Raw genomic sequence first — 576,716 nt, forward strand, 5'->3', positions numbered from 1 at the left:
GCCCATTCATACAAACCTTTAAGTATATGGCTGATTTTGAAGTACAGACTGTCTATAATCAGATAACTTAAAATTGAGTATTCTACACAATGAAATTTTATGCCTCTATCAGAAAAAAATGGCATTGCCCCATTCCTAAGGAAATGGAAGGACTTGGAAAATATTACTAAGTGAAGTGAGCCAGACCCAAAGAAACATGGACTCCATGGTCTCCCTCATAGGGAATAATTAGCACAGGTTTAGGCAAGTCACAGCAGAGGATAACAAGATCCCAATAGCTATACCCTTATGAATACATAAGATGATGCTAAGTGAAATGAACTCCATGTTATGGAAACAATTATTATATCACTGTTGTAACTACTTTCAATGTGCTATGTGTAACCGTAGCTTCTATTATTGATGATCTTCTTGTATACCCTTCCTGTGGTGTACCTGCACTATCTCTGTATCTTATATGAGTATACTGGAAACCGTCTATACTGGTATTAGAACTAGAAAACTGAAAGGGAATACCAAAATCGAGAGACACAGGGTAAAAAAGACAAACGACTACAAAAACAATACTTGCAAAACTGTTTGGTGTAAATGAACTCAACAACTCATGGGGGGGGGGAAGGAGGAGGGGGAAGGGGGAATGAGGTAGGAGGTAAACAGTACAAGAAATGTATCCAATACCAATGTAAAAAATATAACCTCTCTGTACATCAGTTTGACAATAAAAATTTTAAAAAAATAAAATAAATTCCTTTCACAGTTAAAAAAGAAACCTGAGTATTCTACAATCTTGTTCATAAAATTCTTTGGCCTGTTCTTCTAAGCACAAATGTTTATTGGAAAGCTACCTCTATGAGTTTCACCTATTCACAGACAGTGCTGTTATCCATTCTCCACAATACTATCAAACCTGTTGTTACCTTCTTATGCAAAGACCTCCATTCCACTCCTGCTATAAGGAAAATTGATTTTTTTCAGCATTTTTTTTCTAAACTAGAATGTGAAAAGTAGCAGCCCCTTTTCTGCATTTATCTGTAAATCATTATTTGAAAAATAGGAGCAAATGGAAATCTAGAGGGGATTATCTTTTTGTTTGGATTGATATTTTTGTTTGTTTTTAGATCTGAGTGTCTAACTTTTCTTGAAATTAAAAAAAATGCCTGACAACTAGAAACTATAACTTTCATCCAGTGGAGTGAGGTTGCTGACCAATTCCTACTATATTTAGATAGGTTATTACTCTTCTGTCCCTTTCCAAACCAGCCTTTCTTCAACTTGGCCTCCAGAGGCAAATGATCATTTTCTATAATTGCACTATTCATGCTATTATTTATTATGCTTTTCCCTCAGTATAAGGACTAAAACTTGGTAGACGACTGGACAGGTCAGAGACAACCAATACATATCATAGTGTTCTAATTAAGTCTTCTACATCATTATCCATCAGACACTTAAACAAGACCAATAAAGATTAGCAGTCACATCCCAATGTTGCTACACTTTCATTTCTTTGGTATTCTCCTTTTAGGAAGCTCCAGAAGCTTTTCCTAGACATCAGTGCAGATAAATTAATGTTTTAGATTCTTATAGTTATTTTTAGTGGTCTTATACCATTTTCTTATATTTTTCTAACTTTCTCATTTGATGAAACAGTTTCCCTTGCTAAACAAAAAACTTTCTTTACTCTTTGGAAATAGAAAGTTAAATAGCACAGGAACCTCTGAGTTCCACTGTAAGATGTTGTAGGAACAGTTTGGGAAACCTAGAAGGAAAACTTTACAGAAATTTCAAGTGAACATGAAACCTAAATCCCAACAGTGCTCCTGAGGGTGAAATACATCTTGGCTTCCTATAAAACAACAACCACCAAAGGCCAATCTGTGGTGAACTGGGAGATGTAATGAAAGCTGACTCAAAGGCCAGTATGATTGCATCCTGCAGGAAGACCACCCAAAATAACACAGCAAGATAAGGCTCTAGGACACATTTGTGCTTTTACTGCAAGCTAGTCAAATTGCAATGTCATTCAGTTTGTTCTGTCTTTACAATAATTAGGAATTCCAATGTATGAGCCAGTTTTTTTATACTAAAATAAGGTTATTTACTTAAAATGATACATTGGACATAATCTGTATATAGAACAAAGCAATTAATGGTAAACTTAATAAGGCACCTTTTAAATCAGAAGCTGTACAAAATACATTTAGTGTGTTACATATCGAAGACAAATCTCTGTTTTTGGTGTTTTACAACTGCATAATAAAAATGATGTTTTTATCCTTTTGTCAATTCCTATATACAGTTTCTCCAAGTAAGCTATAATACTTTCATTTTATACAATATATACTACATTTTAGTTTTTAAGTGGGAAGGGAAAAGGTCACTAAGAGGGCATAAATAACTCCATGGAAAGCAGAGTACAGAGCATGATCTAAAATTGCATTCATGTTTAATCTTTTGCAAAAGCCACATTCACAAACTTTCCTTGTGGGACAATTATCACATGTGTGTTCCTATGCCGTCTGGGACTTAGATTGGTTCTTAAGAACATGAGTCCCTTTGTGATGAGCCAGTTTTTCTAGAAATACTTCTGCCTTCAGTTAAGTGATAATACACATTCTATAGTGCTATTTAAATTAATTGAATAAACACATCTGTAGTTACAAACTAATGAACTAGAATTCTAATATTACAGTAGCCACAAAAACTCACTTTCCTTCTTATATGAGGAAGAATATCAAGATGTAGATGTGATTCCTTCTTTTTCCCTGGAAACATGTATTATGTGAAAATTGTCATCACTCTGGCAAAAATGGCAAATAGAGAGTCATGAATTCTCTACATCTTAACTTTAACATTTTACAAATTTAATAGTCTCATATAGCCCATGAGTAAATAATACATGGAACGCTCATTAACAGTATAGTATGTTTGAGGGTCATCTATTCAGCAACAATATGCTGGAGACATAATGCCCAATGAGAAAAATAAGCTCCTTGCTCCTATTAGTTTCAGAGTAACTTGAGCTTAAAAATGTTGGGTTTTTTAAAAAATAAAATAAAAATCATGCAATTACTTTGCATAACATGACTTCTTAATAATGGGATGTTAATATTATTATTATTAATTATTGCTGCTGATAATCAGGTTTGGTCCTTTGTCACTTAACTTGCAGGCCATATATTCCCCAGGTAGAAAGTGAGTTTAGCACTATGCTTACCAACATTTTATATGGCTTTCTAGATATCTCCTGTAATGATCTCTTAATCTACATGACCCTCTGTAGTGAGAGAGGTAAGAAATGTGATTTGCCGAAGAGAAAAGAGAAAGAAAATGCTAGGAGAGTGGAGAAACTTAAAACTCCAAAGCTCTGGTACATGAGAACCCAAATGACACAGGACACATGACATTAGATATCTTGAGGACAGGACAAATCACTCATATCTCTGAGCCATGGTGTCCTTACCTGTACAACTGCATCCAATAAAGTCTTCAAAACTAACTTTTGTCCTACACTATTGGAAATAGGAACTACATAACCATGCTATTAATTAACACTTCCTGATTTTTGTCTCTTAAACTTATGGGCTCCCTGTTCTCTTGGTTTGCTTGCTTATAGCTAGCACTCTACCATTAGGGTCATAAATCTACCCCAGCTTTTTACTTCTTAATGAGAGTCTCACAGATTTATTTTTTTTTTTGGCCAGGATGACTTCAAACTACACTCATAAACTAATAACTACTTAAATAAATATATTAGAACTCAGCCACTTGAGTAGCTAGTATTACAGATGTGAGCCACTAGTGCTTATCTTTGCATATTTCTTTCTTCTTTCTCTTTCTTTTCTCCTTTATCCTTCCTTCCTATTTCCTTCTTTTTTATTTCTTTTTCTTTATTCCTTCCTGCTTTTTTCATTCTCATTTTTTCTTTCTTTCTTCTTTCTTTCAATCAAGACAGAATTTTCTGTAAGTTTGTACCTATTTAGAACCCTAATTTTTTGACTGATCTTAACTATGGGGCAACACATTTCTTGGAAGAGTAAGACAATATTGCTGATTCATTCAGGACCAGACTCTTCTAAATATATGGATTTTAAACACATGAACTTTCCCTGGAAGAGAAGTAGCAATTATACCCTGCTTGAAATTGTTCCTAGAAGCTTTCTACATAATTCAATAACCACAGAAAACAAGTCAAAGTTATGTCATCTTCTCTGTACAGGGTAAATCAGGTGATGTTAGCTACCTTTATTATTCTTATAGCTTCTGGAACTTAAGTGATTACTCTTATTGATTATACATTATAATAATATATCTCTCATATTTTAACATCTATTCCTTAAAAACTTTCTCCCAGACTGTTGAGATCCAAGTTTTTGAGTGCTGTAAACAATTAAAAAAAAAAAAACTTCCATAAACTCTGAGTTGGCAGCTCATGCCTGCAATCTTAGCTATTCAGGAGGCTGAGCTTTGAGGATTGTGGTTTGAAGCCAGTCTGGGTACAAAAGTCTGTGAGGCTCCTAAGCTATCAAGAAAGATGGAAGAGAAGCTATGGCTTCAGTTTAGAGTGGTGGCCAAGAGTACAAAAAGCTTAGGGACAGTACCCAGTCTCTGAGTTCAAGTTGGATGAGTGGCAAAAGAGAAAAAGAAGAAAGAAAGAGAGAAAGACGGAAGAAAGAAAAAAAGAACAAGAAAGAAAGGAAGGGAATTGGGGGGGGGGAAGGAAGGAAGGAAGGAAGGAAGAAAGGAAGGAAGGGAGGGAGGGAGGGAGGGAGGGAGGGAGGGAGGGAGGGAGGGAGGGAGGGAGGGAGGGAGGAATAAGGAAGGAAAGGAAAGAAAAAATGAAAAAAGAAAGAAAGAAAAGGAAAGAAAAGAAAAACAGGCTTAGACAACATATTTGTTATCAATACTTTATTGTTGAAAACAAAATTGAAATTCTCTGGCACATAAAACAATTATTTCTACAAAAGGAAAGCCTACAAATCTTGATAATTTATACAAATAACAATTTCTCAAAAAATAAAATTTAATTTAGTAAACTTGTCTTGTGCTCTATATTTTTAGCACTGTCTGCAATAATCCACCATAAATCCCTGAGCGGAGACATTTTTTGATCATGTTCTAAGAACCCCCCAGCCCTCCCTCCCAGAGTTGGTCAGTTACTAAATCCAGCCTGTAGTGAAAAATGTCAGGGACATTAGTTATTAAAAATCCATGCATTTTATGACCCACACCCAATTATTAAGGATACTTGGAAAGTGAGTCACAGGAGGTGCCTCTATTTTGCATTCAGTGAACCTATTAAGAACCAAATGTTGAAAAGGAAGAACAATTAACAATTAAAAACACAGACATTGTTAAGACTAGGAAAACCTCATAAGTCAATAACTATTTAAATAAATAAAAATGTTAAGACACTGAATTTATCTTTATAGCCTTATATTAAATTCTTTTTTTTCTGTTGTTTCCAATGCATTAGAAGATGAAATGTACACTTCATCCCACTATTTTGGTTTGACCATAGGTTTGCTGTTGTTAAATGTTAAATATCATTCTCAATACACAGTGATCTAGGTTCAATTAACTTTTGGCCCTTGAGTGAAATATTCACAAAATAACACATACATTTATAGGAGGGCCTTCTTATTAATGCGATCAAAAAATCTCTCTCACTACAATTGTCTTTTTCACAGAGACTAATACCATAAGACTACCACCATACTTTCTTTTCCCATTGTATTCAGACACAAAAACACAACATACAAAATATGGAAAATAAACATAATGTGATGTAATTGCATGTCCAGCTTCCTTTTAGTGGAAACATTGATCATATATACACTGAGTATAGAAAGGAATGGGGAAAAAGCTAATTTTCAGTTGCCATGAACTGGCTTGATGAGTCAAGCCTTTTGTTGTTGTTGTCATTATGTTATGGTGGAATAATAAATAAATAAATATGGGGGGTATATTATAGCTAATTTTCTCTATAAAGAAGTAGATAATGGATTGATGTTTTCATTTGACTACAAGCCAATAAGCAAATGTTCCGTTTCCCTCTACCTCATTTATAGCATTCTCCCCGTGAAATGATCATTGGAGTGGTTAAGAACAGGTAATGAAATTAAATATCAATTTGCTAGTGAAAAAATAGTTTTCAACTGGGAAAAGCAATTGGCAGAAGACCTAGACTCAACCAGGCGAATACTACTCTATTACAGTTTAAAAATAAGTCATTCTTGACATCTTCCAGGACGAGAAAAATAAGATAAAAGTAATTCCTTGAAATTTTTCTCTATACTGCTGTTTAGGGTACCTGTTAGAAACTCTCTGCAAAACACAGAAGCCCAGACAGCCATCGACGTGCAGTCCAGTGTGCAGATGTGACGTTTTAACGGAAGTCACCTGGAAGCCCCAATAGCTTTCCTTTTGTCTGATCACTATCAATTAGCTATGGAAACTGGAATGCTTAACAGCTTCCCGGTCCGTTTGCATTCTGGAAGCCCCTACATTTTATTAAAAAGGTAACTTCCAAAGGAATCATGCCATGAATTCTACTGAGAAGTTTGGTGGAAAGTACTGCCAACATTAAAATAATAGTAATTAGAAAAAATGTCTGCCTGACACATCTAAGCCCTTTCCAGCTCCTCCTACAGCAACTATGTCAAGGGTGGGCTGGCTCTCCCATTCACATTCTTTCCAGAACATGAAAAAAGCTATTCAGAAGAGGGGAGCTTGTGACATTCAAATTCTTGGATTTGGGGCTTCCATGGATACATAACTGCAGATTCTGACAGACCCAGACACAAAATGAACATTAAAACATTAGTTTCCTAAGCTTCAGAAGTTGATAAGCAGGTGGTCCCAAAGAGAGAAGACAGCAGCATAAGGACAACCTCGGCTCACTGGGCATGCACACTAAACTCTCCTCACTCTGGATGAACACTTCACCTTGAGTTTCCTGTGGCTGACTGGACACTCTGACTTCCTCTCACAGTGGTTATGGAACAATAGAATTTTAAACATAGTTTCCCCAAATGAACAAAATCCATAATTTAGATTACCCATCTCCCACCCTCACCCTCCCTTTGGAGAATGCCAAAAGATCCGGTTTTAAGTGCTGTGGTTTCCAGAGTCTAATGGGTAACAATTATAGCCTCCAGGAGGTCTCCAATATCCCCACCCCCTTTTTTGGTGTTAATGGCTGTGCCAACATCAAACTGGATTCTCCCAGAAAGTAGTAGAAACCACAATGGCCTCTGCCCTGGGTCTTGCAGTCCAAAATGAGCTTCTTATTACAGAACGACTGGGAAGGTTTGTGTGTTACTGAAGTCCCCTTTAAACCAGGAACCCATGTATCAGGTCTTGGAGGTCTTCAAGCCTTGCTTTTCCATGATGTTCCACAGTTTGCGGAGGTTGGACTGTGTGATGATGTCGTCCGGCTTAAGCTGCAGAGCCCGAAGGTAGTTGGCTTCAGCCTTCTGCAGTCTGCCATTGAGGTGCAGAATAGCGCCCAAGTTCATGAGAGCGGCTGGGTACTGCAACAAGAGACTGGATGTTAGATCACAGAGAGGCCATTTCAAGGTTTCCTTCATAGAAGACAAAGAAAAAAATCTTCATCCACATTTGCATGTGATTTATGTCACGAGGCAGGGGGTGGGAGTAATTTAGTAAGTGATACAAGTAGACGAAGATAACTGGAGATAAATAATTAATAATAATAATAATAGTTTTCATACAGCTGTTGTGTACTTTGTGTGTTAAGTAGGAAAAGTAGTTAGGAAGTCAATTTTTGTTCTTTTTTTCTCCTCTGAGAAAGAATAGGTAAAATAAAGTCTTAGCAATTTTGCCTGTACTTCTTAGAAAAATAAAAGATTTAAAATGATACATTTTCAGACAGAAATTATTAAGCTTTATTATAAACACTAACACAAAAAATAAATGAAAATTGGGGCTGGGACTATGGCCTAGTGGCAAGAGTGCTTGCCTCCTACACATGAAGCTCTCGGTTTGATTCCCCAGCACCACATATATGGAAAACGGCCAGAAGAGGCGCTGTGGCTCAGGTGGCAGAGTGCTATCTTTGAGCGGGAAGAAGCCAGGGAAGGTGCTCAGGCTCTGAGTCCAAGACCCAGGACTGGCCAAAAATAAAAAATAAAATAAAAAATAATAAATAAATAGATAGATAGATAGATAGATAGATAGATAGATAAATAAATGAAAAATAACAAATCTATGTCCACATGTCGACTGATAACTATCTTTTAACCTCTTTCCTGGGGTCGCACGTACAAAACCTTAAAAACAAAAATCTACAAAGGATCACTGAATTTCCATCGCTAGCTAATTGTTTTACCAAGATAAAGTGCTTATTTTTACTTATTTGTTTGTTTATTTATTTATTTTGCCAGTCCTGGGGCTTGAACTCAGGGCCTGGGCACTGTTATTGGCTTCTTTGTGCTCAAGAATGGCACTCTACCACTTGAGCCACAGTACCACTTCTGGCTTTTTCTGTTTAAGTGGTACTGGGGAAAAAAAAAAACCCAGGACTTCATGCATGCTAGGCAAGCACTCTACTACTAGGCCATATTCCTAGCACTAAAATATTTATTAAGGCACTGTAGTTTAAAAACATCAGTGATGAATATTCACTATGTAGAAAAATAAATATTATCAAAATTAGCACGTAACCTATATTAGAAAAGTTCTATATTAATTCCTAAAATATATTTCACTAACTCTCAGAATTTGTTTTATATATATGTATATATATAAAACTGCAATACAAAAATTATCCTGTGAAAAGTTTTTGAAAGGTATTCTAAAAATTATGAGTTTGTAGCATTACTCTTTTCCAAGGGTTTCCATTAGCAAATTCTCAGACATTAGCTGATTAAAGGACATCCAAAAGCAAAAACTAAACACTTTAATTTCTAAGCACAAATAAATGCTGGTCTGTTCTTCTCCTGTCCCTGGATTAAGATTCTGTTTAATAGATAATATTTTGCTAATATTTTGGCAATCACATAAAATGCATATTTCAAATATCTGACAAAGTACAACAGTGTTTATGCTATGATTATGCTTGTATTTTACAGGTAATATCAATTATTAATTGTCTTTCATCTCTGTGGGAAAGCTGAAAACAATCTCAGTTATTTATATGATTTCTTATTTTCAAAGTGCCTGGACTTTTTAGTTGAATTCACCTGACTCCATCTTTTACTGTAAATCAATCATTTTTGAATCAAAACAATGCTGAAGAGAGGGTGAAATAGCTCAGAGTAAACTAAGGAATAAACATGATCAGATTTGGATTTTTAAGAGAACCAGATTTAAGTTTTTGTTCACTCTGTGACCTTGGTCAAGTCCCCTAACATATCTGTACTCATTCCTTGGTTTGTGAAATACTAAAATAACATCAACTTTTTTGTATGCTGCTACAACGCTATTTAAAAATGAAAAGAAAAAGAAAAAAACTCAATACATGGAGCACATAAGGACAAAGTTCAAAGTGACTTCACAGTCAGTCATTTTTCTCAGCCTCCTTTTATTTGAAGTTTAGCATATATAACTTGGCAATTTTTATCTTCCTGTATAGCCTTTATAATTTAAGTTTCAATGTCTGTATCATGTCTCTACATGTATGCCAAATTTCTCCTGAATTCTAAGTTTCTAAGGTTTTCAAATTTCCCTACATTGTTTTCCTTTTATTCCTCCCCCTCCACCCCCGCCAATAATGTGGCTAATATAAACTATTCCTGATCTTCCAAAATCTTTTGGTCAGAATGACTCCATATCAATGAAAATACAGATGGTCAATTTCTAATTTTAAACACCAATCCAAATAAACGCAGCTCTAAATTACATGGGCAGCGAAAAACACCACATTGGAAACTGAAAATAACACCACCTACTTCATCTTCCTAAAAGAAGTATGTTATCACACCACCAGTATTATCTTGAGTTCCTTGATGCCTGAATACGCTTCTGAATTATGACCCCTCATACTGCTTGGCACAACTACCAATAAACAGCTACTAAACTGACAGTGAAGTGTGTTCACAGCCTGAATTACTACAGATGCTAAGGAAGATAAAATGTTCAGGCTTCCTGCCACCCTAAGTTGAAAGAGAGGAAATAGGGCAAAGAGAACCACGGCTGGAAACCATTTCTAACTAACCAGAAATAGAAGAAGCCCAGCGATGGGGCTGAGAGAAAACAGATGGCTCTGTGGGATTGATTTCCTCAGTCATTTTGTTACCAATGTGCCTGGACCTAGATTGTCTGCACCTATAGTTGCAATGCAAAGGGATTATTAAAAACACTCCAATGTTTGGGATTTAGGTGGCCCAGGTTCAGTTATCAGCTCTACCGCAAAGAAGTGAACATTTGAACAAGCTGAGGACATCAATTTCTTCTACAAGTGAGATAACAAGAAGTACTGGTTATCTAGGATTATGGTGGAGAGTATGAGAACAAAAACATAACAACATTCTGCTTTTCTCCTTTCTCATCATCTCAATAGTACAAAGCAGAACAGTGCTGAATTGGATGTGGAGGATTTGGGATTTAATTATTTTTAACTCAGCTCTATCTTTAGTGCTTTCCTGACCATTTTTAGGTGAAGCCTGTAAGAGACAGATTGGTGAAATATACCAAACAAACCACATAAATAATCTCCATTTTTTTTCTAAACTGCAGCTTGAGGTTCTGCTTTCATTGGGAATTATCTTCCTGCCAGTAAATGATGAACAGAAATTTAGTATTTTAATATTATTCTCAGAAGACACAATTAGGAACTTAAACCTATTCTGATGAATGATGTCTGAATGCTAATTTCAATGGTATTTTTATAATATTTCAGTTTTGCATTAACAAACTAGCATGCTATTTATTAGATAAAAATAAACATACATTTATTTTACAAGGCTAATGTAGGATAACAGATCCTAAGGAAATTCACATATGCTCATATATTATTGTCCCTGAGGAATACATATATAAACTAGAAACATGTATATTTACAATCATCATTCCATCTGGGTGCTGGTGTTTCATGCCTGCATTCCTAGCTACCAAGGAGGCTAAGATCTAAGTATCACAGTTCGAAGTCATCCTAGGTAGGAATGTCCATGAGACTCTTACCTCCAATTAACACCAAACAGCCAGAAAGTGAAGCTATGGTGCAATACTAGTTTTAAGCAGAAAAACTCAGGGACATCATCTAGGACTTAAGTTCAAGGACCAGCACAAAAATAAAACAAAATGAGATAAAAGAAAATAAAAACATCATTTTAGCCACGTTCTGGTAACTCATATCTGTCTTTAATCATAACTACTCAGGAGGCTGAGATTTGAGGATCAAGGTTCTAAGCCAGGCTGAGCAGGAAAGTCCATGAGACAATTATCTCCAATTAAACACCAAAAAGCTGGAAATGGAAATGTAGCTGAAATGATAGGAGTGCCAGACTTGAATGAGAAAAGCCAAGTGAGAATGCAAGGCCCTGGTTTCAAGCCTCAGTATTGATATACAATTGGTGTACACACACACATCTCACATATATATATGCATACATACATACGTGTATATATATAAACGCCACTATATTTTAAGCAATTATAAATGGAAGGTTAAGTTATAACATTTTTGTTTGTATGTAAATGTCATCTTAATAGGAGTATTTATTATTTTTAAAAACTACAAAAATATTCATTACATACACCTAAAACATCACTGTGACTGCTAAAATGGGACATAAGTTAACAGGTATCACCACTCTCAGTAAGGAGCCTCTTTGGAAATTCCAACAGTCACTTTGACATAAACAGCCTCAACTATTAATAGGCTATCTTTCATAATGTATGCTGTTTTATCTCTTCAAAAGCAGGGCCTTTGTGTTTTTAAGCATGACATGGCCCCTCCTTAGTGGAGGCTCTGTGGCTTTACAGATTCTCACTGGACCCAACACCTCCCGGTCTCCTAGCCTTGCAAGGCAAACTGGAGTTCAGAACACTGGTATCACTAGCGTATTTCATAGAAATGCAGAATCTCAGGCTTGAATCAGAATGTAAATTTTAACAAGATCCCCAGGTGCTTTTTGTATGCTCATTAAAATTTGAGAAGGCCAGTTGTCCAGGTCATTTGTAGATCAAAGATTGTATCATTTTACAGCTTTTATTTCCTATAAGACGTAGTCTCTAGAACAAAGTACACTAAGATCAAGTATCTATCCCCTCATAAAGTTGAATTCTTCCCTTGGTTATGCAATTATTTAAGAGAGTGAATGTTCAAATGAAATTTTATAAAGAGAGCTGTAAGTGATTAAATGTTGGAGGACAGAAAAAGAGCATACAGAAATAAAGAATCTGCTGAAGATTTTCTAAACAGATGGAAGGATTACCTAGCTTTCTAATGGCACACAAACATTTCAGGTGATTGCTTATGTACTGGTGAGCATCCTTGCTCTCTGCCAGCTCTCAGTTGGGCTGAAGAAAAGAAATCCAATAATAATAACTGACTACTCTCCCAAACATTGTCTCTTATTGAAAACGGTTGAGGAAATTTTCAACATGTTAACTGAAGCAGCCCTACAGCCCAGGAACAAATGGCTCTAGGCACTCTACAAGTGACACCACCCACTACTTCACAGATGAGAAAGGACAACCAGACCTTTCTTGTTTCCTTGAAGAGGGCATGACAGATGCTTTGCATCAAATGAATGGCAACCTCAGAGTCAGCCAATGACATCTTTCTCAAAGTCTGTAGGGAATCTGGCCTTGTAATTTCACTGTGATCTTCAGCTTATTTCTCCACCACTGGAACAAAGACATAAAACTAAAAGAGTGGATTTCTGGAGTAGGGTATAACAAGGGCAAGAGCGCCGAGGTCTTATTCTACTCCAAGGCCCTTGAGGCTCCCCATCAAACCAAATGACCAAATAGAGTATCCTGAATATGCAAGACTGGAATACTCAGTAATTTTTCTGGCCTTAGCCTACCATTGTAGGCTTGGAAAGAAGTGTACAGAAGAAGAAGGATGGTACTATATGAGGATTTACAGCTGGGAGTTCACGTGTGTACATGAACATGATTAGAATGCTGAGCTTTGGAAAGTACACTCAGGAGGAAAAAAATGGGACTCTGCAAAGATGCTCTAATCTGGCAGGACCTCTAATTAGAAGGTAAACCATGAAATAGTTGGGCTATTTACTTCACTAGACCCCCATGGTCATGAAGGAAAATCAACAGGCTAGAGAATTTATGAAAAAAATGAAACCAGCAATAACTGACCAATATTTTTACTTCTTAATTTCTAATATATTTTAACTATTGATTTCTGAAGGGTATACTCATACTGCTAGAATTATCTATAGAGTTGTATATTCTTGGTATATAAACTATGTAACTTAAAAAGAATGAAGTCTGCCTGATTTAGTAATTACTGAATTTATATACTGTACATATTGGGGCTATCTCTGAAATACTTACCTACTATTTTCCTTCTAAATATAATTTGCAAACAAATGAGTCTGCACACTCTGAAGTTTTAAATAGATTCCCACTCTCACTCCTTTGAAATAGCTACCAAATAATTTAATGAAGTCTGTACACTGCCACCCAAGTGTATTCAGTTAATATTGCTTACCCGATTAAATTTGCTGGAGCAGTAACTATTCCATGGTGCTTAAAAATTAATGGGATAGGCATTCAGGAAACATATTAATGGAAAGTTCACTGATGAGTAGATTTTTTTTAATATTCATTGGTGCTTTATATATGGCAGATATATAATAAATAATATTGCATTTAAATCTTTAAAAGAGGTAGTTAGGGCATATGAAGGAAGTACAACATGAACTGAGATAATATTAGACTCTGAGTTTCCATATATGAGATGTCATATCTACTCTGATTCACTAGCATGGCTGATGTTCTACAGTAAACATGGAATCCTGAATAAGCCAACCGTCATTCCTTACGTCTCCCCTCTACACATATACACATTACCTCCAATTGTCAAATCTTTTTCACTTTAGCTTAAAATCACTTTTTAATCTTTCCTCTTGTGAGTTAGGAATGTAGCTTAGCAGTAGAATACTTGGCTAACACTCATAAGGCCCATAGATTTTTTTTTTTTGCCAGGCCTGGGCTTGGACTCAGGGCCTGAGCACTGTCCCTGGCTTCTTTTTGCTCAAGGCTAGCACTCTGCCACTTGAGCCACAGCGCCACTTCTGGCCATTTTCTATATATGTGGTGCTGGGGAATCGAACCCAGGGCTTCATGTATAGGAGGCAAGCACTCTTGCCACTAGGCCATATTCCCAGCCCAGGCCCATAGATTTGATCCCCAGCACCACAGCAAAAACATTAAACATTTAATTATCTCTTGCTCTTTTTTTTCACCTTGGCTTGATCTCTAGGCACTTTTACTTTGATTCTTAAATACAATTATTATGACAGGAAAAAAAAAAAACTTGGTAAGTATGTAGCTTAATGGAATGATGAGTGGGGAACAGAGCAAATGAACAAAGAAACACAGGAGTGAAGCCTTATACAACTGTTTTTGTTGTTGTTGTTTTGTTTTGATGCTGTTGAGGATACAAGCTATGGCCTTCAGCATGCTACTTAAGCACTCCAGCAATAAAACTTAGCCCTTGGCTTTATTGAAACAGGGTTTGTACTAGGTATCTAAAACGGGTGTTTAACTTGTAATCTTCCTGCTTCATCCTTCTGACTGCTGGGATTCCAGGCATGTACCCGTGGCCTGACCATTGCTGTTTTTTGTTTTTTTGTAATTATCATATTTTAGACATATGGAATTCTAAGGAAATATAACATTGTATCCTTGCTTAATAGATAAAACCTTATAAATATAATTGACGGCTCCAAATATCTCACTGTTTTATTCCTGCCCACCTCCAGTAGAAAACCACTATCTTGAAGTTGTTTATCATGATAGTGAAGATTGTACACTTCTATGTTTTATATACCCATAATAAATGCAAATCTTATTTGTAAGTTTTGTACATTTGTCTGCCATCATCCATCATGGCATTCCATTCTGCCAACTTGAACTGAAAAATGAATTTTGTCTTTCAGATAGTTTCATCTTGATACCTGTTTCGTTTTCTTACAGGAATTCCATTGAATGGTTACTTTCTTTTGGTGATGCAATTCAGGAATGGAATTACTCACTGCAGAAGCAGAAGATCTTTGACAGGTCTTCCTGAACAGCCTTTCAGAGTGTATAAATGAACTAACACTAATATGTATGAGGGGTCGCTTTATTCCTGGTCCTTAACATCTGGTATAACCTAAATCCTTTTATGTGTGATAAAGTTGAAATATTGTGTCTTATTCTGCCCTTAGTTTTCCCCCCTGATTACTAAATAAGTTAGTAACATTTTCATAAATTTATCAGTGTTTTTTATTTTGAATTATTTTAAATTTTTTTTTAGTTTCATACGTTATGCCATGGGTACATTTCTTGTACTATTTGTTACCTCTCCCTCATCCTCAGTGTTTTTTTTTTTTTAATATTTACCATCAATGAGCTATCTACTTTAACATTTAAACAGAATAAGTTTGCAAGAACTTTCACCAACATGACAGTTAAGAAGACAGAGCCTCTACTTCTTTAAACAGGACTGCCTGTCCTGATGTTTCCCAAATCTGAAAACCAGATAACTACTGTGTTATTTTTGCTTTTTTCTCTATTTTTGTTGGGCGAGTGGGGATAGAGATAGAAGGTGTGAATGCAGAGATTTAGACAGAGCCTTATTATGTTGCTTAGGTTGGCCTTGAACTTACAATCCTCCTAGTTCAGCCTCTAAAGTGCTAGAATTAGAGGCATGTCTAGCTATCATTGTTTCTGAAAAGAAATATCTGCTATCATCAAATGGAAAATCCTTGATAAAAGTTCACTTTGATTGAAGGAGTGAGTGATGATAGAAATCTAGGCAGCCACAAAATAAGCTCCAGACAGAAGTAGCAGGATTCACATGAAGTTATTTCAAATGAATGTATGCTATATAGAGTCAGTCTGTAACTATGTAACATCCTGGACTACTGTATATGAGAGGACCAAGTACCCTCTACAGAGCCTACATTCAGACTTAAATTTTCTTACAGTCCCCCATCTTTACCTAGATTCTTTGTGCTAAAGCTTTCTTCTCTGTTTCTTTTGCAAGGACTAGAAAATCATTTGACGTGATCTATCTGCTTCATGTCTTTCCTCTCTTTAACACTCTAGCATCATGTAAATTTAGTATCTTGTCCTAGTCCTCAATTCTATCACCCTCCTGATTCTGCTTGCCTTCCATTTTTCCTTGACTCCAATCTAAACATCTGACATTCTAACACAAATATTTCATCCTGTAAAAAAGAATCAGGAACCTTCGGACTTCCGGAGTACTTTAAAGACTATCTGAGTCACATACAGCTTCTATTTCTGTCACTTCCTCTTTTGAGCATTCATTCCTGTCCTAGACAGCTCTTCTAACAATGTCCTTTGCCCATTCGTTCTCTCTTTGTCAAACTACTCTTTTAAAAAAAGAAAGAAATCTCAATTCATTGCTTACTTCTCAGTTCCTATTGTCCTGTCTGCATACGTTAATCACAACATTTACCACAATGAATTATAGTTACTTGATATACTTATCTGTCTTCTTTGCTGGAGGGAGAGAAATACCTTGATTTTATTTTGTGTTTATACTGCAGATGGCAGGCAATGTCATTTATAAAAGCTCTCAATGAATGCTTGCCAAATAAAAGAAGACAATTTTGTGTAGTGACATTGAAATTACTGACTCAACAGTGGGAAATTCGATTAGCAATCTCAGTGTAATATAGCAAATGTTTGTTGAATACCTAGTACATGTCAAGGTTTCTGATAGTCACCGGATAAGTAGTGATGGAAAAGTATATTGTCATATATATGTGGTTTCAACTTGCTTTTTCTGAACAGTTGGCATTTATTATTAGGAGATATACATTTTACAAGGAAGCTGTAAGACTGAGTGTTAAAGGAAAGGAGACAAGGTATTTTTGTATGGAGATCAGGCTGTGTCATAAGAGAGATTATCACATTGCTACAGGTTCCTTGTATTTCCAGAATGAGGATAGTTTATAAACTTTTGAAATTGGTGAGTGGCTTCAATTTTTTTAAAGCATTTTTAGAAGAGTGATGAGAGCAGAGGCCAATAGGGAGACTGGTCCTGATATGCGAAGGTTTGAATTACAACTAGTTTGGACATTATGCTGTGAATAAGGGGATCCATGATGTTAACCCTTCAGTGACCAAACCACCTGGGGAAAAATTCTCTATTACATATGGTATATTAAGGCAGACAAATGTAGAGAGGAATGGTAGGCGAATTTAGTCATGATATTCAATGCACATATGTGAAAATGGATCCAGGTAAATTGACCATATAGATAGGGTTGAAAGAGATGGGATGAAATTGATCGAGATGCATTGTACTCATACACTGACAGGTTGAAGTAAGACCTCTGTGAACAATTAATTTTAAAAACTAAAATGTACATGTAAATGAAATAAAATTGGAATATGAGTACAATCTTACAAATGTCGAAATTATGATGAAACAAAAACAACAGGCAATGCAACATTTCTTATTTAGAAATTATAGTTCTGTGTAGTCATATTTTGACTATAGTAATAGCAGGAATAATGCATCTCAGGGAAAGCTTTTTCAAATTGTTGACGGAGCAAGGAGAAACAACACAGAAATTCTAGCAATGGCAAAGCAAATTCTGACAGATAATCCAAATGATTCATTTTGATGCTCAGTTTCAACGCAGTATTTGTGGTTTTGGAATTGCTTTGAGTAAAACAAAACAGATATAGATGACAAGTAAGACACATGCCTGTATTAAGGGAGTCATTTCAATTTGTCAGTGACACATTTTATTCTATGCACTCTGTCCTATCCTCCTACACAGCCCCATCCCAGAGGGTTCGTGATACAAGAATGCTCATTTAACTTTTATGATGTTACAATGTGGAGTGCTATTCATTTCTACAGCAATCAAAACGCCAACAGCTGTGGTGTGAGGATTAGCACCCAGTGATTGTAACAGAATAATGTCTGAGGTGGAGGTTACTTTTAGCACACTTTAAAGTGCAACTCCTAAATTAAGAAGATATCTTCAGAAATTACATTTCGCTGAAGACAATTCTATTTCCAAGCTGGATTTCCTGATGTCCAGGGACATCTTTGTTGGCATACAGGTGGAAAACTTAGATTCCAGGGTATCTAAGTTTTAGTCACAGCTTTTACAAAATGCAATCAGCACTTTGTTTGAACTGGAGTAAGAAGAATATCTGATGACTTAAAGTACATGCAGAAAACAAAAGGAATGAAAATAAATAGAACTTTAAAAACTTTGAAAAGAACATACATATTACAGGCAAGTGTTATTCATATATCCCAAACACAAAGGATTGTCTGCCCTTGCTAACCTAGACTACAAAATTCCATGGACTCTTCTTTTCCTTTGCTTTGAATCAAATTCTTTGCCTGTTGCTATTCTAAGTGGAGACACATAATTCACTGTACACTTTATTCATTATTTTTTGGCATTAAGAGGAAGAAAGAAGATGTGTATGCTTTCTCAATTATAATCATATTATACAGAAGAGTTTCCAGCCATACAGGCTGTCAAGTGTGAGTATGAAAGCATGAATTTGAATATACTCTAATAAACTGACTGCTCAAACCAAAGAGCTGAAGCAAGTCCCAAGAATAATCATGCTGTTATTAAATCACATATTCAGATATATGCTAGAAATTGCTATTTATACCTAAAATATTTGAGAATGCAATTGTCGCAAATGAAAAAAGGTTAAAAAGTCAATTTTCTTGGCCTTTTTCTATATAAATCCATCATGCATCTTCCTGTCTGTATAGAGGCATATGTACCATACTAACATATGCCAGCCCTTAAATACAACAGATGTCACAACAATAAATTTGGGGAGACTATTTTGAGCCTATATATTTCACTTCTTTAATTTAATCCTATGTTTTCAATAAACAAATTTGATTTGATGGCAGCCAACTGAGAGATTTTAGTTTGTGTACTGTGAAAATGTCAGATTTGTTTCTGAATAGAACTTTGCATTTTAACATAAATGAGCATGGGGAAGCCTCAGAACAATGGATTAAACTGAAGTTTAGGTTAGGCACACACATTCTAAAGGATTTTCACTTTCTGTGGCTCCTTTAGGTGATTTAACAGCACTGGAGTTCACAGTTCTTGGAATCTGGTAGCTGGAGATCACAGTACCAGCACAAATTCATGGTAAGGATCTACTTCCTTGTTATAGGTCCTATCCTTACATGGCCCCCTGTGGTATATACATACAAAGACATGCACTATCTCCTCTCTTGTCAGCATTGGTATTTGACCTCACAATCTTGTGCTCACTAGGGAGGCACTCTATTACTTTATCCACATCTTCAGCCCTTTTAACATTCATTATTTCTGAGATAAGGTCTCTAATTCTCCTATATTTGTTTCCCATGTAGGTAGGGATAAACAGATAGGTATCACCATGCCCGGCTCATTAGTTGACATAAGAGGATCAGAAATCTTTGTTTTTAATCAGGGAAGGCCATTAACCATGTACCTCCTGGTTGCTGCCTCCACCTTCTGAGTAGCTAAGATTATACATGTGAGCCTGGCACTCCTCTTTTTATAAGGGTTTTACTCTTATTAGGAGGGTCCTCTCCTTATGATCTAGTCTCACTCTAATGATTGACAAATGGCACCACTTCCATGGTTTTTCGATTAAGGTTTCAACACAGATGTATTTTGGAAAGACACGCACCCAATCCATAATAGATACGCAAGACAATATTTCTTTCTGTCACAAAGCAGGTATGATTCATGGTATGAGCACAGAGTATTAATACAGGGAGGTTACAGGTTGATTCAGAGCTTGGGAGTCCAACAGGACCTTAAGATCCAACAATGGCCCCACTTTTGCAGCAATATGATAAAATGTATTTCACTGAGCAAATTCACCACAGCCTTCATGCACACAGTGAGTGGAAAGTATTTGAGCACCCTGAGTCTGGATGATCAGATCACACATAACAGGTTGGAGCAAAGCAATTCCTCTAGAAAGTATCAATCCATCTGGGACTAACAATAAAATATAAACACTGTGTAATTCATGGCATTCTATTCATACAATTAGAAGGCCAAGATTTTGTTGAAACACGCTTCGAAAAATAATGATGCAAGGGTCTTTACACATCATTTAAGAAACTGTTCCATCAGGCAGGACACACCAGCCAAGGTGAAGCTAAGAGGATGTTCAAGCCACTACACTTGTCAAGGAGTCACACCTGCTAAGAATGGAGAAATAAATAAAAGTGGCTATGTTTCTGTATTCATGGTACATCAAAGAATGTTCCATGACAAAATGTTTGCCATTCACACAGGATTGGCTCACATATCACTCAGAAGATCCCTTTCCCTCCTTAGAACATTCTGCTGTTAATTCTTAAAAAACGTTAATATCTGAAATGACCACAGCCAGACAGCACCAGTCCTCTCCTAAAACATAAAGCATGTACAGTCAGCTCATTCATGTATGTTAAAGAAGATTTATGACTTTTTTTCTGAGTGGTAGTTTGAGAGTTATATAACAGAATTTGCCTTGTTTTTTATCAGTCTCTTTACTAATACCACATTCCTTCCTTGGTTCTGAAAACAACATAACCTTATCCTTGTGCCTTCTTTTTTGTTCAAGTTTGTTAATACAACAACAACAAAAGGCAACAAGCAAGCAATCATTTAGCTGTCAATAAGATAATGAAGCATGCACAGAGCAAATACTACCATCAAACACATGTATTGGGTACCTGTTCAGTCATAGTTTAAAGTGACAATCTAAAACTTGAAAAGGAAGTTAGGAAAAAATAAATAATTCCAAACTCAATGAATAGTCCAACTTTTATTTCTTTTACAAATCTTTAATACTGAGTTGGGATTTGGTGATTATATGGTGAATGGCAAGTATGGTTTGAGAATCAAGTGGCAATGTATTTCACCTATGGAAAGAACATAATGTCATATGTAAAATGCAGCAACCTTTAAGTAGTGATCTGATATTCCACTATACTAAACTATCATAACCTATCACATTTACTTATGATTCAAGTCTGAACAGGCAAAACCAAGAAAATAGTTGTTTCAGAATTACAAGAAGGCCCAACTTCTCAATTCTTTTATATAGGAAATCAGAGGCATGATCCTTTTCTGCTATTGCATATTAGTTATTCTTAAAACAAAGTACCTTATGAATACTTCACTAGCTATCAAATTAAATCGTAGGCCACTTTTCTCATAAATGTTTAATGTCCACTGGATGTAATAATTAAATCCAATTTCAGTATCTTGAAATGGTTCATGGAAATTAAGCCATGCTCTAATGCGTATACTTTGACACTTATTTAATTTGGTCAAAAATGGAAGCTTAAGAACTTCACTAACTAAGCTTAAGAACTTCTTGGTTCATCCAGGAGAAGAATAAAATGGTAATTATGACAGTAATAGTTTTACAAGATTAATTCCTGGATGCTAAGGAGCAGCCTGTAGAAGCTGCCAGGGTTACAGGTGGTCTTCTGGAGATAAATATACTCTAAACCTGTTCCTGGAGGAACAGGGGCTGCGGCCATCCAAGAAACAGGGAAGTGATGTGTTCAGGTCTCATGCTATATAAACAGAACTTAATGTGAATGAAAAAAATTATAACAAAATAAGATTGAAAGTTTCACAAGAAAGTCACTGAAATGACATTATAAAGCTTCAAATAGGGGCTGGGGATATGGCCTAGTGGCAAGAGTGCCTGCCTCATATACATGAGGCCCTGGGTTCGATTCCCCAGCACCACATATATAGAAAACGGCCAGAAGTGGCGCTGTGGCTCAAGTGGCAGAGTGCTAGCCTTGAGCAAAAAGAAGCCAGGGACAGTGCTCAGGCCCTGAGTTCAAGCCCCAGGACTGGCCAAAAAAAAAAAGCTTCAAATAGTTAAAAGAGTATGTCTCCTTCAGTTCTGATTATAACGTTCAAAATTGTGTGATTTATCTTTTATAGCCAATTGGGTTGTTTTTCTTCTTAAATGTAATTTGTAATTAAATGCAATTTGCTCCTTTACTCATCAACTTGATTTTTTTCTAATGATTGAGCAGCTTATACAACTCTAAGGACTCAACAGTATATAAAAGCTAAAAGCTAAAACATCTCAGGCATTCTGAAGCTTGTACCTATTTGTAATATGTAGATAACATAAACAAATGTGTTTCAAATTGTGATACATGTCAAGATAAAAAAATGAGTAAATCAAATAAAGAGTTTAAGGAACTTATGGGAAAGAAATCAGCAAACCAGTCTGGGGACCATCTCTGGTCAACTGTAGAGCCCAACAAAACAAAAGGATTCCAAAGAATACATGTGTCATGATACATGAAAACAGCATGGATAGACCAGAAATGCAGGCCAATGAGATGAAGAACAAGAGCCATAGAATTGGGAGGTAGAGGCAGGGGGATTCAAGAAGCCAGGGAAGAAAGCCTTTCCAGCAAGAATGCATAATGACCTGGTGTTAAATGCTGCTGAATGAGCTGGAGAAATTAGAACCAAGGAAAAATGGATTCCATAATACTGAGACAAATTGGTTTTGATGACATGATAGTATAACAGGGCATTTGGAATGGGTTCAAATTAAAATGGAAAGTTTTGCTATGAAGGATGGATAGGGAAATTCAGCATCAGTTATAAACAGAAATGAGTGAGAGACCTGTTTCTCCAATTTGTGAGAAATTATATCATACTTGATGATGGAAAAGATTGTTACAGATGAAAAAGTTATTTTTTTCAATATTTTATTATTTTTAAGTGGTTGCACAAAGGAGCTGCCATTCAACAAAGCAATTTATGAATACAATCCATCTTGATCAGTGTTATTTATTTCAACATTCTCACTTATACCTTCTAACCCACCTCTACCCCTTCCTTTACTTTTCTTAAATCTGTAGGATACATGTTGAATTTTTTAACTGCATTCCTTTTTTTTTTCCAGTCCTGGTGCTTGAACTCAGTGCTTGAGCACTGTCCCTGACTTCTTTTCACTCAAGGCTAGCACTCTACCACTTGGGCCACAGTGCCACTTCTGCTTTTTCTATATATGTGGTGCTAAGGAATCAAACAGAGGGCTTCATGTATACGAGACAAGCACTTTACCACTAGTCCATATTCCCAGTTCCCTTAATTGCATTCTTAATATGGAAGAAATTGAGGAAAATAGAGACACAAAAAAAGAGACAGAGACAGTTACTAAACAGAGACACAATGCAACAAACTAAAACTAGATCCTCATATATCACCCTGCACCAAAATCAATTCCAAATGGATCAAAGACCTCAAATTAAAACAGATACCCTGAAAACACTAAAGGAAGGAGTAGGAGAAACACTTGGGCTCCTTAGCACAGGACGAAACTTCCTTAACAAAGACCCAGAAAGGCTACAAATCAAAGAAAGGATGAACAAATGGGACTGCATCAAACCACAGAGCTTCTGCAGGGCAAAGGACATAGCTCGCAAGATAAACAGAAAGCCCACAGAGTGGGAAAAGATATTTACCGGCCATACAATGGACAAAGGCCTCATATCTAAAATATATGCAGAAGTAAAGAAATTACATTCCTCCAAAACAAAACTGCAAAGAACCAATAGCCCCCTCATCAAGTGGGCTGGACTTTAAAAGACACTTCTCTGATGAGGAAATGAGAATGGCCAAGAGATATATGAAAAAGTGCTAAACATCACTGGCCATAAAAGAAATGCAAATCAAAAAAACATTGATTCCATTTCACCCCAATAAGAATGTCCATTATCAAGAAAACTAACAATAATAAATGTTGGAGGGGATGTGGCCAAAAGGGAACCCTACTTCATTGTTGCTGGGAATGTAAACTGGTTCGGCCACTCTGGAAAGTGGTATGGAGATTCCTCAGAAGGCTAAACATAGAGCTCCCCTATGACCCATCAGCCCCACTTTTGGGCATCTACCCAAAAGACAACAAACAAGAACACACTAAAGCCACCAGCACAACAATGTTCATCGCAGCACAATTTGTCATAGCTAGAATATGGAACCAACCCAGATGCCCCTCAGTAGACGAATGGATCAGGAAAATGTGGTGCATATACACAATGGAATTTTATGCCTCTATCAGAAAGAATGACATTGCCCCATTCGTAAGGAAATGGAAGGACTTGGAAAACATTATACTAAGTGAAGTGAGCCAGACCCAAAGAAATATGGACTCTATGGTCTCCCTCATAAGGAATAATTAGCACAGGTTTATGCAAGTCACAGCAGAGGTTCACAAGAGCCCAATAGCTATACCCTTATGATCACATAAGATGATCTAAGTGAAATGAACTCCATGTTATGGAAACGATTGTTATATCACAGTTGTAACTACTTTCAACGTCCCATGTGTATCTGTAGCTTCTATTATTGATGATGTTCTTGTATCACCTTCCTGTGGTTGTATCTACACTATCTCTGTAATCTTATCTGAGTATATTGGAAACCATCTATACTGGTATTAGAACTAGGACATTGAAAGGGAATACCAAAATCGAGAGACACAGGGTAAAAAAAGACAAACAACTACAAAAGCAATACTTGCAAAACTGTTTGGTGTAAGTGAACTGAACACCTCATGGGGGGAAAGGGAAAGGGGAATGAGGGACGAGGTAACAAGCAGTACAAGAAATGTATCCAATGCCTAACGTATGAAACTGTAACCTCTCTATACATCAGTTTGAAAATAAAAATTAAAAAAAAAAAGAGACAGAGACAATTACAGATGGAGGACAGGAATGGAATCAACTAGGGCATACCACTTCAGTCAACTACAAAAACATTTAGTGAAGTAATGAGCAGTTTGGTCATGAGCATGATACTAACTGGAGAGAGGCAGCACTTTAAGGTACCAATGCTAGTAGATGGTCGCAGGTGGTGATGGAAGCCTGCAGAAATTCATCCTGATTACTTCTAAACTCGCAGTGCAAGATGAACAAGGTCAGCGATGGAGAATGGAGGAAACCTTTTGACTTCAAAATCATTTAAGAATGACATACCCCTGATTTCGGCGGAAGACGGCGGAGGAGCGGCTGAGCCCTGCAGAGCTCCCTCTGATATCCTAGTTTTCTCACCTCATAGAAACTGTTTCTCCGAGAAAGACAGCCAAAGTAAGTTCTAACAGTACAGGGATTCTGGACAGGAAGGAAAAATCGACTTTGCTGGTCTGAAAACACAGTTTTGAGCTCCGGGCGGCGTCCCGCCGCAGCGCCAGCGCCGGCTCCGGCACAGTGCCGGGCACAGCCCCCCCGCACTCCGCGCAGCTAAAGCGAGAAATACTCCAGACGGCAGCCGAGCACGGAGGACCTGACATCGCAGAGACAGCGTGAGTACCCCGCAAAAAAAAAAAAAAATTATTCTCGCTTGTGCCTACAGTCCAGCTTCTGGAAGGCATCCCTGTCCCCACCGCCAGAGCAAAGCGCCATCTTTGCCACTGGCATAGGGTCAGACCAGACTGGAACTGAAGCGGGCCTGGGGAAAGCGAGGTCAAAAAAGCCATCTTTGAAAAGGGCAGGAGGGGCGGAATCAGTGAGAACCAGCTCCGCCCAGAAGAACGCCCCCTGCCCTGGTGGGAGGCGAGTCCGGTTCTTAGCCAGAGATGCCCCGCCCTGCCCGCCGGAACTTCTAAACTTAAAGCAAAAGCTGGGAGCAGCTACCAGGGGCACGGAAACAACAGAAGGAGGACCAAACTGTTCCGGGGACAGCTAAACGGTCCCGTCACAGAGGAAACTAATTCCCAGCCCAAAACGGAGCTGCATTCCATAGCTACCTATGCCAAGGAGGCCGCCTCCCTCAGGCAAGCAACTCTTAGTGGAGCAAAACAGGCCAGAGGCGCCACGCTCTGCTGAGTTCACAGTCTAGTCAAGACCAGGCATCAAAGGCAGCGGCCCCACAGCAGACAGAGGAGCCACAGTTCCTGTGACTGCCTACGTCCCCATCGACAGAGGACGCCCAAGGCCTGCCTGCAAGCTGTGCGAACCACAGAGACCCACGATTGCTCCAACAGGGGAGAAGGTCAGCACAGAACCACCCCTTGCCAACTGAAATCAAGTCAAACCAGCCAATCAGGAAAATAGACTGCAGTCCACTGCAGGGAAAGCAGAGACTGGTTTCTTTTTCTTTTCAAACATTTTTTTAACTTTTCTTTTAAATATTCTTTTTAATTTTTTCACACCTGAAACATCATTGGCTGTTTTTTTTTTGTTTGTTTTCCATTTTTACTGGTTTGTTTTATCAAGTTTTTTTGTGTTTGTTTATTTGCTTGGGTTGTCCCTTTTCTGTTATTTTCCTTTTTATTTACTTATGCTTCCTTGTTAAATAATTTTTCTCTGTTTTGTGTATCTGTCTTCCAGTATTTTTACTTCATTTCTCTCGTTACGTCCTCTTCCTTTAAAAACTACTTTCCTATAAATAACACCTACACCCTTTTCTGCTAACTCTCCAGTGTCTGTCATTTTATCAATGTTCTTTCTACTGATTCTACTCTTCTCCACATTTCCACGTCACTGAAACTAAACCAAAATCACCACCACCCCCCCAATACACTTTACTCTATTCTCTTTACTACCTCCAACTTACCCTCCTAACTTACTGCCTGGACCTCCAGGTTCCATTGACTCCTGGTTATTGGATAGAGAATATCCCAGCTTAATACGAGTGAATCAAAGGGGTTCATAGAGAAAGCCAGTCCTAAAAGAACTTAATATAAAAACAAGAATTGCGTATAAGGTTGTAACAGTAAATAAGTAACTACTGAATACAGGGCCCAGGATCAGATGTTATATTGAAATTGTATTCTTTAGGAACACCAAATCTAACTTTATAGACAGGTATACAAGTTATCTGTATATAATTGTGAAATTGTAAGATTTACACAACAGTGCTTGGTAAGGGCTGCTTTGGGTCTTAAACAGTGCTCACAGGTGCTGGTAGACTGGCATTCCCAATTCCAATGGGCAGAAGAAACACAAGAAAGATGGCAAATAATGAAGTCTTATCCCCCACCCAAAACAAACAGGAAGCAGAGCAGTCAATCAAAAACATAGAAGAAAACCCCCAAAATGCTCTACAAAGTTTACTGATAAACATGATAAATGAAAAGTTTGAATCTCTTCAGTCAATTATGATAGAGCGTGAGGAGGCAAGGCAAAAATTAATGTAGAATTTCATGGCATCCACAAATAGAAAGATAAGTGAGCTTCAAGAGTCAAATGAAAAGATAGCTACCCAACTTAAAGATTTGAGAGACAACACTCAAAACCAAAGTAATGAAGTTAATGAAGTAAAGAAGTCCATACAGGACCTAAGAAATGACATGGAAATCATCAGGAAAGACCAGTCAGAAGGAAAAGAGATTCGAAATCAAGTAGCTAGCCTACAGTCCCGACTAACTGAAGCAGAGGATCGAATCTCAGGAGCTGAAGATTCCTTAGATTCTATGGAGAAAGATCAAAAATCAATACAAATCCAGTCCAAGCAACAAAATAGATCGCTACAGGAGATTCAAGACACAATCAGGAAGCCCAATTTAAGGATAATAGGTATTGAGGAAAACTTGGAGAAAGAGGTTAATGGGATAGGCAACCTATTTAACAGAATATTAGCTGAGAACTTCCCAAACATCCAGAAGGAAAGGCCTATACAGATACAAGAAGCATTTAGAACCCCAAATCGACCAGACCAGAATAGGACTTCCCACCGACACATTGTGATCAAAACAGCTTCAGCAGAGTGCAAGGAAAAAATACTCAAAGCTGTTAGGGCAAAGAAAACAATCACATATAAAGGAAAAGCAATCAGAATTACCCCAGACTTCTCAGCAGAGACCATGAAAGCAAGGAGAGCCTGGAATGAAGTATACCAAACCCTAAATAAAAATAACTACCAACCAAGAATTCTGTACCCCGCCAAACTCTCCTTCATAGCCGAAGGTCAAATAAAAGTCTTCCACAATAAGGAAAAACTGAAACAATATATCTCCACCAAACCAGCTTTACACAAAATCCTTAAAGATGTACTATACAGGGAAAATAATCAAGATCCCAACACAGACAGAGAAATGAACCCTAATTAGCAAACACTAGATCAAGAAATGGGAAGACACAGCTTTAAACAAGACAGTGATAATGAAAGGAACAAACGATCACCTCTCAATCCTAACTGTCAACATTAATGGACTTAATTCTCCAATCAAACGACATAGGCTCATAACTTGGATGAAAAATCAAGATCCATCTTTCTGCTGCCTCCAAGAGACACATCTATCCAGCAAAAGTAAACATCTTCTAAAAGTGAAAGGCTGGAAACAAATCTATCAAGCAAATGGCCCCCATAAGCAGGCTGGAGTTGCAATCCTAGTATCAGACAAAATTGACTTCAAATTAAAAAAGGTAAGAAGAGACAAAGAAGGTTACTACATACTAGTAAAAGGATCTCTCCAACAGGAAGAAATAACCATCCTAAATATCTACACGCCAAATGCAGGAGCACCCAACTTCATCAAACAAACACTACTGGCTCTAAAAACATTCATAGACCCAAACACAATGATAGTGGGGGACTTTAACACTCCACTATCACCTCTGGACAGATCAACACGCCAAAAACTGAACAAAGAAACCACAGAACTAAACAATTGCATTGACCAACTAGACTTAATCGACATCTACAGAATATTCCACCCAGCAAGGACAGAATACACATTCTTTTCGGCAGCACACGGAACATTCACCAAAATAGATCACATCTTAGGGCACAAAGAAAATCTGTACAAATTCAGAAGTATCAAAATCATTCCCTGCATTCTTTCAGACCACAATGGAATAAAATTAGAGCTCAACTCATTCAGCCACCACAGAAAATCCCACAATTCATGGAGACTAAAGAACACACTGCTGAACCATCAGTGGGTCATTGAAGAAATTAAAACAGAAATTCAAATGTTTATGGACTTCAACCAAGTTGAGGGCACAAAGTACCAGCTCCTTTGGGACACAGCAAAGGCAGTACTCAGAGGAAAATTTATATCTCTGAGTACATACATCAACAAACTGGAGAAACAGCAACTCAGTAATTTAAGGAAGCACCTTAATTTTCTGGAGAGAGAACAGCAAGCAAAACCCCAAGTCAATAGACGGAAGCAAATAATTAAAATCAAATCAGAATTAAATCAATTAGAGACGAAAAAAACCATCGAAAGAATCAACAAAACAAAGAGTTGGTTCTTTGAAAAAATCAACAAGATAGACAGACCCCTGGCAAAGCTGACCAAAGAACGAAGGCAGCACACTCAAATAAACAAGATAAGAGATGAAACAGGTAGCATCACCACAGAAATAACCTAAATTCAGAAAATAATAAGGGTCTATTTTGCAAACCTTTATGCCAACAAATTCGAGAACTTGGAAGAAATGGATGATTTCCTAGAAAAAATTGATACCCCCAAACTCAACTATGAAGACTTAAACCTTCTAAACAGACCCATATCCAGTATTGAAATAGAAACAGCAATAAATGATCTCCCATCCAAGAAAAGCCCAGGTCCAGATGGATTCACCGCAGAATTCTACAAGGCCTTCAAAACAGAACTCACTCCAATATTTCTCAAACTCTTCAATGAAATTGAAAGAGAACGTTCACTGCCAGACTCATTTTATGAAGCCAGTATAACCCTCATCCCAAAACCAGGCAGAGACTCATCACGGAAAGAGGACTACAGACCAATCTCCCTGATGAACATAGATGCAAAAATTCTCAACAAAATTCTGGCCAATCGACTTCAACAGGTCATCAAAAAAATCATACACCACGATCAAACTGGATTCATCCCAGGGATTCAAAGCTGGTTTAATATACGCAAGTCAATTAATGTAATCCACCACATCAACCGGAGCAAGGTAAAGAACCACATGGTTTTATCGCTGGATGTGGAAAAAGCGTTCGATAAAATCCAGCACCCATTTATGCTAAAAGCCCTGGAAAAACTGGGATTCCAGGGAACATTCCTGAATATAATCAAGGCAGTTTATGACAAACCAACAGCAAGCATAACTCTAAATGGTGAAAAACTAAAGCCATTCCCTTTAAAATCAGGAACAAGGCATGGATGTCCACTCTCTCCCCTGCTCTTCAACATAGTACTAGAATTCCTAGCCAGAGCAATTAGGCAAGAAGAGAATATAAAGGGGATCCAAATAGGAAAAGATGAAGTTAAACTTTCTCTCTTCGCAGATGACATGATCCTATACCTAAAGAATCCCATAGACTCTACCCCCAAGCTACTAGAGCTGATCCAAAACTTTGGCAAAGTTGCAGGATATAAAATAAACCTTCAAAAATCAACGGCCTTTCTCTATGCTAACAACCCGAAGACCGAGGCTGAAATCAGGAAAGCAACTCCTTTTGCAATAGCCCCCCAAAACATAAAATACCTAGGAATAACCTTAACCAAAGAAGTGAAAGACCTCTTTGAAGAGAACTTTAAAAGCTTGAAAAATGAAATTAAGTCAGAACTAGGAAAATGGAAAAACCTCCCATGCTCCTGGATTGGGAGGATTAATATAATCAAAATGGCAATATTGCCAAAGGCTATCTACAAATTCAGTGCAATACCCATTAATATCCCAACACCATTCTTTAATGAAATAGAGGAAGCAATCCAGAAGTTCATATGGAACAATAAAAGACCTAGAATAGCAAAAACACTCCTAAGCAGAAAGAACAGTGCTGGAGGAATTACAATACCCAACTTCAAGCTGTATTATAAAGCTATAGTAATAAAAACAGCTTGGTATTGGCACCAGAACAGGCCTGAAGACCAATGGAACAGAATTGAAGACCCAGAATTAAACCCACAGAACTATGCCTACTTAATCTTTGATAAAGGAGCTAAAACAATAGTATGGAAGAAAGATAGCCTCTTTAACAAGTGGTGCTGGCAAAACTGGCTCAACACATGCAACAAACTAAAACTAGATCCTTATATATCACCCTGCACCAAAATCAATTCCAAATGGATTAAAGACCTTGAAATCAAAACAGGCACCCTGAAGACACTAAAGGAAGGAGTAGGAGAAACACTTGGGCTCCTTGGCACAGGACAGAACTTCCTTAACAAAGACCCTGAAAGGCTACAAATCAAAGAAAGGTTGGACAAATGGGACTGCATCAAACTCCAGAGCTTCTGCACGGCAAAGGACATAGCTCTCAAGATAAACAGAAAGCCCACAGACTGGGAGAAGATCTTTACCGGACATTCAACAGACAAAGGCCTCATCTCTAAAATATATGCAGAACTAAAAAAATTACCTTCTTCCAAAACAAAACTGCAAAGAACCAATAGCCCCCTCATCAAGTGGGCTAAAGACTTGCAAAGAAACTTCTCTGATGAGGAAACTAGAATGGCCAATAGACATATGAAAAAATGCTCTACATCACTGGCCATAAAGGAAATGCAAATCAAAACAACATTGAGATTCCATCTCACCCCAGCAAGAATGTCATATATCAAGAAAACTAATAATAACAATTGTTGGAGGGGATGTGGCCAAAAGGGAACCCTACTTCATTGTTGGTGGGAATGTAAACTGGTTCAGCCACTCTGGCAAGCAGTATGGAGATTCCTCAGAAGGCTCAATATAGAACTCCCCTATGACCCAGCAGCCCCACTGTTGGGTATCTACCCAAAAGCCCACAAACAAAATCACAGTAATGCCACCAGCACAACAATGTTCATCGCAGCACAATTTGTCATAGTGAGAAGCTGGAACCAACCCAGATGCCCCTCCATAGATGAATGGATCAGGAAAATGTGGTACATTTACACAATGGAATTTTATGCCTCTATCAGAAAGAATGATATTGTTCCATTTGTAAGGAAATGGAAGGACTTGGAAAAAGTTATACTAAGTGAAGTGAGCCAGACCCAAAGAAACATGGACTCTATGGCCTCCCTTATTGGGAATAATTAGTACAGGTTTAGGCAAGCCATAGCAGAGCATCACAAGGCCCAATAGCTATACACTTAGAAACAAATAAGATGATGCTAAGTGAAATGAACTCCATGTTTTGGAAACAAGTGATATATCACAGTTGTAACTACTTTCAACGTCCTATGTGTATGTGTAGTTTCTATTATTGATGATGTTTTGTATCACCTTCCTATGTTTGTACCTACACTATCTCTGTAATCTTATCTGAGTATATTGGAAACCGTGTTTACTGGTATTGGAAGTAGGAAATTCAAAGGGAATACCAAATTCGAGAGACACAGGGTAAAAAAAGAGAAATAACTACAAAAGCAATACTTGCAAAACTGTTTGGTGTAAGTGAACTGAACACCTGGGGGGGTAGGGAAAGGGGGGGAGGGAGGGGGGCATGAGGGACAAGGCAACAAACAGTACAAGGAATGTATCCAATGCCCAACGTATGATACTGTAACCTCTGTACATCAGTTTGATAATAAAAATTTGAGAAAAAAAAAAAAGAATGACATACCCAATGATTGCTTCATTACACAGCATTCTAAATAGTCGAGGGAATAAACTGGACCTTAGTTCCAAAAACTTTGTAAACTCAAAGGAAGAATCGGGGTAGCAAATAACAGATAAGCAGCCCTCTTAAAACACACACACATAACAAATAAGACTACAACATCTCCTGCAGTGTTTTGCACTTTTGGAATGACTCCACTTTGTTTAGCCTACAGCTGAGAACCACCATCCAAACTACCATGTTTTTAACAGAAGTATCGATCTACAGCTTGTTTTCTCCTATCAAAGAGCACTTATCACATGCATGACCATTTTGCATTTTGACAAAGCCACATTCTGATAACATGAGGAAATTTCAATTTTTAGCAGAGCAGTTCTACCTCCTGCCAAGATAAACTCTAATTCTATCCTTGCAAAATGAGAAGAAAGGAATTTGCTTTCCGTCATCTTCTTCTCCCTTTATCATTAGGTGCAAATTATAGAGTAAGTGCTGTTTGGGTCCAGGACTGCCACTTTGCAGACTAAATATATTTGCCCATTTCCTCCCTTACACGAAGATAAGAAGTAGCCTACCTCCCCTGCTGCCACGACCTACAGGATGGATTACAGACTCAGGTGCCTACTTTCTTTTTTTTAATCCAAATGGGAAAGGTTGGTTCATGTGGGCACACATATGGTCTCAGAAATCTCTGCATAACACCCTCCCCCGCCCTGAATGAAACTGCCAGAGGTCTGTCCAATCGAAAGAGCTAATGTCAGTGTGTAAGTCCGCACCTGTGCACTCAATGTCAAATGCAATGTTCTGTATTTATTTTTGTATCAATTTCTCACCTGCTTTCTGTCTACAGTTTTCCTAATGAAAGAGAATTTGCTGGATGTTGACCTTAAGTTCAATAAATCATTGTTGTTCTTATGCAATTATTTGTTGAATATGATCTATACACAAAGCCAATAGGCCTTCAGATGGTGTTAATAGGTCATAAAGTCTATTTCAAATTAATGTAACTACAGTTAATTTACATTTGTTTGCTACTTTTATAGGTTCCAATCACAGATTATTTACATGATTTCAGGTGATCCTTATATTGACGCAGAGAAAATCTGGCCCAAGTGGGTTAAATAAATTGTTCAAGGTAGCAAAAAACAGTAGGAGCAAACCTGGATCAAAGCCAGATTCTGCTCATCTACTCTTGTTATTCCAACTAACAGTGATAGTGACACAGTAGTAACCTGGGGGGTGGCTTACAATATTTGTCAGGAGCCTTGGACAGAGAAGATCACCGGAACCTTATGACTATGAATCAGGCTGAGATATCTGGCTGAAAGAGGGGTAGAAGGAGAGGAAAAGCTTTTTCTCATGGATCCTTAACAGGAAATCTGTGTCTACTTAAAAACAGAATGTATATATTTTTTTTACAATTGATCTATTCTTACTAAAAGTAGGATTAAAAACTACTGTCTAGTAGTTTAATAGAGTAACAATTTAGAAACAAAACACTGGAATAAGAATGCTCCATCCATTTCCTTACAAATGGGGCAATGTCATTCTTTCTGATAGAGGCATAAAATTCCATTGTGTATATGTACCACATTTTCCTGATCCATTCATCTACTGAGGGGCATCTGGGTTGGTTCCATATTCTAGCTATGACAAATTGTGCTGCGATCAACATTGTTGTGCTGGTGGCTTTAGTGTGATTATGTTTGTGGTCTTTTGGATAGATACCCAAAAGTGGGGCTGCTGGGTCATAGGGGAGTTCTATGTTTAGCCTTCTGAGAAATCTCCATACCTCTTGCCAGAGTGGCTAAACCAGTTTACCTTCCCACCAACAATGAAGTAGGGTTCCCTTTTGGCCACATCCCCTCCAACAGTTGTTATTGTTAGTTTTCTTGATAATGGACATTCTTATTGGGGTGAGATGGAATCAATGTTTTTTTGATTTGTATTTCTTTTATGGCCAGTGATGTAGAGCACTTTTTCATATGTCTCTTGGCCATTCTCATTTCCTCATCAGAGAAGTCTCTTTCTAAGTCTCTAGCCCACTTGATGAGGGGGATATTGGTTCTTTGCAGTTTTGTTTTGGATAAAGGTAATTTTTTGAGTTCTGCATATATTTTAGATATGAGGCTTTTGTCCATTGAATGGCCAGTAAAGATCTTCTCCCAATCTGTGGGCTTTTTGTTTATCTTGCGAGCTATGTCCTTTGCCCTACAGAAGCTCTGCAGTTTGATGCAGTCCCATTTGTCCAAACTTTCTTTGATTTGTAGCCTTTCTGGGTCTTTGTTAAGGAAGTTCGGTCCTGTGCCAAGGAGCCCAAGTGTTTCTCCTACTCCTTCCTTGTGTTTTCAGGGTGTCTGTTTTGATTTCGAGGTCTCTGATCCATTTGGAATTGATTTTGGTGCAGGGTGATATATAAGGATCTAGTTTTAGTTTGTTGCAGGTGTTGAGCCAGTTTTGCCAGCACCACTTGTTAAAGAGGCTATCTTTCTTCCAGACTATTGTTGTAGCTCCTTTATCAAAGATTAATTAGGCGTAGTTCTATGGGTTCATTTCTGGGTCTTCAATTCTGTTCCACTGGTCTTCAGGCCTGTTCCGGTGCCAATACCAAGCTGTTTTTATTACTATAGCTTTATAATACAGCTTGAAGTTGGGTATTCTAATTCTTCCAGCACCGTTCTTTCTGCTTAGGATTGTTTTTGCTATTCTAGGTCTTTTATTGTTCCATATGAATTTCAGGATTGCTTCCTCTATTTCACTGAAAAATTGTGTTGGGATATTAATGGGTATTGCATTGAATTTGTAGATAACCTTTGGCAATATTGCCTCCCAATCCAGGAGCATGGGAGGAGCCAGACCCAAAGAAACATGGACTCTATGGTCTCTCTTATAGGGAATAATTAGTACAGGTTTAGGCAAGTCACAGCAAAGGATCACAGGAGCCCAATAGCTAAACCCTTATGAACACATAAGATAATGCTAAGTGAAATAAACTCCATGTTATGGAAACGATTGTTATATCACAGTTGTAACTACTTTCAATGTGCCATATGTAACTGTAGCCTCTATTATTGATAATATTCCTGTATCACCTTCCTGTGGTTGTACCTACACTATCTCTGTATCTTATCTGAGTATATTGGAAACCAGGTATACTGGTATTAGAACTAGGAATTTGGAAGGGAATACCAAAATTGAGAGGCACAGGGTAAAAAAAGACAAAAAAACTATAAAAGCAATACTTACAAACTGTTTGGTGAAAATGAACTGAACAACTGAACAACTCATGTGGGGGAGGGTGGTGGGGAGAATGAGGGACGAGGTACCAAAGTACAAGGAATGTACCCCATGCCTAATGTACGAAACTGTAACCTCTCTGTAATTCAGTTTGATAATAAAAATATATTTAAAAAAACATTTAATTATTTTTTTTAAAAAAAGAATGCTCCATCAATCCATATATCTAATTGAAATTTTGGAACTAAACACAAAACAATGTCTCAAGCAATCATGCTACATGCTTAATTTATTGTAATTTACTTAATTTACAGAACCTATTTCTCATTGACAAAGTTCTATGAAATGAAAAAGTGATAGAAAACATAATGAATATTGTTTATGGTGAGATGATAATCTATGAGAAAAACCACAACAAACTTTAGTGTTGCTAAGGCAATCTAGTAATGTGATAAAACAATTTTTAATAAATTAGAAGTATGTAGAGTATATTGACAGCACCATTTTGGATTTCTGAGGAAAAGTTCCAGAAGTTTTGAAACAGTAACTTCAGCATTCCATACATAGTCAGTATACTTATAGTGAGTGTTGAACTCCATTAACATGGTCTCTACCTTACTTACAGGTGTTCTAGCACTGGAGACAAGCTGCTAGTCTTTAATGTATGTACCTTTTAGTTATTGTGGGTAAAATCTATGATTTTGCCTGTAGTCAGTCTTAGACATTAATCTTCCTATCTATGTCTCTCATTAACTGGGATTATAGACATATATTCCTAGGCCTAGTTCATGGGTTCACTCACATGAATCCCACTGTTTGCCTGGACTAGCCTTAGATGATGAACCTCTTGATCACCTTTTGAATAATAAGAGGATTTATAAGTAGAAAGGATATTTTAAGGGAATATCAAAATCAAGAGACAAAGGATAAAAAGACAAACGACTCCAAAAGCAATACTTACAAACCATTTGGTGTAAACCAACTGAACAACTCATGGGGGGAGAGGAATAGGGGAAGGGAGCAGGGGAGAAATGAGGGGAGGTAACAAATTGTACAAGAAATGTACCCACTGCTTTACGTATGAAACTGTAACCCCTCTGTACATCACTTTGACAATAGATAAGTAATTATTCAGAAAAAAAGAAAGAATATTTTAGCTGCAATATATTTATTTATTTATATTCATTCATTCATTGATTCATTCATTGACTCATTGATTCATTTATTCATTTATTTGTACTGGGTACTGAACACAGTGCCCGCAAGTGTTCTACCACTTGAGTTAGTCTTTTTGCTTTTTTTTTTTTTTCTTTCTTGGATTGGGGCTTTCAACTTTTACCTAGACTGGCCTCAAGTGATGATGGTCCTAACTATGCCTCCTGGTACCCACTCACACACACACACACACACACACACACACACACACAAAAACACATTTGTGTTATAAATGGTAAGAGGGAACAATTATATATTGATCATTGGAAGATATGAATTTGGATCCTCACTTTACCTTTTGCTGCCTGTTTGATTTTGGGAAACTTCTCAACATTTTCTAGTCAGTGTCTTAATTGAAAAACAAAACAATATCTGTAAAAAAAATACCTATGTAGCTTTGTTGGATATTTTGAGGAATAAGTGATAGAGGAGAAATACAAATATAAAAGGTTAATGCAAAAATATAAGACATTATTTTCCAGTGTAATCACCAAAACTAAAGCTCTAATACTTCAATACTAATGTGCAAACATCCAGGTGGCATTTTCTTATTAAAACAAAACTGGATCAATGGCAATTATATCAAGACACATTGTAAGTGAGAACAAAATAATCAGTGTTGTTAAACACATGGATATTTAAGTTTTTTTGTAAGTCCTAAAAAGTAAAATTTAAAACATTGATTTGTAGATTGAAAACATCTTTCTAATGCCATGGGAATTTAGAATCTGACAAACAGTAAAATATCTCAATAATAGTATAAAGAGATTCCAAACACTCTATGCTTACACCTTGGTTCTAACAATCACACATTTAAAATCCAAAGTAAGGAAAAAGAGATGATCATGTGCACAGTTAAAATTTTATTACGTGGAAAATATTGTCTCATTCATTTGTTTGCCTACAGGGTATTGCTATTTAGTCTAAAAAATTTTATTGCTGTTATGAATCCTTATGCCAAAGAATATCACCTAGTGAGTAAAAAGAATGCAATTACGCTTTTAATCAAGAAATTAGGAGCTCCTTGGGAAATAGCTGGAAAAGGAGAAAAACCTTATATTTCATTCTTCTTCAGAGGAGAAAAAGTAAAAACAAACTCTGTAGCCTTTGTAAGAGGATCCTGATATTAAGAAATTTTGATAGTTAGAAAGAATATCTTTTTGCAGACATGGGAATGGATTCACCCTTTTAATGTAGTATAGTAGCTTGCTTAGAGCATATGGCATAAAGTAATTCATCTCAAAAGGTCTTCTTGATGTATGTTAGGATGCTTCTACTTTCCTTGCATTAAAATCAAATTTTAACTATATAGACATGATACATGATACAAATTCTCGAGGATGAACTCTTACGTCCAAAGAGAAGAAAATGGTTGAATGTAAGAACAGGAGAGTTTCGACAGAACAGAAGGTAAAGTTCAAAACATTTCAGTATCTATTGCATTAATCATCCATGGCAAGTGAATGGGGAGAATGAGATGCTAAAAGAGGGGCTGTCCTATAGTGCTATGCTTATAAACAGGAGAAGGGCACCCTTATTGGGCAGAGTTCATGTCTATTTGTTTTCTGATGAAAATAACTTATAGCCAGGTCCCAGTGGCTCTCATGCCTGTAACTCAAGTTATTCAAGAGGCTGAGATCCGAGAAGTGAAGTTCAAATCCAGACCAGGCAAGAAGTCATGAGACTCTTTTTTTATTTTAAATTTTTATTGTCAAAATGATGTACAGAGAGATTACAGTTTCATACGTTAGAATTTGGATACATTTCTTGTACTGTTTGTTACCTCCTCCCTCATTCCTCCTCCCCCCACTTTCTCTTTCCCCCATGAGTTGTTCAGTTCATTTACATTAAACACTAAACAGTTTTGCAAATATTGCTTTTGTAGTCATTTGTCTTTTTACCCTGTGTCTCTCGATTTTGGTATTCCCTTTCAGTTTCCTAGTTCTAATACCAGTATACACTGTTTCCAATGTACTCAGATAAGATACAGAGATAGTGCAGGTTCAACCACAGGAAGGGTATGCAAGAGTATCATCAATAATAGAAGCTTGAGACTTTTTTTTTAAAGTAATTACTTATTTATTGTCAAAGTGATGTACAGAGGGGTTACAGTTTCATATGTAAGGCCATGGGTACATTTCTTGTACTATTTGTTACTTCCTCCCTCATTCCCCCATCCTCCCCTTTCCCCTCTCCCCCCATGAGTTGTTCAGTTGGTTTACACCATATGGTTTTTCAAGTATTGCTTTTGGAGTCATTGTCTTTTATCCTTTGTCTCTCGATTTTGATATTCCCTTTCACTTCCCTAGTTCTAATACCAGTATATACAGTATCCAGGGTACTCAGATGAGATACAGTGATAGTGCGGGACAGGAAGGGGATACAAGAGAATCATCAACAAAAGAAGTTATGGTTTCATGTGGCATGTTGAAAGGAATTACAACAGTGATATAACACCCGTTTCCATAACATCGAGTTTGTTTCACTTAGCATCATCTTATGTGTTCATAAGGGCATAGCTATTAGGATCTTGTGACCCTCTGCTGTCACTAGCCTAAACCTGTACTAATTACTCCCTATGAGGGAAACCATAGAGTCCATGTTTCTTTGGGTCTGGCTCACCTCACTTAGTATCATGTTTTCCAAGTCCTTCCATTCCTTATGAATGGTGAATGGGGCAATGTCATTCTTTCTGATAGAGGCATAAAATTCCACTGGGTATATGTACCACATTTTCCTGATCCATTCGTCTACTGAGGGGCATCTGGATTGGTTCCATATTTTAGCAATGACAACTTGTTCTGCGATGAACATTGTTGTGCTGGTGGCTTTAGTGTGTTCTTGTTTGTAATCTTTGGGGTAGATGCCCAAAAGTGGGGCTGCTGGATCATAGGGGAGCTCTATGTTTAGCCTTCTGAGGAATCTCCATACCACTTTCCAGAGTGTCTGAACAAGTTTACATTCCCAGCAACAATGAAGTAGGGTTCCCTTTTGGCCACATCCCCTCCAACATTTGCCCACAGATTGGGAAAAGATCCTTACTGGCAATACAATGGACAAAGGCCTCATATCTAAAATATATGCAGAACTCAAAAAACTAAATTCCTCCAAAACAAAACCTCAAAGAACCAACAACCCCCTCATCAAGTGGGCTAAAGACTTTAAAAGAGACTTCTCTGAAGAGGAAATGAGAATGGCCAAGAGGCATATGAAAAAGTGCTCTATATCACTGGCCATAAAAGAAATGCAAGTCAAAACAACATTGAGATTCCACCTCACCCCATTAAGAATGTCCATTATCAGCAAAACTAACAATAACAAATGTTGGAGGGGATGTGGCCAAAAAATCATGAGACTCATCTCCAACTAACTATCAAAAAAAGTGGCACCAAGGCTCAAATGCTATGACACTAGCCTGAGCACAAAAGAGCAGAGACAATGCTCAGGCCCTGAGTTCAAGCTCCAGGACCATCACACATACATGTACACACACACACACACACACACACACACACAGAAACACACGCAGAAAAATGTTTAAGAGCTGATAACATGGCTCTGTTGCCATACTTGATCAAGGCATTGGGTTCCATCCTCAACACTATAGAAGGAAATAAAGAACTGACTTCTAGAAAAGAAAAAAAAAAGCATGGCAAATATTTCTCTTAGCAATGAGTAGACAAAGAGCATTCCAAATATTCTTTAAATGTGATATGTTTGAAAAAGGGATGCATTAAAAAAAAGGCCAATGCAACCTTGGTGAAAAATTGAACAGATACATAAGGCAGAGAGTCGAGGCCTGCTGCAGTTACAGCCTTAAAAAGTATTTCCTAGCTATACAACAATGGTTCATACTTGTAATCCTAGCTACTCAGGAAGCTGAGATCTGAGGATTGAGGTTCGCAGCTATCTGGGAAAGGAAAATCAATGATCCACATAATCATCAAAAAGCCCAGAGTAGATGTGTGGCTCAAGGGGTAGAGCTCTAGTCTTGAGTGAAAAAGCTAAGAGATATTGCCCAGAATATGAGTTCAAGCCCCAGTAGCCACACACCTACACTATCTCTGTAATCTTATCTGAGTATATTGGAAACCATATATACTGGTATTGGAACTAGGAGATTGAAAGGGAATACCAAAATTGAGAGACACAGGGTTAAAAAAGACAAACAACTACAAAAGCAATACTTGCAAAACTGTTTGGTGTAAGTGAACTGAACACCTCAGAGGGGGAAAGGGTAAGGGAGAGGGGGGAGGGGGGTATGAGGGACAAGGTAACAAACAGTACAAGAAATGTATCCAGGGCTGGGGATATAGCCTAGTGGCAAGAGTGCCTGCCTCGGATACACGAGGCCCTAGGTTCGATTCCCCAGCACCACATATGCAGAAAACAGCCAGAAGCGGCGCTGTGGCTCAAGTGGCAGAGTGCTAGCCTTGAGCAGGAAGAAGCCAGGGACAGTGCTCAGGCCCTGAGTCCAAGGCCCAGGACTGGCCAAAAAAAAAAAAAAAAGAAATGTATCTAATGCCTAACATATGAAACTGTAACCTCTCTGTACATCAGTTTGATAATAAAAATTTGAAAAAAAAAAAGCTTCCCTGCAAGAATTGGGAAATTCTAAACTAAGAAGAGAGAATAAAAGAGAAAAAAATATTACCATTACCACCTAGGGCGAAATCATCAACCAATCATCTCAAGAGCATCTGTAGTTCATTGTATCTATGTTTCCAGCTCATCTCTACTCTATTCTCTACACAATGACCATAGGCATTTAGTTTAAAAAATTAAAAAGATGCTTAATCTTTGCTTTTAATTTATCTACGAGGTTCAAAATAGAGACTATTACTACCTCTCCAAATTCAGCATCTCCCTTCGATTTCTCACTCATCTCACACATATATTCCCCCTACACTGCACTTGTTCTACCCTAAACTAGTTCTCCTTTTCTTCAGGTCATTAGTCCTTATTCCCTAGTTTTCTACTGTTCAGAACCTTGTGATTTCATTCCCAGACTAGACCTCAATTTTCTAGTGACTGCAAAATGTGGATTATTAAATCTAAATTGTGCCTCATCTCTTGTGACCTTATTTTCTTATGTTATATTTTATAATCTTTACAAATAGTATTGATTATTAATAATATATACATTCTATTGTTTCTCTACCCTCAAGAGAAAAAACCCTTTCACAAAAAAAAAAAAAAAAAAAAAAAAAAAGGCGGGAGGGACTATACTTCCTGTCTTTCCTCTGTGTTCCTAATGCCTAGGGCAGTGCTGATACTGAATAGGTATTTAATAAACATTAGCTAAGGGAAAGCGTACATGCAATACTTGATTTGTCCCGTGGCACACTTTAAGTGCAGAGAGCCAGGAAGCCATTTTGAGCAAGGGGGGGAAGAAGAATCTGGAGAAAACAGGAAGACAAGTTATGTACCTTGCAATTAAAACTGATGTGTACCTTTGTAGGTCAAAGCACCTCTGTGTTTGCTTATATGAATGTCTTCCGTGTAAGTGAGTCTGTATGAGTGCACTTGAAAGGAACAGTTTTCCAATAATCCCTTGGAATTAATATAATTTCATTGTATTTTTGCCAGGACACAGAAGCAAAGTCACCTAATTGGATGACTGCTACCCGAATCACTCTTGTGAATAAAGGAAATCCTACAGGTTCCTATTCAACAGTGGTCACTTATCTTCCACTGATAGGGTCACATGTACTTTGGTCCATGCTTTGTGGTAAACTGCTTGAATGTGGCAGAAAAAATTTTGCAAAGTGTAGTTCTGAAAACTAACCTTTTCTCCTACATATGTAGAAGGCACGTGTGATTGTCTGTGAGGTACTGGTTCAGTGAATGCAATTTGTGTCTGTGCTCAATGGTGCACATCTTTTTCCTTTGCAAAGTGTCTCTCCCTAAACACTTATGTGCTCACAATGTCATATTTTTATAATACTAAGAAGTCATCAGTTTTGACTTCAATTCTGGTAGCAGTCTTCCTCATGTGAGGTTAAATTTCTACTTCTAGTACTCTAGAAAAAATGTTATATTAAGCAAATTAATTTCATGGAGAGGGTTTCCTGGAGGCATAGTTAACCTACTTTCAAGGCCAATGACTTCCTAACACATGACTTGCATGTAAATGTAAGCTACTATATATAAATTAGTTTTTTTTTATTACAATGGCCTATTATGCCTTGTTATAAACATGTTATTAGTAGTTAAGTTACTGGGAAAGAGTGATACAGCTGGATTTTTATTAAAAATTATTCATTCTTTCCTATACTTATTCATTTGCTCACTTAATACATCTGCCCCATTAGGAATCTTCCCTATGTAATAATATAGTAACTCCATTTCTTTGAAAATTGGTCAGTCTGAAAGATACAGATTTTTTGGAGTTTTTGGAATGTTATTTTTTTATTATTATCATTATTATTATTTGTCAGTCATGGGGATTGAACTCTGGGTCTGGGCACTGTTCCAGAGCTCTTCAGCTCAAGTCTAGTGCTCTACTACTTGGGCTACAGCACCTCTTCCCGTTTTCTAGTAGTTAACTGGTAGTTAATCTCGTAAATTTTCCTTCTCGAGTTGGCTATGACCCAGGATCCTCAGATATCAGCCTCCTGAATAGTTAGGATTACAGGCATGAACCACAGGCACAGGCCTTTTTTTATTATCTCTAAGTAGTGGTACAAAAGAGTTACCATTCAACTAAATAGTTTAGAAGTACAATGCAGCTTGATTGATGTCATTCCTTTCATCATCCCCCCCCATCACTCCCAACTCATGTCCTCCCATCAATGGCTAATTTTTAACTTAATATATGCAGGCCTTCCTTCATAAGCAAGTCACATTTGGAGGTTTTTGGAATTCATATTTCAACATATGAATTCAGCCTATAGCAGCTGATTTCTCATAGTTGGAAAAAGAAATCTCCTATTTGCTTAACAAGGCAAAGCCTATATTTGCCACTAGCTGTTGATAATAAAAGGGAAATTGGAATTATTTTTTTTGGATTAACATAGCTTTACAAAAGCAGGTTTTTGTACCCTGGAGACTAATACAAGAAGAGGGGGAGGTACACTATGAGGTATCAGCTTAGGAAAAAGTTCCCCCACTGGTGGAGATGTTTAGCAGTTTCAAAGCTTTAAGACATAGAATTTTCTTGATTTCTTTTCATGAGTCAAAATCATAGACTTGACTTGAACTTCCACATCCGCAACTAGTGCTCCACCCTCCTGAATAATTTTGTCACATTTGTAGACGTCTTATCTAACTGGCTCTAGCAGCTTATTTGTTGCAAAGCTAAAGAGCACCTAAGCAGCAGATACCCCTCCTCAGACTCCACATTTATAACATCTCACTGTTCCCTTGGAGGTTTATTCAATTGCTTAAAATCCTCTATCTCTTACCTCCACCCTCATTTTCAAGTTTATGTTAAGTTGTCTGACAAGCTCCTAGGATATTCCACATTTAACTTTATCAACATTTTATCTTTTACTTATTACATTTTATCTTTGCAATATATATATACATTTATACATATATATATATATATATATATATATTCGTCCTAGGAGACCTTAAAGGTATAGGAGAGAATCTACTTAAATCACTTAATCTAGGACCTTGTTTCTTCCTCACTTCCTCAGCCTTATTATGGAAATAACAAGTGTTCCAAGTGATGGTCCAAATAAGTCCTCTCTATATAAGCCTCTTCATCTCTCCCTTAGTTAATAATGCCCTAGATCCGGGCTTTTTTAACTTATACCTGGACCACTAAAATAGTATTCAAGTTTGTGACCTAAACTTTACTTTTATAAAATGTATCATCACCAGTACCCTGAAACAAGTTCCCTTAATTGCACTACTCCCTTCAAAATTAGTAAATGAATACCCCAATTGAGGCCTTTGAAACATGTGCTGATGGTTTTCATGACCTTGCATGTCTTCCTGCTATGCTGAATCTCTAATTTTGACTTTTACATGGAGATCAGCGAGCACTTCCTAAATAGACCAGACTCTTGATCCTGTCTTCCCTCACATATAAAAATATTCATCAGCACAAGTATCTGTTAGCTAACTCAGAGGCCTCCTTCAAGTGTGAGCCAGGCATCCTCTTCTCCTCAGACATGTTTGGGCCCTGAGTTTCCAGGTGGGCCTCAATATTTCTGTACCCACAGGACACAGGAGAATATGGGCTACAGGACCACACTGTATATTAGACTAGCATGGGTCATGTTTCTTCCTCAAAGGCAGGGACTACATTAGTCCTGAAGGACATCTGGCACTGTTACTCATTTATTTAATGAATCCAGTAACTGGAGGCACTTCCTAGTACTCTGGAATTTATTGTGAACATATTCCAATCTCATATCAGGATATGTGTGTGTGTGTGTGTGTGTGTGTATGTGTCCAATCATCCAAGTTTATCACTGAATTAATTCTCATATTTTAGGTTAGAATTTTAGACTTCATGTCATTTAGTGTGTCTCCAGCAGGAAGTCATCATGGCATGGTAGAGTCTCAGTTAAAATCCCTTTGGGAAGTATTTGTTGATATTAGCAAGTAAAGATTTCATTTTTTGGCATTTCAAACCCAACATTTCCTGTGATTACTGTTCAGGCTGTAGGGAATATATTAGTGCACTCTCTGTGCCCTAGGCACCTGCTAGTGAGAAGAAGGGAACAGGAAAAGGTTCCCTTATAGAGATGAAGCAGGCACACTTGGACATCAATTCATCTACTGCAATTCTTTGCCACCTTCAAGATCTCCAGAAACCAATCCAACAATAAGCTGATAATATGTGCAAAAAAAGCAAAAAAGTTTAGAGCAAGAGTTATAAAAATTACCTTTCCTTTCCTGTTATAGAATACCTTTGTTGACTCTTTGGAGGTACCGTTCTTTTCACGGAACCTGGCAGTTTCAGTTCCATGGCATAAAAGAAATGGAAAATTCTGGAAATTTGTGTTTTATCTCTCCTCATCCCGCCTCCTACCAATCTATCTCTTCTTTTTCTTTTTTCTTTTTTTTTCTATTTTGTACAAGTTCCGACAAGAGCAGGAAATACACAAATCTAATTTTTAAAAAACACTTTAAGGTACTGGCGAACTGATGACAAGAAAATGAGCTGTGCATCTTATGTTTGGAAGGTGTCTCTTCTTTGGTACTTCATTATTCATTACTGCGCTGAACTGTTCCATATGCTGTTAAAGTGGAACCGACTGACAGAGGCACATGCGAGTGAGTAAGGCTGTGTGAGCGTGCGCCCAGCCACATGGCACGCACAGCACATGAATGGGAAGTAGCGATACTTGCACGGCTCCTGGGGGAGAATGCAGGGATCTCTTAGGCACAGCTATACTTCAGTTCTAAGCATGAGTCACTAAACGTCATTGACATTATCACATGAAAATCTGTGCCCACCTTTCCTCCAGTACAAGAGAGTGAACTAGGAATGGAACTCAGGTATACATCCATGTTAGGCAACCACTTTACCACTTCAGCCCTATGCCCAGCCTACCACCATTACATGTCACACTAATTCTCAGAAAGCTGCTTGCACAACACCACAGTGAAGAATAAAATTGGATTTTACTTAATTTGGTCTCACGTTTACCTTTCAAGAGAAAGAATGCACCTGATGCTATCTATCTTCCTGATTCTTTATAATTATATTGAATATAACTCGGCATATTTGACAGAGCTGTCGATGACCTGGGGTTCGTGATAAAATGTGTACTTTTAATTATGTAAGTAGGGAAAAAATAGATGTTATTGCTACTTATGCAAAACAATCAGATGTAGACAGAAATTGATAAAGGTATGAATTAGACTATAAATCAAAGATGGAAAATAATTTCTCCAATCAAAGAGTGAACAAATGCAGTAGTGATAGTCACTATAGCCTAAGCTGAAAATGAACTATACAACTTGTAGGTGGGGACAAGTGGGAAAAACTGGGAGAGAGGGAGGGAATGGGTGACCTTGTTGAAAAAAATGTACTCTTTATCTGACTTATGTCACAGTAACCCCTCTATACATCACTGTCACAATAACAATAAAAAATTTTTTTTAAATAAAATTCTACATCACAAAAATCAGGAATAAAGATAAGGGTTAATAATGAAACAAAAACATGGTATGGACACTATTAATTGCTCTCCCAATAAAATACAACTTCACCTTCTGTCTATATACATATCTCTTAGCTAGCTATGGTATTTTAGTTATTCTTATGGTGAAGTTTGGCTGTTGTGTTAATCAGGCTCAGGACACTATAACAGAATTCCTGACACAGACTAGTTATGAGATAAAGAAATGCTTGTTTTGATTCCTAGCTCTAGAGGATAAGTCCAGGGCTAGAGGGTAAGGAGTATTCCTTTGGGCCTCTGGTGAGGGTAGCAGCACAATCCTTTTGGAAGATATGACACCACTGACGAAAGGCCCTTCTGAATTGTTCCACTCATAAAGGTCCACAGTTCTTCCTAACACCATCAGCCTGGGTACCACACTTTTACACATGGACCTTTGAGTCCAAGCCATAAAGGGCATGTCATTAAGTTCTCACCAATGAAAGGCAAATTGGATTCATATATGAAACTTGCAAAAAGAAAATCCTTATCATTCATTTTCTTTCTCTTGTACTCTGATATACTTGGACAGAACCATGATTGCAATCAGCTGTGAACACGTGAAAGGAAATAGTTCTCCAAGCAAGAATAGGACTAATGGGAGAGAGTGCATCTTCCAGTTGTGCTGAGGCTGGAAACAGCTGGCTCTAACATCTGCATTGGAGGAAACCTCATAAAAGCTTTTCCTTTGGGACACTCATACGAACACAGTAGCAGACCAGAGGAGAGTAGACCAAAGCAGTTAGAAAGAGGCCCATGATAAGTAGCATGGCTCTTGAAGGAATACAGATATTCCAAAAGAAGGCTAATAAATGCCATTTGCTAATATATACATATGAATATTTGCTCTCTCAGGTCTTTTCATCCTCTTCCTGTGGGACAGTCAGTAGTGTTAAGTACAGAACAAATCTATTGATTTCATTTCCGCTAATCATATACATAAGTCCAGGCAAAACCTAATAAGCAGAATGTACATTCCTTGATAGTTGGGCAACAATCTCTACAGAAAGCCAATATGGTAATCATAAAAGCTTTCATACGAATTAAAAATCTAAATCGAACAATAGAAAGGTTGAGTTAGGAGGAATGGGAGACAGTGATGAAAGGAGTGACACTGATCAAGATGTATTGTTATTCCTAAACTGCTTTTGTTACATAGCAACTCCTTTATACAACTACTTAAAGATAATACAATAAAATTTTAAAAATTCAAAAGAACCTCAAATCATGATGCAGGACACCACTGTCAACAATATAGCTTCTCAAATGCCACAGTGGAAAAGAAAGTCATCTCAGTAAGAAGAAAATATCACAGGAAAATAGCAAAAGACATGAAAGACAAAACACATAGAAACAGGCAAAAGATGAATAAAGAACCATGTGGACAGACATGTTGTCAGAGAAGTAGCCAAGAAGACATACTTGAAAATAATAAGACCTCTAATTTTATCTTCAGGTGAATAATAATCTAAAAGATGGACATTATTCAGATTTTGTGATCAAACTGGTGGGAATATGAATCGCTACAAAGTATCTTTGAAAGTAACCTGGCAGTAATGCAACTATTAAAATTAAAAAGAATAATCTTGTTTGAGTAACCAATTATACCTTAGTAATTTATCTTTGAGAAAAATGTGTATGAAATGTGTAATAGGAGGCTTTCTACTATACTGGTTATCAAAATACTTAGAGGTGAAATAAAAGTAACAATTTAAATTGGTGTTTATTAATAGGGTGAAATTTTACAAAATGATTTCAGATGGATGTGCTCATCTTTAACTTGACCTTTGGGTATATTACATGTGTATTCAAATGACAAAAAGTAGTGGTACCTGTTTATTGGGGAGTTAAAGAAGGAGATTTAACGCAAAGCATACTGGGAAGGAAGAAAAAAGTGTGTTTCAACTATTCATAGTGGTGAAGATATGGAAACAGATCAGGTGCCCCACAGAAGATGAGTGGATCCAAAAAAACGTGGCACCTATACATGATGAGATTTTATATAGCCATTAGAAAGAACAAAATAATAATGTCATTTGCAGAGAAATGGACAGAAGTAGAACAAATCATGCTAAGTGAGGTCAGCCAAGCTCAGAGAGACAAATGGCACATGTTCTCTCTGATATGCACAAATTAGATCTAACATACATGGCACTATGATAAAGCATACAGGATCACGGTGATATGATAAAGCATACAGGATTCTAGATATGCACTCACAGTGATACCAGAAGAGGATATCTGTGTGAGAGAAATGCAAAGGCACAATGCCTAAGTGCCTCATTATATTTATATAAATACATACAGAATCAAACTCCAAGATATAGAAACAAGAAACTTCTCTTTCCTTTTGTCTTTTTCTTACTTTATAGTATTTTTTAAAGATTCTGTCTTTTCTTTACATATGGTATATTCAAGTTTACATCTTCAGAAGGGTTGGAGGAAAGGTTCTGAACTCTAAGGGAAAATGGTGAAAAAGTACAGTAATAGAACTCACTGGACACTGAGGAAAGTTAACTATATAACTCATGGGTGGAGATAGGAGGCAGGGACTAGTAGAGAGTGAGTGGACAGAAGACACTATACAAAAGAAAATGTACTCATTACCTGACTCATGTCATTGTAATCCCTCTCCACATCACTTCTATAATAAAAATAAAGTAAAATAAAAATACATGAATTAAACAAAAAAGAAAAGTGGGCTTTAGAGGTTGAGAAGCACTGGTTGTTATGACTAGCAAACCACTCAGACCCTCCAGTAAAACCTTCAGCTATTCTTTTGAGATATGCAAAGATGATACAACTTATAGAGATAAGTCAGTACACTAAAATTGTAAAGGCAAGTACTGTTAATGTCTTGGAATATCTGCTTTCCACCTGATATGACTGTATATATTTGATGTCTGGACTATTATGTGCAAGTGGTATCTAAATATCATTAATTCAGAGCTGGGTGCTAGGAAGAAAGACCTAAAAAATGAAGCAGAATGCTTAGCGAAGTGGCAGAAATGATGTTACTTCTAAGTCTCTGCCATCAGAACGCAGTCCAAGTACTGGTACCATTCACAAATACTGGGAAATCAGGAAAAAAAGCTGAGGCTTACAGAATTGTTTTATCCAAAGAGATGAACTGTTGTTTTGTTTTCTTTTTCTTTTTCTTTTCATTACAAAGACTTGTGATAAGTCAGCAGCAGGACTTTTAATGCATAACAATGGAAATAGCACCTTCGATATTAAATTACAGCAAATGAGTTTTCTCTCCAAAGGGCACAGATGTGACACTCTTAGCAGGATATCATGCTAGAAATAAAGTACTTTAGTGATTATATTTCATTTGATTTCTCCAAGTGTAATTGGTTTCTTTCTTTCTTTTTTCCTTCATTCAGCACATGGATCTAAATAATGTCTTTAAGATGCAAACTAAATCTAGGAAGATATGCCTGTATTTCATTTTCCCTTTCTAATGCTTCTGAAAATTAGATATCTTAATGACACACTTAAAAACACCTCAACCACAGTAACCATCTTACAGAATATGATGATTCTCCATAACCTTTCTGACCTCATTATCAAAAATTTGGCATGAAAATGAAGACAAGAAAAATTGCTAATGTAAAAATGGAAAACGCTTTTTGCTTTCTGTGTCTGTGATCACAAATCAAATTGAAGCTTTCGAGCCCAAGCCAACTGCAATCTTAGGATTTATGCATTGAACCCTTCACTGTGGCAAGTAAGAAGTCTATGTGTATAAAATGTTAACAGTTATGTGCTGTTTTTTTATATCTGCTTTTTGTTTAATTATCAGGCCAACTTAGACTTGCCTTTACCAAGGTATGTGATTAACACCTTACCGTTCAGCATCCCCATGGAACAGATACCATTCATGAAGCCTTCTTTGATACATGGAGATGCCTTTTATCACCAACATCCAATGCTTTAAAATGAGATTCTCTCCATGGGATTATAAAAATGCTAATGGTAAGTGTATAGCTTATGGTTCTTTCCTTATACTCTGTACTTAGGTACATGTCATTACTAATAGTTTGATTTCATTTTAAAATGCTTATCAAACAGTACAAGAAATGTATCCCATGCCTAATGTATGAAACTGTAACCTCTCTGTACATCAGTTTGGTAATGAAAATTTGAAAAAAAATGCATATGGTACCCAATTGATTACATACTTAAGTTTATAGTCCAAAATTATTTTTGAAAATATATATGCTCTTGTGAATTTGTTGGCTACCAAAATGCACTAAAGCTGAAATAACCACACACCTCATAAACACATTAATAATTATAGAGATACTTACTAAGTGTTCAGTATGTGCCATTCGGTATTTTCAGTTATTACACAAACTCTATGCAATGAATACACTAATGAGGATATCAAGTTAATTTGTGCAAGGCAGTGCAATAGTTAAATGGCTAAGTCAGAATAAAAGCCAAAGTTTCACAATGCAGCACAAATGAGCAGATATTCTACATATACAGAGGCTAACAAGCACACATACACAAGTTCTGCTAGAGTCCAGATATCACCTGCATTGTAGACACTGAGATTACAGTGGGACCGACAGCTATCCTTTTTTGTGGACTTCTTTCTTAGGAAAAAACTATTATAGAGGTACATCTAATTTCACACAAGAGAAGTGGGGATATTGAAGCACAGAGGGGATAAGCCACATGTTCAAGGTTACATAAAATGTGATTAAGATGCTACTTGGTGAATGAGGCAAAAGCCAAGCAAGAGTCAGCATCCCTCAATATCACTTATATTTTAGAATCACCTGGAATACTAAGATTTCCATTGTTTGGTCAATCCAAGTCAGCATTTGGTGTGACTTTGGCCTCATTAAATTATAAAACTTCCTCCAGATATTCTTATGGGTAACCATGAAGAGAAACCACTGTATTACAGAAAAACAAGACTTTTTTTTAGTCCTCCCCAAATAACATTTGTGTTCAAGGTCAATGACAGGAAATGGATGTAAAATATAAGAACTACACAGTGGTTGTCTTTGTTGTGGTTGAAAATTTATTAGCATTGTTTGCAAGTAAGAAAATCATAGAGTCCCACAGTGGATACAGTGTTGTGTTTACTTAAGGTATGTTAAAGCCAACTTTCTTATCAGTTTTAATTGGATAGTAAATTTAACCTACTGTTTCCAGAATTTGTTCAGGAATGATATGTTGGGAGTAGCTGTTATGGAATTTGTCTAAACTGAACCAAAAATATATTTTATATTTTAAATGGCAATTCATCATTCTGTTTTTCAATGCACTTTAATTTTGACAGACACAGGAGACAATATTTTTAAGAAATAAGTCCTATTATTCTGAATACCAGTGAATATACACCATTAGTTCTTCCACTGTTTTACAACTTGTTTTCAAATAGGAATGAAGTACCAAAGTGAAATATTGGATATAATTTTTTTCACGAAGATAAGAACTATGATGTAATTGCACAATGATGTTCTTTCTCTCCAGGGCAAATAACAAGGCTATGTGAAGCAAAGAAGGCAGATAAAGGATGGCTCTTGGTAAACCTTACAACTGTGGGAAGTCACAACCAAAACTGGTACCATCCAAGGTACTTTATCAAAAGCAAGTGAACAAAAAGAGCCCAAAACTTTGATGTTTCCTGAACTCCATATTTTAGGATTCTTCAACTGAAGGAACTCACGGAATAATAGTAAATGTAAATTGTAAAGTGGGCAAGAGAGTGAGGAGAGAGAGAGAGAGAGAGAGAGAGAGAGAGAGAGAGAGAGAGAGAGAGAGAGAGAGAGATTCTACAATGATCTAATGAAACCATAGCTCCAACCCCAGTAGAGAGGGCATAGTATTCACTGTGGTCCTTCATTCTTAATGCAACAGATGCAGCAACAGGGTATCTACATAGAGAATAGTAAAAGTCTGGGGAAAAAGCAGGCCCCTCAGTCAGCATATATGCTATTTCTACCTTTAAAATTATTTAGTCCAGTGTTGTTTTTTATCTCTTTCAGGGAGGATGTCGTTCCTCATTTCTAGAGTTGACATGAAACCACAGATTTACAGGTACCAGTAACACTTCCCCCCTCAGTACAAGTAAATGTCTTGCGAGTTGTTTTTATCAGGTCCTCCTTTGCTGGGGTTTTCCTTCTGATGTTGCTGCAAAATATCAAAATAGGTCATACTCTGGCAATAGTAACAGAGAAATAAGCAACAAATTCTAGCCAATTTATCCTTTGTAAAACTGACTAGTGATAAGGAAAAAATTGGCTGGTTTTTCATAACTTTAACTTTTTCATATATCATTATTTTCAAAACTTAGATGTTTCTGTCCTTTTAAGAATAAGATTTTCATATAAAGTAAATGACCTATTTCTTAAAAAGAGATGCCTTTTTAAGGTTAATTTTCTTTAAAATAATTAGCAATAATTCTCAATAACATTTAAGGAACTTCTTTCTTAGATTGTGGCTTTATTTATTGGGTTGTTTGCTTATTTTGTGATTGTGGGGATTGAACTCATGGCTTACTATGTAAACGTTCTATCACTTGAGCTACATCCCCATTTCCAGATTGTATTTTCTAGGGTACTATAAGATCTATAAAGTGTACATTCCATGAGGCCAAGTAAATCTATTTAAGGTTTATGAAATTTGTCTAGACATCAATAAATGTATTTTATTTAGAATATACAGCTTCGCAGACTTGCTCAAAAGTTTATAACTGTTTATTAAATAAGATTTAGAACCTGAGTTTATGACTATTTAATAAGAGATTCAACTTTCTAAATAACTATAAATTTGAAGACAGTATCAATTCATTTAAAATTAGCTAGGAATGGTGGTACACACACGTACTCCAAACACTTGGGAGGCTGAAAAACCCTGGATCTGTGTGGGCTACATTAAAAAAAAAGACAATTCAAGGTGATTGCCCAGTCTCAAACAGAGACAAATAAAGTCAGATTTCCCAAAACGATGCATGCCATGGGTAGAGAAGGAAGAGCTCACGATATTAACTGAGTATTAAATGTTAAACTTATTTTTAATAATCTCCTAAAAATCATGTGAATTGGTTTTTGAAGTAAAGTTTGAAGCAGCCTCTCAACATGCTCTTGGCAGTGAAGTTTTTTTGTTTTGGTTTTATTTCCAGCCTTGTAAAAGATCATGATTTTGTGCCAAGCCTCCCATGTTGTGGTTGGCCTGAAGTTAGAGGCCAGGTTTTACTGAGGTTTTACTGAGGGACAATAGAATGCACACAAAATGTTTCAAATGCACCAAGCACACTTGGTACTCCAAGATGTCCACTATGAAAGCACAGGAAACTTGCACAGAGAAAACAGTGGCTTGCACAAAATCTTTCTCAATATTAACCAAGCACCTATACTGGTGCAGGTATCAGGCTAGAGGCGAGGAAATGCAGGAAGAACAAAGCCATCATGAAAATTGCAGTCAAAAAAGAACAGTCCACAACAACACAGAGGGTGCTAAGAGACAATCTGCAGTGATCAGTGCCAGGGAAAAAGCATACAGCAAGAGAAAAGGTAAGATTCCTCACTTTGAAGTGCAGAGAATCATTGACATAAGGTGTTATAAACAAGGATTGAATGCAGTGCCTGAGTAACCCAAAGGATGGAAAACATGGTATAAAAACCTTGAGGGAGATGTATGTTCATGCCTGAGAACAGCAAGGTCAACCAGCTTATTGTGTAGGTAGCCTGGTGGGAAGAATTGAATTCTTTCTCTAAATTCATTCTGTATATACAAATTCCTAGAATGCAAACAAGTTAGCACATTGTGTGTGGGCCAGACAGCATTTTAAGGACTTTGTATGTATTGTTAAATTCCCATAATGAACCCACTGAGGTAATTATTATTAATGCCTTTACCAACTGGGTAAATACAGCTTAGGAATATTAAACAATATCCTGAAGGTCTCAGAACCAGAATTAGGGGAAGCTTCAATTAGGACCAGAGCCATTTGATTCCACAGTCTACACTGCTAAACTGTATTGCCTTACCAAAGCAACATGTGTGTATGCCATCAGTTTACAGTGTACATAGTACATACACATTGCTCTTCCTAAACAGGCAGTTCCATGAGCCATGCTACCCAGAATATCTACTACATAGATAAGCTATGCCTTATACAATTGGGAAGGAAAACCCCAAAAACTCCTCAGGTTATGCTGAATGTAGATTGTTCTTCTGACTATCATATCATGAAGAGAATACAGTATTGCTACGTTATATGATAAATATCATATTATTTATGAACATAGAATGATTAGGAATTATACATTTAAGATACTATATAAATCCAGACTAAGTTAGGACTGCTTTTCTTTTTAAAATTATTACCTTCAAGTAGTTGTACAGAGATGTTTTCATTTAATAAAGCCGTTCATGAATAAAATACATCTTGATCAATGTCACCCCTTTCAATATTGTTTGCCCATCCTTCCACTATTATACTCCTTCCCTCTTTCTTCTTAATTATTTAAGAATATACATTGGATTCTTGTCTGCATTTTCCCTGTCTTCTCTTTCATTTGTCTATCCATTTACTCTTGACCCCATGCCACTGCTTTGAAGTGGTCACTTCCTGGTGTTTTGTTTTGCTGAACTTTGATTTTCTAAGGAAATACACTGCTTAAGATCTCCCTTGAATCTACCATATTTTTTTTCTGAATTTATTTGGTGCCGGTCCTGGGGCTTGGTCTCAGGGTTTGAGTACTATGCCTGGGTTTTACTTTTGGCTCAAGGCCAGCAGCATTCTACCACATGAGCCAAAGCTTCATTTCTGGCATTTTGGTGGGCAATTAAAGATTATAGGCTCAATAGCCTTTCCTGTCCAGGCTAGCTTTGAACCATAATCTTCAGATCTCAGCCTCCTGAGTAGCTAGGATTAATGCCAGGCTTAGTTATGGCTATGTCTAAAGACATATTATTAAAAAAACGTGTGTGTGTGTGTGTGTGTGTGTGTGTGTGTGTGTTCACAGTCTAGAGTACCTCAAGGTTTATATTGCTATATGCCTATTGTACCAAAATACATAGTTCAGATAGGCTTTCACAAAGAGATATGATAAATTACACTTTGATTGCCACACTTTAGTGATAGTGTGAGACATAATATTTTGTACTAATTAGTTCCACCCTCTGGCCATCCATCACTAAGTTACTCTCTCTTGTTCTGGACCCACCACAATCATGTGGCAAAGCCATGGATCTTTACAGGGTCTAGCACTTTCTAGACATCTTAAGTGACACCACATACATATGCTTAAGAAGACAGTAGATTTCTATTAAAGCACAGATGAAAATTCAAATCAAGTTTTATAAAACACTGACCTCTATGACATCTTCATGCTAAATCTCCTACTACATAAATACAAGCATATTTGGAAATTTACAGTGCTTATATGAGAGAACTAAGATCAGACAAAGAACTAGTAAGAAATACAATTATTATCAATTCTGAATTGTTAATAAAATGTTTTTTATGTCATTGATAATAAAACTTCATCCAAACAGTTTTAACACCTATGATCTAACAGATTTCTAAGTAGATTATTCTTACAGCTTTGGGAAAGAAAAAAAATGAATTAAAAGGTGACCTTTGTTGTTTAATTTACATTTAGAGGATATCTGAATTCTTATACATTGGATATATGCACCTATGTGAATATAGACATTTGTTCCAGAAACTGAATTAATCTCAAGAATTTGTTGATTTTGCTAAGCAGCACATCTCCAGACTATGACTTGTACAAAAACAAACTGGACAATTTGGTTCAGGGCATTTTCAACAAGAACTGTTCCTATACTTCAATTCTTCATTACTGAATTTTTGGGAGATAATCTTACATAAGAATTCATGAGTTACAAACACAAGCTCTGAAATTAGACTGGATTTTCTGGTTCTGTCATTACCCATAAACCTTGGGTACGTTACCCTGCCTCATTTTCCACATATGTAAAAATTCAGTAGAACTCATTTTTGTAAAGTTTCAATTAAAATCCATGCTTATCTTCTTCAGCCTCCTAAATACTGGAGTTATACACGTGAGCGAAGACAGCTGGCTGAGAACTTAAACTTTTATTTCAGGTGCTGTTAGGCTGACATTCCCTAACTTTAAAAGAAAAATATTATTTTCTGTTGACTAAAAATATAGTGTTTCTTTTTCTACAAATGATAAAGATAAAAGTATTTAGGTTAAAATTCACATGATATATACATGGAGGCATACAGGGCTTTAGTACTGTCATGAATGTATAGTGTCTAATTAACCTTCTCCGTGTTAGTGTTATTATTTTAGTGTAAGTGAATCTTGCCTTTTTAAACCATTGAGTGTACACAGTTTATACCAATTCAAATGTAACAATAATAGAGTTAAAGCAATGATATGGTACTAGACAACACTGGGTACAATCCATCATCTGTTCTTTATTAAAGGTTTATATAAAAGCTCTATAGCTATAGGAAATATTTGGCAGTTATGTATCAATTAGTGTACTGGAAAATAAGATGATAATGCTATATTACACAATAAAAGAAAGACTAAGCATATGCAGATGTTTCCAGTAGATTCCCAAGACTAATTAAATATACAGTCCTCTTTTGGTAGCAACACTGTCTTTTCTTCATGACCTGAGGAATTAATTTTTCTCCATGCTAGCCTAAAAACTTTAAAAATGAGACAGTAACACAGAGAAAGACGACTTGGTATAGGTACGAAATTAAGATTCTAAACAGGGATCTCTTTTTCCTATAAGAAAATCGATGAATTTAAATAGATGTCTATGAATAAGGCTTTGTTATATAAGAAGAGGTATGGGAATGTATTTTAAGTCACTTTGCACTTCTAATATGTACAAGTTAAATATTTAAATTACCAAATACACATTTTCATTATTCCATATATCATTTTAGTATTATATCATTCTAATAGAAGTATCATGTATATTAGGGATTATTTATGGTTGCAAGTCTGACTTGCTCATAGATTGATAGCATACTTTTGGTTAGAAGTAAAAGCATAAGCAATTGCAATAAATGAAAAAGATGATTATAAAAATTAACAAATAATGTAATTTCTTGAGAAAAAAGAATCTTGATTTTAGAGGGGAAGAACACTAGCTACTGAACTACTGTGTTAAATGCACTACATGTTTAAAATAAATAACTGTGTTGAATTAGTACATAGTAAGGATTTTCATGTTTGTTTTAGGATTTTTATCAGGATTTTTATATAAACAGATGAAATTAAAAATGAAATTAGGACAAGAACGCCTATCTCTGTCATGATTATAGCCTTAGGTAATCAGCATAGATGGTCGGCACAATGTAACTCAATAAAAAAGAAAAGCAATGAATGGAGTAAATAGCCATAATGTTCTACATCTACCCATTGCAGAACTTGCTGAAGTCTATAGTCTCACACTATGAAAATCAAGGTTGATCATCTCTCCCCTTGATTTTAGCATTTAATTTTTGATAGTTAGGAATGATTGAAAAAAGCTCATATGTACTTTTCATACATCATCCCAACATATCTCTTGAAAATTGCCTTACTCCTTAAAATTCAGCATTCCTAAGCTAAGCAAAGTTACTTTTGAAATGAAACCAATTTAGCGATTAAATGACCATTTCAAATTTATTCTTGTCAGAACATCTCTAATGGCATCACATTTGCTCTATATCACTTGCCATTTATACTTCAAAAAAGAAATGTGCATATGTTGTAAAGCTCCATTTCTAGGAGTTATTCTTAGTAGAGATCATTTAAGAAAGTAGGGTAAAAATAGAGACGAAATCCACATAGGATGAGAGACTTGTTTGTAAAAGTCCAATATTTAAGGAACTTGATTCTCTATAGCTTTAATTTTGTGATATTACCATCCTGCAGAATCAGCCGTTGAAATACACTTGATAATTAAGGAAAGGATAGCTGTTTACAAGACAAAAACAAAAGTATTTGTGCTACCTATATGTTATATTCTTCCTAAAAAAAAATGTAGCTCTTCTCAATTTTCCAAGAATGCTGCAAATACATCTTTAATCAAATCCTTCTCAAGTAATGAAAGGGAAAGTATTGCTATTGATATTTTCTAAATGACAAGAAATTTATCATAACCATGAAGGCTGGGAGAACAGTCCTCTAGGAGGACACATTGTCCTTGGTCAAACAACACACAGGCTCTTCCAAGCTCCCTTTTGTCTCATCTTTAAGCCTTGACTTCATCATACTTGATCTGATTATAGGAAAGATACTGGTAAGTTAGAGAAGCCAGAATTATTCCACCATTTATCTTCATAATTTAGGGTCTCATTATCATTCTCATCCTCCACCACTGATATATAAGCACCTAGCTTTCTTTCAGCAATAATCCTGATAAGTCATTATATAAAACAATCCTTGTATATGTGATATCTTCTAAATATCTCCTATCCTCAAGTTAGTATAACTCATTTGCCAGAGAACCCCTGTATCAAGAGATAGAAATTTCCATACATGTTATTGAAATCAATCCCCATTCACTCATTCCCCTTTTTCTCCTTCATCACCCTAGCAGGTTCCTTTGAACTTCCATGACCTTGTTTTGTTGTGTTGTGTGACATGGAAGCCTTCACAAGGAAATGAAGGCAATCATAAAAATTTCAGTGTTATTACTTCCAGGTTTGAGGAAGAATGAAGCATGTAGGAATCATGATAGGACAAGAGAATTTGAACTTAGAGGAGTAAACATGGGTTGGGGTGATTGCTTTCTCTTCTGAAACAAGGGTGCTACTTTACCTAGAAGGAAGACATCTCTCACAGAAGGTCTATGGTCTACTTCAGTTAAAGTTCATAAAGTCCTTTTTAAGAGGTGACACTGAGTAACATACAATATACTCATAAATTGACACGTTGAATTGGAACCCTTCTGTACAACTACTTAAAGATAAAATTTCCGACCACCCCCCTAAAAAAGTCCTTCCTGAGATGAATTCTGTCAGGTTTCTTTAGTTTAACCAACTCAATATGTCAAATTAACATATTTTAGAACAGCATTTCCTGAACCTTGTCAATCTAAATCCCCAGGGGTTGTGCAATGTTTGGAACCAGGCCAGAATTTTCTAACACAAAAGTCTTGATGCCTATCACAACAGTTTTAAATGAAGTTCTAACTTTCCCTAAACAAAACATAGAAAAATCATAGCTGCACACTCAGGATTAACAAGCTATATTATCCACAATAGTTAGGTTATGGAGTTATTCTGGTGCTTATCAACAGAGGACAGGATAAAGAAAATGTGATTATATGTATAGAAAATGGAGTATTATTCATGCACAAAGAATAAAATTGGGGCTGGAAATATGGCCTAGTGGTAAGAGTGCTTGCCTCATGTGCATGAAGCCCTGGGTTCTATTCCTCAACACCGCACATACAGAAAAGGCCAGAAGTGAGTGGTGCTGTGGCTTAAGTGGCAGAGTGCTAGCCTTGAGCAAAAGGAAGCCAGGGACAGTGCTCAGGCCCTGAGTCCAAGTGCCAGGACTCACACACACACACACAAAAAAAGTATAAAATCATTTTCTTTACAAGAAAACATATGGAACTGGATTATCATGGTAAGCACATTAAGAGAGGCTCTGAAAGACAAATATGTCATGTTTTCTCTTTCATATGGGAAATCTATACCAAAAATGAAAGGAAAGGGTTTGCTATCTGGAAAAAGAGAGAAGAGACCAATGGGAGGAACAGAAGTGAATACAATCACAGCATATCATGTACACAGACACATATTAAAATCTCATGAGTCAATATTTTGTAATTAATGTATTTGAATAAAAATAAAATCTTCCATTCTGCTTTAAAATGTTAGAATGTAGTTTGTCTTTTTTTTTCTTTTTAACATTGGACTTTTAATTTCCCACAATCTACTCAACTTGTTTTTAGGATAAAGTATAATTTATCTGGAGACATAAACTAAGGTCCAAATATATAACAAAGAGAATTAGAAAAAGAAAGGCAAAGAAACAGAAAAGGAGATGGTAGAACATGACTCGATGATTTCCCTTGGGAGAGAAGAGACAGTCTAAGAAGTTTTCTGTAACCCTTTCAGTGTATGTTTGGAGGGAGGGGGAAAAGGCTCTGCAAGCTCTATCACAGATCAAAAGCATAAATATCTATAAGAGGCATGCTATGGAAATAAGGAAAAGTGTTTGTGAGGATGTGGTGAGTGGTCTGGGACAGAGCAGGGCCTGTGCAGGTGGCATTCAGTCTCCCGCTTGGATACTCCAGGTGGGATTGTGGTCAGTGTGGTTACAACTGTTGAACTTTCAAAGAAACTAAGAATTGAATTCTCTGGAGAATAAACTAAAAGCAATATTAGTGTGTGGTCTCACAATTCAAACAACTACAGCTTTAACTCTATACAAAGAGTACCCCCAACAAAGAAATTGTGAGTCTAAATAAACATGCTGGAAATCAGGGAATATAATTAAGTAAAATTTCCCAAAGATGTTGATGTTCCTTAAACTGTAACACTCACAATGATTTCCCTTATAACCGAGAGCCACTTAAGATTCTACCCATCTCCTTCCTCCTCTGATCTTTTCTGCTGAGTCTAACAACACACATATGCATATATTTTTTAAATAATGCTTTAAAAAGATTTCATGTAGATTATGATACACAATAATATTCAGAGGGTAGGAGAACTGGAAATTTAACATAGTTCAGCCCAAATCTCTTGCTCCAGTTGGAGCTGCCATTTGCCCACAGCAACAGTAAACAAGTGGGCTGTTCTAACAATCCTTGTCTTCTAAGCAGGAGACTTAGAAAATCTGATAAACAGAAGAAACACAGTAACCACTTCAGAAATTCAAGTTTGCTCTGGTTTGCCAAACATTTTCAAAATAGAGTACAACACAAAGCAACTAAAATGTAAGCAGAAGAGAATGCAGCAGAAACCAGACTTTCAAATTGTTATACGAAAAGTAGGGCAGCATGTAAATTATTTAGAAAAGATTTCTTCGGTGGTAAGGAGTTTGAAGACAAATATGGATGAGATGAGATTAAATTGATTACTGGTATAACTGAAGCGCTCAGTGAAAAAGGCCTTTATCTTGTTGAAATCAGACAAGAATAATTCAATATTTGATACTTCATGTTTCTAGTTAGTATGAGTTTCATGACATCTATTTACAAACCAAAGTAGAACTAAGACTTTGGTGGCTAAATTTGGGTGACTGCAGATAAACATTAATTCAAAGACCTTATTACAGTGCTATCTCTTTCAGTTTTTAATACAACTAAATAAAATACAGAGGAAAAGTAATAATTTATCCCTTGATTGGAACCTAGTTTTTTCTCATTTTGTCAGCTTAACCTTTGCTCTACTCTTTTAATAAAAAAATGTACAGATGTGCTTGAAACTGAAGAAAAAAAACAACAATGTAGGAAGAATGGGAGATACATATGCAGTATGAAAACACATTTTTCTCATAAATTCAACCTAGTGATTTGGGAATCCATATATTATTAAAACACAAAAGTCCAAAAGGCATGTGGTATGTAATTTTCCCACATCACAGAAGCTTGTGGAAAGTTCTGAGTGAGCCATATGTTTCCTCCCGCATTTACAAGCAGAAATATGATTTAACTGCTTCCCAGACAAATTATTATTAACTCTGTCATTTTTCCCCAACAAAATGGTGATCTCAATAATTTTCTCTTAAAATAATTCCTTATATGGTCAAATATGGATCTGTCCTGTTTAACTTAATTTCAATCTCTTGTTCTAATTATAGTAGAGAAATATATTTCCCATCAGAAGGAAAAAAACAAACTTATGCCCCCAAGATAGTTTATGTTTCTCCTCTATCAGAACAACACAAATACTGATTCTCCACCATGTCTCCTTAGATTCTAATACTATATATTTTTATTCAACAATCATTTTCCTACAAACATGCTTACCATAAGAAGGGGAGGAGTCTAAATTGGAAGTAATATATTATAGGGGAATATGCCAATTATCATGCCCAGCTGTAACTTAGCAGAATAAGGGTATTTCTTTGAATTATTTTCTTTCCATAGTTTTATTTGATATTTTGACATAAGATCATTGCAAAAGTGAAAAAAATACACAGCACTAGCTTTGATTTTATAATAATGTTCCAAAATGATTTGTATTTTAAATGCCTGGGAAAGGCAAAATGCACACATGAAAACTTTTTACTATTAAAATGATCCTAGTAATACAATTCCCTTTCATTCGTAGATAATAACTTCACATTTAGAATAGTATTAGAATATTATACAGACTAGAAGTGTGAAATATGAGTAAAACATCTAGCACATACTTCAGAATGATGAGTCAAAACTAGAAGTAATCTGCCAGTAATTTCAAAAAAATCACAAAATTAAATATCTTAAAAAATAAAATTAAAAATAAAATAATAGTGTAATGTTGGATCTCACAAAAGAAATGGGCTTCAATTAGTATCTGTTTCTCACATATAGATACAAAGATTTGTGTGAAACATTACCCAATATGCACTTCAGAATAACCACAATCCCGTACCTCAAAGTTTGTCTCCTTTTTCACAAGACTAGTAGATAACCAAATTATGACAATGGACATTATTTACAAAGCGTTTGCCTCCCATATTGTTTATCTTCCTCTGGGACTAGTTTTATTTTTCTTCCCAATAAGGTTCCCAGACAACTTCTTCTTCTTCACTCTCTGTGAGAAACTGATTCTTTAAGATTTTAAACATTTCATTTATCTGCTCTTCTCCCTATTACTTGGACTCATTGTCAGTCTCATATACAATCACAGACAGCTCTCAATAACATTTTTAGCATTTAATAAACTAACACAGTATTTTTACATCTTAATTTCTGCATAGAATAAGCTTTACCCTCATCATTTTCAATTCTCCATTTCCTTAACCACTGGAAACTTCTCATTTCACTAGTGTAAAAAGGCCCTCCTGAAAACCACCCATGTCACCTTGCCTTTTGAAGTCAATGAGACCACCCAGTTCCTGTTTTATTAATCTGTCAGTAAATGTGTTTACTACTCTCCAACTTTTGAATCCTACATCCTGGCATGCTCTTGGTGGTTTCCCTATCCTACATTCTACAATTAAAATTCTCCATGAGTTTGAGATATGCTCTATTGTCTTGTTTTTCCAGTCCCTTTCTTGATGATCTTACTTACTGAATTTCTATTAGTACTTTTCTGCAATGGCCTGCTGTGTCTCTGTCCTGCTTCATGACAGAAAGTCCCCAGAGACTATTAGAATAGACAGCCTACTTTTCCATTCAGAATTTTCCAGGTACAAATTGAGAACTTTCTTCTCGAGGTAAGCACATACCTGTGATGACCCTACTTCTGTTAACAGTATTTCTTTTTTTCAAATCTACCTAAATTCAAAACTTGAAAACACTTTTGGTGACTATCTAATACTTTACCAAATAATGTGTCTTACTTTTTCTATGTGTTGTTTTCTATTCCATTCTGTATCTGTAATTTTACTTTCTCCTCCTTTATGCCTCTTAAGTTACAATAGCATGTGTGGTTTGCTCAAAGATGTTTCTCCGGATCCTACATCCTGCACACATATTTCTTATTGCCTCCTAAAAATGGCCATCCTAAGTTTCTACATACATTATGCCATCCAACTTAACATTCTGAATGCAAACTTCTAATGTTTATTGTGATATTCAATGCCTTTCATCTGGTTTTAGGTCAGTTTCCAGCCCAATCTTCTCTAACACTACCCTCTACTCATATTTATGCGTAGGCCTCCACCTGCCAAATTCTTCCTTTCTCCCTCCTGTTAAAATCTTCACGTACAAACATGCTATCATTTCAAAGTTCCTTAAGCTTGCCAACTGTGACTCAATGCCTGTTGAGATCAGTCCAGCTGAAAGCAATTTTTCCTGTGTACTTTGCTAGCACCTAGCTTCACTGTCTAACAAAGCCCTTATTCGATAATATTATTTACTGCCCTGACATATGAGAATTGGGATTTACATGTCCTTTCCTCCCCTTCTTCTGCATACTAAATTGTGTCTTTCTCAAGGTCAAAGTTAATTTTTCATAACTTTGAAATCCTACTGCACTTAGCATCGAGTCTGCAATATATAAAGCTGCAACTTGACTTAAAAATAAGTTGAATGACATCAAACTAAAAAAAAACAAAAAAAATTACATCCAGAATAGCTCAATATCTGATAGATTACTATGCTTTTCTGACTTCACAGTTTATAAAATCACGTAAAACTTCACTGAGGAAATGTCAGTACAAAAATCTTAAAAATCTACAATGGATAATTTAGAATTCTTTTCTTATCTGAGTATTTGATCAATGCAATTTTTCATGTATAACATAATTCAAGAATTCAGTGACTCCAGAATAAACTAATTAAATTTCAAAGTAAAATATCAGATTATTTTGCAGAGTAGAGATCATAAATTCAATATGGAACATTCGGAAGGAATTGAATCAATGCTTTTTAAAGAAAGAACCATATCCCGGAGCTGGGAATATGGCCTAGTGGTAGAGTGCTTGATTCATATACATGAAGCCCTGGGTTCGATTCCTCAGCACCACATAAACAGAAAAAGCCAGAGGTGGCACTGGCTCAAGTGGCAGACTGTCTTCAGCACAAAGAAGTCAGGGCCCTGAGTCGATGCTCCAGGACTGTCAAAAAAAGAAAAGAAAAAAAAACGAACCATATCCCATAAATGAACATTGATCTTTTTGATAGGACACTGATGAATGCTAGTACACAGACGATTCAGCCATGTCTTTCAATTTGTACAGCTGTGACCCAATAGGAGTCGTGAAAAAAGACTATCTGAATTCTGCCCACCCCAAACAGCTCCTGAGCAGGTACAGGAGGATTAAGCCCAATAGCAGAAAATGTCTTATGAAAAACAAGAATAAGATCTTTTTGCTCTCATATAAGCAGTTGACTAAAATTTCAGTTATGGCATTGAAATAACAAAGAATGATTTCAAGAAAAAAAAGAGAATGAACAGTGAGATATATTGAAGGTGGTTGTTTTAATTCAGATCAAATGCATAACCCTAACAAATGATCGTCTGTAATTTAAATAGGTTCTCTGCTTCATAATAAAAAAATCTAAATATGGCTATGGCTTATTAATTTTATGTAACAAAGTTATCACTTTGCCCTTACTAATACCTTACTTAGCTACATTATAAACTGAAAATTTTTAAAAATACAAAACAGATTGATTAATAACAGATCTGTAGATCCACTGATTATAACATTACTCACTGATTGTTAAATTTGAACTTTTAGTCCATCCAACTCCATAAGATACTTCTTGTTGTCAGATAGGGAAAGTATCATTTAAATAATGCCTTTTTGAATGTAATCTAGAAGATATCTATGAGGAAAAATTTTGGGATCCAAGCAAAAGAAAATAGCTTAGGATTGGAGATTAAACATTGATTTTATGATTTGGTTTGTCATTCAAAATAAACAACCTCATAAGTCAGGCTGCACCCTGTGGTGCCTGCATGCCTTTTTAATTTTCAGAGTAAGGCACATAGCTATTTTCTTATTAATCCATTATACTGAGCTGAAGACATTCATTTAATCACATAACAAACATTAAAGTGACGCCAAAGTAACCCATACTCAATGAACAAAGGTTAAACTTAATTGTCATGTATTATGTATATTTACAACATTAATCAATATGATTGGATCAGAAAGGAAAGTCAAACAGAAACTCTGTTCTACGCCTTCAATGGAATTACAATATTGAGTTTAGGACATCAAGTTCCATTTTTCTATCAGAAATATTGCAACAAAGCACACAACTTGAGCATTTAAAAAGCTCTATGTCCTGCACTTCTTAATCTTTTTACTTTGCTTCATTTTTCTCCAAATCATTCACCACTGGAATAAAAGGCACTATTTATTTGCTTAAGTTCTCTCAATTAAGACCAAATTATAAACTCCTAACAGACATTCATAACCATTTCATTCACTGTTGCATTTCTAGTGTCTGGTACTTAGTAAATATTTCAAAGAAGATACAAGAACAGACACATTATTTTGGTTTCTCACATTCCTGGCTTGTATTTCCTTTTTATGCCATGGTCACATCTTTTTCCATCAAGCTTTCTGTTATGCACACGGTAGCCAAGCCGACAATGTGACTTCATATTGTTGTGACAGTTATGTTGTGGGTGACTTATTAACTTCTCTAAACTTATTAAAATGAGGATCATAAAAAACATTGAGTTGTGGGGGATGGATAAGACATACATCTGAAGTTTGAGATACATAGTAAGTATTCAATAATATTTTAGTGGTCATTGCCTTCATCATGGTAGTTATTATTTTCTTCTGTTGAAAATAGCTCACCAATTCTTGACACATAGCTAACACTAATGTGCTCCGAAGAGTTATTGTAATATATGATACCTAAGAATGCTGAGAATTTTAGCTACAGGAAATTGAGAACATCAGAGAGGTGGAATGATCATTCTGTAACTTTCTTCTTCCTGTCTCCTCTGAGGCTGACCCTAAGATCTTCCTCATTAACATCTTTATCTCTGACAACAAGGAGAAAGAGGAGAACTTGGGAAAGCAAGCTTTAAGTTCATCCTAATTTATTACCCCATAAAACATTTTTTGCTATGAATCATATTTATACACAATTGATCATAAAAATAGCTTTCCCTGTTTCTTCCAGTCTTCATTTTTGAAGCTTTTTTGTCATGTAAAACTTAAATTTGTATACTTGCAGTGATGTTAATCTGTTTTGTCAAAGGGAGAACACCATATCTATTACATTCACATTATATTACTTCTTCCTTACAAATAAAATTGGGGAGTGTTTAGATTTACAGCTAAGTTTACTGTAATAAATTTTATGGAAATAAAAAAAAGCTATTTCCCATGTAGATCATTTCAGGGAACATTCATCTCCACTTCTGTGTTCCCAGAGACTTCATATATCTCTGTGGGAATTGCCAGACTGTTTCAAGTAGTTGACTGTGCTGAATTTGTTTGTTTGTTTTTTCTGAGGGTATGTGATCCCTGTATCCTGTCAAAAAGCATGAGAGATGCCTGTCCAATAGATGAGGTACTATAAAAGAACAAGACTGATTGCATAGTTTGTACTCACTTCTCATTTGAACATTCATTGCTGTTTCAAAATCACATTTCTCAACATATAGCATAGATCTGGTGAGCAAGTGAGAGGGTTTTGTGTTGGAGAGCATTACAGAATGTATATGAGAATAAATTAAATGCAATGAAATACAGTGGTGCTCAGAACATTGCTACAAAACCAGTTCTTACTTTCTCATAAGTATTTTATTTCCATGGTAATGATCTAATATGTGTGTTTGTGTGTGTGTGTGTGTGTGTGTGTGTGTGTGTGTGTTCATCTTTCATCTTATTTTTTGGAAGTGTGACCACCCAGGGGAAACTTGTAACCAAATATTATTGATCAAATTGAAAATCAGTTACTAGCAAGGGGTTTGAAGAGGAGGAAGGAGGCAAGTAGATCAAGTGAAAATGAAAATACAACAAAGACTAGCTTTCAAGGAACTATTCTTAACATTCATCCAAACCCAGAGTATTTAGTAATACAAAAACATATATTCCACTGATAAAAGCTTATGGTGTTTAACACAGGCTAGCAAATGGAACTTTTTCTCTGAGAAAAGAAAAAAAAGAGTGGATTTTATGTTTTATACCCATTCTGTAGTGGTTATTCAAAATCAGATTAAGAAGAAATTGAAAACAAAAAAACTATCATGATGAGTCTATATCCTAAATATTAGATCCATGGAGTTTTCTCTTCTGAACAATACTTCTTGTTAAGAAGGTACTTACATTAGGCCTCAGTCTGGCTGCCAAGTCATAATACTGCTCAGCTGCTTCATTGAGACTAGCCTGTCTGTTAAAGGAAAACAAATCCATGTTATTTATTTTAAATTTGCAAATAGACAAACAAAATCATTATACAGCAAGATATTAACCTTAAATAAATAACCAGCATATCAATCAAACAATATATTGCACATATAGAATACAGTGTGGCTGTTACCAATGCATTAGCTTGGATAAGAAATATACTAACTGCCTAACTGCCTTAAGTATGAAGCTGTAACATCTCTGTACATCATTTTGAGAATATAGGAATGAAAAAAAGAATTATTAATAGTATCTCAGCATAATCCTATTCAGTAGGTATGAATATTTTAATTTACATATTAGCAATTAGAATGTTATTCTCCTCTTTAAGTTAAACCAACTATGTCAAAACTTCATAGTTTTTAAAAGTTGCTTATAAAAGTAGATATTTATTGTGCTACTTAGTTAAACTGGGAGTGTTTTTAGGATTTTAAAAATTCTTTGTGATCTAGAAAGTCATTCTCTTTCTGATTTCAAGGGGGTCTTTCTATTGTATGTAATCAACAGGCTATATTAATATTCATATGTATTTCTATGTATATATATATATATTTCACTAACAATGATGGAAGCAATGGGGTTCTGTAGTCCAGAATTACAGAATTTTCCTGTAAATAATTGTAGTAGCAAGGTCACTTCTCAACCATTAGGGTTCTATGTTTTCTAATGATTCGTGTTTTTTAGCTGATAGTGAATTCTGTAGTTCCTAATGGCTTCAAACACACAGTATGTTTTATTGCTTAGAGCTAAACCTCAGAAGTGGTGCACTTGGCTTAGGTAACTAAGATTGTACACTGAATTTTACAGGTACATTTATGTGCTGCCCATTATTGCACTTCATCATGAAGACTAGCTTCATCCAATGTGTTAACAGAAGAATCCTGACATTTGTCAGGATGCTGAAGAATCCTAGTCAATTACTTTTCAAAATACCATGTTTTTTTTATTCATTCTGCTTCAGAAGACCCTCACAGAAAACAGATAACAGATATAAAGCTCTTGGAAGTTCATCTGGAATCTAGTGACAGTATCTGAGGGGTAAAGAGGAAATGCTACAAAGAAGTTTCTAATTCAGTTTAAGATATGTATGTGTAAGTGTGATATGATAATCATAGTTAATGGCTGAGGGGCCTTTAAAATGGAATAAGCCTCTTTTGAAGTTGTGATGTTAGCAAGCTTTGGAGACAAGAAAGTAACAGAGACATCCAGAATAATCTATTTCAACTAGAAAGCCACATTTACATTTTAAAAGAGAAGACTAACAAGCCATATGTATAAAATTGAATTTGCACTTTGGTGAAGCCAAATAAAACCCATAAAGACATACTCCATGCAACTATATAAATTATAGGAATAAATGAAGATAAGGTGTCTCTAGAGAACAGAACATATTTTTCTAATTTTTAAAGAAAAAATAGTAAGAATCATTGCTATTTTTAATGGAGGTTATAAAGAAAGTAAAAACCCTTGACCTAGGGCTCTACTGGACCCATGGCATATTACAATGTGCTGCTGCAATTTATATTCTCATAAATGTTAAAGTTCAATTTCAATATGTCAAGAAAAGTACTTTTGTCTGGTATGAAACAGTAAAATTTTCCTCACTAGGGCATTTAATGAAGGTTCTCTCTACCAAATTATAGAATTGCTTTGCTTCAGATTCACTTGGCAATCTGGATGAGAATTCATTAGCTCGTGCCCTGGAAGGGTTTTCTCCAGAGGAAAATGAAAGACAGGGAGGTAGGAAATTAGAGTCACTCAATGTTACAAAGAAGCAAGCTACTTTGAAGCAAGACCAACCAATAGATCCCTAGCATGGAAAGGAGAGCTATTATTAATATTCATCTTTACGGACATTCAATTCATAAAGTTGATAAGGATCTAAAAGGAAACTGGGGAATCCATTACATAAAATGCCTTTAAGTAGCACCTCAATTTCAAAAAGGTTTCCAACTCTCAAAAACGGTTATTAGTTTTGAAGACACCATATGTTTGAGTGTTTTAATGCCCAAAGGAAATATTTAGTTCAAAAGACTTAATTTCCAAAGCTAGAGACAGAAGTGATGATAAGGAAATGAAAAAAAAAAAAGAAGAGTAGTATTTCTTTTGTCATAATCATGAAAGGGAATTTTCAGTACAGAACTTTGTTTCTGTAACTGATTGTTTTTCTTGACTAGAAGGTTCTTTTGACAGTATTTAGAACACTGCTGGGAAAGCCTCACAGCCCTGCATAGAATGTTTACAATTCTCTGGACAGGAAAGAAACCTCAAGAGGAACACACCAATGTTCATTTTCTGCTGTAAGGGATATTTCACCCTCCCTGATTCTAGAAAAGTCTGGGAATACTTTACCAAATTTTAATTGCTTATGTTACTGAATCACTAATTAAGATTTGAAAAATGAAGAAACTAGCTATTTTTGCTAGTTGTGTGGATAATTCTATTAAACATTGTAAGTACCACTAACATGAGATTATGAAGGATTTACTGAAGAATTCATGTCCTTACATTAGAATATATCTGTTTAAGCCAGCAGATAATATACATGTCCTTTGCACGTGTACAGAGTTATGTTCTGAGTAATTCTTTTTTTTTTTGTACTGGTCCTGGGCTTGAATTCAGGCCCTGGATGCTGTCACTAGGCCTCTGTGCTCAAGGCTAGCATTCCACCACCACCCCTGCCCCTCGTGACCCACAGCACCACTTCCAGCTTTTTCTATGTGTGGTACTGAGGAACAGAACCCAGGGCTTCATGCATACTAGGCAAGCACTCTACCACTAAGCCACATTCCCATCCCGAGTTCTTTCTTGTACAAAGAATTTTATAAATTCTTTCTCAGGTAATTTATTTACTATTTACAATAACTATGATGCACTTGCCATTATTATTCACATTTTAAAGATAAAGAGAATTTTCTTTGTTAAAGACACAACAGAATTTTAAAGAAAAAACAATGGGACAAGATACTTTCTTCCTGCAATCTCTCATTTTCAAGAGATCAATATGTGATATAGACAGGAGTCACAAGACTTCCACATATGCAAAATGAAGACTTGGGCAGGTGAAGGGGGTCCAATTAGTTTGGGTAGATTACCCAGCCTATATGTAGACAACTTTGTGTTTTGACCACAGAACAATTTACAAAGTGAGGAAAGAAATGTTGAGAAAGAAAAATTCACTCATATCAGGATACTACACGAGGTGCAGATGGGTAAAACTTCCCCCTCTTCTGGGTTAACATTAAGTCACTTATCGAGAAAATAAAGATATTGAAAGAAGGTAATTTTTTTAGTTCTGCATATATTTTAGAGATGAGGCCTTTGTCCGTTGAATGGCCGGTAAAGATCTTCTACCAGTCTGTGGGCTTTCTGTTTATCTTGCGAGCTATGTCCTTTGCCTTGCAGAAGCTCTGCAGTTTGATGCAGTCCCATTTGTCCAACCTTTCTTTGATTTGTAGACTTTCTGGGTCATTGTTAAGGAAGTTCCATCCTGCGCCAAGGAGCCCAAGTGTTTCGCCTACTCCTTCCTTTAGTTTTCAGGGTGTCTGTTTTGATTTCGAGGTCTTTAATCCATTTGGAATTGATTTTGGTGCAGGGTGATATATAGGGTCTAGTTTTAGTTTGTTGCATGTGTTGAGCCAGTTTTGCCAGCACCATTTGTTAAAGAGGCTATCTTTCTTCCAGACTATTGTTTTAGCTACTTTATCAAAAATTAAGTAGGCGTAGTTCTGTGGGTTCATTCCCGGGTCTTCAATTCTGTTCCATTGGTCTTCAGGCCTGTTCCGGTGCCAATACCAAGCTGTTTTTATTACTATAGCTTTATAATACAGCTTGAAGTTGGGTACTGTAATTCCTCCAGCACTGTTCTTTCTGCTTAGGATTGTTTTTGCTATTCTAGGTCTTTTATTGTTCCATATGAATTTCTGGATTGCTTCCTCTATTTCATTAAAAAAATGGTGTTGGGATATTAATGGGTATTGCATTGAATTTGTAGATAGCCTTTGGCAATATTGCCATTAACCGCAAAGAACCATTAGCCTTACAAAAGACTTCTCTGATGAGGAAATGAGAATGGCCAAGAGACATATGAAAAACTGCTCTACATCACTGGCAATAAAAGAAATGCAAATCAAAACAACATTGAGATTCCATCTCACCCCAATAAGAATGTCATATATCAAGAAAACCAACAATAACAATTGTTGGAGGGGATGTGGCCAAAAGGGAACCCTACTTCATTATTGGTGGGAATGTAAACTGGTTCAGCCACTCTGGCAAGCAGTAGGGAGATTCCTCAGAAGGCTAAATATAGAACTCCCCTGTGACCCAGTAGCCCCACTTTTGGGTATCTATCCAAAAGCCCACAAACAAAATCACAGTAATGCCACCAGCACAACAATGTTCATTGCAGCGCTATTTGTCATAGCTAGAATCTGGAACCCACCCAGATGCCCCTCAGTAGACGAATGGATCAGGAAAATGTGGTACATATACACAATGGAATTTTATGCCTCTATCAGAAAGAATGACATTGCCCAATTTGTAAGGAAATGGAAGGACTTGGAAAAAATTATACTAAGTGAAGTGAGCCAGACCCAAAGAAACATGGACTCTATGGTCTCCCTTATTGGGAAGAATTAGTACAGGTTTAGGCAAGTCATAGCAGAGCATCACAAGAGCCCAATAGATATACCCTTATGAACACATAAGATGATGCTAAGTGAAATGAACTCCATGTTATGGAAACGATTGTTATATCACAGTTGTAACTACTTTCAACATCCCATCTGTATCTGTAGCTTCTATTATTGATGAGGTTCTTGTATCACCTTCCAGTGGTTATACCTGCGCTATCTCTGTAATCTTATCTGAGTATATTGGAAACCGTGTATACTGGTATTAGAAGTAGGAAATTGAAAGGGAATACCAAATTTGAGAGACACAGGGTAAAAAAAAGACAAACAACTACAAAAGCAATACTTGCAAAACCGTTTGGTGAAAATGAACTGAACACCTGGGGGGGGGAGGGAAAGGGGGAGGAGGGAGGGGGGTATGAGGGACAAGGTAACAAACAGTACAAGAAATGTACCCAATGCCTAAAATATGAAACTGTAACCTCTCTGTACATCAGTTTGATAATAAAAATTTGAAAAATAAAATAAAATAAAATAACAAAAAAAAAAGAAAAAAAGATATGACCAGAATTCGACCAACAGACATGAACTGGCAAGTCAGACAGGTCTCGTTCTCCTCACCAACTCTCAACCCTCATATATGATGTGCACTCCCCCTCTTCACACTTATCTTTGACACTCAGGAAGCCGAAAGATAAGGGGGCAAAAAGAAGCCAGAATGCTATGTGTGAACTAGACTGTGAAGGAAACCTTGAATCCCCAGTGAACAAATGGACTGGGATGATGGCGTTTCAAAGTCTTTGCATCCATTTGTTTCTGCTGATAGGGAAAATTTAGTTGCAAACCAGAAACACATAATCATTAACAAAGTCATCACTTCCATCATTTGCATACCTCAGAATTCCATTTTTTACATAAAGCCATAATATTTATATCTGTTAGTATAATATGCATATATATTTCATATCTGGAAATTTTCTCTCTAGTGTTACTTTATAATTGAAAAATACATGTTGGAATGGGTTTATGACCCATTAGTGTAATATAAAAGATGGATAAAAATATTGGCAATCATTTATTGTATCCATACAAATATTAATTTTTCATGACAATCCCATGAGGGAAGAACTTTTTCTTTTTTGGAAAATATTTTTTTTCTGAATAATTACTTATTTATTGTCAAAGTGATGTACAGAGGTGTTACAGTTTCATATGTAAGGCAGTGGGCACATTTCTTGTACAATTTGATACCTCCTACTCCCTCATTTCACCCCCTCTCCCTTGCCCTCTTCCCCCATGAGTTGTTCAGTTGGTTTACATCAAATGGCTTTGTAACTATTGGTTTCAGAGTCATTTTTTTTATCCTTTGTCTCTCGATTTTTTTTTTTTTTTTTTTTTTTTTTTTGGCCAGTCCTGGGCCTTGGACTCAGGGCCTGAGCACTGTCCCTGGCTTCTTCCCGCTCAAGGCTAGCACTCTGCCACTTGAGCCACAGTGCCGCTTCTGGCCGTTTTCTGTATATGTGGTGCTGGGGAATCGAACCTAGGGCCTCGTGTATCCGAGGCAGGCACTCTTGCCACTAGGCTATATCCCCAGCCCCTGTCTCTCGATTTTGATATGCCCTTTCCCTTCCCTAGTTCTAATACCAACATATACAGTATCCAGAATACTCAGATAAGATACAGTGATAGTGCAGGGACAACCACAGGCAGGGGATACAAGAGGATCATCAACAATAGAAGCTATGGTTTCATGTGGCATGTTGAAAGTAATTACAACAGTGATATAACACTCGTTTCCAAAACATGGAGTTCATTTCACTTAACATCATCTTATGTGTTCATAATGGCATAGCTATTAGGCTCTTGTGATCCTCTGATGTGATTAGCCTAAACCTGTGCTAATTATTCCCTATGAGGGAAACCATAGAGTCCGTGTTTCTTTGGGTTTGGCTCACTTAGTATAATGTTTTCCAAGTCTTTCCATTTCCTTAGGAATGGGACAATGTCATTCTTTCTGATAGAGGCATAAAATTCCATTGCGTATATGTACCACATTTTCCTGATCCATTCAGCTACTGAGGGGTATGTGGGTGGGTTCCATATTTTAGCAATGACAACGTGTGCTGTGATGAACATTGTTGTGCTGGTGGCTTTAGTGTGTTCTTGTTTGAAGTCTTTTGGGTAGATGCCCAAGAGTGGGGCTGCTGGGTTGTAGGGGAGCTCTATGTTTAGCCTTCTGAGGAATCTCTATACCACGTTCCAGAGTGGCTGAACAAGTTTACATTCCTGCCAACAATGTACTATAGTAGTGAAGAACTTTTATGACTAGGAAATGCTCAGATCAAAACTGATTAAAAGACTCATCCACATTTACTATGTGCTTATGCATTTGTTGAGAACAGTAAAATTAAAGATTGCAAAATTTCCATATAGACTGCTAAATATAAAATTGTGTCCTTGAAAATATTTTTAAAACCTCCACTATCATATAGAATAAAGGTTCTCTCTAGTTACCATTAATAGTTGTGAACTGTTGATTTTTTAATTAAAAATTGACTCTTAGAAGAGCTCCTCTTAAGGACAACTTATAAGTTTATTTCCTAACAGGAGAAATATTTGTTCATGTAACACAAACGTAGAAAGCAGCTGATTTTCCTGAATTCCTTCCAGCTACTTGGTTAATGCTCATCTTTAAGTTGCTCAAAGCAACACTAAACAGTGATTCTATTTGGTCATTAGTAGAGTAGGAGTAGGAACAGAATGAAATAAATATTGTCAAAATATATGGACAGTTTTAACATAGAAAAATAGGAATATCACACATATATAAAAACAATGGAATGGAAAAGGCTCTCACAATGGTGCTCATATAACAGATTGTTACCAATTTTAGACCTTCTTAGATGAAAGCATCTTGGATGAAATATCAAAAAATGGCTTCAAGAATGATAGATATTTGTCTCATTTATAAAAGCAACTTCTGGAGAAGTGATGGGGAAATGTTGTTATAAACAAATATGTAATGATGAGAGAGAATGCTGATGATATGATTTTAGGAAAGGTTCCGCTGAATCAAAGATTTCCTATAAATCAGGAATTTGTGAGCTTAAGCCCATACTTTTCTTTCATTGCTTCAAACATTTGAGGGGCTGTTAGGGACAATTATTAAGCCTTTATCTAGAGAGACAAGAGAAAGTTAAATATTGGAAGAAAAAGGGAGGAAATGTGTTAGCAATGCTACCTGTTATATTCATACACAGTAAATCATCACTTTAAGTGCAAGCTCTGTCATTTCAGGGAGAGGAAAGGGATAAAAAGAGAAGAGACAGAATAAAGTTGGTATATAGTGGCGGGGGGGCTGAAAGTTAGCATCATACATATCACCTTCACAAATTACAACTGCACAACTTCAAATACAACTCATATACACTAAGTTAAAATGTGTGTTTTGCCAAAGTTTCCAGCTGATTTGCTCACATATTAACCTTGAAGAGCCATTGGGTTCGAACACACCTTTTCTGTCACTCACTTTACTTAACAACCTAACAATCCATTATGATGTGGTTGAAATAAGATCTCCGGAGCAAAATTTGGCAGTAAAATAGAGTTTGTAATTGGAAAAATCCAGTGACTCTTCAGTGGTTTCTTGGTTATTTAAAAATGTTAAAAGACAAAATCTATAGCCTAGAGGGCCCCAGGGATTCAGTTGTTCCTAGCTGTCCTAGCAGGAATGTTTCCAGAACATCGTTTCCCTTCCAGATACAGAAATCTGCTGATATTCACGTTATACACACACGTGTATACAAACATACACACACACACACACACAACCTATGCATATCCTCTGTATAAGTTATATCATATTTAGGTTACTTGTATATCCAAGCATCAGAAATTCTTTAAAAACCTGTTAAGCTACACCATTTAGGGGATAATGATCATTAAAACTCTGTACATATTCAACACAAACACTTCCTCTCACCCCCCTCAATAGTTTTGATCTTCTGTTGTCTGCATGCATGGATTCAGAACGCAGGAATACTGAAAAGCATATGTAGGGGTGTGTGTGTGTGCGCGTGTGCGCGTGCATGAGCACATACGCGCGTGTGCTGTGTATTTGTGTGTATGTCTGTCTGTGTGTCTTCAAGACACACACACAGTTTTACCTTTAGAAGGCACTCTGCTTCAAGCATTTAAATTTTATGTTACATCTAGTCGGATTTATAAAGAAGCTAATATTTCTAAATTCTGTTTATGCAACATACAATTACAAAACAGTGTGTTACTTGAGCATACAAATTGAAAGATAATGATTGTGCCTGATATATTCAATGTTTTCTAAAAATCAGAAAAGCAATGGAAACTGGGTAATATGGTAGGTTTTTTTTTCCTTCCTAACATGGATGCGGTGATTGCCCTTATGCCCTGAAAAGAAAAAAAAAATGTACTCCCCTCTCAACTCTGTGGCCCACAAAATACTCCTTACCACAATGACATACCTAAAAATGCAATATCCCTTTGTGGGAACAATCTCTGAGTTGTTTCTCGAATGACTAGGGATTACAAATCTATTTACTAAAATTCACCATAAAAGAATGATCTAATAATATTATATAAGTCTTACTATTAATGATTTATTCAACTGAGAAACTATTTTTATTTTCTATGAAATCTTTTTCCTTGAAAAGATTGAAGAATCATAGTTTCTGGGTACTCCCACCATCATAAAGACAGAGGGAGCCAATGTGACACAGAGAAAACAGTACCTAAGTTGGCCAGAATGCATCACTTTCAATCCCAGTTTTACTGACTATAATAAGCCTCATGTTCTTACCTAAAAATCAGGAATACCAATGTCTCCTTCATCAAAGTGCAGTATAGCTGAGGGTAACAGAAGTAAAATGCAAAATATAATGCCAAAAAGACAGAAGTTACTTGAATCATGCCATTTTTAGTCCTGACATAGGAAGTGAATTATAAACAACACCCAAAACTCTTCCCACAGATCCTCCAAATAAGGTAAGATTAGTTAATCCTGCCCTTTGACTTCCTCTCAGGTATGAAACATTCATGTTTTCTCTCCATCTTCCAGTTCTGGAATGAAGAAGCAAAATGAGTAACCCCTTCAAATAAAAGGTTTCTAACCAAATAATTGATTCAGTGGTTTCATTTCACAAATGCTTGGATCTGACTCTACTGATTTGTAACACTCTAAATTCCTTTGATACATTTTGTTGATGACAACCAATCTCTTCTTTAAAAAAATTGGTCTTATCTGGAGAATGTAGTACTTTTTTAAGTTTTCTCTAAATCATAGTCACTGGTAGTATGCATGGTCCACATTGATTATGTGAGACCACTCAACATCTATCAGCACCCTCCCTGAAAACACATTTGTAATTAGTCACACTGGACTCTATATAGTCACATGCAAAGTAGAAGGCCACAATCCTTTCATCTTTAACTCTCTTCCAACACAAAACTGAAGTCCACTCATCATATGTCTTCTGAATAATGGAATCCAGAGATGGACACACTGGCCCCTGCCTGCAATCCTAGCTACTTGGGAAGCAGACATTGATTTGAGGCCATCTCGGTTAAAAAAAAATGTTTGCATACCACTGAAACCAACTGTATGCAGTGGTATAGCGACTGTCTGTTAGCAAAAATGAGGCTCTGAGCTCAAACTTCAGTACCATCATAAGCAAAAAAAGAAATTTCTCTTGTGCTAGTCCTGTGATTTGAACTCAGGACCTGGGTGCTATCCTTGAGTTTTTTGTGCTCACTGCTAGTGCTCTTTGCATTTTGAGTAACAGCTCCATTCCCAAGAAACTTCTTTTATTAGCATCTCTATTAAACAAATATAACTTCTTGTTTATACTAAATGACATACAAAGCACTTTATTATGTACATAGTTACACTATGTGATATGTATCATGGGATATACATGTGACATATATCATATTACATACTGCCTCTATTAGAGTTACAGGTGTCATTTTTATATTTCTCCATCCAACAACTAATTTTAGTTTCAGGACATGCTCAGTTATATTGAGGTTAACAAGCACATTATGAATCTTGTTCAATCAAAAATATCTTACTTCTTGCTCCAATGTAAATGAAAAGAGAGATCTGTCTTCCTTTATTTATGAAATGATCTCTGTTTCCTCAGTCTCTGCTTCAGATCAGGGAAAGAACACTTAGACTTATAATTTAGTTTCAAACATGGCATATGCCATATTTATATCTATTCAATGACCCAAAGAAGAAGCAAGCAAGTCCTCAAGTTAAAAAATTCAAGAAAGGGCAATACTACTGTGTTTCCCCAAACTGAACAGTTAAACATGCGTGGTAAACAAAATTAATACCATTTCTTCACCACCTTGGGTTGCTATTAACCATCTTAAACAGAAATTAAACATATTGTAAGGAGTTCTTTACTTGTTTGTTTTTTAAATGTCAATCTGCTCCACCAGAAATACCTTATTTAGTACCTCTGATTTGTCATTTTTATCTGAAATGCAAATTTTAAATTATATAATCTTAAACCTTTGTATTTGCCTTTTCTACAAAGGAAGATCTTGATGTATTACTGGAAAGTTGAAATGGTCCCATTTAAAACGTCTTAAAATTTTAGCCTCCCAATGGTCCCAGTAAAACTGCTCTTCCATAGCTAGAGTTAGGCCCTAATTTCCTCTAATCTAGTCTCTTTTAAATTAAATGACTTCAAAACAAACAAAAAAGCAACAAAATAAAACCTTGGAATTAGCAGCTCATTTCTTGGTCATAGATTCTTTTGGTCATTTCATTAGGAATTAGCCAAGTAAAGGACGTTCAATCTGTATTATGGAACCATATCTTGAAAGTATCATCTTTTCCTAAATTACTGATTTGGGATAGTAGGTAAATCAATGCAGCTGGACAAGTCACAAGCATGAGACTCTCACCTCTTTCTTCATACTGAAAGAGTCACCCAGTTTTTACAGATTTTCCCCCTTAAAAGAAATCTTTCAAAAGAACAGAGCTCTTGAGAGAAGATTTAATGTCAAAATTAATTGAGGCCTTTGGAATTTCCCCGGGGAAACTTTATATGTAACATTATATGAGAAAAAATTTTATGGCTATTTTTGACAAAGCTGTATTCAATAGAAATCTGAAAAACCTTTCTTCCTCTTTTCAGGAAACAGAGCCCTGAATGTTCTTGACTAATAAGTGAAGAGACTGGTATTCAGCTTTCATAGGAAGCCCTCAAGAAATACTTGAATTTGAAAGAGCTGAAAATAAGGAAACGTACAAAAAATCATTCATGTGGACCATCAGCAAGCTGAGTGAGATATCATCAGGCTGCTATAGTCACACTTGTAGTTAATACAAGAGGGTGTTGAGTGACTGTAACTTAATGAGGAATGCAGAGTACAGAAAGCTAGACAGAGGTTCTAAAAAACAATTCTTAGAGATTTCCACATTACCAACCTGTAACAAAAACTTTCCAGTGATTTCTAACACTATAGTAACCATGAAAAACATAGAAATGATCTATTTAACAAGAACCTTTTTTGGTTTTGTTCTGTAATGGTTCTTTTAATGAGTTTCCACTGGTAGACCTTGAATTCTAGATACTGATTTAATAGGTAGCAAATTGATTTGTTGATGAAAATGTTTATTATGAATAAGATGAATTAGTCTATAGAAATGTGCTTTCCCATCCTTACAAATGGCTTTTTGTGACTAAAAGCCTAGTGCTGTATTGATGAAGAACAAAAGCCCTCTTCATAGCTATAGCACATAACCTTGTCATGCAAATGAGGATGTCTTTTAAAACTTAGCCTGTATTGAAGGTTCCTGTAAAGTGACTATAGTTTATTTTATAAACATACCAGTGGTCAATGTCTGATTAAAATTTGTTGTCAGCTTTGTTAGCTTCATCTTAAACCAAACTTTTAGGACTGCTGAATATTATTGAAGAGAGTAGGCAATCAGGTGAAACCTCTGTGTGCTTGCTCCCTGCTCCAGGCTTCTGATTCCTTATTTAAAAAATAAACTAATAAAAAGCCACAGGAACGACAACTACACTGCAGATCTATTAAGAGTCACAAAGCATAAACTGACATAATCTATACATTTTAGTTCCAGTCCTGTCTGCTGGAGCCATGAGTTTGGAAAGGACAACATGAGGGATACTCGCCAGGTTGGAACTGCAGTGTTTTTTCACTCTGATAATAAACACACAAAACTGCACAGGTGGTAAAATTACAGAACACGGAATTGTACACAAACACAGGGATTCCAGTAAAAATGGAGAACACCATCAGAGCAGTGGACTATATAAACGACATGTGGGCGGTGTACTGGACTATTGGAAGGTATTATAATCCGCGATCTAATGAACATTAATGTGTTCTTAGGCAGGAAAGTATGAGAGAAGGGGCATACACATTGCTGAGAAATAATGCCTTTTGAAATTTATGAATTAATTTGTTGTTTTATTTTATTTATTTTTATATGTGGGTCCCGGGGCTTAAACCCAAAGCCTGCGTATATCCCCAAACAAGCAAGCATGCTACCACGTGATCCACAACTACACTTCTGGCTTTTTTCTGGTTAGTGAGAGATAAGACTTTCCGGCCAGGAAACTATGATCTTCAGACTTCAGCCTCCTGAGTAGCTAGGATTATAGGCATGACCATTTTAATTTCTTTATAATATTCTTCTTTAACCTACAATACCACATACCACTGATTCTCTGTTTTTACATTCATATCATACATAGTTGACCTAATATTTTACTCATTTATTTATTTTAATTTTGCTTTGATAATTAGCTTTCTAGTAAACCTTCTGAAAATAGAAGCACTAATGGTATTAAAAAAGGGCATTGAGGCACAGCAATAGTGTCTTAATATAGAGTTGTTTTGAGTATTTCACAGATCTTATGCATATTTATATATGAACTCCTCCTATCAAATACATTACAATGTGCCTATATGCCACATTCAATAATAATTGATTTCAAACACAAATATTGAGATACAGTTGACTCACTGAAATAATGCCTTGCTTTAGAGGCATTTAATTATACAGTTACTAGAATTGGTTTTATAGTTTTTCTTTTTCTTTTATTTCTTTATTTGTTGATTTATTTGTTTGTTTTGCTGGACCTGGGCCTTCTGGCTTTTCTGAGCAGTTGTTTTTTTTGTTGTTGTTGTTTTTTTAACAGATAAGTGTCTTAGACTTTCCTTTCTGGCTGGTTTTGAATTGCAACTCTCAGAGCTCAGCCTCCTAAGAAGCTAGGATTACAGGCATGAGTTACTAGCACCTGACATTCCTTTTTATTTAAAGACAAGTACATTTCTTTATTTTTTCCTATTTATTGTCAAAGTGATGTACAGAGAGGTTACAGTTTCACATGTTAGGCCTTGTGTACATTTCTTGTACTGTTTGTTACCTCCTCCCTCATTCTCCCCTCTCCCCCCATGAGTTTATTCAGTTGGTTTACACCAAATGGTTTTGCAAGTATTGCTTTTGGAGTCATTAGTCTTTTTATCCTTTGTTTCTTGATTTTCATATGCCCTTCCCCTTTCCTAGTTCTGATCCCAGTATGTATAGTATCCAGGGTACTCAGATGAGATACAGTGATAGTGCGGATACAACCACAGGAAGGGGATACAAGAGGATCATCAACAATAGAAGCTATGGTTTCACGTGGCATGCTGAAAGTAATTACAACAGTGATATAATACTTGTTTCCATAACATGGAGTTCATTTCACTTAGCATCATCTTATGCGTTCATAAGGGCATAGCTATTAGGCTCTTGTGATCCTGTGCTATGACTAGCCTAAACCTGTGCTACTTATTTTCTATGCGGGAGACCATAGAGTCCATGTTTCTTTGGGTCTGGCTCACTTCACTTAGTATAATGTTTTCCAAGTCCTTCCATTTCCTTACAAATGGGCAATGTCATTCTTTCTGATAGAGGTATAAAATTCCACTGGGTATATGTACCACATTTTCCTGATCCATTCATCTACTGAGCTGCCAAAAGACCACAAACAAGAACACACTAAAGCCACCAGCACATCAATGTTCATCACAGCACAATTTGTCATAGCTAAAATATGGACAAGTACATTTCTAAGAGAAGGGAAATAATGGGTAGGGTGTCTCAAGTTTTTCAGAATTGTGAGAGCTCAAATCCCAGCACACTGGTTACTGATAATGAATATGGTATTTAATTATCCATGATTCTGTACAATGATTCATCATAGAGGGAGGTATAAAGGCAATAGTGAGAGGGAAGTCACTGTAACCCAATGCTTTCTCAAAGCTAAGATATTAACTTATAGAATAGCAGGAACTAACCTGAGCATGTGGGCAGCATTGAAGACAACATCAAATTCCGTGCTATCCAGCTCAGCAGCCTTTTTTGCCATCTTGGCTGCTTCCATAAGGCGAGCTTCTTCCAGAAGAAACTGACCTGCAGAGCAAGACAACAGGTATATATGAAGATATATGTATACTGGAAGAGGTGACTTAAAGCTAAAATGTAGTGCCATGATCATCATTTATATGCCTTTCCCTTAATTGCTTGACTTTTTTGGCACATGTAACATACTGTTTTTCTCAAAAAAGAATCGGTTATAAATGATTCAAGCAATAAATAAAATGAAACAAATCAAAGCTATATTACAAATATGTGTTGAGCTTATTTTAATCTTTCAGGGCTTCAGTTCTCTGAGATTCTTGATAACTTTGGCTGATAGGAACTTCTGTTGCCATGAGCGTACCTGGCCACTGCAGGTCACTTTCCTTCTGAACACTAATGGCTAGTTGGTCAGAATCCATACCACAATCACTTGAAGTGTCTAATAAAGTACAAATGCATCTTCTAGCCCCTCCTAAGTTAGAGGGAAATCCCAGACCTGATTACCCCTGCAGCCTGATTATCAAGAAAGTCAGCTTGCCTCTCACCCCCAAGTTCCAGGGGAACTACACAAACGCATATAGAGCTTGTTGTGTGGCAGGTTGAGAAAAGCTCTTGCAGGAAATGGGTCCTGAGATATTTTTCAGACTGTGAGAACAGTAAGTAAGTCATGGTAGGAAGTGAGGCTAAGAAAAGGCCAGCAAAAACAGACCAGAAAAGAATAGCACATTCCTAAGCACAGAAAACTCTAAGCTTCCTCTCCTGGAATAGGAGAATCAACCCAGATGTTGAATACAGTAACTGAACCTTTGACCACTGAGCTACATACAGTCCACCCCCAGGACATTTACAAGAAAACCTGCCACAATCCTGTCACCACCCAGTTATACCTCAACACTGAGAAATCTTCAGCTGCAAAGTCATGAGTGTTTAAAACTTCCAACCCCGAACCTGCACGCCAATACAGAAATCCCCAAACAGAAAAGCCAATAAAATATTTTTAAAAAGGAAGTATGTCTCCACCAGATGTCAACTATTCTACAACAAAGGAATTAAATGAAAATAACATGGATGAAATCTCAGTTAGCAAAAATGATCAGTGACAAGAATGAAGGGAAAGATAGAACTTAAAGAACTTAAAGCTTTTCAGAAAAAAAAGAACACAAAGTAGAATTAGATAATTTGTTGCATGATGAAAAATTAGCATCTCCTCAGGTGTGCCTTAGTAAACCACATCACAGTAAACCTATTCTTTAGTTAATTATAGTTATATAAATTATATTTTAAATTAAACCACACTATTAATTTCTACCTGTCTTCAAAACATAATACATAACTAAGTGAATGTGTTAATAAATATATGAATTATTTATGTGATACTTAAACAAAGGACAACATAGAAAATTATTTGGTATTTTTCTTTCCAGGCAGCTATTAACTGTGAAGTATAGCTTATAATAATATTAAAGAAAATGTAACAATTAATTGAATAATGAAAATTACTTTTTGAAAGTTCATTACTTCAGACTGGAGAGGAAAAGGGAGAGATACAAATTCTGATAATGAAGGAAAGGAGAAAAGAAGGAAAGGAAGAAAGTAAAAGGGAAGAAAGGAAGGGAAGAAGAGAGGGAGGAAGTAGGGAAGAAGAGAGAGGCAAAAGCAAAGGAAAAATGAAGGAGAAGGGAAGAAAAAGAAAGGGAATAGAAGAGATCAAAGAAGACAGAAAGAAAGGGAGTTAGAGAGAGGGATGGAGAAAAAATAAATATTATTTATATATGCACAAATTTTGGTGCCATTAGGTTGGGGAGGTGTCAAAAAAATAAATGCAATGTTAACTTTTGTAGTAGTCCCATCTCTCTTAAAGGAGGGAGGAGATTTTGAAGACAATTTTACCTCTAGCCGCATATAAATCTGAAAGGCAAATGAATCATACTACACATATCAATTCTGGATGGAGGTATGTTTGGCTTTGATCAATTTATAATGTAAGATGAGTAAAAATAGGATGAAGGACTGGAAATATGGCCTAGTGGTAGAGTACTTGACTCATATACCTGAAGCCCTGGGTTCCATTCCTCAGCACCACAGAAACAGAAAAGGCTGGAAGTGGTGCTGTGGATCAAGTGGTAGAGTGCTAGCCTGGAGCAAAAAGAGCCAGGGACAGTGCTCAGGCCCTGGCCGCAGGACTGGCAAAAAAAAAAAAAAAAAAAAGTGAAATAATGTTCTTTACAGGCAAGGGTATTGCTTCAGTTTTGCTAAGAGTTGAGTTGTATAACCAGAATCCAGATCATGAGATAATATTACCAGCACTGCAGAAGGAACTATCTGTACCTGGGGGACTTTCTCCAATTTAGTTAGAACAGGGAAAAAACCATGGTTGAAACACTCAGCCTGACTGGTTTTGCTGACATCTAGTGGTTAAAGAGGAGTGGGTAGAGGGGAACTGAGGCAACTTCTTCCATGCATGTTTCTATAAAGGAAAAGGAGATAAATGCATTCCTGGTAAGCAAGACTCAGAGGCAATGCAGTGGCCTGGATTTAGACTCACTCTTCACAGGAAAAGCTGGAGTGGAAAATGTTTGTGAGTGCATGTTAATGATGCCCTAGAGGAATAAAATATGGGGGAGGGCTCTTCTCTGCCTCTGAAGGGAGCCACACTGAGAAATCTTTTCTGAGCCCTTGTCACATTGCCATTTTAGGCATGCTCTCACTCTTTATAAAACTAATCTTTCTCCCTCTCCTTTCTATCAGTTTCATTGCTTTGTGTTTCTAGGCTCTTGGCAGCCTCAGTTAACAAAGCTCTGCTTTCACGAGACAGCTCTAATTGATAAATGTGCCACAGTGACTGGCCAAGAAAACAGGTGGGCTGAGTAACAAGGAAAAGGCACCCAGGAGATCAATCTGGACTGCTCATTGCGAGCTAGGGAGGTTCTGGATGTGTCCCTAAGTGAACACAAGGCCAAGAATTTGTCCTGGATTGGACAGGTGGCAAGGATGGTGCCTAATGCAAAGGAGATTAAAGAATGAGTGGGTCAGGGCCCCGGGAAACAGGTCAGGAAGGCCAGCAGTATATTGCTAAATTGATGTCTCCTCTGACTCTTTCCAAGGGTTATGAGATGCTGGGAAACAATTCTTATAGTTGTGATGGCTGTTCAATGGGTAGCAGCAATTATAGCAGAACCAGAGAAGAAGGGAGACTGCAGGGGGTTGAAATGAGATAGAAGGGAAAGAATCAGGAAGAGTGACAAGAAGGAGAATCAAGAGGATAGCAATACCACCTCCTTGTATATTTAAGTAATATATAGTTTCGGTAGGGATTAAGTGAACTTCAAATAGAAGAATACATTTGTGTTGAATTTTGAGCAATCTTCTGAGTTTTTTTTTTTTTTTTTTTTTTTTGGCCAGTCCTGGGTCTTGGACTCAGGGCCTGAGCACTGTCCCTGGCCTCTTCTTGCTCAAGGCTAGCACTCTGCCACCTGAGCCACAGCGCCACCTCTGGCCGTTTTCCATATATGTGGTGCTGGGGAATAGAACCAAGAGCTTCATGTATATAGGAGGCAAGCGCTCTTGCCACTAGGCCATACTCCCAGCCCCATCTTCTGAGTTTTATCAACTGAAGATGAATGGAAAACAACCATTCGATGAAGAATACAGTGAATAAGAAAGGAAAGATATGAGTAAGACAAAGGGAAGAGGTGGCTTAGTTGATAAAGAAAGGGGCAAAACTCTGAGACCTGTGAAAGGCAATGGAGATTTGCAGTTCAGTGAACCTCGCACTCTCTTCAGCTTCACAGAGGACTTCTAAGTCTTCCCATGGTGCTCCTGCACCAGCTCAAAACACTTCTCTGATATCTTTGTGTTCTGATGTGTCCACTTGGCCGGAGCCATAAGCTTGAGGACAATAGCAGAAAAAATATTGCAAGAGGAAGAAGAGAAAGAGGAATGTGAGTGAATACTGCCATAATGCTCAGTATACATGCATGTAAATGGAGCAAGGAAGCTAGAGGAGATAGGTGTGGAAGAGATAGTCAGAAGTTGGGAGAATGGAAGGGGAGATACTGATCAAGAAAAACTGTATGTAATAACAGACATGTTACTCCTTTGGACAATTATTTGAAGATAATAACAATAATAATAATAAGTACTACAAGGAAAACCCTCAAAGTACAGGTAATCACTAAACCAAATGGCCAAGACTAGAAAATGCAGCCCTTGTGTATAGTCATTCTTATTTAAACCCCACAAAACACAAATTTCCCTGACATTGGAGAATTTTCTAAAACCAGCCATGCTGAGATGCCCAACAAGAGAGCAAGCCTCCTCTGTTTTTCCCTGTTAAGTGAACATAAATTCAAGATAATGAACACAATCTACTACCTGCCTTAAACAGTTGTTGGGCTCACTAAATACAAAGTCCACTCTATGATTTATAATCCTCATTGTTCGTACCAAAAATTATTCTTTGTCTCTTTGGACCCTTTGTGTGAATGTTGATGAGTGTTGGGATTTGAATTTAGGGGCTTACACTGGGATGATACCAAGGGGCAGCCTTGTTAGAGACTGGCTTTATTTAGGATAGAGTCTTGCTTGCCTGAGCAGAGTTCCACCTACACTTAGGGTGTCTGTTGTCACTGGTACACCCCACTCTGTCTAGCTTCATTTCATGGAGGCTAGTGGTTGGAAGGGATCTCTCAAACTTTTCTGCCCAGAGGTCTCCTGTAGTCACGATCATACTGTTCTGTCACTCAAATTGCTATGATTAGAGAAATGGGCCACTACTAGCTGAATAAGTTAATTTTTTTTTGCCAGTCAGGGGGCCTGAACTCAGGGCTTAGGCACTGTCCCTGAGGTTCTTTTGATCAAGGGTAGCATCTACCACTTGAGCCACAGTGCCTCTTCCAGCCTTTTCTATTTACGTGGTACTGAGGAATTGAACCTAGGGCTTCGTGCATGCTAAGCAAGCACTCTACCACTAAGCCACATTCCTAGCCAGTACATTCTTTTTATTTGTGTTTTGTTTTTCCTTTTCTTTTCACTTGTTTCATTCTCTTTTTCTTCTTGGAGATATAGTCTCCCTGTGTAGCAAAGGTTGGACCTGAACTCACAAGATCTTCCTGTTTTGAAAATCCACATGTTGAGGTCTATTAAATAATTGCTGAAAACCATGGTTACTAAAATAATTTTCCTATTATCTTATTTACACATTACTAGAGCAATAAAGACTTGATTTTTTTTGAAATATATGTTCTTCATAAAACTAAGGCATTTGTTTTTGAGAATTAAAAAGAAATGAGAGTAAGTTGATGTGTAGAGGGTGAGTCCTCAAGCCTGCCTCCAGCTTATTTTCTCAGTGCTCTGTCTATATGCTCATGTCTTCCTTCTGTGTCTTTCAGATTTCTGTGGTGCCCTAATGACCTAAGCTGTTCTTCACCCCTGTGGTCAAGAACACAATGTTCTATGGGTTTCTCCATTGTCACCCATAATCTCAGTACTCCAAGTTTATGTAATTACTGGCCATCCACAGGTTTACATTTACTGAGTGTTACCTTTGAACTCAGGGCCTCATTCTCTCTTTAGGCTTTTATACTCATGGCTGGTGTTCTACCACGTTAACCTCACCTTCATGTCACTTATGAAAGCACAAAGGAAACCATGAAAGTATTGGACTTGGAAGTCCTCCTGAACTCCAATTTGGGCTTTGACAACTTATTAGGCACAGGGACTTCAATGTATGAGCAGTATTATTTTTAACTTACGTCTTTCCGCTGTAAAATAGATAACTTCGTATTTGCTAACTACCTTCTAAATCCAGTAATGAAAATTAACTCATACTATTATCATTAGATAATCTAGTAGAATTTTTCAAAAGGTAGCTCACACCAATAATCCTAGAGACTCAAGAGGCTGAGATCTTAGAATCATGGTTCAGGACCACCCAGAACCAACAAATCCACAAGACTTGAATTTTAAAAAGAACCTAGAATTGGAGGCATAAGTGAAGAGATCAAATGCTACCCCTGAGTGACCAAGATAAGCCACTGCACCAGCAAGCCCCAAAGCAGCAAACATATGTGTGTGCACATACAAGTATACACACGCATGCACATAGACACACACACACAAAATGTCTTAGGTGAGAGAAATATTTGAAACATCCTTTAGAATATTATTAACCTAATCAAGCTTCTCTGAACTTCCTCTGCTGTTGCTGGAGTCGAAAAAGGGATAGCAAACACTGAAATAAAAACACATATTTTTCATATTAAGCATTTAACATAATTATAATCAATGTAATTTTGCAAAGAGCCACTAAAATATATTTTCAGTTAATCAAGGCAATATCCTAATTTAGTTCATTATTTAATTTTTTTAATTTCTGTTTCTGAAATGACTAACACGGAAATGACACAACAGCCAATCTCTTTCCATTACTATCTTTTCTAAGTACTTTTAATTATGAACAAAATATAATCACACACCTTTTACCAATTCAAGCCATGATGTATTTCAGACCTCTCATTTTTATATTCCTGTTAAGATGCTCAAACCTAATATTTTAGCAAGTTCCTTCCTAATAGTGCTTACTTAAAAAGAAATGAAAACTATATAATATACAATCTTTCTATAGATAAACAGAATATGATCTAAATGGCAAATTCTGCACTTATAGGTTGAACGAGACTTCTAAAATTGTTCTTCATTAATTACTACAAATTATGTTCAATGTTTCTGATCCATGAAATCACTTAAAATTGTGATGTTTTATTTTGTTGGTCAAATACAAATAGAATCCATCACTAACACACAGGGGTTTATGATCCATAACAATCACAACAATCAAGAGTGAAGATGGGCACTACTGATCACAGCTGTAATCCTAATTACTCAGGTGGCTAAGATCTGAGAATCTTGCACATGGTTTCATGCCATTCTGGGCAGGAATATCTATGAAATGCTTAACCCCAATTAACCACCAAAAAGACTGAAATGCAGCTGTGGCTCAAGTGGTAGAGCAGCAGCCTTGAGTAAAAATTTAAGGAACAGAAGCTACTTCAAGCCCTAGTACACACATAAAAAAAAAATCCTTGGTTGAGGAAATAGGGTAGAGGGCAATATGGCATATGTGTAAGATGTTCTCATGATTCTAACATTGATATAGCATCAACTAATACTAATCTGGATTATTAGGTTAAAAATTCTACTTTTGTTTGGGGGCTTAAAAGGAAGAATGATTGGCTGGGAATGTGGCTTAGTGGTAGAGTGCATGCATTGGGTTCAATTCCTCAGTACCACATAAACAGAAAAAGCAGGAAGTGGTGCTGTGGTTCAAGTGGTAGAGTGCTCAGGAACAGTGCCCAGGCCCTGAGTTCAAACCCAAGGACTGGCAGAAGCAGAAAAACAAAAAGAAAGAATGATTGAATAACTGACTTCCAGTTTTAGAAATGTTTTGTTATATAGAAAACCACTCATCTTCTCCAGAAGGTCTTCATTTTATAATCTGAAAGACTGTACATTCTAGACATTCCTTTTTCTACAGAACCAATTCTATTTATCTACTCACTGAAAGTATTTCTGGAACATCATTGTGTGGCTTTTGTTTGATCATTCTCTCTGTATTCTGGGTAGTAAAAGGGATAGCAAACACCTGACCATTCTCTCTGCATTCATTACATTCATCACATTCACTCCTTTCTACATTGTTATCTGGTGAGCTCCTACACATGCTTGAAATATATGATAAATGTGAATCTAGTGGGTGTATTTTTCCTATACCTTAATCAATGCCTTCCATCAACAACCTTTAGTTATGTTGCTTCTTGATTTTTAAAACTAATGGTAAATAAAATCATTATTTTTACAACTTGTACTTTTCTTGCCACTTTGTCAGCTCCATTGGAGATTATCATTTGCCTACTCTGGTCCTGGGGTTGACAGAGTGCTTGGTAAATATGAAGCTAGAAATCTATTTCATACAGACTGAGAGGTGAGAATGTTGAAAAGAGTGATGTTGATCCAAGACACATTGTATTTATAGAGTGCTTTGTTTAATGGCATCTCCTTTGTACAACTACTTAACAGTAAAACAATTTTTAAGTGATTGAGTGAAAAATTGAATACCTGTTAGACACAACATAAAATGTGAGCTCATAGATTTACAAATGTAACTAGTTTGAATCCAGAGATTCTAATTTCACCTCCAAAGACTATAGGTACCACAGATGCAAACATTTAAGGAACTCATCAAACCAGTTTTATAAAACTGCAAACAAATCTAAAGGATAAAAGATAGTCTCTACGTAATGCCTTCCATTAGACATAAAACTAGTGGATTCAAAGCAACTGACAAGGAAGTTACAGTACTTTTAAACATCATCTTCTAATCATAGCCAATATAAAACCTCCCAATGCCCCTTCTATCTAGTCTCAACTGCATGGTATATTCCAAGTCTCTTTCATCATTAACAAGCAAACTAAAAGCACATAGTCACTCAAGAGAGTGAATTTGCCATAAAAAAAAATCACTCCTCTGACATTTTCATTGACATTTCCAAAAGCATTTTAAAAAGACTCAAAACACATATATTTCATTTAAATATTTATTTTTAGGCCAAGGAAGTGTTTTTATTCATTCAATCTGTGGGTATAAACACCCTAAGAGAAAAAAATATATATATGCAGTAAGTTGGCAGGAAGTGATAAGATAATCAGAGTATGCATTTTTTTCTTGGATAAGAAACAATAAAAAATCAAATGGAACATTCTTTCCACTAAGCTTTCTATCCTGGGTTCAGTTATAGAATGGACGCTATTCCTCACTAAGCTCCATAAACATTTATTGCACATTACTGTGAGTAGGACAACATGCTAGATATTGATGGCATAGAAATAAAAAACAGATCCCTCCATATTCTCAATTTAGAGTCTTCTAAAAGAGGAAAATATTTAAATTTAATATAATTATTTACATTCCTAATAACTCCCTACTCCAAGCCTCGATTATCTCTTGGCTAATACAGCAATAGCTCTCTAAAAGATTTGCCTTAATCTCCTTTGACCTTTCTATAATCCTGTCTTCTCCACGTGTTTCCTGCCATTTCTCATAGAAAACAAGGCAAGCTCCTTAGCTGGGTTCCCAAAATCTTGTGTGCTCTCTCCCTCTCCTCCTCCGGTAGCCTCATCGACTCCCACTTTGCCATCTGGTTTAATATACTCCAGCCATATGAGCCTTCTTTCTCTACTGTGAACATAAGCTTGTCATTTTGTGTGGGCTCAAGAGGAAGAAAGATAGAATAAAGTGATCCTCTGTTTAAAAACTAGTTTTCTGTTGAGCCTTTTGAACCTCCTATTTCTTCTGTCAGAACCTGGCTATTCAACTAGCTGGCTTACATTCTCTGATTTCAAATAATGGCATCCTCAAAGAGGCCTTATATGGCTACTTTGTCTTGGGAAGTACTGAACTTTCCACCTCATTACATTCACAAGATAATATCATCATGTTTATTTCCGAAATAGCACTCTCTGAAAAGAGAAGAGTGTCTTGTACCTAGTGTACACAATTTATAAATGTGAAAATAAAAAATGGCCTTTAACCATTTTCAGCTAAATCATGACATATGAATGTGATGTTCTAAAACTGGGCATGCAAGGATATACCAGTCAAAAGTCTGCTAGTCTATCTAAAAAATGTTGTAAATTAAAGAGGTTATATATTCTAGAAAAGAAAGCAATGACAATTATTAAGTGATCCCAAATTTGCTCCTCTGGACTTAGCTTATTCAAATCAACTCCAGGGCCCTAGGCTTCAATCTATTTGTCCATATAAGGCTTATATTAATTGAAAAATAGTTTTATAATACTAAAATTCCAATATGTGAAATATATTGTTCACATAAAAATTCTTAATATTCCTTCAATGTGTAGATTTTTCACTAAAGCATAGCGAAATAAAGAATACCAAGTATTTAGCTATAGGCTCCTGGTCCATTTTTAGATTATGTGACTTAAATAAATCTACTAAAGTCTCATTTTGAATCTTTTCATTTATGATGACAAGGTAAGAAAATATATGGAATGGTATAAAAATTCACAAAATTTATAAAATTATGTTTCAGAAAACCATTTTCCTTAGGAATAGAAAGAATTCTAATAATCAGTGCGTAGGACAAAAAATTAAAACATTGCAAGGATACTAAGGAAAATCAAGTTTTAAACATGAATTTAAAGACATATGTTATCAGTATTTTCCAAATAACATACAGAATAAAGTATTTCTTGCACTTGCTCTTGAACTTTACTAAATCAAAACAAAATTCCCATGGGAGAAATACTCTCTACCAACATCCCTGAGAAATAAAATTTAGGAACATGATGTAATATAAAATATATTTTAAGTTTGTAAAGATGGACATGCAGAATATGGCATCAATTATTGAAATTAATACAATGTTGAAACAATTGCCATTCAAATGGCAGACTGGTGACTTCTAAAGACATTCATTGTGAAAAATAACTATATCTTATATAATGATCGAAATAAGTTTAAAGACGCAATTAGTAACATTAGTTTGAAACAATGGGAATACAAGCAAAAGAGCAAGGAACAATGATCCTGTTTCCTAAAATTCAATGGCATGTGACTCTTCAATGCTCAGGGAAAATAATGCATGACAGAGTTACTCAAAATATTATGCATGAATGGCTGAGAATATGGCCGAGTGCTAGACTGTTTGCCTTGTATACATGAAGCCCTGGGTTCAATTCCTCAGCACCACACATACAGAAAAAAGCCAGAAGTAGTGCAGAGGCTCAAGTTGTAGAGTGCTAGCCTTGAGCAAAAAGAAACCAAGGACGGTGTATATATATGTATATATGTATGTATATATGTATGTGTATGTACATATAAATATATATAAGTAAATATATATACATATATAATGCATGAAAAAAATCCTAATTTAAATGCATCATGAAGGAAATACCATACAGATTAAAATAAGTTCTGCAACAAACTTAAATTAGTTGACTGCTATCTTAACACAGCAATAAAAGAGCCAAGGCAGGAATGGTTATGTATTACATTGTGTGGAAAGATATCCTCCACTATATACTAGAAAGATAAAGCATCAACCCTAGGCTTATAAACATATCCACACAATAATATAAGTGTAAAAACGTACTTGTGGTTGGCTGTTTTCTTAATTTTATTATTTCCATTCTTCTACCCTTATAGCCTGTCACTGATTTATTTCTACAAGCTAGATGCTCGGAGACAGAATTAATATTCTACAGACATACTAGCTTTATTTCCTTAAGATTTATTTTCTATCCACTTTTAAGTTTACTTCTTCGAAATAACTAACACATCAAAGACAATAGTGATAAAAATATAATACATTTTTCCAGCATGGGATTGTCAAAAGAAAATGCAGTTTGGCTCCTTGAAAACCATATCAATTGTAAATCTGAGGGATACCTTACCCGATACCAAACCAGGGGTACTGTGCCTCACTAAACACAAGACTCACTACTAATAATAGAGTGTGACAGAGTTGGTATGTAAACTCATTCTGGACTGATTAAGGCCAAGGCTAAAAGGAAAGCGACAGCCACCCTTTACAGCCATGACAGTTTATCCTTGGCTGCACTCTGAAGCATTTACAGACTAGTGAACAACTCTATCTTCCAGAAAGGAAGACTTTGAGCCCCAAGTGTAAACTTCTAGAACTCCAAGATGGCACGCTTGAGGAACAGTACATTATCATTTAAAATGGAAAGGAACCTAATTATTTTTTTCTTACAAACTATGCATCAGGCAAGGATTTGAATGTTTTCCTGATGAGACTTCATTTAAACACCGCTCTTGAAAGAAACAACTTGTAAAACTGCCTTCTGAAATGAGATCCACTGAAAGTTGCTAAAGGAAAACGTAATGCAGAGACCTCTTCAATGTGATTGTTTTGAATGGGAAAGACAGAAAGCAATGTAAGACTAGGGTCTACAACAGCAAATCAATCTCTTCTCAAAATGCCCTTTACGAGCGAAACCTAAATCTCATACCAGATTTAGAAGTAAATGTGATAGACATAGAACTATCACTCACCGTAATGCATGTAACAGTTTCCTTTGGTGGGATCCAGCTCAATAGCCTTTAAGAAGAACTTTTCAGCCTCGTTCTTACGACCCTTGAAGAACAGAAAATGGATATCAGAAGTGAAATCCTCACCTCACTATATTACCATAGTAATATTTTCAGTTAAGAAGAAGAAAATTATTTAAAAGCAATAATAAATGCAAATATATTACATCACTTAAAACAATCACTTTAAATTATAAGTAACTTGCTTTAACTATATCTGTATCTATAATATTCACAATTTTAATTATTTGCCTGCTGTTACCTACATAGCATTGATGCGATGGGTAAATTAAAACAAAACTGTATTTTAAAGTATAAACACAAAATAGTTAACTTACAAATATTACAGAACCTGCTATAGTTATTACTTCCTTTCTAATCTGCCCATTTCTCTATTTTTACCTTCAAGCTTAAAGGAGACCACTCCATATACTCTAATAACATGTCATTGGAGACAATTAGTTTGATAGGACATAGTCACATTTTAAATTCCACCTGGACAAATTAATTATGCTGTTACATTGTACTACTATACTAAACTTGAAGTCAAGTCAAAACCAACATGTCATTGTAACTCCTAGTCATAATCTCAGTTGATTAGAACAGTACTCTGAAATTTCATTGAAACATCTGAAGAAGCTAAGGTGAAGTAAGAAGAAAATTGGATTGAATCAGTTTTATAAGCAAAATACAAGTAAACCTATCCTAAAATAACTTGTACTTTAAAATCAGGAAAATACTTTTGATTTTTTTTCTTTTTTTTTTTTTTTTTTGCCAGTCCTGGGCCTGGACTCAGGGCCTGAGACTGTCCCTGGCTTCTTTTTGCTCAAGGCTAGCACTCTGCCACTTGAGCCACAGTGCCACTTCTGGCCATTTTCTGTATATGTGGTGCTGGGGAATTGAACCGAGGGCTTCATGTATACGAGGCAAGCGCTCTTGCCACTAGGCCATATCCCCAGCCCCATAATTTTGAATTTTAAAACACAACATTTATAAAATTTTAGAAAGAAGCTGGCAGTTTGTCTTTGGAAATAAGCATGCAAGTTACAAAAAAATGGATTTTAATTTAAAAATATAAGCAATTCATTAAATTCATTCATTGGTTCTTTGAACTCTAGAAATACTTATTGGGCATATACCAGGTAGCTAACACTGTGCTAACTAATGAGATTTACAGAAATGGATTATACAAGTAGACACAACTACTCTGGTGAAGCTTACAAAATGCTGCTGTATAAAAAACAAAACAAAATAAAAGCAAAGAACAACCACCACAGGGTGATCTATAAGTAGCTAGTTTGACTCTAGTCAGAGTATACAGGAAAAGTTTCCCAAAGAATTAATGTTTTATCTAAAAAGATGAAATGTGCTGAATAGTAAAACCAGCATTACTAAGTAGAAATGTAACAAAAGAATGCTTGTGATGGAACACTAAAAAACTTCATGGTGTTCAAAGTGAGTGTGGAAGAAAAGGGGTAGAGATAAGCCATATGAGCAGGCAAAGTACAGAAGAACACACTTGGATTAGAAGTTAGGAAAGGGACAACTCTTGTATTTACTGGCCCTTTTTTTTTTTTTTGCCAGTCCTGGGGCTTGAACTCAGGGCCTGAGCACAGTCCCTGGCTTCTTTTTGCTCAAGGCTAGCACTCTACCACTTGAGCAACAGTGCTACTTCCAGCTTTTTCTGTTTACGTGGTATGGAGGAATCGAACCCAGGGTTTCATGCATGCAAGGCAAACACTCTACCTCTAAGCCACATTCCTAGCTCCACAACTCTTGTATTTAAAAGAAAGGCATGGCCATGTGTCATTGAATCATGACTGTAACCCTACCTATTCAGGATGCTGAGATCTGAGGATTCATGAAGTTCAAAGTTAGCCTGAGACAGAAAGTCCTTGAGATTATTATCTCTAGCTAATCACAGAAAAAGAGAAGTGGCATTATGCCCAAGTAGCCTTGAATGAAAGGAGCTCAGGGACAGAGCCAAGATCCAGAGTTCAAGCTCCAGGACTGGCAAAATAACAACAACAAGAACAAGATTAACAGTAATTTAGTGCAAACAGAAAACCTTGAGTCTTAGCTACTGGCAACAAGTTCCATGGACTGTTGGTCAATGAGTGTGGTTTCTTTGTCACAATCACTACAGTCAGTATTCACTCGATTATTTTATCCATATCATTTACCAGTAGTATGGGGTGCTGCTTGGAATCACCAAACTCAGTGCTGACCCCTGTGTTGCAGAAGTTTAAACCATCTGAGAATTGTGAGGAAGGTGTCTTGTGAGACCAGAAAAGCAGGGATCTAAACAACAGCTGCCTTGCAGCTGGGTCACATAGGAGAGGAAGAAATCCCTGGACACCATAAAAGGTAGTGTATGATGGGAAGGCAATCTCGTTGCCTCCATTTGTCATTGGCAAGATGCCACCTGCTCTCAAATCCAAATGCTCTCACAAGAGAATAAAGCCAGATGTAAATAGTTCCTTAATTTCATTTCAATCTTATTTTTTTTATAGAATGCTATAGCAGTAAATGATGTGGAGGGTCATTTAACTTATTTAGGCATACAATTCTTTGATGATTTAACCACACTGGACTCTAGTAAAAAGTCTTATTCTGACACCAAGTGGGTAAGTAGCTAACAAAGCCATTTATTTTGAAGGAGTTTCATGTTATCAGTTGGAGATAAAAAATTTAAAAAAAAACCCTCAGATAAACTGAATTCTGATGGCTGTAATCCTCTGTTAGAATAATGAAATCCAACTCAAAAGAAGTGGTTAAGGATTTAAATAAAAGTTATTTTTCCTAGTTGTAACCTCCTCTTTCTGTTCCTATTGTTTTCTAGTCCATAATAAAAGAAATAATTGGCCTATCTTCTCAGGTCTACTAAAACAAACTAAGAGTGGGGAAGAGGCTGAGACTTTAAAACAATCAAAGTTCATTATCTATATTGACAAATAAAGCTCTATTTGAAAGCTACTTGAAGGTAGAGATGCATATCAAAGGTATGAGATCCTAAAAATGTTCATAAGTAAGCTGATACTCAAACATTGACTATATATATATATATATATATATATGTGTGTGTGTGTGTGTGTGTGTGTGTGTGTGTATCTGCTGTGTTTTTAAGTAATTCCAGTGTGCCTCAAACTGCCTCTATGCATGCTATTCCATGATCTACATAAAAATACTAGCTTACCTGGACTCTCATGGAATTGTCAAAAGCATGCATTTGAATTGGGCTCTCATGACACTGTCACGTCTGACCAGTTAGAACCACTGGGCTCCATTATTAGCTCCAGTGATGACATCCAGTGGCTTCAGATTCTGTGCCCCAAGACAATCCTAACAGAGCATTAACAAAGGCATCCTTTCACAGCTCAAAACCCTGGGAAGTTGTCAAGCATAATTAAGTCTCCTTTCACCTTCTATGTTTATCAAAACATAATTTTCAAGACGTCTATAGAAAATTGCACAACATAATGGGACTTTACTTTCTCTTTTTTGGCTTGCACAATAAGAGGAGAAAAACTATAGATCACTAGGCAGGAAATACTGTTCCAAGTAATTACTGTGTGTGTATGTATACATCTATATGTATGTATATTTGTATATGTAAAAACATATATAATATGTAATTTTATTATATATTTATATTTACATTAAGTATATATATAATCCTCCTAATATAACTAAGATAGTATTTAAACAATTTATTTGTAGTTTTGAATCAGTACACATTAAACTATCAAAACTGCTGTTTACAAAAGATGAAACTGAGGCAAAGAGAGGTTAAGTATCTTGCTTATTAGCACAAAAACTTGATTTAACAATGCTGGGATTCAAACATAGACAATTTGATTTCAGGTTCTTACAGGTTCTAGTAGCTCAATACCAGGAATCATCATTGTATTAAAATCAAACTCTAAGAATAAAGATACTCTTAAACTTATGCCTCTACCCATCCATCCATTCCAAATCACATAGGAAGACACCTGCCATACACCTGGGTAAGTAAAGATAAAATGAGATCATTCCTACATTTAGACAAAGTACAATAATATAATGATGACTCAAGAAATTAAGAAATTAATTAGGAGGGCTTCTGTTAAACATAATACTAGTTTAAGAAGAGAGAGAAAATGGAGATGGGACATCCATTTAGCCTGAGTAAGGCAGGGGAGGTTCCAAAACTGAGGTGGCATAATTAAGTTGACTCATAGAGGAAAAGTTGGTCAGGCATAAAGACAATGGAGTATCTCTAATCTGTTTTACAAGTGAGGCTTAAAATTTCTCTTTACAAAATCAACTTCGGAGAACAAGTTAGACATTTTTTTCTAATGGAGAAATGTTTAACTTATTACCATTTAAAAGGAAGTATACCTTACACAGATTAACTTGACACCAGCTGGCCTGAAACACATTTACTTGACAAAATAAGGTTAGTTCACGACGACACATAACCAATTTTCTACTTTCTGCCAGAATAATGATTTCTGAGCTACTTTCTGTGAATAAGTTCTGCATAATTTACAAAAAAAAAAGGAAGACAATATTGACTCAAAGCACTGTTCTTTCATGTTTCTCTGTACTCCATGAAGTAATTCCAGCTGATACACATAGGATGATAGAAACCAACTAGGTAGGAAGGGAGAAACATACACAAGTGGCCAGAAGCTGGCAGGTTGCCAGCAGAGTGAACTTGTATGTATAAATACACATGACAAGCATATTGTCAGACTGGATCGTTCCCAAGTCCAGGCAGTAAAGCGCTCTGGTTGAAGTACACACATGTGTTTCAGTATTATGGCAAAAATAAAATTATTTTTCCCTCTTTCTGACAGTAAAAGAAAATGGGTAATTTCACAAGAAAACTTACCATTACTAGGAAAAAAAATGTTGTGTAGAAAGTGACAGAGAATAGAATGTTGAAATGTTGACTCCTCGAGATTGAAATCATTTAATAGGAATTTGGCTCAGGGATAAATGATCACTGTCAATATCTAAGACCATCAACCTTGATTTTTTTTTTAAAGTATGATGTGGATTGCAGAGGAATGATTAAACAACTGCTTCCCAAATTGACTTAATGACATTGAACAGTATGTCAGGTATATGCAGAAGGTGCTGAACCTATACTGCCTGCCATTGGAACAATGCAACTGTATATAAGATGGCAGGTCGGACAGGACATCATTTTTTGCACAATTGTGATAAAAATACGTAGCTTGTTTGGGTAGAGTGGGTAGATACATATGGACTCGCTCAGCTTTTCAAAACAGAACATCTATATACATTAGGGTGCATGGTGTCACATCATGGGCAACACAAGCCTGGACCATTAGAGATGTGGGAACAGGTCTGAGCTGTTTCAGACTTTATCATGTATAGTTGTTCCTGTTTTAAAATCAGCATAGATATGTCATGAGAGAAGATACATTGGCCAACGGGAAAGACTTGGGAATTTGACCCAGGCTTGATCCATTCAAGTATGCACCTTAGAACAAAGAGATGGTCTACCTGGTCAAGCCACTAACAATCTCCACAGATTCAGCTCCTTACAGGGATAACAATATCTGCTGGTCAAGTTTGTAACTGAGAATGTGCACATAAACACTTAGTGACACATGGTAAAATCAACAACATTTAGCTACTACCATAGTCTTGGTATAATATGGAAAGCAGGAACTGAAGGGCAATATTCGGAAAGATTGAGTGAGGTGAAAAACATATTTTAGAAGCATAGAATAGCAACCTGTTCAGATTGCTGAAAAGCAATAGAGAGAGAGAGAGAGAGAGAGAGAGAGAGAGAGAGAGAGAGAGAGAGACAGACAGAGAGAGAGACAGAGACAGAGACAGACAGAGACAGAGAGTGAGTGTTGGTCCTGGAGATTGAACTCAGGGAGCATTTTCACTCAGGCTATCAGTCTATCACTTGAGCCTCAGCTTCTCTTCTGGCTTTTTACTAGTTAATTGGCGTTACTGCCCATTTGAAATCAAACCACAATCCTCTCAGATCTCAGTATCTTGAGTAGGATTACAGGCACAAGACACTGGAGTTGGACAACAATAATATTTTTTTCTAGACTAAACCTTTTATATCTAAAATCATTACTAAAACAAGAGTCATACACATGTATGATTACTTTGGATGTATTAAATATAGCCTATTTGTAGCACCATCACCTGAGAAAATGGATTTGAAACATTTTGTTGTCTCTTGTTCTATAATAGAAGGATGCAGGCAAGACTGTCTTATTGATCAAGTATTTCTTGGTATATTTACTAAAACCCAATTCTCCTCAGTATCTAAATAATTGAGCAAGACCAACCTGATACCTACATCAGCTTTCTGTTTCCTGGGCAAATTAGAAATAGCTAGCAATACTGAAGGGTGATGTACCACTTCTAGAGGTCACAGGTTACAGAGAATCACCTCAGTGGGCAGTGATATGTCAGTGCAATAGCCTGATTATTTGTGTTCATATCTGAACTGGGAAAATCTCAGCATCAGATCATTTCATCTACATTCATCTCACAAGTATTTATTAAACAACGTTTTGCTAAACACCATAGTAGTGCAGCTATGGACAAACAAGCTACTAACTTCTATTCTTTAAAATAAGACAAACAATATTAGATAGGTCTCAGCTGTAACCTAAGTAATTCAGATGCAATAAGAACTCTGAGAATGAGTGGTAACCTTATGAGTGGAAGAATGAATAATTATTACTGGATAAGGTAGTTATTGAGATGAAGCTGCATGGATGGTAGGACATTACTAAATGTAGAGACAAATAAAAAGCCATGTCAAACCAAGACAGCCAAATCAGTGTGTTTGTAAAAGACAAAGAATGAATGAATGAATGAATGAATGCTTCAAGAGTAATCAGTAATTTAGTATTGCAGAGAATGCTGGGTCATAAAGCTGATCAAGGAATGTTATGGCCAAGTGATAACACACCATGTCACACAACCATAATATTGTCTGACTACTAAGAGTTACTGAGCCTTACAACAGGCTACCAGGCCGTGTTCAAAATGCTTTGTGGAAGTCATGGACTAATTTAACTCCTAATCCTCTCTCAAAAACAAAGTGCTTTTTATATACAAAGAGAGAGAGAGAGAGAGAGAGAGAGAGAGAGAGAGAGAGAGACAAAGAGGAGATAGTAGAAAGAGATTAAGAACAATGCCAAAGATCTAAGAGCTGCTAAACAAGGAACAAGCCAAACAATCTAAAGCCAGTCTTCAAACAGATTTATACATCCTCATCTAGAAAGGAGATAGGCCCTGTAATCAAACATATATTTTTAAGTATTTGTTTTTTATACTTTTATTTGTTTTGTCACAGTCCTAGGAATTGAACTCATGGTGTGGGTACTGTCCCTGACCATTTTTGCTCAGGGCTAGCACTCTACCAACTGAATCACAGCTCTACTTCTGGCTTTTTGGTAGTTAATTGAAGATAAGAGGTCTATGGATTTTCCTGTCCAGGCTGACTTTGAACTACAATCCTCAGATCTCATTCTCTTGAGTAGCTAGAATTACAGGAGTAACAGAAAACAGCACCTGGTTGTTTTCATGTTTTTTAAATACCAAGAAAATATCTACTGAGCATTTATGACATACAATATATAATGCTGTGTTCCACAGGAAAAGAAACACTTATGACAGAATCCATGGATATTCCTGACTCTGAATTTACTCAGACACAAATGTAGACATAGATCAAGATAAAGAAATAGCAGATAGAAATAGCAATGCATCTGCGGAAACAGGGTTGGCAGCTGGGATGTCGCATCTTTCAATCTAGAGTGAATGCTGTATGTGAGTCTGAAAGAATCTCAAGCAGGAGATCAGTTCTCAAGTGTTCTAAAAAAAATCTGAAGCTGGTCACAGAAATCCCATCACTTCTGTTCTTATAAGAAAAAAAAAACCTGGATAAAGTAATAATCAGTGATTTCCTTAGAATCATCTGACGTGATTTTAGAAAGACAAGAAAGACCTGAGAGAAATTAGTTTGAAACCAGCAGGACTCAGCCAACATAATACATTAACACAATAAAGGACAAGCATCACTGGAACTTGATATAGTGGTTTATGCCTGGAATCTCAACAGTAGAGAGACAGAGGCAGAGGCAGGAGAATTTCAAGTTTGCATGCCTGTTTGGAGTTCACAGAAAGACATTGTCTCAAACAACTACAATAACAAACTCATTTGGCTATCTCAAATGACACAAAATAACTATTGGAGAAAAATCAAATACCATTCATTTCATTAAAAAGACACGAAACAGATGTAAATCATCCAGCACAGTTAAAGTCACATACACACACACACACACACACACACACACACACACACACACACAGAGCAAACAGCTGAAAGCTGTTCCTTTGATATCAGGAACAAGACAAAGAAGTCCTTTCTCATCACTTATATTCAACACTGAAAACTTAGACAGAGAAAAAGCCATCCAAATTTTAAAAGAAAAGGAAGATATAGAATAATTTGTCTTCACTGATGACATAAACTTATATCTAGAGCCCCTTTGAAACTTCAGAAATAAAATCTGTTACAATAAACAAATTTACCAAAGATATTCAATACAAAGTTAACATAGAAAGCTCAGTGTCTCAAAATACATAATCCAAAACAAAACAAGAAAACAATTCCATTTACAAAAATATCAAAAAGAATAAAATAATTGAAAATAAGTCTGGCTAAGGAAGTGAAAACTTGAATATTGAAAACTATAAAACTTCAGTGAGACAAATTAAAAAAGATATCAATAAATGGAATTCATCCTGTATTCATGACTATAAAGGAATTAGTGAAAATATTCACACCAAAGCAAATGGCAGACTGATTCCTGTCCCTATCAAAATCCCAATGATTGCTTAAATCAAAAACAAAAATCAAACAGAAAGAGAAAATTTTAAATATCCAAGCTTCATATAGTATAGGAATACCCAAGATAATTTTGGAAAGACAGAACTAGAGACTCCATACTTCCTAAAGAAATCTGAATACAAGCTTTAGTTAACAATGATATATCATCAGTACTGGCTCATTAATTGTGACAAATGAACCTAACTAAATATGCTATTCGTGATAGGGTATCAAGATATGTGACAAAGAGTCACTCCCTTAACTTCAGGAACATCCTGTACTGTTAAACTATTCTATGACAAAGACTTTATAAAAGATTAATTGCGTGACCAATCTGACATAATTGCTCCAAAAATTTAGTCTTTGTTTTATCTGAATTCGAAGTATATGGAGATCTGTTATAGTATTTATGGTTTTTTCCCAGCTTGATAGAGTTTCAATAGAAATAAATTCACGACATAAATTTACTTCAAAAATGATGCAAACTGCTAAATGTGGAGGGTGAGAACAAGTCAGTTATTGGGAAAAATATTTCAAGTCCTAATGATTCCTCTGATGTATTATTCTATGGAAGTTCTGGCATTTACTACAGTTATATCAGAAAAAAGATTCTAAAAACTGCAATCACCAAATGCTATTTTTATCTTAAGAATTAAAAACAAAACATTTCTATCTGCTTGTATATTTAAAAATTCCTTCTTTCAAATTTATGGCTGAAGTCTACTAATTGTAAAACAATCATCTGCTCTATTCTTAAGATTACAAACAACCTCAATTACATTACAAATTTATCAGCTTGTAGTTCAAGTTGGTTTTGTTTTGGTGTCAATTAGATATATTGCTATTTTTAGAGTGCCTCCAAATCCTAGGGGAAATCACCAGGTTTTTTTCTTTCAAAGGACTGTTCTTGCTGGTACTACCTTCCTGATTTCTTGGAAGTTGATTATCTCTGACTTTATATCACAGAGGAGAACAAAGAACCACATGCATTTTCACTAAAGTTTTAGGTGAATAGCTAAAAGAAACAAATTACTGAGGCTGGGTTTGAAGGCACAGAACAAATACAGACCAAATACAAAAGCTAAAGAAACAAAGTAGCAACAAAATGGAAATTATTTTAAAAGCACATGATCTTATTCTCCATAAATAAAAAGCTAAAACAACTGGAAATGATTTCCTTGGGTTTGAATGTCAATGAATTTGAGTATTTTAATTGTTCTTGCTATCCAGCAAAAGAAAAACCTCTAAGATGTATTTTTATTACCTGATATACAACGCCCCCCCCAAAAAAAACTGGGGCATTTTGGCTATTTGTGCTCCTATGTTCCCTAGTGGCAATAAGTAATTAAACTCTTGATAGTAGTAACCAAATGCAAAGTTTGAACTATGAAAATAAACTCAGATTATGTTTTAGAGAAGACATAATACATGATATCTCTATTTCTCCAGACATAAAGTTATAAAGTTTACATAAGGCATAAAATATAAAAAATATAATATAAAATATTATACCGAATGTGACACTAAAGTAAATATCCTACTCTGTTTCATATAATAGTTCAAAACCACAAAACATGTTATAATGTCTGAATTTTATGTGTGAGTGTGTGCAGTCTTGGGACTTGAACTTAGGACCTGGCTGCTGAGGTTTATTGCTAAAGGCTTATACTCTGCCACATGAACCACAGCTCCACTTTCAGCTTTTTTGGTGGTTAAGTGAATGGGAGTAAGAGTTTCATGACTTTCCTGTTCTGACTGGCTTTGAACCATTAATCTCAAATCCCAGTCTCCTGAAGAGCTAGGACTAAATGCATGAGCCACCAATGTCTGGTATGTCTTACTTTTTCATAGAATTAGTTTTGCAACTTGAATCCGACATACGCATAAATAATCATAAATCTCAATTACAGGAAAGAACCTTTTTCTCTTCTCTCTCTGTCCAGTCTACACATTGCTGTGCAGGTAGGACAGCAAAGCTTAAATGCTGGTCAGCATAGAAAATGGAAAGAATGTGGATCAGAAGACAACAAAACAACAAAGAAAGAAAAAAATCTGATATCTAAATAGTAATAATAATTAGAAAAGACCTATGGAAACTTCTAGATAGACTGCACTGACACCATTTTAGCTTGGGTTAGGATTTTCAGTGAAACCTCAAGTACTTTTACAACTGGGGTTTTATGTAGTCCAATTAACTTTGGCTAGACACAGAAGTCTGGCTTTGTACATCCAAGCAGTAGCCAAAATAAAGGTTTTCTGTAGCAAATATTACTGTCAAAGTCTCCAATATCTTTCCTTCTCTCCTACTAACCTAAATCTGGAAAATAAGCTAACAGCCAAAGTCGTTTTTACTGCATTTAAATCGACATTAATTTTACTAGCTTAGAAAAACTGCAAAGTGAACAGGTCAAAAAGACAAAATTTTGAATCAAGCATGTTCAGCCAACTATGGAACCTATATAGCCTTAAAAACAGCTAGAAAATCATGTGAAATGTAATAAATGAAATGTTATTCCTTCCTTTCTTTAATGCTTGCCCAGTTTTAAATTCATGACATTAGCCCTAGGTAAGAAAGTTCAAACAAGAAATAAATCACAATTTTAAGCAGAGCAATTCAAACTCAGCTTGTGTTTTGTATTTTAATTGGATGTTGCATTGGTATGAACATTCTATATATTTTAGAAAGGTGTCACTTGGGCCCAGCTATAGTTAAACACAGAGCCTTCTAGTGACCCCAAGGTGCCCTGGAAATTTTAAAAGGTACACATAGCCTAACACTAAAATTATTTGTCCATAATCTATCAAACCTCACAATAATGCATTTATTCATCATCATCAATAATAATAATAATAAAGGCAATGTAAAAATATGTTATAAAAATGAGTGGAAGCGGGCATATTAACTTACTTTTAACAATCTCAAATCAGCTCAAACATACAGATTAGAATACTAAAATGTGTCATTCAATTTAGATGAACTATTATAGGGATATTGACAACAGAACTCCGGAAGTTCAAAGAGAAAAAAATGACTTCCTAAGAGAGCCAGGCAAGACTTCACAAAGGAAATAAAATTTCAAGAAGCAGAGAAAGGAGGACATTTTTGGCAGAGGAATAAAGATGGATATGCTCTACAGAACATGCCAAAGCATTCTGGGAAACACATCCTTTAAGTATTATAAATAATATACAAATTCTTAAAGCAATACTTGTAAGAAAAAAATTCCATTGGAATACTTCTCATCACCTCTATAATAACAATAAAGTAAATATATTTTAAATGGAATACTGTGTAAATAGTAGGCTACTATCTAAATCTAATATAATTACAAGTCAGTTTTATGTGTTACATAGCTTTTTAAATGTTCCTCTGACCAATTTTGACAAAAGGCCTACAATGCCACTTTATTTTATAATATGTTTAAAACATTTACAAATTGAAATGTGTGACATTTCCCACCTTGTCAATCCCATGTTAAGTCAGTGGAATGTCACCAGGCCAAGAAACCCACAAGTAGACAGAGGCAATCCTGTGGGGTCAGAAATTTGCCAAATCTTCTCATTTAGGATGAAACTGTTGATGATGACTGTGGTGTTTTGGCACTGTGAATTAAGCTATTCCATAATAGAGTTTGTATTTCATCAAATCAGCAAGTTGGAAACTATAAAATTCTTAGATGGGGGGAAAATTAAAAAGTTGGATTATAGGGCTGGGGATATAGCCTAGTGGCAAGAGTGCCTGCCTCGGATACACGAGGCCCTAGGTTCGATTCCCCAGCACCACATATACAGAAAACGGCCAGAAGCGGCGCTGTGGCTCAAGTGGCAGAGCGCTAGCCTTGAGCGGGAAGAAGCCAGGGACAGTGCTCAGGCCCTGAGTCCAAGGCCCAGTACTGGCCAAAAAAAAAAAAAAAAAAAAAAAAAGTTGGATTATAAGGCCCAAGTCTTTCTTCCCTTACCATATGTTTCTGTATAGCAAAACGTCTAAATCTTGTTAAGGAAAAAAGGAAAGCCTTCTACAAGGAATAAAGAATCTTTAAAAATCTTATATTTGGTTCAAGATTCTTAAAATACCCAGACTTGAAAAATGCAAAAGAAAAAAAAAGATACATGGTTTTTATACACATTGTCATGGTCTAAGCATATGCAAAATTAGGCACATCTAACCTCTCTTTTCTCCATTTTTTTTCCAGTGAGGCAGAATGAACATTTATAATTGTTTTGTGTAAAGGGTCATTTAATGATCTAATTTTAAACTTTTCCATTTGATTTTCACAGGAAATTCTCAAATAGTAACTGGAACAAGAAATCTATGAATTCTATTCTTACATAAAACTGTGTGAACCGCCATTCCATTGGCTTATGGACTAGGTTTTCACAGGTAAAAACACTTCTAAATGATTAAAGAAAGTATTTTATGAAACCTGTAAATGGTGTACAAAAGTAACTTGTATGCTTTAGTTCTGAGTTTCTTCTTTCTCCACCACTGTTAAATGTGGGATTCCCATATTGTTTTCTTTTTATTTTTCACAATTTCTTTTATCATACTTTTTATTTCCTTAAATTTGTGTTTATGAATGAGAAGATTTATCTTTCTCCATCATTTCAGTGAAAATTGTTTGTTATCCTATTTTTATTTCTTAATCCTTTTTGCTTTTGTTTGTTTTTCATGCTAGTCCTGGGGCTTAAATTCAGGGCCTAGTGGTGGCTCCTCAAGGGTGGCACTCTACCAATGGAACTGTGACTCCACTTCCAGCTTTTTGGTGTTTAATTGGAGATAATAGTCTCACAGACTTTCTTACCAGGGCTAGCTTCAATCCATAATCCCCAGACCACAGCCTCCTGAGTAGTTATAATCACAGAGATGAACCATCCATTCCTGGCTTGAATTATAAATTTAACTTTTAGTGCTTATGTATTTTTTTCATGACACTCTGCTTCTTGAAATGCTACTCTACTATCTCTAAAGATAATTATTGCTTTAATCATCTTTCAGGCTTCCTTCTTCTAATAACCGATTTCAGTTCCTACGGTTTACATTTCAAGCTTTTTAACTATGAATAACAATGCTATATTGTCCACTTATACTAATAGTGAGTTGAAAGAAGATGAAATCAGATCCTAATGTATAGATGGACTTCCTAACTGAAATATATTCACTTCTTCCATTAGTACTTTCTGACCTCCCTCCTTCCCTCTTTCCTTTCTTCTTTCCCTCTTTTCTTTCTTGCATTAGTCCATTTATTTATTCATTTGCAACACTGGGGATCTACCACTTCAGCCACATCCTCAGTCCTTTGTATTTTGTTTTTGAAAAAAGGTCTTGCTACCTTTGTCTGAGCCGGCCTCAACCTTGTGATTGAATCTCTCTTGCTTCTGACTTCCTGGTAGCTGGGTTAATACCTCTGAGCCATCACTCCTGAATTGAATTCAATCATTCAATGGGGAGTAAGAGAGTAGTGAAAAGAGTATGCTGGAAGGAAGAAATAAACCTTTGTTGGTGATCTTCTGCATAGATCGGGCAAGTGTTAGAAATCTGAGCACTCCATGAAAATATTTCATTCAGTCCTCTTTTCACTCCCCATCTTAGTGGGTTTTTTGTTGTTGTTGTTCCAATAACACAATATCCAAAGCTGGATCTTTACAGCTCTAGAGAGCTAAGAGCATAGCACTCATTCCCCCCTCCCCACTCCCCCTTTTCCTTCCCCCGCCCCCCCCTGCCACCCATGAGTTGTTCAGTTCATTTACACCAAACAGTTGTGCAAGTATTGCTTTTGTAGTCGTTTGTCTTTTTTACCCTGTGTCTCTCGATTTTGGTATTCCCTTTCAGTTTCATAGTTCTAATACCAGCATACCCGGTTTCCAAACTACTCAGATAAGATACAGAGATAGTGCAGGTACACCACAGGAAGGGGAGACAAGAAGATCATCAATAATAGAAGCTACGGTTACACATAGCACGTCGTTTCCATAACATGGAGTTCATTTCACCAAGCATCATCTTACGTGTTCATAAGGGTATAGCTATTGGGCACTTGTGAACCTCTGCTGTGACTTGCCTAAACCTGTGCTAATTATTCCCTATGAAGGAGACCATAGAGTCCATGTTTCTTTGGGTCTGGCTCACTTCACTTAGTATAATTTTTCCCAAGTCCTTCCATTTTCTTACGAATGGGGCAATGTCATTCTTTCTGATAGAGGCATAAAATTCCATTGTGTATATGTACCACATTTTCCTGATCCATTCAGCTACTGAGGGGCATCTGGGTTGATTCCATAATCTAGCTATGACAAATTGTGCTGCGATGAACATTGTTGTGCTGGTGGCTTTAGTGTGTTCTTGTTTGTGGTCTTTTGGGTAGATGCCCAAAAGTGGGGCTGCTGGGTCATAGGGGAGCTCTATGTTTAGCCTTCTGAGAAATCTCCATACCACTTGCCAGTGTGGCTGAACCTGTTTACATTCCCACCAACATTCTTGATGCCAGGACTGTACCTATTCCTCACTTTACATTGTAAGTTTCTTCCCTCCCTGCCTCCACCTTCGTGCAGGTGTCTCCTTCCTGGCATTTTTGTGCATGGGGGTAAAATTCTTCACTTCTGAATTCATAGGTGATAAATATCCTCCCCATTTTACACTCTTTTACTCTCTCTGTTATATGCCAACCTCATTCCATTTCTTTGAATAAGTTGAATGTTTTCTTGTTATGCATTCCCAATGACACTGCGTTATACTGTGGGTTCCTATGCTCTGAGAAATTTGTTATAATACTTCCATCAAATTTATTTAAAAATTTATTCCACTGATATCCTTATCAGGATGATTGCTCTGGTGTGGCAGTTCTTCCTTGATGTTTTATGTCTTTCATGAATTTGTTAGTCACTAAGTCAATTAGGTATGTTAAGAGCAAACTCCTCTATTAATTCACATTTAACTGTCCTTTCCTGTTTTTTTTTAAGATTTTTAAATTGTTATTATAAAGGAGATGTACATAGTGGTTACAGTTACGTAAGTCAGGTAAAGAGTACATTTGTTTTCGAACAATGTCACCCTTTCCCTTACACTCTCCCAGTTTCTCCAGTTTGGTTTGTTTTTGTTTTCCAAACAGCTAAAACTTTATGACAAAAGCTGAGCATTCTCAAAGATAGTCCTGTCTACCATCTTTATTACACAAGCTAAGCATGCTCTAAAATGTGTCTGCCAACTTTTCTTTCTGAATTGTGACATTAAATTAGACATGCTCAGGTGTGTACTTTTTAACTGAGCATGCTCAGAATCTGCCTGCCCCTATATTGTTCTTCTACATGAATATGCATAATATCCTCAGGTAAAATCTCCAAGATTCCTCTGCTTAAAAAGGGCATTGTTGGGCTGGGGATATGGCCTAGTGGCAAGAGTGTTTGCCTTGAGGGTATACATGAAGCCCTGGGTTCAATTCCCCAGCACCACATATACAGAAAATGGCCAGAAGTGGCACGGTGGCTCTAGTGGCAGAGTACTAGCCTTGAGCAAAAAGAAGCCATGGATAGTGCTCAGGCCCTGAGTTCAAGGCCTGGGACTGGCAAAAAAAAAAAAAGAAGAAGAAGAAGAAGAAGAAGAAGAAGAAGAAGAAGAAGAAGAAGGGCATTGTTTGGAAATAACTCCTGTGCTTTCCTCACCTGCTACAGGTATAAGGATGTCTACTTCCATTTCTTGGTCATGCATCTTTTGGCTTTGTAAACCACTAAGACTCCAAGTTACAAAAGCTTATTCTGATGAACAGTTTCTTTGTCCACCCTTAATTTGTGCCTTATTCTGTCACCTCTAGATTATTTTTGGTCATTGGAAGAACATATTCAGCAATATTGTTTAATAGACTTACTTTTTCCTTAGTTTCTGGGGCAAGGAATTTCTCTGACCATGTGGATTAAGAATGAAATCCATAGCTTCAAAGGAAGATGTTTGAGATATTCCCAGCAGAGACTAAATTCATTTTCCTTCCAGATCCCATTCTGAGACAGGCTAATATTCATGCTTTCATGTGCTAGCATGCAAACTTACTTTATATCCTCCTTGTTTGGAGGACATAAATCAAATGTTTTCCTTGTTTTTTAAAGAATCTAACTCCTGGCTGGGAATATGGCCTAGTGGCAAGAGTGCTTGCCTCGTATACAGGAGGCCCTGGGTTCGATTCCTCAGCACCACATATACAGAAAATGGTCAGAAGTGGCACTGTGGCTCAAGTGGCAGAGTGCTAGCCTTGAGCAAAAAAGAAGCCAGGGACAGTGCTCAGGACCTGAGTTCACGGCCTAGGACTGGAAAAAAAAAATTTAACTCCTGAGCTGACACTGACTCAAAGCCTTGTCCTCTAATCCAGAATGAATTAGGTGAACACCTTTCTACTGTTTTTTACACTTGATTAAAATCTCAACCTCAGTGCCACCTACATTTACCTTCACAGTTCTGACTTACAGTTATTTCACTCTTACAAAGTGGGACTTAATTTTTTCGTTCATCTAAGCACTGAAAAATAATTGCTACAGTTTATGAAGCTTTTTTAATTAGGTTTCAGTTTTTTATTAACTTTTTTAAGTTTATTAGATTTATTGGGGGGTAGCAGTGGTAGGATTTGAACTCAGGGCCTCTTGCTGTCTGTGAGCTTCTTTGCTCAAGATTAGTGCTTTATCACTTTGAGCTACAGGTCCACTTCCAGTTTTCTGGTGGTTAAGTAGAGAAAAAGATTCTCACAACTTTCCTGACCTGGCTGGCTTCTGTGATCCTCAGATTGCAGCCTCTGGAGTAGCTAGGATTACAGGTGTGAGCCACTGGCACTGAGCTAGTTAGTAATTTTTATGCTTTACACTAACATGACTTTCATGTTCTCCCAGAATTCTGGTCACACAGTGAGTGGCCAAGGTAGTGCTTCATTGCTGCTGACTGACATTGGCTAAAAGGAATATGAGATTTGTACGTTGATTATTTGAAACAAACTTAATTCTAATTAGAGCCAATTCAGTGCTAACACTGATCTAAGATGTAAATTAACATTGATGCAAATATCGCTATTAGGACAATGTCTTAGGTAATCCTATATTTGAAGTTCTCCTTTTTTCCCCATTAAGTTACAAACAATGATCATGACATCTTATATTATCTCTAGGCTAAACTATCAAACTACAAGTATGAAGTAATTCATTTTTCTGTATTTTTTGAACAGGGTTCTAAGTGAATTATCATTATTACTAAGTTGACAGCACAGTTAACTCAGAATCTCAGACCCTACAGATCCTCAGTGCATGTGACATTTCTAAGGTGCAAAGTAGGTCATTACTCACTGTTAGAGCCAGCAGTTTCCCATAGGTGAGATGAGCAGGGATGTGATCAGTCTTGGATCTCAGCGACTCCATATACCAATGCTCTGCTTCTGGGAGCTTGCTCAATCGCATGTATGCTTCACCTGGAAAGAAATTTATGAAGGTCAAACTTTTGCTACAACACAGTAGGATGACGACATAGATAACATTTCAAACAGTCAGAAGAAAAGTGAGTGGGCTTTTTCACCATGAAGAAATGGAAAGTGTTAGGGGAGAAAATTTTGTTTAACCTCATTTAAATATTGCTCTATGTAGAACCACAATCAAGAACCACTATGAAGACATCATATAATCCCTGTGTGTGTTTGTGTGTTATTTGTACTTTCTAATGTATTAGTTAACAATCAGCTATGAAGACAAAAGGAAATAGTTCATTTGTTTCCAACAGTACTTACAACAAAATCATCATAGTGCTTAGATTCCATGAAAATTTCAGACACTGAGAAAAATACTTTCATTCATGTTTTTATTTGATGCCTAAAGAAGTTATCATTTTCATTTTATAAGTGGAAAAATGTGTTTGGAAAAGAAAGGGAAATGTTTTATGTTTAGAATTTTTTAAGTAATTCAGCATTGATTTTTCATATACAGCACATGAATCATAGAATAGGCCCTTTGTGACCATTAGTTCCAAAGATAAGTTAGTTTGTTCCTCTCCCTGATCAGTTTTTTTTCTCACTCACACTTATTCACTCCTTTAAAAATTCAAGTATCTACAAAACGCTGCCTTCTTGTCTCAGCATGCAATCTAATTTTATGTTATCTTTACAATAATGGCATGAATTCTCCCTATGAATTCTGCCATGTTGAACAAAGATTTCCAAATATAGAAAGTGGTCATTTCTCTCAGGAAAAGTAACCACTTTTCCGTAGAGTAGAGAGTTTCTACAGAGGCTAAGGGAAAATATGTACAGTCTTATCCTCCCTCAAGGTCAGAGAGCCTGGTGGAAGAAATAAGATAAATTGAAAGAATTGAAAATGTCTCTGGTACAAATATTGCTGAGAGATTTAATCAGAAATTTAATTTTAATTTTTAAATTAAATTAAATTTTAAAAGAAATAAATTGCATTTTATAGGTTACCATAGTAAGTAAAATTTACCTGTGTCACTTGGGAAATCCAATAAGTCCATATCAATTTTCAAGCATGCCAGGTTTCAACATGTGTAAAGCAAGCCTTGAGCCTTTCAGACATTAGTCATTACTCTGAAGTTACATAGATTTCAGCTACCATATTTGTGTTGTTAACAATCAAGCAGGAGAAAAAAAAAACTATTGGCCATAAAAGCATACCAGTTTTCTGCTGATAACCACTCCCTTCTCCCTTAAAATAGAAGATAGAACATTGACTTGATAGAAAAACTATAAGATGACTTCTTATATTTTTTTAAGTTAAATAGCATAGTTTCAATAAGCACTAAAAAGTTAAGTTCTGTTCAGTTTCTAAAAACAGACCAGACTGGATGTCTACTTTCTAAACAAACTACTATAATTTAAATACCTGGAATCATGATATTGTTCCATTTAGAAATACAATCGCTGGCTTTTCCAAAATGTATTCCCCACAGTAGTTATTCATCTTTGCTCCAAAGGAAAATATCATCCCCTTAAAAATAAATCATTGTCTTTTTTGGTAAGTACAATACTATCAATATAAGTATGTCTGATGAGTTGGGTTGAGGACTCTCCTGACCTTTAAATGCCCTGTGCTTGGCAATTGAGTAAAAATAAATACAATGGAGACAAATATGCAAATTTTTATATCTGTTCAAATGCCTGTGTTTCCTCTTCTAGCAATAATCCTTGGAGGATAGTATCATAAGAATGACAGTTGGGAAATGTTTGAGGTTTTATTTCCATAAAGTTTAAAACATGTTGACATTTTAGAAATTGGTTAGATGAAATCACTTGTTTAGAAAAAGATGCAAAAAATGCTGAAGTAAAGACTAAAGGCTGAAATAGAATACACAAAAGAACTCTGAGTTGTCAAATGTTAAGTTACTTATAGATTTTTTTTTAAATCTTTAATTTTCTGCAATATTTTTCTTGGTTTTAATACCACTAAAATTAATAAGCTTGTCAGATAGCCTTTTGGGCTATATTTATCATGTAATTCTAAATATAGCAAATGGTAATTTTTTCTTATAAAAAGTGAAACACTTCTTTGTAGTTATACAGTACAAGAAATACTGGGTATGAATTGCATAAGGGGAAAGATACAGAAAACCTACAGAATTGAACATTTAAAATCAATCCCTAATAGGCATTAGCTAAAAATTTATCTTAGGGCTGGGGATATGGCCTAGTGGCAAGAGCGCCTGCCTCATATACATGAGGCCCTGGGTTCGATTCCACAGCACCACATATACAGAAAATGGCCAGAAGTGGCGCTGTGGCTCAAGTGGCAGAGTGCTAGCCTTGAGCAAAAAGAAGCCAGGGAAGGTGCTCAGGCCCAGAATCCAAGCCCCAGGACTGGCCAAAAAAAAAAAAAAAAAATTATCTTAAATGGATTATAAAGCCAGAAGGAAAATAGCTTGTATTCTTGATTTGATTTGGAATCAATTTGAAATTCTTTGTGGCTTTTTTGCATACTCATTTTATGTCAGATTTTAACAGCTGGACAATATAGAAGTTAATAGCTTTGACTTCTAGCTTATAAAAAGATTCACTAATTTTTAGAGTTAATAGTCTTCAGTGTGCAAAACCCCAAATAGAGAGTACTTACGAAATTCAAGTCTCTATTGCATTGCAGTTGTTATATCTAAAAGTCATTTTAGATAGTAATACTGCTTTTTTTCTATCTCAAAAAATCTATTATTATTAATAAAAACATATTTTGAAATGGAATATAAATTTGCTAAATAATTCATGAATGGCCAATTTCTTCAGCAAGAGCTCTTAAGTAACTTTAAAAAGATTGTATCAGAGAAATATAGTATAAAATATTGTAATCATGAATCTTGGCAATCATATAAAAATGACAGAACTAGCCTACTTAAGTACTATTCATTATCACTGAGAGAAACTTGGTGTAATCATTCATGGTGTCTTTTGTTAGTTTGTTTGCTACTATTTGGGGTTGCTAGGTGGGCACTCTATGACTTGAGCCATGTCTCCTGCTCACTGTATTTTTATAACAAATGGTGACAATGACAGTCATTCCTTAAATGTGTGCTATGATTAGGGTAGCAAACTACAGATGGCAAATGTCTAACTTATTCACCCCACTCTTCTTTTCCTACACAGTTGGGCACAGAGAATTTTTCTCACGAAATCTCACAAGAGTCTTTACTCATGACTCACTCGACCACTAACCAGCTGTTCATAAAACATTTGCAAGATGAAACGTATTTTCAGTCTTTTTCTAGCAACTTTATATATGTATCTCCTTGATTACAATGGAGTACAACTGTAGGATAAACTAATAAAAAAAAGAAAAAAAACAAGGAGAAATAGTGTAGCTAGGTAACTTATAATCATAAGCATATAAAGTTGTAATGCTGAAATTTAAATGAAGGACAAACTGCCTTCAACGCATTGACTCAACCAACTAGTAGAAAATAATCAAATGTTCTGACTCTAGCTCTGGTGAAAACAATACTCCCTCACTCAAAGAAAATTGCTTTTTCACTGTGAAACATTGGCCACCAGATTTTCACTTTGCCTTGGGCTTATCTATTGAATTAAAGAAATCAGGAAGAGCAATAATATGCTATAGCTGACCTTTAAAGATGCTTCCTACACGTTCATGATATAATTCTTAAGAGGGAAATTCATGGCATATAAAGTGTACAATGGTTCTAAGGTTAATTATAATGCCAAAAAGTCTTTACAAGTGGTAATAAAATTATGATGCAAAACCTGAAATGTAACAAAATGAGCAGGGATGAATTTGGTAAGGTAAAAGGGCAAATCAATAAAAGATTTAAGAAATAACTATACAAAAGTATCCATACAGCCATACATTTCTCACTCCAAATCCACAAGAAGGCTTAAAATACTCATTTCATAGAGGAATGGGGAGGTTAAGAAATGGTAAGTGACATTCATAAAGACAATTAATAATCTGGTCCTAAAGATATTGAATGGCTTAAAAGTTGTGGTGTTTTCCCTCCAACTACTACATGAGCTTTATTATTCAATGACTACCTAGAAATGCCTTAATTATCTTTACAGTTTTAAAACTGTTTCTCCACTGTAATTAACATCAGTCTTATTTTATAAACAAGGTGGCTGTATTTCACTGAACTTAACCAACATTCTCAGGACCAAAACCAAGCAAATGCTAATTTGAGTTTCCTATTAGATTTTATTCTGGCGCTTTGCACTGGTATGCTACACAAAGAATATCAAAAATAATCATTATCACAATAAAAATAATTTCAATAAGTGCCATCAGTCTAATTATGTCAGGAAAGAAATGGTGTTTGTGAATTGTTTCAAGCTTCATTAAATTAGTAAATTCATATACAAAACCAAGAAAGACAATGGCCATAGGGAAAAATGATGAATAAATTCAACAAAGAAACAAAGATAGTTGGTCAGAAATAGGGTAGAGGGGGAAGGGTTAAGTCATTTTCTCTGGTACTGCAATTTTTCTTAACTTACAAGAAGAGCAAACCATGTTTATAGTACCCAGGAGGAAAGAAGAAATAATGACTATTTTTCCTTCTCTTCCTGCAAAAAAAAAATGACATAATCGAGTCACTTTCATAAGAATGAGATTTTCTGTGCAATGATGTAGTGAGCGGGTTCATCACCCAGATTTATTTCCGATTCCCTCCCAGACAAAAGGGATTGGATGTCTCTAGGCTGGCTTGAGGCAGATACAAACCAGTTTCAGATGTAGAACAAATAATGTCACTCTTCCTCCCTAAAAGCCCTGAATCTAAATAACCAGCCAAAGGTTAACTCCTCAAGGAAAAAATACTGGGTTATTGATGATATAATAGTCTAGGGCTTACTGATTCTCATGTTTCAAATTACTAGACAGGTCCAACTTGCAGATAACCTACAGAACAGGTAAGAAAATGCCATTTTATTAAGACTCAGAATAGATTATTTTCTTAAAATCTTTCACCATCACTCACACCAACAGTGATAATCATTTATTCAACTTATATAATTCTTTTAAAAAGATTCTTAAAAATTCTTGATTCTTTAGGTTGTTTCAACTACCTGTGAAAATTACATTTATAATTACGATATAGAAATGAGTAACTGATAATACCTCAAACACTATTAGATTGGCTCAGCTACTCTTGGTTGTTTCAGGTTTTTGTTGACTTTGGTTTTAATGTATGTGTTTTGTTAAGTGGGAACCCAAGGCCTCATGCATGCTAGGTAAATGCTCTGTGAGGAGCTAGACTCTTCATCCTGATAGCTTGGTTTTGAATGCCAATTTTGCCGTTAAAGAGCTATTTTATACTAGACAAGTAAATTACATTAAAGGGGCTCAATTTTTTTAACTCACCCAATGAGAGATTGAATAAATAACTCCTTTTTGAAAAAATGACATACATATCCACCTGATGTACACCACTAGGATTTGTTTCATAAACCAGTGATAATATCTTTATCTTATTAATTATCTAGTTGATTGAGTCAAGACTATCTCTTGACAAGTGTTGATTATTTCTTCTTAGTAAATTTTATAAATTTAATTTACACATGTGTCTTAATCACTAGGAATTAAAAATTTAGTTTGAAAAAATAATTTTAATTGAATTGCATCATATGTAAAATAGCTACTAACAAAATTCTGACAATTTCCCAGAATCTAAAGAACATTTGGAAAGAAAGTTAATTATATAAAAAGTATTTGCTACTTTTACATGTCACTTCTTTCCAGTTCTTTGTTATTCTTAAATAAAACCCTAAAAAGTTTTCCTAAATTTAGTTTTCTCATTCAAGATGAGTATCATTCTTCGCTTATTACCTCAACTTTCCATGTACTGTTCCCTATCTTTTGTGCTCAGAGCCAGAGATCTACCCTTAGAGCCACACCCCAACATCTGGCTTTTTGGTGGTTAATTCGAGATAAGAGTCTCAGGATTTTCCTGCTCAGGATGCCTTTCAATTTCATTCCTCAGATCTCATTCTCCTGAGTATCTAAGATAACAGGTGTGAACCACTGGCCTTCAACTAGCTATATTTTTCTGAACTTCATTTTAATTATAACCTTGGAATAAGTATATAGTAGTGAGATTACTGAAGTATCTTTTATAGTCCCCAAAGCTCTTGTCTATATCATGGGGATGTATGCATTCTCTTTCCTTACATATTTTCAGTAGTAAAATTAGTAACTAATTTCCTGAGAAATGTATTTTTCCATATTAAGTGGAGTAAATTCACTGTTGTAGAACAAGGTAAGTTAACCTACATCAACTTTTACAACAACAATTTCCTTCCCTGCAGTCCCTAAGGCAGTAAGATAAGGAGAAATGGGAGGATCACAGATGGAGCCTAGTCCAAGCAAAAACAAATTCTCCTCAAAGCGTGGGACTCTGGGCCAAGCTATCTTGGTGGCCACAGATAAGATTATTATGATCTGAGGATGTGTCTTGGGCACATACAAGATTAAAGTACAAGATTCTACTAATAAAAATAAATAGAACTAAAAAGGACTTAATGTGGGGCTTAAGTGGTCAAGTCGTGCTAAGCAGAGTAGATGCTCTGGCACTACCACAAAAATCCTCACTCATCAATATTTAGTCCGACTTTCATTATCTACAAAACCTTGCATAAGGTTTATGTCTGTTTTTCTTATTCACCTGTTTTCCTGTTCTTAAGCTAATATAATACTGTTATCACCATTTTAATGTATTTTCATATTTAATATGAAGTAGATCAAGCCTCACGAGTTAATGTACTTTACATTACATTGGATCTATTTTCCTACTAATTTTCTCAGATTAACATTCAAATCCTTTTTTCAAGTTTTTAAATAAAAATTTTAGAATGTTTATTGATGTTACATTTCAACTGATAATTCAATTTGTAAAAAAAAAAGTCAGTAATCAAATCTTTATTCTTTACTCAAATTCTACTCTGGTTTTCATGTAGCTATTAAGGCCTACCTCTGACAATTATAATTCTTCTAATCCCAAATTAGACTATGACATACATAAATTCAAACACAGAATCTTTCTCTTTATCTGACTTCTAACCTAAATCTAGAAGCCTGTTTCTAAATCTGATAAATAACTTTTCTGTTTGACTTTAATTAGATGTTACATTTTTATTACATAGGTCATTAAAGAGAAATCTTCAAGTAACTCCATTTTCCAGAAGCAGTAGTCAGAAGGATTTGACATCAAGATGCATTGTATGATGAGTTTAACTTGCTGTGATTTTAATTCTCAGTTTTTAGTTCGTCTTAGAATTACTACTGAAGCATCAAGGAATCTGGCTTTTGTTTCCATTGTATTTCTGTTACAAATGTGCTATAGCTTCTAGCTGTCAGAATTTGTGAATCTCTGATATTTCCATCTTAATCTTTTTCTTAGGAAAATAACATAGTCCAGCTGCTCCCAACACATTGGTTCAGAAATCCTCCATGGATCTTGTGAAAGAAAAGACAAAGAAAAATGCAAAGGGCTATAGGAAATGTTACTTGCTAGCTGATAACAGACTGCAATAATTAAAACTTCTTCTACTGTGATGGAGGGATTCGAAGTAAAATGAAACACTCCTGATCATGGGCTGAAAGGAGTTATGAAAAAGTTCAACACTCAACTCTTCACCAAGTTGCATAATATTAAATTTAAGAAGTCCCCTGAATCCTGAGTAGTTGTTGCAAATCACATGAAGGAAATGCAAAGAAAATTGAATATGTGTTTCATTAGGTAGAAGCACTAATCATCAAGAAACAGGTTAAACTTCAATGAATGTTAGTCCCAGAGTGAGGCTATTTAAAACAAAAACCAAAAACGTGTGATGTACATAGAAATTTATCTTGAGAAGAAGCCAAGAGCCTGTGTTAATAGAGTATTATTCTACTTGCAACTTTGGATACTGAAGTTCTTCAGGCTAATCAATTTCCTTTATATTTACAAAGAAACAACCCACTAAAACAATCAATGCACAAATCCTAGTAAATGCTCAAAAATTTCCAAAGACAGAGAAAGAATGAGATACTGTGTACGTGTGAGTGTGTGTGTATGTATGTGTGTGTGTGTATGTGTGAATGCTGTAGAAATAAGATTGCTTCTCCTCAAATGTATATTTTGCCCTATAGGATGATAGTGAAATAAATAAACTGGTTTAAAACTCTTGAAATACTTAATAAACAAAAACATGCAAAGATATGCTAATTTTAGCTTTGAGAAAGAAGATTTACAGTCAGGAAGGAAAAAGAAAGAATATTGTGGTATGGAAATAATGAAGACAATAGCAGTAAGAGATATAGGAATAGAAGAGATACAGGAAAAGTGAACTTTCTGGTTAAAAAAAAAGTAGATGGAAGATTTTTTTCTGTTTTATATAGATTTTAAACTTGTTTTTTAATGTATGTTCTTATATCAAGGATTATATCTCCAAATAAACAATGAATGGATTAAATAAAAAATTTTGTATTGATGTTAATTAAAAGGCATAGAAAAAAATTATTTTGCTAGTACCAGGTTTGAACTCAGAGTCTAAAGACTGCTCGTTTCACTTGCATGGTTGACACTACCATCTGAATCATCACTCAGCTTGACTTTCACTGCTAATTGGGTGAGGGAGTTGCTAGTAGCTTTTTGGTGAGCTGGCTTTTAACTGCATGAATCTTCTAGATAGTAGCCTCCATAGTAGGTATAATTACAGGCATGAACCAGCATCCAGCCTATATCAGTAATTTTTAAATTCGTTCTGCTTTAATGAATACTTGAGGGTGAGATCTACAACTCACAAAATCTCATTTCTATAATTAACATCTTGGTGAAAACAACATCCATTCTGGAACAAAACACTGCATGCTCTATTTTCATTCTTCATTCACTTTGAGGAAGTCAATGGTTTCTATCAATGTAGATAAAATTAGAACTAAATAACAGCTCATTTGGAAAGTAAAATGAGATTTTAATGTGGAAAACAACTTTCTTACCCATCTCTTGGGAAAACCAGACATAAATCCACACACAGCAAAGCCCAGAGAATTTGTAATGTATTTATTTTGAACATAATTTCTATTACTTCTCTTCAGGCTCAGAATTCAGAAGCAAAATGTGGGGGTATTCAGACTATTTAGTCCAGACAGACCCTAATGCATACAATGGAGAAGAGATGTTACTCAGAAAGGCCAGGGAGAATGGAGACTACAGGCCTTGCTGAGTTCCTTCTCACACTGTTGCCATTGATCACACCCTTCAGAATAATGGCTGTCCATAGAATTGGACATATAATTATCTGCACCAATCCTGAGCCCTAAAATAATGTTCCCTGGGCTTTTGAATCTTCATTTCTGAAGACTCTCACGTATTTAAGACTTTGGCTAACCAAATGAATGGTACTCTTCTCTTAGTAACCTCTTTGTAACATACAATGGTCAGTTGTGATCATGATGACTGACCAGTAGGGAGAAGTGTGAAATTTCCACTTCTGCCTATTGTAAAGTTGTGCATTTAAAAAGTTCTGATTTCCTTGATACAAAATTTCAAGATTCTATTCTTTAGCACAAAAACTCTTTCTTCTACATAATGATGTCATTTAATTAGGTGGCATCAAAGTTGATGTCATTCAGAATGCCTGATTTTAATATCTAGATAATAAATTCCCAAGGTATAACATAGCATCCCTTCAAATATCTGAAGACAAGTTGATCTATACTTCCTATGTCTAAAAGATTAACTCCATGGCTATTATCCAACAAAACATGAAAATATCTATGATTTTCTCATTGATTTCTAACAAATGTTGAGAAGACAGATTTTTCAAACAGAACACATTTGAAACTATTTGGGAATCAGAGAGTAAGGAAGATACAATTTGGTAATGATTTGAGTATATTCATTTCCTTATAATTCAATTTTAAAATGAAGTTCTCAAGCTTCATTCTTTCCCTTTACCACAAAACTGGCAAAAGTATGAATTAATGTAACAGGTGGGCTGGTGTGGTTTTAATAGCAATGAAATACAATCAACTGTCTCAGATCATATTTCCAGGAAAGGCAGACTTCAGCATGCTCTTTAGGCAAACCTACTATTGACATTCAAGTGTTCAGACTCCCCACTGGGACCATATATCTTCTGGCCCTGGGTTTAATTGAAACTTTAAACAAAATATATTACCTATTTAATACATCTGAACTGGATGCTGCCCTTTGTAGTATGTAGACTAATGCCTAGCAAATTAAGGTCTGAACCTCATAGTCTGTAATACAAAGGTTATACCAAGGATGAGTGGTTAAAAAACCCGGAAACTTACACCAGTGCAGATTTATAATGAGAAATGAAGCTGAAAATGATGAGAAAAATATAGTTTTGCATTCCAAAATTTTATATAATCATTCTTAATGCTACATACCTAAAATGATCATGACTTCCCTAGACTGTTGGCTATTTATCTTACGAAGTGAATTTCTAAAATACTGCAAATCTACAGTGTGTCTTTCTGAACCAAGTGCACTACCTGGCATCCATTACCTAGTCTTGGCCTTACTGATGATGGAAAACTGAAAGTAAAATAGAAACGCTAATCTTAAAGTTCAGAAGTGAATATGTTTTCAGGAGTTACAAGGATTAATGACTAATCCGGTTATATGGTCAGACTTATCTTTAGGACTGACTCACTGATTTTCAAGAGTGGCAATTGAAGCAATCATAGGAAAATCACCGGAACTCAGAAAAGGAAGCAGGTATAAAAAGCTTAAGAGTGATGGAGTGTTAATGCTTCCACACTTGCATGATGTGAGGTTCAAATCTCACTGAGTTAAAAACCAGCTCTTTCACAGTCTGTGTGCTACATGTCTTGCACAATCAGTGCAAGAACATCAGGAGGCTTGGGGAACTGCAGAATAGCTCTTAGAACATCTCTTAGAATTGTCATATACATGCACATATAGACCAAAAGAACCAAAATAAATGAATCAGACTAACAACATATTTTGCAGAAGCTGGGAAGATGTGAATTTCATTTACACTCATTCTATCAATTGTACTCAGAATGTAATAGATATATTTAAAAACAAGTCCGTGTGGAAATATTTGCCTTTTTTTCTTTGTGAAGCTGCTAGTTCCCTATAAAATAATAGCAATGAACCTGCACAACTTATGAGTAGCAATTTATGACATATAACTTATTTTATCCCACATCTTTCCTTCACAAAATAGAATTTGAAAATTTATACAAACTTTTTATGCCAAAATTGGGTCTGCTAAGTGTGTTTCCTACATGTTTCTTTTCTAATTCCCAATATGATTGTGAAATACTCAAATCTGTAGCAGTGCTGAAAATTAAGAGCAGAGACTTAATTTGAAAGATTTCTATCTGCTAGAGAATATAATAAAATATTTCTCAATTTCAAGCTTAACTCAGTATAATATGTGTTAGCTGAAGTCTTTTGGCAGAAAATGGATTTTGCATACTTATCTGAGAATTGAAAGTAAAAGCGGGCTGGGGATATGGCCTAGTGGCAAGAGTGCTTGCCTCCTATACATGAGGCCCTGGGTTCAATTCCCCAGCACCACATATACAGAAAACGGCCAGAGGTGGCGCTGTGGCTCAAGTGGCAGAGTGCTAGCCTTGAGCAAAAAGAAGCCAGGGACAGTGCTCAGGCCCTGAGTCCAAGCTCCAGGACTGGCAAAAAAAAAAAAAAAAAGAAAAGAAAAAGAAAGTAAAAGGGATGTATATAAAACAAGAAAAAAAAAAAAAAAGCAAAACAAGGAGCCATCCAGAATACTGAAAGTCCATTATGAAAATAATGGCAAATTAGACAATGAGCAAAAGGACATTATCATGTAAATCTTCTAGAAAAAGAACTGTAATCATTCCCTACGATAATTTCATGTTATTGACAAGAAAGTTTCATTTCTTTAGAAAACAGAAAAATATTAGAATGTACACAAATTGTGATAGTAACATCTAGTTAGAAATCAGTCATTGCTGTTCTTTTTGTTTGGTTTAGTTTAGTCACCATAACACAGCCCACAGAATAATAAGGTATTTTCAAGGCTAGTATTATAGTTTTCTACTTTCTACATAGGTATTTTCTTATAAAAGTTAGTCACTAAAGAGCTCTGGACTAATTGTGAAATTTCCTACAAAGATCTATGCTTGAAGGAAGTATATTAACTATGATTATTTCAACCACTACCACAACCACTTTACCCTTCCTGTAGCACCTGTGACTATAAAAATATTATTTTTCCTCCCCAAAGTTATATTATGTGACTATAGAATGTAATAAGCAAGAAAACCTAAATTCTTACTTTTTTCATGCTGCTGCTTATACTGTTTTGCTCTCAAGATATATTACCGAGATGAAATGGCCTAAATAATTTGTATAATTAAACTAAACAATTACTTTGCATTGAGAAAGCTGAGCAATTTTGTTTTAAATAGTAAATAGGCTTAAAATGACCTCTGGGATTGGAAAAGCTCAAACTGATAAAAATAATTGGAAGTTACAGCCCAATTTAGTTTTCTATCATCCTTTATGGTTATTTAAATGTATTGGAAGAGAGGGCAGAAAAATAAACAGACACAGAAGTTAAAGGTGTTCAAAAGTTATCTTTCAGTAAAAATTTTACATATTCATATTTAATGTATTTGTGATGAAAGCATAATTCTGTAGATATTTGACCTTTCTAGCTGAACAATAGGGTGGCCTATTTTATAACAAAAACAGGGAGATACTAAACAGATCAACTCAGTTTGAGAATTAATTTTCTACCTTGGAAAATACCAGATTAGATTTGAGAATTGTTAACATATGACTTTTCCTTAGTACTCCATAGGTCAAAACTATATCTGAAGAATGAAAATAGGAGAAAATATGCAATTCAGTGAATGTCTATAAGGCCTGTTTGAATAGAAACTAATTTAACCTAGAGTAGAAATATATATAATAAATATATATAAACATACTAATAAAAGAGAAGAAACTCTAACCTAAACATGAAAATTTTAATGTAATGGAAACTCTTCTATCAGTAAAATTAGATGAACTGGCATTAGCTGAGTATGCTGTTTCAATTTTAGCTAATGTACATGATGACAAACGCATCATTTTGATTTTGGCAGCTGAAAGGAATGGTGAGAAGAAGAAAAGAAAAAAAAATCCTCTGGGGAATAAAAATACAACAATCCCAGACAAGGCAGAGGATTGTTAGACTAGGGATTCTAAACAGAGATCTAAACAGAATCCCTATTGAGCTTTGGTGACTACAAGAAGATGGCAATGACAAATATCCTATCCGAGGAGCTATTGTATTTGTGCTGTTAAATAAAAAAAAAGAACTGACAGAGGATATAACAGTCTATTGTGGCAGGCTAAAAGCCCCACAGAAATGATGAAAGTGATAACAGAAGGTCACATTATATAAAAAAAAAAGTGACACGTCAGACATTTTGGCTACCTCCTTTATTCTAATCAACCTCAAATTTATACTATCTTAGTTTTTGTTTTATTTATTTATTTATTTTCCCCTCTGAGCCTGGGCGCTGTCCTTGAGCCTTTATGTGCTCAAGGCTAGCGCTCTACCACTTGAGCACAAGGCCACTTCCATACTAGCTTAGTTTTTGCAGACAAGAAAACTGAGGCTTCCGGTAAGTATTTTTCCCTTCTATGCTCAGCTAGTATCAAAGGCATAATCTGAACCTAGGCTATCAGACCTCAGAGACAACATAAAATATGCTGTGGTCTGTTTTTGTTTAATATAACTTGTCTCAAGAGTCAGCCCAGTCCCTCAGAATGAAAGTCACACAACTAGTTAGGAACAATTTTAATACTAATACTGTGATGCGGTTACTTAATATCTGATGTATTATTAATCACAAGAACTTAGGTAAAAGTTTTTTTTGTTCATAAAACAGTATTTAGTATCTGTTTTATGTTAGATCTGGATATATTTTTCATTCCAATTCTGTAGTTCTAGTTTAATTACTCAAACAGCTCAATTCTATGGAGTCAGGAGCAAAATTCAAATAAAATTTTAAATGATTTTTGCTTACTTATGAATTATGACAGTAAAAAGTATCTTAAAATAAAACAGGGAAAAATTAAGTTGAGAAATAAATTAACCAGACTTGCTTTCATTAATATACCAATGGAGAAAATATGCTCACTTGAATTTCAGGATCAATGAACTGGCATGTAAGCACACAATCATGTATGAGGTTTTTCATAATATATTCATAGAGAAAGAAATTTAAAAGAATTAGGGTATTTTTTTAAAGCAACAGCAGTTAATTAATTAAACCAAAATAATATTCAAATCTAACTATATCTATTTCACACTTACTGCATCCTTCTGTCTAACCTGCCAAGAAAAGGAAAAAGAAATAGAACATGAAAAAAGTACTTGTGTGTGTTTGTGCTCCACAAACACACATGAGTACTTAGGGTTAGTGGTCTAAAGGGGTAAGTAAATGAGACATGAGAAAAATGAGTACTTACAGTCTGTATCTAGCCAGACATTATAATCCATCATTGATCGCTAAAGGGCACTAATAATATGTAAATGTGCAAATTAGAAAACACATTCAAGGCTGTTGATAAACTTGATAGGATAATCAGCACATGCTGACAGACTAATGAAACTGATGAACTGGAAGGGCATCTTATCTTCTAGGCCCCTTTCCCCCTTGTCAAATGGAGGGTAATCAAAATGTATTAGAGGAGTTAAAGCAACACTCACAGGATTTAACCTATATGATTAGGAGGTGAACTCCCTCTCTGAGAAAATTATAAGTTCCTGAACAATTGCAAGGATAAAACTTGATCTGCTGATAGATCTTCATAAAAAGTAAACATAAGGCAGCCACCATGACTCGAGAGGAGATTTGGTATTTAAAATTATACTAGGATCTTCCCCTAGAAAATTGTGCTTCTCAAAATCTGGACAAAGCAACCACTTCTTTCTATAATGGACCGTAAGACAAAGAACTAAGCACTAATCCCATGAACATTCTTTCCTTTGCTGCCTATAGGTGCTGTGCATTTGTGTAGCTCAGGACAGAGAGAGATCCCAAGGTACCAGCTGAGTTTCCAATTCAATTTATTTACATAAAATAACTGAATTTTCTGAAATCAGTTAACTATGGTGAAAATCACAATTCAGCATTAATAATTAAGATAACACATGCAGTCTCTTGCAAGGATCTTACAGCCTTATTATAATTTAAGGAAACATGTCTAGTTTGATAATTGAGGAAAATTGGGAATAGGCAATTCCCAAGCATTTCAGTAAAAATAAAACCATGAAGTCCCTATTCAAACAAAACAAGAGAAAACAATCCCTTCAGTATTCCCTTTGACATGAAAAAAAAAGCCTAGTATTAAAATAGAGAAGTCAGTTGGGCACTGATATCTCATGCCTATAATCCTAGCTACTCAGGAGGCTGAGATCTGAGAATCTCAGTTTGAAGCCAGCCCAGGCAGAAAAGTCTATGAGACTCTTAAATCCAACAAACCACTCAGAAAAAGCTGGAAGTGGTGCTGTGTCTCAAGTCTTAGAGTGCTAGTCTTGAGCACAAAGAGGTTCTGGGACAATGCCCAGACCCTGAGTTCAAGCTCCACATTGGGACAAGGGAGAGGGAGAAGGAGAGGGAGAGGGAGAGGGGGTGGGGAGAGAGAGAGAGAGAGAGAGAGAGAGAGAGAGAGAGAGAGAGAGGTCACTTTGAATCATAAATACACTCACACTAGGCACAAGCTTTCAGCACATGTACATTTAATTTAATTCATGTGGATAGATGGATGGTAAAATGGACAGTAAAATGCTCTGTTTCAATTCACAGTTTGTTGGTTTTTTTGGCCAGTCTTGAGTCTTGAACTCAGGGCCTGGGCATTTTTCTCTAAGCTGCTTTTGCTCAAGGCTAGCACTCTACCACTTGAGCCACAGTGCTACTTCCATCCTTTTCTGGTTATGAGTTACTGAGAAATTGAACTCAGGGCTTCATACATGCTGGGCAAGCACTGTACCAGTAAGCCACATTCCCAGCCCCAATTCATAAAAATTTAAGGGCAGAAGTATATTTGCTGAAGTTAGAGTTTATCTTAGAGTAAATATATCACAAGAAAATAATAAGCATTTCCCACTGTCTTTTCTGAGTGCTAGAACACACCATTGGAGGATAGGAAAACTAGGGATGGGATATACTAACAAATTTATTAACCTCTTCCCAAGGATCATTTTCTTTCTGTTTACTGAGCAAACAAACATACTGTGTCCCACTCTACCTTTATTTCTAATATATTGGTAATTTAAGAAAAAAAACTATATGAATAAGCTTACAGGATGTTTCCTAGTTTTGAAGAAATTTGCAATTTTGTTTTTACATATTTATGTGATGAAGCTATTATCAAATTTCTCAATAAATCTCATAGGATTTAGAAGTGTAAGACAATCCTGGAGGACATCTAGTCTAATATCATTTGTTTTTTATGGATTAAGAAGGCGAATGGATATTGAACAACCTACCAAGTTTAATGACAAGGGAAGATATGATTTTGTAATTTGCCCTGGGAAACGAAATAAAAAGTAAGCACAGTGTAAGATGATCAAAGTTACCTTCTTTTCCCTTTGTCAATGGAAAGCACTATGCTAACACAGCAGGTATCTTCAAACTTAGAAATATATACCAAATGTCACATGCTGAAAGATGGCTAGTTTCAGTCATGCCCACCTTTAGCTGTCATGGGAGCAATTGATTATAATATAGTCAAAACCTAATCACAATTGGCAAGCATTATTTGAGAATTTCTACTTCCTCCCCTTTTGCATTTAGAAAAACTCATGCCTTGCATTTCTGTATGTTCTGACTGAGTAAAAGATTTAAATGAATTTGTTGATGTAGAAAAAAGGATACTTATAATATAGCATATTTGACATCTTTACCATCTCAATTTATTCTCAAGTATTACTCTGGAAAAACATACTGGAATCCAAGGCTTGATCATGAAAGCAACAGACATTTGTTCTGTTAGCCTTATCTTTCATATGCACCAAAGTTCATGAGTTTCTCTATCACTACAAGTTTACAGTTGAGAATTTTCTCATGAAGAAAATAACAAGATTTTGATACATATTGAAATGAATATGTACCTTATGTTACTCTAAGCATAAGAGAAAGTGTATTCATGTGTACGATATTGAAATCCAAATGATTCTGAAAGCCGACTGCAATAATTGTAAGGCCTGGATATTGTGTGGGTAATTAATGTATGAATGCATTTATTTCTCATGTCAGCACAAATAACTTCTGTCAGAATTTGAATGTGACACTAAAATGTGAGCAAGGATTCTTTATGAGTACTATTACCATATAACACAAACACAAGTTCTCATTTCTCCACAGGTCCTTTTAAGTACCAAGTAAAATAGTAATGTTTTGCTTACCCATCATGTTATACAAGCTTTGTGGAGCAAATTGCCTTGGCATTTTCTGAATTGCTTCCTTGTATACACTCAAGGCTTCCTAATTTAAGAAGACAAAAAAAAAACCCAGATAAATCTTCACCGAAGTACAGACATATTCACTTAAAGTAAGACAATAACAAATTTCTCCACATTTAAAACTACCCATTGTCATTTCTAAATGGTTCACTTGAGGAACATAATTGAGCTGTCCTGTGAGAGCATACTACCTTAAATTCACAAATGAAAACTTATCCCAATGAAGTATATCATATAAAAATCTAGTTTAACGGAACGGAACTGAATGTTAGCAATGCTCTTTTAATATATATTTTATAGTTCACACAGACAAGTCAATGGAAAGGTCCAAAAAATTCATACTTGGAAGTTGCTCATTAATCATCTAAAGTCTAAAGATATTTAACTCAAGCAACCCAGTGAAATTTAATAAAACACAAGCAAACAAAGCCTCTAACTGCTGAAACCCACTGAAAGGATGAGAAATTGTTTTCAAATTTGTATCTTTATCCTTATATTACAATGCAGTCTTAACATGCTGAGCAAGCACATGTCCGAGTAGGTTGGGCAGATCAAACAGGTGAAAGTTTGAAGGAGAGAAGGCAAGAAGGGTCACATGCCGGCATGTTTTCTCTGTACAAGGGAGGTCAACTTACTGGACAATATTTTATTATGCTCATTACTCAATCTTTAAAGCACATCATACAGTTGGCATGCAGATATTTATATAACTACTTCATTATAGCTTTAAAAGGAATGAAGAAAAATAGTTTGTACCAAATGATAGTCCTAGAATTCAAACAATAGATATATTTAAAAATATCAACCATGGGCTGGGAATATGTCCTAGTGGCAAGAGAGCTCGCCTCGTATACATGAAGCCCTGGGTTCGATTCTCCAGCACCATATATCTAGAAAATGGCCAGAAGTGGCGCTGTGGCTCAAGTGGCAGAGTGCTAGCCTTGAGCAAAAAGGAAGCCAGGGACAGTGCTCAGACCCTGAGTTCAAGCCCCAGGACTGGCCAATCAACCACTAGGTATAGGGAAATTATAGAAACTGTGTCTTGGGTCATAAAAAAAATCAAAGCAATGTTGAAAAGATAAACTTGGGCAGCAATGCATTAAAACTTTATTTCCTTGAAAAGTCATAATACATGCTATAATACAATTGCTCTGCAGAAGTTGCAGGAGGAAAAAAAGTTGGATATTTATTTGTAGTAGTTTGTTATGGTTTTTCAAAAAAAAACTGGTCAAGAAACCCTTTTCATGTAAACGCATACTAGCTTCTCAAAGGCCAATAAAAGTCTTGCTAAGAGGCTGTAGTGTAGATAACGCTGAGACATAATAGGGGGAAAAAACAGAAGACATTGCCACACCTCATAGTGTCCTTGTTCGTGGTAGAGTTTTCCCAGGTTATATAGACAGCTCGTCACTGAGCTCTTGTGTGCATGAGGATCCTTTAGGTTCTCATCTGGGATCTCTGAACACTTGAGGAATGTCCTCCGAGCCTCTTCTGTTTTTCCTTGATTCATCAGAATAATGCCAGTGTTTAAATACGCAGCTGATGTGGGAAAAGGAGAAAGAAATAGAAGGTGAGATGATGAAATACACTCTAGAGAAACTATAGCAACCTTTGCTTTGTTTTAGTTACTCCTCTGAAATAAATATTTCTGGAACAAATACATATGAGATTCACAATGGTAGAAGGGAACCACAAATATCCCTGAAAGCATGAATAAATTAATCTCTGCTTCCACAGAACTTCAAATACTTTTTAGCTTAACATCTAGTTTAATCAAAGTTACAGCTATTGGAAAAAAGATTTTTTTTAAACAAAAGGAGATGGAATAAAAATATGGAATTGAGAATTATAATGATTAAGCAGTTCATCAATAAAACTGGGCACTGGTAGCTCATGCCTGTAATCCTAGCTACTCAGGAGGCTGAGATCCGAGGATCTCAGTTTGAAGCCAGCCCAGACAGAAAAATCTCTGTGAGACTCTTATATCCGATAAACTACTCAATAAAGCCAGAAATGGTGCTGTGGCTCAAGCTAGAGCACTAGTCTTGAGTACAAAGAGGGTCCAGGACAGCACCCAGGCCCTGAGTTCAAGTCCCAGCACAAGCAAAATATAAAAATAAAAAGGAGGAGGAGGAGGCTCATCAATTAAAAAAAAAAAAAGTAACATCATGTTTTCTCTGTGAGGATGTAGGACCCAAAGGTAATCCTCACAAATGGAAAATAAAAAGTATTCAAAAATTGAAAACTTGACTAATACTTACAAGCCAGGGTAGGCCTGCTCCCAATGGCCAATCTGTAATAATGTAGCGCTTCTGCAAATCTGCTGTTCTCCTGGAGAAGTAGCCCTCTGCAGGAGAAAAACAAAAATCCGGAGACAGGACTCCATTACTATAAACAAAAGCACCACATGACTTCCTATTCCTAAATAATTATGGAAATGAGTGTTATATCACTATTGTAATTACATTCAACATGCCATGTGAAACCATAGTGCTTTTTTTTGGTTGATGATCCTCTTTTATCCCCTGCCTGTGGTTGTCCCAGCACTATCACTCTATGTCATCAAAGTACCCTGGATACTGTATATACTGGTTGCCAGCCCCCCACCCCCACCCCATCCTAGACCTTCCCTTTCCACTGAACTTTCCCCTCCTAGTCCCTCTCCTCTAAACTACTTACTAACCACCTGGGTTTCTTTGAAGAGCATGCACATTTTCTCATCACTTTTACAAAGGAAAGCTGTCTAAGGCAATGATATACACAGGGAAACATGAGCTGTCTCCCACTCTAGCTGCTGCTTAGGAAATATTTGTCCATGACTCTTTGAAAAGCAAAAGATGGTCTGGGTCAACGACAAAGAGAGACAGAATTTAATCAGATGCCATAAAAGAACAAAGAACTGGAGGCCATCTACATTGCTATTTATGTGCATGTGGATGTACTCAAGAAATCTTGAATTTCAGAATACTGTGTAAATTTCAGGTCACTGTTGTAAAACACGACTTTCTCTACAGACCCTTAGCCTCTGCTGGCCTCCCAAGGAGGCTTCCTAAATTCTAGCCCCTGCAATATCCCAGCCCTTCTAGATCTGGTTCATATGACCTAAATACAAATTAATTACTATTATGTCTATAAAAACAAAATGTCAGGAAACCAAAGAGTGCTTTTAGTTTAGCCCCATTCTCTTTTTAAAAATATTTTTTATTTATCTTTAAGTAGTTGTACAAAGGGTTTTCAATGGAGGTTTTTTTCAGTACTATGCATCTTAATATTGTCCTATCCATTTGTTCTTTCTCTCCAATCTTTACCAGCCTCACCAATTTCCTGAGTGTACCTGGTCTCACTTTCCTATCTGCACACTAATTGTTATGACTATATTTGATTACACTTTTTCTATCCATAGCCACATTCTCTTGTAATCAATAAGTATTTTCAGACATGTATCACATAAAAAAATTTGTGTGTCTCTTTGCACAAAGGGGAAAAAAGACTCCTGCAGAAACTTGAAACTACTGGTCATAATTCATTGTCCTTCCCTTCAAAGTCAGAATTCTTTTAAGAATGATCAGTGGTATATCAAGTCTTATTTACCCCTGAATCTCCTTGAAGTTATATTGCCATAATTCCCTCTAAAACATTGTAACAATGATCAAATACCCCAACGAGTAGATGAGTAGATTTATGTGAACTGGCCACTTAGGTGCAATACTTAAACTACTGACATTAGCTTCCTTCCTATCTGTCTTTTTTTGGCTTTGAGAGACGAGTCCTTCCTAAATATTTTCCATTCTTTTTGTTTTGTTTTGTTTTGTTTTGCCAGTCCTTGGCCTTAGACTCAGGGCCTGAGCACTATCCCTGGCTTCTTTTTGCTCAAGGCTAACACTCTGCCACTTGAGCCATAGCACCACTCTGGCCGTTTTCTCTATATGTGGTGTTGGGGAATCGAACCCAGGGCTTCATGTATATGAGGCAAGCACTCTTGCCACTAGACCATATCCCTAGCCCTAATACTTTCCATTCTTGACATCATCCTGTACAGAATAGAGAAGAAAGTACATTTAATCCTTTACAGGAAGCTGGTACTTCACAGGATTTCCTTGGTCTGTGCATACTATAATACATCAGCACAGTTCCTGTACTTGCTCATTGCTTTCAATCCTGAAGCAATGAGTTCTCTTCTGATATCCAGATCTGTTCTCAAGAGTTGATTGGGCCACATCAATCTAGGAACTTACTGGAATTTTAAATTGAATATATCCAAAAACCGAAGGAAAAAAACCTCCCACTTAAAGATAAAGAAATAAATGCAATAACTAAAAATAGATGGGAAAAAAATCTTGGTAATTAACAGCATCATTTGCCTTGGTTTCTGAAATCAGAAACCTGATTATCTCGTCTTGATTTTTCACTTACAATGACATGCTTCGTAAAGTCTCCAAAGCTCACTGGTTCTCATTTTGTAAGGCTTTTCCCTCTGTCCCTGAAGGTTCATCTTTATGGCTCTGTCAGAGCCCTTTTTATCTTTTCAGTCACCTGAGTAACTGCAATAGGCCACTAATTAGTCTCTACATAATTACATTTCTAAAGGGCAAATATGGCATTAGGCAAGATGGAATGAACACAAAGAGGACAGGTACAGATCTCTGACAATGTGCCTGAAGCTCATAAACCCTGCAAACTGATGAACCAAGCCTCCTGGGATGCATAGGGCTGATATATTTTATTCTGTCACTCCCCAATTCATAAAGCCTATGAATGACAGAATAATAAATAGTATGATCACCACACCAACACAGTCCTATCCTCAGTGACTTCAGAGGAACGAGGTTTCACAGAATCAACAGAAACTTAGGTTCCGGGATTGTGTAAAAATACAGTATTTGATATAGAATGTCTACCTCTACATCACTGCATAAAATGAGCAAAGGGTGAGTCAAAGTGAATGGCTACCATGGCTGATTTCTCGTAGGTAAACATTTAATTGAGCATCAAATATGGTCCAGTAAATATACTTATATCATGAACAATAAGACCTAATAAGTTGCTATAAAAGTGAACTCAGTAAGGCACCTCTACCATGTACCTACAATGTTACTAAGGGGAAGAAGAAAACAAATGATAATGGAAATGACTGCACTAGAAAACAATAGACCAATATCATTCACATAGCACAAATGATATGGCAGAGGCTTCAAAGTACACAGATATACACAGTGTGACATCATCACAAAGAAGGAGATTCAGACAACCAACTTTTGGTTAATGTTGAAGGGGCGACATTGATCACTCACACTACATTCATAAACTGCTTTGTGGAATGGCAACTCCTTTGTACACTATTTAAAAAGAATACAAAGATTTAAAAGAAACTGAAAAAAGAAAAGAAAAGCCAGAACTGGAACAATTTTTCTTTGATACTAAACGTTATCCTCTTTCCATAACTAAAAAAAAAGATAAAATTATTCAGTTCTAAATCTACACATATTAGACTATATTATCTTCTCATTTAAAAACTCACATTTTGTTTGATACTATCAAACAAACAGTGAAACAGTATCAGTGTTATTTTGGAAATTCAGGTGGAATTTTGATCATTTCTAGCACTGTTAGACCAGGCTTCTGTTATTATTGTCTTCCACATGGATAGAGTGCATTATTTACTTTACAGAAGATAGGCTAAGGGGGTAGAACTTCTTCACAAATCAGCAGTTGCAATAAAAATAATAGCAGCTACACTTACCATATGTGGAGTTTTATACATAATAATACTCAGTGATAATCTTATTAGGAAGGTCATTACTACTAGGTACATTTTACACATGGTGAACCTTGAGCTAGAGAAAATCCAGTAATATACAAAAGATCACAAAGCTACAAATAAGACAGTACTATGGCAATAATTGAGCACCTACATTTTCCTTCATCAGTTACTCCAGACAATTGTATATACTTGTACAAATCAGTGGTATAGATTATTTGCACTTTGCATCAATAAATTCTGGATTCTCTACACATTAAAAACAAGGACATATTTTAATGTACCACCAAGCTGTGTTATATGAAGTTATATTCAAGACAGACAAATTTGCCCATGTTATATCTTAATTAAAGTTAAAAATACTCTTTGGGTAAAAAGAATGGAAAACGAAACTTTCTAATTTTTAAATTCTGAATGGTAAAGTCAATTTAATTTAACAGTATGTGGAATATTTTACTTCTATTTTCCTACAATGTCTCTTTCAAAACAGTAAGTTAACAACAGTTAGTGATGCATAGTATCAACAATGATCCTCATATCTCAGCCTCCTGAGTGTCTAGGATTATAGGCATGGATCTACAATGCCCAGGATTCCTGCTAATCTTTTGACTATAAATATGTTTATAATAATAGTCTTCAGAAAAATGAAATGGCATGAGCTGTGCAGGAGAAAGCACTGGGAAAGTGAAATGCTAAGACAACTGAAAATTATGGCTATGTTATTGAGAACAAGTTTCCATACTAGTCTTACAGTTTCCTAGAAAACAAAATAATTCAGATAAAACAGTTTACATACAATAAACACAATAAATACTTCACATAACATTTTATAATTCCTAAAGTTCAACTGCAAAAGAAAATATTTTATTCATCTTAAGTTAAAACATGCCTCTGAATTTAAATGCATATGATTTTCCTTTGAAATACACAGGAAGTACAAAACTTAGAAGTTGTGCCTCCCATGATTTAATATATAAATTTGAAAGTTTAGATTTTCCCCCTAAGAAACTCAAGCAATTGAAATGTCTCAACAGCAATTAATTAACATAAGTGAAACTCATATTTGAACTTTGCATTAACCCAAATTTCCTGACAAAATTTGTGAGTTAGTTAAGGCCATTCAATGTGATATTTTTATATAATTTAACTGTGCTGTGTTATTACAGATGCATTTCTTCTACTTTTTTCAATAGTTATGCTTAGTTTTAACAATGTTTATAATAAGACACCTGGAAAAATAAATCCTTAATCCCGTTATCAAATGGAAGCAACAGCACTGACGTATGTATAAATGGAAGCAATAGCACTGATGTACGTATTCATCAAACACAATTGCTCCCATAACTACCTGATAAAATAGCAGGCAAAAATTGTCATGTGACCACACTAAGAACAAGTGGAATGAAAGTCGAAAGTGCTTTATAAATTCAGAGCCTGTAAATAACACGAGTTACTAGATTTTGGCAAGACAATATTTCCAAACACAGAGTGAGAGCTGAGAAAGCCTGTGACTCAGATGCAACAGGCACTGTATTAGGTCCTCACTGAATAAGCAGAGAGCCATGATCAAAACTGCAGCCAAATCTGCTTACAAGGCTAGCTTGCTGTCTAGTGACACAAAGCACAGACTGCTGGGCAGCTCTACCAAATGATCAGAAGGACTGCGTCCATCCTCCTTAGCCTTCCCTTTCCTACTGGACAGAGAAAAAGATAGTGTATTACAAAGTAAACCGAGGCCAGGAAACTGCATTAAAATCACCCTAGCAGGCTGTAACTACAAATCCATGGATTTCTACTTATATGACAGTAAACTTTAAGCAGCTACAGTTATTGTTATCTTTAGATTTTTTTTTCAATCACTTGCCAATCAACCACTTAACAATTGACAATATGACATACACATTGGGTTTTTGTTTCTCTTCCAGTTTTTTTTTTTAAATATAAAGCTATCAAACATATAACAAATAAGATTCTCACAGGGAATTTTAACAAAAAAATCTTTTAATTGTATTTGAATGAACATGGAGAATAATTGTTTAGTTTTGAGTAATACTGAGACTAAGCAGCTACCAACTCTAGAATTGGAATATTAAATTAAAATTATATAATTTGAGTGTCTGGGTACATGAAATTGGAATTCTTAAATTAAGCATTTAGACCTCAGAGTGGCTAGAGTTATTACTCTTTGCCCAAAGGAATAATGACATTAGTAGTAGTTATAAAAAATGTTAATTAATCTCAATACTCAAATTCTAAAAAGGAGGAAACTCTGAGAAATTATCAAGTAGAGGAGAGATAGGAAGGATGTTCAATTAGAAAAAGATTCAATCAGATCTAAGTGATTAAATTTAAGCTCCATGGGAGTTACCAAAGAGGAAGTATTTTCTGTCTCATACTTTATTTCTGGCCCTTTCAGGTCACCATAAGATAAGACAGTTTGTATTTGAGGGCCAAGCACAAGACTTCTCTTATACAAAGTTTGTTTTTCAAAAATCTATCATTGTATTTTCTCCCATTTTTTAAAATAAAATGATTTTAAAGACTAATAACAATGAGCTTTTTTCTTTTCTTTCCTTTTCTTTTGCCAGTCCTGGGAACTGGGACTCAAGGCCTGAGTACTCTCCCTGGCTTCTTTTTGCTCAAGGTTAGCACTCTAGGTCTTAAGCCACAGCACCGCTTCCAGCTTTTTCTATATATATGGTGCTGGGAAATTGAACCCAGGATTTCATGTATGCAAGGCAAGCACTCTACCACTAGGCCATATTCCCAGCCCATTTTTTTTTTAATAGGATTGCTTTGGGTAGAGAAGAACTAAAACATGAAGCTGGTCTGGGAATATGGCCTAGTGGCAAGAGTGCTTGCCTTGTATACATGAGGCACTGGGTTCGGTTCCTCAGCACCACATATACAGAAAATGGCCAGAAGGGGCGCTGTGGCTCAAGTGGCAGAGTGCTAGCCTTGAGCAAAAAAGAAGCCAGGGACAGTGCTCAGGCCCTGAGTTCAAGGCCTAGGACTGGCCAAAAAAAAAATAAGTAAATAAATAAAATAAAAAATAAAACATAAGCTAACATAAATTACTGAATTTTATTTAAAACACATAACTTTTACATATGAGAATAATACTTAGTATGTTTGCTATAAAAATCATATTTTAAATGGATACTTACTTTAAAGTCCTGTTAGGTTATTGTGGCTATTGCATACTACGTGTGCCATATGAAAAATAAAAAAATGTGCTATTTTTGAAAGGTTACTTTCCACTGCTATGGAGAGTGAATTCTTTTACTCTGTATTTCCATTGCAGAAAGAAAAACAGAAACAGTGAAATGGAGAATAAAACTGCCACATCACATAAGATGATGGTACTTGGTTCTAGTACATAGCTGGCCAAAGCTGAAACATGCTACACACTGTACCATTGTGCCAGGTACTAGAAACTGACTTTATTAATAATCACTCAGTCCTCATTTAAGTCCATGAGATAAGCAAAAGTGAGATTAAAAACCTTGCAACCTTGCCCTCAGTTTGCTTGGGTCTCCTTTATCTTAAAACTTTGTGTTAGAGTCCTGCTTAACTCTGTATGTAGACATGTTAGTCATTCAGAGATTCTCTATCTAAAAACAGCTGACACTTAACCTACCTCACCTCCTTTGAGGCACAAAGGGCCGCAAGAATGAAGCCACAAAGGTCAGAATAAATTATGCATCTACTCTCAGCTTTAACAATGTCCTGTTCCAAACACCCCTTTCCAGAAAAGGTATCTCAAGTTTTCAGTCAGTTGTAGGCTTATAGTCTCTCAGGATACCAGAACAGAAAAGTTTTATGGCCACATCACCTCATGATGCAATCACCTCCATGCAGGAATGATCTCTTGGGAACTTGATTTTCTGCTCAAGCAATAAGAAGTTCATCAAACCACCTTGCAAAACTGGAACTAGGATACTGACGTACCACATCGAACTTTGAGCCGGACTGCTTAATCATGCTTAATTCAAGCCCCAGGAAAGGGAAGTTAAAAAAAAAAATAAAAGAAAGAAAGAAAAGAAAGAAAGAGGAAAAATAAAAAGCTACTGTAAGGGGGGGGGGAGGGGAGCACTTGTGGCGCACACCTGTAATCCTAGATACTCAGGAGGCTAAGATTTGAGGATTCTACTTCAAAGCAGAAAAGAAAATCTGAGACACTCACATTCAATTAATCACCAAAAATGCTGAAGTGGAGCTGTATCTCAAATGGCAGAGTGCTCGCCTAGGACAAAAAAAATCTCAAGGAAATCTCGTAGGCCCTGAGTTAAGACCCCATGACCAATACACACACACACACACACACACACACACACACACACACACACACAATCTATGATGTCTCACTTTAATAGGAAACTTACTTCAAAGATCTCTCTTCTGAAGCAGAATTTGAAGGAGGAAATCTATTCAATTATTAATAGCCTATGTTAGTACATTTTTTGCTCAATCAGCTCCTAAACAAAATTCTTGGTGATTACTATTTTAATTCTCACAATACAATCAAAGAGGTACCCACTTTCAAATAGAAGTCCAATAATGAAAATAGTTAAGAAACTTAAGCAAATTCATAAAGTTTTAATTATTATTGGATCCAAAACTCATATAACTATATTGTATATTAATATATTAATTATTATCTTTATGCCTGTCTTTTGGATATATAAGTCAATATTTTCCTCTGCCTACCAAAAGCAATAACAGGTATGAGTACATTTTCCTATAAAATGTTAAATAGAATGTGAGAAACAAAAGTAATATTGGATGGTTTTATGATAATATGTCTTCCATATTGTTTCATTCCATCCTTACAATTAGAAAAAAATAGAGATATGAAAATAAAAGAAAGAGGTGTTAACTTGTCCTTGCTAAAACAGCTAGAAAGAATCAATTGAAATTAAAATTTGCAGCTATCAGACATCAAATCCAACTGCTTTTCCATTATTATATGTCTGTTCATTGGCTCTAAATCCCATATCTCAGCTAAAACATTAATAATGCTCTTTCTCTTTAGGTCAAACACTGGTGTTCCATCATCATGAGTATCCACAATTTTTCTCTTCCTTTATTTATAAATGTTCTTTCCACTGTAATAGCATTTCTTACTTTCACCAAGTGTTTATAAGCTGTATCCTCCAATCTAAGAGGTAATTAAAAGCCAGTTAGGCTAGGTCCATGGATTAAATAAAAGCAGAAGAGGCTAGGCATCATTTTCTCAGCAGTCATTTCACAGTCACCAGAAAATCTGGGAAGGACCTGGCTGATGGATACCATCAACATGACAGGAAACCACAAACTACCCATAAGGAACAACAGAGACTCCTCAGGACAGACCACTGACTAGGCAACAGTTTACTTGTTTATCCAAACCAGTGAGGGGACCAGTAATTGCCTTTCTGGAGCTCCTCCCAAAACAGGGAGTAGACTAATGGCCAATAAGGCCATACTTTGAACAGGACTGTGTAATTAATATGCAAACCTCCTTTCCCCTGACCAGTTGGAAGTCTATTTAAATGTATAGTTCATATCTCTGCCCAAAGAGGGCTGAAGGTTGGCCCATGTGCTATATTCCATGGTATGCCTCTGCCATATAAGAAATTGTCTTTTCCTTGCTCTTCACTATGTCTCTTTGTATCCACCATAAAGGGTACTAAACAAACTTTTTTTGTAGAAATATTAGCCAGTGAATACAAACATATCTCCATAAAAGCAGTTATGGAACATTTAGAAATAAAAAGAAAATTAACATCTAATTTTTTCAGCTTTTATGAATGTATAAGAATAGAGACTTTCTAAGTAAATTTGACTTCGTTTTCAATGATAATACTAACTTAATGTTACAGATGATGTATTAAGATCAACAACTTGCCCAAAGTCAGACAAAGAATTAGTAAATGGAAGGTTTACATCCAAGTTCACATAATGTCAAAGCCTATGTTCCAAAGTGTTTACCAAGGTGTCTCCAAGGCACATGAAGATGTAGAATTAAATTGTTGTAAAAGGAAACTCTTTTTTCCCCCGTGAAAATAAATACAGTTCCGGTAAAAAGTATGTGTACACACACACACACACACACACACACACAAACACATATACATATATATGTACATATATACATATATATTGTAATCACAGTAAATCCCTTTCATTTTTTTTGTTCATTCTCCAGAATTCTTTGATTTCAAACAAATAAAATTAGGAAAAGCATTTAACACAAATTAAACCACCTATGATGTAATTTAAACGTACATAAACATTTACTGCTCAATTTTGCTACTCACAGTAGCTATACAACATGGATGTTAAGTGTTAGTTGTTAAGTGAATTCTTGAAAGAAAATTAATTATTGGTATACAATCACTGCAGGCAATCTCCTAAGCCATAAGCCTATGTGGCCCAGTGAAACTTAACAACATTATATTTCTGGTTTATTTATTTATTCATTTATTTTACTTATTTGAGATAAGTTTTGAAATTGCCAGTGTTGAGATTTAAAAAGCAGTCTCAACAGTGGTGCTCACTAAATACTATGTGGAAAATGAACTGTATACCTTGTGGGTGGGGGCAGGAGGGGAACACTGGGAGAGAGTAAGGGAGGGGGAGACATGGTTCTAAAAGAATTATACTCATGACCTGATTCATGTAACTCTTACGCCTCTGTATATCAACTCTACAACAACAATTTTTTTTTTAAAAGAACAAAAAAAAAGCAATCTAAAGCCGAGGGGAGGAGGATATTATGATGTAGTATGAAATACGTGGAAGTCCATAGTGAGAAACCTAAAATGATCACTATTCAAGCAGGATAAACAAACAAACAAAAACCCAGCAACCAACATTTGTGAATTTTTCAGGAATCAGCACACTCAAGTAAATATGGAGGGAGGGAGGGAAGGAAGGACAGAGCGGGGGAGGGAAAGAGTGAGAGAAAAATAACCAAAACAAAACAGCTCCTTTGTGGCCTGATTCCATCACAGATATGGTTATAATTTGTGTTGAGAGAGTCCCTCCAGGCATACAATGATTTAGTGCAATGTACTCACTTTAAACATAAATGTTCAACAAAGTGGGTGTTTTCTTTGTCCCTTAACAGCAGCACTCCAACAAAAGTCTGCAGTTGAAGCAGTAAATTACAAAATGGGAAGAGGTATCATGTATCTCCGGGTTCAGCAGGAATAGGTGTTAGGTCATACAAGCACTTTCTAGCTTAAAAATAAGCAAAATGAGTTCCAAAACAGGAAAATCAGACTATTCCATGCTCTACTCCCCCATCTTAGAAATAGATGGATGATAGATAGATAGATAGATAGATAGATAGATAGATAGATACATAGATACATAGATACATAGATACATAGATAGATAGATAGATAGATACATACATGCATACATACATACATACATACATACATACATACATACATACATACATACATAGATAAATTAACTTAGAAACAATCCATTCACCCACAAACTTTTCCTATGGTAGTCTTCAAAGTCTAGAAGAAAATATTGGTAACACTATTTCTAAAAGTGCATTTGCTTGTTTAATTTTGGTACAGGATGTTGTTCTTCATTCAATCAACTTAGAGGTTAAAGAAAGAAAGCAAGGATCAATGCACTTCCCTTCAACAAGGAAGGTTCTGGCTGTGAACGGAGGAGGTACCTTGGTGGCTAAATATAGAGAAATGACAAAAAAAAAAAAAGGAGAAAAACCTATAAGGTATTGGAAGACTAGAGCTCTTAATCCCTTAGGAATAACTGAGAAAATAGGTGAATACTTCCAACAGCACTTACTTTTATTCTCTTTTCTTTTCAATTCGCCTTTGTGTTTAATAAAGAGAATGGTCTTGTCTCAGTAAAAAATCTCAGCCATGAGAAATTCACATTAAAAAAAAAAAAGAAAAAAGCAGGACAGAAGAACTGGCTGACTTGTTTGTCTTTCTAAGCCTTCTGTTGTTGCTTTTGATCAAAGTTTGACTCTGAAGTTACAGGAGATTGAAGGCACACTTTGCCTGGCAGGCTGGCACTATCCGCTAAAACTGGTCTTTGAAGATTTTAGAGACTTTTTCCTTCTAACAAGCAAATGTTCAGTAGACACACAGGAACATAAAATGACTTTTAAAACAGAGAAGGTTATTCATAGTCTACAACTGTTGGTAAAGCCCAATCTCGATTTAAAGTTCACAATAGCCTGGATTATTCCCCTAACCTAGAATTCAAACTGTCTCAGAAATCCCCTGCCTGCATCTCTCTGGAAAAATGATGTGCAATTTCAATACCCAAAGCTGGACATGGCCCTCCTTCTTCAGGTGATAAATGGGCTTTTTCTCACCCTCTGCTCTGTAGGAGCAGAACAGCAAGTAGGATTACTGCCATCTAATACACCCAAGTAATAAGCTAATAAGAGACCCCAGAGAAAAAGAGGCAAAGGGGTGCTATATAAATAGGGCTGGCTTAGAGGCCTTATCAGAATAAAAGTAAGCTTATTCAATTTTAGAAACTTAATTGAAAGAAGCAAGTGATAGGAGATGTAATTCAGCCACAGAATTAACATGTTATTTTGTAACAATAATATATGATACAAATAAGCAGCAGGTGACATATTCATATTTAAAATTCATTATCATCTAAATATCCAGATGCACTCAAAAGTCAATTATGTTGTGAGCCACGTTTCCATCATATAAGCAAATCCTTAGTTATGTTCTGTATAGCAGTGAAAATAAATTAAGTGGATGACACTCTTTCTATAATTTCTAGAGTGTCTAGAAAGTAATTCTTAAGTCACAGTAATTGGAAATCTGCAGAGGACTGATTGGAACTATGCAAGTAACGAATGTACATCTGTTCATTTTTCTTCAGGAGCAGAGGGACAAAAGACACTCTTTCATACTGTAAAAACCCCCTTCAGAGGAAATAAGTTAATTTACTCGAAATTATGTTGCACATCCGCCTGCATTGTCCATGTGAACATAATTTTAGGAACAATAACAGCAAAACAGCTTCTGGCCATTTAAGCAACTTTCAATCAGTTTTAACATTAAACCAAACCAGTAGCATTGAAACAGGATGTTATTATGAACTTCTTTAGAAACTGCATGTCCTTCATTTTATCTACAGTGCTATGAATAAAATGAGTGTAAAAATTAAAGGCCTTTTAATGAGATTTCAGGGAAAAATGCATACAAAATCTTGAAATCCCACAGTGGGGTTTTCGTTTTTTCTGTTTTATGATCTTCTTTGACCTTTGTCAGATGTGCTGATCTTGCAAAGAACTCTCTCCTGGATTTATGCATTACTGTCCATTTAAATAAAATTCCCCAAAGCTTATTAGTTTATTTTATTTATCCCTTTCCAGTGCCTCAGATTAGATATTTAATGAGATTCTTACAACCCAGAACAAAAGGGACAGCTAACTAATGGTGGCAAAATCTCTACTATGCAAGGAAATGATCTCTTCATTAAGATAATCAAGAATTGATTTTACACAATAAATTTATGATCTGCCTTCAAAAAATTAAAGTCTAATAAAATAGTCAATGTTCTATTGAGCTACTGGTTTAAATACTACTTGGAAGAAACTGATTGAGACAAATCTATACAACAATGAAAGGACATCAACTATTTTTTAGCCAAAAGGAAAATCAATTCTACTTCAGGTGATTCATACAATTAAAAGGTTGAAAGCCAAGTATCTATTTATAAAATCTGACAGTGTAATTCATTGACAATGGATCAATTGTGTGATTCTGAAAACCTATTATACAAAAGAAAAACCAACATCAGAGATGTTAGTCTATATATTTTTATAGTTTATAAAGGCATCCAATGACAAAATTGTAATTTAAAAACTTTAAATTGCATGCAAAGTGAAGTAACTTATGTTTTCACTAAAGAACAAACAACTTCCAAAAGGTCCCATGAATATCTGTGGTAGAAGGCCTGCCTATCAGAACCTAGTCCTAGATATGAATACCAGCAATGAAAAATTTTAAAACAACAACAAAAATGGTAAACTTATATAAGAGAGTGATAAAAAATAAATTCACTAAAGAGATGTTGAGTCTTCTGTTTACTTTCTTTTCCCCAAAATGAATGTGAATGGGCACTGGAAGAAAAGTAGCATTGCAAGGTCAGAGGCCCTGTGACATTACTTTCACATGCAAAAGAAATTACACAATGTGTATAAATGTAACAAACTGATAAGACACTTTTTCATGAAATAAATCCCATGAGTCAGTAATAATATCAAAGCATGTAAGAATAGCATCTAGAGGAGGACAAGTACTTATGCATTTTCATTGAAATAAAGAAAAGAGGAAAATTCACATAGTTTTCAAGAAAGAAGAGACAAAATGTCTGAGGAAGTAAGAAGACCAACAGAGTGGGTGGAAGGTATGGTATAGAATGGGCATGCTCCAGGTGAAGGAATTCCAGGTAACAGAAATTAAATATTGAGAAAGTAAAGAGAAAACACCGTAGGACAATAGGTGAGGACCCCACTGTTAAAGTCTAGGAAGTTGAAAATAAGGTGAATATCTGAACAGGAAATTAAACTGAGCTCTTCTTTCTGCTTTCTCTCCAATATCAAGATTATTCTCCATTTATCCTCGCTTTTTCTAACTATTTTTGTTAAACAAACAAATTTGTTTGCTACTATGGACATCATTAGGCATGAGCAATTGGCATCTTGTTTTCCTGGGATTTGTCACCTTCATACAGGGAGCTATTCTCTTGTATTCTGTACTTCCTCTGAAATTGCTATTAATAAAGAGTCTCCTTAACTAACATAGAACACATGACTCCTTAAGAAACATTCAGAGAATTTTTTCCAGAATTTTTACAGACAATAAAACAAAAAAGATTTTTTTCAAAGATTGAGAAGATATTAAATATTAAAGATATTAAATACATAGGATATACTACTCAGCTTCCCCATTCCTTCAAAGTACAAAAGAAAATGGAGCATACTCAGATGAAACCAGTGCCATAAAATGGAGACAAATCCTAGAACAACAGGATCCTGGTTCTAACTGTACCTACCTGTAGTACATCCTGAAATTTTCCAGTTATAAGAGTTAAAATTCCCTTTTGTGTTTTAGTAATTAGGAAAGGTTAAAAATATTTTTATAAATGAAAGAGACAAGGAAAGAATCTGAATTGTGTTTGGATTTACCAAGTCAAACCTCAAAATACTTGCAGTGCCTCTCACTCTAAGAACAAAATCACTATCAACCCTGAGGGTTTTCCAATTCAACACACATGGATATTCTAAATGATACTAGTATCCAAAGCTTGCTGATAATCATCATTATATTTGGGGGGGAAAAAAAAGAGCATGAGGAAGTAGAAGAACAGCCTTGCCCACCACAATCCACTTTCTGATTCCCCTGGCTGACCACATATTCTTTATGTACTTTAACACAAACAATTTTTATTAAGAAAGCCAATTATGGTCCTTTAAAAAATGCAGCAATTATGTAAGTACCATAATAAAGGCTTGTTTTAAACTTAAATACTCACCATAATGGAACACATTGTTAAAAGATTATTTCAGAAAAATAACCAAGAATCATGTCCAGTTCTACTAGGTAAAACAGTAATCCCTCACAATAGGTTTCAAAAGACAATGAAACTGTAGAGAGCAAGGCATACTTACAAGTTGTACAGCATGTCTGCCATGTTGCTGCGGTAATACAAAGCATTTCTATAGGCGCTTTCAGCTTCAGAAATTTTGCTCTGACTCTTGAGAACATTTCCAAGGTTACCCCATGCTGGCAAGAAGAAAAAGAAGTATTGAGGTTAAGCATCCACCCAATTACATACTATACAGTATCAGGCCATCAGGAAGTACCACTAGGAGAAAAAGAAAAACTTCATAAAACATTAAAGAATAAAAAAAGTATTCTTTCATACTTTAATATTTTATCGATCTGAAAGATTAAATATAATCAAAGTGTAAAAGGAAGTAAAGCAATTAATATGTCTCAAAGCTGATACAGTTATAGTTCATCAATGGGCCAAGAACAATGTTATCTTAAGATTACCCACAAAGACTCCATGCTCTTTCAACTTTCCACAGGAGTTTTTATGGTCTGAAATTATCATAAACTTACTGGACCAGACACAGTAAGAAATCATCTTAAGATAAGCAAAAGTTTCATTCAAGTAGGAAGCAATGATGAATGATACAGAAGACTGAGAAATGAAAAGCAAAAATTCTAAATAAGACCAAAGCTATATATCAGGCTATACCTGATTTCTATACATATTAGTAGCATACCGTCCTTCATGAGAGGATTATGCATATATGGGGCACTAGATACCATGTGCTTACTCTTTCTTACTAGTAAGTTCACTTTGGGGAAAGTTTGTCAACACTCAATCATGTTGAAAACTATATATTTCTATATGCTTTCTATTTTTCCTCAGATAATTGTAATTTCTCAGTATTAGTAAAAGACACAGCATTAGTAAACGCTCACACAGTATGGGACTCAAACAGGACTAGCTCTTTAGAGTGCTAATTTTTTCATCTGTTTCACTCCCCACAAGGAGTCAAAGTATTAATTCCCAAAACTGGACTCTTTCCCCAGCAGGAATATGGACATGAGAGAAGAACTTTATGTGCTCAGCTATATTTATGTAGCTGATTATTGACTACATTTGAGGAAAGAAAAAAAACGGTTTTTAAGAATTCATTTTAATGCATTTACAAAGAGTTGCTTCCTTCATGTTCCAATTTGCCTGTGTTCCTATAATTTCATACTCTTGCACTTGCACTTCAGTTTAATGCTTTGTAAAATGGGGAAACAGTGTTTCCTAGGTTTTGTGATGAGAATTCGGTGAGTTGAGATATATATATATATATATATATATATATATATATATACATATATATGTATATATATATTACTTTTAAAAGATTTACGATTGATACTTAAAATTATTGTGGTTGGTACCCTTGGCGATTTAGAATATTGAACCATTAATTAATTAAATAATATGGAATACAATCTGCATCATGTCCTTATTACCTATGGGAAATACTAATGTTTCAACACCACATTCCATGCTACACATATAATATGTCATCTCATAGAGCTCTTAACACAGACCTATACATGGATTTTATTATGCTCATTCTATACATAAGGAAACAGGCCCAGAGGCACTAAAGAATTTGTCATGTTAAAGAGCTGGGAGCCAGGCAAAAGTGGTAGAGCACCTGGGTTGCAAGTGTGAGGACTTGAATTCAAAATCCCATTCCACAACCTTAAAGAGAAAGAGCTTTCTCAGTTAATATAGAAGTATTAGAGCAGAAATGCTAATGCAAAGTTCAATCTTTCAATTTCTTTTCTACACTCTATTTAACAGTTTATGTCTTTCATGAGAAAGCTACAGTCTCACATTATGAACTAGGACTTGGAGTGAAGAACCCATGCAACTTTACACTGAAATATAAAACATTTCAAAATACTATCAACTTCTCAATGACAGCAAATAAAAATAGAAAAAGTAGAAAATAATAATATCCAACTTCAAATATAATGAGCATAAACTACATGTATTTTATATTTAGTACTCCTCCTCCTTAAATTAATAAAATATGGCTCTATGAAAAGTTCTACTACTCAGGCTTATTTTCAACCCATTTCATCCCTCCCAACTTCTGCCCTGATTACAGGATTAGTTAATAAACCTAGATTTACATAGAAATTACTCCTGAGAAATCATTATAATGTCCTTTCATCTAAACCATAATCTTAGAGACCACATGCAGGGAAGAGGGGAAGAGAATCTGTTATGGCAAGGACTTCCTTAATATTTATATATTCAGGCATATTTTCAGTGGTAAAAGCTGACCAGTTAACTACTTGTGCCTTAAATAAAAATCTAACATGTGCCATATTTCTTCATGGTCTGTCAGCAGTACATAGCTATACCTAGAGTATATATCACTTAACTGATCGTTCATTTATCCAATCACAAATTATTAAACAAATACTTATTAATTTTGTTTCCTGCCAGGAATTTGATTAGACAATAAACTATCAGTGTGACTGTTAATTTTGACTACCATTATTACATCATGAGAACTCTGACCTAATCAATAGTGTAATCCACCAACAGACTTAAAGTTAACTGTCGAACTACAGAAGGTGGAACCAAGTTAAAGATCTGAGTTGCTGGGGAGAGAGCATGTTCTTGAAGGATATTTTAGACCCCTGATCCTTTCCTTTTTCTCTCTTGGCTTCCTGTCTACCATGAAAGTGAGCTGCTTTGACAAATGTCCTTGCCTTGATATTCAATCTCAAACCCATATCAATAGAACAATCCAATTGTGGGCTGAAACCTTCCACACTGTGAGCCAAAACAAATGTTTCCTTTCAAATTGCTTCTTCCACTAGATATTGGTGACAGCGATGAAAAGTTAACACAGTAAAATCCCCACGCAGCATAAGCCTACCTAACAGGAAGAAGAGATAAGAGTTGTTGAAGAAATTTGGATCAACATAATAAAATACATGAATTTACTTCAAAAAGTGGTAAATAATAGAAAACAGAGAAGGTGCTAGCTATCAGGCTAATTTAGATGTCATATCATCAAAACAAGGAAAGAGGCCAACTTTAAGAACTAAAGGATAAGGTGCCAGCCTTGCAAAGATTGCTGATTACAGGTAAGCAGCAATGAACTTGGTATATCCTATCAAAAAAGGGGGCCATTCAGGTATTGGGCCGCAAGGTGAAAAGGAAAGATGAGACAAACACAGAGATAAGTTGGGTTACCACAATTGGATCTGGTGAGCCACAGGATGACATGGAGTGGAAGGGGACAAGGTGTTAACGTCACAGGTGACAATTCTCAGTGAAAGGGTCTTGTGATATGATTTATAGCTTAAAAAGTCACCGTTGCCTTTTCTGCTGTGGATAATAACTGAAACACACACAAAAAAACGAAAGAATCAGAAGGTAACTGTACTAATCCAAGTGGAAAATCAGGGGGATTTTCAGGATGAAGGGCAGCAGAGGAGACAGTTATTTCAAAATTTCAAAGAAGGAAAATATTTTAGAAATTAATCATAAGCAAGGTTAACTGTGGAAAAGGTACAACATGAAACTAAGTTTCCTGCCTCTGGGAAAGCTCTATTCCTTTACAGTTGTTCACAGTGTCTGGACAGATAAAAAATAAAAATCCTCCAATTAACCACATATTTGAAAACTAAATTGCTTAAGGATGAGACCAGAAATACAGAAAGGAAGTAAAGAAAGACCGAGTCATGATATTCAAAACTAATCTGACCCCCCTTATTAGAATATTTCATTGTCTCAGCATGTGTGGGGAACATCAGCCCACTGGTGGTATAAGACACACACCTCAACCATTTGGTGCATGGTGAGAAAGACATATGCTTCTCATCAGCTGCAGGAGGTTCGTTTGCCATAGTGATAATTCTGTATGGCTTTCAAATGATGTTCTCCACATGACCCATTTTTTTCCCCATCCCTGTGACCAAAGGTATATAGAGTCTTATGTAGTACCAATCTTAGACAAAGAAGAAATGGAACAAAGCAAGACCACTTTACAATTCTATTTAGACTTGAAAAAGAAATACCAAACACTTGATCATGTTGCTAAGTGACTTCAAATCTTAGAGAAATCCTAACTTCTTTCAACTGTCTTTGAAATCCACCAACCAACAACAAAGCCCTGTAAACACATGCAGAGATGCTCTAGCTTTTCCATGGAATAATGTTCTCTCTCAATGGAAAAAAAATATATTTAGCTAATTGCCTGAAATCTAGTTCCATTCTTGGTAGTTTTGGGGTAAAGGATGTTGACCTAGAAGATTTCATCATGTTCAAATACAAAAACAATTCCCTTTCAGAATATATTTTCCTCATCAATAACTATTTTCCAATCTTGTGTTAGTAAAAAGGACCTTGAGGTTTGTGAACAACAGGCAAAATTAAATATATAATTATCACACAAATTGTTGGTGTAGAAACTGTATTGCAGCAATTCCAGGTATGAAACTTCCAAACACAACTGTGATTGATTTTTCTTTCTTTTTTTCATATCTAGACACTAATATAAAGAAAGGCTGTAGAGAATGTAACCTAAAATATAAAATTTGCAGTCATTTTTTTCATTTTTATGGTTAGAATAATAAAGTAAAAAATAACACATACTTCGACTTAATTTCAGCTAATGCTATATGACAGTTTAAAATTAAATATATTAATGAGAAAGATAAAAAGTATACTCTAAAAGGCTAAGATTATTTTATTTCTATATAATTAACGGAATGAATCAGCATAGCAGATTCTATGATTTATTTTCCTATTATCTTGAAAAATTTTATCATATTACCAAGCTACCTTTTAAACATTGTCTCTTTTAAAATCTGATCTCACTACTTGAAAATATCCCAGCAAAACCCTCAAAGAACAAAAGGCTTATGGATGAGACAATGTGTCATTACAAAACCAAAACAAGCATCATTTATTAAGAGCCTCATAAAAATTATACTAACATCAATGCATAATAAAACTATGTTGGTTTTGCACTATTCAAGTAGATAGATCCTACAAATACCATAGAAATCCTGTAACACGATTGGACTATGAAAACATGCAAGAACTAAAAGAACAAAATCCTGCATTGTATCATATAACTCATAAATAGTAAAAACAGAGTTGGGGGCTGGATATGATGACACATACCAGCAATATCACCTACTTGTTAGGTAGAGATAAGGAGGTTCATGGGATTATGGTTCAATGTCAGCCCAGGCCAAATCTCAACTATACAGAAAGCACACATGGGAGGGTCACAATCTGAGTCCTACTTGAAATATAAATGGAAGTAAAAAGAGTTGAGAGTGTGGCTCAAGTGAAAGAGCATCTTCCTAGAAAGCAGGAGAGCCTGCATTTGAATTTCAGTACTACTCTAAAAAAGTAAAGGGAGATGGATTTTGCCATATGCTGCTTAAAGAAGGTTAACATTAAGCTTTTGAGGTATGATAATTTAAAACAGGTGTTTGGGATTACCTTCAAATGTCCATTTTAGTTCTTATGTGTTAGACTACCTCAAAATCATGTGTTTTCATTAACATTTGATGCAATGTATGTTCTATTTTAAGACTATATATTTTACTGACAAGAATAGTTTAGGTAATGACTTTTAGAAGTATGATTTTATTGAAATACAATCCCCCAAATCTTCTAGAGAATTTTAGGAAGTCTAAATAAGTTGTCTATGCATTAGAAATCTAACAGAAGACATGCACATGGCTTGTACACACATATAATTAGAAACTCATGTGAAGTTCAAAACATGCAATTCATTTGTTTGAAAATTTTAATACAATTTTTCCCAATAAAGCCTTGAGATATTTAAGAGAATTCATTTAACTCCTATTATACAAATTCATCGTATAAGACACTTTTTGTCTTGAAACAATATAACAGAAGAATAAAACTAGCCACCAGTCATGGTTTGTACCTGTAATTTTAGGTATGTAATTTAAGTCATTCTGTCAGAGACAGTAGGAGCAAATAATACTCAGCCACAAGAGGAAGGTATTTGCTATTCATAGTCATACTATGGTTTCCAGACCACAGAAAAATAAACAATAAGCAACATAGTAAGAAATGTGTATTCCCCTGGAAATATAATTTTAAATATAAAAACATCACATTTGCCTCTAATGTTCTGTAAATGGAACAAAACCAAAATATGTCAACAAATATTTGTTATTCAAAGATGATGGGGATTTAGTCATGTATCAAGATTTTCTTGCTGATAAGGTGTCTTACATGTGAAATGGATTTAATAAACAGTGTGTTTTTTTTTTTAAAGAACATGTTCCATTTTGTGATACTTGGGAGTCCATGAATATATTCAAAGAAGGAAAACAGACACTTCTATCTCTCACTGGCTAAATTCTAGAAAATCAGAACTATAGCATTTCATTTTCATAAAGACAAAGAATTTATTTTATTAAACATTCAGGAAGTGAAGTAGGAATTACTCTCACACGTCAAGATGCCTTTCTTACTGATAGTCAACCACATCTAAAAAAGTATCCACTTACTGAGAAATTTAACTTTAATTCACATTGAAAGGTTCTTTTTACTCAGTCCACAATCTGCCATAGTTTATTTTATGATCTTTGAAAAGAACAATTATTTCCTTCCTGCTAAAATTGTTGCAAAGAGAAAAATAGAATGTGAGTTCCCTCTATAAAATCTAAGTGATCTGCAACAATCAATCTTTCCAGTCTCTTTTAACATCCTCATTCAAATTTGTATTTTCAGATTTCATAAAGTAATTTGAAACTGACAAAGTATTGTGAGTTCATGTCTGACATTTCACAAAGTCATCAAACACAGATAAGCATTTTATGTTTTTATTTTATGAAGAAAATTTAAAGAAATTTTATATCTATTTTTATGAAAAACACAGTAATTGTGATGTGTCATACATGACACTTGGAAAAATTATTGAAAGAACAAATGAAATTTGTCAGCACCATCCTAGCTCCTTAAAACTCAGGTCTACATGAGTAACTAAAGATATTAGACTGTCATAGTTGCAGCTGTATTTCACCAATAAACTAACACAGCTGCCAAAATTGGTAAGGGCATTTAAACTCTTGGATACTTAACTGAATGCAATTTAAGATAATCAGAAAAAAATGTTTTGTTTTGTTTTGTTGTTATTGTTGTTGTTTGGGGGGATATATGTGGCAGTACTTGAACTTAGGACCTCAGATTCTCACTTGGCTTTTCTCACTTAAGTCTCACTCTACCATTACAGCCGCATCCCTACTTCTGATTTTTGGCTGATTAATTGGAAATAAGAGATTCAAGGACCTCCCTGCACAGGCAGGAATTGAACTGCAATCTTCAGATAAGACTTTGAGGGGATCAGTCTGGTCATTTTATTAACTACATGATAATCACTCACACACACACACACACACACACACACACACACACACATTAAACCTTGGGGCTTTCTTTACCTCTGTCTTAAAATTTTGAGCAATTCATAATATTTAATGAAACCGAAGTATTAAAATGCAATTATAAACAGGAAAAGTCCTCATATCTCTTTTCTCCAACTTTGAGCTGCTTGTTTTAAATCAGACATCTATTTTCAAAAAAGGATGAAAAGTGAACTTTTGCTAATATTCTGTTCCAGACAAGAGACAAAAAAGTAATTTATGTGGATTAATATATTAGTGCCTAATATATCTAATAAGAAATATGGGGCCATGGAGTTTGGCCTACTGGTACAGTGTTTGCCTATCATGCACAAAACCCTGGGTTCGATTCCTCGTTACCACATACAAAAAAAATGCTGGAAGTAGTGCTGTGGCTCAAGTGATATAGTGGTGACTATGAGCAAAAAGAAGCCAGGGACAGTGATCAGGTGCTGACTTCAAGTATTCAAATCCAAGGGTGAGAGAGAGAGAGAGAGAGAGAGAGAGAGAGAGAGAGAGAGAGAGAGAGAGAGAGAGAGAGAGAGGAGAAATATCTAGATAAATTATGGATAGATGGATAGACAAATACTCATAAGAGACATTATCACTGTTGCTACTAAAAAGCAAAGAGACACTCAACAAGACTAAATAAAAGGCTCACACATGTCTGCATCTTTGCTTCCAAAGCCCATTTCTCTTTAACCCAAATTGAACATTTGGACTTAAGGTAGTGCCAAAACTATAATTTAAATAAATACCATTTTTCTATGAAAGTCAATTATTTTAAACATTCTAATCTCAGTGTAGAGGGGGGAGGAGGAGAAAGAAAGGGAAATTTAGAACAGATAAGTTTGTAGGCTTTTGTTATTATTGTTGTTCATTTTATTTTGTTTTTACTGAAACACTTTTTACTCCATATATTATTAAGATGTTTAGCGGGGCAGACTGGACTTTTTGCTCATTATTGGAAAATCACTTGCTATTGATTCTAGGGAAACAGCAGGCTTTCCCAATCTGGAAAACTTTTTTCTGAGACAGTTGTACCCTAGTTTAACCCCAAACAGGATGTAATACTAAATGGCTGATAAAATAGGCCCAGTTCAAATATTAAGTGAAAGAAATTAAAGGGCTTGATTCAGTAACACAAAAATACATAATCATTAGGCTTACATGTAGATATAATTACAGTACTTTATAATGAACTTTTGTCTTTCCTATCTTTGCTCTCTTCAAATAGATCTGAAATGCAATTAATAAGGAGTGAGGGAAAAGTACTTTAAAATGGATAGTTGAGTATTTTGATGAAATCATAACAATGAGGGACCACCATATTGTTAGCCCCTGTGACATCTTAGTGCACATTCATGCACATTGGAATATTCACATGTGTAACTCAAGTTTTGTGTTTGTGTTTTCATGTATCTAAAGATGGCTCCTCAGTACTTATACAACTGCAGTCTCTACCACTCTTCTGAGATTATTTTTCTTTGCTTAATTCTTTTATGTGAAACTGGTTTTCACTTGAAAGCCTGAATGGCTTCCACCTCACAATCCTCCTGCTTCTGCCTCCTAAGTGTTGACCTACAGGTATACACCTCCAAGCACAGACCTGTCCCATAGTGCAGTGCAAATATGCAATATCATAGGATCCTCCTCTCAATGTATTAATTTTTGGCAATCCCTTTGACCAATTAAGCAATTGTCATAAATAGGTCAACAGTACATTATACAGTACATTATACATTTAAAGAAATGGACAGCTGAACACCCATTTCTAGATAATCCTAGGTACTCAGGAGAAGGGGTCTGAGGATTACAGTTCAAATCAAGCAGTGGCAGAAAAGACCATGGGACACTTATCTCCAATAAATTAGCAGAAAAGGTAGCAGTGGAGCTATGGTTCAAGTGGTAAATTCCTAGCATTGGGTAAAAAGAAAAAGCCGAGAAATGGTGAGCAAGCATTGAATTCAAGCCCAAGAATGGGCACCAAAAAAATAATATTTTTTAAAGTTTAAAAGAAGAAAAAAAAAGGATAAAAAGAAATGGACAGACATGGGAATTCACACCTCTAATCTCAGCAGTGGGAAGAGAACAGAGATAAAGAGGATTACAAATTTCAGGATAGACTAAGATACATAAAAAAACCTCTGTCACACAATCACACACGCACATACAAAACACATACATAAATACATCCATAATTAAGTTAATAAAAAGAAAAATAATGAATATGCATGCAAGTAGAAAATATTTAATGTGCAAATGAGAATAATTATATCTAAATGACACTAAGATTTCTAAAAGCATCTATAATTACCTTCACTCTTAACATAATTCTTTGGTAACATCACTCTAAAGTTTTCTCCATATTTTTGGAAGACAATTAGCGATAGAAACAAAGGAAGCTGCATTTACTTGGCCTTCCTTTTTCTGATGCAGGACAAGTATGTAAGGGTTCTTGAAAGACTTGGAAGCAAGTATTTGGGAATGAATTTGAAAAACATGATACTGAAAGCAAGAATGATGTTACTCATATAACATTCATATATAAACACGAAGAGTTCTGATTCTAGGCAATCATATAAAAATATTTTTATCTAGCACATAATAAGAAAAGAAACTAAATGAACTGAAAAAAGACAAAATTGAAATAAAGTGAGAGAGTGAGAGAGAGAGAGAGGATCAGGAAACATTTGTAGAAGACACAGATAAGGCTCATTTCCAAAGAAGTAAAATTTGGTGTCAGTTAAGTTATATTATTTTTTTCCTAAGACAGAGTCTAGTCTTGAGCTAGTCTTGAGCTGTGTAGCCCGATAGCCTTAAACTTTTCAATCCTCTTGCTTTAGACTCACTAATGCTCAACTCTTACAGATCAGTACCTCTGTGCCTAATTTTGTTATCTTTAAACAACACAACCATGATCGATGTGTGCATATATTCTCTTTTATATAAATATTTAATGTATATATTTCATGAATATTTAGTAAAAGACAAAATATTAAAGCATTTTAAGAAGAAAAACTAGTGCATAAATCAATAATTTAATCTCATATTTATTTGAATCATATGCTAACTAAATAGTCTTAGTGGCTCATATCACTATAAACATTATATATCTAAGGTGCACTAATTTTAGGAGCAAAGGGTTTTTTGTTGTTTTGTTTTGTTTTGTTGGTCGTGGGGTTTGAACTTGGGAAATTACAGGTTTTCAATTGCCCACAAAATCCTAAATGTTTTGTCATAGAAAATTTTCAAAGACTAGGGCCAGAAATTTGTCAACCATTTCATCTATAATATGTCACAGGATAACATGCTGTGAGTCTTTCTTGTGTTCTGGTGTTTATTGGAGATAGCATCTCCTGGACTTTGCTCAAACTCCAGTTTCCAGTCCTGGGGCTTGGACTTTGGGCCTGGGCACTGTCCCTGAGCTTCTTTTGCTCAAGGCCATCTTGAGTCAGAGCACCACTTCCAACTTTTTCTGTTTATGTGGTACTGAAGAGCAAACACAGAGCTTCATGCTTGCTAGGCAAGCATTCTACCACTAAGCCACATTCCCAGCCTCAAGAAATCAAATATTTTTAGGGAGCCTTACTTATTTAAGTCTAGTTCAGCCAATGGAACATTTATTTATTTGCTTTTAGTTAGTTCAGTACTGGTGTTTGAACTCAGGGCCTCTCACTTAGCTCACTTAAATTTGCTTTAGTTATATCTCCTACCCCTTGAACTATGTCTTCAGTGTGCTTTTTGCTGGCCTTTATGGAGGTGGATTTTCATGAACTTACTGACACATCTGGCTTCAAGCAATGATTCTCCATATCTCATCCTCCTAGCCATCAGCATGCAACATATATATTTCCTTTTTTTTTCTATGCAATACTGGTATGATGGAAGCTTTGTTTAACTTTCTACCATTGGTCCCTCAATAAGCCCACTCAGTTCCTATACGAAAGCTTTTATCTAGCAAGTTTCTTTTGGTAGAAGAAAATATGTGTGTGCATGCATGTGTATGTGCGTGCCGGTCTGTGTGTGTGTGTGTGTGTGTGTGTGTGTATGTATGAGTGTGTATATTATGATGGGCTTGGATCTTGAACGCAGGGCCTGGGAGCTGTCCCTGAGCTTCAGTGCTCAAGATTAGCACTTTACCACTTCAGCCACAGCTCTACTTCCAGCTTTTTGCTGGTTAATTGGAGATGAGATTATCTTGGACATCCCAACCTAGGCTGGCTTTGAAATCATCAGATTTCAGCCTCCTGAGCCGATAGAATTACAAAAGTAAGCTACCAGCACTGGCTTGAAAATCTGTGTTTTAACAGCTTGTTATTTTGACCAGTTGCTCTTATAATAATATAATAGTTTCCCTTCCTGACTTAATTGGTAAATTTTATGTTTCATAAAATTCTGAAATCCTTTTAAGAAATTTTCCTCATTCCTTGGAAGTACCATGACAAATTGCTGGAGAAACATAATAATATGCATTACATAATTGCAAAGCTCACTGGTTAATTACAATTCACCAGCGTTAAAGACAACCCTGAGAATTGAGATCATAAAGTCCACAATTAAAATGTCAGCTTTCACAAGGGGTTTAGGGGCTTAGATTTGAGTTAAATTTTGAGTTGTTTCCCAAACAAAATATTCTGTCAACATACAGAAAAAATGTAAAATTAAAATATATCTACTGGTTTTGCAGTATTCTAGGAAGATTAATTGCGAAAAAATCATACAGCTGAAAGAATTGATTATGTCTCTTCCTTTTTCTATGTTTATTCATGTAAAATCTTGCCACTTGCTTGGGAAAGGAGTAAACGTAGAGCACATGAGTGAGTTTCAAGTACCTGCACCATTAGACACCTATCTCTAACATCTACAATTCACAGAATTACATTACAAACAGATACTAAGAATACAAAGGCAGCTCCCAAGCCCTGAGATCAAGATGTGTGTGTGTGTGTGTGTATGTACATACATACATAACACACACATATATGCTTGTGAAATGTTCCTCAGAGTCAAATAAGCCTGCTACTTCTTTATCAAATATCCTTCATTTCAACAATTGCTTTTATAAAGGCAATCAGGATAGACATTGATTTTTATTTTATTTTTCTGTAATTTGGGTCCTTGGACACTTTCCCTAAGCTTTTTTTTGCACAGGGCAATTGCTCTTGAGCCGCAGCTCCACATTTGGCTTTTTTATGGTTAGTTGGAGATAAGAGTCTCCGGAACTTCCCTGCTCAGACTGACTTTGAACCACCTTCCTCATGTCTCAGCCTCCTGAGTAGTTAGGATTACAGGCATGAGCCACCCATAACCACCCATAAATTTTCTTTTGATGCCCTAGGCTTTCCAGAAGTATAGAAAACAAATAAAAATCCCATGTGTTTATAGTAAAAAAAAAAAAAACCCACTGGCTTTTAATCATTGCTGAATATTCTCTAAAGCAAACACATATGGAGAACTGATTTAACTTTAAATATCTAGATTTAAATATTTTGAATGATTTTTGGCATACCAGATACTCTGCTATACGTGTGTGTGTGCGCGCCATCTTTTGTTTACTCATCTATCAATACTGACTTTGTTAGTGTGTAACTATAACTTTAATTAATAAGGAAGTGTGTTAGTAGTTTTGAGGAAGAGAGGAGATAGGATTGAGGTACTGGCAGATCATCCAGGTGAAAAGCTCCTCAGCAATATGCGGTTACGTTAAATGTAACTTAGAAAGTCAATGAAAAGCTTACTGAAAAGATCAAGACCCTTATTCCACCCATTATATACCAGGCAATGCTCTAGATACTATAGAAGGGAAGTTAAAAACAGGATCTGGAGGAGGCCAAAGCACAGGAGAGTGAGAGTAAGCAATAGGACAAGAAGCAGAAGTGAGAGAGATCAGAAAGAGAGAGAGAGAGAGAGAGACAGACAGACAGACAGACAGACAGAGAGACACAGAGAGACAGAGAGAGAGAGAAAAAATTATGCAGTGAATTCTCCATAGGCACAGGAGCTAAGATCAGTAGTGTGGAATGCAACAAGGAGATTAGGATACAAGGGGATTTAGGTGAGTCCAGAGACCAAGAAAGAAGACATGATGCATTGAATTGCTTTGTAATGGATAGAGAAATGCTTTTTCCAAGCAAATATTAGTTAAAATGACTTACAAAATGTGTTGTTCTGCAAGGATGGGGAGATTTTCAAAAAACAATGTGCCTTGTTAACTTGGGCAGTCATTATAGAAAATTTCCTCTTAGCTAAGCACAAAAATGCAAAGAGTCATTGTGAAATCAGCAAACTACAGTAATCAACTATGTCTAGTATTTTCCTGACATTATCAACCACATAATGAGACAGGACTTGTGGTTTACACAGTCTAAATCAGCTCTCATTTCTCCAGAGTCCAGATTTAAATCATAAATTAGCAGCACAGTCACTAAGACAGGCTGTACCATCATCATTTGCATCCAATCAGTTAATGACTGGCAGCTGTCTGCAGGACCCATTACTGAAGGTGGTGGTTATAAACTATAATGCTTCATGAGACTTAAAATCATATGGTGTTAAAACACATGGAAGACTGAAGTGTTCCAAAACTTGCAAAGGCTTTCAAAGACAGAAATAAAACTATCACCCATCTCAATCTTCTGAAGGACTGGCTTTAAACCATTTCCAAATTTTTGCTAGCTCAACACAACAGATTAAGAAAAATCTGCCTTAGGGAAGAGCATTTCCATTCTCTTCATGGCTAAGGAAGTAAATGGAATTAGAATTATTATTAGTTTTTTGTAAGTAGAAGAGGAAAAAGGAAACTTGTTTCAAAAGACCTTTGCTTCTAGCAGAACAGAGGCATGTGTTACTGACAGTAGTCCTGTCATTGACAGTCGACCCAAAAGTACCTGCATTCCTAATTCTACCACTCTTGTTTGCTTAATACCAGGTACAAAGCCTAATATTTCACTTTATCCCTACCTCATGGATGTACATTTGACCTCTAAAACATTAAAACTTCTTTAGGAGAAGGACAATAACCATACCCTTACCATTGAATGTTTCCTTTACTGAGTGAACACACTGTCCCTACCAGGCACTGTCTCTAATGTAGACATGGTATGTGTTAATACAAAAATCCTTACCTTCTTGTATCCTACGTTCTCAAACAAGGGTCAATGCATGAAGACATAAACTCACTGATACCAAAACTGTAGTATGTCAAATAGTGTCAAGTACCAGTTGGAAAGAAAGATGGAAGAAAATAGAAAATGCTGGATGAGGCAGAGGGATAGCTGTAAATTTTGCAAGGTATACAATGTTACATGACACATCTTACTAATAATGTGATCTGGGAGTGCAAAAGCTAAAGAAGGTAAGATAGAGAGCATAGCAGGAATGACTGGGGAAAGCCTAGGGCAAAAGCCCAAGAAAAGCTTAACTGGCCAAAAAAAAAAAGGGGGTGGGGCATATCAAAGGCTAGAGTAGCTCAAATAATAGATTGTCTGCTTGGAAAGTACAAAGCCCTGAGCTCAGACCCTAGTACGACTAAATAGTTACACTTAAAAGAACAGAGGTTAAAGATGGAATCTAAAAGAGAAAAGCTGAAAAGGCTGCTAGATGTATAGGATCTTGTCCATGCTTCTATGGCTTTTTTTTTTTTTGGAAAGAAATGAGAAGCCACATTGGAATGCTACACATGATCTGATGTATATTTCTATGCATCAGGGTCACTAGGGCAACTGATTAACCGTAAACTCAAAGAGTCTAACAAGGGAATCAGGGTGTCAGCTCAGACATTAAGTAACTGGAGTCATCATTAGAGGAGAAAACACTAATGAATGAAAATGAATACAGGAAACATTCAACAATCATCACCCAGAAATCTGCAGACTACCTCCAGAACTATAGGAGAGGCAAACTCTCCTGATGCAGCAACTGCTGGTGATAGAAACTGTTAGGAAAGACACTCTAGCAAAGGGAAGGAGAAGAATAAGACTTATGAAATATACATTGAGCACTCTCCATCCAAAGGCATGCTTTTTAGGAGAAAAGCCTTACAATAGCTTTTCCAGACTGGGGGAGGAAGGGGACATACTCCTTCCACTCCAGCCACTGCAAGCCTTCCTCTCCACTGGAAATGGAAAAAAGAAAGCCAAGGAACACTTGTGAAGGTCACAGACCAAAGAAGCTGAGATTTAACTGTTAGGTAATAGAAGACCAATGGCCAAACCTACAAGATCTCTGTACAAAAGTAGTGAGTTATAGCTGAAAGATGCAAATTGTAAGCTCAGAATCCTTAGACTATAAAAACAAGGAACCCAGAGGAACTTGTCACTTCTGGCAGGGAGAACTATAGCAGATATTAAGTACAGTCTAGCTCCCATCCCGATTAATATAAAGCTTACTTTGGAGTGTCAGCTCCTGTTATTAAAAGAATCATGCTTAATGTAAAATTTAAAAAATACAAAACATGGTAAAACACACAAAAAAGGAAGCTGACAGGTAAAGTAAATGTCTTAATGATAAATCAATTGAAAGTTAATGGTGGCTTGAGATACAGAGATAACATCAGAGATGGTAAGAGGTGATTGATTCTAGAGGCATTGTTGAAGACACAGCCGAAAGGAATTACTGATGCAATGGAATAAGGAAAGGAGCAAAGGAAGCATACATAATTCAGAATGTTGTCAATGCTGCTGGGATAATAGAGTTGCTGTCTATTAAGATGGTAAAGGCTACAGGTAAAGCAGTTAACTAGAGCAATTGGGAATGCTAGTTTCAAGGTCTCACTGACTGATGTCTTAAAGAACTTAAATAATTCTAGTCAGCTATGCATCTATCTAACTAATAATATTTTGGAACACCTAAATACTATGCCATTTTTCAAGTGCTCTGGAAAAGACACGGAGGGTCAAAAATTGTTGTTTATGCATGCAATCCCAACTACTGGGGAAATAAAGATAGGATAATGGTAGTTAAGGCCAGACCAAGTAAAAAGTAAGTTGAGGCAGATACCAATGGCTCACATCTATAATCCTTGCTACTCAGGAGGCTGAGATCTCTTAGGATGGAGGTTTGAAGCCAATAGGCAGGAAAGCCCGTGAGACTCATCTGCAGTTAAATACAATCTCTAAAAGATGCAGGAAAACATGTATGGCATTATCTGAAACAACTAAAACAAAGAGGGTTTGGCTCAAATTGTAGAGTGCTTGCCTAGCATTTCAGGACCCTTAGTACAAACTCCATTACTGAAAAAGGAAATCGACAAGGAAATATATAGGGAACCAAAGAAATAGGAAATGCTTAGTAGTCCCTTTGCTATTAGTAGTTTTACAACTGAGTAAATAGATGGGAACAAATGACTGAATATTTTAACCACATCACCAAACTATATGCTCAGTTCTCTATCTATCAGCAATCACAATAGCTATGGCTGAAAAATATCTATGGAGTTTAAAAAAGGTTTTCACACATTTTGGAACAGAGAAGACTGTTTACAACCTGCTCTCTAAGTATCTACCTTCCTCCTTTTTCATGAAAAAAAAATGAGCAAGATGCTTGGCTTCCTAGAATCTAGATAACATTTCCCAGTGTTTCTTGTGGCTTGGTGTGGAGAGTGATCTGTGAGAAAACATGGGGTGTGGAATTCCAGTGATAGGAGTTGGAGAGAATGTGTGTACCCAAAGTTTGCCCTTTGTCCCCCATTTCCTGCCAGCTGAGGTGCTGAGGTGATAATGAGCCCTCTTGGACCTCAGGGACAGGGTGAGATGGCAGGGGAACAAACAAGAGAAAGCATGGCGCCATCTTATCAGCTCTCAGCTGCACATGCTTAGGTTGTTACAACTTCTAGCTTATTTAACTCCTGGCTATCTTAGCCCTTTGGAATAGGAGTGTAGTCTGACATTTAATCAAAAACAAATTTCATTAATATTCAGTGTTTTGTTTTTAATTCCTTATGATATATCTGTTTTTAACAAGTCTATGACAACAGACTAGTTGATAGAAGTATCAACCAAGGAAGAAGAAAAAAAAAATAAAACAGCCGAAAAGTATTCACAAAATGACTGCAACAAATTTCGAGTGTTTCATCACTGAGACTTGAGAACTGCAGAACTACATATTATGCACTAGCTCAACATTAATATTTCTATTTCCCATCAAAATCGGTATAACTAATTAGCAATTTAAGATTGAAACAGTTCATTCTTGGCTTAACAAAACATAGAGTTGTTCATTGAACTCTTGGCTTAATTTATGCTAATCAGACAAAGATGCCAAAGTTGTTTCTAAGTGTCTTGATGTTTGGATACATATCCTGATATATATTGGTAAGCCAAGCCATCTTCACACACTTACAACAATCTTCCACTTGGTATTTGAATCTGAATCAAGAATTACATTAGAAGGACTAGCAAAATCCAAGTTCAAAATGTTATACAAGCAACTATAATGTAAGGAATAAAAATGTGATTCGGGAAGAATAAGTCTATTTGGCATAATTTACTATACTATATTTCTACAGCAAAACTGTATGCTTACTTCTGTTCAATAGTTCTTAGTCTCAATCACTATTTAAATTGTTTAAACCAGAGGAATCCATTTTCAAAGATGTCAGCTATTTGTTTTTGCTTTAAACAAAATTTATTTCTGTGTTGGTTATCAATTTTTGAGAGTTGCTAAAATATTTTTAACTTAAAGCAACAAAATAAGGTTTCACCAATTTTCTCGTTCTATAGTTTAAAGCATATTTCCTTAGGAAATCTTAAATAAGGCTGTGCCAACTCAGCTTGGCAACACACAATATGTAACCTCTGAAGAGCTAATGACGAGTTGTGTCTCTACTCACACACACTGACAACCCTGAGACACCATTCCAAGATGCAGTGGTAGTCTTTCCTTCAGGTGTGGTGGTGTTACCTCAAACAAAGGTTGGAAAACACAGGAACTAGTGGACCCTGAGATAACCTGACTCATTGCATGATGAATGCAAATCTTTTTCCTCTAAATTCTTCTGCTGACAATTCAAAACATACTCAAGACACATTCTAATTCTTCTATAAAAATCATATCAGGAAAATATTTCACAAACAGCAGAACTTCCAGGAATTCCTCTATACAAGTCATAAAAAATAATGAAAGGTATTGGTACTGCATAAAAGGATCTCTTCTTCTGTATGATTAAGAAGCAAAGGTATACAAAGGTGAGAAGTATAAACAGTCCAAGCAAAAGCATAAAAGAAGATATTACCTTTGGCTGGGTTTACTTTTATCCCTGACCTATAGAGCATTTCCTCATTCTGCCAGTCTCCATTCCTGATCGCAGTCTTGAGTCCATAGAAAAGAATTAGTGTAGCTGTAGCATAAAAAATCAAGCTCTTGAGGAACCGCTTTTGGACTTTGACATAAAGGGCTCTGGCACCCACTGTAATCAGGAGGCAGAAGCCCATACTAGGAATATATAACACTCGCTCTGCGATTACAAAGCCGACATAAAAAAACAAGTTTGTGGCAGGAATAAAGGGTATTATCAACAAAGACAAAGACAGAACAACAATGTTTTCAGTAGAAGGGAGTTGGGTTCTTGGTGATACATTATTTTTAATGCCATTTTCTACTTTGGATGCAAAGCTGGGCTTAATCTCTGAGTTTCGGTACTCCACTTCCGAATGGCAGCTGTGTCCATTTGCATTCTGCTTGCCATTTGTCAAAGGATTCTCGTTGCATTCTCTTTCTGAGCTCGGGCTCTTCAAACCATAGTAGGCAAGGAGGAGGAGTCCAGTATAGAAGGCCACAGTGTGTAGGTTTCTCCCATCACAAATTGTTTTGAGAAGAGGCACAGCATCCATTGACCAGTCAAAACTGAGGGTATCTGGGCAGAGCAACAACCAGAAGTTCTTGGTTGGCAAATAGAGGAAGGTGAGTGTGCGAGCCAGCAGGCTATCTGAATCAGCAGCTGGGTTGTCCGAGTTGGAAAAGCTTGGTGGTTTGTTTCCCATCCAGTATAACCGGGCACCCAAGAGGGAGGTCCCCCAAAAAGTTAACAAACTAATGCTGAGGAAAAGAGACAAGTTCTTCCTCTGAAACCAAAAGAGAGGGAGAGAAATAAAGATCATCATCAATATGGTATTAGTTAACATTAAGGGGTGAAATATATTTTTACATGGGCAATGACAAAACTGCATTATGTCGCAAATATATGTCCCCATTCTTTTCCTATCTATTAAGTATGTTTAGGGGGAAAATAACTTGAAAATCACTGTGGAGTGCTTGTTTTTATATAATTTGGAAACTTATCCTTTGCTCTTCTTCCTTTCTAAAATACCAATAGTCAAAGCTTCAAAGCCTGTCTGAGATGCAGTAGGTGCAAAATAACTTCCTTCTTTTGTGTTGTGATTTAAGTTTATAGTTATGAAAAGTCACATAAGAAAATATAGAATATAGTAGGTGACCACTCATATCTAAATGGCAGTAAGGATACTGAGTTTTGTTCATGCTAACCTGAACCTCAATTGTCTTGAATCTCCTTGCAGAATATATAAAATTGGACCTCATTGGCTACCACAACCTGTCATTAACATCAATGGCATCTAATGTTTAATAGCCCTTCTTATGAATCCCATGCAGATGATAATTGTCAAAAACAAAATGGCTTTAATAATGACTTTACAATGATCATCCTCATCTGTGAAAGTGGTAGGTCTGTCTGACCAAATGAAATCATGAAAACTTTCATTATTTTCTTTCTGAGAATAGCTTACACAAACCTTATGCTGCAAAAGTCTTAAATTTCAGCATTTTAGAAAATAAAGATGCAAAACAATATATTAGAAGTTGTAATACCTTGCTAACTCACTAACTCAGGCATATAATTGAGTACTCTTAGATTCTACAATGAAGATTCATACCATTTGGCAAAGATAAAGAAAGGAGACATTATGGATAAAGAAGACTATTCTAAAAAACAAATCCTGAGTTTACAACAAGTTGCCAATTTTGAAGTATGACCAAGACCATTCTAACACATCCTGAGATGGGGTGGCTGAATATGTTGTCAAATTATCTCTTTCAAAAATATTTAAAAAAAAACATTATTATAAGTCTGAGGATAGCTTGGTTCAGAATAAAGTATTAAAAAGGGCTGAGGATGTGAGCTTTGAGGAAGGCCCATGCTTAGCACAAAGGAAGGCTACCTTTGTTTTACTCCCTGGCCACAACAGCAAACAAAACAAAAAAATATGATAAAGATGTGAGTAATGAAAAACTATTCAGAGATAAGTATTATAATTATTGGAGAAGTGAATTAAAATTAAAAACACAAGTAAAATAATCACATTATGGTGATAACTCCATAGTGCTTTATATCTTAAAATATTTTATAGTACTTTCTGTTTAAATTGATAAAAATAACTAAGATCAATGACACAAAAACTTCTTAAATGAGACATCCCCTTACACACATTCTAACTCCATGGTAGTATTTGTAAGTGTAAAATTAATGCACTAGCAGGAAGAACCTGAACTAATAAACAAAGTTGATATTAAAATGATTATAGTAGAAGAGCTTTTATGGTCTGGTGATCTACTATCACTTTTTAACTAATAACTGAAACTTCAAACTTGAAATTTTTAGTTCTCTTTAATGCTTCTCCTAGAAATTAAAAAGTATATATATTACATATAAAAATAGGATCCTAAAAAAAATCTAATCTGTCTGCTAATCTCATTCACTAAACCTGTGAATCTTTTCTTCTCATCTTGTTTAAGACCTTAAAAAGCTTAAATTCTCATTTAGTCCCTATGCTCTGTTCTAGAGTTTAACACATTTTTATTGAGTTGAATAATCCCAAAGTTTGCTTTAACATTACTTTTTAAAATATTTTTATTTTCTTGAGAAGAAATCTCACTGTGTGCTCAGATCACAGTTTAATGTTTTCCAAAACTGAGGTAAAGCCACAGCTTACTGTATCTGCTGCCTGAAGATTCTTGATTCTTGGCTGGTGTGCACAATTACCCAAGACAGGCACTGCTTTCTCAGATAGATAAAATCTGGGTAATCCAAAGAGTTGATACCTTTCTCTAGGAAGCATTAGAAAATTTAATATTTACCGCATAATTAGTCCATTCAATTAATGAAATCTACAATCTATGGTACTGGCATATCTCCTTATCTATCCACACCTGTTAAAAGATTAGTATTCAAAATTTTTTGGAGTTTTACCTTCTATCTAGAAACCTGGGGAGAAAGGAGGGGGGAAAGAAGAGTCAAAATGAATTAAGAAACAGTTGTCCAACATGACATCCCAACTGTCAGCAACTGCCCTCATCCTAGGATGGGAACGAGGTGATACAAATACAGGCACAATTGATCATTATCCTGCACTGTAAAAGTCTAATTCTCAGTATTGCCTCTAAAGTTTCTATGGGACTTCTACTTTCATTTCATAGAACCATGGCATATAGTTTCCTAATTATAAATAAATAAATGAAGTACCATGAAATATAAATAATATTTCTCCCAAGCTCTGGAACAAATTAAATTCTCCATATTACAAATGTCAGGAAAGCTAGGCTGAAAAAGTACTTGAGAATATTATAAGTAGAATTATGATTTGAAATAGTCACATAGAAGACAGAAACTGACATCAGATTTTATAAACATTGTGGGAATAGGAGAAAGCTGCATTTCTTGGACTGAAACTTACCTTGTGAGGTAAGTTTCCTCCTGGCCGCTTAAATCTCTCAATTACGAATCACAAAAGGCAAAGTAATTGAACAGAAAGATTCAAAGTACAGAAATGAAATTTATAGAAAATAACCCAGGGGCTGGGAATATGGCCTAGTGGAAGAGTGCTTGCCTCATATACATGAAGCCCTGGGTTCAATTCCCCAGCACCACATATACAGAAAACGGCCAGAAGTGGCACTGTGGCTCAAGTGGCAGAGTGCTAGCCTTGAGCAAAAAGAAGCCAGGTACAGTGCTCAGGCCTGGAGTCCAAGGCCCAGGACTGGCAAAAAAAAAAAAAAAAAAAAAGAAAGAAAGAAAGAAAGAAAGGAAGGAAAAGAAAATAGCCCAATAAATACTTGACTTTTTATAACAGCAAACTGAACAATTTCATTAGTTCATAAAAATCAAAATTCAAGTATACATTTGCATATATGAAGAAAATATTGAAGTAGATATAAATGTCATTCAAATTATGTTGACATAAGAATCCCACTGTGTGGGGCTGGGAATATGGCTTAGCTGTGGAGTGCTAGCTTAGCAGTAGAGTGCTTGCCTAGCTTGCATGAAGCCCTGGGTTCAATTCCTCAGCACCACATACACAGAAAAAGCTGAAAGTTGTGCTGTGTCTCAAGAGGTAGAGTGCTAGCCTTGAGCAAAAAGAAACCAGGGACAGTACTCAGGCTCTGAGTCCAAGCCCCGCTGTGTTGGAGAAATATTAATTGTACAGTTTTGCTGGAAAATTTGTAGTATACAGTAGAAGTATGTAATAACATTTTATGTCATTAATGATTTGGTAATACATACTTTTATTACACACAATCCTGTAAAATTCTGATAGGTCTATTATGGCATATTGTTATAAAACTAAACAAGCAAAAAGGTTCAACTGCCAAAAATTTCAATAAGGATTACAGAAATAAATCATAATCTGCTATTATGATCAAATCAATGCACAACTAAAAGAAAAACTACATAAAAGGATAGATGTATATTTGAATTCATATATATATATATATATATTTATACAGCCAAAATAAGAATTAAGATAACAAAATCATTATATAACACCATGACTGGTGAAAATTTGTGTTTAATATGTAAATATTATAGAATCATCAGTGCTATTTAGGGAAAAATATGTTTTATAAAAAATGCATTTGCATGCATACAAAGACTATTTCTCCACAAGCCTAGAAATATTTATATCAAGTCTGCAGAGATAAAACTTCTGCAGTAGAAAAATTGGTTCATATATCTAAAAGTTAAAAATGTCTTTAAATCTGCAAATGGCTCTATGAAAATTGACTAACAGGAAATGACATCCATCAAGATATAGTGTATTTATAAATTATTACAAAGCAACTCCTTCATATAATTAATTAAAGATGAAAGAGAGAGGGAAAGAAAGAAAGTAGAGAGGGAAAGGAAGAAAGGGAGGGAGGGGGAAGGAATCAACAAACAGACGGACAGACCGAAATGGGTTAAAATGGTATATCACCTGACTAGAAAGTACAAGGCCCTGGGTTTCAACCTTAGTAATGTAAATAAGTAAGTACATAAAAACACAGAAATGACAGATTTCCATGTAACAATGCTATCTAAAAGAAAAAGAAAAAAAAAAAAAAAAAAAAAAAAAAAAAACCTTGGGGCTGGGAATATGGCCTAGTGGCAAGAGCACTTGCCTCCTACACATGAAGCTCTGGGTTTGATTCCCCAGTACCACATATATGGAAAACGGCCAGAAGGGGCGCTGTGGCTCAGGTTGCAGAGTGCTAGCCTTGATGGGGAAGAAGCCAGGGATGGTGCTCAGGCCCTGAGTCCAAGCCCCAGGACTGGCCAAAAAAACACACACACAAAAAAAACTTAACTTGATAAGAAAATTAAATTAAAAACATATTATGATATAAAATTTCAATTCAATTCAAATGTTAGCTTTTAGAACTGAGTTTCTCCAAGTGACATATTTCAAGTTCCTTACAGGATAGGATAGAGCCTGTTATTTGTAGGGACTCAAACTACAGTTGACCCTCAAGCTTTTAAAACCCATATCCTAACTATCTTTGTCTTGCACATGTTAAGTCCTAGTATGCAAACTCCTCATTCTCTAGGGAGGCTCATAAACAACATGGCACATGATTATGGAGTACTATTTCCTAAATGATAGTTACCATATATGTATAGAAATGTGTGTTTATGGTGTGTCTCTTTATCCCTGAAATGGACATATAAAATGAACAACATTAATTCTACAAGAACATTTTCCTCACTATAACTTTATCATAAAAGAATCTGAAATAGAAAAATAATGTCTGCATACTTAGAAAAATATTCATATAAAACACACTTATATTTCATGCTAGTGGGAAGGATCTTTCTCTCTCTCACTATCTCTATTGCTCTCTGTCTCTCTCTCTATACCATATTGATACCATGTTGGGATCTGAACTCAGAATCTTGCCCTTGCAAGTTTTTATGACTACCTCTTTATGTTCTACCTCTTAAGCAATTCCTCTTGTCTAGCTTATTTGCTGCTTATTTTGGAGGTAGAGACCATGGACTTTTCTGCTTGGGTTGGTTTCCACGTTGATCCTCTGGATCAGTAGCTAGGATTACAGGCATGAGCCAATGACGTGACACTATTCATATTTTAATTTATCTATTTGTGCACAAAATGACATGGATTTGCTTTATGAAAGTAGGTCTTTTAAAAATTGAAACCCATTCTTTCTCTTTGGCAAAATCTTCATCATTAACATAAAAAAGGAAGTCAACTTTAGTCCATATTTCTAGTTAAAATATTTTCGAGGGAATTTCTGAACTACCATATACAGAAAAGTATACAATGAAAATTAGTTAAGAATATAGAGTTGGTAACTATGCTTTTGACAGACAAGTGGAATGAAAGAAAATAGCTACAGCTTAATATACAAATAATTTCAAGTATATCACAAAACATCAAAAGCCTACCTACACATCAACTACATGATGAAGAAGAAAGTAATGAGAAGATGTTGCCATGCTAATTAATGTTGATGTCCTAAAGAATCCCTGTGCTATTATTCTCTTCTACGGATGTCCTTAAGACAAAAAATAAAACAAAAGGGAAACAAAATTCACCGAATTTATCTATAGAGATTCCTTCTTTATTATTCAAGAAAAACTGCTATTGATGATGTCAGCTTCAATAGTGTCTTCTGATCTAAGATTCTGGGACATAAATGAAAATGAATAGCAATACTTTAGAATCAATGAAAAAAAGAGTAAATATTCTGCCTCAGAGTATTAAACCCATCATGAGACTCATTTTTGGCAAACTAATGAGAATAAATTACTTAAGCATAAGGCTCATTGAATTCCAAATTAAGCCCTTGGCAATGATCATAGTTGTAAGAGTAAAGTAGATAAAAATCAGCATCTGAAAGTGGGAAGTGAGAGTGAAGGCTAGGTAGACATAACACAAAAACCTAGCACATCAATTCTGAATCCATTATTTATCCTTAAAGTCATAAGCTTTCCTTACATAAGTAACACTGGTTTCTTTAACTTCCCCTCCTTCCTCAAGTACTTTGCATTACTTTACCCAAACATGAGTGTGACAACACAACCTTTTAAACACGGCACAGAAAAGGGATTTGAGGTTAAAAACAGAGGAAATATACACTGTGGAATTTAGTTAACAATATACTGACACCATGTTAATTTCAATAAACATACTCTATTAATACAAGATGTTAGTGCAAGAAAGTAAATGTGATGTATATGGGCAGGACCCTTCTGTTTTATCTTCTGGAATTTTTATGTAAACTTAAAAACAGTTTCAAAATTGAATTCTATTTATGTTTTTTTTAAATGCCTGTTATCATTTAAAATAAAAGCTCTTATAAGCCAAATGAAATTAAATAGATGGGCTTTGTTATATCAATATCTGAAAGCTATTAGCAAAGAAAACCGAACAAATACAAGTTAACATCACTCTTAACATTTAACTGCTATCCAAAAGGAATAAAGTGTATTTTGAGCTCACTGACCACAGTGTAGTATTGCTGTATAAGATGATACATTGATTTCAGATTCTGTCTGGCTATGTCTGACCCCCTCTGCATTTGTACTGTATTTTAAAACTCAAGTGGGAAGCAAGTGTCAGAGTAAAGACCTTCCTAAACCCATTGCTATGGTGTTTTCGTTGGCATGGTGACTCATTCTTCCTCATTAAGCTAGCATGGGGAAATCATGCAGTTAGTAATTTCTTGCGTACCCATGGCAAGGCCCTTCTGGAGCTAACTATTTGCAACTCAAGTACCCAAAGAGTTCAATTAGTGGAACTGCAAGGGGTGCACCATAACCCCTAGCCTATTACACTAAAAGCAAGCCCCTGAATGCCAGCCTCCAAAGTAATCTTGTTTAGTTTAAAATAAGAGATTGAACACTTCCCACCAGGCAGAGCACTATGGTCAAATCAGGTTAGTCATACAACAATTAAGCCTTTATGAAGGAAATATATGAAAAAATATTCTTTTTGTCCTAACAACAGTGATTTTTTTAAAATAGCTTTAAAAGTAGACACCTCTCTTTGGTTGACTAGCAAAACATTTTTGGTTTAAATTAAACTCCTTTTTCAAGGATTTTAATAATCCACCTAATAGGGAGAAAACTAAAAATCAAAGAGCTCATAATTAACTAAATACGAAGAGGAACTTTTTTCTTTCTATCTCTTCTCAACTGGACGACTGCCTTGCAAGTGCATTTCCTGGGCCAATAGATTAAACTGCAACATTCTTTTTAACTCTGTGTGGCTTTAGTGCTACAAGCCAGCCATTATGAGATGCGTTCCAGTCTCATTAATGAGTTGAGCATGTGAGTCCAGCATTTTGGAAACATAAAGAGACAAATTATAATGAGCCTTCACTCAGTAGGGAGGCTAAGATACAGCCTTTTTCTCTCAAAGATACAATAATAGACAGCTTCTTAATGAGTGTGAGAGTTTTCCTATGAAAATACAAAAGATACCAATATGCAAAAGAAGATTTATTGAATACAAATACAAGTTAATATGCATGTCTCTCTACCCATATTCACGGAAACAATTTCAATGTTTAATGTTTTTAGGTGGAAATAAGCTATAATTCTATATTTATACTTTGGTCTTATGTTAAAAGTAAACATCAAATACAACACTAAAATTGTTCAAATGACTACTTAGTGTAATTTTACACATAAAATTACATCTCTTCATCTATACATGTCTCATAAAAAACACTGATGTTATTCTAAAGACACTACACTACTTTATAAAACAAAACAACTTTTCCTGTTTGGGTAAAGGAGGCAGAGAAATTGTACTTCTTGAAAGAAAAATATTTTGCATAAGAAAGCATCTATTTTATCCTTCTTAAATTGATATCATGTGGTTTCAACTAGTCAAAATTCCTACCATACCATCTGTAGTACATCATCACTACTGGTCATTGAGCCCTGATTCAAAGAGAACTGAATTCTCACAAGGCCTGCTGGGTCGGAAGAACATTGTGGGTTACCTGAGCAAAGAGTGGCATCATCACCTGTGACTTACCAATAACCACCCTCATGTAAAGGAAAACCAGAGAGATGGCCACGCCACAGCAAAATAGTGAAATGACTTTGCTTCCAGAAGAAGCTAATGCAAAAAAATTAACTTTACTTCTCCTTTCTTATTTGAACTACTTGGCTTTCTCTTCTCAATATTGGAAAACAAGTAAGAAGTAGCAAAGTAGTAACATCTAAGGTATCCTGAGGCTAGTCATTTTAAAATGTTGTAAAAACAAAAACAGAGTCTGGATATGGGTGAAATAACAACAGAAAAATAACAGTAAAAGAGAGTTGAGATTTTGGTGAAGAGTCCTATTTGAGCCTCTATCTGATTATTCTGAAGATGAATTTCTTTGGGAAGAGTAAGACAGTAGTCCTAGAGGACATAAATAAATGGGATATTTCCAGAAGCATAAATATGTGTGCCATCAACTATGTATTTCTTCCACGTCTACATTTATTCACTAGAATTCATCATCAAAATAGTGAATTACAAATTATACTTATACATAAAATTTGGGTTGTTTATTACTAAAAATGATTATTAGCTGCCAAAGGAGCTATGAGGACAGATGCTTAGGAACAAATATAAACAGTAGAAGGTTTTTAGTTCGGTTTCCACTCAGCTTCTCTGTATCTGTACTCTCTCCAGGACCAACTTAGCAATATGAACAGTTTGATGTCTGTTGGTGATGATTACCAATCTAAATCAATAAAAATCTTCAGCTAAATATAGTCTACCAAATTTGTGCCATTCATTCTTTCAATGTGAAACTTGAAATTAAATTTCCGTCACATTCTAAGGCCATATATGGAAATTAGGATATGAGGAAATTCATGGGAAAATTTAGAAAAAAGTAAAGGAGACGTTAAAACTGTGAAACTCAAAATCATGGCAGTGTTATCTTTCATTTTAGACTTAACTTTGGTCTTACTTCAACTAACTTCTTTTAAGTAGGTATGTACTAAATACCTATTTTGAGGACCATTAAAATTCTCACCATTAGACTTCCTCTTTAAACATGCATAGCCATTGTCTGGATAGCCCTATCATTAAAGTGCTAGATTTCAAATTATTTCAGATTAAGTTAAAGTATATTGCTTTCTTCACTAAGAAAATTTTGCATTATCAATAAAAATCTTAGACTTACATTTACTGCATAAATCTCTAATGAGTCTTCCAAACACATTTGGATAATTCTTCAGCCTGACACAGTTGAAATTAGCACTAATCATTGCCATACCCTAATTATGTAAAATTAAATAAATTGAACTTACACATGCAACCATTTTGCAATTCGCCCTGCACCCACTTCTCCTTTCAAGTTAACCCATAAGATTAGACAACTTGTTTTAACAGATTATTATCTTTGGACTAAGTCCAGAAAGTATTTGTCTAATGGGAATTCTGTCTACTTTAACAGTTGTGGTTGAATGGACTCTCTCTGACTGAACTGTCAGTCATTTCTTGACTGGCTCAAGGCCCTTACACCCCTGCTGAGAGACAAGCAAGAAGTTTTGGCCAGGTGTTTGATTGACACTCAATAGGTTTAGATGAAGCCAAAGGGAAGGGAAAGTTGGAGGAATTGGTAAAAATTCTGAGTGGATCCTCTGGCCTCTTGCTCCTTAGTTAATCATGGCTTTCTTCGAGTGTATTCCTGTCCCTGTCTTCTTATTAGGCACTTTGTGTACAATACCAAAAAAAACAACAATATTCAAGCAACTTGTGTTATAAGCAAGTCAAAAAAGAATAAAGCCAAAAGTTTACAAAAAAACACGGGAATTAGGTTATAAATTTTAATTATGAGAAAGCAACAATAACAACAACAAAAAGCAAGATATGTGAATTTTTAATTAGCCCCTTAACTCAAACATTAGTTTTTTTTAGCAACTTCAGGAAATGCTACTCTTGAATCACATTCCATCATAACTACCAAACAAACCACATCACTAGAATTCATGTAAGGACATTTTTTTAACTAAATCTTTTTTGTTTTTAATTTTTTTTTACTATATCCTATTATATCCACATAACCCATTCCTTCAACACCTGAAACAAATGCAGATCATCCAAGGAATATAATAAAGGAAACACAAATTAAGCTCTACTGTATTTTCCTATGAGAAACCAGATATTATGAGGAAAGGGAGAATTGGGTGAAATTAGTTAATGAACTCAAACACCAGTTAAGATATTTTATATCTCTCAGATAAGGTCCTGGCATCAAATGAAGAAAGCATGCCTAGAAAACCATATTTTTGTCACTGTACTTCATTGTAGGAGATACAGGTAATTATTACAAGTAGCAGCACTAATTATGAATGTTTATTAATGTATAGTGTCTTTATATGCACTGTCTCAAGTAGCTTTTTTACAAATTATGTAATATCTGTCAACTTTGTGAGTCAGTATTTTTACAAAAAAGGCAGAGAGAATTTGGAAAAGTTAAATATATTTCACTTCTAATCACAAACCTAATCAGAATGAGTGCTCAAAACAATGTACTTCAATTTTAAGCCCAGAGCTCTCTGCCCTTAACCACCCAAACCTATCAGTACACACTTCATGATCATCATCTCTAGTTCCTCACCAGCTCTGAGCTTCTCAAGCTCTGCTCAGCCTCTTTGATACCAAAGTGATAACTGACACAAAAGGCCAGCAACTCCTCAGGAGAAGCTCATAAGGAGAGAGAGTGGCAAATGCTAGCTCAGAAAATAAAGATCAGCCATTTGTACATTTGTAAAATCAATAATATTGGAAACATGTCCTCAATATTCATTTTGCAATACTGATGTCCACGTGATTTCATGTACTTGCCAAGGACACAGAACTATTCATTCATGATTAGAGCTAGAAATTCCATCTTCCTTTTTGTTTATGAAATAGTATATTATTTGCTCATTTGTATTCTTAATTACTACTTTACATCAAGAAAACTATAAGAGTTTTATAAAGCCAGAGCCATGACATCCCAATGTTCTCAGCCTGATAGTCAAAGCTGCCCAAAAGTGGCCCAACTTTCATACCTGCACCAAAACCTCCTAAGTCCTAGTGGTAATTTTTTGTTTGAAATTTCCGCATCCCCACAATGTTACTGTTTAAATTATTATTCTAGATATCAAACAAATTTGAACCTTCCTATCTAAAGTTGCCCAATCTTAAGGACTCTCCCTAATCTCTAGATTAAATTCTAGTTCTCCATGCTACATGAATTCATGCCTTCTCAAAGGTCTCCAGTCATGATTTTCACTATTTTTATGAAAGATATGCAATATTCTAAAGGTCAGAAGTGACGTTGTTAAGGTCCAAAATGACACTAAGCATAAAATCTTAATCTTATTATCACTTTCTTACAAAAATAAGTCTTACTGATCTCACAAACAATATCAGTTAAGTTAGGGGAAGAGTTGTTGGCTTTATTCACCTAATAATGTTATCCATACCAACAAGACAAGCACCTGTGCCAGAGAAAGAATTCCACCTCCAGTGGACAAGGGAATAGACCAAGGATTAAGCAAAGGACTAAGTAACTGAACAACAAGATGAAACACAATGAACTAAGAAAGCAGTTTAGAAAAGGGTTGAACTGATTCTACCTGCCAGAATCTTGATAAAATGATCAGAGATCCTGAGCCAATGTCTACATACTTACAGTAAACAAGATATAGATGTTATACACAGTCTCCCTTTCATTGGCTGAAATTCCTCATGGCTCCAAAGAACAAAATGAAAAATTTCACAGATACATTTATAAATTTCAAATTGGGCAACATTTTAAGAGTGTGGTAAAATCTCACACATTTAGTCATTTAGTCACCATCTGTTATCAGACAGTTCTCATATCAATCTTTACCATTGAGTAATCCTTTTCTTAAGAATGTCCCCCATAGCCAAGAATAGTGTGAGGACAGTGGCCTACGGTAGACAGAAATACATCCAGGTACGAATGGAATGTGGAGGGAGCCAACCATAGGAAATGGGCCAGCTTGGAATGCTGACCTACAAACCAAGCTGGTGAGATGTTCATGCACACTTAATGTGAACCATGCTCTAAGGGGGGGGGGGGGGAAACAATAAGCAGGGACCACAAAAAAGAAATGGTCCAAATGATAGGCTGTCTGCCTACCAAGAATGAGGCCATGAAGACTCTCAGACCTTTCTGTGTATTGAATTACTTTTACCTCAAAAGGCATTATGTCACAGAGAGAGAAAGAGACGCTGAAGTATTAGGAAAAAAGCATTCCTGGGTCTTGTTCCTATTCCTATTACACAGAAGGGAATATGTTACCTCAGGAGCCAGCTGGCTGATTAAGAACGGGAAGAAAATGTTACCTATTTATGCAACAAAACCAAAAGGGGAAAATACCTGAAATACATTTGAAAAATTATGCCCCAAGTGCAAATTTAGCAATTCTTACTTTTTATTATAAATTTATAGAAAAAATAAAGAATTGAGGTTTTGGCTTCAAGAGATTCAAAAACAGCCTTTCTTACTTGTGACAAAATACCTAAGAAAAGTATTTCAAAATAAGCAAAGTTACAGGTTTCTCAGAAAAAAAAAAAAGAGAAAAAGGGAAAAGAAAGTTAATTTTACTTATGATTAAAATAGAACAATGTGGTCCTTGAAGCATTCTCAGACATCCCCCTATCAGGAAAATACACTTATGGACAGGTTAAATGGCTTGTCCACAATTATGCCACTAGGTAGTGGCAAACTGCGTGTGGGAAGTGGAACCTCTTGATTAGAACCACAGGGTTTGTGTCATTATGCCACGTGGCCATACTTAGCACAGCATGCTCCCTTTATCTCTGAAATCACAACTCTCTCAAAAGTCTAACATTTTTCAGAGGCTTTTGCGTAATTAATCTCAAAAAAGGCTATCAGCTGGGCACAAAGGTGCAGGTTCAAACAACCTTTACATAAATCTGATGTAAATCAGTAAATGGCTTAATGGCACATTAAAGTTTTATAGAATCATTGTCCCAAAATTAACTATATGGTATTGCTCTTTTAAAGTTGCTCAGTGTGCATTTGCCTGTTGGAAGTAATCTGATGTATTTTTTATAATGTCCATTTCTTTAACATTATAAAGAAATACCCTAGAACTCAACACTTCCCTAAATAGGGCTAGTGAGTTTGGCTTGCTTTCTTGCTTGGTGCTCTAGCGTTTGCGCTACACCCAGCTCAGAATTTAGGTGGTTAATCGCAGGAGTTTCCAAAAGACTTTTTGTTGTTGTTGTTTGCTTGGATTGGCTTCAAACCTGGAAACTACAAAACCTTCAAACTATGTTCTTTATTCCATATTGGTAATGGAGCGGATATTGTTTTACTATGCTATTATAAGCATCTTTGCACTTGAACAAAACTCCTGGTTAGAGTTACAATAGACCAATTTCATATTTGAAACATATCCTAGTGATGGCTGTTATATAAGACATATGTGGGCTGGGAATATGGCCTAGTGGCAAGAGTGCTTGCCTCATATACATGAAGCCCTGGGTTCGATTCCCTGGCACCACACATATAGAAAATGGCCAGAAGTGGCACTATGGCTCAAGTGGCACAGTGCTAGCCTTGAGCAAAAAGAAGCCAGGAACAGTGCTCATGCCCTGAGTTCAAGCCCAGGACTGGCAAAAAAAAAAAAAGATATATGTAAAATACCCTGCAAATTTAATATATGGGAAAGGATACAACTTGTCTATATTCATATTTACAATGATAAACACTTTACTCTTGCAAAAACCATAGGTTGTGTGTACTAAAGAAGCAATCAAATACTAGAAACTTACTGAGATGTGGGGATCAACAATGAATCACATTTGGGAAAAACAAATTAAGGATCCAAGCATTCGGACCCATATATAACCCCCAAAAGAATTCACTGATTATCCAAACTCTATCACCAGTTGGTAAAGTACTAGATAAGATAGCACACATAAGGCATGGTGAAAATATTCCAGAATTTTTAGAGACTTGTTTTGTTTGAAGCTTGTTAAAATTGAAAGGTCTCTCTCTCTCTTTCTTCTCTCTCTCTCTCTCACACACACACAATATCTTTGAGAAAGGATTAATTCAAATCCAATCCTTATTTTTAACTGAGAGTATGAAAATATGGCTATTGCTGGGCACCAGTGGTTCACACCTGCAATCCTAGCCACTCAAAAAGCTAAAACCCAGAGGATCAAGATTTGAAGCTAATCCAGGTTAAAAAAAAAAAAAAAGTATTTTAGAGACTGCATCTCCAAGTAGCCATCAAGATGTTGGGCTAATTGTTACTCAAATACTAGAGCACCAAGCAAGTAAACAAGCCAAACTAGCAGGTTGAGCAACTGTGAGGCTCCGAGTTCAAACTCCAGTACTGCCAAAAAACAAAAAAAAAAAAACACTAAAAAAACCAAAAAGCCTAAAACAGAGAAACAAGTAATAATATGATAGTTGCAGTAACTCAATCCACTCCAGAAACAAATACTCTGTCTAAAATAGACATTATTTGGTAACTCAATATTGCTAATTCATTTAATTCTTTTTATTAAAAAGAAACTTGTAGGAAAGCATTTTTCATCTGAATCACACAGCAATCTTTTGCTGAAGATTCATCTTTCCATATAAATAAGTGACAAAGAAAATGTCAGGAATATATAGAGCTATCATGGGAGCGCAGGTCTGCAATCCCATTACAAGAGAGGCAGAGGAACAATCAAAAGTTCAAGCCTAGTATCAGTCTGGGATACTTAAGAAACTCAAATCAGCTTAAGTTAAATAGCAAGACCTTGTTTCAGAAAATCAAGAGGTGTGGATATAGCTCAGTGGTAGAGTGTGTCTCCAGTATGGGCAATTTCCTAGGTTCAATCACCAGCATAACAAAACCAACAAAAGACCACACAAGTAAGTTAGCATGAATGGTTATCAATGGTTGAGCAATATGAAACTCAGAAGAAAAAAAAAGTTTCAGTGTGATTTGACTTCAGATAACTCTTATTTGGATGACTTTAAAGTAACATCATACCCATCAGAAGAGGAAGGGCAAGTTGCTAAGTGCTTAACCAACAAAATATTGTCCAGGTAAAATCTGAAGGTTACATGCACAAGGTTCAAGACTTCTGAACTTTGAGCAAGGAACAGTGCACCACAATACATAGGTCAATAGTATTCACACACACACACACACACACACACACACACACACACACACGGTTCATCACCCAAACCACTAATAATCAAGCTATGTTTTACTGAGAAACTTAGTCTTCTGAAACACTAAGTGATTTAGAGAAGTTCACTCAATATCTTTATCAAATGGGATGAAAATTAATGAATTTACAGTGCTAACAAGACAGTTGTTATAAAATAAGTGTAGGTTTGGTATAGTGCTACATGCCTGTTACTCCATCTCTTGGGAAGCAGAAGCAGGAGGATGGAGTTTCAGATCAGCCTGGACTACCCATAAAACTAGCTATTGTATGTGGAAGAATGGATTAGTGATTATTAAAAGGCTATTGTAAATAAATACCATCATCCCCAAGGATAATTACTATAAAATAAATGGTTCTATTTTCATAAAATGATTTGAATTTTCCATTTTTCAGTACAATTAAAAGCAAGAAAATCATGAGCCTTAGAATTAAACATTTAGTTTCTGACCCCCTCTTCACATTGTATAGATCTGTGAATTCTTTTGCAAATAAGTTCACTCCCATCAGCCTCAGTTTATCTTATCTATATCATATCTGTTGCTCTAATAGAATGGAACACAATTATACACAAAAGATAAATTGCTAGCACAGGGCATGGTTAATGGCAGTTGTTATTATTGCCACCATTTATATGTATATGCAAATGAAAGCTAATGAATCCAGAGGGGTTATTTTTCTGCCTCTTAAACAATATGGAAGTCAGTCTGCCATGGAGAAGATTATACTGTAGAATGTAAGAGATTCAAAGAGTACAAATTATCCTGTCCAAGAACCAGCATCTTCAGGCTGCTGCTTTGACAACTTAAATTCAGTCCTCTCCTTGCTCAGCCATCCCATTTTTCAATTGGTATGTCCACATTCTTTCTTTCCTTGCTATTTTATCTCTCAAGCACATTTATTTTTGGAGTGAATCTCATTTTTGTCATTTAGATTGTCACTCATTTTATTGTTGTTCAGATAGCAAGAAACTACAGTCCTATTCTGAGATCAAAGTAACTTTTTTTGCCAGTCCTGGGGCTTGAACTCAGAGCCTGTGCATGTTGCTGACTTCTTTTTGCTCAAGGCTAGCACTCTACCAATTGAGCCAAAGTGCTACTTCTGGTTTTTTTTTTTTCTGTTTATGTGGTGCTGAGGAATCCAACCCAGGCTTTCATGCATGCTAGGCAATCACTCTACTGCTAAGCCACATTCCCAGCCCCAGTAATTTTTTTGAACAGTACTGGGAATTGAACTCAGTGCCTCATACTTGAAAGGCAACTGTTCTACCATTTGATTTCCTCTCTGATATTTTTGTATGTCTGTGTGTCTTTGATTTTAGATAAGATCTTGACTTTTTGTTGGGTTGTCCTCAGACTGTAGTTCTGCTCTCTCCATATCCTGACTAAATGATATTACAGGCCTGTGCCATGTCCTTCACCTACCTTCAAATATTTAAGACTATAGGAATGATCTTTTAAGAAGTACCACCACACTCTGTAACAAGATAAATAACTATTCATTTATTTGATGTTGACTTCTAGTGCCTAAATGTTTTCTTGCTCCCAAGTCTCTGCAGTGGCAAGTAAAAGGTGAAAAAGAAGGAAGCCCTATCTGCTATTGTTGCTGTCTTTTAAACGAATCTTGGGTTTGGCAGACTCAAAGAAAGGAGACATTCACCAAGGGGTAATCTATGTCAAACAGTGACATCCTACCAGTGAATCATTTCATCAAATTAAGAAGAAAAACACTGTGATTTGGGTCTCTTTGTGGTGTAGTCATGGCAGCTTCAAAAGTAAATAAGCCACCGGAATGTGTCTTAAGTCAAGCTGGACCACTAAGACAAAACTCAAACAACCAGGTCCCTGTGAGGTTAGTGTGAGGAGGACAAAAAGAGGAGGATCCTGACAGAAGCAAACGCAAACAGCAACTAATAACTCAATAGCAACCTTGGAATTATTCATACAGTAAAAGAGAACCTCAGAGAAATGAAAAAAAATAGGAAAAATTCTAGTTAATGATAGAATTCTAGTCTACTTAAAGGCCAACAGGAAAATTGAAAATTTTCATACAAGTTTTAAAATCTTAAAGGAAATGTGAATTGTGACAAAAAAGCATTAGGAGAAAGCATAGATCATCTACTTGTTCATTAAGTTAAACATGTGTGTGACTTCTATGTGCCTGGAATTCTGTTAACAGAAGGAGTAATGTACACATAGTTTGTATATTCTACTTCTATTATAAACCTTTCTTTTTAATGAAAACTATAAAATTTTATTATAATGCATGAGAGAAGCAAATTATCAATGTGCATCCAGGAACCCCAAATCTATTACTCATCAACATCCCTGAAAGCTGTCACAACCTCTGAAAAACAAACAAAAACTATGCCAACCTGACCATTCTTATTCAGTAGCTTCCAGCCTTGAAGAATATTATCAAGTTTAAAATAGTTTACTCATAAGTGACTGTGACCTGCCTTATGTATGAAACTGTAATCCCTCTGTACATCACTTTAACAATAAAGAAATGGAAAAATAAATAAATGACTGTGATCACCCAAGATTGGCTAAGGCAAAGAAAATTCACAATGGATTCTAAAGTATTTTTAATATAAATGGTCATCTCTCTCCATTTTATCTCCAAGTATCATCGGTCAATGAAAACAGATTTATACATGGTGAATTTCCTGCAAACAAACCAATTTTACCTATAGATAAAAACCAAAGTAACTGAAATTTATATTTCAGTAAATGTAATTTGATTTGAACATTACAGCATTTTTTTAGTTAACCAAAACACTTTAAAACAATTTGGGACATCAGAAAAACTATCATTTTGCTTTAAGGACAAAAGTCTCTGGCCTTCTGTTCTCTCTCCCTAGGAAGTAGGGACATAAACTGAACAGTTGAATATCAACCACAACAACAACAAAATCCCAGCTTCAGTGTTTTCTGTGAAAAGCTTTGTTATAGTAGAGATTCCAGAATTAGCTGCAACAATATTGCCTGCCAGGTCAGAAAAGAACAGGAGAAGAAAAGTGATTAGCATTCACCTTCAAGCATAACAGAGTTTGTTTTTTCTCAAAAGAATGAGACTGGAATGCTTCAAGCTATTGCAGCCACTAACCTAATCTCCCTTTCTATAAACCTGGCTAAAAGAAAAAATATAGGAAACATAGTGATGGGAGAGAGAGAGCAGGAAAAACCCTAAAGCTACTCCTCTTGCAGATAAAATGAATCATAGCCTCCTGAACCCACAGGAAAAAAAAAATGTATAAAAGTATGGATTGAAAGCAACAGAGAACAATTAAGCACTGGTTTGTAGACTTACGTTCAGTCAATCAGAGGACAGTCAAATCATACTGTTCAGAGGAATTATCTTTAAATAGAGAATTTTCCTTGACTTTCTTTTACTTATCAGCACTAGTGAACTGGACAGCAAACATTCCATTTTTTGTTGATTGACATGTTGCCATGTATCTCACTGAACAGTCTAAGGGTTCAACAATTGTCACACACATGCTGATTGATTGTGCCAAGAAAAGGTAGATAAAGAAGTTTGGGAACACTAAAATGCTGACTACAATGATAATACTTCCTATGAGATCGGAACTCAACTGGAAAGTGTGCAAAGTGTGCACTTGCTCTGCTTATACCTAATGTATCATGTTACATATTGTACAACTCGTGTTCCAAAAGTTTAGTAATTTCAAGTTCACAGCCAGGAAACAAAGGAATATCTAGTGAAGTCCAACTCTATATATTCTAGTCCTAAAGCCTTTCAACACTATAAAACTAGCAACTTCACACACAAAATAATTTAGCCAAAAGGCAAGTGATAATTCAAAGTAAATAGCAATTCTTATAGGATTAAATATACTTAATTGTTCTCATACCAGATCCTGAGAGTTTAAGAATGTGAAAATAGTAGGTGCTGGTGGCTCACGGCTGTAATCCTAGCTACTCAGGAGGCTGAAATCTGAGGATCATAGTTCAAAGCCAGCCCAGGGAAGGAAAGTCCCCATGAGACTCTAATCTTCAATAAACTAATCAGAAAAAGCTGGAAGTGGGGCTGTGGCTCAAGTGGTAGAACACTAGCTTTGAGCACAAAGAGGCTCAGGGACAGCAACCAGGCGCTGAGTTCAAAGCGAAAGTAAGAAAGAGGAAGGAAGGAAGGGAGGAAGGGAGGACGGGAGGGAGAGAGGAAGGGAGGGAGGGAGGGAGGGAGGGAGGGAGGGAAGGAAGGAAGGAAGGAAGGAAGGAAGGAAGGAAGGAAGGAAGGAAGGAAGGAAGGAAGGAAGGAAGGAAGGGAAAGAGAGAGAGAAAGAGAGAAAAAGAAAGAGAAAGAGAGAGAGGGAGGGAGGGAGGGAAGAAGGAAGGAAAGAAAGGAGGGAGGGAGGAAGGGAAGAAAGAAAGGAGGGAAGGGGGAAGGAGGGAGGGGAAGAGAGACAGAGAGAGAAGAGAGAGAGTGAAAGAGAAAGTAAGTAAACCCCAATGAAACATTGATATACTTTTGTCTGATTCTTTAAGCTAAGAGAAATCAAAATCCCATGAAGTTTGGAGTTTTCCACCCCCCAAAAGTTATGAGAATATAATCAAATCACTTATACAGAAACAATATAATCTGACTAAATTATAGATGATTATATTCATGCAGTTTGTTCTCAAGAGACATGTAACATGCATACTCACACAAATTATTTTATAAGAGAAAGGCAACTCTAAGTGTCACTATATTTAAAATCAAAATGATGCATGTATAAGGCCATGTTCTTTCTACTACAAACAATTCAAAACTAAAAAAATCCACATTATTTTTGTTTAATTTTTAAATACACAAAATTATTTCCAAACATCCATGATTAATAGTGCATATTACCAAGTCTGTATGTATGTATCTATATGTATATATAGATATGTAAAACACATATATCTGGCAAATTACTTTTATATATTAATAAAAATAATGTGTATATTTTCCAACCCTTTACTTTCTAGAAACTCACTCCTTTTGTTATTCTTTTAGTTTTATGTCCTTCATTTATCCTGTGCTGTCCCTTTCCCAATTTCTTTGAATCTAACATTAATTAGAAACAAAAGACAAGTATATAACAAACAGCAAACATGCAGATTCCCCTATCATAGAAAAAAAAGAACAGGATTATAGGATTTTTGCACTTTATTTCCTGAAATTAAATGAATAAACATGTACAGAAAGGAAAAATTGTCCTTTGGAACGGAAACAATGACTTCACTAATCAAGGCTATAATTGCTGAAGAAACATGTATTAAATTCTGAATTCATGCTATTTCATTTGATGCAAGAGTTATAATCAGACCAACAGAGCATACAGGAGCCATCTGGGTGCTGCAGCACAGTAAAGATGAAGAGAACGAGCAAGGGCACATTGACCTTCCTACCAGCAGATCATCATAGACTTCGGCATCACAAGGTAAAGTTTTCCCTTTTGATTTCTTGTTATCCTTTGTGAAGAAAGGAAAATTATGATCAATAGATACAAACCTTGAATATTTAAAGATGAAACCTCCCAACCCTATGCATCCTTACCACTGATATTCACTTTCATTAGTACTGTCATTATGAATTCATTTAATAGGCAATTTTACCCATATTCTCTACCCTATTTTTTAAAGGAATCTCAGGGAATAATACATAAATATACTCATGAAATCTGGTTCGCTATCGCCTACAGTTCATTGAGAAATCAACACTAAATTGTCACTGCCATTGTTCTAGGCATTTACATGGATTTCAAATTCGTATAAACTTCATCATTTGACATGAAACTGACAGTAGTGAGGATAAAGTAACCTGATAGTTGTAAGTCCTGGTCAGCTGGTTTGAGTCCTCTGAGGCAGCAGGTTATGGAAAATTGAGCCAAATGATGTAATACACCTCCAAGACTCAGTGTGAGGAGAACAGCAGAGCTGATTTCAATGAGATTCATTATTTATTCATCGCAGGGTCCAATTTGGGTGTCATTTTCACTGACTATATACTGAATTAACTAGTTGAAATTCAGTGCTGATAGGACATTTATTCTGTAATGTGAAAGGGATGTTTTATTATTTTTTTTTGCTGCCTTCCTGTATGAAAGAGTACAAAACAAAGAGCGATGTGGTACTTGTGAACACTCAGGAGCATATGTGAGCACTATTTAACAAAGCTGGAAACAGGGATACTGGAAAACTAAAGAAAGTCCTTTAGGGCTCTCTGTTTTTCTCATTAGGAGTCTATAATAATATGCTAACTATTGTTCAGTGTGAAGTGACATAATTCTAGTTTTCAGAAAATAAATGTCGTGTTATTTTAATGTTGAGAATAGTATTAGATACATTCACTGAATAAATCCAAGCCTCCCCTCCTGTCTAATTCTCTGTCACATCACAAAAGGAAACCTTCCCTCAAACACAAAGAAGTCAGAGTTCTGCCTCTCAAGTGCAAGAGGGAGATGGCCTATACTTTTCCAGACTCCATCACCTGTGGACTCGACAAAGGTCAAACATTTAAAATGCATGCACAAACTTCCAAAAATTTGGGGAGGGGGTTCATAATATACTTTTTGACATCCCTCATATTTATGAGACATGCTAGCATGTTGCAAGCTACATTTTCCTTATTTGTTTTTCTCTAAAATTTCATGTTCTGTGTCTGTCTCTCCAAAGGACTGTCCAGTGTGCCTTGCAACTTTCACAACTTCCTGTCACCCTCCCTGTGTGCAATGCTTAGGCTGTAACTCCGCTTCTTGTTTACCTCTCCAATCGTAAATGCCTGAGTATACTCTTAGGGCCATCCTCAAATTTCTGTGCTTCAGAGGCATTTCATGGTCTCTTGAGTTGAAAGGAATCTCCCCTTCCTCTAAACACCACTAGAACCTTTAATGCTGCCCTTATACCCTTGCTACTTTCCAGTTTGAATTTCACTTCTATATTTATATGCACTATTCATAAGTCCATATTACTCTACGAAATACATAAGCTCAGATTCTCACCAATTCTCCTGTGAATTGCCACATGAACAAATACAGTGCACAAAGATGAAATTCAGAATGTAATTTGTGAATAGTCTGCTGTTCCAAGGATTAAGAAATATAAGCATAACAGAAATGTGCAATGGTAGTCAGTTTCCCAAGCCCAATTTACTCAACTTGAACCTAAACTGTACCTAGAATACAGAATCATCTTAAATCAGCTGAGCAAAGTGCCAACCTGCAAGAATAAAATACCTTATTAATCTTTGACTTTTTGAATTGTAAAATATCTTTGAACCTCGACTTTATTTGTGATATTATCTGGTTAGCAGTGTTGGCAGCTGTTCAAAGTTTTATAGTACTACAGGTCATGAATATTAAATGCTACAACAAGTTGACTGGGAAGAAATCCAAATTCATTTGTAAGTGCATGACAAACATCCCTACGGCTTCAATAAGGCTAGGAAATACTGTGATCAGAATCAGGTATCTTGCTATATCTGCATTCTCTCAAAATCAAATGTAAGGTTAAAAGAAAGGAAAGAGAATCATATAAAAGCAGGAATAATATTTGAAGTAGAGTAGTACAGATGGTGATTTAGAAAAAAAGCAACTGTAAATCTATCAATTTTATGCAGTGTAATCCATAAGATTATCTCAACTAGAAAAACAAAGCACAACGTAGCCCAGAAGCAAAAGGGATAGAGCCATAAGTAATAGCATCTTATCAATGCCACCCCCGAGCATCCAATTAAGGAAAACAGCACATGTAGAGTCAATGTTTAAATACCTTCAGGCTATGCAACTTTTTTTTCATGCTTTTACATATAAGAATCAGATATGGAGAAGTATCAGGATCAGTATCATTAGTGTTTAGAGGGTTGAGCTTAATTTTTTTTATGGGATATAAACTCCAGCATGATGTATCTTATAAATAATTGGCCATTTGGCTTATTTGTTATGTCAAGATGGTCAATACAACTAGATGGAGAATCAAGCTTAAATAGTAACTAAAACCGGGGGCTGGGGATATAGCCTAGCGGCAAGAGTGCCTGCCTCGGATACACGAGGCCCTAGGTTCGATTCCCCAGCACCACATACACAGAAAACGGCCAGAAGCGGTGCTGTGGCTCAAGTGGCAGAGTGCTAGCCTTGAGCGGGAAGAAGCCAGGGACGGTGCTCGGGCCCTGAGTCCAAGGCCCAGGACTGGCCAAAAAAAAAAAAAAAAATAGTAACTAAAACCAAAGTTAACTTCATTTATCATGAACCTTTGTAATCTAAATCACTAACTTGGCATTAAAGCAAAAACAAGTAACTTCTAAAAAAAAAAAAAGATGAGTAGTTTTTCAAAATTAGCAATGCTTTCCATGCGCCAGTATAGTAAGATGCATCTTCTCATTTATATGAAATAATCTGAGCTATAAAACTTTATTTTATAATAAGGTATTGCATATACTATAAGCAACTACAGCAAAACATAGTCATCTTTTGAGATATTCTTAAAAGATCACTCTGAAAGGGTTTCATTTTTGCCCTTGATCTCAAGCTCTTACTAGAATTATTACATTGACTTTGATTTCCTTATTTTTCTTAATTTGTACCTGTGACTAAATAACTGATTAATGATTCCAATAAACAACAAGATGTTTCTACATTAAGGCATGTAACAGACATTATACAAGCATAGAAAATTGCTCCTGGGCCTGTAATGACTGATGCTGGATAAGAAAAGTATTGCTTTTGTTCACTTTATTACTCCATACCTCCTTTGGTCACTGGAGGCTTGTAAAGAAGGAAAAATTGTGGCCAGATAAAATCTAGTATTTATTTTTACGACTAGTTTAAGTGTATTTCAAGGTTCCCTCCTCTGGTTTTTGACCACATAAAACTAAGTGAAAGTAACTTAATGAATAGTAAAACCATCCTTCACTGAGAAAGGAGATAGTTTATTTTTCTGATATTCATGTCTTCTAATCTCACTCTCTGATCCCACTAAATAAATGAAAATAAATAGTATGTCGTCATTCCAGCCTACACTTTTAAAATAATTCTTAATGATGAATTCCACTATTTCCTGAGTACCTACTATGCACTAAGTGTTGAAGAGAAGCTCAGTGCAACAAAGTAAACATAAAACAGGATCCTGAGGATAACAAGAATATTTCAAGATACTCATTTTCATACATACATATATCTGAAGATTTCATATTGAGTGTCTTTGAGAAATCCCAGCTGCTGAGAAATTAGTTTTTCAGTGTCCAAATATATTATTTCATAAGTCATTTCTTTCAGTCAGAATTTGGTCAGTAATTTAAGTGTATTAACACTTAATGCACTAAGAATGATGCTTGGCATATGAAAATACTAGTGATGTCAAAATATCACCTATGCTAAGAAATTAACTCTATCTCACCTATTTTAGCAAAGAAAAATGCAACTCTCTAATATTATTTACTGAATTGTAAAGCTTTACAAACATGATGTGGACTTGTACATTATTTTTAACAGCCTTAAAATCAAAACTGGCTGAAGTTGGCCACATCAAAAGATTTTTCTGGAATGGTTGTGTTTTGAAATTGAGTAATCAATGTTTAAAAGGAAAAAAATGAAACAAGGAGTTGTAACAGAGTAATTTGAATTTCAGTCTTAGAAAAATCATACACTATACTGAACAGAAACCTGAATTTTCTTATTTCAAGAATGAAGGTAGAGCTGGAAACTGGTGATTCATGCCTATAATCCTAGTTACTCAGGAAGCTGAGATTTGAGAATTGCAGTTCACAGGCACCCTCCAATTAACCATCAAAGAGCAGTCACTGGATATGTAGGTAGGTAGGTGGTAGGTAGATACATAAGTACAAAAATTGAAGAGAGACGCGAAACGAGGAAGCATGTCCTACAGATCAGTCCTTTTTATGTTTAAGCTATTTTTTAGATGTTTCTTAGACATAATGAAGCCTGTGGGCCAATGTCATTCTTGTCCTCAATCATCCTGCCTATGTCTACTGTCAAGCTGTAATTATAATCCTGCATCATCACTTCCTAGATAATTCATTAAGACAGGTTCTCAATAACCTTTGCTTTTTGGAGGAAGCATGGCTATGATGGGCCACAGTCTCTACCTGCCAAGTAGCTGGGAATACATGTATGAGCTGCCACATACACCAGGAAATTATTCTTTCAAGGTTTAAAGAGGTTTCTAAAGTCATGAAAGTCGCAGCCTTCATAAAAGAATCCCTTCAAACTGAGGATAGAATTCTACTTGTTTTAACACAAAATAAGGAACCTTTATAGCTTTCTTAGCCCTATGCCTGTGTTTACACACTGAAGTTTCAGGAGATTACAGATGAAAACGTGTGCTTAACTCTGTAAATCTCTACTTCATATGTTATCAAACCCACATAGGTTTTAAGGCTACTAGAGGTTTATCTGTTGACCTTAACTTTCTAAAAAGTATTATGATTCCCATCAATATTTCTTCTCTCTTTTCAACTAACATGCACTAAATGACTTCTAAATTGGGTATTCCAAATTATATCCAGAACCTCATAATACATACAGTTATCAGAATTCCTCCAGGTCCACCAATAACTATGTCATTCCCAGATGAATAAATCAGGTCATACCTGTAGCTCCTAGTTACTCAATGCTTGTGAGGTATGATTCTACTCCACATTGTTTTCCTTTCTATTCTGCAGCCATCTGACTTTAAAATTTTTTGTTCATGTTCACACCTTCACAGTGTGGTAAAAAGATCACTGGACACTCATAAAATATGATTTCTACACCTAGTGATTCCAACATCTTCTTCATGTCAACTATAAATATGGGAGAATACAAAATGATCTCTATCCTTTCTTATAAATTCATAAAAACCTGTTCAGTGGTGTTCTTATTAAAGTTGTTGGACCCATAGCTGAGAGAGACAGAAAGAACTAAACTAAAATAGCAATAATCAGATGAAGGTTGTGGGTGCCTTCACTACAGCCACTGCTGCTGCTTGGTCTCGTCATTGCCAAAATCTGGGCAATTATCTATTTAGAAGCATATCCATCCTTTCCCACGATGCCAAGGGGGCATTCCCACTAAAAAAGAGTCCTCTGCCAGTGGTATCACTCTTTTTTCGTGTGTGTGTGTGTGTGTGTGTGTGTGTGTGTGTGTGCGTGCTCTCACACGTTTCCTCATGCACTGGTCCTGGAGCTTGAAATGTGGGCCTGGGTGCTGCTCCTGAATTTATCAAGGCTAGCAATCTAGACATTTGAGCTATAGCTTCATTTACAATTTTATAATGGCTAGTTGGAGATGTTGCTTCTCAGTCTGGCAGCTGGCTTCAAATAGTGATCCTCAGGTCTCAGCCTTCTGAGTAGTTACGATTATAGTCATGAGCTACTGGTACCTGGCTTGCCTGCCTGCCTGCTTGCCTGCCTGCCTGCCTCGCTCCCTCCCTCCTTTCCTTCCTTCTTTTCCTTCTTCCCTTGCTCTTTCCTTTTCTTTCTTTCTCTCTGTCTTCCTTCCTTCCTTTCTTTCTTTCTATTTTTAAATGTTTCTTAAACATTAGTTATATGAGTAAAAGTTGACCAATAAAATATAGAATGGTCAGATAAATTTTAATTTCCCATAAGTAATTTCATAAGCATGACCCAATTATTGCCTAGAAGACTTTTACAGTAAGAAGCTCTACACTGTAAAAAAAAAAAAATCTGTCTTTGGAAGTATGTGTGGAGAACTGAAAATTTCTCAGATGAGAACTAAAGTCCTAAAACCATGTCCTCAATTAATATATCAAAACAACAAGATGGTAAAACAAAAATTTTGTATAAGAAACCACAATGCTTCCTAGGCTATCACTCATGGATGTAAAAGCCACTGAGTCTGCACTCTCTATTAGAATGCAGTTTAGATTAAAACAAGCACCATGGATAACAGTTATACAATTCAAATTTCCAGTATTTTATTGTTTATGACATCATTTCAGGAAAAAGCAATTTGTCTCTCTAAATTTCCTTGCAAGAATTAAAGTTGACTTGAAATTAAGAGCTTGACTTTCAAACCATATGTTGTTTTCAAGCATCAAATTCTACTCAAAGTTTTCTTTAAGTCTTGGTGTTTAATTGTCATCACAAAAGAGCTTCATTAAGTACTTATACTGGAGTGTTAGGTGAAAAGGTTACACTTCCCACAGAGCAACAGCACAACAGTGATTAGCCTCCTTGCTAAGTGAAAAAAAAAAGTTAAATGAAAAATAATGATCTTGATTATATTTCTCTTATAGTTCATTTTTAAGTGAATTCAGCACCCAAAGAGAAAATGTAGTCAAAGCTAGGAAAATAGATGGCTTAGTCATAACAAGTGTCCAAAACTACAATCCCTTGCTGCTGGGTGTGGCAACATACACCAATAGTCCTAGATACTCAGGAGGCTGAGATAGGAGGACCAGGTAACTATAATTATATATGCAACTATATGTATATGTATGCATACATATAGATATGTATATATATATATATATATGTACAGTACATGTTAGCTTTGTCTCTGTATACCTACATCACTTGTGGGCTGGCATTTTGCTCTCTCCAGTACTCTTTTCTGCCTGAACCAAGTGGTGGTCTCCTTTCTCCCAACCCTACAGTATGCATGTATGTGTGCATAACACATAAATACATAGAGATATATTATATATATATATTGACTTTCCCCCCAAAAAGAAGATGGGACTTTTCCTAAAATACTGGCAAGTTTAAATCGTCACACTTAAAAATCAAACCAAAGGAAGTTTTCTCTAAAACTTCCTAAAACTTGGGAAAATGGGAGGAAAGAAAGGCAGTTTCTGAGGATGCCAAGTCTCCTGGATACTGCCCCTTAATATTCTAACATGAAACTGCTCATTCTCTTTGAAAGATCTGAGGATTCTCAAATGCTCCTGTGACCTTGAGACAACATTGCTTTCAAAGTTACTAAAAGGAATAGGCAAATATTAAACCCTGAGGCAAAGGTCTTAATTGGCCTCAGGGAGAAACTTACAATAACCACTTTCTGTTTTGGATCTTCTATTCTTGTATTCTACAACAAGAAAAAGGTGATGATGTCAGAGTTGAAGAATTTGACTTCCCTGTGCACTAACAGTGAAGGGCTGCTTTCCAAACTCAGGAAGAGCAATATTAACAAATGACAGAGGACTTCTCTGCTCCACAGTCTAGCATCTAGTTCTATTATCAGCTGTGTTATTTTTGTAAATATACATTAGAAGCAGTTTATTGGATTATAGGGAACTTGATTAAAAGTAATAAATGCAGATGTGTCTGAAGGGTAAAATTATTCTTCCACTACCTTTGAAATCATGAAAATAAGTTAAGAAATCTGAGGAATAAAGCCAGCAGTGACTGAAACCCTGCTTAGTAGAGAAGGTCAAAAAGGACAGCTTCTACTTACCAGATCAAAAAAGAACTTGTTTTTTAATTCTGCTTGAAGAGGAACAAATTTTCTCTATAAAGGGTGGCAAAGAACCAAGCAAGTAGATTATGCAGAAAGCCAATGCTCGAGAGGCAACAATCACTTACTTTGTAAATGGTAGGTAAGATCTGTCTCATTTTCAGCCTGTGAAAGACGAAGACATCATAAACAGCAGAAACTGCGAGAACAGTTACTCCTTGTTCCTTCCACAACATGCTGCATGCTGCACACAGTCCTGTTCCCAGGAACCAGCCCCAAGTCCTGGCTGAGTAGCCTCTTGTAGAACAGTGTTTGATATAGCAAAGCAAAGAGAGAAGAAAGAAGAGACTGGCTCCAACATCGGCCCTTCCCACGATGCCTGCCACTGCCTCTGTGTGAATGGGGTGAGAGGCGAACATCAAGCCAGCCATGAAGGTCCAGTATCCATCACCAAGGAGGATCTTGGAGAAGCTCGTGAAGAGGCCCGTGACAGCAGCATGCAACAGGATGTTGACCACATGGTAGCTCCTGGGGTTCAGCCCTCCGATGGCATGGTTCAGTCGAAAGGAAAGAGTACAAAGTGGCCGGTAGGACTTGTGGCTGCCACTGTGGGTTAGGAGGGTTCCCCAAAAATCATTGTAGAAAATGTGTGTCCACGGAGTTTCTGGGAGAAGGTCCTGATTAGTCTTGATAGCACGGCTAAAAAACAAAATATTTAGAAAAGAAAAAAAAGTAAAACAACTGAACAGAAAAGGAGAGAGGAACTGTAACATATGCTAATGTATTGCTATGCTATTTGTCTTTGTGATGAGATTCCACAATCATAAAGGTTGCATTCAGATCTTCATATCTTGCTTGGTAATGCCACAGCTAGGGCTATACTTCTTTTCCTAAGAAAGCTTTCACTGCTGTTGTTGAAATTGTTGCCTTTGAGTAAAATACGCATGATTTCTAGTAGTGATTTCAGCCTCAATGAGGTGCTTGTCAAACACCATCCATAAAAGTCATGTGATATTCAACCTAAACATGAAAATTCTAGGCTCTAGATGTGAGAGGCCTGTGATTGGAAATATTAAGATAGCCCAAGTGTTCCTAGTCTAGGGTATGCATCTAAAAATCCAGAATTAGCCCAGTACTAGAAATAAGTTTTAGATAGAATAGCAGGACCCTCCTCAGGGGACTTCATACACACAAATCGCATAGTAACTGTGGTAAAGATACGTTCTGAAAGTAGTTCTTGGGAGACACCATAGAGTTTGCACTTCTAATAGGTTTTCAGGTGAGGCTAAGGGTCTTTACAGCACACAGGGTTGGGTAGGAAGGCCCTGGAGAGCTGGAGGGACTAGGATGGATGGCTCATCATCAACCCAGTGTTCCTGTTCTTTCTTTATTCATTGTTCAGCCTATCCCAGTCTCAGCTCTCCTAAGAATCATCATGGCACTTCCTTATCTGCTCATTTCACAATTAATATTTCCAGAATCGCATGCCTGATAATTCCAAACTAAATTCAAGAAAGAAGGAGCTACTATTGCTAAGTACTTGCTACTGGTGTCCCTGGCTCCATTTTCTCATTCAAATTTTAGAACATCATTGATGAGATAGATGGCATTATCTGTATCTCTCTAGTGAAGAAATTGTGCCTGAGAAAGATGAATTGATTTGTTCAGGGACAAGACCGAGTTCAAGCCCCAAGACTAGATTCCTGTTCCCCCCGCAAAAGAAAAAATCCACAAATATCAGATCGATCAGTAGTTGATGATCAAACATCATACTAGTCCTTTATGGATATTATCTATATTTGAAAACTAGTTGACTTCTAGATGGTCAATACAAAAGCAGATGATTAGTTATGGTTCTGTTTGAAAAAATACACATTAGAGATAACAGGCTTCTCTAATATCTAGTCTTCCCCTTCACCACATTTATATAATTTCAGTTTTCAGCTGAACACATAGTCATCTGGTATACTTCACTCGATGCTAAATATGGTCATACATCCAAGTTTGGGCTCCTATATCCAAAAAGTGTCCTTAAAATAGAGAAAGTTTAGTGTTCATACCCTCTAGTCCTCCACCCCCTTGCTGCTTTGTACAGCATGTGTGTAGCAGCTGAATTCGAATGGTCATGATGGCTCATAAGATATCCTCAGGGAAAGAATTATGTGCAGCAGAGCAGAGGACTGAGATGGAGGAAACTGAGCCAGTGTCATCGTAGAGCATACCAGCCATGGACTAACAACTTCCTATTTCTTGAGTATGGAAAGAAATCGCTGTCTCTTTTTGAGCTGATACTGTAAGTATTAACAAGTAGCAGATGAAAGTAGACATAAGCATAAACGTTTGTTAACAGAAGGCCAACTACACCACACTGGTTTGAATTTTTTCCATTTTTATTTTTCAAGTCTCCATGTATTGACTGTGTATTAAATGAATTTCCATATAAATTGGCTTTTAAAATATTAGAAACAGATGTGTTTTTTTCCTGGATTCATTAAATTAAACTACCCTGCTATGACATTCATCAAGAGTCTAACCTAGAAGTAATTGCTTAAGACTTGATAGGCTATAATTAAAATTTAAAAGAAATATGAAAAACTGACAAACTGACAAACCATGTTGTCAGAGGGAGATGATTTGAAGTAACTCAGAATGAAAACCCAACTAGCTTCTACTCGCCATTGGCCTAGATACTGAAGTGATTTTTTCTAATATCAATGCAGAAACTTTGACTAAAGATATGAAGGTACTGGAGACCTTAATGGCAAAGCATTCTGGGAAACTGCTTTGTTTATAAAGTGGGCAAGGCTTGGAGGTCCATTTTATTTAACACATAACTGCATCCTTCGAGTGGACCATCCACAGAAGATGGAGAACTATCTTCCCTAATTCAATTTTTATATGTGCTATTAGTTCAGCTCCATAACCAAATCTATAAAGGCTTTATAAGGAAAAAAATCAACCTTAAAAGTCTTTTCAAAGCTGTTGAAATTTCCTAATCAGAACAATGAACCTAGTCAATCTGCAAGCACCACAGATATATCACATCTAACTCTCTCAAATTGAGTATTTGAAGATTTGCAAAGAAAGAGCTCAATGAATAAATCTCACAATATCTTTGTAAGAACAAAACTTTGAAGCACAACCCTAACTACACACTGCAGAAAAAGGCGGAAGGCAAGCAAAGTTAATAAAAGAAAACTGGAAGAGCAATGGACCACCTCACCTGCATGTAAAGCATACTGGGGAGGAGGGGGTTATAAAATTCTGTAATAGGTGTTATCTGCCTAAGCAGGTTTTTTTCCCATTATCCAATGGATATTATAGCAAAAGAATAAAGAACAATAAATATATTACATTGGGCTTTACTATATGTCATGCCACATATGCAAGTCAGTGATAAGGGTTGCATTACACCACCATTCAACATCGAATGAAGGAAGATGTATCTGAGTGATCTTCAGGCTACATGAGAATAAAGATAGCCATTCCACTCTAAGCATAATAGATTCTGATCGATTTGCATATTTTCTGAGTCAAAAAACAGAAATACCAAATCCACTATTGCTATTTCACAACTAATGAAACACCTTAAACGCAAAGCAAAAATTCATGCTGATATAATTTCAAGGGTTGCATCTGTGAGTCAGTGTTGAAAATTCAGAAAGACACTAAGGAAGGAGGAAATTTTCCACCTTGGGATAGGTAGAGAAAAATAAGAGCTGCAAAGGTGAAAAGCAAACAGTTGTAGGCAGCATTCCCTAGAGAAAATAGGACTGACTGTTCTTTGAAGCAAAAAGATATAGTCTCTCAAGTCTACTCAGCAGTCTTACCCTGCTTCCACTTCTGTTCATTTGTGGTTTTTTATATTTCCTGTCCTAAGACTTTTTCTCTTCAGGAAATGTTGGCAAAGGCCAACACTTATAAAACTGATGAATGATGTGACCTGCCATAGGAACTATTTTTATGTGTGTGTTCTCACTGATTTTTTTTCTGCCCCACCCGACCTTTGCAGTCATAAGCACCCCTACAAGTGATAACCTTTAGTCCTTCAGAGTGGAAATGATGCTGAGATATTTTAAACATTACATATTACATTCATCTGACATGCTTTCAATTGTTCTACTTGAGTGATAAGTCCAAAACTTCAACATGAAAAATCATAAAGGGAAAAAAAATAAAACAATGGGTTGATATCTGAAGAAAAACAATGGCCTAGGGCTGGGGATATGGCCTAGTGGTAAGAATGCTTGCCTCGTATAAATGAAGCCCTGGGTTCAATTCCCCAGCACCACATATACAGAAAACAGCCAGAACTGGCACTGTGGCTGAAGTGGCAGTGTGCTAGCCTTGAGCAAAAGAAGCCAGGGACAGTGCTCAGGCCCTGAGTCCAAGCTCCAGGACTCGCAAAAAAAAAAAAAAGGGAGGGCTTTTTCAACCACTTGCACATGAGGTCCACCCAAACATATCTATCTGTGCATAAGGCAGGTGGTGCAATATAGTTTTAAAAAATGAATTCTGAAGCCACCTGACCATATGAAATCTTTGGGATAGCACAAAAACAGAATTCCCTCATCTGTAAAATAAAAGTAACTAAAGTTGGGGACTGGTGGCTTGCACCTATATACCTAGCTACTTGGGAACTGAGACTGGAGGAAAGGATTCCATGCCAAGCCAGACAGACAGACCTTTCTGAGGTACTGAAACTCCATGTCATTGCAAATAAGCTGGGTATGGTGGTACAACCTGTCATGCCAGCTGTGTGTGGGAACCAAACAATAGGAGGATCACTACCTGGGAATACACCTGAGGAAGAAGAGGAGGCTCTATCTAAAAAAATAACCAATGGGAAAGGGCAAGGGGAAGGGCTAGAGATGTGACTTAGCAGTAGGGTTCTTGCCTAACAAGTACAAAGCCTCAAATACCAATCTTTGTATCACCAAAAATTACATAAAAAAAAGATAATTATAATTAACTTGAAGGATCACTGCGTGGAATAAATGGAATAAATAAATTATTATGTCCACTCTGATATACTGGTTAAATAAGCTGCTATAATTATAACCAGCAAGAACATCACTACCCTATAAGTGAAAATAGCAACCAATGAGACACAGTGTTGCTAACATCACAACATTTGCATATATAGCTTTCAAAATCTATCAAGGTCAACACTTAAAATTCCTTTAAGCTTTAATGGCATTTTCTGAACATTTAGGAAGTGGTCCTTCATTTTTTAACAGTGTTCTTCTCAGCCATCTCTCCTTTTGACATCTATCCAAATGTCCCTGGCTAGCAACGTTCCTCCTACCTGTCCTCACGCATATGGATGTTGCTCTCTTGTTTCTGCATCCTGACCTTCTTTCTCACTACTGTATCCACTCCTGGGGTCATCACCTCTAACAGCTGCTGCTCAATAGATCCCTTCTCCACCTATACTTCTAACCTTACACTATTCATGAGCCTACAGTTCTTACTGCCCAACTGTTAGCCATATCTACATGAGAGAATAAAAGTAAAGGAATCCTTGGCCTGGAAATGTGGCTTAGTGGTAGAGTGTTTGCCTAGCATGCATTAAGCCCTGAGCCAGATTCTTCAGTATCACATAAGCAGAAAAGGCTGGAAGTGGTCCTGTGGCTTAAGTGGTAGAGTGCTAGCCTTGAGCAAAAAGAATCTCAGGGACAGTGCCCAGGCCCTGAGTTCAAGTCTCAGGACTGGCAAAAATAAACAAACAAACAAAAAAACCCAGTAATGGTATTAATAGGATGCCAAGTGCTTTACCTTTAGATTCTCTGGGGCTATACTGCTTTACTAGTAGTTGGTAGAGTATAACAACCCTTTTCACAGAATATTCTCTTAAAGACCAAATGAAGCAATGTTAATTTAACATGAAAGGGACACTTTTTTTTGGAGATCTGTTTCTTCTGATCTCTACACCTGGCCACACAACTATCCTAGTGTAAGCCAGGCCAATCACAGTCCTGGTGAACCAAAACTTTACTCAGGAAGGCCATTTTCTTTTGAGAAGGAGAGAAAGTTCTAGAGCTTGTAGAGGTTTTCCTAAAGACAACATCTGCTTGAGAGTGAGGACAACATAACTAAGAGCTACACTGGATCCAGTGCTACATGAACCTATACTTTGCAGATAAATTCCCTTTAGTTATGAACAAGTTTGTGATGCTATCCCTCTGCGTGCAACCAAGAGTACTAAGTAATATTGTAGTATGCAATTACCACAAAACCTTACTTACTAGTTTGGTCTTTCAATACCTCAGGTTTAAAAATTGGAATCCAACCTGTTTCTTCCCACAAACCATCACCCTCTTATTCATTCCACAATTAAACATAATAATTATAACATCAGTGAAATCAAAGTTTGCCTGAGTGTTCCTCTTATTATTAAATTGATCATAGATATTTTTAAAGCTTCTCAGGACATTAAACACTTTATTCAAAGATTTCCTTGAATCTGTCTTCTTTCCCTTCCTTACTCTGCTTATTCGAGCTTTCATTATTTCCTGTATATACTGCTTCGCATGCTTACTAATGACCTGATCATTTTTCACCTTCCTTCATTAGGTGACGGGTCCCCTCCGGAAAAGAATTACATCTTTTCTGCCAGAGTCCAATGCATCTTAGGCATGCAATAAATATCATTAAAGTGAATTCAATGACTATGCCTGCCTGCTTTCATTCTCACTTTGATCCATTAGCATGCTATGGAGAGAAAAAGTACCTATAAAGTAAGATATAACTCTTAAGTGCACCACTACACACTTGTGTGCATGCATGTACATGTGTACACACACACACTATACATGCATCATACCACACACATATCATGCCCTATTTCTTTTCATATTTAACACCTTGTGTGATCCATCATTCACTTTGTAACTTCCAGGTCAATATTTCATTACTTCTACACAGAAATCCAATGTTGGTCCAACTTCCTAGGCTCTTAGTGCTCAAACTTATGCTACTGTGGTTGCTATCCTTCAATCACAAATCACAACTTTCCAAATATAAAGCAACTCTTCACTTTTGCTCATTTACAAACTATTTCCGAAAACTTTGCTAGTTTGTTTGCAGAATACATTTGATTTTGACTTCTGAGTATTGATAATATTCCCATTAATAACACTGACTTTGTACTACAAATACCAGAGCTGTCAAGTGGGATGGTAGGTGAGATGTTTCAGAAGGAATAGGGGAAAATGTAGGCTTTGAAAGTACTGCGCTGTTGTCCTTAATATTCTTTCTTCTGCCCGCTATTAAAAAATCACTGCTTAATAAAATTGACTGATTCTGTCATGAGAACATATTCATTCACTCATTTATTCATCCATTTAGTATTGGGCTGGGCACTGAAACAGGCATTGAAAACAGAATTGTAAATAAAATAGATTCACTGACTTTGAGAAACACTCAGCTTCACAGAAGAGGGAAATAAGAATACAAGAAATTTCCCTGCAATATGAAAATAACCACTGTAACACAAATACAACCTGTTATGGGAGAGCATTAAAAATCATAAAAATAAAAGACCAATTCTTAACATCTTACAAGGTGAAACTTCCTGCAAGAAAACAAATCTCCACCCATGCAAGGAGATCAATAAAACATAGAAGTTGTAAAGATTTTTTTTCAGGTCAACAACTATTTTCAAAGATCATAGGACAGGAGAAAATGTGGTAAGTTTGAAAATGTTATTAGTTTGTTGTGACACTAAAAGGAAGGAACAGCAGAAGGAACTCATATTACTCCACTATTGTTTGTCATGGAGGGAGAGGAATTGGGTGGATATGAATCTTCCCAGTGTTCGTCAGGTTTTACTCAATCACTACTATATTTTTGGAATTGCTTTATCTCCTCCATATACCACTAAGTCCTTAGAGAAGAAAAGGTACCTTACTTAGCATACAGAAAACTTTTGCTAAGATAGCATACAGCAGGCACTCAATAAATATTGATTAACTGAATTCTAATTAGAGACAATTTGTACTCATAATCTGTATTCACCTTGTGGAAAAACTCTAGATGAAGTATGTAGGGAATTATCATTTTCATCTAAAAGTAGTTCACTCACTCTGGGCTGTAACCTCTGCTCACATAACGGTAATTAACTGTGAAAAACCATCAGGTTAATTGGCTTATCCAAATGTCTTTGGCACTCATTTCCCACTTAACCTATAATCCCTTCATTAGAATCCCTCTGTAAGGATAAGCCATTATATCTAAAAAGCTCCAGTTAATATGCAAATACTTGGCTAATAGGGCAAAGGAATGAAGAAACTATAATTACAACTTGAATTTTTCTTAGGTTTGGGAATATCAATGTATTTGTGATTCCTTGGAGAACTTAAGGTAAAGCAAACCAAGTTCAGGGTTGAGTGAATGATGGCATGTCCAGTAGTGTTTAAGTTTTTACATCACGGGGGCAATGGAAAGTACCAGGACTCTCAAATTCAATAAAGTATATGCATCATTTTAGCACAGCAATTTATATCATTTATGAATAAAAGTAGGTTTTCAGTAGATAATCATACATTAAGAATACCCTTTAAAAGTTTATTTGTTAGTTTCTGAAAAGGCTGGTTTTTGCCCAGGCTGGTTTTGAACTCATCTCATGCAATTCCTGCTTCATCCTTTCATACTGTTAGGTTTACAAGCATGTTCCACTACACCCTCTAAGAAGGTTTTGTTTTAGATGGAGTGCAGGTAGATCAAGCCTGTAATCCTAGCTATTCAGGGGGCTCCACAGATCTTAGTTTGGGGTCAGCCTTTCATCTTATTTCCAAACTACCAAAACAGTCTAAGAGTAGAGCTGTGGTGAGCGTAGTCTTAAGCTCAGGGAGAGCACCTAGGCTTTGAGTTCAACCGCTAGGACTGGCAAGCGCACACACACACACACACACACACACACACACACACACACACACACACACAGGTTCTGCTTTGCCTTGTCTTGGAACCGAGAGTCTTGTGCATATACTAGGCAAGCAATCTACCACTAAGTTATATCCTTAGCTCAAAAGGTTTCTACTATTTACTTGCCTTTGTTTAGCATATTGTATTTCCTTTATAATAGAATTTATTTTTTTTTTTGGCCAGTCCTGTGGCTTGAACTCAGGATTTGGGTGCTGTCCATGAACCTCTTTGTGTTCAAGCCCAGAGCTCTATCATTTGAGCCACAATGCCACTTCCAGCTTTTTTTGAGTTGTTTATTGGAGACAGGAGTCTTACAGACTTTCCCACTCAAGCTGGCCTTGGACCACAGTCTTCAGTTCTCAGCCTCCTGAGTAGCTAGGATTACAGATATGAGCCACTGGTGCTCTACAATGTTATCTACAATATTATCTTGACTAATATATCCCTTACAATTTTTCTATATAAAATACACTATAGCTGGGTGTAGTAAAAGAAAACCTTAGGCTTAATCCTAATGTTTTTCTAGAACACAAGAGGATGTTGTCGCTGTACTGAAGGATTTAATTACCCAAATGTACTAAGGCAAAGCAAGTTGAGAACATGTCTCATCTGTTAAAATACCTGCCTTTGCACCTTAATGGGTTGGGTAATTTCAGAACAGATATAGAAAAGTACATAGCAATTTTCCCACATATCAGGAACTGTATTACTTTTTATAAAGTCATATCTTTGAGGAAGGGCCTAATGTTTACTGAGGGCAACAAGAAAAAGCATCCTGTGGGTAGGGTCACTGCTCAGGAATTCTAAGTACCTAGTATGACCCTGAAAATTGTGGGGGAAAGTTTAGAATGAGAAACTAACCGTCTCTTAGAAAACAAGTATCAGAGATGGGAAAGGCATTCACATGGAATTATCTAGATGTTCAGCTTACCTCCTCACCTAATTTCTGTCTTTTCTGAATTGCGTCTTAAGCAAATCACCTTTCTTTATGCTCACTTCTCCCTTCAGCCAAACTGAAAAGTCAATAAGCTTATTTTAGCCAAATGTTCTCTAAGATACTGAACATTTTCTACTTAAAAGTTTCCACAAATTGCCAATGCATCCCTTACAAGTATTCTCATGATAACACAATGTCGCGTATCATATTGCATTTTACAAAGCTTGCCTCAATCCATGACTTCCTTCCATTTTCATCTTGGCACTGAGTAAGTAGAGATGGATGATGAGGATGTGTGGATGATGCCGAACTTTAGAGTACTCTTAACACCATTGGGTCAGTAAAGATCTTAGCTGCCAGAAAATGCAGCTGTGAACTCAGAGCTTTTGCTCAGAAGATTCAATTCAACTGGAGACATTGGAGTGTGTCCTAATCCTGATTAATATCCAAGTAAGAAAACAATTTGGGATGTTTAGACACGAGAGCGGGGGGGGGGGGGGGGGGCGGGGGGCAGGGGACGGTACAAAGGAAAAAGGTCAAGGCACAGAAAAGAAGGAGGCCATTCACCATCCTAGGAGAAAGGTCTTAGGAAAATCCAAGCTTGGAAACATTCTGATCTCAATTTCCAGCCTCCAAACCTATGAGAAAGTCAATTTCTGTTTGTTTATGCTATACCATCTGTGATATTCTGTTATAGAAATTCTATCAGACAGACACATACACATACAGATGAGAAATAATCATGCTTAATTCCACATACTGCTGTTTTTTTTTAATAGTGGACACATAATGAACACAATATTTAATACAAGGGCCAGGAAGTTCCAAATATGTGCCTGAAACTCCACTTTGGCTGACAGGTTGAACTGTTCTGTAAATACAAATAGAGTTGGTTGGAAGAGTTATCTCATTCTCTCCAGTGCCAGAATTTGTAGAAGTTCCCAATGGGAGAAAAATTTAAAAATACTGATCAACCTAGTAAGACCAATAATACAAGGGCACTAAATCTAACTAAACTGACCACAGCATCGGTGCAACTTCATAATTATTTACATTTAGATGGAGAAAGTTTACAAAGCACACAGGATCTTATTGTACCCCCACAAGAATGCTAGGGAAATGGGAAACCTTAGTTGGAGAGGTTAAGTTAATTAAGGAAGAGATCCCACTTAACAGGAGTCAGAGAGGCTATGAACACCATCTTCCAGACTACTCCATTTAACCTTCAAAGCAGCCCCTGTTCCTCCACATGTACAATAAATCTCCAGGGGGAAGTGACAGGAAAGCGATTTGAAAGTAAAATCCTGCATCTATTATTGCGTTTGGTCTGGAATCCATATATCTGCCCTCAAGACTCAATAAAGCTATAAAAATGCTTTTGTACCATATTCTTTTAATTTTTGCATTTCAAAAAAGAAAGTCTTCTCTTCACACTAAGGCATCTTGGAAAACGTGAGTCAAAGGAAGGTGTGAGTTGTCTTCTGTTGATGGCTGAAAGAGGCAGCTTTATGAACACACCAAACGAACCTATAATTTCACATTACAAAACCTAATAGAAAACATACTCTGTCAGAAGTTTTTGCTGCTTGCATCTCTCTTCAGATATAAAAATAAGCTACATACACACACACACACATCTGAGAGAGATCAGACTTTGAACATATTGCAGCAACATACACGCAAAACATGGCAAGTTTCACCAGAACTGCCTGTGATGACAGGATACACAGACATCCCTACAATAAAATCAGCCTCACAGCTGAATCAGAGAGTCTTTTTGGACACAAGAGTATATGAGCTCTGATGAGAAACAGATAGCTAAGAAGGAAAACACTCTAATTTAAAACTAACACAAGATGAGCTTACACAAAGTACCCAAACATTTGGCCCACAAACCACCAGCAACTCTCTAATTTGTCATGGAAGGCAAGAGATATTTCATCCAAGAATGAAGACAGAAAGAGATAGTAATTCCACCATTAAAGTTTACTGGCATACAATATATAATAATGTTCTGATCTTGATGTCATTCCTTGATCAAATTTTAATAAGCAAGAAATAAATTAAATTTCAAGGAGCTGTGACACATTTTGTTTTGTAGCCTTTTAAATAAATCACACGTGAGAAAATATACATGTGCCAAATGTTATGTGAAAATGATCAGCTCTTTCTGATATCATGTTATGAATAGACAAGTTATGAAGTACCACTGTGTTTCTTTAAGAATAACAGAACAACCCCTGATATAGTTTACTCTTTTTCTAAATCCAAATTTACATACTTGGAACAGCTGTGCTCAAAAGGTATCCCTGTTTACTACTCCATATTTGCAACTGCTAAGTTGGTAACCCCCAAAAGAATGAAATCCCAAAACAAGGATTATGAGATCATCTTTATTCACTCTTGATCACCACTGCCTCTGCAAATATAATTTGTTACCCTAGTCATTGCCAATGAAAATTTTTTTTCAACATACAAGTAACCATGCTAATTAAATAAATGCACAAGGCATGAAATGAACAAGCAGAACCTAGTGTAAGAAAGGAAGATCACATTCAATCAGTTCAATCTAAGCATAACAGAGCTATTTTCTCACTCCAATCTGTCAAAAGAAAAACTACGTTCATGTTTTTTTTTCCAAAGCAACTCCTAAAATTCATGTCCAATCTTAACACTCTCACACATTTCAGAAGCAGTCAAATCTTAGTTGAACTCATTCCTGTTAGATTTACTAGCTGTGATTCACTTGTTGTTGTTTCATTCATCTAAAAATTACTGTTGGTGGTGAAGATTAAACACGCTAAAAAGGTGAATTCTGAACCACAGTTGATTGGTACCCAGTGGACATTGAGTAAATAACTAAGACACCATTAACATGCCTTCCTTTACTGGATGCTATAAAAATCATCTTCTAAAATGTCAGTTGGTACCACTACTTAGAAAATTCCCTAAAACCTTTGTTTCCCTTTCCTTTATGTACCTATGTGAACTTGAATTTTTATTAATCATAAATTACACCTATTAACTTTAGCATAAAAAATTCACTAAGTCTAACTCACACACGTAGAGAAATGTTTAGTGATCAAAAAGTATAAAAATAAAGATGAAAATAAAAAGCTTAGAATCCAGAGCCTAATTGGAATATTCTAGAAAACAGTCTCATCATAAAGATGATAGTAGCACACAATCATACAGATTAGGTTTGTAAATCTTTTTGAGTAAAACTCGTCTTTTATAATAAGTAATACATATGCACATGTATACATACCGACGTACACAGATACATACATACATACACACACATAAACCATACTGTGGTCTATAAACTGTTTGACTCCCATAGCTGTAAACTCAAGGTCTATATTTTCTTTCACATAAAAGGAAAAGAATTAGTAAATCATGCAAGCAGTCTACTGTTTTCAGTAAATACCATACCTGAACAAGAAAATGTTAAATGTGTGGTATCTTTGCAAGTAAAAAAATACAGACTGATGTAACATTTACAAGTAACCTCTTCACATTATTCCTATATCCAACTATACACAGGTCGACAAAAAAAAAATAGATGGCACTCAGGCACTGGAGGCTCACACCTATAATCCTAGCTACTCAGGATGCTAAGATTTGAGGATCAATGTTTAAACCCAACCTGGGCAGAAAAGTCTGTAAGACTCATCTCTTAATAACCACCAAAAAGCCTGATGGAGAGTGATGGCTCAAGTGACAGAGTGCTAGCCTTGAGCATAAAAGCTCAGGAATAGTGCCCAGGCCTTGAGTTGAGATCAAGCCCCAAGACCAGCAAAGAAAATAATAATAATTTTTAAATAGTTGCAATGATGACAGTCTAGAATACAAGACAGAAGAACCAAAGATCAGAAATGTGTTCAGTTGCTGAAAAAGGCAAAGTCACACACTACCATGGTCACTCCATTGAAAGTTGATAAATTTTTACCTTGAGAAACTAGCATTAAAGCTGCCATAGGGCAGATATGAGAATGAGCATGCTCAAATGCTATCTATGACCTGTCTTCTAATGGTTTCTTTTCTGAGTGCATCCTAGGGAGGAATGTAGTCTTTATAATTGGAATAAAACTGTACTACAACTCTCCAAGGGCATTTACTACTTTAAAAAGGAACTCTCAACTCTGCTATCTTTAAAAGGTAATAGGTCATAGCAAAAAGGCATTTTTCAAAACTCCCACAACTGGCAGTCTTGCTTTTAGCTAGCCACAGAGATAAGGCGTGCAATCTCCATAACTGAATTGCTTTTCTTTAATTTTTAATGCCTGCCCATTTCACAGCTCCTAAGAAGAATCAGTGACTTATTTAAAGCATTCTAGATGGCTTGAAGTGTGAATATGAATGCATTTCAGCAAAGCAGAAAGGAAAATTCTCTATCACTTCTCATCTCACATGAGCCTCTAATAAAGGTTTTCCAAAGTCAACCATAAAGGTGTCTTCCTATTCACCACAATAGGAAAAAACGTAGTAATAACCTTGTCATTGTCGTACTGGAGAAGAGTTTAAGTGAAAATAAGGTTCCTAGGAGGGAGCACGTGGTTTTTATTTCCCATTCTGAAAGCATTCACAGGTATAAGCACGCTCAAATAGCAATGGATTTGTCTGGAATGTGAAAGACCATGGGGTTCACACATATAAAGACCAACAGTTGTTTTAGAAATTAACTATGCCATATCTTAAACTGCTACACAAGTTCTAAGCTGATCCAGGTGTTATCATCAGGGTAGAAACAGATGCAGTGTTAACACATTAAACTGTGAATCCAGCTCCAACACTGCTTAATGGGCTCCACATGCTGGAAATGATCACCATGGTAGAAAGAGCACTCAACTAAAAGCCCAACTTTCAAACAAAGCAAAAATGTCATTATCTCCATCCTGCTCACAGACAACTGCTCTAGGATTAACATTGTTTTTATACTGATTAGGGTGCATTAGTAATCTTGAACCAGAGAAACCATAGGAGGAGAGTAATTCAACAGAGGAATAACAAAGAGTTGTCACAAGGGTGTTGACAGTATACCAATGCTGTCTTCAAAATAAAGTCTAAGCTGATTGCACAACTCTGGCTCTGTCCTGTGATCCCATCTGGCTGCCAAAGTGGCAGAAGAAGAAAAATGAAGGTTAAGCTTATATAATAACCACTATTACTAGTGTACATAGAGAATGTGGTAATTTCCAAAATACGTTGTATATATATATATACATATATGTATATCATGTGACCTGATTAACATTTTCTCCATCTTTTCATTAATGGAAAATAAACACAACACACCCAAAAGGTTAGGGTTAAGTAGAAGATTTAGGAATAAGTCAGATCTTTAGACTGACTGCTATATATAATGCTGCTCCACAACCCCAGAACGTGGCCAGATAAGAGATCCCTGGACTAGAGAAACCACTGGCTCCATTACACTTGTAATTAATGATGTAAGAAAGAAAATGTGGACTGTTGTGCAAGTGCAATCATGCACAATAAAGCAGTAAAATCTGTTTAATTTTGTTTCCTTTTGGTCCATTTCTTTTACAACTACCAACACTGGCTAGACAGTTGATGCAAAACCAGGGCAACTCACGGGAAAGCTGTCTGGGGCAGAAGGGATTTCAGCACTGATTTTTCTCCACTGTCTTCCCTACTAAGAGCCCTCAGATATTTAAATGACAACTTCAAAAACTGATAATTAGAGGGTTGGTATAGCTCAAGTGCCAGCTCTGAGCGAAAAGTGTAAGTTAGGCTCTGAGTGTTAACCCCAATAACAACAGAGAGGGGAAAGGAGGTGGGGAGGGGAAGAGAAGCAGGGGAAGAAAATGGAAAAAGAAGTAGAAACTGACCATTGAAATAATCAAAATTTGTATTTTATAGTTTTTCTACTTACAAACTCTAACATATTATTAAAGGAAAAATGACGTGAAGCCTCAGAAATACACATAGAGTGATTCTCATACATACTGTTAAACCAGAGGTGTTATTACTGATAGAATTTTGCCTGTGCTGAGCACTAAACTTTTAAGGTGAGCAGGCCATAGAGAGGCTTTTGTGCCATCCGGTAAAAGCACAGGAAAGTCAAACAAGAAAACCTTGATATTACTCCTGCACTGTTCTTTCTACTTAGGATTGTTTTTTACTATTCAGGGGTTTTTATTGTCCCATATGAGTTTCTGAATTGATTCCTCTATTTCATTGAAGAATGATATTGGGATATTCATGGGTATTGCATTGAATTTGTAGATCGCTTTTGGTAATATTGCCATTTTCACTATGTTAATCCTCCTAATCCAAGAGCATGGGAGGTTTTTCCACTTCCTTAGTTCTACCTTAATTTCCTTTTTTAGGTTTTTAACGTTCTCATCATAGAATTATTTCACTTCTTTGGTTAAGGTTATTCCTAAGTATTTTATGTCATTGTCATTTGAGGCTATTGCAAAAGGTGTTGCTTTTCTGTATTCAGCCTCGCTCTTCAGGTTGTTAACGTATATAAAAGCCATTGATTTTTGAGTATTTATTTTATATCCTGCTACTTTGCCAAAGTTTAGGATCAGCTCTAGTAGCTTGGGAGTAGAGTCTATGGGGTTCTTTAGATATAGGATCATGTCATCTGCAAAGAGAGAAAGTTTAACTTCATTTTTTCCTTTTGGATTCCCTTTATGTTTTCTTCTTGCCTAATTGCTCTGGCTAGGAATTCTAGTACTATGTTGAAGAGGAGAAGAGAGAGTGGACATCCCTGTCTTGCTCCTGATTTTAAAGGGAATGGCTTTAGCTTTTCACCGTTTAGAATCATGCTTGCTGATGGTTTGTCATAGACTGCCTTTATTATATTCAGGAATGTTCCCTGGAACCCCAATTTTTCCAGGGCTTTTATCATAAATGGGTGCTGGATTTTTCTCAAACGCCTTTTCTGCATTGGAATTCTACTACATTGTTGGTGGGAATGCAAAATTGTTCAACCCCTCTGGAAATCAGTGTGGAGGTTCCTAAGAAGGCTAAACTTAGAGCTCCCCTATGACCCAGCAACCCCACTTTTGGGCATCTACCCAAAAGACTACAAGCAAGACCACACTAAAGCCACCAGCACAAGTATGTTCATCGCAGCACAACTTGTCATCACTAAAACACGGAACCAATCTGGATGCCCCTCAGTAGACGAGTGGATCAGGAAAATGTGGTACATATACAAAATGGAATTCTATGCCTCCATGAGAAGGAATGACACTGTCCCATTTGTAAGGAAATGGAAGCACTTGGAAAAAATCATAGTAAGTGAAGTGACCCAGACCCAAAGAAACATAAACCCTATGATGTCCCTCATAGGGAATAGCTAGTACAGGAATAGGCTAGTCATGGTATAAGACCAAAATACCTCAATAACTACACCCATATGACCACATAAGAAGATGCCAAGTGAAATGAACTCCACGTTATGGAACCAAGAGTTATACCACTGTTGTAATTATTCTCAACATGTTATTTACCAAGCATAATGCTCACACTACTGGAATAACCTAACTGTTGGCAGCCCACGGCAACAATGCTCATGATTAATAATTGCTGCAATAAGTAGTTCCTCATTCAAATCAGAGAAATAAAGTCAGATTGTAAAGAAAATCTGATTTTTTTTCTCTTTTTTTTTGGCCAGTCCTGGGCCTTGGACTCAGGGCCTGAGCACTGTCCCTGGCTTCTTCCCGCTCAAGGCTAGCACTCTGCCACTTGAGCCACAGCGCCGCTTCTGGCCGTTTTTTTTTTTTTTCTGTATATGTGGTGTTGAGGAATCGAACCTAGGGCCTCGTGTATCCGAGGCAGGCACTCTTGCCACTAGGCTATATCCCCAGCCCAGAAAATCTGATTTTTAATAATGGTAGATGTGGATACCCTTCTAAGGAAGGAGCAATTATTAGTTTAGCAGATGATCTTACTCAAAAAGATGCTGATGAGGATCACAAGAGCCCCATAGCTATTCCCTATGAAGACATAAGATGATGCTAAGTGAAATGAGCTCCATGTTATAGAAACGATTATTATATCACTGTTGTAGTTACTTTCAACATGCCATGTGAAACCATAGCTTCTTTTGTTGATGATCCTCTTGCATCCCCTGCCTGTGGCTGTCCCTGCGCTATCCCTGTATCTCATCTGAGTACCGTGGATACAGTATATACTGGTATTAGAACTAGGGAAGTGAAAGGGAATATCAAAATCGAGAGACAATGGATAAAAAGACAAACGACTCCAAAAGCAATACTTGCAAAACCATTTGGTGTAAACCAACTGATCAACTCATGGGGGGAGGGAAAAAGGAAAGGGTGAGGGAGGGAATGAGGGAGGAGGTAACAAATAGTACAAGAAATGAACCCATGGCCTTACTATGAAACTGTAACCCCTCTGTAAATCACTTTGACAATAAATAATTATTTTTTTTAAAGATGCTGATAAAATGAATTAACCAACCAGGTTTCAAAATGCTAAGTTGAAGCAGGTCACCTGTGGCTACAAAGGAGGTTGATATCTGATGATTCCAGTTTGAAACCTGCCCTGGAAGCAAAGTGCATGAGACTCTTAACTCCAATTAACCAGCAAAAAGCTGGACTTGAAGCTATAACTTAAGTGGTAGAATGCTAGCCTTGAGAGAAAAAGCTCAGGGACAGAGTCCAGTCCCTGAGATGAGGCATCATGTCTGAGAAAAAAAAAAAAAAAAGGTTTACGTCTATGCATGATTACATATACTTGTAATACCAGCACTGAGATGACAGTAATGAATTGTGAATTCAAAACCAGTTTTGTTACATAGTGAGGCCCTGCCTCCTGCTCAAAAGTTAAATTCTATATAGATAATGATTAGATCATAAAATCTAAAATTTGTTCCAAATCTAGTAGCTATAGAATGGAGTTCTGTGTGCCAATAGCACGTGTGTATAACTATTTATAAGCTGTAGGAGAAAGGAGGCATCAATCAATGAGTGTGATTCGGCAAGGAAAAAACAATAATGAAATTTAATGTAAGCTTAGACAACAAATCAAACAAATGCAAGTAACAAAAACAACAATATATAAGTAGATAATAATCTGCAAATCCTCTCAGTATTAGTATGTAATGAGTTAGCTATTATCTATTACTAATAGCTTAAATACTGATGAACATGATAATGAATATATATCATAGTCTGTGCAATATGGTATACAAGAGTTCAAGTTCATCATCAATTTCATAGTGTTTATGAGAATGAAATTATTACTCTTATTTTCAAAATGACTATCCAAAGCCAGTAAAGTTAAGGAACAAAAAAATGAACCTATAAAACACTCAAATACAAGCACTCACATGCAATCAAATAAGTGACAGCTGTCAAACCATGATACTGTGAGTAGTTTTGAAGAAAAACAAACGTATTAATTCCATAGAATTGGGAAATGCATAGATTTCTTTGAATTATTGAAATTGTATCACACTAAAGAAGGATGAGATCTATTCTTTGAAACTATAATAAGTGTGAAGTTCTGAAAAAATTAGCTAGTCTATCTGGAGCTATATGGAAGACCATTACTTATTAGATACAGGAGCTCAGGGAATTCTTCATCATTTTGCAAAAACAGAGGCTTAGATGGTCACGAGGACACTACCAGAAAAAACAAATTGAGTGCACTTAAACCCTTACATATAAAATGTTCATATCTCTATAGGATTTACTTCTAAGCAAATATTCATAACTCAGTGTTCTCTGTACATACATAATTCAAATATATCCATCATGAAATTGGCTACATTTATGTGCTAATTGTACTATTACCTTACTCAATATCTTCCTTTAAATCATCTCATTTTTGTTTTTCATTTATAGTTTACCTTGTTCTTTGCAATAACATTTATCTTAATAACCCTTAAAAGGCCAACACGTTTATATGACTAACACCCAAAATCAGTAGCACCTATATTATAAACTTTAATATTTTCTGTAACCTGAGTTACAAATGTACAGAAGGTTTCTTTTTAATTAGATATTTTCTCTAAGCTTGTGAAAATTGCTAGAGAGCTCTCACAGATAATTGTATTTCAGTACAGTTCTGGTAATCTTATATCTGTTTTGTTTAAGAACGGACAGTAGAAAAACACTCCCCAGGCTTCCTACTTACGTGGCTATATTTGCTCACGTTTTGAAAAACAATTATATACATAATGTATAACAGCCTTAAGTGTCACAACACAGTTCTGGTCAACATTAAAATTTCTTAGAGTTGAGCACAGAAATCTTGAACATATTATTGAGTTTGTCAATATTCTAATTAGCTAAGAGATTAACAGCTGTATATTTGGCATAATTGTTTGGGATTTTCATTCTTCCTGCAGATTTATTTGGCAATATAGTACACATTTTGGAGGATAAATCATATAAATGAATAAAGCAGCATTTTGAGGAAAAGAAATAGATGGGCTTAATTGTTTTTCTCCTACAACCTTTGAAAGAAAGAACTTCAACATACAGAGGAGACGAGTCAAAGCCCAACATTCTGAAAATTAAAACATGCAAGCCTTTAGTTGGCTGACTTTCCACTGACACTGGCTTGGAACCTCACTAGTAATTTTGGAAGTAATCTGCCATAAACAGAAACAAGGCTCTTAGCACATGATCTAACTTCATACAGGGAAGCTGGCCTAACTTTAGCACCTACTTTACAGAATAAATATTTGTCCAGCTGGTTTTATAGGCTTATTGTGCTATGATGGAAAAGAAATGTTTCTATTTTGCTACCTTTAAAAAAATAAACAACTTCGTCCTTTAGTAACACTGCAGAAAATATTGCAGTGGCATATGTTCTACTTCATAAGGTTTATTGGCATCTTGGAAAAAGCAACATGATTGCATAGGGAGAAAGACTCAATTTCATGACGAGAAAGTTTTTGTGTGCAACTACATTTTGATTGAGCATTATTCTAGACTGATGCCATTTTTTGTAGTACTTGGATAATATTAGATCTCTTAGATGTTTTATGTCCTTAGCTGGCCCACACTTTACATTAAATTTCCATAGAAGCTATGGAGAAGTGTGAATAGATCCACAAGAGTACTGGAAAGGTGAGTATGGATCTAAAACGTTTGTTTCTCAAGACTATTCAATTATATTTGATTTTGTGTCTGGGCCCTCATTCTTTCTTTCTTTCTTTCTTCTTTTCTTTCTTTTTTTTTTTTCAAGGTTCATAAGGAGGTTTATTAGTGGGGCCATGGTTCCCACGGGAGAGGGACCTACATGGCGTCTGCACCTTATCCAGCCTCATTCTTTCTTTTAAAGAAATTATTTTACTTCTGTGGATGGCAAATTAAGTTAAAGCTATAATTCATATCATTTAAAAACTTTCTTCTCAAATTCAAAAGCTGCTTTGAATTAGCAGCTGCCAATGAAACACAATTTATTTGTAGTGAAGACTTGTGCCTTTCAGTAGAATTTTTTGAAAGCAAAACATTATAAATTAATAACAATTGAATAAAAATTCCATTGCTTCTTTGCAAGAGTTTTAATTTGTTTGTTTTCAGATTAAAGGAGATATATTCCAGGCCACAACAAAGGGGAAATAATACACAAAATACAGAGTCATTTAATAGTTCCTCACTAAGATAACAATTTTTAAAATAAACAGCTGAGGAAACAGTGCACAGTAGTGTATTATTTATTCAGTCTGAAAAATTGTAGTATAAGTGTTTCTTATAAGGGAATTGCACACATAATTAAAAACAGCATCTGAGAAAAGGAGTAAGTGTATATAAAATCTGTTCCTACTGGAGAAAGGGGGAATGATGAAGAAATTTAAGCACGAAATTTTACTACGTAACCAGTTGGCTCACAATTCTAGTTTAGGACTTTTTTTTAAAGTAAGACTTCACAGCCAAAATGCATTCTTACCTAAGTAAATAATCAGAGTCACTGAGAATGTTTGGTTTCATGAAAAGAACTGGTAACCTTTACATTCACCATGAAACATTTCCTACCAAACACCAGAGTAAGACATAGCAAAGTCCAATGGTGTCACATACTTAAGAGAGGCAAAGGGGATGTCTAAACTTTGTAAAACCCTTTCCTAGTTTAGGCATTGAGAAAATCCAGTGAAAGATGGGATCAGTAAGCACTTTAAGACCACTGTGTTGAGCAGAGACAAAAAGTTACAATTATAAAAACACAGTACATTCAATTCTGAGACAATATTCTTCATCTGTGAAAATGCTGTTTCAAACCTCCCTATTTAGTATTCAACATTTAAAACACAAATGAATTTTTTAAAAAGAAAAAAAATTAAACTTCTTTGGAGGTTCCCTTCCCTTTAAAAAAGAAAATCTCATTTTGGAATTCCATGATTTAAAATATTCTTAAGTGTCCTTTTTGCTCTTGGAACAAAAAGAAAGAAAGAAAGAAAGAAAGAAAGAAAGAAAGAAAGAGAAGAGAGAGAGAGAGAGAGAGAGAGAGAGAAAGAAAGAAAGAAAGAAAGAAAAAGAAAGAGAGAAAGAAAGAAAGAAAGAAAGAGAGAGAGAAAGAGAGAGAAAGAGAGAGAGAAAGAGAGAGAAAGAGAGAGAAAGAAAGAAAGAAAGAAAGAAAAGAAAGAAAGAAAGAAAGAAGAAAGAAAGAAAGAAAGAAAGAAAGAAAGAAAGAAAGAAAAAGAAAGAGGGGGAGAAAGAGGGAGGGAGGGAGGGAGGAAGGGAGGAAGGAAGGAAGGAAGGAAGGAAGGAAGGAAGGAAGGAAGGAAGGAAGGAAGGAAGGAAGGAAGGAAGGAAGGAAGGAAGGCAGGAAGGAAGGAAAGAAAAACAGAAAAAGCAAAGGAAACCCTTTACTCAGTGTGGTGAGTGGCTCATGCCTTTAATCCTAGTTTCTGGGGAGGCTGAGATCTGGAAGATGACAATTTTGAAGCCAGACTGAACAGAAAAGCCCACAAGACTCCTATCTTAAAAATAATCAGTAAAAAGCAGGGAGCAAGGTATGGCTTATATTGTCCTAAGGCACCAGCCTGCCAAGCTAGTTGAGCAAATTCTAGGCCCTGAGTTCAAATCGCTGCCAAGTACAACCAAAAATTGAAACTTTTAATATGCTCTACATAGTTCAAGACTTTCTGGCCTCTACCTTCCAGGCTACAGTGGAGGTTCTTTCTTAATATTAAGTATCTAGTCAGAAGAAACTTCCATCTCACTACCCTCAGGTTCAAGAACACTAATTCCCAGTGCCATGCAAAAACCTTCTAAAGAGTTCCCTCTGCATTCATCCATTTTGACCTTGTTGACTCTATCACCCTTCAAGTTCAGCTGACCAAAGAAGCTCTCTTCACATTTCTATGGATGAATTTCCCTGATTTTCCCTTTGTAGGACAGTCACAATGAGTATTATTTAAGGGCTATCTCCCTATTCTACTAAAAGGCTCTGAGTGCAGAGAGCATGTTGTTTGTCTACATAAAAACAGACTTGGCACAATTCATTACCTTATGGATAGATATTGAGAGTGCTCCCAATGTGCTATGTGATGCATATCTTAAAGATATACAACTAATGATTATTGCTTCCTCTTCCAATTATCTACTAAACGGAAAAATAACTGAAGCTGGAGGTAACTGGGACCATTCCTTAGGAAACTATAAGGGATGGTAAAATAGTAAAGATTACTAAGTTGTTTTTCTTCTAGAAGATCCAGGCTGAGAAGACAGCCTGGATCAGATTACATTCTCAAGTAATTCTCAAAAATAGTAACGATGTCACAAAGCAAATTTCACACCACAGACATTTTTGTCACACTTGCAGATTTCCTAAATGCCAGCAAATAAATCTCAAATAATTCTAAGTGCCACAAAGGACACAATCTGAAGTAGATATGACTATATAAAGTAAAAATAGTACAGGACATATTTTGTTCTTTCTCAAGAATATAAATCTGACATTATGACAGTCATCACTATTCAGTAAAATTGCCCTTACAAATAAATGTTCTCATTTCCAGCCTTGACTATAAAACAGGAATTTTTCCTGATATGTTCATACTTTGTATTTCCACTGACATCTGATTGCACTCTATTTAAAAAAAAAAAACACTTAAAAAGCATTAATGATTAAAGACAGCTCTATCTTAAATGGCATTTTTTAATTACATAATGCAGAAATTTGACATTTAAAAATCATCTTCTTTATTAAATTTCTTAATATCTTTAAGTAGTTATACAAAGAGGTTTCAATTCTACATGTCAGTTTATAATTACAATGAACCTTGATTAATATCACTATTTTATCATTCTCTTCCATCTCTTCCAAACTCCCTCAATCCCCTTAATTTACCTAGCTCCATTTTCAAATATATACATTGTATTGTAACTGCATTCACTCATTTTTCCTCTCTGCATTAAGAATCATTTTCTTGTCTCCACTTCCTGAAGAAGAGCCAAGTACAGATCTTATATCACTGCTTCCTATATACAATTTATTTGTAATTCCTTTATTAAACATGACTGACCACTTTCCTAAGAACTTCACACCTATAAACACATGTAATCTTGTCAAAGTCTAGAAGCTGAACCAATCTAAACAAAAATAATTATGTAAGAGCAGCATTAAGTTGTATTTGTTTTAAGTAATATGGATTGATTGGAGTGACATTTGCCCAGATTAGTTTATGGCATGTTTTACTACTAATTTTTACCATAGAGCCAGGATTATTTCCATGTCTCTTTCCTGAAAGTCGATCTCTTTACTGAGGAATGCTGTTAAAATATTCACAAAAATGAAAAACATGGATGGCATAAATTGTCTTTCGAGGGATTGGGGATATGGCCTAGTGGCAAGAGTGCTTGCCTCGCCCTAGGTTCAATTCCCCAGCAACACATATACAGAAAATGGCCAGAAGTGGCGCTGTGGCTCAAGTGGCAGAGTGCTAGCCTTGAGCAAAAAGAAGCCAGGGACAGTGCTCAGGCCCTGAGTCCATGCCCCAGGACTGGCAACAAAAACAAAACAAAACAAAACAAATAAATTGTCTTTTGAATGACAACAAAAAGACAATTTAAAACCAAAATACACACAAACCCTCAGCAGATAACCCCAGATTTCTCCTTCACAAGCTGAGTAGGAAACATACTTTGTCTATCTGCAACAAAGAGGTCAGAAAAACAGATTTTGAACTTGCTTCAACTCCAGGCACCCAGATTGATCACAGGAAAATAATGTAGGCACTAGAAGTTGGACCTACTTCCCATTGTGAATTTTTAAAGGACTGTGAAAAACTTTTATAATAATTTACATTTCTGACTCTTCCATTATAAACACAAAATAACAAAAAAACATAAAAGGCTGATGAAACCACAATGTAGTAAGAAACTTAATGTGTTTAAGAGTTTGAATGAATAGACCTGCTACTACCTAGAGAAACAGCACTGGTTTTGGGGAGGGAGTATATTAAAGACTATCATTATGACTTGACCTGCCATAATATCTCATTACTTCTACTTTTTATTTTCTGAAAAGTTCTGCGAACATTATAGCTTTTCAGTAAATGTATTTTTGTATAATATGCAACTTGCCAAATTACTGGCCTTCAAAATAAAGAGTTTTCTGAAATGCAGTCTTTTTATTATGTTGTCCTATTACCTAAACATGTAGGTTTCTCCCTAAGTCACAGGATCTAACATTCTGTGCTGTGTAACACCCAATGGAACCATTGTTTGTGTATTGTGCATATAGTCCAATGTTTTTTTATGAGTGCTAAATGTATACTCCAATTAAATTGCAAACATCTTATGAATAGAAACCCTTTATGATACTCTTTTTTCTGTAAAAACCTAGCAATGTCTATCCTTCCCGGTAAATATTTCATAAAGAATTCCTGTAACTAGAGTATATTAAACTCATATAGCATGAAGAGTATTTAAGATGATCATCTTTGACCTATAGTGAGCACAGGACATGGTGACAACTTCATCATGAGCCATAAAAATATCTGAATTTTTATAAAATTCTAGATTTCTGATCTACTCTTACATAATATACTAAGATAAAATTTGATGTGGGTTATTCATGGTAATTGCAGAGATGATTCCTTCTTGTATTCAAAGGCAATTTTCTTAATGTAAAGGCTAATAAGATGGCAGCCACCATGAGCGCAGTCCTGTGTTGGCCTGTTTCTAAAATTGTATGAACTTGAAACCCTTTTCTTAACTTTTTTAGGATACCAACTTCCTAAATTTCTTGACACGAGGTATGTGTTGAGTAGCATGACTTACTTTCTCTTGCTCTATTTATGTGAGAGAGGAAAGAAGAAACGATTGTAAATCAAGCCTTAACTTTAGGGGAAAGGGCTTACTTTTACTTACTATAGTTACTTAACTTTAGATAACATGGAAAAGTTTCAAGCCTTTGAAATCTTACTGATAATATTATTTTTGTCATTCATTTATAAGTTAGAAATACCTATAATATAGGTAGATAGATTGTAATGTTTACCCAACCATACCACACTGGATTCAAGTTATAACATCAGTAATTTTAATAATCATTTAATTCAAATTAATCAACATCATCATCTTCTAGTCTCAGCATCAATTTAAAAAAAGGAACTAGAGCTCCCTAATATGATTTCTGGCTTTAAAATGGATGCCTAAAACATAAAGTCTAAAATGAACAAATATGTACATTTTCCAAGAAAGAAGAACTAAATTTTAGATCCTAAGACAGGGGTCTAGGCATGGGACTTCATCAAAAGCTACTCACTGGCTTGTGAATCAATAGAACATTCCAATCCCTAGTAAGCAAGAGTGTATGTTATAAACTCCTGCTACGAAGAATTTCAAATAGCTCATCAGGAAGGCCACGTACATTCAACCAGAGGGGAAAAGAAAAATCATTCCAGCCAGCAATTAAGAAATACTTTCTACCCCTACCAAAGATGTGCAATGATTTGAAGCAAATGTTGCTGCATAATTACATGTGAGCATAATTGAAGCCCTCCATCTCTGTAAGTCCTTTTATGTGAGTAAATGATTCGAAATGGAATGCAAAATTAAAAATATCTTTTTAAAGCACATCATTAAAATTATACTTTGGACTCTAAAACTTAGCAGGGAATAAGAAAAATCTTTTTGAGGCATAGAGCAAAGAAGATGAATAGTAGTATAAAGTCAAAAAAACCCAAAAGATATGTGAGTAGGAGTGTGTGTGTGTGTGTTTGTGTGTGTGAGTGTGTGCCATTATAATCAGGACATCAAGAAGAGAGTCTTGGGCTGCAGTGATTTAAAAACAGTATGTTCTTCTACCACAATTTTTTTTGGTCAATCATGACGCTTGAACTCAGGGCCTGGGTGCTTTCCCTGAGGTCTTTTTGCTCAAGGTTAGTGCTCTACCACTTTGAGCCATAGCACCACTTCTGGTTTCTGAGTGGTTAATTGAAGATAAAAGTCTTGTGCGGACTTTTCTGCCCGGGCTGTCATCAAACCACAATCCTCAGATGTTATTTAGCTTCTTGGGTAGCTTGGATTACAGGCATGAGCCATGGGCACCAGGTCTTCTATCACAGTTTTTAAATCTCCATGAGAATAATGTATTTGCCATGATGAACAGATGATATCTGCCTCTGCTTGCAAAGACCAAAAGACAATGATGGATGAATTCATTCACCAGTTCCTTCCATTGGATGAAAAGGTATTTAAATTATATTTCAATTGAATTATATTTCAGAATGCAATTTACACATTCTGTTTTGAGACTAAAGTTTAGGATCTACGTGAGATATATAAATTCATAAAAACCTAGCATTATCAACTGACTCTCTTCAACTCACTACCACCAATAGTCTGAAGTAGTATTCAAGCTGTGTTAAAAATTTCAACTCATCATTGAAACTTAGATAAGCTCCAGCTACATCATGATATCATTTTGCCTGTTATATAGAGTGAAGAAATTAGGAAGAAACATTAAGGCAAGGTAAAAAATACAAAATTTTCCACAAACAGAAATGAATTTTCTCTATACATGAAAATGTCTGTTTCCTAAAGCAATCTTGTACAAAGCATCCCATTTGTTTATGTGAAGTATTATATTCTTAAGACATATGTAAATATCTACACCTATTGGGAATTTTTTTTTGTATATTATCTAATGGGGGCAAGTTTCTCATCTTACCAGGCTGAGGAAATACTAGACAGACTGACTAGGAAAGAAAGGATTCAGGGAGGAAGCAATTGCCTATAAAATGCATAAAGGAAGCACCTGTGGCAAGAGAAACTACCAAGAAGAAATGAAAAAGCTCTGCTGAATGGAAAAGAAATCAAAGTTTCTTAGAAACAACTGTAGTATTCCTGCAGGTCTCATCTCTGCAAGGATTTTCCTGTCCACTCCCATGCTCCCATGCCTGAGGGAGGGAGTCCTGCCTGCCTTTGCACTCACGTTCAGTGAGAAAATAAGCCAAGTGGACATCGCTCCTTCCCTTTCCAAAGGCTTTTGTTCAGTTATAAATTTGTTTTGAATCACATGCTATGTATGTATAGTTAAAAATTCTTTATCGCAAAAAAAACCAACCTTACTTCTAATGGCAAATTGGCTTAAATTATTTCCTGAAATTATTTCCTGTGTAATTAGTTACAGCCCTACTTACATAGAAAGCTTAACGCATTTATACCTATTTTGATGATGACAAATCAAACCATTTATGACATTTATATCTAAGATCTTGTTAATGTACCACCAAACTACTTAATTTTTACCAAATCTTCTCAGAAATGACATTCCTATTAATGTCTTTGTTATGCACTCTTCCTTACACACAATCCAACATCACAAATTTTGTGTATTGTGAATTATGTGACATCAGTTATCATCTAAAAAGCCTACTAGCATTTCATTTTGATTCATTCAACACATTTTATTAAATGTTCGGTACAAGAAACCTCAAAGGTAAAACAGAAAAATCTTGAACTAAATTATTATAATTAATAGTATATATTTTTGTTAGTATATCAATGCCCTTCTCTGAACTAGTATCACTACCAAATCATGTCACTCAAAGACAACTTTGGACTTAGCTTAGTAAATAATCGTTTATCCATGTCTAGGCAGGCCACCGTTGCTATGTGCTCAAAGTACTTGCTATTTAAAAGCTGTAATAACAGCTAGCAAGAACACTTAATATTTATACCTTACTATTCCTATCATTTATTTGTTTGTTTTCATGAGAAGGAGAATATAGGCAGAGAGGTGAGAGGGGAACTATTAAAAAGTACTCCGCAGACTAGAACACAGACCAAAGTAAAAGCTGGGAATGTGACTTAGTGGAAGAGTGCTTCCCTAACATGCATCAAGCCCTGGGTTCAATTCCTCAGTACCACATAAGCAGAAAAAGCTGGAAGTGGTGTTGTGGCTCAAGTGGTAGAATGTTAGCCTCGAGCAAAAGAAGCTCAGAAACAGTGCCCAGCCCCTGAGTTCAAGCCCCAGATTGGCAAAAAAAGAAAAAGGACCAAGGTAAGAAATGTGTATACATTCTCCTTTCAGGAACAAAACTATGAGGATGCTCTGAAAATAATGAAAGACAAGCCAGTTCCATGACTCTTCTCTCCAATTAACCACCAGAAAACTAGAAGTGGTGCTGTGGCACAAGTGGTAGAATGTTAGCCTTGTGCTGAAGAGTTCAGGGACAGTGCCCAGGCCCAGAGTTCAAGCCTCATGACTGCCAAGTAATAGTAATAATAATAATAATAATAATAATAATAATATGATGATGATGATGATGATAATAATAATAGATGACAGCCAACATGAGAACCATAAACTACCAAAATCCTGTAATGATTTTGTATTCTCCACCTATAGGTTTTTTACCTGTCTTTCTTTTATGCAAGGAAAACATTTACACTGGAAAATGTCTATTCACACACAATGCAAATCAGATTTAAGAAATTAGAAAAGCATAAGAAATTTACATATTCATATAACAGCAAAAAGAACTCCTATCTACCTAAGTATAAAACAACTTAATTTTTTTAATATAGAAACATAACCGACAGACTACTGGTGCAATTCCTATAGTGAGAAAATTTTCCATATTTACACAAAGCTTATGAAATATCAATACACACATATATGTATATGTGTATATAATATACACATATAGAGAGAGAGAGTTCATGATCAGAATGATAATATTAGTCAAGTGAAAGGATAAGCCCTATTTTCTTAGTTTTAGAGGCAAACAGGCAATGCATTTTGAAATGATCTCCTATTTGCTTATTAGGTCAATTGTTTCAGCATATAAAAATAAGCTAATTAGATAATTAATTTGTGGAATATATCATTTTCAGACATAGATAAAACACTACAACTTAATCTCAGATCCATAGGAGAACACAGTTAAAACATTACAGAATTCTCTACACTTAAAACAATTTCAAAAGAGCCTTTTAACATCTTCTGTCTTTTCCGTTTGGTTTTTCTGTAGCTTGTTATCCCTCACCTAGCTCCAGTCTGTCAACCCCTTCTAGGCTGTGTAAAGATTAGGAACATAATATTTGTTTGATCATGCAAACTATTAAATGGAAAATGAGTACCAAATTCTATGACCTGCTCAGCTGTCCTAAGGACAATATGACTATGCCATAGCAGAATAGTCACACATTTCTTATAAAACTAGTCAGAAACATATCATGTACTCTTAGTAACACTAAAAAATTCTCCCTTTGCTCCCAGGAATATGAAGGAGATGATCACTGAAACCACATAGACCACTCAAAGAAAATTCATTTGGCATCACACACTGATATGATGAGTTCTAGATATCATGGGAATACAGTATTACAGTTGCAATTGAGTTTTACTTTGGATTTCATAAAGTCCTCATGATTTTTGGAGACCACTCTTAAAAAAAAAAGGAAAGAAATATGGCACATAAAAAGTATGCTTCTTTAAACAAAACTTTTTTGAGAACTTTCGAAATGACAGCAGAAGTTGAGCAGTGCAGAATTCTCACATGCCACCTACCCCACAAATGAACAACTTCCTCTCCTCTGGCCATCTACCATGGTAACCCATGCTATAACTGGTAAATGCAAAGGTAAATTAGGTTTACCTCAGAGATCACCATGGTGTTGTACATTCTATGCATTTTGAAAAATGCATAATGACACAAATCCACCACTACAACATCACACCAGATACTTACATATCCAACAAGTCCTCCCTTTGTCTCAATTCTCCATCCATCTCCTTTCTTAATCCTAACACCTGGCTAAGCACTAGTGGTTCAAGCCTGTAATATAATCCTAGCTACTCAGGAGGTTTACATCTGAGGATGACAGTACAAAGCTATCCTGGGCAGAAAAGTCTTTGGGACTCTTTTCTCCAATTAACCACCAAAAAGCTAGAAGTGAAGCTATGGCTCAAGTGATAGAGCACTAATCTTGAGCACAAAATATCAGTGACAAGGCCGAGGCCCTGACTTCAATCCCCTCGATAGGAAAATAATCAATCAATCAACCAACCATCAAACAAATACATGCATACATAAAACAAAATGTTAAGTTAAACTCCTTACCCTTACACCCACTGGTCTTTCACTACCTCCATACATATGCCTTTTCTAGATTATATGGTTGGAATTATATAGTAGCCTTTGCAACTTGCTTTTCCGCATGATAATATTTAGTCTCAGTGCCTCTATGTTTTCCCATGGCTTGATAGCTCATTTCTCTATACCACTGAGTAGCATGCCACTGTATTACAGAGATTGAATGAGAACGTTATTATAGTTTGCAAAATAGTCAAGGAGAAAGTCAAATCCTTTTGTCCTTTTATTTTTATTTTTGGCAGTGCTGGAGGATCAAACCTAGAACTTTGTACATGCTAGACAGGCATGATGCTACTGAACCAAAGCCCTAGTGCCTACACTGATCATCTTTAAAATGTTCATATACCTATTACGTGGCATCCCATATAACAACTGAATAAACAAACATATTGTAAAAAAAAACACATGCAAGTGAAGTTTCTTAATTCTTCTAAGCCTCATTTTCCTCATCTACAAAATCAACTTTTTCTCAAACCCCCATATGAAAACTAAGTTATACTTAAAAGATACCATCTACCAATAGTCACTATTACTAACTATAAACATGGCATTAATTCATTAATCATTTAGTTCCAGGATAATAAACATGGTAAACAGCAAAGTAGGAGTAGGAATCAGATTAAATTCTTTGGGTATAAAATTTAAAAAGGCGCTGATTCCCTTAGAAAGAACCAAATGACTGAAACAAGCAAGATCATGGTTGAATGCTTGAATATCAAAACTTGGAAGGCAGTAATTCACTGAAGAAGGATTGACTTCAGATTTAAATAGTAGCAAACATAAAACTTTTAATTATCCACATGTCATTAAGAACCTCTATGAATTATTGGTGAAAATAATATAAATTTAGGCTGAAGCAATCAAAACCTCAAAATCTAAAATATAAATGTAGTTTCCTTAGGAACCTAGGTACCACTTCCTTAGGAAGTGGTATGAGATCACCAGCAGTGTCTACTTTTGAGTACTACATTTCAAAAGGAACCTTGGTAAGTTTGAAATCATCTAGGAGAATATAAGTAGAATATAAGATCACAGAACTAGATGATCCAAAAGAGTGCAAAGTAGATGTGAAGCCTCATAAAGTGCTACCACATTCCAACAGAAATTAGACTTAGAGTGGAAAATTATATGGAACAAAGGACTATAAATGACTAAAGAAATTATCATACATATATGTGGAAATATTTGGAATTATGTATTTCACAGACTCACTTGTGAATATAAAAATAGTGGTTCTATAGCAATTTCTAGAGTAAAGTGTAGAAAAAGAATCAAACACAGGTCAGATAAGTACAAAAATTAAAACTATGTCTCCAAAGTACAAATTTATTTTCTGGCAGAAGATGAGAAAGAAGCACTGAATGATATTGTGTAGGAGGGAAATCAGGGAATTTATTCTCATTGGAAAAATCCAACTCTAATGTATTTCCTTCTTTAAGGTGTGAAGTAAAATGCACTGTTTGAAACAATCCGGAAAACACCACCCAAGATAGAGAAGACAGGAAAGAAAGTCTCAACGTTTTCCAGAACCACAGAAGTCAGCAAGCATACTTGCAATGGGTGTGCCACCATTCTTGAGCAGGCTGGTGAGAAAATAAAGAGGAGCAACTGATCTTCAAATTAAAAGGCTCAGTTCCCAGGGTCATCTAGCCAACCCAAGTTCTTCTGAAAGTAGGAAGCAAAGTCTAAGTTATGGACTGAAAGTAGTCTTGGTTTCTTTTATGGCCTCACTATGCTTTCTCACTGAGAAATAAGAAAAAGCATAATGACAAAGCACACAAATGATCTAATGAATAACAGTGAAGAAGACAGTTCAAACAAGTCACTGGTAGACAGCATTAACACGGAGACCAAGGGATATGTTTATTCCTTGGCCAAGGCAAATAGATTTTAAAAGGAAAAAATGGCCTTCTGTCATTGCACATTCAAAAATAATTACAGGATATGAAGCAAACTCTATCAAATAGAACAACGTCCAGGCTCCACTACAGGAAGAATATAACAGTACAACAAACATAGAAGAGTCTTAAGGAAAGCAGAAATCTTCCAAGATACTAGATTACAATAAAATAGAGTTTATAGGATAAAAATCACTTTATGGTTCACCAGGTTCTAAGTTTGTGTTCTTTCTTATCTTCATACACTGGTTATATGTAGCTCAACAATTCAACCTAAACAATTTCTAAAGTATGGACTGGAGTAAGCTGGATAAGAGTTTTATTTGTCTATACAAATTATTATCCAATCTTCCTTTCAATGGAGAGACTACTTTAATTTTGCTAGTACCTACTAAATATTTCCAGTACCTGAAAATTTGTTAATTTGCAAGTCTGCCCTTTCCCCCTTCCATTTTCAGATGGCCCTACAAGCTATAGAAAGCTTTCTCCTAATATTTGTTCTTACGTATAAAACTAACAGATTTACAGTAGTCTAAGATAATGAACACATCTTTCTACCCTCTCAGGAATGTGTTGGATACATACTCTTTCTTCATACAAACTCAGGTCTCAGAAGTCATCACATTTGTTTTAAGAGATTTGGGGCATTAGCTGAGAGCCCCAAAAATCTCTCCAATCCTTGAAGAATTTACAATCCTTGAAGAATTTACAACCTTGATGCAAGGGTGAAGATGTATGTCACACACATTGTAGGTGAGAAACAATGAATGCTTACAATTTTAAATGAAATCTTTATAACATACTTAATTTTTCTGAATAAATTCAGAAATTCTGAATAAATTCTGAATAATTCTGAATAAATTCTAGCTGTTGCTATGTTTGGTCATACTGAAATGTCTTAGGTATCCTAATAGTTTGAAGTTTGCACATTTTATATGAAATACAATATTCTCTAATGGATTCCTTCATCATTAATTTTAAAATAAAAAATGGGAAAATTATATTCAACTCAACAAAAATGAGTAAACATGCGACTTCTTTTAGTATAAAACCTTTTTGTTTACACATTTATGTCTAGTTTTTATGTTCAGCTCTCTCTGCTATATCACTAACTATGCTAGTTTACAGAAATGCAAACATTAAAAAAATCTGCTTACAGGAAGTAAAAGGAAGAAAGACTTTCTGGACTGTCACTCCCACAGCACCCTCAACCTAAGTGTCTGTGAAGAATCTTCCTGCGTAATAGAAGTAAATGAAACGACCTCTTTTCCCCTGAAAACAAACAGTATCACGTTCCTCTTGATTCAGTGCAGAAATCTGAAGCACCATAGCCACTTTGCATTTGCTGGGTCACATCTTCATCATGTCACTGATTAAATGTTTTGGCCTAAGAAGTTTACTCCTATTTCTTCCTGGGACAAAGTAAGCAAAAATATATTTATCTTGAGTAGAATGAGTGACAACTTCAATAAAACTTTAAGGAAAGATTCCATGAATATACCACAATGAGACTGAGTATTAGGATCCCTTTAAAATTCAAAGATAATAGAGAATTCATTTCCTAACCCCAAATGTCAAAAGTTATATTGAACCAAAGAATGTTGGATATAAGGTCACAGTAAGCTCCAGGGGCAATTTTATTTGTTTCTCTAAAATTTCTATAAGGAAAAGCATGGCATTTAAAACAGGATGACGGTAGATATCTATGAATATAAAAGGCTAACTATTAATCAGGCCTAATGGGTCACCAAAGGCACCTTAGGTCATAGGTTTCTAAGACCCTAAAGAAAATTCAGGAAATCAAAATAAATCACTACCAAATAATACAAATTAAGCTATACTTTCTAACTACCAGTAAGCTGTAATGCTTCACAGCAGCCTCAATTAAACCAGTGTGCCTAGGTGACTAGTAGCAAAATATAACTAAATAAAAATTTTAAGCATGCAATGAGTACAGACAGTAAAATACATATCTGCAAATAGAAGAGTTCATAGAAGCCACCATAAAAAAAAATTAAGCTAAGTGATGAAGGGAATGAAAACAGGACAAGGATCTAGTTGTTTAAAGTAAGTTGGAGGGCTGGGGATATGGCCTAGTGGCAAGAGTGCTCGCCTCGAATACATGAAGCCCTGGGTTCGATTCCCCAGCACCACATATACAGAAAATGGCCAGAAGTGGCGCTGTGGCTCAAGTGGCAGAGTGCTAGCCTTGAGCAAAAGCCAGGGACAGTGCTCAGCCCCTGAGTCCAAGGCCCAGGACTGGCCAAAAAAAAGAAAAAAGAAAAGAAAAAGAAAAAGAAAAAAAAAGAAGAAGAAGAAAAAAAGAAAAAAATAAAGTAAGTTGGAAACTTCAGCAGAGATAAAAAAATTAGCATCTGATGTTACTAATGAAGTGTTTGAGAATGAACCACTGGTGAAATAAATTGTAAAATTTTGGGATGTGTACAAAGAGTTTACATTAACACTGAGTGCAAAGTCCTAAGGAAAATAATCAAGTCAATGTCTATCATATACTACTTTCAGAAAATGTCACTGGTTATTACCAAACCAGGAAGCTGAAATTTAAACATCCTCCCACTGCTTCATGCTCATCTCTTCTCCTGAACCCATATGCTATAGATATATGCACCTATATGTTTCTATATATATATACATATATATGTGTATATATATATGTATATATATACATATATATATATACATATATATATATATATCTCAACTGTTCTCTCAGTGCAACTAGTATTCCTTTATACTTCTCCATGGCCAAATTTCCTACTGTGATAGCAGTGGTACTCAACTTGCCTGTTGATTTCTATCTGGATTTCCTTCAATTTAGATTAATTCCACATAGTTCTGAAAAAAAAATAACACTTCTCAACTACCGTGGGCTCCTCATGTTAACAGCATCTCTCTTTTCAATTAGCACTTGTTTCTTACACTGGTGTTCATCTGATGTCAAAGCCACACAGTCCAAACAATGCTATCCCTTTTATATCTGCACTTCATGTTCCTTCTATCAATAACCAGGATTTCTGGTTGTCAGTCCTTTTAGCTTGGCTATTTAAAATAGATTCAATTTATTTTCCATCTGATTTTTATCTATGGACTGGCCTCCTGTCTAACCCTCCCTGAATCTACAACAAGATGGTAATCCAAAAACATGTAGTGGTTATGGAACATTCCTACTCAAAAGTCATTCACAGCTGGGCTCTGGTGGCTCATTTCTGTAATCCTAGCTACTCCACAGACAGAGATCTGAGGATTTTGGTTTGAAGCCAGCCCATGAGACTCTTATCTCCAATAAGCTACTTTTGAAAACTGGATGTGGCACTGTAGCTCAATGTGGTAGAGCACTAGCCTTGATCACAAAATGGATCAAGGACAGGGCCCAACAACTGAGTTCAAGCCCCAGGTCCAGCAAAAACAACAACAACAAAAAAAAAATCATTCATGATTTTTATTACTTACCAATAGGACATTATCTTTTTTTGTCACAACAATGGAGGCTCCACAATAATTTCTAGCCTATTTTCCTATGTATATTACTCAACATACCTTATGTATAAATCACACTAGAGCCAAACTACACCAAGAGTACACATCTCCCACAGGGATACACATCTTAGTTAATATATCTCATTCTCTTCAAAGAGATTCTATTCAAGAGATTCTCTTCAAAAAGCCAATTTTTCCAGAACCTTCATTACTTATACTGAAAAACAAATGTTTCCCCTTTCTACTCATTCTGTGTGGATGGTGTTGTTTCTGTCTTAAGGAGATAACAAGTTCTTCTTAGGTGCTAATGCTAGAGCCACCCGTCTACCAGTGCATTGTAAGTAAATTATTTTATCTTTATAAGCTATGATTTCACAATCACCACCATCGTCCTTATTACATTCACTATGATATATTAATGTAATGTGCCCCCGATGAAATACAATGTATGGTACTATATTTTGAACATTATGATTCCAGTATCCAGAATACATGAAACATAGATGCTTAAGGAATCTTTGTGGAAATTGTGCATGAATTTTTCAATCAATAGATATGAAATTGATAAGCAGACATGAAAGAAAGCCTTAAAATTATGCATAATTTTGGGGCTGGGCATGGTGGTACAGGATTGTAATTCCAACTAGGAAGATGTAGGAGGACTATGACTATGAAGAAGCTTGGGCAAACAGCTTGAAGATTCTAAATTTAAAACAAAATATAAGTAAAAGAGTTATGAGTATCAAACAAGCAACAGAGCAAGAGGTATGCTTCTTATTCCTCCACAGGAAAAAAATAATTACAAAGAAAAAAATAGAAACATAAATGTAAAGGCTTAAAAGAAGAAAGAAATGTCATAAGCCAGTTAGTGTAAAGTTGCTTTCAGAAATGCTTATGCAAGATAGAAACAGTTTAAATATCAAGGGAGGTGGAAGTCTCACAACAGTGTTCATTTTAGGGACTGACTTTTTTTTTTTTTTTTTTTTTTTTGGCCAGTCCTGGGCCTTGGACTCAGGGCCTGAGCACTGTCCCTGGCTTCTTCCCGCTCAAGGCTAGCACTCTGCCACTTGAGCCACAGCGCCGCTTCTGGCCGTTTTCTGTATATGTGGTGCTGGGGAATCGAACCTAGGGCCTCGGGTATACCGAGGCAGGCACTCTTGCCACTAGGCTATATCCCCAGCCCCCTGACTTATTTTTAAATGAGACATTGATTGACTTGCCATATGTCAAGAGAAGTGGCCAAAATGGACATGAAGGTAGAAATAAGGTCAGAAACAAAGGAAATGGAATATTTACCCACGAGAGAAAAACTAAAGAGGGATAGAGGACTTCTTCCTTAACTAAGTGAAAGGTTGGTATTTGGAAGAGAGAATAGCTGATTTTTGTAGTTTCACAGATCCCAATAAGAAAAAATGTCAGGGGAAGAATATTGTATCTCTATGACAGAATGATCATTAAAGATGCCTGAGAATATAGCAGCCTGCTGTAAAAGGCAGTGAGTGTCCATAAACACAAGCTTTTAAGCAGAATCTAGATAGTTTCTGCCAGAGATGCTAGGGAACTTGAAATGCATATATGGTCCAAAGTATTAGAGGGCTGGGCTCACCTTAAAAGAAAACAAAAAGACTGTTAAACAGTATTAATACAAAGTTTGGAACTATATGAATATACGTATCTAATAGGTTTTTGGAAATCTGAGTCAAATAATGAAAAAAAATGGGCTTATAATACTTTACTTTTATTTTAGGTAAAGTCTGGCTAAATCTCATTAAAACTTAAAAGGCCTTCTGAGGAGAAAAGGATAACTGATTTTTCTATTTTTGAAAAATTGTCTTTAATAAAATAATACCTAATCCTTATTTTATAGCATTTTAAGACTTTCAGAAAAGAAGGAATAAGAGAAGAAGAAAAAGAAAAGGAATAGACAGATCAAGCCATTTAGGAATTATCACTTAATCCATTTAATTAAATAATTTCATTGGGGCTGGGAATATGGCCTAGTGGAAGAGTGCTTGCTTCATACATACGAAAGCCCTAGGTTCGATTTGTCAGCACCACATATATAGAAAAGGCCAGAAGTGATGCTGTGGCTCAAGTTGGCAGGAGCAAAAAGAAGCCAAGGACAGTGCTCAGGCCTTGAGTTCAGGCCCCAGGACTGGTTAAAAAAAAAATTCCATTAACCCTATATAGGTGATCTTTTATCTCGTAAAGGAAGACTGTGCAATTATGTTTAATTCTAATATTAGTATTCCACATAATGCAGAAAATGTCCAATGCAGTAAGTTCATAAAAATCTATTTGATGGTAGTTCTATCTACATTTCACATTGATTTCCTGTCATTTTCAATTTGTCTTCTACTAGAAAGAATCAGCTAAGTCTATTGACACTAGCTATTACATCCAGATTTCTATTTTACCCAATATTTAATAATAAATCCCTTACCTTCAATATGAGTTCTTTTAAACTGTTTTTGTTTGTATGTTTTTACTCCCAAAGAACTTAAAGATTCACGAATCAATTTTCTCTATACATAGATAAAACTTAAAATAATATTGAATGACAGCCACAGTAAATAGTTTATTCAAGCATATTTCAATTACGGAAATGTAGTAGACATGTGCAAGAAAAAATACACTAACATTTCCCTGAATTTTCGATATGTAGTAAATAGCAGAACACACTATTAAGTCTACAGAGAAACACCTAAATCTGCAGTCATTTTACCTTTAAAAGCAATTACATGTTATGTTATATATGCTTCATTCAGAAAACTACACATAAGCTTTTACCGTAGACAATACTAAGTTCTTTAAATTAAAAGTATTGTGAGTGTCTAAATAAGTTGCAAGAATTTGAAAACTTTAGATCTGTCTTTAAAAATAGCTTTTAGCTATTTTTTTAGAATATTACTTATACACATATTCAACATCCTTGTGTTAATTTTTCACACTTCTTTTTCTGTATGACACTAATTATAACATATATAATAACACTTTTAGAACTATGTATCAAAATTAATTAAATTATCATGCTCCTTTTAAATGTTAAAGAAATAGATCCAATGCCTTGCTAATTCATGAGAATATGCAGGACAAGATACTGTGTACATTACAATAGTCATAAAAATGCTTAATATATAATTGGTAATCAATATACCCTGCATAATGTCAGTAAAAAGAAAAAAATCATTTAATTCCGTTTCATAAAAACCTTGCTAGAAAATATAAAACTCCTCATGCTTTAAATAAGATCTTATTGACCTAATAATGGTGCCAATATTTTGTGTGATATATTTGTTTGTCAGTACCATGGCTTCAACTGAGGGCCTCTTGTTCTCATATGGCTTTTTAGCTCACAACTGGTACAATATTACTTGAGCCATACTTCCACTTTATGTATTTTTCTAAAGGTATTTGTCTTCCTAACCTGCCTTCAATCTGTGATCCTTAGATCTCAGCCTTCTGAGTAGCCAGGATTACAGGCATGAGGCTCCAACTCCCAGATTTATTTTGTTTTCTAATAATTCTATTAGTATAAACTATAATTTGATTCCATGTTTACAACTAAAATGGTATTTAATATGGAACTCATGGGAAGACTCATTTTACATGAAAGGTAAATTAAGATCTCATCCACAGTACTTTAAAGAAAAATCTAACATTTGGCTGTAATCAGCATGGGCTTCCTTTGACATAAGGGAGGGAAAAGAATCCACTTTTGTCATGCTTCTAAGGAAAGTGGTATTTAAAAGCATCTGATTATAATTTGGGCTCCTCTCATTAAGCAAGAATCCATATTTATTATCAGTCTCCTTTCTTCATATCCAAAACAAAAATAAATATCATTACCTATAACCAAGGGCTCTCCATGCTTCTCCAGGAAAACAAATAAAAATCTGCCTATTAATTTCCAGTGTTTTAGCTCTTCCAAAATGGAAAGCAATTAAGCATTACACAAGAAGGACCATCCCAATGCACACAACATTTGAAGTACTCCACCCCATACCACAAGCATAAATAACGGACACAGTTCATACATTGAACATCCCAACTAGAACACTCCAAGCTGGGGTTCTTCTCATAGAAGTAAATAGAGTTAATGACTTTTTCTTTCAATAAAAATATTAGTGACTGGGCTAGATAGGTAGTTCCTACTGTTAATCACAGTTTCTTGAGAGGTAGAGATCAAGAGGATTTCAGGTCAAGGCCAACCTGGGCAAAAAGTTGGTGAAACGCTTATCTCAATAAACAAGAGTGGTAGGGAACATCTCTAATCCTAGCTATTCAGAGAGATCATTGTAGGAAGCCTGCAGTCTGCCCCAAGCCAAAAAATAATTTAAAAAAAAAACCAACCCGAGAACACAAAATGAATCTAAACACAAAATCTGAACACAAAATATATCAAAAGGAGAAATGGGCTGAAGGAGGGACTTCATTACCAGAGTATCAGCCTAAGGAAGGTATAACTGCAGTACACCACTCTGCCCTACTCAAAAAATAAATAAATAAAAAATCAGTGACTAGTTAATTTAAAGGAGTAAGAAATTTTGAAAGAAGTTGGCTAATTCCACGTAGAATAAGATTTCAATTTTTCTCCTTTAATCCTAATGTTTAGGTCAGTCACGTTAGTGATCTTAGATTACTTCAACTGTCACATTTTATCTAGCAGTGGACAAAGTTCTGGCCTAAAACAATTTACAGTTTAAACCAAAGGCTTTTTGTTGTTATGTTGTTGATGTATGTTTGTTCTGTCCAGTCCTAGGGCTTGAACTCACAGTCTGGGAACTGTTTTCCTGAGATTTTGTAGGCTAACATACCATTCCTTGAGCCACAGCTCTCTTTCTGGCTTTTTGGTGTTTCACTGGAGATAAACAAGTCACATGGACTTTCCTCTCCGGGGTGACTTTGAATCAGGATCCTCAGATCTCAGACTGCTGTGTAGCTAGGATTACAAGTGTGAGCCACTAGCACCTGGATTATAGTCTATTTTTTTGTCAAATCTATATAGTAGTCCCTCACTTCTCTCCAGTGATGCTTAGACTCACCAGAAAACTGAAATCAAATTTCATATATTTTTTTCTTATATACATACAATTCTATGATAAACTTCACCTGTGCCCCTAACACTTCATGGTTACCATGGACATACAGAAGTCGCCATCATCACCAGTAGTGAGTTTGGGGTCAACATAAAGTAAAAGAGGGTTACCTATTTTGATATTGCTATGGTGGCTAAGTAACAAGTGAGTAGCATAAAATGTAAGGATACACTGGATAGGGGTTGAAGGCATCAAAGGACAGAAGTAGACGGTGTCAAATTCCATCATGCTACACAGTGCAGTACAGACAACTTGTATTGATGAATTCTTTATTTGCAGAATTTTCTGCTAATATTTTCACATCACTAACTCCACAGGAAATACAAGGAGAGGTAGGGTTATTCCATGTAGAAAAGTCTACTATACATGAAAAGGTTGAGAGAAAATACTATACTGATCCATTATCATAAAATACAAACTAGTTTCCAGCTCTGCTTGGCCTAAGGGTTTATTTTCAGAGATCAAATAATAACTCTGAGCTGCATTTGAGAGACAATAAATAGTCGTGGAGAAGTTTATGGATGTTGAAATTAAAATTTTGAGTGTGAATTTTCTCTCTAACAATGCAAGAGCCTTCTGGCATCTCAAAAATAATCAGGGTGATCAATAAGCATTGGAAAAATAAATGAGCATATGAAAGGAGAGTGAATGATTTTTATTAATTAATTTATGTAATGTTTCAGTTCACATTACTAATTACAAATTAGCAACAATAATTCTCTCATTATCTAATCAGTTTAAAGATTAAATAAGATTCTAAACTTTTAAAAAAGGTACAAATCACTAAGCAAATAAGTCATTTTATTGTAATTAACATATTTTCCTATACAGCGGAAATTACACTGTCAACGTTTCTCAAGCAAGCATTAAAAAATTGCAAAACCTATTTTTAATATACACTAACATTATTACCATGCACTCTGTTACTGAAACATTTTCCAAAAAGTTCATGTTGTTCTTAGATAATTTATTTAATAATAGCTACTAGAAGTATCTGGAATCTTAATGAGAATTTTCTTCAACTTAATATTTTCAGTTGTTTTTCAATTCCACAGAGAAGCAGCTATAATATTTAGAAAACTGAAACCTACAGATGCCAATTTTTACATACAATTAAAATTCATCCAAACCATTATTGAACAGCCACAAACAATGCTATAAATGTTTCAATGTACATGATAGCCCAAGAAAGCTCAAATAACCAAAAAGTAGACAGCTATAAATATAACTTGGATAATTTGACTTTTAATTGTCCATCTAAGCTTTTTAGAGTTTGCATGCATTACTTGTAATCACTCTTTAATGGAGATAATTTCGTTCTAGTCTATCTCAATTTAAATCCTTCTATGATGAGATCAACTCTACATGCTGTCACTGAATATCATGACTCTGAGAACAAGTTAACTGAGATGAGCTCTGTTCATCATTCCCATGATGGTAGATTCTGCCTCACCTGATGCTCTCTCACTTAATTTGCTCTCATATGCAGGCACCATATGCAGTTTACTAGCATTCAGAAAGATTTGTGTGAGGTTATTTACAACAATTACAAAAACATACATTGTTTCACAGATTACTCTTTGTATACATCTCCGTATACATCTTGGTCTGTATTTGGGAAGTGTCACTGATGAAACTTACCACAAACTTTCTGCTTGATCTCAAGGGCAGGGCTCACAGATGATATGCTAATAATATTTTCCCAACAATTGATATTGAATTGAGAAGAATTAGTTATCCTTCTTTTCACCTCATTATGAACAATAAGATTTAGAGACTTGTCCTCAAAACTCTAGGCTAATAAGCTCTCTGCCTTTCTAGTCTTCTGTCAAGGAGTTAATGGTCTGGAAACTAACACTTAAATGCACTGGGTAAACTACCTAATTAAAGGAACCCTGTATGAATCTTTTATAAAGAGAAAAATCATTTGGCAATGAATACAAGCCCTTCCTTATGTGCCTGTCTCATAGGTTTATAAATCATATCAAGTAAGTTGTGGGCATTTTTGTCAAAGAATATTTGTGAATATTTCTTCAATTACGAATTTGAAGACCTATGTAATAATTCCTTCCAAATTTCAGTTAATGACATATATCAGGTGCGTGTTTTGAATAGAACAAACTTCTTTACTAGAAGTTATTAAACATGAGCAGGTTTTCTAAGACTAGATAAAACATGTATACAACCCACGTACTAGACAACAGCATACATACAATCTCATTTTGTATCTCCTCTCTACTGGGAAATTAAACTGTAACCCCTCTGTACTTCACTTTGACAATAAATAAAATAAATAAATAACTGTAAAAAAAAATAAAAAGAAATGCCAGAAAACAAAGATAAATAAAACTGCCAAATACTTCACTTGAATATATGAAGTTGAGTTAAGCTGAAGAAGAATTTAATGCAGTTTTCATGAAATATCAGAGTCATAACTCCTCACTGCTACCAGGTGCTCATGGCTCACATCTCCGTAATACTAGCTATGTGGGAAGTTCAAAACAGGAAGATCAAAGTAAAAAGGCAAGGTGGACAGAAAAGATGGCAAGATCCCTTTTCAACCCAAAGCTGTTTGGGCAGTGTCATCCTAAACTATGTGGGAGGCTGAGATTGGAAGGATCACCAGACCAGGCCAGCTGGACAGAAAAGTCCACAAGGCTGTATTTCAATGGGCATGGTGTGGTGCACTGTCATGATAGCTATTACAGGAAGCTTACAATGAACATATCACAGTCCAGTGGCACACCTGGACAGGAAGCAAAGTCAATCTCAGAACCAACCAGGAAAAAAAAAAAAAAAAAAACCAGGGCTGGAGACCTGCTGCATAGCATAACACCATCTAGTCAATATTGGGCTCTGAGTTCAAATGCCAGTAATAGAAAAGGAAAGAAAAGAACACTCTCCTAATTACATAAGTAATTTTAAGTGCTGCTGTACTTGGGTAACACAAGAAGATATTTCTTAAATAAAAAGCACACAGTGTTAACAGAAAATGGTAAAGAAAACCAAAATTGTTTGAGTTATTTATCAAAAGTGAATCAGCTTACATTATTGTCATCTGACAATATTTAACTCAAACTCCCACCCCCAAAACAAAGGATAACTTGGTGATATCTCCTTATTCTTTCCTAATGTGTCCCCACCGGGCTTTGATGCGGTCCTTTGGTGATTGGATTTCCATTTGGTTACTTATCTGGTTCTTACTGTAAAGTGCATATGCTTCTAGAATAAAATCTCTATCATACCTATCAATATTCCCATAACAAGCCATTCCTAGCACTAAAGAGATCTTCCATAGGAACTTGGTGAGTTCATTTAAAACATAAAAATTCATATTCAGGAAGTTGAGACAGGAGGATCACACGTTCAAGTCTAGCCTGGGCTACCCAGTGAGATATTCTCGCACAATCAAAACCAAAATAGAAATCTTACATAATATCAGTGATGACAATGAAAAAATAGTAGAAAAGCAAATTTATTAAAGGGGAAACTTCCTGTGCTCACACAGGCTCCATACTTTGTAGTTCTAAAAACAAAAGCCAATTCCAACAATCTTCAATTTCCCATGAGCTAATCTTTATAGATTTCTAGATAAAAATTTTATTAGAATGAATTACTCCAGAAAATTGAACTGAGTATCAGTTGATCAACAAGTATTTACTGAGCTCTCACTTTAATAAAAGCCCATTTATATTTGTGAAGAGATCTACATTGCAAAAGAATAATTCTAAAATATAATATTTAAACACCTCTCGTGTCCCTTAAAAAGTCTATGTATTAAAAAAAAAGTCATGACTGCTTTATAAAGTTCCCAGAGACAGAGAAATAGCAATGCTTCTATTACAAACCTCTAAATTTACTTTTTTACAGTTTTCAGGTAGCAAAAATAACACACTATGATTTTTCCATCAAGGAATTCTAGAAATTTCCAAAGATAAGACGGTCTCTATAACTAGGGCCTGAGCACTGTCTCTGGCTTCTTTTTGCTCAAGGCTAACACTCTACCTCTTGAGCCTCAGTTCCACTTTCTGCTTTTTCTGTGTATGTGGTGCTGAGAAAGGGAACCCATGTCTTCGTGCATGCTAGGCAAGCATTCTATGGCTAAGCCGCATTCCCAGTCCAGCACGCTAATTTTTTAAATGAGAACAGAAAAGCATTTCTCACTTACCAACTCTTTCAGATTCTAAAATTCTACTTTCTTAGAGTCAACTCCCCAAAACTCAAATAAAAAAAAAAAAGAGAGAGAAAGTTTTTTTTACAGGTGGCCAACTTGTTTAATTTCAAGAGAAGATTAAATACTACAAACTACACAATTCTCATTCCTCTACTCTTCTCTGATATCACACTACTCATTCTCACTAACACTCATTTTCTCCTCCTCTGTTTCCATTTCCTCCTCCACATCACAGAGCTATTAACCATATTGTTTTCCCAAACAGCATTCATCTCACAGACAAGGATGCCCTTTTTCAGTGTCTTGTCAACAACAATGAATGCAGTGCTTGAGTTTTTCAGTGCTTGTGCTTTTCGTTATATCTCTCTTACATTTCCAAGTGTCTGGTTAGGTGCATCCACCTATCAAAGCTATGGTCAGTTTCTACCATACTGTCTTACTGAACAATCCAAGTCAATGTACAGAAATTCAACTTTTCTCTTCGTTTCTCACATTTGCTAGTGGCATTTAGACTTTCGAAATAGACTGAGTCAACAAACTGGGGACATATTGGCTTCCCTCTCCGATGCAAACATACATCAAGTCCTATTATAATCATTTGTATGATGTTTCAAAGACATTGTCATTTATCTTAAAGGTCTAGTTTTCAGGCTTTCATCATTGTGCCACATGAATATACAGAGCTCCTTCAAGGCTATCTCCATCACCAGACCATTTTCTCAAAGTACCCTTCACTGCCTAGCTAGTCTTCCTACCATATTGCCTCCTCTGGACAGTTGTTTCCAACCTCTAACCAGAGACTGAATCCCTTAGCTTTCATTCTCTGTCTTCTGCAAATGATTCCCATTCAACCTTCCCAATATTAATTCCAAATATTATTTACTTTTAGATATGCCCTTTACTTAAAATTCCCTCCTTTTTCCTGATACTTTGTCAAAATCAGTTTCATCCTTGAAAAAGGAAAAGAACATTTCCTTGAATTTTCCCATTTAGGAAAGAGCTCTCTTTCAAATGCCTTTAGTTAACTGCTTTAGGTCTCATGTCTTTTGTATGCCTGAAATTCTTGTCTGTTCCCTATCACACAGAGTAGCACAGGATGTTCGCTTTCAGATAATCGTCCAAAAATAAAGTTTAAGAATAAAATAATAGTTAAATCTTTTGAAAATTGCCTAAGTCTTTGCCTCACTTTAAGAGATTATAAATAAATATACTTGATAAATAAAGACATGAAACTTATAAAAGCTATAGGCCAGCATTCCGAACCTCCATTAAGATGTTTTCTAAACATGCCAATGTGTGTTTCTGATTTAAGTCCCTCTTTGTTGTTTAATAATGACCTAAAATCAACAGGGACAATACTCAGCCACACGCAAACACATTCCATATTTCTAAGTAAATGCTAACACAAAAAATGTGTTTGTACAGTTTCATTCTACCAGTTAAAAAACAACAAGGAATAGCTCTATATTCTCACTACCTACATCCTGAAAAATAAATGTGTGGACAGGAACTTTTTATTATTCCATCAATGAGAATAAATCATACATTTCCACATTTACAAGTACAGAAACAAAGTACTCCAATTTTGGTCATTGGGGGTTGATTACTAGCACTAATGATCTCAGGGGCTTAAGTAAATTCTGACAGTTACCTCCCTCCATACCCTTTCCACCCATTTTGATTATAAAAATGCATTCAATAAATGAAACAGCTTGAAAGAACAGAAAGCAGTCTGATGTCCAGCTAAGTGCCAAGTGCAAAGACCAACTGCTCATACAAAACAGCTGAACAAAGAGGAACCATGACAGAGTGGAATTTGTCACAGGCACAGGTGAACCACATTGTAAGGTAAAGATCCAGATGTTTTCCCGGGCTCTCACATATGCCTGCTTTCCAACATCTGCAGAGGGTGGCAGCTCATCATGTTTATCATCTTGTCAAGTCAAATTGACTGGCTGACCCCGCAAGCTAGGAACTATGCTTAGGGTTTTATGAATATTATCTCACTTATTCCATGAGCAATCCTCTCTAGGGAAGATAGTATTATTACCTTCAGCTAACCAACAAAAAAGAAACTTTGAGAGGTTTGAATACCTTCGTTAAGAAGAGCCTATATGTGAAATCAGTGTATTCTAGAGCTCAAATTCTTAAACTCTCTGCTTTATACCTATGAAGATATATTATACTGATTTTTGCTTATTTACTATTTAGCATTATATAATTCATTCCAATGTGTCTAACAAATGACCACAGGATTTAACTAGGCCTGGGATCCATGCCAAAATATAAGCCTAAATGTAGGCACTCTCATGTGTGCTGAAAGCTTCACTATCCTGCTTGAAGTCTTAATCCCAAGCATGGCCTTATTTGAATTTAGTGTCTTTGAAGAGGCATTCAAGTTCAAATGAGGTCATGAGGATAGGCCTAAAGCCAATAAGACTGATATCTTTATAAAAATGGGAAAAGGAACAGAGACATTTGAAGTATGACCAGTGTGGTGAAAGCAGAGATCAGGATGATATTGCCCTGAGCTAAACAACATAAGACTTTGCCAGAAAACCACTAGAAGCTGGGGAATGGAGAGGCTTCAGAGGATCTGTCCATCACAGTCCACAGTGTTCAGAAGAAACCATCCCTGTCTACAACTTCACTTCAGACTTCTAGCCTCCAGAACTGAAAGAAGATCAATTTCTACTGTTTATGCTACAGACTCCATGGTACTTTATTATAGCAGTCTTGAAACCAATATGCACCCCTTCCAAAAAATGTCAGAAATCATGTTTCTTTCTATGCATTCCTTAGAAAATGAGCAAGGCACAGTATTTCTCCCCTCTGCCACACTAAGACTTGAAGCAAGAGGGCCAAATAAGGCCTTTGCCATGGTTCTGAGCTCTGGTCTCAGTAAAGTGTTTTACCACTGTATATATTTTTCATCACTGCTAACAATAGTGTAATAAATCTAGTCAAGTTGTAAAATTATAGGCAGCTCCCAGAGATAACTCTCAGTGGTAGTTCTCCCAGGAAAAAGATTTTCTGACAAGGATCAGCAATACTAAAGCATGGGGTGGCAAAGAGTGTGTGCTATGTCGTAAAGAGGAGACCTGGCAAGTTTTTCTGGGATTCCAAATACAACAAGGATTTTCTGAGTGCATTAACTAGAGGTTACTTGAAAGTAAAGCTTTCCCTGAAACTGTTAACACTATTTGTTTCAAATGTATGCTACCTTCTACATTGGTTGTTCACTGGGTATAATTTCTCTAAATAGAAAATCTGTACACACTTTAAAACAAAAAACTTAGCTGTTATATTTTTCAAAACTATTCCAAATTTAAAAAGAAAATAACTACTTGTGAACCACGCTATACAGGTATCCTTGGTATCTAGGAATTATAAGATATATAGAAATTTACATAAATCTCATGAAGGATCAGATTTTCCAACATGATATTTATCCTAGTTCTCTACATATAAAACCATTCAAGTATATGCACTGAATATATGAATAAGCCAGCAATCCTCTGTCAGACAAAAAAAGTCTGATAAACTATAGCCTATTGCCTTAGAAATTGAGCTGCTATATACTTCTCAAAATTAGGAAAGTATCCAGAGATACTGAAGGTTGTTTTTACAAATGCTTTTGCAAGGGTTGTTATTTTTATATGCTTAGAGTCCATTTATTTTATATAACAGCCATTATATTTTATGATATTTGAGGAAAGTAGTGCTTCCAAAAATGTTTCATATGAAAATAACACAGAAGGGATGCTTGCTACATGGTCACTTCTATTAGAAATTGAATTCTAGAACTAGGACAGCAAAAGGCCCTGCTTCACTAAAACATTTAAGAATGACTGGCTCATATTTAGAATATTTAGAAGTATAATACTTCATAATAATCTTCATAACTAAAACAATATATAAAAAGACAGACCCAGTTTTTTTATTAAAATGATCATCAGTGGGCTGGGGATATGGCCTAGTGGCAAGAGTGCTTGCCTCGTATACATGAGGCCCTGGGTTCAATTTCCCAGCACCACATATACAGAAAACGGCCAGAAGTGGTGCTGTGGCTCAAGTGGCAGAGTGCTAGCCTTGAGCAAAAAGAAGCCAGGGACAGTGCTCAGGCCCTGAGTCCAAGCCCCAGGACTGGCCAAAAAAAAAAAGATCATCAAAATCATATTGCTAGGCGGTGTAGAAAATAATCATAGCATGAACAGATGACCTTGTGTTACTCAGATATATCTTGATAGATTTTCATTATACCTTATTATTTGGGGTATATTATATTGACTCATAACATGGTTTCAATCAAATTTTCAGAAAGCATGGGGAAGAAACTTTTATATTCCCATTTTACAGGTACAGAAAGTAGCACTTTAAAGAACTGCATGGTGGGCTGGGAATATGGCCTAGTGGCAAGAGTGCTCGCCTTGTATACATGAAGCCCTAGGTTCGATTCCTTAGTACCACATATATAGAAAAGGCCAGAAGTGGCACTGTGGCTCAAGTTGGCAGAGTGCTAGACTTGAGCAAGAAGAGGCCAGGGACAGTGCTCAGGCCCTGAGTTCAAGCCCCAGGACTGGAAAAAAAAAAAGAACCGCATGATCCAACCAGGATTATAATCAGTACCTGGTCACTTGCAGAAGTTTCACATCAGTCATAATCAGACTCCCAAGACAATTTGCTCTTGGTCATTTAGGCATTATCTTTACCTATATAGGAATGGTCTAAGAAAGAAGAGGTTGAATAGATGCTTTGACCAAAATCTACAAAGAATAACTATATTAAATATGCTATCTAGAAGACACTATTTTTCCCTGAAGAAATCATCCTGTTATTTTTAGACCAACTACTAACATCAAACTGCTCAAATAGACTGAAGCTATTTTTATCAGTTCTATTCTCCTAAAGATAAAAGAAATTGATGAATTAGTTAAAATATATGTAGAAAGACAAGAAATAATGCCTTCTTATAGCCTTTGGGACAATGCCACTAGTTTTTCTTGAAACTTTTTCACTTAGTCAAACTAGAAGACAAGGCTCGATTTTACCCGGAGAGCCTGTAGCTGGTGTATCAGTCTGTATAAAACTCTCCCCCCACTACAACAAACAAAATCATTCTTCAGTCTTGTTTGAAGATGCCTTAGTAACCAGCTTTGTTTACTTATTTGTTTTCTTTCCCTCTGTAGTCCCTAGTGCTTTTCAGTGAAATATAGGGCTTCAGTGAGTCTGGCCAGGTTGTCTTGACTACAAGCACCCTTCTCTCAGTAACACCCAAACCCATGTTATTAAAACCCAACAACTCAAAAGGCTCATAAGTGATCTCTCACCTTTATCCTTGGTGCTCACATTAAGTGCCTTATTGTGTGGCACTGTTCTAAGACTCTGCTGTTCAGAAGACTTGAGTTCTCTTAATACATAACATCTAAAGGTCAAAAATGCTCCTAATACATAAACTTATAGATACAGCATAGAAAAGCAAAACAGTGAAAATCTCTATGTTATAATCTCCGTTAATAAGCCTATTGTCTTCAACTATTTTGTGCAACTACAAAAATATGCTGGAGACAAAGTTATGAGGAACAGAAAATTATTTTCTCATAAACTGAAGGTTAGGAAGTCTAAGATCAAGATCCAGGTAAGAAGTCCAGAGCAGCTTTCACTAGATGAGAAACCATTTAAGAGGATCACCTCTCATGGACTTCTTAAAGTCCCTAACTCTTAACCCCAGCACACTGGTAATACTTTAATTTTAAAGGAAAGCCTGTACACCACAGTGCCTGGGGAAAACGAACATTCACTCAACGGCCCAATATCCACCAACAGGCTGAATTCAGGACCATGGTATCATGATGTATGTGACAGTTTTTCATGACACATGACATACAGAATGAATAGTTTGTCTTGCCATATAATTTTTCCCAGTGTCTTCTGCCTCAAGTGAGTTCATGTTGTTCCATGTTTTCTAGGCTCCTAGGCATCATCTCTACAATTTTTCAAGAGGTTACTATTAGAATCACGGCAACATTTTCTTGAGTGTTTGAGGCAGGAAATATTTCCTGCCTATGGCTTTATATGAATATTCATAAGGATCCTATGATTGTTCTCTTTTCTATAGGTTGGAAAAACTAAAACTTGGAACATTAACACCATTTCTAAAGGCAAACAATCAAGACATAATATCCCTGTCTTGATGTGTTCATATATTTTGAAGAGGTGGTTAATCTCACCTTCTCAAAATGGAAGATATTGGGATAGTGGAATTTAATAGTTGATGTTAGAATCCTTTATGAAAGCCAATAATGTGAATACATATTGACATTTACATTGAAGAAAACAATAAGCTGTTTTTACACAAGATGCAAAACAATAAAATTCACATGATATATAGTCCATTTGCATGTGGAATCAAAGTTCTTTAGGTATGTAATGCCGGGCTTGGTGTGCCTTCAGAAATGTCACTAATAATATATCTTAATTTATTTCTCCCAACACAAACTCCTCCTTTAGTGGGTAGATTATGGGGGAACCAAATTTCAAGAACAAGCAGTGAAAAGAGAGAGAACAAAGGCCACGGAGAGGGGTTAGAAGGATGGAGTGCACCCCAGGAATCGGCACTAGCTGAACAAATTGCAGGCCTGTGCCCTGTCCCAAAGAAGGCTAAGGACCAAAGAGTGGCCTTGATTCACATGTGCCCCATCCTCATGCATCAACAGGCTTGTGTAAATAAGCAAACAGCCAGGAGAGAGACTGCAGATCCTAGAGTCACATCAGATTCTAAAGGTTTTCCATCTGAATGCTGGAAATCAAATATGTGCCCGTTTACTTTGTGGGTACAAAGCAGCTGACTTTGAAAACCATCCCAAGGGATAAAGGAAGTATCAAAGTTAAGTCACTTTCCCAAGTCCCATATACAGTAGGTAAGCCTATTAAGAACACTGTAAGCTATGCTAATTGGTTCAGGGGTTATATATCTCTTTTGTTGGTTCCAACTGAGCCTTCACACACTGCAATGAATTGGGAAGAAAGACAGTGTAATAAATCTGTCTGCACCAAAACAGCATTCTGGTCTGAAAGATGCTAATGAGCTCTACTGTGCCAACTGGGAGGGGGGAGGGCAGAAACTTTCTAACTTCACACCATATCACTAAACTGTTAAGTCAGCTCCAACTATCACAGGAAGCCAACACTGAAAAATTCTTCAAATGCTTATGCTATTAATTCCTTATTATAATTCATACTTGTAAAGTTAAAACATTTGAGATTGTTAACACTAATTTAGACACTTAGAATGAAAGCACATTCTTCTGCATGTAAAATATTAGGGATAAATCACGTTTGTATTTGTGCCACTAGAAAATTCAATCAACATTCATTTAATAACGCTTTCTAGAATTTAATACTTCCAAAGTACAACTACCTACCTATAAAACTGGTGATTTTATTTTGCAAATATTCAGTCAATTGTTTGCTCATATGAAGAAAGAGTAAATAAAACATGTAAATAATAATACTAAAAATAGAATTAATTGACATTAAGATACTATTTTGAGTCCATAAGAGTTACAGACAGAGAAAATAAAGCAGTAAATAATGATCTACTCCTTTACAGACACCTAGTCAATGTGCATGGAAATTATTCAGAACTATTAAGCATGCTTCTTTTATATAATTTGTATTATACTATACATATGTAATAATTGAGTGTATATCAATTCTAATGTACATGTATATATTCTGTAAAATGTATACATGTATATCTATTCTATTAATTTCATCTGGTAAAAATTAGTCATATTATCTCCTCTCAATTAGATATTCAACATATTTTGGGGCTGGGAATATGGCCTAGTGGCAAGAATGCTTGCCTTGTATACATGAAGCCCTAAGTTTGATTCCCCAGCACCACATATATAGAAAACAGCCTGAAGTGGCGTTGTGGCTCAAGTGGTAGAGTGCTAGCCTTAAGCAAAAAGAAGCCAGGGACAGTGCTCAGGCCCTGAGTCCAAGGCCCAGGACTGGCAAAAAAACAAAAACACACACACAAAAAAAAAACATATTTTACATTATTTAAAATTTAATTAAAAACATACTCTGTGGCAGGTAATAAATACTATGTGGCAAGGCGTACTGTGTGGATATGTGTTTATATAATTATGTATTATATAATTAAAAATGGATATGAGACACTTCTTTCCCTGTCTCATCATATAAAAAATATAAAATGGCAGTGAGGGGGGAAGAAAAAAAGGTAAGTGACTACTCAATGGGTATAGGTCTCTTTGTGGTTCTTGAGATATCTAGAACTACACAGATAAGAAGCTGCTCAACATTGTGAATATACTGAATGACAATGAGTTAGACACTTTAAATAATTTTATGCTGTGTGAATTGATACTTTTGTATTCTTCCCATTAGAAAACACCTCAATTGGGAAAGAATGTAACTTGATTACTAGAGTGTAAGCCTTCTTGAATATGCTTCTCTCTCCAGGGCAAAACCAATACACAACCAGGATGCTGCTTCCCTGGCTGAATTTATAGAGTGCCTTATAGACAGCAGAGCATTTGGTCGTTTGTTATAGAAGCCCAAGATGATGCTTACCCTGTTAACATCACTCTTAGAGCTATGAATGAATTCATCCAACCCAAACTCCTAAACAGGGATTAATGAATGCTCAAATACACTAGCAATTACTCAGCACTGTTCCAAATGTATGAAGAAACGAAGACAAGAAAATGAAGTTTGTCAAACACACCAAATATGGTACAAGCGTTTACTTTTTCCAAGGAAAATCAGCATCTCTTTGTTCTAAAGGGATTTTAGAAAAAAGAAAACAAGTGAAATGCTATCAAAAAACATTTCTATGCCAAAAACAAAACAAAAGATACATTAGAAAACTGCAAGTATGGAGTCTTCCCAACTGGGAGAGACCATAGCCAAAGAAAGTACCACCTCCTATGGGCCTAACAAATCCCCCAACAATTGTGATAAAAACAACCAATAGTCAAAGCAAAGTGTTGTGCTTAGCATCTTGGGCACAGTTCTTGGTCCCTGACAGTACACTCTCGGGAAGTTTTTTCATCTTTTCTGAGCAGCTTCCATCTCTGTAAGATGAAAGACTTCACAGGTTGGACGTGAAAATCAAATACAATAGAACATAGGAAGCACATTTTAAGTATAAAGTATGACACACTTATTCTCTCTATTCTTACGTTCTCAGAACAGATTCAAGGTTAACCTCCAAAGGCAGGAAGATGAATCAGATGACCATCAGTCAGGATTCTTTCTATAGCATGAACAGCATATGTTTCTGGGTATGCTTCGCCTTCATCCATCACACCGTGGGTCTCCAGGTGATCCAAAATCAGAACTGTTTGCATATCCCAGTAGAAAGACTGTAATTCTACATTATTTTGCATCAAGAATGGCATTTCAATTCAAATTAAATATTGTTAGTACTAGGTGAAAAGGAAATGCATTTTAATGAATCTGCCCACTGTCCATGTTCATTAGGCATAGTAATTCATCCCAGACTTGCTATGTCTGATTATTTTCCATTTTCCATATTTTTGACCACTGTCACATACTTGAGCCTCCTTACTCTTCACTCTTAGTGATAAACTCTGGAATTAAGCACAAGCTGAATCAGTGTCCACAGGCTGAAATTCTTTCCCCCTGAGAATTCTGAATGGTCCTGATTACCTAACGAAGCCTTGCCTTCTACCTCTGCCTGACACAAGATTAGAAAACCTACTTAACTTTCTTCATCCTACCTTTCATTAGCTGGCTTCCAAAAGACAGAAAGAATGGATCTGGAGACATGAGGAAGCCACTTGGCAAAAGGAATTGATTCATCACCTAAAAGGAGAATTCCTAAATGAGGTAGAAACATCTGTTGACACACAGAAAGCCTTTCCCTTAAAAGCCGATTCAGTACTTCTTGTTGAAAATGAAGTATAAAAAGCTGCACAGGCTTAGAACTTACTTCAGTCCTCTGGAAAGAGACAAGGAATTGGTTGAGAGTCCCCAGCAGGAGCGGCCGGCCAGCTTGTGGGGAGCACAGAATTCTAACAGACATTCTCCAGTGAGGCTGAAGTGCCAGCCTCAAGGATGGGGCATTAGTTCTGGAATGTGAAAAGGGCCTGGGAAGGCTGAGAAGGGGAGAAAAATAAGCAATCTCAGTGAGGCATCTCTTTCTCATTGTATCAGCAAAATTGCAAAAGGAGTGAAGAGGCATATGCAAACTAAGAGGACTTGCAGAAATCTAACAATGCCAATCACCTGCCAGGCAACCCCACTGTGCTCTTATTGCTGTTCCTAGGCTACCAAACACCACAATAAAAATGTAAAACCAGCTACCCATGAGAATTCAATAAATCTGAGCAATTTCACTTTGATTTCACTAGTAGCTAAATACAGATTCAGTGATGTCAGACATTTGAATCTTTCCATCAGATTTGGAGGAAAGTACTTATTTTCTTTACTCCAAATAACTACATAAAGCATTCGAAGTACAGTCTGGTCACCCCTATAACCAATCTGTACTTCTATAATACAGTCAACCCCTAAAAGAAAAGGTACTTTGTCTAAAAGATGTGTCCGAAATGCTATACCTAACAGAATGTCCTTATTAGTGGTGATTTTTGTTTGATTTCAGGATAAATTCCCCCCTTGTATCAAGTATATTTAAATTCTAGTAAAAATTTTAAATTTTTTAAAAGACATCCCACAGTAGACTTTTCATAGAGAAGTCAATTAAGTGTTAGAATACTGAAAAGTCTATTTATATCTCAAACCAAGGTATTAATTTTGGAAACCACATTATGCCTTTCTTAAGAAAGAATATATATGATCAGGGAAGAGCAAGTAAAGATTAAGCCTACATTAGTTTAAGAATATTTAACATATAAAATAATTTTAAAGTCAGCTAAGAAAATTACAGAAACTAGGGGACTGGAGGTGTGGCTCAGCTGGTAAAGAGTTAGCCAATGAGCAAGAGTGGCAAGTACTCAGTCCCAGTCTTGGACAAAGAAAAAGAAGACAGAGTATGAGAATGAGGGAAGAGGAAAGGGAAGGAAGGAGGGAGGAAAAAGAGGGAGGGAGGGAAGGAGGGAGGGAGGGAGGGAGGGAGGAAGGAAGGAAGGAAGGAAGGAAGGAGAAATACAAAACTCAAAATCATACTAATGAGTTGGGTCAAAAAATAATTGTAGATGATGCTTTGGAGAAATAAAACCCATCCTACCAGAGGGAGGGGGCAAGGACGGGGGAAGCCAACTCAGTTAGATATAAAATGTATCCTAGATAAATCAAATCCTTTAAGAATAACAATCTAGCACATCTCTTCTCAATTCAGTAATAGTAAAATCAGCAAAGAAGCCATGGCATGTAAAATGCAATGCAGGTCAGGAAAGAAGTTCAATATGTCTTAAATAATTCCCCATCGCTATCTAATTCTACTCACCATCTAAAATTAACTCTATCAGGAAAATTAAAATATGAAACATAGAAAATGATAAAATTGCTTTTTTGCCTGATAAATAATGAGTATATAAATATGAAAACAATTTACCCTTTCCCACAGAGTATAATAACTAAATGTGACAACACCATGCCTCAAGTAAAACACATTTGTTAGAAGCTGGCTCATAAAGCTCATTGAACAAACATAGCAGTCTTAGAGAAGTACACAAATGTACTGTTTAACTGGCTTCAACTTCATGGTAAAGAAAAACAAATGAATTTTTTTTTCAATTTTTCTAGGTTATAATAAGAAAATATGTATGTTTATAAAGAAAACTTCAAAATAATGCAGAGGGTCATTTCCCCCCAAAAGCATTTCCCAAAGATGTATACATTTTACCCACAATACTACCTGCAGAGACTAACTCTCCAGATACAAATAGGAGGAACTTAATTCAGCACCAGTGATCTCCATATCAACAGGACTAAAATGACTGTAATGAAAGGAATCAAAGAATCCTCACTTGTAAATTCTATTTACTGCCCTATAATAATGTTTCAGTGGGGGAGGGTAACCATTCATCTGTCTAGATAAAAGTGCAAATTGTATGCAGCCCACATGTTCTCACTAGTTTTTATAATTCCTTTGAACAAGGAAGCTAAAAGGTAAGGTGTTCCTTTGGATTTTTCTAATACTTTTACACACATATAGATACATATTGCATGAACTGTGCTATTGATTCTTAATGGAAGAAAACCTCAGCAAATAGAACACAGAGAAATCAGGAAAGGAAAGGTATTAGTAAAACAAGAATCAGGTAATCAGGGCAGGTTATAGTTTTCTGCACTGATCACATGCACAATAAAGAAAATGATGAAAGGGGTGATATTGATCAAGATGCATTGTACTTATAAATGGATCTGTTGAATGGTAACAACTACTTGAAGAGAGTGTGTGTGTGTGTGTGTGTGTGTGTGTGTGTGTATGTGTGCGCGTAATTTTTAAAGACTGTCATTTCTTTGACTAGAACTTGGGAAGAAAACTAAAAACAGGAAAGGAAAAGAGAGCCTTGCCTTACTCTAAAGATCACTAAGAAGCTGGGGTATTGGAGCAGACCTATAATTCCTGTTCCTTGAGAGGGAAAGGCTGAAGGAATCCAGTGTGAAGCCAGAGCAAGGCAAAAAGCAGGAGAACCTATCTGGAAAAGCACTAAAAAAGAGGGTATAGCTCAAATGGCAGAGTACTTGACCATGAGTTCAAACCCCAGTACTGCAACAAAAACATAAATAAAATGATATATATACATCAATATGTTACCCTCATTTCATTTTTTTTTTTTTTTTTTTTTTTTTTTTTTTGCCAGTCCTGGGCCTTGGACTCAGGGCCTGAGCACTGTCCCTGGCTTCTTCCCGCTCAAGGCTAGTACTCTGCCGCTTGAGCCACAGTGCCGCTTCTGGCCGTTTTCTGTATATGTGGTGCTGGGGAATCGAACCTAGGGCCTCGTGTATCCGAGGCAGGCACTCTTGCCACTAGGCCATATCCCCAGCCCCATACTTTTTTTTTTTCAAACAAACCAAGGAAAAGACTTTCAGCCAAATAATTTTTGCAAATATATTTTCCTGCTTGTAAGTAAAGACAATTTACTGTCAGAAAATTTGCAAGGTAAATAGCAATTCCATAATACAAAGAAAAGTATAAATTAAATTTTCACATCGGGGTCTAGGATTAATGTGTCCTGGTTTGTTTTATCTCCTTGGATTTGGAGAAGAGGTATACTGCAAAAAGGAAGTTGTTCCTTCATATTACATTACACACTGTAACAACTAATATCAAAAGAAAGAATAAGAAAAATCATGATTGTGCTTGAGACAGGAAAATTCTTTCCCACAGCATTTTCCAATTCAGATAAAATAAAAACAAAATGGAATTTGTCCTCTAATTGCATGGCATCCAATACTTGAGTGCTTAAGAGACTGTTTAGCAGCCTAAGGCCCTTATGACAGCCTTCAAGGTAAAGCTGAGTTCCTCTCTGTTGATGTAAGTCTGGATGAATATTACACATTGCTTTGTATTTAAAAGAAGCAAACATTTCAGGAAAGGTAGGGCAAATCGCTTCCCTTCCTGACCAAGTAAAAGTATTCAATTATCGACCATATTATTCCAAACTGGAAGTTGAAAGGAAAAGAAAACATAAAGAGAGAAATAAAAAAGAAGGAAGAGAAAACATAAAAATTATAAACTCAGCTATTTTTCTGAAATCTCTCTCCAAATTGTCTGGGATTTTTTTTTTTTTAATTAGAAAGTAAAACCAATGGTGCTCAGAAAGCTCCAGGGCAGAATTCAGTAATAAATTTCTTGTTCTCCACTAAGGAAATTAATATGTTGTTACATCTAATTGAAGACAGAATAGGAAAGTTAATTAATAAGGAAGGAAGGAAGGAAGGAAGGAAGGAAGGAAGGAAGGAAGGAAGGAAGGAAGGAAGGAAGGAAGGAAGGAAGGGAAGGAAGGGAAGGAAGGGAGGAAGGGAGGGAGGGAAGGAAGGAAGGAAGGAAGGAAGGAAGGAAGGAAGGAAGGAAGGAAGGAAGGAAGGAAGGAAGGAAGGAAGGAAGGAAGGAAGGGAAGGGAAGGGAAGGAAGGGAAGGAAGGGAGGAAGGGAGGGAGGGAGGGAGGGAGGAAGGAAGAAAGGAAGGACAGAGGGAGAGAGGAGGGGAGGGAAGAGAGGGGAGGGAAAGGAAGTGAGGAAAGGGAAGGGACAGACAGACAGACAGAGAGAAAACTGGAATTACCCTCACCAAACACTAATCCCATGTCTCCTAATCACTTTTACTTCTACATGGAAGATAAAGGCCTTAGTTAAGCAGCTCCAGGCACCTTGGATGTCAAACAAGTCTTCCTGTTAATGACCAAAACTTCAGCTTAGTTTGTGCCAAGAAAGCAAGACATAGAACCAAATTCCCAGATTACAACTGCTAGCCAGTACCTAAATAGGGAGTTTCCACACTTTAAAAGAGGAGTTGTCACAAGAGAATTAACTAGGATGCAGAAGAAATATACAGGAGATTTGCATATTGTTTCTCATTATTGTTCTATTTTTTTGGAAGCTTGTAACACAAAAATGTGCTACTATAGTGATGCATGTGCATATAGAGTAGGTAATATCTTAAGATGAGGAGACAAAGTGGTTAAAACAGATGCTTCTTCAAGGTCTAGAGGTGCTCTCTATGTATTTGAGTCTTCTGAGAGAATTGGTAACATATATTAAGAATTCTCATATCTTTGTAGATCTGCCCTATGACTTGCAGAGCATTATTATCATGAATATTCTCTCAGTTATCACAACTTTGTGACACAGCATGTGGAAAGAAGTGCAATCTCAGTTTTCAACAACTGAGAAACCCAAAATTTGGAGAAAAACATCTAAGGTTGTTTGTTGCATTAATCCTTCTTCCCAGCCTACCCACAGCCTTTCCACTCCTTCCAGTAACTTGGTGCTCTATCCTCTATCCTTGGAGCCTGAGGATTCTTCAAGTGTGTGTGTGTGGGTGGTGGGGGGGATAAATAAATAAACAAACTCTTCACCAAATGACAACAATGAGTGTTTTTGTCCCCAATATCACAAGCAGGTAACCATCCTTTCCACTGGGGTTCAAATTCCAAAAGAAACCATAAACAGCAACATCCTACTCAGAAGAATTTGAGTAAAGGTATAAGGAAAAAACAATGGGCTACAAAATGAATAGCAACAGAAGAGGTTTGCCCTTATCTAATTCCTTCATGTTTATCATTGAGAGGGTGGCCGAGCAGAGGGATGGGGGGAAGGCAAGGGAGGATCTAAGGGAGACCATAGAATATTGAGATAGGGTCTCCCTCTCCCTCCCTCCTTCCCCCCTCTCTATCTCTTTCTGTCCCTGCCTATCTTTCTCTGTCTCTGTCTGTCTGTCTCTGTCTCTCCTTGTCTCCATCTCCGTCTGTCTCTTTCTCTCATACACACTTATACTCAACTTCTTAGAGAAGAAACTACAAAGAAAAAATACTTAAAAGCTGAAAATCAACCCAACAAAAAAGGTTTATCTTTGAATATAATACATTTATATATCATTGTACAGATCCTTACTTAAATGGCTTGCCTTTTACTTGCTTTTTAGTGTCTACTGATTTCTCTCCAAGTAAAGGGAGTTATTCAAGCTCATCTGACCTTACTTGCAAGAGTTCTAGTGAAAATTCTAACATTCCATTTTCATTGTTAAAGAATCTGCATAAACAAGTTTATCAAGCAAAGTAGCCTGTCAGCATAGATGTATGATGCCCATGGAGGACTAAATAAAGGCAACACCTCCCCCCCACCCATTCTCTTTCTGTGCAAAAAGGAATATTCAAATTTTTTTGTTAATTTCATTGCAATAAATATGCCACGTTATCAAAATATGCCATACTACTGCTGAGAAGTTACTCAAAGATACTATATATCACAAAAGCCTAGACTAGTGACAGCGTAAACAAGCCACCCACGTTGCATTTATTTTATGAAGGGAAAAGAGTTTCCAGCGTCCAGGAATCAGACTGCTTTCCATTGTCCTCTCTTCATAGAAGTGTGGTTCAACGGCTATGCTAAACCTCAGTCACAAAGGCTCTGTTTTAAAATGTGGCTTTATAAGCAGCTCTCAGAAGTGATCCTCACTGAAGTCTTGGGCTTGAACTATCTTCAGCTAAAATTTCCATAAGATTAGAATGGCAGGAGGCAGTGTTAACCAAAGAAGTTTGTAATACATTCTCCATCAGCCAAGCATCCAGAGTACCCAGCAAAGCTATCTGCCAAAATGCAGATAAAACATCTATAAACTAAATCCTGAAATAAATCCCACCTACATTCACTCAAATCATGGCGCATGAAGTCTGCAGATTTTTTTTAAATCAAACAGTATGTAACTCATCATAATATAAATAATTTTTAATCTTGGAGCAATTTAACCCACCCTCTCTTGTATAACACTCTAACCTACTTTTAGTCCATGTTCATCGTCAGAATGGAATCTGAGATGACATGGAAAGCAAGGACTTAATGCATCATTTGAAAGCATCCAGGTCAAAATATTCAATTCTTCATTGTTTGTGTACTTATGCTAATGATGTGATTGTTATATATTTCTAAATAAATAGAAACGTTAAGAGGCTTTTCTCTGAAAATAGGGAGGTCTTCAATTATAACAGTTCAGTTTGAGACCACCAATGTGGTCTTTGGAGAAGGCTCTGCTTTCTAAAGCACATAGTTGTAAACAGCAACTGGTTGAAGGCCTAATTAGCATTAAACAGGCCCTGAGAATGAATAGCAAGATGACAAGGGTCACTACACCAAGAAGGAGGTCAAGCTACCCCAGCCCCATAGGACAATGCCCTAGGTACCCATGCAAATTACAAAAAGCAGGCCAGACATGTAGGGGATGAGATGCAGAACTAAACCCTGCAATCCTCCTCCTTTCAGTTCCTCTCCCAGAGAGAGAGAGAGAGAGAGAGAGACAGAGAGACAGAGAGACAGAGAGAGAGACAGAGACAGAGACCGAGACCAAGACAGAGACAGAGACAGAGACAGAAAGAAAGAAAGAAAAAGAAAACCAAATGGCCTACTTCTTCAGTGCAGCATGATAGGCAATTAGTAATCACTTCTGTCTTAGAGAAACACAAAATAAAAGGCAGCTAGAAACATCCAATGGCAACCAAGAAGAATTACAGAATACAATTAGCATCTGTGTTAAGATGGGCCTCAGTTCTCTCCCACATCCCAGTAATTCCAACACAAAGAGAAATTTGTTCAACCAACTGCTAACTTGTTGATTTTTTTTCCCCGTTGAAAAAAATAATAAACAGCTGACCCCATACACATCCTCTATTCGAACGTGACAAAGCACTCTTTTCTCAGAATGCACTAAAGGACTATTGGTTTTTCCATTCTCCTAAGCAATAAAAATTCTGCCCTCCTCAAATTACTACAAGATAATTGTAGAAATTTGATTTGGAAGAGTTTGCGGAAAGGGTTTCAGCATTTTGTGCCATATTAACTTGAATCTGAACAGCAACCCTAATTGCCTTCACTGTGTTGTTTTCTGTATTGTTGTTGTTTTGTACTCTCTAAAATATTTCATTTATTCATACACCAGTTGGAAAAATTCTCAGGCCCTTGACCAAAGGAGACTTTATATTAATGAAGTTATTTAAGGTCAAAAGTACTTAAGAGTGAAAAAGTAACATTTTTCTAAGATAATTCAAAAAGATGTCATTCAAAAAATTTAAACGTTATCTAGATGTTTTACTTTCTAAAAAAGAAATGGTGGGGCTGGGGATATGGCCTAGTGGCAAGAGTGCCTGCCTCATATACATGAGGCCCTGGGTTCGATTCCCCAGCACCACATATACAGAAAATGGCCAGAAGTGGTGCTGTGGCTCAAGAGGCAGAGTGCTAGCCTTGAGCAAAAAGAAGCCAGGGACAGTGCTCAGGCCCTGATTCTAAGGCCCAGGACTGGCAAAAAAAAAAAAAAAAGAAAAAAAAAGAAATGGTGTTTGTAGCAAAACTACAAGGCATAGCCTTCTCAAGAAGTTCTTTATCCAAACTATACTGCAACTTAAAAACAAAAATGTTTGCAGTGGGAAAGCCCACGCAAAGTCTACTTTAAAATAAATATCTCTTCAAGTTGAGAAATAATAAAAAAGAAAGATAAGATAGAACATTTTTATTTAATTATGCAGTAAAATTTTATGTAGCATGCATTCTTTAAGATTTCCTTCTGAGAATACAAATACATTATCACCAGAAAGCTAAAAGTGTTAGTCAAGTTTCTCATGAGGCAAATGTTTTTTGTTTTGTTTTTGGTTTTTGCTTATATTTCTAAAAACAAAACAAAAAGTTAAGCTAATCTTGCTCTGTTCTACCTGTTAAGGAGTGAGTAAACTTAATCCAAACATTTTGTTTTTTATGCTTTCTATATATACATACCACAAGATGTTTAAAACATAAAATTTCAACAATGAACGAATTTCTTCCTATGAAAAAGCAGAAGAGTCTGATATCTTAAGGACCTTTTCCAAAGCTATCTGCCCTATATTTCTTAGTAAAGGAAAACAAGAAGATAAAAATGTTATTGCTGTTCATATAAAGCTGGGGGGAAAAAAACCCTATTTTTCTTAGATGATAGAATGTTCAATTAGGTGCATTTCATAAGGAAAATAAACAAGATATCATTCCACTTAATATTATCTAAGGAAGTCAGCAAGCAGCAGTTTTGCATTAAACACTTAAAGTAAAAGGTATCCAAACAGATATTAGGAGGAAGTAACAAGAAGTTTATGCTTCTGCTTGCTGTACTGAAACCTCAATCACATGAAGTGGGGAGGGGAAATGTGTTCAAAGGCGGAGAACAGACTGAGAAAAGATAATTAGTGTTTTTTCATTCTTTCCTGTAATTAAATATTTACAAATAAATGGTACAGAAAAGAACTGCAAAACAGCCCTCATTAAAGGAACACCCTTAATCTTCAAGCAGAAATCTAATCAATGAGCCTGGATCAATGCTAGACCTCTGACACTTCACATCATGAGAATGTGGCTATTCTGTTTAATGGTGATGCTAAGTGAAATTTCTAAAGCAGCTCATCTGCTCTCATGTCTTTACTCTTTACAACCTATCACTGTTAGAATACACTTTTTATAATGATGGAGATATTAATCACAGGCATGAGTTGGTAAGGTTTATCATATGCAGCTGTCTTCTGAATATCAAATTTCTCATTATAATAAATGTGAGCTACATCTGAAAGTCTCATCATATGAAAGATTGTCATTTGCCATCTTATATGGGTGACTACAACAGAATAATCTATTTAATGAAACCTATTTAACTACCTGACATCTATTGCCCCAATCCTTCAGGTCTCCATCACCCATTTAATCCATATCTGGTTCTTGTCATCTCCTACCATTAGTAACACTGTGAACATTTTCAGAGCTCCTCACTTTCTGTCTTGCCTTGACTTTAGGTTAGAACTCTGCATTGGCATGTTTGACTATGTGTGAAATGTCCTTTGCCACACTGTTAGCCCAGAGAACAGATCAGCCTTGCAAACTCAGGCTGTGCAAGAATTCTTAATTGAGTGAGAAGCACAATAAAAGGGACCAGTAAGTATGATACTTAGCATGGCTTATTTCAAGCTTTTTCTAAAAGCTGAAGCTGAAGAAAACAGAAGATGCTGGATATTTAAATAAGAAAAGAATTATTTGTGTCTATGTGCCCGTCAAAGATCAAAATAATGTTATAATCTTAATGACACACTTTAAGGTCTGGTCTGTCCTCCCTTAACCTGCACATACTCTTGAGGAGATGAGATTATTATACGTACTCTAGACTGTAATAAAATTTAACCGATGAAAGAGACTGGAATAATAATATAAAGCTTTTTTATATTCAATAACTATATGGTCATCTACAAAAATTCACCAAGTTTAATCTTTATATCTTGATTTGTAGTTTACTCAATTGAAAATAAAATTGAATTATATGATTATACAACTAGTCCTAATGTTAGATCCCTGATAGGATTTTATGATATTATTATAACTCATCATTTTCTCCTCTATGGCGCAGCCTACATTGAGAACACTTGCAGGGGCAAGAGGCTTCAATAATGCTCTCGTGAATGGGAATGTGGTGAGCAGTGTAGAAAATAGCTAAGTGATAGCAGCAAATAATGGAAACTAAGTCTTAATGCTAGCAGTTTGTAAGCCATTGAATTGATGGGTCTGTGTAAGGGGTCTGTGTAAGTAAATCAGAAAGGGGATCAGAAAGTGAGGCTGATATGCAAAGAGAGGCAAAGCCAAGGAAAAGCATTTAAAGAAAGAACATTAAACATGTGTCTGGTAGTTTCTGCACTGAAGAAAGACCTCTTAACAATAATATTTCTGGGATATTTTACTGGGAAAACCTCAGTTGGATTCTACATGTTTCACTTAGCAGCTGGACAAACATGTATTTAGACATACAAAAGAATGAGCCATAAACTGGATGTGGTAGAATATGGCTATCATCCCATCCATCATGAGGCCCAGTGAAAAGATCACAGATTGGAAGCAAGCCTAGTCTATGCAGTAGAAACCTGTATCAAAATTAATTAGTAATTAATTAAATGAAATATACAAAACACAAACACACACAATAAAGATGTCCCTGAAATGAAAATAAAATTAAAGTAAATGCATCCTCTTAAGGTTTTTTGTTAGCAAATAAAAAATAAACCATTCCTAGTATTTTGCATTTTGATTTCAGTATCTTGCTGGAAATACTAATAGAAATTTTTAGAGAGAAAAATCTCTTTAATCTATCTCAATAACAAATCAATGGTGACAATGATTTCAGTAAGTCACAAAAACATAAATGTCCATTTTCTGAGTTCAGTTCCCATGCAGTCATGCTGATCTGATATGGTTATTAATCGAATGGCCTGGCACTCTAAAACACGTACCATTTTAGACAATAAATGATCACCGTTTTGCCTACAACCTACAACGAACATATCAATGGGAACGGAGACTTCATTTAATACAGACCCAAGTGTCATTGTTCACAATATGATCTGTACAGGTAGCTTTCCCTGGAGGTGGACAACACAAAGGAGAAGGGCACCATGGACCACCAAGTGTGTTTGCCAGCACCTACTTTCAGGACCCTTTAAAATCTTGTTGAATATGATACACAGAATATATATTTCTCAGCAGATTTTAAACTAAACTAAATCCCCAGCAGCATGCAAAACACAAAATGCCCACATGACCCTAAATCCAGCACACATCCAGAGTGGAAACAGGATAATTGACTCCCATTCCCAGGTGACCAGTTCCAGCACCACACCATCTGGTCAGGTCCAGAAGCCAACAGGAAGGAGCATGCTAGGCTGCGCTTTGCAAAGATGTATGTTGAAACCAAAAATAAGCTCCAGACACTACATACAATTCTAACAATAACATCAAGCCATCACTGAGATATGTTAGCTAGTATTGCTATTTGCCTGTATCACTGGAAATAATAAAAGTTAATGCAATCCTGAGCTATCCTAGACACAGGCGTAGTAGATTTTCTTGGTAAAATCAGTAATTTGCTTTTATGCATACACATATCCTATTTCCAGAGGTTTTTTTCTTTCCTCCTAGATTGTGTTTCCTCTCAAAATGAAAGAACACAATCCTCTCAAAATATAAAAATCTGCCAGGCCTTCAACACTGAAAGATTATAAATGTGTCAGAGAAAAATCAAACGAAGCGTAAAAGGAAAATGGGCTGAATTTTGCCTCCTTCCCCAAGATATGAGTTGGTACATTGACTCTCCCTACCACAGTGCAACTGAAAATGGAAGAAATATGAGCATCATTATATATCATAAGCTTTTATTGCTACTAGAGATTCAGGCTGGCCTCAAGCAGAACGTTTGTATTCGCCAGTAAAAATATTTTTCTTTTTGCAATTGTAAAAAATTTCAGTGACCATTATTAGTTCCTTAGAACTCCATAGATTTCATGAGGCCTAAAATCAGCTATAATTACTTTCCATGTCCTCTTTTAACTCACCCTGCATTTGCATGTCTCCCACAGCGACACCCTACAGACTCTTACTCACAGCTCAGCAGTATGGGAATTGTGACTCTATTAATTTTACACAAAATCTACAAAACAGGTGGCCCCTACAATTTTTTCCCTGTGGGCTTTTTCTTTCACTTAACAACAAAACTAACCTTGTTTAGTAGTATTTTAGTGTCAGGCTGAACCAATGGCAGGATTCAGAATTATTTGAAAGTTGGGTAGGTACCAAACAGCTGATTTGTTGTAGAAGAAACTTGTTTCCAATAGATTTCCTTCTTTCTTTATAATAGAACACTCTGTTCGGGCTGAAGACATGAATACTCAAAGGCTCTTTTTTTCAGTGTCCTTGGCAGCTAGCATGGCCATGTGAACAAACTCTAGCAAATGGAAGACAGGAGAACCTACTCAACATAGTTTCAAGGTCCTGCCTTTGAAGGAACGCAAGGACTACCACCTCCACTTCCTCCTCACCTGTGCTGCTTTTGAAGAAAATGGGCAGGACAGCCATGTACTTAAGGCAGGAGATGACTTGCAGAAGCTCTATCAGAACTAGACTAGAATCTTCATATAACAGAGAGAGAGAGAGAGAGGGAGAGAGAGAGAGAGAGAGAGAGAGAGAGAGAGAGAGAGAGAGAGAAACTACCATGCAAAAACCACTAGATGAAGGAGAGGGTGTTGTTTACTTTTATTTGTAATAATTTGTGGTGTTGTTTGTTTGTTTGTTTTTCATTTTGTTAGGTAGTCCAACTTCTTCTTGAGTACCTTACATAAAAGAGGCTATGCTCAACTTAACGATCTTACCACCGTAGCCTCCAGAGGGCTGGGGTTATAGGTATGTACCAGTACATGGGTCTCTGGCAGCATGTTTTTAAAATAAAATCATGCTCTTTATCTCTTAGATAAATAGTAGAAGAAATATGTAAGAATATCTAAACAGCCCCTGATCATCAGTTAGGGAAATATGAATTGTGAGAAATGTTCATATTTGTGTGTGCTTTTGAAAATATATTTGCATAGCTTATACCACAAGGGGAGATGACTCTTTTGATTCCAACAAAGAAAAATCTTCCCTAAAGTCTCATTTCTGAAACTGCCAGGGGGTGGAGAGAAAATGACCTCTGTTTGAAGAAAATTAGGAAAAGAACAGATCTCTGGGGACCACTTTATGGCTCGAGAATTAATATCTTTTCTCAAAAAATATCCCTTCTCATTTTGCTAGGGATAAATTAATGCAAGACAAATGTTCTCTAGTCCTCAGGACATAAACCACTACCTAGGAAACTCCAACAGTCCGAGAGGTATTAATTATTTATCAAAGATCAACAGATATTTTATCACAAACTGCAATACAATCAAAATAACATTAGGTTGAGCAATAACAAATCACCGTCAAGTTCTTGACTGTATATAATTTAAAACAAGACTCTTAAAACTGCCAAAAACACATAGAAGCTGGTAGTCCCTGGTGACAACCAATATAACTAACTCAGAAATAACTGTGAGGAGAAAGAAGAGAGGCAGGAGAAAGCTCAGAAGCAGCCAAGCAACATATAAATTTTCACTTGGGCTCAATTTTTCCATCAAAAAATAAAATAAAAAACCAGCATATAAATTACAGGAAGAAAAACTACAAACTACACACACACACACACACACACACACACACACACACACACACACACGAAACAATGTAACTTCAATCTAACCTTTGTTTAACAACAAAAAGACAAGGGATGATTTTTTTAAATGTAAGTTACTATGAGCTTGTCATTTTCTTTCATACCTTACCTCCCCCCCCAATAAAAATTTCTCCCAATTCCAACATCACTATCCAGTTCATTACAGACTTGTAAGAACAGAGATAATAAATTATAAGTAGTACAATATAGAATTTAAATACTTATAAAATTGCAGAATTTTCTTGAGAATGTAGCGTTATTTTTGGTGGGCGTGGGGAGATAATTACATTTATCCCAGGAAAAAGAGAGGGAGAGGTGGAAATTCCACATTAACAACTTGTTGCTCATCTTTATAGAAGTTACTTCATCCTAACTCCCCTACTGATATAGCCACTACTCAGGATCACCTGCCAGTAGACTGAATTCCTTATTTTGTTTGAATTGACTAGAGTGGGGAAGGCGGGGTTAGTAGTGAACATACAAGACAAAGACAATTCTTCACATTTCTCCACAAGCTTAAAGTCTCTAAAGCTGTCTTCTTTATGAGCAACCTTAGTCCTAAAGCTATTATGATTGAGATATGGTATGCCCAAGCAATTTACATATACACCGAAAAGTTATGTGAGATTTGACTAGCACACAAACAGTCTAATATCTGAGTACATTGGAAACCGTGTATACTGGTATTAGAACTAGGAAACTGAAAGGGAATACCAAAATTGAGAGACACAGGGTAAAAAAGACAAACAACTACAAAAGCAATACTTGCAAAACTGTTTGGTGTAAATGAACTGAACAACTCATGGGCATGAAAGGGAAAGGGGGAGGGGGAGGGGGGAATGAGGGAGGAGGTAACAAACAGTATAAGAAATGTATCCAATGCCTAACGTATGAAACTGTAACCTCTCTGTACATCAGTTTGACAATAAAAATTAAAAAAAAATAAAATAAAATTATCTCTTGGGCTGAGTGCCAGTGGCTCATGCCTGTAATCCTAGCTCCTCAGGAGGCTGAGATATGAAGATAGGTGATCAAAGCCAGCCTGGTTAGGAAAGTCCTTAAGACTCCAATTAACCCCGAGAAAATTGGAAGTGGAGCTATGGCTGAAAGTGGTAACGTACCAGTCTTGAGCAAAAGAGCTTAGGGACAGCATGCAGGCCCTGAGTGCAATCCCCATGACTAACCCCCCCCCCCCCCCGCAAATTAATACTTATAAAAGAAAATTAAACAGCAGGGCTTGGTGGGAAAATGTCTATAATATCAATATTTGGAAGACTCAGGCAAGAGGCTCACAAATTTGAAGCCAGTCTAGGCTAGAGTAAAAAGACCTCATCTAAAAATAATGTTAGAAAAAGAAAAGAAAACTAGTCATTCCAAAGTCAAATCAAATCTAGCTATTTTTTCCCTCTAGTTAGGAACAAATTTCTCATGCTCAATAGCAACTGTAGATTTGTATTTTGTATATAAATGTGGAAAAATCCACATCGAAATACACAATCAACAACGGCAGAGGGAGATGCTCTACTCACATGGAAGACCAAGCAAATGAGATGAATCTTGAAAGGGTTCCCTAGCCATGATCAAACTCCTCCTTCGTGTAAGAAAGAGCAGGGTGGCTGGGAATAATGCCTAGTGGTAAAGTGCTTGACTCCTATACATGAAGCCTGGGTTTGATTCCTCAGCACCACATATATAGAAAAAGCCAGAAGTGGTGCTGTGGCTCAAGTGGTAGATTGCTAGCCTTGAGCAAAAAGAAGCCAGGGACAGTGCTCAGGTCCTGAGTTCAAGCCCCAGGACTGGCAAAAAACAAAAAGAAACAAACAAAAAAGAGCAGGGCATGGGCCAAAGGCAGGCAAGGGCACTTCTTCCTTGTAGCTGCTTAAGCCCCTACTATCCTTTCCTACCTCATTGCTTTCTTCTTTGTCTCCATACCCTCCCTCATTCTCTCTGGTAATCATCCAAGAGACTTTAATTCATGTAAGTTAAATATAGGAATGATAGAATCCTACTTAAATAGCACTTATTTTCAATTGTTCATTAGTTATTTATAGACAACCTCTCTGTCCTTCTCAATTATTCATCTTTGCCTTTCTCATATGCCAATATAATTTATATGGCTGTCACTTGTAAAACCAGTGCCTTTAAGCTGCGACTTCATTTATTCCTACCTATAAAAGTAAAAGTGGGTTTGAGAATAAGTGCACACAATTAAAATGCCTTCAGCGACCAGTTTATTAAAACAACAATAACAACAAAATACACAAACAAGGCAAACATGATGCTCATCTCATCTAATATGACAACCAGTATGCACTTCCTGCTGATGAGGCTTCATGGTGAACTGGGATCAGCACTGCTGGCTCATTGCCAATTCTTCCAAATTTTTAAGGATACCCAGAATCTAGGATGTCTATAACTTAACACGTGTGTGTGTGAGTGTGTGTGTGTGTGTGTGTGTGTGTGTGTGTGTGTGTGTTGTTGTGGTTGTTTGGGGGGTATTGTTTTTTTGTTTTTTGCTGGTACTATGGCTTTCATTCAGGACCCATGCACTGCCCTTCGGCTTTTCCACCCAAGGTTATACTCTACCATTTGAGCAACAGCTGAACAGCTCCCATTTAAGGTTTTTTAGAGGTTAATTGGAGATAAGAGCAATCTTCAGATCTCAGCCTCCTCAGTGGGTAGGATTACAGGTGTGAGCTCCCAGTGTCCAACTGGTGAACTAAAGTTTTGTCTTCATAAATTCTCCTTAGCCCCCACATCTGAGAATAAATTACTGTGACAATCGAGACATTTGTTACTTGCTCTAGGCCAACTTACTATTTTTTCAGGCAAACAAAACAAGATACAGTCACCAAGATTATATCTAAAGCCACAGCAGTATGCTAAAAGAGATAAGCTCTTTTAGATGAAATACTTGAAAGAAACCAATCAATAGCCTCATGGCTTTTCTAATCCAAATGAAAACATAAAATCACCTAAGGGTGGCTGAGGAGTGCTGTCAGTAGCTAAGTCCACAGAACTTGCCTTAAGGATTAACATAGCCATATATGACTGCAAGACTAGAAGAAAGTTCCTCACCTTTTATACAGATAGAAAAATCCTATGGAAGTAAATGCTCAGTGTAAGGTCCTCTCCCTGAGGTCTACATGTAGATGCCCCCACCTCATTAAGTCTCCACCCAGTTACCTGGGTAACCTGCAGACCTGGAGGCAGTTACCTCCCCTTCCCTGAGGTCACATCCTAATCCACCTGGCCACACCCCTTGCCCCTGCCCTAGATATAAGGCAGGGCTGGGTGGGGGTCGCTCTCTCTCTCTCCCTTTTCTCCGGCCATGGATCATCTCGGCCACAGGCCAGCAGTTCAGTAATAAACTTTCTCTCCTGCCTGAATACTGCGTGGTGTTCTCCTTTACTGGCTACCTACTTTAAAAAACCTAACACTCAGGTCCTCTTATTTTCTGTGATATAGTAAAATATAAAATCTAAGCTCTAAATTGTTGAGATACTCATAAACAAAAAGGCAGGAACCACTACCAACAACAACAAAGAAAGCAAATTGCCTAACCATTTATTAGAGTCATATTATTTTAAATAGGATTCTAAATTTCACAGGCTGGAAGGTTTATAATTTCCTAGGCAAACTGAAGTAAAAGCCAATGTTTAACTCAGAGTTATGCATTCTATTAAGGATATAACACATTACTCAAGGACACTTATATTGTATTGTCATTCTTATCTACACACAAATCCTTGAATGTGGTTTCTGTACTGAAAGTAAACTAATTTTCACTAAAGGCCAAAAAAAAAAAAGGTTCGAATAAAGGCATTTTGATTCTTTTTTCAGATTTTCAGAAAAAGATACAAAAGAACAAACAACTTAGATGCCCATCAAAAGTGTAACTGCCTCATTTCCGACTTTAGATATCATCCTAAATGTTTCAGGAGTATTTAGATGATACGTTGGACACAGTCAACTCTGAAGGTTGTTTCATTATTTTTTCATAGCTACACTTGCCATGTCTTGCTGCAAAAAAAAAAAAAAAAAAAAAAAAAGAACACTACTAGACCTATGCTGTTCTACAGTTGTTCCAGAGAGAAAAGTAGAGCTCGGTCAAGTGAAAGACTCGGACTGAGCAGGGCACAGTTCCTTGTGGTCCTCTTTGCAAATGACCATAGAAGATAGCATATTTTGGTGTGCTTGCTTGGCCACACAAGAGCTAGGCAGAAGAAGGCCTGTGATTGGCCATTCTGCTCTTGACAGTCTGGAGACTTAATTAAGCATAAGGTATCAGATATATCAAGACTTATGGCCACATCCAACATAGTGCTATCATAATTAAGCAGTGGGTGATCCTCATCATTCTTGGATGGCTTTATTTCATTTGATTCTACTCCCAGTGAAAAAGCCTGGTGATCCTCAGATCTCTAAATGTAATGATCAGCAAACATGCAGGCAGTGAGAAGGCTGCATAAACACTAAAAATGATAAACTAAGGAAGCACACCAGCAAGATATCAGAAACTTTTGAGGAATTTCTCCCGGATATATTGCATGCAGAACCTAAATGGAGGGAAAAAAAGATAATAAGGGGACCTAGAAAAACAAGTTCCACCACCAGAAAACCATCTTAGCATTGTGGGAAGTAAATAAAAGGTGCCTGGCAGAATTCCACTACTGCATCTTCATTTGTAGGATTGAGAGCTGAAGTGTGGACAGGCCATGGGAGATGGGACACACACAATTTAGCATAACTCAGAGCAGCTGTGCTGAAAGACTTATGATTCACACAGCCTCTGTCCAAGACAGAAAATCAGAAGTGTTGTAGGGCATTTTCCTTCTATAAAAAGCTGAAGTACCAGACACAGGCATAGTACAAACCAGGTGTTAAGGTCAAAGCAAAAACACAGACATTCCGTGTGAAGTCTGGCATCACAGACACACCAAATGGCTGAAAAGAAAGAAGCAGACTCAAAGCTCTTCTGCTGGTTTTGTGCAGCTGCATTTTCCTCTCTGCCTCCTCTTTAACTTCTGGAATGTTCTACCTGGAGTGATGGCTTTTGTCAACCAGAGCTCCAATACGAATTCTGAAAGAGGGATCCCCCAAGGTAATACACAGGACAGGAAACTCCAGTTCTGAACTGATCTCTCCATTTGCAAAGATGATTTAGCAAGAAAAAAAAAAAACTGACCTCACATCAAAATAAGAAATAGTGTGAAGAATGATCTTTTAATTAAAGAATGAGCTGGTTGTCCTGGTTCCTATGGTCCCAATCCCAACCCCTAAGAAGGCCACTTTGGAAAAGGCAATATAGAAAGACCTCATCAATAAGAGAATACATCAGTAAAACAAAACAAATAAATTATAGAACATTTTTTTTGCAAGTTCTGGGGCTTGGAATCAGGGCCTGAGCACTGTCCCTGGCTTCTTTTTGCTCAAGGCTAGCACTTTAGCTCTAAGCCACAGTGCCACTTCCAGTTTTTTCTGTTTATGAGGTGCTGAGGAATCAAACCCAAGGCTTCATGTATGCTAGGCAGGCACTCTACCGCTAAGCCACATTCCTAGGCCATACAGAACAAATTCTTAAACTGACCATTGCATTCTTAGTACTGTTCAGAAAATTGGGCCTCTATAAAATAATATAGGACAGAATAAAATGGGATTTTTGCAAAAATGTTAAGAAAGATCAGTTGAGAAAGAACAGGATTTAAAAGCAGCCTTAGCCAGAGACTGTCAGTTCAAACCTGTAATCTAAGCTACGTAGTAGGCTGATCTTAAGATCATGGTTCAAAGACAGTCCAGGCACACACACACACACACACACACAAAAGTACAATACAACTCTTCCAATTTAGCAGCAAAAGCTGGAGCTACAGGAGTGGTTCAAATGGTAGAGCACCAGTCTTGAGCACAAAAGCTAAGTGAGGAAACAAGGACTGGAGTTCAAGTTTCTGTTCTAAGTATGGGGGTGCGTGTGTGCATGTGTTGCGCGCGCACGCACACACACAGAGGCAGACTGGTAGTTTTTTGCTAAAAGAAATAGTTGGAAGTGAATGATAATTCAACAGCAGCATTTAAACTCTCCTAAGAATCAATGCTTTGTTTCAGATAAAGAATATAGGGAAAGCTAAGTAGAGTAAATAGAACAGAAAGGAGCCTACATTACAGTGGAACAAGTGAAAAGGAAGCAAACCAGGGAGGCCAGAATTTGTACAGGCTGATGTAATCCTATGTACAGATTGACAGAACTGAACACAAAGTAATACTTCATCATCACAATCAAAATGGGTGATCGCTTTCCAAAAACTAACATATTCTAGTTTGTCTTTGAAGTCTCAGAATTTAAAGAGAGATTCCTGAAAACATCAAGAATGGGAAATACAAAAGCTATAAAGAGAGAAAATGTCATTCTTGCCTCAATTTTCCCAGAAGACAAAGAAGCACCTATACTATAATACAACAAAACATAAACATATATGTTTTCATTAGTGATTATATACTGAAAACAGTGACAGGTATGCAAGAGCTCTCACATAGCTGCATGCTAAGGCAGTATGTATTCGCATACAAATAGGGCCAATATCAAGATTAAGAATGAAGAGCTACCCAAAACCTGTCATAAAAGAGAATGTAAGTGGAATAAGAAAATTCAAAAGAAAACATACCTAGATGAAAACATTTGTTAAATAGGAACAAGAAAAAGAGTAGTTAAAAAAGTGCTTTCTACTTTGAGGAAGTATTGTCATTTGTAAAAGAAGACAATGTGTCTGTTCTTATAATAATACACTGACAAACAGGAAAATATATGATCGTGTTCTTTTACAATTTAAGTTAGTGCTGGACGCTGAAAGAGCAGCTGAGAAAGAACAGAATTTAAAGGCAGCCCAAGCCAGGGACAGGTGGCTCATACCTATAATCCTCCTGATTCAGGAAGCAGCAATATGAGAATCAAAGTTCAAAGCCAGGCCAATCAGGAAAATTCTCAAGACACAGGTCTGGAAATCAGGCCCCAGTATTACACCAAACACATACACACACACACACACACACACACACACACACACACACACACACACACACTAAGGTAGATTTAGGAATTGAAAAGATGATTCATTGCTCTCAAATTAAAAACTTAAAATCAGCCAGGTACCAGTGCTTCACGGCTATAACCCTAATTACTCAGGAGGTTAAGATCTGAGGATCAAACAGGGTTCAAAGCCAGCACTGGCAGGCAAGTTCAAGAGACTCTTACTAACCAACAAAAAGCTGGAAGTGAAGCTTTTCCACTTGAGCTTTTCCATGTGATTCAAATGGTAGAGTGAGAAAAAGGAGAACAAAGAGGAGGAGGAAGAGGAGGAGGAGAAAGAGGAACAGGAGGAAGAGAAGGAGTAGTTAACAGACAGAAAAAGAAATTAGTACATTTCTGGTAGACAAATGAAAAATGTAAAGACTGGCCAGAAATGCCAACTTTATAACATTTAAGCAATGCTAAAATCTGTGGGATAGGCAATAGCCATAAATTCAAAATCAAATGTCTATAAACTAGAGAATTATAAATTAAGAAATGTAACAAGTCAGTCAATATTAACAAACTTCATTCTTTTCCCATTTACTCTGGCAAAAGCAATACAAAGGATCTGAATTTCTCAATCAATGTGCATTCCACTGTTATGTAAAACTAACCGTACATTGTAATCGAAAAAAAAAGTGACTTTTTTTTCAAAGAAATAGATTTTTATCACTTGGATAAAATTATCAATTTTAAATGCATTAGGAAAAAATGAAGTTAAGAGACCATTACATTGAAGAAAACACTTAACTACTAAAGCTAGAGATAAAATGAGAAAACCATAATAAGATTTAAAAATCATACAGCAAGCCAATTAAAATTAGAAAGAACTAGTAGAACTAATCAATGCACCCAAATGCAAATGTTATGAAAAAGAAAACTCTCTAACTCAGCTCACAAATTGATAACTGAAGGCACTTACAGACCTCTTGGGGAAGAAATTAGAATAGCATGCTGATTCAACAGTAGAGGGCAGTGTTCAAGGACTGTCTAAACCAACACCTCAGTGGTTCTGTTCTTTATAGTCTAAGACAAAGCTTGAGAATTTGAGAGAATGTTTTGTATGCAACTGAAAGCCACTAAAGACAAATGCATTGAAGAACTGTATATTCATAAACAAAGGACAAAACCAAAAACAGTGACAAAGATTTTTCAATTACTATATTGTAATCCAAAATTAAATTAAATCTTAATAAATTAAATTAAATCTTAATAAATTATGAAGGGTCAGAGACATAAACACTACCAAAAAGGAAGGAAGAAAGACAGAGTAAGCGAGAGAGAGAGAGAGAGAGAGAGAGAGAGAGAGAGAGAGAGAGAGAGAGAGAGATGAGTCAAGTAGAAAAATAATGTGGAACAGGTAAACAGCCATGGCCACAAAGCAGTAAAAATTTGTCAATGAAATGCCTTAAAAAAAAAAAAGGCCAAAATGGTTACATAGATAAATTCATACAAGCCCAAGGGACAAATACTCCTGTCATATAAAATGTTTCAGGGAGCATAAAAGTTTCCCAAATCATTTTATGATGCTAGCATTATCCTGAAGAACACACACTAAAAATAAAAAGAAAAGAAAGCCACAGTGTAATCTCACTCACAAATACAACTCCAGAAATAAACTACTCACAATAGACTCTAGCAGGGTATTAATATATCAGACTATATTTATGATGGTTTTATTCTCTGGTGTAATATTCATTTAGTTAGAGAAAAATTATTAACATAATTCTTGACATCAATATGTGAAAGCAGAAAAACATATGGGTAACTAGACAGCTATTTATATATTTCCTTAGAAATATAGGTAAAGGCAGCAGAGTGAAGCCAATAATTTACTTTTGTTCTCTCACAAAATCAGACTGAACCATCAAGGGATTCATTTAAATATATATATATATATACACATATATATGTATATATATATATATATATTTAAGCAGTCCGAAACACCTTGTTTAAAGATTACATTGTGCCTGTGTATTCATTGAATCTTTCTATCCCATAGTGCTCAAGTGTTCATACAGTGAATATGTATATTTTAGAAGTTCTTAATCTCTCTTCTTTCCTAGACAGATTATTGGTTCCCTAAAAATAGACTGGACAGGTGCTGGTGGCTCATGCCCGCAATTTTTTTTTCTTTTTTTTTTGCCAGTCCTGGGGCTTGAACTCAGGGCCTGAGCACTGTTCCTGGCTTCTTTTTGCTCAAGGTTAGCACTCTGCCACTTGAGCCACAGCGCCACTTCTGGATTTTTCTATATATGTGGTGCTGAGGAATCGAACCCAGGGTTTCATGTATATGAGGCAAGCACTCTTTCCATATTCCCATTCTAGGCCATATTCCCAGGCCTCATGCCTGTAATTCTAGCTACTCAAGAGGCTGAGAGATGAAAATCACAGTTCAAAGCCAGTCCTGGCTGGAAAGTCTACGTGACTCTTATGTCCAATTAAGCACACACCAAAAAAAACCATAAGTGCAGCTGTGACTCAAGTAGTAGAGTGTTAGCCTTGAGATATAAAGAAAGAAGCTCAGGGCCAGCTTCCAAGCCCTGAGTTCAAGACCTAGTACTTGCATAAAAGCAAAAATAAACAAAAGAAAGCAGAGAGAGAATCTACTTATTGAAAGAGAATACTCCAAAAAGGACATATAAGCAAACAACAGTTTTTAAATGAAAACACTTAAAAGTATCACAAACACAGTAGCTCTTCATATCATTTAGTTCTCCTTACACAAGGCATCTTTGCTGTGATACTGGGACCCCATTATGGGAATTTTAAGCCAATGTAAAAAAGTTTCACTCTTTCACAAGGATCTGCTGGCCTAGAAATCTGTTACATCTTAAGAATTAAAAGACGGGTAGCTTTGGAGCAGGAAGTCTTGGAAATTTCTGTGTGGATTTCCTATGCTGACACTTAAAAGACACTCTAGCCTCATACCTACTTCCAACTCCATGGGGCTAAGTATACTTCAAATCGCAGATCTCTTCTTGTTTTCTCTTCAGGGTGTCCACTTTCCACAGTAGGCTTCCCAGAGCATCTTAATAAACATACTCTTATCTGTGAGCACACACCATCATTCCTAGAGAGAATCCCAATCAACTAGATTACCCAGCCTCTTCTAGCTTCCTGTTTTTCATCAACTTAATGCCCCAAAGATCAAACATGATGTTGGCAAGTGCCTCTCCCTATGACTGTCCTTCCCTAAGCCTGAAAGAGCCTACAAACACTGAGCAGTGACTGATCACTCAATGCATTGTTTTGGCTCAGTTACTGAGCCTCATTTCCTCCTTTGCAGAGGAACCACAATTAAAAGTGAATAACTTTTAGGTCATCTGTTCCTGTGTAGTTGTATCTTTTAGCCTACCTCTAAAATTAGGTATTGTATGATGTTTGTGCCCTTTTGGTATTGTTGTTGTTGCTTTTGGCAGGGTTAGAGACTGAATCAGAGTCCTGGGCACAGCTAAGCAAGCCCTATATCACTAAGCTACATCCCCAGTCCTTTAGCTTACATCTTATGAAGGTGGTTATTCTAAATTTAGCCTTCTGAATATGACAAAAATCCTCACACTATTGAGAATGACAGGATATTCAGACTTGTGTCCCCATGTACATTTTCTTCAACCAAAATCACCGTTATTTCATACACAATAGTATTCTTCTAGTCTCCTTTTCTCTAGAAATTCCAGAAACTGGTGTTGATTCACTCTCCTTTAGTCTTACATTCCATCTTTCCAGTTTTATCCAAGAAAATCATGCTTTAATTAAGAGGTGGAGTGGCAGCAGCATTCTTCACAAGGAGAGAAATGTATGATGGCGATATGCAAATACCAGGACACTCAATAAAAAGCCATTTTACACAGCTCTGCCACCAAACTGTATGAGCATTTGGGGGTGAGGGGAAAGGAATGTGTGAGTCCAGCAAGAGAGGGATGATGCCCTGCAAAGTAGCAGAAGGCTGCCACCTGAGTGGAGAGTAGAAACAATCAATGAGCATTCCCCTGAGCAGTAATAACTGAGGGATGTTGAGGGATGAGATATCTGAAGGTCTGTTTTAAGTCATCGCTGTGTTGCAAAGCAAAACCCCTCGCTTGCATCAAAGGCTTCATTAAAGCTGACTACTGATACTGCGGCACTGGCATGAATGAGATTCTTAGCAATAAGGAGGTCAGTCACTTCAGCCAAGCAGGATCCCGGGGGATGGAAAAGAAGTAAGACAAGTAGGAAATGCAGTGTGTGACCAAGACCAAAACCCCAGCAAAAGCAGACATTTAAAACTGGTGTTGGCTAATAGAAAAGTGTATCCTGTGACTTTAACAGTCAAGGTGCAGGAATACTATCACATGTGGATCAGGAATTCGCCCTAATGATTATATGAATATGAAGATGGGAGGGCCATTGCTTGGATTGCATGTGTCTCTCAAGAGCTATCTCCATGCAGGTGATATCAGATTCATTCCAACCCTCACAGCTCTGCGGTTTCACTTCCTTGCTTATCCTTGAGCCTTACAATGACCTACAATTATGAGAACTATGACATATCAGACAGAATGCTAAGCACATTATACCACTACCTCCTTTAACATCTCGTCCAACAGAAGAGGCAACTCATTCATCCAGACATGATAAAAGAGAGATTTAGAAACTAACAAACTTGATCGAAATATTACTGCTGAGTGGCAAAGAGAAAAGTTGATCTCATCTGTTTGTGACCAAGCACACACACCCTCCCCCTTCTTAATGCTGACTCCAGCACATCCTGTATCCAACATGTCCCTCTCGGTGGGTGACTACTCAGCTCCAAGCTACCAATTTGCCTCTGACAGCTTTGGATGAAAACCTGGGGTGCAATGCAAACCACAGCCCAGTGAGGCAGAATTTCAAAAGCTGACTTAATAGTCTCCTAAAGCTAAGAAACTATTCATTGAAAGAAAATGTGCAAAGAGACATGCATTTTTTCTAGGTTTTGACACTGTAGATAAACAGGATCAAATGTCTGTCAGAAATTTTACTACAAAGGTGGCTTGGGACAAAAATTTTAAAATAAAAATTGAGAAATTCCAGTTATATGTTTTGTGTAAGCTAGTTATTTCTAAAATTTACTTGGTTATCCTGATCCTAAATCCTTGAACAAACTTGAATAATGAAGAAAAACAAACAAGCAGAGAACAACAGAGAGGGAGAAAGAGAAACAGAGAGACAGACACAGAGAGAAAGAGCAGGGACAGAGATAGACTGGGGGAGGAAGTAAGGGAAAGGAAGGAAGGAAGCAGGGAAGAAAGAGGGAAGAAGGAGAAAGGGAAGAAGGGTAATGGCAGATCACACCTATGATTCTTAGTACTTGATAAGCTGAGATATGTAGGATTCTTCCCAGATCTACTGGGAAGAAGTATCTGTGACAGTCAACTTAACCAGCAAAACTCACAGCTACAGACCTGGTTCAAGTGATAGGGCACCAGTACCACTAAAAAAGGGAGAAAGGGACAACATAGGAAATAATCCATTCACGTGGTCACTCATAGAACTTTTGAATTTATTTCTATAAAATAAGATTATGAAGATAACTCACAGTTTATTGAGGTTATTTTCCATTTAGTTCATTAGCATTGCAAAAAATAGTTGAACAGGTTCATGTTCACTCAAATCACTTTCAAGCCAGCTTTGAAGTTTCGGCTGCACAGGCATGAACTCAATGTATATTTACAACTGATTTACAAACTAGCCATTACGTTGTCCTCTATGAGAAGGTACTGCTGCTATTTGAATCAGAGCTCAAGAACTCTGTCACTTATTCTTAGCTTCTTATATATCCAGCTTCTCATTTGCAAAAGTTAAGTACCAGGTTTTCAACTGCTGTTTATGAGTTTACAATATTTAGATCAAAGGCTGGAATGTTGCTAGAAGGTAGGAGCTAAAACTCAGTGCTTACATATATAAATCTCATTAAAAAGCTTTGAAATAAGATCATGACTGTAATATGAAGGTCAGATCTGGCCAGCACCATCATTGGCTGTTGAGAGGTGTCAGATTGATTCCATCTCAAATTAGTTAAAGAAAGCAGAATCTGACTCCTTCTTTGCTAAGATCTCCTCTGCCCTATCCAGGGAAATTCCCCTTCGCTGTGATAAGACTGTGTAAACTGCTTGACCACCTGAGTAGTGGAAGGCTCAAGGTTAAACCTGTGCCCTTCCATGAGTAGGCGTATCTGCCTGCATCATGTGAGCCCTGCCAAATATGTGTGCCAATTCTAACTAAAATGATAGGTTACTTCAAACAGTTACTATGAGACAGATTGTAACTCCACTGGCCACCTGCGTGTCACCTGGCATGCTCTCTAAGTATTGTAACCTCATTGGCCACCTGCATGTGGCAGGCTTGACCATGTGGTATTTGCCATTATAACCTGACCCTGAGCATGGCCAGAGGCACGCAGTCCCAGCTCCCTGGGCTGTGACCCTGGCTGGTCAGTTTATTTTTTACTTCCCCAATAAACCCATCTTTTTAAAACTTGAGACTGTCTCTGAGTGTGGACCCTTGGAGGGATGGGGGATTCCCCCCCTGGGCCCCATTATATTGTAATCCCCTCCCTTGGGGGGACCCAATTACAACGACCTAAGTGTTACAGTGTACCTTCTTCATATAAAACTGCATTTGTGTGCTTCTTTGGGGAGTTTCCTATAAGGAACAACAACAACAACAAAAAGAACTGCGCAGAATTTACAATTAGAACCCTAACTTTATTTCAAAGTTAAGTTCTAGACTAGCTATAAAGGGGGTAAAACTACTTTAAATTCTTCTGACAACTTCTTGGTCATTTTATGTAATGCATGTGGGCATTGAGCAGGTTTGAAAGGGTTCTTATTAAGAGGCTATTTTAATAGCACAAGAACACTGAGATACAGTATCCTAATTTAAATGTTCAAAAGATATGAATTGGCTTTGCTTCTTAATGCCAGGTAGTTCTGACAACAGAGATTAACACAAAAGCAAGCTACTTGCACAGCACTCTTGTTACTGAAAATATGTTTCCTGTGTTCTAATTCAATTAATGGCTATAGGTCCTGAACATGTCTTATTTATCATCCCTGTTTTGCAAATGATGAAATGTGTGCTGCAAGATTAAGAATCACATGAGATTTCACAGGTGAAATGCTATTTACTTCCCAATTCTGCTCTAGATGGTGATAGTACCAGTACAATGACACCTTAAATTGAAACAGTGTTTCACAGTTCCCAAATCTAGTGCATGCTAAATGCATAACTAGTTAACTGTTCACACCCAAACAGTAACTAAACTAACCTAAAATTACTTCATAATACCATTAGAATATTAATTACAGTATTGTTAAAACATGTTTTTATCACAATGTATAAGAAGGTTTGGGTTTAAATTGCTCGTTGAAAGGAACTAATCCACACACTTTTATCTGCCATTTATTGGTATTAATATAGGTCATGTCTGGAATCTTCAATATTACCTTCTTAGAATTTATAACTCAATTTCACCATTCTGGATGTAGCACCTATACCTTAGAATAGAATAACACCAATATTTAATATTAAGCTGTTCTTCAAAGTTTTACACCAGAATCTCTTCATTCTCATTTGCTGTGTAGGGAGCAAGAAAATTATTTTCTGCATTTCTTTTTCCTTTAACTCTGTAACATTAAAGAAATCCTTGATAGAACATTTTTGAAAAACCCATTATACTGAGCTTTTAAAAAGTGAACAGCATTTTGAAAACATTCAAAACCACAAGTGTACACATATATGGTAAAATATTAAAATCAGGAAAAATGAGTATAACATTAAAGATCATGGTTCATATAGAAATATGAGATTCAGAAATGCATATGGATATGCATATAATGTATATCCTTTACAAATTATAAAATAAGGTAAAATTCACATTTTAAAGTGATGACAGGACTATAAAAATCTTGTTGCATATTTGAGTAAATGAAACAAAAAACTCTGGTAAACTAGCCTCTGAGAGAGTTGTCTCATCCTTTGATATTTCAATCTTCCTCTTTTAATGGACCTCTCTGTTCATTAGTGATAGTGACAAGATCCACGCCTTGCTACACTCCCATTGGCCTAGGGGTCTGAGGGCCAACTCTGATTTTATTGAGACATCTTCACTGACTTCATGGAATCCTGAAACTTTTACAAGCTATGAAATTTGTATACTGTGCATTTGCATGTGGTTTTGAGGCAGAGTTAAGGCATTATTAACATTGCCAAACGTTAACATGTTGACATAGCATTGAGCTGAATAAAGACAGAGGACTAACAAGTAGTCAGAAGAAAAAAAATCACTAATAGTCTCTTGTTTTCAAACAGGAAACTCATACAAAAGTTGGATTTCAAAATAACACGAAATATATTTCCTAATAACCATAGCACCTTGGATTACTCTACAATGAAATGACATAGAGGAGCATTAACATCTACTGGCCCTCAACATTGCTATAAAGATAAGGCCAACAACTCATATAAAAGAAAATGTTTATACATGTTCAGTCGGATGTTAATATTAAAAATAGGAATATTTTTATTCAAGAGAAAATCTCCACAGACAACAAATACCCAAATGTAGCAATATATATTTTGATGTTGAACCAAATGAAAAAACACAGCAAGCACCAACAGGAACATGCTTTGTTAAGCATGTCTTAAGGACCAATGCAGGAGGCTCTTATTTGCTCCTAATAGATTCTCATGGGAACCATTCTAAGTGCAAGTTCTACAAATACATTGAAAATGGGATCCATTTATGTCCAACTTTACAAGTGCATAATTATTACATAGGTAAAGCCATCTCCGGGCTGTAAGTCATGTTAACTCTGAAAAATACTTGGGTTTGTTCCCATGTCTTCTTTTTATCCCTGAAAAAAACCACAGTTTTCTTTTAGGAAAAATAATGTGGACTGAAATGCATATTAGATGTTTAAAGTACTCCTACAAATAGCAATAGTTTTACTATCAACACTAGCATACCAGTTCCAATTTTCTTCACAGGAAGGGAAAGGCCCTAAAGGTAAAGAGCTCAGTCAAAGCAGTTTGGACAAAGCCTTCTGTAGCTCTGTGGTATTTGGATGGGAAGATGCACATCTGTGCATCCAGACAGTAGGGTCATCATTTCCACTACAGGCAAAGTGCTGTTAGGCCACAGGAAATAATGCTTTCCAAATCCACGAAATGTCTCCACATTCAACAGAGTCGGTCGTCATTGCTAAATAACTCCCCAAAGCCCGATTTCTTCAGGTTCTCTCTGTGCTTGCTTCATTGATCTGCCGTCACTGTTTAGCATAGGATACTAGGCTGACACTCATTATTCAGAAGCGGGGAGGAGGTCTGTGTGCTCCTTTGTCCCATGCTGCGACCAAATCTGGAAGCAGTAATATCTGCCAAAGCAAGGAGGTCAGGCAATAAGGTGAGACCCTGGTGCCGTCTGACTCACAGGATGGCAGTACCCAAGTACATCCAACCATTCTTCTGTGAAGGTAATGCACTACTTTTCCTCCAGTTCTGTCACAGGATAGGAAAACCTGATTACTCTGCTAATGAAGGATGGGTATCACTGTCTTTAGAAGATTTTCAGAGAGGTCAAAGTAGTGTTTTTAAATCAGCAGAGGAAAGAGAAGAATAAGGGCAAGGAACATGATATATGTTATGATTTCCCATGCTGATATCAGTAAATAAAGAACATGTAGCTCAAGGTAGAAAAAATAGAATAAATCTAAAAATTTAAACTAATAAAAATATTGCCAATATTTTACCCTATGTCCAGAGAAGAGATCATTTTAACCTTATAAATAAGTTCCTTCATGGAATAGAAAAATAGAAAATTTTCTCTCAGCTCACCTTAAGAGTTGTTGTAATGCTGACTCCCAAACTAGTCAAAGGCATAATGTCATTTAAAAGCATCATGTAGGAATTTTGGAAGTGTTTTCCCTCACACTGTCCTATTTTATATTAAGTAACTATTTCTTGTAATTTTTTCATACTATAGTAAAAGGAATTGTGGGGGCTTCATTTTGTTTTGTTTTTATGTACTGGTACTAGGATTTAAACTGAAAATGTCATTCCCTTTCTTGGCTTTTTTCTGCTCAAGGTTGGCATCTACAACTTAAGAAGCTGTGTTTCCATTTCTGGATTTTTTTCTAGTTAAAAGTCTCATGTGGGCCGGGAATATGGCCTAGTGGCAAGAGCGCTTGTCTCATATACATGAAGCCCTGGGTTCGATTCCCCAGCACCACATATATAGAAAATGGCCAGAAGTGGCGCTGTGGCTCAAGTGGCAGAGTGCTAGCCTTGAGCAAAAAGAAGCCAGGGACAGTGCTCAGGCCCTGAGTCCAAGGTCCAGGACTGGCAAAAGTCTCATGTACTTTTCTGCCTATGCTGTCTTCAAACCTAGATCCTCAGATCTCAGCTTCCCAGTAGTTAGGAATACAGGCATGGCACACAGCACTCAGCAAGAATTGTATTTTAAAAAGTTTTAAATAGCACATCCACCTATTTTGTCTTGATGGTAGAGTCAACCCTAAATTATTAGTATTTTTCCTATCAGGTTTATTTTAGTTGCAAGTGATAGAACTTCAGTACAAACACAAAGTGAACTCATTAGCTCCCATAGCTTATCAGATATTCAGACTAGGAACTCTGAGCAGTCTGAATCTCTAGTTCCATGCTATACCTTGCTTCCTCTCAGTTACAATGTTGGCAAGACAGCCACAACCGCCAGGCTCTCTTGCTTTGTACAAGCCCACAGACTCCAGTGGGGAACAGGGGAGTCAGTCTTCTTTCAAATAATTCCAACTAAATTCTAGCTTTTGCGTTGCATGTGACTGATCTGAAATGAAATTAGTCATCAGCCTATGACTAAGAAAAGGAACCTTGTCCATTACAGCAAGAATTGAATCAGCTCTTCAGAATAGGACAGGATTGCCAAAAGAAATTCCAACACTAAGTAGGAATGAAGGCTGGAAAGGCACAAATGACACCCACCACCATCAGCTGCTGCTCCAAGCCTTAAAAGAACCAAGAAAAAAGACAGAGAGAGAAGTACCAAGGACCTCTACACACCTGCCTGAGCTCCTCTCTAATAAGATCCCCAGTAACCAGAATTTAAATCACATTTGCTTATAACACTGATGAATTTGAAGACTTTCCTCTCCAAGTGACTGAAAGTTGGAATGTTGGGAGGCACTCCAAATACAATATATACAGATGAACTTTGATTGTAATCTCTATTTCAAGGAAGCTTTGATTTGTGAAAACTGCTCACAGATAGCACTTGGAAAATAATTACACCTTGCATAACACTTTTATCTGAGATGCGTTCTATAGCTTATTGAACCCATTCTCGAATATTCTTGTTCACGAGGAGAACTACATACAGTGAGTGATTCTGTGCTTTTGGAAAATAAAATATATATTTTTGAAAAAATTCCAGGCCACGAAAATTCAGGAGTGCTTATTCACATTCTAAAATGATACATTTACTGCATGAACTGACTCAGCTGAAGGACTTTTCAAAAGCAAGTACCTCTAGTACAATCAAAATGTTTAATTTGCAAAGTTTTGTTCTATAAATAAACTAGCAGAGCACATCTATTATTTTAACTAAGGGTTATCTACTTCTTATAATACAAGGTTTCTAGACTGCAAAACCCCATAGTTCTTTTTTTAACCCACTGAATTAAATTACTGGTACAAAGAAATCAATAACAGAATATCTGAAACACACAATATTTGTTTCCAGAAGCCACTAAGAAGGAAGTGGAGTGAAAACAATTGCTCTTTAACTGTAACTGCAACTATTCTTATTATCTAGGAATGTCTTAATTTCTTGGCCATTGCTCAGCTTATTTCTGGTAAACAAAAGGCAGAATAATGGTAATGTTAGCAGATGTCATTTCTTTGGGGTATCTCCTAGAAAAGCAAGCAGAGTTCAAAAAACCATGAATCTTCATCTCTTTACTCTGATGACATCTCACTTTGCCCCTTCATATATCTAGATCCCAGAATGCCCCATGTCTGCCAAAATATGACCTACAAATATCCTCTAGAGAACCCATACAATGGCAGATCTAATTCCAATGTTTGATAATTAATAGAGTATAATTTAGGTTCAGCTATATAGTCCTAGGAGAGTCAACTATTTTCATTTCCAAAAGACAAAGGCTGACATTTGAAATCAATTACCTCTTGCATCAAAACACTAGAAAACTATTTTAAGAGATCTTTGAAACTTCAACAACGTTATGGCTGAGTCAAATGAATCTCCCAGAGATTTTTTTTATGTTGTTGGCTATCTTCTGAGAGAAGCTCAAATTCCATAGCTATGTGTAAAGTGTTCATGAAAGAAATAAATTTAGCATTCTCCCCAACTCAGCCAAGAGAAATAAATATGGATTTTCTGAATTATATTCTCCAGTAAAAAATTTAACCCACTTAATACAACAAACCCTGATAATACATAAAACTAATTGATAATAAAATCTTATCATAAAATACCATTTTACAGCTTCTGTCGGTGGGCCGGGGGTGTACCAACAAGAAGGGGTTAGGCTAAATACTAGGATAAAAAAGGATGAATAATGATTAAATAGAACTGAGATTGCATGTAGGTATGCAAATGAACATTGAAATTGTTTTCAGAAGTGGGGAATGGGGAAAGGCAGAGTGACAGAGGGGATGAGATTGATTGGAATACATTATACATGTGTGAAAGTGTCGTAATGATATTCCCATCTGTATAACTAATGTATTCTAATAAGAAGTGAGGGTGCCATTTTTATTTTCTACAAAGATACTGACCTGACAATACTGCAGAAATAAATGATGTCCTTGTATGTTTTTATGAAAATAAGTTATATATACTTAAACTATGAAGAACAATTTGGTTCTGGACAGTATGCAAGTATGACTGATAAGCAGAGAAAATGAGTAGCCAGCCTAAAGGGTGAGCCACTTATTCACTTATCTACTATATCTGTCTGCATGCTTCTTGACTGGAAATGGGGAGCTGCAAGGTCAACGAGGTATACAGCTGTACCTTGCTGGCTAAGAGAACGGTGTTCATTCAAACAGATGATCAAATACTCAGAGACAGAAATTTTCACTAGAGCTGCCCTCTAGGACAGTAGGAAACACTGATGGAGGTGACGGGAGTCTAGATGGCTAACAAAAGTGGGGCAGTGACCCCAGGGTGAGAGATTTCAAAACTAGCTGTGCCACTTCACAACACAGCTATGTGAAGGCATCAAGAGAAGACAGCAGCGATAGAGCATCTGTCTGGCAAATGCCAGGCCCTGAGTCTAGTCTCTAGTACCATCAAACAGACACAGAGGGACCTCAGGGATTGCTAAAGTTTTCCCTGCAAAAAGTCTTAGAAGATTAGTATTCATTGGTTCCTTTTAAATACTTAATGTAATATCTATTTGTTTTCACAGTTCAACTACTAGATATTTACTATATCTACAAAGGTATATGATAATGTTGTAGAGTTTATATGTGAAACCTACAATGACATTGCTGGAAGCCACGTTGGCCTTAATGAATTCCCTAACCCAATTTACTACAAGAATGGCTGGCTGCTCCCCAGTGTATATTCCCAAGAATATAAGCTTAGCAACTAGTAACTAAGGACAAGGCCAGCCATGAAATTCTCATAAACAACGAAATATTTCAAGAAACAATATAAAGCTTCTAACAAATGAAAACTTATTCTATAACCATTTGGAAGGATGTACAACCTCACAAAATTACAGACTGAGATTTTTTATTGTTATTATTAAATAGTTAAGCAAAGGGTGGTTACAATTCCATAAGCCAAGGTTATGAGTACAATAGTTCTTGGACAATCAGAGAATTTTTATTGTTATTTTAAATAATTTTACAAAGGGATTATAATTTCATAAGTCAGGTTATGAGAATGAGAAGTTTTAGACACGATTTTCACTATATAAATTGCAATAGTTTTGAAAAATAATAGCCACTAGACTGGTTAGGATATACTGCATTTTCACAATGTTTTGGAGGTATTATACATGAGTATAACCTTTTTTATTTGCTTTTTTGTGCAATCCTTTTGAAACACCTTGGAATTCCATTCATCCTTGAACACAATATTACATAAGTCAAAGAATTGTAAATACCTAAATATGGAAAACACATTTCAGATTCCATGTAAAGTACATATTAGTAGTTTAAGATACTAATATACTGAGAAGAATGGAGTGAAAATTATAGCTAGATCCTTAAAGGAATAATCACAACATCCCCTCATATTTCAAATCTCCTTTCAAAATCATGAAGAAAAGCTGTTAGGGGTCATATCTTGGCTTCAGTTGTGCTTTCTGGTTTCTAAGAGAAGCCTACATTATAAGAAGAATTTAAAGGCTCTCATTTTTTGTTTAAAACAATGGCTTTTAAATTTTATAATTGTCTAGTATAAAAATCCAGGGTTATTTCCAACCTACTCCTACTAAATATGATTACGTTTGGGGAAAAACCAAACAAAACTATAAAGCAGAGTATACTAAACCATCATGTAAGCGTTAAAAATATATACTACTGTGTATATTTCTGGGAGAACTAATTTTTTGGCCATCTTTAGCATTCCTACTTCAAAACAAATAGTCTCTATCTGTTCAAAGATCTCGGTTCCTGAAACACTAGTCTTGCTACTGCATATGTCTGTTCCATGGGCAGCAACAGAAAAGGAGATATTTGGTTTTTGAGGTGAGGCACAGCCCAGCAGTGTTTAGTTGTAGACAAAGCATCAGCTCTGCCAGGTGGAGCTGTGTGTCCCAATTCTTAAATTCAGGCCAAAATGGCCAAGCAAGTATATGACAACCAAGAAAAAAAAATTAAACTATTTGTTGTCCATTTCTCCCATTAAGATGCAAGTCTTTGGGAAGAAGGATCCCCCGCGCCCTGCGTAAATACAAAAGCATGAATGCTACTTTCTAAAGCAGAAGCAATCCAAATTTACTGCTGCCAACACACTCAGGAGAAGACACAGTGGTTCCTCCTGATCGAGGAAAAGGGGTTAACAGTGGAGCGTGGAGAGAGGGTTAAGACCATACAGAGCATATATCTAGCTCTTGCAACCACATCCTGAACCACAACTAGGGATCCACTAAGAGTAAAGAGATTTATTTTAAAATAAGTGGAGGAGGAGATACAATGAATACTTGGTTCTAGGAAAACAAGAAAGTCCTCATTTCATCAAACCTGAACATCACATTCAATACTACTAAACATAAGATTTAAAAAAAATCAGTCTGAAGCATAAATACATATGTGCATAGGCTTACAATGACACTAATGTGACTAAATCCACTCAGTCCATTGACCTAGCTAGTTCTATCCATGCAAGAGGCATACATTTCACACTAAGGGTTCTTATTAAAACACTGAAGGAAACTAGAGTCTACAGAACCTATTTCTCTTATCCAGGATAATGCAAGTAGGGAACAGACACATCAGGATTCTGTAACCTCCAAAGCATATATTCTATATAATTATTCACCAGAAAAGAAAACACAGTCACTCTAATCATGCCAACCCTGCTGCAACGACTTCTGAACTTCTAAAATTTTAAGATCAAAGTGATTTCTGGAATGTTTGATAACATGATTTTTTCTTATTCTTTATTTTGTGTATGTGTGGGGGAATAGTACTTGGATTGGATTTGACTCAGGACTTTACATTAGTTAGTCATGCCCTCTACTACTTGAGTCCCACCTCTAGCTCTTTCTGCTTTATTTAATGATTCAGATAGCATCTTGTATTTTGCCCAGGGCCAGCCCTGGACTATGATCCTCTTAAAGAATACCTCCTTTACAGCTGGGATGATAGAAGTGGGTCACCATACCCAGTTAACTTTATTTTCAGGGTGGCCTCAAACATTGATCCACTCAACTTCATTTCCAAGTAGTTGGGATTATAGATGTAAGCCACAGTGCCTAGTTGGCATTTTCTTTTTATTATGCTACCCTAAGAACAATTATTTTCTATATGACCCAAGTTGGTTCTTAGCAAATTATTTAACTGACCACCAAATCTGATTCATCATGTTAAAATTTTATAAAAAGCTATTTGGAAACAGTATCAAAATAACCATCTGGGGACAAATGGTCATCATCACTAACAATGCTTAAAGAAAGTGATAAATGTATTTTCTAAGGCTATTCCCTCCACCCAGCAGCAGCATTAAAAGAAATTCATGTTATCATATCCTGAGCATAAACTCTCATTCCCATGCTATGCTTGGTTCCATGAATTCAAATATTTAAGTAAGAACTAATCACATGCTCTTGAAATTGCTTTTCCCCACCCCTTCCTCCTTCCTTTCCTTCTTCTCTGGCATCATGACAAGGAAATGCCATCCTTTAGCTATTCACACCTGTCCAGTTTAAAGCTAAAGTTCATTATATGCTACTAGTGAAATGTAACTGAAAAAAATTCTTGCACTTTCTATCAGAAAATAAGCAATTACACCAGCTCTACCATTAGCCAGACAGAAAATCTTGGAGAAAACCTGAACTTCTCATGACTTCTATTTTCTAATTTATGAATTAAGAATATTGTAGTAAATCTAAAACTTCATTAATATTACCCAAACTGTTCTTTTTTTTTTGTTTTGTTTCATCCTAAGTAATTGAAATTTACAAAGTAGGATAAAATGACAACTCTGTTTAATTGTGTGTGTGTGTTTGTGTGTGTGTGTGTGTGTGTGTGTGTGTGTGTCCAATTTTTCTACTTTTGTGTAACAAATAGCAACATACCCTGGAAAAGACAGAGTTATTAGGACACAGTTCTACAGGTCGGAAGTTGAGCATGTCTCAGTTAGGTTTTCTGCCTAATATGTCACAAAGTCAAAGTCATGGTGATGTCCAGAGTGGGCTTTTGTTCCAGACTCTAGGGAAGGACTCACTCTCACGCTCATTCCCATTGTTGAATGGGAATTTCCCTGCTGGCGGGTAACATGAGGCATTCTCAGCTTCTAGAAGCTATCCACATTCCTTTACACTTGGCTCCCTCCATCTCCAGCAGTGTCAAGGTGAACAGAGTGGTTCTGAAGCTTTGATCCCACACTGACTTCCTCTGCTGCCACTCTGAAGAAAAACTATTCATTTCAAGGGTTCAACTATCATTTGAGTCAAACCCATTTGGATCATATACATATTTTAAGGTCAATTTATTTTTTTATTCACTTGTCAAATTGATGTACAGAGGGGTTACAGTTTCATACATAAGACAGTGAGTACATTTCTTACCAAAATTATTACCTCCACCCTCATTTTTCTCCCCCCTTCCCCATCCCCAACCCCTCACCCAAGTTGTACAGTGGTTTACAACATATAGTTTTGTAAATATTGCTGTTGCATTGGTTCAACTTTTACCCTTTGTCTCTCCATTTTGATGTTCACCTTCCCTTCCCTAGTTCTGATAAACATATATACAATAAGCAGGGCACCAAAATTAGCTACAGTGACGTCAGGGGTAAAACCCTGAGAAATAATGATAAAAGAAAATGGCATAATTTCACTTTTTTCACATCTGCAAAATCCCATTACAAAAGTCTCGAGATTCTTTTGTTTGTTTGTGTGAATAGCCAGGGATAGATCCTAGGGAGATGACTGGCTTAAGATGTGCGCAAGTGTATTTTGCTGTGGGTATAAGCCCTTCACAAAGCTCAAAGCCAAAGCTGGTTGTGGTTGTATCCTTGTTAAGCACAGTACTGAAATATGCTTGATCCATACATATAAGTCTAGCTCAAAAAAATGCTACCCTGCACACAAAAACACACAGTATCATATACTACTAATTGAGCTCTGAAATTTGAGAGTAGATAGAAATACAATGAACCTTCATCAAACCACATGCTTTAATGAGGATGGATAAGGTGTGGATGATGCTAGTTGTTGTTGATGCACAAATGCCAGCATCAAAGTGAAAGTTAAACAATTCAGCATATGAGGAAAAAACAGTTTTTCTTAATGTACATACATTTGTTGATTATTTTCAAATGCTACCTTATTTTAGAACTACCTATGTTCTTCATGTGAAAAAAATCTAATATAAATAGAGTTGCTGGAGAAGAATTTTTAAATGTATTACATAATATTTACATTCACACATTAAAACAAGCAAGCTAATCTCTTTCTAGCCAGGGCCATGGCTTCCACAAGCTACAATCTCCACTCTTCAAGTAAATTGACACTTTCAATGTGAAGAGGAAGACAAAAGAAGTAACTCTCTCTTTTGTTGCCCTTCCCAATTCAGAAAGTGCAAGCATTTTACAGCCCTTCCTGAATTTTAAAAAGGGAGGGAGGGTGTTAAAAAATGCACACTACACTCCCAGATTTCTCTGAACAAGTCACTGAATTAATAGCAATTCAAGTAATTTATTCTTGCACAGCTAGTTGCCTGCTCTGCATCTTCATAAAAACAAATTGGCATTTTTTCCAAAGCATAAGTAATCCTGTTCTATTGCAGGATGATATTACATCTGCATAAAGATAATTAATTCTCATCTCCCACTATTATCTAGTTGTCCATTACCAAAGGGTAAGTGATGTTTTCTAGAGGCGCCTGAGTGCTAATGCAGGCTGTTTACTGGTAATAAGCATTTTCAGCTACTGAGGAGCAGTTTGGAAAGAACATGAAATTAGCTAAACATACATCACAACACTGTGGTATTTACAACAGACTCCCATGGATAATGAAACTCCACTTAAGGACACTCACACTTCAAATACCACTAAAGAGATCACTACCTGCACAGAAACTCAGCTGATGTGATTGAACTTGATCTTGTAACACAGGGGAGTTCCTGCTTTCTTTGTGACAGTTGCCTGTGCAGACACTACAAAGGTTTTCTGCAAGAACTGTTATCTGTCCATCTCCAGAACAGTTAGATAAGATTTAATCATCATGTGCTGCTCTGCGTGAACTGCTTTAATTTGGGGTTGCCTCAGTTCAACTTGAGAAATTAAAACAAAAAAAATTAAAGGGCAATACACAAGGAAGCAAAGGGGAAATAATCCCTGTTGTCTTTCAGGATGTTAACCCAGTGCTTATTTTGTTTTTCTTCCATCAATAATAAAAGAACTTGTATTCTGAGTAGTTCTTTCATCGAAACTTAAAACAATAATATCGTCTTTATTTAATTTTAATTTTATTTTTGCTACTTCTGGGGCTTGAACTCAGGGCTTGGCACTGTCCCTAAACTCATTTGTTCTTTGTTCCTCAAGGCTAGCACTATCGCTTGAGCAACAGCTGCATTTTCAGGTGTTTAATTGTAGATAAGAGTCTCAAGGAATTGCCTGTTCAGGCTTGCTTCAAACTTTGGAACTCAGATCTGAGCCTCCCTGAGTAGTTAAGATTACAGTGGTGAACCACAGGTGCCCAACTGGCAGTATCTTTTGTATACAAGTCCTTGTGGACAAAGAAAACACAATTAGCATCAGAATCCAAAAGCAAAACAACAACAACAAAAAAAACCCAGAAAGTTTGAGTTGGAGGTGTGGCTCAAGTGGTAGAGTGCTTATTCTAGCAAGAGGAAGGCACTGAGTTCAAACCCTAGTACTGAACTTTATGTGTATGTATGTATATGGTTGTATGTGCAAACACACACATACATACATATACACACATGTAAATTCTTGCAGGAATATGTAGTTTCATTATCATAAAGTTATTTTTCTGAGAGAAATATAGTAGAGAGTCAAGTGGAGCATATGTAAGGAAATTAGCTAAACTGTGCCTTAATATTTGTGTGAGATATTTTTGGTTATCTACAGCAACTCTTCAAGGAGCTCCTATTTCCTAGTCATCCTCCAGAAAGGGATCAAAAGTGACAATAGTCCATGTAAGGAACAGTGAGTGAAAGTTTGTTGGCCAGAATTCCATAGAAGTTTATGTTGCACTGTAATTATAGATTCATTTTTAAAGATTTAACTGTAGTACCCCTTCCTACCCTTAAACTCCCCTGATTCTCTCTGCCCAGAATGTGGACCTAACAAGTTGAGGGCTATCAGTCTGGATTTAACAGTGAAATATCATGCATCATGATGGAAGTTCATGTGCTAAGTCCACTAAGGAGAAAGAAGGCTATGGGGGATGGTTTTGGCCAAGTAGCTTCAGATAGCTGGCCACCAGACTTCTTGTTACATTGGAAAAGGAAAGCCCTATTGGTTTAAATGTCTCAAGTCTGGTTTCTTGTTACCTATGGACAAAAGTGTTTCTCTCCCCAAGCAAACTGTATGGTTGAAGACATTAAAGCGGAGGAAAACTATAGGAACCAATGACTAAAAAGAAAAAAAATATACTCACAAAATATGTTCCTAAAGTAAGTTAAGTCAAAATCCACCATTACTAGGGAGTCCTGTTATCTATAGTATTAAAAGATTTAACAACAAGGTAGATTAGTGGGAAATTATGCTGTCAGAAAGGTATCTGCTAACTAAACCAGCCCCATGCTGAATTCTTCTGAGTAGATAGGACTTAATTGACCATAAATTATGGCATAAAACCAAATTTCATAACCAAGATTAAAACTGGACATGGAATGTTTAGGTACTACCTCCCTGGTTTGGAAAAAAAAAAGGCTTGTGTTATGGTTAAATTGAAAAGAACAATAACAACAACTGTGCATTGAGTTTGGAATAGCTCTTCCTAGGGCAAAGTGTCATCTACTCTCCCTTTTACTCTTCATTTCAATTTGTGTGAAACAAGTATTCCAATTCTTATTTATCAAAGGATAATGCAAACTCAGGAAACAAGTAACATAACTAAAAACCACAGAGCTACTCTTGTACCTGCAGGAGAAATCTGATAATAAAGATGACAAAGGGAACAAAATCCAAATTGTTACAGAAAGGTAACTTTCTAACTATGAAGCAATCATGATGAACTCTAGTGTGTAAAAAGGAGAGGCAAGAAAACCAGAACATCACATGGTAAGGATCCCTGGGGGTGGAGTAAGTTAATAAAAATGCACTGGTTCTAGAGAATGAAAAATTGAAACACTGTGCAATTCCAACTTCTTTAGAAGATAACCCTACCTAAGGTTTTATTTCTTTTTATTTGAACACCTCCTCCTGTTGTTACCTACTATGAGGCGAATAGCAGTCGAGAGTATTCAACTAAACGAGAATAATGTACCACACTTTGCAGGAAAGTTCTTCTGACTTAGGACATTTGTGTCCACTAGCTGACATCCCTATCTACTACGTAGGCTTGGGCACAAGGCTGAAGATATAACAGAATATGACATAACATCGGGGACATTTCTGGAAGAAATAAGCACATTTATGTTTCTAACTGTCTTGAAAGATTTGGGTTATAAGTATGCAGAACAATAAAGGATTCATGAGGATTCATGACATTCAAGCCCATTCCTGAGGGTATGCTTATAAAAGGAAGGGTTTCTTAGGAACATCTGCAAACTGTCAGCACCACTGACTGCCATGTTGCCCATACTAGTATCATGTAGGTCTCCAAATGGCCATGCCGTGGACCTGGAACTTTGATGTTCCCAGTATAGAATATGTATGCTAAAAAACTATGAGGACTCTAAACATATTGGCATCCGAACGAAGTGGTTGGCCTAAATCCTCTAGGTAGAAAAACAGAACTTTACAGAACTGCTTGTACTTCAACATAAGTAGATGTCCTTATCACATTAAAAGAAGCAATTAAAAAAAATAACAACATGAAGGACCCCATAAAGACCCTTTATGCCTTTTATTCATGTTCTACTTGCCCATAATACATGCAGTATGGTATCTTGCAAGATTGCAAAAAGGAAAGTAAACACTATAACTCCACAAGTTACCTAAGTACATAATTTAAATCTTTGCCTTGGGCTGTATTTCCTCTATTTAACTATACAGTAGTTCCTTTCCCAGGTAAGGAAGGTCAGAGACATATTTACTGACTTTCTCTGCAGAGCTGAGCAATTTAGCCAAGCATTAAAATTCAGAAGAATTTTTAAAACACTGCTCTTAGAAAAGCCTTCTTTCCTTTTGAGGTATAGATAACCCGAAATTCAAAGGAGTAGGGGAAGTGTTAGCCAGAGGGAAAACAAAACACTTCAGGAAACTGTGGTCAGAGAATTCCTGAGGGTAAGGTTCTCATGAAATCAAGCTCAATCCATAAGAAAAATGAGTCATCCCTGAACATCTGCTAAGCCCACTGTGCAAAGCCAGTTTAAATTCACAACATCATGTATGTGTACACGCATGCAAACACACACACACACACAAACACACATACACACACACGACTTTCAAGTGGGCCCTGTATAACTGCCATATATCTCAGAAAAATTGGAACACTCTGTAACTGCAACTGGTACCAGGGGAACGAAAGGTTGAGGGAAAGAATGAAATCATTACAAAGTACCCTCTATGAGGCAGATATTTGTTTTGTTACTACAGTATTCCCCAACCCAGAACTGTAATTGCTACATAATAGATACTCAATAAACAATCTGTTCAGTGAACAAAACCCCACTATTTCTTTCTAAAACAACTCCACCATTAGTACAGATTTGTTTTCCAAATTTGACTGTATCAGCCACTTGAAGGCACTATAAAGCTTTTAGTATGAAGAACTGGCTAGCATTTTCATGTATAGCAGAAGATAAATTCTTTCTTCTAAATATGTATTAAATGAGTAGTCAGACGCACAACTGAAATTTACTTGGTAATTTCTCTTTATTTATTTATTTATTTATTTTTATTTTATTTATTTATTTATTTATTTTGCCAGTCCTGGGCCTTGGACTCAGGGCCTGAGCACTGTCCCTGGCTTCTTTTTGCTCAAGGCTAGCACTCTGCCACTTGAGCCACAGCGCCACTTCTGGCCATTTTCTGTATATGTGGTGCTGGGGAATCGAACCCAGGGCTTCAAGTATTCGAGGCAAGCGCTCTTGCCACTAGGCCATATCCCCAGCCCCTTACTTGGTAATTTCATCCAAGACATGTATGGGTTCAAATGCACTGGCTGTCAGAATATGGTTTCCAAACTTACAATGCCCTTTCTTCTTTACAGCCATCACAATCGTACCAATAGTATAAGCTATGACTCATACAGTAGTGAACAGCAATACTGGTTCGATTGGTTTCACAAGTCAACTCTAGAATATTCCTCTTTGTTTGCCTTTAAGTTTATTTCTGAGTCAGACTTCTTGGATTCCAATCAAGCATTTTTCTATCCACAGAGGTAGATAACTTTGGGTCTTTGCCTTAATTACACCTCAGCTATTCCTAACAGGCAGCACTCATCCATTATTCAATCATTTAGCCTTCCTGGCTTCCTGACTAATAATTACAGAATCTGTTTCATCTCATCATCTTTTAAAATAGGGAAAGTTCAGCAAAAATAAATAATAATTCCAAAATAATAGTGACTTAAAAGAAAGTTTGCTTTCACTCACTTACATTGAAATGGTTAGCCCAGATACCTTAGAGTATGTTCTATTTAATTTGTCTTATCTTTCTTTGGGTAAACCTTGTCTGAGCCATATCACCACTATGGCAGGCAGCAGGAAGCAGAAAAAGAAAGGACAGCAATCAAATTACATTATCACTGGTATTAACCTAAGCACTACCTAAGTGACCTTGCTCAATTTCTGCTGGGTTCTACTCAATGCTAATCCTATTTATATTTGAAGAGGAGTGGCCAGTAGGCCACTTCCTCATTAGGTAAGATCTAAAATGCTGCCAGTATGAGTGCCTGACAATCCTGACCTTCATTATAAGCCACCTGCCTGTTAAATGACACACCCTTGAGAGCCATGACAGTTGACACTTGTCATAGAATGACCATTAGGAAGCATACAAGGAGCAAAAATAATGACACCAGAGCATCATACTCAATGTATATATGTGAAAAGAAAACCAGTAACTAATTAGGGTAGGAAAGGATGGGATAGATTGGAAAAGAAAGTCAGAATGGATGACACTGCTCAAGAATTCATTGTACTCATAAAAGGACATGATGAATTGACACCCTTGTTTAGAACAGATTAAAGATTTAAAAAAAAAAAAGAAGTTCCCTGTAACTACATGATTGAACATCCTTTTATTGTCCTAACCTCTCCCTTCATTTCTTTTCATAAATCTCCAAAAACCTCCTCATCCTCAAGGGTTGCAAAGCAGAGTTCTAAGTTTATTTATCATTTCTTTTATTTTTGTCCAAGAGTAACAGTCACTTTCACTGCTCAGTTGTACTCTATCTTATTATTGGTTCCACAAGTCCAAGATGAAAAAGAAACATATTTTTGGAGCAAAACATAGTTTTGCCAAAGCTGGTAAAACATGTACTTGTATCCCACTAGTCAGAAATCATACAGGAACATTTGCCACAAAGAGTCTGGCCACCCTGAGCTCCCACAGGGCAAATTTGTGTGCTCCACCTTGTGTCTAACACATACCTGGCACTGCTCAAAATATGGGCATGTAGAGCTCATGATCACCATCATATTATTCAAAGAGCATACCTTTATTAAGCCTCATGATTAGTATTATCCTTAAGAGACTATAAAGAATTATGGTATCCTTTAATTTTTCCATCATTGATGAAAATAGTCACCATGAAATTTAAAATAAGTAATAATAATTGCATCTGGTTTGACACATGTCCATACATTGTCTAAATATTAAAAATTTAAAATTATTACTCTACATGAAAGAATCTTTTCTTTTTTTTGCCCATAATACTTAGAATTGAACCCAGGGTATCATACATCCTACCACACTACCATTGAGCCGCAACCCAGACTACAAAGAGAATTTTGTGCTGTTTTTTTTTTTTTTGGCCAGTCCTGGGCCTTAGACTCAGGGCCTGAGCACTGTCCCTGGCTTCTTCCCGCTCAAGGCTAGCACTCCGCCACTTGAGCCACAGCGCCGCTTCTGGCCATTTTCTGTATATGTGGTGCTGGGGAATCGAACCTAGGGCCTCGTGTATCCGAGGCAGGCACTCTTGCCACTAGGCTATATCCCCAGCCCCTTGTGCTGTTTTTTAACTTACTGGTCAATTAGTCTACCAATTGAATGTTGCCCCATCCCTTTTTCCATTATTTTTTTTTCAGATAGTGTTGGGGTCTGGCTATACCTAAGAGGTAGGCCCCTTCTCCCACCCTGGGGCTGTCTGGCTGTTAGTCACTCTTACCTTCTCCCTGGGTCTGGAACCTCCCTGGAAGAGGGAGCTAAGCCAGCCTCACCCTCTGTCTGTAAGCACATGTACCCCAATGGCGCTGGCCATACCCAGGGGAATGGGGACCCTATGGGACATGATGTAAACCTTGGAGGAGGTCCTTGGGTGTCACTCCTGGATGGATAGCTCATTAGCCAATCGCTAGTGCCTAGCTAGGTGCTCCAAGTCCCTCCCCTTCCCACCGTCATTACTGCTATAAATGCATTTGCCCTTCCCTTTATTAAACGGAAATCCAAGGAGCTTTCCCGAAGCAGCCCACCGAGTCTCACGCCTTTGTTCTTAGTCATTCGACGGGGAGGAAGGGCCTCTTCCTGTTCGCACATGGGTTCAAGGCTTTCATGTAACCCTTGCTCCAGCCTTACTGCCTGCAGGTCAGGCAGCTTGTGTGTGAGGGTGAAAAGGGGTTACACGGGAGATAGACAGCCCGACAAGATAGGGACTCTCCTACTTTTTGCCCAACTTGGTAGTGAATAATGACTATCCTACCTTTGTCATCCTCATTACAGGCATGAGCCTCTCAACTGTCCCTATTATATGTATTTTTTTAACCTGTGGCATTATTTATTTAAAAATATGCTATGAGAAATGACTTGATGCTTTACCATTGTATATTGTAATTGAATTATCTTCAATAATCTTTACAGTGATGACAATGCTTGCATGACTTACACCAAAATTGTTTTTCCTTATTTCATTGTATGGCAAGAAAACAGAGAATTCACATTTTGAGAGGTTGAATTTGGAGTCTTTATTAAAAGGCCAGCGACTGCATGGGAGACTCCTGTCTCAAAGACTAGCAGTCAGAGATGGGGCAATCTCACACTAAGCTTTAGACGAAAAAGACGGGGCAATCTCACACTAAAAGTGAAATTCATCGAGCCAAGCCAAGCGAGTTCCAAGGTAAGGGTATCCCCGAAAAGACTAGAAGTCAGTAAATACTTGACACTGTTAAGAAACTAAGCCAGGAAGGCTGGAGAGGAAAGAAAGTACAAAAATAATACCAACAAACCAATTTAGAACCAATGAAGAGAAGAAGTGGGACACCATGGTGACCAGAAAAGAGCCAAGAGACAGGACACAAACAAGGAGACACATGGCATGGTGTACCTGAGCTGGTCTGGGGCTAAATAGGGTCAGGTCAGGGGGCAGGGTCACAGGAAACTCCAGTTCCAGGCACTGGACTGACAGCTTTAGTAACCTATCATCCAAGCCTCCACTGCTGCCTCTAGGGATTCAGGCATGCCCATCACCTGAAAGAAGGGGGCTTCACCTTCCCTTGAAGACTTTTATATTTTCTTACATTACCAAAGGAGAGGGCTGTAGGTGCAGCTCAAGTGATGGGGCACCTGCCTAGCAAATTGAGGCTTTGAGGTTAGGCCTTGAGTAAAATCCCTAGTGCCATAGAAAACAAAGAAAGAGAAAGTGCCAATAGAAAATGCTTCCTATTCTTAAGTATATCACACAATATTAAAATTTGAAACAAAAACCAACAAAGTGAACATGTGAACCCGCTGCTGCTATTTCTTTATAAAAGAAAACAAGTAATTAAAATACTCTTGAGCCAATTGTTATGACCCAAACTTATGATCCCAGCACTGGAGATAACAATGACTAAAGATTACCAAGACTGAGGTCAGAATTAGGCTATATAGTGAATTCTAACACAGGCTGAGCTGGCAAAATGTCTCAGAAGGAAAAAAAAATGTTGTGCATTAATATGGAGTATGTGTTAGACACACTGTAACAAACACTTGAGATAAATCAAATTATAAAGAATAAAGGTTCATTTTGCCTCACAATTTTGGAGGTTTCAGTCCATGATCAATTACAAGTGGGCCTACAGAGAGACCACTCCATCACGGTGGAAACTCATTCTATATCAAAACAACTCATCTGATGGCAAGGAAGCAGAAAAGGAAGGGCTACTGTTCACTCTACCCCCCTTCCATGGCATACAGTCAATGACCTAAAACCCTCCCCTTGGCCTTACATCTTAAAGTCCTACTAACTTTCAAAAGCACTATGCTAGGGACCAAACAAAGGCAAGTATGAGTTTGGGGAACCCTTAAGATCCAAACTAAAGCAGAGTGCAAGTCTGTCACTCAGAGATTACAAATAAAATGCAACAAATTACTCTTCTCCTATAATCAAAATCCTAAGAAACGCCCTAACAAAGCAACTTGAAGTCTGCTCAAGTACTCTCCACTTTAAAATAAAAATTAATTCCTCTATGACATATATTCTAACAACTCACCATTGGTAAGGATGTGCTTTCATGAATAATGAAAATACTTCTGTTTACTTTAGATAATATAGGTTGACTGCCTGGCATTATTAATTTAAGAAAGCACAGTAATTTGTGACATTGGTTCCTTCCAAACTTGCAACTGAAAAGAAAAATCAACAAAGAAAATAATATGATAGACACGATAACTTGGATATTTTGTTTAACTTAGAACTATTAGAAGGTTCTAAGGAAGATAAAAATAAAAATACCATAGCAACCCATTGTCACCTAGTGAGTAATTAGAGAAAAAAATTAAAGTTTGTCTTCTACACCAATGGACTTCTACTCATCTCCTAACATATACTTATTTTTCCACATCATTGCCCCAAATCTTTTCTTTTGACTGCAGTCCTTAGAAGAACAACACCAGGAAACTGTCTCTCTTTGTGCATTAGAAAGCTAAAATATTCTCCTTCTAGAAGCATATTTAAAATATCAGTAGGGTGTTTGTAGCTTACTATCAGCAAATTTGAACATCACAGGTTTAGTGCTACCTCAAATTCCTATATAAACAAAACCAAACCTATACATGGAGTGTTCTGTGTTTTTTAAATCTTTTGCCTCTTACAATATATCCATTTTTATTTCCTGAACAATTTGCAATAAGAACATAAGCAAAACCAAGCTACAAACCTATTATGTTTCTTACAGTGGTATCTACTTTCTGTTCATTTCCTGGGGTAGACAGAGCTGCTTGCCATTTTAAATAAATATATTAATAATGTAGCTATTTTAAAAGTCTCCTACAGAGTGGATGCAGGAAACAGAATTGTTGAGTCTAACAGTATAGAAGTCTTGAATGTAGGTTCATATTCATTTCTAATCAGAGCTGTACATACAGTTGCAATTATCACCATTACTCTCCCAGTAGTGTCATTTTGGACTTGATAATAATAATAATAACAATAAAAAGTTAGGTTCCTCAAACATAATCTAGGGAGAAATTTTTTGGCTAAATTGCTATTAACTATTATGTAACTTTATCATCACATTAATGTGATCTAAGTTTCTCAAAAGGATGGAGAAATTAAGCAATAAAACAATTTTATAATTCTAGTTAAAATTTTATTAAGAAAAACACACACAGGGTTAGTCATTCAATGTATTTCTCTCATTTCCTCAGGTCAATTAATATCTCCCTGATGTACTTTTTGTTTTAATGTTTATAAATTCAATGTAACTTTTAGTTGGTTATAATTTAAGACTATCTAAGGCCACAGGTAGGTTATAAAATGGAGCATTTGCCAGTCAAAGTAAAGGACTAAGTGTGTTTTATTCTGAAAGATTTATAAGTGAGATATTCAATTGAGGTTTTACTTCACTTTGGGTTTACTGGAATCTTCCACTGTTTTCATTTTTCCAATTATCTATTCTTAAGTGAAGTCTAGTGTTTGGGACATATTAAAAATAGCAAATAGCAACCTTGGTTTGTACTTTCCTGAAATGTGAAAATGCTAGCAATAATATAGCAATCATGTCGCTAAATATTTATTGTGGGAATGATGCCCCAGACCACAGAAAACTCTAGCCTTTCCTCACAAGGCTGTGGGAAAACACAATGTAGTGTCAAGATTTGAAAATAAATTCATTCTGATATTATGTTGTAATTACCCTTATCACTGATATGGCTGGAAAGCTTGTGTAAAAGAAGGCAACAGCTACAAAGAATGATTCCACAGCCCTGAAAATCAGAAGAATTAAACCACAAAGCAAGAGCTATACTTTATTTTCTGAACACTATAACAGAAGTTCGTTAATATTACATATTTAAAGCAATTTCAAAATAATATAAAAGGAATTCTGAGTTTTAAACACAGGACTTAAAGAAAATAAGTTACTCATCTTAAAAGTCTTAGACTTGAGGGGTGGGGAATGTTGCTTTGTGGTAGAGTGCTTTGTCTAGCATGCATGAAGTCCTGGGTTCAATTCCTCAGCACTACATAAACAGAGAAAGCCTTATAAGTGGCACTGTGGCTCAAGTGGCAGAGTGCTAGCCTTGAGCAAAACTTTGCAAACCAGGACAGTGCTCAGGCCCTGAGGTCAGGCCCCAGGATTGGCAAAAAGAAAAAAATCTTATACTTGATGAGCAAGTCAAGGCTATAGGGAGGCAAGAGAGACATTTAAAGAACAAAATTTCTATGCCAGCGATCAAGATAAACCAACTAATACCCTTAACGAAAAGAAAAGTAATGAAAAAACAAAAATACTGGTTAAAACCAATGTAAGTCTTACCAATCTTTCCTCGGTCTCAGGCTCTAGTATGACACTATAAGCAAAAATGAATATTGTCTCCTGGTATTTGTCATAGTAATAGAATTTTGTGTTAGTGCTCTTCTATATTAAATCAGCATGTAATTTATTACTGAATTCTTGGACCTCAAACCCTAAAACATTGAGCCCAAGACTAATATCTCCCTTTTACTATACCAATCCTAGCCCTGTCATTTACAATTCAGTAAGTATCTATGGACTTGTGGTATTTTTTTGCTTTTGTGTATTTAATTGATTGACTGACTTTTGGAGATGAGGCACCATATTTAGCACAGGCTTAGACTTGAACAAAAATATTCCCCTTCTGGGATTATAGTTGAGTGCCCAACATACCTGGCTGAGAATGAGAGATGGAAAATGTAAATTAATCAATTTATGTCAACATTTCCCTTCTGTCTGGTTTTCTAATAACACACAATATAGGCACTTAGACAGCTCTGCCACTTACTAAGTTGCTTTGTTAATAGTGTCTCTACCAGCTCATTTTATGAATAAGGAAATAAAAGCGGGTCTCTAGCAGTATAGTGACTTGACCGCAACACAAGATCTTAGTGTGGGGGTGGATAATAATAACACACAGAAAATAGACATCTAAGCTTTAGCCCCAGCACACCCTCACCAGTTCCTTTCCAGGAAGCCATTTCTAAACTCTTTTGGTGAAGACAATCCCTAGTAAATTCCACATTCTTTTTTCATTTATAAGAAAAGAGGATTCACTGAAATTCAGAGAATAAAGTTGCCTGGACTTCCCACTGTTGTTTATGAAGGATGAGAAACACGTGACAAGGAATGGGAGTGGTATCTGGAAATAAGGCATGGCCATGCTTACAGTCAGAAGGCAACCTTCTCTGACCTACAATCATAAGGAACTGGAGTCTACCAACAACCTGAATGACCTTGGAATCAGATCTTTCCTGGAGCCACACACACACACACACACACACACACACACACACACACACACACTTGATATGTTAGAAACTAGTGCGCTTAATGATGACCTTGTCCTAAACTCAACATTATGCAAGAGACAGGAGCACCTGTGAAGCAGGTGGCTCATGCCTTTCATCGAAGCTACTCAGAAAACTAAGAACTGATACTAGAGGCCAGACAAAGCTGAAAAGTCCACGAAATTCCATCTCTAGTCTATCTAGTTAAAAAAAAAAAGAAACAAAAACAAACCTAGAGATGTGGCTCAAGTGGTAGACCTTCAGCCTAGCAACAGGATGAAAAAGCCAAGCAAATATGTGGCCTAGCATTCAACCCCCATCCTATTGAGCGAGAGAGAGAGACAGACAGACAGACAGACAGACACAGAGAGAGACAGACAGATAGAGACAGAGAGGAAAAGAGGAAAAAGCAAGTATGTACATTGTACAGGTATACATTCTTGAATCCTAAGCACTTACCATAACTTCTAGCTGCATAGGGAGTATTCAATACATGTTATTGAACTGTAATAGCAATTAAGATTTGTGATTTTTGTTTTCCTTAAACACATATACTAGCTTCACCTTACAGATATGAATTTCAGTATTTATAATTCAGCAGGTTTAAAATAAAGGATCTTGTCTAATATTCACCTTTTCTTAATTGCATTATTTCTATTATTCAACTTGCTTTCTTGCCTGAATTTGCATATGCATAATGAATGGAGAAAGTGCTATACCAATTAAATGTATTTTGAAGAAGATAAAGAGATGCTCCCTTAGAGCAATTAAAATCAAAAACCTTTTCAAAAGATTTTTATGTATTAGTCAATGCCTGTAATTATTGTAATTATGTAAATATAGCCCAGTAACAAGCCACAATGAAGTTACTTTGAAACTTCTTTACAAGAAGGTCCTCATAGGGCAATTAACCTTACCTGGATGGTATCCAAGAGAAAAGTATGCTCTCTCCTAATGTAAGCTCCAGCGAACAGTATTTCTGTAAGTTGTAAAATCTTCCAAATTAGAATTACAAAATTACTTAATTGTGTGGGCTACAGAAATACAGATCAAACCACAATTCACAATTAATCCTGGATTAATTCTCACCAGTCTATGGCTACATTGGCCACTTGTTCCCTGAGACTAAAGGATGAGGAGAACTAAAATGCAGAAGTTATTTTTATTCTTCAAAAAAATGATACAAAAAATAGCAGCTTAAAGAAAGGAAATTAACACCACTGAGATATGTATATCAACAATATACATATAACAATCTGTATAACAATCAATCAATAGTAAAGCATGACAAAGAATTTTAAAACTTCTAGAACCAGTATTATTGTCAGAGTTCAGTTGGAATTTTAACAAGTACTTAGAAACTGCTTTTACCAAAAACCACTCACTCGGGGCTGGGGATATAGCCTAGTGGCAAGAGTGCCTGCCTCAGTATACCCGAGGCCCTAGGTTCGATTCCCCAGCACCACATATACAGAAAACGGCCAGAAGCGGCACTGTGGCTCAAGTGGCAGAGTGCTAGCCTTGAGCGGGAAGAAGCCAGGGACAGTGCTTAGGCCCTGAGTCCAAGGCCCAGGACTGGCAAAAAAAAAAAAAAAACCACTCACTCCTCAATTGGGTCCACAGAGTAACTAAAAAGTAGGATAAAATCCTGGCCTTTTGTTTGCAACTGTCTCCTTTGTCATAAAACTTTAGGTCACAGCCCTGATCAACTCTGCAGATAGGCATGTTAAACACTCAAAAGAGTAGCTCTATGATTGATTTCATCAACCTTCAAGGGGAAAAACCTCAAAGGTAAGTATAACTGAGGTATCCAATATCAGTCTCACCAGCTCCAGCACCAGACTCCCAATAGTCATGGGAAAGTCTCCAGTCTGCAGATATCATGGATTCTAGGAACCACAGAGCTTTGTAGACACTTTCCTCCGTGATGAATGACATCAACCCATTCCCCTCTTCAGCGAAAACATTCATCTCATGGGATTGTTCCCTCAAACACCAGAGACTTTTTCCAACTACCCTTTCGAATTAAGATAATGATCTAGGAAACTACATTTGGAGCAAGACTACTTAATTATTCACATTTCTGGCTCCAATTCTTTGTCTATTGAAACCCCATAGTCATTTCACTGTCCCTAAGATGGACATGCATGTTTACTTTAGTTCAATTCGTTCAAATCCTTTATTCCATTTATAAATGGTATATAGCCTTATATGATTTTCACCACTAATTTTATTTTCTCTCCTTGAAGTAAGTAGAAAAGACCTGAAGGTAGAACCTGACTGCCCTAGGAGAACAGTAGCAAAATTGCTATCTATAAAGAGGGCTGAATAATTTTAATGTATAAATAATTAGTTCCGAAATCACCAGGAAAACAAAAAACACAAAAAATTTTAGCTTCCAAAGACATCAGCCAAAATCACTATCACTCTTATACCATCCTAACCAATTCTAAACATCACATCTGGTTAAAATGAAAATGAGCAAGGACAGAGGAAGAGGAACAAAAAAAGGAGTAAGAAAAAGGAAAAGTCCTTCTGACTTAAAATTCAATCAACTTCCTATTAATGAAGAACTGGTTGTATCTCATTTTTGCATGTATTCGCATGATCCAGGAACTGAAGCCAGGGTCATTGAGTCATTCATTACACAAGCCATTTCCTATAAACTCAAAACCTACTCAGCTAAACACATCCTTGGTTTACCAGTTCTTGGGTACACAGCAGTATAACTGCAGTACACAAACATAGCAGCAGAGTTAAACAAGACTGTTGTTACAGCTTGCATGTGCTAATTTTCTTCACTTACAAAAGTAAAGCCTATTATTTATTCTAGAAACCTAAAACTACCAATAAATTGATAAGCAACAAAATTATAATATATGTCAAGTATTTCAATGTACATTTCTGATGCCTTTCTTTTTTTATTTTTACAAGCAAACAACTATGAGTTTTCCAGCCAAAACTTCCCACTGTTTCAAAATTTGTATATGGCCTACTAAATACTTCTCATAAATTATGTCATGACAGCATGTTATTTCTACTTACTGAAAATATTGCTGTACTTACTAACATATAATTTTCTTTCTTAAAAAGATGAGAACAAACCATGAACTCATACATGCCAGTTCTTACCACCACATGGCCAGACTCCCTGGAGCCCCACACTGGCAACCTAGGAAGCAACATTTGCTCTCTTCGACGATAAGCCTGTTAAGAGACCCAACACAATCTTTTCTGTGACACATTACACAGCAAATTTAGGTCATGACAACAATCAAAGCCGTGTGCTTTGGGAACTCTAAGACAATGCACCTTTGTGAAGGTAGCAGCCAATATTAAATAGATATTTTTGTTCATTTGTTGAATGTATAAACACCGATAAATCTGGCACTAAATTCTAAATTCTCCCTACTGTAATTACAAACACATGTGCACATTACATAGCTACAGATTCACTTGAAATAATTACCTTATTGAAGATGTCTGCTTCTCCACAAGCTACTACAAATAGCTGCTAGCTACTCCAAATGCAATAGCTTTCCATATGAAGACATATTCATCAGAACAACATGTACACTTGAAAGGAAAATTAGATTATAAATTTATGTATCTCTTCTTCATTTTTCCTTCCTACAAATTTTTTTTATGCCTCCTTGCAAGTGCATCAATTAGATTGACTAAAAGAGGCAGTGTCTATAATAAAGGTGAAAAGTACTGATACACGGCCCAGCTCTCTTTTTCAAAATGGCCCCATCCAATCTATTTTCCAATCCCACTTTCCCTGACTCGAGACTACTTAACCACATCACCACTCTTAAACCAATGTTTCCACTAAAGAAATGTTATGCAGCAGAGAAACTGATAGAGAAAGTGATATTGTTTGGAATATACTGTAAACATGTGTGGAAAGATAACAATGAAATCCTTCCCACACTTATAACTAGGGAAAGCTTATACAAAAAATAGAAAAAAGAATTAGGGTGGGAATGTGGCTTAGTGGTAGTATGCTTGCCTGCCACGTGTGAAGCACTGGGTTTGGTTCCTTAGTACCACAATTAAAGAAAAAGCCAGAAATGGTGCTATGGCTCAAGTGGTATAGTGCTAGGCTGGAGCAAAAGACACTCAGGGACAGTGTCTAGGTCCTGAGTTCAAGCTGCAGAACTGATAATAATAATGATAATTTTTAAATGGATAAATAAACAGAATTTAAAATATTTATGCAATATATAATTGTACAAAACGTGCTAAAAATGAAAAGCTATTCATCTCTGTACTGGGCACAGATTTAAAAGAAAGCTCGGTAGACATAAGCACTCAAACTTGTCTCCACTAAAGTCAACTCTTTTCAAAGTACACTGACAGCTATAGACCATGCCATGCTTCCATTTCTTGTCAAAGGCCCAGAGCTAATAAGGACCAAAGCTGAGGCTCAGGTTGAGGTGGCCTCAAATTCATATTTTTCCAACACACACATATCACAACAAAAGAAATACCTGAGAAGGGAAGAGTGTTTGATTTATGGAAATACAACTCTTAAGACAGATTAGATAAGGCAGTCTGCTGTTTTGTTGCCCTAAATCCTAGTATGTCATTTTGCAAAAAAAGGAAGATCATTGTAATAATAAAAAAGAAAACCTCATAAAAACTAAGAAACTTAATCCCAATTATAAGAAAAAATTTCTCTTGTATACCAGGCATTGGACATACATGCACAAAAGTAAAAAACAAGAACATGCCTTCATTGTCACAAGCATAGTGTTAGCAGAGACCCAGGCATCAGTGCAAGGACAGTAATAGAATGGCAGGGTGGAGAAGGGATGTCTGACATTCCCAGTTAGCCTGGGTGTGCACTCCAAGTGCTAAAGACTATCCAGTACTGCCAGAAAGACTGATAAAAAGGAGAGGAAAGTGGCATCATTGGCCAGTTTGAAATACTTCACTCCATTATTGTCCTATTTCACAAAACACCTCAAGAATGTAAAAAGAACACAAACACAACCTCCCCAGACAGTAAAATGCTTATCAAGTAGTTTTCCAGCCAATTCTAGTATGCTAGAATTCTAGAATTTTGCCATATTCCACTGTCCTTTCTTCCTTAGACTACACTGCATGTTGGTATATGATCAAGTGAAGCTGGATTCTACAGTCAATAGTCCGTCATCCTCTAAAAGGCTTGATTTTTTTTTAAGTATATAAATTTTAAGTTCCCTAATATGAGAACTTCTATCTTCCCTATTCCTGAGAATGAAGGCATCTGCAATAAAACCAATCATAGAATCATATTACAAAATCCAAAGAACAGCATTAATCATATTGGAAATTCAAAACTTATGAGTATGGTAATTTAACCTCAATGAAAGTACTATATCAACATGTACATTGAAAGGGACAGGATTATATGAAAATGTACAAAGAGTTAAAAAAGACTGTGTTGAGGTGGTAGAATGACAGTTGTATTCTATTTTCTCTTTTTCCTAATGAACATTTACAAAGAATTAAGGTGACAAGTCTTTTAATTTTTAAATTTATTTTTAAGGTTATTATATAATAAACAGATTATGAAAAGGGACACAAAATATCTGTTCTTTACTTAACAAATCATTCTGCTGGAGCTGAGGAAATAAAGGAACATCTTAAAAGTGGGGTGAGATAACTGATCAACAGTAGACTATCTGAGCTAAATTCCTGCCTGGCTTTGCCATTTTCCACCTCTGTCACTTTAGCCAAATTACCAAACAACACTAAGCCTTGGTGTCATTTTCTGTAAAACAAAATAACAAGAGAACCTTCCGGCCAGAAACCCTGGAAGTTTATGAGGGAAAAGAAAATGTAAAGTACCATGGCACATATGAAAAGCACATATGACTGGCGTTTTGCTAGGCAAAAGAAACACAAATTTCAGGATGATCTCATCTTATAGGTAGGTCAGTTTCATGCACACCAACTCACTCCCAGTGTCACTGTGACTTTAACCTCATCCTTGACCTTAACTAACAACTGGGAACATTTCCAGTCCAGAACAAACAAACCCATAACAATACTCTTTGTCATGAGGTCTAAGTATTAATGGGACTAAAAGTTTTGTGAACTATTCATTCCAAAAGTGTGAATTAAAGGATGTGATTGAAAAAATAATATTCCGTAAAAATTAAATACACATCTATTGAAAACTGTTCCAATTATTAACAACCTTACAGAAAGTGTCAGTCTAGAGCTGAGGCTATGGTTCTAGCACTGTTCTCTATTGGAGATTATTGGCCTTGGAGGAGCAAGATTCTAAATTCAATCCCCAATATTGTCAGAAGGAAAGAGTGTGGGAAGGATAGTTAAGTCTAGAAAGGTACCTGGGGAAAAGAATATTTTGATTTTAAATAGATTAGCAAGTTATTTAAGGGGGGAAAAGTCTCCTTTAATTCTGACTCTAAATCTGGATATTTGGATACCTTCCAAAAAGTTCTCTACTGATTTTTTTAAGTCATTTATCACCAGCTTTTTAAAAAAGCTTCATACTTTACAATTATCATTTCCTATTCTTCTACCACTAGAAGCAAGCACTATGAATTATTGAATTACTAATTGTAAAAGCTCTAAAAAAATTCAAGATGATAATCTTAGAATTCCTTCACATCCTCTGACTGCTAGATGCTCTATGCTTTGCAGGGTTCTCTTCCCAATACCAGAAGCAGAGAGGTGTTTATGACATAAGCAGAAAATTGTCAAATGTTGTACAGTCACTCATTTTTCCTAGGGAAGTACAAGTTTTATACTGCTATCTACAAGAAACAAAAACATAAAACAATGCCACTATTCAATAATGGCCACATACTGTTAGAACCATACTGATCTGTCTTAAATAAAGATTTATGATTGACTATAATGCCAACAATTATCAGTCTCTTTACAAATTTTCATGCAACAATTTTACTTTCATCAAGTCTAACAAGTGGCACAATTATTACCTTGCTATCATTTTAAACTGACTCAAAGCATTCTGCATATATTACCACTAATTCTTAGGGGGAAAAACAGAAGGTCTTTGTATCTTTATTTAATTGATGAGAGAGAAAAAAAACTTCAGGAAAACCATGTGTTTTATTCAGGGCCACCTAATTATGACTCATAAAGTAAAGTTGGAATTCTAGAAAACCTACATTCTACTACCTTAACAGCTACCAGGTGTGTGCAGCTAGGTGTGTTTTCAAAACGTTTAGGATGCCTTAATACTTCATCATATAGCCTATGCTTTGGTTTTGTCATGCACAAAAGCCCACATTCGATTCCAACTCTCAGAAGGTTTTGAAAAGCCACAGTTAATCGAGCCCAGAAAACTATAGTGGGAGTTCTAAACTAAAACAAATGCAAGCTGTTACCGCTCAAGATGTTCCTCACAACCAGTCCCCAGTTTGAAGTGAGTAAATTATTCTCAGCCACAAACCCCACTAGAAGAAAGAAGGGAGATCTAATGATCAGTATTGTTAAAACTTTTCTCTTTAGTTCAATCAGATAATTCTTCACATCAGATGATGAACCACTAAATTTTTATTCATTCAACATGCTTAGCGGGTGCCTATCACATGTCAGGCTCTGTGGTAGGTATTATGAAGATACAATGAATACATAAACAGTTGCCATTAAAAATACTCTATGATCGGGCTGGGGATATGGCCTAGTGGAAGAGTGCCTGCCTCATATACAAGAGGCCCTGGGTTCAATTCCCCAGCACCACATATACAGAAAATGGCCAGAAGTGGCGCTGTAGCTCAAGAGGCAGAGTGCTAGCCTTGAGCAAAAAGAAGGCAGGGACAGTGCTCAGGCCCTGAGTCCAAGCCCCAGGACTGGAAAAAAAAAAAAATACTCTATGACCTCATAAATGAGTTAGATGGAGCAAATTTACATGACAGTCATAAAAGGCAAGAAGTAAAGGCTGATGGTCAAACTCTCTATATACTTTTTTAGAAGAGATTTTATTGATACTTTGTAGAATTGAGGGACAGAAGAACATTTTAATGCCATTGAAGCCAACTTCTTTTTAAAACTTTATTCCACCACTTAGAAAATCATATATTCTTGAGGCAGCAGCGCAACATGAGTTTTCACATTAGTATTTAAATCATTCTTTCACAAACAATTTTAGGGGAAAGGAAAAGCATGTGAGAAGTACTATGTTTCTGTATGAGAACACTGCTTAAATCCTAGTCCTTTGATTTTTCTGTTTTAAGTCAAATGCTGATGCATAATTCATTAAGAGAGTCTTTAGAATGGCAGGAGTAGGAGACTGGTGAACAATTTGCAAAATATACAAAGGAAAAAAGGAAAACCTCACACATTGCTGATGCTGTCCAGCAGAAATGAAGCAGCTAGCTAGTGTTTGAAGAAAGGCACTAATGATGTCAGGAACACAGATTCCAGTGCCTCACTTTCCCAATAAGCAAAAGACCGAGTAGACTCCAGCCACCTCCAGTCATCCATTTTTCCATTTCTAAAATGAGGAGAACACTGTGTGACCAAGTTGTAGCACATATACACACAGTTGTTGGGAGTAAACAAATCCAATCCTGGATCGAAATGCATTTCAAAAAATAAAAAAATTTAAGATGATATCCCATATAAACAATCATACATATCATTTCAGAAATCTTATAAATTTACTCAGGGCAAATCGTTTGACTTTCTTTAAATGCTTGGATAGTTTGCATATTTTAACCCCTATGTTGACGTTCTCTCACCAAAATTAACTTGGAATTTCTGTTCAAGGAGTTTATGAACTCAGTAGTCCCCTCAAGTCCACTATTTTTTGTTTGTAGAGATTCTGTCATACAATTTGTTGGATGTAAAGAATCTTTTTCACACAATGGATTCCTTTCATAATGGTAGGCCATCTCCTGTGGAGTTTTCCCAAGGGTCCCATTCCTTTTGTCCTTCTGCTCTTTTCCCCACCCTTTTACATGGTCTAAGTGCCCTCCCTTTAGTTCTGAATTCTAAATTCAACAGAGAAGGCTCACCTAAATGGTGAAAGAGGTGAACTGCTAAATAAACTCCCTTTAGATCCACAGTATTATCCATGGAAAATGACTGGAACTGGAAACACTCATCTCTCTGCCCCTTGACAGCCATATCAAGAAAAATGCAAGAGCTGCTCTTGGGACAGACCACTCTGAATCACTTCCCTTCACCTTTCCCCTCCCCAAACACACCCCCTGGCTGTAAGATATAATCTGTGAACTGATATCCATGAAGTCTGATGACAACATACAGTAAAAATAATTTTAAAAAAAATTTAAAAAAACTCACCTTTCCTGAAACTCAAGATAATACTTGCCTTATATGCATAGAATCCCTTCTCCTGTTGCCATCTTCTATTCTCATCCCCTCCCCACCTCTGTCCCACCTGACTATAGTTTATGCCTAATGAAAGATTTTGTAAGGGAATCCAGCCATTTCTTGTTTCACTAAGCTGAAGAAGACTTGGTTGCTCTTCTCAGGTTTTGAGTCTGATAAACCTGTTGGCCTGTGACTTTGTCTTTCAGAACTTTTCTTTATTCATACTTCTGGTACTCGAAATATTTCTTTACAGTCTTGAACACCTAATAGACTTGGTAATGTTTCCGCTTAGTTTTCAGTTCTGTAATGTCTTGTGAGGTTTAAGTAGCTGAAAACGTATGTAAGGAACTAGAGCCTCGGGAGGTTAAGGTCTACAGCTAAGTTACAGCCTTCCTTGGGGGAGGGGGGGAGAAACAAGCCCTCAGTGGCAACGAAGTAGCTCAGAAATTGCCTTCCTCACGTGCTCCTTTTTCTCTATACACAAGGCTTTTACAGCACTGCATTCTCCAAACTAGAGCTTTGAGATTGAGGCCCTCAGTCTTCTAAGTTATCTGTCCTCAAATAAGCCTGATTCCTTCCTGTTTCCTAGCTACATTGTCAAAATGCTCCAATTTTCTCATCCATAAAAAATGTATTTTTCCTCCCTCTTGGAAAGCCCACCCAGTAACTGCCAACCACCAACAGCACTATGAACACAGATGTAAAAAGCTCTTCTCAAGAGTAACTTTTATTTACCAGAAACTGGAACAGGGGAGAGAAGTGGTAGCTATTTACTAGAACAGACACAGATTAAACCCAATGACTTGTGTGGCCTTTCAAATTAACTCCATTTAGAAAACCTCTCATTAAATGTAATCTAATTTACATGTGTATGGGAACCACTTCTATTTGTTACACCTCTCTAGATGAGCAATTAATTTTATTCTTGCTTTCCTTGCCTGATCTCTTTACAACCAAAACACAGCCAAGGTGAGATTAAATCAATTTTTTCTGACTTTTCTCTATCAAAATAAATCTTATCCCCTAACACCTTTGCTTGTTAGATTAGACAAACAAACTAAAAAGTAGAGCCTCTTGAGATATTTGTGAGTCATAACTAAAGGACAAAGAGATGTGAAAATATGCTAATCATCAAGAAAATGTAAATTAATAGGACCAGGATTCAAAAAGCAGAAAATAGTAAGGGTTGGTAAAGAGGTGGGGTAAATGAAACTTTCATACACTGCAGATGGGAATGAAAAGGAACGAAAATGCAGCTGGAAAGAAAAGCTGGGAGGCCACTCTACCTAAAAGCATTTACTGCCCTTATGTAACTAAACACTGGGTGACTCAAGCCCTTCCCACCTTTTATCAGCTCCTTTCTTTTGGGTAGGATAGCTGCCCAACTCTGCTGTATGCGTGTTAATTAGAAGAGTATCAGTCTAAAAATGGGTGATACAGATTGATGGGACCAAATTTTCTTATCACTGGCCTAAAATACTAAAGATATAGATAAGAATGAGTAATTTGTTGTTTGCCAGCTTTTACAGTTCCCTTTCAAACTGTCCAAGAATATGTATCTGAAAGTCTCTCCAGTCATTTCCCTCAACCTGTAGTAATCTCAGAACTCTAGAAACAGTAGAGCCTCAAGGATAAGCATGACAAGCTCTTCCCTATAGGTAGGATAACTTGTCACAAGCTAGGAACCCGAGGCTGTCCTCCAAGCAAGAGTAATCACCTCTGAAGAGGATGTGAGTTACCTCCCTCCAAGAGAAAAGACTTCTCTGGACTCATATCACAGGAGTAGAACTTCGGTAATGATCAGACCACACTTTGCCAGGACTGTTTAATTCTACTTCCTCTTACCCCTGCACCACTTCCATTTAAACCTGAAATGCATATGTGTACTCACTCCAGTGACAGGGCAGACGATGCTGTTACAACAGTCTTCCCAATGCAAAGCTACCAAGTCCTATCTTCCTGACTTTGACCATTATTTGTTCTGCTTGCATTTGGAGAGGTGGGGGCCAATGTCTATACCTAACTGGTTGATATCTTCAGAGTCAGGCCTAGGAATACAGTAATGCAGCCACATTGAAAAACAGTCTATCCATTTTCAACTGGGTAATCAGTTATCATATGACTAGCAGGTCCACCACCACAGCCCCAAAGTTGAAAACAGTCCACTAGATATTTGTACCATCACATTTAAAATAGCATTATTCACAGCCAAAACAGCATCATTTAATCTAAATATCTGTAAGTGATGAACAAAATATAGATTTCCCTATGCAATCAAGTTTCATTTAGCCATAGAAAGGAATAAAGTACTGATGCATGTTACAACATGCTAAAACTTGAACAATGGTAAATGAAAGACCATTTAGAGTCTCAAGAAAAAGTCAAATCTATACAGAAATGAGTCTGGATAGTGCTGAGAGAATAAAAGCATAGAAATGTGATTATTGAAAGAGATGAGGTTATTTTAAATGAGATTGAAATGTTCCACTTACCTAGCCTGTTTAATTTGCAAAGAACTTTTAAACCATTCATCCAAAATTCTCCAAGAATACAGACATAATTCTTTCCATTTTGTAGTTAAATAAAAGTTTAAGAGAATGTGTATGTTGCTTGTGGTCACACAGTTAAAAGATCAACAAAATCATGTATCTGGGGCCACAGTAGTGCTCTCCTCACTATCTTATGACACCATATAAAAAAGAAAGAGTAAGAACATCCTTCTGCAACCAAGCTTCAATCAAGCAAATTGCTTCAATTTGCTATGTCCAAAGCAAATTATTAGGTGAATAATGAGGTATAAAGAGATGAGTTATATAGGCATTAAAAAAAAAAAAAGAACCAATGCTCCTGAGCTGTTGTACCTACATTACATGGTGTTTGGACTCATCTATTCAACAGGTATTTCCCAGGAGTCTACTATGTGCAAAGTTGATAAGTAGCTATTTAAAACTCTTTAAGTCAATGTTTTATTCATTTTCAGTCTTTGCTTAATTATATTCTGCATTTTATGACTCAGACTTATTTAAAATATAATCAGCGAAAAGCTGCAGAAATGTATTAAGCTCTAAACAGCACTGGGGGTTCTAAATATATATGCTAAAAGAGAAAATACAGCTTCCTATCTATAGTCAAGAACAGTAAATTCAGAATGCAGAAAAAGCATGAGTCTGCTATTGGCAAATCTACTCCTAGTTCCATATGCTTAATCTTATTTACTTGGGTCCAGAATTCCTATTTGGATTTAAAAATAAACATGTTTCCCAAACCTTATTAATTCCTATAGAAGGCTCAAACTTCTACTTTTCCTATTTAAATCTCCACAAAGTAAAGTAGACCAAAAATAGCCACAGGGGTGATCTCATTGAATCTTGCATGATTTCTGATCTTTGCCCATCATAAGGTTTCTTCTACATATAAGGCATGCACACTTTGTGGTCTCAGAATTAACCTTCAAATGGTCAAATAATTCAATACTCCAAAATTTCAGCAGCAAAGGACAGGGCTCAAATCAGGAAGCTGTGACTTAATGTATCTGTTACCATGAATGAGCTCAATCTGGATTTCTATAACTCTTTTCTAAAACCTGGGAATTACAGTTCTGGTATGGATGCACATGTTTGTTGTTGGATCTCACTGATACAATGTGGGTTTCACAGGTGTTAAGTGTCTATACAGACAAGTGATATAGTTACCAAAAATTTAGGGCAGCTAAACTGACCTCTGCCCTTGGATCTGGCAAGAGAAGAATTCAGGCAAGACTTGAGCATAGTCAAGGTAATAGGAGAGTTCGTTAGAAGAGAAATCTGGCAGAGAAAGAGAGCACATGGGATATGCATGCCGTGGGGAAGACAGCATGTCAGCCCATCTCAGCCATCTTGGGCTATATTCAGGATTACAGAGATTGGCCTTGGGTTCAATGGAGGGAATTGGAGTACTTGAAGATGGCCATCTCACTAGTTATTATTCTTTCTGTTTCAGAAAGTGTTAGCACCAAAGATTTAGGGCATAGTCTTTATTTCCTCATTAGTTTGCACTTATTTAACAGATGTCTTACTTCCTCACTGTTTCATAGTCCCCATCCCTCTATTTCTTTGTCCATCACGTTTAAGTTTATCAGCTTTTCCTGCCATCTACAAGATGTATAGAGTCAACAATGCTCTAACTGCTTGTTGTGTGCTGTCTTTCATGTATTAGTTTAGGTTTTGCTTAGTTTTATATTTCTCACAATGTCTTCCAATATGGAAGAACAAAAGGACCATATTAAAAAAATTGATCAACATTAGATTATATGAAGTCCTAAATCAAACTCCACAATAACCAGTCAATATTCCTGAGGATGCTGCTAACTCTGCTACTTTAGTTTCTGCATTTGTAAAGTTAGTAATAAATGGGCATCGACTCTTCTTCTACTGTTAATGGTTCCAGGCTGGACAGTGATCCCACTGTTGGTAGTTCCATATTTTTTTAATTAGGAAAACTGGAAATATGAACCAGACACTAAATTGCCCTAAGTTTCATGAAATTATGCTACTAGGTTGTTGGCTAATTTTCTTTTTATACTTATTCATTTTTCTTTGTTTTTGATGTTCTCTTTCTAAACACAATTCAGGAGAGATTAAAAACAGAGCTGCCAATTTGTAATTTCCAACCCAATAAAATGCCTGTGACATTGTCAGTGTTAAACACTTTATTGAGTGAATGCCCTGTGCATAAACAACAGAAGTACCTTGAGGATTTCAAACTATTTCCTGTGGCTCATTTTCAGCTTTGCATTTTTTTTCCTCCCAATGTTTTAAAGAGCTTCTTTCCATTTGTCCAATTTGGGTGCCTATGATTAGTCTCTTACACAACACAATATACAAATTGTCCGTCACTTTTTATTCCTACAAGTAAAATCAGCAGATAATAATTTAGCCTTCGCAGCAAGTTTCCAGTGTGATGAGGAATTTTACCACTGAGTTGCCTGAAGAACTTCAACAACCCAGGACACAAAAGGGCGGAGGTAATACACAAATACAGGCACAAATACCCAAAGTGAGTGCAAATGACTCTATCAGCTTCCACTCTTACATTTGTAATTGTTGTAAAAGTGAAGATTTTTTTTTCGGTTTTGCAAGAGTCATGAGTCTTACTAACTCCTCCCTACATCCATTTACTTCTCACTGCTGAATATACAATATACAATATACAATATACTGTGAAAAAAACAGCACTTATGTTCTAGAACCAGAAAAGGCTCATGGGCCTTTCAATAACTTTTAGTTCTTCTCATGTTCTGACTAATAAATGATGGTAAATGAAAAGCATGATACTGCTGTGTAGTCATAGACACACTATACTCATATTCAGTGATAAATCCAGGCATGTGCATGTGTCTGTGCCCACATTTAAAAGCTCCTCAGAAAAAATACACCAAGTTTTTCAAGGCATCCAAATGGGCACATGATGCACACATTGAAAAGTGTTCACAAATTTTTTTTATTACTTTTAATTGTATTATGATATCCATAAGAAAAGATAGTTGTGTTGGGGGATGCCTATAGTCCCAGCACTGAGGAGGCAGGATCATGAGTTTCCAGACAATATGGGCTACAAAAAAAGACCCTGTCTTAGAGCTAATTCATCAAATAAAGCTTAGATATTAAAACTTTGCTTATTAGAATATTTAAACTGATATATCAGGTTGTCATTTGATCCAAAGATATACCAGATTAACAAAAGAATTACCTGAAAATTCCCTCTGCCTTCAGAATTAGATTCATTTTACCAAAAACACAGAAGAAACAATTTAAAGACAGTTTTTCAATTCTAAGATCAATTACTGACAATGATCTCAATTCCAAATACTTTCCATCTCTGTAAAACTTCACCAAGGTTTATCTTACATAGCATAAAATTCACCCATTTCAAGTATTAATCTAATGTATTTCTTAAATAAATGTCCACAGTGGTGCAAACATCCAGATAAATCATTTTAAAATACACCCAAAATATATCCCTGGTGTTCACTCACATTAATCCCATTCCTACTCTTAGGCAGCCCTTAATCTATTTTCTGCTTCTGCAGATTTGCGTTTCCTTGTCATTGCAGGCAAATGGAATCATACAATATTCTTCCACTTTCTAAATGTGTACCCTTAGTGCAGTCCTTTTTTTGGGGCAGAAGTTCCCTCCCAATAATTGTACCTACACTTCACAGAGCTATTGTAAGCAGGAAATGAGCTACATCACATGAAGAACTCTGGGTCTGGGTCATACTTTTCAAGAACACAGAAAAAGAAAATTTAAAGTTGTTAACTCACTAATACTCTGTAACTCTACTGTGGTTTCTATGCCAGTAGAACTTTAAATTCAACACTTTCAAAAATGAGCTCTTTATCTATCACTGCAAAGTTATTCTCTTTTTACTTTTTTGCCCATGGGACATGCTATGCACCTAGAAGATTATCTGAAATTTCTACATTATTTCTACTCATTCTTACATCTAGTCCCCAAGTTCACTTCAGCTCCTTTATTCCTTTGAGCATTCTCCCTCTTTCCTTTCCTTGGTTTTTAGGTACAGCTCTCAATATTTCTTCCAGACTCAATACAAAAGAATTGTACCTGTTACCTCCTGTACCTCCTGTATTTTATCCATCCATAGACTCTCTCTTATTAAAGTCCCAACCCATCATTTCCCCTGCCTCAAATGACTCCCTACAGCTTTTAGGCTAGCTCCTCAACTTACCACCACACCCCATGACAATCTGATTTCTGTCCACTTCTTTGTATTTCCACCTCTTGTGGTGTTTAGAATATATGCTGCAAAGGTCATTCTAAATAACCTACCATTTCTGGAATATCTAAGATATTCTGAGTCCTCCCAGCAAGCTGGTTCATTCACAGTGCTGTGAGAGAGCTCTGTGTCTTTCCCAAGTCTTAGCTCAAGGAACACTTTGTTTATCAGACTCTGTTATCAGACTCAAGGAACACTTTGTTTATCACCCAGAATGATTTAGGTGTCCCTCTCTGTCCAGAATGAGGAAATATACAAAAGCAGCAGTCACAGTGCCATCAACCCAAGAGACAGTTTGAGCCACCATTAGCATCAGCTTTTGGTAGGGATGAGGAAAGAAGGAGGGACACAAAGAGGAAATAAGAGGAGGGAGAGGAAGAAGAGAGCATGCAGAATAGATAAGAAAGTGAGAAAGAGGAAGAAACATGGATAAAGGCAGTTCCGGAGGACAATGGGTGACTGGACAAAGAGAAAGAAGGGACAAGTCTCTGAGTAGAGGTCTTCTTTGGTGCATAAAATCTTTGATAAAAATGCGAAGCCTTCCTTTGCTCCATCTTATGATGAACATTAAGCATTATTTCTTCCTGTTCTTTGGATTCTGAAGCACTACCACTCACAGTGGTTCCAGCTGTAAAGTAGAAGAAAACTTTACACACTTCCATGTGCTGGAGACAACATTTCATTTCCTTTCTAAAGTATTCTCCACATTCGCTGCCAATCAACCATGAATTACTTTTCAGGTTTTCCATCTGTTTCCATTTGTTTTTCTTTTCTTTCATCAGAACCCATGGAAAACCAGACTTACTTCAATATGCTATAAATATCAAGGAAACTTAGGTTAAAGAATCAGAGTTAAAAGAGGTATTAGACATTATCCAAATCAGTGGTTTCCCACATCTTCTCCACAGGCCCAAGTGAACATATTCACTCTCTCATTCAACGCAGGGCCTGGCCTTCAAATACTTACAAGCATGTCTTTTTCATTAATCAAGTCAAGGCTAACAATCTGATTTTCTGGTCTATCTACTATACCCAGGGGCTTGGGGTTTAGTTCAAATGGTAGAGTACTTGCCTTTAGCAAGCAAGAGGCAGACCCAGGATTCAGTCCCTCACTACAATAAGAAAAACAATGAAACAAAAATGTCTAGAGGTAAGACACATGATTTAAAAAAAATTATTTACTCAAACTCAGCACAAAATGAACAAAAATGCCTACATTTTGTTAGCCTAGTAATCCTGTATCTGATAATTGTAGGTTTGGACTTTGAATGGAAGTCCATAGTGGTTTTTGTCATGTCCTTTTCAGACTCCAAACTAGAAACCCCAATAATTCTTCAAGGTTCTAGCTGGGAGAAGCCCAAAGCTCCAAATTTATATCCCTAATAACCCTAATTTTCAGCACTGTTTCTTCACATGAGCTTAATAAATACGGTTTTGTAGTAGGAGAGGTTCTCCTCCTGTGTTCATTCCCAGGCGTAAGTGAAGGAGTTCATGAACTTGGGGGATGGGGAGGGCATGTTTAACTTAACTAGTTTCTAACAAAACTGCATCGTTATCAACTATGAATGATGTCAACAAGCCAAGGATATGGCGTTTTTCCACAAGTTAAGAACCATGGGGGCTGGGGATATGGCCTAGAGGCAAGAGGGCTTGCCTCATATACATGAAGCCCTGGGTTCAATTCCCCAGTACCACATATACAGAAAACGGCCAGAAGTGGCAGCCAGGGACAGTGCTCAGGCCCTGAGTCCAAACCCCAGGAATGGCCAAAAAAAAAAAAAAAAAAAGAACCATGGTCAGTTTTCTATCAGAATTGCTGCAAATTTCTCCAAAAGCAATCATTTATGCTCATGATGACTTTAAGATAGCACTCAATGGACTGAGTTTCAGAATGCCTTCATAATGAAGAATCTATCACTGCAAGGTAAAGTGGTATTTTCATATTTTGATAGCTAAATTCAACATACTGATCTCTATATATTTAAAACATTATTCTGGAGAAAAAGCAATAGATTTCACCAGATGGCCAAAAGGCTCTGGATACAAAAGTTGATTTGAAACTAACAAACAAAAATAATAGTTCAGATTCATCTCTTTGTACCCTGTGAAAACAAATGGATTGTTGCACAGTAAGTACTTTCTTATGTAAATGCACAAATGCATACAGCTGCTTTGATGGAAGAGAAAGAGGCCAGAATTCAAACTCAGATCTCCTAAATACTCCTCCACTCAATGCTGAAGTGCAAAAACCTCAGCTCTGGGGACAGGTATGTCTGATTTCAAGTCTGATTTATCATTTAAAGGCCCAATGACCTTAGGTAAATTAATTAACCTCACAGGAATTTTGTTTCACAAAAGAGGAGTAGGAATTATTGTCCCAGTAGATTAAGGAGATTAATTGAACTAAACTGTGTAAAGAACTTAATATGATATTTTGCACATAATTAATAGAAAAGATGATAATCCACTGTCACTACATATTTTATAGCATTTCTTTAATACTCATTGTATTACCATAGAGATTTGCCAATTTGTAATAGTTTTTTCAATGTCCCTATTATATGACTCTCTCAATAAGTGTGAAAAACATATCAAAAACATTCATGGCCCTGGAAGAGCAGAAGTTGCGGGAGGGAACCATGTTGTTTGGTGCTTACTTCCATCTTCAAAGTACTGTGTTAGAAGCCTCATTAGGAAGTCCACTTTCACTAGTAAGTCTATCTTTTTGAACCTTATATAAAATCCACTTTCCTCTTGCTGCTCTCCTTATCTGCACACCAAAACCCATTTTCTGGGTCCTGGTTCTTTCCTTTATTGAGTACTCATATTATGGTTACCTCTGAAACTCTAACATCACTTTGAAGATTTACACCACTCCATAACTGTATAATATGAGGAATGCCATTGGAAGGGAAGGAAGCAACCAGACTTGCTCTTTTTTATCATGGGAGGATGTAAGAAGATGACTGGAAACTAGGCAAAGAAGCCTCACCCAACATTGAATGCACTCAGTTCCTGCTCACCTCAAATAAATAAGAAATACATAGACCAAAAATAGACAAAATAAAATGATGTATACCATGGCAATAACCTGACCCTCCCACTAGGAGTCTTTTTCTAAAGGCAATCAATCCTTCTTTCAGACTGCTACAGCACTGTTTCATCTCAGTAAAGTGATCACGCATGATGGAAACCAAAATACACCATGTCTGTTCAGCAGGTTTGTGAGACTAATAGATCACAGACCACAGCTTCATCATTTGCAAGATATTCCACTACCAAAGTGGCTGACAGATTAGAAGTAGCCAAATCTGTTTCATGATTATTACAACCACACATGTACACTAGGTTCAGACAAGTCACTAGCTTGTCCCCAGAATGCTGCCAGAAAATGACAGATTAAAGAATAAACTCAAGAGCAACCATTAGTCAATGATCTAGTGTGTGAGTTCTCTTTTCTTCAATAGCAAACAAAAAACTAACCAACATTTTGAATGTCTTATTCTCTACATAATTAAAATAAACAACTTTTGGGCTTTTTTTTTTTAGTGTATTCTATATGCCAGTAATGACCTCGATGCACTCAGGTCTTGAATTAATGTACAAAAATTAAATTGAAAAGATTGAGAGACAAGCACTGGGCTCTCTCAAAGAGGTAACTTTCCCCACAGAAGCAAAACAACCCAAGCTTATGCTTATTCACTGCCCTCAACCGAGACTGAGCACAGGTGATGGATGACAGCCTGATGTAAAGAGCAATTGAGAACCAGATTGTCATGTACCTTGTAGCAGTGTAAGGAAAAAACAAACAAACAAAAAACAACCCTTCTAGTTAGAAGCCATACTTACTGCCCAAGCGGTCCCAGCTCCAGAGTCTGGGCCATGGCCCTGGCTGGTCAGTTTACTTTTTACTTCCCCAATAAATCCCTCTTTTGGCTTGGAAAAAAAAAAAAGCCATACTTACCTTGACAACAGCTCCAGATGATTACTGGGATTAGAAACCCCAGTCACAGTGAGGGAAAGTAAGTCTCAATTTAGCACACAACACCAAGAGCAAGAATAATATATTGACTGTAACCTGAGAGACGATTTCCATAGTCCACATATGCCTTTTATGCCCATAAAGTATTTTACTAATATCCAAGTACCTTCAAGCCTTCATAATGTAAGTGCTTTCTGAACACAGTCACATATCATCTAATCTTTCCCTCTGAGTAATATCAGAGTCAACACTGAAAACTGAATAGAAACTATAGAATTGCTACAAGCCTATCACCAGCAATCGATCAATGTCTCTTAGTTATTTGCAAATTCTTCTTGCCTAACTTGTGGCAAGTACAGAATACTGTAAAGGCATAAATAGCATATAGTATGCATAATGTATACATAAATATATATGTATGTGTATATGCACTGCATGTATATAATATATGGATTATATAATATGTATTATATGCACATATGTGACATATAATATATGTGATATGTTATGGGCGTGTGTATATGTGTATTATATATGCACATATGTGACATATGATATATGTGATATGTTATGGGTGTGAGTATATGTGTATGAATGACAGATTTCCCCAAACTCAGAATATTAGGATATTCTTTAAATAAGTATTTCATATCAGCTTCAATATGTTTCCTCTAACTAAACTATTTTCAAACTGAATTCATCGTCTGCACATCAAACCTTTGCTATTTAAACATCTGTTTTCATAAAAATTGTTTCCTATATGCCTAATATTCATATTACTTATGAATTAAGAATTTTAGTGGGCTTTCATTAAGAATGAAATTCAAGAGGTTTTTGTCTTTAAGCAGAAAAGGCAACTAGCTGGTGGTTTAAACACATTACATGTACTTATCAGGTCTTAGAATTTCATATGTATGAAACATTAGTTATTTTTCAGATTTACCATGGAAAATTCTATCCAGAGCAACATTTTTCATTAAATAAACATCAGTCTATGTGTTGTTTCAGATCTGCAAATGCTGCAACTTTTGAAAGGCCAGATGGTCTTGTTTTGCAAAACTACCATTTCTAGCTACATAACTTAATAACATTCCTAAACAACATAAACTCAACTATCATCCTGCAGTAGGTCATCCTTGTTACTGATACTCATACCTGTGGACAATCACATTCCAACCATAAAAAAATGGGGACTCGTGGTAGTCCAGATGAAAGCAGTCTTTTCTATAGGCAGTAAGGAGAGGAAAAAAACAAAAAACCTCCTATCACCACAGTACATTATTGACATTTTTCTTAGGGTGCCTCCTGGACAGCTCAAAGAACCCCAAAAGCATGAAGGCTGTCAACACATAAGCAGTGATGCAGTCCCTTTTGCAGGTGTCAAAACCTTAATCACAGAAATCAGGGCCAGAGAACAGACCAGGAGGGAAAATGGATACCAGAGGAACACCAAACAGCTGCTTGGTGCAGAGTCAAAGAGAGGTAGATACCTATGGGGAGGTCAAGCAAAACACTTGGAAATCACTTTGAAACACAGCCTGAAACAATGTAACAAAGCAGCATACAGCTGGGAAACAACTGTCTGGAAACATAGGCTGGCCACTAGCAGCCAACCACACAAGCATCCCAAAGGCAGCTCCTCTGGAGGAATCAGCAGGCACTTCCTGCAGGCCACGCAGGACTGCCAGGACCAAGGACCAATTCGGGACTGAAGCACAGAGATTTATTGTTGAATGAAAACCACTCACTGTTCACAAACACACACAGGATCAAAGGATTCACTGGCACAAAACCTACAGTGACCACAGTAGCATGCCATCATCCCTATTTCTTGGGTAGCATGTTTGCCACAGCTCTAAATGGTGAAGGAAACTTCCAAAGCCTTATGTCTGATCCTCAGTGTTAACTCCTAACAATTTTATCATAGACCGGTGTTTCTTAACTACAGTCAGGAAGCCCCTAAGAGTGTCCAGATGTGTCTTCAGGGATCAGTAACTCTGCCAGACTTTTAAAATTACGTGTCTCCATTTAGATCAAGAGTTGGCAAACTTTTCCTGCTTAGGGCCAGATAGTAAATACTTTAGGCTTCACAAGCCCCAAGGTTTCTATCACAACTACTAGATTCTGCTGAGAGCGAGTGAGAAAGAGAGAGACAGAGACAGAGACAGAGAGAGACAGAGAGAATGCTGAGAATACACAGGAATAAAAGGGTGGCTGTATTGAAACATGGGTTACAGGGTATGTATATTTGGCTCCAAGCTCTCCGTACCATTCACATCTAACATTCTACTACATGTGGTAATTGCCTCATAGCTAAGAAAGACTACATGATTTCTAAGATTGTATTTGTGTCCAGTTGGCATTCAAAAATACTACTAAGGCTGTCTGTGTTATGAAGCAATGGAGCAAAAGGACTTCATTGATTTCTGGAACCTCTGCTGTCTCCTCTCCTCTTCAAAAACATTTATTCATTCCAACAGAGCCCCTGTTTCCCTACTGATTATAACTTCACCACACTCAATGTGATGTCACACAGAACAATCCAATGTGATGTCACATAGGACAATCTGCCTGAATGTTCCACTCTCACCAGACAAGATTTGGAGGACTGTCTGCAGTAGAGAGAAATCCAAAGCAGAGGGACAAGAAAAGTGGCTATTCTAGGATTACATTGTTGGATATGTGACCTTACATAGATCATATAGTCGTCTCTTAGAGAAGTTGTTTCCCTGGTGGTGATGCAGGTTACACTAAGATAGGAGCAGATTAAAAAAGAAAATTGGGGGCTGGGAATATGGCCTAGTGGCAAGAGTGCTTGCCTCCTACACATGAAGCTCTCGGTTTGATTCCCCAGCACCACATATATGGAAAACGACGAGAAGGGGCGCTGTGGCTCAGGTGGCAGAGTGCTAGCCTTCAGTGGGAAGAAGCCAGGGACAGTGCTCAGGCCCTGAGTCCAAGGCCCAGGACTGGCCAAAAAAAAAAAAATGTGGAATCATAAAAAAAGAAAAGAAAATTGAATATGCTAGAGATGGAGAATCAAAAGGTGATTTTGCTTGGCAATTAGCTGAGTATTGAAGGTGGTCAAGGGGAGAGTGAGGCTGAAGACTATAGTTAGCTTCATGTCTTGAGCATGTTTCCCTCTCCCCCAGAAAAAAAAAAAGGAAAAACACAGGGAGATGAGTTTTTAAAGGGGCACACACCTTCTTTCCTTGATGAGAGGAAAAGGAGAGCTGAAATGTCACCACACCACTGTTCACAGTACTGACAACAGGTTGTGGGTTCTATCAAGTGTGGCATACCTATATTGCTACTTGGAACTTCTGCTAAAACTCTTGTCATTGTATTTGCATTTTTCCTAGCATATTATTTTGATAATAATGAATCTTGGTTATCAAATCTCAGAAAGCTGAGATTTGAAGATAGTGGTTAGAAGCCAGCCCAGGCAGGAAAATCCATGACACTCCTACCTCTAATTAACTCCTACCTCTAATTAAAAAGCCAGAAGTTGAGCTGTAGCTTAGCAGGTTGAGTGCCAGTCTTGAATGAAAAAACTAAGAAACATTGTCAAGGCCCTGAGTTCAAGCCGCAGTATGGGCACAAAATTGAAAACAATTAAATCATACAATCCCAAGACTTTTTATTAATTAATTAACTTATTTTTGCAGTACATTAGGCAAGCACTATAGCTTCTCAAGCCCAGGCCCAGGATTCTAATTCTATGTAGGTACCTTCATCCAATATTATCATTTAATAACTAAATATGATTAACACACATCTATTTTTCACACTCAGCTGTCTCAACGCTTGTATTTTTTTTCTGCCAGCCTAAAGTCTATCAAGTTTTCATCTAATGGAAATCAATTTTTCTTACAATGATTTTTCCAGCAACAACACTAAGCAATGTTCCTGCCTCTGTAGAGACCAGCTGGATATCAGGACCTCTTGAGGGGAAATCTCAGTTGTACCCTCCAGCTTCCCTTGATTTTAGGTGAGTTAAAAAAAAATAAAACCAATCATCCTGGAGGTCCCGCAACTGAATAATACAGCAGTGTATTATCTCTAGATGATAGCTCTGATGATAGCTGCTTTAAGGGTTAAAACTGCTCTCTGCTAAGTTGCCTCTGTTCCTCATCCGCTATTTTGTATATCAACTGCAAGCCTGAATACTTCTGAAAGAAAAAATAAAAGAAACTTTCTAATCAGTGATTTTTCTTTAGAACCCAAAAGCCTGCTGATATTCAGATAGCAGCAGCATGTACAAATGTCTGAAAATTGATGACCACCATGCCCCACCCACCTGTCTCAAAGCCCTGCAGAGCCTTGTGCTTGTCATTACTCAGCAAGATTTTTCTTTCTCTCTCTCTTTTTTTAAATGATGAAAGTTTCTATCTTCCAACTTGCCAGCTCTTTATCCAATAAAATTCTTTCTTCTTCAGACACTTTGTCTGGAGTCACTGGCATCACTGGGCAGCAACCAAAGCAGAACTGTCACAGTACTCCAAGGCAATTACATACTATTCAGTCAAAATTACAGTTCAATATCTGAATCCATCATTATTTTACAAAGAAGATTATATTCTTGCGTGTGATGGTGACAGTTACATCAGTAGAGAGCGTGTCCTAGAAATGACAGGCTCTCTCTCTCTACCTTTTCAAAATTTAAACAATTCAAACTCATGTCATGAACAATGTCTTTTATTTTAATCAATATCTTTCAGCAATTGTACAAAGGAGGTGCCATACAACAAAACAATTTATGAATACAAGGCACCTTGATCAGTATCACCAATGTCACCCACAATCTTACAACAATCTCACCCACTCCTTCTGGCCCATCTCTTCCCTAACTTTTCTTAATCAATATATTCTTTTTTTAAATTTAATTTATTTATTAATTGAACATAAATTTTTTGACAAGGTGTTGTGCAAAAAGGGTACAGTTACATAGTAGGGCAGTGTATACATTTCTTGTGATATCTTACGTCCTGTTTTTCTTTCCCTTCTCTAGGTCAGGTAGACATATATACACTATACATACATTAAATTCTTAACTACATCCCTCCCTCCACTTTTCTTAATTATTGGTCTACTTCTCTCTCCTTGACCCCATTCCCTCCGCCTCTTGCAACAATTTGTTATCCTGAGGCTCATTTTGTTGGGCTTTGACTTTGTAAGGAATTACACAATTTGAATTCTTCATAGAGTCTACCATATTTCAGCCAATACATGTGTAACCACTTGCATATCATCTAACATGTTTGTTTACAGGTTTATAGAATAAGTTTAGTAACCACATATGAAGGAAACCATGTAACCTCTGTCTCTCTGGGCATGACTTACTTCATTCAGCATAATTTTTTCTACGTCTTTCCATACAAATGATGTCATAAGTAGGCAAGTAAAATAAATGAAACAAAGAGATTCAATAAGTTGGCAACATTCATTCACAGAATAGAGACACCTGTCCTCAACCTCCTTTGACCGAGGAATTCAGGCAGTCCTTCCAAATACCTGCAAAATGCACAGAACACATCTGTACATAAAGGAAAACAAACCTATCACCCAAAGTGTGGTCCATGAGCTTACAGTATCTGCTGCACCTGGACACTACAGAAGTGAAGAATGCCAAGCCCTCTTCAGATACAGCATGCACATTAATAGCTCCAAGTGATTCCTATGTACACTTCATTTAGAAATCACTGGCCTAGAACAGATACAACTACACAAATATGAAAGCCAGCAAGGGCCCATCTCAAGATCTCCTTAGGAGAGGCAATTGCTTCTCCATCTAATTCTAAGAAATCGAAGTGTTTTAAATGACCTCAAAATATTTTTTTAAGTCAGCATCCTTGCCAGGCACTGGTGGCTTATACTTGTAATCCTAGCTACTCAGGAGACTGAGATCTGAGGATCGCAGTTGAAGCCATCTGGAGCAAGGAAGTCAAGGCTCTTATCTCCAATTAATTACACAAAAAGCCAGAAGTAGTGCTGTAGCTTAAGTGGTTGAGTGACAGCCTTCAGAAAAAGAGCTTAGGGAGAAGACCCAGGCTCAGAGTTCAAGGCCCAGTACCCACCAAAAAAAACTCAACTCCTCCCTCTCTCCAGTGGCTACCCCTAATAATGCTAGCTGCTCTGGAGATGGAGACTAGGATGATCAATATTTGAGGACAGCAAGGGTATAACATTATCAAGAACCAGTCTCAACCACTAGCTGAGTATGCACAGGCCTGCCAGCCCATCTATGGTAAGAAGAATAAATAGAAAGATTGTAGTCCAGGCTAGCCTTGGCAGAAAGCCAGACACTATGTCAAAAGTAACCAGAGCACAAAGGGCTGGAGTCATGGCTCAGACCATAAATGACCTGTATAGCAAGCATGAAGCTCTGAGTTCAAGCCCCAGTACAAAAAAAAAAATGAAAGTAATTGGCAAAATGGCACATGTAATCCTAATACTCGGGAAGTGGATGTAGGAAGATCTCACATTTGGGGGTCAGTTTGAGCTTCTCAGAAAGACCTTATTCAAAATGAATGAATAAATAAAGACTGAAGGCCAAATTCAGGAGGCATGAGCTGCAAGAAAGGACCAGGGGTAAAATCCCCTTGCCTGTCCTAGCCATCCTCAACATGATACCATGAGTACCCTTCAAATCAGCCACTAAAACTTAATAAAAAAAAAGAGCTCACATTATTTATACTGATATATAAGGCAATTCATAACACTTAAATTTCAACTTATACTCAATTTGGAACAAAACTGACAAATCCCATCATTAAACGAGAGGGCTCTGCTATCCTTGAACTTAGATGATCCTACTCTCTACCTAGGATCATAGACATGAGTCGCTACTGCCTAGAAATAGATAATTTTTAAAGGGATATTTGAAAGAGAAGGTTGGATTCTCATGGCATCTTACAGCTAGTGAGTTTAGCACACCAGCACCGTGTGTGTGTGTGTGTATGTTTGCACATGTATGTTTCCATGTGTGTGCCTCAGTACTTGGACTTACACATTACATAGGCATTGTCCCTTAGGTTGTTCAGTCAAGGCTGGCACTCTGTCACTTGAGCCACAGTTCCACTCCCAGAATATTTGGTGCAGTGTGTGTGTGTGTGTGTGTGTGTGTGTGTGTGTGTGTGTGTGTGTGTGTTTAATTGGAGATTAATTGGAGTCTCATGGGCTTTTCGGTAGGGGTTAGCTTCTAACCTTGATCCTCCAATATCAGCCTTCTGAGCAGCTAGAATTACAAGTCTGAGCCAAAGATATTCAGCACACTGCTGACGTTAATAGATTTTTATTAAAATCTCAAATTCATTTTCTTTGGTTAAATCACTGCACGTACTTCAGAGAGTGGGTTAAACTGTAAAACCTTGTTTCCTTAATGTAAGTTCAGGAACATCTCAGTACTGTTTGTTTGTTTGTTTGTTTGTTTCCTTGCAATAGAAATAACAAAGCTAACCTTCCTACTTTAAATGCAGTTTACCAAATGAATTCAGGTACACCAGTTTTTCACATCAGCTATAAATAATTGCCTCCGTCTAAAGGGCCTATTTCTGCAAATAAAAATGCCTTCTTGCCTGATTAAACTTCTTCATCATCGAGAAGTTTTCTTCTACAAATTTGTTTTGGGAAAATTTGTCATTAAAAGCTTGCTTGTCAAAATGAAGTCTTTTCCATTGCTGTCGGAGAATAGTATGAACCTTATTTTGAAGAGAAGATGAGCAACCTGTTCTAAAGAAAATACACTTGAAAAAATATATATTTGGACCCATGCATTCTGCCTTAAGGTATCTTCTAAAAGGAAAGGCAGTTGGGCACTGGTGATTCACACCTGTAATCCTAGCTACTCAGAGGCTGAGATTTGAGGATCACGGTTCGAAGCCAGCCCAGGCAGGAAAGTCCCCATGAGACTCATATCTCCAAGTAACCACTCAAAAATTGGAAGTGGCACTGTTGGCTCAAGTAGAGTGCTAGCTTTGAGCAAATAGGCTCAGGGGCAGCACTCAGGCCCTGAGTTCAAGCCCTACAACCAACAAAAAATAAATAAAAATGAAAGGCAACTGTGCTCAGTATGTACATGCTTTAAAGCCTGGCAGTAGAAAGCAGAAGTAGCCAAAAAGCTGTTCATAAAACAATAGGAAATGTCTCAAAGGAATCAGTAGGGCTTGAAGAAGCTGTCACACTGTGAAAACCCACTTCTCCCCACAGTCCTACAGTGACAAGCATCTCCACAAACACAGAGAAGCAACCAAAGCCCATGACTGTAATCGCTGTGGCCAGCAAGGATAACACCCTGGAGAGAACATGATTTGCAGGGATCTTACATGTCACTCCCACAAGCACTGACAGCCACTAAGTCTTTGAGTTCCTTCTGAAGAGCTGTATTAAAGAGCTTAAGTATGGTTTTCATATTTAATACAGGAGGCACTACTAACGGGAAAGAAAGGGAGGCAGATATACTTTCATTGTGAAACAAACTGAAAATTAACAAAGGCAAGATTCTTACTTCTTCCAAGTATTTTCATCTGTGTGTTTCTCTGAACACTATTCTTAGACTCCGGGTTAATAAAAGAAGCCAAATAACTGTGCTTTATTACCATGTCCTTTACACAAACATATCACCTAGCTGATAAAGAAAGCAAACAAACAAAAGCAGGCAATGGCTTATATCTTCCAGCTTCCTCATCAAAACAATTGAAAGAAGGAAAAAAAAATTAAGACACAGCTGTAAAACTTTTACTAGACTTATTTATCTTTAGAAAATAAACCCACTTATTTTGTAAGACATAAACTTGTGAACTGCATATAAAATTAATACCAAAGAATTCCAAGCATGCAGGGTGCCATGGATGGCTATTCTTCCCACTGCATGTTTAAACAATGTGGAAACATGGTTATTTGAAATGCTTCAGTCCCATCATTTCACACTATTCAAACTGTCGAGAGCCATACTGGACTCCAGTGGCAACTTGTCAGCAAATATCACATCCTTTGAGGTTAATATACTCCTAAATGATGCCAAGTGAGAAGTTCTAGGCTAGTAGAGTCGAACTTACTACTTCTAAAGAAATAATAATCTCTGGAATCACAATTAAGACAAAAACTGCTTTCATGTGCAGATCTTGTAGATTTTTCCAATTCAAATCACAATCCTCCTGAAAGCATTATTTTTACACATTGTTTTCTAATGAAATATATCTCAGACACCCATAATGACCTCATTTTAAAACCTGATGTCTCTGATGAATGACTATTAATCTATTATAATAAATTCCATGGAAATGATAATTAATCATTCAAAAACAAAGAGATCTGAAAGTACCATTTTATTTGCCCACAACAGCTAGCACAGAGTTGCTATTCCAGGGGCCTTGGCACGTGTTTCATTTGACAAATCATGTCATTTAGCCTTCAGTGTAATTACATTCTCTGCTCTGTGCTTCATCCCGTCTCCCTGTGATATCACAAAATGCCCCAGTAAAGAATTCCAGAAACAAAAGCCTACGTGAAATTATCATAAGCAAATAGGGTTGTCTTGGCCAAACACTAGGCACTTCATGGATACAGTAGTTCTATCTTCAAGCAATGTGGCATGTACAAAACCTTCAAAGAAGTAATTATGCATGTAATCCCATTTAATTCCATAATGAAATGGGAAGAAAAGCCAGTTATCATTTTTAACTCTTGTCTCGCTTCTATATCAATTTTCTAAGATTGTGAACAAATAAAAAATTTCAGGTAATCTCTACTGTTTCCAATGTACTAAACATATTAAATATTCTTTAAGAACAAAAACCTTCTCTTAAATACTGACAGCAATTTTTATGTTGAACTTAAAAAAAATCACTTTAGTACTGGGGCCTTCTCCAAAATTTTCCTGTAGGTTTACTTCATAAGTTCTTATTTAACTGTAAAGAAAAAAGTCATAGTTGTAAACACCCCCCAAAAACAAACCCAAAAAGTTTCTAGGAGACCAAAAAGAACATTCATACCTTTCATTCTAGAAAAGATGAATGCTAGAGAATCTGACAGATGTGACTGAAAGCCACATTGTCAGAGAGGAGAAAAGAGGAAGAAGAGTGACAGGTAGAAATTCCTTAGTGCTACATCTTATGGAATTGATTTCTTAAAAAAAAATACAGCCAAAATATCTGAGGAAAAGTCTTTAATCCTTATTAATCCCTATGGCCAGTTGAAACAAATCTAGTTAAATTATACCAGACCAAAAGTAAGTCTAGGCCAAACTGTTACTTTGTATCCTAAGAATAACACAATGTTGTGAGTGAGAAGCTAACATACAATATAAATATTAAAATATGGGTATCAAGGAAAATAAACCTAGTTATGAAGTTATAAGTTCACAAAAGAGGAAGTAAATGTATGCAGAATGGTATTTCCCAATGGGCAACCTACTCATATTTTCATAGATCATCAGAATCCTTGGTTCAAACACTTGACTGTTCAAGTACATACAGGGGGAGCAGTGTTTGGTGGCACATCAAATGAGATAATAAGAGTGAGCATCTGCTGTAGATGTACTGCCTAGTGCATCCATAATTAGTAATTTATTGAATGATATAGTGTATTTCTCAAAAGCACATACAGATCAAATATTCAAAGTAACTATCTAGCACTGTACCTAATCGCACCTGTTTCTTTTTACCCTACAAAAATGTAGAAGGTAAGTAGATCTGATAGGTTACTACAAATTTTTTAACCAAGCTTGTAGATTTTTATATTCAATGACCCATGTGTCCCTCCCTTCAAGTCCACCATACTTGTTGCCTTTTGCGATGCCATTAAAATAAATATACAAAGTAGGTAATTCTACCTACTTAAGAGGCCGAGAACAAACAAGCTTAGTTCAAAGCCAGCCTGCTAGGAAAATCTGTGAGACTCTTATCTCCAATTAAGCAGCCGAGAGCCAGAAGCAGAGCTGTGGCTCAGGTGACAGAGAACTAGCGTTGAACAAAAAAACTTAGAGACAGCACCCAGGCCGAGTTCAAGCCCTACTGACAAGATAAAAAACAAATAAAACAAAAAGTATGCAAAGCTGATACAATACTTAGCTACCAAGAATGAGTCAGAAAGTTTAAAACAGGAATGGTAGAATAGCTTAAAGCACTTCGGGTGATGATTAAAATGATGCAGATTTGTCAGCCAAAGATTTTCCAGAACACTTTAAGGATAAACTCTGCCCTTGCCTTATATTATGAAAATTTCAGTGACAGAGATAATGCACCCTTAGCCTTTAATACACAGCTGCAGTCTCCCAGGCATTTGGGACAAGTGCTTTTACTGTGCTGAGTAGTAGTAACAAAGAGATTAGGAATACAAACTCTGTGCCTAACTCAGGTTGGAAGCCAAAAGGTCGTATCTATTTCAGAATTATAGCAGCAAAGAACTCACTGTTACCACTGGGGCACATTAGCACTGAAAAAGTAAGTGCAGATGACAAGACAACAGCCCACAGGGTCGCCAATACAAATTAATAACTGTGTGTGCACATGCATGCATGTGTGTGTCTGAAAACAACTGAGAGACAGATGGTTGGCAAGCAATTTTCCCTTTGGCATTTGTACATGTCCGTTCAGTGCCTGTATTTGGGTCATTTGCTATGATAAATGCCATGTGACAGACTCAATGGAAGTAAAGCAAAACTTTACTGCATACTGACTGTACCCAATTGTAATTTTAACTCACCAATATGGAATACTTGTCCAAGAACAAAACGAACCTTTTCCAAATTGACTTGTTTAAATAACCAAAATGTAGCTAGAAAAAATCCTATATAAAAAGCTCATAAGAACTTTATATGCCATGTACAAAAAATACAAAAATGAATGAGACCTGTTGAATATATGGAGAGAAGGAGGAAGGCGAGAGATGGAGGCATGGCCGTGGGACATTGTAAGTCTATATGGAAATGTCACAATGACTCTCCCTCTTTTATACAACTCCTATATGCTAATTTTTATTAGTATACCTAAAAAGTTCTCATACTATAAACTGTCTCTACACTTTTTTTTTCGGCACATTATGAACTAGGAAAGAAAATGAAGGCAAAACAGGATACCTATCCACTTTGTCTTTTCCCAGTAATGAGCTAATAAAATGACCATTTGATCAAAACATAACATTTTTAGTAATTCTTCTACATATGCATTTGCTGAATCTCAGAAATGCCTTCAGTGGTTAAACAGACTGAGTTTTTATGATAAGAATTCCAGGTGGACTGAAGGCAAATCTTAGTGAGACATTTTAGGGAAAAGTTAAAAACATGATTGGCCAGGCATGGGTGGTTCACACCTGGAATTTGAGCTGAGTTTAACAAATACAAAATGAACAACAGAGACAAAAAATAATCAAAAGGATCCACAGAAATATTATCCTAATTCAAAATATCAATAGAATCTTTGCCAACTAATGAATTATTTTACTCACATGGGAGTTGAAAACACTCTCATTTACTTGTCACTAAGTGATAAAGGCAACATCATCCGCTAAATGGTATGTGCAGAATGAAATCAGACTCAAAACCATACATAGCTTACATTTGTTTGACATTAAATGTCTGCTTTCAAAGTGTTATCTGTGAGTACTTTACAACAATTTTATCAAAGAATGAAGGGACATGATGTCCAAACATCTTCAACAAATGCATAAGAAAGCAGAGGCTTGTCAGAACATGTTTTCCAATGACCTAAACACCAAATTCCCCCACAGAATGAGAGGATCTTTCACGAAGTCAGGCACGATTTTAAGTTTCAACTTACAATTTGGCAAGGATTTCATATTTATAGTTCCAAGTTTGCTGTAGCCACACTTAATTGTCCATATAGTTATTAAACTATATTGAAGGCAAGGTAGGGGAGGATAAGGATGAAATCATATATACTCTCTTATTTGATACTACCAATTTGACATTTGCACTGTTTGCTCCAACACATCTAGGCATATTCTTAAGTGAAGCACAGAAACACTTGTAAAATATTAAGTTTTACCATTGGGAAATTGATTTTGCTTTAAGAAAGTTTCATGTTACCACTTAATTTCAATCTAAGCTACCTCAAATATTGAATGTAATTATACATATCATTTATAAAGTAAACTTGATCACTATATTTAAAAGAAATGATAACTTTGAGAAGTACCACAGCAATAATGCTTTAGCAAAAGCAATATATAGCCCTACTAAAGTAGATGCCACATCTTCAGGCGAAAAAGGCAGTCTTGATTTAGTTAGACAGTTTGGGCATAGATACCATTGCTCTCTCTCCTACAGTAAGTACCATGTGCTCTATCCTTCCAACACTGGCCTCTCCTCACACATCTGTATTTCACAAAACTTCCTGATGGGCAGCAGTATCCACAGATGTACTATAAGCAACATTTTAAATGTGAATCTTTGCAGTCTGAAATGGAATAGTGGAAATAAACACATTATCATCATCCTACAGTTTCCAGCTCGCTTCCCCTTTCACACACCACTGAGTTACAGTAGTTAGGTAGAAAATAGATTTGAAAAGCCAGTTTGCAGTGCACCTCAGCAATGAATCACTTTAACACACTGTGCATACAATAAATACCTTCGGGCTACATTAATATGCATTCCCTAAGTTCAAGGATACATAAAAATGAAGTTTGCTGCTCTAAAGATTTTGCCTTTTTTAAGAGTATGTATTTGCATATGCAGTTCTGCTGCAGAATCCAAATAAAACACACTTTCTAATTGTAGCAAAGCATGACTCATATTTTAGGCTGTCAACATCTTATTAATAAAATGTTTATAGATCACACTAAGCATGCAATCAACTAAGTGCTGTGGTCAAAGCATCACAAAATCATCTATGTAGGTAAAAATAGCAGTCAGGAATTTTAACACTCAGTCTGACCTCCAGCATGGTAAGAGTTTATAACAACCGCCAACCACCAAAACCTAGCTAATTTATTATCATTTGTCAACACTCTCTCAAAGTGACAATATTCCAAATTTCAGATTCATGATCACTGAATTGTCAGACATAAAAAAAAATACATGCCCCTTTCATTTAGTTTAGGCCTTCTTTGACATAACTCCATTAAGAACTGAGCAATTTAAAATAGCATGCAAACAAAAATGTCTGTGTTCTACAGCAGTAACAGTATTACAATGTTTCTATTCTCTATAAGCTCTTGGTTTCAGTGCTTACTATTTAAATTGTCCCCCCAAAAGACAGCAACCACCCAGACTCCTCCCTGAGCTGGACTTAGTGAAAAGTCAATCATCTGAGGAAACAAGGGCTTTATCCATCAACATTCTGGAAGTAGCAGGTGCATCATCACAGAAAACAAGAGGAAGAGAAGCAGCTCAGCTCCATTTTGCCTTACACTCAGACTATTTCCTATAGTGTGTAATTTAACAGTAGATTGACAATCAGTACACTGTTTCGAAGTTGAGAGAAACTTTCTGACAACCAAGTGTCTTCCTATCAACTAGCCTCTGGAAGACACGACAAAAAAACAACAACAACAACAACCCTGAATTATCAAGGGTTTGTAGGATATGCTGGCACTTATTACCAAAGACCTTCAAAGCAAACATGTGGGTTTGAAGAAAGATTTGCTGATTTAAAGCATGCATCTGTGAGCATGCTTTTAGCAGGAGAGTGGGTACACCAGAGAATACAGACTATGGCTAATTAGCACCAGAAGAAGAGTCTGCCTTTCCCTCTGCTTGCTATAAAGCACTTTGCCTAAGTTCACTCACTGCCTCACCCCTGCCCTGGGGATGCATTCACTTTCCATAGTCCAGAGAGGGTGCTGAAAAGCTGTCAAAGTAAATCTGTGCTCACTTTTTGGATGGTTTAATTTCAATGGAGCATGAAACACACTAGGACGGTTAATAAGTTTAGCCAGGCGTGCTGTTCTCCCTAATATATTTTAATTATGCATCTGTTTTAATTGTAATCAGATTAAGTCACCGGAAAGGCACAAATTGGAATTGTCCCTAATGGCTATTGGAGCTTTTCATCAGTTTCTAAACATTAACAAAGTTTAAAAAATAGGTAGAGACACACCAGCACAACTCTCACATTTTCCAAGAATCAATGAAGTTTCTCTGACAACAGAGTTTGGGTCTCATTAGCCACCCAAACTAACCCAAATGCATAAGACAACGTCAGTCTCTAGGGGCGTCTTCTTCCCCAATTAGCAGGAGAATCACTGATGTCTGATGCAAAATTCCCAAGCCAAATGGAAAGCCAAAGCTGTTAGAAAGTGCTACCCCATCGATTGGTGAGGGAAGCGGGGCGGGGGTGGGGGGGAGACAACAATCAGCATTATCGCAGCATTATCAGGACTTCAAGTCAAGTGCTGTATACGTCAAAAGGGAGTGCACGTCAAAGGGTAGGAACGTTGAAGCAGACTCTCTCTCTCTCTCTTGCTCGCTAGCTCACTCTCACTCTCTTTCCATTTTGGTAAATGTCTAAAGTGCGTTTCAACTTCTGGAAATAAAAGTGTCCTATCAATAAAAGGAAATGACACAAGGAAGACCTACTAAGCCGGGGGGGGGGGGGGGTGGGGGGAGCTTCCTTCCAGTCCCAGACTTAAAATCGTTTAATGTGCTTTGTGGCACCAAAGAATACCTAGGAGTTTTTTTTTCTTAATATATGTTCATTACACAGTTTTCCAAATTGCTGGGATTTCCGCTAAGAAACTTAAGAGTCTGCCAAGCAGACTCTCAAAAGAGAGCCTGCAGCTAACTCTGAATGGAAACTCCCTCCCTCCAGCCGGCCCGCCCAGTGCGCTCACGTTCCCGGGTGTTAGCTTCTAGGTGTTCCCGCTAACTAACGTGTCACCCACATCTCCAGGTGTTGAACCAGTACCTCCTACAAGATCTCACTTTGTGTCTTCAAGCGGGAAGCTCCCAAGCCAACAAGGAGTTTCCCCACGCAGCCATCATCATCACCACTGGGTCTCTCCCTCTTACCTGTCATCATAGCAGAAATCGGCACTCAGGGTGTTGAGATACAAGGCGAGCCCCAGAGCGCTGCTCAGCAACTCTGCAATCATCTCTCCACCGCCTTCCCTCCGGCCCCGCGCCCAGCGCCAGGGCAGCCACGGCAACAAAACACAGAAGCATCAACCTCCACCTTCCGCCGCCTTCTCCTCCCAGCTTCACTTTTCCCTCGCTTCCGCGCCCTCCCGTGCTGTTCCTCCCTCCCTCGGTTCCTGCCGGTCCGTTCTCTGCTCCTCTCCTCCGCCTCCTCCAAACGCGGGTCCTCCCGGGTGCGGGCTCACGCCGCGCTCCCCTGCCCCGGCGCCCGGGATCGATCGTGTGAGCGAGCGGCGTCCTCCGGGGTCCGTGTCCACCCCCAGCGGATGCGCAGGGCTGGTCCTTCGCGCACTGCTCGCCGGTCCCCACCCTAACCCATGGCAGTTTGGGGCGCCCTAGGTGAGGAGTGAGACTCGGAGGAGGTGGAAGAGGGCAGAACCTGGGAATAGCAAGGACCCGATCGAGCCAGGGGGTCTGGGACCAGCTGGTGGAAGAGAAAGAGGGGCGGGTGGGAGGGACAGGGCGAACCGCCTCCCCTCACTGCCTGCCTTCTAGGCGCACGGCTCCGGGGGTCTCTAGGACTGACTCCGGCCGCCTGCCTGCCTGCCTGCCGGGCGGCCGCAGCACATTCACTGTTTACTAGCTCCCTGCCAGCCCCAGTCCCAGCCCCTTCTCCGGTGAAGTGGGAGGAGGTGGCTGGGGACTCCAGAAGCTCCCGCGTGGGGTGCCGGATCCGGCCCCCTGCGCCTGCGTGGCCAACCCTCCATCCACGACTCGCCACGCCCCTTTCTCCACCCAGCTCCTCCTCCAAACACTCCTCCCACTCGGCCCCCCGCTGGCTGCAGGCTCCTCCCACCCTCCCTCCGACTGGACTCCCGCCTTGCACCCCTTTTCCTTTCACCCTGATATTCAAAGCCTCTTCCCCTTCCCCCCTCCAGGATGAGGATGCTTGCTGGAAGACAGCCCAGAGGGATAGCCGGAGTGAGCCCTGGGGTGGGGTGAGGGGGGGGAGCTAGAGGAGAAAGGAGACCGGAGAACGTGGTCGCTCGCTCATCTGCTTGCCTGCTACATCTCCAAACCAGCGTTTCTGTGCCAAGCGCTGCCAGGCACGAGTCTGGTCAGCTGGAGAGATTTCTTTGGACCTGAAGAAGAAAGGGGGGGGGGCAGGTTTGGAGAGTGCCTGTGCTGCAGCCTTGGTTGCCACAAATACACCCGCAATCAGCACGCATTGCATGCATAGGACACGAGCCCCTAAAATGGGAAGGAAAGGCGTATTTTGAGAGCTTGGGTGGCATATTTAGGAGGGTGCCGGGGATGTTTGACTCTGAGTCTACCTTATGGTTGATCCCTAATGTCGATGGATAGACGTGTGGGAGGAGAAATGTCCCTGTAATGCAATGAGGTTAAAAAAGAAAGGATCCCCCCCCCCCCCCACACACACACAAGACCCAAAAGGTAAGAAACACACGTCCCGCAGGGTGGTGTGTTTGCGGGGTGTATTTGGTTTCTAGACTGTCAAGCTGACCCTGAAACCCACAGGACTATTAACCCAGTACAGCGCTGCCCCAAAGAGCGGAAAGCTAATGCCCTTCCTTTCTTTTCCGCCCGGATGCGGGCCTGGATGGAACGCATCCAATATGATGAAATATGGTGTAGAAGAATAGACCGGGTAGAACGAGCTCTGAGTACTAAAGTTGCAAGACCAAAGAGGACTATGGGCTGCCTGCCACTGCTCTTTCCTGGCTGGTCCCCTTCCTGGCTGAACTTGTGGCTCCCTTGCACCAGGATGAGCACGACTGCAGTGCCCCCTGCTGCATAGTCACGGCAGGGCATGAGGAAAGCCTCCTGGCTAGCTTGTTCCCAAGGGAAGAGGCAAGAGCATAAGCAGCAAGTAGCAAAGTGCCACAAGAAATCTAAACCCCCGGGTATCTAGCAGTGATCTGAACAGTTCTGAGCAAAACAAGGCTACATTTTTCTAGATTTTATGTGAAGTCTGTAAAAAAAAAAAAGAAAAGAAAACAAGACCACCACACACAGATGAAATGAAATGTAAATATATACTATCTAAAAGAGTTAAATTTTTTATGTCTGGGATGAATGAAAACATATATAGAAAGCAATTAAACCATTCAAATCAGTGATAGTTTTTTTTTTACATTTCCCTTGATACTATGTGCTTATTAGTGAAGAGTTCTAAAATCCTGCCAATTGGTACATCAAGACATTTTGTGTCTTTTTGCTGGGCTTTTATTGTTAATACTGGATCCTGAAACACTGGGGGAAGAAAGAATGCATAGTCTAGAAGAAGATGCCCAGGTCTGAATCACCACTTCAGTTCTTGGGTAACCTGTGCCATATGTCTATTTGGGTGTCAATTTTCTTACATACCAAGCAATCAAAACAGTACCAATATCATGGGTTAGTACTGTGATTAGGATTACCATGTGAAACATCTCACAAGGGTTCTGGAAAGTAGAAGTGTTTGCTGTTTTGTCTTTTATTTGTTAGCTGAATTCCAGATGTTTGTCGCTGAAATATCCCAACGCATCCACACTCTCACTCCTGCAATCTGCTATCCTAGATGAAGCCATCGTTATCTCCTGCTACAGACCTCCAAAGAGGTCTGTTTACTACGTCTCCTGAAATCCCTCCTTCTCCCCAGTCTTAAGGCTTTGTGGCAAAAATGTGAAAACTCCAATGTCTCTGCTTGAAAATGTTCAGTGGCTTCCTGCTGCACATGGAAAAAAGTGATGGTTTCCCATACAGGGACATTTGATCCTGACTGCCTCTCCTCTTTCACCTCATGCTCCTATGCAGACAACACATACATCCTTCTTCTTGGGTACCAGCCTACTTTTTCTGCTTCCACCCAGTTTTCTTTCCAGACCACCAGTCTGTCTCTGGGTCCTCATTATTGTATCTTTGCTCAAATGCTATTCTTTCAAAAAAAAATGTTCTCTAGCCCAAAGTTTATAAAGAAGCCTCCATCCCATTACTCCCCCATCATTCCATTACTTTTTTTTTTTACAACCAATATTATTTTCCAAAATTGCCACTTGAGTGGAAGCATCATGATGGGGGCAATCTTCACAGTCTTGTTTTCACACAATATCCACAGCCTATGACATATAGACACATAGAAAGTAATTTACCAGATGCTAACAATGAATAAATGTGTGAATGTATGTACTTTTAGAGGAATGTATATAACAACCAAAATAACAAATATCACCATGTAAGAATAAGCTGATTTGTTGTTAGTGTTAAAGATGGAGAAGAATTAAGTCAGGAAGGGGAAAGTAGGGCAGGCCTTCTCAAGAGCATATTGCTTCTTCACAAAGACTGAAGGTGGGAAATCACATTTGGACAGCTCTCTTCAATAAGCAAGAAGACCTGGTGACATAAAAATAACCAGACAGTTGTGAGTTCAGAGTGCTAAAAGCTTGTAAGCATCATTTTCAAAGCTTCAAAAGTTTAAAACTTGCCTTTCTCCACCCCACCCCCCATTTCAACTCCTGTGAATTACAAACCTAACAGACTGTGAGATAGGGTCTAAAGTGGTCTATCTTCATCCATAATAGATGGAAGGCTGAAAATCCAGCTGCCTATGAAAAGTCCGATTGTTTTTAACAAAATTTCTCTTATAATTTCACATGGATCTCAATATTCTTTCTGTACTTTAAATCATAGTCTCTTTCAGATTGTTCTCCATGGACTGAGAAACAGTTCCGGCCTCTCCTACCTTCCTTGAACAATTGTAAGGAGAAAATCAGATTAAAGAAGTCATCAGCTATCCTCAGAATCATTCAGAACCTAGAGAAACATCTCTTTACGTAATTAAGGTATATTCTATCTGAGATTGCTGCTGCTTCAAATCTGAATTTATACACACTCTATTTAAAGCTACTGTTGCTCTCACAGATGAAGGAAATTAGGCTGGTTGGCTTGAGTGTTCTACCTTAGACACAAGATTGGCCAGAAAAGTGCTAAGCCCTTATTTTCCCTAGTAGGCTCCACACATCTGCTACCTTCCCACTTCCTCAATGAATTCTTTTTTATAGTAGCCCAGACCTACCCTGCATTTGTTCTGCATCCCCAGTCCTTTGTTCTATAATTCATACCTCTGCCGTGCCAGTTCCTCAGGGTAAAGATTTCCTTATTTGCCTAAGACATTTTTAGTTTATTGCACAATACCATCTTCCCTTTGGGTGTTGCATAAATATTAACTAAAAATCCACATCTGGTGCTGGTCGTCATTTCTATTTGTCCTAATATAACTTCCCTTTGAACAATTCATTTCGAAAGTGTGCCAAGGGTGAAATGTGGCACATAAATTCTCTCATGCTGCATAGAATGCCTTTTCAAATGCCCACAGATTTGGCTATTTATGAACAGGAAGATTTGCACCTCTTCTTTACTCTCTCAGTTCTAAAATTGCAGCAGGCTAAAGTAATTACAATCCTCCATATGTTTTCTGGAAAGGTATCCAGGAATCTCCTGCTAAAATCTTTACAGATTGACTAGGTAGCAGAAAAACACTAGCCCAGCAGGTGAAACTGCCTGTTTAGCTCAGTCTGAATGGGACTCTCTGCTGGGGGACTCTTAAACTCTGGGCTTTGCTCAGGAAATAACCCTGCAGGAGAAAAACAGCAGAGCGTGGATGAAATGTGGGTCAGGGAGCTGAAAGAGGCACATGGACTGTTTGGCTAACTAATGACAGTAAATGCACTGGCTGCACATGTTACATTGAGATATTTCCCAGCTTCCCATAAAGTGCTGCCCTGCAGACACCATGGCATAGAGCATTGCTTTATTCCAAGACTTGTGATCTATTAGGAATAGAATTAGGACAATGCAGCCATGGGAACAGATCCTGTCACAAAACCAGCTGCTACAAAAATAATACTCATATTAAGAATCTCACACTTTTCCCAGCTTCCAAGTCAGAGGATATAGAGGCAGGGGAAGGAAGAAAACTAGAAGGCGAAGGAGGAACATAGAAATAACATGTTAATAAGCACACATTGCCGTGATGTCGAGACTATTGATAGAATTCAGAACTTAAGAGAGCACAATGAATTGTGTAAAATCTCTTGCAATGTATTCACATGCACTGGTATAAATAGTGATAAGAAAAAGTATAAGAGTTTTAGAAATTTCCCAGAATTGGGTTACAGAGTTTTGATAAGCCTTAGGTTTTGTAAAATAAAACTTGTGTTCTAGTTTTTTTTCTCCCAGGTGGGAAAATATGTTTTGATGGAAATATGAGTTTATATGTATCATTTAGTCACAAGTTTTGCAGAGTGTAGGACATTTAAGCCAGGATTTTCCTAGAGGAATTTTTGCAAAGGGGACCTATTTAGATAGGAGGTCAGAACAGTAGCCACTAACTATATGTGGCTATTGCCTTTAGCTATTAAGGTGCAGAACCTTAAGTGTAAGTTACTACACATCCACTGTGACAAAGACAAAGTTGTTGATTTGGAAGCTTAAAACACAGTAACAACAAGCAAATGTTGAATTATTCTAGAAAATTCTTTCAGATTCAAATTCTAAATACTTTTTCTATGAAATCTCTTGAATATAGTCTTGATTTTTTTTCTGCTCAAAATACAATGCCAGCAATTATGAAAAGCTTTGAGGTTCATCTTTGCCTTAGGATTTGGAACACTGTGTCTCATTTTTCTTATTTTTGTGATTATAAATTTTGCATTTTCACAGATGGAGCAAATCCAAGTTGAAGTCAATTCATTATCACAGAGATGTCTCTACACTTGATACTAAAAACTAAGTACACAATTCATCCACTCAGCAGTATTACAAAACTACTCATGTTAAGGTCATTGCAGGATCACAGAGCCATGTAATCATTCATTGAAACAGTTTTATATGTAGATGTGTACATTTTTCAAAATTGTCCAGGCATGGTGGCTCCTGCCTGTAATCCTACCTACTCAGGAAGCTGAGATCTCAGGATCTCTATTCCTTTGCCAGCCTGGGCAGAAAAGACTGTGAGATTCATATTTTTAATTGACCATCAAGAAGCTGGAGGCAGAGCTGTGGCTCAAATGGTAGAGTGCCACAGTTGAGAAAACAAGCTAAGGGACAGTGCTCAGAACCTGAATTCAAGCCCCAGTACCAGTATACACACATACAGAAATATTATTTCCAAAATTGATTTTATATATCCTTCCCACTTGAAATTAAGAACAACAACATGCCTAATGATTAAATTTAAAAATCCCACAAATATTGGTATATCAAAATGTCAATATATAAAACATTAAACTTTATGTTTTTGAACCATGGGTTAAACAATAATGAGCAATTTCCCTAACAATCTATCTGTGCAGTTAAACATCATTTGGTTTATATTGCACTTTTAACTTTGTTCAGCCTATGACTTCCTGAGTAGCATACACCTATAATCAATCACACTTTTTTCATAAACGCAAATTCAAGCTTCACCAAATATGTCTTCAGCATCAGCAGGTGAAGGGGACCAGGGCCCATATGCTTCCTGTTTCACCTCCATCATTTGCCTACTGAGTCATTGCTTTCCCCTCACGGTAGTAATATTGGCTGAATCTGTGTATACATCCAGACATCTGCTTTGTCTTCTCTCCCCATTTGAAAAGCCATCTGGATACTGTGCTCTCCCCTGCACCCAAGACCACTTGGCTGGGGCCTTGACATCCTACCTAGTTTTGACAGGCTTGTCTATGGAGGCTGAGCTGTTACCTGGACCCTCCCACTACTCAAGGAGGCCCTGCTATATATCATGTCAAACCACAAGTTCCATCCGTCTCTTGACTTTCTAGCATAGCCTAATGCCTATGGACCTCTTTGGCTGTGTTCCCATCCAGATGATTGAATTTCCTTTGGATAGCCATAACTGCTGGAATGAAGCCCAAGTTCATCACACATCTTTACATTCTGTAAGTTGAGCTACGAGAGCTTCTCTTCATGAAGTCACCAACAGCTGGGGTGGCTTTTCCTTCCACAAGAACTGCTTTTTTCCCTCCTTCAACCACATTATACTACTTAAGTTTGATGTGCTTTACTTCTTTATGTGCTCCTGTGTTAGGATTCTGTTGGAGCCTAAAAAATTAACATGCTCTTCTCAATGGTTGCATACTGCCAATGAAAGACATTCTTTTCATTTACACTCACAAATGTGTTAGTACAATAGAATTCTGTTTCCATCAGAAAGAATGCATCACCCCATTTAAAAGAAAATGGAAAGACTTAGAAAAAAATCATACTAAGTGAAGTAAGCCAGGCCCAAAGAAACAGGCTGCATGGTTTCCCTCATTTGTAATAACTAGAATTCATACACTGAGAACAAAGGGGAATATTCTTAGGAAAGGATCTCAAGGACTCAATAGTTATGTTCATAAAATTGTAAATGATGTTTATCAAATGAACTCTAAGAAATGAAGGTAAGACATTTTTTATTATACTGTTTGTGGTTCCTGTTTTCTTCTTCTTTCCTTTTTTTCTTTGGTTAATTCCCTTCTGTCACTATTTTTGATTTCTGTACCCTTTCTCTTATATATAAGACAAAGTTTACCTGATTTGGGGAAACACAAAACAATGGGACAAAGGGTGAACCAATTCACCAGTGAAACACACTAGACCTGATGTTGGAAATGAACTATATAGCTTTCAGAGGAGGGAAATTGGAAGGGGAAAAACTGGGAAAGAATGCAGGAGGGATGACAATGTTCTAAAGAAAATGTACTCATTAACTGAATTGTGTAACTGTAAACCCTCTGTAGATCACCTTTATAATAAAAAAGTGTGTGATGCCAGTTCTTTATATTGGAAACCATAGAAACTATGGTTGGCAAAGGCATATATCAATTTCTATTTATAAAACATTTTTTTCTAAATTGTTAGATAGTACTAGGGTTTGGATTTAGAGTCTGTACTTGCCCAGAAGGTACTGCACCACTTGAGCCATGATCCCAGACCTTTATCCTTTACTTATTTTTCAAATTGCAAATCCCCAGTTATGGCTGGACCACTTGGACTGCTATCCTATTTATGCCTCCAGGATAGCAGGAATGACAGGCAAGTGCCAGGTATTGATCAAAAGGAGAGCTCACCTTTTTTCCTAGGTTGGGCTCAAAATTCAATCCTCCTGATCTCTGCCTCTCAATTTACGAGGATTACAAGTGTGATTTTATTAAATATTTTAAACAGCATCTTACTAGATAGCCCAGGCTGTCTTGAACTCCTAGTTCTCTTGCTTAAACTAGGGTTTACAGAATTAACAAGTTCCTTTTGATTTAAAGTATTTTTACTGGGGCTGGGAATATGGCCTAGTGGTAAAGAGCTTGCCTTGTATACATGAAGCCCTAGGTTCGATTCCCCAGCACCACATATATAGAAAAAGCCAGAAGTGGTGATGTGGCTCAAGTGGCAGAGTGCTAGCCTTGAGCAAAAAGAAGCCAAGGACAGTGCTCAGGCCCTGAGTTCAAGCCCTAGGACTGGCAAAAAAACAAAACAAAACAAAGTATTTTTACTTACTGGCCACTATTTGAACCTGCTTTTTAACGAATATTTTAGGAGACATTTTTTTTTCTTGAAAAAATAATTTAAGTGCATGGAAATATGTTCAAGTTCATACATTTTGAAAATGACTATATACTTAACTCTTTAGAACACTAGTAATAGCAAAAATGTTCTTGATTTCAAAAGCATGTTTAAACACGTGTCTGCTGAAATGAATATGACAATGAATTTTATAGAAAACATATGATAATGCATGTATTTGGTTGTTTAAGATGTATCAAGACATTATTAGCCTATCAGTTGACTACTCTGAGCAACAGTAATAAAATTGAGATTTGTTGGGTTGTTGGGGTTTTTTTTTTTTTGCCAAATTTAGCTATTATGAAAATCATAGCTTTACACAAAGTTTGTAATTTGTTCGTTTGGAGGTATGTTTATCATAGTAGAAGGAAAGATCTGTTATGCACATTAACAAAAATGAGTATTAGGAGGATAGATCGTCTTCTCTGGGATGAATGCTAGTGAGAGGGGCAGGGAGAATGTGATTAAAACACTTTATGGCACATATGTGTGGAAATGATATAAGGATGCTCACTGAGACTGGTTCGGGAAGAAGGAGTGGGGATTAGAGACAGTGATGGAGAAGGTTGAGACTGATCCAGATACATTGCATGCATATGGGCATGTCGAAATGAAACCCCCTTGTACAATGAATTGACGCTAATAATTATTTCAAAATGTTTAATGCTTAAAAACAAGTGTTCATTTAAAGCAATGATAATGTGATTTGAAGAAGACATGTTCTGTTTAGGTCTCCAATTATATCTTCATTGTAGCTCCTCAAATGTTAGGGAAAGTCTAAATTTCATTATATATCACAAGAATCTGAAAAGTGATATAGTGTCCAAATTATAGCAACTCTGCCCCTAATTTTCGTCCATTGCTTGTGTTATCATTGTGGTTTTAAGAGTGATATTCTAGCTGGGTACTGTTCGCTCAAGCCTGTAATCCTAGCTACTTAGAAGTCTGAGATCCAAGGATCACACTTCAAAGCTGGCCTTAGAAGAAAAAACTCTGTGAGACATTTATCTACAATTAAAAAGTCAGCAGTGAAGCTGTGGCTCAAGTAGTAGAGTGATAGTGTTGAGCAAAATGTTCAGGGACAACTACCTGGCCCTGACGGAGTTCAAGTCCCAGGATCAGCACCAAGAAAAACAAAAACCAACAAAAAAAAACAGAGTGGCATTCTATTTCTAGACTAGTGTCTATGGGACATGGATCCTCCAATTACCAATGTTGACTTTTTTTTTCTGAGTTTTGAAGATGGCCACAAAAATATTTACTTCTTTAGTTTGACTGTTCTATGAAATATAATATTTCACGTAAAGTGGTTTTCTTTATGGTAGAACTTCTGCACTTGACTCAAAGGCCATGTGTACTTGGGGCATAGTGCAGGTGGGGTACATATGTCATAACCTGTGTATCCTCAGTTCTTGGCAACTTGGTTGTCTAGTAGAGGAAAATCTGAAGGAACAGAAGAAATGTGTTTCTTATCATCATATTTTCCAGAGAATGGAGCAAGTACTCTTGTCATCTGTTGGCTCAGTTATCCATTTAGGCTGTTGGATCTGTGTAAGATTTCCCTTGAGATAAAAATGTTGAGAAGCAGCTACATTCCTTTCGTGCTCCAGTTCTTTGCTCAACACCTGTTCCATCAGCACACATCACTGGGGTGGGATTGTAAATTCCCAACTCTCCAGTGATCTGTTTTAAAATTTTAATTTGGAAAATAAAAATACTTTTATCCTTCCACCAGTTAACTCAGTTGTCTCATCTGTTTTGTCATTTATCTTTTCCTGTGATTTCTGTATAACTATGGTTATATGAACTATTAAAAATTTGTTTGTGCAAAACATGTTTTTGGAAATTTGTATTCATATAGGTTGCCGAACATTTCTGAAAGAACTCTAAAACATATCAAGTCAATGTGCAGAAAGACAGGGGCGTTCTGGGGAGAGTAGTCCTTCAGTTAGGATGACAATATAATTCTACATAGCAGTGTCTTCCTTTCTCTGGAAAGCAGGGTTAGCTGTGTAGTCTTCTGGCTATAGTCCAAGTTGGCTGGTCATATCTTTGCCTCCCTAAATCTGCAGCTTCAATTACACTCATTGTCCTAACTCACTTCCTGTCCGGGATGATTGTGGTGATGTGCCAGTTCAAACAGCTGGGTGATCAAGAGAGGAAAGTGAGTCTCTTCTGCCTCACCCCCAAAACAAGTCAGAAATTACAACCTTGGTGCACAGCAAATAAATAAATGTGTATCTTTGAAGTATTCGCCACTGCTCTGCATTGATTTTAACATATTCCATCACTCCACTACAACTTGTCTACTAATTTGCAAAAACCAATCTGATTATATTTATGTTGAGCTTTTAAGATTTCCCACACATTCCAATTAAAACAGACAAATTCACTCCACTTGGTGATTATACAAAACACCAGTTGCTTCTGTCAATTGTGTTGTGTATATTTAAAAAAAAAAATAGCTCCATGAAGCCACCCACGGAACACATTGTGTTACTACAAGGCTATGTGATTTAAGACATTGCTCTTGATATTTTTGCTCCCAGATAGGTATGCTGGTCACAAAAGAGTCTGGAATTTTTTTTTCTCTAAATGATAAGAGGGTCTAGACCTGCTTTTTCCATTTCCAAGCAGAAAATAAATAAGAAGCTTTGTTTTGCCCACAATTAAGTTATACGTGCTGTCTGATCTTTCCTCTATTTCCAACCTGATTGTCAAGATTTTTTTTTATTAGTTTGGAGTTTAAGCAGTCTGAAAATATTAAAATAGACTGGAGAAAAATAGATTCAGATTTCCCTTTATGGTTTAAAGGCAATTCCCTCAAACAGTGCCAGCATAGAGTGCATGCACAGTACTCACTAAACTGAATTATTGCAGAATTCACTGCATTTATCTCTACAGGAGGTAGTTTAGAGTAAACTATCAATTTAAACATTGGTTTTTCTAAAGAAAGATTTGGCTTCTATGATAAAGGCCAAGCTAATAGCATATGTTAAATTGCTAAGTCTATTAGAAAGTGATGAGTACCAACAGTGGGGAGAAATATACCACAGTTACATATTTATATACACAGCCTTCCTATTTCTACATTTTTTAGTTACTAAAACAGAACCAAATACAACAGGGCAATGCATTCCTTTTCTGCACTACCAGATGCACATAACGGAACCATTGCTTGCAAGGGAGATGTTTACATTTTCATATGTGATCATCCAAAAATACACGGAGAGTGATTATGTACTCTTTGTCCCCTGACTGTATTAAAGTAAGTCAAGTTTACCTGTGTTTTCTGATTTGTAAATAAAGATCACTCAGAATGATTAATACAACCTCAGAAAAGTGTGATGGTTGCAGCTATAAAATCACATTGTAAGGTTATGATCATTTTGTTGGAGGAGCCAATTTTTGTGGAAGCAATAGGACTACCATGTAGTACATAGTAAAGTATTTGTCTATGGGTTGATATCCCAACATTATTATACAATGTGTAATTTATTAAATTAGCCTGTCTGCCATGTGTTAAAAGAAGCTTATGGAAAATGTTCTAGTTATAAGATGCTATAAATACAAAGGTTAAATGAGAAGTAGTATAGTTTGCATCACTAAGGACACAGAAACAAAGTGGACAATATTACCCCATTGCTATTTTGCCAAGATACTAAAAACAAAAGCACTTGGTTGTCTAATAGGTGGCTATTCCAGAGGAAATGCTGGTGACACTTGTCAGGAAAGTGAACAAGTGTCTTAGTCTATTCAGGCTGCTGTAATAAAATATCATTGACTAGGTAGTTTATAAATGATAAATTTATCTCTCATAGTACCACATGCCAGGGAATCTAAACCCCGGGGCCCAACAGACACAGTGTCACATAAGGGATGACTTGCTCGCTCACTATAGTACTTTATTGTGTCCACATATCATAGAATTAGCAAGGCAGCTCCTTCGGGCCTCTTTTTTATGCAAGTAGAGACTAATTCATTCCAAAGGACTTTCCTCCTATTATGGTTATTTTGACATTGGAATTTCAATACAAAGATAGAAAGTTGAGGCATAAACATTCAGTCCATAATGGAAATTCCCAAATGATGTCCTTCAGCATTTAAACCCTAGGTCTGATTACTCTTAAGCATTCTTTCCTTCCTTGTGGCCTAAACTGACTTCAAATTCACTATCGTCCTCTGTACTGGGAAGTCATGTGTTTTCACATCCTGCTCTATTTTAAAATAATGACTGAGTGCTAGTTAGAAGTCAGCCTCATTCAGGAATTCTGCAAGGTCAATATTATGAATTTCCGTCTAAGAGTTTAAGGAAGTGGAAAGCAGAAAAGACATATGAAATATATAACTCAGATCTTAAATTCTGTTTAACAGTTTCAAAAGAAATACAACATAAGTGGGAAGAAATATCCTGTATGGAACTAGGATTTCTAAGTCCCTTAGTCTATTCACAATGATGAAAAGATCCTCCATGGCGTATTCAGAGGTTAACTTTGTTGCTTACAGAGTTTTCTGAACATTATATTATATAATGGAGCATAAACTATTATTTAACTTTCAGAGCAGTGTGCAATTAAATCGCCTGAGATAGTTGATTCTCCTAATATTATGGCTAGCAAGTCACACATTCAAGGACGTTGATTTTTTTGCATTGACCAATAAGTGCTTAAGTTATTCTTGGAAGTTTAGCAAAGAAAATATACATTTAGTGTGATAAAGACCTGATTACAAATGAGAGGGAAGTTTAGATACAGGGCTCAAAGCATCAGGAGGCAAGACACAGATGAACATAATCTATAAAGAGGGGAAGCTGGAATCTTCCCGTCACCTCGAGATCATCTAAGAATACAGTGACTCTTAGCAGAGGGAGTAAACCTTTATAAATTGCATATAGTTCTCACAGGCTTGTAACTAGTTAAATGGTAATCTCTAAGCATGTCATCTTGGAGAATGTATGAACATAAAATTCAAATAGAAAAATCCAAGCATTCTGACAAAGCAAACTTTAGATGCAAATGAGAATATCGTGACAGTAAGTGCTATAAAACAACACAAAACAGGGCTGGGGATATAGCCTAGTGGCAAGAGTGCCTGCCTCGGATACACGAGGCCCTAGGTTCGATTCCCCAGCACCACATATACAGAAAATGGCCAGAAGCGGCGCTGTGGCTCAAGTGGCAGAGTGCTAGCCTTGAGCGGGAAGAAGCCAGGGACAGTGCTCAGGCCCTGAGTCCAAGGCCCAGGACTGGCCAAAAAAAAAAAAAAAAAAAAAAAAACACAAAACAAAAGTTAAAAAAAAGACCCCAAATAGAGGATAAAAACTAGAAAAACTCTAGTACTTCCCATTTCTAACGTAATTCTAGTGTGCCCTGGGCACAGTGCCAGGTAGTATTTGACACAAAGTGTGAAGACTCCTAGGATGTCCTGGAATGTACCTAAATTATTTTTTTAATTTTCAGTCCAATTCAGAAACTATAATCATATAAGCATCAATCAGAAAAAGATTGATTCAACACTTTTTGTTTTATTTTGTTTTTTTATTTTTGCCAGTCCTGAGGCTTGAATTCAGGGCCTGAGCACTGTCCCTGGCTTCTTTTTGCTCAAGGCTAGCACTCTACCACTTGAGCCACAGCGCCACGTCTGGCTTTTTCTATATATGTGGTGCTGAGGAATCAAACCCAGGGCTTTATGTATACAAAGCAAGCACTTTACCACTAGGCCATATTCCAAACCTTTCAACACTTTTTTTTTATTAGTAATAATATTCATTTATTTTACTGATAATCTATGAAGTGATTTACAATGTCGAATTAAACCAATAGTCAAATAATGCTTTGAATTATGTTCTATTACTATCCCCATTTTACTGATAATGAAAGAAGAGTATGTGAGGCATCATGTAATGAGATAATAGATAAAACAGACACAGAATGAGACAGACTAGTATTTCAACCCAAGGACTATGGCTTCAGAAACAAGCACTCTTAGTTGACATGTCATAAGGTACATTGAAATCACTCTAGGCCTGACATCAGAAGAGGTCTCTTCTTATAATATCCCATATACAAATTTATGGAGCTACACATTGTGAATTGGTACTTAAAATATCCTGGAAAATTATTATTCGCCTTAGAACCACACCAAGCATCGACAGACTAAAAGACTGAGAGTCTAAGAAATTGTTGACGTTTCATCAAATATCTCTAACATATGACATCCTGAACCAGGGATTTAAAGAGATTTCGTTCCTCCACATAGCTTTTTACCTTTCTGCTAGTGAGATTCAGTTATCATACAAAAGTAGGCAACTACAGAACCATACATGATAGGATTCTCACCCATCACACAGAAAAACCTGCCTTGGACTATTATAGCTAGAAATGTCATATGCATATACCAAATTAAAACCCACTACTTCTGCTCAATAGAGAGACTCTTCATTTTATCAGGTATAAAATGGCCTCCCATTCTGTGTGAACAAACATACAAAAGTAGAAAGCTTAAATTCAATATCCCCAAAAGAAAAGCTTCTATTTTGAGGTAGAAATTAGGAGAGACAAAAAAAAATGGGAGAAAATTGTTTTCCCTCTATGCAGGTATTATTCTACTTGTTTAAAAGATGAGAAAACAAGGTACAAAGAGGTTAAGTAGCTTCCTAAATTTCTTTCTATTTATATTTCTATTTGTATGACATAATTTGATTACATGACAGCAAAACAAGAGGTCGAAGAAGAGAAATTTGTCAAATATGAGCATAATTGTGGCAATGTGAACACACATTCATTTACTAACAACAAAAATTAGGAAGGAAGCTTTCTAAACAAGATGCCTTTCAGGATAAATGTATAACCTCAGATACAATAGTCTGTCTCATTATATTTCACTGCTGTAAACACTAATCACAGTTAAGTGTTTATGAATTGCTTTTCTCTCAAAAAGAACATATAAAGAAAATGATAAGAAATTAAGGCTCAGTTGTGTAGTTTGGGGCAAGGAAATTATGTAACAGAGCAGTCCAAGTTTTCTACAAGTTCAGAAACTTCTTTCTTCAACTGAGTCTTTACTGCCAGGAAATAATTGACTGAGATAATATTTATTAACCAGGCTTTCACATAAGCCTATTCCCAACCATTTCTATTATTGCAAAATTTGTACCTCTCCATAATCTCTTGATAGAAGGACCTTGCTTGAGCATTAGCTGGATGTGGTCCTCTCAGACTGACTAGGGTTTGAAACTCTACTGTAGGCTTCTTAGATAATAACTCAGTTTATCTGACATACAAGAAAGGAAAACAGCAGCAGAATGTCAATCTATTACACTAAATATACAGTTTTCATTCATACAATCTATACACTCTCTTCCCACATGGACACAAAAATCAACATCATTACCAGAAACATCATTTGAATCCACTTTGTAAAAAGTTGGCTCAGGAATGAAAACAGTTGAGATACTCGACTTGTGTTCTTTCCCTTCTGTAGTCACTGACACCCCAGATTCTGAAGGCTACATGAAGAAAGCAGGAAGGGGACTGAATGGTTAGAATAGATTTGGATCCTATCTAGCTGTCCTTTCTGTCCTTTCTTTATTCTGTATCCTTTTCTCAGGCTATCTCACTCACACTTGTCATATCTCTAAACATGCAGACTCACAGATTTGTTCTTTTACTCTCCTATCAACCTTTACCCTGGCCCAAGCAAAATTATCTGTCTACACGACATGTTTTGATTCCTCAACGGCATCTCAAAATAAATAGATCTCTCAAACTTAGACATAAGCTTTCCCTTCAGAAGTCATCTCTCCCCATTTTCTGTCTCATTAAATGATATCGCCTTCATCTGGTTGAATGAGATATAATCCCAGGAGACATCCTTTACAAAAAAACTCTCTCTTAGTGTCCTTCATCTGATTCTTCCCTAAATCTGTTGACTCAGGATTGCCTGAAAAACAAAATCTCACCAACTGCTATACTGTGATTCACCACCAATAAGAATGTACTCAAATGATACTCAGCTCTCACCTAACAAACAACTGTGGCTTCCAGCTGATCTCCATATTTCCATTCCCTAGTTCACTGTTCCTACTGCAATTATAGCACTTTAATCTATTTTTTTTGTTTCTTTTTTCTTTATTGTCAAAGTGAAGTACAGAAGGGTTACAGTTTCATATGTAAGGCAGTGAGTACATTTCTTACCCAACTTGTCACCTCCTCCCTCATTTTCCCCCTGCCTCCCCCTCCCTCTGTCCCTTTCCTCCCTATGAGCTGTCCATTTGTTTACACCAAATGGTTTTGTAAGTATTGCTTTTGGAATGGTTTGTCTTTTTATCCCTTGTCTCTCCATTTTGGTATTCCTTTTCCCTTCCCTAGTTCTAATACACGTATATACAGTATACAGTGATAGCAGAGGTAAAACCATGGGAAGGGAATAGGAGAGAAAAGAAAAAAAAAAAGGATACTGTTTCACAAGGCATGATGAAAAAAGTTACAATAATGATATACCATTTGTTTCCATAACGTAGAGATCATTTCACTTACCATCATCTTTATGTGTTTATATGGGCATAGCTATTAGGCTATTGCGATCTTCTGCTATAACTAACCTAAACATGTACTAATTATTTACTATAAGGGAACCCATAGTGTCTGTGTTTTTTTTGGGGTCTGGCTCACTTGACTTACTATGATTTTTTTTCCCATGTCCTTCAATTTCCGGGGCAGTGTCATTCTTTCTGATAGAGGCATAGAATTCCATAAGAACCAACCCAGATGCCCCTCAGTAAATAAGTGCTTTATTATAAGAAGTCCATACTATAGATCCACAAGCAATGATTTCTGACTGCTATTATGCTTTTAAAAATCCCACAAAGCTCCTTAATTTTACTTGAAGTTTGACATGATATTAGTGCTTGTCTCCAACCACATACTCAGCTACATCTACTGCTTCAGTCATCTGTATTTCTAGCCACTTCTAGCTTACTTTCTGTAAAGATACTCTTGCATCCAGCCCCTTGTCAAAAAGTTAGCTACTAAATATTGTTCAGGTCTTGGATCAAATTGTGCTTAATCCACGCAAGGCAGATTACATCAGTACAGATTACATCTGTAATCCTAACACAACAGAAACTGAAGCAAGAAACAAACAAACCATCTCCTGAGTTCAAGCATAGTCTGAGCAGCTGGAAATAGATGTGTCTGTTTTCACTTTTGGAAATGGAAAGAATTGTGTCTATTTTCACTTTTGTGTATGGGGTGTCTATATTCAGTGCTCTGCACATTTTGTCCGTAAGATAATATAGCACCCAGATACAATTACTTGGTACATTGTTTTTACCTATGTGCATTAATAATGAGCTAATGACTTGGTTCTTTGTCCCACAATATGCTGTCAATATCCACATGGGTTTTGGAGTCCAAATGTCTGGATTAGAACTCATCCTCCTTGCTCATTCTTAGGTTTCTCATCCATAAAGCAAGAATATTACCAACAATTATATAATTGGAAAATTGAGAATACTGAAAAATACTGTGTTCTTATATCCTAGCTTTCAAAAGTGCAAGCTATTATTTATATTATATGTTTTTTCTCTCTCTCTTTCTATTCATCTGATCAGAGCCTCATGATCAGATTGATTTCATAATCTGGTCTTTCTGAAATTACATCAATATTTAAAGTGATTTTCCCTAGTAGGAATCTTTTACTCCATCCACTCCCATTCTTTATAGAATGCTGGTTCTGACCAGCAGATTCTGGGGCAGTGGATGAAGAATATGCTCCTGCAGCATTGCTTCACAATCTTCTAATAACACCATGGGGTGAGGAATGAGTTAACTGACAGATATGCTAAAACCAAATATGTCTCCTCAACTTCTGCTTTTATAGGCTCAGATTTTATGGGGAGGAGTGATAAGGAAAGTATGGAAAAATAAACAAAAGGACACATTCCAAGAGGTAGAAAACAAGAAATCTGGAAGTATTAAGATAAGTGCCCTCAGGCACTCATTCCCATTTGTTGACAGAATTAATGCAGAAGATCAAACACTCACACAGCTTAGAGAACTACAAAACCAGGATTTCCCACTGGCATCATTTAAACACCAGTAAAATCACCCACAGCCAGTCACAGTCCTCGGAGAACTCTTAGAGTTGCTGCATCAGAATGCTTCCATAATGGAGGAAGGTTACGTGATAGAGTGCTGCATTATGTATGTTGACTAGATGTAATGTTGCTATAGACATAGAAGATTCTTTAAGATGTGCATGTTATAAGACTTGTTTTGTTCAGGATCATTCAAGATTCACATATACATTGGAACACCAGACTAGGTTAAGGTGACTTCATCTGTCAGTGTTTTTCTCTCCCAGGTATTGATCTAAAAAAAATTCCCCTTCTCAAATTCTAAATTCCCCTTCTCAAATTCATGGTGTGATAGCCTCTGAGAACTAACAACCAAGAAAAACGTCTTTGGATCTGCCTGTAATTGTTGCCACCAGTCTTGGCATTAAAATGTAGTTATTTTGAGGACAAATCTAAATGCTTTTAAAAATGAAGCAAGTTTGTTTATATTCCTTTTATATTATTCCAAAACACATTTAAGGAAGACTGAAAACATGGACATATTTTGTAGTCATCTGCCTTCCCCCTCCTTTTTGGTTGTTATATTTAGTTGGTAAATTGGAAATTTGGCACATCTTTGGCATGTGTCAAGAGTACTCTGTTGGAATTACTGTGTTTTCTTTCTCAACCCCTGAACCACTGCCTCTATGACAGTTATCCTGTGTTCTCTGCTTGGCAACCCTGTGATAGACTCTCCTCCTTTAAAAAAAAAATCTGTTGTCATATTGGAAACAGTGTGTTGTCTTCATTTTCATTTCAAATACAAGACTCTCTAAGGAACAGATTACAAAGTACACCAGTCTTACTAATCTAATACTTTTCAGACTGCCACCTCCCCATTGGGTTAGACTTTCTACCATCACTAAGTCATGCTTGGGTGGTTCGGTGTCAGTAATTACTAAGAATCTGCATTCTGTAAGCATAGGATGTGGTAATTGAGTTTTCCTGGAACAAGTGACCAGAACAGCAAGGTGACTGATCTTGAGTAAAACAAATCTGACTACATGCATACCTTAAAGAACCTTCTATATTTACAGCAACACTGAAACTAGAAAGCCCACATATACTCAGTGTACTGCTATAATGGGATGACTAAAAACTAAACCCCACAATGAAACCCAATGGCTTTGCAATTTCTGAAAGGAACTGTCAGAAGGAAAAATATTTGTTCATAACTCATTATAGGAAAAGCAGAGACATTCTTTTTTTAATGTCTTACAGGACTGTGTTTGCAATCTGTTATGTTTTAGATAAAGGTCTAGGAAAGATTGTTCCTACTTTGTATGCAGCTTAGTTTTAGTGTAGTCCTCCAGGGGAAAAGAATAAAGGGAAATCAAACAAGTATGTTTGTGCACAAGGAAAAAATAATTTGGTGGCCAAAGGGAAAATGTATCAGGTTGGAAGGTACTCTCTGAAGACAGTTTTTATGAAATCAAAGTTTGTTTTTCTTTTTCCCCCCAAAAAACATCTTTGATCTTCTTTTGTGTCATTTGTGGAGAAGCTCAGTGGCATGAAAAGTATCAAAATATGTAATCATTAAAAGCAACAAGGTTTAAACAAAACATATGCAAAATATCAGGAATTCAGGACTTAAAAAATAAAAACCCTAATGCACCCCAAATTAAGAGGAAAATGGCACAACACTCTTTCTGTCTTGCTTTAAAACAAGAGGATTCAATCTACCATAATCTCTTGGGAATACAGGGATGGATGATGGGCCATGGAAGATATTTTTGTGGTATGGGATTGAACCTAGGTTCTCACACAGGTAAGGTGAATTTTCGCTTAATCTATGTCTATTGTCCTAAGCCTTTATTACAAAAATTTGAGCATTAACTCTTTGAGACAGGCTTTACCACCTCATGACATTAAGGTATCCTGGATATCTTAGAAGTTCTATTGCAAAGGTAAATCCATTCTAAATTTCATTGAACAAGAAAATGGGAGAATACTTGTTTTAAAAGAGCTAAAGGAATGAATATCAGAAGTCAAGGGGCTTTAAACCTTGAGTAAATTTAAGTGAAGGCATGGCATACTTCATCCAATCCCTTGTGAATTAATCACAATTATAAGTTACAGTACATTAAAAGCTAGATTCTTTCAAAAAGCTTTACTGTTCTTCATCCTTATTACCTAAGATGTCAGCTAGATACTACATGACTGTCTATGATATTGTATCACTTGAGTACCTAGGTCAAGGTTACCATGTGTTCAACTAAATATGCCATTCATTCTTCTAATTGTGAACTGCCATTATAGGGCTCATGCATTCTCACAAGCTGGAAATTTAGATTTTTTTTTCACATAGCTTTGTTCTCTCACTGTTGTTAAGCAACAAAGTAGGATAAGAGAGGGAAAGAGAAATGTTGACGTTAAAGTTTAGGATTGGCATGATCATTCAAATCTGTAAACTCAGCACTGAAGAAACACAATTAGGAGTACCAGGAGTTCATAGTCAATCATTCTCTTCCATAGTCACAGTTTCATATATACATATACATATATATGTGCATTTATATGTATAGGTGTGTATATGTACACATATAAACACTATAATTTTAAATAAATTGTTTTGCACATCAATATAATAAAATCACTATTTTATTACAAATAAATATTATTTTATTCCTAATGAATACTGAATAATAAATAAAAAATGAATTGTTTTAATCTCCCTGAGGGAACTACAAAATGTGAATGAGCAAGACAGACAGAGAGACACATAGAGTGAGATCCTATAACAAGAGTACAGAGAGACTCTATGTTAGCTTCTCTTTTTCCATTCTTATATCTCATAAAAGCAGTGTTGATAGCGACACTGAGCTGGAGATATTGTTTCACTATAAGCAGAAGATAAAAATGCCCATTTTGTATCTGATTTTTATCATAGAAATAGGATTGATTTCAAATAAAGAGATTTGTTGATAATGCATAAAAATATGAGCACATGAAGGGAATGAGCAAGGGATGATGGAGGAACAGAGAGCAATACAGAAGGCAGCTGCAAATACTCTAATACCAAAAGGGAAAGAGGAGGGAAATAGTCTGAGCCAGGACTATGGATTGAATCATTCATATGGAAGCTATGATGATGAGAAAGGTGCCACTGTACTTAAATAAATATGGTGCAAAAGCAGGCAGGTTCACAGAGAAATGATCTATGCTTTCTTCCCTGTGGTATGAGTAAATATGGGAGTTACATATATCCCCTGCCATAAGTTAAAATGTACTCACTTCAATTCTTTTCAACAAAAGAACACTGAGAAATTCAATGCTTCTTCATGAGTTAACAAAGATGAGAGAATCAATTTGGTAAACAGAGGTCTTTGCCTCATACATAATAATGTGTGCTAAAAAGCTGCTCATTAGTTCAGCCTAAAACGTCTTTAGCAACACTCTAGATTGTCTGGCAGAATAATAGTAGTAAATCTATTGTTTAAAAAAACTAATTACCAATGTAAACTGACCAGTTTCCATTTTTACTCCAATGAGTAGCCCATAGTTTATCTGAGGACTGAAAGTGATTATTGCCATTTCAATTGCTATAGAAGTTGACATAATTCATAGTAAGCATTTTAATAATATGATCTGTCATTAAATGTGATATAAATGTAACCTCTTCTTAACTTGTTCCAAAAGTTATTATATAATCTGTAACAAAAAGTTAAAAAGCTAGCCAACTACAATAAATTGGAATTTCTAAAAATAAATAGATGACAATGATAACGAAAATTGCTCTGATAGCATCTTCTGAGAAGCTAAGCTGGAAACAAGGACACAACAATCTAGCAAAAAGCAGAAAGCTGCCCTTCCCAAGGTTTTCTAAATGTCAGGGAATCCTAAACAACCACAAGACCCTTGCTGTAGCCATGACATTTCTTCAGGAAGAAAGCTTGAAAGAAAAAGACCCAACCAGAAAGAAACCAGGAAGAATTACTGTAGAACAGTCTTCATTGCTACTTCAGTGACCTCATGATGGTCACTGAGGTCTGCCCTGTGAGTTTTAATTTGGCTTTCCATTTTAAGGGAACATGGCTGCCTTTCTGATAAATTAACTTCGCACCTTAATTAGCTCAATTGAGTTTTACTGCTTGAAGGACCAAGTCTAAAGTAACATGGTAAGTTATTTTTGAGATACTAGCAAATGTTTAAAAGAAACACTAACATTATCTTTGCTACACAAGAATGAAAATGCACTTTCCTTAAACATGGGAAAATGCAAGATAAACAACTAAATAAACATATGCATAAACACTAAAAATATCTTTGCTATAAAAGAATGAAAATGGGCTCTCTTCAAAGATGGGAAAATGCATGATAAATAACTAAATAAACATATGTACAGAGAATAACTTCTAAGGAGAAGAACTCAAACATTGGAAATTGCCTCAGGACAATTCCAAATTTTTGGATTGCTGTCAGTGCTGACATGGTGCTTGATTCTCTATGCTAATGATGGGGAAGCATTTCAAAAGCGATCTTACTTAAGCCATTTGTTTCTATCATCACTGTATATGAGAATTCTTAATACTGTATATAGCAGAATTGATATGATCCCATACCTCATGCACACCAATTCTAGTTAGATATCTGAAAACATTACTGAAGTGGCAAAGGACATGAAGAAAAAGAGTAAAATAAAAAGGATGGATAATCCACAAATGCATCCTAGGAAAGTGAGAGATGACCACTTATGGATCAAGTGGAGTATTTAAATCTCATGGGGAGTCTGGAGAGGAAAAAAGTAGAAGTTTAAGCTAATATTTAAGTTATAATTAAGTAGAAAATGTATCATTGAAATAGCAATGTAGTGTACTTTAGAATATTGTATAATTTTCATGTTGGTGCCCTCTATTAAGTGAAAATGCTATCACATTTTAAAATATTACTTTTAGAGAACACCATCATATTATCAGGTGGATACTATAGTTGTGTTTTGAATTAAGATTTTTCTTTATATAGCTACAAATGTGTTATGAGTTTACCTGTAGGTTTATAAGACATTCTAATAATATTACAAGTGAGGGGAACCACACAACCTATTTATCTTTGGGTGGCTTACTTCACTTAATATAATTTTTCCAAGTCTTTCCATCCTTATGAATGGGGCAACATCATTCTTTCTTGTGGAGGCATAGAATTCCTTTGTGTATATACACTACATTTTCTTGATCCCCACTGAAGGACATCTAGGCTGATGCCATATGTTAGCTATAGTAAAAAATAATGCTGCAATGAACATGGTTGTGCTGGTGGCTTTAAGTTAATCCAATGGACAGTAAAAGACAAAAATTACACTTGGTCATGGTAAACAGGACTCTAAATATTCACACAGTGGAAATAAAGGAGTATATTCTCAGGAGAGGATCACAAGAACTCAATAGCTGTGTGCATATGATCATATAAATGATGTTTATTGAAATGAACTCCAAGAAATGGAAACATGAGGATTTTTTATTTTACTTTTGGTGGTTCTTTTTTCTTCTGTTTTTTTTTTTTTTTTTTTGCCTTTTGTTGCTGTTTTTGATTTCTGTACCTTTTGTCTTGTATGTAAATTTATCTGCTTTGATGAGGGAAAGCCAGAAATGGTGAACTGCTTTAGCAGTGATCTGGCCCCTGTGAATTTAGTTGTCGCTGAAAGGAAAAACCTACCATGTGCTTCTTTACAGGGGTGCTGTCCTTTAGGAGACTGTCTATGTACAGGAAACCTGAATCGGAGGTGGGCTATACTGGAAATATTAGTGGGAAAAACCTCACCCTGGAGATCCTGCTGAGGTTGGAAATGGACAGCCATTTGTAGTGTTATCTAAGTTTTGCAAACTTGACTCGAGGCAGAGCGAACTAATCTGTTCCACTGAGTAACACAGCCCTACCCAAGTAGGAGGGACATCTTTAGTAATTCCATAACTAATTTTTCTACCTTCAGTCAACCAGGGAAAGGTTAAATTGGGGGTAGGAAATTAGGTAAGTTTTCTTTTGAAATGGCTTCTGAATAAAGTATTTCTCTCTGGGACATTTTGGTAATTTTATCAAAAGTCTTGGAACATGCAAAGTAACTGTCTGGCTTGAGTCCAGAGAGAAAAAAGAATCCAAAGAATGTTGATCTGCTTTATAGTAATAAATGCTACTGTAGTCCTCGGATTGAGGCCTGTCTAATAAGTGACTGCTATCACTCAGCAATGAAACTGTACAGAATGTAAACTCAGAAACTTTCAAAGTGGATTAGTAATTTTATGTCTACTTAATATAAGGAAATGGAAAAGTAAAATTTCAAAGTATTTTATGTTTTAAAAATTATCTTTATTATACTTAAACATTTTGGGCAATGATGAATTGAAGATAAAAATTAAATCATCTTTTTATCACAGTTTGAGCACTTGTATTGATTTATTTATTGAGTTTATCTGGAAAATACAAGAGATTTATTGCAGGCAATAAATGAGAGGATGTTGGGAAAACATAGGAGCAAATTTTTGTCTTTGTTTTTTTGTTTGTTTTCTTTGTTTGTTTGCCAGTCCTGGGGCTTGAACACAGAACCTGAACACTGTCCCTGAGCTTCTTTTGCTCAAGGCTAGCATTCTACCACTTGAGCCACAGTGCCGTTTCTGGCTTTTTCTGTTTATGTGGTACTGAGGAATTGAACCCAGAGCTTCATGCATGCTAGGCAAAAACTCTCTCATTCCCAGGCTGAGCTGGTTTTTATATACAGAAATTGTTACTACTTACATAGTGACTTAAAGAATGAAGAGATCCACTAGCTAAAATTAAGAGAGAAGTTAGTGAGTGAAACAGTATACAATAATATAGATTTAGGAAAACACATGTCTAAGTAGCTAGTCCAGATAATTGACAATGAGAATCAACCCAATAGAAAATAAAATGTACAAAGTTTCTGTCTATGGAATGATCACACGGAAATACCCTTGTACTACTAATTTATGCTAATAGAAAAAGAAGAAAACCTAATTCAACAATGATACTCACTTAAAAATAGGTTGGATATCAACCTTACAACTTGGGGGGGGAAGGAAGTAGAGAGGGGGTAGCTGGAGAAAATGAAGGATGGAGTAACATTGTGAACACATAAGATGATGCTAAGTGAAATGAACTCCAAGTTATGGAAATAAGTGCTTTATCATTGTTGGTATTTTCGACGTACTATGCGAAATTTTCTTTTGTCGTTCTTCTCCTTGGTTTTACCACTGAAATCACTTCAACTGATTCTGGTACCCTGGGCATTGCATATATGTTTATCAGAACTAGGGAAGGTAAGGGGAACATCAAAATGGAGAGACAAAGGGTAAAAGGTGAACCAGTGCAACAACAATACTTAGAAGACAATATGCTGTAAACCAACTGTACAACATGGGGAAGGGGAAGAATTGGGGAAAGGGGAAGATGGGAGAAAAATGATGGACCAGGTAACAAGTTTGAGAAGAAGTGTCCTCACTGCCTTACATATGGAATTGTAGCCACTCTGTATATCACTTTGACAATAAATAAATTAATTAAAGAAACCAAATGTAATAATTACCTTACTTATGTAACTGTAACACCTCCCCTCCATCACTTTTTCAATTAAGAAAAAAATAAAATCCTAATACATATGTTCTGGGATTTGAAGTATATATTACATAGTAATATCACATAGTTGAGATTAAAAATAATGAAATGTGCCAACTGGTATATATATATATGTGTGTGTGTGTGTATACATATGCATATATATATATCCACTGCTAAATATTCACATATAAAATCAAATTTGTTCAAAAATCATAAGGGAAATATTGAATGCATTTGAGAAGGTTAAATATTTATGAACATTCCCAGAACGTTGTACAGAAGCAGCCATCTTCATTAGAGACTCTCCTAAATTATACAACTTTGCATGACATCTGCTTGAAAGAACTTCATTTTCACATTAGGAATATGTCTTTGAAAAAAATAAATCAATGTCTTTACAGATAGCATTAACTATCTTTAACAAAACCATTTGGAATTATTGAGGTATAGACGATGTATAAATGCAGGTAGTTTCCAGTTTTAGGAAAGGTCTCAATCATATTTTACTATGCATTTTTTGTGTACCACAGTAACCCTATGATACAGGAAGTGTACAGTAAGTCTCTGCGTTCAAAATACTAGAAAAAGTATAATCTTTAACGTGTTAATAGCAGAAAATGTATTCAAGCTAGTTCAACTCTTATGTTTTTGCTCTCTTCTGTTTTCTTGCCGAGACAACTTGCCAAAGATTTTTAAGGCAGATTTCAGTTGTTATTTTCATCGTATCCCTTCTAACAGGCTTTCATCTCATCAGAAAATATCCACATTGCCTTTTAAGAAAAACCAAATGAAATTTTATTCTGTTAATGAATTATGGTCTTTAGTTCTAATTTTAGAAAATGATCTTTCCTAAGAAGAATTTTTAGAGCTGTACAAAGGACCTATTAGTAATTGCTGCAAGTATGGCCTCCCTTGCATGACTGTCACGGTTTGTTGTTTGATGTTGTGGACTTGGCATTGTTTTTCATGACAAAATTTGTATGCAGATGGTAGGTAGCCAAATCTTGTTGAAATGGGCAATTGTAAGATGGACTAAATCCTGAAAAGCCCTCCACCAGTGCGCTGAAGTGCTCATATTATTTTATTGGGAGGGGAAAATAAAAGATTGTGATTTGGGTCCTGAATGACCTGAATGATAAATCAAGAGCCTTTCTTCATCTGCATACATTTGATAGGGAGATTTCCCTACACACAAAATTGCAAATTGTTCGCTGCATTCAAATGTTTACAAATTGAAGTGTTCTAATAAATGCAAATCACCAAAACTCTCCAGACAGGTACTGGCTGTCTATAAGTCATGCTTTGATGATGATAGTAATTTCTTTTCCAATAGAAATCAAACTGTTCCCATAAACAATTATTGGGGCTGTGAGCAGACCGCCTTCCTGTTGGTCCACTGCATTAGCCCATCCATTGCTTGAAGCAAACTGCTTTGTGTTTGAAGTTTTCCATAGCCAGTTCCTTGTCCACATTCTAGTTTTTGCTCCTTTGTCTCCTCCAACCTTATCTACAGTAGCATTCCCCTGCCTGGCACAGTATAATTTGCTTTTGTTTTAATTCATACCATCAGGCAATATTATTTCACTTATGAATTGATTGCTCATCTGTTTTCAGTTTCTTTTACATAGAACACATATTTATGAGCACAGAACCTTCTTTGTTTTGACTATCTCTAAACCTTGGCTCAGTAAATCTGTGTGAATAAAGGAAACAAAATTAAAAATTGAAATGTCTCTTTCAAACAAAAATTAATCTATGTTATTTTTAAATTAGGCAGAAGAAAAGCTATTGGCTATGTTAGGATAGTTTCTCATATACTTACAAGTGTCCTAAAGTCATGATCTCTTTCTACCAGTTTTTAAAACACAAAGAGTTTGGGTGCTAGTGGCTCATGTTTATAATCCTAGCTACACAGAAGGCTGCGATCTGAGGACTGCAGTTCATAGCCAGCCTGGGCAGGAAAGCCCATGAGATTCTTATATCCAATAAACCAACAGAAAATGGGCTCAAAGTGGTAGAGCACTAGCTTTGAGCCAAAAAGCTCAGGGACAGGGCCCAGACCCTGAGTTTAAGCCTGACAACTGGCAAAAACAAAACATAACAACAAAGGAAATATTCATACATATATTTGTATGTGTATCATTTGTCAATATTTGGTTGAAAAAAATTATTATCAGATAAAAAGCACTTTTCATAAACAGGCAAAAATAAATCCACTAAACCATAAGTATAAAAGTATGTTTTATTTTTCTTCTGTTTTCCCCATAGTTAGCATTTCAAGCATAGAATAATATAACTAATGTGAAGATATAAGAAGACAGGGGAATGCCAGGATCATATTATATTACTCTTTGTACAAATAGTCTTCCTTTCCCAGTGCTCATCCTGAGTCAAATCCTATTATTCAACCCAGTTGTCCTGTACTTAATCTTTATTGATCTTTTTTCCCTAAAAAGAGAAAAATCAATTTCCTATTATGTTTGTTAAACAGGTAGAGTAGGATAGCAATCAGCATGACAAATAAAGCAATAGATAATTGTTTGCTGAGGTGTTCAATCTAACTTATTAAAAAGAAACTAAAAATAAGATAATAAATCACAACATGATCTTTTAGTGTTTCTATTTATCCTGAACATTCCAAAACTTGCTGGTGGCTAAGAATGAATAAAAAAAGAATCAAAGATAATTTCTTAGAGAGAAAACAGGCATCTTTAAAAATATTTACAATTTAAGTTTCTAATTTTACAAGGTCTCCAGTGTATGTGCCCTGGAAAACAAAATGAGTACAGGCATTACAAAATATTAAATTAGCCCATGGAATCTGGTATTCGAACGGAAGGCAACTACCTCTCTCCACCATTTAAATATAGCAATCCCAAGGCAACTATATTTAAGGTTCTGTCCTTCCCATGCACTGGGCTTAGACACTGCAGCTTATTTAATTTTAATGTTCACTGATTTATACTGTTTGTTACTCCTAAATTCTGGAAAATGAAACAATGCAGAAAAAGATGTGCTGCATTTTATATCTTACACTACTTTCTCTAACATAGAGGAAAAACTGCCTGTCTGCAGGGGGAAATTAGACAGGCGATATTTGCATGCACTTATTTTATGCACCTGTAAAACATCCATTATGAGAAGATTACTGTAATAGTCACTTGAATACTGAGAATTATGAAAAACAGATCATGACTTTCAGAGCTCAGATTCAAAGGGGATGATGACATATCTATGAACCCTTTGATGACATATGTGCTGATTAGGAAAAAGGCCCCTAAGTCTCTCTTACAGGGAGGGAACTTTAGAGACTATGGAGTTTGCATGCAAAAGTGATCTACAGAGACACATAAGTCTCCAGCAGGATTAAGTATATAGGACAGGGCAGAAGTGTGCACATGGGAGCCATTTAAAAGCAACGATGGAATTCATTTATAATAATATCCTGCCTATTATTAAAACACAGCATTAAACACAATGACTTCTAAAATATAGCCACAACACAGCTAGGGCTGTAATCATCATTGCTTTTAGCCTGTTAAATAGGATCTACTATGCATCCAGGACCAACTGTGCCTGCAAGAGCTGGAGGAAATGAAAGCAAATAGAGCCAATAAAATCTTGTAGTGTCTTGACATTTAACATGAAGACCCCTCCTCCCTTTAGTGAAACTTGATGGCTTATGGTATACTGTCACTACCATGAAGCATGAATAGGTGGTTGACAGGGTTATATCCCAACTACAGTTCTTCGTTCTGTCAGAGACAATTGTGATGAGAAAATAAGAGGAGGAGGGATGGGAAAGGGGGAGCTTCATCATCTTCAAGTGACCCCAAACCACATTTAGACTGCTAGTCCCTATAGTGGCTATCTACTGAAATTATCTGAATAACGTCTTGAACACTTTGATGCCTGAGGTCCATCCCAGAGTTTCAGGATTAAATTCATTGCTCTGAGGTAAGCTCCCAGCACACTAGTTGGAGTGCTATAGCTTCCCTTGAGTGATTCTAATATGTAGTAAAGTGGTTAATTATGGTTCTGTGCAAAGAAATGGAACTGATCCTCTCAAGAAGGGTGGTGGGATCAAGCCTTGTTCCTTTTTTTTTTTTCCATTTCTTTATTGTCAAAGTGTTGTACAGAGGGGTTACAGTTTCATACATAAGGCAGTGCATACATTTCTTATCCAACTTGTTACCTCCTCCCTCATTTTTTCCCTGCCTTCCTCACTCCCTATTCCCTCTCCCCACCATGAGTTGTACAGTTGATTTACACCATATTGTTTTGTAAGTATTGCTGTTGCATTGGTTTGTCTTTTTATCCTTTGTCTTTTGATTTTGCTGTTTCCTTTCACTTCCCCAGTTCCTTGTTTTTTGTTGCAAACCATCTCAAGCGCCTTAACCCACCGCAACTGGTAACAAGGCAGTAACAGAAACCCTATGGCCAGCACCTGATGCCCCACGGTCCCATCAACAGGGTCCTTATTGATTTTGGGACAGTTCAGAAAGTAAGGCAGCAATCCCTTTGAAGTTACAGACATCAGCATGTAAAACAATCCTAGGTTGAATGATTTCCTTATCTTAGGAAGCAGAGGCAGGCAGCAAACAACAAAAATTTGCATAAGCCTTTATTTAACTCCCAGGTCCAAGATTTAGTTTGGGTTCTGATTAACTCACATTTAGGGTGGAATCTTGGATCTCTGTAATGCTAGGAGCGATTTCTCTTTCTCTGGCCACTCTCAATCAAAGAATGAAATTCTCTTTATTAGACCTCATGGCTCAGCAATCATTGACTCCCACAGTTCTTGAAAAATAAACTCTTTGAATTTATTATTTCATAACTTATCATTGTTCACTGCTATCTTTGATAGTTGAGTCTGAATTCCTATAAAGAAAGGGTTCTGTATATTGGGGGAAGAGGTAATGGAATGTAAGTGTGTAGATGTAAGTGTGTCATTCATGGTAGTCTTCACAACCAGGTAGAAAATCTACTGTGACCAAAATGCCCCACTTGGGAAAATCAGAACATTGATTATGTAATGATACAAAGTAATCAAAGATATAAAAATAATCACATTGCAAAAAATGAAGCTTTTCATTTTTGCAATATATGTGAGTAACCAGAAAATAAAAACCTTGGTGTGCACATTTATTTTGATCTGTCACAGAAAAAGAAAGTGTATATTATCAAACAGGACTTGATGCTAAGTGTCTTGGAGTCTTTGTGACTGTTCTAGATAGTAGAAGTTTTCAGTGAAATCACAAATGAGAAACATATTATAACACAGAGAGTTAGGACGTTCCAAACACATGTGTCTATAATCTTGATCAAATCCTTGGAAAAGAAAAGCTTCAGCTAGATTTTCAAGATGCATATTTGGGGGCGGTGAGTTTCTGGAAACTATTTGTGGACAGAGAAATGAACAAAAGCAATTGTCTGTAGTACTTTGCTATTCACAGACAGAGCTCAATCTTAGTTTCCTAACATAGGTCAGCTCCACAGCTGCACTTTACATTGTCGATGTGATCATTTACTTGCAAATGTAAAACACCCAGGTGTATATCTGCTAAGGCTAAAAGTCCTGATGCCAAGTCTCTATCTTTGCCTTCCATATTGCTAAAACTCCCTAACACGTGTGATAGGGGGCATTGGGTGGGAAGACAGGTTTCAATGCAGTATCTGTTGTTTATTTGGCTAACGAAACATGGCCTCTTGTTTAAACTCTGAAAATATACTTCCTTAAATGTAAGATAAAATTAATTTAAAAGTTTTGCTACTCTCAATTCTCAAGTTGATTATGAGAAAGAATAAAATATATTGGAAGAACTTTGGCGTGAAACTGGCATTGTACTGTAAGAAGGGTGGTATCAGTGTTGTTTAGAATAAGTACAATAGAACTAGAATAATTCAGAATGGAACTTTACAAACTCCTCTTCAAAGAATTATCATGACAATAGTAAATAAAGTCCCAATTAACAAATGTTGCATAACAGTCACCTCAAAACTTTGTTATGCTTGAACTCCTAGGAATTGGAAACTATAGGGGATGGGGGGTGTGCTCAGTCTGATGCTTCTCTGTAATGATTTCCACTGGTCCTTTTGGAGATTCAGTAAACTAAAACTTAACTGGGCATAGAGGCTTCACTGTCAAGGTTATTTATTCTTATGGTTAGCTTGGTGTTGAAGAGGGGTCTCAGTTCTTGCCTCTACAAATAGGCCATAGTGCTACTTGCATACTGGCATTTCCATTGCAAGCTATCCAAGAAACTATCATAAACTTTTACTGATATTTATCAATAATCCATGGATCGGGGCTGGGAATATGGCCTAGTGGTAAGAGCGCTTGCCTCCTTCACATGAAGCTCTCGGTTCGATTCCCCAGCACCACATATATGGAAAACGGCCAGCAGGGGCGCTGTGGCTTAGGTGGCAGAGTGCTAGCCTTGAGCGGGAAGAAGCAAGGGACAGTGCTCAGGCCCTGAGTCCAAGGCCCAGGACTGACCAAAAAAAAAAAAAAAATAATAATCCAAGGATGACTTCCCCTTTGAGCCTTGATGCAAATATCTGTAAAGGAATCTAAATAGCTGTAGATACAAATAAGGTAAAGACCATATAGAAGAACGGCTTAGATATTTACATTTTTCTATCAATTAGAACAAATATTTTGTATGTGTCACAATAAGGAGACAAAGACAGGAAGATGACCAGAAGGGTGATCAAACTGTAGAAATCCTAAAAGTGGTTATGAAGAAATAACAGGAATAAATAACTTTATATTGAACAGATATGTCAAAGAAGTACATGTTCAAGGATCTTACAGTCAAATTGGGCTTCTTATTGAAGATGAAATATTTGTGAACAACTAACCTATAGTTGGAGATGGCATATAGAAAATAATTATTAAGTGGCTTGGTTTGTGGGTTAGCAGTTCTTAGATCCTCTATCTACCCTTCCTCCAACATTGCTCTATAATACAGGTAATAGAACCTTCCCAACTATGTTTCAGACCCCACTGCTTACTGCTCTTGACAGCTTCCTACCAGGGGAATTGTTTGAGGAAATGAAGAAAGCACTGTATTTCTTCCACTTTTCAATTTCAGCTGGCATCCACAGCAATAGCTGTATCATCTCCACATTTATAATTGTCTGTATATTGTCCATGCCCCTGTAGAAGAGCCTTTACCAAAGAATGATTCTGTTTTAAAATTTATTTTTCTTATTTATTGTCAATGTGATGTACAGAGAGATTACAGTTTCATATGTTAGGCCTTGGGTATATTTCTTGTACAGTTTAGGAGGGAGGGGAGAACAAGAGAGGAGGTATCAAAGAATGACTCTTATACGAAGGCATTGGATTCGAGGCCCTAACAGCCCTAATTACTATCTCAGAATTCGTACTAGTACTATGTTCTAGATGGCTTCATTATTCTCTATAGCTCTTTACTCTTCCAATACCCTATATTAAACTCTCTATGTTTTCTCTGCCTTCCTAATCAATCCTGCTCACACCATAAAACCAAATGTTCATTAAGCTAAATTCTGTGAAATGATTGGGTATCTACAGTGAATATCAATGTGTAAACATGACTGTGTATATGTCAAAGGAGTGGGATGACTACAGTGATTGTGTAGATATGAAGTTTGGGAGATGTACAAGAGCTAAGTAGGAGAGTGAAATAAGTTTCACACTCTTGTAAATACGATTAAATCAGAATTTATCCAAATAAGTACCTATACAGGCACAGAAGAAGGAGAAAAATTTTAGTAGTTGAGGTATCAGCCATAGAATAAAGCATTTTTCATAGGAACACCTCGGATGATTTTGAAATTTTAAAGATGGTAATGATGATGTTTCAAAAGTAAGGAGAGTGGGTAAAAATTTCTAGCAGTGAAAAATGGAGATATTTACTTGTTATCATGCAATAGCTAGCTTGACTAGAATACTGGAATTAAAATGTGCAAAAGAAAATTGAACTCAAAGAAGTTCAAATGATATTTTAGAAATTCCAGTTCCTGTTTTACACATATGCATGACTTATATCTAATGCAGAAAAAAAACAATTCTGGCTGTTGTGCAATAATACAATAGCAAGAACATTGTCTTATTCATTTTTCAGTCTATAGTATCTAATAATGTGCCCAGTGTAGTAAGTGCTCAAGATTTGTGGAATGAATGAACAAGGGTCTGGTCTTATCATAGATCACAGTAGTATAAAACTGCCCAGTCATTCAGAGAAGGATTGAGCACCTCCTAAGTGAAGAACATTATTGAAATATTTTCAAACATTTCACAGAACAAAGCACAGCATTAAAAAACCATTTCAACTACATTATCAAGTTAACTGCCAACACCTTTCAAAATGTGAGCACTGAAACACACGAGTTGGTGAGACCTAGATTATTTAGTGCACCTCTGTTTTCAACAGAGTCTGGGCTTGGGTTCAACAGAATTCAACACTTATTTATCCTTTAAAAAATGTTCATGCTAAAATGTAGCCCTTTGCAGGGGTTAATGGATCTTCAAACTGGAATGTCTTTCCAAACGTACACAGCTGCTCTGAGTAAATAGCCCAGATTCCCAGATGCCAGGCTGTGTGACAGAGCTCTGGCACCAGCTGAGTTTGCAATTCATTATTCTATTGTTTCACCATACACCCAGAAAACAAAGCCCTATAGAGGGTTGGCCGTTTTTCTGGCTCAGAAAAGGGCCCAAAGGGCAATGCTTGGAAGAAATCCACCTGTGGGTAAGGACTTCTAATTGAAATCTCAAATACACTCCAGAGCCCTGGAATGCCACGTTTTGGAGTGATTGTTATTCCCCCCTGCAGTACATCTTCGCTCTGACTTGTAAGGATGGGACATTGTTCCATGCAGGCTACAGCCTGGTAAATGCGGCTGCAGTGAGACGTTACCAAATTGAGCCTTTGGGAGGATTGTTCCTGACCATGAATGGATGCTCTGGGCCCATCCATTTCAATTAGTGAGGTTTAGCTTTGTCTTTCAATTCTAGCTCAGTCTGTTTTTATGGCTAAAAAATTCCCATAACAAAGTACATGAAAAATGACTTGCATTTTTTATTTGCAGTGGGAATGGCCATCTATCAAGTGTTATTTAACACAAGCAGGGTTTTTCTTGCCTTTTTAACAGAATTTTTTTTATTGTTAAGGAATTTCATTGTTAGATTGCCCATGACACTCTCTGGATGTAGTGGGGAAAATAGTCACATTGGTAATTGCATTGTGAGGGAAAAGAGGAGGAAAAGTTTGCCTGGTTATTGTTTATGAGACTGTTCGTGGAGTTTTGTGTTTAGGACAACGAAGAGTTTTAAGATTATGTGAAAGATTATTATTCGAAATTATTATTTAAGATTATGTGAAAGAATGGGTATTATAGAATGCAAAATGGAGGACAACACTCTAGGGTGCTCAAGAGATAAAACTGTAGATACATCTTTGTTTTTCAAAAGCTGTTTTTAAAAAAACTTATTGTCTTGAAATGGTTGCACAAACCATTGTCATTTAACAAAGCAGCTTATGAATACAGTATATCTTGATCAATGCCACCCCTTTCTTTTTACTGTTATCTAAAACCAAGGGATTTTGTTTGCCAATGGCAATGCATGACTCAACAAATGAAGGAGATTCTCAGGAGATATCATTGTAAACATAAGTCTCAGTGACACTGAGTGGAAAGGAATACTAAATGTTAGGACATATTCTTACAAAATTCCCATATCTCTTTCTGGTAAATTTCTTTTGTACAACACATGGGGATGAGTCAGAGCTTACAAATTATTGCCTGTTCAAAGTAATATATACTTGCAGGCACATGAAGTACAGTATACTTGCTTATTCAACTTGAAACCTTTCAAAGTGGGGATGAAATTTGATTTATAAATAGATGAGTTCCTGCCTTGTCAAACTTTAAAATCTTTAAATCCATAGCAACTGTGAATATGTGAGAAGTATTATACCCTGGTAAATTATTTCAGTGCATATAAATTTTCAAAGTATCCTTTGTAATTCATTTCTATAAGGAAACTAACAAAAGATAAAATATTATAATGGATTCATAGCAATCTGACAAACTTCTTGTTATATTTACAGCCAGGAACAAATAAAGCTTAATTGTATATTTTTAAATCTATTGACTATTGTCTTTTTATATATTCACTCCTGGCAGCTCCTGCCCCAATGTGCTACCATTACTCTGCTCATTTGTTTACTTGATTGTGATGACTTTCATTTTTCTTTTGATATATATATATATATATATATATATGTTCAACATTTCTGAAAAATTGAAGCAAAACAGAAAAGCTTGAGAAAGTTTGGAAAGAAACTCCCTCCCATACCCAGAAATAACCATTATTCATACTGAAGTCAACATTAGTTCCTACATCTCTTCCTATGTATGGTAAAGAAAGATGAACAGAATAATTTATTATTCCTAAATTAATAACAAGTGTCCAAGTCTGGGGTCTCTGGAAGCACAGAATGTTGGGTGTACATGGTATTTGTGCAGGAATACATTTGAAGGGAAATGGGAAGAAGCAGCATTGGACAGGGGAAATGATGCTGTGGTACAGCTGGGAAAAGCTTGGATCTTGGTCAAAAGTGTGCTTGGAAGGTCTTGCATGGGGCCCTGATACTCTCACTGGTCTTGGATTACAGACTGCCTTGAGAAGTGTGTGACAAGGAAAGGTGTCCATTCGTTTTAGTGGGGAAGCAAGTCCTTTCTGAGAGGGGGGAAGTGGACGGCTCACCTTTGTGCCCTGAATGAGTGGTGCTGGAATTGATGCTAATATCAGTCTATTTGATGGATCATGGCCAAGAAAACCTTTCTTCCTTTTTTCTTCTCAGAACTTAAGACATTCCAACTCTAAGATACCAGTTCTTGAAGTATATGTTATCAAGCTCAAGAATGAAAAAATCATCTACCAGTGTAGCTTATGTAATATACAGCAAAACAATTTTAAACTTACTCTCACACTTTCTACTTAAACAATTGCCTTATGCTTTTAGAAACTAATCTCTATTACTATGGCATATGGAAGGTTTTTAATCATTTGCTAATTCCTGTTAGTATTTCTTATTCTATATGAAGTCATAGGGTCAAACTTGGAAAAGACCTGAGAGCCCTTCTTTTCCATTCACTGCATTTTGTATTTTGAAAGCATTGGCTCTTTAGAGGTAAAGAAATCAAGCTTACCAGGTGCAGAGCCAGAGCAACACTTACCCCACAATTCCCAATATAATTCATGTTTATAAAAGATGTAGTAGCATGTTAAAAGCATGACTATAAAGGATGATAATCAAAATGTACCACACAATATTATTCACAAAAGTTTACCCCTAAGTACATAACATTTCTGAGTTGATTATAATCACATTCATACTATGATCTGAAGAAGCGATTACCAACAACCAAACAATGTGAGATGAGACCTCACATGAAAGAGATGAGCTGTTGGATTGTTATGAGACCTTGAGAACATCTAAACTTCATAGAAAATTTCAGCTTTCACAAATAATATTTCACATGTTTTCCAGGGCATTATTGTTGGGAATATTTATTAAATGAGGGATAAATTTTAATTCATCTTAGCTATGCGAGTAATAAATCATGGGAAATGTTAAAAAGTTGAAATAAAACAAATCTTTCCTTTTTGTTAGTGAGATAGGTTCTTGCTAAAATTTCCAGGGTTGGCCTCTAACTCTTGGTTCTCTTCCCCTGGCTTTTTGAGTGCTAGAATTATAGATGTGCAACATATAGAAGAAGGCTAAAAGTAGATTCAGTGCATAGGCAGGCACTGTTTCTTTTCACAGTTCCAAAGTGGGGGAAAATCCACTGAAGAAAATGTGTCGTGATTTCTGAGATATACTTGTTTTAGTTTTAGGTTAGAGGAGACACCAACACTTTGACACCTCCTTTTAAATAAAATTTCCATTGTAGAGTCCTGAACAACATAGAGAATCTGAGCCTTGTGTGTCTCCAAGAATCTTGGTGGTTTCTCTGAGTACAGCATTCTCAGAGCAGGGTTAAATATGTTTCCTACCTATATCAGATTTTATGTTAAAGCATTTCAAAATCTTCACAAAGAATCTGTTCCCTCTCATCACCATGACAACCAAGGATATTCTCAGAGAAGTCAGCCAGTCACCACTATCTTCTCAGCTAACTCTAAGACATAGGATTTCATGATTGGTGACAGCTGACACCAAACCCTAAGCACTAATATGCTAATATATAGTTAGTCAAGGTTTTGGTGCCATTTTAACCCAGTTTATAGGAAAGAAAGGAAACACGTTGGCTCGTAAGACTGGAAACTAAAGATTAAAAAGGCTTTAGACATTAGTAGGTCCATGCTAATTAATGTTAACATAATGATACTCCCTTTTCTTTCCGTTATTCTTCTCTCTGTGCTGACATCAATTTCATATAGGCATTGAACATAACACCCATCCATATCCATTGGGAGCTTTAGATCAGACTGGAAGGTACTTACAGCTTACAATCTGAGAGCTTGGAGAAATATTTTCCCACAAAACTTCTGTTGAAATCTCAGGGAAATCTTTGATTGGCCTCATTTGAATAATATGCCTTGCAAAACTGGAGTGTGTGGTACAGTCATCACACTCAAAGTTGGCAAAAAAATAAGGGTAGAATGTTTCTACGATGAGACATTTGAACATTAATAAAATGTTAGTTAAATAAGCACATAGGCTAAGTTGTCTCTCATGAATAGCATAGAATTTAAAACAAAATTATGTATCTTCTGCACCAACCAGAAGAAAAAAACATTCTAAGCCTTTTGAAGGCTGAATGATGGAGGGTTGAACATTACACAGCCCTAAATAATTACAATAATCATATCATACTGGCTATTTGAGATTCTTACAACCCATGAAAACACATGATTACATGCTAGGTTTATGATATATTTGAATTTTTATTAATCATAATACTTTCTTTTGTAAATTAATAGGCCCAAGTGAAATGTGCTTAAACAAAAGGAGGAGGAGATTTTTGTTGTCATTGTTATTGATCTGGTTTTTAGTACTACTAGGACTTGAAATCAGGGTGGTGTGCTTGCTTGCTAGACAAGTCCTCTGCTACTTGAACCTTACCCCCAGCTTATTTTTGTTCTGGTTCTTTTTGAAAAAGTATCTCCCACTTTTCCTAGTGCCCATGGACTGTGACTATTTTCTGCTTTATATCCGGAAAGACAGGTGCATGCCACTGTACCTAGTTATTGATTGAGATTTGAATCTCTCAGAATTTTTTTCATGGACAAAAATAATCATACAGTAATCCTCTTGACCTCTGCCTTCTAAGTAACTAGGATTACAGGTGTGATCCATTGTGCCCATGGAACAGAACTCAGAGGTTAGAACTCAGAACTTAGAGGTTAGGCTCAGACACTGTCATCTGGATCTCGTTTCTTGCTTTTCATGTCTCAGTTCTATTTTATCTATACTGATTTTTAAAAATCCTAGGGCAAATTGTGACCCAACAACTAGTCAAAAGGATGTGGCACTTTGCCAAGACTTGAATTTTCTTCTCATCTTGGGAGTTAAGTGATAAGGTAAATTTTGTTCAAACCACATTGAAAGGATTGGGAACTATAACAAGGAAATGGAGGAGGCAGTACTGAAAAGGCAAAAGAAAGGTACGCTATGGAAGAATACTTTTCACATTCCACAAATATAGATGGTGTAGTATCATGCAAATGATAGGAGAGAGTGAGCTCAATATGTAGATAGAAAGCTTTTGTAAGATATAATTTTCCAACCACACAAGAATAGGAACCACATAAGACAAACAAAAGTGGTAAGCACCATTCTCTAATGGTGATGATGACAAAAAAACAAGACAGAACAAAATGAATGAACACCATATAACAAAGCCTTCTGCACAATGTGCATTTAGGGTATTTCATTTCCATGTCTGATCTGATTGAATCCATTTCACCTCATTGATGTTTCCATTTGCCTATGAATTCAGTTGCCAAAGTTTTGTTATTGAGTCATAATTTCAGGTTTGCTGTGTTTCTTGTCTCTCATATACTAATTTACTGGATTCTGTGATTCATCTCTACTGGGAGGTACCCTGTCATCCACAATCATCCCTTTTCTTGTCCTCCTTTGATATGGCAAGGCCTTAACTCTCCAGCTCTTCTCTGGACTCCTTCTCTCTCTCTCTTGCCTTTGTCTGAGCAGGGGCAGCAGAAGTTATCCTTCTTTCTGAGATCTATAAATTCTTAACTATTTTGGGTCAGAAGCACTTAAAGTTTTGTTGGTTGGAAGACATCCTGAAGGAAAGAAGAAAGGATGGTTCTTTTTTTCATGCATGAAAGATATAGAGGAGAGGCAAGGGAAGGAGAAATATGGAAGTAGAAAGAAGCTGGGAGCAAAATGTGACAGAATCCCCAAGTTCACAAGCACGTGAGAAACATGATCTCAGAAATGGAGGGAGAGTCTGAAGAAGTAGCTGTAGAGAGGGTGGCAAGTCACCCCCAAACAGAGAACTGCATGACCAAATGGCTGCGGGATTCCAGTTGTGGTCAAATAGTATTCAGAAGGAAATACATCACAATTCTCTTGCCTTTGTATTTAAATGTGCTTGTAATATTGTTTATTAGGGTTGTGGATATATTTTGTTGGTCTTAATCCTAGTATAATGGCATAAGTACTTACCTCCTGGGTTAGGAGAGCCATCAGGGAGTCAATGATGTGATCATTCTAAAAATAAAATTGTGATCTTCCAACATTTATGAACAAAAAGTTGTTCACACAAAGCAAGAGACCTATTATACATTTCTATAGACATTGGAAATTTCTAATCACTTTGCAAAGTGGTTCTTCAACTTTCACATTGGTAAGATCCGTTGAGGCCTTTTTAAAAATGGCAGAGTGGTGAACTGTGGCCTAGAATCTCAGAGTCAGTGTGTCAGAGATCTCAAATGCATGTTCTGAGAAGCACCTAGGACTCTGTGGTAGCTGACCTTGGACAAGGCTTTAGGAACGTGAGTCTATGTGATGTGGTAGGTTCAGGATCTATTTTTGTACATCATACCTGTGCAAGAATTGACCCATTAAGTCCTCTTTGTCATGAATTTTATTCTGACTCTGAAGATTCAAATTTGTCTCTGTCTATTTTGCTGCAGTATTATATATTTCATAGTTTGTAGGGATGGGATATGCCCTTGTGATTAGGAAAGCAGCAGTCCAGATGACAAACTGTATTTAAAAATGCATCAGAAAAAAAAATAATCAAGGAACAATGAGCAAAGATAGAAGCTTCAGGCATTACATTTTAAAGGCAGAATGACAGGAAGCTCCTGCTAATTGATCACATCTCATAACCACAGTATAATAGGGAAATTCATCTTGAAGGAATGCCCAAATTCTTACTTGAGAAGCTCTAAGACATGAAGTACTAGTAGAAATAATGGAGTGTTTTGCATAGAAGAGCTTATAATGCATATGAATCGTATAATGAGAAGCTGGGCTACTGAGTTATAACTTAATCTTAAAATAGGAAAGCCTCATTTAAGCATTTGTTAGGAACTCAAATAATAAGAGAATAGTAACTCAAATCAACAGTCTGATGTCCACAGTTCAGAGAAAGATAGCCTAGTTCAGGAAAAACTTTGATACCATGATTGTGGAGCTCAGAACCACATTCTTCACTTTCTCCCCATTGTGAGAAAGAAATGGCATGTGTGTGTATGTCTGTGTACTTATATTCATCTATACATGTACATATTTATATATATACATTTAATACTAAGATCTATATTTTCAGAAGTTGTCAAATATTTTTTAAACTTCATATTGAAAAGAAACACATAGAGTATTGCAAAACATGATGCAAAAAAGAATTAACGATCATGATGTATAACCTCAAGGGACAGTATAGTACATTAAGAGCTAAAATAAATAATTAAACCATGCTGATAAAAGAAACCTAAAGAAGATCCATATGCACACTCTATTACATATGAGAAATAAATATACAAGAAGAGGTCTCATAAATATCAAGAAAAATGTAATATTTCAATTAGTATTTTTGAGACATTTTGGAATGTTTTTCAGTTCTTCTGTTAGTTCTATTAATATGTATTTCTAGCTTAACACACATTAATTAGAACACACTACCTATTAATGGAACTTCAAATTGAACTAAAGATAATTGATTTAAAGTAAACATTTGATTGTGCAAAAAAAATCAAGCCATTGAATATATTGGTTGGAGTAGATAGCTTTTCTGAAGTCTTTGGAAGAAAAGAGATAGCAAAGAAAACTATTAGTAGGTATAATGAAAATACTAAATTAATTCAGAGCTTATAAGAAAAAATTAAAATCCAATGTAGGAGAATATTCCTGATTAGTATGACAGAGTATTTTGTAGTTCTAAAAGTATTAAATATTAAAATTAATGAGAATTACAATGCAGTGATAGAATTACTTAAGATTTTTTAATGCAAATTTCCTAGTTTCTTGTGAATTAGAACCTCTTAGTTATTGTTGTCATAAAATCTTAACTTATAACTCTAATTCCTGAGTAGTTACCATGCAGTCCTCTTTAAGTGGATTTACATGTCATTAAGTACTACCTTTCTAATCCTCTGGAGAGACTACTGCAGAGATTAAGTAATTTGTCCAAGTAATACTACTGGGAACAGACACCAGGACTGATTTCAGAGCTGTGTTACTCCATTTTAAAAATTTAAATCTACTTGCTTTATGACTCAGGATTTTTCAAACAGTCATAGTTTCGGGAATAGAAATTTCATTTTTGGTAATCAATTCCAAGGAAATTCTCCCACATTTGGAAAAATGTATTTGCATAGAGATTTCCATCTCAGTTTTGAAAATTCATAAACAATCTATATAAATGACTTTAAGAAATAGTTATTATATGACCTGTAACATACTAGGTGGAATATTGTTCAAGTATTAAAACCCTTTCAAACCCACAAGGCCATGAAAAATGTTTATGATCCTGTACAAATGAACAATTATTTTTTTATTTTTCAGTGATTTTATTTCTTTTTTTTCTTATTTATTGTCAAAGTGATGTACATAGAGGTTACAGTTTCATATGTTAGGCATTGGATACATTTCTTGTACTGTTTGTTTTTAACAGTATCAAAACTTACAAACATCAAACTTGTATTAAGTATGGTTTTGGTAGACTGCCATAGAAATGAACACCATTCTTTTTTAAAGCTAGTTTGAACAAATTTCCAGCTTTTCTTTAATTAAAACAAACACTATATAAAAGAAGTGTGTGTGTGTGTGTGTGTGTATGTGATCTTCAAAGGAATATTTGCATGTGAGTGTGTGTTTTAAGCAAGTACTGTTGGAATATGTTTAATTTGAAAATACAAATTTCATACTAGAGTATGAAATTTAAGTTTCCATTGGGTTTAAAACCAAAGCATAAAATTACATATCTATTTATTTTCTGTACACATGTATATCAATGAAACATCACCCCATAACTACAACCTAGTATGACAGAAAGGGCCAGCAAGCAGCAAAGATAGGAGCGACTTTTCCTTTCTCTCTCTGGTAGTAAACTATTTTACTTTGAAATTTTAATTTGAATAAAAAAAGATTAGTTAAGAGCACAAAATAAAATATTTTTTTCAGTGTTTTGGGGTTCTGGAATGTTTTATGTGTGGTTGCCATGATATGAGTAAAATATGTTTTCAAGTAAACATTTGAAATGTGCAACATCTAAGTAGAAATTGGAAATTATCATATTTGGCTCAAGATCTTACTGACTCTCCTTCATCTACTGTTTTTCAATTCTGTGCTAACCACATGACAAGAAAATATTATAACTAAAGATATGGTTGCTGCCACAGAGAATGGGAATTTCTGGAGATTCTTCTTACAGAGAAATCCTGCTTCTGTCATCTTCTGAACTAAACAGAATGTAGTATTTCATAGACAGTCTATTTTTTTGAGAGAACTCAAGGGCTTGCGCATGCTAGACAACCTACAACCCAAATTTACAATGTTTTTCCTTTCTTGAGATGGGGAGGTTCCCTAAATTGCTCAGGTTGCTCTCAAATCTTCCATGTGCCAGATTAAGCCTCTTGCATTCTAGGATTACAGGTATGCCTCACCAAACATAGTGTCAGTTATAGATTCATTTTTGTATTTGGTAAGCATCCCAGTCACAGAAATTTAGTAATGAAAGAAAACAAATTAGAGATTAAAATGAAGTAAAACTCTGTCCTGACAGAATGATTGGAAATTCAATGTTAATCACTACTAACTTGACAGGTTGAGTGGGATGTGACTTCATATTACCAGGGTTTCCACCAACTTTCAGGAAAGGTCCCCCTAAATGAATGAAGACAGTATGTATATTCTCTATTGATTTTGCATGTTTCTTAAACAAATATTGAGGAATTACCAATGATTTATATGGCTCCAGGTTCAACAGACAAATCTATGAGCTGAGAATTACCATTTTGGATCTTTGAAGGTAGACAGCTCTGGGGCTTCTATGTTGAGTTAATCACAAATGAATTGTCAGATGCTTTGTGTTCTGAGCCCAATGAAAGGCTTCTTTGAGGACCTGATACAACCACTAAGGGCTTGCTACCTCCAGACTCACCCTTACTTTTATGCCCTTGGTCCCTCTTTACTCACTAATCTTCTGCCTACTCAAAGGAGTTCGTCTTCTGTCCTTCAAAATATCATCCCTTAGAAAGCTAAAGCCTTGGAAACAAGTTATCTGTGAGCAAATGTTGTTTTCTGGTCTTTTCTGGTAGTGAAATGGTGTGGGTAGGAAGAAAGTGTATGAAGGAAAGGGCATAAGATGAGAAGAAAATGTATGTTTCTGTGTTAATAAGAGCCTTATGGTGAGGCCTTGCTTTCCCAAAGCCAGTTCTCTTTTCATTTCACAAGGATTTTTTTCAGCACTCATCTAAAAAAATGAAGAAATTGAGTATAAGCCTGCTTTTCACATAAGCTACAAGATTTAAGGTCAGGTTTCATGAACTTTATCTAATATTTATATAATTCTTGGTCTTGTTTCTATAATCTGATACAAAGTAGAAATAGATAGACCAAACACATTCTAGACGCTTCAGAGAATATTTTTTGCTATGAAAACTGCCTATTTTCCTTATTCTTTGCTAATTCTTTGTAATTGGATAAATGTAATACAATTCTTTTGATTCTAAAACAATGAGAAGAGAATAACAGTTATTTCTATAAAACAAAAATCATATATTCTTCATTTTTTTCTGTCAGGAAGCAAAAAGTGTATTCAGTTACTGAAGTAAAAATCACAGGGCATCTCAGGAATGCAGGAAATGGGACATTCTGCGATAGTTTCTCATTTAGAATCAAAAGCCAAATCGTGGGATTTCAAATCCAGCACTTATGTGAGAGTCTAGACATCCGCACACTGATGTGAGAGGAATGTAATTTGGTCTTGGAATCTTATACCCATAGCAGTACAGATAAATGAAGGGTGCAAACTGTAATTTGCACAATTTTCTAAATCATCTTCACAGCTAGTTTCGTGGAACATAGCATTTAACTTTGATTTTGGATGTTATTCACATTTCTGTATTCGATGGTGGCTATCATTTACTTGAACCCCAAAGCATATGTTCAGTTTCTTCTCTTTCTTTCTTTCTTTTTTTCTTTTTTGCTATTTTCTGGTTCTGAAGGAAGTCTGGGGAATGAGATGCAGATTCTTTTCTGGTAAGCAAAGTATTCTATTCTTTATACAATTCATAATTGCCCCTAAACAATGTTTTGTCTTGGACAGGAGCAGGAAAGAAGAAAGTAGGTCATGAGAGTTGAAATATGAAGGAAATAAATGTGATTGAACATATTCACTTTTGTGAACTTTTCTACACATTTTATAAGTCATTAATAATATAAATTTTCCTACTTTGACGTTCAAATGAGGAAATTATTTATATTTTTATCAAACTTATTTTTATTCAATAACTACATTTTTACACAGGAACTTGAAACATTAATTTGCATGCATAAGCACATTAATCAGCCTTCATGTCAAAATGACCCAGAAGGAGTGGATACAATGAAGCTGAAATGGATCAGAATTTCCTTTTTAGTATCATTCTAATAACCAAAACACCTACTTTTAAAAAGTCAAATTTTTGACAAATTTTGAAATATATCTTTTCCATCCATAACATGAAGAAGCAAACTTCTTTTTACTAAAATAAAAGGTCAGTGTATCGAATACTTATGTACTAGTACTTAACCTAGGATTGTGCCAATATTTACCATTACATTGTGAGACAAAGCTAATTTCTTGCACTTTACAAGGATCAGGGGAAGTATCTAGATTCTTAAGAGGATGATGCTAGATTCTTGTCTAGGTCTCTGAAACTCAAAGCCCAGACTCTTACAGTAGAGCATGTTGTGATTTGAGTATGAAAGGGAAAGTATCAGGAGTCTTTTGCCTGTGTTACTAAGTTTGAATTAATCACAAATAAAGTTCAAAGAAAGGGTGTAAGAACTGATCAGCTACTGAAACTGAAGAGGAACACCGAAGAGGAATAAATGGTTAAGAGGAAACCTAAGAAAAAATCTTCAGATATGCAAGGAGTATTTATGTCTGATTTCCAAACAAGTATGGAACACAAAAAAGGCAACATTAATGCATTTCTAAATAGTTATTAAGTGCATGTGCCAGAGGAGGCACAAATGGAGAGGAGGAGAAGGGAGGGGTGGGGGGGGGGGGGAGAGACACTGACCATATTAGGCCCGAGTAGCTTGTTCTAGTTTGCTAATCATTAGAATTCAAAGGGTGGGATCAGTCTTCTTTAAGAAAACCTTCAGCTCAATTAGGTATTTGCATTGAATTTTTGAAAGGAAAACCTTAGAGCTGTATTTCCTTTTAATGATTTGTGAAAATGGTACATATAGAAAATTAACAGAAAATCAAGAATGGAATAAAAGAAGCAAAGACATTTAGTGTTACTAGGATAACAGACTTACAAACAAATTCTTCACTCATGTATTCATTCATTCAATACTTATTTACTGAGGGCTTGCTATATATAAAAGGCAAACAAATTAAACAAAATGTTAATACCATGAACATTCTGCATATGAATACACTGTCTATTAAATATAAATCACAAAAAAATGAATTAAAAGAGTGGAAGCAAAGAGAGCTGCTAGAACAGTTCATTGATTTAGGTTGACATGGATTCAAGGAGTTGAAAGTCTTCATTTAGAAAAAGAATTCGTGCCTAGTGACTAAGCAAAGGAATGAATCAGAATGGTGACACGAGAGAAATACAACTTTTGAAGGTAGAATGTATGCGTGGATGTAGAGGGAGATAGTTGGATTACTTCCTAGTAGAGATGTATTGCCAGGCTAGGTTTACCTCCCCTGGCATGGGGATGCTAGGCTTACTCTCTTATCTGCGTTCCCTTTCTCTCCCTCTCCCCTGGCTGCCAGACCTGCAGGCAGGCCGGGGGGAGTGGGGGAGCTAGGGTAAGCCTCAGGTGCACATGGCAGAACGAGATCCCCTTTTTCCTCCCTCCTTACCCACCAAGGAAGCCAGGTGCACACGGAGTCTTGGAGAAAGCTTCAAGAGCAATCTGGTTTAATAGGGGAGTGGCTAACAGTTAATATAGTAATGCTGAAAAGAAGAGGGGTGATAAACCAGGAGCTGGCGATAGGCTGGTGAGCTTGTCCTAGGACCCCTTCATGGGCTAAAGTTACTCCCATAGTACCACCCCCTGGGCAAAGCCTGAGAAAAAGGGAGCACATGTGCTAGCTGGCGAGAAGTTGGGGGGCTGGTCACAAAGCTACCCCTTCTGGTTCCGGACCCAGAGAGGTGTGGCTTGCTTCCACACTACCCCAGGGCTGGGAGAAGGGCAGCATCTAGGGATAGCTCTCCTTGCCCTTTCCCCCTCAAGGCCAAAGCTGAATCCCCAACAATGTATAAGTACTAAAACTTCAGCAGGAGAATGCGGGATGACAACTCTACAGATTTTTAGGGCCACTGGCTGAGTTTGACATCCAAACTCACAGGGGAGATAGCTTAAACTATCTTTAGTGGCTTTTAACAAGAAGCATCTCAGTAGTAACTACTGTAGGCTCTCAGTTTTGTTTATGCAGCTCTAGCAATACTTGGGTTGGGTAATTTATCAATAATACAACTTTATTTCTCTCACTTCTTGGAAAGCTACAGTCAAGTGCCAACACATCCAGAGCCTGATGAGGAATGAATTATTGCTTCTAAGATGGTGCCTCAAATACTTGGCCTTCATATGGAGAAGAGGAAAAAGAAAGGGCTGAACCTTTTACGAAGCTTTTAAAGTAAAGGGCTTGATTGTACTTAAGAGAAAGGATCCCACAAGACCTAATCATCTTTTACATATTCTTTTTAATTCTGTTTCCTTTCCCTTCCCTTCCCTTCCCTTCCCTTCCCTTCCCTTCCCTTCCCTTCCCTTCCCTTCCCTTCCCTTCCCTTCCCTTCCCTTCCTTCCCTTCCCTTCCCTTCCTTTCCCTTCTCTTCCTACTTACTGATCTCTACCTCTTGAGTAGGTAGGATTACAAATATGAGCCATTGTGCTGGGTTAGCATTGGAGATCTTCAAAGTGGATTTTGGAGAAGATATAAGCATGCAAGCCAAAGCACGAGCTAAGGAAGACTAAATCTTCCTCCTTCTCACAGATTTTATAAACCTTTGTGCCTTTAAAAAAATCTTGAGAGATGATGTATTATCTATGTGTATACTTAATTTTATCCACAATAAAAACAAAACTTTATACACAAAAAATCTTGAGAGAACAGAAAGTAGTTCTTGGATAAAAAACTGAGTTAGACTTTTCACTAACTACAGATATTGGCCCACATAAAAAGTCAGAAAATGTAATTTTTATTTTGCCTGAATGATAGTGTTGTGGGAAAACTTACATTAATAAACAATTGGGAATTTGAATTGTGACATACTTTAATTCAAAGATTACATGGTGCCTGTGGACTACCTCTAATTAGTTGTTTTATTCTAGGATATTAGAAGATTTTTATCCTTAAAGAAGTCAAACTACATCTACAAAAATGTTCAAACTACATCTAGCAGGAAAGAGACAGTCCTAAAAATTTGGCCCCTGTGTATAAATTGAGAAAATAAATGTCCCTCAATACTGCCATTGACTCATCCTGGAAAAAGAAACTCATGACAAAAGAAGGCCATGAGTCCTTCGCTCTTGGAATCAGAATAGAATCCACCAATGTGAAGTGCTGTCTGTACCAAAGCATTCATGGATTAAGTATAACACAGTCAACTCACAATGAATACAGAGGTTCTTTGTAAAAATAATTTTTCAAGTAGAAAAGAATTTATAGATATAATGCAAGAGAACTCTTGCTGCAGTACATTTGATTTCTTCTGTTTGCAGTAGTCATTATATTAAAGCTAAATTCAATAGGCTTAATGTGAATAAATTCTTTGAAACTTTTTCAAAGGGCCTATTCTAGGGACTCTTTCTAGTGACCACTTTATCATCCAACTAAGGCAGCACTGCGGAAAGTAAAGTGGCTTCTTGAAGGCTACTGTATTCATGTAAGCCCTGGAAAGCAAACGAAGTCCTATGATTTCTAACTGAGCTCTCATCTCTACCAATATTGTCCTTTTGTTGTGCCTTCCATTCTTTATATTAACACATGTATCTTTATCACGTTACGTAACTTTTGATGGAGAGGAGAAAAACAAAACATGTTGCTAATGTATTTATTTCTCCTATACCTGGATTTTTTTCCCCAACTCTTATTTTATTTAAAAATTATTTAGGAGATACTGGACTAGATGTTAGGAAAACAAGATAATTAAAAAGACAAAGTTATAGTCTAAAGAAGTGGTTTTCGTAGAGTGATTAAGGACAAGAACCACTAGCACTGAGGAAGAATGTCTTAGAAATATACATTTGAAATATCCAGACTACAGGCTTGTCTTTCCTCATAAAGGCATTGTTTAGTGACTTCCCCCACCTCCTTTGTCAAAAACACCATCTTCAGGGTTCTTTGCAAATCATAAGTTTGTCTTCTTTCTCATTATTTAAAATTTATTTAATGGATATTATTTTCTTGGTGCTAGGAGTAGAAAATAAAACAATGAAATATAGGGGCTGGGGATATGGCCTAGTGGCAAGAGTGCCTGCCTCGGATACACGAGGCCCTAGGTTCGATTCCCCAGCACCACATATACAGAAAACGGCCAGAAGCGGTGCTGTGGCTCAAGCGGCAGAGTGCTAGCCTTGAGCGGGAAGAAGCCAGGGACAGTGCTCAGGCCCTGAGTCCAAGGCCCAGGACTGGCAAAAAAAAAAAAAAAAAAAAAAAAAAAAAAAAAAACAATGAAATATAAATGCCACATAGCTGGAGCATGTGAGACAGGCATTAATAATACAATATTACCTTCTTAAATACAAACCCATACACCTTGAGGCTGGGAATATGGCCTAGCGGCAAGAGTGCTTGCCTCAAATACATGAAGCCCTGGGTTCAATTCCTCAGCACAACCTATATAGAAAAGGTGCTATGGCTCAAGTGGCAGAGTGCTAGCCTTGAGCAAAATGAAGCCAGAGACAGTGCTTCAAGCCCCAGGACTGGCAAAAAAAAAAAAAAAAAAAGGAACCAAACCCATACACCATTAATCACAGAGAGCCTCAATAATTTGCTTAAGGTCATACGCCTAATAAATTACAAAGCCACAGACATAAACTCATGGTTTTTAGTATTATTCTCTCTAAATTGATTCTCTTACTAATCCCTTTTTAAGTTTCTTACTGTTGGCTACACATTCAACTTCTTTCTTTTTTTTTTTTTTGCCTGGGGCTTAGACTCAGGGCCTGAGGACTGTCCTTGGATTTTTCATTTTGTTCAAGGCTAGCACTCTACCTCTTGACTCACAGTGCCATTTCCAGCTTTTTCTGTTTGTGTGGTGCTGAGGAATCGAACCCATGGCTTTATGCATGTTAGGTAAGCACTCTACCGCTAAGCCACATTCCCAGCCCCTTAATTTCATTTTTTAACTATAATTTAAGGGTACCTAGCCATCAACCTCATCTTAGATTTCAGAGGTAGTCATTATTTATTCCTAGGTCCCTTTTACAAAAGATATATATTGCTCTGTTTTGTATAGACAGCTCATTTTAAAAGGGAATTTGATTACTTAATACCACAACTTGCTTTAATTCAATTTTCATGGCATCAATTCATTCCACAAGTATTTATTAGCTATCTATTACGTATAATCACACACATACACACAAACACACACACACTGAAGCTATGCAAATATATAAGGCTTGTCTGTCTGGTTGCACATTCAAATTGATGTTCAATTTTGAATTGGACATCAAATGGACTGAAGTAGACAAATAAGTAATTATTATATAGAACAATGTGTATCTTGGGAGCACTAAGCACAGAATGCTGTGGGCATGAAATGAAAGGCACATTGTTACCTAGACATGGGTCTGCAGGAAGAGTTACAAATAAGATTCCAGGAAATACACACACACAGAAACACACACACACACACACACACACACACACACACACACACACACACACACACACAAAGATGATGCCTAAAGTGCTTGCAGAACTGGCAGGAAGGGAGAATGGACTTCGTGAACACAAAATCTGGATCCCAGTTTACCTACATAGTGTGCATGAATAGAAGATATGCTAGAGGTCTTGATTCACAGAAGCTAGAAGATGTCCTAAGAAAAATGGGAAGTTGGCAAAGGAATTAGTTGATTACTACTTATTAATTAGTTATTCAAATATTGTAAAAGTTCTTAAAATTACACGGTGAAAAACACAGTATCTAAAATAATACTGAAAGCAAAAAGAACCACAAAATAAATGTGGCTGTCATCTAGCACTATATGGTGGTGACCTAGACTTGAAGCACTGCAATCCACTGGATGGACAAAATAATAATTTTTAAGAGGAAGAATTATGATTCTTTTGAAGAAGATAGTAGTAGTAGTAAAAGTAGGTGGGGAGAATTTGAAAGAATCACGAAGAACGTCTCCGTTTCTGACTGGATTGTGATTGCCTTTTAGAGGGGAAATTGATGGCATTTTGTTCTTGACAAGTTGAGGCCATGAAAGAGGTAGAACATTTTAGAGCTGTTTTGGTCTCTGATGCTCAAAGAGATTGAGGATACCTTAAGACAACAGATATAAGGAATGTATGTCAACAGTGTGTCTTATCATTTTTTAATACTTAAATTGTTATCATGGATCAATTCCCTTTTTAATAATGTATGTTTCAGTCTTTTCTTTTTTGATACTGGGGATAGAACCCAGGACATGGCACTGGCTAGGCAAGCACTTTGCTATTGAGCTACCTCTCTGCCTTATCATGGGTCAACTCTTGAGTTTAGTATAAACCAGAACTTCCAAATTTCCTTATAATCCTCAGAATATTAAATGCATACTTTGATATGCTACTTAGTAGCTACTTAATTGGCATAATTCCAACCAGTCAGATTAAATGATGGAAAACAGATATCCCCACATATCTTCAACACATCAGCTGTCCCACAGCCCTGTTGAACAGAACAGACCTGGGTCAACTTTCTAACAGCAGCAAAGAGCAATGCGGAAAGAGTCATTCCTTCTGAAATTGGATAAGGGTGTTCAGTGTGATATTTCCACAGATGCATTTAGTGTTTGCTCTTTGATCATTTTGCTCCTCATTACTCTTTTGTTCCTCCTCCCTACCTCTTGGAACAATTTAAATGGGTCTCATTATGCTATTTTCATACATGTATATCATGTGATGTATTATTTCATACATTCAAATAATGTCCTGGAACAAAAATTCTCCCCCATCATCCTCTCTCTCCCTGCTGCTGTTTTCCTTTCCCAATCCATCGCACTTGTAAACATATTCTTAGCCTTCCAAGACCTCTGAGTTCACATTTTAATTTTCATAGAAGGTTAAAATCCCAAATTAAATTTTATAATATCTTAAATGATGCCAGCATACTTTGCAGGTATTTCATCAGCAGAAACACATAGCTTCTTAGGAAAGCATAATATATGTGTTACATTATTTCTGAAGCTTTTTTGGTGTTGTTTTCATATAGCTTTCATTGCAGTAGGATCCCCCTCCTCACACTTCACCTTGATAAGCCTGGTGAAGAAATAACTCTTCACCAGTCAAGGGGATGCCCTTGACTCATCAGCACTTAGCAGGACATATTGTAACTTACTATAGTACATTTTTAATATTTACAATGCTCATACTAATAACCAGCTAATAATAAATGCCTCTTTTCAATGTGGAAGGTGGTTCTTTAGTTTGCAGCATTTTGAATACATGAGTGCTGTTCTTGGTATGTGAAGAGTCAGTCACCTTGAGTGGTCTGCTATTATTAGTGTTAACCTGGGTTTCTATGACATAGAATAACCCAGCTGGTGAACACTACCAGCATGCCTGGCATCAAGTAGGGATATAAGAACCAACTCAACCTCAGTCATAAGTTCAATCAGTCTGTTGAAAATTATCTAACTCAAATTCTTGGACAAAGATGATACCACTGATCAATTCAATTGAAGCATATACTTTGTAGGTCTAAAATAAAAATGTTTTAATTCCCCAGTTAAAAGAAAATAACACTACAGGGATTTTTTTAGGTGCACTGATCAGTCATTTAGATTAAAGCAATCCTAAGTGAAAGGCACAGCACCTAGGAAATGCCATTGTATCTGACATTTTTTTTCTGAGTTTCATCAGAATCTGTTAAAGTCCTTTTTCAGGGTTGTGCCAACCTGATACTAAAAAATGCACCAGAGAAACAAAGTAACATAATCAGAGAAGGCATTCTAAGGTCTATTAACAAAGCATCTCAGTCACTTCAGCTGAAGGGAAACAGCTGTAGATGCTGAAACTCTTAATAAATGACTCCTGCTTTTGCTATTTATAAGAACTCTGTCATCATGGTTGTTATGTCTTTCTTTTGCACCTGGTGTGAGGGTTTAGGCAGCCATCTCGTATCATTTCCACATTGTCAAGAGCCACCGCGTTGTAGAATCATTATTTCTAAATGCTTTAGTCCTTTGAATTTAAAGAAAGAAAATTCTTGGGCATATAATTAAATAGATAACACACTCCAAAAATAGTTATATCTATTAACTAGATGATAGTGCATAATTTACAAATATATTTTAGTTTGCAAATTCTTTGTTAATACTTAATCTTTCACCATATCTAATCATGATGTAGAATGTCAGTAAAATGACTGCCTCTGCTAGAGTTAAAAGGGTTCATCAGTTGTAACTTTTCTCCAGGATAATCTTAACTTTCTCAGAAAAAAAATAGAAATGACTCTTTTTTCCTACCCTTTGTTTTATCATCAATTACCTATTTGAAAAGTTGGGAAACTTTGGGGGCAGTAAAGACCTTATAACTCCCCCAAAGAGAATATTTCCTTGAGTTTTTGCTTAGCATTGGAACATGTCTGGTTATGAGGAATGAATGATTTTTATCTAGAAGACTACTTCCCCTCCCTACATTTAGCTTTTGACATATACAACCATCAATTAGACACACAAAAGTTACAAGACACAGTGGGAGGATATAATAATTGAAGTCACCTGGCCTGAAACCCAGAGGGATAACTTCCCTCATCCCTCACAACTCAAGAGCACAAACTAGTACAGGGCAAAAGATTTTTAGTATATTGCAAGAGTGAGAACTTGTTATTTAAACCGAGTGACATGAGGGTTACATTCCTTAGAATCGAATTGACTTAAATTCCAATGAATTTTTTAGGTATTGTTTCTCATTTGTTTAAACAACCATGAAAAGCTGAAGTAAAGGCACAGGTAGAAACTATAGATTGGTTCAGCGGAAAGTCCTCCATCCAAAGAGGCACAGAAGCTCACATATTTCTTAGATTACTTTGTAGCCAGTATCCGGTGCTCACTAGCTAGATCCTCTCATGTGAGACTTGAGTCCAAAAAGGAAAAGAGAACCCAGCTGTGAGATAACCAATTTGAAGAATGGATCAATCCTGGAAGATGTTGGATTGTTCTATAGCCAACTGGGCCTTTTTCCAAATTGACCAGATAATGGGATTGCTTTATCATTTAGGGTCAATAACCACCCTAGTTTTCCTAATTTTTGGAAGCAGAGATTAAATTAGTGGTTTCACACTTGATAAGCCAGTGCTCTTCAACTAAAACCAACCCTTCTTCCCTAGTCTTTTTACTATTCATTCATTTTCAAATAGGTTTTAGTACTGCCTTTGATGGGGCTGTCCATCTTCTGTCTCTGTTTCCTAAGTAGCTGGGACCACGGAATTATACCACCATATCTGGCTTCTTGTAATTTTGAAATGGAGAGTGTCACAACCCTGGAAGCCCTGTGCTCCCATACATGTAGGAATGGCTGGCTGCTGGTTTGTCTTTTCCCAGCCTGTTTTACATTTCTTTCTTTTCAGAAGTATCAACATGTTTGTGTTGGAAATCCACCACAGCTCAATTTTCCTAGCTACTAGTCATCTCATAGAACAAACACCTGTCAACTTTGTCTCTCATAACAAGCAGCATTCCCTTAAGGCAAGGCAGTGATCTAGTCTTTTCTTCTTTTCCCCAGGTGGCCAAACAGCACAGCCCATCTTAATTGCCTTGTTCTTCCTTGGGATATAACATTGTACAAAATACCCCGCACCCCGCCCAACCCCCCAAAGCAGAAATAACTAGAGACAAAAATAGCCTTCTTTTGGTATCATGGCAACAAGTGCTGGCTGATTTTGAACCACCTTATTAGTACAAAAGTTCTTTTACATCAAGGTACTTATTAACTAGGCTAGAAACATCCAGCTTCTTATAAGCTACAGGCGTTGCTTACTTACAGATTATTTTTTCCCTCAGTAACCTTTGTGATCCAAAGAGACTAGCAGAAAGCACACAAATGTTAGGAAATGCCTGGTAATGTCCATCGAAATAGTTGAGCATGTCCTAGTATGCTGAACCTAAATGTATTCTTTTAATTATCATGAAGTAGTTGTAGAAAGGAAGAGCCATTTAACACAGCAGTGTCACCCCTTCAACATTCTCACCTCCTTTGACTCAACCTTTCCCTTACTGTTCATAAATCTGTGGCATAGACAATGAATTCTTGATTGCATTCTTATGTTGTTCTGCTAAAGGAAATCTTTCTTGATAATTTCAGTCTAAGTTGGTATTGTTTTTCATGGTACTTATTTTTTATATGATTAGTACAAGCAGAATGATATGTTAACATTTTTACTTTACGAAGTGTCGTGGATCCATATTTTCACTTCTTGAAAAAGAGGTGTATTTCCTGTCTTGTGGCCAATGTTATACCTGTAGTTAAAGCCAAGTGTCCTTTGAATTTACTTGCTTATTGAGTCTCACAGACTATTTATACCAAAGTCATCAAATAATTTTCAACATTATCATTTAAGACAAAAAATGATACCACATGTGACTTCAAATAAATGGACAGAAAGTGACCTATAATTAATATGTAAAATTTTGTGAATGTAATGACATATTTCAATTGATACTACTGTGGAGTCAAATTTCATAAAATTATAAAGGATATAAATTTCAGAGCATGTAGCAAGAAAATATTTGATGTACATAATCCTTTGAAAGATTTCTGTTCTTTTAAAGTTCTGTATCAGTGTATAAAATATAAGCTCTGGGTGACTTTCTAAGTGTTATTTGGGGCATGATATGTGCCATTCCCCTTCCTTGTTACTTCACAATGAGCTGGTTGGCAAATTGCCTTTACACTTCTCCAAATTCTAGACCAAAGTATGGTGCTCTTCAGATAAATTGCGCCTGCTTGAGCAAATGAGTTCAAGATTTTATTACTATTTCCATCTTTAGAATAACCCTTGTACACATATATTGAGTGTCTCTGTATTGAGTGTCCTTTCACTACTTAATGTCTAGAAATTTGTGGTTGACAATTTATTTATTTTTTATTTTTGGCCAGTCCTAGGCCGTGAACTCAGGGCCTGAGCATTGTCCCTGGCTTCTTTTTTGCTCAAGGCTAGCACTCTGCCACTTGAGCCACAGCGCCACTTCTGGCCATTTTCTGTATATGTGGTGCTGAGGAATCGAACCCAGGGCCTCATGTATACGAGGCAAGCACTCTTGCCACTAGGCCATATTTCCAGCCCCTGTGGTTGACAATTTAAAAGGGGAGACAGGGGAGTAAGTAAGAATTCCGAATAACTTATAGGAAAAGGAGTCATATTTTACTTGGTACTATGATAACAGATCAAAATACTGCATTCTTTTTAAATGTGTCTATGAAATATTTTGATATTTGAAAAAATACATAGGATCCAAAATATGAAGAGTCATCTGCAAAACTAAAATAACTAAAATATTTACTTGCAAAAAATATATTGTCACTATAGTTTAAAGATAATCTCATGATGTTTTGCATAATATTGCCTTAGGTGTAAATACAAGTTCTGTGTTGGACTAGTTATGTGATCCTGAATAAAGTGTTAGGCCATTTTCTCCTACTGGTGAATTATAAATAATCATAATACATACTCCTCAATAGAATCTTGTTAGTTATATAACTTTAACCTGGTCTGATTTTGTCTGTCAATAAGTGCTCCAAAAGTTAAGCTGTTATTAATACTAGCTTTATAGGATGTGGCTGTATTTTAATGTTAGGGGTAATGTAGGCTTAACAAATATAAGAGTACTTCAGACCTTGGTGTTCCTTGATTATGTTCTGGCCATTGTAGAGCTTATGTCTTCAGTAGAAGGAACCTGGAAAATGCAAGTCAGAAAAAGATGAAAAGCAAAAAGCTTGACTGAATCTTAATCCCTATCATTTGCTTTTTGATACTTATGTGATTACTTGTTTCCACGTAAGAGAAGTAAATTAGAGATAAGTCACTGGATGTATTTCCTTTACTTCCTTTTTTTTGTTTTGTTTTGCTTGTTTTGTTTTTTGCCAATCCTGGGGCTTGAACTCAGGACCTGAGCACCGTCCCTGGCTTCTTTTTGCTCAAGGCTAGCACTCTGCCACTTGAGCCATAGTGCCACTTCTGGCCATTTTCTGTATATGTGGTGCTGAGGAATCGAACCCAGGGCTTCATGTATACGAGGCAAGCACTCTACTACTAGGTCATATTCCCAGCCCTTTTACTTCTTTTCTTTTTTTAAATTAATCATCTCCCTCTTTTTTAACCTCAAATATTCTTACTTTTATCTAATCAATTAAGTAGAATGGTTCTGAAAACATGTTTGTAGAATGAAAATATTTTAGGGAAAACTAACTTGTCACCTAGCCAAAGATGCCAAATGAATTCAGTTTTATTTTCTTTGTATTTAGGGAAAGGCACAAAGTCATAATGTGCCATTAAAGTGCAAGTAAATCTTAAAATAGAAGTGGATTATAAAACAAAAAAGTATCTTGCATTCATCACTGCTCCTAATAGCAAAGCAAAATCTTGACAGCTAGAAATGAGTTGTGCAAAGTAACATTTCGGTTGACTTGAAATATTAAGAATTTTGGAGTTGTAATTGATGTGCTTGGGCTTTTTGCCCATACAAAAGTTCCATTTTATTCTATGTGATTCCACTGGAAGGCAACTTTCATGTTTAGCATCTGAGTATGATTACATATTGTGTTATGTCCAGACTCTTACACATGGATATAAATCCATGTAACACAAATTCCAACACTGTCACAAGCTCCTCTGGGGTACTAGTTTAGAATTTTCTTCTCTTCTCCTTGGCATTCAGGAATCTGCAGGGCTGTTATGAAAGATCCTGTTACTGTTATGATCTCCTGAATAACAATAGCATGATTAATTAGTGGAACCGCAGTAATCGTTCAGAAATTTGTAGCCTTTTACATGTTCTACAAGGAACTTATAAGCATCCTTTAGATCTTTACAACCTAAGGTTTGTTGTATACTTAATCACTCTTTCTTATTACCACTGTTGGATGTTCTTATCCATCAGAAAAGCATAGTCACTGAAAAGTTTTAAGATGACATTCTGCAATTAAGACAATCAAATGTAGCACTATCACAATAGATTCTGTACTAAGCAAGGTGATGGATGGACATGAGGAAAGTCCCAGAAGAGTGGTGCTGTAAAGATGATTCTACAATTTTCTACTTTATCATAGTCATTCTCCCTGTTCAGAGCTTACCCATGAAAGAGTCTCAATGAGGATTTTTGGGGCACCACAATCAGCTCCTCTCTTGGCATCCTAACTCTTCTCTCATTATCCTAGCCTCATGCCACTGTCCTCAGTTCAAGTCAAATATGGATCTTTGTCTCTCCTCCTGACACTGGGACTCTGACATACATTTAATGGCAGCAGTTTTTCTGGCTGCCTATGGAGGAACTTCATTTTGAAAACAGATTTCTTTTGAAAGCAGGTTAAACTCCCACTAGCATTAATAATTTCCCCAAATTCTCACAACTGCAATTCATTTGTTTAAAACCATATTTTATCAAGCATGAAAGGGTCTTTAAAAAATTATTACCAAGACTAGGGAGTCTCCTGAGTTTTCTTCCCAGCCAAGATGACAGAAAAATGCTTATCATATAGAATGATGCCACAGAAGCCCTTCTACCAATGTGATGTATTATTCAATGACATAGGAAGCCTGTGTATATTTTTATCTGTTTGGTAAGAAAGAGTGCAACAGCCACTACAGGATTCTCATATGATTCTAATGAGAATAAAATTTCAGAGTTCATATTCTTTTCAAAAATGTAAGAAACAGGTGACTCATAGAAACCATTGGTGACTGATGGCCCAGATATATGACGTAGATGACACAGATACTGTTCCCTACTATTGACTTCAACCTCAAGGCATTTTTCTATAGTTTATAAAAACATATCTCTTATGGAAATCCCTGCTAACATTTCATAAAACTTTATTTTTAAATGTGAACAGTGTTAAGACTTTTGTTCTTCTGACAATACTAATATACTTGATTTTCAAGTCTGAGAACTCATGAACAAACTGAAAGTAGAATGGTGTATGATGCAATATAAACATTTCCATTTTAGTTTCTCAAAATGACTAGCTATCATATTGATATGGCCCTGGACCATATCTAATATTTATCACTTATGAAAGGTCTAGATAACTAGGCCAGACCTCTTTTGTCTCCTGGTCCCTTCCAAATCGCTCTGCACAGTTAAGTAATCTAAAAGAATACACTTCAGTTTTTGAGAAAATTTTAATCAATTCCATAATGTACACACATATACATATATATGTATATATGTACATATATATGCTTCATTTATACTCCACAAAAACATCAATTTTACTTTAATTTTCATTTCCCTCATATTTTACAAATCTTGATTTGTAATGACAATAGCATATTTATTTATTTTCAAATATATACTTAATAGTTCCAACCTAACAGTGCCAATACTATCATAAAAATCACAATATTTAATTGTTTTAACATGGTTTGCTTCTGCTTCTAGGATAAATCTTCCTAGGAATGTATGTTTTATGTTCATTTGAAGTATTATACAAAATGAAGGTACATGTCTAGCTTTTCTTCTCTTTAAATATTTATCTTAGTATAATCATGATTTTATTTTCTGATTTTTAAGGGTATTAGCATGTGTATTTGGCTATTTTGGTACTAGCATTATATTTGGCTCTACAATCACATAGTTTTTTGGATTTGTGCATAAATGGAATAGAAATGTCAAAAACACCTTAGGAACAGTTACATTACATAGCTATGCAAATATAGTTTGAATATGGTATAGGTCTTTTTTCCCCAGTTCTTGGGCTTGATTCAAATTCCTTATGCTCACTCTGTTTGTTTTCTCATAGATGACATTTGACCACTTAAGGCATATTTCCAGCACTGTTTTTTTTTCTTTTTTCTTTTGCTTTTTAATTGTGGATGAAATCCTGCAGACTTTTCTTCCCAAATTGGCCTCAAACTTTGATTTCTCTAGGTTTCAAACTCTTGAGTAGCTGGAATTACAGACTCGCACCTGAATAGTACTTAAGTTCTTAATTCATTACCTCAGGCTTGCTAGGCAAATGTTCTACAATTTGAGGCCTCAGACTTTCAGTCTTATTATCATAGCTTCCTGGATTGATCAAAGTAGAATGTTTCTGGAATTAAAATTGAATTTATTTCAATATTGAAACTTATGCTTGTTACATATTTAATTTACTTTATAAGTTTATAATTACACTATAACTTTCTAATAACATTTTATGTTTGGATATGTTTTTGTTTGCTAGAGTTTACAGTTACCATAATTTTTCCCTGAATAATGATAATTTCATGCATTAAATTGTTTTTGAATATGTCAGCATATCATTTTTTCTCGTGCTCATTCTGGGAACGCACATTCTCACAAAGCTTTTTGCTCAAGGGTGTTGCTCTACCCTTTGAAATATATCTCTAGTTCTTGCTTTTAGCTGTCAAATTAAAGATCAGACTCTGGCATTTGTCAGCCTAAGCTGCCTTTGAACCTCATCATCAGATCTCAGCCTACTGAGCAGCTAGGATTAGAGGCATGAGCCACTGGCACCCATTAGTGTATCACTTTTTATGGACATTTTTGCTAATTTTGTTTTCTATTATACAATGTTTGCTTTCTAGTCCTGTCCATAGATGTCATTTTGCTTCAATGAGCCTCAGTTTCATTTATCCTTTTCATGCACCTCACATTTATTCTATTCTTTTGCTTTACTAAATTCTTGCAAAATAATATTTTTCAGGATAAAGATATATCAAAACAATGAAAAGTTAAATAATAAGAAATAAAAATGAAGGGTTTTCAGGGATTCAAGTAGTTGACTTTGACTGACAGGTTTATCAGCAAGCAGTGGTTCAGTTCCATCCATTTTCATGTCCTAGAGTCAAGGCTCTAGGAATTCAAAGTCCCAGAAAGTAAATCTGATTTGTCTAGCATTTGAATGTGATTTGTCATATACTCAAAATTTCACTCTGAGATACCTTGACTTTCTTGCACACTATTGGCAAGAATAAATTTTTCCCAAAGCTTGTATATTTCTATGTGAAAAACAAGAGGAAATGGATTGTAATCATCCAATCTTCAGAGACTACTAGCAAGAGCGATGAACTAGTATTAAGAAATCAGAGTAACAATTTCAGTTCCGTTGTTATTTAGCTGTCTAACCTTACTCAGTGTGCTATTTCATATTTCTACATTGCAACCTCCTCTTTTACATTATAAGCTAGAAGTAGATAATAATTCACAACTCTCTTTTATTTATTCATATTTTAGTTTGTTTTCTAAAGATAAGGTAAGTTCATGTTAATAACTGAATATCTTTTATAGATTTATCGTTTTATAGATCTCAGTAATGTCTTATTTTTTCCTGGAAATATCTTTGATGGATTAACAGACCTGGTGTTGGCCCCTTCTTCAACATTGTTTCTTCTCACCCTTCTTTGCCATTCTGTGCTGACTCAACTACATCTGCTTAGTCTTCATCTTTTTTTGCTCAGTCCATTCTCTTGTGGCTTTTGATATTTTCTGATGCTTCTTGATGTCTTTTTCACCACCAAATTATACAGATGCTTTTATTTCTTTTCTTCTATTTCTTTCTTTGGTAAGTAATTTTGTTAAAAACTGACAACAGCATTTTTAACTCAATTTTCACACCCAGATTAATTAGAACCTTAAAAAAAGTTAACACTTCTATTTTCTCTCCTCCATACAGAACAGATATTGAATTTGTCAATAAAAAGTCGAGATTCCTTCCTTTTCCATCTTTTTCACACTTCATTAGACACCAACAGTCACTTATTTATTAATTCACTCAACACTTGTGTGGGCCAAAGCTGAATCAATTCTATATTGTCACTGAGAAAAATAAGTTCTTATTCCCTCATTCTCATATAATACTCCTTTTGTATCATCTACTGAATTAAGCTCTGTTAAAAAATGTAGATGTATAAAAAGCATAATCCCACCTAAAGAATTTTAAACCTCATGATTTTTTAGGGGACTTGAAACCGAACAGGTCTTTAAACTATTATTAGCCTGACTATAAAGGGATTGAATATGATTGGAAACACAGTGTTACCAAGTACAATAAGAGACATTTTACCCACTTTATAAACAGTGAAGGCTTCATAGGTATAAGTAATACTTCAAATACAGCGCAGGTAAAGAGAACTGATCTCCTGTCTTCCACTCTTTGTACTAATCTAACTTCAAAATAATGAAGTAAAAAACAAATTAATGGGTTTCAGACTCCTTTGTGTCCAATTCTTTGTTCCTCTCTTTCTGGAACAAAATATCTACCTCTTACTATCACTTACAAAACAGTAATACAATCTGATTTTTTTTCTTAAAATGCTAGGTTTTATTTATGGATAATTCCCAATCACCTTGGCCTTCATTTCTAAGCCTTGGATATGGCAGAGTATTTTCTGTACCATTGTCTTTACTGAGATTTGCCCAGAGCTTTCTGTCCTCAAATCTTTTGTTCTTAGCACAGACATCACAGCATCAATGAGGCCTTGAGTGACTTTAATCATAATGAATTCATCTCTGAGGCCGTAGCATATTATACTACTCTGCTTCTCAAGCTTGCTGAAATTTCCTTGCGTATGTGTTTCTTTTTAAATTTCTGATTTCCCTTGACTATAATTTCATAAATACTTTTAAAATATGTGATAGGCTTTTGTGCAGGAGAGTATTATATATATTTGAGTTTATTAGTGTCTGATTTATTAATCTTACAACTTTACTGAATAAGTTTCAAAACTTCATGAAGTAAAAAAAAAATTTCCTTACACATTTGATTATAATTCACCCTCTTCTGAACACTTTTATGTTTTAGGTAGTTCTTTTTTTTTTTGGCCAGTCCTGGGGCTTAAACTCAGGGCCTGAGCATGGTCCCTGGCTTCTTTGTCAAGGCTAGCACTCTGCCAACTTGAGCCATAGCACCACTTCTGGCCTTTTCTATATATGTGGTGCTGAGGAATCGAACCTAGGGCTTCATGTACACAAGGCGAGCACTCTTACCACTAGGCCATATTCCCAGCCCTTAGGTAGATCTTAATGCTTTAAACCCTCCGTTACAAAGACAAAATTTTAACTACTGCAAGTGTTATAAATGAATACATTTGCACCAAAACTGGGAATAAAATTGCATATCTCATTCTTGTTACTATTTTTATCATTTCTCAGATTGTCTTTCAAGATATTTATTAATTCCCCTGCCTGGGGTTTCAATATATCCCGTTAAAAACAGTTTCATTTCACACTGACTAGATTTTACTTATACATAGCAAAGAGTTAAATTCTTAGCTGGGACCAGGCCCGATTGAGTACTCTTAAGATTTAACAAGTGCTAAATTATTTTTCTATATTAAAATTTGAATCATTTATCCAGTCGGACAATTTTCCTTGATAAATGTTCTAATTTTTTTGAGACTTGGAAAGTTTCCAAGAAATGAAGCATCATTTTAAGTTTTACCTATCCATTGCTATGTCATTTTGATGTATTAGAATAGTGTAGTGGTGCTATTAAACCCTTATATATTTCTTATTAGTATTTTATTATAATTAGTTAGGCTATCAAGAACTGTCAGCTCCTAGGAGATGAAGGATGGTGTCTGCATCGTCAGCTAGACTCCTTTGTACCTTTGGTTAATTTGTCATTTGAGGACAGTTTCTGAGCCCTCCTTTTATTTGGTTATTGTATGTGATCAGAGAAGCTGGTTAGCCATGAACACCCTTGGAATCTAATTAATTAAATGTGTGGATTAAACTTTCCATTGCTCCTTAGTTTCCTTCTTCTGATGATTAAAGAAGGGATATGCATAAATTTTAGAGGCAAATATTTAATCATTTAAAGTTGTAACCGTTTTTATGTATTTAAATCAATAAAATATTAAGCAATTTTTTTGTAAACACTTTTGTAAGCTTTTCTTGCTTGCAAACAATTATACAATGATGAGTAAGCTCTAGCAACCTACAGGCAATTCAAGCTACAGGGTAATCTCAAGCTTCCCACTGAGCTTTAGTCAGTGTTATGAGGATGAATCTGTGGGGCCAGCTAGCTTCAGAGAAGCAAAAGGTTTTGTCACTCCCCTTATCTTCGACAGTTACAGTGAGGCACCATCTTGAAAAAGAGACTTACTGTTTAAGAATCTACAGTGTGGACTTGAGAACAAGAAACCAGCTCACATTAAGAATTGTGACAAACCCAGCTGCATTGTTTGGAAAGAGAATGTAAGAAATGATACTGAAGATGGAAGGATCTTCTTTGGCCCCATTGAGAGCTTGGGTTACCAAAGCACAACGCTAGCTAGGAGGCCAGGCCTTCCATGAGAAGAAGTTGAGTCCCACTGCCAGGGTCATTGTGGGAACTCAGAAAGAAGCTTGTGGATGGTGTACAGCTCCACCTCTGTGATACTCTCACCCCGGTACTGGCTGCAAGATTGGACTAAGAATTCTGGTGAGTCATTTGGATTTCTCCCAAGTCCTCCCATCTGCTGAGTGAGAAACTGTTCCCTGAGGTCTGGAAACGCGGAGACTAGCATCCTCTGGGATCAGCGTGCTGGCTGGGTGTGTGAACTCTGCCAGGCAGAAGTGAAAACTCCATGCCCAATAACCACAGGTTGGTGCTATTCTGATCGGGGTCTGAAAGCAGTTAATCTAGTGGTGACAGTGCCTCACTCTCTTAGTTCTCTGCTGTCAACACAGACCTCGGGGTTCTCTTTGCTCCACCTACTTGCTGATGCTTTTAGCGGTTACCTATTTGCTTGCTGATACTTGGGGCAAATCTTACAGGCTACAAAACTCCTTCTGGCAAACAATGGCACCTGGTATATAGAAAGAAGCAAAAGTCCCTCTGAAATAGACAACCTACACTGACTTGACAATCAATAAATATAATACAGCACATACAAACCAACAAGAGGGAAGAGGGAAAGGACAAGGTAATGATTGAAGTATATTACATGTATGAAAATAGCATATTGAATTACCCTAAAAATAAACAGAGAGAGAGAGAGAGAGAGAGAGAGAGAGAGAGAGAGAGAGAGAGAGAGAGAAGAGGAAGAGAAGGGATATGAAAGAGTAACCAAATGAGTAAATTGGATCAAAGTACAATACATAACATCTGTGGCAATATCACAAAACCCTTCTGCTCAACTGATGTATGAAAATAGAAATAGTGATTGATTTATGTATGTATTTTCAGTCTTAGATAAGAGAGCTACTTTTCTCTAAATAATTTACTTTTGACTTGTTAAATATGTATTCTATAAACATTTATTAAATAAGTGAAAGAACAACAACAGAAAAACAATAGCAGCTCAATGTTCTACCCCATCTAACCAAAGTTTCCTGACAATATTTTGCTATCTTTAGATATTGTTACCATTTCCGTCTTTTATTTTAATTTTACTAAAAGTCTGATTTTGCCATTGATAGAATGCCGTGTTAGAATTACAATGACAATCCTTCTTTGGCCTATACTAGAAAAAGTCCCTCAGGATATACTTTTCCCTTTAATATGACCTAGTTTTAATTAATTTAAATTGCTAACATTGAACTTAAAAAGAATTCCCATAAATATACACATTTGTCAAAAATAGATCTTCCGTTCCAATGACTCTCTGGAACTAAGTGATCATTGGCACAAAGACAGGAGTAATTCTGCTATATTGTTCTTCACCTCAGTTGCCTCACTCTAAGCACATGTTATTGTGTTTATTTTCCTATCTTGTGTTCTTCAGCTTTATGTTTGTCCTTACATTGTACATAGTAGATGCCTGGGCTGGATAATATGTGTTTTGTCTTATTCCAGGGCAGAATAACAACAACAACAACAACAATTTTATAAAACCAATAACCCCTACAGGACATCCTTACTAATTTACAGTAAGCTCTTTCTCAAAGTATTCACTATATTATCATTCTACTTCTTTCTTTGTCTTTGAGACAGGGCACCATTATGTAGCACAAGAGATTTTGCCTCATGATCCTCTTACATCTACTTCCTAAGCCCTAGGATTACAATGCCCTATCCTGCTTGGTTCATACAGAGACATGTTCATGAAAATTTAAAAAAAACAAAAACAGAAAATTTAAGTATTACTTTTCCCCAAACTGTGAAATTCAAAGACAGTTAAAACAATCATGTGTAAACTTATTTTCTTCTACATAATTTGATCCATTTTATATGCCTAAGATTCTACCTCATAATTGAATGCTACCATGATGAATGCGCCAATGGTAACATAAAGCTTCTTAAATTTAAAAGGATCTAAAATTATCACCCCATTCCTATCTCCAACTCATTCTATTTTATATACATCTAGCTTCACTGAACCTAAATGACACTCAGAGGCACACTTTAGTCTTTGGTAAAAGGTTGTACTCACAAGCAAACATAATTGCAAGATGTTATCAGTTCTTCTGAGCAAGAGAATGAAATCAGTCCTAGGCCTGTGACAAGTCAGGGAAGGTAGGTTGTTTCCCCTTCCTAAGTGAAAGACACAGAGATAGTTTCTGAGAGTCTGAATTTTGTCCTGGTAAATGAATGACCTTGTTCCCAGACTCCTAGTGTATTAGACCTGACAGCCATATAAGCCATGTTATACAGGGAAGTGGCTTCTCTTTTCAAACAAAAGTCAATCATGCTGAAATGTGGTAATATAGTCATTTGAATAATGAGAACCAGTGTATATTTTAATCAATACACTATGATTATTACATATAAAATAAAATTCAATATTTATTTTGTACATGTTTTATAAATGACATCAATTTATTATTTTCTTCATTTAACATAAAAATGTGCATTACTAGGCTAAAAATATACAGCTATAAGCATATGTAAAAAAATCCCTACCGTATAAAATTTCTTTTCTTACATGCTACATATAAAAATGGTTCTTTTTTTTTTGGCCAGTCCTGGGGCTTGGACTCAGGGCCTGAGCACTGTCCCTGGCTTCTTTTTGCTCAAGGCTAGCACTCTGCCACTTGAGCCACAGTGCCACTTCTGGCCATTTTCTGTATATGTGGTGCTGGGGAATCGAACCCAGGGCCTCATGTATATGAGGCAGGCACTCTTGCCACTAGGCCATATCCCCAGCCCTGGTTCTTTCTTATATATACACAAATCAAAATACCTTCTTTAGCTTGGAAATTATTGTTCCTGAAATTAAGTAATCATATGAGGGAGAAAACTTGGAAATCAGAACTGAGAATTAACATCTTAAGTTTTTCAAGGTATTTATTAAGATAAATGACATGCATATGGGATATTTAGATTTTATAATATATTTATATGCATTACTTTCTCTCTCTCTCTCTCTCTCTCTCTCTCTCTCGCTCTCTCTTTTGCCAGTTCTGGGGCTTGAACTCAGGATCTGGGCTCTGTCCCTGAGCTTCTCTGTGCTCAAAGCGAGAGCTCTATCATTTGAGCCACAGTGCCACTTCTGGCTTTTTCTGTTTATGTGGTACTGAGGAATCGAACCTAGGGCTTCACGAATGCTAGGCAAGCACCCCAACACTAAGCCATATTGCTAGCCTTTATCTCATTTTTAAATATATCTTGGGATCACTTCTTTAATTGTCTTATAGTGTAGAAATTGTTTAGGACCTGCATCTGTGGCTGAAATGAATGACATGTTCATTTGTAATTCTTTCCTGGTTTTGTTTTACGAATGACTTTTATCTTCATTTTTGTCTTACACTTTATGCAGTACTGGATATCAAGTTCACAGCCTATACCAGTGAGGCCAGTGCCTTATCAATGACCTAAAAATTAATTTTAAAATCAAATGGAAAATCACTCATCAAGTAAGCAAGAAAAATACAATTTCCAATTCTCTATATGTCTTTTTTTCCCTAGTTACTCCAAAGAATAATAATTCTTTATAATAGGTTGATAATCATTTGAAACCAGGTTATATTCTTAGTAGTGTGTAATGAAAGGAGTCAATTTCCTGAATATAGATAGATGGCACTGTTTTCTTTAAATACCAATACAGAACTTTTAAATTATGGACTTCTCACTGTAGTTTGGTATTCCTTAACAAATAATTATTTTTATCAATTTTATGAAACAGCGCTTCTAGAAGACTGAACTTCCTCTGTTTTGAGAGGGAGCTATTTTGTCTTGTCTACTTCCATGAAAGGGGTGGTAGTTGCAAAATAAACAAAGATGAAGCTGAGATGGAGTGTGGGGAGAGAAGGTTGATGTGCTGAAATGGAGCATTTATCTGAGTTAAAAAAATACAGCAGTGGGGTTTCCAAAGAAAAACTGCTTCTCATTTTAAGGTATAAATATGACTCATGAATGCCTGAATAGTGCTTTAGGAGGAAAATAAAAATTCTTTATATCTTTCAGATATGTCCATTTTGTGTTAAAAAGTAGCTTTTTAGGTTAAGGATATGTTGCTTTAGGACAATGGATATTTAAAGAAAGATAATTATTGTATGAAAGCATGCTTTCATAGAATGCTTAAAAGAGGAAACTGAAGCTATGTAGGTAAAAAGGTACAACTCAGGCAAGGTCAAAGAAATCCATCTCTTATAATAGAGTTATAGACCTAAAAGCAGAGAACAGAGAGAGAGAGAGAGAGAGTTAAAGGAAAAATATTCACTAAGGCCTGGCCTGGGGGAAGGGGTGGATAAAGGCAAAGATGGTCAAGTTTATGGTGAGTTATGAACAAAGAAAGTCATATGATATAATAATTCTGTGGCATTATCAAGATAGGATCAGGTTTATATGGAAAGCCAAGTGTATGCCAGTAAGTCATCACTTAGATCCCAAGTAGGAATTAGAGGTTGCAGGAGTTCTCCACAATCCTATAATTTTGCTTGCAGAGTAAAAGAGATCAGAAATATACAAAATGCAATGCTTTATGAGAGACATGGCATTCATTTGTCCTGAGGTATTACATATTTCCTTGAGTATAGTTTCCTCTCTTTATAAACTAAATAGGTTGCAAAACCTCATGCCTTATATTGTAGGTCTAAGATTATAGTCAGGTTCTTGGAATCTGGACATGTATGCAAAATCTTGGATATATTTAATCTATATACTTATTACCTACAGGAGGAGGAAGAGGCAGAATCAAATATGGCTTCAGAAATGACATCTGACAATAATAAATAATGAGATTGTTTTTGGTTGTCCCTGCTTGGGCAGCATTGCTGGAATCTAGTGGATATAAGCCAAGGATGCTGCTAAGTAGGTGACATGAAGAGGGAGGCCAGTCCAACAATCAAGTAGCGTACCGTGGCAGAGTGCTGAGACTGAGACATTCTGTTACATATCCAAATTCCTCCACATCTCTACCATGTCTACTGATCAATTCTACAGCCTCGGTTAGTAGAATATGTTAGTATAAGCTTCCACTAAAGATAATAGATGTAAGCTTGAATCTGTGATTGGAAACTGATAACTGGCATTCAACTGTTGTAATCACAGCAAGTAACTAAAGTTTGAAAGTCAGGAATACAGAGTTAATACTTGTTTTGTGTTCTATTGAATTTGTTATAAAATTCAAATGAAAGGAGATCTGAAAGGGTTTGGAAAGGCAAATGTGTTGTAAAGATATTAATAAGGCATTCACATTTATGTTTCATAATATGTAAAGCATTTCCTTCTAGCTAAATGTTGCTATATACTAAACTTAACAAAAGTTTAGATTCCTATTGAGGAAAGCACAGCATTACATATTGTGCTGACTGTAGACAAAACAAAAACCAAGGAAGTTTCTGCTAAGAGTCCATGGTTTTACTCAGTAAATGTATCAGTTATCTATGACCTCAAGAAGACTGCATAATAAACAATTACAAAAACCAAAGTGCCACACAACATTAAGCATTTTATTGCTCATATGTCTAGAAATTGACTGGGGTTAGCCAGGCAACTATGTCTTGGCTTAATTCCCTCATTACCTAGAGGTTGGCTGACTGTCAACAAATCTAGGATGCCTTGGCTGAAGCAACTGGCTCTGCTTCATGTATGGCTCATCGTTCTGTAGACTACCCATGAGCATGTTCCCAGGTTGAAGACAAGCTCCTGCTCACATTTTGTCTGTTAACATCCCAGTGGTGAAAGCAAGTCACATGACTAGGTCCAGAAACAAAGCTCCTGCTCACATTTTGTCTGTTCACATCCCAGTGGTGAAAGCAAGTCACATGACTAGGTCCAGAAACAAAGTCTGAGAAAGCAGGTATTCACAGGGAGTAAAGCAGATTCTGCAAAGTTACATGAGAAAAAGGATGTGTACACAGGGATGTGTGGTTAAGAGTTAGGCCACTGATGTAATCTAATTCAGGAAGCAAAAACTCTTTGCTTTAAGGATCTAGGAAATATCAGAACCATAATATGGATAAAAGCCAGGTCTCAAATCTGCGCAGAGAAAAGAGTTGCATTCGAGTACATGAGTTTGGAATTTTCAAGCCAGATGTGGTGGCACTTGTCTGTAATCCCAGTACTCAGAAGTGTGAGGGAGGAGAATTACAAATTTCAGGGTAGTGGGCTACATTGATGTCTCAAAAAAATTGTTTTTTAAATTGATCATAACAGCATTAGCCCAATGCAACAAAATTTTAATTACTTAATTATCTTAAAATTAAAAACCTTAAAAATGTAACAATTAAAAGTCTTTTAGTAGTGTACTATGTCCAAACAAATGTGTTTAGTTCTTAATAATTTGTTCTGATGTATCATCCTGTTTGCATATTTTCAGTTATGATTCTAACTTCTTAACTAATTACATCCTGCTTTTCAAAATAACCCTGCGTACCAGAACAGATTTTAGTTGAGATGACTACCACAACTCATTTGTTCAGTCTAATTTTTCCAAACATGAACTTATTCACTCTTATAAAGGATGTACCTTTTATTATTTCAAGATATCTGTAGATCAAACTTCCAAACTATTATCGTATCTTTTCCTTCCAGCTCAATCATGCCTTAAGGTAAACAGACTAAACTTTCAGCTCTCTTTGTCAAACTAGACAGTAGTTAAAAAAATTACACATGGGGCTGGGGATATAGCCTAGTGGCAAGAGTGCCTGCCTCGGATACACGAGGCCCTAGGTTCGATTCCCCAGCACCACATATACAGAAAACGGCCAGAAGCGGCGCTGTGGCTCAAGTGGCAGAGTGCTAGCCTTGAGCGGGAAGAAGCCAGGGACAGTGCTCAGGCCCTGAGTCCAAGGCCCAGGACTGGCCAAAAAAAAAAAAAAAAAAAAAAAAAAAAAAAAAAAAAAAAAAAATTACACATGAAGACTTCATCATATTGGAAACTGTGATAACTAAAAGCCAATTGAGTGCCATGCCAGTTTAACTTCCATTGTGTAGCTGAGAAAACCAATACATTAGAAAAAATTCCCAAATACAGAATGAAAGGCATAGAAAAAGGCAGAGAAAATAGCAAACATTGGAGATTTTTGTGTTTCAAACACATAGTGGTGAAAGAGACCACAAAGCCATTTTACAAATATACAAATTTTACCATAGTGAGATTTGATAACATTTTGAGGTTTTTCTTTCTAACATTTTGACATAAAGGATTTGTATCAACTAAGTCAACTAGGAGAATTTTTATGTAGTGTCTTAGAAATTCTATTTTTTAAAGTTCCTATAACACGAACATCTTGTATCCATTATTTTTATTTATACATTTTTTTCTCTGACTTAAATATTGGTTCAATTATATGCAAAGCTTCTAAGAGGAAAAACTTCATATTGAAAACTTCTGACCCCTCTGTGCATTTTAGTAACCAATCAAATGTTCGGGTTTAAAAATTTTTTTTCTACTTGGAAATGAGAGAATGTGGTAGAAGTTGCCCTCTACTGGTTATTAGATAACAGAGCCAAAAGCAACCTTGGAAGTTTCACAAATAGCAACCACTTTTCTTAGACACACAGGGAAAAGTACCAGAAAAAAAATCAAAAAGTAAATGCTTAAGAGAAGTACCAGACCCTTGCTGGTTTTAATGCAGTTTGAAGTTTTATATTCAACCTGTTCTTTAAGAAATTTATTTTGAGTTTTACCACCATCTGTGATTTATATTTTTGAAAGTAAAATGCATACTCACTATAGAATCCATAAAATACATATTTTAAATTTCAAAAGCAATGTTTGAAGTTTCAGTTTTACAAGATGAATGGATTGTAGAGATTTTATAACATAGTGCCCATCATTACCAATATGATAATATACACATAAAATCTGTTATGAAGGTAGATCACATATTAATAGTAACACAAAGCTAAACAATGATTGGTAGATTGCTACTTATGACCAAAGGAAAATATGCTTGTAAAAAAATTCAAACACTCTGGAAGCAACACAGTAGAAAGCAGGTTTCTTTGCCAGCAATTCCTCAAGTCTAGCTAGCATTATAGGACTCAGCTCAATTTATTATGAGAAAATGTATTTTTGATAGGTAGACTACCTGGCTTGGGATTTCAGGCTTGGTTCAGGTGGGTAGAATTTAAGCATGTGTTACCTTTTGGACTGACAGGGTAAGGCAAAGGGCAAAGAAGTGATTAAAATCACTAGAGACATTTCTCTTCCTTGCTTTTAGAAAGCGATCTACCAGTCTTGCCAGAGATGAAGACTTGCCCAACTCCTTTGCCTAGGAGTGTTAGAGTAGCTAATAGTAATTTCCAAATGAATGAGAAAAAAGACACAGTATGGTTGAATGTAGATATCTCAAATCTACTTCTTTGAAGTTTAATACAGTATAAATCTTGTTATTTTTAAACTTGTCTTTTGTTGGAAAGCCATCAAACCAGAATAAAATACAAATAAAGTTAGCTCTTTTATCATAATAGACCAAATTTCTGAGATACAAAGATTCTTCAATCTCTCTTCACAAGCCCCACCACTGGATATTTAACACAACACAGTAGCATGAAAGCCAAGGAATTGTACAGTTTAATTTGATCTACAAAAGTAAATTTTAGTCTTCAAGCACCTCTTGGGATCCAGGAAAGGTGGAATCTGCACGATTACATTAGACTTTTATACTAGTGCTTCAAGCTATGTTGTGGTCATGACACAAATTGTTCAAAAGTGGATAAAATGCTAGTTATATAAAGTCTTGTCATTGGAAGAAAAAACCAAGGATTCCAAGGAATGTATCAAATGAGTACAGAATAAAATATCTTCCAATAAACATAATATTCACTAAAATACTTAATTATTATCTTGTGTAAGTCAGTTATATTTGTTTGACTTTTAGTTATATATTGGAAGTGTTTGAATAGATTTTAATGACCAGTTCAGATACAAAAGCAGTCCATACTAACAAAGTGAGTCACAGGTTAACAGCCAAGCTCTGCTTTCCCACAATATGTTCACTGGTACATAGAGGAAAAAAACACACAAAGATAAATTAAGAGATTTTTTTTTATGAAGCTAAGTATGTTAAACTTAAATAGCAATGCCATAGACTACAAATGTTTGTACTATCAAATATCTTTTCAAATAAAAACAAAATTGAATAGATTTTTATAAAGAGAATTCAAACTGATTCTATTTAGTGAAAGAAACCTCGACAATGGTCAGGCTTTCCCTCTCTTTTTTTTTTTTTCAATTCTGCTTATATTTAAAATTCCATATCCTGTAGTCACTGATCTGCTATTCCTCAACTGTATTTACTGTCTCATTACAGAGGAGTGTCCTAGTATCTCAGGGCTGAGTCAGAGTTGGTACAGGACTTACAAAGTTCTCCATTTTTAATTTTTTTCTTATTTATTGTTAAAGTTATGTGCAGAGAGGTTACAGTTTCATATGTTAGGCCTTGGGTACATTTCTTGTACTTTTGTAACCTCCTCCCTCATTCCCAACATAGCCAAAATAACATGTGACTTTTTCCTAATTCCAAAACTGTTCTGAGTTTTGTGGAAATCAGGTTTTTTTTCTTGTAGTTTTTGAGGAACTCTTGTGAAATCCACATGTATATCAGTGGGATTTATCTTTCAGAATTGGAGAGATATGTTTTGCCAGTCACAAATGGATTGTAATCCCTGAAGTTTCAACTTTAATTCAAAACCACTCTCTCCAGAGCTGCTATATTTGGCAAGTCACATTCTCCCTCTCCATATGCTATCCTTAGGGGATTCTATGTACATTGTCCATAATGGTTTCTACTTAGGATGTCTGGAAAGTAGATATTATAGTCACAGAAGGGCTATTAAAGGGAATTTGAAAACAGATCCATTAAGCTGAAGTATTCAATTGTAAGAGTCTTAAGTTTGGATGGACTATGCTAATTGATATTCAAGGAATAACCATGTATCCTATGCTTACATTGCTATATGTAGCCTGTAACTGGCCATGCTTCTATTGCTGGTCCAGATTTCTTCCTGCAGAAAGAAATATCTGGAGAACACAGCATGCATTAAAATTATAACAGATAATGAATTGCCTCTAAACATGAACTTTATTTCCATTACTTGATGTTTTCTCAGAACCTTCCCTGTTTCAAATAGCCTTCTTTTTTCCATTAATTACATCACCTCTGCTTTTGTTGTGTCTTAGCTAGTGCATGTGAACACATAATATGATGCTAAGTGAAATAAACTCCAGGTTATGGAAATAAGTGGCGTAACATTGTTGTTGTTATTTTCAAGGTACCATGTGAAATTCTGCCTTTTTCTTTTGTCTTTCTTCCCCATGGTTTTACCCCTGATGTCACTGTTACTGATCTTGGTACCCTGGATATTATATATGTGTTTACTGGAAGGGAAGGGGAACATCAAGATGGAGAGACAAAGTGTAAAAGTTGAAACTATGCAACAACAATGCTTAGAAGATAATATACTGTAAACGAACTGCATAACTTATATGGGGGGAGGGGAACGGGGAGGGGGGAAGGTGGGAGAAAAATCAAGGAGGAGGTAAGAAGCTGGATAAGAAATGTACTCACTGCCTTATATACGAAACTGTAACTACTCTGTATATCACTGACAATAAATAATTTTTTTAAAAAGTATAAAAGAGGATTCCATATTTCTCTTCTATACTTTGGAATTAACTTGTTGTGGTGTTTTGCAAACACCTTAGATCTTAAACATCTCTGGGTTTTCAGTAGATTTTTAAAATTAATTAACTAATTGTCAAAGTGATGAACAGAGGGGTTACAGTTTCATATATAAGGCAGTGAGGACATTTCTTATCAAATTTGTTACCTCCTCCCTCATTTTTTCCCACCTTCCCCCTCCCCAATTCTGTTCCTCCCCAAGTTGTACAGTTGGTTTACAGCATATTGTCTTCTAAGTATTGCAGTTGTATTGGTTCACCTTTTACCCTTTGTCTCTACATTTTGATGTTCCCCTTCCCTTCCCTAGTTCCCATAAACATATATACAATACCCAGGGTACCAAAATCAGTTACAGTGACATCAGGGGTAAAACCATGGGGGAGAAAGACAAAAGGCGAAGCAAGAATTTCACATGGTAACTTGACTATAACAACAGCAATGATAAACCACTTATATCCATAACTTGGAGTTCATTTCACTTAGCATCTTCTTATGTGTTCATAGGTACATAGCTATTGGGCAATTGTGATATTCTGCTAGGACTATCCTTGACATATATTAATTATTACCAAAGAGAGAAACCATAGGGTCTGTGTTTCTTTTGGTCTGGCTCACTTCACTTAGTATGATTTTTTTTCCAAGTCTTTCCATTTCCTTACAAATGGGGCAATATCATTCTTTCTGAGAGAAGCATGGAATTTTTTATGTATATGTGCCACATTTTCTTGATCTGTTCATCTCAGGACGTCCACTCCCTCCACTTCTCTTCACCATAGTACTAGTCAGAAAAATAAGGCAAGAGGCAAGGGGATCCAAATAGGAAAAGAGGAGGTAAAACTCTCTCTATTTGTAGATGACATTATCCTGTATTTAAAGAACCCCAGAGTCTACTCTCAAGTTACTTGAGTTGGTCTAAAACTTTGGCAAAGTAGCAGGATATAAAATAAATCCTCAAAAATAAATGGCTTTTCTGTATGCCAACAACAAGAAGGGTAAGGCTGAAATCAGGAAAGCAACTCTTTTTGCAATGGCCTCAAAAATATAAAATACTCAGAAAAAACCTTAACCAAAGAAGTGAAATATCTCTACGATGAAAACTTTAAGAACCTGAAAAAAGAAATAAAGGCAGAACTAAGGAAATGAAAAAACAACAACAAACCTCCCATGCTCCTGGATTGGGAGGATTAACATTGTGAAAATGGCAGTACTGCCAAAGGTTATCTAAAAATTCAATGCAATACCCATCAATAGCCTAACACCAATCTTTAATGAAATAGAGGAAGCATTCCAAAAATTTGTATGGAACAATAAAAGACCCCAAATAGCAAAAACAATCCTAAGCAGGAAGAATAGTGCAGTACGAATATCAGTACTAAACTTCAAACTCTGTCACAAAGCTATACGATTAAAATCAGTTTGGATTGGCACAAGAGCAGGCCTGAGGCCCAAGTGAATAGAACTGAAGACCCAGAAATGAATCCACAGACCTATGACCATTTAATCTTTGATAAAGGAGCTAAAAAATAGGATGGATGAAGACAGCCTCTTCAACAAATGGTGCTGGCAAATTTAAACACCTGTAACCAACTAAAGCTAGATCCTTATATATCACCCAGCACCAGAATCAATTCAGTAGATTTTGAAAACACTTTCCCCCCCCAGATTGTTATGCTCTTTCCCAGCTTGATGTTTGTGCTTCTTTGCTGTTTCTGTTCCTTTTTTATGCACACCTGGCTCTCATTTTCAAGCCTCATAGTTTTAAAGAGCAACAAAAGTTTCCCAAAGATTCCTCAGCCTAGCCTGTCTCAGCAATTCAACACTATTTTTTTCCTCTTCCTTTTTTTTTGTCATAAGTTGATGTTGCTTCTGTTTAAATGATTTTCTGGAAATGGTCTCATCTCTGTAGTGCATGCTGGTGCTCTCAGTTGGACACTATTGCAAGATCCTTGTCAGGTGACAAGATTCCCTGAATCTGGACACTCCTAGGTGAGTGGGGGGAGAGGGGTATGAGGGAGGAGGTAACAAACAGTACAAGAACTGTACCCAAGGCCTAACGTATGAAACTGTAACCTCTCTGTATATCACTTTGACAATAAATAAGAAAAAAAATTCTTGCCTATCTGCTATCTCATTTGACTCTAATTAGAACAATGTGAATCAGATGGGATTGTTATTCTTCTTATTTTGTAGATGAAAGAAAATATGGCCCTAAGGAGTTATGTGATTGGCTCAGCAAACTTAAGTACTAGGAAATGCCACAACCTGAATAGCATGCTTTAGTCTTCTATCTTTAATATTCTTCCCCAGTATTTTTCCTGGGTCTCTCTTTCACCATCCATCTGTAAAAGGGGAAAGATACTGCCCTAGTGTTGTTATGGGAAAAGAGTAAATACAATGGGATAAATCATTTAAAATAGTCATTTACACATAGTAAATGCTCAACAAACATTAATAACTACCCATAATTTATCATATTGATATAACAGATATATGAAGAATACCGTGCAAATGGAGCAGCTATATTTCTGCATGTATGCCTACAGTATACAAAGGGGAACACTTAAGTAGCTACTGGCTAACATGTGGTATTTGGGATTTTATTCTTATTTCCAGCAACAAAAGCAACCCTTACCCACTCCTGCCATCAGCTCCCAGGGAAAATGATATATACAGAACTATATACTTATTCTAATGTAGCACACTGCAACGTGGAAGCAGAGCCAGGATTCATATCAAGGCTCACAAGTTAGCATAGCTATGTTTTAGGCACAATTATTGAGTCACAGTTTCTATTTTCCTGCCTGTACAATGTGGCTATTAAGGACTAGCATACAGGTTTGTGGAGGGAATGAAATGGATGTAATTGGGATATATAATTGGAATTTTTAAGTAAGGCTTCAAGATATAATAGAGCTTCAAAAGGCAAATATACAATTGACAATAGTCTACTTGCCTTCCAGCACCCCTTGCCTAGAGACTATGATATAAAAATCCTAAAGAAGTCAGAATTTGGAAAGGATTTGTCTGTTAGAGGAGAGTTGTGCTGTCTCTCCCTTTTGGGAAGGGATGGTGCTTCTTTCTGTGCAGGTCAGTTGATAGGGCGCTTTCCGAGGACTACTTAGAGTGTCATAAGTGTTTCCAGGCCTTGGTGGTTTGGGTCTACCTCGTGTATGGGTTAGTAAAATCAGCTGATGGAAATGAAACAGAAATCTCCCTTGCAAGGAGCTGCCAAGGTTTCTGTCTAGTGGCTGGTGAAAGATGCCCATACCCCAGAACTAGACTTGGCAATATCCGTGATTGCCTTTAAGGATTTCCTGCTGTTGTACATGGTCTTCCATTGAAAATAAATAGAAGGCACAAGCTACTGGGGCTGGGAATATGGCTCAGAAGCCTTCCCTGGTGTGTTCTGGGTCTTTGGTACAATCTCTAGAAACACACACACACACACACACACACACACACACACACACACACACACACACACACTATTCCTAGCTGAGGGAGAAAGTCGTGAAGGGAGGCCAATCAGAAGCTAGCTAAAGTTGAGGCTCTGATCATGAAAGGAAGTCTCTAGCAATCTAAAGGTTCTCATGAGAGGGCAAGTCTTCATCAAACCACCAGTCCATTTCTGTACAGTTTCCCCAGAGAACAAGAGCCATCTTTCAAAAGTACCCTTTGGAGTATATTTTGCCACTACATCTTACCTCTCTTTTTTTTTTCTTTCACTGTTTCTTACTGCTATTATTTGGTAGGCTATTTAGCCTACCAAATGTAGGCACTACCAGCCAATGGGAAGGAGATAGCCACAGTGTCTTTACTTTGAATCAGACTCAGACTATTGATTGTAACAAAATAACGGATGTTTTAAATTATGAATTAGATTGTGCTTGCAACTTAAAGAGATGGCAGAACTTCTAAGTGTATGAGTGATGTCATAGGCTGGCCTAGATTTCATCCAGAAAGGAAAGGAATAGGCCCACTGAGCAGTACTGAAGGGAAAGAGACTAACACAAGGTAATTTTGTAGGAATTTTGTATAATACATGTTATTCTATAACATGCATATTAGGTTTGTGGTCAACTTCAACCCCTCCAGTTATTTTCATAGGAAATACCTTTCTAAGTCAGGTCTTCCTCATCCTGTATTTGCACAGGATGGGATATAATTTTAAAATAACCGTATCTTTGTTTCCCTTCCTGCTTACTACTGCTCAGTGGGGTTATTCCTTTCCCTGCAAACCCTCCCATCCGACCAAGGTCAGTTAGTTAGAACATTGTGAAGATCCCAAGGCTCTCAAAAATATTGCTATGTTTCCCTACCCACTCTACCGTTCTATTCTTTCATCTGAGAAATGAAAAAAAATGCAAAAGAAAATTTAAGATGTTTAATCTCTTGTTACCCAAAGACAATAACTAGACAGCCATCACTTCCTTCTTGATTAATTCCAGCACTAACCTCTTACCTCATTAAGCTATTAGAAACTACAGATGTCAGAAAGTTTGCTTAAACTCATACAAAATCCATATTCATAGACTTTCTATCCATTTGCTCTTGTTTTATCTCCTAGAGGAATAAAACTCATGTTCAGTTGAAATTCCGTGGTTTTAAGGATTCCCCCCCCCCCTTTCCACATAATGTTAGGAGACAGTTACGTCTTCCTTTAGCCAAGTACCAGGCCCAGATGTAACCTAAGAGCAGAGCTCATTTAACTGTCATATAACATGCTTATTAGGTTTGTGGTCAACTCAAACCCCTAGATAATTTTCATAGGAAATCCATCCACAAGTCAGCTCTGCCCCATTTTGTACTTGTACAGTTGCTTCTTGGAAAAAAAACAACCCTGAGAATAAAATTAACATTGTTGGTTCCATCCTATTTGTTCTACTATCAGTATCCCAATATTCCAAGCTTTGGAGAATGTTTAGACCCTCTTTGTTAATTCCCCAGGTAGAAGTATTTCCATCCAAGGCTGGTTCAAGCCAAATGCAAGAGACCATATCTAAACAATAACTTAAAGCAATAAAGGGGTAGAGTCATGGTCCAAGTGACAGAATACACTTCTTGCACAAAATCTTGTGTTCAAATGCAACCAAGTTACTTTTTGTTGCATATTTTTAAATGTTAAAGTAAAAAGAATCTGGATATAATCAATTCTTCTTGTATGAGTTGCCATTCTGGAAGTCACAGAATATATGTACAACTGGCCATGGAATGCATTTATCTATGCCCCTAGTACCCAAGGTTGGGAGAGCAACCTTTAGGTGTGGCTTCCCATGGAAGCAGCATTTGGTTAGGAGAACTGCCTGTTCCACTGGCCTTGAGCCACATTGTATTCCCAATTGCTTGCTTTGAATATTTATATTGTAATACATCAATTGTAGATTTTACAATGGGTTTCTCAAAAGATAACATTTTCTTTGTTCACTAGTTTTTTATGGAACAGAATCATGTCATTTTTAATACACAAGTGCATCCTCGCAGGAATATTTTATACTATTAGTAAAATGTGATTGGACTGGGAATCTCATTTGCTTCCTATAACCTGTAGAGATTGAATCAGCATTAATCCACAAAATAGAAAAGAGATTACTAAGAGTAGTAGTTCCTGGTCCCTGTGTCCCAAGATTGCTGAGAAAATCATTTAATTAGCATCTCTGAAGTCAAGCCCTGGGCATATGTCATTTTTGCAAACTCTCAAGTTATTTCAATATTCAACTGAGTTGATAAACAATAGCCTAGAATTAATTTTGCAATATTGTGATAGACTCCTTTTTTAAACCTGAATGACATCCTTTTCATACTCTTCCTGTGTAGCTTGACTGATTTTCTTCTGGAAAGCCACTCCTGAACCAACTTTGAGCTGATAATCTAGGAGCTGCTAGTTTAAGGCTGTAGGAGTAGATAAGGAGGTTATCCAAGCTAAGCTAATCATTGCATTCATTGCCATGGCTACAAACACCTGACTTAAGCTACTTCAGGGAGCCTCAACTACAACTTTTTTTGTGAGAACTCTGGAAAATAGAAGTGATTTCCAAGATTTCACTTGGACCTTTGTCAGAATGTGGACATAGAAAACAGACAATGGCCTAAGAAAATGAGTCAATTCGGAGAAAAAAAAATAGATGACAAAAAAATCAGGACTAGTAAAAGTGATATGAGAAGTGTACACACACACACACACACACACACACACACACACACACACAGAGGTCTATACAGAGAGAAGGAGAAAGAGAGACACAGAGAGAGTGAGAGACAGACCAGTATCAGGGACTGACCTTCTCCACTTCTCTCAGTCTAACGTATTTCTGTATAAAAGGCAGTCATGTTGGTGAAGAGGATTCAGCACATGATTTGGTTAATGTACAGTTCAGTCCACACATGACAATGTATTTGCTATCCTCTCCCTGATAGCATTGGGTTACATTTTCAGGCTCAAGGTAATGTTATAACTGCTGCTGAAACACATTCTGTTCTTTTCTTGCATGTCTGTCTGCCTTCCTAAGCAGACCATTGCAATCAGGAAGAAGGTCTTCAGGATGCAAACGAGCAATATGAATGTAGAGTAGTTCAAAGCAAGGCCTTTGACATTTGGCTTCATGGGATTGACTCCTAGGCCTGCCGTTTACTTAATCTCCTTCTGTCTTAACTAAATGTACTATGTGCAAAAGTTCTGACTTCTGGAATTATGAGCATCGACACATTAATGCTTATCAAACACCTAGCATAATTCCTGGCATTGTGCTATAAAAATACTTGGTAAATTCATAGACCTGAGTTAAATCACTGCTTTTGCATTTATGAGTGTCACTCCAGGTAACCTAACTTTCCCAAGCTTTTTTAAAAAAAATAATAAGAGGATGGATTGCTTGCTTTGGTTAATAACACATGTAAATATACAAGCCCAGATCCTGACATAGTAAACACTCAACAAATTGTATATGAACAAAGGGATAAATTGCAATTATGGAACAAAATTTCCTTTTTTGTGAAATTTTCTTTTTGAAATGGAGTACATTTAATTTTAGAATCATATATTTATTAGGTACATTTTTCTTTACTTAAAGAAGCATGTGTTTTCTAATGAAAGATGTGATTACATGGAAATGACAATTGCACCCAAATGGGGCAGAATAATTTAGATGAACATTTGGTAATAGTGTACTCCACAATTCTTACAAAACCTATTGCAGTAAAAATACCAGGGCAAAGTGGAAGCTAACAGGAGCTGTATAATTAGCAATTATTTTAATGGATTACTGTTCCAAGAAATTTTCTGTATTAACGCAACCCATAACCTGTCTATTAAAATTATGCTCTGTGTATTGAAAATAAAGACCAGAAAAGTATAATAGATTGCCGCTTTCTGGACCATTTCATCAAAGAAGGGGCTTATTGTAAGTCAGGGTTCTACCTGACTTTAGATGAAATTTATATATATATAATTCTACTTCAAAGACTTGCTTGAACTGCTGACTTAAGTTGGGAAAGAAAGATGATGATGCAATTTCACAGCCAAATTCACATTTAATGTTAATCTTCCCACTTCTCCTGGGTATGTGAGTCTCAGAAACAACTTATCTTTCCTATCAGTGATAGATAGATTCTTGTCCCAAACACTATGAAAATTATTGAAAGATTTTTTATGTTTCCTTTGAACTTGTATTTAAAAATATATTGTAAGAAGTATTCTTATAAGATATTAAACAATAAAAATCTTTAAATAAAAAGCTAAATAATAATTCCCCCTCTAATTTCAATCTTGTCTACATAAAATAATCAATATCATCAAAGTGATTCCTTTTTAAACAGTGGGGTGCACATTACTCTGCATTTTATTGTTTTATTATTGGTATGTAACAGACATCACTCTTTCATATATCACCAATGCAATGCATATATCACCAATACATTCCCTACACAAGGTATTGTAGTTTGAAAATGGCATCATATTTTTAAGTTGTCATGTATTACGAATTTTTTTTTGTAGCTGTACTGAGGTTTGAACTCAAGCCCTTGCACTCGCTACGCAGGCACTCCACCATTGAACTATGTCTCCAGCTTCTTTTGCTCTGGATTTTGTTTTTCTTTTCTTTTTTTTTGGCAGTCCTGGGGCTTGGACTCAGGGCCTGAGCACTGTCCCTGGCTTCTTTTTGCTCAAGGCTAGCACTCTGCCACTTGAGCCACAGCGCCACTTCTGGCCGTTTTCTGTATATGTGGTGCTGGGGAATTGAACCCAGGGCTTCATGTATATGAGGCAAGCACTCTTGCCACTAGGCCATATCCCCAGCCCCTGCTCTGGATTTTTTTTTAGAGTAGAGGCTTGCTTTTTGCCTGGGTCTGCGTAAGCTATGACCCCCTTTGCACGCTTTCAGCACTGTTGAAACGACAGGTTCACAGCTCTGCTTTTATAAAGGCTGGCCTCAAATTGACCTTTCAAAACTCCTGAGTAGATTAGATTACCAGTGAGAATCACCAGTATTCAGCTCAGACATCAGAACATATTCACTAGGACATTTAGGTTGTTTCTAGCTTTTATATTACTTTTTGGTTACCCCCAAAGAATGTACAGAAACAAATTCTACATGTTCTTACATTGACAAAAACATAAAATGAAATTTCTTTAAAGGTAGTTATTTAAAGGTCCTCTCAGATGACATCATATTCCTAAAGAAGAGTAGAAGAGCTTGACTTTTGTTGACATGGAACATTGACATTATTTATAAAAGAACATGAAAAACAAATGCAAGTAATTTATACCAAAGTATCTCCAGTGTATGTTACAAATCTCAGTGAGTGAGGAACATGGCCTTCTCTCAAACCACAGAGTTCCTTTTTCTACTTTTGTTAGTAATATGGACACTGAGCTCCTTTACCTTAAACAGGCAAGGAAGAAGTGATGATAAGTAAGGTATGACTACATGTGGTAAGAATGGTGTAGCTGAAGAAGAGGCTTCCTACTCCATCCATCTCTTACGTAATTCACAAGTAGAATTAAGTCTTTTAGATGTTTTGTAGTGTACTCTCTAAGGGCTTAAGAGTCCATCAATTAAGTATTAAAAACAAAGAGAACTGTCTGGACCAAATAATGCAAGGCTCTAAGCTACTACTAAGGTATGAGCTTAGTGATTTTCTCTTTAGGCTAAATCATCTGACTTCCAAACCTTTCCAAACCTTTCAATAGAACTATGACTGCCCCTTGAACTGTTGGCTAGCTTTGCACTTGTCTTTAGTTGCTGAGAGTTGCAAAGTTACTCTCAGAGACTGGAATGCTACCTGGAAGAGTTATTCTGTGAGCAAGGCTAATGGCCTTTTGTTATAAGGAGTATCTGCTTTATATTAAGGTAGACAAGCTTTACTAGGACGGGCAGCATTGAACTTTTTTTTACCTAAAAGGCACATTTTCAAGTTTCTTTTTCAGGAATATCTTGGTGTTTTTAAAAATGAAATCCTAATCCATTCCCTTATTTAATTTTCCAACACATAATGCTTCTTTTCATTGAACACAATGGCCCATGCATATTTACTAAGGGCAACAGACCAAAAGAGTGTTTAAAATTTGAAATGTGCTTCAGAACAGAGTAAAGAAAAAAGGAAAAGAACAATGCAGAAAAGTGCTAGTTATTTATTAGAATTACAAAAATTGCAACCATGAGTGATGAATCACTATAATGAAGTAAAAACAAAGGAGGAGGTAAAAAGTTTGATAAGAAATGTACTCACTGCCTTACGTATGTAACTGTAACCCTTTGGTATATCACTTGAATAATGAAATACATTAAAAAAATCTGTTATTCTGACAATGCGACATGCTATTTATTGTTCAGGTATTTTACTAAAAATTCAACTTAAAGAAGTTTTGGATACCACAGGAAACAATTTTTTTTTCCTTTTTGTCGCAAAGCACTCTTTTAAAATATTTTCCATGAGAATCAATTCATAAAAAAAACCCTGCCTTTGGTGGAATTTCAAAATTAATCAAAATGTATTGCTCAAATGTGACATTTATGTGTTCTGGTAGGAGTTCATGGACTCAGCACAAAGTAAGCATTATTTTGAATATTTTCAGTTACTTTAATATATAGTGCCATAAATAAGGAACAAGTTGGCTTCATAGGTCTGTTGAGGAGCTTAAAGTGTGAAAAACATGGCACTTTGGCACTCACAAGCAATTCTCAAATGAACACTGTTACATTAAATGCTCATATGGAAGCAAAAGTTAGACAGTGGGTTAAGAAATGTAGAACTTTATGAAACATTAATTTTAAAGAAACATTGCAATATACTAACTGCAATCTGGTATACGGGTTTTGATAATGACACAGACAATTAAGGCATTAGTGCAAAATTCATATAGTCTGGAGTTAATGGCACTATATCACTGTAGCCTTCCTACTTTTAACAAAGATATTAGGAACTCTGTTTTTGCCACTTTTCTATAAGTCTAAAATTATCCAAATTTAAAGTGCATTTTAAAAAGTTACAAATAATTTGTGCCCTGAAAGGGTAAACTGATAAAAAAAAATTCATGTCATCAAGTACTGTTTATCCACCCAGATGTAGGTGATTGTGTGTATGGCTTATGGGAAGGTGGGGGTGTATAGCTATAGTTAATGTACTAAGATCTTTTCCCCAGTTGATAACCCTAAGGCTCAAAATTTTAAAGGGAAAAAAGTGAGTATGAGAAATAAGTTCACAAACATCTCATGAGGAAAAGTTTATTCAAAACTGGGCATGGGGAAGCATGGCGGCCCATCCCCCTAATCTCAGCATTTGGGAGGATGAAGGCAGGAGGATTGAGAATTCAAGACTAACTTACGCTAGAGAGATCATGTCTCATAAAATGCAATCAATTTTCCATTTCAATACACAGCTATTCAGGAGGCTGAGATCTGAGGATCACAGTTCAAAGCCAGCCAAAGCAGAAAAGTTTGTGAGATTTTTATCTCCAAATTAACCACCAGAAAACCAGAAGTGGCTCTATGGCTCAAAGCCTTAGAGCACTAGCCATGGGGGAAAAACAAAACTAAACAAACAAACAAACACCGTAGAGCCAATGTCAACAGTGCTCAGGCCCTGAGTTCAAGCCCCATGACTGACAATAAATAAATAAAAATGTTCTGCTTTCAGACAGGCAGGATAGTTTTATGGCATTGTTGTTTCACTGTAACAATGGGGGAAAAAAGCAATGAACACAAATTTGAGGGAAATAGGAGAACCAAGAAGTATTGAAAATAAGGTTCCATTAACTTCTTTTTTTGCCAGATCTGGTGTTGAACTGGCATTTTCCCATCCATCTCCACTCTTTCTGCAGTTGTGATTACTATATCTCAGTATAGGAGATCAGGGTCATTTTAGGAGTAATTTGTGGCAAGTTTTTGTGGATTCCAGGAAATAATTTATATTACTCTTATTGCTACAAAAGATTGGGGCTAGAGAAAAAGAAATAATATCAACAAGTGCTACTTTGCAAATATTTTTATCATCAGATGTGCCATATTTCACATGGATGGCACATAAGAATGTTGAATATTTCAGTCTATGTCTGTTTGGAAATACTATTTAGGTTCATAAATTTTTTACAGTGCCTTTTTCATACAGCTCAGTCAGAAAGTCTACAATATATACTAACACATATTTTAAAATATGTAGTTTCACATAAATATCAGAGTCAAATTAAGTTTAGACAGGTTTAGATTCTAGTGTTACTTTCTTTCATAACATCTTGTATTGCCTAATTGTAACTGATTTTTTTTTTAATGACATGGGACTTGCTATGGAGCTTCTGTTGGTCTTTATTTATTTTTATTTTTTTATTTTTGCCAGTCCTGGGACTTGGACTCAGTGCCTGAGCACTGTCCCTGGCTTCTTTTCGCTCAAGGCTAGCACTCTGGCAACTTGAGCCACAGCACCACTTCTGGCCTTTTCTATATATGTGGTGCTGAGGAATCGAACTCAGGGCTTCAGGTATACGAGGCAAACATTTTACCACTAAGCCATGTTCCCAGCCCTGCTTCTGTTGGTCTTAAACCAGTGATTCCCTGCCTTAGCATACCAGGTTTCAATTGTGTAATTTTTGTCTTAATTTTTTTTTCTTTTCTGTTTTAATGTTTTGTTCTGTTTCAAACTCAAGGACTGAGAGGACATTTTTTTTTTCCATAGCTGTAAAGTTAATTTTAAGTTAGTGTTTTAAACATAGCCAGTCTCAGTAGAGATGACAAATTCTCAGTACTGAGATAAATTATCTATAACAAGGGTAAGCAAATTAAGCTTACATTTTTTTATGGCCTTCAGCTGAGAATGGTTTTCTCTCCCACCAGGCATTGGTAACTCATTTCTGTAGTCCTACCTACTAGGGAGGCTGAGAGCAGAGGATGGTTGTTTGAAGCTAGCATGAACAGAAGACTCTAAGAGACTTTTCCCATTAATCACACACACACACACACACACACACACACACACACACACACACACACATCCAGCAGTGGAGTGGTTGCTCAAATGGTAGGTTGCCAGCCTTGATTAAAAAAGACAAAAAACAAAAAACAAAACAAAACAAAACAAAATAAAAAATCCCTAAGGAACAAGCTGGGTGCCTGTGGCTCACACCTAGCTACTCAGGAGGCCAAGATCTGAAGATTGTGGCTTGAAGCCAGTCTGGGCAGAAAAGTCCCTGTGAGACTCTTATCTCCAATAAACTACTCAAAGAAACTGGAAGCGGCAATATGCCCAGATTCTGAGTTCAAGCCCTATGAATGGCCAAAACAAATAAACAAAAACCCGAAAACGAAAGGATAGTGCCAAGCTTTAAGTTCAAGCCTCAGTCCTGGAATAGCCTCCCCACTATACCTCCTCCATCAACCCCCGCCCATCCCCCCAACAACATTAATGTTAGTTATCCCAGTATTGAATGATTTGTTTTTGAAATGGTATCTATATGGAAGCTTTGGTTTTGCTGGTTAGTGCACACATTCTAAAACATTGTCCTGGCAGCCTAAGAGAAACTTTTCTGATCCCATCACAGACTTCCACTGCCTAATAGAACTAACTATTCTTGATGGCAGAAATATCTGTATTGTACAATAGACTAACTCTGACCCTTATGTTCTTGTTAAGCACATGAAATATGTCTTGTGTTACTGAAGCACTAAATTATGTATTTCATTGTAATTACTTTAAATATCTTTGTGGCTGACCTATGAAGTGTTAGACATTGGTAGATCTAAATACAGAAATTAGTAGACCCCATGTAGAGACAGTAATTAATTACTTAGAGTTCAATTGCATCCAAAGAAAAATTGAAAAAAAATGTGTTAAATTTTGCAGTATGTGGACTTTTGGACACACACACACACACACACACACACACACACACACCACAAACAAAATGAATTAAATTATTCACCACGAATTTACAAACAGAGTTAATATTATGACACTAATTTCAAATCCTATAAAGGTAAAAACAAATTCCTTTAATATGATAGCCCCGCAGAACACACGTAAAGTAAATATTGCTTATTCATTTTGTGAGCTGTGCATGTGAAAAGAACTGTTTTGGATAGGCAAGTGATGTAAATATTGTATTAATAACTAAACAAAACAAATTGCTTTTGTAAAGATTTAAATCTTCCTTGCATTCTTGAAGAGAATATTATTTCTTTGTAAAGAAATTCTTGAGGGCTATTAAAGTAAAATGTGCCATACTACAGTAGGAAATATTAGAGTACAGAGCAATTAATAACAGAAATATAATCTGCTTATATTCTGCAACCACATCGCATCAAAACAGGTATTAAACTGGGTTGCAAAGTTAAGATTCAAAAATACAAAGAGAAGGGTACAAATGTCACTTACATAGGAAGTCTTCAAGATGACAAACACTTAAAGGTAATTCTAAATTGCATACAATTTATGAATAAGATTGTTTGGTGCTGCTATGTCTAATATTTTGAGTAACACAATATAAAAAGCAGAGTGTATTTTTTTTTATGCTCTTGGTGTTTCTGACATGGCTAGGTATAAAATAGTACCTCCCCAAGTAAAACCATGTTGACTACCCTCTTTTATTTCAAATGGTTTTATTGAAAGGGCAAAATTTGAAATCATGGTGGACAAATAATTCCTTAATGCTTTTCCTGGCGAGCAGGTAATTCGTCAAAGCAATCCAATTTCCAAACAGCATGCACACTCAGCCGATGCTGTGCCAATGCATCTGTTCTCTCTGCATTGAGAGAACACACAAGTGCTTTGCAATGTGGGGTAGCTGGAGATTCCTGAGGTTAAACTCTGCAGTAGTATAATTTAACTCTAGTAACAAAAGCTCAGTTATACTGTCTTTCTAAAACACTAAAATTGTGTTTCAAGTCAAGTTTTATTGAGATGGGGGTAAACATGCGATAATGTTCACCCAATTATTTGCATGGCTTAATGAATTTTAACAAATATACAAGGTATATATCCATCTCCAAAAATTAAGCATTAGGACACTTTCAACTCCCCAGAGAGTTCTAACATGCCCCTTTGTAGACAATGCCTTTCTTCACTTACAAGCTACAGGCAAAAAGTGATCTGTTTTCTGTTTCTATAATTTAACTTTTCTAAAATGTCATATAAATGTGTGAATCATATAGTATATATTCTCTGTGCCTGGGTTACTTCACTTGGCTGTGTTTTATGTTTGTTCCTTTTGAAATATTCCACTGTTTGAATACACTGCAATATTTTGATTCACTGTCTTCCACCTTTTTCCATATATATGGTGCTGAGGAATCGAACCCAGGGCTTCATGTACACAAGGCAAGCACTCTATCACTACGTCATATTCCTAGCCAGTGTAAATGGTTTTGAGCAGAATTACTGGGTCATATGGTAAGTGTATATGTAACTTTATAAAAAAATAGTCTGTCAAATATTCTTCCTAAATAATTTGTTTCCATCAATGATGTATTACTGTTCCTCTTAATTCTACATTGTTTGTGACAGTATTATAATTCTTTCATTTTAGCCATTCTGTTGTGTATGTAATAATATATCCTGTACTTTTAAATTATATTTTCTTGATAATGATCCTGACTATTTTTGGCATTCATTGGCTACTTGTATATCTGAAGAATGGCAAATATTTTGCCCCTCTTTGTTAGAGCTGTCTTGTTTGTCTTTTTTTTTTTGCCAGTCCTGGGCCTTGAATTCAGGGCCTGAGCACGGTCCCTGGCTTCTTTTTTCTCAAGGTTAGCACTCTTCCACTTGAGCCACAGCACCACTTTTGGCCTTTTCTCTATATGTGGTGCTGAGGAATCGAACCCAGGGCTTCATGTATAGGAGGCAAGCATTCTTGCCACTAGGCCATATTCCCAGCCCCCTGTCTTGTTGTTTATGGGTGCTGCATACAAATTCTTTTCCAGATGCTATTTTCAAATTTTAAAAATATCAACTGGCCCAGTGCTGGCGATTCACACCGGTAATCCTACCTACTCAGGAGGCTGAGATATGAGGATCATTCAAAGCCAGTCCAGGCAGGAAAGTCTGTAAGACTCTTGATTAAAAGAGTTCAGGGAGAGTGCCTACTGCTGATTTCAAGCCCCATAACTGCAATATAATGCAATACAATACAATACAATACAATACAATACAATACAATACAATACAATACAATACGTATCAACTGGTTGCCTATTTTAAAGTTTGCTTATGTCTCTTGAAAAACAAAGTCCAAATTTTCAACGTTTTTTGCTTATACTTTGTGCATTTAGTATTCCAAGACACCTGCTCTTCACCAAAAAGCACAAAACTTTTCTCCTATATATTTTCTTTTTAAAAGAGTCTAAAAGGTATTTCCAGGCTGTCAAAGAGTCTATGAAACAGGAGTAGTCTCTGCCATCTGTTGTGGTTTCTCAAGTCTCTTGGTTAGGTTACTACCACTCTAGGAAATGCATAAAAGTACTTTTATGGCTTAGTTTCAAGAATTCTAATAGTTCCAGCTTTGCTTTATTTTATCTTAGTTCAGGTAAATACGTGCTAATTGAGTATGTAAACTGGAACAATGCCCACTGGCAGACTCTGGAGATACAAAGCTGAACTTGTAGGGACCCTGTGTGCAAGAAACACATATCTAGTGGTGAAAGCATATATGTGAGTAGGCCAGGAGGATATCTTGATGAGTATGTTAATGAGCACTTATGGTAGTAAAATTCCTGAGGTAATCAAAATAGAGAAGAAGGTATATTTAGGCTTAAAATTTTGGAAGTTCTACTGCATGATCAGGTGGTTACTCTGCTCTGTGCCTATAGTAAGGCAGGGCATTATGGTGGTAGCACATATGGAGTAAAAGCATATACTTTGTGACCAGGAAGGAAAGAAAGAGAGGATGGGGAAAGGGATCCATGATCCCCTTCAAGGGCATACCCCAAATCACACCACCTACTTTGGGGGCCAAGCCTTTAACACATAGGCCTCAGAAATATTTTCAACATCTGATCTATAGCAGAGAGTAACTTGTATATTTTTACCTCTCCTGGGTGTTGGCAGAGGTGTGGGCAGACTATCAGGAAATGCTTTGCACATTAATTGGCATAAATTAGCCTGGGGAATAAGAAAGTATTAAATAGAGATATTAGAAGTTGCTCCACAAAGAGGAAAAATGTGCATCAAACAGCTCTCTTCCTAAAATCATGGACCAAAGAATAGCCAAAAAAAGGAACTAATTATTGACTGGCTTCCCTCAAGGCTCCCAGGGTGCATTAGGGAAGAAATCATTCTCAAAACTGGAGTAGCCAAAGCAGATTTTTATGCATGACTAGCGTATTCAGCTTGCAATTACCATTTTCTTCCAAAAGGCAGAACATCTTTTAGCTCTTTCCTCCCCTAAAACTCTAAGTGTTTGCACAGTCCTCAGCTAAAGTTCTTTGAGCAAGGGCCCTCCCTGCCTCCTTGGCCTTAATTCCCTTCACGCCTGTACTGAGGGGTTGCACCTGACTGTACACTTTAAAGTAATGGGATGAACAGAAAGGATACTTGGGTACAGGCTCAATTTCACCTTCATATCTCATCCCACATGATCAGTCTAGCAAGAGCAGTGGAGGGCCTCTTTCACTCTTGATTAAATAAGCCATTTATTGCAACCAATCAGAGAATATCACTAAGAGACAGTCCTATTTATATTGTCATTAAAACATTTTCTCAAGCCTAGGAGCAGCAGGGTCTCCTCAGCTAATTAGGGACTAATTGACTGTTTAGCACTGATAGAAAGCTGCGACAGCTTTTCTGCCTTCAGCCTGACAAAACACTGGGGACTATACCTGTGTAAAGGCCTCCACTTTTGTAGTACTTATCAGGGTCTAAATGGAACAAATTCTAGCTGTTCATTTTTCTTGCTGCCCAGTTTTCTTGCTAAGAAAAATGGGTAGGCAAAAATGTGTTCACATCAGAGGATGTCTCTAGTTCAAGAATTGTACATTTACTTAGTTATTTTTAAGGGAAACAAACAGCTCGATGTTAAGTTTCTGCTTCTTTTTTTTAAATTGTTTTTTCTTGTTTATTGTCAAAGTGACGTACAGAGAGGTTACAGTTTCGTACATTAGGCCTTGGGTACATTTCTTGTACTGTTTGTTACCTCCTCCCTATTGCTTCTGCTTCTTGTTGACCTTCCATCATTTTGAGGAAGAGGATGGTACCATTTATTTTCCTAAATGGGAAGGCATTTGTCGGGGAGGGAGAAACATTTTAATTTATAACCACAAAATGTCACAACTTCACTTACTCAACATTTTCTTTCCTCTCGGAGGATAGTCTAGTTTTTGCTTCCCATAAAGGGTCAGTGTGTTCATTTCCTTCCTTTGCTCCAAAGTGTGTTCTGAATGTCATTGGACACACAGTTAAAATGATATATTTTATGTCCCTCCAGGTCAAATGAAAAGGTTTTAAAATTAAGTGCAATAAAGTGCATCTGTATAGAGTATCATTGAGACATAATAAAAAGAAAGTGATTTAAATGTGGGGGCATGGTCATAAATATGAGAGGATAACATAGGGAAGTGTTGACAGAAAGAGAAAGGGAAGTTAGCCTTCTTGGAACAGGGATCAGGGAGAGGAAAGTCCAGATGGAGGCAACACAACCCCAGATTTTCTCTACAGTTTGAAATGTGGGGTTAGATGGAGAATAGCAAAAGGTTATGGTAGTGAAATAGCCAGGGGAAGAGTCCTGGAGAATCTGAATGCTGGCTGAAAGCCTCTCAGCTTTCCTGTAAGGAACTGGATATCTCCATTAAAAAAAAAAAAGATAAGCAGGATTAGGAAACCGATGTCTATGAAACCCAAAAAGGTGGTTGGGATGCCCCAAACTTAGTAGCAGTGGGACTGGAGATGAGAGATAGTCAAGAGAAATGAAAGAGGTACAGTGAATCTGACTTCATGTTGAAATTGATTGGAGTGGAAAGACAGAGGATTCTAAGATGATTTGGGGGTTTAGCTGATTCTCCTTTCACTAAGAATGAAGTATTACAGAAGGGCAGGAAAGTTCAATTTTAGACAGTGGTTAAAAAAGTATAATCATATTGTCCTTCCCCCACTTTAAAAGTAATTCCTCAATCTGTCCTTATGCTTGACAAGAAATCTACCTCTAGAGTTTAGCATTAAAGATTATAATTATAGGATCATGTCCATCTCTGTATTCTTATCTCTATATTTAATATTGTCATAAATCTGTTTTTAAGCCCTTATTGATGTCATTCTATTTCATGTTTTTTTTCCACTTTTTTTATCGTCAAAGTAATGTACAGAAGGGTTATGATTACATATGGGAGGCAGTGAGTACATTTCTTATCAAACTTGTTACCTCCTCCATTTTTCTCCCACTCTCCCCCCTCTTTGATTCCCTTCCCCCCTCCCCTGAGATGTACAGTTGATTTACAGCATATTGTCTTGTAAATATTGCTGTTGCATTGGTTTGCCTTTTACCCTTCTCTCCATTTTGGTGTTCCCCTCCCCTAGTTCCAACAAATTTACATACAATACTCTATTTCATGTTTTATAACACTTATTTCTGATATTATAACACTTATTTCTGATAATACTTATTTCTGTGGAAAGATAAATATTCAAGAATTTTAAAGTTATTTATCTGCTTCTTACAGATTTAGACAGTTACTGTATGTTTTTCTAGTTCATGGTTGGGAAGATGGAAGTAAATAAGCAGTCTGCAAAAATACAACTTCTCAATTATATTCCTAACATGCTGTCCTTTTTTTTTTCTGAATGCTTCTTCCTCCTTCTTGGTTGGAGCTTCTTTGAGTATTTGGGTTTGTGTTGTAGATGTAAGGATAATTGAGTCTACTTCTGGATATTGTAAAATAAAATCTGAAAAATTCAGGAGCTTGAACTCAGGGACTGGGTTCTATTCCTGAGCTCTTCTGCTCAAGATAAGCATTCTATCATTTTGAACCACAGTGCCACTTCCAGTTTTTCTGGTGGTTACTTGGAGGTAAGTATTTCATGGACTTTTCTGCCCAGGCTCTGGATTTGAACTGTGATCTTCAGATTGCAGCCTCTTGAGTAGCTAGGATTTCAGGCATGAGCCATTGGCACCCAGCTCAACAGTTAACTTTTTGAGACTCATAAACAACAAGGTTGCAGGGAATCTAGAGTAATTAATAGTTCAGAAGTAGCAATCAGGAATATTAATCAGAAGAGAGGATGAGATTGTTTGCTTTGTTATACACACCATTGTGTGTATCTTCAAGTTTTAGTAATGTAATTTCATGGAAAGTGAATATACTTGTGGTATTGGGGTTTTAAATTGAGGCTGTGTGTTTGCTAAGCAGGTGCTCTACCACTTGAGCTATATTTTCAGCTCTGTTTTTGCAGATTATTATTATTGTGTGCTAGTACTCGGGTTTGAATTCAGAGCCTAGCATTATTGCTTGACTTTCTTGCTCAAGGCTGTTCTACCACTTAAGCCAGAGCTACAACCAGGACTTTACTATGAGTTAATGGAAATGGAGTTTCATGGACATATTTTCCCCCGTCCTAGTTGGTTTTGAACTCTGATCCTCTCTCTAGTCTCAGCCTCCTGAAGAGCTAAGATCGCAGGTATGTGCTAACAGCATCATCTGGAAAAAGTGACTTTCAAACAATCTTTTACTTTCCAATGTAAATATTAAAGCAAATATACATTATTTCAGATTGCAAATTGAATAAATTTACATATGGTTTTAGTTTAAGGAAAAGCCAAATGTGTTTCTATCCTCTAAGAAAGCAGTTCCTCCAATGGAAAAAACTCATGAGACCAATCCATTTAGAGGTAGAACATCCGAGCTTCACTGATTGTTTGAGGTCTCTAACCTACTGATATCTTGCTTTTCTCAAGAAAAAAGATGGGAGAAGACTATCAAAACTCTAAAATTAATAGAGTTAGGAATTTTTAGATGTCAGATTTTTAAGCGAGAATGCTCAACTTTTTTTGATTTTTTTTCTACTTAATAGCTTTTCTACCTACTCTTACTTGCACAAAGATGCTTGACTTCTGTATCTCAGTTTCTTTCAGTAACACAACAGAAACAGTGTGGTCCCTTCAGCCTTAGAAGTGTGTCAATAATTAAGTTTCTAAATAGAAAGTGCTCAGAACTGCATGTAGCCAGTGTAGGTAGCCACCCAATATTTATGTGACATTATTCTTATAATTCATGGTAGCATGAGAGTTTGCAAAACCTTTTAAAAATTGAGTGGCTGCCAAGGACACTGTGTACAAATGGTATGTATGTGTGTAAGAGAAACGTACATTTGTAGTCACCTCTAATATTTTTAAAGCAGATCTGGTCATTCAAGAATATTCAGAGAGAGAGAGAGAGAGAGAGAGAGAGAGAGAGAGAGAGAGAGACTGAGAGAGACAGAGACAGAGAGACAGAGAGAGACAGAGACAGAGAGAGAGACAGAGAGAGACAAAGAGACAGACAGAGAGAGAGAGAGAGCAGAACACTTGAGAACAGCAAATCTGGAATTATGTTAACATATGGGATCCTTCTATGGCAGCTGAGATGGGAAACATCAATTAGAATAGTACACTTTCAAAACTGTCAAAAAAATTGATGATGTATTCCTGCTTGCCAGGAAAGGGCTTATGCAACACCTTTGGATTGAGCATAAGAAGCCAATAAAAATGGAAATTCTGAAGGGTTCCATGAAATCTGTTACTGAAGTGCTGTATAACTTCTCTTGCTGTCAAGCTGGTCATTTTGATATCGTTATTAATACAGGTAAGGAAGGTAAATATATTTTATGATGAGATCTGTTTAAATCGGGCTTATGTCTGTTTATAGTTTTACCTAAACTGAATACTTTTTGGCATTTCTCAGGTTAGTTACTTTGGGGCACAGTTTGCATTACAGGTTAAATTGTAAGTTTTCTTTTAGTTGTATGGGACACATAGAAGTTACTATGTATATATTTGGCAACTGGTCATTTGTGCATTTTTGTGGGATAGGTAATTCTAGAATTAAATATAAGGGCACATTTATGTAGAAGACCTTAGTTATCTAAACTGATTTTTTTTTTTTTTTTTTTTTTTTTTTGGCCAGTCCTGGGCCTTGCTCTCAGGGCCTGAGCACTGTCCCTGGCTTCTTCCAGCTCAAGGCTAGCGCTCTGCCACTTGAGCCACAGCGCCGCTTCTGGCCATTTTCTGTATATGTGGTGCTGGGGAATCGAACCTAGGGCCTCGTGTATCCGAGGCAGGCACTCTTGCCACTAGGCTATATCCCCAGCCCCTCTAAACTGATTTTTTAAAAAATCATTAGTAGCTTGCTCACTTATGTTTCTAGCTATTTCATGTACAAATATGTAGATAGGAAAATCCTGAATCCTGAAGGTTTTCAGTTCATTGTCATGAAGCTTTTTATGGATCCTGTGTTTACCACAAATGAGTTCCCAAGATGGCAACGTTTATGAGCAGAGCCACTAAGTTTAAAGTGCTGCACACATGTTTGAAATGGCTTTGGCAGTTTCAAAGGGAATTGGAAAAAACAGAGTTCCTAAATAACTTATAAAATGCCTTTAACTTTCAATCCTACTGGGAATATATCATCTTGGGGAGTAAATAACAAAAAAGAAATGATGTTTTAGGACAAATATGTACTCACAGCAATCTTATATTAATAACAATAACTTTAAAACAACCCAAAAGTCTTCAATAAAACAATGAGTTATTACATGAAAATGGTTGATAATGAAGAAATTAAATATGATAACAAAGTCAGTTACTAAATCATGGAAAATAGTCGTTACAAATTTAAGTAAAAGAGAATAAATAATGGTGTGTTCATTGTTAAGGCAAATACAATCTATGCATCAGTGTTTGCCTTCAGACTGAATGAAAATATCTGCTCAGTGGCAGTAGTATGAGTATTTTTTTTTCTAACTAAAAAAGGAAAATAAAAGTTTTCAATGGCTTAACCATATTATTCTAGAACCACTTTCTATGCTTATTTTTATGGATTTCTAAAATTAACACCTAGTATTTTCAGGCTTTTATCTGGATTTTCTTAAATAAATTCAATGTAATTTTAATGCACCTTTACAAATATGAAATAAAACCCATGTGTGAGCAGAATTGCAATTAGAGATAAAGAAGAAATGAGTATGAATATGAAGGCCATTTTAAAAAGTAATGCTTTCTAAGTTATCATATAAAGATTTTTTGGTATATAAAAATATAGAACATTTTTATATTCTTAAAAATTTTGCTTTCAAATGAAAGGTTCTATGTTCTTAAACAGTGTAGCCAGTTAATTATGATAATTGGTTGCTAAAGCATACTTAACACCAAAATTCATTAGCTAATTACATTGGCACAATATCTATCAAAGGCCTGAAGGTAGAAAGAATATGGCAAATTCCAATTTTGTTTTTTTGTAATGACGGAAGAGAGGGAGGTCTAATCTTATGTACAGGTTTCCTTATCTAGTTCTTTCAGAACAAGAATAGGGTTCTTCTCCAAACTTGGAATGTAGCCCATATTAAGAAGAGTTACTGGGGCCTTTTTTTTTTTTTTAACATAAAACTAATCTGAATAAATACTTTCTTAAGGTGTGTTATGCAAATCTTAAGCACGTAGGGATCTTGTAAAAATTCTTATTTTGATTTGAGATAGATTTTAACATAAGGATTGAGATTCTGCAGTTTTCACAGGTTTCCAGGTGGTACTGATGTCCTTGGTCCCTGAGCTACATTTTAGAGTGGTAAAACACTGAAGTCCCCATACTAGAGGAAAAGGTGTGATGTAGGAAGGCCCCTATTTAGTCTCTGTTTCTCATGTTATTTCTGTGAATGGAAACTAACCTTTGGAAAAGGAGATATGTAACTGTATTGGATTCCAATTAAAAAAGTATCATTGTATATCAGAACAAGTTCTCACAGATTTTGTCACTCTAGTGTCCAGAAAGAGCAGAACCGAAGAGCAAGAAATATATCATATAACTCTAATGCTGAAGGCTGAGGCATCTTTATATGCCCGCCCAGGATGGCCATTCTGTTTAGGCTCTTGTCTTTTCATTCTTTTCATATATTAAGAGCTTGCAGAAAGGTTGGAAATTAAATACTAGGGTACAAGTTAAATGTGTATATGATGTACTATAATCTTCAGAACTTGATAACCGAGCAAAGCTCCATGAGAATCAATTTGGATTTTCATAACTAAGCAAAGGTAAAGAGGTTCTGATTGACTTATCTATATTTCATTATCTTAAATGTAGGCCCTAAGCAATTAATGGTAAAATTCAATGAAATTTTCTACACTGGTACACTCAATGCATTAAAATCAAAACATGGTTTCAATATTCTCATTAACAAAAGATGGTACCAGACATCTAAAAATGAAGATTATTTTTAAAGAATGTCCTAATTAATTTATACACAAGAGATCTCTGTTAATCTGTGAGAGTAGTTACCTAAGAATTTTTCTTGCAAAATCTTTCCATTTTTTATATAAAAATGCTGGCCATGAAATTCTTTAAAAACAATTCTCCAGTATAGTAAACCCACTCTTAATAGCTTATTAAACTTTCTGAACTTGCTTCAGGTAATGTCAATGTGAGCTATTTAAAGCCATTTTTTTGTTCACACAGAAAAATAGCCATTATCCTGCATGTTCAAAGAGATCTTTGGCCTTTTAAATTCTAACTTTCTGAGTTAATCTGAAAGTACCACTTTTTTATCATTTAAAGTCTTCTGTATCTTTATTTATAGTGATTTTACTTGCATAGGAATAGGTTGTGCAGTGAAATTTAAAATATGCTGAAACTGACAGACCACCATTAGTATTGTTGTTATAATCAAATGATATGTGAGATTGTTTATCTCTCCTTGAAATACATTATGCGAGTATGATTTGCTCCATAGAAAAACACCATTCACACCATTATGAGAACAATAATAAAAGTCCCCCTCAACACACACCTCCATAAGAGCATTTAACTAAGAATACATAAGCATTGAATTCAGTATGATTAGCCAAGGGACACAAAATCCCATGTCCACGGAATGGAAAGGGAAGTGGTGAAATTTGGGCTAGAATTTGAATAGTTACTTTTTCTAAAATTCAGCAAGTTCAATCATAACTGGTTTAATACACATTAAAGGCATTTCTCCCATGAGATTTTAATACATGCTACTTTGTTCTATGCTGAAATGTGTTAACACTCTTACGTTGAATGTTACATTGGAAAATTCTAATAAAAACAGTAACTATTTTAAAAAGGTCTTCCACTGACAGAACATCTGCAAACTTAATGAGGCAATCCATGGAGACAAATACATCAACTAATAAATTCCCATACATGCAGACAGTAGCATCACTGGCCAAGTACAAACCTTCTGGGGAGGTTTGTGGGCTTGGAGTTCCTTTGGTCACAGGTTAACTGGAGCACATATTTCACACAGCGGATTATTTCTTAAAACAATCCACTTCCATGAGAATGTGCACTATGAAGCACATTTAAAAACAGCCTAAGGGAAACTATAATTAACAGCTAGGATGGAGTAGGAATGAAAAGTTCTAGGACACAGTTCCTAGGAAAGGCTTGTGTATTTACGCAGCAGCTTTGTGTTTCTGCTCCACACAATTGTACTATTAAGAACTTAGCTATCATCTTCACTTTCTCATATACCTACTGTATGTTTCAATGTCTAACCTCCTAAAAATTAGCAACTGTTAGTTTTTACATCCTCTTAACCCTTAGTGTCTAGTTTAGTCTTAGTCACATAGCTAAGAATCAGTGATTAAAATATATACATAACATTTACAAATTCTTTATCAAGAAGAGATTCAGCAAAGGATTGATTAGATTCAACTAAATAATTGTTTATTAATTATTTGGAATATTTTGTTTCTTTGAAACATTTTTTTTTTTTTTTTTGCCAGTTCTGGGTCTTTGACTCAGGGCCTGAGCACTGTCCCTGGCTTCTTTTTACTCAAGGCTAGCACTCTGCCACTTGAGCCACAGCACCACTTCTCGCTTTTTCTGTATATGTGGTTCTGAAGTATTGAACCCAGGGTTTCATGTATACAAGGCAAGCACTGTACTGTTAGGCCAGCCCTGAAACAAAATTTTTATCTTATGTTACTTAAAATGTAGTAGCAAAAGGTTGTTCTTAATATTCTATCTTTCCAATTTCTGTAGGTGTAGAGTGAATCTTTTCCATTCCAGGTACTAGTTACTGGAATGTCCTTTGTAAAATGTTGCTTTTAAAAATATATTCTTATCAGAGTTATAGCAGTTTTATTATTTATTTGCCAATTTTACATATGGCTTATTCTCTCTGGATGTATTTTTCTTTCATTGACTATTATTCTTTTTCTTTTAAAATAAGTTTGAGTAGAATTTAGAAAATATTTTCCCTACAAAATCAGTACTAAAAATATCATTTTGTTCTTATTCTCGTCCCTCTAGAACATTTAACTAACATAACCACTAAAGGTCATATATTATTCACCATTAACTATGTGCTGCACATTGAGAACATGAAGCATCCGCCTCGACATGATAGAGTCCCTGGGTCAAAGTACTGAAACCAACTGTGTCAACATGATGTATGTGTTTGCTACAAGAAAACTGTGCCTAGGAAAGATAAGATTGGAAACCAGTAAATAACTCCATTGCTTATCTCAGGGAATTCTTATACATCAACTTATGTCAGACAATTGTCTCACCTTGGCAAAGAACTCACACAGCAACGTTTTATTTGTGAAGATTTGCTTTAAGACCTTTGTATTTATGTACATATACATACATATATGTGGATATGCACACGTATATATACATACACGAGCATAACAATTATGTCATGTGCATTTTCCAACTACTCTCTTTCTTCTATATTTGACCCCAGACATAAAATCCTACAAATATCCTCCCAATTTTCTCCTTCAGAGACAACAGATTGTTACAGAAACATTCTCTGTTGGTAATTTACAAAGGACACAATTTTATTCTCTTGGGTCTGGAGGCTCGACAGTCCAAGATCACAGTATTGGCATATGGAATGAGAGTTCTTTCTGTGTCCTTGCATAGAGAAAAGCAGGACAAAGCCCCAGAGTCATATTTTTATTGCAGCACGAAACTATTCAGGAGTCTGAGGCCCTTATGACCTAAGCATCTTTCAAAAGGCCCTACCTGCCAACACCATGCCATTTGGGGATTAAGATTCTAACACATGAATTTTGGAGGAGACAGAAGAACATATTAATCATATCAACAACTTTAATTGAATTCTTAGGTTTCTTTTTACATATTAAAATCCGAGGTACACTGGATTGTTGAGTAACTTACCTATTAGTGCAAAACAATTTAAAAAACATGAATAGAAATTATGGTACTCGGAGTTATGTGACTATAACCAGAAAATCTGAAAACAGAATAGTCTAAAAATGAAAACCTTCTACATATTAACATAAAGCCACACATGTAAAATTCCATACAAATTATCTTTGCTTTATGCACAATGCTATTAGGAATACTGGGGGAAAAGTACTTCCAGGCTGTGTAAAAGGTGTGCATGAAACTTTAGTAAATTTTGTTTTGACTTGGGTTTCAACCTTAAGAGATTATATTGTGTATATGCAAATAATGTAACATCTGGAAAAGTCTAAAATTTGAAACATGTCTGGTCTCATGCCTTTCAGATAAGGGATATTCAATCTGTGACGCCCTCTCATTTATTCAGAAAGATACTTAAAAAAATCCTATCATCCTGACTCAACTCTGAGCCTAACTTTTGTAATTAGTAATTTCACTGTTAATCTTTTTTTATTTCTTAAATTATCTTTAAATAGTTCTACAAAGGACGGAAGAAGGGAGATTAAAGCCAAGAGTTTGGGAATGCCAGCTAAGCCCCTGCGAACCCTGTTGAGTAGAGGGGCGTATACTTGACTCCATACTGACACATTGTGAGCATTCAGTAAATGTTTTCAAAATGAATACTAAATAAAACTCAATTTTACCAATAATATTCTAAGATGCTAAGACTATTCTTTAATTTATCCAGAAATTAACTGTAAGAACGATGCTTATATTAATGCATCACATTCTTTAGCTAAACTGTAATATAATGCCACAAAACTAGTTTCTGCTATGTGGACTCATGTATATAATGCTGCAGTCTCACCAACATATTCCAATTCTTTGCTTTTACTGAGATGTTATCTCAATCTGATTTTGTACATTGTCTCATGTTAAGAGGCTTGAGTAATACATCTAAAATATGAACAAAACTGGTACTAATTGCTAAATTTAACTTCTGACAACATTTTAATCCATTGTAAGTATTACGAATTTTCCTTGCTCAAGGAGGCAGGGCAAGGTGGCCACATAACTTTTTTTTCTGTTTGTGAATGAGAAGAGAAAGGGAGAGATTATATTTGATATATAATCAAGAGAGAAAGAGCACTAGTAACTAAAAAAGAAGGGCAGGAGAGTTGAAAAGTGTGAGGAAATAGAAAGGTGTCAGAATGAATAAGAAAATAGTTTGCCGAGCCAATTTATGGGCGCTGAGGGTGGAAAGATCTGAAGCTTTTACCATAAGGTAAGTTAGGCAGCCTTAGCAACAGAAGAAGAAAAGTTTCAGGACAAGCCCATGCTAAGGATGGGTAGAAACATTTGGGATAGTAACTACATTGGAGTGATAGGGGAAAAACAAACAAACAACAACTCAAAACATTATTTTGCTTCCCACATCGAATTACATGAAGGTGCCATCTTGAAAAGGGGTCTACATTCATGACATAGGAAGTCTTGGACACCTGAGTGTCTAAGCATCTGGATGGGAGATACTTAAGAACTAATATTGTCAAAAAGAGGGAGTGACGTGCATGAGCTGAGAAGTTTAAGTAGCCAGAAGCTGGAGATGTGAAGGGGAAGGGGTTACTGGTGTTGCCCTCCCTGGCAAAGGCAAGATCCACTGCCAGAGGATCACTGTGGAATAGCAGAGAACAACTGGCTAGTGGAGTGCTCATTTCCCAGGAACAGCTAGTTGCCTGGATGTGTAGATTTGCTGATCAGTTGGGTTTTAGACTGAGCTACTCTGGGGACCTGAAAACTAGCAAGTGTTTGGGGGAACCAGAGAGAAGGATGGCCAAAGAGACAGTTGAGACGATTATATTGTTGAACAGATAAATTAAGCTGAGAAATGTAAGGGTAAGTATTTCAAGTTTTCACTGATATGTTAAGTGTAGACCTAAAGAAAAAATGATATGACTGTAAAGAAGTTGGATTGTTGGGGAGGGGAAGGAAGTAAGAATGTGATAGGTGATTGAGGGACGTGTGTGTGTATGTGTGTGTGTGTGTGTGTTTGCGCATGTGTATGAAAACAGCATGATAAAACCCACTGAAAACTTATAAAAAAAGGTGCAAAAGGAGCATAGTTAAGAAAGAGTAACAGAGGGAACAAATTTGATTAAACTACATTATATAAATGTAGGTAAATATTACAATGCAACCCTTCTGTGTAATTAATTTATGCTAATAAAATAAGTTTATAAAAAGGAGTATTTCCTTGCTGATGAGAAGCAGGTCTAAGTTCCTTTTCTCTAATAAAAAATGAAGGTTCCCCCCCCCATTAGATATCTACTCATATAACAAACAACAGGAGAGAATTGTACACTGAAACCAAAGACATTTTTACTGTTTTCAATTTCTGCCACTACCTTCTAACGCCATTAAGAGGAGGTTGAATGGGGATTAAACTAGATAAATCAGGTTCTCAGCAGCCGAAGCCCCTGCTTCATCTCAGTGTCATTAAATGTGGAGCAGTCTAGCAGGATGTGCCTTTGGATGTGATGTCATAGAAGAAACATAAAATTATCAAGTATTGTTGCCAAAAGGTCAATCACATAGCAATAACCTGAATAATCAGGTTTAAATTGAACAAACTTTTGAAATACTTTTTGGGCAAATCAAAACTAAGTAAGAACACCTATATATCTTATTATTATAGAAAAATCCTTAGCTGTTAGAAATACATATTAAAGCACATATGACAAGTAATAAACTGCTTGGGACTTGCTTAAGATTCCCCAGCAAGGGAAGGTTTGGATGGCACATGTGAGCACATTCATAGTCATGCATGCCTGCATAAAACAAGATTAGTAAAGTGCTATTACCTACTGAGTTTTGTGATGCGTTCAACTGATCCCTCACATACATAAAGTTGCAAATTCAGTATGACAATCCAAAGCAAACCCATTATTCTCATGTAGGAAGACTCTAAAATTTAAGAAAGTGGTTAGCTCTCCGGAGAATCTTAGAGAGGTTTTCTAGTTGAGCATCAAAGAAGCTTTATCCCAGATGCTCATCAATTCTGGATGCATTAGAAACCTCAAAGTTTCTTGTAATGAAAGGAACCCATTCTACACTGGGTAAGATGCTGTCTCCTCCCATTCAATCTTCCTTTATTCAGACTAGCTTTTTACAGAGTACAAGGTAATGCCATTAAGTGCCATACCATCGCTAGATTTTAGTAAGATAAATAGTTTAGTAAGTTCTCAAAGTGAATATCTCACTTACAAAATACGCATTCCTTTAATGGAATAAAATACCTCATGTAATTTTGATTAAAACAGCGTATGCTTTACATTAGACACTTTTTATAACTGGCTTTGTTTCTCAGTATGTGTCCTTATTAAATCAGAATTTTTCCCATATGGAAACGTGAAAAACCTTTCTAAAATATAGAAAAAATAAATACTACTCAACGTTTGCCTGTAACTACACTTGTACCTTTTAATGTGCTCTAAGTCAACAAAAGTCAAATGTGATATACAGCCAATATCAAAGGTTCATATACAGAACAGGAATGACGGTCAACTCTTTTTTGTATTTCATCACATCTAAATTTATTAACTTATGCTTTTACAGTGTAAAAATAGTATGATATTTTTCATGATCAATTATTTTATTATTTAAAATATAAAGCAATTATTTTAAAACACCTAGATAATAAGACATAAATGTTCAGTAAAGCAATCTCATCAACAAGTCCCAGAAACAAACACAACTAAAAACTTGCTTCCACTAAGTCATTGCTGCTTCTTCAGCGCAATAACAGCATAACATCTGGGTGATGTCACAGGATCGAACAGCTTCACAAGTGTAGACCACGCAATATCTTCCTGTAAATGGAAGAGTAGTTCGGATATACAAGTATATTTTTGTTTTTTTTTAATTAACTTTTGCTTCTTTTCTTTAAACATTATAAATAAAACAATATATGTATACATTGTGGTTATCTTGTTAAAATGTAGTTAAACTGTTAATAATATGCACATATACATAAAAATGCAAACTCTATATATTTGAGAACATCCTTAGAATATATATCACATATATAGTTAATATAGCAAGTGAGGATTATGGTTATGGTTACTTTAAATTTTTTTCTTTATATTCATATATTTTAACTTTTTCTAGAATGTTACTTTTATAAGAAATTTAAAAATAACAGCAATGGATAATTATGTGCTTTATGCTTTATGTAACTTCATTAGGACTTGTTAATTTTTTTTTTTTTTTTTTTTTTTTTTTTTTTTTTTTGCCAGTCATGGGCCTTGGACTCAGGGCCTGAGCACTGTCCCTGGCTTCTTTTTGCTAAAGGATAGCAATCTACCACTTGAGTCACAGTGCCACTTCTGGCCATTTTCTATATATGTGGTGGGAATCGAACCCAGGACTTCATGTATACGAGGCAAGTACTCTTGCCACTAGGCCATGTTCCCAGCCCCCAGACTTGTTAACCTTTATAGTTATTATTTTGCCTAATACTTTTATGTAGGTCAATGGAAACGTCTGAAAAAAGAAATGAGTGCCTGATAAAATATGCACTGATTCTGTCACCTAAAAACAGTACATAATTTGGGAGTCAGGCTCTCCAGTGACTTAGAGGTAGTTGGCTACTCAGGAAAGTATATCAGTATTTAATACTTAAAAATTGCCTTTTTTTCACAAAAACACAAATTAAAACAAAGTCACTTTTGTTAAAATCCATTTGTTTAAAGAAGCTTGTTGAAAAAAGATCCACACGACAAAATAACACTGTTAAAATAAAAGAACTATGGTGGAAATGTTATAATAACTGAGTCTAAGAATGGGTTAAACATTCACAAATTGGCTATAATTTGACTATGATTTAGCAGTCTACTTTATTTTTTGCCAGTCCTGGGCCTTGGACTCAGGGCCTGAGAACTGTCCCTGGCTTCTTTTTGCTCAAGGCTAGCACTCTGCCACTTCAGCCACAGTGCCACTTCTGGCCATTTTCTATATATGCGGTGCTTAGCAATCGAACCTAGGGCTTCATGTATACGAGGCAAGCACTCTTGCCACTAGGCCATATTCCCAGCCTCTACAATATATTTTCAAAAAAATATTTTCCCAACAATAATCCAAGACAGTAATTTTTTTGGTCACTCTACAGGGACAAAGCATATGAAATTGTGAAAAGAAAACCAGAAAACAATCTTCATTGATTAGTATGAAGTTTCTATATTACAGAATTTGTCCAAAAGCCTACAAGTGAATTAAAAGGCAATGAAAAATTTTGTAAAATGAAATGTATATGCAGTGCATTTTATTCATGATCTTTATTAATTTTGACTATTAAATGTCATGTGTTCATGCTTGTGTTTACTACCTACTTATAGTAACTGTCATACAATTAAAATGCAAAAACTGTATTATGGCAGCTTTTCTGAAGACATTTGTTGTACATACAATTATATATTTTTAAAAAGTATAATGAATAATTGAAGAATATTTGAGGGCAATTCTTATTAATTTTATGTAAAACAACTTTATCACAGCTATGAGTGAAAGCTCCTATTACTTCAAAAACAAAGATATTTTGTTATGCATTTAAAAATAACCGAATTTACCTGCTCCTTCAGGTAACAAAGTCTATCCAGAAGAAACAATGTCTCTATACAAGGAGCCAGAACAACTTTCAACTAAAAGAAATAATAAAATAGGATCAACTTACGAAAAAAGAAATGTGTTTTCTTAATATTTATGTTTAAGAAAATATATCTACAAAAAATTACATAGGCTAAATATTACCAACTGAACATCTTCAGAAGATAAATACTGAACAGATCAAAAGTATTTCAGAATAATAAAAGGAAAAGAATGTTCTTTAAGTGACTTTGAGGTAGAATCCAGCGATCATGTGATAGAAAGCATCTGAAGGAATACTAACAATGAAATTCTTTAAAAGGAATGCTTGTGAAATAACTGCATTTGAGACCAATATGTGTTCAAAGGCTTCTGAAATTTCTTTCTATGCATTTATTACATAGTTTAACAGAACCTAATATGTGCTCTCTTTATTACGTTACTGGCACCTAATATATATAGTCCTGAAACAGGAAATGATACAAAATAGTTTTTCCATACAATGAGACAAACAAGAGATTGGTTGATTTATAACAAAACTTAATAGAATGGTTTTCATGTCTAGCGAAATACTCAATTTAATATTTTTAAATATAAAAAACCCCCCAGAAAATCGAATCTTACCATATTAAATGCTTCCAGTTCATTCATTCGTGGCTTATATTTGTCATAGTACTCCATTATAATTTTTTCTGGCAGCTTCCAGATAGAAACAACATAAACGTATTGACAGTCAAAACACTTCAACAGTGAACATTTTTCTGTAAGAAATATATTGCTAAAGCAAAGTAAATACGGCATTACTGTAAAAATGAGCTATGTCTGAAGAGATTTCTTTAGGTATATTTACCAAATAAGTCACTATAACTGAGTTATTTCATTTAAATCTGTGGTACCATTATAGGCTATTCATTATATCATAAAGTCACTAATATCTTAATCTTGTTTAATTTCAACAAGTAGTGATAAAATCTTGACTTTTATGTAATGCTTTGCTACATAACATGCACTGAACAGAAATCCATGAACACTTTTGAATGAAATTAAAAACAGTATCTAAAACTCCATCCTAGAAAAAGACCAAAGGCAACAGAAACAAGTATCAGCACAAGTGTATAAGTTTTATAACATCCATCTAACAAACCCATCGGCAAATATTACTTTCCATATTGTCTCAGAAAGATACACTCATATGTATCCTCATACTTAGGAGGTCACTTTTAGTTCATATACAATTTTCTGTATTATCCAGTTGAAATTTATGACTACTCAACCAGTTTTAGGGGTTTGAACTCGGAGTGTCTCAGCTTACTTGCTCATTGCTGGCATTGTCACTTGAGCCATGCCTCTAGCCTAGCATTTTGCTGGCTAGAGAAGCCTGAGCTGGTTTTGAATCTTAATCTTCTAGATCTTAACCTCCTGAAAAGTTCGGATTATAAGCCTGTGCCTCTGGCATCTGGCTCTATTTCTAAGTGGTTGAAGTTTTTTTTTATTGTTGTTAATTAAATTACATAATCAAAGTATGAATGCTAATGAAAGTTGTTTCTGTAAATTGAAAGGCCTTTGTGAAGAGCTTACCAAAAGAAACTGACTAGAAACAACTGGTGTCAAAATACATGTCAAAAATCAATGAAAGACTAGATTAAGTAAAAAATCTGAATGGATTTGTCAGTGTTCCTAGCAAATGTCTAAATAATTTTTTTAAGACCAATCTTATTTTTCTTATTGCACTAAATTTCTGAATTTATGAAGTACAAAAAGGGCAACAACAAAAAGGCTTAATCTCAGCAAAATCTATAGTAAAGATTTCCCCTTTGGTAAAAGAAAACTCAATTACCATCTCATCTTTCCCAAACTTTCATCTATCTTTGAATTAAATATGTACCTCTCACATCACACTTTTGCATTAGCATATATTGGACTGGATTTAGAAATACATTTGTCTACTGGCAGGCATGGATTTTCTCTTTATTCTTTTTCCCCTTGGGCTTGTTTTCCTGATGATCACTAGCTCTTGAAAAAATGTCAAGCAAACAATCTTCTTGTGTATCATGACTGCTAATAAGTTAAGTAAGTATGCTCAGAACAAACAGTGTATAACTTTATGTGGGAACCCGGCTGATGATGTTGAAGAAAATCCCTATCAATGTAGGTATGAAAGAGATTAATGAAAGAGAATTACACAGATAAAAATTAGGATGGAGAAAATGAATGAAAAGTGATATACAAAGGTTTATGTAAAATCATAAGAATAAACCCCAAAACAAAGAGTAATAACTGCAATCATGAGAAAAAAATAATGTAAAACAAAGAGCAAAAGAAATGGCCTACAGCTCTGTGCCTATAACTATGGCTGAGAAATAATTCAGTTACTCTTGTTTTGAGTCCTGATTCCAGTTAACAAACTACAGTTATTCAGCCTTTTTACATGTTGGTAGGGTTATATGGAAACTTTCAAGTAGACATAGTATATTCTTACGTTTGTTGAAGAGTAAATGAGATAATAGTTATAAATGTTAACTAGTATTAATACTAGTTATATATTAACAAATTTATTAAAGGACATTTACCAAGGCTACTCTTAAACCTGGTAAGACAAAGCTACAAGGAAGGACAACTATCTTTATGAATTTTTACTGTTTTGACAAAGGATAATACATATTTAGTTTAAGCAACACAAGTGTCTATTCTTGTTCATTTATACAAGACTACAAAGGTCACCATATCAGCAATTATGTAAAAATGTAAGAATCATATATTACATTATTAGTAATACACAGAGATAAAAATCATAAAAGCTATATCATCTAGTTTAGCAAATGCTAAAATACATGCTGTGTTAAGAGCTTTATATAAGCTGGACACAGTGGCTCATGCCTGTAATATTAGCTACTTTGGAGGCTGATATTGTTGTGACTAGGGTTAGAGGCTGGTTTGGGCAGAGAAATATTGATAAGACCCCTTGTTAATGAAGAGCTGGACATGGTGTCCTATACTTGTTATTCTGGCTGCTAGGAAGAGTAACTTAGGTGGTAATAACATAGGTGATTAGACCCAGGTGTACATCCAGGAGCATGCCCAGGCAGAAAGTGAAATCTTACCTTAAAATTAATAAACAAATAATCAGGTCAGAAGGCCTGGCTCTGATACAAGAGTTCCTGCTTAGCAAATGTAGGGCTTTGAGCTCAAATGCTATTACTACCACAAAAACAAAACAAAACAAAATAAAATATGACAAAGAAAAAAATGAAAAATGAGGTAATATATGTTTCCTCATTTAATCCTTCCTAAACTAGTAGCTTTTTAATAACCATTTCTCTAGGGAGAGGAAACTAGTACTAGTCCAACCGTGTTAACAATCAAAGTGAATGAGGACTAAGTAGGTAAATAATGCTATAGATAATAATACTGTTTAACCTGTTATGGAAGTCTTCTCTTTAAAGAAAGTAATTTCATTCTTCTGTATCACATATATTATTCATTTTCAATATATTATTAACTATACAACAGTAATCTAAGTTCAATTTAATATTTTAGTAATTCCTGTTGAAAGTTCTAATTTTTCCCTTTGAGATATATTCAGATTACCTTTTGTCTTCCATAATATGCTTTCAACTATAATCCTGGAACTTTGTGATATTAGAGCTCTTCTATTTAAAGGTGTTTTGAATTTAATATTTAAATGTTTTGGGCTGGGACTATGGCCTAGTGGAAAGAGTGCTTGCCTCGTATACATGAAGCCCTAGGTTCGATTCCTCGGCACCACATATATAGAAAAGGCCAGAAGTGGCGCTGTAACTCAAGTTGGCAGAGTGATGTCCTTGAGCAAAAAAAAAAAATAAAGAAAGAAAGAAACCATTCAACAAACTTAAAAAAAAGTTTCCTTAGCCATTAAGCTTTAAGAAGTTAATTATTTTCTCTTGCTTACTTCTAACTCCTATTTAGTGCTATCTTGCATTTTAATCCTATTTTCATCTGTGAAATATCACGTTTTCAAGATTAAACTTCCCACACAAATCTCTTTGGAGGTTCATAACAAAGAACTATCACACTAACAGGGAAGATGAATGAAAAAAATCAAGATAATGGTAATTTTTTCCCCTCAAAGCTAGAACTCTACCATTTACATCACAGCTCAATTTTCTTTTTTTTTTAAACGGGAGACAAGAGTCTCATGGACTTTCCTGACCACACTAGCTTCGAAACACAATCAACAGATCTCAGCCTCCTGAGTACCTAAGATTTCAGTAATGAGACGCCAGTGCTTGGCTTGGAAAATTAGTTTTACTTTAATTTAGAGTCTTGCTAGTGGTAGAAAAGTAGAAGGCAAATTATTTCGCATGATCTCAAAGCATTATTTCAAAGAAATTCTTGTCTTTTGTGAAAATAATAGTCACACACTGACCTTAGATTCATCTAATCCAAGCTTCCTCAAAGACTTTCTGACATAATCCAGGAAGGAAGAACATTTGGAATAAATTTTCCCAATATGCTGATCACTGCAAAACAAAATTGAATAGTTTTTTTTAGTTTCTCCAATTTAAATTATAGATGGTTTTCAATTTAGACATGAAATACTTTCAAATATCTTCTAAATTACATGGCATGAGATTCAGATGTGAAAGAAATGTAGTAATACTTTTGTATACATGCATAAGTGACATTACAAAATACTTAGGATCTGTTTCTGAGAATTCTTACAATATATAACAGTGGATGAAAACATAAAAACAATATAGTGAGAACAAAAGTTGAGCTTAGAATATACAAAAGCCCCATTTAAAAAGGAACTAACAAGTCTTTCAAAGTTTCCACTGAGTAATGAAACACATTTGGTTTGACTAACATTATAGTATACATTTCATGGTAATATTTGCTAATAGTAAAATAATTCAACAGCTTTGTAAATAGAACCTCTTGAAATCCAGCTCTTTATCAAGTATCATATGCTGTACTAGGTTTGATTTGATGCCACTTTGCCTCCAATTTTCACTATTGTTTAACCAAAGTATCATGACATGGTTTTCATAGTAAATTATACATTTTTAGTATCATAGGTTATACTTTTTTTATTGCAACTTAGGCCTACTGTAGCAATTATAGGTACAAAAATATCACACAGGACCTACCTGGTATTAAAACAAAACATGAAATAAATGAATAAACAATGAATATTTCTCTTAGCAGAAGTCACAATGCAATCAATATGATTGTTAGATATGTAACTGGTATAACTTATTAGAGGTGAACAGATGATAAAGAAGGTGTGTAAGCCCACAATGTGTTCTTATGTAGTGGGAAAGAAGGAACTGGGATCAGCAGTAGAGCTCATTTTTCTGTTTTTGTTTGTTTTGAGACAGAGTCTGTCTCATTGAAATTGGCCATCCAATGGCAATCTTGACTGTCTCGGGTTCCTAAGTAGGCTCATGTTGTTAATGGTGATGGTGTTTCTGCTGTCACCAAATTACTAAGTCTTTAAAATATAAATGAACCCTGGATATATATATATATATATGGATATATATATTAGGATATATATATATATATATATATATATATATATATATATTAGGATATATATATTAGGGGGTTCGAATTCAGATCCCTTGCTCCTGTTTGGCTATTTTGTTCATGGCTGAGGCTCTACCACTTGAGTCATGCCTCCACTTCTGGCTTTCTGCTGGTTATGCAGAGATAAGAATCTTATGGATTTGTCTGCTTGGCTTGTACTAGGAACCTTAAAGAGGAGGATCATACAGAAAGCATTCAATGTATTAAAATTATTTTCTCCCATATAATATTTGTTTTAAAATCATCCTTCTTTGGAATATCAATTTAAAGAATATAAATACAAAATAATAAAAACCTGCTTCATCCTCTTTCTAAAGTTTTTAGAGAATATTCTGCAGCCAGGTTCCTTGGTTCTTCTATCAAAGTAGACGAGTCAAAGCAAAAACAAAATATTATCTGAACTGAGAGATAATCAACAAAAACACAGATAATATGTCAGTAAGGAAAGCCAGTCAAGAGCTGACCTAGAGGCAAGAGAAAAGATATGAAATGTTAGGGATGAGTGATAGTTAACTGTTGAATCTCCTAACGAAAATAATGTTTAGTGTAGACCTGAAGGAAAAGAGTGAGGTAGTCAAGGCAGCAGATGGGGAAGAGAAGATTCCAGGTTAAGAGAACCATTCTAGGGAAGAATACGAGTTGTAAAACTAGCTGCATGGGAAGAAATAATGAGCCCACAGAGTGTTCAGGGACAGCTGCTCAGGGTGCAGAGGATGAAGATGGAGGCGATGGATTGCACTGGAAAGGATATTAACAAGTTAGAAATAGCCTTCAGTGCTACCGCAAGGATATTTTGGTTTGGGGTATAGAGAAAATGAAATAGTAGACATCTTCAACAAGTTAGTAAAGTGACATGACTTCTAAAAGATAAATAATGAGATTTTAAGAAGAGATTAAATAGGGGGACCTTTGTTAGAATAATGCATGGTCAGCATGCTAAAGAGGAATTGTATTCTTTCTTAATAAAAGTGAATGCACAGCATCTAATTAAAATTCCACTCAAGTCAAACCAACACCACCCACGTGCTCGTCCAAAAATACAATTGCAAGAGCACATTTTACTCATAGTACTTTCCAAAGAAACAGTATTATTGTAGGAAGTTTAGGAAATGGTGAAGTGAATGTACACTAAGTAATGAAAATAAGAAGATGCAGGAGAGAATGTACTAAAATTCAGCTTCTCTATCATTACAAAATATTAATAACATTATTTATTTTGTGCCATTCATATGGTAAAATATATATTACATATGAAAAGCTTAATAAACCACTTATAGGAACTCCAGACCCCTTTAAATTACTCTCCAATTTAAAACATGTAACATAATTTCAATTTGATCACACATTATGGATTTAACAGTTTTAATTTTGTGAGACAGCTATTAAGATTTTCATTTTCCCATTTCATTATACCCAAGTCAAAGTTACAACTAAACTGTAACTGGAAGCTCCTAACTGCAGCAGAAAAAAAGTTAATGTTTCTTGTATGTGTGTACAACAGTTCTTATTTTGAAAGAGACTAATAACATGGATAAGGGGATGGGATGTAGCTCAGTGATAGAATGTTGGCCTAGGATGTACAAGCTGACTAATAAGATGTAGTAGTTGTATTTCTGTTATTTGTATATGCCAAATAAAACCCCAAATAGTTACCCTTAATAAATTAACCCAAGTGTTAACATCAACTTCGAACCCAGGACACCTTGGATAACTTAGGAAAGCCTACCAACTGAGCTAAATCCCCTACCCTACCATAGTTACTCTTGTAAGAATAAAGTCCTCATACCATTTGGTGATGCCAAAACAATCTTTAATAATATCCTGGAGAACAGCACGGTAGAAGAGTGATTCAGTAGGCAGCTGAAAAAAATGCAGACATATGGAAGCATAAAAAAATTAAAACAAATGGATTTTGTAAGACTTGGCACAGTGATGAGTATAAGAAACTGACTTTGTTGTTAAATGTAGAGATGTTATAGTTTTTCTGTTGTAAATTAATTCTAAGAAAGCATAAAGAAATAGTGAATAAGAAATAAAAGTCATAATAAAAAATGAACTAGAGTGCCAAATGGAGTGTTTATCAATTAAACATGTAGAAACAAACTATTAAGACTAGCCATCCAACTCAGTCCTGAAGGCTGAGTCAGAGATCAACTATGTACAAGTGAATGTAGCTGTGTCCAAATGTAGGTGAAATGGAGATAATAGCAAGTAGGATTCATATCCTTCAGAAAGAGAGGTAAAATCCAAGTGAGAAAATCTCAAAACACCTGAAGCCTGGAAAATCATAGCATGGTTATAACACTGTTAAGGGCACAGAGAATAAAGGTAATACTTTTGGAAAAAAGAACGTACTCTATCAAAATTTAAAAGTTTTTAAAAGGAAAGCAGGAAAAGATGAAGTGAAAGACTGATGAATATCAGTTTCAAAGCAGATGCTTAAGAAGTATTGAGGCAATTGTAAGACAGGTACTGGTGACCATGTACACCTATAATCCTGGCTACTCAGAAGGCTGAGATCTGAGGATTGTGGTTCAAAGTCAGCCTGAGCAGGAAAGTCTGTGAGACTTTTATCTCCAATAAACTACTTAGAAAAAGCTGGAAGTGGTTGATATGGCTCAAGTGGTAGTGTGCTAGCCATGAGCACAGAGAGGCTCAGGCCCTGGCCCTCAGTTCAAGCCCCAAGGCCAGCAGGAAAAAAAAAAAAAGTATTGAGGTATTTATCAAAGAAAAAATACCTTATAGCATGTTTAACATTTCTGTTGTTCATTTTTAAGCAATAGTCTCTTTATACAAGAGAACATGTGGCATTTTAATCTATTCAGGTTTGTTTTATTTCACTTAATAATGTTGATCTCTAGTTCTATCCTTTTCTTGCAAATATTATAACATCTTTTTTTTTTAAATCATGATTCACTGATACTCTATTGTTGTACAAGATTTTCTTCATCCATGAGGATCTGCACTGATTCTATATTTCAGCTACTGTGGATAGTGTTGCTATAAACATAGGTGTGCAAGTACCTAACTTTTCTTTGGGTATATATCTGGAACTGGTACATAAGAATTTGTTGGAGGTGGGTACCAGTAGGAGGGTGAGGGAGGAGGTAACAAACAGTACACGAAATGTATCCAATGCCTAACGTATACTGTAACCTCTCTGTACATCACTTTGACAACAAATAAAAAAATAAAAAGACAAAGAGAGGAGGTAAATATGATAATATGATTGAAGTACTTTATACACATGTATGGAAGTAGAACAATGAAACCTATTTAGATTGTTTTTATTGAACTAATTTATTTATTTTAGATCAAGGCTAGTTTTATACCACAGATCCACTTCTGGCTTTTTGGTAGCTATTTGGAGGTAAGAGTCTCATGGACTTTCCTACCCAGAATAGCTTTGAGCCACAATCGTCAGCTTTCAACCACCTGAGTGGCTGGGGTTACTGATGTCTGGCTTGAAACTCTTTTAAGTAGAGGGAGATAAGGGAACTGGCAGAAGGGGAGAATTTGATATGTATACATTGCATTCATGTTCAAAAGTATCATAAGAAATTCACCTTCTATAACTAATATATCCTAATAAAAATGTCAAAAAAAGCACTTTAGTATAGCAACAACTACTATAATGCTAAAATCACCCAACACTGGTAGTAGACTCATACATACTTGAGTGTTCATATGCTAATGTATAACTGAAAAATGGCATAATTTCAACGTCTCTTTCTAAAACACAAACAGAAACAAACCACATTAATTTGACAACTTTCCTTCCCTTGAAAACCATGACAAAATGGTTCTTCTAAAATCTCATCTCCAGATATATTTTTGATGTGCATTTTCCTACCTCACTAACGTTTCCACAGTACAAAAATCTCTGTTATGTAACCCTCATTTCCTTGAAAAATTTCATTTCTCTCACCAAAATGCTCAAATCCCATTTTACATATTAACATCTAATCTTATTCCATTGAAATTCAAGGCATTTTGGGAAATATACTATTGCATGAATAGTACTATAAACTGCTTACAGTTCTTAGAATTTTTCTTGGCTTTGCTCTAGTAGATGGAAACGTTTATATCAAACTCCTGAAATAGTTAAACTTTCTCATGTTTTGAGAAAATTATATAAAATGGTGTTGAGATAATATATAAATAAATGTATAAAGGGTTATTAAAACAGTGTAGGTTGACAACAGAAAACTAAGATATATTTTTAGCAAGAGAACATACACGAAAGGAATGCATAAAGAAATACAAACAGGACAGAAATACAAACAGGACAGAATAAATCATTCCCATTACCCTGAGTTAATAAGAGATCTACAGCTGTTCCCTAAGATAAATGGAAGAGAGTTTAGGAAGTGCCTTTAAATGCACATTCCTGGAATAACTAGGACTATGCATCCTGGTAAATGCAGATGAGTATGAGTGGGGGGAGTCAACATTTCATAAGCTGGCTGTGCTTGACTAGAATACACTAGATTGGCTCAGTTTAATTTCCTTCTCTCACAAGTAATAGATGTACTGAACAATTCTATTTCTAATGCATCAAAAAATAGGAGGGAACAGGAACTATACATCCTTAAAGCATATATATACACACATATATATTATGAATGCATTTTACAGGTCAACCAGAAAGGGCACTAAGCTGCAAGTCAGGGCCTTGCAATTAATTAAGGGAACAAGAACACACTACCAACACATCTGTTATGGACCACATTCCATGTCAATTTAGTAACAAAATCCAACTTACTAGATTGGCTTAGAAGCATGAATGAACATTTTGAAAATTAAAAACCATCATACCACCAGTGTGGTAATAAAAAGGCCTATTACAAAGAAAGCTCCTTCTTTTCTCAGATGCCTAGCTAGGGAACACATGTAGTATAGTATAGTTACCAGCATGAACTCCAGTGGAGAGACTCAACCTATGGCATTTACTTCCTTATTTCTAGTTTATGTTTATCAATGGGGCTAACAACAGTAACCAGCTCAAAGGACACTCTTTTTTTTTTTGAAACTGTAACTTGATGAGAAGAACTTTGACCAATAGTTTGGTAAACTGTATATTAGACCTAATTATTAGTTTCACTGTCATGATGATTAATTATTTGTAGTAAGGTGACACTAGACATTGTTTTCAGCAGATTAGTTGTTTCATCCATTTCATTGTAACAAGATAGTTATAAGCAAGGCAGTGTTCCATTCCTGTTATTATGGTCACCCTTACTATTTAACAGATAAATAATCTGCAGAAAAATTATGACATGTCCAAAGTCATTAGACTAAAATATGATAGAGATAGAAAGGACAACCAGAATATGATGGCGATACAACGGATTACTCAGAGATGATGGAGACAGAATGGACAACAGTCTGAAAATGAAGTGCACTCCCTTCCACAATAAATTTTAAGCCCTTCAAACGTATCAGTTCTTACCAATTTTTTGATAAACATAGTTCATACATTAAAAATCAACAACATATACCGAATGTATGAATGTGGTTGGCCTCAAGTAAATGACACTTGTTAATGCTATTATTCTTTCTCCTTTATTTTTAATTGATTCTGGGGTTTGAACGCAAGGCCTAGGTGCTGTGTCTGAGCTTTTTTGCTCAAAGCTAGTGATCTACTATAGTGAACCATAGGTCCACTTCCAGTTTTTCCATGGCTCATTGGAGATAAAGAGTCTCATAGACTTTCCTGCCTTGTCTGGATTTGAACCCCCGTCCTCTGATCTCAGCCTCTCAAGTAGCTACAATTACAGGCATGAGCCACCAGCACGCACCTGGCCTCTACTGATAAATTGTATTTTAAATTCAAATGAGCATTATTACTATTTATATTTTGGTGGTTCTGGGGTTTGAACTAAGGGTCCTGTGCTTGTTAGGCTGGTGCTCTACAAATTGAGCCACAGATAAAGTGTATTCCTTTTTTTTTTGGCCAGTCCTGGGCCTTGGACTCAGGGCCTGAGCACTGTCCCTGACTTCCTTTTGCTCAAGGCTAGCATTCTGCCACTTGAGCCACAGTGCCACTTCTGGCCGTTTTTCTATATATGTGGTGCTGGGGAATTGAACCCAGTGCTTCATGTATACGAGGCAAGGACTCTTGCCACTAGGCCATATCCCCAGCCCCAAGTATACTCTTGTCTTAGTTACACTTTAGTCAGTGAGGTTGTTGCCCTGAAACAGCCCCCAGGGAATAGCCTCAAACTGTAATCCTTCTACACATACATTTGGGACTATATGCACATATTACCATCCTGGGCTTATTGGTGATCTTGTTAACTTTTTGCCTCAAGATACTGGGTACTGTAATCTTTCTAATCTCTGCCTTTGAAGTAGTTGAGATTACAAGTGTGAGCCACTAGAGCTGACTTTGAAGTAACACTGTTAGTGTTCCTTGAAAAGAAGAAGAAAGAGTTTTCTACAATTAAGTTTAACAAGAATAATCTTTTGAAAAGCTTTAAAAAAGCTTTTGGAAAGTTCTGGCCCACTATGGAAGTACAGCCTAATCACAGCTATTCCTGAGGGAGAGGCAGTATGAAGTCAGAGGCTAGCCCAGGGAGACTTAATATCCCCTCTCAAAAACAATGAAAACCAAAAGATGGTGTGCTTGGTTCAAGTGGCTGAGTGCGACCATGCTCTAGTTAGTACTGAGGGCAAAGGGAGGAAATGCTAAAGATTTCCTTAAATAAAAGTAGGAGATAAATAGATTTTATAAATATCTATTGATACCTAACTTAATGTATAAAATATTATATAGATACTATGGGAGTATATTAAACTTCTGTTTGCACTTGTAAGTTCATTTGCTTTTGCAACAAATGACTAATGAGTCCATATAAAAAGTTATCAAACAACCAACTGAAATATGTTTCAGATTACAGTTAAATAATATACTGAATGTTGTACTTTGTTTATCTTTGTTTGAGCTAAGCCCATAAAAGCCTGATAGCCAGCAACAACATACTTCAGAAATATTTATAGTCTGTTTAATATAATATGAAGAAATGAAAGGTTAGTATAAGAGCATATGTGGAAACTCTCCTACAAGCTCAATTTACATTTTTGAATGTTCACTTCACTTTTAAAGGCCATGTATAGATTTGATTATGCAGTGATGACAAGAAGAGGTGATATTTATTAAAATCCATCAGGCTTTAAGTTCATCAGTAGGTCAAGTTGAAGAGGGCTTGAGAGAAAACTGTCATGTTAATTAGCTGGATTAAAGGAAACATTCTCACTTACCCCTTGGCCAACTGCAACCCGCTCCAATGCCTTCAAGGAAGGAGAGAGAGACAAAGACTGCTGATATATTTAGTTTTCAAGGATTTCATAAACATACTGTAAGGGTTCGTAAAAGGAACGTTTAAAATAATTAAGCGATAGTGTAAATTTATACAAACATGTTAACATCATTAAAGAATGGCAACTACATGTGTGTATAAATTAGGGCTAATGTCTAAAGGCTGGTATAGAAACACACACTCCCAGAATTCCAGGAGGAAATAGAAAGCAGGAAAGCAGTGAAATGACATACTTGGACTTAACTTCAGTGCAGCTAAACAATCAAATTTAAAACTATCAAGATATATATATATATATATATATATATATGTACAGATATATACTTATATATACCATTTCAACAAATTTCTTATAAATATAAAAAACATATAATTTTGTCCCATTACTTTTGAGAGCTGAAGACCAAATGTAAGGTTTTGTGTATGTTAGACTGAAGTTCTACCAGCAAGCTACATTCTTAGTTCTAATGGAAGCTTGTGGCAAAGAAAATGAACTGATTACTTTTGAAAGCTATCCATCTATCCATTTATCTATCTATTCATCTACCTATCACCTATCTGTGGTCTGTCTGTCTGTGTATCTATATGAACTGGAAATTGAACTCAAGGCCACAAGCTTAACTGACATGCACTCTACCAGAGTCATATTTCCACCCACTTTTTTTGTTGTTGGTCTTGGGGCTTGAACTCTGGGCCTGGGCACTGTCTCAGCTCTTCAGCTTTAAGCTAGTGCTCTACTACTTGAGTCACAGTACCACTCTCAGTTTTCTGGTGGTTTATTGGAGACAAGTCTCATGGACAGTCCTGCCCGGGTTGGCTTTGAACCTTGATTCTTAGATCTCAGCCTCTTGAGTACCTATGATTACAGGCGTGAGCCACTGGTGCCCAGCCTACTTCCACCCTCTTAGTTCTTTAGTTCAATTTTCAAGTGGGGATTTATACTTTTGCCTGAATAGTCTTCTGGTCTAGATGTTTTTACCTCTCTCTTCTGAGTACCTGAATTACAGCTGTCAACCACTACATCCTGGGTTATTTTTTTGAGATAGGGGATTTGCAGCTTTCTTGCTCAGGCTGGCTTTGAACCTGGACCCTATCTCCACCTCTTGAGTAGCTGTGATTTCCGGCATATCTAATTTTCAACAAAGGTGACAAAACATGTTAAGTGAAAAATGAACAGATATGTATTAATTCCTTGTCATTTTTTTCTTTTTAGTGTTTGACTCTTTTGGAATCCTTATTTCCTTAATCTACTTGTCCGGTGAAACTATTTCCTATGTCTTCACAGGTATGTATATCTTTTACCTCTCTGTGTAGGGTTCTTTCAGTGTTTTGTTTTTTTTTTCATGGATTTATGTCAGGAATTCCTTTAGTTGTTATTGAAGGTTATATCTTCTTTCAACTATGAACAATAACTTTGTTATTTAGAGTTCTAAGTTGTTATTTTCTCAGGTTTTGCAACACATTATTCTATACCTTCCTTGTTTGTAAAGTTTGTGTTGGCAAGTCTACTACTATTCTGATATATTTGCCTTTTTTACATTTTAGTGTCACTCTCTTGCAGCTTGCAATATTCTTCACAAGTCTGTATCCAGAGCTTTAATTAGAATATAACACAGGAACTTTTTTGTGTTGTTTGTTTAGTAGTCTTAAAGTCTGAATGTCATGTCATTTCCAAAATTTGGGACATTTTCTACTATTATTTTATTAAATATATTCTTTAGGTTTCTATTTTTAGTATAAACTTCTCTTTTTTATATAAATACAATTCATATTTTGGTCTTTCAATGTTGAAGGGATGAATGTTTTATTTGCATTTTGTCTTCCTTTACTATCTGAATTTTCTGTAATTCATCTACCTTGTCTTCAAGTTCTAATATTCTCTTTTTAAAATGACCTGAGTTTTTCATTTTGTGAATGCCAATTTTACTTTCTACATTCATATATCTTTATTGAATTCCTTTTAATATCCTACATTGTCTTCCTTATTTCACCCAGGTGTTTATTTGTAGCCTCTTGTAACTCATTCAAGCATTTACTTGTGATCTCTCTAGTTTTATTCATCATTCTAATAATCATACTTTGGTTGAACTTTTTGCTTGAGATTGTATGTTCTTCCATATCATTGGAGTCTCTTATTGTGCAGTTTTGATTTTTAGAGGAGTCCTAATGCCTTGTTTCCTCACACTTTTTTATTTCTATGTTGCATTAGCACATCTCAGGCCAAGATGTTGGCTAGAAGTTTTACGTAACTGTAGACTTTCAGTTGAAATATTTTATATTCAGACAGGACTGAGGAATGGCTCAGTTGAGGTACAGGTTCTTATCACTAGACTCATGGCACGGCTCAGTAGCCAAGCAAACACCCATCTGCTCAGGTCACAATGGACAATCCTATGGTACCACTGAGAAATAAGAAAACTATCTGAAGTCTATTAGGTATCCGGGTGTATGACTTGTTGCTATATGTGGACTGAGGGTAGGGCTAGTCTAGGGCCAATTGTCTGCTTCAGTGCTGTTTTCACTTTAGAAGTTTTCCTTGTTTGCATGTTGGGAGCTGCTGCTGGCCACGTACGGGTAATTCTTGTAGATGTACAAGCGTCACTGACAGGATCACTACCTGCCTCAAGTTCTACAGCTAATTAGCAAGTGAGGAAGAAATAAAATGTGCTCTTGTCTTGGTGTACTTCTTAGATCCTCATACAATGTAGATTTACTGGGAAAAAAGTTCACTGTATGAAAACGTACAACTCAGAAATTGTTTTGAGAATTATAGAATAAAAACAATTGAAGAGTATCTTCAAGGTACTTGAAAATTACTTGAAGGAAGCCTTCATTAAAATCTGTCAAGTAGAAGGTTATGAATATAGTGGAAAGTTACTACATCATTTTCATATGATGTTAAACAGAAAAGTTCAAAATAAATTAAACAACTGAAAATAACGAGTTTTTACTTGTGGTAGTCACCATGCTAATTTCAAATTAAATTTTTGTTATGGATGTTTGTAAGGCTAAACTGGAAAAAGAAATAATTTTTAAAGTTAGTGTCAATAAAAACATATAGCAAAAGATGGGTCAGTTCTAGATGCACAGGTAAAAAAAAATCCAAGACATAATAACAAAAGCGATGTTTCCTAGTCTTTCCAAAATCAGTTTAAAATGAAAAACAAGAAACGAAGTCAAGGTGAGCAAGGGTTATTAGGATGTGGGTAAGAAGAGAGACACTCCAAGAATAGTGACCTGATCAATGAAGCTCCTTAGAGCAACATACTCTGTAAATTTTATATCTATGGGATTTGGTTTTCAAAATTTTTTTCTTGGTTCTTTGAAGTTTATTTTACAGCAATTATTCTTATTTTATGACTATATTCTTTTGTTTTGCTAAGAAATATGAATGGCCATTTTATGTTATTTTGGGTATTTTCACTTCCTTGAAGTTGATTTTTATCATTTAAAACAAAATCTAACATTTGGTTTTTTAATTCTAGGTTTTCCTTTGTCATCTAATGATTCTTGGCAATTTGTTATTATTAAGATGGAGGTTCCATAAACCTTACTACAGATACTGAGCTTATTAATTATTATTATGAAATAATATTATTATTTAATAATATTAATAAATATTTAATAATATTAATAAATATTATTAAATAATAATATTATTAATAAAAAGTCTCATCATAAGCAGGGGAAGGATACATTTTCTCTACCAAGGGACATTTGGCTATTATAACAGCAGTTGAGGGAAATATAAAATGATCAATACACAGACATACAGGATCAGCCCAGCAGAATCACAGAGCTATGTACTAAATGGTTCTGATGGCAGACTGGACATTCTTTACCTATCAAAGAGGTATACTTTGTTTAAATATAAAACTTCTTGCTGTCAATATCTTTAAACATTTTTTTCTTAGAACGGTCAAATTCCTTTGAAAAGACTTAACTTCAGTTCCTTTCTAGGAGGGTATAAAACTATCAGTGTTCTAGTACAATGTAATTCCAAGAATGACTATCATTCTAACAGGATTCTGAGCAAGTTTCATTTATATATACAACAAAGAAACAAGGAAAATTTCCAGTAAAGTATTTAAAGTGGGGCTAAATTAGGGAAATTTTTGTTTGAACAAAAGTAGATTTCTAAATTATTTCTACACTTTATATCTGCCAGAAACATGAGAAATTGTATATGAAAAGCAAAGAAATAAGAGCTTTTAACTAACTCATTTATCTTGTGATTGAGCATTAAAATATTTATTCAACTACAGATCATTAAAATTTTTAGTGCATAAATATTAGGGGGGCATTGATACAAAGGCATGATGAGGACCGTGTACTCAACTGGCTTGCTTGATTGGTTGGAACTCTATCACTTGAGTCATACCTCCAGCCTAGATTTTAGTTCATTTAGAGATTGAGTCTCATGGGTTTTTAGCTCCAGGTTAGCTTTGAACCTTGATCCTCAGAATCATAACCTCTGAGTGGCTAGGAATATAAGTGTGAGCCACTGGTGCTCAGTTTAATCCAATGCTTTGATATACAAAAATGTATTGAAATGATAAACGATGGTAAGTAACTTAGTATATCCATAATAGTACATATAACTTTTTTCTCTGGCAAGAGCACAAAATAGTCTACTCTTACAAAATGTCCAGGACATAATGCAACAAATTAACTATAGTCCTATGCTGCAATTTAAGTCTCTTGATTTCTTCATCTATGTAAGTGCAATATTTTAAATTTCTCATGACAATAAAATCACTTGCAATGTTTAACTTCTTTTGCAAGCCAACATAGAATCAGGAACAAATAATACCATGGATTAAAATATCTTCAGTCCAAGGACACTTGTCAAATCAAGCACAGTAAAGTTTTTATTTAATTAGATAATGACTTTACATCCCAGGTATCTTTGTATTTTATTCCACTTTATAAACATACTAAGAGATTAAGTTACTTTTATTAAAAAAACACAAATACACTATAGGGTTATATATAATGTACTGAACTGATTTTGTGTTTTAAAATGTGGTAGTTAATCCATTTTATGTAGCAACTGGAGAATGATGTGTAAATACTAACTGTGACACTGCAGGAACAATGCATAATGTTTGAAGAGCATATCATTTTCTCTCCATTTATAATACACAAATTGTTAAAGATCTGTAAAATGTGGAGTTTGACATGTGAGAGTAACCAAAAATGAGAAATTTCAAAACATCTGAACACAGAATTTACTATTCAAAGGAAAATCAAAGAGTACCAAACAGGCTGACATTCTGGCATTACGACCACAGCACCATCTCTCTTCCTTCAAATAGCTGCACATTGGAAATCCCCACTTTTCTTGAGGACATTCTGCAGACAGAGAGAGTATGTATTATTTAAATAACATTCTTCCTCTTTCAGCTAAAGTAAATAATCTAATGAGAAAGCAAATCAGTCATTGAAAAAGTCAAACAGTAGTTAAATGTGGAAGTGGTGATCTGTAACAGTTTATTCCAGTTTGTTAACTGAAAACACTAGTTTTGTGAAAATAGTATTGGCTCATAACAGCTGCTTTGTGTTTAAGTTTTCAGGTCTGATTCCAACCAATTTGCCAAAATCATTTTTCTATGATTTACCAAGAGTAATGTAAAATGGCAAATAATCTTCATGTTTTGCATAACTATAGGAGGTAAGTAATGAGACATTGGACATTTACTGCCAACTTGACTTTGATTTTTAAAATGTGACTTATTAATATAGCATTTAGTAGTTTGCTATAGAACAGCATGAATTCATTGCTAACAATTTTAAAGCAACATTTTTTTCACTACTATGATCACTTTTAAGAAAAAAGAACAGCTGTATAGGCTCTTTTTCTTCATTGTTTTAATAGTTTCAACTGTAATTTGGCTCAATTATATTTTGATTCAAGTAATGACACCAGAAATCAATGTACCTACTGCCCAACTCACAAATATAACTCTCTGATGTTCTAACTTTTCATATGGAACCATTAGTTCTATGGAGTCTTTGAACAAAGAAAAAGAACAACTTTTATTTTAATTAAAGCCTAAAAAATTTGAATAACAATTATAAAAACTGATAGCATTAAAGGAAATTTGAGATAAACATACATTTCTATTAAGGTAAAACACAACTACAAACATGAAAACAAAAAAAATCTTTAAAAGAAAGTGCAACTGAGATAGACTCTATGAAATAAACTTTTGTACTATCAAGGATCAGATAGCATTTTTGTCTGTTTTTGGTAGAATTGGCTTCTTGAGACATACTCCCAGTCTTCCACAAGAGAACTTGTGCAAGTGTTTTCTTTCAGGTATTATTTGTGAAATATCCCACTGCTAATCAGACCAATATTCATATACATCCATATCTCTAGAATCAGAATAGAAATCATAATGTTAGTTTTTAGTATATTAATCTTGTGAGGAAATGTTGCTAATAATTTAAATCCATTAACTTATTTTAGTTCCTAGAGTAATTCTATGAACTAGGTATAGAATTATTCCCATATTTCAGATAGGGTATCTGAAGGCAGGTTAAGAAAATTGCCTAATTTCCAAATATAGTATATAGCAGACTTGGAATTTAAATCCAGGCAGTCTGACTCAAGAATCCAAAGTTTTAATTATCAAGCTATAAATTCACATTTATAAACAACCTCTTTTCCAATTATGGAGAGCTCATGGAAACCCTGAAGTCCATCCAAGTCATTTTTGGCCACATTTGGTTCTACAAAGAATTAGTTGTGTTTTATTGAAGGTTTTAGGATTTAAAAGAGACATGAACACTAAATGATAAGGTTATAATGAGCAGATCTTAGTGTAAAGAGAGAAAGAGCAGAGCAGCAGTGGGTTTGTTGCATTAACTATTTATGTGATATTTACATTATACCAGGTATCATAGGCCATAAAGAGATGATTTAAATTACAGGTATGATATACATAAACTATGATACTATGCTCATGTATATGAAGTACTTGAAAAATCCACAGATTTTGGAATTTGAAATTCTACAGCTAATCCTCTGCAGAAACAGAAGCCAAGGAACAACTGTATTAAGGGATGACTTAATGAAGCAAAAAACAAAACAATGAAGTACACAAATACTTAGGCTTCAAATAAGATACACTTTTCAAAAACAGATTATCTTACAATTTAAAACAATGTTTGTAACTCAACATTTTCTAATATCTAACCAAGTATTTACAAAGAGAAACAAGCAAATAATTTTGAAAAACACTAGAATAAACAGGTAGAAGTCAACTTACTGCTTGAACCAAATCTCAGTCTTAAAATACAACAAAAATGGATTTGTAATGAAAGGTATAATTCGTGATTACAATTACTCTGCAATTCACCATGAGCTGTGAAGAAAATAGCATGTCTACTTGCTGAAAATAGGTAGAGAGATCCTCTGGAATGATAGTCTAAAGAAAACTTGGGCAGAAAAATAAGGTAACTTAATATTACATGAAAAGAGCACAGAATTTCTGACAAATATGTTACATTAAAATAGATATTATTTAAAAGAAAAATCTAAAATGAGAAACCCATAGCCAAATTATTCTTGAATTCTTGACCCATAGAAACTAATAGAAATAACAAGCAACTATTGTGGCAATAAGCTGCAATAATTTGGGAGGTGATTTCTTACATAGCTTTAGATAACAAATGCCATCTCAAAGAAGCAACGAGCTGGAAGGAGGTAATTATTCCATGTAAGACATGTGAGAGAAAAATTTACTGCTCCAGAGATATGAGAAATTCCCTTTTGAAGGTAAGAGATAAGTGTTTGATCATACAAGAAAATGCAGGGCCTTTCCCAAAAAGACATTGTAGATACGTGCATAAAAACATTACCACCACAATGAAGGATGACATAAAGGTACCTAATCTGTTTGTGAGAGCCCCCATGTAAACCTTGCACAACAAAAGCTAACACAGAAGACAGTGATCTGTCTCCCCTGGCTCCATATAAAAAAAAACCCTCTACTAGCTGAAAGATTCTAAGACAATTTAAAGGAACTGCTAGGCTATGTGAAACCTTAACACTGGATATTTCAAGGTCATAAAATCATCTTGAAGTTTTCTAATAGGCATCATGATTCCTTCTGTGATTAATATTGTGGTGGCCTTACAGGATCTTCTAAAAATGAGTGCAAATAAATGACACAAAAGCAAGAAACTCTTAGCTAAACAAAGCCTTTCAGGTAGATTTAACTACCTTTGGAATCCATTTGATCGGATTATGGGTCTCCTGAAGAATGAAGCCTCCTGTACAGATCTCCCATAGTCAGTGTTCACTGTTCCTTCTACTACGTACCATTGTCTTCAAGTTGGGCACTATCACCCTTATCAGTGAACCTTGTTGTTTTCCTTCCTTTGCTATCTTCAAATAATTTTAGAATAGCCTTTTGTTTATTCTTCTACTTCTTAGTCATCTTTGAAGGTTTTTAGAAGCTTGTCAGTCTCTTAAATGTAGAGCTACAACTAGTTCCTTTATATTGAATTAATAATAGCACTATCCATCAAGCTGAACATGTCTTATAGTTAGAAACTTTATCCCCTCTTTAATTCCAAAATTCCCTTTGTTTTATTAGAAGTAAAGGTTTGAATTCAGAGCCTCACATTTGTTAGTCAGGAACTCTACTATTTGAGTCCTTCTAACCAGTTTAAATGTGTTTGCTGCTTTTTTCCCCCCTTAAAGCCTGTCTTATGTTAGTTTTATAGTCAACCCTTTATGAATTTCTATTTTGCTTTTACATTACTTTATATTCAAAGCAGAGATGATATTTCTTTTCCACTTTTTCTATGTAGATATGTTAATTTTTTGGTTTAGATTTAAGAAGTCTTGGCTACTTTTATTTATCATGAGTACAAGGAGAACATTTTTATGCTAAATAAACTAAATCTACATGAGCTTCAAAACCACTTTATATTAGTCACAAAAATAATGAGGTTCAAATTAAAGAAAAAAGAGAGTGAATTATTAAAGATGCCTTTCTAAAGACTATGAAGTAGGCAAAAAGAAATGCCCCAGGACAAACATAAGATTAGTGCCAACATTCTAGAAAATATACAGCTTACAGAAGATCAGATACAGCTGTCAGTGTGAGGTAATTGTACTAAGAATGCCAAGAAATCTGAGTTTATTCCATACAAATTGGCAAGACTTTATCTGTGATGCAGGTTCAGCTGAACAGTGAAAGTAATGTCACATTCTAACAAAAGCTTTCAATCTGCTGAATCTACAGGTTGACAGTAGTCTACTTACCTATTTCAGAATGAAGAGAATATCTAGACTTGTGGCCTCACAAAAACCCCTTTCAAGCTGAGATAATTCCTACAAGTTTCTCACTGACACGGTTAATAATTGAACTGGTTAATAATTGGTAATTTAAAAATGAATAAGGAAAATGACTTTAGTTTTTCCTTATTAAGATAGACAGTCTTCCTTGTTAAGAACAAGACATATTAAAACTCTGAGAAATGTTAACACCACTTATTCTATTATTGCCCTCATTCAGTCTTCAAAAAGTCACATTATCATCCAAATGCATAATCAGAGTAGAAAACTCAAAGTATTTGTTCATGCAAAGGCAATATAATTAAGAGAAATACACACAAAATTGAAGCCAAAAATGTGTCAATAGAAATGAGCCAGGTTCAGTTTAAGTAACATACATGTTTGAAAAGCTGTACTCAAGTGAGACAACAATATTAGTTCCCAAAGAGATAAATCATCTAATATAACCTTCTTGTTTCACTCATTTAAAGATACTCTACAATGTCTATCTGCTTTATCCATGGATACATCATTGTAGACACAGAATGAGGACTCTAGATAGTCAAAATATTTCTACTATAGTGTTTTTGCACTCCCATGGACATCACTCTCTATGCTTCCAAAACTCCTATGCCTAGCTAATATAACACTGTGGGGTGACATTAAGTGCTGCTGAGCAGTATGCGCTTTCTTTTCTCTTTCTAAAAATGTGGATTTTTAGAAGTCGTGTGGGTCTTACATTACACATAGAGCTTATCTTGAAATTTTTCAGTCTCTGCTCCCAGAGCCTGTGTTCACACACACACACAAAGTAAACCTGAAATTAAAATAAAGAAAAGAGAAGAAAAAGAAAGTAGCTACATCATCTAGGCTACGAAAGAAAGGAGAAATTAAAATAGGATACATGAACTAAAATCACAGCATTTAATAAAACCTTAATCTCCCAATAAAACATCTAAAATCTACATAAAACATACTTTACAGAATGGGAAAGTCCATGATACTCTTAATTAACCACCAAAAAGCCAGAAGTGGAACTCTGTCTTAAGTGATAGGGAACAAGCCTAGAGTGAAAAAGCTAAGCGACAGTGCCCAGGTCCTGAACTTAAGCCCCAGTACTGGTTTGAAAAAAAAAAAAAAGTGATAAAACTTTAACTTCAGAGAAAGTGAGGAAGACTAAGTATTTGGCATTCCCTCTTAAAATTCCTGTAGATGACACAAACTAAGTAACCCAGGCTAAAAAAATGCCACAAACAATCTTCTGGTAGGTAATAAATAAGCAAAGAAATTAACTTAAGAATCACTATATTACCTAGCATAGTAAAGGCAGAAGGCAAATATGAAGTCAGACTATGGACTTGCTAGGGCCACACCAGTGATATTAGGCTCTGAATATCTGCAGTGTTTGGGGTGGACTAATAATGCTAAAAGACTCCCTTGCCATACACAGGGAAAAGGTGAGGAAGAACAAGACCAAGCACTTGTACCTTCACAGAAGTTGCTTTTAATAAAGTTCACAACAGGGATTATGAAAGGCAAGGAAAAAAACTACCTGAGATTATAGGGTCTCTGTCTTTCACATCTCCTGCCACACTTCTAAATTACTGAAATAATCATTTAAACTTATAGTAAAAGTGAAGTTGCCATTCATCTCTCAAATGAAACCTCATTTAGAGAACTGATAGAATGCATTTTAACTCAATGTATGTAGTTATAAATCTGTTGGGCTAAGAAAATCATATAAAAATTTAAAAAGTATAACTTTTGTCTTTTGTTCAGTTTTAAGAGGCAAAATAAATAAATAAATAAATAAATAAATAAATAAATAAATAACTGGAACCACCTAGGAGACGTAATTCCCATGCCTGATCAATAAGAACTGTGGCTCGTATTGATTCCTAATTCATCTGCACTGCCATAATTTACAGTTATTTAGATACACTTACTTCTAGGGCCATAGAAGGGTTCAATCTCCCTGGTAACTGAGGCCTGAACATAATGTGATCAGTTGATATAATTGGCAGGGTTTCCTAAGGCTATTTCTACCTACATGAGAAAAATATCCATGTTATACTGAAATTTCACAAAAAAGTTTTCTCTCAATATTAAAAACGAAGAAATAATAGAAATATTTCTATTTCTATTCATGGAAGGGAAAGAAAAACAGGGTGTAAGATATCACAAGAAATGTACACACTGCCCTACTATGTAACTGTACCCTTTTTGCACAACACCATGTCAAAAAATTTGTGTTTAATTAATAAATAAATTACAAAAAAAGAGAAAGGATTGGCTAAATAAATTCTCTCAATCTTAAAAAAAAGAAATATTTCAACTTAATTATCATAATAATATTAAGATTAAACCACTGAAACACTAGTTAACCTTGGGAAAATGTATATTCCATAAAGCACTTTACTAAAACTATTTCTGGAATTTTTGTTCTCTTAGGGACTATTGGCTCATAACATAAAAATATTTAAAAGCAGTTTTTAAAACATATGGTATAAATTCAGTAATAATAATTCAGAGACTTTTGAGGCATTTTTGAAAACTCACATTCATGAGAGACCACCTCTATGGTTTACCACAATATTATTGGGTAAACATATTCATGCAAAAAGGTATTATTTACATAGTGAATATTATCATGATAAAGTAGTGTACATGCCAGAATCTTCAATTGTACTATACTAGAATATTAATAATGCAATTCTGCATTTCATCCCCAAAGGAACATTTCCACAATTTACACATACAAACAGATTTGTACATAAAGTGAGGATGAGAGGCAGGTACATAAGAGATGAAGTGAGGGACACATGACACATCTGATTTTTTACCATACACTAGTATTTGATATATAGCAGGATATATGACACAAAATGCCTTGTGCACATAAACTATTGCTCTTTAAGTGAGTTATTTTAATATACTAAGCAAACAAGCAGTCGTATACTTCTACTTTGGTAAAGAATACTAGAACCATATGGCATATACTATAAATACAAAGTAAGATTACATTCACATTTCATCAAGTAGAATATAGCTGTTAATTAGCCTGGAATCAACTTGGTTTTGCCATTATTCACCTGTGTGTTCTTTACTTTCCTATTCCCCTTCTCTGTGGAGGTATGTATGCCTCTTGCCTATCCCCACTTCTCTCCTCATACGTATACACTCTTATCTATATCTTATTCATCAATGTAGGTAATCTATCAAAATTCTAGTGGTACCGCCATAATTATCCCGAATTCTCCCTGCTTACTTTAGGCATTTATTTCCTTCAATTCGTTTGGTTTTAGCTGGGTCTGGTAGTATAACCCTGTAATCCCAGCATACTGAGAAGATGAAGCAGAGAATCTTGAGTTATAGATCTTGTCTCACAAAACAAAAACCAACACACACATAGAAAAAGAATTTGTCTAGCTTCCATTCAACATCCCATATTTACCATCTAGTTTCCTATCCTCTCAGATCTGTGTTTGGTTTTCCAAAGTCTTCATCTAAGATCTTACTACACAGGACTTTGTTGTGGGTTAATGACACTAGTTTTATGCATGTTGACTTTGTTATATCCTGCTCAGCTCTTGTGAGTTAAAATTTTGATTTGTACCTGCAAATGATCTGAATAGAGAGCCACTTAAGTCTGTAGACAAGTAAAGTTGAAGTTAGTAATATGTATTATTTTTGACATATTTCTAGAAATCTTTCTCTACAATTCTGAGATTTCTTAAAAAAATAAGAAATATACTATTTCCAATTATGTTGTTCAGTAGGCTTATCTATAGAGCTTCTTATAGATACTAATATTCTATTTTTACACCTAGAAATTATAATTGAGAAGCCACAATTCTGAAGCATACTAAATATGTCAACTTTGATTTGACTGGGCAACTGGGGTTAGGAAATACTCCATAAAAACTGCAAGGGCAGTTATTCCTTATACATAAGATAAAGTACTAAAAATGAAGATGGGGGCTGGGGATATGGCCTAGTGGCAAGAGTGCCTGCCTCGGATACACGAGGCCCTAGGTTCGATTCCCCAGCACCACATATACAGAAAACTGCCAGAAGCGGTGCTGTGGCTCAAGCGGCAGAGTGCTAGCCTTGAGCGAGAAGAAGCCAGGGACAGTGCTCAGGCCCTGAGTCCAAGGCCCAGGACTGGCAAAAAAAAAAAAAAAAAAAATGAAGATGGATTATCACTAAAAGTGATCAAGTTAGCTTTTGAGATCAATATGGGTGTCCAGAATTAAGCAAAACAGCAACATAAACCATAAACTATTCCTACCACTTACTTTTCCATACTTTCCTACTACATTTTGGTTTTCCAACTCTTTTCTTAACCTCCAAAGTTTCTGAGTATTCCATGTTGCATATATCTCAACTCATTTCATGTGTTGCTTAGTCCTTTTTCTTCCTTCTCATGCTTTGCTTTTCTGACAACTCATATCCCCAGCTTTCTGTTCATTTCAGATATGTGTATATATGCATGTGTATATGTACACATATATGTATATACATATATATGTACATATATGTACATATATATACATATATGTACATATATACATATACATATATGTGTACATATACACATGCATATATACACATACACACAGATATATGAAGATATTATCATTTGCTGTACCATTGGAGCATAGAATTTTCTACTTAATAGTATCAGTGATTAGTAAATGCATGTTTTTAACATGAATGCCTTACCATGGATTGACAGAGCTTATTGGAAAAGAAAAGAAAATGAGTTACTAGTAAAGTATTTCTGGTTCTCTGAACCAAGGGCTTCTAGAAAAAATTCTTTGAGGGTGAAGGTGGTATTTCATACATTGTTAGATCACCACCACTTAAAATAGAGTGGAGCACAGATGGCACTTAATAAATGCTTGTTAAATTGAACTCTACTTGTCATCTATTTGAGTTTTTTACCTCTTCTGAAAGCATTTATCTTTTTTTATGAGGCCCTTCACAATTTCCTTTTATTATACACAAAGTGCCAAGTACAGAGGACTAGAAATAGTAGCTCTCCAAAAAACATTTGTTCACTTCAATCAGGTACCCTATTACCTACCTGAATGCAGCTGCCACAGAAGGCAACACAGATACATTCCCCCTATTTTTAGCCACTTGTTTTCAATAATCGATTCAACACACATTACATAAACATTCATCTACATTATTACATTTAAATTAAAGTGCTTAGTTCTGACAATAAGACTATGTCTAAGCTCTAATGGCTAATCAATCTGATAGTGTTTTCCTTGACATGAAAGAAAGTAACCAAGTATGTGTGTAAACTAATCATTGTCATTCCTTTGTGCTCTTCAAGTGCTGTTTCATCTAACAAACTCTGCTCAAATTTGTTTTAATTAATGTACATGGTCAATGAATGTGCCTAATGTAACAACAATTGATTAGAAAAGGTACCTCAATAATGATATAAAATGAACTGGCAAAGGAGTAACTAGCCAATACTTTCTTTTCAATCCTGGCAAGAAGCTTCTGTAAATCTCTTTATATAAGCAGGATTGGAAAATCACAAAGTAGGTGAAAAACTGTTACTTCCGGTTCCCAAAAGTAGTGATGTTCACCTTAATCAGACTGTTTTTATATACTTAACAAAAACCAGAGAAGAAATAGAATTACTAATAACTTACAATTTCTAACTTAAATATACATTAGGCAATAAACATCTCAAGTCAGTTAGGACCATTCTAGGGATGACTTCAGAGGTAGAGAAAGGTGGTTGTAGAGAAAACAATTGGTAGAGAATAGAATACACTGACAAAAGGAGAGAAAAATTCTATACTTGGTGGGGAAGTACTGAGACCTGATGGTACAAATCAATAGCTGCTAGAGACTAGCAGGACCAGAAATGACAATCTTAAAAGAGTTATAGCCTTGGAAAAAGAATGTATCTTCAGGGTTAATGATTATGTGAAGGAAAGAAGCAAGCAGCTGAAATTAAAGGTAATAAATATTATCTTTAAATTTACAGATCTACCTCTGTCGCCATACTGGGCCAATTATTTTTAAATTTTTCATTGTCCTATCTTAGGACTGGGAGCTCTCAGAACCAAATAATACACCCTAAGCCAATGCCTTCCTACAAAAAAATCTGTGTTATTATTGATTAGAAAATCTTGTAAGCAAAAGGCCCTGAGTTCAAATCCCAGTAACAAAAGATGAAGACAAATATGAAGTTTCTATATTCTTTTCAGACTTTTCTCCTGAGCAGATTTTGACCTGTGATCCTCAGATCTCAGCTTCCAAAGTAACTAAGATTACTGGCATGAATTATTAGTAGTCAGCTAAATGTTATCTTAATGTTAAGTCAAATTACAATAATATCCAAAAGAAAAAAAAAGAGAAACAGAAAACAGCAATTATTAATCAAATAAAAATTTTAACACATGGAAGGCTTTATACCTTTGGGTTGGTCTTCAAACTCTTCAGATAAGAGGTGGTAGCAGCAACCCACACTACAAACTCCTTTGACTTCAGACTTGGAAGTAAATATCCGCAGAGTATTTGGAGCAAGATCACCACAGGTATGCAAACCCACCATTAAACAATCCTTATAAAAAAAAAAGTAAACTTTGGTTACCAAAAGGAGGGTTAAAAACTGAGCAAGACACACTGGCTTATACCTGTAATTTCTCAATTATTTTACAACAATATTGGAGCAACAACAAATAGGTAGTTTAAACCAAGGCTCAAAGGTATGTGGAATGTACTACTAGGCTAAACCTGTGATGTAAGATAATTATATCCTATTTTGACTACACTAGCCAAATTTTTACTGATAAGCATCTTTGGATTGCTTATAAAAATTTACATCGCTATAAAGATATGTGCTTCAAACACCAAAAAGTTTAGGTTTCCATCATTTCAAATATAGCAATATAAAATTCAGTATAATTTTTTTTGTCTATGACTAAAGGTATGGCTCAAGTTGTAGAGCATAAATATAGCAAAACATAGGTTCCTGTTGTATAGAAAATATTGGTGCCTGTGTTCAAAACCAGTACTGAAAAAAAAAGTCCTATATTTTAAATGTGTTTTATGGAAATATATTTGTAAGAAAAGTTTCTCCTAAGTATGAAAAACTTAAATACAGGTACACATATATAATGGGCACAGATGCATACATGAACAGAATTTTACTCAATCTACAAATCATTAAAAATTGTCATGTCTTACATGAATAATAGAAATTTAAAGGAGTAAAAGGGTCTTTTCATATTTGTTTTCATTTACCATTAGGAACTGAAGATTTTTTTCTTTTTGGTGGTCATGGGGCTTGGACTGAAGGAGCCCTTTTGCTCAGGGCTAGTGAGCTACCACTTTGAGCCACAGCTCCACTTGTGGTTTTCTGGTAGTTAATTGGAGATCAGTCTCATGGATTTTTGGGCCTGTCTGGCTTTGAACCCTGATCTTCAGATCTCAGCCTCACAAGTAGCTAAGATTACAGGCATATGCCACCAGTGCCTGGTGGAACCGAAGATTTATAGGGAAATCATCCTTTCCATTTTACAGATGACACCCTCAAGACTAGGTAGTCCCAAAGTCACAGCACGTGACAGATCTTGATTGTTCATAGCACTCCGTTATTTTATTATTTTTTTTTTGTGTGGCCAGTCCTGGGCCTTGAACTCAGGGCCTGAGCTGTCCCTGGCTTCTTTTTGCTCAAGGCTAGCACTCTGCCACTTGAGCCACAGCGCCACTTTTGGCCATTTTCTGTATATGTGGTGCTGGGGAATCGAAGCCAGGGCCTCATGTATACAAGGCAAGCACTCTTGCCACTAGGCCATATCCCCAGCCCCAGGACTCTGTTATTTTAAAAACCAAACCATCATGTCCCTAAAATGCTATAGTTGTTGCATCCTATTCGGTACTGACTAAATCAATTTTTAATGTATAGTGGTGATATATGAGGTTAATGGATATCAAAGAACAAATTATTAATAAACCCAATTGTATAAATTATATTACAATCTTTAAGAACATAGTTTTGGGAGACACACAGCCAGGATTTAAATATCATTTCAGGCACATGTGTGATTTCACAGATTTGCATTAATTTTTCTTATCTATAAAAATTCCTTATTGACAAAATTGGGATAACAGTATTTTAACTCTGCACTTAATGCCTACACATGATTTGTACAATCTCTAGCACACCATACTGAATTTTTATAATTCACTAGATGTTTTCCAATTATTTTGGCATTATTTATGTTACTTTGAAAATTCAAATTAAGAGAAGTATTAATTAACTTATGACTCATGTATATTTTTATAACCATATTCAGGTATACATGAAATTGTTTAAGTATTATTTAAAATACTATGAAAAATGTTCCATCTGCCCATGTAATCTAGACAACAGGCAGACTTAAGATGTAATCTTTCTAAGAAAAACAATTGTCTCTGTAGGTGGTGATATAATATTCATTTGTTGTAACTAATATTCTCTTTAAAGCAATTTGTGCAGGGCTATATAAGTACCTTGTCCTTGATAATTAGCATTTTGGAAATGATAATATTAGGAAAACAACCACATCAAACAGACTGAAAGGTCATCACTAAGCTCAGAAGATCTTGGAATAGAATTTTAACAATGTTTTAATGACAGATGGAGTAAATTTATCTTATTGATAATTTTGGTTCTAGTTATTGTATTTGATTTGAGAGAACTGAAATAAATGAAAGAATATATTATTCTAGAAAATGTTATTAGACTTTGACAGTTGTGACTACAGTGAAAACCTGTTTAGGATTTATTTTCTTAAATCTTTAGATTATTGTAATAAAATAAGATTGCACTACTATGGTAACTATTCAAATTAAATTCTGTTTACAATAGCTTAATAAAAAGAATCAAAAGAAAAATCACCTCCAGATCTTTAATAATGTCATGTAGTTCTGAATCAGCTGTGATAAAAGAGGTTAAAGGTGAATATATACATGGTTCATTTGATTTTGAAGTCATTTTCCTTCTTGCTTTATGTGCTTCAGACATTTCTCTGTTGGGTATCTGTAATGAAGAATTTGGCTCTATGGCATTGATAGGCAAAAGGTCTATGAGAGGAAAGTCATTTTCAAAACTCAAATTTTCTTCTTCATGTGGTTGAACCTGTAGGTTTTCCATTTGTTTTCTAAAGTTAGATATTACAGAGCTCGAATAATCTGTCAAAATATCTGAAGTAGCTATCATTTCTTGGTTCCTAGGGCTGCTGTCAAACACTTCTTCTATGTCTACTTTATGTTTAATCTCAGTTTTTACTTTTCTTTCCTTTGTCATTCTTAGTGCCAGTTCATTGACATCTATCCTTGATTGAGTATGATAATGTTTCCAATGTTTCTTCAATTTCCTGTTTCTCTCCTTAGCTCCATGAGTGTTGGTATTTGAAGAATCAACTCCATAAACTTTTAAGCCATACTTCAAGGACAGAAAGGAGCTTAGGTAGCCTTTACCAGAACCCAAATCAATTACCTGAAGTAAGAAAAACAAAATGATAAGATTTTAGTAGTCTAGACTTAAAAAAAATCAAGGAAACAAATTGGCTGTATCTTTTTCATAATATGTTTTGTTGTTATTTTAATGCTTTTATTTCTATTTAAAAACACTCATCACTTTTATTCAGCATTTCCCAGAAGGTTCTCAATGTAAAATTTTTATAGTTTTAAATAATGATATGCATCATACTAAGGAAATATTAGGCTCAATGATATGATGGTAATTTTCTTTAAATTGACATAAAAACAATTCTAATAAAGATACTACAAGAGCTGTCTAAAGAAACTAACAAGTGATATTATAATTTATTTGGGAAGGCAAGTAAATAAAAGTTACAACGTCAATTTTGAAAACAATGTTGAAGGATATTACTGATCGTCTGTCTATCTATCTTTCTAGAGGGAGCGAATGAGCAAGCATAGTCATCTATTTATCTTCAAAATGTTCATGAGTCTGAGTGAATCTCTGAGACTTTAACGTCAAATAAAAATTACATGAGAGAAAATCCTTCATTGTCTCCATAGATGTTCTTGTAGGGTATGAAGAATTTCTATTTGTAAAGGCCAGGAGGGTAATAATTATTTTTATTTTAAACCTATTGTCAGGCATCAGTGTCTTACATAAAGTTCTATTTCAAAACAAGTCAGAAACTATAAAAGAATTCAAATCTGAAAAACACATTTTGTGTTATTATAATGAGGCAAGTAACTCAGGCCACAGTTTCTATTCATTCTAAAAAAAAAATAAAATCTGTGGCAAAGCATTAATAGACATTACTTGTTTTTACCTTCAACTTGTTATACAGTATACTGGTAAATGAAAACATATGTTTAAAAAATCTGATGTTTAAAAGATGGTACTGTCAGCCAGTCCTACAGATTCTTTACATGTGGTTTTGACCAAACATAGTAAAATACATATTTCTTTAAATAAAAAGAAATTTATAATGAAAATTTAAAAAATTCTTGCACATGCACTACATAGCTCAGTTGATGCAGAGAAGCTTTCAGTCCAGCCTGCATTGTTATTAGTTGCGGACTTTAGGTGTGTGCATGTGGTATATATACCAATAATGGGACTTAAACTCAGGGCTTTGTGATTTCTTGCTTGGCTTTTACATTCACAACTCAAGCTTTTATCACTTGAGCCATGCATCCAGTCCAGCATTTTGCTGGTTAATTGGAGGTGGAGTTTCACAAATTTTTCTGCTTTAACCTCCATACCTCAATCCTCAGATCTCAATCTCCTGAGCAGCTAGGTTTTGAGGCACAAGTCACTGGTGTAAACAGTTATCAGTTGTGTCTAAATCATGCAATCTGCTGAATGTTGCTCTGCTCTCAAATTTGTGAAAATATCCCCCCTAAGAAAGCAATCAGTCCCCTACAAACAAAGTAAAAGTTAATGTGCTTAATTTTAGTGATAAAGTAATAATTTCAAGTGGCATATCTTTAGAAGTGGGATGGCACTATGGAAGAAGTAACCAAGCACCTGTAGTTCAGTACTGAACGCTATGCCTCCTGAGCATTCATGGTCTTTCCTTAATGGTGTCCTTCAAATCATATAACCACAGGTACCAAGTGCACACTTGGCATCTGGGTATTACTTAAAGACATTTTAAAAGCTTGATAATGACAGCAGAGAATGAAATTTGAGTGGTAGAAAAAAAAGTCAATATTTTAGTATCTAAAAATATAGTGGAAATATTCTTACCTGCTTTAAACCATAGTAATCAGCAATACTGAAAATTAGCTCTGACATTGCCTGAACTTCATGAGATTTCTTCATATTCATAAACTCGTTTGGTGTAATATTTTTACCTGAATGAAAATACAACAAAATATATATATATACTGCTATTAAAGCAAAATTTAATATGCATTATTAGTTAATGTGCATGTTTTTTTGAGATTCAATAGGAAAACAATGTAGAGATTCTAATAGGTTGTCCAAGGGGACAGATGTCTATTAGTTTAGTTGCTAGGACTCAAATTTAAATTAGTAAAAAAATGAAAATTTTAGAAAAATAATGAAAGATTATTAAACTATCTCAACATGGAAAGTCATTAACAATGAAGAATAAAGCTGTTAAAGTGCTGGGAGCTGGTGGCTCATGCCTATAATCCTAATTACTTAGGAGGCTACGATCTGAGGATAGTGGTTCAAAGCTAGTCCAGGCAGGAAAGTCTATGGGATTCTTATTTCCAATTAACCATTAGAAAACCAGAAATAGCACTGTGGTTCAAGTAGTAGAGAGCTAGCCTTTAGCACAAAGAGGCTTAGGGACGGCACTTTAGCCCTGAGTTCAAGCCCCAGGATCGGGAGGGGGGGAATAAAGGGGGAGTTGTTCAAGAATATTACTAAAGAAACATTTTTCCTCAAAAGGAAATTTTAATACCGCAAAGGGAAAAGATATTTAAGGTATTTCTGACATATACAGTCACAAAAACAAAACAAAGTCCTACATATAAAACTTTACTCAATAGTAATGGTTACAAAAAAATGCTATTCTGTATTGTCCAATTTAGCAGCAACTAGCCACCACTGGTGAGTACCTGTTTAACTGTACTGAGAAAGACAGTTACATAGAAAGCATTTCTATCATTGCAGAATATTCAGTAAGACAGCACTTTAAAGTATGTATTATAATAGTTAAAATATAATGAACAAGGAACATAAGATATTCCGCATCATCCAATATGTGGAAGTTGGCTAGTGGGAAACTGAAATGTAGGGCTGGAATGGTTATTACAGCACAATAGCATTTACATGACAGCATTGCAGAATGTCTGGGTACAGAATTAATCTAGCATCATATATTGGGAAATAAGGAAGACTTCCTTGATATTTTTTGAGGGACATGGTCACTTTAAGCCATGGTTTCTGTTCGTAGGTTTAGATTTACAATGGACACAATGGCATTCTGATGGCAGATACCAGGTTGGCAAAAAAGTGGCAGTTTTGTTAAAAATAACTAGATAAGAAATAATACTAAAGGAATTGACTCGAGGTGAAAACCTCCCATCATAATAAAGAATTCTGTTGGTTCTACTTTTACCAAGTGATCGATTATGAAGTGAGAAATTGTAATCAATATAAGAGACAGAATAACATGTGCTTCCTGGTAAGATACAAGAAAAAGATATCAAATACATAATATTTGTGTAAAAAATTATAATCTGAATATTATCACAGGGAAATAATCACACAAACTTGACCTATATACATATCAGTATACCACTGTGAATAAAAGAAAAGGCTGGAATGCTTCAGGAATTAAGAAATTAAACATTACACCTCAATGTCATGTATGGGCCTCAAATGACTATAATATATATGTATATATATGTGTATATTATATATATACCAGGTATATATCCATATATATGCACACTATATCTGCTATATATTACTATATATGGTATATATATCTATATATACTATATAGTATAGTATACATATAGCATATAGCATATGAATAGTACATATATACTATATATATCTGGTATATATATGTGTGTGTGTGTCTGTGTGTGTATATCTCTAACTCTATCTATCTATATATATTATCTATCTATCTATCTATCTATCTATCTATCTATCTATCTATCTATGTCAGTCCTGGGGCTTGAAGTCTGGGCCAGAGCACTGCCTCACCTCTAGCTTCCTTTTGCTGAAGGCTAGCACTCTACCCCTTAAGCCACCGCATCACTTCCAGCCTTTTCTGTTTATGTGGTGCTGAGGAATTGAACCCAGGGCTTCATGCATGCTAGGCAAGCACTTTACCGCTAAGCCACATTCCCAATCTGACTATAAAATATTTTTAAAACTTAGAAATATTGCAAGTGTGTAAAGTTTTAACAAATAGTGGATCTAAGTGAAATGCATGTTGTGTTCTTTGAAATTGCTGCTGCTGTTTTTTGTTTGACTGTTTTTGACACAGGATGTAGACGTAGCCCAGCATATGCAACCTTTCATAGTATATTCTTTACCTTTTCATTTGCCTGTCTATTTACAATTAATATAACTTTTGATACTGCTGAGTTTTAATCTTTGATGCAATTTGTTATAAAAATTGTGCCCTTCCTTCTTTATTTCTGATGTATTTCTTCTCCATACCTCCATCTGAACATGTTCTCAAATTTCTTTCAAAAGGACCAGTTACCAAGACCATTAGCCCAATCCAACAAATATTTAATATTTGAAATTTGTAGTAGCTCATTGTAACATGTTTGAGGGTCAGGAGCTATCTGAAATAAAGACAGTGTGAACTGACTCAAGAAAAATGCAAACATCTGTAAGTTGTCCTTAGTATGATAAAAATAAAACTACTCTTCTAGGTAACAAGCTAGTTTATAAGGGATTATAAAAGGCATACATATATGAACATATATACATATACATACAAGGTATGTACTTTTACACTGAAACACACATACCAATATTCTGATGCTTACTTCCTTGAAGGGCTATAAGCAATTGTTCAAAAGGAGTACATATTCCTAGGTTTTGTACAGAATAGTATTTTGCAGCTAGAGTGAAGGCTTCCACATTTAGTAGTTTCTGTGAAGTCTCACAAAATATTTTGGGTAAATTGGTAATACCTAAAAAGTTAAAATAGAAAAAAGAAACATTAGCAATAATTAAGTAATAGCTAAGCTATTTCTTTGCATCATGGAGTTTTCTGGCTAATTATGATAGAAAAACCCTGCCTCTTCTGGGGAATATGCCTAGGCTCAGGGACAACTTTCTTCCATCGGGTTACCCTCTCCAAGGTATGTCAGTTTGGTTCCAAGTATTTCAGAAAAAAAAATGTTCCAATGCATTTGTTAGTTTAAAAATAAAAATTATTTTAAACTCAATAACATAAAAAACAAAACTATTAAGAAGAAACCAAAAGAATCCCAATATACCCAATGGTTAACTTTATTATGACAATACAATCCAAGGAAAAATTTGGTTCTACTAAAAACAAACAGCCAGAGACAAAGAAACAAAAGCCCAACATAGAAGCCATACTGTTCAACACATCAGGAGGTCTTCTGAAATTACACAAATCTATTTAAATAAAAGAATGATGATTTTTAAACCTGAAAATAACTAATGAAGATTTACAGAATTCTCAAAAAAAAAAAACACTACAAAAATATGTATAAATTAGTATCACTTTAAGCTAGTATTTCTTAAGTTAGTAGTGGTAATGTGTATCAAATTCATTAATAAGATAATTGACAGAGATGTGTAACTTCCACTTTGAATCACCTAACCAGAAGGACTACAAAAGTATTATAGTGAGTTTATTTTAGATATATTTATATATTATATAAATTTCTTTGGATATTTTACAAACTGAACTTAATAATGTAGCTAAAAGTAACAAAATCTGCATCAAAATATTTAGGCACAACACGAAAGGGAAAACTCAGTCCAATTTAAGTGATACTCCTGGGTTTAAAATAGACTCGATATCCCTAAGTTCCAGGATGGCAAATTCTTAGAGTGTAATACAATAAGAGTATTAAATTTCAATGTGCAGAGAGACCATTATAATAGTTACTGGACAGTGTTGGCAGCAAAAAGAAATGTGACATTTCTGTTGGAAAAAAAAATCCAAATCAATTTAACTTCTATTGAATGAAAACTTTGAAGAAGTTCCAAACTGACCTGAATTAAGTGTTAATTATTGGCCCACCTCAGTAATTTCAGAAAACTAAGGCCTACATTACAATATTATATTTAAACCTGATTAATTTTTAAAGGATAATGTTCTGGTTTGGTCCTACAGTTTAAGCCATAAGAGCTGACACCAGCTTAACACCATCCAGAATTCCATGAATAAAACCATTTTGAATTCTGGAATACAGTTGCTGTGCCTTTTTTTTTTTTTTCTAGAGAGCAAACCTGTAATTTCTATAAGCTGCTGCTTTTAGAGGTTGAGAGAGAAAGAGAAATGATGCTCTTGCCTCTACTTCTAGCTGTGAAACAATAGGTGAGAAAGTTTGGTGGAGGTGGTACTAGTGGCAAAGTCCTCATAGAGCTTCCCAGGACTTCTGCATAACCTATCTGAGATTGGCAGCTAATAAAACAGAAGTCACCTTGTTACTCAGATGCAGCTAATTCTTAGATATGTGCAATTTTCACAGGGACAGTTCTGTTTTTAAGTTTGTTTCCCACCAGCGGCACATGCATTTTGCGTTGGCTCGATTATTTTGTCCATGTCTCCCTCTACTGGAAATTCGTGTTCTCATTTGTTTTGTGCTTTACATGTTTATTTTACACACTTAGTTTGGGGGCGAACTACGTCATTATCCCACAGGAATGCTTAGTAAGGTAGCTTACAGGATAGATTTTAAGGTAGGTTAATTCAGGAGTATACAAGGAAGATCATCTCTATAAATCAGGATAACTCTGTAATTTTTTTGGTCTGTTATCCTATTTCTATACTAGAGATGATATACAAGGAAAACCAGAGAAATCACATATACACGTTAGGTTATGAAAGTCTGAAGGCAGACAAGTGAATACTAAAATTTTTAAATTAAAAATGAAACAAAATCAACAAATGTGTATATAACATTTACAACGAATAAATAAGAGTAAGATTTCAGAAATAATGCCTATTTCCCTACTTGAATTTATACAACATGTTAAGTGAGATATCTATCAGGGTTCACTGCTCATCCCCATTTCCGCTAACATTTACTGCATATAAACACCATGTACGAGGCACTGTGTTGAACACTATTCACATGAAGGCATTATAAGCCCTCAGGGGCCTCTAACTTATTTAAATTTGCAAACCATTAAGTGGAAAGGAAAGTGAAACAGGGCAATATGATTCTAGACCTTGTTCTCAATTACTATGTTCCATTAACTTTTGTTGCCACAGTAAACAAGGTGGACAGCATAAAAAATCAAACCACCAGCAAACTTGGCTAAGACATTTCAGTCAATTCATTTTCATAAAACACTTTCCTTCACTCCCCTAACACCTCTCTGTCCACCCAAAGTGTCCTATTAAAAGGTAACTTTTACACATAATGACAATTGATAAGTCTCTGAAAAAAAATACAGTTCTTTTTTTAAGGTTTTCTTCAGGAACAGTGCAATTCAACTGTTCTAGATTCAATTGTGAACAAGAGGTCTTTGTACAGCATGAATGAATGAATGGATGCATGCATACATGCATGAACGACAACAATACTTAATACACTTACTATTGGAGCATCATCAACTACACAGGAGAAAGGAATTCTCCTCAGACTCTGTGGTTGTTGTAATCACTGAGGCCACTAGAAGGACTTCAATACTACCACTGAGCCTGTCAGGGAAGCATAAAACCTCATTTCAGCATGAAAGTTTATAATCTCAGGGTGTGCCAGGAGTGATTTAAAATAAAGAATGAGCTATCAGTTAAAATGCAAGTATGTACTACATTTTGAGATATAACTGTTATATGGATTGGAGAATTGTTGAATATGTAACTAGAATTTCATTAAGAAATCAATAGTAACATTAAATAATAAACCAGGATACAGAAACATTTTATATTTATTTCTACATTAATGTCCTACAAATGTTTTCAAAAGGTGTAAAACTTAACTGAACTCTTTTTTTTTTTTTTTTTTTTTGCCAGTCCTGGGCCTTGGACTCAGGGCATGAGTACTGTCCCTAGCTTCTTTTTGCTCAAGGCTAGCACTCTGCCACTTGAGCCACTGTGCCACTTCTGGCCATTTTCAATGAATGTGGTGCTGGGCAATCGAACCCAGGGCTTCATGCATACCAGGCAAGCACTCTTGACACTAGGCCATATTCCCAGATCCTTAACTGAACATTTTCATGCTCCTTCTCATACATCCAGTCTTATTTAATAGTATTGTTATTTAGTTCTGAAGTTAAAAATAGTCTTTACATTGTCACAAAATCCAGCCACTCTTTCATCCATATATAAAATAGTTTTTCATTTGGAACCCATCTCCCCATCTCCCCGTGGTTCAAACCCTACTTATAATAAACAGAGCTACTGCAGTAGCCACACGATTTGTATTGTACTTGTTAATAAAAACTCCCATAAGACAATGCTCAAAAAGGCTTGGCTTTTGTGAACATGTTTTCTAAAATAAAAATTCATTTTTATTCATCCCAAATTTAATCAAATCTTTCAAAGTTATAGCTTCCATAACAGTTGAATTTCATCTTCAGTGTTGAATAATTATTTAGCAGCATTCAACTAAAGGTTTGGTTTGTTTACTGAAATTTAAAAAGTAAAGATAGACTGATCTAAGTTTTATAAATGTCTGAGTGTACAACATCATTCTATAACTTACCAAGGGAGAAAGCAGAATACATATTGTTGCTTTTAAAATAAATCCATTTATATGACCCAGTTATGTGCTAGGAAACTTATTTCTCAAACTATTCAAGCTTAATTTTCAGCTGCATATGAAATGAAGAAATATGTTATTTAAACATGCATCCCACATTTGGACAGAATAAGATATAATTAACAAGGAATTGACATGCATGCCCTATTGTACCAATATTAACATCACATTGAATGTATAAATATACTTAACCATTCCAAGAGCATTTCACATTTAACTACATTATTTACAAAAATGAAATTAAGTGCAAAAGTAGAAAAAATTTACAGTATTTTCATTGTAGCACACTCTTTGTATAGCTTAATTTTCAGGGAAAAATATAAATAAAACAAAATTCAGAAATTCATTTGTTAAAATAAGTACAGATAAAAAGTAATTTGGGAGTGCCTACTATATGAAATAGTTTTCATGAAAGACTACTTCAACTCCTATTAGCTAAAAAAAATATTAAGAAACAAATGAATAAAATAACAAAGAATAGCTTAACATGGTGGAGGAAGGGGGTAAAATTTTACTGGAAAGATTTTAAAGAGTAATTTGGAAAGTAACACAGATAACACGTGTACATTTTTAAGTTCAAAGATGAAAAACAAAACAAACAAACAAGAACAACAAAAACCCAACTAGCTGTGCACCAGCTACTCTAGCAATTCTAGCTACTCCAGCAACTGACATTTAGAGGGTTGTGTTAAGGTTGGAGGGAAAGGAAACCCACCATGTGGTTCAGGCAGAGAAGAGTTTGTTGGGGGGGAGGCAAACTGCCAACACACACAAGATGGTGGCATGGGGAGACAGAGGGCAAAGAAAAAGAGAAAAAAGAGAACAAGAGGGAAAAAGAAGGAGAGCAGGAACTTGTATTGAGCTGAATTATGTAGGGAAAGGCAGGAGATATGGCCAGGTGGATTGGATGTGACCTTAGAGAAGGAGTTAACTGCCTCCAGGGGGGCCAGTTACCTAGGTAACACAGGTACTGGGCTCAGATTTAAAGGGGGGGGCATCTGCATTGGAGCCCTCCCTGGAGTGGACCTTACATGTAGTGAAGTCAGACAAAGCAGAAAGACTCCCCCAGACTCTATTTCCAAAATCATCAGCAAAAAGCTGGGCTGAAGGTATGGCTCATGAGATAAAGTGCCAGTTGAATATACAAGCCCAAGTGATCAGGAGTCTCCGAGTTCAAACCATAATACCACTAAAACAATTTTTTTTAATGGAACAAAAGAGACCTGGAGGCATGGCTTGAGTGGTAGAGTACCTGATTGAAAATGAGCCAAGCTAAGTTAAAACACCATTATTGCAAAAAAAAAGTTGAACTTGTAATTTGAAAAAATGGGATAAACTTAATGAAATAAAAACTAAATGAAATAAATGAAAAATGAAATGAAATTAAAATCATGGAAAGGGAAATTAATAAAAATATGACAGTCAAAAAGTATCCGCTAGCTGGGGATATGGCCTAGTGGCAAGAGCACTTGCCTCCTATACATGAAGCCCTGGGTTCGATTCCCCAGCACCACATATACAGAAAATGGCCAGAAGTGGCGCTGTGACTCAAGTGGCAGAGTGCTAGCCTTGAGCAAAAAGAAGCCAGGGACAGTGCTCAGGCCCTGAGTCCAAGGCCCAGGACTGGCAAAAAAAAAAAAAAAGTATCCGCTAGTGGGCTGGGGATATGGCCTAGTGGCAAGAGTGCTTGCCTTGTATACATGAGGCCCTGGGTTAAATTCCCCAGCACCACATATACAGAAAATGGCCAGAAGTGGCGCTGTGGCTCAAGTGTTAGAGTGCTAGCCTTGAGCAAAAAGAAGCCAGGGACAGTGCTCAGGCCCTGAGTCCAAGCCCTAGGACTGGCCAAAAAAAAAAAGAAAAAAAGTATCTGCTAGGAAAAGCTCAGAATGTAAGACTTTATATATTACTGTATCTGAGAAAAGCAAAATTTAATTCTCCAGCCACTTCAAATGGGAAGAAAAAGACTATGATTGGAAAGTATATCTATATATTTTTATTTGTTTCACACAATTAGTGGTGTCTATTATCTTCCCTACTGATATGTAAAGATTTGAAGACAAAGATTATACTTTGGTTCACTCTTAGATTTATTATCAAATACGTAGGTCTGTGTAATAATGAAAAACTTATAATTATTTTTGCAAAAATAAATCAGGGCATCGACAACCAGGCACCCATGTTTGAAGGTCTGAATCATCCATTAATAGCTGTGTTCCTGGCAAATTAAATCGCAATTTTACATGTTGAGAATAAAAAAAGGAACATTATGCAAAGCTGATTTAACAGATTCACTGAAATCTTCATGAAAACCTTTAATACACTGCAACATATATGCTAAATATCAAATAACCAAATGGTCATTAGACTGTGTGAGTCAATCTCATTCTCCTGTTTCATAGAGTCCGTTAAATCCCTATGAGGGTCTTGGACTCTGTATTTAAAGAAAGTTTGTCTTTGCTTCTTTTTGAAGACAAACGTAAGTTGCTCATTCAACAAATGTTCACTGAAGCACTTGATTTTCAGCACTTCTCTAGGTGCTGAGAATACATCAGTTGCAACAAATACTCTTCATGAACTAATTTGACATGCTTTCCTGAGAGTACAGGGTATCATGAGAGGAAACAGAAGAGGTGCATAGCTTTCTCACAATAAAGACTTTAAAGAACCAATGTTTACCTCACAGGGCTTACAGAAACCCACTGGCATATAACAAATGTAACAGTTTTAAAGCACTTTTTAAAACATATTGGATTTTACTGCTACCAGTCTAGTACAAGACACAATAGCAATAACATTTCCCGAAAGTCTCCTACACATACTTTTTTTTTTCACCACTGTGTGGTGTAACTTTCAAATAATTCATCATTTCAAATACACGTTAGAGTCGATCGCTATGGTGCCTAAAAGATTTCAAATGTTCCCGGTCACACACTCAAAACAAAAAACTACTGAACTTTCAAATCAATGAAAGCTTCAGCCTAGTCGGTGGGTAGCAGTTTCCCTGGCCTCACGCCTCACTCCTGGCCACGCCCCGCGAGCTAGCCCGCTCCCCAGGCCCCACCCCGCCCACCTGCCATTCATTCACCTGAGTCCCCTTCCGAATCCACCAGGGGGCGCGCGTCAGGGGGCGGACACTCCGACCTCGCTGCCGACTTCCTCAAAGCCGCCAGCACCGTGTCTGGCGGCAGGCCGATCATTTCTTCCCATACAGACTTTGTGTAGAAGTCCACCGTGTGTGCGTTAGAAATGGGCAGGGCGTCCCTTAAAAACTTCAACAATCCCTGCAACTTGGCACGCAACGTGGACAAGTCGTGGGTCCTCGGGAGTGGGAAGGGGGCCGCCATAAAGCTCTCCGTCCCGAGCTGTAGGTGGCGCAAACATGGCCGTGAGGAGACGGCTCTGCCTTCAAGTAGCACAGACCAGGTTAGTAGAGCTCCGAGCCGAAACTTTTGTAGCGGATTGGTGATTGATTGCTTTAGCCCGGTGACGCTTTTTTTTTTGAGCGTCCGCGTCAGTGAGCAATCCAGGAAGTTGTTCTACAATGGCGCCGATGAAGCCGGCTGGGAAGAGCCGCGTCGAGAGTTTGGGGCCGCGTCGCGGAGGGGTCGGAATCGGGAACGAGAATGGAAGGCGGAAGACGTGGCGACCTAACTACTCTCAAGGCTTCGTGGGCAGCGTGCGCGAGGGTAAGACCTCACGCTGGTTAAGGCCCTGGGTGCGCGGTCCGCCCAAGCTCGGGCGGAGCCTGTGAGACACAGAACTGGTCCTCACGTGAGCTAAGGGGGGGAAGTCGGTCCTCCCCGACCTCTGCGTGGGGAGCGAGGTGGTGTTTTCCATTTAAAGCGTTCATCAAAACTCGTTTCCTCTGTAGCCGAAAACAGGGAGCGTCCGCGGCCCCACAGGTGCTTAAGTTCTTACCCTTGCTTTCGCATCTGTACCAGAGCCTTGCCCAGTATTATTGCAAACACTACCCCATTAGTTCTACCCTCTCATCTTAAAATTTTCTTGGCTAGTTTTCCTTTTTTTGATCTTTCTGTCGGTGAGGTTCCCCACATCTCCTGATAAATTGCTAACTCTTCGCTGTCTTTATTTTTTCATTGGCCCTGGAGCGTGAATTCAGGAGCTGGGCACTGTCCCTGAGTTGTTTTTTCCTTTTAAGCCCAAGGCCTGAGACACATCTCCCCTTTCACCTTTTTTTCCTCCTGTTTAAGTGGAGAGTTTCATGGACTTTCCTGACAAGGGTGGCTTCGAACCGCAATCCTAGGATCTCATCCTTCTGAGTAGCTAGAAATAAAAGCCTGAGCCACCTGTGCTCGGCTTTTTTAAATATTATTTTTCTTCTTTTTTGTTGAAGTATTTCTGGATACAAGTTGATTAGTTAATTTCTCCAAATGAGAAACTATGACAGCTGTTGTTTCAACCTTCAAGTATTTATTGGAAGCCCAGATTATATTTTCAAATGAATTTTATCGGGTTAAATGTATATTTTATGGAATATGTATCAGATGAGATATACTGAGGTGAATTACATTTCAATTCAAGTTGTGCAACAGTTTGGTCATTTTTAATTTTTTGCCTGTGTCTGTGTAATATGAATTGAGGACCAACTTCTTCAATCCATTCAGCTTAAATTTGTTGGTTGACCTAAAGCAAAACAAAATAAATCTTAGCATATAAATCTGTTAATGTAAAGAGTTTCTTATTGGTTTTCCTTCAACTTAAATCCTGTGGAAATAGTTAACTGAACTTTTGCAATGTAGGACAAGGCTTTGCATTTCGGAGAAAACTGAAGATTCAGAAACACTACAGGAAATTGCAGTGGAAGGAAAAGAAGAGTCAATTGTCCCAGGAATCCCAGTTCACAGACCACTATCCAGATCATCTGAAGCATCTCTATCTAGCTGAAGAAGAAAGGCTCAGGAAGCAACAAAGAAGAGTTGAACACCATTTGTCAAAAGAAGCAGCTGACCAGCCTGTGCCTGAAGAAGACTCCGACACTGACCAGACTTTGCCAAAGGATCTATGTGGTGGTGTTCAACAGCTTCCGCCAGAAGAGCAAGATAGCCAGACAGTACAGTATGTGTATACTTTTTAAAAATCTTTTGCTTTAAATATTAGTGTTTTATGAAAGGTATCATAATACATTTTATATATAGGTATTGCATTTTTCTTAATACATTTTCTGACATTACAGTTATATTAGGTAAATGTTTTCATGTAATCTTCTTAGCTTTAAATGACTAAACTAGGTTACTGTAGCATTAGTGAAATAGTAAAATGAGAATTAGATCAGAGTTTTAGATTCCTGTTTCAAAAATATGAAACTTAGACTGTAATTAGTTCCTGTTGTTGAATATTTTCTTTAAAAAATAGCTCTTTTTTACAATTACTAAAAATGTGTGATCATAAGCAGCTTTGATTTTAGACTTAACCCTTAGAATCTTAGACTTAACCCTTTGAATCTTTGTGTTCTCTAAAATGGAAAGGATAGAATAAGTCATTGAGAGCCATCATGTTATATTGTGATGACAGTTTACAACGGGCACTTAGAAATGCTTATGATTGTTAATTACCTCTGTTCCTATTACTAGTCTTATTTTCGAAGGAGAGGAAATAGGTTACAGTTAAAAGCAAATGTCATAGCTCCATAACACTTTTCATTTCTAGAACCTAACTTTTATAAAACTTTCTACATATATTTGGAGTACAATATTCTGAAATCTAATCCTGTAAGAAATTAAACATCAATAGGAAGTATAATTTTTGTAGTAAAATTTTGTATTTTAAATTGTTAATTGTGCTGCAAGTAAAATGTACTCCAGAAAAAAAAAATAGTTGAGTAAAAGCAGTCTAAAAAAGTAAATTGTCATTCTCAGTGGTGATTGAAATGAAGTGAAATCATGAGACAAAATCAGAAAAACAGAATCATATTTAAATACTACTTTTAGGCAAAAACAGGAATATGGTGTCATTAAAAACGTTAACTGGTCAGAGCTGGAAACTTGGGGAATACAGTGATAGATAAGTCAGCAGAAGAAAGGTATATGAGAAATAGGGATTGGTCAGCCACAAAAACTGTAGGAAATGACAAGCAACAAGGAAACTAAGGAAAATGATGAAGAACAGATCTTTGAGTCTGTGGTTTATGCAATCATTGGTAATTTTCAAGAGATTTTCAGTAGATAACCCTGATAAAGCTTGTGTGCGTGCAGGCATGCTTGTTATTTGAAGCCGTTGATTATGGATATGATTGCCTAAAGACAAAATCAAAACTAAAAAGAAACATGTTGCAGAAAGTTCTGGAAGAGTAGAAAGATACTCAGTGTGACAGAGGAAGTGCTTGTAGGAGGAATTCACCCAAACTGAAGTTGAATTTTCAAGAACAGTGAGTAGTCAATTAAAAGAGACCGGAGAGCATTTATTTGTAGGACATCATTATTGTCTTGGAAAAGATGGAATAGTAGAACAGAAGTCAGATATCATAGGTAACAAGTGATAATCATGGTATAGTCTGTTTTCTATTGTTTTTGAAACTTGATTAAATTAGGGAACTAGATTAGCAGTTAGAAGAGGACCATCTGGTAATACATAGTTTTAACAAGGGAGCCACTGAAATATATATTATAATTATGGTATGAGAATAATGAAAAGTTGAGAGACAGTGGACAGGAAGATTATTACTGTATCATGTATGCAGAGGAAAAATTCCAAGTATCGTACCCTTGGGAATCTTAAGATTTTCAAAGAGGAAAATAGATTTTGAGGTAGAACACTTCTAAATGGAGACTAGGCCCAAAGCATGGTAATGTTTCATGAGTAGATGGTTAGAAGATTTTGAATTTCTTACTCTTGTCTTTTTAACAACTTAAGATCTTTCAAGGCTTTCTGCAGTTCCCCTGGTTAAATATTTCTCCAGGAATTTGTATTACTCAAATTTTATTGCTTTATCTTAAAAACTACAGTAGTTTCTAATGTCAGTTTTTCACATTTTACTAATAAAAAATTAATGCTTTGTATCTTTCCTATTTTCTTTAATTAAATTCCATTTATTTTTAGGCTATAACCCCTTTTTGCTGGTTATTTAAAGATGGAGTCTTGGGCTTTTCTACCCAGGCTGCCTTCAAACTTTTGTCCTTTGAATTTTAGCCTCCTGAATAGCTAGTATCATCAGCATGAAAGTATTAAATTATCTTTAATAATTGTAACTTATTTTTTTAATTTATGTTATAAAGTTCTGTGACTTTTCCAAAGAAAAATAAAAAGAAAACTTCAAATCAAAAAGCAAAAGAAGAATATGAACAGATCCAGGCTAAGCGTGCTGCTAAGAAACAAGTAAGTTTTCCTTTTAAAATAATTAAGTAGCTTTTACTTAAATGCATGTTTAAGCCACGAGTTTCTTTCTGTGCTTAGTTGTTCAATGGATGATTACTGTGAGCAGAACTGGATAATTGTGTTGTATTCAAATTCCTTCATTACATACATTTACGCAGGCAATGCTTGTAGGCTAAGAATAGGATATTAAAGAAACTAATCATGGATTAATAATATGAGCATTTCAGATACTGTTGCTTAAGGAATGGATCAGAAACTTGCATTTTTATGTTAAGATGTGAAAACTACCAACTTGAGAAAAATATGGATGATTTCCATAATTTTACATTGAAACAGGTAAAAAAAAAAAAACAGAGGAAGTATTAGGATAAAATGTTGTGAATTGTTTTTTCCAATTAAAAAAAAAAAATACCAGGGCTGGAAATGTGGCCTAGTGGTAGAGTGCTTGCCTCACATACATGAAGCCCTGGGTTCTGTTCCTCAGCACCACATAAACAGAAAAAGTCAGAAGTGGCACTGTGGCTCAAGTGGTAGATTGCTAGCCTTGAGCAAAAGGAAGCCAGGGACAATGCTCAGGCCCTGAGTCCCAAGTCCTAGGACTGGCAAAAAAAAAAAACAAAACGGTTTTAAATCAGGAGAAAGTTGCCACTATATTATCATTCTAAAAAAACCAGAAGAATTATAGCATACTTTTCCAAATGAGTAAAACAAATTATAGCTTCAATAGAATTCTCATATATTGCAGAGGTTGTGGTTAGTTTCTTTTTATATTAAAGCTTCATTCGTCAAACATCCTAGAGATGTCACTAATGTGCATGTTTATGTTTAAAAATATGTATAGTTAAGAAAGCAGTTGAACATTAAAAGTATTTGTAACTCATATAGTAAGATGAGACAAACATTTCTCCAGAATACTGGACCTTTGTTTTATCTTGTATTGCATTACACTTTACCTAACCATCTGCTGTCTGCCAACACCTTGGAAAATAGTATCAGAAAAAATTCAGTAGAGACCATTATGCTGTACAGTATTTAAAAGTATTCTTTTAAAAGGATTTAAAATTAGATCTTTGTGATCATGAAGGCAGCATCATAGACCTTGAAAATCTCAAATGTTTCTTATACACAAGCAACATCATTACCCATAAAAACTCAAAATTGTTAAGAATATTATTAGTAAAATATAGTAAGCATTTAAAAAATGTTTGGAAAATATTTCATGGCAATAAACTAGGCTCGATATTTTCTATTTCACTACTAAGGTTTGGATCTTTATGTTCTTATTAAAATAAATATAGGGCTGGGAATATGGCCTAGTGGCAAGAGTGCTTGCCTTATTGTATACATGAAACCCTGGGTTTGATTCCCCAGTACCACATATATAGAAAAGGCCAGAAGTGGCACTGTGGCTCAAGTGGCAGAGTGCTAGCCTTGAGCAAAAAGGAACCAGGGACAGTGCTCCCTGAGTCCAAAGCCCAGGACTGGCCAAAAAAAAAAAAAAAAAAAAACCAACAAAACATAAAATAAATATAATGCTATACCTTTTGTGAATACAATTTTAATAACACAATGGGACTTGACAAAATTTGGTTTGAGATTCAGGTTTACCACTTACTGGGGAACTTGGGCCTGTCATGTACAGTATTCACTGAGCTAGGCTCATCTGTAAGATAAACATCATCAGTTAGCAAAAAACCCCAAAAACAGAAAGGCTCTTTGAGCTGGGTACACAGGTGGCTCATGCTTATAATCTTAGTTACTCGGAAGGCTGAGATCTCAGAATTGCCATTCAAAATCAGTCCACACAGGAAAGTCTCTGAGCTAGAAAAAGCTGTAAGTGGAACTGTGGTTCTAGTGATAGAATAGTAAGTAGCCTTGAGATAAAAATACAGAGATAGCACCCAAGCCCCAAATTCAAGCCCCTCAGACTAGCACACAATACACACACAATAACACTTTCAGACAAAGAATGGGATATTGTCTGATTTCACACAACACGTACTTTAGACACACATGTGCCTAAGTAAATGTAAAGCCTTATCTTTCTGTAATGTGTCATATTATGTCTGATTATGGCTCCATGGGTTACACAAGAACTAGAAAAACTGCACAGACAATAGAATTTCTTTGTACCCGGACTTGAGTCTATAGTACCCAAAGAAATGAGCACGGTCCCAGAATCCTAATTTAGCAGTGTTTGAGACATAAACAGAAAGCAGTAAATAGCATATTTTAAACTAAACATACAAATGAAGTAACAAAACGATGAAAATTAATTTTGGTACATGATGGAAGATGAGATTAATGCGCTTTTTTTTTTTTTTTTGCCAGTCCTAGGCCTTGAGACTCAAGGCTAGCACTCTGCAAGCTTGAGTCACAGAGCCACTTCTGGCCTTTGCTATATATGTGGTACTGAGGAATTGAACCTAGGGCTTCATGTATACAAGGCAAGCACTCTTGCCACTAGGCCATATTCCCAGCCCCGAGACTAATCAACTTTTAATATGTCCATAACTGTTTTTGTTTTTTTGTTTTTGCCAGTCCTGGAGCTTGAACTCAGGGCCTGAGTACTGTCCCTGGATTCTTTTTGCTCAAAGCTAGCACTCTACCTCTTGAGCCACAGCTCCACTTTTGGCTTTTTTTCTATATATGTGGTACTGAGGAATTGAACCTATGGCTTCATGTATACAACAAGGCAAGCACTCTACCACTAGTCCATATTCACAGCCTTGTCCATAACTATTTACCTTGTCTCTTTTATCTAGTTTTATATGTATACAAATACATAGAGCTTGACAATGAGTATATTTTTCCATTGTATACCAGGGATAGTATTGGAAGAAAAAGGTTACTGTTCTTCATTAGGGAAACTAGTTACATTTTTACAATATAAGAAAAAACTTTAGGGTATTTGCATGGTATTAGCCACCTCAAAAACAATTTCTATAAGTACTATTTAATGAAAGTTATTGTATTTATATTTTCAGGAATTTGAGAGGAGAAAACAAGAGAGAGAAGAAGCCCAAAGACTCTACAAAAAGAAAAAAATGGAAATGTTCAAAATATTGAGCAAAAAGACTAAAAAGGGCCAACCAAACTTGAATTTACAAATGGAATATCTTCTTCAAAAAATACAGGAAAAAAGTTAAGACAGTTTGTCCTTACAGGTTGAAATATCTCCTGTCTCTAGGGCTCTTTTGTACATGTACTGGTGAGCCTCCAAGCAATGAGCTTTAGTTGACACAAACTGTATTATGAAATTGCAAATATTTTTGTTCTTGTTAAATTTTCTGTATATGTACTCGTCTGACTTGCTTATTTTATTTACTTCTGAAGGGAGGGGGCTTGAAGAGCTTAAAAACCTTCTGTTGGGTAGATAAGCTCAAACTGAAAATATTTTTGTACTATATATAGAACTTATATGAAATAAAATATTTTTAAAATGAAAGAGCAAAGCTTTCTGTGAAATATTTCAGTGATAGAGATTTTTTCAGTTTATTCTGCGACACGGTGAGGCTTTAAATTCATTTTCATAAGCCTAGTGCTTATTATTCATTTAACAAGTCAGTGCCTAGGATACCTAGCTAATCCTAGCTACTAAGTCAGTTGAGATCCAGAGTAAAGTACTTCAGGGCTAGCTAGCTAAGGCAGAAAATCACTAAATTCCATCTCCAAAATAACCAGCAAAACACAGACCTAGAGACAAGACTCAAGTGGTGAAATGCCACTTGAGAGAGCATGCAAGCATGAAGCTCTGAGTTCAAATCCCAGTACTGCTGAAATAAATTCATTTTAATGATGAGGGAGGGAAAGACTCATCTTAGAGTTTTTATTTGCCTTAATTTTACTATATCCTGCAGGAGAATGGATTTTTCTTCAGGACAATGGATTTTTCAGAAACCTGAGTGAACACCAAAGTACTTTGTCCTGATGGTAATGTAGACTTCCTAAAGTAGGTTGAAGTCAAGCATGGAGGAGCATGCCTATCGTCTGAACACCTGGAAGACAAAGCCAAAGGAATTGGTAGTTTAAAGCTACCTTGGACTATACACAAAGTTCCAGGCTAACCTGAACTATATCATGAGACAGTTTTTCCAAAACAACAAAAAAGTAGTTTGACTTAAAACAACCTAATATCTTACATGCATTCCCATAAATAAAGAGCATGGCGTATTAATAAAAGACCTGTTAGTTGATGATGGAAATACAGTAGGTTCACAGTAAAAGGAATCAAATCCTGTGGGAAGAGCCTGTAACTAAAAATATTGTCATTGTGTAATGCCTTTGGTAACCTTGTCAGCTGAGAGGAATAACTTTCTCTTGAATTGTAACTCCAGGAAAATAAAAAGACTGAACTACAATTATTGTAAACAAAAGGATCATACAATAATAGTTGTAAGATTTAATTTTATGCATGATGGCAATGTAGTTTGAAATTTAAATTGAGGGAGTTTTTTCCCTCCACTAATTTCATTTGAAAGTACCATACAAGATGCTTACAAAACACTAAGCTTATTCTTGGGTTGAGGCTCAACTGTTAGTGCCTTTAACATGAATGAGCATGAATGAGTGGCTGAGTTCACTCCTCAGAACCATCCCAAAAGAAAAAGCTTAAAAATACTTTGTACACTGCTGCACTTGAAATATGTAGGATGCCAAAATCTAGCCTGTAAACACAGTACATGATTATGTGGAGTAAAAGATTTCACTCAGGATATTTGTTCATGATTTCGTGAAAGGGGATCTGTATTAAGGGAAATATTCTTTAAAACTTTATATCCAGGGATCTTACAGGAGAGCAAATGTCAAATAATGGAATACTTGGGCAAAATACCAATCTGTGAGACATATAAAACAATGAATGTGGTAGAAAATCACCCAAGGAATCTCATAAAGACATCATTTATCACATTTTAGGAAGCATCAGGCCAATTGGTGCCTTAAAGAAGAGATTCTACCTGATGAAGGGAGGTTTCATGGGAGACATGGCATTTGAGAAAAGCCTTCAATAGTGTTAACATTAGAGATGAAGATAGGAGGAAAAATACAAAGGGAGAGAAGCAAAAAGTTGGGATATATTGTAATAAAGAACAGTTAGGAACAAACTTGTAATGAAGTGGGATACAACACCTGTCCTTCCGATGTTGCCCTCCATAAGGAAGAGACATGCATTAGCTTAATGAGTTTATCTTAATGAGCTTATCTCCTGATAATCTCATTTTGCTTAGGGCATGTATCATAGCTTTCCAAAATAAACGGGGAAGAATCTGAGCAATTCTTCCTTTCTTCCCTTCATTTTTCTTATTTTTTCTTCATGAAATGGTTGCTCTAGCTGACCTCTTAATTTCTCTCAAGGGATCCTGCTCCCAGATTCCCAAGTAGCTGATACTAGTGGCACAGAGTGTACCTACATGTTTGGAATGTTCCTACAACAAATTGTAAAAGATAAATTCTATTGCCAAAAGGTAAGAAGAGGAATCAATTTACTTAAGATGTATCTCATTGGTACAGGGACTCCTTAGCATGTATAAGGCTCTAGGTTTGATCCATGACACTGCATCAAAGATTTGTGCTTCATATACTGTGTCTACGGTGTCAACATATAAATTGTAGTATTATATACAATAGAAGAGCCTGTAGTTTCAAATTTCCTGGGAGTTTGATAGTGGTAGTTCATTATTTTTATTGCTTTATGTTAAGAGTTTTGCAGGTTTGTAGTAGGCTTTTAATTGCTGTAGTTTTAGTAAAAGTCTTTAAGACATGAGTCACTAGTGCCAGAAGCAAGCTGCTGCTATTTGACCTTGACCTTTTGTTAAACATGTATATATACATGAGTCAGGAATCTCATTTTCAGAGGCCTGGAAGACTAGAAAATGTGAAAAGAAGTTAATGATAGAAGTGTTCTGAGATAGGAGGATGTTAACAGTGATCAATATTTGGTTCTTTTAAACTTCAAGGCTAGTGTCTGTATGCAATACAGACTTCCAAAAAAGTACAGGTTTGCAGTTCAATGACTTCGTCAATTGAAGTGCTAAAGATAAATATTTAAATATAAAGAGATTTTGACCATTCTCTCTCTATATATATGGGAAAGTCCAGAACAAAGTGAAAGAAGACCAGGTAAATGATACCGCACAAGTGCCAATTCTATACTTAACAGGATCATAGAATTTCAAACAACTGCCCATTGGAGAGAAGATATAGTGTGCCATACTGGATGAATGATGATGAACTTATTGTAGACAAATGCTTTGCAGTTTAGTTCTAAGTGTGCATGTGATGTGAACTACATTCCGATGAGGCTAAGGTCATTTCCAGCTTTCACCCTACCACAGATTCTGTTACATGAGTTCTGGGAGTGTAATTTTGTATAGGATAATTGCCTTAACTTTAAGTTTGGGGAGTATGATACTTAATATGCTTATAAAGTACATTTTATCATCTGGAAGGTTTACCCATATGCATATTTATATAATAGATTTCACGAGAATATTTTACATTAGTGGTCTAATGAATGGGCCATGCACTTGAGATATGTTGTAATTCCATTGCATGCATAAAACTTTTGGCATGTCTTGAAATGAGAATGTACTAATCTACTGTAGAAAGTGAAAAAGGTTTACTCTTATCTGCACTGTTTATCAGTTTACAGAGTTTTGCTATCCCAATAACTACTGAAATTCTTTATGTGGAGTATGATAGACACAAAATATTTGAATGTGAATTCACACATTTACAATTTAAGGTTGGATTCTATATGCAGAATTGTGATTACAAAATTATTCATTTGCTATTTAAAAATGCTATTAAGGATTTGAGAACTAGCTTATATGTTCTATCTTGAGACATTCTGCAGATGATAAATCTGCATTTGGCTTCTGATAATGTGGAACTATGACATACTGCTTTCAGGATTAGACACTGAGATAATCAGTATTCCTTTTAGGCCTTTCTAAAAAGGCTCGATTGACTGTAGGCATTCATTCATTCTATCCAGAATTCATGTAAATAGAATTTTAAATATAATTTAGAACTCCAAAGTGGAAAAAATACGAAGTAAAAGACTTCTCAGTTATTTTTTTCAAGGTCATTCAACAATTTAGTTTCTGAACTAGAAACAGAAACTCAGTTGTTATTTAGCTAGCTCTAGAAATTCCTTGAGTGAAATTTCAATCAAGATATGTTGTTTAAGCTCTTGGAAAGCACTGTCTGCCTACTATGGAATTCCACATTTCATGCTGATTATTATGTAACAATGTATGTTCTCTCTTTCTCTCTCTGTCTCCCTCACTCTCTTACACACACACACACACACACACACACACACACACACACTCACTCACATAAATTAAAGTTCAGCCTTACTTTGGTCTAGGATGACCAAGATAATCTTCTCTCTGGTAAAGAAAATGATTTCTCAGCTAGCAACACTGGTAACAGGTTTTTGTAATTTCTCCTTTTTCTTTTTCATGCTACTTATGTGCAGGTGACCATCCAACCTTCCACATTTGAGATGCTGGAGTCAATAGGAAACAAATACAATATAAAGCATAATTAATTAAATTCGTCAAAATACCTACTCAACTGTATTATTAAGAAAGCATGAAATAAAGTAAAACACTAAACAAGGGGAAAAATGATGCTTGATCATTGTCTTTTTTACTATATTCACTGCTGTTATTTTTTTTTACTGTGATTGAATCCATGTTTTGCTGAGAAGTCCATCTCTAATAATCTCTGAAATGAAAGTAGGATTGATGTTGAAAACTGATTTAAGAAAGTATTTTTTCACTTTACATCATTAGTCTCAGTATGACATTTTTAAGTGCTTTAGGCCTTGTAAAAGAAAAATACCAATTTGAATGAGGAAACTCAAATGTGAGTTTGATCAGAGGTGGTTATTTAGAGAATGAGGCCCTGGACTATACCACTTCTCTCCCCTTCCTGTGTACATAAAGAGCCATTAGCAATACAAATTAAAAATTTCCAAATAGAAAAATCTAGTAAATCTCCTGAGATCGAAAAAGGAATCCTTTCTTGGCCTTTGTTCTTTCTAACTGACTCATTCCCCTTTGTCTCAAATCCTTTCTCTGTCTCAAAGTTGGCCAAATCTGAAGGATCCTTTATGGAATTTATAAAAGAAGTAGATAGTGATCTTTCCACTGATCTTACAGTTCTTATGTTTATATATTGCTTCACAAAAGTATAATATTTTGAGATACTTTTTCTTCTGACGAAGAGTGTTGAACATGGAGTTGTGTTGAGTAGCATGAAAAGTTGACCCTGTTCAATGCTATCCTGAAGATTGCTCTTTATAAAGGATTATCCTTCCATTTGGAAATGAATTAGTAAAGAAAAATAGAATGATTAAGGTAGGATGTGCAAAAAAAAGTAGGATAAAGAAGTTCAGGATTAGAGCAGCAGTTACATAGATTATTTGCATTATAACTTGAATTTATCCATACAAGTCTTATAGAAGACTATAATATTTTAGTTAAATCATTATAAAATAATACCTTCCAGATCTTTTTATATTGCAAAATAAAGACTAAAATCCATGAACTTAACTTATACTTTATTTAAAATTAGCACAATAACTTTACGTGAATAAATATTGCAATGTCAATAGGAGACCAAATGTTATGCATTATCTGTAGACTTAGGTCTAATTCATTATCATTCATACAAGACACGTAGGAGTATGAAAAAAAAACTGGACGTGGTTCATCCTGACACATAGCCAATGAACGATTCAGGTAGGGACTCTTTTGGGAATGTCACACAAGCCATCTCATATGGTGTCTAACCTTTTTCATGAATACTCATAAAAAAAAAATTCAACAAATCTATACATTTCCTGAATTGTGCTGAAGTATGTAATTCTTGGCCCATAATATAGACTGAACTTTAATGTGTTGCCCTTTGGGTTTCTAAAACGGGATAAGAACATATCATTTGCATTCTCCAGAGTCACAGTATAAGACTATTTAAACTGCATCTGGATGTTTATAGCTGCTTTCCTGATAATTTGCTTTATAGTGATTCAACTAGATATGCTACATATTAAAATTCATGTCTTTTATGCTGATGTGGTATTAGTGCATCTTATCAAGCTGAGCATTCAATTGCAAAAAAATAATATGGATATAAAAATAGCTTTTTTTTCTTTTGCTGTAAATTAAAGGAAAATGAACTTTTTATGAGATAGGAACTCCTTCATGACTTTGTTCTTCCTATTCCTCCAGCTTCATCTCCTGCAGGCTTTGTATAAACAACCTATGTTTTATTAAAATTCCTTTGACTCTAAGCATGAAAAATGCCACACTGGGCAGAGTCAATGTTGTAGGAAAAAGAAGATAGCTTAGATGTATATTTATGAGATTAAAATGGGTAGGACTTGGTATTTAATTGAATCATGTACAAAGTAGAAAGAGGGAACTCTTGGATGAATTCCCAACTTAATCTTTTGTGTGCAAAATAGCAAAGTGGAGTTCTAAGCACAGTGGGTCTAGGTATGGATAGTTGGGGTTAAGAATCTGCAAATGCACCATCTCTAGAACTTGTCATTTCCCTACACCTTACTTATACCTTGTGAATAATTTCTTTATAAAACTTCTTTATTTCGTTTGTAATCTGTTTCCTCTTCCAATTATCTTACAATAATTGGTATACTGGACATGGCCCCAGGAAACAGAATCCCAAATTTGGGCAACAAATTACTCTCATATTTGAAGGTTTCTAGGAATAAATGAGATACAGATCAATCATGATATGTGGTGATATTGTTGCTATTAATTATTATATTTAAAATTTTATTTTATTGTAAGGGTGATGTACAGAGGTGTTGCAGTTATATAAGTATGGTAGTGAGTACATTTCTTATCGAACATTGTTACTCCCACCCTCATTTAGTCCCACTTTTTCTCCCACCCAACTGCCTTCCTCTCAAGTTGTAAAGCTCATTTCCAACATAGTGTCTTGTAAGCATTGTTGGTGCATTGGTTCACCTTTTGTACTTTGCCTCACCATTTTATTATTCCTCTTCCTTCCCCAAATCACATAAATGTATTGTTGCTATTTAAATGATCATGGATACTGGCATGGATGTAATAGATGAGCAAGTCAAGGCATTGTGTTATAAGTACCATTAAACTTAGTTTCTAGGTCAGAAAGTATGATAATGAAATATTTGTTGATACTCTTGTTTTTTCTCCTGGCTAAAATAGTGTAGATATGGAAATGTAAATAAATATATCTGTAACTAAATATATCTGGGATACATGGGAAAGCCTAAAGAGCAGTACTGAAGTTTCATGTATGGAGTTTAGAAAACTTCCTTTGGCTAAGACATCAGGTGTGACTGAAAGTTGCAGTTTTAACTCAAATAAGTTCTCAGTCTTGGTGGGGATTTTTGTTCATAGAGAAGTAATAGTGGGCAAATAGTGTAATGTTGAATCCACAGACAGGAATATTTGAGCAACATAAATGAGCATGATATCTTCACTGTTTTGTGGACTTCCATCCTCAATTTCCTCAAGTAGAAGATATACAGAAAAAAAAATAACAGATTTTTTCAGCATGAAACCTTTTAAGGATGAGTAGTGGTGTGACTCAGTGGTAGAACTCCAGCTGTGAGCAATTAAGAGAGAGTGCCAAGTCTTGAATTCAAACCCCAGGACTAGTACAAAACCAAACACAAACCTCTAATGACTATTCTTGCCTCACCAATCATTTTTTCTCATTACTAGTGGACCTTCAGTTGCTTTCAGACCTAGAATATATGAAAAGGACAAGAACTACACCAAGAAGAAATAGTACCCACACCCTGGATATTTTAGCATTCTCTATAGAGAAGACACTAAAATCTGCAAGTGTCAGAGTGGATTGGAAGAAATTAGAAGAAAGAGAACAAAAATATAAGATGTGATTAAGACAATATCATTATCATGAATATATTTATCCAGGATATGAAATTTAATATACTGATTGGCAAAAGCGTGTGGGCTATATGGAATTTATAGACTGACAGAAGAAAACATTTGGGGAATGATGAAAACTTTCTAAACCTTGATTGTGGTGGTGGTTGAACAACTATATAAACTTATTGAAACTTATCAAATGATATATTTGGATGGGTAAATGCATTATATACAGATTATGCATTGATAATGCTATTTTAGAAATAGCACGTAAAGAAAAATACAATGGTGAGTATAGAATCTTGTTCTTTGTTTTAAATGTTTCTTTTCTTATACATTATAACCATCTCCTCTTGTTCAAGCTACTAGCTCAGACACACAGCAGATCCCTTATTTCTTCACCATGAGATTTAAGGTACTTAGCCCACTAATGGTTCTTAATACTCAATAGGGCTGCAGAATCACCAGGAGAGCTTTTCAAAAACACTGGCACAGAACAGCCAATCTCTACTTCCAAGGTTTGTACTTAATCAGCTTGAGCACAGTATGTTGTTTGCTTGTTTGTTCTCTCCTTGATTTTAATGAGACGCCAAGGCTGATAGAAAGCACTGCACTACTTTTCTGGGCTAACTTGGAAGCTATTGAGGGAATCAGTCAATGTTGTTGGCACCTCTGATCAAAGCCACCCCAAGGAAGTATGTAGAAACAGCTGTGTGTGTGGAAAGGAGGGGGGTGTTCTCTGCCTAAATCTGTAAAGTTGTGGAGTTGGGGTGGAGTTGGGGGTTACAACACTGCGACACCCAACTGTGAGTTTTCTCATACACAAGTGTACATGGAACATTGTTGTCCTTCAGTCAATTGCTGGAAGTTCCCTTGCTAACTCTCCTTTGGTCCAACTGGATACATATTGCTGAATGGTTAAAGTTTCTATTTGCTTTTGGAGGGAAGAAAAGAAAAACTTAGAAGAATTAACAAAGAGCTTATGACCTAAATATGTGAATATACCTTATGGCCTCAACAATACAAATATTCCCTTTAATTCTTTTTTTTTTTATAAAGTTTGGTTTTTATTAAGGTATTAAATTAACCTGATAACATTTGCTGCAAGTAGCAAAAAAAAATCAAAGATGTATATGTTAAAAAGTTAGTATTTGTTCCTCTTTCTCTGTTCCTGTGTCCTAGTTAGTCAATGGAAAGGCTTAGTTCATTCCTTCCATTTATTTTCAGCTCACACAGACATGAAAAAGAATATACAAATAGCATATTGTTGTCACTGTTTTTCTTTTCTTTCTTTTTCTTTTTAAGATAGAAACTCACTATATATAGCAGGCTGGCCAGGAGCTGATTTTGTGGGCCTAGCTGGCCTTGTAATTGAGATTCCCACTGCCTCTGCCTCCTCAAGCCTGGATGTGCCAGCTCTTGACTGCTTCTATCATTATTCATCATGATTCATTTTAGTGATTCACCATGTCCAATATATATATTCTCATCACTGTGTATATACCTAATCATATTCTTCCTTTATATAGCTACACAATGAGATCATTGTGGTAAAATTTATGTTTTCGATATTTCAATGTAAATTTAATTTTTTTTTTCAATATTTAAATGTTCTCAAGGTTTTTGGTACTCCAAACATATACCTTAAGTGCTACTACACACACATATTTTTGAATACTGATCCTTTTATTTACTTTTGTATTTTGGTGTGTGTGTGTGTGTGTGTGTGTGTGTGTGTGTGCATGTGCGTGTGTGCATGTGCGATTGTCCTGGGGAACTCAGGGCTAAGGTGCTATTCCTGTGCTGCTTTTGTTCAAGGCTACTGCTCTACCATTTGAGCCAAACTCTATTTCTTGATTTTTGCTAGTTTACCGGAGATTAGAGTCTCAAGGACTTTCTTGCCCAGGCTGGCTTTGAATCACAATATTCATATCTCAGTTCTTGAGTAGCTAGGATTACAGGTGTGAGCCACCAGGCCCAGCTTGATCTTTTTTTTTTTGGGGGGGGGGATGGATTCTCTCAAGAAGAACTGCTTTATCAAAAGCTTTTTGTTTTGTTTTTGCCAGTCCTGGGGCTTGAACTCAGGGCTTGAGCACTGTCCCTGGCTTCTTTTTGCTCAAGGCTAGCACTCTGCCTCTTGAGCCACAGTGCCACTTCTGGCCTTTTTCTATATATATGGAGCTGAGGAATCGAACCCAGGGCTTCATGTATAATGAAGCAAGCACCCTTGTCACCAGACCATGTTCCCAGCCCTATCAAAAGCTTTTTGCATGTGCCTTTTCCTCTACTTTCTCTTCCTCCTCTGTTCCCTTCTTCTACCTTCTCCTCTTTCTCCTTCTTTTTCTTCTCTACAGGGTCTCATACCTTCATACTCTGCCTCCTGATTTGCTGGGACTATGGGCATGTACCACAATTCCAGGCTTACATTTCTTTTATGAATTTTCTCAACACAAATCTTTGCTTATATTTATTGTTTATTTTCCTCTCTACCGATGTTTCTTTAGCATTAGGGAGCATATACATTTATTTTATTTATTGCAATATTTAACAATAATCATTTGCTATTAACTTTATTTGTGGTACATTTCTTTTGAAAATGAATGTGTAGTTATTATGACTCTCTTTAAAACCTTCCAAGCTTCTTGTTTTGTTTAAAAAGGCCTTTCCTATTGAAAGATTAAATTCTCCAGAATGTTGTTGAGATGTTTATATTCATTTCATAAACATCTTTTGTATTTAAAGTTTTAAAATTCCATCTAAAATTTAGTTTTGTATGGGGTATGAAGTAGAGATCCATGCTTGGTTTTATTTATAAATTTATAAATTTATGCATTTTAATGAATTCCTCATCTCCTTAATCAAACTATCATATCTGTAATTTACTGAATTTTGGATGCTCCATTCTTTACCATGATTTTTTTGCTATCACCTATGCCTGTTTAAACTATTTAAACTGGGCTGTCATACTACTTTCCTTTCAATCTTCACATCTTATGACACTTAACTGTATTTTAAGAATAAAAGAATTGAAAATGGGTGTTAATGTGAATTTTTATCACAGCTTAATTATTGATGTAATATTTTAAAGCATTACAAGCATTTCTGCTTTTCTATGCTTGACTCACACAAATGCAGGAATGTCCTTTTAAAGTAGTCTTCTAAAGCCAGCAGAGGGCATACAAGGCAATGTTTTGCTAGTGAGGAATTAAATTTGTTTCTAATGTGTTCTTTAATGGGTTTATGGAATGGGTTGAAGAGTTCAGAATATGTATTCATTCCATTATCACTATTGATAATAGTTAACCCCAAATAATCAAAACTTGCCTTAAGATTTCATAGGCTATCCATAAGCAACTGAATTTAGGGATGGATCTACATCTTTAGAATGAGGGGAATTTGGGGGCATATTTAGTTTTTGCACAAAATGCAGGTAACATAAAACAGAAACAATGTATGCAGTGTAGTAAAATGAATCCTAGTTAGTTTGGGGGTTGTCACAATAAGAAAAAAAATCATAAAAGAAGCTACATGATTGCAATGGGAGTTTTTGTTTGCAGCCTGCTGTTCTTTGCTCTGATAAATATCAGAAAGATGGAGATTGCTGAGGAGTAGCAAACGCTTCACTGAGCCCCTCAGTGGCAGTAATTCAATCAAGCAAAGGTTACAAAAGCCCTGAGGGCCACTTGTTATGTGATAGCAGAGGTAGGCCTGATTTTGTTGTATGGAACATTTTTTTTTTTTAAGTAGGAAGCTGAGTGTTAAATTTAATGTTCTATTAAGGTAACTCTATTACTGTGAATTTGATATATCCATTTCATTTTTGTTCTAGAAGTGGTTGTGTTGTGAAGATACGTTAAATGCTGCATAAATATGTATAGGTGTATATGTGTGTATATATATATAAATATATAATAATGTGACATTGTGTTTTATAATCTTTTATGAAGAGCAGTATTTTAGGACTAAACAAATAAAGGTATGATCTAAAAATGTATTCTAATACTAAAATTACCCAAATACATGCTGATTTAGTATGGAAAGAATTAAAATTTTAAATAAATATCCAGAATAATAAGTGGAAAGTATTATCATTGAGGTTATTTTTTACACTTCTATTTCAAATAATTTATTCAATATGAGCCATTTGAGTTTTGGATTTTGCTAATAAGAACAAATGTACTCTTAAACTTATGAAAAATGTATTCTTATAAAATACACTCATTTGAAAAGATAAAATATTCAAAAATTTAGTAAAATATTTGTTTCTCTATGTTTTCCTGGAGATTAGAAATAATTTAGTATTATCTCAATGCAAATCAAAGAAGGCAGACATATTTTATTACATAAATTTAAAATATTTAAATTATTATATTATTAAATAATTTCTGCATATCAAATAAACATAAACATAATATACATGTTCCAAATACACACAATACCTTAAAGATAATACATCACAGAATAAACTGTAATGGTTCATACAATACTCTTTCCCAGTTCAGTATTTAAAATTAAAACATTTGGATTTGAAAAAAGAAGAATTTCTTGAAATAAAGAATATACAGGTTTACTAACTGAATAAAAGATGCATTCTCAATAAAAAATGCAAATTTGAGCAACAAAATTTTTTGTCTTATAATTTGGCAATTAAAATAATGTATAGTGTAAAAATTTAGAGAAATAGTAACTCAGGTATTTTTTTTTCACTGTCAGTACTCTATTGCTAAGCAACAACCTCAGCCCTTTTTAATATTTGATGTTGAGATAGGGACTCACTAAATTTCCCAGGCTTCAACCTTTTAGTTTCTGATATTTAACTAGACTATTGAAATGTATTTACACTATTTGACCTTATTGTTAATTACATTTCCGAAATTTTATTTTAAAGAAATATTATTTAGTATTCTATATTGATTTTGTTTTCTCTTGGAAGTTCTTTCTGGGATTGTTAGGTGGCTAATTCCCCCATACTTTGACATTTCTCTTTACTCAAAACCTACTGTTCAATAAAGTCCTCACAACAAATTTGATTAAATCACAAAACCCTACTCTTCCAATCCAAGTTCCCTTGCTATCTTTCCATTCATTGTCTTATTTCATGGCATATAACATCTGATAGCATACTTAGAGTGTGTGTACGTCCCATGTGCAATGATTATCTGTCTCCTTTCTGTGGAATTCAGGCTCAACAAATATTGTCTTGCAATGCTTGTCTAATTTCATGGTGTCTCCCAAACATTCTGGAAGAATATCCTAATAGTTAAGTGTACACAATAAAAACTGGTTGAATTACTGAATATTGAAGATGCTCATAGTCCAATTATTATGATTGTTATGATATTAGGAAGTTTTCTTCTCTGGGAATAATTTTGTAAATCACTATATATCCATACATGTATTGCTTTCCAAATGCGGTCATAATTACTAGGGCATGGATAGTGTAACATAACACACATTGGTTATCTCAGAGGGTAGCAGTGTGACGCCAAGACGTTGACAAAGTTCATTCCCATTGGTGACCCAGATGGAGAAATGGGCCCATGCCTCTTCACTTTAGGTGGTTGCTGTTAAGTCTTTAATTCCCCCACTGAAATCTATGTTTCAATCTTCCCATCACCATCTCCTAGTATCTTCTCCTATTATGTATTATCATAATGGTACTGGGCAGTGTATTTAGGATCCACACTCAACCAGGGTGAGGTGATCTTAAGATCCCTAGTTGCATTTGTAGAGACATTTCACAAGTAGTATCTTATTTATGTTTTCTACATAACATGTATTTGAGAGGGCTACCATTCATTTACTAAATATGCGATGACTACTTAATTACATAGAAAATTATGATATGTTTAATTCAGAAATGGTGACAAAAACTGTTAACTTTATTTGTATGTTTGTAGACATGTATCTACTCACGTGTATACAAAGGAAATAATCATAATTTTGACCAAAAGTTTGTGAATTAATGTTACCTAAGAGGAAATACAGCAGAAAAGACATTCTAATGTTGGCCTTTAAAAATGTCAGTAGTTTTTCTTTAAATGATTTCCAGTGCTTCCAAAAATTTCTATTTTCCAAATTTCTATTTTCAAAAGAAAATAGATTTTACTCTAATATAGTATACTTTCGTTACTAAGAGAAAATTAAAAGATAAATTATGCCATATAGATGATATGATATTGAGAATTAAAAATATAAGTTTCAAAATGACACCATGATTTATCTGGTTTGTATCTAACATCATCAGGTTTATTCTCATGAAATTTTTATGTCAATATGTTCATGAAGACATAGAATCATTTTGCTCTAGAGATTTTTCTAGAACAAAGGGAGAACCATTTGTTAGGGCAGTTTTGAAATTCATCTTTTTGAGAACATGGAAGTGAAGCAAATATACTTTTGAACTCCTTTGTAGTCTGATGATTTTTGCAAGTTTTAGCATACTGCACATTTTATAACACAAAAGTCAAATCAATTAAATTAATAGCTTAAATCATTTTTTCCCTTTTTTAAACTTGCTTTTAAAATTTGACACCATTATACTCATGGTCTTAGATTCCTGTACTTTCCCTTAAATCTTAATTTACCAAATATCACCATTTAGTCCCTCCCTCCCTTTTCCCCTGTCCTACTCTCCCCTTTCTTCTTTGCTCCTCCTCTTTCCCCCGCCCCCCGTTTTTCCCCTAGTGAGCTTGAGTTTAAATTTGAGAGCTTATTAACTGTGACTACAAGAGCAGGTGCTTACACTGGGGGCTTGTGCTAAATGTCTAAAGAACGAGTCTCTCCTATGTGCTGGCTTAGTATCACATACTTGGCTAGATCCTCTGAACACAATAGGCTCCAGATGAGGGTCTGGCTTGTGCCAGAACTAGAGTGTAAGAGGGAATTGTGGTTATAATCGTCAAAGGGATTCCAGGCCCTTTGTCCTGTCCTCATCTACTTTAAACTTGATTAGCCATAATCCTATGTGAGAACAAAACAACAAACCCATGTAAAATTATATTCTCCAAGATCATTGATTTGATATTTGGTTACATGTTAACTATGTTCTCACAATTGAAAATGGCAATAAAAAATTAGAGAATTATTCCTCTTTTAGTATTTTATACCTAAGGACTAAATTCTGTTTCATATAGTTTGTGATGTTTTGCCTAGTGATCTCTCTCTATATATAAATATCTATTAATATTTATACCTATTGACAAATATCTATCTATCTATATACATTCACATATGAGGAACTTCAGTAAATATACCATACAGTAGACCTAAATATTTCTTAAATAGTATTTGCATTAATTAACAAACACAAATTGAATGAACCAAGGAAGAACTTGATCTTCAAACATCACCTTTACAATTGGACGTCTAGAAGTGCAAGTTCCTAAATTTTTTAGTTCTATCCTTTTGTGGACATTAGCCAGTATTAGGCCTTTCAGAACTTGCATAAATACTTGCATTTTGAAACTCATTCAAAAGATGAGGGGCTGGGGATATGGCCTAGCGGCAAGAGTGCCTGCCTCGGATACACGAGGCCCTAGGTTCGATTCCCCAGCACCACATATACAGAAAACGGCCAGAAGCGGCGCTGTGGCTCAAGTGGCAGAGTGCTAGCCTTGAGCAGGAAGAAGCCAGGGACAGTGCTCAGGCCCTGAGTCCAAGGCCCAGGACTGGCAAAAAAAAAAAAAAAAAAAACAAAAACAAAAGATGATACCTTTAGGAATTCAGTAACCCTTTACTTTGAGAATCTATCTAGTGTACCTCTAGGGAAATCTACCTCATTGTCTTTCAATTAGCCAACTTCAATTCTCTGAAAGCTATTTAACACCACATCAATGATCCTAAGAAGCTACTTTAATAGGATCACATTTAAATCAGTGAAGAGAGCCACTTTGCTTTGTTGCATATATGGCTGAGCCCAGCTATACCGATGACCACTGGGCTATGGGGAGCTTTCTCCTCAGCTTCAAGTGTGAGCCTTTCAGTCACATGTAGAGATATAAAGAAGTCCCTACACATATTTCCTAGTGATCTATTATGATCTTATCCTTTAGTACCATGCCCTTTAAGTAGCATTTATAAATATTCCTCTCTCCCTCTCCTCCTCTTTCTTTCTCACTCTCTCTTTCCTCGATCTCATTTATAGAAGTATGATTTGCTGTTACCTAGGGTAAAGAGCAATAAACTATATTCTTCATGAAGCACTTTGAAGTCAAGACTGTGCCATATTATTTGTATAACTACCATGGGCTGTTATATCAAATGTCATAATGAATTTTTCTTAAATAAGCTTGGTTCAATTTTCACCTATGTCACAGAGATCAAGGTCAGTTAGTGAAGATATGCAAAGCTCATTTTCTCTCTGTAAAGTGAATACTTAAAAAATTGCTGTGGGACATAGACAAATGATAGAATGTAGGCTATGCATGTATGATGACTTAGCTTCTAGTACAAAAACATATAAATAAGCAAGCAAAAAAGAACTCGCGCTCCAATCTGAGGTAAAATAAACAGGTTCGTAGATATATATTCTAGCAGTGGTACTGCATGGACAGTCTGTTTATGCTGACTTAAAGTGTCTATAAGTGAAAATTATAATGTTGCAGTGATGAGAGGATGTTAAAAGTGGTTGTTGATAGACATAGTTTGAGTCCTAATAAAAGACATCTCCTGTGTTTCTGTCATATTTTCTAATTTCATTGTTATTCATAGCACTCATGTCACATTATTTGCATGTGTTCTTAGAAATAATTTTTCATTACTAAGAGAAACTATTTTATCACTACTTAATAACATTTACTAAAGCAGAAAACTTGCCTACCATGTTCTCGATTGAATCGTGGGCATTGAAAGCAATGTCTGGCACCTGGTAGACACTGAACTATTTTTAAAAGAAATCAATATCCCTTCATTTCACAGAGCCACTTGCCACAGGATCTCAGTTTGTTAATGTTTATGGCTTGTCTATATTCTTGTACCTGCTCAAGACTAAGAGAACAGGAATAATGAAAATATATTTCTAATATTTTATATAAACAGAAAATTTTAAGCCTGTTTTTGGAGAAGTATATTTTACTATTAAAAATTATAAGATTATATAGGAAGGCAAATTATTTAAGAATACTTGTATGAGAGGCAATACATCTTATTTTCATCATTAAATGTAACCTTTTTATAATTGCTACTATACTCTCATGCTATATAAAAACAGATTTTACTATTTTCTATGGTTAAATCTATTACTTCTTCTACAAATAGTAAATATTTTAAAGGGATCTTAAAACAATCACAAAATCTGTCATTAATCAGTATGTACAAATACTTATTAACATTTATTCAACTATGTACCAGAGTGGTTGTCATATTTTTTTACACCTGTGATTAAATTACTTCCTCTTTTCAGAAACATTCCAACACAACTGACAATTTGGCCTATGTGATAGATTTTTACTAATGATTGTCTATTTCTCATAACATAAACGAAAGAGTGTCTTGCATTTAAGATTATAAAAGGGATACTTCCTTGTTAGTGTGTAACTTGAATGTTTTATAGGAACATTGCAGCTACCTTCAAAGGTCTCTGTTGTTGATCAGATAGGTTGGTGCAAGAATTATGTTAAGGTAGACGAATGGATCAGGATTTTCAACTTTCTTAACTCATATTCTCTGGTAAGGTTAATAGGGTCTTTATTCTGAATTCAAATATTTAATTATTGCATAAGGTATTGGAACACTTCAAGGTTTATATCTTTCATTTTTATGACTAAATGTAATTATATATTTAAAGTTTGTTTTTGCTGATACACATCATTTAAATATTTTATAGTCTTGACCAATTAGCTTTTCATCACTTCTTAAAAATTTGTGTTACAGGTTTTGCTTATTTTTTCTCATTTTATTCTTTAAAGCCCATATATTAAACAACTTATCCTATCTTCAATGATGGACACTTAAATTGATTTTCAAGCCTTGAAAAACACTTATACTATCACAATTACTCCCCTTTCTCTACCATTGTGATAGTAATTTTAAGTTGAAGGTATTTTCTTTCTCAGTATGTAATACAAAGATAAAATAAAGCCAATCAGGTTTTGAGAGGGACTACTTTAATATATTGTTGGAACTCATACTTCATTTTACTTTATAGAAAGATATTAAGGAGTCAGTGTCATTAAATTAATTAAATCTCTTGTGATTTCAAACAATAGAAATTTTCATGAGTGAGTTTTTTAAAAGTAGGAAATTTATGGTTAGATCCTGAGGTAACCAGCTAGAATTCAAGGGCAAGAGGTATGCTGTTGATTAGAAGATCAGCATAGCCATTGGGCTCCTATCTGTGATCTATGCCTTTTCTGCATCCCTCACCAATATTGTCTTATCTTTTCTTTGTAAACTTCTGTTTCTCCATATTCATGATAGAAAGTGCTTACAACCACTGAGCTTACATGAACAGTGTTTGGTCTAGCCTAACTGGTTGTCTCAGATCTTTGATTCCAACAACAAATCTTTACTGATGTACTAATTTGGCTTTGAAAATGTTATAATCATCAGTAATGCTGTGCACCAAATATTTCTTATTCTTTTAACTTTGCAATTGTATAGTAGGATTATACTTCCTACCTCCATTGTGGTTGGCTGAGACCATGGAACTTACTCTGGTCAGTGAGGTATGAGCAGTAGTGATGCATATCTTTTATATGTTAGTAAGAAACCCAAGAGTCGGCTTCTCCTACATTATCATGATTAACCTTGTTACAGCTAATATCTGCTTCATTTGTTTGAATTCCCAAATGAAGATAAGGCAAATGAAGATCCCCATCCATTCTTCAATGGAACAAGACATAAACTTTACTATTTAAGTCATGACTTTGGGAATTGCTTGTTATTCCAGCAAAGATAAGCCTAGTATATATCTGCTTGCAGAATTGCCCTAGACTTGTAATATTTTTATTGAGATTCAATAGTTATAAATCTCTCTCTAGGCTACTGCTTTGTTTTCTTGGTAAGGCACTCATAGTATTTTCCTGCCCCAGCACTGGTACCCATTTCATTTTATCATGCTGTGTTGCTGTTGTACTTGTCCTCAGAGGACAAATAAACTAGACATTAAAATGTATTGGGATAAACATTGACCTAGGAATAAGAAGACGCACATTCTATGACTTGTGTATCAGCCATGTAGTAGTTTATAATTTTACAACTAAATTCCTTCAGATGAAAATTAATATATTTTACCCTGCTTACCTCAATTATATTGCATAAAGAATTATATCATGTAGTATCTATCTATGATTTTCATGAAATTGTTAGCCTATGCTTTTGTAAATCTTAGCTGCACATCATTTCACTTGATCAGTTAGCCAATAAAATATGCAGCTTATAAATAAGTAACAATGGTGGCTTATAACCAGTTGGTAAAAATTACTTTGAAATATCATAATCTCAATTTCAAGTTTATTTAGTATTTATCAATTTAGTTGTATTTGAATGTAGCCGTAGAGACAGGTGATTCATTCTAGTTACTTACTTTAAAGCAGAATTAACTATATTGTCATTTGAATCCACTGAATAGCACTAAATTTATACTGGTTGTGTACTGTGGTTTATCTACAAAATTCAGTAACATGAGATTTGGGAGGCAAGAACAGTACTTGTGGGGATGGGTCATACATGGGATGGTTATTATTCTGTGTGAAGCAAGGTTATGAAGATGTGAGATCTGTTTGCTGCCATGTTTCAGGCTTCATTCTCCAGCTATTGGTGTTGAGGCACACATATATGTAGGCCATAAAGGTGGCTTACTTTCAACATCTATGTCTCCAGTATAGTTATTGCATCTGTTGTTGGAAACAGGGTCCAGAAGTGGACCCAGAGGCAGTAAATCACCACATCAGTGGAGAGCCTCTTCTTGGGTATTCATTTATTTTTGCTTTTGTTAATTCTCTTTCCCTTGAGAACAGAAAAATTAAAAAAAGATAGTAGCTTAGTTATATGATTGTATCTCCCTACAGATGTACAATGAAGAGTCATTCACACACCAAACTACTTACACAAGAACTGTTGTATTCTGAGAGCAAGAATAATCGATGGAGGCACAATATAAGGTGGGAAGGGGTTTTATTTACAAAGGGATTTTACTTACAACCTTAATCCCAGAACCAGAGCAGCCCTCCACCCTAGCCCTCCAAATACTAGTCTGTAACTACTTTGTCCTGGGCTACTTACCCAGAACCAGACCTGAAATCTGTCCTAACCTGAACTCTGAACCGCCACACATTAATCTCCTACCACCTCAGCCTCCAAACCCTAGGAGGAACAAGCTTCCTTCTTGCAGGCCTCGCCTTTCCTCAGGCTTAAAGCCTCAATCCTATCCACAGGCCTTAGGCTTCAGGCTCTCATCCACCATCCCCCCCCCCTTCCCCTGCCCCTGCTCTCTTGCTCTTTCCTCTCCCTCTTTCCCTGAGGCAGGCAGCCTATACACACTCTGGGCCTCTGAAGCCCTGCCCACCTCCAATCACTGGACCAATTAGAAGTGCCATCATGGCTGTAATGCCAGCATGGCGTGGGACTTCCTAAGATGCCTCTCCCTTACTCCAGAGGCAGCTTAATGCCACGCCCCCTCATATGGCATGGCTGGGATTTCTGGCCCCACAGGGTATTACAGAACTGCAGAGATCCAAGAGGCCATAAAGCCTGCTTCTAGTTTAACAGGCACATGTTGGGGCTCACAAAGAGTGCCTCTAACAATGCAGTGTTACCAGGCAGAGACCTGAGTGCCTTTAAGGCAATTCTAATTTGAGCCCACATCAATTACAGTCTTGAAGTGGGCTCACAACAATCCTTTATCAGAGTCTGAGGGCATCTGAAGCTGTGATGTTAGGGGCAAACCACAGTTTACAATTGGCCTATCTCCAGGACCCATTCCTTCAGAGAGTACAGCTATCACAAGGCCCAGGCTCATAGACGAAGTTATGATTTTTTCTGGCACTAAACAGAGATGGATTCCCCAGGTGGTTTTCTGTGTTGTCCTGAATCACTGCCAGCTATGGCAATGGGCCCCTTTGAAACTGTGCTAGTTCTGGATGGGTGAAACTCAAGCATGATTTAATTTTGCATGTTCTAGGTAGTTAACGGTCTGCCTTCACTAACAGTACCTCAAACTTAGGCAGCCTAAGTGGTACAGCACCTCACTGCTGGACACAGGTCAGGTAGTAAGCACAAAATGTTGTCTCAGAATATAGTCTTAATGGTGTGCCTGCTTGCCAGATTGTTAGCCAATGACATACCCTTCTTCACAGAAGTAAATTTTGCCTTACTGAGACAATTATTTTTGTGCCTATCATTGACTCCAATTGTTCTTGGGGATCATATTTATAACAATTTGGAGGACCCATCTGGGTTCTTTCCATCCAGGAGATGTACTCAGAGCCCTTTTCCCTAAGGGAAATGCACCCCTCTACCTTGTTGTGGAGTCCCCTGGCAATCAGTGCTCTTGACTGGAAATCCATCAGAGGCCTGCATTCTCTCAGCAATGGAGGGAAAGGGAATTCCAGCAAGTACTGAGGCAACCAAGCAAGTTCATGCATGAACCAAGGCAAGAAATAACAGCACCATTGACCGTAGCTCTGTTAGGGCTGACCTGAGAACCTGAATAACTAAATATAAGTTTTAGTGTTAAAATTATAACAGCTTCTAAACCCTGGTGATAACCATGCTAGAGGGCTGCACCCCCACCCGTGAGACTATTTTCTTGTAGTTTGACATTTAAAAATATAGGGAGCCCTTGTTCCCCTCTGTACCTGGGTAGCAACCATGGTAATGGACAGTAAAAAATGATCATAGTCATAGACTATAGAAATAAACATAATAGTAGTAGAAATGCCATGGTAACTGTTGGGCTGGTTCACTTATGATTGAGTACTGGATTGTTTTAGTCCACTCATGCTTGCTTAGTGGTAATGGAAAAACACGGTGGCAGTTGTTAAAGTTGGCACTAGGTCATCCTGACCACAGAATTCTGCTTCCGTAAATGGCTTGCTTAACCCATTTGTGACTTGTTCTACCCTCTGCATTAACCCCCTGCCTCAGTGCTACATGACCACCTGTTGTCAGTTCCTGATATCGAGGCCAGTTCCCATTATCAAAGCGAAAATAGATAGCTGAAAGGGTAGATACCCAATAGAAATAGGACAAGACTTGCTTGCTAAATGCCATCCAATCAAATATCCACCAAGTTGGAAATACCCTACCCCTGTTGTAATCATAATAAAACCCCTGCCTATCTGAGGGTCGGGGGCTCTCAATCTAGATTGGCTACATTGTTGTGTTGTGCCAAGTCGTGAAACCAGAACCAAGAAGACCACCGAGACTCAGACATTCCGAAATGCAAAAGCAAGGCAAGGTTTATTTAAGTGAGCTGCAACTCTGGCCTTGTCCTACCCACCGACACAGCGGAGATTAGGAGGGAGCCTCGAGCTGTGATTACACAGGGCTTATAAAGGCCAAGAACAAGGTTACAAGAATCAGGTGTTCAAGCAAGATTAGGATACAGGTACAAATCTGATTGGCTCAGGGTTTGATTCTAGGGGTGGTTAGAGTTAAGCATTCCCAGCAGTTAGAGTTCTAGACCAACTGGGCCCTAATGGGCTTGTCCTGGGTCTGCTCACAGGGCCTGCTTATCTCAGGTTCACGTGGTAAAGTGGGGTTCATGTGGTAAAGTGGGGCCTGACTTCAAAGTCTGGCACTTAATTTCCCCCTTTTTCTTTTTGGTACCTTGGGAGCCAATCATGGCTCCATTCTGTCCATTTCAATGGCTTGCATGTCTAGGGGATGATACAGAGATAAGGCATGGGCCAATAGGGCCCAAGGTAGTAAACAAAGGGCCTGTCACAATTTCTCACAAGAACAGTCTCTGTACCTCTGTTTTGCATGCCTCTAGTTTATCATGCCTCATCTTCCCAAAAACAACTCTGGTCCCTCGGTTTTAAAGGGGGGCTGATGGGTGAAGCTCATCCATCTTCTGTAACTTCTTCAGGCTGACACAGGGGCATTGACCTTACCTAGCCAGGAACCTATAACCTTAGTCTACTTTACCAAGGGACTGCAGGATTACTGCAAACTGAAAATTAACTTTTAGCTATACAGACTTACCATTAGCTGTATAGTGTTTAGTATCCAAATGTAAGCAACAAAATAATACATAAACTTCTCAGCTGTGCTCTAAGGGTTGGTTGGCTATACCCGTATTCCTGAGCAAGCCCAAAACTACCTAAAATAAGAGAGTGAGCTGCCAAAATAACATCAACACTAGCCAGGGTAGTAAGGAAAGAAGGCAAAAAGAAAATTAAAACAATATTCAGTTTAACTTTCTTTTCTTGAGGCGAAGGCGAAGGCCGCTGAGTTAGGTGCTTGGAGACCTCCCATGTCCCACCACGGTATCGTCGTCCAGGGCAAAGGGGTCAGCTGGCCTGGCGTGGAAGCAATGAAACCAAGTGGTGATGCCATCTAGGGTCCCTTCCACCGTGGTTCTAAGGATTTGGGGTTATGCCTTTGGATGAACACCCAGTCCCCTGGTCTGAACAAATTGGGGGTAGGGACAGAAGCAGAATCATATAATGCCTTAAGTTGGGGTTACATATTCTTGTGCGCGAGCTGCAATCGATTTTACACAAAAATTCAGCATCATCCAAATCAGCAAGCAATTGAAGCCAAGCTGATAGGGAGAATTTCTTCCTCTAAGCAGAGCAAAAGGAAGGAGTGACACCCAGTCTGTGCCAGTCTCTAAGGCCAATTTAGTTAAGGTCTCTTTTAGAGTCTGATTCATTCTCTCTACCTGTCCTGAACTCTGGGGTCTATAAGCACAATGCAATTTCCAATCCGTCCCCAGTGCGGCTGCTATTCCCTGCCTTACTTTTGAGATGAAGGCCGGTCCGTTGTCCGACCCATTGGTGGATGGGAAGCCATACCTGGGTAGGATTTCTTCCAGGATCTTCTTAGCCACTACATTCTCAGTCTCATGCTTTGTTGGATAGGCTTCAACCCATCCTGAAAAGGTGTCTACAAAAACTAGCAAATATTTGTAATTTCCAATACACGCCTGGCCTATTCCCACAGAGGTGAGCTCCTTTAGTAATCTGTTGATTGGGGGCATTGGTAAACTGACAGGCCTTGCAATTTTTAACAATATCTTCAATAAGTTGATCTCGTCTAATTTTCACTTTGGAGTGTCGGAGCAAGTCCTGCATTTTTCAGGTTCCCATGTGAGAAGCTCAGTGGATTCTCTTAAGGATGCCCTCACCCAGCCCTTGTGGCAGGATAAGTTTCCCTTCACAAGTTTTCTACCAGTCATTGTTTCCTTCTCTGTCCAGGGGTTTTGTGGGCCATGGGAATTTTCTTTATCCACTCCAAGCATTCTTGGGAATAATGGGGCACAGGAGGAAAAGCTCATGGCCCTGGGTCTACTAAAGTCTGTTCCCAGGAACTCTGACTTGTCTGGCTGATTTAGGCACAGGGATTTTCAGCACAGTCTACGTGCATCTGACAGCCAACACTTGCTCTCTTTTAACATGAAGCCCAGATGGGTGACTTCAGGTTTACAAATTTGTGCCTTTTAACATTCTAGTTTGTAAAAGCATTTTCCTGACTGGCTGGGGAACTGATCTCTGATGACCTAAAAAGTTACCTTTTCAGGCCTTTAACAGATCTCAATAAGGACACAATCTCAGGTCTACAAGCTTTCTTTCCCAAACAGATGTATCAGCTTAAAATTCTCACTGCCAGTCAGAGCTTTGAGTAAATGTGGGGGGTTGAGATTTTAATCTATCCTCTCATTTGACAAACTTACCCTTACTAACCACTATCACAGATGACTGGCAAGTTTCTGCCCAGTAGACAGACATGGGCATTGGAAAGGCATGCTTATGAACTATTCTAGGACTTCCTGGCTTGATTAACTTTTGAAAGGCCAAACAGGAGTGACTCTAGGATCTGACACCATCTCTGCCATCCAAGCAGTGGCTTACTGCCTCTGGACGCTCCATCACTTTTGTCCAAGGAGGAGTGACTTTTCACTGGACTTGGACTCAGGGCCTGAGCGCTGTTCCTCAGCTATCCAGCTCAAGACTAGCACCCTACCACTTTTGAGCTCCACACCACTCCGTTCCCAGCACTCTGCTGGCTGATTAGAGACAAGTCTCTCACAGGGACCATTCTCTGCCCAGGCTGGCTTCGAACCGCAGATTTCAGATCAGTGAGTCTTACAAGGGGCCACTTTACTCCAATTATAAGCAACAAGCTGGTCCACACAGGAGTAGTTTTTAAGCATGCTCTCTTACCTGGAACTTAGTAAGGGTCAATATTAGATCTTGACAAACTTGTAGGAATCACCTGTGCTTCTTTGTGGGCCTGTTGGAAACTGTTACAAAAAACCTACAAAGAAGCTGGAATGGCAATTAAACATTTTGGTAGCCATAATTCTCCTTTTCTCACTTTGCAATAATTATTTCGGATAATCTTACTTCCAAATTTCTTATCTAGAAATATATTCTTGATTTCCAAAGCCTTTTTAACACTAACACAACACTTTAGCTTTTATCTGCATCGGAAAAACTGAAGCTCACAGGCATTCTGAAACCAGGTGCCGCCCTTTGCCTACGGGCTGCTGGTTTCAAAAGAGCCTCTTTTTTTTTTTTTAATGGGTTTGCTTTTATTTTTTATTTTATTTTTTTTCCTCAAATTTTTATTATCAAACTGACGTACAGAGAGGTTACAGTATCATACGTTGGGCATTGGATACATTTCTTGTACTGTTTGTTGCCTTGTCCCTCATGCCCCCCTCCCTTCCCCCCTTTCCCTCCCCCCCCAGGTGTTCAGTTCACTTACACCAAACAGTTTTGCAAGTATTGCTTTTGTAGTTATTTCTCTTTTTTTACCCTGTGTCTCTCGAATTTGGCATTCCCTTTGAATTTCCTACTTCCAATACCAGTAAACACGGTTTCCAATATACTCAGATAAGATTACAGAGATAGTGTAGGTACAAACATAGGAAGGTGATACAAAACATTATCAATAATAGAAACTACACATACACATAGGATGTTGAAAGTAGTTACAACTGTGATATATCACTTGTTTCCATAACATGGAGTTCATTTCAATTAGCATCATCTTATGTGTTTCTAAGGGTATAGCTATTGGGCCTCAGTCCCAGTTACTGCATGGCATGAAGACCTTTGAATTTTTAATGCAAGAATTACAATTACAGACTTAGAAATACTTATCCATTCAGCTTTCCAATATATTAGTGAGAAACATTGGCCCATTTCTTCCTACATACAGAGTTAAGGAGAGTTTACTTCTACCCCCATTAGTTTAATATATATCCTTTTAAATCCAAATTTCTGACACGTAGCTCTGATTTTTTAATTAAACATTTTTTAAACTATAGTTCCTCTTTAAAACAATGCAATAATCCTTTAAAGCATTTGGTAATGCCCAAACTTGATGACCATTTGAATTTAAACTTAAACTTAGTTTTGCATCATACTGCAGTCTTGAACATGTTCACACTCTGGTTCTGAGCTATCTCCTTAACCTACCTCTAGTGAGCTAGAATCAAGTCTAGAGGGCTAGATGGAGGTTTCCATGATAGAACGTTACCCATAGCTGTGATCAGATGTTTAGTCCAAAAGGCTACAGAAAACAAAATAACTATAACAATATAAAAGGAGGAAAATACAGGCAAGAACAAGAACAAGAAAAAGAAAAACTGGAGATTTCCCAAATTGGTCCACACACCTCCTGCATGGGTGCAGAAGGAGTGGACTCAAGTTGAAAGCGGGGCTCCAGAGGTCCCCCTTCAAGGACAAGAACAAGAAAAACTGGAGATCTCCCAAATTGGCCCACACAACCTTCCTGCAAGGGTGCAGAAGGAGTGGGCTCAAATTGAAAGTGGGGCTCCAGAGGTCTCCCTTTAAGGGTGGGGAGTCTAGGGCATCCCCCAGTCTCCCCAGGATTGCCGAGTAAGCGCATCTGCTTCGACAACCCCTTCAAGAAATAAGCAAAAGCAAAACAGACAGACACATTACAGGACAAGACAAATGAACAGGGCTGTTTTCTTAACTTCGGAGTCTGGGGTCTCGGGGGTCTTTGGGGCTATCCCGGACAAGCCCCCAAATGTTGTGCCAAGTCGCGAAACCACCACCAAGAAGACCACCGAGACTCAGACATTCCGAAATGCAAAAGCAAGGCAAGGTTTATTTAAGTGAGCTGCAACTCTGGCCTCGTCCTACCCACCGACACAGCGGAGATTAGGAGGGAGCCTTGAGCTGTGATTACACAGGGCTTATAAAGGCCAAGAACAAGGTTACAAGAATCAGGTGTTCAAGCAAGCAAGATTAGGATACAGGTACAAATCTGATTGGCTCAGGGTTTGATTCTAGGGGTGGTTAGAGTTAAGCATTCCCAGTGGTTAGAGTTCTAGACCGACTAGGCCCTAATGGGCTTGTCCTGGGTCTGCTCACAGGGCCTGCTTATCTCAGGTTCACGTGGTAAAGTGGGGTTCATGTGGTAAAGTGGGGCCTGACTTCAAAGTCTGGCACTTCAGTTGATGGTTAAAAGTCCAGGCTCGAGCTTGCAGTAAAGACTCTCGTTTGTTTGCATTGGAATCAGCTCCTTGGTGGTCTTGGCAGGTTCGTAAATCTAGGCATTACAGCTCCTCATGTTATATGGGAATTTAATCATGAGATACAGAGAGGACACATTTTGAAAGGTCAAATTGGGAGTCTTTAATAGAAAGCCAGCAACTGCAGGAGGATACATGTCCTTGAAATACATGCAGCCTTGAATACACTGACACTGTTAGGAAACTGAACCATGAGGGTAGTAACACAAAGAAAGAACAGAAAAACAATCTCAACAAACCAGATAAACTCCAATGGAAAGCTGAAGTGGGATGCCATGGTGACCTGAGGAGAGTCAGGAGACATGCAGCATGGTGCAGAAAAAAAAAAAGCGGCAGAGTTGGTTGCTGCTTAAATAGGGTCATAGTCAGGGGGCATGGTCAGAGGGTGCTGGAGAGAGTCTGGTGAGTTCATGGCCCAGGACTAGCAGGTCCAGTAACCTATTGTCCATGTCCTGCCCTTGCCTCTAGGAATTCAGGCACGCCCATCACCTGGGGGTGGGACTTTATCTTCATCCACCCAGAAGACCAGATGGTGCCCAATTCCCTATCATCTATCCTGTTGCCAACATGGATCCAGTATCCTTGTTTCACTCAGCCCTACCATCCGTAAAGGCAACAAGGACTACTGGCCCAGACTTCATACCTTGAGTTCCTCCAGACACCAGTATAAGCCTAAAGATTATTGTTGTAGGAAGCAGGGCTGACTCCATCTTGATTAGGGAAACATGGTAGGAAATGTTGGGGAAGAGTAGATTAGGTCAACCTGACCCTAAAACTCTGCTTCTGTAAATGGCTTGCTTAACTTGTTTGTTACTTGTTTGTTACTTGCCCTGTGTCAACCTCCTACATCTGTGCCATGCTTGCTTGTTAATGTTGCTTGCTCTAGCCCCTGCATCAAGCCCCTACATCTATGCCATGCTTTTACCGTTATAAACCCCAATTTGAGGACTGTGTGGGGTCATGGTGGCAGCTCTCAAGTCTGCACTGTGTCCCTGGCTGGTCAGACTGCTTTTTACTGTCACAGTTCAGCTCCCAAGTATTCTGCTTCCCTGGCCGGTCAGTTCGCTTTTTACTTCCCCCAATAAATCTATCTTTTTGCTTGAGACTGTCTCTGAGTGGTGGACTCTTGCAGGGACAGGAAATCCCCCTCTAACCCCCTAACATTTCTAAACCTGTAACAATTACATCCAGATCAAGGCTTGGAAGAAAAGCTGATCTAGGAGGGACCTCATCAAATGCTCTTCACCACTGAAAGGACAGTGAGTACTACAGAAAAATGGATGAACTCCATGCACTCGGGTAATCTGAGTTCCTGAGGAAAGACGGTGGTCAATGTCTTTTAGTCCTGGAGAAGTCAAATGACTTTAAAAAGACCGATGTGGTTGTTAGTGATTGTTGCTATTTCTCTTCCACCAAGAAGAGCTAGCTATCTTATGATTGGGAGAGACATGGATTTAAAACACTCTTTCCAAGATTGCCCTCTTCTCTCTGGGATAAACCACAAATCCTACCAGCATGGAGTGCATAAGAGCCCTTTTCCAAGACAAGATAAACTCTGAAAGACTGCATTCCTACTATTTCCCATGGTCGATTAAGGGCAAGTCAGTCGATTAAGCCACCTTGCCATAACTCTGACTTCACTGCATGCCTCTCTAGGCAAGAATGGAACAGCTGAATACCTGGGAGCTGTATTTGGTACAGTGAAAGCTGATCTTTAGAGAAGATGGGATCTACACTCACCATTGTTAGAGCCAGTGCCTGGTGGCATTGTGGGGGACTTTTTCTGGAGGCCTTTCTGGTCTAATGAAAGGGAACCTGTATTTTGGTTCAACTGGCTATAGCCTTGCAACTTGGCATTTCAAAAAACCAGAGCCCTCTTTAACAATAGGCAAAAACTGGACCTGAATGCCAGTGGTCATTTGACCTCCAGGTTTACATTGATGTGGTCAGTGTTTAACAAGTTTTTCCTAATGAACCTAAGGCCAGGAACAATTAAACATTTCTAGAAAGTTGGCACAGCAGAATTTGATGGCTCTGAATATTTTTCTAGAGAGAAAAAGTGGGTATGTGTCCTAATTAAGAGGGGGAGGGGAGAGATGAAGGTTGTACTTTCATCCTAAAAAACACAGCCCTAATTGGGACAATCAACTAAAAATTTAGAGTTAAGTGGCTCCTTTGCTATACAAGGGAGTATTGACCTCAGCAACGTCCCTCATAGTTGTGACTGGCCCAGTGGCTTTAATTGGATGTTGTGGGATTAATTCAAGTGAAGATTAATGTTACAAGACTTTGAAGAAAATAATAGAAAATTAAAGAACAAGGAATTGTGAGGGAAAACTACCTTAAAAAATCATAGTATACTACTTAAAAGTTCCTGACTTGGCCTGATGACTTGGCTCTTGTTTAGGAAAAGAGGAACTTCTTTGGGATAAGAAAATATTTATAAAATGTAAGGTTTGGTCATAAATGATTTTCTTCTCAAGATAGAATTACAACACACTCTAGACAGTTCAAGAATTAGCAAAGGTTGTGGGCCTGTTTTGAGATTATTGTGAACTGTTAATTTTATTTCAAAATCATCTTATGTAAATACATTTTATCCTATTAAAACTAACCAATCAGGAGCAGACTGTGAACCTGAGCTCAGCCAATCCGAGGAGAGGGTCAAGGCCTGCTGTGTTAGGAATAGATATAAGAGCAGACTGCCTTCTCTGTGTGCTTGCTTGCTAGATTGCGGCTGATGGAACATCCTTCTTCAAAGAAGTAATATTTGCCCTGCTAAGAATATAGTTCTATGATGGTGAAAACTAATACCAGGAAGATGCTAACAACTCATTAGAACTGCCAGTATTTTAGATTGTGATACAAAGTCCAGCAAGTTAGGTTTTGGTTAAATGGTTTCTACTAGGGAGAGGACTTATTCAAAATAAAGTACTCTAGTGTACTTCAAAATGGTTACTGTTTCCACCTCTATTACAAACTCTAGTGGAATTTTCTCCAATATTTTCCGGGAGGATCTGGTAGAGCTTCTAGATATAAAATGCAAAAGGGACTCCTCTTGTAAATAGTGCTCTGTGCAGCTATAACACTTGTGCACCCAGTAACAGCAATGGTCCAAGTTTTCCTATCCTAGTTCTAGTTCTTATGGAGGTTTCTTCTAATGTCTTTGCTTGTGCTTGTTTCTGATTTCTGCACCTCCTTCTCTGTTTCCTCAATGTGTGGGGCACAATTACCTGTGATCACATTTTTCTAAATGATCCAAGAAAAGTGACTTTTTTTTTAGTTTGTTCCTCTTCATATTGTTAGTGTGTGTGTGTGTGTGTGTGTGTGTTGTTTGTGTTTCTTTTTATTACTGCTACAAATCTTTTGCTGGAATATGAACTTTAATATTTCCTTGTGTTAGAACTGGCACTGGAAAAGTTTCACTATGTTTGAAACAAAACTTTCTTTTTCATTAATAATATTTATTTATTGTCAAAGTGATGTACAGAGGGGTTACAGTTTCATATGTTAGGTCATGGGTACATTTCTTGTACTGTTTGTTACCTCCTCCGTCATTCCCTCTCCCCCTCTCCCTTTTCCTCTCCCCCCATGAGTTGTTCAATTGGTTTACACCAAATGATTTTGCAAGTATTGCTTTTGGAGTCGTTTGTCTTTTTATCCTTTGTCTCTCAGTTTTGATATTCCCTTTCACTTCCCTAGTTCTAATACCAGTACATAGAGTACTCAGATGAAATAAAGTGATAGTGCAGGGACAACCACAGGAAGGATATAAGAGGATCATCAAGAAAAGAAGCTGTAGTTTCACATGGCATGTTGAAAGTAATTACAACAGTGATATAATAGTCGTTTCCATAACATGGAGTTCATTTCACTTAGCATCATCCTATGTGTTCATAAGGGCATAGCTATTGGGCTCTTGTGATCCTCTGCTGTGATGAGCCTAATTATTCCCTATGAGGGAGACCATAGAGTTCATGTTTCTTTGGATCTGGCTCACTTCACTTAGAATAATTTTTTCCAAGTTCTTCCATTTCCTTACAAATGGGGCAATGTCATTCTGAAACTTTCTAAACATAACTAATATGGAACACTGCCAAACCTAATGCATTATTTAAATATTGACTAGAGTTATTTTATACAAAATTGGTGCTACCAACTTTTAAGTTGCTATTTTAATTCCATTTAAAGTATCATTTATGCTATTTTAAGTTATTCCCTATTTCTTAGACATAACAAAATTGGAAGCCATCCAATATCTCACTATGATTTAAACTCTCTCACTTTATAATCATGTTATTTAATCAAAAATTAATTTCCTGCCAGAGTGACTTGTTAAAGATTTGCTAATTCTGACATTCTTCTCTGAAATATAATTGAACACAGCGGTCAATCACTCCTCTCCCCAGGTCTCAGATAACAAAATACATTTAGGCTTTGTCTTTTGATTTTTTTTCTTCCTAGATTTATCATTTTGTAAACCTGTAATTTTTTTTCTTTAAAAATTGCTTTTCTTTTTTTAAACAATGATTAAAGCAATTGAAAAGAATAAACAACTCATTATTAAGTAATTATTTTAAGCTTTTCTATTTTTACATCAAATTGAAATGATTTTCAATCTCTTCTAATGTGCTTTTGCATCCAATTAAAACATATGATGATGTGTATTATGGTTTGAATACAAAATGTACTGTACAGGCTCATGTACTGGAGGCTTGGTAATCCATTGATAGGGCTACTTTGAAAGATGGTGGAAATTGTAGAGAGAAAGTAGGCTATTGAGAGCATGTCTTTTAAGGACTGGTGTCTGGTCAATTCCTGTCACCCCTTTTGCTTCCTTTGTGCAATGAGATGATAAATTTCTACTTCCTCATGCTCACATCACCATGATAGCATGATTTTCTGCCTGCCTCAGGACTAAAATAATGATGCTGAAAATAATCACAGACAGAAAGTTTTGAAACTGCGAACCCAAATCAATCATTCCCTTTTATGATTTCTATTATAGATATTCTGTTATAGTAACAAAAAGTGACTAATATATTGTGGATCTTTCTAGCACAATTTAATTTTTTGTTCATGAAAAACATCCTTGCAGGGAGATGTAGGCTGTTGCATGATGAACTGGGAATGTAATGAAAGTGTCTTATGGAATAGTAGATACCTTAAAATTTAGGTACAAGTTTAAGATTTGTGCTTGTATCTTAATGAGGTTTGGAGAGATGCAACATATCACAATAAAACAATTTCTTATTTAAGATTATTTAGAAGGTAATTGGTAATTCTCCAAGCTTTGTGATGAATATATGGACTTATTTTACAACTTTGTGCATTTGTGTATGATTGATAACTTTTGGAATAAAAAGTAAGATAAGTGATGATTTAAGGATCATGGAGCAATGTGCATAGTTATATAGAGAAATATTTAGATTACATGTGAAAAATAAGTATACCTCTACTATGTTTTATTCTGTGTGACTAATCTATGACTATAGAAAAATGTTTGGTTCTTGATAAAGCAGTTGATATATTACATAAAGTATATATTTCTTCTTTTGGTACACTTTTATCTTATTCTGCTTCTTACATGATAAATATAAATCTTAAATCTAGTGTTTTATTGCAATTATCTTTCTCAAAATTATGCATTAACATTAAATAAAGAAATGAATTGCAGGTGTCTTTCTTATTTAAAAAAATCCACCATGAAATTTTCACTATTTTTTTTGGCACTACTTGCTTTTTAGTTAATAATATTGAGTGTTACCTCAGAAAAATTGGCATAAATATAACACTAAAAAGTTTTCATGTAACATTACTGTGAGAAAATACAGGTTAAATCTAGTCTTGAAAAACCATTTACATTCTAGTTCCCTAGGAAAGATTTCAGAAGTAGGAACACCAAGACAACCTTGTGGCAAATAAATGTGTACTATAAAATTTATGATAACAATATGGGTTTACTACATTTTATATTTAACATAAAATTACTACAGAAACACTAAAGGACTGAGTTTATAAACACAGCAAAATAAAACAAAACAAGAAATAGTAAAGTAAGAGATGGAAGAGTGTTGTTTTTTCTCACTGGCAGCACTTGGATGACAAGAAAAAGTGATATACCTAAGACATAGAATACAAAGCCCTCATTATAAGACCAAGCAAATTCAGAGTTGGTGCTGTGGAGGAGTGTGTGCTTCAGTTGTACTCTCAGATGCCTAATAGCCTTACTCAGGTCCCAGTCCTGTGCTGTACTAATCAAACACATTAAAATTACAGCTATGTGGGTCTCACCTTCCTGTCTGGTATTCAGAAAGACCTGGCATTCTGTGTGACCAAGAAAATGTGTGTAAGTGCTATTGTGTGACATTTTGACTATTGTCTTCCTCTCACTTCTTGGAGAAGCTCTCATCCTGGGTAAAGTTAGCTGTCATTTTGAAAGGTCACATGAAGTGCTGAAGTCCAAGTAACAAGGAACGGGAGACTTACCAATAGCTATGAGCGAACTATTTTGGCAGTATGCTTTTCAGCCTCAGTCAAGCCTTCAGCTGTAGCCTCAGCTCACGTCTTATTTACAAATCCCTTAAGGAACTCTAAGCGAGAAGCATGTTACTTGACCTTCTGGTTTGCAGAAAATCTGAGACCATAATGTTAATCATTTAAATCAATTTACTATATGATAATAAGGAAATAATACAATAACAGATTTTGAAATTGATTTTTGAATTCAGGAACTCTGGAGTTAAACTGTTTGAATTCTGGATAAGGCTGATATTACCTATGTGCCTTTGGACAAATTTCTCAGGCTATTTGTGTTGTAGTTCCTTCAGCTATAAAATAGGGAAATTAATGGTACATATAGGCAGTGTTGCTGGAAGGATTAAAAGAGTGAATTCATATAAAGTGTATATTCAATAATAAGTACTATGTAATATTTGATTTGGTAATTATTCTTAGTTGTTCTATGCATATTTCTCACATAGGTTTCTGCATTGTTTAAACAATGAGTGAGGTGCAGATTTCTGCATGTGCACAAATGTTTTATATAACAATGCCTGGGGAGAGATGGACATGACTCCCACAGAATCATTTTTTACTTCCAGAGAGGGACAAGTGAAATTTATTCCACCTTCGTTTTCTGTGGGTATCATTTTTCTGGATTATGTAGTGAGGAAAACTACTTCTACCCCTCAATTTTTATATTATGATTTTTCCCCTTTTCTCACATTAGAAATACTCCCAGTTTCAGTAGCTGGGGTTAAAATTTTGCACATTTTCTAAACATGAAAGACGCAGACATGTTTTATTACCTAATGTTTCATCACTGCAAGATTCAGCTCACATATTCCTGTAATATTTCTTTTATTCTCCCATCATAGGCTTACCCCACCATGTGTGGCCTCCATGCATTTTTTTCTTCTTTACAGGAATGTTCTCACTGCTCTGAAGATGTAATGTAGACTGAGCTGGAGGTTACCATGGTGATAGGGCCATGAGAGATGACTTGAGTCTACATCTTGTTTTTTTTTTTTTTTTTTTCTTTTCTTTCTTTTTTTAGAAATGAAAAAAAAATTTAAATAACAGATTGTACTCAATCATGACCCTCCTGCCATTTCTTTTAAGGCTAATTAAAGAACTTTGCTATTGGTTGCTGTTCATGCCTGTTATTTTCAGAAAGTAGGTAACGTTTATCTTCTTTTTGCTCTCCTTTCTGCTGACCTTTTCCTTAGTACAGCATCTTTCATTTTCTCTAGACATTAGATAGCCTTCTAGTACTCAGAATTTTCTATAAGAATAAATGAATTTGTTAATCCCATTCACACCGTGCTTTTCAAAAAAAAAAAAAACACCCCTCCATTATATCTGTGTTACACTATGTAGGCTAAACTCAGACATCAGGATTGGAGAGAGTTACAATATAGAAATAAAAATAATATTTTCCAAAAGTGACACTGGTGGTAGAAATCACTGTAATGCAAAATATGATGCACATTCATTAGAGAAAGTTCAAATAACATAAACATATAAACAGCTTTCAAATAATTTCTAAAAATGTGTACATTAGAACTATCACATGTATCAATTTCTATTTAAGCCATTGCAACATTTTCCCCCAGTTCAAAATTATTATTTTTTCTCAGAGAACATTATTTACAATGTTTATATATTTAGTTTTAAAATTAGCTAACATATTAAGTTTCCCAAAAGTTTGTTTCCAGATTATATGAGCAGGTATGCAACATTTTTTTTTGCAAATGCTGTTTTGTATTTCAGTAGTAAGGAAACAAAATATTTATTTCAATAATTTTCATGTAAAATATATTTGAACATTAGGATAATTCTTAATTTTATTTGAATGAATCATCTACCACATTTAATCTGGCATCTAGTTATCTTTTTATGTATCCAATTTTCTCTATTTAAATGGAAAGCTTTTGGATGCTAGTGATCATGCCTAATGCTTTGTTGTTTATTTCTACACAGTGCTTAATTAGCAAACTTATAAACATTAATGAGAGAAATTTTTATTTAGAAGCAATTAAAGAAGGTAGGTAAATTTTCAGGGCAAATGATTATTCATCATTATTTGCCTTTTACCTAGGAACACTTTGCCTGGGCTCTTCCAAATTTTAGTTCTTTGTTAAAGAGGAAAAATAAGCTTGTTTACAATTTGAACAAATTCTTAGTGAATACATCTATTCTTTAAAATGTGAACCTAGGGGAAGAGATCTTTACTCTCTAAAACTTACATTAATGGAAACAAACAAGCAAGCAATTAAGTGAACAATGTATAATTCTAATGCATATAAAGAAGCTCATGACAGAGATTGAGTGGCTACTTTAGAAACAGCCTCTCTGGCAGGTGCCAAAAATTTAGAGGGAGGGTAAGCCAGGAAAAGCCAAGCGTTTGAAAACTCGAAGCAATAGCATCAAAGGAAAACTTGTGAATATTTGGTTTGAAGATGACAAAGGCCAATGTTTCCAAAGAGAAGACCAAAGAAGATTTACTAGTTTGAAAAAATATATATTATATCTATACTATATAGTACATTACTATTTCCTAAATTTCCTATTTCCTTAAATAAAACTTGCCTTATTTCTTTAAATATTGCATTCATTTTCTTAGAATGGGAAATTAGAAGCCAAGTAGAAAACAAGATAAAGTCACTTCAGGATGAAAAGGAATTCAATATGTTCATGTGATTGAATTCCTGATTGGAAGATGCTATCTTAGGTCAATGCTGACTAAAGACTTTGTTGAGAAACTGATTTTGTTTGAAATCTGAAAAATAAGACAGCTCTAGTCCTGCAGCACCCTAAGACGTTTCACACAGAGAAAACTTTAAAATTAAGTGAGAATGTTTTATGAACAGAAGCTGTTTATCTACTGGGGTGCAGTGAGGAAGGAACAATGAAGTTTTTTTATATCAACATTTTGAATCTAGTATGGCTCAGGACTAGTAAAAAAAGTAAGAAAGGAAAAAGTGAAAAATGTCTGGGCTTTGCCGATTTCTTTCCATTAGTTCTGGCTCTTCTTAGAAGCTCATGAGAATTGCAATGCTGTAACATGGAAGAATTCTTGGTCCGGAAATAATTTAGAGGAAGAGCCACAAGTACACATGAGAAAGACATAAACACTCCACCATGTTAAACACCAGAAATGTTGCTGTGTTGACATGGCTTCGTATATTCTAAAACAATGAGTATTACTTTTGTAATCAGAAGAGAAAAATAAGTAAAAGTCTTCATATTTAATGTGCATTTTCAATTGTATTTCATGTTAGCCCTAATTTTTGGTGAAGCCTGTTACAAAAATAGGTCAAGAAATTAACGAGTGTACTAGAGCATACAACTTCTTAAGGATTTTTATGAAACAGTATTTAATAATGACACTCATCTCACAGTCTATGGAAGTCACTCAAGGCTACTCAGCACTCTCTGTTGCCCTGTATGTGAAGGGTTCCTACTTAAATGTGTTGAGAAGGAAATGTTACTGGCTTATACTTTTGCAGAACAGCACTCCTCAATGTATTGCCAACACATAATAAACTACACATTGCCATTTTGTCAACTTTGTGAACCTAGTATTAGATTCTCAAGAAAGAGAAAGGCTTGTGCTTTTAAAATACGCAAATGGAGCTCTAATTACCAGTCATTTCAAATGACGTCAATTTGAATATTGTAGGATTTATTTGCAAATACCTTTTAGCCCGTGTGGTTTATATGCACAAATCTTGAGAACATATTTCTAAGCCTGGATCAGTACAAGTTTTTTGTTATTTGATCTTTCATATGCTTGGTTATGTTTACTGTAATGTATTATATTTTGGTGAGCAATTGTGAGTGGTGTTTTTTTTTCCTGTTTTTTCATGGAATTTTTGTGGGTTTATTGAAAACCTACTGATACTTGTTGGTGGATATTGTATGCTGTGAATTTTATGAACGTGTTTATCAGGTTTGAGTATTATTATACAGTATTTAGGGTCTTTTAAGTATAGGATTATATCATCTGTCCATTTGGTTAATTTGTGCATTCCTGTTAGAGGATGATATGAGAGAAATCTTTAGCCAAATGTACATCCAACAGAACATTAATGATATGCAGAAAATATAAAGAAGTAAAAAATAAACATCAAGAAAGTAATCAATAAATGGTCAAATAAATTGATCAGATCTTGCTATTACTGTTGGATTAATTAAGAGTGAACACTTTGGGGTGGCGGGAAGGATTCTCCCTTGAACCAGCAGCAGCTGTGCACGCTGCATGCATCTACTGCAACGATGGCACCGGCCACAAGCGACGCCGCCTACTTCCGGAGGGGCAGCCTGTTCTGGTTCACGGTCATCACCGTGTCCTTTAGCTACTTCACGTGGGTTGTCCTCTGGCCTCAGACTATTCCTTACCAGAGCCTTGGCCTCCTGGGGTCCTTCACACGGTACCTGGTAGACCACCATCACACTCTCCTACACAGTGGGTTTTGGCTTGCCTGGTTGATCCATGTGGGAGAGTCTTTATATGCTATGGTATGGTGCAGGTCTAAAGGAATCACAGATAGCTGGACTCAACTCCTCTGGTTCCTGCAGACATTTCTCTTTGGAATAGCATCTCTCTCCATCTTAATCGCTTATCGACCAAAGCACCAAAAACGCACTTGAATGTACACTCTCACCATTTCTACATTCAATGTCTTCTTTTTGGGGGTGCTAGGTTTACTTGATCATTCCACTTTCTATGAAGCACCCATCCTGATAAGTTATTTAAGACCCCCTAATTAGGCATCTTTCTTTCCTATGCTCTGGTTAAACTTGAATAGGTCAGTTGTTCCTTAAGAAAGAACTGGGTACCTGTGGCTCATGCCTGTAATCCTAGCTACTCAGGAGGCTGAGAATCACAGTTCAAAACCAGCCCTGGTAGGAAAGTCTGTGAGATTCTTATCTCCAATTAACTACCTCAAAAAACAGGAAGTGGACTTATGGCTCAAGTGATAGAGAACTAGCCTTGAACAGAAAAGCTCAAGGCTAGCACCCAGGCCCTGAGTTCAAGCCTCAGAAATGATTCTGGCTTTCCAGCTCTGCAAACTCACTAGCTTGCCAGATGGCGCAAGACCGGTTTCCCCAGGCTTTGGCTGTGTTGGTGCTTGTCTGCCCTCAGCTGGAGCATATATTGGGTTTGCCCATTGATCACCTTTGCTCCCACTTTCCAATCAACCCACAACCTTCACCACCACCACTATCTCTCCTTCCCCCAGTTATTTTCCTACCTTTGGGGACCAAGTTAAAGAGACATTCTCTCAGTACCAGGGTTCCACAAACATGTACTAGGCACCTGGCAGGTAGGAGCGAATCCTTGAAAACCTCACTTCGACTACAGAGAAACAGAGGCCTTGCTGAGGGATGACACAGAAGCCCAGAGCACCTGCTGAGACCCAGCAGCCAGGTGGGGACGCCCTGCTATGATGCCAGCCAGAGATCTTGCCCTGTACGTGGCGTCTGGAACCCAGCCTTGTAGCCTGAGGGGGTCTCTTGGTTCCTGCTCGATGCTGCTTTCTCTCAGGCCACATGGTAGACAGCTTTCCTTCCCCTGGGCCCATCTAGAGCGAGATCTTCTGAACTGCACACTGTACAAGAAATCACATTTCTCCTCAGCTGCCCCAGCCTGTCTACCTCTACCATAAATATTTCAATGGTTCTTGTTAGAAAAAGGTCCCCTACCTCTGTTTTAGAGGGATGAGGGAGAGAGAAAATGGATGAAAAGTAGCTAGGAAATGAGGGACAAGGTAACAAACAGTACAAGAAATGTATCCAATGCCTAACGTATGAAACTGTAACCTCTATGTACATCAGTTTTATAATAAAAACTTACGAACTAAAAAAAAAATAGAGTGCAACCATCTACAAAGCTAGCATTAGGAATCTGAGTGAAAGCAGTTCATCAGTAGGTTGGGCATGGAACGCAAATGTGATTAATATATAGGCTATTCTGAAGTACCATAGCAAAACCCCTTGGTAAAATTAATACATACTAAAAAATGACAGGGGTGGGAAGAGGTAGGGAAAGTAAATGTGGGTGAATATGAAAATGGAACACTGAAACCTAGAAGAAGGTGTGGAGTAGGGAGTGTGCTAGAGGGGGTATTTTTGATTGGGGTTGCCCCCCAATACATCTAATTTGTCAGATTATCAAACAAGATTAACTTGAATTAAAATGCTGTGAATTAAAAAAAAAGAGTGAACACTTTGGATCTCAGTTCAGATGATAACTGCATGTTTACTACCCTATATCTTTCAGAAAGCCTTGAGGTCTTGTTAGGTCATCCAAAGTCCCCTTCTTACAAGAAGAACTGACAGGATGTTGTAAAAGGTTTGCAAATAAATGTAAAATAAATGTCAACTATCATTCTTATTGAATCAGTAGATGTATATTTTTTACGTACATTTAAATTCCTTATGTCACTTCTATTATATAGCTATTCTTCTGAGAAAGGACTATGTGGGGAAAATCTGTCCACAAAAAAGTAGCAGAAGGAAGATCATACTATCTGTAATGGTGGTGGACATTTCTGTCTCTTATAGTAAGTCCAAAATGGTACCAAACTTCCCAGATCTAGTTATTATATGCATTCTAATTGCACAACTGAATGAAAGATGAGTTATTACAGTCATCCAAAAGTGAGAAATAAAAGGACAGGCCTTGCCACTCAGGAACTGGTATGACACAGCTCTACACTTCAATGTTATTTGAATCTGGCCTAGCTTGTCCCCTTGATGGAAATGAATAATCTCATTGAACATCCATATCAGAAGAAGCAACTCAGAGATAGTAATAAGGGTAAGACAAAACTGCATCATTTTTGTAAAAATAAGACATCAAAACAAGGTCACTGTGACCTCCACAGGTTTGTGTTAGATAGAAAAGGGGAAAGCTTACAGCTTTAGCTTCAATCTAGTCAGACTTTAAAAATATATGCCATTTATTAAGATACTCAGATATAGAATTGGCCTTGTCTTAAAATCCTCAAAAATCTCTATGCAAAGGCCAAATTCTATGACAGATTATTTAATACACCCTCTGTATTACTGTTCTAGGGCTGCCATAACAAAATGCCAGTGTCTAGGTCTTATTAAATAAACCAGATTCCAGGGACTCACACTTGTAATCAGCTTCACATGAGGCATTTTGAACAGGAGACCCTATCACAAATAAACTAGCAAAAAGCCAGAAGGGGGATGTGTAATCAATTGGTAGAATACCAGCCTTAAGGAAAAAAGTTAAAGGATAATGCCCAAGTCAAGAGTTCCAGCCTCAGTATTGTCACAAAAACCAAACCAAACCAAACAAAAATATTTTGTCTATATTCTCAGAGTTGAGGACAGGTTTTTGTCAAGTTTTCTTGAGAGGCCTTCCCTTTGGCTTGTAAATGGCCACCTTCTTCTGTCCCTGCATATGTTCATTCTTCTGTGAGGAGAACATCTCTGATTCCTGCCTGCCTGCCCAAATTTCCTCCCCTTAAAACAACAACAACTGTCAGATTAGTCGAGGGCTAACTGAAAAAGTCTCATTTTAGCTTCATTGAATCTTTAAAGACTATTATCAAATAATCAGATTCAGAGATATTGTAATTTGCGTTTCAACAAAAGAATTTGACGATGGGCACAATTCCACCCATCAACTGTCCTTCCTGATATGTTCTGCATTTCTCCTTGAATATTCTTTTTCTATGCAATGAATAGTAAGCCTTACTTGTGGACTATGGGTGAGATTCAAATATGACACAGTGGCTCAAGCAGCCTTTAGGGATTTATGTTTCTATTCTTTTCTAAGTGAGGAAGACAAAAAGACATTTTTGGCTAGTAGAGTTTTAAGGGCTACTTATATTTTTTTACTCTTTTTGTTTTTTAGGAATCCAAACTTTTAACTATTTCACTAGTAGAGAAAACCTTCCATTAAACATATCCATTTTGATTTTGGCTCTATGTGAATGCTCCATTCACAGGTATCTCTAGTATAGACTTAATATTTGTTTGCACAAAATAGAAGGTTCTATGCTACAGTTTGGAGGTTAAACATCTTCTAAAAGTCTGTGTATTAAAACCTTAGTCCCATCTTCATGTTATTGGAGACAGAGGATTTCTGGTGGTAGGGAGTAGTGGAAGGCCCAGATACTTAAAAGGTTAAGCCCTTTGAAAGGGTGGTGGGCCCCTACTCTCTTCTCTTCTCTTTTGCTTTTGGCCATATGGTGAACAATTTTGTTCCAACATATCCTTTTGTTATCATGTGTTACTATAGGCCTGCAACTAATGGATCCTTCCTAATTCTGGATTGGGATCTCCAAAACTGTGAGCCACATATATTCTTTAAACTTATTCATGAATGGATCATCTCAGATATTTGTTCTACTAATGGAAAAATGACCATTGTGAGTATCAGTCATTGTCACAATTAGTGGCATACATGGTCGGATACAAAATTGCAGCTCTATATATTCTTACTTTCTTCCTACACAATGGAAATACATACACACACACACACACATACATACATACACACACACAGACAAGGAGAGAGAGAAAAAGAGGGAGAGAGGGAGGGAGGGAGAGATAGAGAGAAAGGCTTTTACTGGCATGAGATGCCTGCCCAATTTAGTTGCTAACTGTCCACCCACTGTTCTTTTTCTTTGAGCCTTATCCCTATGCTGCAGTTTGAATGATCAAATTAAATGATAGGCCTAATTATGAACTTCAAAAGCTTCTAAATGGGAAATCTGCTTGTTCTCTCATTTTTTTTCTCCCGGAAACATTACTTTATACTTTATAGCTTATTACTGTCTGATAATTTGTGCAGTATTTGCCTACATACACATACAAGTAATTTTATTCCAACACCTTAATTCATGTGCTCATAGTCTGTGGCTTGAAATCATTTCCCTCAGGATGGTTGCATAGCAACCTCTGCGACTTTTGAACAACAAAATGACTTTGTATTGAGTGCCAGCAGCCATCTTCTCCAGTCACATAGAACCAGTAGCTCCACATGTAAATGTTTTTCTCTCACACTTTGTCAGAAATTTTTTTAAAGAGGGGAACTGAGATCTGTGATCAAATCAGAGAAAAATAGAGTTATTCAATATAAAAAAGAAATGTTTAGATAAATGTTTGAAAAGATTAACTAACTTGGAAGGCTCATTGACTTTTGCCCTATGTTTAAAAGTGAATTTTGATCTTTGACTTGAATTTTAAGTTCTGTGGAGTTTTATTTTTCACTTTCTAAGGCATGTCACTAATATGCCAAAGTTACAGTCTTAATACAAATGATGCCAGTAGCAGATGTTAAAAATGAACCCAAGAAACTATCACAAAGAAATTTTCTGTGCTTGAGCTCTATTTTTCATGACTGCAGAACCATCCTTGGATTTATTTTTATTTTTTTATTGTCAAAGTGATATACAGAGAGGCTACAGTTTCATACATTAGGCATTGGATACATTTCTTGTACTGTTTGTTACCTCCTCCCTCATTCACCCCTCACCCCTCCCCTTTTTCCTCTCCCCCCATGAGTTGTTCAGTTGGTTTACACCAAACAGTATTGCAAGTATTGCTTTTGTAGTCGTTTGTCTTTTTATCCTGTGTCTCTCGATTTTGGTATTCCCTTTCACTTTCCTAGTTCTAATACCATTTTATACAGTATCCAATGTACTCAGATGAGATACAGTGATAGTGCAGGTACAACCACAGGAAGGGGATACAAGAGGATCATCAGTAATAGAAGCTACGGTTTCACATCACATGTTGAAAGTAATTACAACAGTGATATAATAGTCGTTCCCATAACATGGAGTTCATTTCACTTAGCATTATCTTATGCATTCATAGGGGCATAGCTATTAGGCTCTTGTGCTCCTCTGCTGTGACTAGCCTAAACCTATGCTAATTATTCCCTATGAGGGAGACCATAGAGATAGAGCTCCCCTATGACCCAGCAGCCCCACTTTGGGGCATCTATCCAAAAGACCACAAACAAGAACACACTAAAGCCACCAGCACATCAATGTTCATCACAGCACAATTTGTCATAGTGAAAATATGGAACCAACCCTGATGCCCCTCAGTAGACGAATGGATCAGGAAAATGTGGTACAGATATACAATGGAATTTTATGCCTCTATCAGAAAGAATGACATTGCCCCATTCATAAGGAAATGGAAGGACTTGGAAAAAATTATACTAAGTGAAGTGAGCCATCCTTGGATTTTGAGTTCAGTTGTTTGATCTCCTTGAAGGTACAGATGTCAACAGCTGTGGTGCAAAAATAATTAAAAGAATATTTGTATGTTTTCTAATAACCACTCTCATTATTTTAAAATATCTTTGGAGAGAAGAGTGTAGATATCCATAATACAAACACATCTACTCACCATATATCTTAAAAAGATTACAGGGCATTTTAATCACATTTTCATTCCTTTACAAGTCCATTCCCTTCTCTAGCTGTTTCCTTTATCACTTTCTCCTTTTTTTCTTTTTTTGATCTCTGTCTTCTGGGTATCTATCAACAATATGAACGTTTATTTTTACCATTTATCTAGGCTTATAGAGATCATAAACTATATATTTCTTTTGTGCAAGCTTTCTGAATGATTAACGTCTATTGGCACTTGATTCTTTCTTTCTTTCTTTTTTCTTTCTTTCTTTCTTTCTTTCTTTCTTTCTTTCTTTCTTTCTTTCTTTCTTTCTTTCTTTCTTTCGAGAGCAGGTCACTATGTAGCCAGGCTGGCCTTGAACTCAAAATCCTCCTGCTTCCATATCCAGAGTGATCGCAGTATTATGAGTATGTATTTCTGTGCCTGAACATATTTGAGGCTTTTGACACCATCTGCTATCCATTCATATAGACCTCTTTTTTTTTTTTTTTTTTTTTTTTTTCTAGTCCTGGGGCTTGGACTCAGGGCCTGAACACTGTCCCTGGTTTCTTTTTGCTTAAGGCTAGCACTGTGCCACTTGAGCCACAGCGCCATCTCTGGCCTTTTCTATATATGTTGTTCTGAGGAATCAAACCCAGGGGACATGTATTTGAGGCAAACACTCTTGCCACTAGGCCATAAACCCAGCCCCAGTCCACTTTTTTTAAGATGTATGTATTTTAGATATTTAAAAGCTAACTGTTGTAGTTATTATTAATTTTTATTTCTATATATTACATAATTTATGTTTTTTTTCCTTCTTTTCTATTGGATAGATTTATGTTATGTATTATATTCACTCTCCTCACTTACAAATTATGTACCTGGTTTATATTTCTTTGTTTATAAACCCTTAAAACATTAGCATGGGGGGAGTGGGAGATCTGGAGAAAAAAACTGGGAAAAAATGAGGGAAGGGTGACAGTGTTCAAAAAGAAATGTACTCATTACCTGACCTATATAACTGTAACCCCTCTGTACATCACCTTTACAACAAAAATTTAAAAAGAAAAAAGTTAGCATTAATATTTAACAAAAGTATAAAGAAATTACAATTTATGTTTTTTAAACCAAATAATATATTTGCTCATTAATAGACCCCATGATGTTTTCCAAGTTATCTAATCAAGAAAGTTTAATTCCACACAGATTTTACTTTCCTCAAATTAATCATTATTCTTGTTTGTAGTCATTACTTTCCTGGTAATTATTTGAGCAGTAAAAATTTACTAATCTCTAATTTTTAAGATAGTATAATTGCAGTTTTTAGAATCTACTTTGATTTTTCTTATCATGCTTACTTTTCTATTTAGGCTTTACTGTATCTTCCTATAGTCATTAAATATGCTTGATATTTTAATTTATTATTTTTTCTATTATCTAGTGTCTTACCTGCAGTTCATAGCATCTGCTGATTCTTTCTTTGGTGGATGGTCCCCTTATGTGATTTCTAATTTTAGACTGCTCATCTTCAGCAGGAAATCTTCTCTAAGCTAAATCTAGTATGCATCTTTGGAAAATGATTTTACATTCAGTTATATCAAGAGACTTAAGCTTTACCAATGTATCAGCAGCAATTTATATTATCTTCTAAGCTTTGGAGAGTTGGACTACTAGGTGGTAGGAATTCAAACACTAAGCCTGTCTAATGTGGTCACAAATTGTTGGTAGATATTTGTTTTCTCTTCCTTCAAAGAGCTAGAACAAGAAGCAACAGCTCCTTTTTTTTTTTTTTGAAAAATGTCTTTATTATCTTTAAGTAGTTTTACAAAGGAGCACAACTCTGAATTCCATTAGTCCAATTAAAGACTTGCACTATTCAAACAAGGAAGAAGTTCCATAAATTTATTGTAGCTCACTCATTAGAAAGGGCTCAGTATATGTTTATTATATTAAAAATTAACTTAATATGTGTACAGGTGTTGTCACTGTAGATTTTTCAGTAGCTAACTCTGTAGTAACCCTAAAAGCTAGCCTTGCCTTCCAAGCTGAATGGTTTCAATAATCAGAGATACTATTTTTCATGAGACATTGTATTTATTAGCTGGTAGTTTGAATGTTAACTCATTAATACAATAATTAAAAATGAAAAAGTTCAGAACATGTTTTCATGCAAACAATTGTTTTTCTATAGTCATACATACTTTAGTGTGATGATGTGAAGCTCTTCCTCATAAAATGTATGAGTATGTGCAAAAGTGCCCCCAGGCTGACTACATACCCATTCCCAAACTCATTCCCAATATGGAGAATAAAAACTCCTGGATAGAACCAAGTGGAAATTACCATGGATTAGAAATTGAGGCTCGTGAACCAAAGGTCAACGGGCAATTGCTAATGAACAGAATAAATGCATCATGAATACCAAGAGTGGAATGGGCTACAGCTACATTTTCACTTCTCTGTGGTAGCAAATGGGTGCATTTTCCCCCCTCACCATTTCACATGTTGGTACTGTCTTCAAGGGCTTTCACTGTGTGGTGGGTGAAGAAGTAGATGATGGAAGGCTTGAGGCAGGTGACTCCCAAGACTCTTGGTAAGAGAACAGCCTATCACCTGGATTTCAGTTAATACTTTACTTTGTTTCATTACATTTTATTATTTTCTTTTCTGACATGCTATGTATTTAAACAAAACTCTTATATTTATTCAGTGCCCTTAGGGGTTTTAGAATTTGAGAAGTCATAATTCCTTTTGTTCCTGTAATATAAAATGCTTCTACATTCTTAAACAATAGAACATTTGAAAAGCAGTACACTTCACTATAGTGGTAATTAGGAAATTATTTTGCTCTGATAGTACATAATTCTTTCTAAGTCATATATCCAATTATAATATTGCAAAACCTCTCTAATTGGTTTATCATGCTCTTGGGATAAGTTCTAATTACCTTAGCATGCCTTTCACTGACTTCCTCTATGTCAATCCTACTTTCTCATCCAGCTCTTCTCTTCACTTCATGTGATTTATGCATAGCTAGACTCAGTTTCTTAGAAATTATTCAAGTTTATCAATTACTGCCATCCCCAGGCTTTCTAATATAGTGATTCCTCTGCTTGGAACACAGATTATCTCTTATCTCTCACCTATACCATAATTCCTTTGGTGTTTGTTCTTCAGAAGTCAAGCATCACAGCTTTTTTCACATGCTCCCTCACCAATCTATTCATCTCCATTACATCCTTTGATAGCTTTTGTTGATGTATACTATTTGTACACAGAAGATTACTTATAATATATATGTATACATATACATGTATATAATATACTTTCATCAAAATTACTCTGCTCATTGGTTTTTCTTATCTTTTACCCCATTTTTTCACATTTTGTTTTTTCATGTATGTAATATAAACTAATTGGATTAACTCATTCCTATACCACATGCTACTTTTTTCCCTCCTTTCCTTTCTTCCCCAAACAGTCTCACCTTTATCTTCATGTCACTATACACACACACAAACACACATGCACATATACATGACACACACATGTATATAGCAGAAAAACTGTGACATTTGTCTTTTTATAGTTAATTTTTCACTAAAATCACTTATTTCTATGCAAATATATTATTTTTGCTATTATCTAAAACATGTGAGAGGAGACAGAATAATTTTTCTCTTACAAATTAATTCTCCATGTATTAGCATGAGGGCACTCTGAAGGCAATTCTTAAGTACTTGCTAGATATTTGACAGTGCAATTGCTGTAGTTATTACTCTCATTACTAATAATTTTTGTGTTTGGTACTGTGTAGAAATCATATACATTTTGGTATTATAAGTAAATACAATTTGGGTTTATTCCTGAGAGCAATTATAAAAATGGAAAAGACCAGTGTGTTAAAATTTGAATTATCTCATCTGCAAATCTGAGTGTTCAGATTGATGTGAAATTAAGAATGATAATTGCTCTTTTTTGTGTCTCAACTCCAACATTCATAAATATCTCTAAAAACTCAAACTATAATATAGAAATCCAATAAAAAAGCAAGAGTATCTGCCTGTGCTGGGACTGTTAAATCTTTTTAAAGTATTACATCTAAAAGTAATTTTTTATGAAGGCCTCAGTTAAAATATATTTTAAAATAGTACTAAATTGACCTTGAAATGTTTGTTTTTCTATATATCCAGTATAGAATGAAACATTTTCAAATGCTGCATGTGGAGCTTTTGATTATTGCTCAGTGCTAGTTATCCTTAGAAATACAATAACAAGATCAATGAAAACCACAGTCATCTGTTCAGTTTTGAGATTTGAAAAAAAAGAACAAAACACAATTTCCCCTCATCTTTTACCTCTTCCCTCTACCTTCCTTTCCCATTCTTCCTCTTCTCCTTTCCTTTTCCCTTTTTAGTCTTTCTGTTAAGGAACCCCACTGGGGGGAAGTATGGAGCTAGTTTCCTCAGAGAAGAGCAATAGAAAACAATACTTCAAAATAGTGCTGCTGTTTCAAGATCTCAATGCCACTATTCTTAGAAAGACATTTTGTATTTTTAGAGTGTCTACAATTTTAGAAGCAAGGCGAAAAATGGCACAGCCCCCTGTAGATGTATAATAGATAGTCATGATTTGTCTAGACAGGACATTGAGCACTTTATTTTATTTTGGATGATTTCATTTTATAAGAAGAGAATGGGGGAAACTATTCTAGGATCACTTGTATTTTGGTTCTTACATACTAGCTTTTATAGTCACATAAATTATATAATTTTAGCCTTACCTTTATCAAGGTATCTGAGAAAATGACGATGGATTACTACAGTGAGATAGCAGCTCAGAATATTTCAAATCTGGATAATAGTTGTATGGAAATTATGATACATACCTTTAATTAATTCTTCAGGCAGACAATCACATGTATCTATTGAAAAAAAAAAGTGCATTATAGAGAATAGGATCATATTTAGCTACTTCCTGTTTTCATGTACTACAACGTATCTTAAAAACTATAGTTGTCACAGGAACAAAATACTATACTTTCATGTAACAAGGAGAAATGATGAAGCAGGTGTCAGGATGCACATAAGAGTTTGGATTTAGAAAAGAAAATGTAGATTTCACTTAATAAAGTCTCAAGGCAGTAAATACCAAGAGCACCTTGCCCAAAGAGATTAGTTACTGAGATGGCATGAATGTATACAAACCATCGCCATGGCAAATTTAAACAGCTTCAGAGTTGGGAATAAATGCCTGCAATATAAATTTGAAAAGCCAGCCACCATGTGTTCTGATTTATGCAGTGTGATACAACAGTAATTTTCTTTAATCCTTTGTAGCAACAGCTCTCAGCTCCAGAAAGGAAGGGTGGGAGCCCAGGTGTGAAGTACATAGAACACAGCTCCAAATGGTAGCTACAATGTTCTTTGAAACTATAAATCTGATAATGTCATTATTCTGAATAAAACTCTAACTTTTCTTGTTGTTTTCAGGCTCAAGACCAAAATCTTCATTACATCCTATGTATTTCTTCCTTTTAAATTTTATTTTCACGGTGATATACAGTTACACATATAAGATAATGAATACATATATTGCTGAACATTGTTACCCCCTTCCTCCTTTTTCTCTCACTTTCCCTCCTCCCCACTTTTCCCTCCTCCTTAAGTTGTAATGTTTATTTTCAACATATTGTCTTGTGAGTATTGCTGTTGCATTGGTTCACCATTTGTCCTTAGCATTTCTTCTTTTTGGTTTTTTTTTTTTTTTTACTACTGTTTCTTCTTTTCGGAGTCCTAGTTCAGTAAGTTGCTCTTCTCTGCTCTGTTTATTTCTTCCATGTACTTCAGTGACCCGTGTCTTCATCAGCTATGCATTTTCTTGTTGTTATTTTCTGCTTGAGAACAGAAAAAGACTTTTGGTCCATTCCCCATTAAACCTTACTCATTCATCAAACTTTAAGTCATGTTTCTTCAGGTAAGCCTTCTCTATCTAGTGTCTTAGGCCAGGTCAAGTCCAGTTACAAACTTTCAAGGTACCTTGTATTGTATGATTGTTTGATTAATGTATTTTTAACCAACACGATGAGAGACTACTCTGTGAGAGAAGATTGAGTCACATTTGGGTTGTCATCTTATTCATTGCTTTACTGTTTTTCTTGAAACCCTCATTTCTTCCCTTCAAAAAAACTGACTGGGTTTTGATAGTTTTTGTTTTTTAAGCTTCTTACAGTATTGTTAATTAGATAGCCATACCATCCCTTCCCCTTAAACTTAGGAGAACTGGAGGAATGTCTTATCCCCTAAAAAGCAGGCACTTGTGGGGAATCTGGTAGTCATATATGCAAAAAACTAGAGCTCTTCCCAAATTGTGTAAGTTTAACTCATTACAGAAGGATGTGAAAATGATATCCATGACTGAGAACTTGTACCTTCACTCATGAGACCATGTGAAAAGGAAAATTATTATGAGAGAGAGAGAGAGAGATAGACAGACAGAGAGAGAAAGAGAGACAGAGAGAGAGAGTTTTGGTAATTCTGGGGTTTTGAACTCAGGGTCACATGCTTGCTAGGTAGGTATTAATGTGGTTCATGACCCAAACTATTTTTTTATTAGTTATTTCCTTGTAATTTTGGATTAGCATACTTTGTTACTATGAGGGTCCCCATTGAAATAATCTCACAGATGTGAACAGTATACCCTATAATTCCTTTTGCTATAATTTCTTCCTCCTCTATCTCTCTATCTATATGCTGTCCCCATACATATAGGTTAACATGTTTCAACATGCTCACCTCTCAGTTTCTTTTTCTTTTCTTTTTGTCTGTTGTGGGGCTTGGACTCTGGTCCTGTGTGTGATCCTTTTTACTCAAGGCTAGTGCTCTACCACTTGAGTCACTTCCTGTTTTTGAGTGGTTTATTGGAGATAAGAGTCTCAAGGGGACTTTTCTGCCTGGGCTGGCTTTGAACTTGAATCCTCAGATCTCAGTCTCCTGAGTGTCTAGGTTTACAGGCATGAGCCTGGCTTCTTCTTTTTCCTTCTTTCTTTTTCTTGTTTTCCCCTTTCTTTCTCTCCCACACTCACTCATAACCCCCAGAGAGATCCCTTTCTATATTCCTTTCCTAGTATTAGTATTCTTCATTATCATCCATCATTGTCACCACCACCATTTCTGTTCTATATTTAGTAATAACTTTTACTAGGATTTCATGTTTTTGGATAGATTGGCTTTGGATTTCAATTTTCTTACCAATGCTCAGATCACAGATATGTGTTCTGTTTGTTAATTAATGTGGAATTAAGATAGAGCATTCCTATTTCTTGAGCTTGGATTGTACCTCTTAGTTAGCATGCCTTGATAAAATATGATTTAATTACTAAGGCCATTCATTATTCCCTTAGGTTTAAGTAGTATCCTTATCAACTTTTTATCCATTATAATTAAGAGCTGTATTTAAATGTTTCTTATCTCCAAGCTTCCTTATATAATAAGAAGGATTTTTGTTGTTGTTGTGCTTTGTTTTTGTTTTATTTTGCCAGTCCTGGGTCTTGAACTTTGACTCTGAGCCTGGGCACTGTCCTTAAGCTCCCTTTGCTCAAGGCTCACAGTCTACCACTTGAGCCACAACATCACTTCTGGCTTTTCCATGATTAACTGGAAATAAGAGTCTCTTGGACTTTGCTGCCCAGGCTGCTTTTGAATCACCATTCTCAGATCTCAGTCTTCTGAGTAGGTAGGATTACAGATGTGAGCCACCAGATGCCTGGCAAGGTTTTAAAAAAAATTTTTTTCATTATATTAAAGGTCATGTAATCCAAACTCTTCATTAGCAGGTGGGAAAATAATACTTCTTTTACAATATATGATATCTGTATAGATACATTTTCTATGTATGTTGTGTATGTATGTTTGTATGACTATACATGTGCTATTATCCATAGCTTACCAGAGTTTCAAAGAAATCTGTACCCTGTTCCCCTAGTGAACATTTGTTCTGTGGAACAAATAACTCTTTATCTAAAAAAACAGGGAAAGTAGAACAGAGGGTGAAGAGCCAGACTTTGAAGTCAGGCCCCACTTTACCACACGAACCCCACTTTACTACTCGAACCTGAGATAAGCAGGCCCTGTAAGCAAACCCAGGACAAGCTTATTAGGGCCCAGCCAATCAAGAACTCTAACCGCTAGGAATGCTCAACTCTGACTGCCCCCAGAATGCCTCGAGCCCTGAGCCATTCAGATTTGTACCCGTGTCCTAATCTTGCTTGAACACCTGATTGCTGTAACTTTGTTTTTTGTCTTACTTGAACACCTGATGGCTGTAACTTTGTTTTTTGCCTTTATAAGCCCTGTGCATTCACAGCTCGGGGCTTCCTCCTAACTTCTGCTGTGTCTGTCAGTGGGTAAGACAAGGCCCGAGTTGCAGTTCACCTGAATAAAGTCTTGCCTTGCTTTTGCATTTTGGAACGTCTGAGTCTCGGTGGCCTTCTTGGTGGTCGTTTCGCGACTTGGCATAACAAGGGAATCTGATAAAAGAAAGAATGAAAATGATGAGAGAACACTTAGAAATACAGAAAGGCTGAGAGGGTTTGTATTACAACATAATCTTCACCCAAGGCATTTTTATTACTGCTATGAAATCTGAGACTTGAGTCTATATTTGTGAGTATTTCTAACTTTGGATATTGATACAATATGCTTTAGTAAGGATGAACCAAGAAGCAATTTTATAAATGAAACAAACTGGGAGGAAGCACAGCTGTGTTCTAACATCAGGAGAGAATAGAAAATGCTCCAGAGTTAGAGAAAGCTAAAGATGTAACACCGGTGATCGCTTGGACATGTGATGCAGCTCACTGACTACCAATTTACCCTAAACCACAGCTGTACTGAAAAGATACTTGAGTGATGCAATGCAGTACATTTCAAATTTTAGGAAAAAGTAATAGGATAATATTGCTTGTCTAGGACTATATTTGTACTTTCTTAAAATCCATGAGCAAAATTTGCATGAATTTAACAGAAAATGTTATTTGTTGATAAAATCTTTTTTCCCATGAAGCTAGCAAAAATTCAGATCTTATTTAAGTGGATTATTGAGTATTTCCTGTACACACACACACACGCACTCACATGGAGAGAGAGAGACATAAATAGTTTAAAAATAAATAAAAGTGTTTGCTTTGGTTATTGTAAATGTCTGGCTATTTATAATATAGTTACTTGAATTCTTCAGATTTTTTTTTGTTGATACTTGGTCAATATTTCTACTTGTATTGTTTATGTAAGTTGTTTTCAAAAGTAAGGTTCAGCACACCTAGTTTAGTGATAGGCCAAGATTAGCATGTATTAACTGGTTCCCTTTAGGATTTAAATATAAACAAAAGGACCCTCCCCAAATTACTTTATGGCACAGTATGCCCATAACATAGGCTTAAGATCTCTCATGTATGTGCATGCGTGTGTGTGTGTGTGTGTGTGTGTGTGTGTGTGTGTGTCTACTGTGGCTTGAGCTTGGAGTCTGGGTCTCACTCAGCTTGGCTTGCTTACTGAAGGCTGTTTCTTACCACTTGAACCAAGGCTCCAGTCATTCATTTTGTTGATCATTTGGAATGAAGTCTCCATGGACTTTTCATCCTAGGCTTATCTTGAACCACAATCCCTAGATCTCAAACCTCTTGAGAAGCTATAGGCATGCACGCACTTAAACAATTTTTTTTGTTATGTTCCATTTGAAATATTGGGAATTGAATGCAGGCCCTCGCATTTGCTAGGAAGGCATTCTACTACTTGAACTATGCCTCCATGTAGATTCCTTTTTTGTTTTTATCTAGGGCAAGCAACTTCTCTCATCTGTGCCCCAGTAACCAAATATAACCCTAATATAACAGGTTGTTGTAGAAGATCCACAAAGCCTATCCACAGTATATGGAGTCAAAATGTTACCTTTACTATTTCTATTGCCACTATGGTTAATTTTTGTAATCTGCAAGGTATTATTGACAAGTTATAAAGAATGAAGGAAGCTAACCTACTTAAAGAGGTGAAGAAAGTAGAATTCGTAACTATAGAGTTGAGACCTCGATACTTAATGTTAATTATTGTCAAATCAATAAATAGTTAAATATTTTTTGAGCATCTAAGGAAGAGAAAGTGGCCATGGATTCATCTCAAATGAATCATGTCAATCTAAATACATTTATTTTGACAGAAATACTAGACCAGTAAAAAACTTATGGAAACAAAGGTCGCCAGGAGAAGTAAGTAAATAGATAAGCTCTTGATTCTTGTAACTGTGAACCAAATAAAAAATAAAAGGCAGGTGCTTAAGTGATTAAAAAGTGAATTCCTATAAAAATTAAATATAATTTAATTATATAATATATGTTATTATACATCTCTGTGTTTCTGGATGTAGATTGCTGTACTTTGTAGTACATTTATCAATTAATGAAGTAGGAGTAATAAAGTCCTTAGAAGTCCAACCAATCCTCTTCTTTTTCTATCAAAACCAAGATATTGTTTAGCTATTACAGAAGTCAAAAACTCAGGAAATACTTAAAAAGGAAAGACAAAAAAGAAAATACAAAACATATACACTACAACATGAAAGAAAGATAATATTAAGTAATGGTAAAGATATGGAAAATTTAGAATCTTTGTTTCCATTGTTGAGAAATGTAACATGGTGCAGATATTTGCAAAACTGTTTGGCACTGTTTCAAGGTGTTAGAGCTGGCATGAGTCGACAGTTTGAGTTCTATTTATATTTACAAAAGAAATGAAGCCATACATTTAAAAAAAACAGTACAAACATATTTATAGTAAAATTGTAAAAATATATAAACAATTCAAATATTGGCCCACTAGTGAATAGCAAATACAATTTTTCAAACAATGCAATATTACTCAACTATAGAAAGGATTGATGTAGATTTTTATTAACTTGAAATAGGTGTATGAAGGAGTTTCGATTCAATATGTTCAGTACATGTACAATGTATCTTGATGAGTATCACTTCTGTCATTGTCAATCCCTCTCTCCAATCTATCCCAGGTCCATGTGTGTCATTTCCTACTTCCATTTTCACATTTATTCATTGAGCATTATAACTATATTCATACCTGAAATAGTGTGGATGAAGACATATGGTAGAGGAAACAAGCCAGCCCCAAAGAGCGTAGAGATTGGTTGATTCAATTTATTTATAGAGATAGAAAGTAATAGTAGCTTCTTGAGCTTGACAAATTGAGAAGATGAACAATTATTATTAATAGGTAGAGGAATGTTTCTGAAAAAATGTGCTAAATGGATTGTGATGATGGTTGTACAGCATTTAGAATATGAAGATGAATTATATACTTGGAATGATGAATGATATGGCATATGAAACTTGACAAATCGTTTTCTCAAAAAGCAAAACACGAAGGATAGCCCAAAGAGATAAAATTAGCCTCAAGCAGAACAGATTCGGTTCCACAGAAGGGAAAACTGTAAGCAAAATTCAGAATAAATGAATTGCTCCAGATGGAACAATCTGAGTCTGTAATGGGATGAGTTTTTCCTTATTCCAGATGTTTAAACCAGAATAGGATACAATAAAAAGTTTGAATGATTTATGTATATAGGTAGGTTTTGGAGTTTCAGTCATAGGACATATGGAGATATACATAGTTTGATTTCATAGTAAAATATTGTATAAATAACTCATTCTTATTTGCAAAGAAGGAATATATATATTAAAATAGTAACATAACATGGAATTAATGTTTACTCCTGGTAAATTGTATCATAAACCAGCTATCTTAAAAAAAACTGCTGATGTACTTGGCTTAATAATAATTTTAGCTAGAATTCTTCTTCTTCTAGGTAGTAAACTGAGATCTGAAGGATTGTGGTTTGAAGCCCTAGTCTGCTAGGTTCTATTTCCTAAAGTAACCAGCAAAAAGCAAAAATGGAGATATAGCTCAAGTGGTAGAGCCCCAGCCAAGCAAGTACAAGACCCTAGTACTTGCACCAAAAGACAGAAAGTAATATTGACAACTACTTCAACACCTTCTTGCATGGTGCATATAAAATATAGATAATCAAATTAATAAAAGGTGACCTATTTCCATGAAAAGAAAATACATCAGTTGTCTAATGCTTAAATTTTGAAGACATTTTTGATCCATTTATCTATTGAGGGGAATCTGAGTCAGTTCTACATTTTAGCTATGGTAAATAATGCTGTAACAAACATGTTTGTGCTGGTATCTTCAGTATGGCCTTGTAAATACCCAGATGTGGAGTTGCTGGGTGATAGGGAAGTTCCATGTTTAGTCTTTTCAGGAACCTCCATACTGCTTTTCCGAGTGATTGAACACATTTACACTCCCACCAACACTGTAGTTGTGTTGCAGTTTGGCCACATCCCTGCCAGCATTGTTATTATTAGATTTCTTGATAATGGGCAATCTAGCTGGTGTGAGGTGGAAGAAAATGTGGTATATATACACAGTGGAATTATATACTTGCATCAGAAAGAATAACATTGCCCCATTCATAAGGAAATGGAAAAGCTTGGAAAAACTATGTTGAGTGAAGTGAGCCAGACCCAAAGAAACAAAAATTCCATGGTTTTCTTCATTGATAATCATTAGCATATATCTAAGACAGTTCTAGCATTGAATCACAGTAGCTCAATAGCTATGTACATATGAACATATAAGATGATGCGAAGTGAAATGACTGTAAAACAAGGAAACAAATGGTTTGTCATTGTAGTTGTTATTTTTAATGTACTACATGAAATTTGTTCTTTTCTTTCATTTTTCTTTTCTATGCTTTATCCCCTGTTGTCACTGTATTTGATTTTGGCACCCTGGATATTGCACATATGTTTATCTGAATTAGGGAAAGCAAGGGGAACCTCAAAATGGTGAGACAAAGGATAAAGTGCAAACCAATGCAACAGCAATACTCACAAAGACAATATGTTAAAAATTAACTGTACAACATGGGAAGGTGGATTGGCAGGGCGGCAAGGTGGGAAAAATAAGGGAGAGGATAAAAAGTTTGACAAGAAATATACTCACTACCTTAAGTATTAACTGTAACCTCTTTGCAGATCACTTTGACCATAAGAATAAATTTTAAAAAAGAAGACATTCTCACCCGTGGCCTTCATTTCAGAGTTCTTTTCTAGAAAATATAAATAAGTTTTAAATAGCAATAAGAAAAATGGTGAAATTTGAAAGGAATATAATGTTTCAATATATGCTTTCTTTTTAAAATTTTATTTTATTGTCAAGGTGATGTACAGAGGGGTTACAGTTATCTACACAAGGTAGTGAGTACATTTCTTGTCAAACTTATTACCCACGCCCTCATTTTCCTCCTACTTTTCCTTTCCCCCTTCAAGTTGTAAAGTTAATTTGCAACATACTGTTTTGTGAGTATTGCTGTTTTATTGGTTCACCCTTTGTCCTTTGTCTCACCATTTTAATGTTTCCCTTCCTTTCCCTAATTTAGATAATACCCAGGGTACCAAAATCAAATACAATGACAACAGAGGATAAACCATAAAAAAGAGAAATGAAAGAAAAAGAAATAATTTTGCATATTAAATTAAAAGTAAATACAGTGAATAACCTCTTGAAATTCTAAAAGTTGCTACCTACATTAAATCTCAATTTCTTTACTAATTAAATGAGGGTAATAGCAATAACCTGACCTGTTGTTGAAGGGAATTAACAACATAAATCACTTAGCATAAATCCCAGAATATGGTAAGGATTTTATAAATGTTTATTTAAAAAATCCAGACAAAGAGAAAGATGGTGCCAACACAGTAGGGAGGCACCCCGACTCGCTCCAACTGAATAGCGAGCTGGGAACTCCAACACCCAACACCCCATCAAGAACCCAGCAAAACCAGCAGCCAGAAGCAGTGGAGATATGCAGGAAAACACAAAGGAGTAAAAAAGAAGAGCTGAAAACCTACACGGAGCCGGAGAATCTCTGGGGCACCCTCCCCCCACCAACTGACCCTGGCCCAAACAGGGTCAGGCTGGGAAAGGGGAACCCAGCGATGGGCAGACAGGCTGCTGGGAGTGCAGAAGTCAGACAGGGGGAGACCCCACAGTCACTAGGGAGGGTGCGGACCAAGACATACAATGGCAGCAACGAGAAGTTCGGGTCCACACCGGGTTCGGACAGACGGTGGCTGGGGAACCCAGTGCTGCAGAAGGAGGGAACCGGGGATGCCACCACGACACTTCCCCACCCCCTGAAGGACCAACGCCTGCGCGGGGCACACACACAATCCAGGATCAGTGAATCCCCCATTACCCCTTCACCCAATGGGAGACCAGCTATCAGAGACCCAAGCCCTACAAAGAAGCTAGATCTCCCTCCCTCCCCCTCCCCACCCTGAGGGAACAAAGAACCCCCAAATCAGGCAGGAAGCTCCCATCAGGTGCTGGGAAGTTAGTTTAGCAGATGAAGGGTGGAGCAGCCCCAGGGCCACACAGGATCCAGATCTGGCCGAATCGGCCCTGTGTCCTTCCCAACAGGGGCCGGGGGATGGCCAGCAGTGCAAGCCCCACCCGAGGCGCCTGGACCTCGTGGACTCTTACAACTAAAATCACAGGCGCTGGTGGGCAATACCATGACAGCAGGGACACCTGGGCCTGATCACGTCCCCCCTCTCAGCGGAGGCAAGGTCTGAGGGTGCTAACCCACGCCTGGACAGTCGATCCCACTGGGCCCCACGCATACCGCCCCCCCCAGCAGACTCCTGGGAGGGCGCAAACACAACCCAACAACCCGGGGCTTGCTCTGGGAGGCGTACCCAGCTCAGGTGGAGGGGGCCACAGCGCCAGCACCTGTTGTAGCGGGCACACGGCACATAGGTGGGTGGGGCCCCAGCGACAACGCCCGCTCTGGTAGGCATACCCCGCACTGGTGGGCAGGGCCACAGTGGCAGCACCTGCTCCGGTAGACACACCTACAGAGGACGGAGGGAAGAGCTACAAACCAAACCTGAGAAGCTAGCCACAGATCTCCAGATGCGCAAATCACAAAGAAACATAACACAGTTCATCAAAGGACAAGCCAACTCACCAGCTCCAAAAAGCAGCACGACTGAAGAAGAGATGGAGATTAATAAAGCAAATGAGGTGGGCTGGGGATATGGTCTAGTGGCAAGAGTGCCTGCCTCATATACATTAGGCCCTGGGTTCGATTCCCCAGCACCACATATACAGAAAATGGCCAGAAGTGGCGCTGTGGCTCAAGTGGCAGAGTGCTAGCCTTGAGCAAAAAGAAGCCAGGGACAGTGCTCAGGCCCTGAGTCCAAGCCCCAGGACTGGCCAAAAAAAAAAAAAAGCAAATGAGGCCATGTTAACAGGAATGATGGAAATCGTCAGAAATGAAATCAGAAAACAATTCCAGGAGTTTAGAGTGGAAATCTTGAAGGACACCCAGGAAGCCAAGAAAGAAATGGAAGCAAAAATGGATACAATGCAAGCCTCCTTTAAAGAAATGGAAGCAAAAATGGATACAATGTAAGCCTCCTTTAAAGAAAATCTTAACATCCTGAGAATTGAAATGCATGAAAAAATAGATTTAAAATACAACTCTTTGAAGGAAGAAATTTCCACGATCAGAGCTGATCTGACAACCATAAATAGCTCTCTGACATCCATAAACTCCGCAGTTGAAACCATAACACAAAGAGTGGACCATATGGAAACCAGAATCTCTCGCCTGGACGATGAAGCAGCCGACAACAACCAGAAAATGACCACACTCCAAGAAACGGTGAAGCTTTAGGGCAGACTAATCCAGGAACTAATGGACAAAGACAAGAGATATAATCTGCGCATAATTGGAATAGAAGAAGGAGCCGAATACCAGAGCAGAGGGCTTAAACATGTTCTCAATAAAGTTATTGCAGAAAACTTCCCCAATCTCACAGGGGACCCCATCCAGTTAACCGAAGCCTATAGGACACCTGGCAGGCCAGACCCCAGAAAAGCCACCACATGGCACATAATATTCAAGACTTCAGACCTCAAAATTAAAGAGCAAATTCTGAGTTCAGCCAAAGCAAAGAAAGAAACTTTCTACAATGGGAAGAGGATTCGAATAACAGCTGACTTATCCACACAAACTTACCAAGCACGAAGTGAGTGGAAGAACACCATCCAAGTACTTAAGGCTAACAATATGCAACCTCGGATCAAATATCCAGCGAAATTGGAGTTCACATTCGAAGGGAAAACCAGATCTTTCCACACCAAAGAGGAGCTAAAGGAGTATGTGAATAAAAAACCAGCCCTACAGCGAATTCTAAGAGGGGAGCCCCACCCAACAGAGATCCTACAAGACACACAGACAGAATCAGAAAGAAACTACAATAGCCAAAGTCCAACAGAAAGAACAGCTTACTAAAGACAAGAAAAAAAAAAGAGGAAAAAACAGCCCAACAAGAAAATGGAAGGAGTAAAAACAACCTTATCCTTGATCTCTTTAAATATAAATGGTTTAAACTCTCCGATAAAGAGGAGCAGACTGGCAGAATGGAGTCGCAAACAAAAAGTTGACGTCTGCTGTCTACAAGAGACCCACCTTAGAGCAAGGGACAAAAACAGGCTCCGAATGAAAGGCTGGAGCAAGATCTACCAAGCAAATGCAATTACCAAAACGGCAGGTGTAGCCATCCTGATCTCAGACAAGCTGGACTTTGCATTAAAATCAACTCAAAAAGATACAGAAGGACACTACAAGGAAAAATCCAGAATCAAGACATCACGGTTATAAATGTATACTCACTGAACAAAAGAGGCCCCACATATGTCAAGCAAATTCTCACAGAAATACAGAACAAGATAGATGCAAACACAATCATAGTGGGTGACCTTAATACCCCACTCTGTCCAAGAGACAGATCCAACACCCAGAGGATTAGTAAGGGAGCTGAGGACCTAAGTATCACCATTTCCCAAATGGATCTGACAGACCTATATAGAATCTTCCACCCTTAAAGAGACCCAATACACCTTCTTTTCAACAGCCCATGGATCATATTCCAAAATAGACCACACCATAGCCCACACAAAGAACTATAGCAAATACAAAAGTATTGATGTCATCCCACTTATTATATCTGATCACAGTGGATTAAAGGTAACCCTCAATAACAAAGGATACCACAGAGGCTATACACACTCTTGGAGGCTAAACTCCACACTGATATCCAACACTTGGGCCACAGACCAAATTAAAGATGAAATCAACGAATTCATAAGCCACAATGACAATGAAAACACATCACAAAGAAACCTATGGGACACAGCTAAGGCAGTACTGAGGGGCAAGATCATTGCACTCAGCACTCACATTAAAAGAATGGAAGCAGAGCAGATGAATAACCTCACGATGAAACTAAAACAACTGGAGAAAGAAGAAATGACAGAATCTAAAACTACTAGGAGGGGAGAGATCACAAAGATTAAAGAAGAGATAAATCTGATTGAAAATAGAAAGACCATTCAACAAATAAATAAGACTAAAAGCTGGTTCTTTGAGAAAATAAACAAAATTGACAGACTTTGCAAGACTTACAAAAAAAAGAAGAGAAGAGACTCATATACGTAACATCAAGGACTCCACCGGAAAAATTACAACAAGTACACACGATATTCAAACAATCATAAGGAGCTATTTCCAAAACCTCTACTCAGCAAAAACAATAATTTTACAGAAATGGATCAATTCTTAGAAAAGTACAAACTGCCCAAACTGAACCAAGAAGAAATATAAATCAACTAAATAAACCAATAACTTACAGTGAGATACAGGAGGTAATCAAGAACCGCCCAACAAAGAAAAGCCCAGGCCCAGATGGATTCACCAACGAATTCTACAAAACCTTTAGTGATGAGCTAATACCAATACTCCTCAAACTCTTCTGCGAAATAGAAACAGAGGGAGAAATCCCAAACTCATTCTACGAAGCTAATATCATACTCATTCCCAAACCAGGCAAAGACCCAACAAAAAAAGAGAACTACAGACCACTATCCCTAATGAACACAGACTCAAAGCTCCTCAATAAAATATTAGCTAACAGGATCCAGAAACTGATCAACAAAATTATACATCATGACCAAGTAGGCTTCATCCCTCAGTCACAAGGATGGTTCAACATCTGTAAATCAATCAACGTAATTCACCACATAAACAGATCTAAAATTAAGAATTACATTGTTATCTCAGTTGATGCCCAAAAATCCTTTGACAAAATACAACATCCATACCTATTAAAAGCTTTGGAGAGAACAGGAATAGATGGAACATTCCTCAAAACAATAAAAGCCATATACAACAGACCAACTGCTAATATCATATTAAATGGAGAGAAACTTAAATCATTCCCCCTAAACTCAGGAACAAGACAAGGATGCCCACTCTCCCCACTTCTTTTCAACATAGTGCTGGAATCCCTAGCCATAGCAATAAGGCAAGAGGAGGACATCAAAGGGATCCACATCGGCAAGGAAGAAATCAAGTTATCCCTATTCGCAGATGACATGATCTTATATCTGAAGGACCAAAAAAACTCAGTACCCAAACTCCTACACCTAATAAACCAATTTGGCAAAGTAGCAGGAGTCACAAAAGTCAGTAGCTTTTCTGTACACCAGCAATATACAAACAGAAAAGGAAATTATGGAAACAATTCCATTTACAGTAGCCAAAAAAAGAATAAAGTACCTAGGGATCAACTTAACCAAGGATGTGACGGACCTATTTAATGAGAACTATAAAAATCTAATAAGGGAAATCAAAGAAGACACAAGGAGATGGAAAGACCTCCCATGCTCATGGGTAGGCAGAATCAATATAGTGAAAATGGCCATATTGCCCAAATTGTTATACAAATTCAATGCAATACCTATCAAAATCCCAGCCACATTCTTCACTGAAATAAAGAAAGCAAACCATAAATTCATATGGAACGGCAAAAAACTTAGAATAGCCAAAGCAAATCTAGGCAAAAAAAAGCAGTGCAGGAGGTATCACAATACCAGACTTCAAGCTCTACTATAGGGCCATCATAACAAAAACAGCATGGTACTGGTATAAAAACAGATAGGAAGACCAATGGATTAGAATTGAAGACCCAGAAATAAAACCGCACTCTTACAGCCAACTGATATTCGACAAAGGAGCTAAAGACATACAATGGAATAAACATAGCCTCTTCAACTACTGGTGCTGGGAGAACTGGGCAGCCATATGCAGAAAACTCAAATTAGACCAAAGCCTATCACCATGCACCAAGATCAACTCAAAATGGATCAAGGACCTCAATATCAGACCTGAATCCTTGAAACTACTGAAGGACAGAGTAGGAAAGACGCTAGAACTTATAGGCACAGGAAGGAACTTCCTGAATAGAGTCCCAGGGGCACAACAAATAGGGGAGAGACTCGACAAATGGGACTACTACAAATTAAAAAGTTTCTGCACAGCTAAGGACATAGCCATCAAAACAGAAAGACAGCCAATGATATGGGAAAGGATATTTACCAGCACAGCAACAGACAAAGGCCTGATATCTGTCATCTACAGAGAACTCAAAAAACTAAGCCCCTCCAAGCCCAATAAACCTATTAGGAAATGGGCAAAGGAGCTAAAGAGAGACTTCACAAGAGAAGATATAAAAATGGCAAAGAAACACATGAGGAAATGCTCAACATCCCTGGTAGTAAAGGAAATGCAAATAAAAACAACCCTGAGATACCACCTCACCCCATTTAGAATGGCCTATACTCTGAACTCAGGCAACAACAAATGCTGGAGGGGTGCGGAGAAAGAGGAACCCTTCTCCATTGTTGGTGGGAGTGCAAATTCGTACAACCACTTTGGAGAACAGTATGGAGGTTTCTCAAAAAGCTCAATATACACCTACCCTATGACCCAGCCATACCACTCCTAGGCATCTATCCTAAACAGCAAACCCCAAGATATCAAAAAGAGGGCTGGGGATATGGCCTAGTGGCAAGAGTGCCTGCCTCGGATACACGAGGCCCTAGGTTCGATTCCCCAGCACCACATATACAGAAAACGGCCAGAAGCGGCGCTGTGGCTCAAGTGGCGGAGTGCTAGCCTTAAGCGGGAAGAAGCCAGGGACAGTGCTCAGGCCCTGAGTCCAAGGCCCAGGACTGGCCAAAAAAAAAAAAAAAAAAGATATCAAAAAGACATTTGTACTTCCATGTTTATCCCGGGACAATTCACAATAGCCAAAATATGGAAACAACCCAGATGCCCCTCCACAGACAAATGGATCCAAAAAATATGGTACCTTTACACAATGGAATACTATATAGCGATTAGGAATGATGAAATATTGTTATTCGCAGGGAAATGGTCAGAACTCGAACAAATAATGTTGAGCGAGACAAGCCTAGAACACAGAAAACAAAGGGGCATGATCTCCCTGATATATGACTGTTAACAAAGGGAGACAGAGACAGTAGAGACCAAGTCTGTGAAACAAAAACTGCTTGTCAAATAGTATTCCCCACAGGATTAGGGTAGCGACCCAACAGTATGTAACTAAAACCAAACAATTACTCAACATATAAAGGTCAAAAATTGACCTCTCAGGGGAATACAATAGCTCAAAAGCTAGGTATTTACGTTCATATAAGACTACTGTCGACATATGGTCTAATATCGACATTACATTTAAAGCCCTAGGCGAACTTTCTTGGGCATGGCCACGTGGCTACTGTCTATGTTCTTGGTACATTGTGTATTGTATATATGTCTACCTGACCTAGAGAAGAGAAAGAAAAACAGGGCGTAAGATATCACAAGAAATGTACACACTGCCCTACTATGTAACTGTACCCTTTTTGCACAACACCTTGTGAAAAAATTTGTGTTCAATTAATAAACAAATAAATTAAAAAAAGATTTGAAATCACCTTAAATAAAAAAAAAATCCAGACAAAAGTGTATAATCATAGTCAGAATCGATTTGATTTAAGCAAACTTTCAGATGTGCAATGCAATATTAGGGAAGAAAACTGTAGTTAATTAGGAGAAATCCTTTGGGATTTACTTATATTTTATCTCAGCACATGGTTTTCTTGCTTCTATCTGCAGAATTTGTCCTCTGCTAAAGAGGTGGACTGGCAAGTAAGGACTTTTAGACATAAATAAATATGGATTTTTCACATACCTCTTGGAATACATCCATTTAGACTGGCTAAAGATAATAGGGAGCCATATACACTGTACATTTATCAGAACATATTACTGTTTTTCTATTAACATATGTGGAGCCTCACAAGGCATGATATAGATTTAAATCTTGATTTAACTGAGATTTGTCATTTAATTCTTTGAGTCTTAAAATACATCCAAGATAAGTCAGATAAATTCACACAAAATAGTTAAAATTTTAGCTTCAGCACTGGCAATAAGAATATAAAGCACGAGTAAGTCATATCTTGGACAACTGTCTGTCTTGAATTTAATTTGCAGGTTCCTTCATGAGCTCTTTGCTTTGGAGTGATAGGGTAGGCATAATCTGAACTTTGGATTTATAGCTTGATGAAGATACAATGTCTTATATTGAAATATGACACCAATAATGCCTCCATTTGTTTTAAATTCAAGCACAGCTTAGATTTTTAAAGACTGAGGCAATACTATTTTCTATTTTTAAAATTTATTTGGTACATTTCTAAATGTGAGAACAAGACACAAAAACATTCTGAATAGCTACCAGTCTGTGTCTTTGTTAATATTTTATTTTGGCTTCCATTGCTTGCTATTTTGGGAGTTGTAGATAATAATAGAGATGACTGAAGTACATTACATAATTTCAGTATCTAAGAAGCCATCAAAATTTATAAATGATTTGAAGAATCTTTTTTTTTCTTGATGTAAGAGGATCTCTCTCCTCACATGATTCAAACTAGCTGTATGAAAAAAAGAAACTGGTTTTTTTTTTTTTTTCCAGTCCTGGGTTTGGACTCAGGGCCTGAGAACTGTCCCTGGCTTCATTTTGCTCAAGGCTAGCACTCTGCCACTTCTGGCCATTTTCTATATATGTGATGCTGGGGAATCGAACCCAAGGCTTCTTGTATATGAGGCAAGCACTCTTGCCACTAGGCCATATTCCCAGCCAAAAAAAAAGAAACTCTTACCTACAGGATGTTTGTCCTCTCAGACTCCAAATTGAATATTCAGATTCTGGTTCTCAGAATTGCCTACTAGCTTCCTGTCTCTCAGTTTCTTTTCTCTCTCAGATTTTATCTTATAGTAACTCTGCCCTAAGTCTTCTACCCTCCCATACACATACTCATTCTCTAGAGTGTTCATGCTGAGACAGTAAAATTTGGAGTAACATTTTAAGATAAAACAGTGATCACTGATATAGTCTTCTGTTCCATATCTCTTATTATAAAAGCAACATTATATAAATATATATATTCTGTATAAATATGTTTTCTCTCTCTATATATTATGTAGCACAGAAACATTTTTCTATAATGTAGTCAGGTGATACTACCATTTCAAAAGTCTATTGAGTTGCTTCATATTTTTATATTTGGAATTCTTTGACGATTCGGTTGATATTTAATTTTTATTATAAACTTCCATGATCTGTTGTTTTAAGATGATTTGAGGTGGTAGATTTGAAGAGACATATATAATTCCAAACATATATCAAAGATAATATCATGGGTAAATGTCAGTGGATTAAGTATAACCACTGAGAGAAATAGGTCATTATGATAAATCCTGGGTTCTTAGTTTGGACAGATGGAACTATTGAATAGAGAACTTCTTAATATCGTGTGTGTGTGTGTGTGTGTGTGTGTGTGTGTGTGTGTGTGTGTGCATGTGTTGGTGTTTGTTTGTGTGTGGTCAGGCACATGTGTTGTAAATCAGAAGTTTCTGCTTTGAGCATAGCAAGTTGCTATACTGGCAAAATATGCACACAGGAGTCATTCAAGTACAGTTAATATATAAGTGTCATTGGATTGGCTGAGATAAAATAAGAAGAGAGTAGATGTATTGTGCACAAACAAAGATTTCCCAGAAATAATTTTAGAAATCCTTCAACATTAAAATGATAGAAGTAGAGAAACCAAAAAACAGATTTGAGAACAAGATTCCAATTGATTGAGAGCAAAGCTGGAAATGTTCAGTAGAAATTGTAAAATCTAGAAGTAGAAATGTATCAAGGAATGCTTATATGAAGATAAAAATAATACAACATGTATGTTGAAAGCAATCATTAGCATGGAAAGACATGCACAAGAAAGGGGAGGAGCAATGATAATCCAAGCAGCACAATTTTGAGAAAGTTAGACATTGAAGTCTAGGTTGAATAATTATCCTTTGAGGCATGGAAATGTTTTGAATATAAAGTGTTTCCCACCCATTTCTGTGTTGAAGGACTCATCCCCAGCTGGTGACACTATTTTGGGAGGTGGTGGAAAGTTTTGGAAATGGGGTGAAGATGGAGGGAGTAGATTTTTGGAACCTGTTTTTGAATGGTATCTCTTGCCTGTCTCCTTCCAGTTACTTGCTATGTTTCCTGGCTACCATGTGGGGAGCAATTTGGCTTTGCCATAGCCTTCTACAAGGATGTTTGAACTGTGAACCAGAAAGCCATGGGAGCCAGCTGATCAGAAACTGAAATCCATGTGAGCCCAAATAAATTGATTTTGGGGGGGGGCATTTGTCACAGTAAAGGAATGTCCTACTAACACAAGGATTCTGAACCAAAGAGAAAGTCAAAGCATTGTTTCAGGTAGACATCTAGACTGGGTGGTGGAAAGATGGGAGAATTCATGTCTTAAGTCTTTTTATTTCTTTTCTGTCTTAAAAGAGCTATACAATAAGTTGGGTAGAGAAAAATAGGGCAATAATGAAAGGGAAGAGGGGTTTTGAATGTGGTTCACTGGTATAGTGCTTGCCTAGTATGAAAAAAAAGGCCCCAACCCCACAAAGGAAGGTAGAAGATCTGAGAAATATTGTATGGGAGAAAATTCCAGAATGGACAAGCAAATTGACCAGGGCCAAAAGAAAAGAGTCGAATGGTATGGCAATATTGAAAGCTTGAGGCTTAGATTCAAGAAATTTGAAGTGAAATTCTCACCAGATATGTGTCATTTTCAAGCACCATTCAGTTGCTTAACTGTTGGCTAGGAAAAAAAAAATCCATGCTAGAGTTTTGTTAAATAAATGTCAGTGGAAAGGAGGAGGGTACTTTTTTTTCTTCTTTATTGTCAAAGTGAAGTACAGAAGGGTTACAGTTTCATATGTAAGGCAAGTACATTTCTTATCCAACTTGTTACTTCCTCTCTCATTTTTCCTCTGCCTCCTCCCTCCACATTTCCGTCTGCCACCCATGAGTTTTACAGTTGGTTTACACCAAATGGTTTTGTAAATATTGCTTTAGCAATGGTTTGTCTTTTTATTCATCCTGTCTCAATTTTGGTATTCCCTTCCCCTTCCCTAGTTCCAATACAGGTGTATATGGTGGATACTACGAATCAGATACAGTGATAGTAAGGGTAAGACCACGGGAAGGGAATAGGAGAGAGAGAGAAAAAAAGGTATGGTTTCACATGGCATGTTGAAATAATTACAACAATGATATAGGGAATAATTTTAAGGACTGATTATGATAAAGCAAGAGGGAATGAAGGCTTAGTGAACAAGGAAAGGAAGAGAGAATGAAGTCATAGAAAATAGAATTAAAGAGGATGAAGGTTTTGATGAACAATTAATGCCCAGACATGTCATCCATATGTTGTTAGATATTAAATGAGTAAAGAGGGAAACGATTGCTGCTCCTGGAAATTGATGGTGTCAGAAGTATCACAGAGGGGCCAGGAGACGTTTAATTGGACATCAAGTGGATGTGACTCACTATAATATAACTCCTTTGTTCCTCTAAATCTCCATTTCATTACCCAGTGTGCATAATGCAAGTAAGGCAGGGAGAATTGCACTTTCAGAAGTACAGAGAATTTTAGGTCAAAGAATGAATGGAATGTATAGTGTGAGACCCATAATGTTAGTAAAGGAGTTTTTCTTTTTTACTTAAATTCAAGTAAAAAACAGATTTAGTGCATGAAATTTGCATTTTGAACATGCAAGCAATCATACTCTAAATATAAGAGACTTACTACATAGTCTAAATACAAAAGACTCTTCTACATCTCTGTAAAGATACATAAGGAAGCTTTAGAAAAGTTACTTATCTTGAAGTTCATGTTTTCTCAAAAATAAAAGAGAGTGGTTGTAAGCATGGAATGCAGCAAACCACATTTTGAATAACATGAACCATTATTTAGTAACTTTGCAAATCCAGTATTCAGACTTTACTAAATCCTCAAACTCACAAGTGGAAGTTTTGGAGTCTAAATTGTATGCTTTTTTTCTCCTATCATGCTATTAGAATGGTTGCTCTTCTCAGAAAAGAATTGAAAGCAACTGTCAAATATTCAGCATTACATCATTACAAAGTTAAAATGCTTAATATCCATTGATAATTGATTAATTCATTTTTTGTATTTTTACAAGGGAAATGTAAGTTCATGTGTAAGTTTACTGATGTTTTCTTTTCTTTTCCTTTTGATGATTATTTTCTCCATAGGTGTAGAATCCCTCAACATTGGTCTCTTCATTGGGGTCTTCAAATATTAATACTAATATATTTTCAAAAGTCTCATTTGGAACTTGACCTACAGTAAATACTCTTCATTGATGTGTGGCTTAAGGGGTGTGATTCTAAAATAAAAATACAGAATTTCTGATTGAATTTAAATTTTAGGTAAATAATTATTATGTGTATATGTGCATATATGTTATAGGCAGCATTTGAAATTCAAATTTCTTCTTAAATTAAAATTAAACTGGTATCTATTATTTTACTTGTTCACATAAAACCTTAAATAAGAAAAGTACTAAGAACTTGTTTTTCCTGTGTGATCCCAGTGATGTGGCCAATTTTAGAGTTAAGGTTCTCTACAACACCCAAAAGTACCAAATGTCAAACAATGGACAATTCTATGATATCTGAAAGTTACTGAATGTCAAAACTCTGTGGTTATTTAGGATGAGACAGATATACTACATAACAATGAGAGAAAAATTTCAGAGAGAAGGATAGGCAGAAGAGTATAATATGTGTTGATGAGGCCAGATTATGGAGTCATCAAACCTGAAATCAAAATTGTTGCTCAGAACTCTACTCTATTTGCAACCCCTCTCCACATCACATGTGATATGGACCAGTGAAAATCAACTTCATATCCATGTAAAATGGGAATTATAATAATTACTTTTTCATTTTTTGATAGAATTAATTGTCATACTATACAACAAAGTTTTGCAACAATTAATTGTAATACTGCACAACAAAGGTTTGCAACAATGCCCAATACCATTGGCTGTTACCCAGTGAATACATTCAAGGGCCAAATTGATATAAAGATTTTGTGAGATACCTAGAACAACAACATGTTTTTAGAGTCAATACAAAGCATCTTATGCTGCTTAACACATGTATTTCTAACAGTTACTATCCTTTATAATACTTTCTCAGTTCAAAGGATAGTTTATATCTCTTTCTTTATATCTCTTTGTATGTGTGCATTGTATATAAATGTACATTTGTACAATCAGAAAACTGTATGCAGCAATACATGAAATTCAGTAAATTAACACAATTTCTGCATTCATTATTTTACATTCATGTCTTGTAGCCTTTTTTTTTTTGGCCAGTCCTGAGGCTTGGACTCAGGGCCTGAGCACTGTCCCTGGCTTCTTTTTGCTCAAGGCTAGCACTCTGCCACTTGAGCCACAGCGCCACTTCTAGTCATTTTCTGTATATGTGGTGCTGGGGAATCAAACCCAAGGCCCCATGTATATGAGGCAGGCACTCTTGCCACTAGGCCATATCCCCAGCCCTCTTGTAGCTTTTAAAATACACTGACAGCTCTTACTGATATGAAACTCATGTACCTAAATGATGTAAAACTCTTATTGTATTGAACTGATGATAAATTTGGTTCAACTTAATTTATCCTATAGGGATTCACTGTTGTTGATGAACAATCTCATTAAAGAGTGTGAAAGGATCTCATTATGTAATGTTCAAGCATAGATTAAGTTCATTTTGTTACAATAATATGGAGGCTAGTATATTTAACTAGGTAGATGAAAATCCCACCAACATCTAAAACATAATTTTTCTAAGAATTTTTTATCAGTTGCCCTTATATGATTGACCTTCACATTCTCTTCTGTTGTTAACATTTAAATAAATGAGGTATTAAGCCATTTTAATATAATTCATACCAATGAAAGACTGAAGAATGATCTTGTTATGAAAGCAACATTTATGGGAAAATTATTTAGAAACTAGCAACTGCATTGACATTATTAATAAAAACAAATTCTCAAATACATAAAATACAGTTCAATTTTATGACCTAATTAATAAAGGACACTTCTCCATCTTATAATATTTTGGTGGCATCCCAAATAATACTGGGTTTTTGCATTTTCATTCAAAATGATAATTCATGGTTAATGGTCATTTCACTCTTTGTTCTTTTGAGCATTGTCAGAGAAATTATTTAAAAGTATTGGAATTAAAGATGCCTGGGGATTAAGTGGAGGAAGTAATAATTTTAAGACTTGGTAGGATATTGAAATTTCTGGCAGATGTTATTTCTAAGAGAAGCATGGTTTTAATTGTAGATTTTTAATTTATTTGATTTTATTTTAGTAGATTTTGTCCACTAAAGTAAATTTTTTTGAAGAAGAAAAAAAATCTTTGTTTTTCTTGGGAGAAAACATTTAATTGAAGTAATGAGTGGTTGAATACTTCAATTTTCTTTGTTGTCATGGTAACTTAAGCTCTTAAAAGTAAAAAAAAAACCTTTGTTATAAGATTGGAGTTTGCTTTTATTATTAAAATTTTATCTCCCTAAGCACATAAAATATAATATATTTGTCTTTAATATAACATCTAATTTCAATGTGTTGGCACATTGATGAGATTCTTATTTGGAAGACACAAAATCAAGAAACAGAACAAAAAGAAATAATTATTTTCCTATACTTGACCAAAAAAAATCAAAGCTGTGAGATAAAATATTTCTCCTTTTATACTCTAAAAGTATTAAGTATCCTGTTTTGAATCCTAAGCATATCATCCTGTAATTTGTCAATCATCACCAAATTTCACCTACTATTCAAAGGTAAGAGTTCTCTAAATAACTACAGTTTACCCTGTTGTTCATGGATAACTAGTCCAAAATGATAGTAGGTTAAAAGAGTTTGGTTAAACAAGCCTAAAATTACTTTTGATGAGATTTATCTTATTTTCTAAGTTATTTAATATTAATTTATTTTCTCTGTTAGCCAAACGTCACCTCTTCATGAAGATCCATCTGAGGAAATACTCTGTACAGTACCTAGTACCAAAAAAAAAAAAGCATTTAAAATATATAATTTAAGAAAATCTTCTAAACATTCGAAACTCTGAGGATTAAATACTTATGGTGAATTAACAATCAGTCATACCCTGTGCTAACTTTCTGTGAGCACATTGATGAATAATCATTTCCTGTTACCTCAAAACTCATAGCTTAATAAAAGATATTTAGGCCCTGTAAAGATCTGACTTTAACATGACAGAGTTAATAGTGTACCAAGTTACCAGGAGCAACTACTGATTGTAAAAATCCAATTACAGCATTATTCTGCTAGGTAAATATATAGGCATAAAAAAGAAAAACTAAGAGGGAAAAATGTCTCATTATAAAGAATCTTGTCTAACAGTGCTGAGATTTCCAGTGTGATGTTGCTGACTTTCACCTTGTTTTTCAGTTTGGGTGTTCCTGACATTAGGTAGTTTGGTAATCTGACTGTGAGAATCACACATAAGGAACTTGTCAAGGGACAGAATCTGTCCCTTGAAATTAATATCAAGTTGTCCAGCTTGTGGATAAAGCTTTAGGGACTGAGCAGTTTTTGTTCTTAGTTGAAGAATTAAAGCCAGATGTAAGAGAAAACAAGAGGAATTCTGAATTTAGTCCAGTTTATAGACAGATTATCAAAGCTCAAAAGTAAAAAAACAGGGCTATAATCTACATATGTTCTACCGAGTTATTTTGTGAAATACCGTTTTCTCTCTGTAATCCCTCTTATTTTCCCAAGACAAATACCTCCTGATTAGGCACTTGCATAGGCAGAATACCCACAGTCCTGTTAAAATCTTGAGTAGCTTATCAAGTTACTTTGATCATAAGTGGAAATTTATACTTTTTAATATAGTGTATTTTTTATTTCAAGCAATAACCATTTGATAGCTTTCAGATGGTACATATTTCTAATTTATTCATAACTTTAGCATGGCATTTTTTATATAAACTCAAATGTATCAGTAGCAATATGCTATAAATGTTTGTGTGATCGAAACTTATGGTCTGCCTTTGAAAAGGAGATGATAAAGAACATGTAAATTATAAGGGATATTTTTCTTCCGACATTTATCATCCAATTTAGTGCTCATGTTTTCCATCTCATCCTTGGCCACATAGAAATAGGGAAAAAATCCAAGATATGCAAATAATCACATAAATTATTATTTGTTTCAAACTATAAGGTATTTGAGTCAAGTGGAAGGTACATTTTAACTTTAAAAGTTATATTATTTTTGCTCATTTTAAATTACAGGTGTAATTTCTTAGTGTACAAGAAGTAAAACATTAGGTGGCAATGTAATAGATCAATTACGAGAATTTTCAGACAGTTAGTGATGCCAGTTTCACATGTCATTAAATACCTGAAATTGAAAATCATTTAATTCATTTATATAGTGATTTGACTTCAAAAAATTCATTGAGTGTATTTAACATTATTATAAATTCATGTTAAAGTTTTAAAACTAAATTTGTAATTGTTTTTGCAGTGGTAATATAATGAACATCTTTTAGGTATAGTGTTTTCATGAGAAGATTTGTATAACCAAATTAAGAAGCCTAAAAGTGAGGTTTATAATGGTGTGCATGAATTTGTTAAAAATGAATGAATACATTTTTTCTGTACACACTTGGAACAGTAACAATATGTAACAAAAATTGACAAGGAGCCAAATACTTCAGTATGGAAATAAGTAGTTATCCTTCAGTATGACAATGAAGACTTTATATGTATCCATGTTGGTGAGATTTTTGAGTTAATGAGTTTGTGAGGAACTATCTTTTTACTTGAGTATCCTATCATGGTGGCAAACTTCAAAATAATGTCTCCTTTATGTCTTTGTTGTAAGTTGCCAAAAGTCAATGAGGTATCTTTAATTAAATATTCAGCAAATGAAAGACAAAGAGCCTCCATCTGCTCAAAGTTTTGGAGAATTGGAACTACATAAAGCAAAACTAATAAATAAGCAATGGATATTGAGATATCCACCAATATAAATCTAGAAACTTGTTTATGTAAAACAAATGAATAAATGGAGATGTTGTGATAGTATTTAGATAGCATATAATATTTGTTTGTACTCACATAATTGTATTTGGAGTAAGTTGACTTTGATGGATTTTTTTTTTTTTTTTTGGCCAGTCCTGGGCCTTGGACTCAGGGCCTGAGCACTGTCCTTGGCTTCTTCCCGCTCAAGGCTAGCACTCTGCCACTTGAGCCACAGCGCCGCTTCTGGCCGTTTTCTGTATATGTGGTGCTGGGGAATCGAACCTAGGGCCTCGTGTATCCGAGGCAGGCACTCTTGCCACTAGGCTATCTCCCCAGCCCCTTGATGGATTTTTTATTAGCTTTATTTTTTTCAGATTTTCTAGAGAAATGGAATCAAACTTGAGAAGGCTTACAATTTTACAAGTTGTAAGTTTGGCAAAACATATAAAATTTCAGATTCAAATAAAATTCATGATAGGTTTTTATTTAAAAAATTTATCAAAGATAATTCCTCTACTGAAGGATGTGCCTGTGGAAGTGTGATATATTTATTCACTTAAATGTAAAATATTAAAAATTAGGACTTTTTCATTTAGCAGAGTTTTCCCAGTTTATCAGTTACCTCAACATGGAAGAGAGACAGTTTTCTTAGTGGGAAGTATTGTTATTATAGGAAAGATTATATTAAAATATGTATAATTGGAAAGTTTTTCACATTCTATTTGGTTTTAAAGAAGATTTTTATGACTGCATGAGAATAAAATTGGAGA

The 576,716-nt window shown here is 36.1% G+C and overlaps 4 protein-coding genes across 8 annotated transcripts; 2 read left to right on the forward strand and 2 right to left on the reverse strand.

Annotated features, from left to right (window-relative positions):
• Window positions 1–5,461: 5,461 nt before the first annotated feature.
• On the reverse strand, window positions 5,462–342,356 carry Tmtc2 (transmembrane O-mannosyltransferase targeting cadherins 2). Of its 2 annotated transcripts, none has more exons than XM_048358667.1 (12): window positions 341,630–342,356; window positions 198,031–198,601; window positions 168,264–169,092; window positions 149,695–149,809; window positions 134,515–134,600; window positions 133,608–133,792; window positions 132,197–132,275; window positions 114,618–114,739; window positions 96,380–96,461; window positions 84,219–84,333; window positions 69,139–69,202; window positions 5,462–7,535 (listed from the first exon to the last, which is right to left on the reverse strand). In XM_048358667.1, the coding sequence occupies exons 1-12, from the start codon at window positions 341,710–341,712 to the stop codon at window positions 7,356–7,358; spliced, it is 2,511 nt and encodes an 836-aa protein (XP_048214624.1). In that variant the 5' UTR covers window positions 341,713–342,356; the 3' UTR covers window positions 5,462–7,355. The 2 variants fall into 2 exon arrangements, with proteins under 2 accessions (XP_048214624.1, XP_048214629.1); XM_048358672.1 differs by lacking the exon at window positions 341,630–342,356 and adding an exon at window positions 293,626–294,222.
• A 106,048-nt stretch (window positions 342,357–448,404) lies between these two features.
• Mettl25 (methyltransferase like 25) lies at window positions 448,405–493,994 on the reverse strand. Of its 4 annotated transcripts, none has more exons than XM_048358688.1 (13): window positions 493,682–493,816; window positions 490,537–490,645; window positions 486,649–486,813; window positions 483,923–484,029; window positions 481,589–482,188; window positions 479,119–479,266; window positions 468,637–468,731; window positions 463,318–463,347; window positions 457,841–457,914; window positions 454,889–454,982; window positions 451,108–451,182; window positions 450,468–450,539; window positions 448,407–448,712 (listed from the first exon to the last, which is right to left on the reverse strand). In XM_048358688.1, the coding sequence occupies exons 2-13, from the start codon at window positions 490,556–490,558 to the stop codon at window positions 448,620–448,622; spliced, it is 1,575 nt and encodes a 524-aa protein (XP_048214645.1). In that variant the 5' UTR covers window positions 490,559–490,645; window positions 493,682–493,816; the 3' UTR covers window positions 448,407–448,619. The 4 variants fall into 4 exon arrangements, with proteins under 4 accessions (XP_048214639.1, XP_048214645.1, XP_048214657.1 ...); XM_048358700.1 differs by lacking the exon at window positions 490,537–490,645 and adding an exon at window positions 489,427–489,530 and having other exon boundaries at window positions 493,682–493,752; XM_048358694.1 differs by lacking the exon at window positions 493,682–493,816 and adding an exon at window positions 489,427–489,530 and having other exon boundaries at window positions 490,537–490,639.
• A 98-nt stretch (window positions 493,995–494,092) lies between these two features.
• Window positions 494,093–502,304, forward strand: Ccdc59 (coiled-coil domain containing 59). The gene is made up of 5 exons (XM_048358713.1): window positions 494,093–494,282; window positions 495,357–495,672; window positions 497,829–497,928; window positions 500,916–501,845; window positions 501,904–502,304. Exons 1-4 carry the CDS (start codon window positions 494,138–494,140, stop codon window positions 501,075–501,077), a joined length of 723 nt encoding a protein of 240 aa, XP_048214670.1. The 5' UTR covers window positions 494,093–494,137; the 3' UTR covers window positions 501,078–501,845; window positions 501,904–502,304.
• Window positions 502,305–539,270: 36,966 nt separating this feature from the next.
• Window positions 539,271–539,924, forward strand: LOC125353914 (transmembrane protein 254-like). The gene has a single exon (XM_048349660.1). The coding sequence runs from the start codon at window positions 539,311–539,313 to the stop codon at window positions 539,683–539,685; it is 375 nt and encodes a 124-aa protein (XP_048205617.1). The 5' UTR covers window positions 539,271–539,310; the 3' UTR covers window positions 539,686–539,924.
• Window positions 539,925–576,716: the final 36,792 nt, after the last annotated feature.

This window comes from Perognathus longimembris, chromosome 1, assembly GCF_023159225.1.
Source record: "Perognathus longimembris pacificus isolate PPM17 chromosome 1, ASM2315922v1, whole genome shotgun sequence".
NCBI lineage: Eukaryota > Metazoa > Chordata > Mammalia > Rodentia > Heteromyidae > Perognathus > Perognathus longimembris.

What these genes read in the sequence shown, in the direction of transcription:
- Tmtc2 (XM_048358667.1), bottom strand. Translation starts at nt 341,712, where the DNA reads ATGATTGCAGAGTTGCTGAGCAGCGCTCTGGGGCTCGCCTTGTATCTC. An exon ending in GATTTCTGCTATGATGACAG is followed by an intron (nt 198,602 to 341,629) that starts GTAAGAGGGAGA and finishes TTTGTTTTTTAG; the next exon opens with CCGTGCTATCAAGACTAATC. An exon ending in AATGCTGCCCACATGCTCAG is followed by an intron (nt 69,203 to 84,218) that starts GTTAGTTCCTGC and finishes TTCCTTTAACAG; the next exon opens with ACAGGCTAGTCTCAATGAAG.
- Mettl25 (XM_048358682.1), bottom strand. Translation starts at nt 493,940, where the DNA reads ATGGCGGCCCCCTTCCCACTCCCGAGGACCCACGACTTGTCCACGTTG. An exon ending in ATTACTATGGTTTAAAGCAG is followed by an intron (nt 482,189 to 483,922) that starts GTAAGAATATTT and finishes TTCTTACTTCAG; the next exon opens with GTAATTGATTTGGGTTCTGG. An exon ending in TTGGATTAGATGAATCTAAG is followed by an intron (nt 451,183 to 454,888) that starts GTCAGTGTGTGA and finishes TCTATCTGGAAG; the next exon opens with CTGCCAGAAAAAATTATAAT.
- Ccdc59 (XM_048358713.1), top strand. Translation starts at nt 494,138, where the DNA reads ATGGCGCCGATGAAGCCGGCTGGGAAGAGCCGCGTCGAGAGTTTGGGG. An exon ending in CGTGGGCAGCGTGCGCGAGG is followed by an intron (nt 494,283 to 495,356) that starts GTAAGACCTCAC and finishes TTTGCAATGTAG; the next exon opens with GACAAGGCTTTGCATTTCGG. An exon ending in AGCGTGCTGCTAAGAAACAA is followed by an intron (nt 497,929 to 500,915) that starts GTAAGTTTTCCT and finishes TTATATTTTCAG; the next exon opens with GAATTTGAGAGGAGAAAACA.
- LOC125353914 (XM_048349660.1), top strand. Translation starts at nt 539,311, where the DNA reads ATGGCACCGGCCACAAGCGACGCCGCCTACTTCCGGAGGGGCAGCCTG.